Consider the following 451605-nt stretch of genomic DNA (forward strand, 5'->3'; position numbering starts at 1 on the left):
GTCAATGTTAGATGCAAAATATAAAGACACATTTCATCAGAATCAGAAAAGCTAATTACACAAAACAAATTACAGCATGCCACTTGTCAACATTTGTCATGGGTCAACATTTCAGTGCCAGCCCATTACACCTGACAATGTGTCTCGGATGAGATGTGATACTGTAGCCAGTATAAATAGTCCAGATGAACAGTTTAAATATTTATTACGAGGGCGGTGAATTTTTTTTGTAGAGCAAGGTATATACAGTTTAAATATTTATTACGAGGGGTGGTGAAGTTTTTTTTGTAGAGCAAGGTATACTACTTTGTCGCACAGTAATGAATTTGATATCATTTGAAAGCTTGTTCCTTCAAAACATTACTACAAAAATATTCAGTTTTTGCATTACTGTATATGGGTAGGATAATTAAAACCAGAGAACCAGGACTCGACCGCCATCTTGATACAGACATAGAGCAAAATTTGGGGGTATTCGGTTTCCCTCGGAATGCGCTCGAGGCATTCGTTGTCATGCAAGCGCGACATGGATTATGGGCGCATTTGAGAGTCGCACTTGATGCGACCTGCACACGAGTACCAAATACCCCAAATTTTCTCCCCATAGCCGACGGCGCGATTGTATGTGGCGGTATAGGGAGTCCCGGTTCTCCGTCTCTAATTCTGTGGTTGTGGGTTATCTCTAAGGATATGGAAAATAAAATCAACTCATTTGGCACATCCTGCTACCACATTATGCTATACATCAAGAGAGTAGACAAATACTACAATCTGACAGAGACAGCACTACTTGTTGAGAAAGCCAGGACTCGTCAACTGAAATTTGTAGGGCATTATATTCCATTTGCCTGACGATGAGCCTGTAAAAGAGTTAGAGATTTAAAGATAGGATTTTGCCTTTTGCCTATCCAATATCGTGTCATAATGGATGGGCTGGCCAATATTTTTATCGTCGTGAATACCGGCGCAATGTAATTTTTGCGAGAAAAACTGCCTTTTTTCAGAAATTGTTTTAAATGAACAAAACCATCACGAACATCTAAGCCGCCGAATCGCGTTCTTAGTTCTCGCTCATATTACGTGAACGCATTATCGCGCGATCATTGAGGAGCAACAAGCGTGCCGCATTGCGTGGCGGCGCGCGCCCTGACTAATATCACTATCAACTAGATATTATACACTGACCAGAAAACCAATCAAATTACGTGAATTCTTTACAAGACGCACCCATTGAATAAGAATATGCATTCTATGTCCGGACTCATGGCAAGAGGAAACCCGGACGGCAACAAACCTTGTTCTGGAAATACATCCAGTTTCTTTTGGGGGGGATATGGACAGCATGCTGAGTCAAGGTCAACTATCAGCAATGGCTCAAGACCGATGTAGCTGAAGGAAACTTGTAGACGCCTGCTCCGCAGCCGAAATATTGAATGTTTATGAGTACAATGGTATAAAGAAATATGAAATATTTTGTTGAATGAAACAGTTCATATTTCACCGAATGAAAAAAACATTCTTTCCATTAAACGAATAAACACATTCAATATTTGTTTTTTATAACTTGTACATAAATTCCTTTTTTTTCCCACTTAATTTTATAAATTACCAGGAAATCAAAATAAATTAAATACTACCGGTATATATAAACTATATATATTTTAGAAGCAACACCCAAACCTTTAATTGGTGAGTTGAGGTGGTCACCATGTGCCATGGTTGCATATGTCAGCATTGCCATGGTAGCTGCGTGTGATTCTTGGTTAATCTGGGGTTCTGTATTAAGTGATTTTAAGTGGTGTCCCCTTCCCGTCCCCTTGCATTTCACTTGATCAAAAATAGGACAATACATGTACTTTTTACAAAATGGCGCTTGCCATAGTGGATTATGTGCATTTAATATCTGTATAAATATTGCAGTAAATTGTATTGATTTGAATTCAGCATGAAGATAATGGTGGGTTTTACATGCCACGATGTTTGCGTAACTATTGATCGCTGTAAAATGCAACTTTTAAATTTGGGTATATTTTTTTAAAAACATAACTCAACTGTGTTGCTAATATCAAACGACATTAGACAAATGCAGTATCAAAATGTGCATAAATAAGCTATCCTTCTTTCTATGTTAAATTACTGTGAATACAATGAATAGTTCTGAAGCTATAGGAGTATTTACAATGCCTGCGTTACTTTATGTGAAGGTTTTGAAAACACACTTCTTGAAAACACATTATGTAGCTTTTCATAGTGAATTCACATGCCTTTAACATAAATCAATATCCAATATTTATTACTCAGCTTTGCAATTGATTCTGGGTTAATTCAGGCAGGTCAAACGGAATATGTTTTTTGAGAAAACATGGGATTCTGGGTTAATCTGGGATTCTGGGATTTAAGTGATGTACCATATTGTTATCTTGCTCTTCACTTCAACTAAAGTAGGAAAAGTCACTTCTTGAAAACACATTGTGTAGCTTGCCATAGTGGATTAGAAAATGTGTCTTCAATACAAGGTGTCCCTGAGAGAACTGTATCGGCGGGAACTGGATTTTTGGGTATTTTAAGGCATAAACCAAGAAAAACTAAATGAATTTTGACAATTGACTGCTCCGTGTTTGAAATAAAAGAATTTTATGAAACTACCTCATTTTCAATCCATTCCACTAAGTCATATGTGATGCGATCAAGCAAAATCAGTCGGAACTCGGAAATATTGATTTTGAGATATAGCCAAACTAAGGAAATATTTCCTTTTGTTTTCTCTTGTTTTGGAAACTCTTAAATTGCTCATATCTTTGCAACTGGTTGTTCAGTTTCATTGGGGTTTTTGCAAAATTCAGATTTGTAAATGCTTTTTACTATCCTATAAGAAACTGAAAATTTAATGTACCCGAATTCCGACTGATTTTGCTTGATCGCATCACATATATCTATCAATGACAACAGACACCTCATGCCCTAATGATGCGCACCCGGGATGTGCAGCGATTAGAACTCCAAATACAGATCATCGATTGATATTTGAATCTGTGGAAAGGTTCGAAAATGAGGGTGTTTCATAAACTTCTTATATTTCAAGAACGGTGTAGTCAATTGTCAAAATTCAAAAAGTATATGATAGCTGATTTTTTCCACCACGCCAGTTGTTTAGTTATGACAATACAGTTCTTTTAGGGACACCATGTATAAATAAATATGCAGGTTTGTGATTCTGGGTTAATAGGGCAGGTCTAATGGAATAAGTTAACCCCGGTTATTTAAGTTGAGTCACCTTAATTGCCCTTCACCTAAAGAATGATAGGACAACTACCTATCAAGTTGTGTAGTTTGTCCTAGTGGACAATAGCCCAACTATAGGGCCTTTTAAACACACTATATCCAAAAACCGCTAAAACCCACTAACTGCTCCACCCGAAAAATTTCTGGGGAATAGCAGTCACAGGGTTTAGCAGTTCTCTGGATATAGCCAGGTTTTATGATATAGCATGGTTTTGGATCACCACAATCAAAAGGTCCTACTAGTAGGGCTAGTTGACAAGGTCCTGTTAATTGAAAACACAGAATTCTAGGTTAATCTGGGATTCTGTATTAAGTGGTGTACCATATTGTCATCTTACCCTTCAACGAAACTATAATAGCAAAATGCACTTCTTATAAATAAATGAAGCTTGTCACAGTCGATTAGAATATGTGTCTTAAATATGAATAAATATCTAATACTTATCATGCAGGTTTGCAATAGAATCTGGGTTTTTACTGGTAGATTGGACAATTTAATGGAATAATTTAACCCTGAATTAAGTGATTTAAGTGGTTTGCCATATTGTAACCTGGCCCTTGTTTACTTCAACTATAATAGGAAATCGCACATCTTAATTTAAATAAATAAATAAACATCCAATTGAATATTTTGCCATACAGCAGCAGAGGGTTTGTTATCTTCAGTAGATAGCAATGAGGCAGAAACTACATGGTGCATGAGGGATGGTTTGTTATCTTCAGTAGATAGCAATGAGGCAGAAACTACATGGTGCATGACGGGTGGTTTGTTATCTTCAGTAGATAGCAATGAGGGAGAAACTACATGGTGCATGACGGGTGGATTGTTATCTTCAGTAGATAGCAATGAGGGAGAAACTACATGGTGCATGACGGGTGGTTTGTCTTATACCTAGGCCTATAAAAGATCAGTGTTTCAAATCACACCACTTATAAAATCAGCACTGCATACAAAGACTCCCAGCAAGCACAAAAGGTTTTTTTTTTTAAATGTTGTTCACACATTTTGATTTATTCAATATGTTTTAATAATATTTAAATGTCGGTAGTGAAAACATTTTAAAATGAAAACATTTTATATGAACAAAAAAATACAACAAGAACAAGAACATTTGAAAAATGTTGCCAAAATGTTATTGTACAGGGTGTCCCAAAAAAAGAGGCCCCTCATTGAGCCCTCTTTTCTCCTATTTCTGAAAAGTTGATCAAATATATTTTAGTATGTAAAGAAACCTTGAGTTGTTAGCTTTGATAAACCAAAACAATTATATCAATCGGCTCACAACTTTTGAAGATATGCTCTGTTAAAGAAATGTATCCATTTTTCACTCTGTCCACGGAGAAGGTTAGGCTACTTCAAAGATTGAAAAGGAGTACACATACCATGCATGAATATCAAACATTCCTCAATGATAACTTTATAAAATAACTTTATTTATGGAACGGGCTTTACCGTGGGTTTATGGGCAATGGATTTTGTTAATAGTGCCATTAATTTGTGGGTAAAATGGATGCCGAATGGGACTTCTTTTGCTTTACTTGCAATTACTTTATTTTTTCTTGGTTATTTATTTATGCCTTTTTGTTTGATTATATTTCTTACTTTGTTGTTTCTTGCTTTCTTTTTTATTTACAACAAAATTCATTTCTCTTTTCAGGATAAAAGGTAGCCCTAAAAGGCTGTTTGGTTTGTCTTTGGTTCTTCTAAAGTGAGTTTACTGTGCTGCTCTGTCCTCTACCTGGTTGCCTCCTTGGCGAATACAGGTTTCAGCCCTGGTCCTCATTGCATCAATTGTGTTGCATACCATCCTTGTGCGGAGGATACTTGCGAATGCATTCAGTAATACGTTTGCGAAGATCTTGGATTTTGCCACAAAGGAAAGAAATCAAGTGGTGTGAGGTCTGGTGATCGTGCAGGACACTCCACTGCATGAGCCATCCCAACCACTCTGTTTGCTATCCGTGGACAGAGTGAAAAACAGGTACTTTTATTCAAAAGGGCATATCTTCAAAAGTTGTGAGCCGATTGAAATAATTGTTTTGGTTTATTAAAGCTAACGATTAAAGGTTTCTTTACATACCAAAATATATTTAATCAACTTTTCAGAAGTAGGAGAAAAAGAGGGCGCAATGAGGGGCCTCTTTTTTTGGGGACACCCTGTAAAATATTTGTTTACACCTCCAAGCCCACAACATAATCAATGGCATTACGAACATGGTGATTTGGAAATATGAATTCTTTTTAAAGGGTTGCATTAATGTGTCCCAGTGTAACATTAAAGTTTTAAATTTGAGTTTGGACCTGTGGTACACAGTGTCATCGCCTCATCACCACCTCTATTCAGTATCAAAGTTACATAATGTTACTATGTCAACATTAGCCTGTGACTGACCTCTGTATGGTCAGCGAGCATACATTCGCCATTGCCATCTGCTTATAGACTGCCTCTCCGATAGTCTCCTACACAGCCAGTTTGTGTCAGTCGGTCTGACACTCGTCGATCCTGTATATTCGTGATAGCCACATACAGTCTGGCCCGAGACTACCTCCACGAGGGTCTACGCTGCGCTATTTGAAATCTTGAATTTTGGTCACTTTTTCAGCTCAAGACGCAAGGCACTTTTTTTTTCTTTCATTTTTGTCATGTTATAGACAGATTGTATGACTGCCCCCCCCTCCCGCCGCTGGCTAAGCTACTGCCAGCCTTTACTGCCAAATACAAGTACGATTATTGACAACACTCTTAATTGCCACCACCTCTATTCAGTATCAAAGTTACATAATGTTACTATGTCAACGGGATCACACGCTTGAGTAATGAACCATAGTCAAAACAATCACCACACAAAGTATATGGCACTCGAAGGCATACCAAAATAGCGTGATCTGGTAACCAAGAAAATTACATAACCACTTTGATGCTGATTAAAATAAGATGCATAATGATATGCCAAACCTAACAATGAAGTTAAGTTACCGATCAACTCACATAATCCATTGCATATTCATTTCTGAATAATAGACTAACATAAACTGAAAAGATAAAAAGACCCCAGGAGTAATTAACATGTGAACACAACTATAGAAAGTAAAAAATATGGATTTTTATATCAAAGTATGCAACAGATACATTTGAATCTAAAAGAATAAATACTGAGCATCCTGAAAAACTGCCTCCCACAGATTGATTTTATCTGGATTTTCTTCTCCTTTGATTGTTTTAGTACCACATACAAGATAGATAAATTGAATAGATAAAGTTGTTTTTCTTTCCTCTCATTCATCAGTTTTTTTATATACAGCCTGTCTCAAAAAAAATTGTGCAAGTGAAAAGCGCCCTCTGTGGCAATTAGAAAATACCGTTGTGACATAATGCTTACATCAACGTCAAGGGCATAGTCTTAGCTCTCAAATGCCGTTTAGTCTGTTCAATTTGCTCTTTTTAATCTCAAGATATGTTTAGTTAACAACGAAAGGGTAAAATCACAATTGTGCCACTTTTACTAGGGAATAGGGCTGTACATGTAAATCAATGATAGCTGATGTTGATGCGTCTAATTCACCCCCCCCCCTCCCTCGGGGCTCGTGCATTAGACGCATCAACACCAGCGTGCGTGCATTGTTTTGTCTAAGTTCATTTATTTGTCAAATTAACCTGTAAGTGTGCAATATTTGCTTGTCTTTTAACATGTCTTGAATGACAAAGAGAACAGTATTAACCATGGTAAAATCATTGACATGCACATGTATTTAATTTTACAGCAGAATGTGAAATATTTATTTATCGTTTAATTTGTCGTAAGTGGAAAAAGAGAATCATTATACCTTTATCATGATAAAACACTAAAAACAATTTTGTATTGTTGTGTAATTGATGCATTCTTTTGATTTCACGAAGGAACTCAGAGCCTTGATAAACTTGATGATATCATTGATTTACATATACTGTACAGCCCTCTTCCCTAGTAAAAGTGGCACAATTGTGATTTTACCCTTTCGTTGTTAAGTAAGCATATCTCGAGATTAAAACAAGCAAATTGAACAGACTAAACGGCATTTGAGAGCTAAGACTATGCCCTTGACGTTGATGTAAGCATTATGTCACAACGGTATTTTCTAATTGCCACAGAGGGCGCTTTTCACTTGCACAATTTTTTTTGAGACAGGCTGTAGTATTGTCTTTATCCTCAGTCATGCATCATTATTATTAACAACATCATAGTTCTGGGAAGGCAAGGGGTTGGTGCTTTCCTCTCATTCATCAGTATTGCTTTTATCCTCAGCCATGCATCATTATTATTTTTAACAACATCATAGTTCTGGGAAGGCAAAAAAAGGGTTGTCTCAGTAGACTGTGCGTGTAGCTATTAATTTTGTTTTTTCCTTTTTTATAATCATCAGATAAAAAAATGGGGCCCACAAATCCAATGACAAATGGAAAAAATATATATCCGCATTTAGCATAAATTCTTAATGCTCCTTTTTTTTTCATTTTCTTCTGCGACAAAAGTTTTTTGTTGGCTAGGTCTAGGCTAGTGCCTTCGTTTTAGGTCTCCAACACTAGAGCCCATCTTGGAACTCAAGTACTTGAAGTCTGTGACATGGTTGATGGTACTACCAATGACTTCAAGTGCTGGCTGATCATTACAGTTTGCAGTCCTATAATCTGTCTAAGGTGCACTGATGACAAGACATAGATCTGCTGCTACAGTTGCAGTCCTAGTAAGATGTGACTTGGCCCGAGCTATGGAATATTCCAATAGGGTAATATCATCAGGTCATTCAGCATAATAGCAGGATACCTCCTTGACCGATGTGGGTAGGTATCAATACCAGCGTCAATTCCAGAAGTGGATTTCTTCAGAAGGTAGTCTACCAGGACAATGAACAGGAATGGTGCCAATACATCACACCAAAGAACTCCAGTTGTTACTTGGAGAGGCTCGGGGATACATCCATCTACAATGACAGCATTATTGGGAGTCCTTGTAGAGCACCTGAATGGCATTGACCACAACCTTTGGTATTCCATATTATGCTGCATCATTGAAAAGATGGCTAACCTGTTGATGCACCCAATATACATGGTCACAATGACGCAGTATTTTTATCCTATTACCATCTTTCTAAGATGATTGTTTTTAAATCCCCATTACCAACTTTGCCAACATCATTGATAAACCTTGTGTTACCCATCTATCATATTTAACATAACAATTTAGTAGCATGTCAAAATAGCTTATCAACAACAATCCAGATAATTCTGCATGAAAAGTTCAATTATCAACAACAATCCAGATAATTCTGTATGTAACTGACAATTCCACAAATAACATGTCATTATCCGTGCTATAAGTTTATTCCCCACATAGTAAAGGATTATGGATTTCTGAAAGGTTTAGTTAAAACAAAATGTTTTAAGTCAACATCTTAGTTAAAGCTTTGGCTTTAGTGAAAGGTTATAAGGCTTTGGCTTTCACAAATACCTTTGATCATAGAGAGATTAAGGTTTCTTCATTCATTCTCATATCAGCACATAACAGATCATTTCACATTAGAAACATACATATATATATGATGTGATCCAAGGGAAATCAGTCAAATGACACTCATCTTGATAGTGAGTTATTATTGGCAAACAATAAGCTCATATTGTTTTGTTTCTTATTGTTTTTAGCGCTGTAAATTTTGTATAACTTGATATGACCTAAAGATCAAGTTTCATGAGGTTTGCATGTAAAAAACACCCACTTGAAATTGAATATTTTTGACGTAAGACTCGCTTCCCTTGAGTGATATACATTCAATTCAATATTATTTCATGTAATATACAATGGAAATACTAAAAAATATATATTTTTATATGTGATCGAAAGGGCAATTTATTTCTATGATGAATGAGGATACTGCTAAATATTTTCTTGCCCCCCAGTTTTGAGTCAAAACCCTAAAATTATGTAAATTTCCACTTTTTGCAGCAATTTTGTGCAAAATTGGTAGATTTTGCACCCCACCTGAAATTCACTTTGCCCCCCCTAATGCCCCCCCAAAAAAAAACAAATCCCTGGTGCCACCACTGGGCGCAGTGCCTCAGCCTGATGAGTGCACGCCCGTGCATATATACACAATCAATGCATGGTTTGGATTTTTCTAACGCTTGCTCTGATTGGTTCTTGCTATCTAAGAGTGTATGAATTACATATAGTTTTTTGGTACAAATCTGAAATAAAATGTGATTAAATAAGATTGACTAAAAACAAACTGGTTAGTGTGAAAACAATTAGTAAATTGCACACAAAAATCATTATTTCATTAAGAATTGTGCAGGCAAATTGTAAATAGCATGGTGAATTATGTCATTATAGAAACTGTAAAAGGAAAGAATCAAACTGCCATGGAAAATAGTATATTGTTAAAAAATTAAAATTTAGCATAAAAATTAAAATTTAGCATAAAAATTAGAATTGATGGAGTAATTTATTCATACAGAGTACAGAGAAATCAAATTGTGCACATTTTGCAGCACATCTCATTGCCTGATTTTATGTCTGAAAAAACTTTTGGGGCCCTGGACAAGTACCTGGTTCAGACATTCAAATTAGAAAGTGGGTGAAAACATTAATCTCTGTATGTGGGTCGACAACTGTAGACAGACAATATATGTTGAAATAACATTAAAGGAAGAACATTAAATCCACCTGATACCCGATGGACTTAACATGGTTGGGAACTAAGCTCTTAATGTATTTCAGTTTATAGTATCACTTGTATAGTATCTCTTGTATAACTTTAAATTCTTGTAAATATTTGATTATTTGTTTATCAGGGTCTCCTGTGTACATTTTGTATTGAAGGAATTCCATGCATAAGTGACAAATAATTTAAAGAGATTCTAAGACATCATGTGCCACAAAGTGAACCTCGAGGTTTTATATGACTCTATTTCTTTCAGCATGGATGAATCACTACACCAAGGCATAATGTGGAGCTGTTTGATGAGAATAACCCAGTCTTATTGCTATCAATTTTCAAACAAATACATCAATAATATCTTTACATGTGTGAGTATGAAACATCATACTGGTGCCTGTGATTGAAATTATCTGCTATTGTTGTTATTGCTGTTGTTGTTCCTGAAGTTGGGGAAGAAAAGGGATCAGTTGGGATATTTTGGACTTGGGTGCACTCATTGAAAATGTGTGACAGGATGTGCAGCCACATTTACCATCACTTTTCAACTCCCTCTCACCCAATGACTCCTTTTTTTCTTGTGTTGCTATCATCAAAAGACCCCTAAATAGTTCCAAATGGATTTTAGATATACACTCACCAAATGATTCATTTTTTGTTGTTGTTCAAATAATCAGAATTTTGTAATTTTTCCCGAATTTTTTCACAATTTTATTCAATGTAGATACATCCCTGTCACTTTAAAGGTCAAGTAACATTGAAAGTCAAGTGAGAACGAAAGTCTAGGTCTTTGGGGTCTGACAGGTTTAGGCAAAAAAATAAATTTTAGGCCTAGTTAGATGAGAGCAAAAATTGCAAGAATAAAATGAACCTCTTTTAGGAGACAAAAAAGCCTGTTCAACGGGTCTGACTGACCTGAAAAACAAAACAAAAACGCCCGCCCAACCCTACTTGAAAGGGCCTTCCTGTGGAACAGGGTTTTTTTGTCGCCTTATCCTGCTATTTTAAAGTAAAATACAAATAATGAACATACAGATAAATCGTGCAGCCTAGATTTGACAAGGGAAATATGTTAGACAGGATTATGTTGGTTAATATATACATGTATATTTTGTTCACAATCTTCTTGAGATATTTAAAACCGTTAATTAGCCATATTCCCAAATGGCAAACTTTGAAGGAAAGAGAGCGAGGCCAATATTTAACTTACGTAGGAGTATAAAGGTAAAGTTGACTTAAAATTAGACACATATTGTTGCCCACAATGGGTGAAACAAGTTATTTTACAACATGACTTGCTACATGTACTTCAGAATCTCAGAAATCTTCAGAAAAAACACATATGAGACCAAATTTACAAGTTGACCTCAAATGACCTTTAACCTCAAACCCAACCCAAAAATAGCCAGAGTTTCTGACCTGTTCTGAATATATGAAGTCAATCCGTCCATCCATGCTCAAGATACAGCATCCGGACGGACGGCGGCACGGACAATGCAAAAACAGTATGCCTCATGGTTGAGGCAAAAAACCTTTCACAGGATTTACTTTTTAAAACAAAGCCATGTTTGGGGAGTTGGCGTCTTTGATTGAATGTAAATAAATGCATGGCAATATAAACAGCTTCTCTCAAATCTCTTGACAAAGCTACAATATAGAGTTCCAGCAGGTGCCTAAACTGCACAATTGGGCTATATATAAACATGGAAGAAAGAGATGAGAAGGAACCACAACGACTTCGATCGGCCAAGTTTTAATCCGCTTATCTATTGACGCATGAAAAGAAAAGCTATCAATGGTACTTACTTTCATGTATGATCCATTTACCGCGATCGATGCTTGGCAAAATCATTACTGGAAAAATTTATAACAAACCCATCCACGAACAAACAAACGCTACCCAGAAGTAAGATTATGAAATTTCACTGATGCTCTGAACATGTATAGTAGCTTTGTTTTGGGATCTACATCAAACTGTTTTCTTGATCGTGTTGTGTAGAAAATGTCCTATAAAACATCGAAAAGGTAATCAAAATCGGCCGGTTTTTTTGCTGAGTTTCATCTTTAGCAAATAAGGTAAGATTTTGGTGACTTTTCGATGAAAAATAGATGTAAAATGTTCTTAAATAATGCACAATGTTCCGGTTGAGTCCGGTACATAAAACCTGTTTAATTTAATAGTTTATATGTGTATAATCGTAACTAGCTAACTCGTTTCAGTGCCAAAGACTGCCAACTCTGAGAAAAAAGTCATCAAAGTTCGGGAAAATTGGGCAAAATGGAAGAAAAAGATGTAGGCCATCAATGACCGATGATCACGTCACCAAAGAAAATCCTATAGGGTGCTTGCACGGAAGGTCATTAGTTCAAATCATCCTTCACACACGCTCCAGAAGACATGCAAATACATGGAATACAATACCAATCACCTATTTAACGCGGGGTATTGATCAAAGTAAATCCTCATGAATAACAATGTCAACTAAATGTCGGTAAAGGGAGTGTACAAAGTGAATGCGTTCGTTGTGGTTCCTTCTTATCTCTTTCTTCCATGATATAAAGTACCTCATGAGGTAGATCACCAGGGTTCAAATTCGTTTAAAAATTTTGTGTAGCAGTTTTTGGCTAATCCCTCATAATCAGAATACTTCCATATACTAAAGCACTATAAAAAGTGCTATACAAATGTAAAATTAGGTAGCAGTTACTTCAAAATGTGGAGCAAACTGCTATGCGATACAGCCAAATTTGAACCCTGTAGATCACGCTGTTGTGACACTGGCATTTTCAGCAGTAGAAACACAGTAGGGCGACGGTTTGTGGTTGTACTGAAAGTTCAGCGAAATGTTTAGCAACCCATTGGTATCAAAAGGGTTTTTATTATTTCTGGTACACATCAAAGTAATCGCCATATACTTCTGGTGGACATCACAATCCTTATTTGGAGCTTCAATGGAAACACAGCTGTTTACACAGTTAATTTTTCTAACAAAACATTACATTCCATAAACTGTACAATTGTGTCTAATTGACGGCACTATTTTCATGTATTTCAAATTTAATTTAGCCCAATAATATGAGTTATTACTTTTATTTCATGAAAAAAAGTAGTCTGAAAATGTTCGTGCTATATGGTACTAAAATCTATGATGTTTTTAATGTCATTATACAAGTGTGTACCCCTAGCAAATATGCAAACAAGATTTAAGATAACTAGCGCCATCAGTGTTCAACTTTGCTTAAAAATGAATCTAATTGCCATCAAACAAAAGTGGAAAATGTTAGTTGTTACTGAATCAGATTATTGGTTGGCAAGTTATTCTTGGTAACAAATGCAGAGACAGATATTGGATGATTTCTTCACTGGCTAAATATTTCAAGTTTGACCCACTTTAATACAAGAATCGCAGACTTTTGAGCAAATTTAACACAGTTTCATGAAACTTGTACAACATTTAATAAAAACCTGACACTTAGGCTCTAGTTTTTTGAAAAAATGACAATTTTTGTAATAAATTGACGTAGGAAAGGGCCCCATTGTTATATCAGAGACCTGAAAATGAGACCGTTTGTGGCACATCCCTGTATGGTCATTTGTACAGAGTACCCCCTTCCCTTGGTATTGGGCTCCTTCAAAGGCACATGTTGCCACCTTCATTTGGTGCTCATCAGGTATATTACTGGCAACCCTGCTAGTATAATGTATAATACAAGACAAATATGTAATTACAAGTTGTAGAGTTCCATTTCATCATCTTGAAATAGGGAATCAATTCAGATTGATGGAAACAACAAGAAATAGTAGCAAAAGATTCATTCAGGTGTCCTATATCTAAATACCAGGATTTATACATTCATCTATAAGGTAGCTCCTATGTTGAATTTTGATGTGGTAGTTTTGTCCGTATAAATCAACGGGAACTGATGGGTACCAATCATTTTGATACAGCTTGTACATGTATTTAATATCAACAAATGTCAGTGTGTCAAATAAAAGCAGGAACTTCAGTACAAAATATAATATCGCTATCAACTAAAAGGTCCTGGCACTATATTTTGTTCCACTGGGAATTGTATGAATGTATACCTCTGTACTTTTATGTGGCTTACGTGACAGAAGTGGTGTTTGTTTCCTTTGAATATACATTTATATTGTTCCAATATATGTGCTTACTTTGAGCTGTTTAGGCACCAGAAACAAATTTGTTCGATCTTTGGATCGACCGTCGATGTTGCTTTTTATTAATGAACTATCAACTAATTAATCAGCATTAACGCTAAATTTATATTGGTCAATATCACTACAGGCATAAATTACTATTTTATCACAATTAACAATAGTATATTAATTGATTTCATAAATAATAAGGATCGACCAAGCATTGATGGTCGATCGAAAGATTGAACTAATTTGTTTCTATTGCCTTGACTATAAGGTCAATTAATAAAATGGCTAATGCATGTAAATGAAGTGTAGTATTAAATTTAAAATCCTGCTCATGCACTATAATGGGATTCATTTTTATGAATTTAAAATGTGTTTTTCAAGAACCTTATTTTGGAATGCAAATGTGAACAAACTAAAACGGGAATAACTATACAATATCCTCCAAACCCTATACAATATCCTCTAAACCCTATCACTAACCCCTAACTCCTTGTACTCTGGGGCAGTCTTCAGTGAACAGCTCTTTTCAGAGCCACCAAACCTTTTATATTAGCAGATAGGTGAGGTTTGCTTGTTCTCTGTTGACAAGGGGCAGTCTTCAGTGAACGGCTCTTTTCAGAGACACCAAACCTTTCACATTAGTGCATAGGCAAGATCTGCTTTTTCTGTTGGCAAGGGACAGTCTTCAGTGAACAGCTCTTTTCAGAGCCATCAGTAGGCAAGGAATGGCCTGCACGTTTCATTCTCAGGTACTCTGTCCTGAAGAAGTCAGCGGTACTCCTGATGAAAGCTTGACAGTTCTAAACTTGTCCAACAGCGAACTACAATCCAGGAAAAAAAGGTTGGCACACTTTGCCCGTCTTTTGGTATATCTCTTCCCCCGCTCCCCCAAATCAATGTTGGACCAAGCCATGTTGTCAACAGGTCCGTGAGACCCTCCAACATTGAAGGATGGGGAGTGGGAAAGTGAGATATAGGGGAGTCTGTACTTCACTTATATTGCATGCATGTTTCACTAGCCTCTCCAATTTTGATAGGGCACGCATTTCCATTGTTTAGTGTAAGTGTGCCAACTATTTTTTTCCTGGATTGTAGCTAAAACTCACTAACCCTAATTCCTGAACTCTAAACCTTAATCCTATATCAAGATGTGGCAAAAAACAATACCACTATCATGGCTATAATAGTTATGCCCACAACATTTTTTAAGTAGATCAATTGTCATTTCTATAACACACATGGCATCAGTACACAGCACACAAAATCTTAAATACTTACATGTATCAGCCTGTTCAAGTGAGGTGATCAAAGCTTCAAATACATCTGACCAACACACAGAGTGAGTGTTGCCAACATAATTCAGAAAAGCATTGCTGTTGGCAGTCAGCTTATATCACATAAAATCTCCCTTCTTGATTTCACACATAGTTGAATTGATACTTCGTTACTTCACACAACAGGAAGTTCTAGTCCATATGACAAGTTATTTTTTGTTTGTCAAAACCAGTTGAAGAAACTTACATTTCTTGCTGACAGTTTCGTCAGTGAACCACTGACTTTCTCGAAGCTTGGTGTTGTTGTGATGATCCAACAGCTGATGACTGGCGGGAAGTTATATCACTTCCGGTAGCGATGTTAGTCTTGCTACAAATCTCCAACAGTTGATCAAACACGTGACTCAGATTGTAGACCCCCTCGTCTCTGTTCATAACTCCTCGCCCCCTTCTCCTGATCTGAATTGATTCTTTTATCCATCTCGCTTTCCTATCACTTTCTCTCTCTAAGATTTTTGCCTCCCCCCAATTGATAATATGATTAGCCCTGGCTACGTGGTCACTAATAGCTGAGTTCTTGAAATGGCTCTCGGATTCCTTTCTTTTGGATCTAACGAATATCTGTCATTTATATCAATATATGTCATATATAACGAATATATGATCTGACGAAACTGTCAGCAAGAAATGTAAGTTTCTTCAACTGGTTTTGACAAACAAAAAATAACTTTTCATTTGTTAATTACCAAACCTGATGAACCTGTTCCAAGTTCTAGTCCAGATAGTAGTGTGGAGGATGCTTGTGATCGATGCATCTTTTCATTTTCAGGGATGGAGGTTATCAGGTTGTTGCAACCTTCATTTCATTGATAAGCCACTTTCTTCTTTCAGTCTTAACCTGAAAATAACTCCTATCTTTCATAGCAGATAAATAAAGCTGTTGGATAACTAACAACTAGTTGGATAAGCTCCAATTTAGTCCAGGACTAAGGTTAATATCTCCTGTGAATACTGTATAAACTGTAATTGTGGCAGTGTTTTACTACAGATTAAAATCTGTGACAGATTTCGCGATAAAGTCACATTACACTTGCCAATGCCAATATTATGAAAAGAAAAAACTCTTGTAAATCAGCTTACAGTGTGTGGATTTCCTGTCCTTACCCTGTACAAATATCCTGTGGTATTAAAGCAATTTACAGAGCGAATGATACCTGTACGATCAGTGGCGTAGCTGGGATTTTTTCCAGGGGGGTGGGGCAAGCCTGTAAGTTGTTGGATAAGCTCCAATTTAGTCCAGGACTAAGGTTGATATCTCCTGTGAATACTGTATAAACTGTAATTGTGGCAGTGTGTGACAGATTTCACGATAAACACACTCGAAAATCAGCTTTAATACAGTGTGTGGATTTCCTGTCCTTACCCTTACAAAACACTGTACAAATATCCTGTGGTATTAAAGCAATTTACAGAGTGAATGATACCTGTAAGGTGCGCAGGGCATGTGGACAACAAATCAGCCAGGGACTTCACATCATGTGAGATTGAAACTTTCCAATTATCAGGAAAACAATGTTGTATTCCCATAAGTGTCCACTCTCGGCATCCTCTCTCGCTTACATCTTGTAACTCCCGAGGGCCTCTCTAATCCTCTTCCAGGCACTTTATCCACCCTGTGTCACGCTACAAACACATTAAAATTAAAACTTGTTCCTTGCATGATACTTCTCATTTCCTTTCATTATTAAATGGTCTTCTTTTTCTGTGTATAAATGGTTCTCTGTTCCATTATATCAAATGATACTGTTTCCATTTATGAGTATGTTGCTGGTCAATGCTCCTATTACCGTATAAATGGTGTTTCTTTTTAAAGAGTTTTCTTTACACTAATCCATTCACTTTTTCCTACGGACTGCTTTCCTTTTCCATTTCATGTTTAAATGATGATTTGGGTTGATTTTCCCTAAATATATAAATGGTACTTTCTTTATTCACTTTATTTCTTGTATTGAAGGTTTCAAGGCAATAAATGACTTTGTAATAATTAAGATATGTGTGACTTTTAGAGCTAATTTCTTTGTCTTTGTTATGATCATGATCTGCCAAATATAAACTTAAGCTGCATTCAGACTCCACAGTGTGGTGTGATACAATTTGGCAAACATTGATCGCATGATCACATGAAACATGGCAAGGCAATAAAAATTCACCACATCAAGGAAGTTGCAGCGCACCTTAGTATTGGTCAGATTCATTGCAATCATGTGTGATTCGTAAGTAACTGACTAACCTTTTGGTCTGGAATTGACAATATCGAAAAGGTATGACCCCCCCCCGTGGTGTCAAATTCAAGAGACAAAATGAAAGAATATAATAAATAACACAGGGGTTCTACTCCTAACTCCTAAAGTTGTGGTCCATTTTGATCTTCAACATCTTCAGAAGTAGCCCATTGGGCTACTACATTGTAAATCACTGTTTTGGCAACTTTCTAGATAAGGCTATAAACAAAGTTAAATTATTTAATTAATATATAATCAAATCAGCCTACGTTTACACACAAGTAGAGTAACCTCTTGATTATATATTCGTTTCTCAAAGACTCGGTCACGAATGCCGATTTATTTTATTTTAAGAAGGTCCACTCGGTCGTTTCAAATATTGAGTTTCAGTATTGGTTTTGGTCACGTGGTTTCCTATTATCCTGCCTAAGCTCTTGACTGGCGTCATTATCGATATCTTTGTTTGTACCCTTTGTTAGACTTAAAACTGGTAGCAAGGAGTTTCGGTTTTTATTTCAGTTTGTTACATAATCGTGTGAATGCATAATCGCTTGGTTTGAAGTTACCTGAACTAAGTAATATTCACGAACAGAGAAATCGAGCATGCCACTTAAAAGCGTGGTTTAGAAAATAAAATAAGTCTAGGTTTAAATCCTTGTGAAAAAGTATAAACCATCGAAATATTTGCTCTCGAAATTACAAAAGGGGTGACTCGAGTGATATAAATAATATCTATTCATGAGCTTATCGCATGCAGGAGGATCGATAGAAAACTATTATATGACTTCCAATAGGCCTATATGCTATTTGACTTTTATTCAAGTTATTTAATACTCGAGTGTGTGGGAGGTAAGGGGAGAGAGAAAGAGAAACAAATGGGAGAGAGCATTGGAAATAGAGAGGGAAGGAGGGGGACAGGAGAGCTCGAGAGTGGAGTGGAATAGTGTGTAGGGGAGAGGATATATCGAATATAGAGGGAGGGGAGGGGGGAGAAGGAGACACTGGCGAGAGGGAATTGTATTACAAATCTGTAAAATGCTTTGGAAGCAGAATTCATTTCTGCGCATTTTGACATCTCTTTTGATACGATAGCCCAAAAAACAATAAAACACCGGTCAATTTAATGTAGTGAGGTCCAGATTTGAAAGTAGCACTTACATACAATACAAAAACACTCAGATATCATTACACAGATTTCCTTCCATTATACTGAATACAAAATCAATAGAATTTACTGCAACTTTTAAATCTTGGGTTACATTGACTTAAATGTACGCTGTGACGTCAATATTTAGTCAATTGCTACAAATGAGGTGTCAAAATGCGCAGAAATAAATTCTGCTTCCAACGCATTTTACAGATTTGTAATAGAATCGCCCGTTTTTGAATAATGGTCATTATTTAAGGGGGGTAGTTACTTTTTTATGGTCCTCTCTGCACTAAAGTTGAATTTTAATACTCATCACTGAGCGAAAAACGGTTGGCATTTGACCTTGAATCTTCTTCGAACAAGCTGAGTTCTACTTTACACGTGACTGACATGTGGAACAGATTATACAAACTGTTCCTGAAGAAAGGAGTGAATAGTGAACGTTGTATTTGTCACCATCGCAAAGGATATATCTACAGTGGACTTTGTTGGGCATTAATATGAACTGGACATTGCTTCAGAGGCACCTCTGGAACGTTTTGAAATTTCTGATTTTACCTCCGATTAAGTGAAACACTGAGATTATCAACAAGAACAAAAATAACTGCCATAACCCATTGTAATACGATTCCAATTTCAGTTGTCCTTAATTTGTATTGTTTTATATGCAAGAGCATTTGTCCAAGCACACTATACTTTCCATTAAATAATTCATTTCATTTAAATTATAAAACAGTGTGTTAATTGTGTATTTCTTCTGATATCAAATAATTTCTGAAATTCTCGATGGTCAATTAATAAAAATCAATATTTTTGATATTTGACAGTCAATGGTGTTTTCAGCCTTCTGCCTTGCTATATCATATATGGATGATGATATGGTACAAGACTTCAATGTTCTAATTGCCATTGGATATCAGTCTCATTTATGTAATTTATTATTGCCTCACATAAATAACAAGTCCATATTTCTTGTATGCGTTTGTATTCCATCATGCTTTATTCATAAAATCTCAGTAACATCAAAAGACATTAATTCCTTTTAATTCTGTTACAGCTATGGTACATTTATATATTTATTAGAATATACATTTTCTTCAAAATAAAACTCAAGGAAATATATGGTTAGGTGTCAAAATTACAACATGATACAATTCAGAAGTATTTTAAATACATAGAATATTTTTCTTTCATTTCACAATTTTTGTTACTGTAGTAACCATGGTAACCACTATGTTACTGCTTGACAATGAACGAGATCAACAAATTTATTCTTCTCAAACACTATCAGGGACTCCGAGAGATTTTGAGAGAAAATCAAATGAGAGAATTTAGCCTTATTTCGAAAGACTGAATTCTCAGAAAATCTACTGAGCAGTAATTTAGAGATAAGAATCTATAAAAATTAACAGAAGACATATTTTCATGAAAGACGCCGATTTATACTAACCTATTTCAGATACTGATTATGTTAAAAGCTGGAGGGCGTAAGTTTTATGAAATCGCAGAGCCCCTTTTAAGCTAAAACAGTCTCATCTCCGATTACATAGTTCAATAACCTCAATCTATCCTGTCTTTTATTATATGAGTATACAAGCATATTGGGGTTCAAGAACTGTGTCATGGCAGATGAGAGTTCTTTTAAGATCCTAGTTTTCATTTTTGCCTCCAAATGATAATAATCATATCACAGCATAAGTACATACAATATTACATGATTAGGCAAGTTTCAGACTCAAAGATACAATGTAATTTTCTTGGTAAGATGAAGTATTCAATTTCAAAAATAGAAACACTGTAATAGTTTTATTTTTGAATTTCTAGATTTGCAGATAAATAACTATAAATGTATTCACCTTAAGTTCAATGTGCGTATTACGCTGGCCACAATATTGAATCACTCACATAAAGTTAATCACACAGAGCGTAGATCCATGAGTACAAGGGCCATTTGTTGACACGCCTGCAATGCAACTGCAAAAAAACATGACGCCACTACCAAACTTGAAGCGAACCAAAGTCAATAAACTCTAATTTGCGTTGAGGAAAGCCAATGTTAGTGACAACTAGCTCGAGATATTCTATCTAAAATACAGGTTTACATTTTATTATCTTACATTATCTTGCTGTATTTCAGCTAGAGCGCCATAGGTAGACAACCTGGGTTTTACTGAGAACAATACAAACACATAATCTTTTCATGACTTCAGTGACGTGACCTTGATGGCTATCATTTCTATACATCATGTCCAGTGAAGTGAGAGAGAATTGAATAGATGCGTGTTCGTCACAACAGATATTAACACAATAGAAATTAGCATCTCATGAATGCGCTACCAATCTTTAGAAATAAGAAAACCCACTTTTAGACAGGATTGGCTAGTGTCTGGTGCCCGGGGTCTGGTGACAACTACAGGAATTGTGTCAATTGTGTAATCTTTTGTCAGCTGAGAAGCATACAAAAGATTACTCACTTCAAAATATGCCCTCTCCTTTTGTGCCCGCCATATTTCAAAAAGGCTTATTGCTTTCCTGTGCAGAATTATCCAGAAAACATATCAAGCAAGATTGATTCACATCTTATATGCCCTGATTTATGCTAGCTTTATCAATTTCACAGAAACAAAGCACATTTGAAATATAAATCAGAATTAAAGATTGACAATAAGCATAAAAATAACCTGCATAACACTTCAGTGATTTTTACTAGCTCAACTATTATTTCTAGTTGAATTCTAAATACTATGCATTACCTACTTTACTTGCATTATGCTGGAGAAACAATAACACATCAGTAAGGCGACGAAAAAAGAAAACCATGTTCTACGGGCCCGACCAACCCAGATTTTGAACAAATTGGGGAAAAAAATTCCTGTACAAATGATCTATATATGAATGCCGACCCAAATTTCTGAAATTTCATGAACAATTTTTTTTTGTATTTTCTCAAATTGCAAATTATAGAGATTATGTTGATTTTTGGGGTTATTTCAAAAAGAGAGAGAAAAAAAAGGCCGACCGACCGACCATACTTGAAAGGTCCGTCCGCCCGTAGAACAGGGTTTCTTTTTTTCGTCGCCTAATGATCTCCTGTACTTGTGTGTTTGCGTAAAATTTGTTTCTGGTGTGTGTTGTATACCTCGACTGCTCATATTAGCCTGGTAGCCTAATGGATAGAGCGTCCATCTAGTGATTGGAAGGTCGTGGGTTTGAATCCCATGCCGGCACATTCCCTTGCTTTTTTTTAAAGTTGGGTTGTGTGCCGGTCGGGATTTGTGTTTATTTGTTGTCTTGTTTAATTGTAACACTTTGGGTTGGTAAACTGTTCTTTCTTTCTTATTAATTATTGTCAGTTTCCTCTTGTAGCCAGCAATCGTTCCCCATTGTGTTTATTTGTTCTTGTGCAGGATGCATATCCCCATTACCTACTTTACTTGTACTTGTACAGTTTATGTGTGTAAATACCCAATTTTGACTTAAATTTCATTGCTTTAACAAGCGCCCTCTGAAAGTGACTTTAGCACCCTGGGCTAATTAGAATGAATACGGTGATCAAGATTGAGTTGCGATTTACACAGTCATAATCATTGCTTTTTCAATATTTTCACATTTCATGTTAGCAATTGAGATGTTAATTCTAAAAGGGCTTAAGTCACACTGAATGCATTTCAACATAAATGGTAAAGAAGGTTTTTATATCCATGTAGTTTCAATGCAAAAAGGTAGTTATGTCCATGGAGTTTCAATGTTCTACCACATTATTTTACTATGAAAGTTGCATAGATAATGTAGCAGAAACTGACACTGGCTCCATTTTCATGATTTTGTGACTTAACCCCATGAGAACTACCTGCCGATTGGCCAAAAAGAAGTTTTCATAATCAATTGGACCAATCATCAACATTGTTAGAATAATTTCACCACACAAAAACATTGGGGTGAATTACTTGCAAAGCTCCATTCTGATTGGTGATTAAAGTAATGATATCATGCAATTGACCAATCAGAGGCAATGTTAGATCGGCAGGTAGTGCTCAAGGGGTTAACCCCCTTTTAGAATTAGCATCCTCAATTTGCTCACAACTTAATTAACTTTGTGCAATTTAATTATTTACACTGTTATCATTTTATTTCTACAATTATTACTAACAATATAAAAGTAATACTTCTTGAACACTGGGTAGGCGAGTCTGTGTAAATAACAAAAATAAGTAATCTTTTTACGTACTACCAAACTTTAATTAATAAATGTACAAAACAAAAGTATGAGTTTATTGCATAGATTATGTATATTCCAATTCAATTTCAATCCTTCAGAGCAACCTTAAAATGTCAAGACAACAGTATGATGTCCACATCAAGTTGTGAGGAAAAGTATTATATCTGCCAAAAGTGCTTTTGGATGTGCCACAGGCACTTACAACCTACAACATAAGCTGATGATAGAAAGCTCTGCTTTGTTGTCCTTCAATATTTGCATACTTCCTTTTTAAAAGACAATATGCTTCATCTTGAGCAGAATACTATCTCAAATTTAGCTCTTCAAATAAAGCCTTCCCGAAAAAGGCCACTTTCAACATATTGAACAGAACACTATCTCATTAACTGTACAAAGGCCACTTTCACTCGTGAGTATTTGCTTTGAAATTCTGTTATCTGATATTTCAAAAATATCATTTTCAATGTTCAAGATTCTTCCTCCTCAGAAGAGTCTTTGTTTAGCTGTGTTTTTAAACCGTATCAGGAGCCTTCTCAAACTGACAAATTTGCTCAGTATAAAAATACAAAATCTATCCATGTCATGATATTAAAAGGTATTTAACCTATATTAAACAAAACATGGTAAATCTTAATGGTACTTCATGTTTTGTAATGTCATATGTCCTATTGCGTTTTGAACACAAAAGTGATTATATTATGTTACCTTAAAAATAACTCAGACATAAAGTCTATACCACTTTCATCAATTATTCATTTTCAATAAATAAAATCTCAGCGCTATTAAAAATGTAGTAAGTAAAATAGAATCTTTTACTTTTTTTGTACAGAAATCTGTTAGAAGTATTACATACCAGAAGAGATTGGGCCATAAATATTTAAAACTGTTTACAATAGTTGATTTATCATTCATTTTTCTGATTTTGATTATGCATAATCCATGAACCAATTATATTTCCATAATCATTAAACATCTCACCAAATCGTTAACATCTTTCAGAGAGTGTGCTGCGTTAATTGCCCATCTCAATTTTATATTATATTCATGAATAATGTAATATAATTCTGAAATTGAGGTTTGATGAATACTGACATTTCATGAAAAATTGATTATTTTGAGATGGATGTCAATAAGTGGGTCATCAAAACTAGATTCCTCTATAGATTAGGGCCTACTTGTTTAGACTCTTTAAACTCACAATCACATTGGAAATGTTTACCTTTGTAGGATATTTCATCTATGAACTTCAAGCACTGTTCACTTTTGCTTAAAAATTTACCTTTTTCAGAGTCTTGGTTAGCAGCGATGTAGTTTGCGACACCATCACACCGTCTTCATTCAGCGTAGTGTTTACAATCCTCCGGTCAACACTACACTGAATGAAGATGCCGTGATGGCGTCACAAGCTACGTCGATGCTAACCAAGACTCTGAAAAGCAAATGTCAAGAATGACAGAGTCCAATATCAGTATCCATGCTGCTACTGTTCACTTTCCTTTGAATAGGAATAGGGTGTATTGGATCACAAACAACTGTACCAGTAAACTTCAAAAAATCCATGCATTTAGGTTTAGGGATACTAGCAAATTTTGGACTAGTGACCCTTAAGGCATGCAAACCTAAGGGCTACAGTCCATTTGGTTTCCTGGAGATGGTACAGTGTAGTACCTGTGTAATTTACACATGCGATCAAAGGCAGTGCATCTGTAGCACACAATGTGATCTGTACCCTACAGATACACCACATTTGCTTATGCTTGTATCACACACGGACGTTACCGTCTTGAGAAAGCCAAAAGGACAATAGTGGATGAAGACCTTTGGAATATATCTATTATCACAAACACTGTACATTTGACACCCTCCAATGGCTCCAATATCACAACTACATTATGACTTTCTTATTTGAAATCTGCTATACTCGTTAAAAGCAGTCAGTGGAAAAAAGTCAGTTGCTCTTTAAAATGTTTATTTTATTTCCTCCCCACTAAAATAATACCTCCTGTATATATCAGTCTGAAGCTGAAGAATTACCAGACAAAATATGAATATCTTAACACTTATACATGCTTACACATGTGTATTAAGACATTTCCGAATACTCAGCATTCCCATACATTGGTAATCAGACGTCTCCAGGGACACTCGACCATCCCAAAGACGTCAGTAAGTCAATACTAGATTGATTGTTATTCAGCGTTTAACAGATTCCATAAGCAAGTTGGAACAAAATGAAAAACAAACGGATGATTATTATTTCATAAAATGCAGTTCTGGCCAGTCCCAGAGGTATTGAGTGATAGTCGCAGCCAGGTGATAGTTGGAATTGACTTGTTTGGTATTAACCTCTTCATCCACCTCCCTCCTCCTTGTTAATGATCTGTTCTACATATCTGTTGTTAAAGGCGACTAGCGATTGGACGATTTAGCAATCAACATGGTCAAGAGCTTGACATTTGAACTTTGTTGTTGATAAGCAGTTCTACGTCATCTGTTTTGTTGAAAATAAGTATGATAACCGTATTGTTTGTAATAAATGCTCCCCCTCTAATAAACACCCCCTCCAATATTTCCTTGAGAAATTAACAAAAATGCAAATATTTCCATGTCATATCGTGTAAGTAAGCTTAAAACTTTCATTAGTCATGCAGTGACAATCGCTAAATTGCATGGACAAATCCTATTATGACTCAAACTTCCACCCATTTCATTGCCTAATTATGGTAGAATTTCACCAGATTCTTGCTTGATGATGCACTTACAGGTGTAATTTTGTTGTATTTACCACGAACCACTCGATTACTGTGGGCAGCGCCATGGAATGGCATTAGTGTAGTCGTAAATCCCTCCTTTCTACAGGAGCACCATCGGGAAATTGAACCTGATTTTTAAGTTTTTTTCATTGACAATTCACTTCCAATAGACACCCCCCTTTTGGAAAATGCAATGCCCCAGGGTGTTTATTACAAACAATACGGTATTCATATTGAAAATAAATATGTACCCATTATTTCTATACTTGCCATACACTTAGTTAAACTATACTACGATAAAATATAGCATCTATGTTAGATTCTTTTCAAACATTTCCTGGAAAAGTAAATCATTTAACAATTTTTACATACATTTTTGACATTAAAAGAAACATTGTCTACGAGAATATATCATTCCGATTTTTCATAAATAATGTTCCTGCTAATGCCTGATACGACTTTACATTCATATTTAACATAACGTACTTTGTACCAAATTAACTGCTGATATCAATAATAAAATCTACTATGTCTGAACACCATTAAATGGCATAAATACTTGATTCAGAAGTCTTTTACAAATCTAATGCACAAGATCAAGTTAGTCCCTGTTCTTATTTCCCATTACAAATGGATACATACACTTTCTTGGATAATAAAATGATGTAGCTATAATTCATCCCATATTTTGACAATTTTAATACCATTTTAATGAGATTTTAAATTAAAACGAAGGCCCCGTGGAAAGTTTGCACTCATCAATGTTTTTCCTTGTTGAGGATGTCATAAATATGTAAATCTTATAGGTACATCTGTTAAGTTTTTGTACTTATTGTTTCATATTTGATTAAACTATTCCAGTTGATATCCAGGACCCCCTGTAGAAGACATTCTTCCACACTAGTGGTGTGAATTTCAAATGGGGTTACCTGAATGGGTGACTCAATTTGTGATTCTCAGCAAATTGTAGCTAAATGCAAATCATTGATGACTTATTTTGTTTGTTTTCAAACGTTGCCATAGGCATTTGATCCTTTGATCCTTTTCTAACGGTTATTCTCAGAATTCTGAGAGATAAACTTATTCAATAAGGCAACAAAAAAAAACTGTTCTACGAGCCCGACTGACCCATAATCTGTTTTTTAGATTTTTTTTTACATTTGCTGTTGCATATGTAAAATCAGCTGTTTTGGCCAGGAGTGGACTGAATTAGGCTTTTTTAACTTGAGTTTTGGAAAAATAAGATTTATTTTGACTGAAAAAAAAAAACCTGGCGCAAAACAATGGAAAAACTGCTAAAAAATAGCAATTACTTGGCAGATTTGTTTGATTTTAAGAGTCATTTGCTAAAAATATCCGCCCAACCCCTCTTGAAAGTTCTGTCCCCCGTAGAACATGTTGTGGGGTTTTTTTTGTCCCCATTGCTCTGAATACAGGTAGTGTTACCTGTATTCAATTGTACCATGTTGTATGATTCCCTTGGATGAACCCACAATTAAGATGCAGGCAAGATCCATTTGTAGCAGATGACACATATTTATAACAAAATACATTAAAAAGTAATAACAAAATATCAAAAGTTTTTATGATAATTAATTGATTGATGAAACTGATTTTATATGAGGTATTTTATATGAAGTATTTTTACAAGAGGATATGATTTCGATGAACTTCTGGAATATAAATGTGCAAATATACCATAACGAAATCTGGGTTTAGAAGCACATCTCCTTGCAATAAGCCCAATCGCCATTCTAACTTCTGGTTTTTGAGAGCAGTTTTGGGACACTTTGACCTCTGACATATCGGGAAAATTTACGTAATTATTATTAATTTTCTTATATTGTCACAATACAATACAATGCATTGCAAAATTCCAATGCCGATTGGGCTTATTATTGTCTGTTGCTTTCTTTCAAGTGGTCAAAACAAATCAATCAGCTATTGTAAAGGACACTGCAAAAGCTTTAAGAAGAACACATTTCAATTCCATAAATAGTTTTTCATCTCATCTCAGATGAATATCACTAGGGATAACCAGTCCTTGTTTACAATGCCCACTAATCCCAGAGATTTGTAGTAAGCTTATACATGTGTCAAAACATGGGTAAATGAAAGCCAGTGAGCATCAGTGAATTCTGCAGTCAAGTAGCCTTGACCAGCCAAATCCAAGGGGTTAGTGAAAGCACCGATATTGGAGGCCCCATCTCCAATAGCTGCCAGGTGTTACATATGTACAATATACTACACAGAAATAATGTCTATAGGGCAGCTATTGCAAATACAGGATTTTTACACTGAGCCCTCAACATTTTTGTGATTCTATACCTAGCAATTTCACTATGGAGAGTTGCCAGTGGAGTTAACATGTAACATTTTCAATTAGCAAAAAGAATACCTACTTGTTTTTCACTAACAAATGTTTTCACTTTTTCAATATTTGTGTTATGCCCGGGGTGTTATGTGCATGAACAATATTATTATAATGTACACATATTCAATCACTATGTTAATATCTGGGATGTTATCACACATTTCACATCGTCATTAACTTGCCAATAATAAGAACCTTGCATAGGGTTTTTGGCTGAGATAAACCATCAAGTCAATAGACCATTTCAGAAAATCCAGAGAGACTTTGCCATACCCTACATATGTCATGCTGATGCGCACATCACATTAGGTTTCATTGCCTGAACAGAATTGATCATGCCTCACCTCCTTTTTCAACCAAATCGACGGTAATAACTCTTATAGTGAGGAATCAACATTTAACCACAAATTGCCTCAGGCAAAACTCACTTTCTGGGAACTAAATACCACACAAGGTCATTTTTATGTAACTCATTGATCCATCTGTGCCATAAAAAAAATACTGCCTCTAGCTATAAAGACAGCATGGTGATGTGGTCAATTCATTGACAGATACTAACCACAGGTGAGAATTCAGTTTTTGATCAATTCTCTTCAGGTAGTGAAACGTAATGATTAGCGACCATTGTTACTGTACACAGTGAGCTGCACAGTAATGATGTCCACATCGGTGTGACATTGACATGACGTATACAGCCTGTCTCAAAAAAAATTGTGCAAGTGAAAAGCGCCCTCTGTGGCAATTAAAAATTACCGTTGTGACAAAATGCTTACATCGACGTCAAGGGCATATTCTTAGCTCTCAAATGCCGTTTAGTCTGTTCAATTTGCTTGTTTTAATCTCGAAATATGCTTACTTAACAACGAAAGGGTAAAACCACAATTGTGCCACTTTTACTAGGGAAGAGGGCTATACGTCGTACATGTAAATCGATGATAGCATCAAGATTATCAAGAGTTCCATCGTGAAAGCAAAAGAATGCATCAATTACACAACAATACAAAATTGTTTTTAATGTTTTATCATGATAAAGGTATAATGATTCTCTTTTTCTCAAATTAAACGATAAACATTGCTGTAAAATTAAATACATGTGCATGTCAATGATTTTACCATGGTAACTACTGTTCTTTTTGTCATTAAAGACATGTTAAAAGACAAACAAATATTACACACTTATGGGTTAATGAACTTTGACAAGTTCATGAAATTTGACAAATTAATGAAATTAGACAAAATAATGCACGCGCACTGGTGTTGATGCGTCTAATGCACGAGCACTGAATGGAGGAGTGCATTAGACGCTTCAACATCAGCTATCATTGTACAGCCCTATTCCCTAGTAAAAGTGGCACAATTGTGATTTTACCCTTTCGTTCTTAACTAAACATATCTCGAGATTAAAAAGAGCAAATTTAACAGAACAAACGGTATTTGAGAGCTAAGACTGTGCCCTTGACGTTGATGTAAGCATCATGTCACAACGGTATTTTCTAATCGCCAAAGAGGGCGCTTTTCACTTGCACAATTTTTTTTGAGACAGGCTGTACATAGGGTTACTAAAGGTTTGAGGATTTTCTCAAATGGTCTGTTCCTCACATCTTAAGTCAGTAGCTGCAATTATCTTGTGGTTTTAAAAAATATACCAAGTGGAATATATTGCAGATTGTACTATCAAAAAGATGTGCATATTAATAACCTATTGGCAATAGCTTCCCTCTCCTTGAAGCTCCTAATTGGATAGTTGGGTCAAAAAGCTAGGGGCAGTATGGCCCTGATGGGGACTGAATTACAGAAGATGACCTTGTACAATGTTACATAATGATGGTGAGCTATACAATTACTAGAAATATACCTTCATATAAAAGGCATGATTATCTTATGCTTACAGGCAGCAACGGGCGGTATGCTATGGGTACTGTTTAACAAGAATATGGTATATGATGCTATAATGATTAATGACCCAGATATTGCATTGTTTTTAAAGATTGCTTGCTACATAATTGGCTTGGTCATATGGTCGCAAGTCAACAGTAATTTAATTATGATTATCTTATGCTTACAGGCAGCAACGGGCGGTATGCTATGGGTACTGTTTAACAAGAATATGGTATATGATGCTATAATGATTAATGACCCAGATATTGCAAGTTATTAAAGATAGCTTGATACATAATTGGCTTGTTCAGATGGTCCCAAGTCAACAGTAACTACATACATAAGAAAACTTAACTGTAGTGCCTTTGTAAACGCACTTACATGCAAGTTTTTTTCGACGATTTTACATTTAAGGAAATAGAAACAAAATTAATTAATTTGATCTTTCGATCGACCATCAATGCTTGGTCAATCCTTATTATTTATTAAATCGATCAATTTACTATTGTTAATTGTGATAAAATAGTAATTTGTGCATCCTGGGATATTGACCAATATATATCTAGCATTAAATCTGATTGATTAATAGTTCATTAATAACAAGCATTGAAGCAGCGCATCGACGATCGATCCAAAGATCGAACATGTTTGTTTCTGGTGCCTAAGATATCTTACATGTAACGATCTACTTTCAAAATTAAGCCCCCCTGTGAACAAGATACGCAAGTAACTCGCAAAAATAAGCATGACCTTATATTGACCACTACAGGACTGGATGATCCAATCCTATTTTGTGATTGTGCATAATTTGCCAGTAAATGACACGCTTACATGTGAGTTGGCTTTCAAGAAAGTCCTAATGAACACACACTTGTAAGTAGCATATTTAGTTGCTGGGTCGAAAGTAAGTTACTTTCAAACCCGGTGTTGTCACTGCCTATGCAAAGGCGTAACGCATGATCGTTCCCAAAGTAAAAAATACCCCCCTATTTGCGCGGTTTCAAGAACATTTGTTACCCCTATTTTACAAAAACGGGTACAAATTAGCCTTGAAAATTACCCCTATTTTTGGCATTTCAAGTACACTTTTACAAAAGCACCCCTTTTTTAACATTTCAAGAACACACACCAAAGAACACAGTGGCCAAACTGGGAAGTCTCTAGTGATGTAATCGGTGGAAACAAATGCCAGAAACAAACCGAGTGAGTTGCTGAATATTAGGAAGGCACAAAAGTTTCACAAAACTTGAAATCCGGGAGTAAATTGAGCAAAAAATGTTATGATTTCTTGGGATTTCAACATTCTCAGATTCACAAAAATATACCCTATTTTTTAATTTCGAGTACACAGTCGTCAAAAACAACCCTTTTTTTAAAATGTTCGAGAACATAGTTTAAAAATAACCCCTTTTTTCTCGAAATTGGGAACGATCATGCGTAGGCTACACATAATCAATGTTAAGTGATAACACCGGGCTTTCAAAGCGGGGGGGCACTCCAACTTTGACGCGTATGTAGGGCTGTTAAGACCCCCTTTTTCAGCATCACTGTCACCCAAAGACCCCATATTTTTTTACTTACACTTTCTCTGTCACCCGAAGACCCCTTATTTTTTCATTTGATCTGTCACCCAAAGACCCTTACTTGTTCAATTTTAACAGCAACTTTCATTTATCACTGATTTTGTCACTTATTTTGATAAAACAAAGAAATTTGAAGCCATTTAGAACTAGAAATTCGATTTTCGAGGTTTCTGTTGCGCTGCTCTCGCGCAAAGATTCCATTTAAAAAAAAAAGGTCATGTTCTCACCCAATGACCCCATATTTTTACATTTTGCTCTCACCGAATGCCAAAAATCATGCTCTCACCCAATGACCCCATATTTTTTACATTTTGCTCTCACCGAATGCCCCTTGGTGCGAAAGTGCCAGCCCTACACCTATATCCATTTCAAATTGAAGTGCCCCCCCCCCCGGGTTTCAAAGTAGGTTACCGTCTAAACACACTTAATAATATACATGTAGCAAGCTCAATTACTTGGATGTTATGTTCATTTAACATATCCTTATCCTGTTTTTGCTGTCGAAACATTGTTATCTGTTGTCTGTAGTGTTGTTGTCTTAGGGCTTTATAGAACTAGGACAGTTGAACTAAATTGTGTTTTGTGAACTCGATACCTTGGTATGATGATAATCTTATTTATCTGTCTGCAGCATTATAGGATGACAACAAATTTACTGCTAACACTAGTCTTACTATCTGTTGTCTGTTTGTGGTGGCACTCTACGAGGTCTTGGCTGAGGCCTTGGCTGTGGTCTTGGCTTCTGTGGAGGAGGACTCGTCGGATCGCTGCTCCGTCTTACATCCCTGATAGACGCAAAGATAAAAACAACAGTTAATTAAAGTAGCATCAAAATCAATATTATTGCCTTGCTCAAAAGGGTGTCAACTTTAATCATGGTTTTAAATGTGTGTCAAGGTGAATTTGAACTACTACAGATCCAGACATACAGCACTAATTTTTTAGATTACAAAAAATATTATCCTTTTTGCGTAATGAAACAGCTAAATATGAATCCTTTAGATAGAACTAATTTTAATATTTTGCCATTTTTGGAAATAAGGGCCAAAACATGGTCATGGTCATGGTCATAAACAGTGAGTTTGCTTAAGATGATATTTATGTTAATTTTGATATATTGGTTATAAGAGAGATTAGAATATGTGTTTTCCAAAAATTAAAATACATAACCTGAAATTAGTCTTTGTACAATTCTTTGGGCTTGATTGTCATAGCATATGATAAAAAAAAACCCTAACATGCATTTTTTTCCTTGTTTTCAAAAATTGACCAAATAATAAGAGTTGACTTTTATTGTCAGTTAATTCTAACTAAAAGATTACACTACAGCTTTGTTTCATTTGGCAAAACAGGATAATACTTTTTTAATTGAACTTTTCGGTAAATCCCATAAGCCTTTGCGAGTAGACCTGAGATGTCGTCATTTGACCTCACATCGATGCGCACATCGTTTAGCATACATCGTTACTGCACATTGCAAGTTATCTCAGGTTTACTCACAAAGGCTTATGAGATTTACCGAAAAGGTCAATCCTCAAAAATTAGTGCTGTATTTTCTGTAAATGGGAGTAGCTGCTGAGTAGCGATGAGCAACTACTTTTTTCCAAAGACTTTGTTGTGCTGTGAGAAGCACTCTTCTTCATTGGTTAGAAGTCAATCCGTCATCATTTAGCTACATATCTAATTGGTAAGATCCTTTTAATGTTTTTTGTCCTCACTTTAACAACAAGGAAAACCTTCATGCAAAAACTTAGGAATGTCAAAAAAAAAAGTTCAATTTACTCCATATTTTGTCATAATCTGAGGGAATGATTAGTCTATTTGCGTTAGATTACACTCAAATTGAGTACTGGACTAAAGTTAGCGTAGGCCTATATGTGGGAATACTGGCCAACAATAATGGTTGATGATTTCCATCCAATGTTGATATATTGTGTGGCATATATAATGGTTGATTTTTGTTGTCCAATTCAAGGCAATTTAAAAATTTGAAAAGGGCACCAAGGCAATTACATGCTTTTCAATGACTTGAAAACAGACAGAAATATAGGGCACTAAGGCATCGAAGGCAATTGCCTTTGATTCATTTTAGAGGCTACTTAATTGTCAAGCATGGCATCGTCATGTGATTGGCAGCCTGAATAACTGTTTAGTGTGGGGGAGGGGGTACTCAGTACAAATGGCAATACAGGAATGTGCCACAAACATGGGTAGCATTGAGCCTTTTGGCACATCAACAACCCCCTTTTTTATGCCAATTTTGGTATATGGATGGGTTCTTTTTCAGAATTTTCTTGGTTTTTTGGAAAATAGCCAAATTTTGCCTTACTGTAGCCTCGCCAAACTTTTGTAAATTTCAAATTTGGTTGAAAATATATAAATCGATGGATCCAAATTTCTTGAAAAATTGGTATATTGATGGGTCCACTTTCAAATTTGGCACACCCCTGCTCAAACCAAACTTGGGTACCTGAGTGTATTTATAAGTTTGGAATGTTATCACTTTTTCGTTCCCATATGAAGATGATGACAAATAAAAAGCACACACCCATATTATGTGTAAAGCACCAGCAAACACAAACAACGACACACACTTCACGTTTTAACTCCCCAATTGCAAACACATACATTTGATCTAATGATGTATAAATTTGCTTTCTACACACATTTGAGTTTTATCCAATTTCTCCTGACTCCTCTAGTTTTATTCACAAAAAGCACACTGACCCTACACCCTGTTTATATAAATGCATTTTTAAGCAACAGTATTTGCGATCTTTTCAACAGCATCCGGCTGGTGTTTTTTGAAGTTTGTGTTTGCAAAAGCACACCCACTCAAAATTCATGCAAAATAACATCATGCTTTATTTACAGCAAATATAGATAAAGAGATTCAGTTTCCTAACTTGCATGTCCTTAGTCCCTCAATTATACAACAACCATAAGGGAACAAACCAAGTTTGTTGATGTCCTGCAAACCATGTCCCTTTGTTAAGGGGGGTCAAAAACTTCAATTAGGATGGTAAAAAAACTAGTTACATCGTCAAAGGTGATCTTTTGACCTTTGGGTTGGAATTTTCAACATTTCAAACTTACGCTGAAGGGGGGTGCAGGGAGGGGGGTCAGCTTTCTAACAAAAGCACTTTCATTTATAGGATGTAATTCTTGGTTTTGTTCCCTTAATGAGAATTTGTATTAGTGCAGCTGGCAAGTCACAGCACTTTGAATTATTTGCTTGGACATGCATAACCCAACAAGTTACACAACTTCTAGGACAAACAGTAAAAGTGCAGATTCACTAGTAGAATAATATTAATATCATTATTGTATTATACTTTGATAGCTGTAAATATAACTAAAAGCTGTCCATTTTTCTCTCAAAAGTTTGACCCTTCATTTGCAACAAAATAAAGATCCACTACTTTTCTCTTGTAGATCCAGGGATGAGTCATATGGTGTGCATGATTAATGCAATGAAGACAGACACCCTTTAAAACGGATAAATATCACACATTTTGGCACTGAACCTACTTTCTTAGCATAAAGTTCACACAATATAAAAAGAACAGCATAGTTGTCTTTTACTCTTAACCAAATATCACAAGGTAATGGGCACAGTTGACTTTACCATTACTACTCCAGCTTTGACATTTATTGAATACCTTTCAAACCCTCAAACCATCCTCAAGTATCATATTGAATTTCTCTATGGGATCAATGTACCAATTTACAACATGTGTTAAGGGTATATATCTCATTTGGAGAGTCTCCGTCCACACTTAAGGCTACAAAGTACAGCTCTAAAATGCTGATGTTTTGGATACTTAAGTATATATGACCAAATAGCTTAGAGCAAACACTAATTTAGTGATAAATACTTTACCAACCCTATCCCTCTCACTGAAAACCAGTGCAGTCAACATGGGAAATAACTGTGAATTTATATAACAGGAATGGGATTCAAATGAATACAAACAAGCCTAGCAAAAAAAAAAATTGAGTAAGTCAAATTTTTTCTTAGTTTAAATTTACCTCAACAAGCCCAGCATTGCTTCAATTCTTTTTGTAGATTTACTAACATTTGATGAGTTATATCTAGGTAATTGAAACCCATATATCAAGAGTGAAATTAAACAACAACGGTCATCAATGCCCAATGGGAAAAGGTTGGGAGTAATGGCCAGTTAAGTTTAATACGTTCTGTGCAAATATGCGTATCCTTCAAAAATAAATAAATGATACATATTTCACAAATCCTTTCTAAGAAGACAATGTCCATCTCATCCATAAACCACTAGTCCAATACTACGCGATTTGACAGGACAAACTTTGTTTCTAGTTTTCAAATATATTTATGAAAAGTATAATTTCTCGGAAGGAAAATAATGTACAATGTTTGTACCATACAGAGTGACATCATTGTTGATGAGATAAAGATAAGAAGATTCAAAACAAGTGTAGCCCAATGGGCATATTGCACTAAACACAGCCAAATTAAAAAGTCTCCACTAGTTCCATCTCCATTTAGTCTGATTAGTTTATGGCAAAATAATTTATATAATAATTTTCTATACACTTTCCCTCGAAGGTTGATACCAAATTTGATATCAAAAGTTTAATCATCGCGAGTATAGGAGCCGTTGTTTGGAAATTTGTGCAATTCTAAAAATGACAAATTACGAATTGACCACGCAAAAGCCAATGCATGGTATCAGCTTATTATGTGGCCTGAAGTAACCCGTACAGGAATCATTGTACACTTGCCTGCGCACAATTGAAAGAGCGGGGTATTTGATTTGCATTTTGACATGCATGGGTAAACCTTTAACCTGCCGGCCTATTCAGTTGTTACTAATTCATTGTTTTGTACAAGTGGTGAATCTTATTCTAGGTGTTTCCATATCTTCACTTAAACCTCCAAATTGGGCTTTTGAAAGGAGAGGTGCATTATTATTTTACTGTTATATTTGCATGATGAGACCCCTTTCCAGATCAAAAGCCACCCCTTTAAGAATATAATGTCCTGTACAAAGCAGAGTTCAAGTGTACAATTGGGTGTCTTTTCAGTGATGTAAGCCTCAAATTGACAAATGCTGGCAACAGTGGATGTATACAATGGTACCGGATGGTACTCGATCTAGAAATAGAAAAAAGGCGAATCCATGATTTGTCTACAAGATTGCTATTATGGTACCGGAAATAGAAAAAAGACGAATCCATGTTTTGTCTACAAGATTGCTATTATGGTACCGGATGGTACTCGTTCTAGAAATAGAAAAAAGACGAATCCATATTTTGTCTACAAGATTGCTATCACCTGTACAAAGTGCACACTCATAAATGTGGCTCACAGTTCCCTTAAATAACATATGTTTGTGTCAAATAGCCACTGTCTTAAACTACCACTTAAGGGTAGACACGGTATTGTTGGTCGGTCAAAGCAGCCAAAAAAATATATTATTGAAAAATAACACCTGATGTTTTGCAAAACAATGGGATTTTCTGCAAAATCCAGCTTTGTAAATGTTTTTTCTATCCTATAAGAAACTGAAATTTAATATTTCAGAGTTCTGACTGATTTTGCTTGATTGCATCACATAATGCGAGGCAGCTTGTAAAAATATTTAAAACTTGAACATTTTTTGGGTCAATGTTAGATGCAAAATATAAAGACACATTTCATCAGAATCAAAAAAGCTAATTACACAAAACAATTTACAGCATGCCACTTGTCAACATTTGTCATGGGTCAACATTTCAGTGCCAGCCCATTACACCTGACAATGTGTCTCGGATGAGATGTGATACTGTAGCCAGTATAAATAGTCCTGATGAACAGTTTAAATATTTATTACGAGGGGCGGGGAATTTTTTTGTAGAGCAAGGTATACTACTTTGTCGCACAGTAATGAATTTGATATCATTTGAAAGCTTGTTCCTTCAAAACATTACTACAAAAATATTCAATTTTTGCATTACTGTATATGGGTAGGACACCCTGCAGAGGAAGCCTACCTAATACAGCTGTGAGTTGTGGGCACATAATGGTTGTGGGCCCGGGTTGTGGGTTATCTCTAAGGATATGGAAAATAAAATCAACTCATTTGGCACATCCTGCTACCACATTATGCTATACATCAAGAGAGTAGACAAATACTACAATCTGACAGAGACAGCACCACTTGTTAAGAAAGCCACGACTCGTCAACTGAAATTTGTAGGGCATATATTCCATTTGCCTAACGATGAGCCTGTAAAAGAGTATGCATTGTATGTCCGGACTCAATGCAAGAGGAAACCCGGATGGCAACAAACCTTGTTCTGAAAATACATCCAGGGTCTTTTGGGTGATATGGACAGCATGTGGAGTCAAGGTCAACTATCAGCAATGGCTCAAGACCGATGTAGCTGAAGGAAACTTGTAGTCGCCTGCTCCGCAGCCGAAATATTAAATGTTTATGAGTACAATGGTATAAAGAAATATGAAATATTGAGTTGAATGAAACAGTTCATATTTCACCAAATGAAAAAAACATTCTTTCCATTAAACGAATAAACACATTCAATATTTGTTTTTATAACTTGTACATAAATTTTTTTTTTTCACTTAATTTTATAAATTACCAGGAAATCAAAATAAATTAAATATACCGGTATATATAAACTATATATATTTTAGAAGCAACACCCAAACCTTTAATTGGTGAGTTGAGGTGGTCACCATGTGCCATGGTTGCATATGTCAGCATTGCCATGGTAGCTGCGTGTGATTCTTGGTTAATCTGGGGTTCTGTATTAAGTGATTTTAAGTGGTGTCCCCTTCCCGTCCCCTTGCATTTCACTTGAACCAAAATAGGACAATACATGCACTTTTTACAAAATGAAGCTTGCCATAGTGGATTATGTGCATTTAATATCTGTATAAATATTGCAGTAAATTGTATTGATTTGAATTCAGCATGAAGATAATGGTGGGTTTTACATGCCACGATGTTTGCGTAACTATTGATCGCTGTAAAATGCAACTTTTAAATTTGGGTATATTTTTTTTAAAACATAACTGTGTTGCTAATATCAAACGACATTAGACAAATGCAGTATCAAAATGTGCATAAATAAGCTATCCTTCTTTCTATGTTAAATTACTGTGAATACAATGAATAGTTCTGAAGCTATAGGAGTATTTACAATGCCTGCGTTACTTTATGTGAAGGTTTTGAAAACACACTTCTTGAAAACACATTATGTAGCTTTTTATTGTGAATTCACATGCCTTTAACATAAATCAATATCCAATATTTATTACTCAGCTTTGCAATTGATTCTGGGTTAATTCAGGCAGGTCAAACGGAATATGTTTTTTGAGAAAACATGGGATTCTGGGTTAATCTGGGATTCTGGAATTTAAGTGATGTACCATATTGTCAGCTTGCTCTTCACTTCAACTAAAGTAGGAAAAGTCACTTCTTGAAAACACATTGTGTAGCTTGCCATAGTGGATTAGAAAATGTGTCTTCAATACAGGGTGTCCCTGAGAGAACTGTATCGGCGGGAACTGGATTTTTGGGTATTTTAAAGAGGAAGCCCCACCAGAGCAGTTCTTCTGGGGTGAACCAAACCTGACTGGTTATCAAATTAATCAGTGACAAGGTTATTTTTGAATTTGACAGGTGCTAATTGATGTTTAATGTTATTGCATCAATTAGTACCTGCCAAACTCTGAGATAACCTTGTCACCGATTAATTTGATAACCAAGCAGGTTTGGTTCACCCCAGAAGAACTGCTCTGGCGGGGCTTCCTCTTTAAGGCATAAACCAAGAAAAACTAAATGAATTTTGACAATTGACTGCTCCGTGTTTGAAATAAAAGAATTTTATGAAACTACCTCATTTTCAATCCATTCCACTAAGTCATATGTGATGCGATCAAGCAAAATCAGTCGGAACTCGGAAATATTGATTTTGAGATATAGCCAAACTAAGGAAATATTTCCTTTTGTTTTCTCTTGTTTTGGAAACTCTTAAATTGCTCATATCTTTGCAACTGGTTGTTCAGTTTCATTGGGGTTTTCTGCAAAATTCAGATTTGTAAATGCTTTTTACTATCCTATAAGAAACTGAAAATTTAATGTACCCGAATTCCGACTGATTTTGCTTGATCGCATCACATATATCTATCAATGACAACAGACACCTCATGCCTTAATGATGCGCACCCGGGATGTGCAGCGATTAGAACTCCAAATACAGATCATCGATTGATATTTGAATCTGTGGAAAGGTTCGAAAATGAGGGTGTTTCATAAACTTCTTATATTTCAAGAACGGTGTAGTCAATTGTCAAAATTCAAAAAGTATATGATAGCTGATTTTTTCCATCACGCCAGCTGTTTAGTTATGACAATACAGTTCTTTTAGGGACACCCTGTATAAATAAATATGCAGGTTTGTGATTCTGGGTTAATAGGGCAGGTCTAATGGAATAAGTTAACCCCGGTTATTTAAGTTGAGTCACCTTAATTGCCCTTCACCTAAAGAATGATAGGACAACTACCTATCAAGTTGTGTAGTTTGTCCTAGTGGACAATAGCCCAACTATAGGGCCTTTTAAACACACTATATCCAAAAACCGCTAAAACCCACTAACTGCTCCACCCGAAAAATTTCTGGGGAATAGCAGTCACAGGGTTTAGCAGTTCTCTGGATATAGCCAGGTTTTATGATATAGCATGGTTTTGGATCACCACAGTCAAAAGGTCCTACTAGTAGGGCTAGTTGACAAGGTCCTGTTAATTGAAAACACAGGATTCTGGGTTAATCTGAGATTCTGTATTAAGTGGTGTACCATATTGTCATCTTACCCTTCAACGAAACTATAATAGCAAAATGCACTTCTTATAAATAAATGAAGCTTGTCACAGTCTATTAGAATATGTGTCTTAAATATGAATAAATATCTAATACTTATCATGCAGATTTGCAATAGAATCTGGGTTATTACTGGTAGATTGGACAGTTTAATAAAATAATTTAACCCTGGATTAAGTGATTTAAGTGGTTTGCCATATTGTAACCTGGCTCTTGTTTACTTCAACTATAATAGGAAATCGCACATCTTAATTTAAATAAATAAATAAACATCCAATTGAATATTTTGCCATACAGCAGCAGAGGGTTTGTTATCTTCAGTAGATAGCAATGAGGCAGAAACTACATGGTGCATGAGGGATGGTTTGTTATCTTCAGTAGATAGCAATGAGGCAGAAACTACATGGTGCATGATGGGTGGTTTGTTATCTTCAGTAGATAGCAATGAGGGAGGAACTACATGGTGCATGACGGGTGGTTTGTTATCTTCAGTAGATAGCAATGAGGGAGAAACTACATGGTGCATGACGGGTGGTTTGTCTTATACCTAGGCCTATAAAAGATCAGTGTTTCAAATCACACCACTTATAAAATCAGCACTGCATACAAAGACTCCCAGCAAGCACAAAAGGTTTTTTTTTAAATGTTGTTCACACATTTTGATTTATTCAATATGTTTTAATAATATTTAAATGTCGGTAGTGAAAACATTTTAAAATGAAAACATTTTATATGAACAAAAAAATACAACAAGAACAAGAACATTTGAAAAATGTTGTCAAAATGTTATTGTACAGGGTGTCCCAAAAAAAAGAGGCCCCTCATTGAGCCCTCTTTTTCTCCTATTTCTGAAAAGTTGATCAAATATATTTTAGTATGTAAAGAAACCTTGAGTTGTTAGCTTTGATAAACCAAAACAATTATATCAATCGGCTCACAACTTTTTAAGATATGCTCTTTTAAAGAAATGTATCCATTTTTCACTCTGTCCACGGAGAAGGTTAGGCTACTTCAAAGATTGAAAAGGAGTACACATACCATGCATGAATATCAAACATTCCTCAATGATAACTTTATAAAATAACTTTATTTATGGAACGGGCTTTACCGTGGGTTTATGGGCAATGGATTTTGTTAATAGTGTCATTAATTTGTGGGTAAAATGGATGCCGAATGGGACTTCTTTTGCGTTACTTGCAATTACTTTATTTTTTCTTGGTTATTTATTTATGCCTTTTTGTTTTATTATATTTCTTACTTTGTTGTTTCTTGCTTTCGTTTTTTATTTACAACAAAATTCATTTCTCTTTTTAGGATAAAAGGTAGCCCTAAAAGGCTGTTTGGTTTGTCTTTGGTTCTTCTAAAGTGAGTTTACTGTGCTGCTCTGTCCTCTACCTGGTTGCCTCCTTGGCGAATACAGGTTTCAGCCCTGGTCCTCATTGCATCAATTGCGTTGCATACCATCCTTGTGCGGAGGATACTTGCGAATGCATTCAGTAATACGTTTGCGAAGATCTTGGATTTTGCCACAAAGGAAAGAAATCAAGTGGTGTGAGGTCTGGTGATCGTGCAGGCCACTCCACCGCATGAGCCATCCCAACCACTCTGTTTGCTATCCGTGGACAGAGTGAAAAACAGGTACTTTTATTCAAAAGGGCATATCTTCAAAAGTTGTGAGCCGATTGAAATAATTGTTTTGGTTTATTAAAGCTAACGATTAAAGGTTTCTTTACATACCAAAATATATTTAATCAACTTTTCAGAAATAGGAGAAAAAGAGGGCGCAATGAGGGGCCTCTTTTTTGGGGGACACCCTGTAAAATATTTGTTTACACCTCCAAGCCCACAACATAATCAATGGCATTACGAACATGGTGATTTGGAAATATGAATTCTTTTTTAAAGGGTTGCATTAATGTGTCCCAGTGTAACATTAAAGTTTTAAATTTGAGTTTGGACCTGTGGTACACAGTGTCATCGCCTCATCACCACCTCTATTCAGTATCGAAGTTACATAATGTTACTATGTCAACATTAGCCTGTGACTGACCTCTGTATGGTCAGCGAGCATACATTCGCCATTGCCATCTGCTTATAGACTGCCTCTCCAATAGTCTCCTACACAGCCAGTTTGTGTCAGTCGGTCTGACACTCGTCGATCCTGTATGTTCCTGATAGCCACATACAGTCTGGCCCGAGATTACCTCCACGAGGGTCTACGCTGCGCTATTTGAAATCTTGAATTTTGGTCACTTTTTCAGCTCAAGACGCAAGGCACTTTTTTCTTTCATTTTTTGTCATGTTATAGACAGATTGTATGACTGCCCCCCCCCCTCCCGCCGCTGGCTAAGCTACTGCCAGCCTTTACTGCCAAATACAAGTACGATTATTGACAACACTCTTAATTGCCACCACCTCTATTCAGTATCAAAGTTACATAATGTTACTATGTCAACGGGATCACACGCTTGAGTAATGAACCATGGTCAAAACAATCACCACACAAAGTATATGGCACTCGAAGGCATACCAAAATAGCGTGATCTGATAACCAAGAGAATTACATAACCACTTTGATGCTGATTAAAATAAGATGCATAATGATATGCCAAACCCTCCTGATTTTCTCTTTCATTTTTTTTGTCAGACGGGCACTTTTTTCTTTCATTTTTTGTCAGGTTATAGACAGATTATATGACTGCCCCACCCCCTCCCGCCGCTGGCTAAGCTACTGCCAGCCTGTACTGCCAAATACAAGTACGATTATTGACAACACTCTTAATTGCCACCACCTCTATTCAGTATCAAAGTTACATAATGTTACTATGTCAACATTAGCCTGTGACTGACCTCTGTACGGTCAGCGAGCATACATTCGCCATTGCCATCTGCTTATAGACTGCCTCTCCGATAGTCTCCTACACAGCCAGTTTGTGTCAGTCGGTCTGACACTCGTCGATCCTGTATGTTCGTGATAGCCACATACAGTCTGGCCCGAGACTACCTCCACGAGGGTCTACGCTGCGCTATTTGAAATCTTGAATTTTGGTCACTTTTTCAGCTCAAGACGCAAGGCACGTTTTTCTTTCATTTTTTGTCATGTTATAGACAGATTGTATGACTGCCCCCCCCCCTCCCGCCGCTGGCTAAGCTACTGCCAGCCTTTACTGCCAAATACAAGTACGATTATTGACAACATTCTTAATTGCCACCACCTCTATTCAGTATCAAAGTTACATAATGTTACTATGTCAACGGGATCACACGCTTGAGTAATGAACCATGGTCAAAACAATCACCACACAAAGTATATGGCACTCGAAGGCATACCAAAATAGCGTGATCCGATAACCAAGAGAATTACATAACCACTTTGATGCTGATTAAAATAAGATGCATAATGATATGCCAAACCTAACAATGAAGTTAAGTTACCGATCAACTCACATAATCCATTGCATATTCATTTCTGAATAATAGACTAACATAAACTGAAAAGATAAAAAGACCCCAGGAGTAATTAACATGTGAACACAACTATAGAAAGCAAAAAATATGGATTTTTATATCAAAGTATGCAACAGATACATTTGAATCTAAAAGAATAAATACTGAGCATCCTGAAAAACTGCCTCCCACAGATTGATTTTATCTGGATTTTCTTCTCCTTTGATTGTTTTAGTACCACATATACAAAATAGATAAATTGAATAGATAAAGTTGTTTTTCTTTCCTCTCATTCATCAGTTTTTTTATATAGTATTGTCTTTATCCTCAGTCATGCATCATTATTATTAACAACATCATAGTTCTGGGAAGGCAAGGGGTTGGTTGATAAAGTTGTTTTCTTTCCTCTCATTCATCAGTATTGCTTTTATCCTCAGCCATGCATCATTATTATTTTTAACAACATCATAGTTCTGGGAAGGCAAAAAAAGGGTTGTCTCAGTAGACTGTGCGTGTAGCTATTAATTTTGTTTTTTCCTTTTTTATAATCATCAGATAAAAAAATGGGGCCCACAAATCCAATGACAAAAGGAAAAAATATATATCCGCATTTCGCATAAATTCTTAATGCTCCTTTTTTTTCATTTTCTTCTGCGTAAAAAAGTTTTTTGTTGGCTAGGTCTAGGCTAGTGCTTTTCTTCGTTTTAGGTCTCCAACACTAGAGCCCATCTTGGAACTCAAGTACTTGAAGTCTGTGACATGGTTGATGGTACTACCAATGACTTCAAGTGCTGGCTGATCATTACAGTTTGCAGTCCTATAATCTGTCTAAGGTGCACTGATGACAAGACATAGATCTGCTGCTACAGTTGCAGTCCTCGTAAGATGTGACTTGGCCCGAGCTATGGAATATTCCAATAGGGCAATATCATCAGGTCATTCAGCATAATAGCAGGATACCTCCTTGACCGATGTGGGTAGGTATCAATACCAGCGTCAATTCCAGAAGTGGATTTCTTCAGAAGGTAGTCTACCAGGACAATGAACAGGAATGGTGCCAATACATCACACCAAAGAACTCCAGTTGTTACTTGGAAAGGCTCGGGGATACGTCCATCTACAATGACAGCATTATTGGGAGTCCTTGTAGAGCACCTGAATGGCATTGACCACAACCTTTGGTATTCCATATTATGCTGCATCACTGAAAAGATGGCTAACCTGTTGATGCACCCAATATACATGGTCACAATGACGCAGTATTTTTATCCTATTACCATCTTTCTAAGATGATTGTTTTTAAATCCCCATTCCCAACTTTGCCAACATCATTGATAAACCTTGTGTTACCCATCTATCATATTTAACATAACAATTTAGTAGCATGTCAAAATAGCTTATCAACAACAATCCAGATAATTCTGCATGAAAAGTTCAATTATCAACAACAATCCAGATAATTCTGTATGTAACTGCCAATTCCACAAATAACATGTCATTATCTGTGCTATAAGTTTATTCCCCACATAGTAAAGGATTATGGATTTCTGAAAGGTTTAGTTAAAACAAAATGTTTTAAGTCAACATCTTGGTTAAAGCTTTGGCTTTAGTGAAAGGTTATAAGGCTTTGGCTTTCACAAATACCTTTGATCATAGAGAGATTAAGGTTTCTTCATTCATTCTCATATCAGCACATGACAGATCATTTCACATTAGAAACATACATATATGATGTGATCCAAGGGAAATCAGTCAAATGACACTGATCTTGATTGTGAGTTATTATTGGCAAACAATAAGCTCAAATTGTTTTGTTTCTTATTGTTTTCAGCAATGTAAATTCTGTATAACTTGATATGTCCAAAAGATCAAGTTTCATGAGGTTTGCATGTAAAAAACACCCACTTGAAATTGAATATTTATGACGTAAGACTCACTTCCCTTGAGTGATATACATTCAATGCAATATTATTTCATGTAATATACAATGGAAATACTCAAAAATATATATTTTTATATGTGATCGAAAGGGCAATTTATTTCTATGATGAATGAGGGTACTGCTAAATGCAGAGCATCAGGCGCAGTGCCCTCAGCCTGAAGTTAAACTTAAAATATTTACAACAAAGAGAAAAAATGCAAGGTATAAAATTTACACTCAAAACCGTGCATTCAGTGCACATGGACAAAATGGTATAAAGCTAAATGCTATGGCCAAAATATTGTCCATGTCCCATGGGCTTACAATTTACAGTGAAATAAAATAAAAAATATATAAAAACATGCAATAAAAGTACCCAAAAAAATGAAGGATGGCAACAGCAAACGCTGACAAAGTAAAATATGATAGGGACTATACTGTAAAAACTTGATAGTTAGTTAGCATATGTGCTTACTATTGAGTGCTTATAAAACATGCAAACATGAAGTGCCCCATCCACAAAATTGTACAGGGTTTTGAGCAAATCATTGATATACATATTTATATATGAACAAGTAAACCTGCAAATGTGTGTCTCAACTCCCATTAGATCAGTTGGTAAAGCGCCAGACTTTGGTACAATTTCATGTTTTCAAAAGCGCTCGATAGTAAGTACATATGCTAACTATCAAGTTATTACGGTAGTACTAATAACATGAAATATACAATGTGGGAGGAATGCTTATAGGTTAATAAACCCGTATTATTTGTTGGGAGAGAAAAATAAAAATGAACAAGTCCGAAAGCACTGCGAGAACTACGCGGAGTGCGCGTCCATGCCTATATACACAATCAATGCATGGTTTGGATTTTTCTAACGCTTGCTCTGATTGGTTCTCGCTATCTAAGAGTGTATGAATTACATATAGTTAAGTTTTTTTGTACACATATGAAATAAAATGTGATAAAATAAAATTGACTGAAAACAAACTGGTTAGTGTGAAAACAATTTATAGTAAATTGCACAAAAATCATTATTTCATTAAGAATTGTGCAGGCAAGTTGTAAATAGCATGGTGAATTATGTCATTATAGAAACTGCAAAAGGAAAGAATCAAACTGCCTGGGTACAGCATGGAAAATAGTATATTGTTAAAAAAATTGCCTGATTTTATGTCTGGAAAAACTTTTGGGGCCCTGGACAAGTACCTGGTTCAGACATTCAAATTAGAAAGTGGGTGAACACATTAATCTCTGTATGTGGGTCGACAACTCTAGACAAACAATATTATGTTGAAATAACATTAAAGGAAAAACATTAAATCCACCTGATACCTGATGGATTTAACATGGTTGGGAACTAAGCTCTTAAAGGGGCACTTCGTGATCCACAGCCTCATCCCCCACTTTTCTAAAAAAAGTTGAGATTTTTATATCACTGGAATACTCTGGCTACATAATGTTTATGTACAAAATATTTCTAGCAGATTAATTCGTTTAGCAAAGATATCGCGAAATTTGAATTTCGTTCTGGTGCACCAGAACGAAATTACAACGTATTGTCTATGGAGCAGTGTAATACACATAATCATGCATAACTCGCAAACGCAAAATCGGAATCAACTGAAATTTTGGGAATATGCTTTTTTCGTGGATATGTACTGAAAAATGTCATAAAAAGAGGATGCTAGGATCACGAAATACTCCTTTAATGTATTTCAGTTTAAAGTATCACTTGTATAATATCTCTTGTATATCTTTAAATTCTTTTTTTTGTGCTTGTAAATATTCGATTATTTGTTTATCAGGGTCTCCTGTGTACATTTTGAATTGAAGGAATTCCCTGCATAAGTGACAAATAATTTAAAGCGATTCTAAGACATCATGTGCCACAAAGTCATATAAAGGTTTTATATGACTCTATTGCTTCTTTCCTGCATCCATGAATCACTACACCAATGCGTAATGGGGAGCTGTTTAATGAAAATACCACAATCTTATTGCTATCAATTTTCAAACAAATAAATCAATAATATCTTCGCACATGTGAGTTTGAAACATCATATTTCTTGTTGTTGTTCCTGAATTTGTTGTTGTTTCTGCCAGGAGTCAGTTGGGATTCTTTGGATTTGGGGTGCACTCATTGAAAATGTGTAACAGGATGTGCATGATATGCAGGATGTGCGTAGGTTTTTTGTTTACTGTCTTAGGATGTGCAGCCACATTGACTGCCACTTTTCAACTCCCTCTCACCCAATGACTCCTTTGTTTCTTGTGTTGCTATCATCAAAAGACCCCCTAAATAGTTCAAAATGGATTTTAGATACACACTCACCAAATGGTTCATTTTTTGTTGTTGTTCAAATGATCAGAATTTTGTAATTTTTCCCCAAATTTTTCACAATTTTATTCAATGTAGATACACCCCTGTCACTTTGAAAGTCAAGCAACATCGAAAGTCACATGATTTCAAAAGTCAAGTGATTACAAAAGTCTAGGTCTTTGGGGTCTGACAGGTTTAGGCAAAAAATAAATGTTAGGCCTAGTTAGATGAGAGCAAAAATTGCAAGAATAAAATGAACCTCTTTTAGGCGACAAAAAAAGCCTCTTCTACGGGCCTGACTGACCTGAAAACAAACAAAAACGCCTGACCGACCGACCCTACTTGAAAGGGCCGTCCGCCTGTAGAACAGGGGGTTTTTTGTCGCCTATTTTAAAAGTCAAATAGAAATAATCAATTCTAGATAACGGGTGCAGCCTAGATTTGACAAGGGAAATAATGAATTCCAGATAATGGTTGCAGCCTAGATTTGACAAGGGAAATAATGAATTCCAGATAACGGTGCAGCCTAGATTTGACAAGGGAAATAATGAATTCCAGATAACGGGTGCAGCCTAGATTTGACAAGGGAAATAATGAATTCCAGATAACTGGTGCAGCCTAGATTTGACAAGGGAAATAATGAATTCCAGATAACGGGTGCAGCCTAGATTTGACAAGGGAAATAATGAATTAGAGATAACTGGTGCAGCCTAGATTTGACCCCGGGGATTTGACGGGAAATATGTTAGACAGCTCAGACAGGATTTATGTTGATTAATAAATACATTGTATATTTTTCACAATCTTCTTTAGATGTTTAAAACAGTTCGTTAGCCATATTCCCAAAGGCCAAACTTTAACCAATATTTAACTTACGTAGGAGTATAAAGGTAAAGTTGACTTAAAATTAGACATATATTGTTGCACACAATGGATGAAACAAGTTATTTTACAACAAGGCTTGCTACTTAAAGAATCTCCAAGAAATCATCAAGTTCGACTTTTTGAAATACATGTGGGTAGTGACTTCACAGCATCAAAACAAGTTGATATTTTCCTCCTTGCCATTGGAGGTTCATATTTACAGGGGACTGACTGTATTTCCACTCTACTTGATGGTTCCCATCCAGGGTTCCCATATTTAAGGAAGTTCCTAAATGAAGGTGAAACAAGCTACAATCCACGCAAAAGTGTTTTTTGTGCTTATCTGATTCAATAACTGTTTGCAAATTTTCACCCCCATCAAGTACATTTGTAGCACTATTTCAAAACTCTATGTACACAACACTGACTAAAAACAGGGCCCAATGGTTATATTGTACCAATATATTTGTGGGTTGCCCTACTCATTGCCATTGGTTTTATTGGGCTAATATAGTTTAAATCCATACACAGGGCACTGGCACTAGCAGTGATCCTTGCGAGAGTAACCACAAATCCGACTTGACACATTCCTACACCTCACTGGCAAGTGGCGACCATAGCTGGGGGCCTTCCATCCATTTTATGTGACGTCAGTATCATAGGCGTGCAGCGTTTACCGCTCCCGTGACGTGACACAAGTACTATGCGCTCCGATGTGCTCGAGATAGTGGGCGTCTTGGATTGCAATCCAAACGAAATAAGCTAGTTTGGCGCGGATGGCTCCCAGCTACATGTATGGCCGACTTAATCTAATCCTGACCATCACTTGGCTTGTCGGATTCGTCTATAAAAACAATATCCCTGGTAAGTCAATTTTGAAGCAGGTCAGCATCAAGACTAAACAAGGCAAACAAGTCACTCTAAAAATGTTACCTAGTTATAAGGAATGTTCAGACATTCATCACATACAAAAACATTTTGACTCCCCTCTTTACAAACCAGAAACTGTTTTGAAAAATAAACTACAAACGTCCTGGTTGTCGATGCGTTGTTCATTGGGATGTCTCCACCATAGCTATGACCCAAGTTTGAAATAAAATTGGATCGATTGAGCATGCCCATATTTATTGGTCGAAGTCGAGTCCAATATTTTAAAACTAAATAGCGAGACCATATTGGGCGTAAAGCATCCAATTGTATCATTATTATGTGTTGGATTCCACTTGGATTCATCAAAACATAATAATGGTTGCAATATGATTTGAATTGTTCATATGAGACCAAATTTACAAGCTGACCGCAAATGACCTTTAACCTCGAACCCAACTCAAAAAAATAGCCAGAGTTTCTGACCTGTCCTGAATATCTGAAGTCAATCTATCCATCCATGCCCAAGATACATCATCCAGAGGGACGGACGGACGGCAGCACAGACAATGCGGTGGAGGCATAAAAACCTTTCACAGGATTTACTTTCTAAAACAAGGCCATGTTTGTGGAGTTGGCGTCTTTGATTGAATGTAAATAAATGCATGGCAATATAAACAGCTTCTCTTAAATCTCTTGACAAAGCTACAATATAGAGTTGCAGCAGGTTTCTAAACTGCACAATTGGGCTATATATATTGCACACAAAAAGTGGACACCCGACAGGCGTTAACCACCTCCCCAGCAAACTCAAAAACGTTTTTAAAGCGTTTTAAATAAGTTATATTTTGGGTTTTGGTTTAGGTAAAAACGTTTTAATAACATTAAAATGTCAGGTTATATAAAGGTCATGAAATCGTTTCAAAACGTTTTGTATGAAAACACACTACAACAATATTTTTTAAATGTTTTCGAAATGTCATTGTAAACTATTTTTGCAAACATTTTTGGCCAAATATTTTGTCAACACTTAAATAACATTATGTTAAAATATTTGCACCCAGCAAACACAGAAATGTTCTTAAAATGTTTTTTACAAAACGTTTTAATAACATTTAAATGTCGGGTTATATAAAGGTCGTGAAAACATTTTAAAACTTTATTGTTAATATTTTGGGCAAACAATTTTTGCAAAATATTTTTCAACCCCAAAATAACATTCTGTTTAGAATGATTTGTACCAAGTTTTCAAAAATGTTTTTGGAATGTTATTAAAACGTTTTTATACCCTTTATATAACCCGACATTTAAATGTTTTCTGTAAACATTTGTGTTTGCTGTGCAGTAAATTACCAACAAATGTTATTTAATGGTATGAAAACGTTTTATACCATTAATGTACCCTTTATATAACCCGACATTTAAACGTTTTCTGACAACCTTTTATAACCTTTTGCGAATGATGTCGAAAACGTTTTGTGTTTGCTGGGTCATGATCTGGGCATTTTCCACAGTAGAAGAGCAACGGTTTATGGTTGTACCAGAAGTTCAGCAAAATGTTGAGTCACCCGATTGGTTACAAAAGGTTACTTCTGGTACACATCAAATTCTACACCCACACTGCAACCCTTACAGTGGAAAAAATGCTGGTTGTTACTGAATCAGAATATTGGTTGTCAAGTTATCTGGGTAACAAGTAAAACACATAGATATTGGGTCATTCCTTCACTGGGTAAGTGCCCAAAGGTACAATCTTTTTTTCTGTGACTGGAAGAAAATGGGCCCAGGGGGTGCTACAGTTTGATTTGGTTAGGGATGTGCATCTGAGAATCTGAAAGTGGACCCATATTTATACCAATTTTCAAAGAAAGTTTTAACCCATTTTAAGACACAAATCCCAGACTTTTGAGCAAATTTAACACAGTTTCATGAAACTTTTACAACATTTAATCAAAACCGGAAGCTTAGGCTCTAGCTTTTTCGAAAAAATTGGAAAAATGACACAATTTTGTACTAAAATTGACCTGGGAGACCCGTTGTTAAACCAGAGACCCGAAAATGAGACCCATGTTTGTGGCATATCCCTGTATTGGTCATTTGTACCAAGTACCCCCTCCCTTGGTATTGGGCTCCTTGAAAGCCACATGTTGCCACCTTGATTTGGTGGTCACCAAGTATATAACTGGCAACCCTGCTAGTACAATGTATAATACAAGACAAAGATGTAATTACAAGTTGTAGAGTTGCATTTCATCATCTTGAAATAGGGATCAGTTCAGATTGAAGTAGGTCACACACTAGGATCCACAACATGTTCATCTATCAGGGCACAGTTCTTTAACCCCAATACATTTGTACATTCATTGAATGACCTCAAAAAATTTGGGTACAAAAACTCATACTCTGCAACTTGAGGTCAAATTTTGCACTATGAGTGTTTAATTGAGGTTATTGAACTATGCCATTGAGATGAGGCCATTGTGGTCCATAGTGTCATGAGGTGGTCATTGATGTTTATGTACACAGTTGTTTGATGTAATGTAAAACACTGTCATGATGTTTTAAGTAAAGTTGAACAATAATGGCGCTATTTATCTTGCATCTTGTTTGCATCATTACAAAGGGTAGACACTTGTATAATGGTATTAGAACATCAGAAAAATACTAAGAAATGGCAAGGACATTTTCAGGAAAACTTTATCATGAAATGTAAGGAGTAAGTCACATTTTTTGGAGAACTTAAATTTAAAATATACGTAAATAGCGCCCTCAATTTGCACACAACTGTACAGTTTATAGAATAAAATTTATCACAAAAAAAGCAGAAAAAAAATGAATTATTTGATATAGAAATAAAAATCTTGAAAATAGTTTTAATAGTGTGATATATATATATTGTCCCTGGATATATTTGAACATTATATAATGCTTTTTGTTAGAAAAATTAATAATGAAAAATTAAACATCAAACAACCGTGAGTAACAAGAAATAGTAGCAAAATATTAATTTACATGTCCTATATCAAAATAAAGCCTACTTCATTTCAATCCATATATCAATGACACTATATTGCAAATGTTATTGGAATATACACATGTGTGACCAACTTATTTCAAGACATCCAATAAACAACTTTTCTTTTGTCAAGTAAATTTGCTGCAATCAAACTTGGTTCTTTTCCCCACAATATTTGACTCCCTGAACAAGTTTTTGCTGAATTTGATCCATTAAAACAAGTTTTTGTCTAAATGTGAGCCCTTAAACAAGTTTGATGAATTTTGATGCCTTAAACAATAATCATTTGCTAACAATGTACACTAATCAAGTCTATCCCAATAAAGATACAAAAGCAAGAACTTTGATATGATGTAGGAATTCAATACTAAACATCAATTTTCAACATAAGGGGACCAAAAGAGTGCCATAAACATGCTCGAGTAAATTTTAAAAAACTACGCTTTTTACCCTTTAGTGCCTCAAAGCACAACATTAAAAAATACCCAATTATAACACATATTTTGTTTTTTGGCCCCCTGGACTAGATCATCAAATCAAGTTTGAATTATACAATATTTTCACACAGAAACTAGATGGTTTTAGTGCCAAAGACCTATTGGTCATACTTCTATGCCCCTATTCACATTAGAAAGTTTCTTCATTCGACGAGGTTAATCTTGATTAATTAATTAAGCATGCGTACACATTACGATGAACGAAGACCGAATCTGTACACATTTCATGAAAATTAACGAAGCTCAAACAAAGCTATTAACGCCCAGCTATTTAAATATTAACACTGGCGAAGGTCACATGATCACTTTCATTTGTTGAAGCGAGCATACACATTACAAAATTAGCTTCGTCGAATGAAGTATTCCTTCGTCAAAACAACCTTTTTAGCTTTGTTGAACGTAGCAATTTTAATCTTCGTCGAAGGAAGAAAAGTGCGTAAACATTAGGAAAAAACAATTTTAATCTTCGTTCGAGGTTCGTCGAATGAAGAAATGTCCTAATGTGAACAGGATCCATGATATAAATGAACCATATTGCAACATATCCCCAGGCTTAGAGACTCATTTTGAACTGCAATATTTGTTATCAACAAATGTCTGTGTGCCAAATAAAAACAACAACAAAATATGCACAGTGTTTGGTCTTATAGTTGTTATAAAAATGAGGGCAAGGAAAGAAAGACATTAAATACATGTATCAACAAATGTCTGTGTGCCAAATAAAAACAGGAACTTCAGTGCAAAAAAATAATATCCCTAACCTGGATATCAATCAATGTGCTAGTGATTGGATTTAACATAAAAAGTTCAAGTTTTGAGATATTTTCTCAAAATATCAAGAGCTAGCTATCTTAAGAACAACTGAAACAATACTAGGCTTCTTTGTACTCATTTTAAAGCATTTTTCATTTTTTTTTTCTTTTTTCAAATATTGTCATGAAATTTCCATTTTTGAAATATTTGAATTTTCAAAACAAAATTGTCGTCTGCAGTCGCATGGAGAAAGTTAACAGCTCTTGATGGCTTCTATTTTGTGTTCCACAGGGAATTGTATCAATGTATCTCTCTGTACTTATTTGTGGCTTATGTGACAGAATCGGGGTTGTGTGTTTGCTTACTTTCAGCTATTTACTAGAAGGTTGACCAAATGATCATGTTATGTTTCCTAAACTAACTAGTTGGATAAGCTCCAATTAAGTCCAAGACTAAGGTTGATATCTCCTGTGAATACTGTATAAACTGTAATTGTAGCAGTATTTTACTACAGATTCAAACCTGTGACAGATTTCGTGATAAAGTTATAATATTTTGAAAAGAAGAAACAGAGCGAATGATACCTGTAAGGTGCGCAGGGCCTGTGGACAACAAATCAGCCAGAGACTTCACATCATGTGAGATTGAAACTTTCCAATTATCAGGAAAACAATCTTGTATTCCCATAAGTGTCCACTCCCCGCTATATCTTGTAACTCCCGAGGGCCTCTCTAATCCTCTTCCAGGCACTTTATCCACCCTGTGTCACGCTACAAACACATTAAAATTAAAACTTTTTTCTTTCATGATGTATAAATGGTTCTTCTCCTTTCCTTTCATTATTAAATGGTTTTCTTTTTCTGTGTATAAATGGTTCGCTGGTCCATTATATCAAATGATACTGTTTCCCTTTATGAGTATGTTGCTGGTCAATGCTCCTTCTATTACTGCATAAATGGTGTTTTCTTTACACTAATCTTTTCACTTTTTCCTATGGACTGCTTTCCTTTGCCATTTCATGTTTAAATGATGATTTGATTTGATTTCCCCTAAATATATAAATGGTACTTTCTTTTAATTCACTTTATTTCTTGTATTGAAGGTTTCAAGGCAAGAAATGACTTTGTAATAATAAAGATATGTGTAACTTTTAAAGCTAATTTCTTTGTTTTTGTTATGATCATGATCTGGCAAATATAAACTTAGGCTGCATTCAGACTCCACAGTGTGGTGTGATACAATTTGGCAAACATTGATCGCATGATCACATGAAACATGGCAAGGCAATAAAATTTCACCACATCAAGTTGCAGCGCACCTTAGTATTTGTCAGATTCATTGCAATCATGTGTGATTCGTAAGTAACTGACTAACATTTTGGTCTGAAATTGACAATATCGAAAAGGTATCCCCCCCCCGTGGTGTCAAATTCAAGAGAAAAAATGAAAGAATATAATAAATAACACAGGGGTCTACTCCTAATAGTTTGTAATATAAGTTGTGGTCTATTTAAATCACTGTTTTGGCAACTTTCTAGATTAGTTATAATTAAATCAGCCTACGTTTACCCACAAGTAGAGTAACCTCTTGATTATATATTCGTTTCTCAAAGACTCGGTCACGAATGCCGATTGTTTTATTTTAAGAAGGTCCACTCGGTCGTTTCAAATATTGAGTTATTGGTTTTGGTCACGTGGTTTCCTATTATCCTGCCTAAGCTCTTGACTGGCGTCATTATCAATATCTTTGCTTGTACCCTTTGTTAGACTTAAAACCGGTTTCGAATAATGGTCATTATTTAAGGGGGGTATTTACTTTTTTGACTTATGGTCCTCTCTGCACTAAATTTGAATTTTAATAATACTCATCACTGAGCGAAAAACGGTTGGTATTTGACCTTGAATCTTCTTCGAACAAGCTGAGTTCTAGTTTACACGTGACTGACATGTGGAACAGATTGTACAAACTGTTCCTGAAGAAAGGAGTGAATGGTGAAAGTTGAATTTGTCATCATCACAAAGGATATATCTACAGTGGAATATGTTGGGCATTAATATGAACTGGACATTGCTTCAGAAGCACCTCTGGAACGTTTGGAAAATTCTGATTTTACCTCCGATTAAGGGGTGTGGTATGAACGTTTGGACAGCAATTTTGTGGGACATGAGAGCACATCATGTAATACCAATTCTATGTAAATTATTAAAAATCGATATTTTTTATATTTAATAGCCAATGGCTTGCTATATCGTATATGGATGATGATATGGTACAAGGCTTCAATGTTCCATTGGATATCAGTCTCATTTATCCCCATTGTAATTTATTATTGCCTCACATAAATAACAAGTCCATATTTCTTGTATGCATTTGTATTCCATCATGCTTTATTCATAAAATCTCAGTAACATCAAAAGACATTAATTCCTTTTAATTCTGTTACAGCTATGGTACATTTATATATTTATTAGAATATACATTTTCTTCAAAATAAAACTTAAGGAAATATATGGTTAGGTGTCAAAATTACAACATGATACAATTTAAATACATAGAATATTTTTTCTTTCATTTCACAATTTCGTTACTGTAGTAACCATGGTAACCACTACTTACTGGTTGACAATGAACGAGGTCAACAAGTTTATTCTTCTGTCAAACACTTCAAAGGGGCCTAGAGATTTTGTGAGATACAATGTAATTTTTTTGGGAAGATGAAGTATTCAATTTCAAAAATAGAAACACTGTAAAACTACAAAGGTATTCTTTTGAATTTATAGATTTGCAGATAAATAACTATAATTTTGTTCACTTCAAGTTCAATGTGCGTACTGCACTGGCCACAGTATTGAATCACTCACATAAAGTTTATCACACAGAGCGAAGACGCATGAGTACAAGGGCCATTTGTCAACACGCCTGCGGCGCAAATGCAAAAAAAAACATGACATCACTACCAAACTTGAAGTGAACCAATGTATACACAAGTAAAGGTTAATCATCTTGAGTTGCGATTTACACTGTCATAATCATTGCTATTTCAATATTTTCACATTTCATGTTAGCAATTGAGATGTTAATTCTAAAAGGGCTTAAGTCACACTGAATGCATTTCAACATAAATGGTAAAGAAGGTTTTTATATCCATGTAATTTCAATGCAAGAAGGTAGTTATGTCCATGGAATTTCAATGTTCTACCACATTATTTTACTATGAAAGTTGCATAGATAACCCCCTTGTAGCAGAAACTGACACTAACACCATTTTCATGATTTTGTGACTTAACCCCCTTTTAGAACTAGTATCCTCAATTTGCTCACAACTTAATTTACTTTGTGCAATTTAATTATTTACACTGTTATTATTTTATTTCTATAATCATTACTAACAATATAAAAGTAATACTTCTTGAACACTGGGTAAGGCGAGTCTGCGTAAATAACAAAAATAAGTAATATTTTTACGTACTACCAAACTTTAATTAATAAATGTACAAAACAAAAATATGAGTTTATTGCATAGATCCTGTATATTCCAATTCAATTTCAATTCTTCAGAGCCACCTTAAAATGTTTCAAGACAACAGTATGTAACGTTGTCCACACAAAGCTGTGAGGAAAAGTATTATAGGCCCATCTGCCAATAGTGTAGCACTACTTTCAGGCTCTGTTGCTTTTATATACTATCCAGAGAGGTTGCGTCGCGCTAATGTGCTTCGGTTGAACGCCTCACATGCACACTACGCTCGACAAGTCACGTGAGGGCCAAAAACTGTGGCTACCAAAAGTGCTTTTGGATGTGCCACAGGCAATTACTAACCTAAAACTAAGCTGATGATAGACAGCTCTGCTTTGTTCTTGAATATTTGCATACTTCCTTTTTAAAAGACAATATACTTCATCTTGAGCAGAATACTATCTCAAATTTAGCTCTTCAAATAAAGCCTTCCCGAAAAAGGCCACTTTCAACATATTGAACAGAACACTATCTCATTAACTGTACAAAGGCCACTTTCACTCGTGAGTATTTGCTTTGAAATTCTGTTATCTGATATTTCAAAAATATCATTTTCAATGTTCAAGAATCTTCCTCCTCAGAAGAGTCTTTGTTTAGCTGTGTTTTTAAACCGTATCAGGGAGCCTTCTCAAACTGACAAATTTGCTCAGTATAAAAATACAAAATCTATCCATGCATGATATTAAAAGGTATTTTAACCTATATTAAACAAAACTTGGTAAATCTTAATGGTACTTCATGTTTTGTAATGTCATATGTCCTATTGCGTTTTAACACAAAAGTGATTATATTATGTTACTTAAAAATACCTCAGACAAAAAGTCTATACCACTTTCATCAATTACTTATTTTCAATAAATAAAATCTCAGCGCTATTAAAAATATAATAAGTAAAATAGAATCTTCTACTTTTTTTTGTACAGAAATCTGTTAGAAGTATTACATACTAGAAGAGATTGGGCCATAAATATTGAAAACTGTTTACAATTGTTGATTTATCATTCATTTTTCTGCTTTTGATTATGCATAATCCATGAACCAATTATATTTCCATAATCATTAAACATCTCACCGGATCGTTAACATCTTTCAGAGAGTGTGCTGCCGTTAATTGTCCATCTAAATTGTATATTATGTTCATGAATAATGTAATATACTTCTGAAATTGAGGTTTGATAAATACTGACATTTCATGAAAAATTGATTATTTTGAGATGGATGTCAATAAGTGGGTCATCACAACTAGATTCCTCTATAGATTAGGGCCTACTTGTTTAGACTCTTTAAACTCACAATCACATTGGAAATGTTTACCTTTGTAGGATATTTCATCTATGAACTTCAAGCACTGTTTACTTTTGCTTAAAAGGTTACCTTTTTCAGAGTCTTGGTTAGCAGCGATGTAGTTTGCGACACCATCACGGCGTCTTCATTCAGCGTAGTGTTTACAATCCTCCGGTCACTACGCTGAATGAAGACGACGTGATGGTGTCACAAGCTACGTCGCTGCTAACCAAGACTCTGAAAAAGTAAGTTTTTAAGCAAATGTCAAGAATGACAAAGTCCAATATCAGTATCCATGCTGCTACTGTTCACTTTCCTTTGAATAGGAATAGGGTGTATTGGATCACAAACAACTGTACCAGTAAACTTCAAAAAATCCATGCATTTCAGCTTGTGAAGGTCAGAAAAATAAAGTGTTCCCTAGTGTTAGGGTGAGGTTTAGGGATACTAGCAAATTTTGGACTAGTGACCCTTCGGGCATACGAACCTATACAGTCCATTTGAGCCACCTAATTTTTTAATATAGCCTTATGACTTTCTATTTGGAATCTGCTATACTCCTTAAAAGCAGTCAGTGGATAAAAGTCAGTTGCTCTTTAAAATGTATATTTTATTTCCTCCCCACTAAAATAACACCGCCTGTATATATCAGTCTGAAGCTGAAGATTAAGAATTACCAGACAAAATATGAATATCTTAACACTTATACATGCTTACACATGTGTATTAAGACATTTCCAAATACTCAGCATTCCCATACATTGGTAATCAGACGTCTCCAGGGACACTCGACCATCCCAAAGACGTCAGTAAGTCAATACTAGATTGATTGTTATTCAGCGTTTAACAGATTCCATAAGCAAGTTGGAACAAAATGAAAAACAAATGGCTGATTATTATTTCATAAAATGCAGTTCTGGCAAGTCCCAGAGGTATTGAGTGATAGTCGCAGCCAGGTGATAGTTGGAATTGACTTGTTTGGTATTAACCTCTTCATCCACCTCCCTCCTCCTTGTTAATGATCTGTTCTACATATCTGTTGTCAAGGTGACTAGCGATTGGACAATTTAGCAATCAACATGGTCAAGAGCTTGACATTTTAACTCCCTGAGCACTACCTGCCGATCTAACTTTGCCTCTGATTGGTCAATTACGTGATATCTTCACCATTCACCAATCAGAATGGAGCTTTGCTAATAATTCACCCCAATTTTTTGTGTGGTAAAATTATTCTAACAATGTTGCTCATAGGTCAAATTGATAATGAAAACTTCTTTTTGGCCAATCGGCAGGTAGTTCTCATGGGGTTAACTTTGTTGTTGATAAGCAGTTCTACGTCATCTGTTTTGCTGAAAATAAGTATGATATTCATATTGAAAATAAATATGTACCCATTATTTCTATACTTGCCATACACTTAGTTAAACTATACTACAATAAAATATAGCATCTATGTCAGATTCTTTTCAAATATTTCCTGGAAAAGTAAATCATTCAACAATTTTTACATATATTTTTGACATTAAAAGAAACATTGTCTACGAGAATATATCATTCTGATTTTTCATAAATAATGTTCCTGCTAATGCCTGATACGACTTGACATTCATATTTAACATTACGTACTTTGTACCAAATTAACTGCTGATATCAATAATAAAATCTACTATGTCTGAACACCATTAAATGGCATAAATATTTGATTCAGATGTCTTTTTACAAATCTAATGCACAAGATCAAGTTAGTCCCTGTTCTTATTTCCCATTACAAATGGATACATACACTTTCTTGGATAATAAAATGATATAGCTATAATTCATCCCATATTTTGACAATTTTAATACCATTTTAATGAGATTTTAAATTAAAACGAAGGCCCCGTGGAAAGTTTGCACTCATCAATGTTTTTCCTTGTTGAGGATGTCATAAATATGTAAATCTTATAGGTACATCTGTTAAGTTTTTGTACTTATTGTTTCATATTTGATTAAACTATTCCAGTTGGTATCCAGGACCCCCTGTGGAAGACATTCTTCCACACTAGTGGTGTGAATTTCAAATGGGGTTACCTGAATGGGTGACTCAATTTGTGATTCTCAGCAAATGGTAGCTAAATGCAAATCATTGATGACTTATTTTGTTTGTTTACAAACATTGCTATAGGCATTTGATCCTTTGATCCTTTTCTAACGGTTATTCTCAGAATTCTGAGAGATAAACTTATTCAATAAGGCAACAAAAAAAAACCTGTTCTACGAGCCCGACTGACCCATAATCTGTTTTTGAGATTTTTTTTTTACATTTGCTGTTGCAAATGTAAAATCAGCTGTTTTGGCCAGAAGTAGACTGAATTTGGCTTTTTGACTTGAGTTTTGGAAAAGATTTATTTTGACTGAAAAAAAAACCTGCCGCAAAACAATGGAAAAACTGCCAAAAAATAGCAATTACTTTACAGATTTTTGTGATTTTTAGAGTCATTTGCTGGAAAAAACACCCAACCGTCCAACCTTTCTTGAAAGGTCTCCCCCGTAGAACATTTTGTGGGTTTTTTTTTGTCCCCATTGCTCTGAATACAGGTAGTGTCACATAATCCAACTGTACCATGTTGTTTGATTCCCTTGGATGCCCCAAAAATTAAGATGCAGGCAAGATCCATTTGTAGCAGATGACACATATTTATAACAAAATACATTAAAAAGTAATAACAAAATATCAAAAGTTTTTATGATAATTAATTGATTGATTTTATATCAGGTATTTTATATGAAGTATTTTTACAAGAGGATATGATTTCGAAGAACTTCTGGAATATAAATGTGCAAATATACCATAATGAAATCTGGATTTAGAAGCACATCTCCTTGCAATTATTGTCTCTTGCTTTCTTTAAAGTGGTCAAAACAAATCAATCATCTATTGTAAAGGACACTGCAAAAGCTTTGAGAAGAACACATTTCAATTCAATAGTTTTTCCTCTCATCTCAGATGCATATCACTAGGGATAACCAGTCCTTGTTTCCAATGCCCACTAATCCCAGAGATTTGTAGTAAGCTTTATACATGTGTCAAAACATGGGTAAATGAAAGCCAGTGACCATCAGAGAATTCTGCAGTCAAGTAAGCTTGACCAGCCAAATCCAAGGGGTTAGTGAAAGCACAGATATTGGAGGCCCTATCTGCAATAGCTGCCGGGTGTTACATGTAATATACAATATAGTATACAGAAATAATGTCTATAGGGCAGCTATTGCAAATAGGGGCTTTTTACACTGAGCCCTCAACATTTTTGTGATTCTATACCTAGCAATTTCACTATGGAGAGTTGCCAGTGTAGTTAACATGTAACATTTTCAATTAGCAAAAAGAATACCTACTTGTTTTTCACTAAAAAATGTTTTCACTTTTTCAACATTTTGTGTTATGCCCGGGGTGTTATGTGCATGAACAATTATAATGTACACATATTCAATCACTATGTTAATATCTGGGATGTTATCACACATTTCACATCCTCATTAACTTGCCAATAATAAGAACCTTGCATAGGGTTTTTGGCTGAGATAAACCATCAAGTCAATAGACCATTTAAGAAAATCCAGAGAGACTTTGCCATACCCTACATATGTCATGCTGATGCGCACATCACATTAGGTTTCATTGCCTGAACAGAATTGATCATGCCTCACCTCCTTTTTCAACCAAATCGACGGTAATAACTCTTATAGTGAGGAATCAACATTTAACCACAAATTGCCTCAGGCAAAACTCACTTTCTGGGAACTAAATACCACACAAGGTCATTTTATGTAACTCATTGATCCATCTGTGCCATAAAAATACTGCCTCTAGCTATAAAGACAGCATGGTGATGTGGTCAATTCATTGACAGATACTAACCACAGGTGAGAATTCAGTTTTTGATCAATTCTCTTCAGGTAGCGAAACGTAATGATTAGCGACCATTGTTACTGTACACAGTGAGCTGCACAGTAACGATGTCCACATCGGTGTGACATTGACATGACGTATACATAGGGTTACTAAAGGTTTGAGGATTTTCTCAAATGGTCTGTTCCTCACATCTCAAGTCAGTAGCTGCAATTATCTTGTGGTTTTAAAAAATATACCAAGTGGAATATATTGCAGATTGTTGTACTATCAAAAAGATGTGCATATTAATAACCTATTGGCAATAGCTTCCCTCTCCCTGAAGCTCCTAATTGGATAGTTGGGTCAAAAAGCTAGGGGCAGTATGGCCCTGATGGGGACTGAATTACAGAAGATGACCTTGTACAATGTAACATAATGATGGTGTGCTATACAATTATTAGAAATATACCTTCACTTAAAAGTCATGATTATCTTATGCTTACAGGCAGCGATATGCTATGGGTACTGTTTAACAAGAACATGGTATATGATGCTATAATGATTAATGACCCAGATATTGCAAGTTATTAAAGATAGCTTGCTACATAATTGGCTTGTTCAGATGGTCCCAAGTCAACAGTAACTACATACATAAGTAAACTTTTAACTGTAGTGCCTTTGTAAACGCACTTACATGCAAGTTTTTTTCGACGATTTTACATTTAAGGCTATAGAAACAAATTAATTTGATCTTTCGATCAACCATCAATGCTTGGTCAATCCTTATTATTTATTAAATCGATCAATTTACTATTGTTAATTGTGATAAAATAGTAATTTGTGCATGCTGGGATATTGACCAATAATATATCTAGCATTAAATCTGATTGATTAATAGTTCATTAATAACAAGCATTGAAGCAGCGCATCGACGATCGATCCAAAGATCGAACATGTTTGTTTCTGGTGCCTAAGATATCTTACATGTAACGATCTACTTTCAAAATTAAGCCCCCCTGCGAACAAGATACGCAAGTAACTCGCAAAAATAAGCATGACCTTATATTGACCACTACAGGACTGGATGATCCAATCCTATTTTGTGATTGTGCATAATTTGCCAGTAAAGGACACGCTTACATGTGAGTTGGCTTTCAAGAAAGTCCTAATGAACACACACTTGTAAGTAGCATATTTAGTTGCTGGGTCGAAAGTAAGTTACTTTCAAACCCGGTGTTGTCACTGCCTATGCAAAGGCGTAACGCATGATCGTTCCCAAAGTAAAAAATACCCCCCTATTTGCGCGGTTTCAAGAACATTTGTTACCCCTATTTTACAAAAACGGGTACAAATTAGCCTTGAAAATTACCCCTATTTTTTGCATTTCAAGTACACTTTTACAAAAGCACCCCTTTTTTAACATTTCAAGAACACACACCAAAGAACACAGTGGCCAAACTGGGAAGTCTCTAGTGATGTAATCGGTGTAAACAAATGCCAGAAACAAACTGAGTGAGTTGCTGAATATTAGGAAGGCACAAAAGATTTCAAAACTTGAAATCCGGGAGTAAATTGAGCAAAAAATGTTATGATTTCTTGGGATTTCAACATTCTCAGATTCACAAAAATATACCCTATTTTTTAATTTCGAGTACACCGTCGTCAAAAACAACACTTTTTTTTAAATGTTCGCGAACATAGTTTAAAAATAACCCCTTTTTTCTCGAAATTGGGAACGATCATGCGTAGGCTACACATAATCAATGTTAAGTGATAACACCGGGCTTTCAAAGTAGGTTACCGTCTAAACACACTTAATAATATACATGTAGCAAGCTCAATTACTTGGATGTCATGTTCATTTAACATATCGTTATCCTGTTTTTGCTTTCGAAACATTGTTATCTGCTGTCTGTAGTGTTGTTGTCTTAGGGCTTTATGGAACTAGGACAGTTGAACTTATTGTGTTTTGTGAACTCGATACATTGGTATGATAACAATCTTTTTATCCATCTGCAACATTATAGGATATGACAACAAATTTACTGCTAACACTAGTCTTACTATCTGTTGTCTGTTTGTGGTGGCACTCTACGAGGTCTTGGCTGAGGCCTTGGCTGTGGTCTTGGCTTCTGTGGAGGAGGACTCGTCGGATCGCTGCTCCGTCTTACATCCCTGATAGAGGCAAAGATAAAAACAATGGTTAATAAAAGTAGCATCAAAATCAATATAGTCGCCTTGCTCAAATGGGTGACAACTTTAATCATGGTCTTAAATGTGTGTGTCAAGGTGAATTTGAACTACAACAGATCCAGACAAAATACAGCACTAATTTTTTAGATTACAAAAATATCCTGTTTTGCCAAATGAAACAGCTATAATCTGAATCCTCGTTATTTTCAAAAATTTACCAAATAATTAAATTTGACTTTTACAGGGTGAGTCAAAAAAAGTGCAATCCTCGTGGACAAATAATGAAATTGGGTATCGTAGCAAAAGGACTCATCAAAATTAAACGGTAGATGTGATTGACTTCAATTTTTCACAGAAGGTGCCTATTGAGTGTGGCATTTATAGAAAATTTCAATAATTGGAAAGTTCAAAGTAATTCTTACGTAATTATCGATTCTTTGCTCTATTGCACTTTTTTTGACTCACCCTGTATTACCAGTTAAAGATTAGACTACAGCTATGTTTTATTTGGCAAAACAGGATAATACTTTTTAATTGAACTTTTCTGTAAATCCATAAGCCTTTCCGAGTAGACCCAAGATGTCGTCATTTGACCTCACATCGATGCGCACATCGTTTAGAGAACATCGTTACTACGCATTGCAAGTCGGTGTGACGTCAAAAAATTAACATCTCAGGTCTACTCACAAAGGCTTATGGGATTTACCTAAAAGGTCAATCCTCAAAAATTAGTGCTGTATTTTCTGCAAATGGGAGTAGCTGCTGAGTAGCGATGAGCAACTACTTTTTTCCAAAGACTTTGTTGTGCTGTGAGAGCACTCTTCTTCATTGGTTAGAACTCAATCCGTCATCATTTAGCTACATATCTAATTGGTAAGATCCTTTTAATGTTTTTTGTCCTCACTTTAACAACATGGAAAACCTTCATGGAAAAACTTAAAAGTTCAATTTACTCCATATTTTGTCATCTTCAAAATGTGTTTGAAAATGTTAATCTGAGGGAATGATTAGTCTATTTGCATTAGATTACACTCAAATTGAGTACTGGACTAAAGTTAGCGTAGGCCTATATGTGGGAATACTGGCCAACAATAATGGTTGATGATTTCCATCCAATGTTGATATATTGTGTGGCATATATAATGGTTGATTTTTGTTGTTGTCATACAGCCCTTAAATTAAGAATATGAAAAGGCAGCCAATTCAAGGCAATTTGACAAATTTGAAAAGGGCACCAAGGCAATTACATGGTTTTTCAAAGGCTTGAAAACAGACAGAAATGTAGGGCACCAAGGCATCGAGGGCAATTGCCTTTGATTCATTTTAGAGGCTACTTTACTTGTCAAGCATGGCATCGTCATGTGATTGGCAGCCTGAATAACTGTTTAGTGTGGGGGAGGGGGTACTCAGTACAAATGGCAATACAGGAATGTGCCACAAACATGGCTAGCATTGAGCCTTTTGGCACATCAACAACCCCCTTTTCTATGCCAATTTTGGTATATGGATGGGTTCTTTTTTCAGAATTTTCTTTCTTTTTTTGGAAAATAGCCAAATTTTGCCTTACTGTAGCCAAACTTTTGTAAATTTCAAATTTGGTTGAAAATATATAAATCGATGGGTCCAAATTTCTTGAAAAATTGGTATATTGATGGGTCCACTTTCAAATTTGGCACACCCCTGCTCAAACCAAACTTGGGTACCTGAGTGTATTTATAAGTTTGGAATGTTATCACTTTTTCGTTCCCATATGAAGATGATGACAATTAAAAAGCACACACCCATATTATGTGTAAAGCACCAGCAAACACAAACAACGACACACACTTCATGTTTTAACTCCCCAATTGCAAACACATACATTTGATATAATGATGTATAAATTTGCTTTCTACACACATTTGAGTTTTATCCAATTTCTCCTGACTCCTCTAGTTTTATTCGCAAAAAGCACACTGACCCTACACCCTGTTTATATAAATGCATTTTTAAGCAACAGTATTTGCGATCTTTTCAACAGCATCCGGCTGGTGTTTTTTGAAGTTTGTGTTTGCAAAAGCACACCCACTCAAAATTCATGCAAAATAACATCATGCTTTATTTACAGCAAATATAGATAAAGAGATTCAGTTTCCTAACTTGCATGTCCTTAGTCCCTCAATTATACCACAATCATAAGGGAACAAACCAAGTTTGTTGATGTCCTGCAAACCATGTCCCTTTGTTAAGGGGGGGTCAAAAACTTCAATTAGGATGGTAAAAAAACTAGTTACATCGTCAAAGGTGATCTTTTGACCTTTGGGTTGGAATTTTCAACATTTCAAACTTACGCTGAAGGGGGGTGCAGGAGGGGTCAGCTTTCTAACAAAAGCACTTTCATTTATAGGATGTAATTTTTGGTTTTGTTCCCTTAATGAGAATTTGTATTAGTGCAGCTGGCAAGTCACAGCACTTTGAATTATTTGCTTGGACATGCATAACTTACACAACTTCTAGGACAAACAAACAGTAAAAGTGCAGATTCACTAGTAGAATAATATTAATATCATTATTGTATCATACTTAGTTAGCTGTAAATATATCTAAAAGCTGTTTTCCATTTTTCTCTCAAAAGGTCTTCACCCTTCATTTTGCAATAAACTGAAGATCCACTTCTTTTCTCTTGTAGATCCAGGGATGAGTCATGATCCATGCAATGAAGACAGACACCCTTTAAAATGGATAAATATCACACATTTTGGCACTGAACCTATTTTCTTAGCATAAAGTGCAAGCAATATAAAAAGAACAGCATAGTTGTCTTTTACTCTTAAAAAAATATCACAAGGTAATGGGCACAGTTGACTTTACCATTACTACTCCAGCTTTGACATTTATTGAATACCTTTCAAGCCCTCAAACCATCCTCACGTATCATATTGAATTTCTCTATGGGATCAATGTACCAATTTACAACATGTGTTAAGGGTATATATGTCATTTGGAGAGTCTCCGTCCACACTTAAAGCTACAAAGTACAGCTCTAAACGCTGATGTTTTGAATACTTAAGTATATATGACCAAATAGCTTAGAGGAAACACTAATTTAGTGATAAATACTTTACCAACTCTATCACTCTCACTGAAAACCAGTACAGTCAACATGGGAAATAACTGTGAATTTATATAACAGGAATTGGATTCAAATGAATACAAACAAGCCTAGCAAAAAAAATTGAGTAAGTCAAATTTTTTCTTAGTTGTTATGACCAGTATAAATTTACCTCAACAAGCCTAGCATTGCCTCCATTCTTCTTGAGATAAAAATCCATTCTTTTTGTAAATTTACTAACATTTGATAAGTTAATGATGTATATTCATACCTAGCGGTAAACGTAAATAGGAAGCAATTTTACATCTATGACGTCATCTTCACAAATCTTCAGAGCAATAACATCCGCTGAAGACGCCGGTTGACCCGGTGAAAGCGCTCCGGTGAGTGTACTAAAATTGAGTAGCGTAAAAGTCTAAAATTGCTTCCTATTTGATAAGTTATATATAGGTAATTGAAACCCATATATCAAGAGTGAAATTAAACAACAAGGGTCATTAATGCCCAATGGGAAAAGGCTAGGAGTAATGGCCAGTTAAGTTTAATAGGTTCTGTGCAGATATGTGTATCCTTCAAAAATAAATAAATGATACATATTTCACAAATCCTTTCTAAGATGACAGTGTCCATCTCATCCATAAACCACTAGACTAATACTACACTATATATCTGTCCTTTTTCGGACATACTTTGTTTCTAGTTTTCAAATATATATATGAAAAGTTAAAAGTATAATTTCTCGGAAGGAAAAAATGTACAAATGTTTGTACCATACAGCGTGACAGACATCATTGTTGATCAGATAAAGATAAGACGATGCAAAACAAGCGTTGTGCCATCTCTCCGGGTACTGTATTCAACCAGGCGGCGGATAACATGATCGAGCCGGCAACTTGTGAAACCGCCCGGCCGTATGGCATTTTCCAATATACTCGGTTAGTTTTGTGGGGTTCATTATCGAACCCCAACGGTTTTAATTTGTATTTATATTATTTATCAACATAGGCCTATTTGTTTGTGATATTTCAAGTGTTTTAAAATTTCAAAATAATCCCATTCAATTACACGGTTGACGATGAAAATTTACTGAATTTAGAGAATGCAATGCGGCCACCACCTGTATTCAACTTAGTAAGTGCTCCCTTCCCTTATAAGGACAAAGACAAATTTTACAGGTGATATCTGATAAATCTTCCCTTTTCAATGCACCTGTACAACTCAATTCTGCCAAATGTCTAAATTAGTATAAATTACCATCAAAACCTTCCAGCTCAGGATTATGATTATGATTTTTCATTTACTGTATTTTTAATGTTTATGTGTGTAAATTCCGAATTTTGACTTTTAATTCATCATTTTAATAGGCGTCGTTCAAAAGTGACTGATTTAAGCAAAATATGGTACATATTGAATGTTTCATGTAATATTACATGATTATTCTATCAAGACGAGAAACCAATTAATTTTCATACAAAAGTTATGTATAATGTTTCTCTAGACATTGTATGATCTTTACATATAACTAATTCATTGTTTTGTACAAGTGGTGAATCTCATTCTAGGTATTTCCATAACTTCACTTAAACCTCCAAATTGGGCTTTTGAAAGGAGTTAGGTGCATTATTATTTTACTGTTATATTTGCCTGACATGTCCCAATGGGTATAGCATGATGAGACTCCTTTTAAGATCAAAAGCCACCCGTTTATGTCCTGTACAAAGCAGAGTTCAAGTGTACAATTGGGTGTCTTTTCAGTGATGTAAGCCTCAAATTGACAAATGCTGGCAACAGTGAATGTATACAATGGTACCGGATGGTACTCGATCTAGAAATAGAAAAAAGGCGAATCCATGTTTTGTCTACAAGATTGCTAATATGGTACCGGATGGTACTCGTTCTAGAAATAGAAAAAAGACGAATCCATGTTTTGTCTACAAGATTGCTATTATGGTACCGGATGGTACTCGTTCTAGAAATAGAAAAAGACGAATCCATGTTTTGTCTACAAGATTGCTATCACCTGTACAAAGTGCACACTCATAAATGTGGCTCACAAGTTCCCTTAAGTAACATCTGTTTGTGTCAAATAGCCACTGTCTTAAACTACCACTTAAGGGTAGACACGGTATTGTTGGTCGGTTGAAGCAGCCAAAAAAATATATTATTGAAAAATAACACCTGATGTTTTGCAAAACAATGGGATTTTCTGCAAAATCCAGCTTTGTAAATGTTTTTTCTATCCTATAAGAAACTGAAATTTAATATTTCAGAGTTCTGACTGATTTTGCTTGATTGCATCACATAATGAAAGGCAACTTGTAAAAATATTTAAAACTTGAAAAAAATTGTGATCAATGTTAGATGCAAAATATAAAGATAGAGACACATTTCATCAGAATCAGAAAAGCTAATTACACAAAACAAATTACAGCATGTTGTCAGTACAGATACCAAAATTAAACTTTCATTTTTTTTTGTGATTTGGAAAACTTTAGCTTAGTGCATGATTTGGTCAACCAGCTGAGAGTTGCCAGTTGATAGGCCTGTGATTTACCTGTTTATTAAAATGGATCAGTCTTATTCTGTTCATCTATTGTTATTTTATGTCAAGTGTAATAATACAATAGAACACTATCAAATATGCATAAGGTTAAACTAATTGTAGGCAAGCATACATTGTGGAGAGGGAGTCCTCACTTCAAGACAAGATTTGGTCAAGTGAACACACAAAATATTGTGTGTGTGTGTGTTGCAAAATTGATCGCATCATCAGTATATTTTGTGAGAACAAAATTGATTGTTCTTGTTTTATACCAGTATAAGACCTATCCAACCCAAAGATAGGCTTTGCAATTGTTTTATTGTACCCAGGCAGAGGGTGGTATAAGTTGGCATAATTATTATCATCACACTATGGAGTTGTGAAGATAGAGCTGTTGAGTCACACAGGTGTGTGAGTTTGAAATGCGATCTGCAACTGAATTGGAAGTCACCAAAACTGACGGATGAAGTAAGTTTATAAAACTCTTAACTCTTAATTGTTATTGCTATTGTGTTAAATGTATTGCATGCTTGATACTGTATGTTGTTATTCTTAATGTATTATTTTAAGTTTAAAAAACAAACTGGTGGAAATTGATTGTATTTGAAGAACAAAGAAGTTTAAGATTTCCCGCCAAAATTGGAGAACAAAGAACTTGCATGTTTACCTGATTGTTAATTGGAGATATACTCATGCACTTATACATGTAATATGAATAGAATGGAATGAGTATCATGTGTAATTATATATTATTTTAATGTCATTAAAAATGAGTCTGATAAAAACTATCCCAAGATTTGCTTGAATTGGTACTTGTATTATCACCACTTGGGTAATTTTATTAAATGTTTCAGTTCTCGACCGATACATCCAACCATGAACCAAACATTGTTACCGCTACCAACCAAATCCCTGTGAATTAATCAGCTGTACCATTTAAAGTGACGGTTTGGCCACCCTAGCTAAGACAAACCAATCTGTAGAGATTCGGGGTCAGCACACCATCAACCAATTCCAGGACGGCTAACATAAATGGTTCCAACTAAATATGACGTATAAAAATGTCGGTATTAAATTTTATTACTCAATAATGGACTTGAACTGAAATGAACTGAAATGAAATGAATTGAGAACTCCAATATTCAACTTAACTCAGGTACTCATCAAACGAAGCAGTTGAATTTTGTACATCATTGTCAAAGATATTTAATTATTATGTGAAATCGTTATACGTGTATGTTATATATTTAAGATTGAAATACACGAAAAAGTTACTCATCAAAACGAAACATTTGTATTTGGTTTTTTTTTTTGTATTTCATGCCCGAAATCGGGCTTTTATTTAAATCATTTCATGCGTTGCAAATAAAAACAGTACAATAATAATACAAGCACACAAAAGAATATACAAAAAGAATATACAATACAGATAAGTTCCAGGGGGGTAATATAAAACAATACAATATTCTATTCCAGTACACTTTTATGGAGTTAAGGATTTAAGTCGGCACCACACCCCCTTACAAACCCGTGACCATCCTTGCATTCCTCTCAACAAATTTGGAGAAAAAATGCAAAAATAGGCCCAAAATTAGCCAGGGGTGCAGCACCACCTTAACGGTATACATAATATACAATACAATAAAGGCTACTAAAATATCCAAAATATAATGCATCACAACAAGTTCCAGACAAACATATAAATGGGGTCATGAAATTAATATGAATTTTCAACAAACAAATTCTAGTACACTTTTATGGAATAAAGGATTTAAGGCGGTACCACACCTTCTGACAAAACCGTGACCATCCTTGCATTCCTCTCAAACAAATTTGTAGAAAAATGCAAAAATAGGCATCAAATTGGCCAGTGGTGCAGTACCACCTCAACCGTACACATAAAATGCAATAAGGGCAAACTGAGATATCCCAGATATCATGCACTACAACAAGCTGAGAAAGGGATCCCACTTTTTAAAATGTAAATCCAACTTCAATTTTCTTTGTGCACAAAAATGTTCAAGCTTCAAGGTATCAACAACAATATTTTTGAAACCATTAAAAGATAGCTTAGACTGCTCACATCTACACTTGTAAATATATCTTCTAGCAATGAGCATAATTTGATTAATACCTGCCCAGTAATTAACATTTGTATCCTGTAAACCAAATACTTTACTAAATTCATCGAACTCAGGTATGAAATCAAAATAAGTCTGAATACTTTGCCAGAAAGAGTTCACAATATTACAACTACCAAAAAGATGTACAATGGTTTCCTTCTCTGTTTTACAAAAGACACATTTATCATTGTCAACCAAACCAACTTTGCACAGCCAGTCATTAGTTGGCAAAATGTTATGAGTAATTCTGTACTGAAGCCATCTTAATTTCACATCTAGCGTAGCTCTGAAAGGCATTAAATACAACTCGCAACATTCGGCTTCGGTCATATTATAAACTCTTTTTAATGAAAATTGGCTAACAGGATCAGTTTTAATGCTATCAATATATGACTTATAAACATCCCTGGACTTCAGTTTCAGAAGTGGAACACTTCCTCTCGATAAGTTGATCACTATGCCTAAGTCCTCTGGAAGGGTCGTCCCCTCCTTACGAATCATGTTACGCCAACTTTTTGGAATTTCATTAATCAGTCCAAACCATTTAAGCACATCAATTCTATTATAGTTATCACCCATCCTGTTAGCAAAATTCTTAAAATTGCCTTTGTCATCAATGAAATCGTAAATTGTATGGAAGCCTGCTTCCTCAAACTTAGAGTAGTACACCGACTTTTTACCAATCAGAATACGCTTATTATTCCAAATCACTTGTTTGCAAACCTCGATAGCATTTTTGGCTCACCTGAATTAAACTTTGACCATAATTTGAATGCATTCAAATAGAATGGGGAATAATTCCTGATAGTGTTCGAAAATCAAAATTACACTCCAGAATACCTGTGCCACCCAGGTTTCTTAGATAAAATATTAAGATACTTTTCCAACCAGATTTGTTTGGGATAATTAGTCTCTTAAGCCACATAACAGATTGTGTTTTGATTTTTGCTTGTAAGTCAACCATTTTCAAACCACCTTCATCTAATTCTCTACACAAAACAGACCGTTTTATTTTATCTGGGCCATTCCAGATGAACTTGTAAATAATATCATTAACCTTCTTTTGAATACTTAATGGCATACCAATCATTGCTGAAGTATAGAGAAGTTTTGATAAACCAAATGTTTTAATCACCAAGATTTTGCCAATTGCTGTTAAATCTCTGTTTCCATAAATTTAATGTACATTCCAGAGATCTTATTCTATCATTGTAGTTCAGATTTATCACCTCTTTTTCCTCATATGCAAAGTAAATTCCTAAGATTTTTACAGTCTTACTCCACTGTACATCCAGCGGTTTGTTTTTATTATCCCTGACACTTCCGATCCACATTGCTTCGGTCTTATTATTATTTACTTTTAAACCAGAACATGACTGAAACCCCTTAACACTTTCATAGTACATGTAACTGAATCAATATCCTTAACAAATAGACACATATCATCTGCATAACAAGACATTTTCACCTGTGTACCTCGATCGCTAGGATCGATTTGAATGCCCACAATGTCCTCATTATTATTCATCTGAATACAAAGGACTTCAATGGCCAAATTAAAGAGCTGACAGCTCAGGGGATCACCCTGTCTAAGACCACGATTAATGGGGAAATACCCGGTCGACACACCATTATTCATAACACAACTTGTGATATTATTATAAAAAGTATCAATCCATTTCTGAATAGAACTTCCAAAATTAAACTTTTTCATTACATGTTGCATAAATTTATGATCTATTGAATCATATGCCTTTTCAAAATCTATACACAGTAAAATTCCAGGGATGTCTCTTTCTTTAGTAAAATATAAAATATCAGCCACAGTTCTTACAGCATCCCCAATATATCTACCAGGGACAAAAGCAGATTGGTTACAGCCGATTAATTTTGGAGAAACCTTAGCAATCCTTTCGGCAATGACTTTTGACCCAATTTTCAAATCCACATTAAGTAAAGTAATGGGTCTATAATTCTCCACCTTACGTTTGTCTTTATTTTTTTCAAAATTAATGTTATGACACCTTGTTTTTGAGAATTTGTTAATTCACCCAAATTATAACTTGCATTCAAGCAGTCAACTAGGAAACATCCAAATTCAACCCAAAAAGTTTTATAAAATAGAACTGTGAGACCATCATTACCAGGTGACTTGCCATTTTTCATACTGCTAAGTATTTTATAACATTCCTTGATCGTGAGCTCACCTTCACAGCTCTTTTGGTCATCATTTGACAATTTGGGAATTGAATCATTAAAAAAACGTTGAGATGATGGCGAGTCAAGATCAACTTCTTTAGATGAGTATAAAGTAGAGTAAAAATGTTTAATCTCATTCAAAATATTCTTTTCATCAACACATTCTGTACCGTCTTCACTTAGCACGCATCTGATGGTGCTTTTGCTTTTATTTGACTTTTCCAGATTGAGAAAGAACTTACTATTTTTCTCCCCTTTTTCCAAACAGTCTGCTCTAGATCTTACAACTACTCCTTGGGTTACATACTCATAATGATCATCAAGATCAGATTTCAACTTCTCCCAATTAGTATTTGCTTCATCACTAGGATTAGTATTAAGTATATCTTCAGCCTGTTTGAGCTTCTTTTCCAAGTCATTAACCTTACAATTTCTTTCTTTAACTTTAATTTTACTGTACAACTGTGTATAACAACGAATCTCATACTTCATTAACTCCCAAAGGATTCTTTGATCAGTCACATCACTATACTTTTCAATCCATTCTGATCTTTTATCTCTTAACTCACCAATAAACTTAACATCATCACATAAAGAATCATTAAATTTCCAGTACGAAGGGCCATGATTATTATTATCATTAGGTTCCAAATTAAGATGAATTGAAGAATGATCAGTATTAATTGCAGGGCAAATATCACACTTTTTAACCCAATCTTGTAAGTTCTCGGAAATAAACCAGTAATCGAGTCTACTCTGAATTAAGGGATTTCGTTGGCGCCAAGTATATTTTCTAAGATTTGGGTTTCGAACCCGCCAGATATCAATAAGGTTTAACTGATCCATTAAATTCAAAACGGCATCAACAACACAGGCTATATGGAGCAGGATACCCACACTTCTGTCAAGATGATAATTCAACATCACATTAAAATCCCCGCCACAGATAATACATTTATCAACACTGTACAAATCAGAGAGAATGTCTTTAATTTATTATAAAATGGCATTTGCTCCTGAGAATTTCTACACGGAGCATACACATTAACCAAAAGTATGGGGTTATTGTTCACCTTCATGTCTAAAATAATGTATCTTCCTTCGGTGTCAGTATAATTCGAAATAATTTCAAACTCCACATTGTTCTTTATCAAAATTGCAACGCCTTTGCTATGATTTGTCCCATGTGATAGAAACACATCACCATTCCAATTGTTTTTAAAGTATTTTTCCAACTCTCTTGTACTATAAGTTTCTTGTAGTAAAATGATATCAGACTGCTTTTACTTAACCAATGAAGCACTTTCCTGCGCTTGTTTATACCTCTGATGCCTTTAACATTTAATGACATCAAATTAACTTTCAAATCAGTTATTCCAGACATTGTTGACATCATAATTATAATATGTTAATTTTGGATACCAAACACAGGTGTCCGTACGCGCACTCGCACCCTTGTTTACATTCCACAGTATTGTACAACTCATCAACTTGATGGTGAAACCAGTACATGTACATTCACTACAACCTCTGGGTAATCTGTATAAACACAACTGCACATTCATATACAACCAAATTAAAAACAACCAACACGCAACGTCTTTTTTGATAACAACATGTATACATAATATTTTCCAAGTCCATTGTCGTTTCAAGTTCCAAATTCAAATCCTTATGATAATTAGACTCGCTGAATTTCGAGCGAGTCTCGGCTAACCACCCTCGCAAAAAAGGCTGAAATAAAACTCACCGGGCGAAATCAGATTTCACCTCAAACACGTTTCAAATTAAAAGAAAATGTATTATATCGGGCTTAATGAGAAAACCAAAATTGGAGGAAACAATAATTTAAAAAGAGCATTTTGCCATGGTCTCAGATATTGGTGATGATAGCATACAAGTGATAATCTCAATTACAAAGCGAAAAATTCCACCAAAGCTTACGAACAACTTTTAAACATTGTCAACATTTACCATACATTATCATTATGCAATTTTTACACAACTGACAATATGCAGATGTCACTCACATGACAAAAAAGAGTTTATATGTTCCACTCAGTCCATATAATGTTCATTAATAACTGGTAACTCATCTCATATTATAAATGAGATAATAAAACGAAGTGAAGACACTGATTGTCGCTTAAAAGTCAATTTCTTTTAATTTAATATTTAAATACACTAACATACCAGCGATCCAGATGTCTCTTTTGTCCGTGACTCCTCTCAAAAATACAGCATCTTGTCAGTATGATCCATCGAACAAAAACTATAATTATAATCCAGCTTTGGAAAAATTAACCTGCCGAAGTTTAAAATCCTTCCAAATAATCCAAAGTTATTCTGAATCAGATGATGATGATGCTGCTAGCGTGTCTCCGGGACTCATCCGTACCAAGGCTCCGCTCTCGTCCTCGCCCAGGCCCATCGGCGGCACACCATACGGGATAAACGCTCGTCTCTTGGGGTACTTGCTCTTCAATTGCTTCTTGAGTTTCACCAGTATACTCCTTTGCTTTCTGACCGCGAATGTCACATCGTCGGAGATATAGATATTGAAGTCACCCGGCCTTCCCTCCATACGAAAAGGGTTGTCTTTCAGGGCTAGAGGGGCTTCTGTATATACATTTGTATTTGGTTGATCATTGTCAAATACCTTTAATTTATTTTAAATTGTTATATGTGTGGATATTAAATATGTGATTTTGAATTACACAACATTGATTGAAGATTTGATGTATTGATCACAATACTTCAACTGAAATTTATTTTGGAGTGAATTACTTCAAAAATAGGTCAGTGTATTATTTGATATTTTCCGCTATCATTTTTTAAAAATAATTGGCTTTGTGAATCAGTCAATGTCACCCATTCATATAAGTTGCAATTATTGAATTATCTGAGGAAAATCAATTTGTTTTCAATTAAGCATTTATCAGTTGTTGTAAAATACAATTAGGGTAAAAAGAGCTGATTGATTCCTTACACCTTACCTATTATATTGTTGCATGTGAGTTGGGAGTAAGTAGAAGGAATAATCACCTCTTACCCACTTTAACTTTTGATCATTTGAACAATAATAATTTGTTTAAATTGTTTGATTTTATGATTGGATCTAATCAATTAAGTCAGATTATTGAAAGAAGTTGTATGTATGTAGTTTAAAATGTTATAATGTAAATGAAATTGTGTTAATATAAAAGAACAACAGAAGATATACTTATCTAAGAACATATTAAATGAAATAATCATTTAAAGATTTAAATTACTGTTGTCTTGTGTTCATAATTCTTATTTGTGTGAACAGTACCGCTGTTTTTAATTATAATCCAACATGTTCATCCTTCGGGTGTGACACATGCCACTTGTCAACATTTGTCATGGGTCAACATTTCAGTGCCAGCCCATTACACCTGCCAATGTGTCTCGGATGAGATGTGATACTGTAGCCAGTATAAATAGTCCAGATGAACAGTTTAAATATTTATTACGAGGGGCATGGAATTTTTTTTTGTAGAGCAAGGTATACTACTTTGTCGCACAGTAATGAATTTGATATCATTTGAAAGCTTGTTCCTTCAAAACATTACTACAAAAATATTCAATTGCATTACTGTATATGGGTAGGACACCCTGCAGAGGAAGCCTACCTAATACAGCTGTGAGTTGTGGGCACAGAATTAAAACCAGAGAACCAGGACTCGACCGCCATCTTGATACAGACATGGAGCAAAATTTGGGGGTATTCGGTTTCCCTCGGAATGCGCTCGAGGCATTCGTTGTCATGCAAGCGTGACATGGATTATGGGCGCATTTGAGAGTCGCACTTGATGCGACCTGCCCACGAGTACCAAGACGCTTCAGATGAGACACAGAATTACTTTCGTTCGTCTCCGCGCACCTCGGCAAGGACCCGAATACCCCCAATTTTCTCCCCATAGCCGACGGCGCGATTGTATGTGGCGGTATAGGGAGTCCCGATTCTCCGTCTCTAATTCTGTGGTTGTGGGTTATCTCTAAGGATATGGCAAATAAAATCAACTCATTTGGCACATCATGCTACTGTATTATGCGTCAAGAGAGTAGACAAATACTACAATCTGACAGAGACATCGCCACTTGTTGAGAAAGCCAGGGCTCATCAACAGCAATTTGCAGGGCATATATTCCATTTGCCTGACGATGAGCCAGTAAAAGAGTTAGAGAATAAAAGATAGGATTTTGTCTTTTGCCTATCCAATATCGTGTCATAATGGATGGGCTGGCCAATATTTTTATCGTCGTGAATACCGGCGCAATGTAATTTTTGCGAGAAAAACTGCCTTTTTTCAGAAATTGTTTTAAATGAACAAAACCATCACGAACATCTAAGCCGCCGAATCGCGTTCTTAGTTCTCGCTCATATTACGTGAACGCATTATCGCGCGATCATTGAGGAGCAACAAGCGTGCCGCATTGCGTGGCGACGCGCGCCCTGACTAATATCACTATCAACTAGATATTATACACTGACCAGAAAACCAATCAAATTACGTGAATTCTTTACAAGACGCACCCATTGAATATGAATATGCATTCTATGTCCGGACTCATGGCAACAGGAAACCCGGATGGCAACAAACCTTGTTCTGAAAATACATCCAGGGTCTTTTGGGTGATATGGACAGCATGTGGAGTCAAGGTCAACTATCAGCAATGGCTCAAGTCAAGACCGATGTAGCTGAAGGAAACTTGTAGTCGCCTGCTCTGCAGCCGAAATATTGAATGTTTATGGGTACAATGGTATAAAAGAAATATTTGTTTTTTATAAGTTGTACATAAATTCCTTTTCTTCCACTTAATTTTATAAATGACCAGGAAATCAAAATAAATTAAATATAATAAAAACTATATTTATTTTAAAAGTGGCACCCAAACCATTAATTGGTGAGTTGAGGTCGTCACCGTATGCCATATATGGTTGCACATGTCAGCATTGCCATGGTAGCTGCGTGTGATTCTTGGTTAATCCGGGATTCTGTATTAAGTGTTTTAAAGTGGTGTCCCCTTCCCGTCCCCTTGCATTTCACTTGATCAAAAATAGGACAATACATGCACTTTTTACAATCAAATGAAGCTTGCCAAAGTGGATTGTGTGCGTTTAATATCTGTATTGCAGTAAATTGTATTGAATTGAATTCAGCATGAAGATAATGGCGGGTTTTACATGCCACGATGTTTGCGTAACTATTGATCGCTGTAAAATGCAACTTTTAAATTTGGGTATATTTCTTTAAAAACATAACTGTGTTGCTAATATCAAACGACATTAGACAACAAATGCAGTATCAAAATGTGCATAAATAAGCCATCCTTCTTTCTATGTTAAATTACTGTGAATACAATGAATAGTTCTGAAGCTATAGGAGTATTTACAATGCCTGTGTTATTTTATGTGAAGGCTTTATAATATGAAAACACACTTCTTGAAAACAAATTATGTACCTTTTCATAGTGCATTCACATGACTTTAACATAAATCAATATCCAATATTTATTACTCAGCTTTACAATAGATTCTGGGTTAATTCAGGCAGGTCAAATGGAATATGTTTTTTGAGAAAACATGGGATTCTGGGTTAATCCGGGATTCTGGGATTTAAGTGATGTATTGTCATCTTGCCCTTCACTTCAACTAAAGTAGGAAAAGTCACTTCTTGAAAACACATTGTGTAGCTTGCCATAGTGGATTAGAAAATGTGTCTTCAATACAGGGTGTCCCTGAGAGAACTGTATCGGCGGAAACTGGATTTTTGGGTATTTTAAGGCAAAAACCAAGAAAAACCATATGAATTTTGACAATTGACTGCTCCGTGTTTGAAATAAAAGAATTTTATGAAACTAACTCATTTTCAATCCATTCCACTAAGTCATATGTGATGCGATCAAGCAAAATCAGTCGGAACTCGGAAATATTGATTTTGAGATATAGCCAAACTAAGGAAATATTTCCTTTTGTTTTCTCTTGTTTTGGAAACTCTTAAATTGCTCATATTTTTGCAACTGGTTGTTCAGTTTCATTGGGGGTTTCTGCAAAATTCAGATTTGTAAATGCTTTTTACTATCCTATAAGAAACTGAAAATTTAATGTATCCGAATTCTGACTGATTTTGCTTGATCGCATCACATATATCTATCAATGACAACAGGCACCTCATGCCCTAATGATGCGCACCCGGGATGTGCAGCGATTAGAACTCCAAATACAGATCATCGATTGATATTTGAATCTGTGGAAAGGTTCGAAAATGAGGGTGTTTCATAAACTTCTTATATTTTAAGAACGGTGTAGTCAATTGTCAAAATTCAAAAAGTATATGATAGCTGATTTTTTCCACCACGCCAGTTGTTTAGTTATATATGACAATACAGTTCTTTTAGGGACACCCTGTATAAATAAATATGCAGGTTTGTGATTCTGGGTTAATAGGGCAGGTCTAATGGAATAAGTTAACCCCAGTTATTTAAGTTGAGTCACCTTAATTGCCCTTCACCTAAAGAATGATAGGACAACTATCTATCAAGTTGTATAGTTTGTCCTAGTGGACAATAGCCCAACTATAGGGCCTTTTAAACACACTATATCCAAAAAACGCTAAAAACCCACTAACTTCTCCACCCGAAAAATTTCTGGGGAATAGCAGTCACAGGGTTTAGCAGTTCTCTGGATATAGCCAGGTTTTATGATATAGCATGGTTTTGGATCACCACAATCAAAAGGTCCTACTAGTAGGGCTAGTTGACAAGGTCCTGTTAATTGAAAACACAGAATTCTAGGTTAATCTGGGATTCTGTATTAAGTGGTGTACCATATTGTCATCTTACCCTTCAACGAAACTATAATAGCAAAATGCACTTCTTATAAATAAATGAAGCTTGTCACAGTCGATTAGAATATGTGTCTTAAATATGAATAAATATCTAATACTTATTATGTAGGTTTGCAATAGAATCTGGGTTATTACTGGTAGATTGGACAGTTTAATGGAATAATTTAACCCTGAATTAAGTGATTTAAGTGGTTTGCCATATTGTAACCTGACCCTTGTTTACTTCAACTATAATAGGAAATCGCACATCTTAATTTAAATAAATAAATAAACATCCAATTCAATATTTTGCCATACAGCAGCAGAGGGTTTGTTATCTTCAGTAGATAGCAATGAGGCAGAAACTACATGGTGCATGAGGGATGGTTTGTTATATTCAGTAGATAGCAATGAGGCAGAAACTACATGGTGCATGACGGGTGGTTTGTTATCTTCAGTAGATAGCAATGAGGGAGAAACTACATGGTGCATGATGGGTGGTTTGTCTTATACCTAGGCCTATAAAAGATCAGTGTTTCAAATCACACCACTTATAAAATCAGCACTGCATACAAAGACTCCCAGCAAGCACAAAAGGTTTTTTTTTAAATGTTGTTCACACATTTTGATTTATTCAATATGTTTTAATAATATTTAAATGTCGGTAGTGAAAACATTTTAAAATGAAAACATTTTATATGAACAAAAAAATACAACAAGAACAAGAACATTTGAAAAATGTTGTCAAAATGTTATTGTACAGGGTGTCCCAAAAGAAAGAGGCCCCTCATTGAGCCCTCTTTTTCTTATATTTCTGAAAAGTTGATCAAATATATTTTAATATGTAAAGAAACCTTGAGTTGTTAGCTTTGATAAACCAAAACAATTATATCAATCGGCTCACAACTTTTGAAGATATGCTCTTTTAAAGAAATGTATCCATTTTTCACTCTGTCCACGGAGAAGGTTAGGCTACTTCAAAGATTGAAAAGGAGTACACATACCATGCATGAATATCAAACATTCCTCAATGATAACTTTATAAAATAACTTTATTTATGGAACGGGCTTTACCGTGGGTTTATGGGCAATGGATTTTGTTAATAGTGTCATTAATTTGTGGGTAAAATGGATGCCGAATGGGACTTCTTTTGCTTTACTTGCAATTACTTTATTTTTTCTTGGTTATTTATTTATGCCTTTTTGTTTTATTATGTTTCTTACTTTGTTGTTTCTTGCTTTCTTTTTTTATTTACAACAAAATTCATTTCTCTTTTTAGGATAAAAGGTAGCCCTAAAAGGCTGTTTGGTTTGTCTTTGGTTCTTCTAAAGTGAGTTTACTGTGCTGCTCTGTCCTCTACCTGGTTGCCTCCTTGGCGAATACAGGTTTCAGCCCTGGTCCTCATTGCATCAATTGCGTTGCATACCATCCTTGTGCGGAGGATACTTGCGAATGCATTCAGTAATACGTTTGGGAAGATCTTGGATTTTGCCACAAAGGAAAGAAATCAAGTGGTGTGAGGTCTGGTGATCGTGCAGGCCACTCCACCGCATGAGCCATCCCAACCACTCTGTTTGCTATCCGTGGACAGAGTGAAAACAGGTACTTTTATTCAAAAGGGCATATCTTCAAAAGTTGTGAGCCGATTGAAATAATTGTTTTGGTTTTATTAAAGCTAACGATTAAAGGTTACTTTACATACCAAAATATATTTAATCAACTTTTCAGAAATAGGAGAAAAAGAGGGCGCAATGAGGGGCCTCTTTTTGGGGGGACACCCTGTAAAATATTTGTTTACACCTCCAAGCCCACAACATAATCAATGGCATTACGAACATGGTGATTTGGAAATATGAATTCTTTTTTAAAGGGTTGCATTAATGTGTCCCAGTGTAACATTAAAGTTTTAAATTTGAGTTTGGACCTGTGGTACACAGTGTCATCGCCTCATCACCACCTCTATTCAGTATCAAAGTTACATAATGTTACTATGTCAACATTAGCCTGTGACTGACCTCTGTACGGTCAGCGAGCATACATTCGCCATTGCCATCTGCTTATAGACTGCCTCTCCGATAGTCTCCTACACAGCCAGTTTGTGTCAGTCGGTCTGACACTCGTCGATCCTGTATGTTCGTGATAGCCACATACAGTCTGGCCCGAGACTACCTCCACGAGGGTCTACGCTGCGCTATTTGAAATCTTGAATTTTGGTCACTTTTTCAGCTCAAGACGCAAGGCACTTTTTTCTTTCATTTTTTGTCATGTTATAGACAGATTGTATGACTGCCCCCCCCCTCCCGCCGCTGGCTAAGCTACTGCCAGCCGTTACTGCCAAATACAAGTACGATTATTGACAACACTCTTAATTGCCACCACCTCTATTCAGTATCAAAGTTACATAATGTTACTATGTCAACGGGATCACACGCTTGAGTAATGAACCATGGTCAAAACAATCACCACACAAAGTATATGGCACTCGAAGGCATACCAAAATAGCGTGATCCGATAACCAAGAGAATTACATAACCACTTTGATGCTGATTAAAATAAGATGCATAATGATATGCCAAACCTAACAATGAAGTTAAGTTACCGATCAACTCACATAACCCATTGCATATTCATTTCTGAATAATAGACTAACATAAACTGAAAAGATAAAAAGACCCCAGGAGTAATTAACATGTGAACACAACTATAGAAAGCAAAAAATATGGATTTTTATATCAAAGTATGCAACAGATACATTTGAATCTAAAAGAATAAATACTGAGCATCCTGAAAAACTGCCTCCCACAGATTGATTTTATCTGGATTTTCATCTCCTTTGATTGTTTTAGTACCACATATACAAGATAGATAAATTGAATAGATAAAGTTGTTTTTCTTTCCTCTCATTCATCAGTTTTTTTATATAGTATTGTCTTTATCCTCAGTCATGCATCATTATTATTAACAACATCATAGTTCTGGGAAGGCAAGGGGTTGGTTGATAAAGTTGTTTTCTTTCCTCTCATTCATCAGTATTGCTTTTATCCTCAGCCATGCATCATTATTATTTTTAACAACATCATAGTTCTGGGAAGGCAAAAGAAGGGTTGTCTCAGTAGACTGTGCGTGTAGCTATTAATTTTGTTTTTTCCTTTTTTATAATCATCAGATAAAAAAATGGGCCCCACAAATCCAATGACAAAAGGAAAAAATATATATCCGCATTTCGCATAAATTCTTAATGCTCCTTTTTTTCATTTTCTTCTGCGACAAAAGTTTTTTTTTTTGGCTAGGTCTAGGCTAGTGCTTTTCTTCGTTTTAGGTCTCCAACACTAGAGCCCATCTTGGAACTCAAGTACTTGAAGTCTGTGACATGGTTGATGGTACTACCAATGACTTCAAGTGCTGGCTGATCATTACAGTTTGCAGTCCTATAATCTGTCTAAGGTGCACTGATGACAAGACATAGATCTGCTGCTACAGTTGCAGTCCTAGTAAGATGTGACTTGGCCCGAGCTATGGAATATTCCAATAGGGCAATACCATCAGGTCATTCAGCATAATAGCAGGATACCTCCTTGACCGATGTGGGTAGGTATCAATACCAGCGTCAATTCCAGAAGTGGATTTCTTCAGAAGGTAGTCTACCAGGACAATGAACAGGAATGGTGCCAATACATCACACCAAAGAACACCAGTTGTTACTTGGAAAGGCTCGGGGATACGTCCATCTACAATGACAGCATTATTGGGAGTCCTTGTAGAGCACCTGAATGGCATTGACCACAACCTTTGGTATTCCATATTATGCTGCATCACTGAAAAGATGGCTAACCTGTTGATGCACCCAATATACATGGTCACAATGACGCAGTATTTTTATCCTATTACCATCTTTCTAAGATGATTGTTTTGATAAACCATTGATAAACCTTGTGTTACCCATCTATCATATTTAACATAACAATTTAGTAGCATGTCAAAATAGATTATCAACAACAATCCAGATAATTCTGCATAAAAAGTTCAATTATCAACAACAATCCAGATAATTCTGTATGTAACTGCCAATTTCACAAATAACATGTCATTATCCGTGCTATAAGTTTATTCCCCACATAGTAAAGGATTATGGATTTCTGAAAGGTTTAGTTAAAACAAAATGTTTTAAGTCAACATCTTGGTTAAAGCTTTGGCTTTAGTGAAAGGTTAAAGGCTTAGGCTTTCACAAATACCTTTGATCATAGAGAGATTAAGGTTTCTTCATTCATCATTCTCATATCAGCACATAACAGATCATTTCACATTAGAAACATACATATATGATGTGATCCAAGGGAAATCAGTCAAATGACACTCATCTTGATTGTGAGTTATTATTGGCAAACAATAAGCTCATATTGTTTTGTTTCTTATTGTTTTCAGCACTGTAAATTATGTATAACTTGATATGTCCAAAAGATCAAGTTTCATGAGGTTTGCATGTAGAAAACACCCACTTGAAATTGAATATTTTTGACGTAAGACTCACTTCCCTTGAGTGATATACATTCAATTCAATATTATTTCATGTAATATAAAATGGAAATACTAAAATATATATATTTTTATATGTGATCGAAAGGGCAATTTATTTCTACATGATGAATGAGGATACTGCTAAATGCAGAGCATCAGGCGCAGTGCCCTCAGCCTGATGTTTAACTTAAAATATTTACTACAAGAGAAAAAATGCAAGGTATAAAATTTACACTAAAAACCGTGCATTCAGTGCACATGGAGAAAATGGTAAAAAGATAAAATGTTATGGCCAAAATATTATCCATGTCCCATGGGCTTGCAATTTACAGAAATAAAACAAAAAATATAAAAACTTGTAGTAAATGTATAAGGGATGGCAACAGCAAAATCTGACAAAGTAAAATATGATAGGGACTTTACTGTAAAAACTTGATAGTTAGCATATGTGCTTACTATCGAGTGCTTTTAAAACATGCAAACATGAAGTGCCCCACCCACAAAATTGTACAGGGTTTTGAGCAAATCATTGATACACATGACATAGTTATATACGAACAAGTACCGGTAAACCTGTAAAGTTGTGACTCAACCCCATTAGCTCAGTTGGAAGCGCCGGACTTAGGTACAATTTCATGTTTTCAAAAGCACTCGATAGTAAGCACATATGCTAACTATCGAGTTTTTACGGTAGTACTAATAACATGAAACATATAATGTGGGAGGTCAATGAGGAATGCTTATAGGTTAATGAACCCGTATTACTTGTTGGAAGAGAGAAAAAGAAAAATGAACAAGTCCGAAAGCACTGCGAGTAGTGCGTGTAGTATGCGTAGTGCACGCCCGTGCATATATACACAATAAATGCATGGTTTGGATTTTTCTAACGCTTGCTCTGATTGGTTCTTGCTATCTAAGAGTGTATGAATTACATATAGTTAAGTTTTTGGTACAAATCTGAAATAAAATGTGATTAAATAAAATTGACTGAAAACAAACTGGTTAGTGTGAAAACAATTAGTAAATTGCACAAAAAATCATAATTTCATTAAGAATTGTGCGATTTACCAATTGTTTTCAAACTAACCAGTTTGTAAATTGCACACAAAATCATAATTTCATTAAGAATTGTGCGATTTACCAATTGTTTTCAAACTAACCAGTTTGTAAATTGCACACAAAATCATAATTTCATTAAGAATTGTGCGATTTACTAATTGTTTTCACACTAACCAGTTTGTTAATTGCACACAAAATCATTATTTCATTAAGAATTGTGCGATTTACCAATTGTTTTCAAACTAACCAGTTTGTAAATTGCACACAAAATCATAATTTCATTAAGAATTGTGCGATTTACTAATTGTTTTCAAACTAACCAGTTTGTAAATTGCACACAAAATCATTATTTCATTAAGAATTGTGCGATTTACCAATTGTTTTCAAACTAACCAGTTTGTAAATTGCACACAAAATCATAATTTCATTAAGAATTGTGCGATTTACCAATTGTTTTCAAACTAACCAGTTTGTAAATTGCACACAAAATCATAATTTCATTAAGAATTGTGCGATTTACCAATTGTTTTCAAACTAACCAGTTTGTAAATTGCACACAAAATCATTATTTCAATAAGAATTGTGCGATTTACCAATTGTTTTCACACTAACCAGTTTGTAAATTGCACACAAAATCATTATTTCAATAAGAATTGTGCGATTTACCAATTGTTTTCACAATAACCAGTTTGTAAATTGCACACAAAATCATTATTTCATTAAGAATTGTGCGATTTACCAATTGTTTTCACACTAACCAGTTTGTAAATTGCACACAAAATCATTATTTCAATAAGAATTGTGCGATTTACCAATTGTTTTCACAATAACCAGTTTGTAAATTGCACACAAAATCATCATTTCAATAAGAATTGTGCGATTTACCAATTGTTTTCAAACTAACCAGTTTTTAAATTGCACACAAAATCATTATTTCATTAAGAATTGTACGATTTACCAATTGTTTTCACACTAACCAGTTTGTAAATTGCACGCAAAATCATTATTTCAATAAGAATTGTGCGATTTACAAATTGTTTTCACACTAACCAGTTTGTAAATTGCACACAAAAATCATTATTTCATTAAGAATTGTGCGATTTACCAATTGTTTTCACAATAACCAGTTTGTAAATTGCACACAAAATCATTATTTCATTAAGAATTGTGCAGGCAAATTGTAAATAGCATGATGAATTATGTCATTATAGAAACAGCAAAAGGAAAGAATCAAACTGCCTAGGTACAGCATGGAAAATAGTATATTGTTTAAAAATTAAAATTTAGAAATCAAATTGCGCAAAATTTGCAGCACGTCTCATTGCCTGATTTTATGTCTGGAAAAACTTTTGGGGCCCTGGACAAGTACCTGGTTCAGACATTCAAATTAGAAAGTAGGTGAAAACATTAATCTCCGTATGTGGGTCGACAACTCTAGACAGACAATATATGTTGAAATAACATTAAAGGAAGAACATACGAATCCACCTGATACCTGATGGACTTAACACGGTTGGGAACTAAGCTCTTAATGTATTTCAGTTTAAAGTATCACTTGTATAATACCTCTTGTATATCTTTGAACAAGTTCATTAGGAATGTAGATTTCAACTGTAAATTTTGTTCATTTTGAACAATTCCTAAGAAAAAACGAAGTTTTTGACTCACATTTTAGTGACGTTTCACCACTACACTAGTGGCTTCATCAGACTGGCAACTCATCACATCGTCTATTGTAGATGAACATATAGTAGCTTGTGAGAAAGCTTGTTGTAGGCTTACCAAACCGGAAGCGGCACAATTACGTGCTGAGATTGTTGGCACTTTTAAAATCGGCAAAATTGCCCCCCTCAAACATCAGTAAAGAAGAGCATCGCAATTAAACAACTCCAAAAGAGGAGTCTATCATGGTTTTGTCATGGACAAAACAGAATATCAGGAAAAATGGATACCCTCCTTAGCGACCCAAAGACATATGAAAAAATAGACAGGGAACCAACGGCAAAACACACAAGAGAGATAGTTTCCATCTTGCAGATACTTGAAAAGAGGATAAAATCAAGAAGACAGACAAGCAATTCCTGTATCCCACCTCTGAAAATGTTCCAAGAATTTATGGCAGTCCCAAAATTCACAAAGATGGAACCCCGTTGCGACCCATCGTAGATTTTACTGGCTCTATCAGTTATAATGTGGCCAAGTCCCTAGCACAACCTTTGGTATTCCATATTATGCTGCATCACTGAAAAGATGGCTAACCTGTTGATGCACCCAATATACATGGTCACAATGACGCAGTATTTTTATCCTATTACCATCTTTCTAAGATGATTGTTTTTGATAAACCATTGATAAACCTTGTGTTACCCATCTATCATATTTAACATAACAATTTAGTAGCATGTCAAAATAGATTATCAACAACAATCCAGATAATTCTGCATAAAAAGTTCAATTATCAACAACAATCCAGATAATTCTGTATGTAACTGCCAATTTCACAAATAACATGTCATTATCCGTGCTATAAGTTTATTCCCCACATAGTAAAGGATTATGGATTTCTGAAAGGTTTAGTTAAAACAAAATGTTTTAAGTCAACATCTTGGTTAAAGCTTTGGCTTTAGTGAAAGGTTAAAGGCTTAGGCTTTCACAAATACCTTTGATCATAGAGAGATTAAGGTTTCTTCATTCATCATTCTCATATCAGCACATAACAGATCATTTCACATTAGAAACATACATATATGATGTGATCCAAGGAAATCAGTCAAATGACACTCATCTTGATTGTGAGTTATTATTGGCAAACAATAAGCTCATATTGTTTTGTTTCTTATTGTTTTCAGCACTGTAAATTATGTATAACTTGATATGTCCAAAAGATCAAGTTTCATGAGGTTTGCATGTAGAAAACACCCACTTGAAATTGAATATTTTTGACGTAAGACTCACTTCCCTTGAGTGATATACATTCAATTCAATATTATTTCATGTAATATAAAATGGAAATACTAAAATATATATATTTTTATATGTGATCGAAAGGGCAATTTATTTCTACATGATGAATGAGGATACTGCTAAATGCAGAGCATCAGGCGCAGTGCCCTCAGCCTGATGTTTAACTTAAAATATTTACTACAAGAGAAAAAATGCAAGGTATAAAATTTACACTAAAAACCGTGCATTCAGTGCACATGGAGAAAATGGTAAAAAGATAAAATGTTATGGCCAAAATATTATCCATGTCCCATGGGCTTGCAATTTACAGAAATAAAACAAAAAAATATAAAAACTTGTAGTAAATGTATAAGGGATGGCAACAGCAAAATCTGACAAAGTAAAATATGATAGGGACTTTACTGTAAAAAATTGCGCAAAATTTGCAGCACGTCTCATTGCCTGATTTTATGTCTGGAAAAACTTTTGGGGCCCTGGACAAGTACCTGGTTCAGACATTCAAATTAGAAAGTAGGTGAAAACATTAATCTCCGTATGTGGGTCGACAACTCTAGACAGACAATATATGTTGAAATAACATTAAAGGAAGAACATACGAATCCACCTGATACCTGATGGACTTAACACGGTTGGGAACTAAGCTCTTAATGTATTTCAGTTTAAAGTATCACTTGTATAATACCTCTTGTATATCTTTGAACAAGTTCATTAGGAATGTAGATTTCAACTGTAAATTTTGTTCATTTTGAACAATTCCTAAGAAAAAACGAAGTTTTTGACTCACATTTAGTGACGTTTCACCACTACACTAGTGGCTTCATCAGACTGGCAACTCATCACATCGTCTATTGTAGATGAACATATAGTAGCTTGTGAGAAAGCTTGTTGTAGGCTTACCAAACCGGAAGCGGCACAATTACGTGCTGAGATTGTTGGCACTTTTAAAATCGGCAAAATTGCCCCCCCCCTCAAACATCAGTAAAGAAGAGCATCGCAATTAAACAACTCCAAAAAGAGGAGTCTATCATGGTTTTGTCATGGACAAAACAGAATATCAGGAAAAAATGGATACCCTCCTTAGCGACCCTAAGACTTATGAAAAATTAGACAGGGATCCAACGGCAAAACATAAAAGAGAGTTAGTTTCCATCTTGCAGATACTTGAAAAAGAGGATAAAATCAAGAAGACAGACAAGCAATTCCTGTATCCCACCTCTGAAAATGTTCCAAGAATTTATGGCAGTCCCAAAATTCACAAAGATGGAACCCCGTTGCGACCCATCGTAGATTTTACTGGCTCTATCAGTTATAATGTGGCCAAGTCCCTAGCCGATATTCTGAGCCCCATTGTTGGTCAATCCGAACATCATGTTCTGAACTCCAAAAGTCTTGCGGAAGACTTGAAAGACATTGTCCTCACAGAAGATCAGATACTTAATTCGCATGATGTGGTGGTGCTTTTTACTAGTACCCCCATCGATCTCACTCTCCATGTGCTCCGTGAAAGACTGAGTGAGGATATAGACCTCAAAAACAGAACCCTCCTCACAATTAATGACATCATCGAACTTACAAAATTTTGTCTTGCTACTGTCGCCTACTTTAGCTACTCTGATGATATCTACCGCCAACGGTTTGGCATGGCTATGGGAAGTCCCCTCGCGTGTAATATATTCATGGAGTGGCTGGAGCAGAAAGCCATTTCCACGGCCCCTGTAGCCTGTCGCCCGCGTCTCTGGAAAAGATACGTAGATGACGTGTTGGAAATAGTACGTAAGGAGAGGTAGACAACCTTACAGATCACCTTAATTCCATTGACCCCACCAACAGCGTCAAGTTCACATACGAGCAAGAACAAGAAGGTTCGATCCCTTTCCTCGACACCCTAATCACCAGAAAACCGGATGGATCAGTAAAACTATGCATCTACCGTAAGAAAACGCACACTGATCAATATCTTCAGTTCTCCTCCCACCACCCCTTACATCAAAAGCTGGGAGTCGTTAGAACGCTGTTAGACAGGAGTGACGCGTTGGTAACAGAGGAAGCGGACAAACAAACTGAGGAGAACAAAATTCGCGATGCATTGACCACTTGCGGCTATCCAGATTGGTCTATTAAAAAAGTCCAAAAAGACAGATCCACTCCTAAGACAAAACCTACGACAAAGCGAAAAGATGACAGTGAGAAAACCAAAGGCATGGTCGTGGTTCCCTACATAGAGGGCGTTTCTGAGCGAGTCTCACGTGTGTTCAAAAAGCATGGATTCTCTACTGCCATGAAACCACATCGCACCATTCGCAGTATGCTCGTCCACCCTAAGGACAAACTTCTCCCCCAGCAAAAAGCGGAGGCCATTTATGAGACTCCCTGTGGTGACTGCCCCAGTTCCTATATTGGCGAAACTGGCCGTCCCTTTGGCACCTGACTTAAAGAGCACCAAAAAGAGGTTGAGAAATTTGAAGCCAGACCATTCACATGTGCAAATCGCAAATCTTCTGTCACAGAGATTAACAAATCTGCCATCACTGACCAAGTTGCCTCCACAAATCACTCAATCAATTGGGAGGAATCCAAAGTCATTGATCGTGAAGCTGATAAGACTACCAGGTGGCTCAAGGAAGCCATTTGGATCCGCAGAAAAGGACATGACACTCTAAACAAGGACGAGGGGGCCTACGCACTCAACAACATCTTTGACCAACTCATCACGCCCTCTACGGTGTCTCCTGTTACCCATAAAAGGAAACAGTCAGATGTGATGAGTTGCCAGTCTGATGAAGCCACTAGTGTAGTGGTGAAACGTCACTAAAACGTGAGTCAAAAACTTTTTTCTTAGGAATTTTTCAAAATGAACAAAATTTACAATCTTTAAATTCTAATTTTATTTTTTTATTTTCATTTTCTGCTTGTAAATATTCGATTATTTGTTTGTTTATCAGGGTCTCCTTTGTACATTTTGTATTGAAGGAATTCCCTCTGTAAGTACAAATAATGTGCCACAAAGTCATATTAAGGTTTTATATGACTCTACTGCTTCTTTCCAGCATGCATGAATCACTACACCAAGCCGTAATGGGGAGCTGTTTAATGAGAATACCACAATCTTATTGCTATCAATTTTCAAACAAATACATCAATAATATCTTCACACGTGTGAGTTTGAAACATCATCTTTCTTGTTGTTGTTCCTGAAATTGTTGTTGTTTCTGCCAGGAGTCAGTTGGGATTATTTGGACTTGGGGTGCACTCATTGAAAATGTGTAACAGGATGTGCAGGATGTGCGTCGGTTTTTTAAACCTGCGCAGCCACAATTTGTTTACTGTGTTAGGATGTGCAGCCACACTGACCGCAACTTTTTAACTCCCTCTCACCCAATGACTCATTTTTTTCTTGTGTTGCTATCATTAAATAACCCCCGAAATAGTTCTGAATGGATTTTGGATACACAATCTCCAAATGATTCATTTTTTGTTGTTGTTCAAATGATCAGAATTTTGTAATTTTCCCCGAAATTTTCCACAATTTTATTCAATGTAGATACACCCCTGTCACTTTAAAAGTCAAGTAACATTAAAAGTCAAGCGATTTCAAAAGTCAAGTGATGACGAAAGTCTAGGTCTTTGGGGTCTGACAGGTTTAGGCAAAAAATAAATTTTAGGCCTAGTTAGATGAGAGCAAACATTGCAAGAATAAAATGAACCTCTTTTAGGCGACAAACAAAAGCCTGTTCTATGGGCCTGACTGACTTGAAAAACAAACAAAAACGCCCGACCGACCAACCCTACTTGAAAGGTCCATCCACCTGTTGAACAGGGGTTTTTTTGTCGCCTTATCCTGCTATTTAAAAGTAAAATACAAATAATGAATTACAGAACTGGTGCAGCCTAGATTTGACCCCGGGGATTTGACCCCGGGGATTTGACAAGGGAAATATGTTAGACAGCTCAGACAGGATAATGTGGATTAATAAATACATTGTATATTTTTCACAATCTTCTTTAGATATTTAAAACAGTTCGTTAGCCATATTCCCAAAGGCCAAACTTTGATGGAAAGAGGGCGAGGCCGATATTTAACTTACGTAGGAGTATAAAGGTAAAGTTGACTTAAAATTAGACACATATTGTTGCACACAATGGATGAAACAAGTTATTTTACAACAAGACTTGCTACTTCGCTTTTTTGAAATACATGTGGGTAGTGATTTCAAAGCATCAAAACAAGTTGATATTTTCCTCCTTGCCATTGGACCTTTGTTTTTACAGGGGACTGACTGCACGTGTATTGCCAGGAAACATTTCCACTCTACTTGATGGTTCCCATCCAGGGTTCTCATATTTGAGGAAGTTCCTAAATGAAGGTGAAACAAGCTACAATCCACGCAAAAGTGTTTTTTGTGCTTATCTGATTCAATAACTGTTTGCCAATTTTCACCCCCATCAAGTACATAATGTACTTGATGGGCAAGTAATTTGTAGCACAATTTCAAAACTCTTTGTACACAACACTGACTAAAAAATAGGGCCCCATGGTTATATTGTACCAATATATTTGTGGGTTGCCCTACTCATTGCCTTTGGTTTTATTGGACTAATGTAGTTGAAATCCATACACAGGGCACTGGCACTAACAGTGATCCTAGCGAGAGTATACACGAATCCGACTTGACACATTCCTACACCTCACTGGCGGCCATAGCTGGGGGCCTTCCATTCATTTTACGCCAGTATCACAGGCTTGCAGCGTTTACCGCTCCCGTGACGCGGCACTAGTGCTGCGCGCTCCGATGCGTTCCCGATAGTGGGCATCTTGGATCGCAATCCAAACGAACTAAGCAAGTTTGGCGCGGATGGCCCCCAGCTATGGCCGACTTAATCCTGACCATCACTTGGCTCGTCGGATTCGTCTACAAAACCAATATCCCTAGTAAGTCAATTTTGAAGCAGGTCAGCATCAAGACTAAACAAGGGAAACAAGTCACTCAAATATTTTACCTAGTTATCACATACAAAAACATTTTGACTTCCTTCTTTATAACCCAGAAACTGTTTTGAAAAATAAAAAACCTTTCACAGGATTTACTTTTTAAAACAAGGCCATGTTTTGGGAGTTGGCGTCTTTAAATTGAATGTAAATAAATGCATGGCAATATAAACAGCTTCTCTTAAATCTCTTGGCAAAGCTACAATATAGATAAGGTAAAGTTAAATCGAATTCTGGAAATAAAATTTGCAACTTACATGCGACAGTTGCGTCCGGTAACTCGAACTTCATCAGGCATCTGATTGGTCACGTGACAAACGACGGGAAGATCCTGCAAAGCCTGGTCCCACGCGTGCGGCAGTTGAAAGCGGAGTCCCCCTTTTTTGTTGATGGCTGGCTGCTCCACTCTCTCCCAAATGGCTTCCCTGACACCCCGCTCGAACCAAGTGGTGAAAGAATATCTCACCAAGGACAAGACTCTAGGTGACCGAACGAATTTATCGGTGGACCAAATCATTGAACTCTTAACCATCTGTCTCAAGACTACGTATTTCTCATATAACAACAAATTCTTCATTCAACAATATGGCTGTGCCATGGGTTCAGCTGTCTCACCTATTGTTGTTAACATCTACATGGAGAATTTTGAGCAGATCGTGCTAGACAAATATCCGGGAAACCCTCCTAAACTGTGGCTGCGCTACGTCGATGATACGTTTGTTGTTATTGATAGGAATGAGGCTGCCGCTGTTTACAAATTCATCAACGAGGTAGACCCAAACATCAAGTTTACCCAGGAGGAGTGCGTTGATAACAAGCTAGCCTTCTTGGACTGTCAAGTTCACATTCACGAGGACGGATCACTCAAGTCCACGGTTTACAGGGAACCAACTCATACGGACTTTTACTTACAATTTGACTCTCATCATCCCCTAATACATAAACTCGGGGTGATCAGATCCCTGCAACATCGGGCTAATACCATTATCAGCGACCAAGAGGACCTTCCTGGAGAACAAAATCACATTCAGAAATCCCTGGGTTGCTGTGGCTACCCCAACTGGGCCTTCACCAAAGCTAAAAAGACCAAAGAGCACACACAGAATCAAAACGCAGAAACGGGCACGGGTACCCAGGTAACAATACCCTACATATCTGGCTTGTCAGAAAGGATCAAGAATACTCTTAAGTCCTTTGGGATCGCAACGTCTTACAAACCCACCAACATCATCAGGGGGAAATTAGTCCATGTTAAGGATAAACCCCCCAAGGACAAGCAGAGTAATTTGGTTTATGGCATAACCTGTGCGGCTACTGACTGTGGTGAAGCCTACGTAGGAGAGACCAAACAGTCTCTCAGGGCTAGGATAAACCAACATCGGAGACCTAGCTCCAGCGAAGCTCAGAACTCTGCAGTTTTCAATCACTGCAAAACAACGGAACACTTCTTTAAGCCAGAGGAGGTTGTGATCCTCGACAAAGAAGAAAAAGTGGTTCGAGCGGGGTGTCAGGGAAGCCATTTGGGAGAGAGTGGAGCAGCCAGCCATCAACAAAAAGGGGACTCCGCTTTCAACTGCCGCACGCGTGGGACCAGGCTTTGCAGGATCTTCCCCGTCGTTTGTCACGTGACCAATCAGATGCCTGATGAAGTTCGGAGTTACCGGACGCAACTGTCGCATGTAAGTTGCAAATTTTATTTCCAGAATTCGATTTAACTTTACCTTATATGTTATTTACTGGATGACTAATCTACACCAAGACTACAATATAGAGTTGCAGCAGGTTCCTAAACTGCACAATTGGGCTGTATATACTGCGCACAAAAAGTGGACACCCGACAAGCGTTAACCACCTCATGATTTTTCATGCATTTTCCACAGTAGAAACACAGTGGAGCAACGGTTTATGGTTGTACCAGAAATTCAGCAAAATGTTGAGGCACCCGATTGGTTACACATCAAAGTAATTACAATACTTCTACTCCCACACCGCAACCCTTACAATGGAAAAATGCTGGTTGTTACTGAATCAGATTATTTTGGGTAACAAAATGCAGAGTGGCACAGAGAGTGCCAAGTAAAACACATAGATATTGGGTGATTTCTTCACTGGGTAAATGCGCAAATGCTACAGTTTGAACTCTTTTTTTTTCTGTCACTGGAAGGAAATTGGCCCAGGGGGTGCTACAGTTTGATTTTTGTAGGGATGTGCCTCTGAGAATCTGAAAGTGGACCCATATTTATACCAATTTTCCAAGAAAAGTTTGACCCATTTTAAGACACAAATCCTAGACTTTTGAGCAAATTTAACACAGTTTCATGAAACTTTTACAACATTTAATAAAGCTTGGGCTCTAGCTTTTTTTTTTAAATTGAAAAATGACACAATTTTGTACTAAAATTGACCTGGGAGAGAGACCCATTGTTAAACGAGAGACCCGAAAATGAGACCCATGTTTGTGGCACATCCCTGTATGGTCATTCGTTACATGTACCCCTTCCCTTGGTATTGGGCTCCTTGAAAGCCACCTGTTGCCACCTTGATTTGGTGGTCACCAAGTATATTACTGGCAACCCTGCTAGTATACTACAAGACAGAGATGTAATTACAAGTTGTAGAGTTACATTTCATCATCTTGAAATAGGGAATCAATTGGGATTGAAGTAGGTCTCATGAGCTGGTCATTGATGTTTATACACGGTTGTTTGAGGTAATGTAAAACTGTGTCATGATTTTTTAATTAAAATTGAACAATAATGGTGCTATTTATCATAAATCTTGTTTGCATCTTTACATGGGGTAGACACTTGTATAATGGTAATATGGTACAAATGGCAAGGACATTTTCAAGAAAACTTTATCATGAAATGTAAGGAATAAATCATATTGTTTGGCGAATTTAAATTAAAAATATATGTAAATAGTGCCCGCAATTTGCACACAAATGTAGAATTGAACATTATATAATGTTTTTTGTTAGAAAAATTAATAAATGATCACATCAAGCAACCGTGAATAATAACAAATAGTAGCAACAGATTCATTTAGGTGTCCTAAATCTAAATACAGTCTACTTCATTTCAATACCTGAGTGGAAGAAGGGCCCAACTCCATTAAAACTGTTTTTGAGATATTTAGAAAAAACTTAATATTTGGAAAGGTTTCTCCCACAAAATTTGACTCCCTAAACAAGTTTTTGTCTAAATGTGAACCCCTTAAACAAGTTTGATGAATTTTGATGCCTTAAACAATAATTTTCATGAAATGTGTACAGTGCAATGTCTTCGGTTGGTCTTTGTTCAGCATAATGTGTACCCATGCTTAATTACAGCCTGTCTCAAAAAAATTGTGCAAGTGAAAAGCGCCCTCTCTGGCAATTAGAAAATACAGTTGTGAAATAATGCTGACATCAACGTCAAGGGTGTAATCTTAGCTCTCAAATACCGTTTGTTCTGTTCAATTTGCTTGTTTTAATCTCGAGATATGTTTACTTAAAGACGAAAGGGTAAACTCACAATTGTGCCACTTTTACTAGGGAAGAGGGCTTTACATGTAACAGTGATAGCATCAAGTTTATAAAGAGTTCCTTCGTGAAATCAAAAGAATGCATCAATTACACAATACAAAATTTTTTTGACTGTTTTGACTGTTTTATCATGATGCAGGAATGATGATTCTCTTTTTCCACTTAAAAGAGATTAAAAGATAAATAAATATTTCACATTCTGCTGTAAAAATGGATTTCACATTCTGCTGTTCTGCATGTGCATGTCAATGATTTTATCATGGTAAATACTGTTCTCTTAGTCACTTAAGACATGTTAAAAGACAAACAAATATTGCGCACTTATACATGTTATAGGTTAATGAACGCGTATTACTTGTTGGGAGAGATATTAAACAAAATAATCAGCTATCATTGCTTTACATTGTACAGCTCTCTTCCCTAGTAAAAGTGGCACAATTGTGATTTTACCCTTTCGTTGTTAAATAAACATATCTCGAAATTGGAACGAGCAAATTGAACAGAACAAACGGCATTTGAGAGCTAAGACTGCGCCCGTGACGTTGATGTAAGCCACAACAAATAAATTATGTCACAACGGTATTTTCTAATTACCAAAGAGGGCGCTTTTCACTTGCACAATTTTTTTTGAGACAGGCTGTAGTTAATCAAGATTAACTTATCTTCATCGAATGAAGAAATTTTCTAATGTGAACAGGGTCCATGATATAAATGATGAAACATCCAATGGACCATATTGCAAAATATCCCCAGGCATGTTCCATAGAGACTCATTTTGAACTGGAATATTTGTTATCAACAAATGTCTGAGTAGTGCCAGATAAAAACAAAACAAAAAATATGTACAGTCTTTGGTCACTCTTATAGTTATTATAAAAATGAGGGCAAGGAAATATGTGTATCAACAAATGTCTGTGCCAAATAAAAACAGGAACCTCGGTGCAAAAAATAATATCCCTAACCTGGATATCAACGTGCTCGCCATTGGATTTAACATAAAAAGTTTTGAGATATTTTCTCAAAATATCAAGAGCTATCTTAAGAACCACTGAAACAATACTAGGCTTCTTTGTACTTATTTTAAAGCATTTTTCATTTTTTTCATATTTTTTAAATATTGTCATGAAATTTCCATTTTTGAAATATTTGAATTTTCAAAACAAAATTTATAAATTGTCATCTGCAGTCGCATGGAGAAAGTTAAAAGCTCTTGATGGCTTCTATTTTGTGTTCCACAGGGAATTGTATCAATGTATCTCTCTGTACTTCTTTGTGGCTTACGTGACAGAATCGGGTAGTGTGTTTGCTTACTTTCAGCCATTTACTAGAAGGTTGACCAAATGATCATGTTATGTTTCCTGAACTAACTAGTTGGATAAGCTCCAATTTAGTCCAGGACTAAGGTTGATATCTCCTGTGAATACTGTATAAACTGTAATTGTGGCAGTGTGTGACAGATTTCGTGATAAAGTCACATTACACTTGGCAGTGCCAATATTTTGAAAAGAAAACACTCTCGAAAATCAGCTTTAATACAGTGTGTGGATTTCCTGTCCTTACCCTTACAAAACACTGTACAAACATCCTGTGGTATTATAGCAATTTACAGAGTGAATGATACCTGTAAGGTGCGCAGGGCATGTGGACAACAAACCAGCCAGGGACTTCACATCATGTGAGATTGAAACTTTCCAATTATCAGGAAAACAATGTTGTATTCCCATAAGTGTCCACTCTCGGCATCCTCTCTCGCTTACATCTTGTAACTCCCGAGGGCCTCTCTAATCCTCTTCCAGGCACTTTATCCACCCTATGTCACGCTACAAACACATTAAAATTAAAACTTGTTCCTTGCATGATACTTCTCATTTCCTTTCATTATTAAATGGTCTTCTTTTTCTGTGTATAAATGGTTCTCTGTTCCATTATATCAAATGATACTGTTTCCATTTATGAGTATGTTGCTGGTCAATGCTCCTATTACCGTATAAATGGTGTTTCTTTTTAAAGAGTTTTCTTTACACTAATCCATTCACTTTTTCCTACGGACTGCTTTCCTTTTCCATTTCATGTTTAAATGATGATTTGGGTTGATTTTCCCTAAATATATAAATGGTACTTTCTTTATTCACTTTATTTCTTGTATTGAAGGTTTCAAGGCAATAAATGACTTTGTAATAATTAAGATATGTGTGACTTTTAGAGCTAATTTCTTTGTATTTGTTATGATCATGATCTGGCAAATATAAACTTAAGCTGCATTCAGACTCCACAGTGTGGTGTGATACAATTTGGCAAACATTGATCGCATGATCACATGAAACATGGCAAGGCAATAAAAATTCACCACATCAAGGAAGTTGCAGCGCACCTTAGTATTGGTCAGATTCATTGCAATCATGTGTGATTCGTAAGTAACTGACTAACCTTTTGGTCTGAAATTGACAATATCGAAAAGGTATGACCCCCCCCCCCCCCGTGGTGTCAAATTCAAGAGACAAAATGAAAGAATATAATAAATAACACAGGGGTTCTACTCCTAACTCCTCAAGTTGTGGTCCATTTTGATCTTCAACATCTTCAGAAGTAGCCCATTGGGCTACTACATTGTAAATCACTGTTTTGGCAACTTTCTAGATAAGGCTATAAACAAAGTTAAATTATTTAATTAATATATAATCAAATCAGCCTACGTTTACACACAAGTAGAGTAACCTCTTGATTATATATTCGTTTCTCAAAGACTCGGTCACGAATGCCGATTTATTTTATTTTAAGAAGGTCCACTCGGTCGTTTCAAATATTGAGTTTCAGTATTGGTTTTGGTCACGTGGTTTCCTATTATCCTGCCTAAGCTCTTGACTGGCGTCATTATCGATATCTTTGTTTGTACCCTTTGTTAGACTTAAAACTGGTAGCAAGGAGTTTCGGTTTTTATTTCAGTTTGTTACATAATCGTGTGAATGCATAATCGCTTGGTTTGAAGTTACCTGAACTAAGTAATATTCACGAACAGAGAAATCGAGCATGCCACTTAAAAGCGTGGTTTAGAAAATCAAATAAGTCTAGGTTTAAATCCTTGTGAAAAAGTATAAACCATCGAAATATTTGCTCTCGAAATTACAAAAGGGGTGACTCGAGTGATATAAATAATATCTATTCATGAGCTTATCGCATGCAGGAGGATCGATAGAAAACTATTAAATGACTTCCAATAGGCCTATATGCTATTTGACTTTTATTCAAGTTATTTAATACTCGAGTGTGTGGGAGGTAAGGGGAGAGAGAAAGAGAAACAAATGGGAGAGAGCATTGGAAATAGAGAGGAAGGAGGGGACAGGAGAGCTCGAGAGTGGAGTGGAATAGTGTATAGGGGAGAGGATATATCGAATATAGAGGGAGGGGAGGGGGGAGAAGGAGACACTGGCGAGAGGGAATTGTATTACAAATCTGTAAAATGCTTTGGAAGCAGAATTTATTTCTGCGCATTTTGACAACTCTTTTGATACGATAGCCCAAAAACAATAAAACACCGGTCAATTTAATGTAGTGAGGTCCAGATTTGAAAGTTGCACTTACATACAATACAAAAACACTCAGATATCATTACACAGATTTCATTCCATTATACTGAATACAAAATCAATATAATTTACTGCAACTTTTAAATCTTGGGTTACATTGACTTAAATGTACGCTGTGACGTCAATATTTAGTCAATTGCTACAAATGAGGTGTCAAAATGCGCAGAAATAAATTCTGCTTCCAACGCATTTTACAGATTTGTAATAGAATCGCCCGTTTTCGAATAATGGTCATTATTTAAGGGGGGTATTTACTTTTTTATGGTCCTCTCTGCACTAAAGTTGAATTTTAATACTCATCACTGAGCGAAAAACGGTTGGCATTTGACCTTGAATCTTCTTCGAACAAGCTGAGTTCTACTTTACACGTGACTGACATGTGGAACAGATTATACAAACTGTTCCTGAAGAAAGGAGTGAATAGTGAACGTTGTATTTGTCACCATCGCAAAGGATATATCTACAGTGGACTTTGTTGGGCATTAATATGAACTGGACATTGCTTTAGAGGCACCTCTGGAACGTTTTGAAATATCTGATTTTACCTCCGATTAAGTGAAACACTGAGATTATCAACAAGAACAAAAATAACTGCCATAACCCGTCGTAATACGATTCCAATTTCAGTTGTCCTTAATTTGTATTGTTTTATATGCAAGAAAATTTGTCCAAGCACACTGTACTTTCCATTAAATAATTCATTTCATTTAATTATAAAACAGTGTGTTAATTGTGTATTTCTTCTGATATCAAATAATTTCTGAAATTCTCGATGGTCAATTAATAAAAATCGATATTTTTGATATTTGACAGTCAATGGTGTTTTCAGCCTTCTGCCTTGCTATATCATATATGGATGATGATATGGTACAAGACTTCAATGTTCTAATTGCCATTGGATATCAGTCTCATTTATGTAATTTATTATTGCCTCACATAAATAACAAGTCCATATTTCTTGTATGCATTTGTATTCCATCATGCTTTATTCATAAAATCTCAGTAACATCAAAAGACATTAATTCCTTTTAATTCTGTTACAGCTATGGTACATTTATATATTTATTAGAATATACATTTTCTTCAAAATAAAACTCAAGGAAATATATGGTTAGGTGTCAAAATTACAACATGATACAATTTACATGATACAAGTATTTTAAATATATAGAATATTTTTTCTTTCATTTCACAATTTTGTTACTGTAGTAACCATGGTAACCACTATGTTACTGCTTGACAATGAACGAGATCAACAAATTTATTCTTCTCAAATACTATCAGGGGCTCCGAGAGATTTTGAGAGAAAATCAAATGAGAGAATTTAGCCTTATTTTGAAAGATTGAATTCTCAGAAAATCTACTGAGCAGTAATTTAGAGATAAGAATCTATAAAAAATAACAGAAGACATATTTTCATGAAAGACGCCGATTTATACTAACCTATTTCAGATACTGATTATGTTAAAAGCTGGAGGGCGTAAGTTTTATGAAATCGCAGAGCCCCTTTTAAGCTAAAACAGTCTCATCTCCGATGACATAGTTCAATAACCTCAATCTTCTCCTGTCTTTTTTATATGAGTATACAAGCATATTGGGGTTCAAGAACTGTGTCATGGCAAATGAGAGTTCTTTTAAGATCCTAGTTTTCATTTTTGCTTCCAAATGATGATAATCATATCACAGTATAAGTACATACAATAATACATGATTAGGCAAGTTTCAGACTCAAAGATACAACGTAATTTTCTTGGTAAGATGAAGTATTCAATTTCAAAAATAGAAACACTGTAAAACTACAAAGGTATTTTTTTGAATTTCTAGATTTGCAGATAAATAACTATAAATTTATTCACCTCAAGTTTACGCTGGCCACAATATTGAATCACTCACATAAAGTTAATCACACAGAGCGTAGATGCATGAGTACAAGGGCCATTTGTTGACACGCCTGCAATGCAACTGCAAAAAAAACATGACGCCACTACCAAACTTGAAGCAAACCAAAGTCAATAAACTCTAATTTGCGTTGAGGAAAGCCAATGTTAGTGACAACTAGCTCGAGATATTCTATCTAATATACAGGTTTACATTTTATTATCTTACATTATCTTGCTGTATTTCAGCTAGAGCGGTAGGTAGACAACCTGGGTTTTTACTGAGAACAATACAAACACATAATCTTTTTATGACTTCAGTGACGTGACCTTGATGGCTATCATTTCTATACATCATGTCCAGTGAAGTGAGAGAGAATTGAATAGATGCGTGTTCGTCACAACAGATATTAACACAATAGAAATTAGCATCTCATGAATGCGCAACCAATCTTTAGAAATAAGAAAACCCACTTTTAGACAGGATTGGCTAGTGTCTGGTGCCCGGGGTCTGGTGACAACTACAGGAATTGTGTCAATTGTGTAATCTTTTGTCAGCTGAGAAGCATACAAAAGACTAATCACTTCAAAATATGCCCTCTCCTTTTGTGCCCGCCATATTTCAAAAAGACTTAGGCCTATTGCTTTCCTGTGCAGAATTATCCAGAAAACATATCAAGCAAGATTGATTCACATCATGATCTTATATGCCCTGATTTATGCTAGCTTTATCAATTTCACAGAAACAAAGCACATTTGAAATATAAATCAGAATTAAAGATTGACAATAAGCATAAAAATAACTTACATAAAAAACACTTCAGTGATTTTTACTAGCTCAACTATTATTTCTAGTTGAATTCTAAATACTATGCATTACCTACTTTACTTGCATTATGCTGGGGAAACAATAACCCATCAGTAAGGCGACGAAAAAAGAAAACCATGTTCTACGGGCTCGACCAACCCAGATTTTGAACAAATTGGGGGAAAAAATTCCTGTACAAATGATCTATATATGAATGCCGACCCAAATTTCAGAAATTTCATGAACAATTTTTTTTTGTATTTTCTATTTTCTCAAATTGCAAATTATAGAGATTATGTTGATTTTTTTGGGTTATTTCAAAAAGAAAAAAAAGGCAGACCGACCGACCCTACTTGAAAGGTCCATCCGCCCGTAGAACAGGGTTTCTTTTTTTCGTCGCCTAATGATCTCCTGTACTTGTGTGTTTGCGTAATATTTGTTTCTGGTGTGTGTTGTATACCTCGACTGCTCATATTAGCCTCGTAGCCTAATGGATAGAGCGTCCATCTAGTGATTGGAAGGTCGTGGGTTTGAATCCCATGCCGGCACATTCCCTTGCTTTTTTTTTAAGTTGGGTTGTGTGCCGGTCGGGATTTGTGGTTATTTGTTGTCTTGTTTAATTGTAACACTTTGGGTTGGTAAACTGTTCTTTCTTTCTTATTAATTAGTGTCAGTGTTCTTGTGCAGGATGCATATCCCCATTACCTACTTTACTTGTACTTGTACAGTTTATGTGTATAAATTCCAAATTTTGACTTAAATTTCATTGCTTTAATAAGCGCCTTCTGAAAGTGACTTTAGCACCTGAGCCTCAAGGGCTAATTAGAATGAATACGGTGATCAAGATTGAGTTGCGATTTACACAGTCATAATCATTGCTATTTCAATATTTTCACATTTCATGTTAGCAATTGAGGATGTTAATTCTAAAAGGGATTAAGTCACACTGAATGCATTTCAACATAAATGGTAAAGAAAGTTTTTATATCCATGTAATTTCAATGCAAAAAGGTATTTATGTCCATGGAGTTTCAATGTTCAACATTATTTTACTATGAAAGTTGCCTAGATAATCCCCTTGTAGCAGAAACTGACACTAGCCCCATTTTCATGATTTTGTGACTTAACCCCCTTTAGAACTAGTATCCTCAATTTGCTCACAACTTAATTTACTTTGTGCAATTTAATTATGTACACTTTTATCATTTTATTTCTACAATTATTACTCACAATTTAAAAGTAATACTTCTTGAACACTGTGTAAGGTGAGTCTGCGTAAATAACAAAAATAAGTAATCTTTTTACGTACTACCAAACTTTAATTAATAAATGTACAAAACAAAAGTATGAGTTTATTGCATAGATCATGTATATTCCAATTCAATTTCAATCCTTCACTAACCTAAAACATAAGCTGATGATAGAAAGCTCTGCTTTGAATATGTGCATACTTCCTTTTTAAAAGACAATATGCTTTATCTTGAGCAGAATACTATCTCAAATTTTAGCTGTTCAAAGAAAGCCTTCCCAATAAAGGCTACTTTCAACCTACTCAGCAGAATCCTATCTCAAATTTAGCCGTTCAAGTAAAGCCTTCCCAAAATAGGCCACTTTCAACTTATTGAACAGAACACTACACTGTATCTCAAATTTAACTGTTCAAAGGCCACTTTCAACTTCACTTAATTGCTTTGAATCTCAGTTATCTGATATTTCAAAAATATCATTTTCAATGTTCAAGATTCTTCATCCTCAGAAGAGTCTATGTCTAGCTGTGTTTTTAAACCGTATCATGGAGACTTCTCAAACAGACAAATTTGCTCAGTATAAAAATACAAAATCTCTCCATGTCATGATATTAAAAGGTATTTTAACCTAAATTAAACAAAACTTGGTAAATCTTACTGGTACTTCATGTTTTGTAATGTCATATGTCCTATTGCGTTTTAACACAAAAGTGATTATATTATGTTACCTTAAAAATACCTCAGACATAAAGTCTATACCACTTTCATCAATTATTTATTTTCAATAAATAAAATCTCAGCGCTATTATCGTTTTCGATGTTCATCCTCAAAAGAGTATAATTATGTTTAGCTGTGCTTTTAAACCGTATCAAGTAGCCTTCTCAAACAGACAAATTTGCATATAAAAATACAAAATCTCTCTATGTCATCATATTAAAAGGTATTTTAACCTAAATTAAACAAAACTTGGTAAATCTTAATGGTACTTCATGTTTTGTCATGTCATATGTCCTATTACGTTTTAACACATAAGTGATTTTATTATGTTAGTTACCTTAAAATACCTCAGACAAATAGTCTATACCACTTTCATCAATTATTTATTTTCAATAAATAAAATCTTAGCGCTATTAAAATATAATAAGTAAAATAGAATCTTCTACTTTTGTTGTACAGAAATCTGTTAGAAGTATTACATACCAGAAGAGATTGGGCCATAAATATTGAAAACTGTTTACAATTGTTGATTTGGTAATCATTCATTTTCTGCTTTTGATGATGCATAATCCATGAACCAATTATATTTCCATAATCATTAAACATCTCACCAAATCGTTAACATCTTTCAGAGAGTGTGCTGCTGTTAATTGCCCATCTAAATTTTATATTATATTCATGAATAATGTAATATAGGCCAATTTCTGGAATTGAGGTTTGATGAATACTGACATTTCATGAAAAATTTATTATTTTGAGATGGGTGTCAATAAGTAGGTCATCACAACTAGATTCCTCTATTGATGAGTTGACTTCCGCATGCATCATAACAATTTCCATTGTTTTTTTTTGCCTGGCAGTATGTGCGCGCATCACATTTTGTACAGGGCTCGTGTTTTTAAAACTCCCGCCACATCACAATAAGGCTATTGAACAGTGTAGTGGTTGCATGGGGTTCACTCAAGCATATTGATATACCAGTCCCTTGCCTTTGTTGATAAACATTGAGGTCAACTCATCTATAGATTACTTAGACTCTTTAAACACCCATTGGAAATGTTTACCTTTGTAGGATATATTTCATCTATGAACTTCAAACACTGTTCACTTCCCTTTGAATAGGGTGTATTGGATCACAAACAACTGTACCAGTCAGAAAAATAAAGTGTTTCCTAGTGTTAGGGCGAGGTTTAGGGATACTTGCAAATTTGCGACCTTAGGGCAATTGCGAACCTAAAGGGCTACAGTCCATTTGATTTCCTTGAGATGGTAGTGTGTAATTTACACATGCGATCAAAGGCAGTGCATCTGTAGTGCACAATGTGATCTGTGCCCTACAGATACACCACCTTTGGTTATGCTTGTATCACACACGGACCTTACCGTCTTGAGAAAGCCAAAAGGACAAAAGTGGATGAAGACCTTTGGAATATATCTATTATCACAAACACTGTACATTTGACACCCTCCAATGGCTCCAATACCATGCTTACATTACGATTACGTCTCCTTTCTTATTTGAAGTCTGCTATACTCTTTAAAAGCAGTCAGTGGAAAAAAGTCAGTTGCTCTTTAAAATGTATATTTTATTTCCTCCCCACTAAAATAATACCTCCTGTATATATCAGTCTGAAGCTGAAGAATTACCAGACAAAATATGAATATCTTAACACTTCTACATGCTTACACACGTGTATTAAGACATTTCCAAATACTCAGCATTCCCATACATTGGTAATCAGACGTCTCCAGGGACACTCGACCATCCCAAAGACGTCAGTAAGTCAATACTAGATTGATTGTTATTCAGCGTTTAACAGATTCCATAAGCAAGTTGGAACAAAATGAAAAACAAATGGATGATTATTATTTCATAAAATGCAGTTCTGGCCAATCCCAGAGGTATTGAGTGATAGTCGCAGCCAGGTGATAGTTGGAATTGACTTGTTTGGTATTAACCTCTTCATCCACCTCCCTCCTCCTTGTTAATGATCTGTTCTATATATCTGTTGTTAAAGGTGACTAGCGATTGGACAATTTAGCAATCAACATTGTCAAGAGCTTGACATTTTAACTTTGTTGTTGATAAACAGTTCTACGTCATCTGTTTTGTTGAAAATAAGTATGATAACCGTATTGTTTGTAATAAACGCCTCCCCCTCTAATAAACGCCCCCTCCAATATTTCCGTGAGAAATTGACAAAAATGCAAAAATTTCCATGTCATATCGTGTAAGTAAGCTTAAAACTTTCATTAGTCATGCAGTGACAATCGCTAAATTGCATGGACAAATCCTATTATGACTCAAACTTCCACCTATTTCATTGCCTAATTATGGTAGAATTTCACCAGATTCTTGCTTGAGGATGCACTTACAGGTGTAATTTTGTTGTATTTACCACGAACCACTCGATTACTGTGGGCAACGCCATGGAATGGCATTAGTGTAGTCGTAAATCCCTCCTTTCTACAGGAGCACCATCGGGAAATTGAACCTGATTTTTAAGTTTTTTTCATTGACAATTCACTTCCAATAAACGCCCCCCTTTTGGAAAAATGCAATGCCCAAGGGCGTTTATTATAAACAATAAGGTATTCATATTGAAAATAAATATGTATCCATTATTTCTATATTTGCCATACACTTAGTTAAACTATACTACGATAAAATATAGCATCTATGTCAGATTCTTTTCAAATATTTCCTGGAAAAGTAAATCATTCAACAATTTTTACATATATTTTTGACATTAAAAGAAACATTGTCTACGAGAATATATCATTCTGATTTTTTCATAAATAATGTTCCTGCTAATGCCTGATACGACTTGACATTCATATTTAACATTACGTACTTTGTACCAAATTAACTGCTGATATCAATAATAAAATCTACTATGTCTGAACACCATTAAATGGCATAAATACTTGATTCAAAAGTCTTTTTACAAATCTAATGCACAAGATCAAGTTAGTCCCTGTTCTTATTTCCCATTACAAATGGATACATACACTTTCTTGGATAATAAAATGATGTAGCTATAATTCATCCCATATTTTGACAATTTTAATACCATTTTAATGAGATTTTAAATTAAAACGAATGCCCTGTGGAAAGTTTGCACTCATAAAATGTTTTTCCTTGTTGAGGATGTCATAAATATGTAAATCTTATAGGTACATCTGTTAAGTTTTGTACTTATTGTTTCTTATTTGATTGAGTTATTCCAGTTGATATCCAGGATCCCCTGTGGAAGACATTCTTCCACACTAGTAGTGTGAGTTTCAATTGGAGTTACCTGAATGGGTGACTTAATTTGAACACCCTGTGTGGAAGAATAAGATCATGTCATTGGGCCAGGGGGTATATGAATTAACTGGTGTGTAACACACACCATCTGGCATCTCAGGAACCACATTTGATCATTTTATCCTTGTTGTTTTATCCTAATTGTTATTTTCAGAATTCTGAGAGATAAAACTTTTTCAATAAGGCAACAAAAAAACCCTGTTCTACAAGCCCAACTGACGCAGAATTTGTTTTTGAGATTTTTTTTTTAATTTGCTGTTGCAAATCAGCCATTTTTGGCCAAAAGTGGACTGAATTTGACTTTTTTGACTTCAGTTTTAGAAAAGTAAGATTTACATTCACTGACAAATTTTTTTGCAAAACCATGGAAAAACTGCCAAAAATAGTAATTACTTCACAGATTATTGTGATTTTTAGAGTCATTTGCTAAAAATAACCGCCCAACCCTTCTTGAAAGGTCTGTCCCCCATGTTGTGAGTTTTTTTGTCCCCTTTGATCTGAATACAGGTAGTGTCACATAATCCAACTGTCCCGCCAACTGTACCATGTTGTTTGATTCCCTTGGATGCTCGAAAAATTAAGATGCAGACAAGATCCATTTTTAGCAGATGTCACATACATATATAATTAAAAAGTATAATAACAAAATATCAAAAGTTTTTATGATAATTAATTGATTGATGAAACTGATTTTATATGAGGTATTTTATATGAAGTATTTTTACATGAGGATATGATTTCGATGAACTTCTGGAATATAAATGTGCAAATATACCATAATGAAATCTGGATTTAGAAGCTTATCTCCTTGCAATTATTGTCTCTTGCTTTCTTTCAAGTGGTCAAAACAAATCAATCAGCTATTGTAAAGGACACTGCCAAAGCTTTGAGAAGAACACATTTCAATTCCATCAATAGTTTTTCATCTCATCTCAGATGCATATCACTAGGGATAACCTTGTTTCCAATGCCCACTAATCCCAGAGATTTGTAGTAAGCTTATACATGTGTCACAACATGGGGAAATGAAAGCCAGTGACCATCATTGAATTCTGCAGTCAAGTAGCCTTGACCAGCCAAATCCAAGGGGTTAGTGAAAGCACAGATATTGGAGGCCCCATCTGCAATAGCTGCCAGGTGTTACATGTACAATATACTATACAGAAATAATGTCTATAGGGCAGCTATTGCAAATAGGGGCTTTGTACACTGAGCCCTCAACATTTTTGTGATTCTATACCTAGCAATTTCACTATGGAGAGTTGCCAGTGGAGTTAACATGTAACATTTTCAATTAGCAAAAAGAATACCTACTTGTTTTTCACTAAAAAATGTTTTCACTTTTTCAATATTTGTGTTATGCCCGGGGTGTTATGTGCATGAACAATTATAATGTACACATATTCAATCACTATGTTAATATCTGGGATGTTATCACACATTTCACATCCTCATTAACGTGCCAATAATAAGAACCTTGCATAGGGTTTTTGGCTGAGATAAACCATCAAGTCAATAGACCATTTCAGAAAATCCAGAGAGACTTTGCCATACCCTACATATGTCATGCTGATGCGCACATCACATTAGGTTTCATTGTCTGAACAGAATTGATCATGCCTCACCTCCTTTTTCAACCAAATCGACGGTAATAACTCTTATAGTGAGGAATCAACATTTAACCACAAATTGCCTCAGGCAAAACTCACTTTCTGGGAACTAAATACCACACAAGGTCATTTTTATGTAACTCATTGATCCATCTGTGCCATAAAAAATACTGCCTCTAGCTATAAAGACAGCATGGTGATGTGGTCAATTCATTGACAGATACTAACCACAGGTGAGAATTCAGTTTTTGATCAATTCTCTTCAGGTAGTGAAACGTAATGATTAGCGACCATTGTTACTGTACACAGTGAGCTGCACAGTAACGATGTCCACATCGGTGTGACATTGACATGACGTATACATAGGGTTACTAAAGGTTTGAGGATATTCTCAAATGGTCTGTTCCTCACATCTTAAGTCAGTAGCTGCAATTATCTTGTGGTTTTAAAAAATATACCAAGTGGAATATATTGCAGATTGTTGTACTATCAAAAAGATGTGCATATTAATAACCTATTGGCAATAGCTTCCCTCTCCTTGAAGCTCCTAATTGGGTAGTTGGGTCAAAAAGCTAGGGGCAGTATGGCCCTGATGGGGAATGAAGTACAGAAGATGACCTTGTACAATGTAACATAAAGATGGTGAGCTATAGAATTACTAGAAATATACCTTCACTTATAAGGCATGATTATCTTATGCTTACAGGCAGCAACGGGTGATATGCTATGGATACTTTTTAACAAGAACATGGTATATGATGCTATAATGATTAATGACCCAGATATTGCAAGTTATTAAAGATAGCTTGCTACATAATTGGCTTGTTCAGATGGTCCCAAGTCAACAGTAACTACATACATAAGTAAACTTAACTGTAGTGACTTTGTAAACGCACTTAAATGCAAGTTTTTTTCGACGATTTTACATTTAAGGCAATAGAAACAAATTAATTTGATCTTTCGATCGACCATCAATGCTTGGTCAATCCTTATTATTTATTAAATCGATCAATTTACTATTGTTAATTGTGATAAAATAGTAATTTGTGCATCCTGGGATATTGACCAATATATATCTAGCATTAAATCTGATTGATTAATAGTTCATTAATAACAAGCATTGAAGCAGCGCATCGACGATCGATCCAAAGATCGAACACGTTTGTTTCTGGTGCCTAAGATATTTTACATGTAACGATCTACTTTCAAAATTAAGCCCCCCTGTGAACAAGATACGAAAGTAACTCGCAAAAATAAGCATGACCTTATATTGACCACTACAGGACTGGATGATCCAATCCTATTTTGTGATTGTGCATAATTTACCAGTAAAGGACACGCTTACATGTGAGTTGGCTTTCAAGAAAGTCCTAATGAACACACACTTGTAAGTAGCATATTTAGTTGCTGGGTCGAAAGTAAGTTACTTTCAAACCCGGTGTTGTCACTGCCTATGCAAAGGCGTAACGCATGATCGTTCCCAAAGTAAAAAATACCCCCCTATTTGCGCGGTTTCAAGAACATTTGTTACCCCTATTTTACAAAAACGGGTACAAATTAGCCTTGAAAATTACCCCTATTTTTGGCATTTCAAGTACACTTTTACAAAAGCACCCCTTTTTTAACATTTCAAGAACACACACCAAAGAACACAGTGGCCAAACTGGGAAGTCTCTAGTGATGTAATCGGTGTAAACAAATGCCAGAAAAAACTGAGTGAGTTGCTGAATATTAGGAAGGCACAAAAGTTTCACAAAACTTGAAATCCGGGAGTAAATTGAGCAAAAAATGTTATGATTTCTGGGGATTTCAACGTTCTCAGATTCACAAAAATATACCCTATTTTTTAATTTCGAGTACACCGTCGTCAAAAACAACACTTTTTTTTAAATGTTCGCGAACATAGTTTAAAAATAACCCCTTTTTTCTCGAAATTGGGAACGATCATGCGTAGGCTACACATAATCAATGTTAAGTGATAACACCGGGCTTTCAAGTAGGTTACCGTCTAAACACACTTAATAATATACATGTAGCAAGCTCAATTACTTGGATGTCATGTTCATTTAACATATCCTTATCCTGTTTTTGCTGTCGAAACATTGTTATCTGCTGTCTGTAGTGTTGTTGTCTTAGGGCTTTATGGAACTAGGACAGTTGAACTTATTGTGTTTTGTGAACTCGATACATTGGTATGATAACAATCTTTTTATCCATCTGCAGCATTATAGGATATGACAACAAATTTACTGCTAACACTAGTCTTACTATCTGTTGTCTGTTTGTGGTGGCACTCTACGAGGTCTTGGCTGAGGCCTTGGCTGTGGTCTTGGCTTCTGTGGAGGAGGACTCGTCGGATCGCTGCTCCGTCTTACATCCCTGATAGAGGCAAAGATAAAAACAATGGTTAATAAAAGTAGCATCAAAATCAATATAGTCGCCTTGCTCAAATGGGTGGCAACTTTAATTATGGTGTTAAATGTGTGTTAAGGTGAATTTGAACTACAGATTCAGACAAAATACAGCACTTATTTTTTAGATTACAAAAAATATTATCCTGTTTTGCAAAATGAAACAGCTAAATCTGAATCCTTGAGATTTTAATATTTTGCCAATTTTGGGAAATAAAAGGGCCAAAACATGTTTGGTCATAAACAGTGAGTTTGCTTAAGATGATATTTTATGTTAATTTTGATCATTTGGTTATAAAAGAGATTCAAAACTGTCTTTTCCAAAAATTAAAATACATAACCTGAAATTAGTCTTTGTACAATTCTTTGGGCTTAATTGTCACAGCATATGAAAAAAAAAACCTAAATGCATCTTTTTCCTTATTTTCAAAAATTGACCAAATAATTAAATTTGACTTTTATTACCAGTTAATTCTAACTAAAAGATTACACTCTAGCTATGTTTCATTTGGCAAAACAGGATAATACTTTTTTGATTGAACTTTTCGGTAAATCCCATAAGCCTTTCCGAGTAGACCTGAGATGTCGTCATTTGACCTCACATCCATGCGCACATTGTTACTGCGCATTGCAAGTCAGTGTGACGTCAAATGACAACATCTCAAGTCAACTCACAAAGGCTTATGGGATTTAAAAAGGTCAGTCCTCAAAAATTAGTGCTGTATTTTCTGTAAATGGGAGTAGCTGCTGAGTAGCGATGAGCGACTAATTTTTACCAAAGAGGAAGAGCACTTTGTTGTGCTGTGGAAAGCACTCTTCTTCATTGGTTAAAAGTCAATCCATCATCATTCCGCTACCTACCTAATTGGTAAGATCCTTATCATGTTATTTGTCCTCACTTTAACAACATGGGAAAACTTTCATAATATGGAAAAAATGTAGGCATGTCAAAAAAGTTCAATTTACTCCATATTTTGTTATCTTCAAAAGTGTTTGAAAATGTTAATCTGAGGGAATGATAACTGTATTTGTGTTAGAATATATCAAAATTGAGTCCTGGATATCAAGTTAGCATGTATGTGGGAATACTGGCCAATATTAATGATTGATGGCTTTCATGATTTCCGTCCAATGTTGATATATTGTGTGGCATATATAAGGTTGATTTTTGCAGTTGTCATACAGCCCTTAAATTAAGAATATGAAAAGGCAGCCAATTCAAGGCAATTTGACAAATTTGAAAAGGGCACCAAGGCAATTAGGCCTACATGCTTTTCAATGACTTGAAAACAGACAGAAATATAGGGCACCAATGCATCGAAGGCAATTGCCTTTGATTCATTTTAGAGGCTACCTAAGACTCTCCTAGTTTTATTCACAAAAAGCACACTGACCCTACACCCTGTTTATAATGTATTTTTATGCAACAGTATTTGCGATCTTTTCACCAGCAAGTCCGGCAAGTGTTTTTTGAAGTGTGTGTTTGCAAAAGCACACCCACACAAAATTCATGCAAAATAATATCATGCTTTATTTACAGCAAATATACATGTAGAATAAACAGATTCAGTTTCCTAACTGGCATGTCCTTAATCCCTCAATTATACAACAATCATAAGGGAATGAACCAAGTTTGTTGTTGTCCTACAAACCATGTCCATTTGTTAAGGGATCTAAAATGAGCGTTTATTGCGTTTCGACAGTATTTTTTGTGGGACATGAGAGCACATCAGACCTATCGAATTGCATTCTGAATACGAAGCATGTCTTTCTGATATCAAATAATTTTCATTTTTGAAAATCACAATTTAATACAAATTTTATGACAAATTATACAAATTTGATATTTTTGAAATTTGACAATTTTTGATATATAACAGTCCTCGAAGTAAATTATATAAATCTAATGATATATTCTTAAAGTGTATGTAGCAGGGAGGAAAAGCCGACGGTCAATTGAAAAATTTGACCTTTCATATTGAAGATATGGATTTTTTTCCCCAAAAGACCTAATTTTTTTTGTTGTTTTGGGAAAAAATCCATATCTTCAATACGAAAGGTCAAAATTTTCCAATTGATCGTCGGCTTTTTATCCCACCTATACATACACTTTAAGAATAAATCATCAGATTTATAAAGTTTACTTCAAGTACTGTTAAATATCCAAATTATCAATTTTAATGATTTGCCATAAAATGTGTATTAAATTGCGAATTTCAAAAATCAAAATTATTTGATATCAGAATGGCATTCTTCGTATTCAGAATGCAATTTGATATGTCTGATGTGCTCTAATGTCCCACAATAAATACTGTCCAAACGTTCATACCCCAGCCCTTAAGAGGGGGTCAAAAACTTCAATTAGGTTTGTAAAAACATCAGTCAAAGGTGATCTTTTGGCCTTTGGGTTGGAATTTTCTACATTTCAAACTTACGCTGAAGGGGACAGGAAGGGAGGGGTCAGCCTCCTAACAAAAGCACTTTCATTTATAGGATATAAATGAATTCTTGGTTTGTTCCCTTAGTGAGAACTTGTATTAGTGAAGCTAGCAAGTCACAGCACTTTGAATTGTTTGCTTGGACATGCATAACCCAACAAGTTACACAACTTCTAGGACAAATAGTAAAAGTGCAGATTCACTAGTAGAATAATATTAATATCATTATTGTATTACACTTTGATAGCTGTAAATATAACTAAAAGCTGTCCATTTTTCTCTCAAAAGTTTGACCCTTCATTTGCAATAAACTGAAGATGCACTACTTTTCTCTTGTAGATCCAGGGATGAGTCATATGGTGTGCATGATTAATGCAATGAAGACAGAGACCCTTTAAAAAGGATAAATATCACACATTTTGGCATTGAACCTATTTTCTTAGCATAAAGTTCACACAATATAAAAAGAACAGCATAGTTGTCTTTTACTCTCAACCAAATATCACAGTTGACTTTACCATAACTACTCCAGCTTTGACATTTATTGAATACCTTTCAAGCCCTCAAACCATCCTCAAGTATCATATTGAATTTCTCTATGGGATCAATGTACCAATTTACAACATGTGTTAAGGGTATATATCTCATTTGGAGAGTCTCCGTCCACACTTAAGGCTACAAAGTACAGCTCTAAACGCTGATGTTTTGAATACTTACGTATATATGACCAAATAGCTTAGAGGAAACACTAATTTAGTGATAAATACTTTACCAACTCTATCCCTCTCACTGAAAACCAGTGCAGTCAACATGGGAGAAAAATGTGAATTTATATAACAGAAATGTGATTCAAATGAATACAAACAAGTCTAGCAAAAAAATAAATTGAGTAAGTCAATTTTTTTCTTAGTTGTGTGACCAGTTTGAATTTACCTCAACAAGCCTAGCAATGTATGTAATGCTTCAATTCTTCTTGAGATAAAAATAACATTTGATGAGTTATATCTAGGTAATTGAAACCCATATATCAAGAGTGAAATTAAACAACAAGGGTCATCACTGCCCAATGGGAAAAGGCTAGGAGTAATGGCCAGTTAAGTTTAATACGTTCTGTGCAAATATGCGTATCCTTCAAAAATAAATAAATGATACATATTTCACAAATCCTTTCTAAGATGACAGTGTCCATCTCATCCATAAACCACTAGACCAATACTACGCGATTTGACAGGACAAACTTTGTTTCTAGTTTTCAAATATATTTATGAAAAGTATAATTTCTTGGAAGGAAAATAATGTACAATGTTTGTACCATACAGAGTGACATCATTGTTGATGAGATAAAGATAAGAAGATTCAAAACAAGTGTAGCCCAATGGCCATATTGTACTCTCTCTCCCTGGTACTGTATTCAACTTAATAAGTGCTCCCTTCCCACGGTTGTTTGATGTATATAGAATTGGCTTCATTATTAACTAAATGCAAACTATAGATGGCGCTATTTATCCTAAATCATATTTCTTTATTTTGCAAGGGTTAGGTGATTAATACTGCCATTAAAACAGCTGGAATAGCTGAAACAAGCAAAAAGGAAATTTTATAAATATATTTCATCAAACAATAAAAGGAATTATCTGTATTAAAAGCTATTTCCAGTAACTAAATAGCGCCACCAATTTTGTCATTAATAGATCCATTTTATATCCGAAAAAGGTATAAAAGTGGATAATTTTGTAAAAGAGGGGAAATCAAAGTTGAGAATGACTCAAAAGCTTCTGTATACATTAGCATGATATCACATTTAGCTGCGTTGCATATCGCGCAATTTGTTAACGCACAAATACGCTACGCATACACGACGCTTATCTGCATGCGCGGCGCATCTTATGGAAACACCACGGAAGCACAAAAACCTATTGGTCAAATGGCTCCGTTTTAGCTGATAAAATGTGGGGTTTTCGAGTTCTTTCCCCCGATTTAAATATCAAGTTATGAATGGATTTCGCTCAAACTTCTCAAGGGGCCGTGGATTTACCCGATGTTTATGTAATGTAAGGTAGAAAAATAAAAACTGCCGCATTCTCATGCGAGATTCGATGAAAGTGCAAAATGTGACCGCTTTAAACTTCAACGGCCATTATTTCAATGTTCATTTTCTCGGTAAAATGACGATTTAGGTACACGATAACTCAATAAATACAGCATCTATAGGTAAGCAAATATGATCATCGTAAAAAGCATGATCGACTCAAGAAACGGTTTTCTCATTTTTTTATATTTTGGTCTATTTCCGATTTTAGGCATCATTTTGTGCAAATAGACGTTTGTGAATTTTAAAAAGTTTAATTTGATGCCTTATATGGTCAATATCTCAAAAAATAAGGCCAATATCAAAAAAAAATCAAAAAAAGGTTTTGGAATGGAGCCTCAAGATTGAGCTAAAACAAAATAAAATATTTTGGAAAGAGTGTTTTTTGTTATGATGTACCTAACAAATATTGCCAAAAACTCACTTTTTGTGATTTTCTTCATAATTGTTGTTTTTACCCCAAATCTGTATTTATATTAAGATTTATTGATGTCTTGCCTTCATAAAATGTATACTTTTATATGTCTTGCGCGAATAATTACAAAGTTATTGCACTTTTACTACATGCATGTCTGAGAGTACACAGCCTCCTTAAGTAACATCTGTTTGTGTCAAATAGCCACTGTTTTAAACTACCACTTAAGGGTAGACACGGTATTGCTGGTCGGTCGAAGCAGCCAAAAAAATTGATTTTCATAATCTAAATCAATATATTATTGAAAAATAACACCTGATGTTTTGCAAAACAATGTAAATGTTTTTTTCTATCCTATAAGAAACTGAAATTTAATATTTCAGAGTTCTGACTGATTTTGCTTGATTGCATCACATAATGCAAGGCAACTTGTAAAAATACTTAAAACTTGAAAATTGTTAGGGTCAATGTTAGATGCAAAATATAAAGACACATTTCATCAGAATCAGAAAAGCTAATTACACAAAACAAATTACAGCATGCCACTTGTCAACATTTGTCATGGGTCAACATTTCAGTGCCAGCCCATTACACCTGACAATGTGTCTCGGATGAGATGTGATACTGTAGCCAGTATAAATAGTCCCGATGAACAGTTTAAATATTTATTACGAGGGGCGGCGGTCAAAAAGTTTGTAGAGCACGGTATGCTACTTTGTTGCACGATAATGAATTTGATATCATTTGAAAGCTTGTTCCTTCAAAACATTACTGCAAAAATTGATTTTTACATTACTGTATATGGGTAGGACACCCTGCAGAGGAAGCCTACCTCCTTGAATACAGCTGTAATTCATGGGTTATATCTAAGGATATGGAAAATAAAATCAACTCATTTGGAACATCATGCTACCGCATTATGCTAAACATCAAGAGAGTAGACAAGTACCATCTACAATCTGACAGAGACAGCACCACTTGTTAAGAAATCCAGGACTCGTCAACTAAAATTTGTAGGGTATATACTCCGCTTGCCTGATGACGAGCCTGTAAAAGAGTATGCATTCTATGTCCCAACTCATGGCAAGAGGAAACCCGGACGGCAACGAACCTTGTTCTGAAAATACATCCAGTGTCTTTTGGGGGATATGGACAGCATGCTGAGTCAAGGTCAACTATCAGCAATGGCTCAAGACCGATGTAGCTGAAGGAAACTTGTAGATGCCTGCTCTGCAGCCGAAATATTGAATGTTTATGAGTACAATGGTATAAAGAAATATGAAATATTTTGTTGAATGAAACAGTTCATATTTCACCGAATGAAAAAAACATTCTTTCCATTAAACGAATAAACACATTCAATATTTGTTTTTTATAACTTGTACATAAATTCCTTTTTTTTCACTTAATTTTATAAATTACCAGGAAATCAAAATAAATTAAATATACCGGTATATATAAACTATATATATTTTAGAAGTAACACCCAAACCTTTAATTGGTGAGTTGAGGTGGTCACCATGTGCCATGGTTGCATATGTCAGCATTGCCATGGTAGCTGCGTGTGATTCTTGGTTAATCTGGGGTTCTGTATTAAGTGATTTTAAGTGGTGTCCCCTTCCCGTCCCCTTGCATTTCACTTGAACCAAAATAGGACAATACATGCACTTTTTACAAAATGAAGCTTGCCATAGTGGATTATGTGCATTTAACATCTGTATAAATATTGCAGTAAATTGTATTGATTTGAATTCAGCATGAAGATAATGGTGGGTTTTACATGCCACGACACTTGCGTACAAACAATTGATCGCTGTAAAATGCAACTTTTAAATTTGGGTATATTTTTTTTAAAACATAACTGTGTTGCTAATATCAAACGACATTAGACAAATGCAGTATCAAAATGTGCATAAATAAGCTATCCTTCTTTCTATGTTAAATTACTGTGAATACAATGAATAGTTCTGAAGCTATAGGAGTATTTACAATGCCTGCGTTACTTTATGTGAAGGTTTTGAAAACACACTTCTTGAAAACACATTATGTAGCTTTTCATAGTGAATTCACATGCCTTTAACATAAATCAATATCCAATATTTATTACTCAGCTTCGCAATAGATTCTGGGTTAATTCAGGCAGGTCAAACGGAATATGTTTTTTGAGAAAACATGGGATTCTGGGTTAATCTGGGATTCTGGGATTTAAGTGATGTACCGTATTGTCAGCTTGCCATTCACTTAAAGTTAAGTAGGAAAAATCACGTCTTGCAAACAAATTGTGTAGCTTGCCATAGTGGATTAGAACATGCGTCTTCAATACAGGGTGTCCCTGAAAGAACTGAATCGGCGAGAACTGGATTTTTTGGGTATTTCTTAAAAGGCATAAACCAAGAATAAATAAATATCCGGTGTGGTTGAGGAATATATCAGCTATCACATACTTTTTGAATTTTGACAATTGACTGCTCCGTTTTTGAAATAAAAGAATTTTATGAAACTACCTCATTTTCAATCCATTCCACTGAGTCATATATCTGTCAATGACAACAGACACCTCATGCCCTAATGATACACAGTGATTAGAACTTCAAATACAGATCATCGATTGATATTTGAATCTGTGGAAAGGTTCGAAAATGAGGGAGTTTCATAAACTTCTTATAAACTGCTCAAATAAAGAAAGTCCGCACTTATGTAACCTGTCCTACACCAAAACTTGATCTAGTTATGACAATTTGATTGACACGGTCGTGTGTAGAATCTTGTTAGCTGCAATTTGATATCAAACTTGCTACCAAACACTCAAAAGTGACAACAATTGATACCAGTTTATGGTATTTGGTGCATTTTCAAAAGTTGCAAATCAAAACGAACCACGCGGTCGAAATTGCGTGGCAATGTGGTCAAGCTTGCTTGCCCACGATGGGCCCCTGTCGACTATCCCAAATGCACGCTTCATTCAATTGTTAATTTAAAATGCATGGATTGCTACAGGGCTTTACTGATGACTAGGGCACGATGCGATCGATATGACCTAGCGGTTGTTTCGGGCTATGTCAATGGTCGCACCTCTACAGGTCCGCGGCCGCGTGGTCCATTTTAATTTGCAACTTTTGAAGATGCATCAAATTTCATAGACTGGTATCAATCTCTGTGAATTTAGAGTTTTTGGTAGCTAATTTGGTATCAAATTGCTGCTAACAAGATTCTGCACATGACCTTTTCAATCAAATTGTCACAACAAGATCAGGTTTCGGTGTAGGATGGGTTACATGACTGCGGACTTTCTTTATTTGAGCAGTTTATTTCAAAAACGGTGTAGTTAATTGTCAAAATTCAAAAAGTATATGATAGTTGATTTAGTTACGACAATACAGTTCTTTTAGGGACACCCTGTATAAATAAATATGCAGGTTTGTGATAGATTCTGGGTTAATAGGGCAGGTCTAATGGAATAATTTAACCTCAGTTATTTAAGTTGAGTCACCTTAATTGCCCTTCACCTAAAGAATGATAGGATACCTACTTATCAAGTTGAATAGCTTGTCCTAGTGGACTAAGGTCCCATTACAGTAATTGAAAACACAGGATTCTGTGTTAATCTGGGATTCTGTATTAAGTGGTTTACCATATTGTCACCTCACCCTTCACCTAAACTACAATAGCAAAATGCACTTCTTACAAATAAATGAAGCTTGTCACAGTCGATTAGAATATGTGTCTAAATATCTAATACTTATCATGCAGGCTTGCAATAGAATCTGAGTTATTACTGGTAGATTGAACAGTTTTAATGTTTAATGGAATAATTTAACCCTGAATTAAGTGATTTAAGTGGTTTGCCATATTGTAACCTGGCCCTTGTTTACTTCACCTATAATAGGAAACCTCCACTTAATATAAATAAATAAATAAATAAATAAACATCCAATTGAATATTTTGCCATACAGCAGCAAGAAGGTTTGTTATCTTCAGTAGATAGCAATGAGGGAGAAACTACATGGTGCATGAGGGGTGGTTTGTTATCTTCAGTAGATAGCAATGAGGGAGAAACTACATGGTGCATGAGGGGCGGTTTGTTATCTTCAGTAGATAGCAATGAGGGAGAAACTACATGGTGCATGACGGGTGGTTTGTTATCTTCCGTAGATAGCAATGAGGGAGAAACTACATGGTGCATGACGGGTGGTTTGTTATCTTCAGTAGATAGCAATGAGGGAGAAACTACATGGTGCATGACGGGTGGTTTGTTATCTTCAGTAGATAGCAATGAGGGAGAAACTACATGGTGCATGATGGGTGGTTTGTTATCTTCAGTAGATAGCAATGAGGGAGAAACTACATGGTGCATGACGGATGGTTTGTTATCTTCAGTAGATAGCAATGAGGGAGAAACTACATGGTGCATGACGGGTGGTTTGTTATCTTCAGTAGATAGCAATGAGGGAGAAACTACATGGTGCATGACGAGTGGTTTGTTATCTTCAGTAGATAGCAATGAGGGAGAAACTACATGGTGCATGATGGGTGGTTTGTTATCTTCAGTAGATAGCAATGAGGGAGAAACTACATGGAGCATGACGGGTGGTTTGTTATCTTCAGTAGATAGCAATGAGGGAGAAACTACATGGTGCATGACGGGTGGTTTGTTATCTTCAGTAGATAGCAATGAGGGAGAAACTACATGGTGCATGACGGGTGGTTTGTTATCTTCAGTAGATAGCAATGAGGGAGAAACTACATGGTGCATGACGGGTGGTTTGTTATCTTCAGTAGATAGAAATGAGGGAGAAACTACATGGTGCATGACGGGTGGTTTGTTATCTTCAGTAGATAGCAATGAGGGAGAAACTACATGGTGCATGACGGGTGGTTTGTTATCTTCAGTAGATAGCAATGAGGGAGAAACTACATGGTGCATGACGGGTGGTTTGTTATCTTCAGTAGATAGCAATGAGGAGAAACTACATGGTGCATGACGGGTGGTTTGTTATCTTCAGTAGATAGCAATGAGGAGAAACTACATGGTGCATGACGGGTGGTTTGTTATCTTCAGTAGATAGCAATGAGGGAGAAACTACATGGTGCATGACGGGTGGTTTGTTATCTTCAGTAGATAGCAATGAGGGAGAAACTACATGGTGCATGACGGGTGGTTTGTCCTATACCTAGGCCAATAAAAGATCAGAGTTTTACATCACACCACTAATAAAATCAGCACTGCATACAAAGATTCCCAACAAGCACAAAAGTGTTTTTAAAATGTTGTACACACATTTTGATTTATTCAATATGTTTTAATAATATTTAAATGTTGGTAATGAAAACAATTTAAAATGAAAACATTTTATATGAACAAAAAAAATACAACAAGAACAAGAACATTTGAAAAATGTTGTCAAAATGTTATTGTAAAATATTTGTTTACACCTCCAAGCCCACAACATAATCGATGGCATTACTAACATGGTGATTTGCAAATCTGAATTATTTTTTAAGGGTTGCATTAATGTGGCCCAGCAGTGGCGTAGCCAGCACTTTTTCAGAGGGGGGGGGGCAAAGGGGGGCAAGACAAATTATAAGGGGGCACCTTTTGGCGACAAAATCAGTTAATGTTACAAATGCGTGCGAAGCGCGCGAAAATTTTTGCCATATTGAAGCTAAACTGGTGAAATATGGTACAGAAAGAGAATAAATTCGTGTAAAGCGCGCAAAAATTGGCACTTTTTAGGTTAAAATGGCAAAATAGAATGTAAATTTGGTCAGAAACACAAAAAAGTCTTAAATGTCGGGGTGGTCACCATCCCACAGGGGGGGCAAGAGGGGGGGCAAGACTTTTCACAGGGGGGCAGCTGCTCCCCTGGCCCCCCCCCCCCGTTGGTTACGCCACTGTGGCCCAGGGTAACATTAAAGTTTTCAATTTGAGTTTGGACCAGTGGTAGGCCTATGCTGCCTTAATTTTAAAGTAATTATTATGATGAGAGACATGAGCAAGAAGGGTGCTTAACCACTTCAAACACTGGTGTTCAATAAATCTTGGTTTTTTTTCAGCCTTCAGGGGCATAGCCAGCTTTTTTGTTCAGGGGTGGCAAAATAAAATTTCAGGGGCACAGACGAAAAAATTTACAGTTGTATCATACTAAATACATAGCGACTGTATGTCTTCGAGCTTCATAAAAAGGCTTTATTGGGATGATGTGCATGTATCACACGAAAATGTGGTATTTTGCACTATTTTCGACCATTATCAGGATGGAAATGGTTTATCTTTACAATGTGCACGCGTAGCGCGCAAAAAATTGCATTTTGCACTATTTTGGCCCATAATCGGACTGAATTTTGGTACAAAAATTGCCCCTTTTCTTTTCCTTTGCCCTCCTGATTTTCTCTTTAATTTTTTGTCAGAGGGCACTTTTTTCTTTCTTTTTTTGTCAGGTTATAGACAGATTATAATTATATGACTGCCCCCCCCCCCCCGGCTATGCTACTGCCAGCCTTTACTGACAAATACAAGTACGATTGTTGACAACACTCTTAATTGCCCCCACCTCTATTCAGCATCAAAGTTACATAATGTTACTATGTCAACGGAATCACACACTTGAGTATGAACCACAATCGAAACAATCACCACACAAAGTATATGGCACTCGAAGGCATACCAAAATAGCGTGATCTAGTAACCAAGAGAATTACATAACCACTACGATGCTGAATTGAAATCAGATGCATAATAAGCCAAAGCTAACAATGAAGTTAAGTTACCAATCAACTCACATAATCCATTGCATAATTGTTTCTAAACAATAGACTAACATAAACAGAAAGGACAAAAAGACCCTAAGAGTAATTAACATGTGAACCCACACGAACTATAGAAAGTAAAAAATATGGATTTTTATATCAAAGTATGCAATAGATAAATTTGATTAAGAGCAAATACTGAGCATCCTGAAAAAATACCTCCCACAGATTGATTTTATCTGGATTTTTTTCTCCTTTGATTGTTTTAGTACCACACATACGAGATAGATAAATTGAATAGATAAAGTTGTTTTTCTTTTCTCTCATTCATCCATATTGTCTTTATCCTCAGCCATGCATCATTATTATTAACAACATCATAGTTCCGGGAAGGCAAGGGGTTGGTTGATAAAGTTGTTTTTCTTTTCTCTCATTCATCAGTATTGCTTTTATCCTCAGCCATGCATCATTATTATTTTTAACAACATCATAGTTCTGGGAAGGCAAAAAAAGGGTTGTCTCAGTAGACTGTGCGTGTAGCTATTAATTTTGTTTTTTCCTTTTTTATAATCATCAGATAAAAAAATGGGGCCCACAAATCCAATGACAAAAGGAAAAAATATATATCCGCATTTCGCATAAATTCTTAATGCTCCTTTTTTTTCATTTTCTTCTGCGACAAAAGTTTTTTGTTGGCTAGGTCTAGGCTAGTGCTTTTCTTCGTTTTAGGTCTCCAACACTAGAGCCCCATCTTGGAACTCAAGTACTTGAAGTCTGTGACATGGTTGATGGTACTACCAATGACTTCAAGTGCTGGCTGATCATTACAGTTTGCAGTCCTATAATCTGTCTAAGGTGCACTGATGACAAGACATAGATCTGCTGCTACAGTTGCAGTCCTAGTAAGATGTGACTTGGCCCGAGCTATGGAATATTCCAATAGGGCAATATCATCAGGTCATTCAGCATAATAGCAGGATACCTCCTTGACCGATGTGGGTAGGTATCAATACCAGCGTCAATTCCAGAAGTGGATTTCTTCAGAAGGTAGTCTACCAGGACAATGAACAGGAATGGTGCCAATACATCACACCAAAGAACTCCAGTTGTTACTTGGAAAGGCTCGGGGATACGTCCATCTACAATGACAGCATTATTGGGAGTCCTTGTAGAGCACCTGAATGGCATTGACCACAACCTTTGGTATTCCAAATTATATGCCACATCACTGAAAACATGGCGGACCTGTTGATGCACCCAATATACATGTTCACAATGACGCAGTATTTTTATCCTATTACCATCTTTCTAAGATGATTGTTTTTAAATCCCCATTCCCAACTTTGCCAACATCATTGATAAACCTTGTGTTACCCATCTATCATATTTAACATAACAATTTAGTAGCATGTCAAAATAGCTTATTAACAACAATCCAGATAATTCTGCATGAAAAGTTCAATTATCAACAACAATCCAGATAATTCTGTATGTAACTGCCAATTCCACAAATAACATGTCATTATCCGTGCTATAAGTTTATTCCCCACATAGTAAAGGATTATGGATTTCTGAAAGGTTTAGTTAAAACAAAATGTTTTAAGTCAACATCTTGGTTAAAGCTTTGGCTTTAGTGAAAGGTTAAAGGCTTAGGCTTTCACAAATACCTTTGATCATAGAGAGATTAAGGTTTCTTCATTCATTCTCATATCAGCACATAACAGATCATTTCACATTAGAAACATACATATATGATGTGATCCAAGGGAAATCAGTCAAATGACACTCATCTTGATTGTGAGTTATTATTGGCAAACAATAAGCTCATATTGTTTTGTTTCTTATTGTTTTCAGCGCTGTAAATTCTGTATAACTTGATATGTCCAAAAGATCAAGTTTCATGAGGTTTGCATGTAGAAAACACCCACTTGAAATTGAATATTTTTGACGTAAGACTCACTTCCCTTGAGTGATATACATTCAAATCAATATTATTTCATGTAATATAAAATGGAAATACTAAAATATATATATTTTTATATGTGATCGAAAGGGCAATTTATTTCTGATGAATGAGGATACTGCTAAATGTAGAGCATCAGCATCAGGCACAGTCTGTGGCAGCACTACCAGGGGGCAAGGGGGAGCATTTGCCCCCCCCCCAATATGTTACCCGTCTATCATATTTAATAACATAACAATTAGTAGCATGTCAAATTAGCTTATCAACAACAATCCAGATAATTCTTCATGAAAAGTTCAATTATCAACAACAATCCAGATAATTCTGCATGAACAGTTCAATTATCAACAAAATCCAGATAATTCCGCATGAAAAGTTCAATTATCAACAACAATCCAGATAATTCTGCATGAAACGGCCAATTCCACGAATAACATGTTATTTTCCGTGCCCATGGATTCTCCTATAACCCCACCTATAAGTTTATTCCCCACATAGCAAAGGATTATGGATTTCTAAAAGATTTAGTTAAAACAAAATGTTTTAAGTCAACATCTTGGTTAAAGCTTTGGCTTTAGTGAAAGGTTATAAGGCTTTGGCTTTCACAAATACCTTTGATCATAGAGAGATTAAGGTTTCTTCATTCATTCTCATATCAGCACATAACAGATCATTTCTCATTAGAAACATACATATATGATGTGATCCAAGAGAAATCAGTCAAATGACACTCATCTTGATAGTGAGTTATTATTGGCAAACAATAAGCTCATATTGTTTTGTTTCTTATTGTTTTCAGCACTGTAAATTCTGTATAACTTGATATGTCCAAAAGATCAAGTTTCATGAGGTTTGCATGTAGAAAACACCCACTTGAAATTGAATATTTTTGACGTAAATCTCACTTCCCTTGAGTGATATACATTCAATTCAATATTATTTCATGTAATATAAAATGGAAATACTAAAATATATATATTTACCTAGCTGGGGGGGTTTTCAACCCCCCGAGCTAGGTACTGTTTTGCTATCGGATCTTTCTTCTTTCTTTCTTTCTTTCTTTCTTTCTGGCAATTAATTTCAAAATGCTTCTTCTCCTACATGTTACACCCTACAATTACGTAACTTACACATATGTATCGGCTATATCCAATGCCCATAGGGTGCAAACAGAATTGGGGTCAAAGGTCATTAAGGGGGCATTACCGGTATATAATCAAATACCTTCAAAATGCTTCTTCTGCCACATATTACATAGCACAATGACGTCACTTACACATGTGCATCGGCTTTGCCCAGTGCCCATACCTTGCACACAGAATTGGGGTCAAAGGTCATTAAGGGGGTAAAATCTATTTTGCCTTATCTCGATATCTGTAAGGGGTGTAGGGGCTCACACTCAGTGACAACAAATCTCATTACCTGGGGAACATTTTACAGGGGTCAGGTCAAAGGTCATACAGAGGTCAAATTTTAGAAATGCATTTTCTGGACATCTGTAAGGGGTACAGTGCTCTAACTCTGTGACAACAAACTTAATGACCAGGGAATATTTTGGAACACTTTGCAGGGGTCATGTCAAAGGTTAACTGGGGTCAAATCATATAATTTCATTTTCTAGATATCTGTATGGGGTATGGGGCTCAAACTCAGTGACAACAAATCTCATGAACATGGGAACAGTTTGAAGGGGTCAGGTCAAAGGTCATGCAGAGGTCAAATTTTAGAAATGCATTTTCTGGACATCTGTAAGGGGTACGGGGCTCAAACTCTGTGATAACAAATGTACTGACCAGGCGAACACTTTGGAATGCTGTACAGGGGTCAGGTCAAAGGTCATCTGGGTCAAATCGTAAAATTTAACTTTCTGGGCATCTGCAAGTCGTATGGGACTCAAACTCGGTGACAACAAACCTCATGACCAGGGGAACATTTTTGGAACATTTTGCAGGGGTCAGATACTCCAAAACACCAACATGCCCCAGCTAGGTTTGTGGTCTATGACCACCATTTGCCACTAGTTCTTCTTTCTTTCTGGCAATTAATTTCAAAATGCTTCTCCTCCTACATGTTACACCCTACAATTACGTAACTTGCACATATGTATCGGCTATATCCAATGCCCATACGGTGCAAACAGAATTGGGGTCAAAGGTCATTAAGGGGGCATTACCGGTATATAATCAAATACCTTCAAAATGCTTCTTCTGCCACATATTACATAGCACAATGACAGCACTTACACATGTGCATTGGCTTTACCCAGTGCTCATACCTTGCACACAGAATTGGGGTCAAAGGTCATTAAGGGGGTAAAATCTATTTTGCCTTATCTCGATATCTGTAAGGGGTGTGGGCTCACACTCAGTGACAACAAATCTCATGACCTGGGGAACATTTGACAGGGGTCAGGTCAAAGGTCATGCAGAGGTCAAATTTTAGAAATGCATTTTCTGGACATCTGTAAGGGGTACAGTGCTCAAACTCCGTGACAACAAACTTAATGACCAGGGGAATATTTTGGAACACTTTGCAGGGGTCATGTCAAAGGTTAACTGGGATCAAATCATATAATTTCATTTTCTGGATATATGTATGGGGTATGGGGCTCAAACTCAGTGACAACAAATCTCATGAACATGGAACAGTTTAAAGGGGTCAGGTCAAAGGTCATGCAGAGGTCAAATTTTAGAAATGCATTTTCTGGACATCTGTAAGGGGTACGGGGCTCAAACTCTGTGATAACAAATTTACTGACCAGGGGAACACTTTGGAATGCTGTGCAGGGGTCAGGTCAAAGGTCATCTGGGTCAAATCGTAAAATTTAACTTCCTGGGCATCTGTAAGTCGTATGGGACTCAAACTCGGTGACAACAAACCTCATGACCAGGGGAACATTTTTGGAACATTTTGAAGGGGTCAGATACCTCCAAAATACCAACATGCCCCAGCTAGGTTTGTGGTCTATGACCACCATTTGCCACTAGTTTTATATGTGATCGAAAGGGCAATTTATTTCTGATGAATGAGGATACTGCTAAATGTAGAGCATCAGCATCAGGCACAGTCTGTGGCAGCACTACCAGGGGGCAAGGGGAGCATTTGCCCCCCAATATGTTACCCGTCTATCATATTTAATAACATAACAATTAGTAGCATGTCAAATTAGCTTATCAACAACAATCCAGATAATTCTTCATGAAAAGTTCAATTATCAACAACAATCCAGATAATTCTGCATGAACAGTTCAATTATCAACAACAATCCAGATAATTCCGCATGAAAAGTTCAATTATCAACAACAATCCAGATAATTCTGCATGAAACAGCCAATTCCACAAAAATAACATGTCATTTTCCGTGCTCATGGATTCTCCCTAGCCCCACCTATAGGTTTATTCCCCACATAGCAAAGGATTATGGATTTCTGAATGTTTTAAGTCAACATCTTGGTTAAAGCTTTGGCTTTAGTGAAAGGTTATAAGGCTTTGGCTTTCACAAATACATTTGATCATGGAGAGATTAAGGTTTCTTCATTGTCCATTGACTCCATTCTCATATCAGCACATAACAGATTATTTCACATTAGAAACATACATATATGATGTGATCCAAGGGAAATCAGTCAAATGACACTCATCTTGATTGTGAGTTATTATTGGCAAACAATAAGCTCATATTGTTTTGTTTCTTATTGTTTTCAGCACTGTAAATTCTGTATAACTTGATATGTCCAAAAGATCAAGTTTCATGAGGTTTGCATGTAGAAAACACCCACTTGAAATTGAATATTTTTGACGTAAGACTCACTTCCCTTGAGTGATATACATTCAATTCAATATTATTTCATGTCATATAAAATGGAAATATTAAAAATATATATTTTTATATGTGATCGAAAGGACAATTTATTTCTATGATGAATGAGGATACTGCTAAATGTAGAGCATCAGGCGCAGTCTGTGGCGGCACTACCAGGGGCAAGGGGATCATTGCCCCCCCCAATATTTTTTTTCTTGCCCCCCAGTTTTGAGGCAAAACCCCCCATTACGTAAATTTCCACTTTTTGCAGCAATTTTGCGTAAAATTTGTCGATGCCCCTAATGCCCCCCGAAACAGGCCCTCAGCCTGATTTTAACTTATTTACTACAAAGAGAAAAAATGCAACATATAAAATTTACACTAAAATCCGTGCATTCAGTGCACATGGACAAAATGGTATAAAGCTAAAATGCTATGCCCAAAATATTAAAAATATTAAAAAGTACTGGTAAACCTGCAAATTTGTGTCTCAACCCCATTAGCTCAGTTGGAAGCGCCGAACTTTGGTGCAATTTCATGTTTTCAAAAGCACTCGATAGTAAGCACATATGCTAACTATCGAGTTTTTACGGTAGTACTAATAACATAAAACATATAATGTGGGAGGAATGAGTAATGCTTATAGGTTAATGAACCCGTATTACTTGTTGGAAGAGAAAAAGAAAAATGAACAAGTCCGAAAGCACTGCGCCTAGTGCGCGTAGTACGTGTAGCAGGGGTAGCGTTAAGCCCTGATCGGGGGTGAATGACCCCCTAAATTAAAAAAATATTTTTTAACCCTCCATATATTGGGAAAGTGCAAACTCTGACCCTCTACTTTTGGACCTTACTCCTACCCCTGACTACACTGCAAATTATTTTTCACCCCCGAGATTTAATTTTCACCCCATGTATTTGGATTTTCTGCAAGCTCGGGAGTGAAAAACATGGGAAAACAACCCCCGACTTTCGGGCTTTAATGCTACCCCTGACGTGTAGTGCACGCCGGTGCATATATACATAATCAATGCATGGTTTGGATTTTTCTAACGCTTGCTCTGATTGGTTCTTGCTATCTAAGAGTGTATGAATTTTTTCATTTTTTTCAGTTTTTTTGGTACAAATCTGAAATAAAATTGACTGAAAACAAACTTTATCTTCTAACATATCTAAGTGTATAGGAGTTATTCGTAGAGTAAAGCAATACCTTCCATGGAAAACTGTCAAAATGCTTTCGCAAGCCCGTAAATAAATTCATCAGGTTTGCAGAAATTCAGAATACAAAGTTCGTTTTTCAAAACCAAGGGCTTTCGCAAGCCCTTGTCTTTCTTCATTTTGACTACTGCAGTTCTGTTTGGTCCAATTTCAATGCCTGTCACAAAAATGAGCTCCAAATTTTGCATAATAGGCTTGACCGTATTTTGCTCTCTGCAGACATTAGAACTTCAGTAGACAATATGATGAGGGACCTGGACTGGGTTAAACTTAGCTGTAGATGGGAGCATCAATTACTTATTTTAACTTTTAAATGTCTCACACAAACTACTCCTGATTATCTTTCTTCTCATTTTACTTTCACTCATTCTACACATTCCAAATGTACAAGGGGTCAGTCTCAAAACAGTTTGGTTGTTCCAATATGGAAAACCTCTTCTGGAAAGAAAACTTTCCTTTACAGATCTTCAGTTGCTTGGAACAAGCTTCCTCCCAATCTTCGTGTCAATTTTAATACAATGAGTTTGGGTGGATTCAAAAATGCAATTGGTCTGTAAGTTTTGTATAATAATTTGAGCTCAACATTGCTGCATTTTGTTTTGTATCATGTTTGCTTCTTTCATTTTGTATATATATATTTCTTATTTTGTTATTATCATGTTCATGTATTATGTATATATATAATTTTAATCAGGTCTTCCAGGGAGACCAGTACATTTGTATTGATGGAATTTCCTGAATAAATAACGAATAAATAAAAATAGTGTGAAAACAATTAGTGAATTACACACAAAATCATTAATTCATTAAGAATTGTGCAGGTAAATTGTAAATAACATAGTGAATTATGTCATTATAGAAACAGCAAAAGGAAAGAATCAAACTGCCTATGTACAGCATGGACAATAGTATATTGTTAAAAAATTATAATTTATAAATCAAATTGCGCACATTTTGCAGCACGTCTCATTGCCTGATTTTATGTCTGAAAAAACTTTTGGGGCCCTGGGTAAGTACCTGGTTCAGACATTCAAATTAGGAAGTGTGTGAAAACATTAATCTCCGTATGTGGGTCGACAACTCGAGACAGACAATATATGTTGAAATAACATTAAAAGGAAGAACATAACATCCACCTGATACCTGATGGACTTAACACGGTTGGGAACTAAGCTCTTAATGTATTTCAGTTTAAAGTATCACTTGTATAGTATCTCTTGTATATCTTTAAATTCTTTCTTCTTTTTTTGTGCTTGTAATTATTCGATTATTTGTTTATCAGGGTCTCCACTCTCCTGTGTACATTTTGTATTGAAGGAATTCCCTGTATAAGTGACAACAAATAAAGTTTAACGATGTGCAACAAGTTAAACTCAATTTAACCTGGCTGAGAATATTAATCGATCCCATGTTTTGTTCTCTGGGTCAGAGGTCAATTGTTATGGCAGCGTGTTTGTTTACTTGACCCGGACCAATGGGTATCGTCGCCTTTCGCGGGCTTGGGTGTGTTTCGTTGGTATTTTTCACTGTTGATTGGAAATCGGACATGACAACATCTAAATAATTTTCTTTCCCACCCGCCACTCCCTTTGCGGGCATGTAGGGGAAGCTATGTAAGAAAGTTAATTACATGTATGTGTAGCAGTAAATTAAATATGTGTCAAATTTAGAAGTATAATTGTCCCTGAAAATAATTAGTTATGAAGGGAGAGCTTTAATTGCTCATCATAAATGGAAAATGTGTGCATGTGAATTAAAATTGAATTCACTTTCCAGATTAACGCTGCACAAGAAAATTATTTTATATCTTCAAAGATGCACAGTACGTGAATATGTTTTCAACATATGTTTTAAATAAGTGCTTATTAATACCAAATTTTCATTAGTATTTTATAGGAAAATCACAGATCTTCAAAGATACACAGTATTTTAGTTCAAATATTTATTGATGGCAGTGGTGCATCAATATCAAAGCCTTACATGCAGGTACAGGTGTCATCAAAGTTATAATAGAGCATGTCTTCATGTATAAACAACAGAATGCTTCGTACAAGCGACAAAAGATGGGGTTTTGATTTATCTCTGAATTATTGATAATGATATATATGCACATATTATAAAATGTAACATTAATAATTAACAACTTATCCATTGTAACTTCAGGTCCCACGCCTGTTGAGTCTTGGGCTACGTCGTCTGGGAGCAGTTGACCTGTATTCACCCTTGTATAGTACCTTTATTTATTGTTAATGTTCCAGCCATGATTTTGTGTGTTAATGATCAAACAGGGGATTTGGGTCCAACGCCTGGAATTTAAGCTCTGGGTGATGGCCACCTGCGGCAAGTTTTGATCACGTGTTGTCGTATGGAAAAATTTATTGCGGCATGGCGTTGCGATAAAGTGGATAGTCGGTGCCCACTGGCATCTCAAAATTTCCGATCTAATTTAAATTCTCTTTGCGACTCTGGCCATTGTGCCGCTAGGGTTTTGGGTTGGGGCAGTCACTCAATTTTGAGAATATCTTTTATAACACGGCTGAGTTCATAGGTACGGGTGAGGGTCTGATCAAAGTGAAATAAATTGGTTGTCGTGTTTGATTACCAACATGCAAGCAAAATGTTGCGTCCTTGTGCTTTTTAAGTTCTCTGTCCAAGGGTAATTTAAAGTGATAAGGCATCATGTGCCACAAAGTGGACCTCAAGGTTTTATATGACTCTATTGATCCAATCTTAACTTGGAATGAGCATATTGATTATATTTCTTCTGTTATTTCTAAATGTATTGGTGTCATTCGCAGAGTTAAGTTTTATCTTCCTCCAGCCACGCTAAATTTACTAGCCAATGCATTGGTTTTCCCACATTTTGATTATTGCAGTCCTGTTTGGTCAAACTGCATTTCTGAGCATTGTAATTCTCTCCAAATTCTTCAAAACAAACTTGCTCATGTTCTTTTGTCTGCGGACATTAGAACACCCATTTCTGATATGATGAACACTCTTTCTTGGGACAGATTAAACGAAAGATGGGAGAAACAGCTTCTCGTAACTGTTTTTAAATGTCTTCATCATGATGCTCCATCTTACCTTTCATGGCAATTTATTTTTACTTCTTCAATTCATTCAAAATGTACCAGAAGTCAATCTTGTAATACACTGGTCTTGCCACCTTGGAATAATTCAGGCAAACGAACTTTTTCTTACAGAGGTGCCTCAGTGTGGAACAGACTATCTTCCGATGTTCGCAGTAATCTTACATCAATGAATGTGAATATGTTGAAATCAATCATAAGCATTTAATTCACACATTTCCACCTCTGTTATAATAGTACGGTACTAAATTCCACTTCCTGTTTGTTAAGATACATGTTTTATGCTTTACAGTTTTGATTTTCTGTTGTATTATGTAATTAATCTCTTGATATGTAAAATATGTTAAAATCTTATATTATTCAATTACAATGTATTAATAATTATATCAGGGTCTCATGGGAGACCAGTTTTTGTAAACTGAATGAAATACCCTGAATAAAGATTGTTATCTATCACTATCTATCTATCTATCTATTGCTTCTTTTCAGCATCCATGAATCACTACACCAAGTCGTAAGGGGGAGCTGTTTAATGAGAATACCACAATCTTATTGCTATCAATTTTCAAACAAATACATCAATAATATCTTTACATGTGTGAGTATAAAACATCATCCTGGTGCCAGTGAATGAAATTATCTGCTATTGTTGTTGTTGTTCCTGAAGTTGGGGAAGATAAGGGATCAGTTGGGATTCTATGGACTTGGGTGCACTCATTGAAAATGTGTGACAGGATGTGCAGCCACATTTACCGTCACTTTTCAACCCCCTCTCACCCAAAGACTCCTTTTTTTCTTGTGTTGCTATCATCAAAAGACCTCCTAAATAGTTCCAAATGGATTTTAGATAAGCACTCACCAAATGATTAATTTTTTGTTGTTGTTCAAATGATCAGAATTTTGTAATTTTTCCCGAAATTTTTCACAATTTTATTCAATGTAGATACATCCCTGACACTTTAAACGTCAAGAAACATTGAAAGTCAAGTGATTTCAAAAGTCAAGTGATTACGAAAGTCTAGGTCTTTGGGGTTTGACAGGTTTAGGCAAAAAATAAATTTTAGGCCTAGTTAGATGAGAGCAAAAATTGCAAGAATAAAATGAACCTCTTTTAGGAGACAAAAAAGCCTGTTCAACGGGTCTGACTGACCTGAAAAACAAAAAACGCCCGACCGACCGACCCTACTTGAAAGGGCCGTCAGCCTGTGGAACAGGGTTTTTTGTGGCCTTATCCTGCTATTTTAAAGTAAAATACAAATAATGAACATACAGATAAATCATGCAGCCTAGATTTGACAAGGGAAATATGTTAGACAGGATTATGTTGGTTAATATATACATGTATATTTTGTTCACAATCTTCTTGAGATATTTAAAACCGTTAATTAGCCATATTCCCAAATGGCAAACTTTGAAGGAAAGAGAGCGAGGCCAATATTTAACTTACGTAGGAGTATAAAGGTAAAGTTGACTTAAAATTAGACACATATTGTTGCCCACACTGGGTGAAACAAGTTATTTTACAACATGACTTGCTACTTCAGAATCTCTAAGAAAAAAACACATATGAGACCAAATTTACAAGTTGACCTCAAATGACCTTTAACCTCAAATCCAACCCCCCAAAAATAGCCAGAGTTTCTGACCTGTTCTGAATATATGAAGTCAATCCGTCCGTCCATGCTCAAGATACAGCATCCGGACGGACAGCGGCACGGACAATGCAAAAACAGTATGCCTCATGGTTGAGGCATGAAAACCTTTCACAGGATTTACTTTTTAAAACAAAGCCATGTTTGGGGAGTTGGCGTCTTTGATTGAATGTAAATAAATGCATGGCAATATAAACAGCTTCTCTCAAATCTCTTGGCAAAGCTACAATATAGAGTTGCAGCAGGTTCCTAAACTGCACAATTGGGCTATATATAAAGTACCTCATGAGGTAGACACCAGGGTTCAAATTCGTTTAAAAATTTTGTGTAGCAGTTTTTGGCTAATCCCTCATATAATCAGAATACTTCCATATACTAAAGCACTATAAAAAGTGCTATACAAATGTAAAATTAGGTAGCAGTTACTTCAAAATGTGGAGCAAACTGCTATGCGATACAGCCAAATTTGAACCCTGTAGATCACGCTGTTGTGACACTGGCATTTTCAGCAGTAGAAACACAGTAGGGCGACGGTTTGTGGTTGTACTGAAAGTTCAGTGAAATGTTTAGTAACCCATTGGTATCAAAAGGGTTTTTATTATTTCTGGTACACATCAAAGTAATCGCCATACTTCTGGTGGACATCACAATCCTTATATGGAGCTTCAGTGGAAACACAGTTGTTTACACAGTTAATGTTTCTAACAAAACATTACATTCCATATAAAACTGTACAATTGTGTCTAATTGCGGGCACTATTTTCATGTATTTCAAATTTAATTTAGCCCAATAATATGAGTTATTCCTTTTATTTCATGAAAAAAAGTAGTCTGAAAATTTTCGTGCTATATGGTACTAAAATCTATGATGTTTTTAATGTCATTATACAAGTGTGTACCCCTAGCAAATATGCAAACAAGATTTAAGATAACTAGCGCCATCAGTGTTCAACTTTGCTTAAAAATGAATCTAATTGCCATCAAACAAAAGTGGAAAATGTTAGTTGTTACTGAATCAGATTATTGGTTGGCAAGTTATTCTTGGTAACAAATGCAGAGACAGATATTGGATGATTTCTTCACTGGCTAAATATTTCAAGTTTGACCCACTTTAATACAAGAATCGCAGACTTTTGAGCAAATTTAACACAGTTTCATGAAACTTGTACAACATTTAATAAAAACCTGACACTTAGGCTCTAGTTTTTTGAAAAAATGACAATTTTTTGTAATAAATTGACGTAGGAAAGGGCCCCATTGTTATATCAGAGACCTGAAAATGAGACCGTTTGTGGCACATCCCTGTATGGTCATTTGTACAGAGTACCCCCTTCCCTTGGTATTGGGCTCCTTCAAAGGCACATGTTGCCACCTTCATTTGGTGCTCATCAAATATATTACTGGCAACCCTGCTAGTATAATGTATAATACAAGACAAATATGTAATTACAAGTTGTAGAGTTCCATTTCATCATCTTGAAATAGGGAATCAATTCAGATTGATGGAAACAACAAGAAATAGTAGCAAAAGATTCATTCAGGTGTCCTATATCTAAATACCAGGATTTATACATTCATCTATAAGGTAGCTCCTATGTTGAATTTTGATGTGGTAGTTTTGTCCGTATAAATCAACGGGAACTGATGGGTACCAATCATTTTGATACAGCTTGTACATGTATTTAATATCAACAAATGTCAGTGTGTCAAATAAAAGCAGGAACTTCAGTGCAAAATATAATATCGCTATCAACTAAAAGGTCCTGGCACTATATTTTGTTCCACTGGGAATTGTATTAATGTATACCTCTGTACTTCTATGTGGCTTACGTGACAGAAGTGGTGTTTGTTTCCTTTGAATACATTTATATTGTTCCAATATCTGTGCTTACTTTGAGCTGTTTAGGCACCAGAAACAAATTTGTTCGATCTTTGGATCGACCGTCGATGTTGCTTCGATGCTTTTTATTAATGAACTATCAACTAATTAATCAGCATTAACACTAAATTTATATTGGTCAATATCACTACAGGCATAAATTACTATTTTATCACAATTAACAATAGTATATTAATTGATTTCATAAATAATAAGGATCGACCAAGCATTGATGGTCGATCGAAAGATTGAACTAATTTGTTTCTATTGCCTTGACTATAAGGTCAATTAATAAAATGGTTAATGCATGTAAATGAAGTGTAGTATTAAATTTAAAATCCTGCTCATACACTATAATGGGATTCATTTTTATGAATTTAAAATGTGTTTTTCAAGGACCTTATTTTGGAATGCAAATGTGAACAAACTAAAACGGGAATAACTATATAATATCCTCCAAACCTTATACAATATCCTCTAAACCCTATTACTAACCCCTAACTCCTTGTACTCTGGGGCAGTCTTCAGTGAACAGCTCTTTTCAGAGCCACCAAACCTTTTATATTAGCAGATAGGTGAGGTTTGCTTGTTCTCTGTTGACAAGGGGCAGTCTTCAGTGAACGGCTCTTTTCAGAGACACCAAACCTTTCACATTAGTGCATAGGCAAGATCTGCTTTTTCTGTTGGCAAGGGACAGTTTTCAGTGAACAGCTCTTTTCAGAGCCATCAGTAGGCAAGGAATGGCCTGCATGTTTCATTCTCAGGTACTCTGTCCTGAAGAAGTCAGAGCTACTCCTGATGAAAGCTTGACAGTTCTAAACTTGTCCAACAGCGAACCAGCTAAAACTCACTAACCCTAATTCCTGAACTCTAAACCTTAATCCTATATCAAGATGTGGAAAAAAACAATACCACTATCATGGCTATAATAGTTATGCCCACAACATTTTTTAAGTAGATCAATTGTCATTTCTATAACACACATGGCATCAGTACACAGCACACAAAATCTTAAATACTTACTGTATCAGCCTGTTCAAGTGAGGTGATCAAAGCTTCAAATACATCTGAGAGTGAGTGTTGCCAACATAATTCAGATAAGCATTGCTGTTGGCAGTCAGCTTATATCACATAAAATCTCCCTTCTTGATTTCACATATGAATTGATACTTCGTTACTTCCAACAACAGGAAGTTCTAGTCCATATGACAAGTTATTTTTTGTTTGTCAAAACCAGTTGAAGAAACTTACATTTCTTGCTGACAGTTTCGTCAGTGAACCACTGACTTTCTCGAAGCTTGGTGTTGTTGTGATGATCCAACAGCTGATGACTGGCGGGAAGTTATATCACTTCCGGTAGCGATCTTAGTCTTGCTACAAGTCTCCAACAGTGGATCAAACACGTGACTCAGATTGTAGACCCCCTCGTCTCTGTTCATAACTCCTCGCCCCTTCTCCTGATCTGAATTGATTCTTTTATCCATCTCGCTTTCCTATCACTTTCTCTCTCTAAGATTTTTGCCTCCCCCCAATTGATAATATGATTAGCCCTGGCTACGTGGTCACTAATAGCTGAGTTCTTGAAATGGCTCTCGGATTCCTTTCTTTTGGATCTAACGAATATCTGTCATATATATCAATATATGTCATATATAACGAATATATGATCTGACGAAACTGTCAGCAAGAAATGTAAGTTTCTTCAACTGGTTTTGACAAACAAAAAATAACTTTTCATTTGTTAATTACCAAACCTGATGAACCTGTTCCAAGTTCTAGTCCAGATAGTAGTGTAGAGGATGCTTGTGATCGATGCATCTTTTCATTTTCAGGGATGGAGGTTATCAGGTTGTTGCAACCTTCATTTCATTGATAAGCCACTTTCTTCTTTCAGTCTTAACCTGAAAATAACCCTACCTTCCATAGCAGATAAATAAAGCTGCTGGATAACTAACAACTAACTAGTTGGATAAGCTCCAATTTAGTCCAGGACTAAGGTTGATATCTCCTGTGAATACTGTATAAACTGTAATTGTGGCAGTGTGTGACAGATTTCACGATAAAGTCACATTACACTTGCCAATGCCAATATTTTGAAAAGAAAACACTCTCGAAAATCAGCTTTAATACAGTGTGTGGATTTCCTGTCCTTACCCTTACAAAACACTGTACAAACATCCTGTGGTATTATATCAATTTACAGAGCGAATGATACCTGTAAGGTGCGCAGGGCCTGTGGACAACAAATCAGCCAGGGACTTCACATCATGTGAGATTGAAACTTTCCAATTATCAGGCAAACAATCATGTATTCCCATAAGTGTCCACTCCTGGCATTCACTCTCTTACATCTTGTAACTCCCAAGGGCCTCTCTAATCCTCTTCCAGGCACTTTATCCACCCTGTGTCACGCTACAAACACATTAAAATTAAAACTTTTTCCTTTCATAATGTATAAATGATTCTTCTTGTTTCCTTTCATTATTAAATGGTCTTCTTTTACTGTGTATAAATGGTTCTCTGTTCCATTATATCAAATGATACTGTTTCTATTTATGAGTATGTTGCTGGTCAATGCTCCTTCTATTACTGTATAAATGGTGTTTTCTTTACACTAATCCTTTCACTTTTTCCTATTGACTGCTTTCCTTTTCCCGTTCATGTATAAATGATGATTTGATTTCCCCTAAATATGGTACTTTCTTTATTCACTTTATTTTTTGTATTGAAGATTTCAAGGCAAAAATTACTTTGTAATAATTAAGATATGTGTGACTTTTAGAGCTAATTTCTTTGTCTTTGTTATGATCATGATCTGGCAAATATAAACTAAATCTGCATTCAGACTCCACAGTGTGGTGTGATACAATTTGGCAAACATTGATCGCATGATCACATGAAACATGGCAAGGCAATAAAATTTCACCACATCAAGTTGCAGCGCACCTTAGTATTGGTCAGATTCATTGCAATCATGTGTGATTCGTAAGTAACTGACTAACCTTTTGGTCTGTAATTAACAATATCGAAAAGGTATGACCCCCCCCCCAGTGGTGTCAAATTCAAGAGAAAAAAATGAAAGAATATAATAAATAACACAGGGGTTCTACTCCTAATAGTTTTAAAGTTGTGGTCCATTTTGATCTTCAACATCTTCAGAAGTAGCCCATTGGGCTACTACATTGTAAATCACTGTTTTGGCAACTTTCTAGATAAGGCTATCAACAAATTTAATTTAGTTAATTAATATATAATTAAATCAGCCTACGTTTACACACAAGTAGAGTTACCTCTTGATTATATATTCGTTTCTCAAAGACTCGGTCACGAATGCTGATTGTTTATTTTTGAAGGTCCACTCGGTCGTTTCAAATATTGAGTTTCAGTATTGTAGTTAGGGGAAAAAGTTCACTTTGGTGACCACTCTCTGGCTAGTAAGGTTTGATGATTGATTCGACTTCTATGGACCATTTAGAAAAATAATAGCCACCATGTCCCTCGCGAAAATCCCGGCATTTTTCGCTAGAGGCCAAAATCCAAAATGGCCGCCACCACCATTTTGAAAATTTAAGTTTTGAACCAGAGCACCTATAATCATGCACAAAGACACTTTTCGGATATGTCGAGTACAAGGATTCCGATTCTGACATTAGTTTGACATTACGGCATCATTTTCACCCAGAAATCCAAGATGGTGGCCGGCACCATCTTGAAAAATTTAGTTTTGAACAAGAGGACCTTAAATCGTGTACAAAGACACTTTTTTGGATAAGTCGACCACAAGGATTTCAAATTTGACATTACTTTGACATTACGAACTCATATTTACCCAGAAATCCAAGACGGTGGCCGCCGGCGCCATCTTGAAAAAAATAAGTTTTGAACCCAATTACCTAAAATCGTGTACAAAGACACTTTTTCCGGTAAGTCGACCCCAAGAAATCCGAATCTGACATTAATTTGACGTTACAAAATAATTTTTGAATGAGAGCAGAAGCATAAGTGTGTCATTTCCGCCTTATCTGGGGTTCATGTCTCTTATATGGGGTTTCAACTGCCTTATCTTGGGTTTACATCCCTTATCTATGGATAAGGCGCCTTATCTGTGGTTTAGACGGCCTTATCATGGGTTTACGTTCCTTACCTGTGGCTAAGATGCCTTAACCTTAGCATATCGCAGTCTAAACCCAGATAAGGCATATAAACCCCAGATAATGCGCCGTAACCCCAGATAAGCGACGTAGACCCAGATAAAGCAGTCTAAACCCCAAATAAGGCGCCTTAACCCTAAATAAGGAACATAAACCCCAGAAAAGACATCTAAACCCCACATAAGGTGCCATAACTCTAGATAAGGGTTGTTAACCCCAGATAAGGGTCGTAAACCTCAGATAAGGCATCTAAACTCAAGATAAGGCGCCCTAACCCCAGATAAGAGACGTAAACTCAGATATGGCAGTTTAAACCCCAGATAAGGCGCCGTCTGGGTTTTACTTCTCTTATATTAGGTTTATGTTCCTTATTTATGGTTAAGGCGCCTTATTTGGGGTTGGGACTGGTTTATCTGAGGTGTACGTCCCTTATCTGGGGTTACGGCGCCTTATCGGGGGTTTAAACTGTCATATCTGAGTTTACGTTTCTTTTATGGGGTTAAGGCGCCTTATCTTTGGGTTTAGATGTCTTATCTGAGGTTTACGACCCTTATCTGGGGTTAACGACCCGTATCTAGAGTTTGGGCACCTTATGTGGGGTTTAGATGCCTTATCTTAGGTTTATGTTCCTCATTTAGGGTTAAAGCGCCTTGTTTGGGGGTTGGACTGCTTTATCGGCGGTCTACGTCCCTTATCTGGGGTTACGGCGCATTATCTGGGGTTTAGATGCCTTATCTGGGTTTAGACTGCAATATGCTAAGGTTAAGGCATCTTAGCCAAAGGTAAGGAAGGTAAACCCAGGATAAGGCCGTCTAAACCACAGGTAAGGCGCCTTATCCCTAGATAAGGGATGTAAACCCAAGATAAGGCAGTTTAAACCCCATATAAGGGACATGAACCCCCGATAAGGCAGAAATAACACTTTTATGCTTCTGCTTTCATTCAAAAATCACATTTACGCTCTACCAAATGGGGGCCATCTTGGATTTCTGGGCAAAAATTATTTTGTAACGTCAAATTAATGTCAGATTCGGATTTCTTGGGGTCGACTTACCGGAAAAAGTGTCTTTGTACACGATTTTAGGTAGTCGGGTTCAAAACTTATTTTTTTTCAAGATGGCGCCGGCGGCCACCATCTTGGATTTCTGGGTAAATATGAGTTCGTAATGTCAAAGTAATGTCAACTTTGAAAGACTTGTGGCCGAATTATCCAAAAAAGTGTCTTTATACACGATTTAAAGTCCTCTTGTTCAAAACTAAATTTTTCAAGATGGTGCCGGCCACCATCTTGGATTTCTGGGTGAAAATGATGCCGTAATGTCAAACTAATGTCAGAATCGGAATCCTTGTACTCGACATATCCGAAAAAGTGTCTTTGTGCATGATTATAGGCGCTCTGGTTAAAAACTTAAATTTTCAAAATGGTGGTGGCGGCCATTTTGGATTTTGGCCTCTAGCGAAAAATGCCGGGATTTTCGCGAGGGACATGGTGGCTATTTTTTTCTAAATGGTCCATAGAAGTCGAATCAATCGTCAAACCTTACTAGCCAGAGAGTGGTCACCAAAGTGAACTTTTTCCCCTAACTATTGGTTTTGGTCACGTGGTTTCCTATTATCCTGCCTAAGCTCTTGACTGGCGTCATTATCGATATCTTTGTTTGTACCCTTTCATATTCATATTCATATTCATATTCATATTTTATTTCCATAAAAATCAAAGACATTACATAAAAAATAATATATAAACACGGTACATATGGAGGAAAAGGCTGGAAGACCAAAAAGGTCTGAACGTTAGCCTTTCCCTGAAATCAAATGAAATTAACCAAATAAATCAACATCACATAACATAACCAAAAGACAAGGGTAGGGGGGGTGCTCACGGAAAAGATTAATTATATATAGAGATCAGTTTTGTTTTGAATTGATTGCGGAAATGTTTAACAGATTTTGAATCTTTCAGATGTTTATCTAAAGAATTCCAAAGAATGGGACCTCTTGTACGTATGGCATGATCAGAAAAGACTTTCTTATTTTTGGTTAGATTTAGGTCATTTACATATCGTGTCTTGTAGTTATGTATGTCAGAACGTTTGGTAAAATAATTATCAAATGAACAGGGCAGCTCATTTATAGAGTGCCTGTACATGAATGTACCTAATTCCAGTGTATACATATCTTCAACTTTTAATATGTTATAATTAGCAAACAATGGCGCTGTGTGGTCTCTATAGTGAACGTTTGCCACCGTTCTAATAGCCCATTTTTGAATTTTTACAATTTTATTTAAGTAAGTTTTACATGTATTTCCCCATAAAAGTATTCCATAATTTAAATAAGGCAATATTAACGTACAATAAAGTGTAAATAAAATACGACTTGGAACAAAATGTTTCAATTTATTCATGACACCAACATTTCTTGAAATTGTTCTAGATACGCAATGAGACATTCATCTATTAGTACACCAAGGAATTTAGTTTGATGCACTCTTTCTAAAGTCGTGTGATCTAGTGTGATTTGCAGGTCTTGATTCATCGATGTTATTTTGGGTGTGCCAAGTATCATGTAATTTGTTTTGGTAGCATTAATTGACAATTTATTAGCTTTAAACCAATTGCTTACTTAAAATGGTGGTATCGTCTGCAAAAGGACGAATTCGAGTACTTTAGATGCATTAGTTATATCATTGACATAGAGTATAAATAGAAGTGGCCCCAGTATGGATCCTTGCGGAACACCGCATATAATATCGTGTGATTCTGATTCATAAGAATTATAATAAACGTATTGTTTTCTGTTACTTAGATAATTTCTGAACCATTCTAACACAATACCTTTGTTAGGTAGCAAGGAGTTTCGGTTTTTATTTCAGTTTGTTACATAATAGTGTGAATGCATAATCGCTTGGTTTGAAGTTACCTGATCTAAGGAATATTCACGAACAGAGAAATCGAGCATGCCACTTAAAAGCGTGGTTTAGAAAATCAAATAAGTCTAGGTTTAAATCCTTGTGAAAAAGTATAAACCATCGAAATATTTGCTCTCGAAATTACAAAAGGGGTGGCTCGAGTGATATAAATAATTTCTATTCATGTGCTTATCGCATGCAGGAGGATCGATAGAAAACTATATGACTTCCAATAGGCCTATATGCTATTTGACTTTTATTCAAGATATTTATTACTCGAGTGTGTGGGAGGTATGATGGGAGAGAGCATTGGAAATAGAGAGGGAAGGAGGAGGAGAGGAGAGCTCGAGAGTGGAGTGGAATAGTGTGCAGGGGAGAGGATATATCGAATATAGAGGGAGGTGAGGGGGAGAAGGAGACACTGGGGAGAGGGAATTGTATTACAAATCTGTAAAATGCTTTGGAAGCAGAATTTATTTCTGCGCATTTTGACATCTCTTTTGATACGATAGCCCAAAAAACAATAAAACACTGGTCAATTTAATGTAGTGAGGTCCAGATTTGAAAGTTGCACTTACATACAATACAAAAACACTCAGATATCATTGCACAGATTTCCTTCCATTATACTGAATACAAAATCAATAGAATTTACTTCAACTTTCAAATCTTAGGTTACATTGACTTAAATGTACGCTGTGACATCAATATTTAGTCAATTGCTACAAATGAGGTGTCAAAATGCGCAGATATAAATTCTGCTTCCAACGCATTTTACAGATTTGTAATATCTATCGCCCGTTTTCGAAGGGGGGGTTACTTTTTTGACTTATGGTCCTCTCTGCACTAAAGTTAAATTTTAATACTCATCACTGAGCGAAAAACGGTTGGTATTTGACCTTGAATCTTCTTCGAACAAGCTGAGTTCTACTTTACACGTGACTGACATGTGGAACAGATTGTACAAACTGTTCCTGAAGAAAGGAGTGAATGGTGAAAGTTGAATTTGTCATCATCACAAAGAATATATCTACAGCGGACTTTGTTGGGCATTAATATGAACTGGGCATTGCTTCAGAGGCACCTCTGGAACGTTTTGAAATATCTGATTTTACCTCCGATTAAGTGAAACACGGAGATTATCAACAAGAACAAAAATAACTGCCATAACCCATTGTAATACGATTCCAATTTCAGTTGTCCTTAATTTGTATTGTTTTATATGCAAGAGCATTTGTCCAAGCACACTATACTTTCCATTAAATAATTCATTTAATTTAATTATAAAACAGTGTGTTAATTGTGTATTTCTTCTGATATCAAATAATTTCTGAAATTCTCGATGGTCAATTAATAAAAATCGATATTTTTGATATTTGACACGTCAATGTTTTCAGCCTTCTGCCTTGCTATATCATAAAGGGTTCACAAAAAATAACTCCCCCCTAAAATTACAAAACATTTTTTTTGCATAACTTGACATACATTTCGTGGATTTGAAAAATTTAAAAACCTGTGAATAAAGGAATTGTTTTTCTACCTTCCCAACGTTCTTTCGTCTGAAAATCTTTTAGTTTTGGCCAAAAATAATCACGTTTTCTAATAATGATGCTTTCAGAAAAAGTTGCACTTTTCAACATCCTCATTTATGTCAAAATTAGCTTCAACAAATCATTATTTTGCACTACGTGATGGTTGCATGGGTGACTAAGTTCAGAGACAAAAGGTGAAGGAAAAAACCCAATTAAATCAATCGTAACATTGATACCGAGAAAGTTTTGTACATTACATGTATGGGATGTTGAAAAGCGCAACTTTTTTTAAAGCATCATTTTTGAAAAATGTGATTATTTTTGACCAAAACAAAAAAAAATTTGAGAAGGGATAACTTTGGTAGGGTCCCGGGGTAGGGTAGCAAAAAGCTGCCTCTATTCACAGGTTTTTTAATTTTTCAAATCAACAAAATGAATGTTAAGTTATGCAAAGAAATGTTTTGTAACTCCTAAATTGATTTTACCATTTTTGAAACACCGGCTCAATAAAATCTTCTAGAAAAACCCCGTACATGTCAATTAGTCATTGTTTTATACTGCAAGATGATTGCATGGGTGACTGGGTAATCGTATACATAAAAATGAAAGAAAACACAAACACCATTAAATAAATCAAAACATTGATATCGAGAATGTTTTTGTACATTAAATGTATAGGATGTGGAAAAGTGCAACTTTTTCTGAAAGCATCACTTTTGGAAAATGTGATTATTTTTGGCCAAAAAAAAAAAAAGATTTTTTAAGGAAAGAACTTTGGGAGGGTAGGAAAATGATTCCTTTATTTACATGTTTTTAGATTTTTCAAATCAACGAAATGTATGACAAGTTATGCAAAGAAATGTCTTGTAATTTTATGGGAGGGGGGGAGTTATTTTTTGTGAACCCTTTATATGGATGATGATATGGTACAAGACTTCAATGTTCTAATTGCCATTGGATATCAGTCTCATTTATGTAATTTATTATTGCCTCACACAAATAACAAGTCCATATTTCTTGTATGCGTTTGTATTCCATCATGCTTTATTCATAAAATCTCAGTAACATCAAAAAAAAACATTAATTGCTTTTAGATCTGTTACAGCTATGGTACATTTATATATTTATTAGAATATACATTTTCTTCAAAATAAAACTCAAGGAAATATATGGTTAGGTGTCAAAATTACAACATGATACAATTTACATGATACAAGTATTTTAAATATATAGAATATTTTTTCTTTCATTTCACAATTTTGTTACTGTAGTAACCATGGTAACCACTATGTTACTGCTTGACAATGAACGAGATCAACAAATTTATTCTTCTCAAACACTATCTCCGAGAGATTTTTGTGAGAAAATCAAATGAGAGAATTTAGCCTTATTTTGAAAGATTGAATTCTCAGAAAATCTACTGAGCAGTAATTTAGAGATAAGAATCTATAAAAATTAACAGAAGACATATTTTCATGAAAGACGCCTGATTTATACTTACCTATTTCAGATACTGATTATGTTAAAAGCTGGAGGCGTAAGTTTTATGAAATCGCAGAGCCCCTTTTAAGCTAAAACAGTTTCATCTCCGATGACATAGTTCAATAACCTCAATCTATCCTGTCTTTTTTATATGAGTATACAAGCATATTGGGGTTCAAGAACTGTGTCATGGCAAATGAGAGTTCTTTTAAGATCCTAGTTTTCATTTTTGCTTCCAAATGATGATAATCATATCACAGTATAAGTACATACAATAATACATGATTAGGCAAGTTTCAGACTCAAAGATACAACGTAATTTTCTTGGTAAGATGAAGTATTCAATTTCAAAAATAGAAACACTGTAATAGTTTTATTTTTGAATGTCTAGATTTGCAGATAAATAACTATAAATTTATTCACCTTAAGTTCAATGTGCGTATTACGCTGGCCACAATATTGAATCACTCACATAAAGTTAATCACACAGAGCGTAGATGCATGAGTACAAGGGCCATTTGTTGACACGCCTGCAATGCAACTGCAAAAAAAACATGACGCCACTACCAAACTTGAAGCGAACCAAAGTCAATAAACTCTAATTTGCGTTGAGGAAAGCCAATGTTAGTGACAACTAGCTCGAGATATTAATAAAATACAGGTTTACATTTTATTATCTTACATTATCTTGCTGTATTTCAGCTAGAGCGCCATAGGTAGACAACCTGGGTTTTTACTGAGAACAATACAAACACATAATCTTTTCGTGACTTCAGTGACGTGACCTTGATGGCTATCATTTCTATACATCATGTCCAGTGAAGTGAGAGAGAATTCAATAGATGCGTGTTCGTCACAACAGATATTAACACAATAGAAATTAGCATCTCATGAATGTGCTACTAATCTTTAGAAATAAGAAAACCCACTTTTAGACAGGATTGGCTAGTGTCTGGTGCCCGGGGTCTGGTGACAACTACAGGAATTGTGTCAATTGTGTAATCTTTTGTCAGCTGAGAAGCATACAAAAGATTACTCACTTCAAAATATGCCCTCTCCTTTTGTGCCCGCCATATTTCAAAAAGGCTTATTGCTTTCCTGTGCAGAATTATCCAGAAAACATATCAAGCAAGATTGATTCACATCATGATCTTATATGCCCTGATTTATGCTAGCATTATCAATTTCACAGAAACAAAGCACATTTGAAATATAAATCAGAATTAAAGATTGACAATAAGCATAAAAATAACCTGCATAACACTTCAGTGATTTTTACTAGCTCAACTATTATTTCTAGTTGAATTCTAAATACTATGCATTACCTACTTTACTTGCATTATGCTGGGGAAACAATAACGCATCAGTAAGGCGACGAAAAAAGAAAACCATGTTCTACGGGCCCGACCAACCCAGATTTTGAACAAATTGGGGAAAAAAATTCCTGTACAAATGATCTATATATGAATGCCGACCCAAATTTCTGAAATTTCATGAACAATTTTTTTTTGTATTTTCTCAAATTGCAAATTATAGAGATTATGTTGATTTTTTTTTTTATTTTAAAAAGAAAAAAAAAGGCAGATTTAACCGACACTACTTGAAAGGTCCATCCGCCCGTAGAACAGGGTTTCTTTTTTTTATCGCCTAATGATCTCTTGTACTTGTGTGTTTGCGTAATATTTGTTTCTGGTGTGTGTTGTATACCTCGACTGCTCATATTAGCCTGGTAGCCTAATGGATAGAGCGTCCATCTAGTGATTGGAAGGTCGTGGGTTTGAATCCCATGCCGGCACATTCCCTTGCTTTTTTTTTTAAGTTGGGTTGTGTGCCGGTCGGGATTTGTGTTTATTTGTTGTCTTGTTTAATTGTAACACTTTGGGTTGGTAAACTGTTCTTTCTTTCTTATTAATTAGTGTCAGTTTCCTCTTGTAGTCAGCAATCGTTCCCCATTGTGTTTATTTGTTCTTATGCAGGATGCATATCCCCATTACCTACTTTACTTGTACTTGTACAGTTTATGTGTATAAATTCCCAATTTTGACTTAAATTTCATTGCTTTAATAAGCGCCCTCTGAAAGTGACTTTAGCACCTGAGCCTCAAGGGCTAATTAGAATGAATACGGTGATCAAGATTGAGTTGCGATTTACACAGTAATAATCATTGCTATTTCAATATTTTCACATTTCATATTAGCAATTGAGGATGTTAATTCTAAAAGGGATTAAGTCACACTGAATGCATTTCAACATAAATGGTAAAGAAAGTTTTTATATCCATGTAATTTCAATGCAAAAAGATAGTTATGTCCATGGAGTTTCAATGTTCCACATTATTTTACTATGAAAGTTGCATAGATAATCCCCTTGTAGCAGAAACTGACACTAGCCCCATTTTCATGATTTTGTGACTTAACCCCCTTTAGAACTAGTATCCTCAATTTGCTCACAACTTAATTTACTTTGTGCAATTTAATTATGTACACTTTTATCATTTTATTTCTACAATTATTACTCACAATATAAAAGTAATACTTCTTGAACACTGTGTAAGGTGAGTCTGCGTAAATAACAAAAATAAGTAATCTTTTTACGTACTACCAAACTTTAATTAATAAATGTACAAAACAAAAGTATGAGTTTATTGCATAGATCATGTATTTCCAATTCAATTTCAATCCTTCAGAGCCACCTTAAAATGTTTCAGGACAACAGTATGACTGTTGTCCACATCAAGTTGTGACAAAGAGTATTATATCTGCCAAAAGTGCTTTTGGGTGTGCCATAGGCAATTACTAACCTAAAACATAAGCTGATGATAGAAAGCTCTGCTTTGAATATGTGCATACTTCCTTTTTAAAAGACAATATGCTTCATCTTGAGCAGAATACTATCTCAAATTTTGGCTGTTCAAATAAAGCCTTCCCAATAAAGGCTACTTTCAACCTACTCAGCAGAATGCTATCTCAAATTTAGCCGTTCAAGTAAAGCCTTCCCAAAATAGGCCACTTTCAACTTATTGAACAGAACACTACACTGTATCTCAAATTTAACTGTTCAAAGGCCACTTTCAACTTCACTCCGAGTATTTGCTTTGAATCTCAGTTATCTGATATTTCAAAAATATCATTTTCAATGTTCAAGATTCTTCATCCTCAGAAGAGTCTATGTCTAGCTGTATTTTTAAACCGTATCATGGAGACTTCTCAAACAGACAAATTTGCTCAGTATAAAAATACAAAATCTCTCCATGTCATGATATTAAAAGGTATAAATTAAACAAAACTTGGTAAATCTTAATGGTACTTCATGTTTTGTAATGTCATATGTCCTATTGCGTTTTAACACAAAAGTGATTATATTATGTTACCTTAAAAATACCTCAGACATAAAGTCTATACCACTTTCATCAATTATTTATTTTCAATAAATAAAATCTCAGCGCTATTATCGCTTTTCGATGTTCATCCTCAAAAGAGTATAATTATGTTTAGCTGTGCTTTTAAACCGTATCAAGTAGCCTTCTCAAACAGACAAATTTGCATAGTATAAAAATACAAAATCTCTCTATGTCATCATATTAAAAGGTATTTTAACCTAAATTAAACAAAACTTGGTAAATCTTAATGGTACTTCATGTTTTGTCATGTCATATGTCCTATTACGTTTTAACACATAAGTGATTTTATTATGTTAGTTACCTTAAAATACCTCAGACAAATAGTCTATACCACTTTCATCAATTGTTTATTTTCAATAAATAAAATCTTAGCGCTATTAAAATATAATAAGTAAAATAGAATCTTCTACTTTTTTTTTTTTACAGAAATCTGTTAGAAGTATTACATACCAGAAGAGATTGGGCCATAAATATTGAAAACTGTTTACAATTGTTGATTTATCATTAATTTTTCTGCTTTTGATTATGCATAATCCATGAACCAATTATATTTCCATAATCATTAAACATCTCACCAAATCGTTAACATCTTTCGGAGAGTGTGCTGCCGTTAATTGCTCATCTCAATTTTATAGTATATTCATGAATAATGTAATATACTTCTAAAATTGAGGTTTGATGAATACTGACATTTCATGACAAATTTATTATTTTAGATTTCAATAAGTGGGTCATCACAACCAGACTCCTCTATAGATTAGGGCCTACTTGTTTAAACTCTTTAAACTCACAATCACATTGTATATGTTTACCTTTGTAGGATATTTTATCTATGAACTTCAAATACTGTTCACTTTCCTTTGAATAGGAATATGGTGTATTGGATCAAACTACTGTACCAATAAACTTCCAAAAAAATCCACGAGTTTCAGCTTGTGAAGGTCAGGAAAATAAAGTGTTCCCTAGTGTTAGGGTGACATTTAGGGATACTAGCAAATTTTGGACTAGTGACCCTTAAGGCATGCAAACCTAAGGGCTGCAGTCCATTTGATTTCCCGGAGATGGTAGTACCTGTGTAATTTACACATGCGATCAAAGGCAGTGCATCTGTAGTGCACAATGTGATCTGTGCCCTACAGATACACCACCTTTGCTTGTGCTTGTATCGCACACGGACGTTACCATCATGAGAAGCCAAAAAGGATGAAGACCTTTGGAATATTATCACAAACACTGTACATTTGACACCCTCCAATGGCTCCAATACCATGCTTACGTTACGATTACGTCTCCTTTCTTATTTGAAATCTGCTATACTCCTTAAAAGCAGTCAGTGGAAAAAAGCCAGTTGCTCTTTAAAATATATATTTTATTTCCTCCCCACTAAAATAATACCTCCTGTATAATCAGTCTGAAGCTGAAGAATTACCAGACAAAATATGAATATCTTAACACTTATACATGCTTACACATTTCCAAATACTCAGCATTCCCATACATTGGTAATCAGACGTCTCTTGGGACACTCGACCATCCCAAAGACGTCAGTAAGTCAATACTAGATTGATTGTTATTCAGCGTTTAACAGATTCCATAAGCAAGTTGGAACAAAATGAAAAACAAATGGATGATTATTATTTCATAAAATGCAGTTCTGGCAAGTCCCAGAGGTATTGAGTGATAGTCACAGCCAGGTGATAGTTGGAATTGACTTGTTTGGTATTAACCTCTTCATCCACCTCCCTCCTCCTTGTTAATGATCTGTTCTACATATCTGTTGTCAAGGTGACTAGCGATTGGACAATTTAGCAATCAACGTGGTCAAGAGCTTGACATTTTTAAACTTTGTTGTTGATAAGAAGTTCTACGTCATCTGTTTTGTTGAAAATAAGTATGATAACCGTATTGTTTGTAATAAACGCTCCCCCTCTAATAAAAGCCCCCTCCAATATTTCTGTGAGAAATTGACAATAATGCAAACATTTCCATGTCATATCGTGTAAGTAAGCTTAAAACTTTCATTAGTCATGCAGTGACAATCGCTAAATTGCATGGACAAATCCTATTATGACTCAAACTTCCACACATTTAATTGCCTGATTATGATAGAATTTCACCAGATTCTTGCTTGATGATGCACTTACAGGTGTAATTTTGTTGTATTTACCACAAACCACTCGATTACTGTGGGCAGCGCCATGGAATGGCATTAGTGTAGTCGTAAATCCCTCCTTTCTACAGGAGCACCTTCGGGAAATTGAACCTGATTTTTAAGTTTTTTTCATTGACAATTCACTTCCAATAAATGCCCCCCTTTTGGAAAAATGCAATGCCCCAGGGCGTTTATTACAAACAATACAGTATTCATATTGAAAATAAATATGTACCCATTATTCCTATACTTGCCATACACTTATAGTTAAACTATACTACAATACAATCAAATATATCATCTATGTTAGGTTCTTTTCAAATATTTCCTGGAAAAGTAAATCATTCAACAATTTTTACATACATTTTTGACATTAAAAGAAACATTGTCTACGAGAATATATCATACAGATTTTTCATAAATAACGTTCCTGCTAATGCCTGATACAGCTTGACATTCATATTTAACATTACGTACTTTGTACCAAATTAACTGCTGATATCAATAATAAAATCTACTAGGTCTGAACACCATTAAATGGCATAAATACTTGATTCAGAAGTCTTTTTACAAATCTAATGCACAAGATCAAGTTAGTTCCCGTTCTTATTTCCCATTACAAATGGATACATACACTTTCTTGGATAATAAAATGATGTAGCTATAATTCATCCCATATTTTTGACAATTTTAATACCATTTTAATGAGATTTTAAATTAAAACGAATGCCTTGTAGAGAGCTTGCACTCATCAATGTTTTTCCTTATGGAGGATGTCATAAATATGTAAATCTTATAGGAACATCTGGTAAGTTTTGTACTTATTGTTTCTTATTTGATTAAGTTATTCCAGTTGATATCCAGGCACCCCCTGTAGTCGACATTCTTCCACACTGGTGGTGTGAATTTCAAATGGGGTTACTTGAATGGGTGACTCAATTTGAACACACTGTGTGGGAGAATAAGATCATGTCATATGTCCCGGGGGTATATGAATTACAACTGGCATAGCCCATGCAATGTTTTTGGTAACACACACCATCTGGCATCTCAGGAACCACTTGTCCACTTTGATGTGATTCTCAGCAAATGGTAGCTAAATGCAAATCATCAAATGACTTATTTTGTTTTTTTACAAACATTGCTATGATAGGCATTTGTTACAACATAGTACTCCTTTAATTCATTTCTAACAGTTATTCTCAGAATTCTGAGAGATAAAACTTATTCAATAAGGTGACAAAAAAAGCCTGTTCTACAAGCCCGACTGACCCAGAAACTCTGTTTTTGAGATTTTTGTTTAAATTTGCTGTTGCGTATGTAAAATCAGCTGTTTTGGCCAGAGTGGACTGAGTTTGACTCTTTTGACTTGAGTTTTGGAAGAGTAAGATTTATTTTGACTGAAAAAACCCTGTGCAAAATGATGGAAAAAAACTGTCAAAAAATAGTAATTTCAGATTTTTCTTTATTTTCCGCCCAACCTCTCTTGAAAGGTCTGTCCCCCGTAGAACATGTTGTGGGGTTTTTTTTTTGTCCCATTGCTCTGAATACAGGTAGTGTTACCTGAATTCAATTGTACCATGGATGAACCCAAAATCAAGATGCAAGCAAGATCCATTTGTAGCAGATGACACATATTTATAACAAAATACATTAAAAAGTAATAACAAAATATCAAAAGTTTTTATGATAATTAATTGATTGATGAAACTGATTTTATATGAGGTATTTTACTCAAGTATTTTTACATGAGGATATGATTTCGAAGAACTTCTAGAATATAAATGTGCAAATATACCATAACGAAATCTGGATTTAGAAGCACATCTCCTTGCAATTATTGTCTCTTGCTTTCTTTCAAGAGGTCAAAACAAATCAATCATCTATTGTAAAGGACACTGCAAAAGCTTTGAGAACAACACATTTCAATTCCATCAATAGTTTTTCATGTCATCTCAGATGAATATCACTACGGATAACCAGTCCTTGTTTACAATGCCCACTAATCCCAGAGATTTGTAGTAAGCTTATACATGTGTCAAAACATGGGTAAATGAAAGCCAGTGACCATCAGTGAATTCTGCACTCAAGTAGCCTTGACCAGCCAAATCCAAGGGGTCAGTGAAAGCACAGATATTGGAGGCCCTATCTGCAATAGCTGCCAGGTGTTACATGTGTACAATATACTATACAGAAATAATGTCTATAGGGCAGCTATTGCAAATAGGGGCTTTTTACACTGAGCCCTCAACATTTTTGTGATTCTATACCTAGCAATTTCACTATGGAGAGTTGCCAGTGGAGTTAACATGTAACATTTTCAATTAGCAAAAAGAATACCTACTTGTTTTTCACTAAAAAATGTTTTCACTTTTTCAATATTTGTGTTATGCCCGGGGTGTTATGTGCATGAACAATTATAATGTACACATATTCAATCACTATGTTAATATCTGGGATGTTATCACACATTTCACATCCTCATTAACTTGCCAATAATAAGAACCTTGCATAGGGTTTTTGGCTGAGATAAACCATCAAGTCAATAGACCATTTCAGAAAATCCAGAGAGACTTTGCCATACCCTACATATGTCATGCTGATGCGCACATCACATTAGGTTTCATTGCCTGAACAGAATTAATCATGCCTCACCTCCTTTTTCAACCAAATCGATGGTAATAACTCTTATAGTGAGGAATCAACATTTGACCACAAATTGCCTCAGGCAAAACTCACTTTCTGGGAACTAAATACCACACAAGGTCATTTTTATGTAACTCATTGATCCATCTGTGCCATAAAAAATACTGCCTCTAGCTATAAAGACAGCATGGTGATGTGGTCAATTCATTGACAGATACTAACCACAGGTGAGAATTCAGTTTTGATCAATTCTCTTCAGGGAGTGAAGCGTAATGATTAGCGACCATTGTTACTGTACACAGTGACCTGCACAGTAACGATGTCCACATCGGTGTGACATTGACATGACGTATACATAGGGTTACTAAAGGTTTGAGGATTTTCTCAAATGGTCTGTTCCTCACATCTCAAGTCAGTAGCTGCAATTATCTTGTGGTTTTAAAAAATATACCAAGTGGAATATATTGCAGAATGTTGTACTATCAAAAAGATGTGCATATTAATAACCATTAGCTTCCCTCTCCTTGAAGCTCCTATTTGGATAATTGGGTCAAAAAGCTAGGGGCAGTATGGCCCTGATGGGGAATGAATTACAGAAGATGACCTTGTACAATGTAACATAATGATGGTGTGCTATACAATTACTAGAAATATACCTTCACTTAAGGGCTGGGGTATGAACGTTTGGACAGTATTTATTTTGGGACATTAGAGCACATCAGACATATCGAATTGCATTCTGAATACGAAGAATGTCATTCTGATATCAAATAATTTTGAATTTTGAAATTCGCAATTTAATACACATTTTATGGCAAATCATTAAAATTGATATTTTTGATATTTAACAGTACTTGAAGTAAACTTTATAAATCTGATGATTTATACTTAAAGTGTATGTAGATGGGTTGAAAAGCCAACGATCAATTGAAAGTTGTGAGCTTTCGTATTGAAGATATGAATTTTTTTCCCAAAACACCAAAAAAATTAGGTGTTTTTGGGAAAAAAATCAATATCTTCAATATGAAAGGTCAAAATTTCAATTGACCGTCGGCTTTTCCTCCTGCTACATACACTTTAAGAATATATCATTAGATTTATATAATTTACCGAGGACTGTTATATATCAAAAATTCGAAAAATATCAAATTTTTATAATTTGTCATAAAATTTGTATTATATTGTGATTTTCAAAAATGAAAATTATTTGATATCAGAAAGACATGCCAGTATTCAGAATACAATTCGATAGGTCTGAGGTGCTCTCATGTGCCACAAAAAATACTATCGAAACGCAATAAACGCTCATTTTAGATCCCTTAAAAGGCATGATTATCTTATGCTTACAGGCAGCAACGGGTGGTATGCTATGGGTACTGTTTAACAAGAACATGGTATATGATGCTATAATGATTAATGACCCAGATATTGCAAGTTATTAAAGATAGCTTGCTACATAATTGGCATTGGCTTGTTCAGATGGTCCCACGTCAACAGTAACTACATACATAAGTAAACTTAACTGTAGTGCCTTTGTAAACGCACTTACATGCAAGTTTTTTTTCGACGATTTTACATTTAAGTCAATAGAAACAAATTAATTTGATCTTTCGATCGACCATCAATGCTTGGTCAATCCTTATTATTTATTAAATCGATCAATTTACTATTGTTAATTGTGATAAAATAGTAATTTGTGCATGCTGGGATATTGACCAATATATATCTAGCATTAAATCTGATTGATTAATAGTTCATTAATAACAAGCATTGAAGCAGCGCATCGACGATCGATCCAAAGATCGAACACGTTTGTTTCTGGTGCCTAAGATATCTTACATGTAACGATCTACTTTCAAAATTAAGCCCCCCCTGCGAACAAGATACGCAAGTAACTCGCAAAAATAAGCATGACCTTATATTGACCACTACATGACTGGATGATTCAATCCTATTTTGTGATTGTGCATAATTTGCCAGTAAAGGACACGCTTACATGTGAGTTGGCTTTCAAGAAAGTCCTAATGAACACACACTTGTAAGTAGCATATTTAGTTGCTGGGTCGAAAGTAAGTTACTTTCAAACCCGGTGTTGTCACTGCCTATGCAAAGGCGTAACGCATGATCGTTCCCAAAGTAAAAAATACCCCCCTATTTGCGCGGTTTCAAGAACATTTGTTACCCCTATTTTACAAAAGCGGGTACAAATTAGCCTTGAAAATTACCCCTATTTTTTGCATTTCAAGTACACTTTTACAAAAGCACCCTTTTTTAACATTTCAAGAACACACACCAAATAACACAGTGGCCAAACTGGGAAGTCTCTAGTGATGTAATCGGTGTAAACAAATGCCAGAAACAAACTGAGTGAGTTGCTGAATATTAGGAAGGCACAAAAGTTTCACAAAACTTGAAATCCGGGAGTAAATTGAGCAAAAAATTTTATGATTTCTTGGGATTTCAACATTCTCAGATTCACAAAAATATACACTATTTTTTAATTTCGAGTACACCGTCGTCAAAAACAACCATTTAAAAAAAAAATGTTCGTGAACATAGTTTAAAAATAACCCCTTTTTTCTCGAAATTGGGAACGATCATGCGTAGGCTACACATAATCAATGTTAAGTGATAACACCGGGCTTTCAAAGTAGGTTACCGTCTAAACACACTTAATAATATACATGTAGCAAGCTCAATTACTTGGATGTCATGTTCATTTAACATATCCTTATCCTGTTTTTGCTGTCGGAACATTGTTATCTGCTGTCTGTAGTGTTGTTGTCTTAGGGCTTTATGGAACTAGGACAGTTGAACTTATTGTGTTTTGTGAACTCGATACATTGGTATGATAACAATCTTTTTATCCATCTGCAGCATTATACGATATGACAACAAATTTACTGCTAACACTAGTCTTACTATCTGTTTTCTGTTTGTGGTGGCACTCTACGAGGTCTTGGCTGAGGCCTTGGCTGTGGTCTTGGCTTCTGTGGAGGAGGACTCGTCGGATCGCTGCTCCGTCTTACATCCCTGATAGAGGCAAAGATAAAAACAATGGTTAATAAAAGTAGCATCAAAATTAATATAGTCGCCTTGCTCAAATGGGTGGCAACTTTAATCATGGCTTTAAATGTGTGTCAAGGTTAATTTGAACTACAGATCCAGACAAAATACAGCACTAATTTTTTAGATTACAAAAAATATTATCCTGTTTTGCGAAATGAAACAGCTAAATCTGAATCCTTGAGATTTTAATATTTTACCAATTTTAGGAAATAAAAGGGCCAAAACATGTTTGGTCATAAACAGTGAGTTTGCTTAAGATGATATTTTATGTTAATTTTGATCATTTGGTTATAAAAGAGATTCAAAACTGTCTTTTCCAAAAATTAAAATACATAACCTGAAATTAGTCTTTGTACAATTCTTTGGGCTTAATTGTCACAGCATATGAAAAAAAAAACCTAAATGCATCTTTTTCCTTATTTTCAAAAATTGACCAAATAATTAAATTTGACTTTTATTACCAGTTAATTCTAACTAAAAGATTACACTCTAGCTATGTTTCATTTGGCAAAACAGGATAATACTTTTTGATTGAACTTTTCTGTAAATCCCATAAGCCTTTGCGAGTAGACCTGAGATGTCGTCATTTGACCTCACATCGATGCGCACATCGTTTAGCGCACATCGTTACTGCGCATTCCAAGTCGGTGTGATGTCAAATGACAACATCTCAAGTCAACTCACAAAGGCTTATGGGATTTTAAAAGGTCAATCCTCAAAAATTAGTGCTGTATTTTCTGTAAATGGGAGTAGCTGCTGAGTAGCGATGAGCGACTAATTTTTTACCAAAGAGGAAGAGCACTTTGTTGTGCTGTGGAAAGCACTCTTCTTCATTGGTTAAAAGTCAATCCATCATCATTCCGCTACCTACCTAATTGGTAAGATCCTTATCATGTTATTTGTCCTCACTTTAACAACATGGGAAAACTTTCATAATATGGAAAAAATGTAGGCATGTCAAAAAAGTTCAATTTACTCCATATTTTGTCATCTTCAAAAAAAATGTTAATCTGAGGGAATGATAACTGTATTTGTGTTAGAATATATCAAAATTTAGACCTGGATATCAAGTTAGCATGTATGTGGGAATACTGGCCAATATTAATGATTGATGGCTTTCATGATTTCCGTCCAATGTTGATATATTGTGTGGCATATATAAGGTTGATTTTTGCTGTTGTCATACAGCCCTTAAATTAAGAATATGAAAAGGCAGCCAATTCAAGGCAATTTGACAAATTTGAAAAGGGCACCAAGGCAATTACATGCTTTTCAATGACTTGAAAACAGACAGAAATGTAGGGCACCAATGCATCGAAGGCAATTGCCTTTGATTCATTTTAGAGGCTACCTAGGACTCTCCTAGTTGTATTCACAAAAAGCACACTGACCCTACACCCTGTTTGTAATGTATTTTTATGCAACAGTATTTGCGATCTTTTCACCAGCAAGTCCGGCAAGTGTTTTTTGAAGTGTGTGTTTGCAAAAGCACACCCACACAAAATTCATGCAAAATAATATCATGCTTTATTTACAGCAAATATACATGTAGAATAAACAGATTCAGTTTCCTAACTGGCATGTCCTTAATCCCTCAATTATACAACAATCATAAGGGAATGAACCAAGTTTGTTGTTGTCCTACAAACCATGTCCCTTTGTTAAGAGGGGGTCAAAAACTTCAATTAGGTTTGTAAAAACATCAGTCAAAGGTGATCTTTTGGCCTTTGGGTTGGAATTTTCAAAATTTCAAACTTACACTGAAGGGGGGCAGGGAGGAGGTCAGCCTCCTAACAAAAGCACTTTCATTTATAGGATGTAATAATATTGAATTCTTGGTTTTGTTCCCTTAGTAAGAACTTGTATTAGTGCAGCTGGCAAGTCACAGCACTTTGAATTGTTTGCTTGGCCATGCATAACCCAACAAGTTTAACTTCTAGGACAAACAGTAAAAGTGCAGATTCACTAGTAGTAGAATAATATTAATATCATTATTGTATTATACTTTGATAGCTGTATATATAACTAAAAGCTGTTTTCCATTTTTCTCTCAAAAGGTCTTCACCCTTCATTTTTCCATGAAATGAAGATCCACTACTTTTTTTCTTGTAGATCCAGGGATGAGTCATATGATGTGCAAGATCAATGCAATGAAGACAGACACCCTTTAAAATGGATCAATATCATACATTTTGAACCTACTTTCTTAGCATAAAGTGCACGCAATATAAAAAGAACAGCATAGTTGTCTTTTACTCTTAACCAAATATCACAAGGTAATGGGCACAGTTGACTTTACCATTACTACTCCAGCTTTGACATTTATTGAATACCTTTCAAGCCCTCAAACCATCCTCAAGTATCATATTGAATTTCTCTATGGGATCAATGTACCAATTTACAACATGTGTTAAGGGTATGTCATTTGGAGAGTCTCCGTCCACACTTAAAGCTACAAAGTACAGCTCTAAACGCTCATGTTTTGAAGTATATGACCAAATAGCTTAGAGGAAACACTAATTTAGTGATAAATACTTTACCAACTCTATCCCTCTCACTGAAAACCAGTGCAGTCAACATGGGAAATAACTGTGAATTTATATAACAAGAATGGGATTCAAATGAATACAAACAAGCCTAGCAAAAAAAATTTGAGTAAGTCAAATTTTTTTCTTAGTTGTGTGACCAGTTTGAATTTACCTCAACAAGCCTAGTATTGCTTCAATTCTACTTGAGATAAAAATAACATTTTATGAGTTATATCTAGGTAATTGAAACCCATATATCAAGAGTGAAATTAAACAACAACGGTCATCAATGCCCAATGGGAAAAGGTTGGGAGTAATGGCCAGTTAAGCTTAATAGGTTCTCTGCAGATATGTGTATCCTTCAAATATAAATAAATGATACATATTTCACAAATCCTTTCTGAGATGACAGTGTTCATCTCATCCATAAACCACTAGACTAATACTACCCTATATATCTGTCCTTTTTCGGACATACTTTGTTTCTAGTTTTCAAATATATATATGAAAAGTTAAAAGTATAATTTCTCGGAAGGAAAAAATGTACAAATGTTTGTACCATACAGCGTGACAGACATCATTGTTGATCAGATAAAGATAAGACGATGCAAAACAAGCGTTGTGCCATCTCTCCCGGGTACTGTATTCAACCAGGCGGCGGATAACATGATCGAGCCGGCAACTTGTGAAACCGCCCGGCCGTATGGCATTTTCCAATATACTCGGTTAGTTTTGTGGGGTTCATTATCGAACCCCAACGGTTTTAATTTGTATTTATATTATTTATCAACATAGGCCTATTTGTTTGTGATATTTCAAGTGTTTTAAAATTTCAAAATAATCCCATTCAATTACACGGTTGACGATGAAAATTTACTGAATTTAGAGAATGCAATGCGGCCACCACCTGTATTCAACTTAGTAAGTGCTCCCTTCCCTTATAAGGACAAAGACAAATTTTACAGGTGATATCTGATAAATCTTCCCCTTTTCAATGCACCTGTACGACTAAATTCTGCCAAATGTCTAAATTAATATAAATTACCATCAAAACAAGCGGAGCACAATGGCCATATTGTACCATCTATCCCTGGTACTGTATTCAACTTAGTAAGTGCTCCCTTCCCTTATAAGGACAAAGACAAATTTTACAGGTGATATCTGATAAATCTTCCCCTTTTCAATGCACCTGTACGACTAAATTCTGCCAAATGTCTAAATTAATATAAATTACCATCAAAACAAGCGAGCACAATGGCCATATTGTACCATCTATCCCTGGTACTGTATTCAACTTAGTAAGTGCTCCTTCCCTTATAAGGACAAAGACAAATTTTACAGGTGATATCTGATAAATCTTCCCCTTTTCAATGCACCTGTACGACTAAATTCTGCCAAATGTCTAAATTAATATAAATTACCATCAAAACAAGCGGAGCACAATGGCCATATTGTACCATCTCTCCCTGGTACTGTATTCAACTTAGTAAGTGCTCCCTTCCCTTATAAGGACAAAGACAAATTTTACAGGTGATATCTGATAAATCTTCCCTTTTTAATGCACCTGTACGACTAAATTCTGCCAAATGTCTAAATTAATATAAATTACCATCAAAACAAGCGGAGCACAATGGCCATATTGTACCATCTATCCCTGGTACTGTATTCAACTTAGTAAGTGCTCCCTTCCCTTTTAAGGACAAAGACAAATTGTACAGGTGATATCTGATAAATCTTCCCCTTTTTAATGCACCTGTACAACCAAATTTTACCAAATGTCTTAATTAATATAAATTACCATCAAAACCTTCCTGCTCAGGATTTTTGATTTTTCATTTACTGTATTTTTAATGTTTATGTGTGTAAATTCCGAATTTTGACTTTTAATTCATCATTTTAATAGGCGTTGTTCAAAAGTGACTGATTTAAGCAAAATATGGTACATATTGAATGTTTCATGTAATATTACAGGATTATTCTATCAAGACGAGAAACCAATTAATTTTCATTCAAAAGTTATGTATAATGTTTCTCTAGACATTGTTTGATCTTTCCATATTTCATGCAAACAGACACATGACTCTTTCTCATTTTGTTAAAAGAAGTAAATCAACTTCTATAAATTGGTTAAAAATAGACAACTCCTGTTGTTCATAATAGCTCAAAATGGTTTGCATTGGAGGCAGATAATAATGTTCAAGATATGAATATGATATCAGTCATATAGAGGGTATGAATAAGTACATTGCATGTTATATGAAGTGTAACTAATTCATTGTTTTGTACAAGTGGTGAATCTCATTCTAGGTGTTTCCATATCCTCACTTAAACCTCCAAATTGGGCTCTTGAAAGGAGTTAGGTTCATTATTATTTTACTGTTATATTTGCCTGACATGTCCCAATGGGTATAGCATAATGAGACCCCTTTCAAGATCAAAAGCCACCCCCTTTAAGAATATAATGTCCTGTACAAAGCAGAGTTCAAGTGTACAATTGGGTTTCTTTTCAGTGATGTAAGCCTCAAATTGACAAATGCTGGCAACAGTGAATGTATACAATGGTACCGGATGGTACTCGATCTAGAAATAGAAAAAAGACGAATCCATGTTTTGTCTACAAGATTGCTATTATGGTACCGGATGGTACTCGTTCTAGAAATAGAAAAAAGACGAATCCATGTTTTGTCTACAAGATTGCTATCACCTGTACAAAGTGCACACTCATAAATGTGGCTCACAAGTTCCCTTAAGTAACATCTGTTTGTGTCAAATAGCCACTGTCTTAAACTACCACTTAAGGGTAGACACAGTATTGCTGGTCGGTCGAAGCAGCCAAAAAAATTGATTTTCATAATCTAAAACAATATATTATTGAAAAATAACACCTGATGTTTTGCAAAACAATGTAAATGTTTTTTTCTATCCTATAAGAAACTGAAATTTAATATTTCAGAGTTCTGACTGATTTTGCTTGATTGCATCACATAATGCAAGGCAACTTGTAAAAATACTTAAAACTTGAAAATTTGTTGGGTCAATGTCAGATGCAAAACATAAAGACACATTTCATAAGAATCAGAAAAGCTAATTACACAAAACAAATTACAGCATGCCACTTGTCAACATTTGTCATGGGTCAACATTTCAGTGCCAGCCCATTACACCTGACAATGTGTCTCGGATGAGATGTGATACTGTAGCCAGTATAAATAGTCCAGATGAACAGTTTAAATATTTATTACGAGGGGCAGTGAAATTTTTTTTTTGTAGAGCAAGGTATACTACTTTGTCGCACAGTAATGAATTTGATATCATTTGAAAGCTTGTTCCTTCAAAACATTACTGCAAAAATTGATTTTTACATTACTGTATATGGGTAGGACACCCTGCTGAGGAAGCCTACCTCCTTGAATACAGCTGTAATTCATGGGTTATATCTAAGGATATGGAACATAAAATCAACTCATTTGGAACATCATGCTACCGCATTATGCTAAACATCAAGAGAGTAGACAAGTACCATCTACAATCTGACAGAGACAGCACCACTTGTTAAGAAAGCCAGGACTCGTCAACTGAAATTTGTAGGGTATATACTCAACAAAAAAACTCCTGTAAAAGAGTATATGCATTGTATGTCCGAACTCATGGAAAGAGGAAACCCGATTGGCAACGAACCTTGTTCTGGAAATATTTCCAGTGTCTTTTGGGTGATATGGACAGCATGCTGAGTCAAGGTCAACTATCAGCAATGGCTCAAGACCCAAGAAATTTTGTAGCCGCCTGCTCCGCAGCCAAGGGATGATGATGGTATTTCTAACTCAGTTCTCACATCGTGGAAACGTCTGCACTTTTGTATTGTTTATCTATATATATATATATTTCTTTCCTGAACCCGACTTGTTTTTCTAATATATATATATATAATTGAAGAGATTCATCAGGAATACAGTTATCAGATTTCAAAGTTTTCATAGTAAAAATTCCAAGAAATATATATATATACATTTCTTTTCTGAACTGGACTCGATTCGAAAGAAAGAACCCCAGTGCGTTTCAACCCGGAGAGAACTCACCCTGATCAGGCCTTACTCGATGATATATGCCCCGATCCGTAAATTTTCAATCCGATCTGCTTGACAAATTTTCAATTTTGATCCGAGTTGGTCCAGGGTATTTCAGATTTTTGTGTTGCCCCGCAGGGCGTTAATACAAATATTGAATGTTTATGAGTAAAATGGATAATTTAGAAGTAACACCCAAACCTTTAATTGGTGAGTCGAGGTGTGCAATGGTTGGGTATGTCAGCATTGCCATGGAAGCTGCGCATGATTCTTTGTTAATCTGGGATTCTGTATTAAGTGATTTAAGTGGTGTGCCCTTGCGTTTCACTTGAATAAAAATAGGACAATACATGCACTTTTTACAATCAAATGAAGCTTGCCATAGTGCATTATGCAAAGAGCTTTTAAATAGAAATAGAGTCGCAATAGATTATATAATCTTTTGTTCGTTTGATGCCGATTAGAAGTTGCGACAGGCTATTCATAAAAGTGGTACCTTTGTTTCGAATAAAGGGGTTCCGCCATTATTGGTCACTGATCCGGCATCATATTAATGCTCTACACAATAGGCGAGTATCAATAAGTGACCACACTACAGTCATGTGTAAGGACAGCCATGTGTAAAGTGGTACCATTGTGCTCACGTATCCCAAATGTGTGCTTGTGTGGGTCTGAATTATATAAGGAGGCTTTGGCTGTCGATGCTATCATCTTTACCACCCACCTGACGTTAGGCGTTTCATTTAAATAAATTGAATGCTCTTCTGATCGATTACATATTAGAATGTATGAAGGCTGCCATGTTCAGTCCATATATCTATATTACACTATAATGGTAATCGCTATACGTATACATTTAAGTATAAGTATAGGCCTATAAAGGTTGTTTTAAGAAATTTCCATTTAATTTTATTTTAAGAAAGAGATTGGTATAGAAATAGTGGCGCACCCAAAGAGGAGAGGGGGTTGGGGAGGGGCAGATTCACCTCTGTGAGAAGTCTTGGGAGGGAGGAGGGAGGAAGAGGGAGGAGGGATATGGAGAATGAGAGAGGGCTGGAGGAAGGAGAAATAAAAAGATATAATAAAGACAAGTAGATAAATAGAAATATAAGGAAAATGATGGGAATGAGAGAGGGAGGGTGAGAGGGGACAATGAGAGCGAGGGAGTGATAAAGTGTAGGTCTACGAAAGAATAAGTACAGAGAAGGGAAAAGAAAGGAATGACAAATACATTTAATAATAATTATTAGGCCTATATAATAACTAAACACATAACAGCACTGGGCAGCCATTCGATGATGTCAATGCCTTTATTCGTTACGTAATTAAAACGCCCAGTCAGATGTATTTCACACCTACCAAACACAACTCACCCAATTTCGCAAACTGGACGTTGAATGTACACTCTCATGAATATTGATTGGAAACAATAGAACAATAGACCCTGCAGAGCGTTGGAATTATGTGTGTTTAATATCTGTATAAATATTGCAGTAAATCGTATTGATTTGAATTCAGCATGAAGATAATGGTGGGTTTTACATGCCACAATGTTTACATACTAACTATTGATCGCTGTAAAATGTAAATTTGGGTATATTTCTTTAAAAACATAACTGTGTTGCTAATATCAAACGACATTAAACAAATGCAGTATCAAAATGTGCATAAAGAAGGATGGCTTATTTAAATTACTGTGAATACAATGAATAGTTCTGAAGCTATAGGAGTATTTACAATGCCTGCATTACTTTATGTGAAGGTTTTATGATATGAAAACACACTTCTTGAAAACACATTATGTAGCTTTTCATAGTGAATTCACATGCCTTTAACATAAATCAATATCCAATATTTATTACTCAGCTTTGCAATTGATTCTGGGTTAATTCAGGCAGGTCAAACGGAATATCGTTTTTTGAGAAAACATGGGATTCTGGGTTAATCTGGGATTCTGGGATTTAAGTGATGTACCATATTGTTATCTTGCTCTTTACTTCAACTAAAGTAGGAAAAATCACGTCTTGAAAACAAATTGTGTAGCTTGCCATAGTGGATTAGAAAATGTGTCTTCAATACAGGGTGTCCCTGAGAGAACTGTATCGGCGGGAACTGGATTTTTGGGTATTTTAAGGCATAAACCAAGAAAAACTAAATGAATTTTGACAATTGACTGCTCCGTGTTTGAAATAAAAGAATTTTATGAAACTACCTCATTTTCAATCCATTCCACTAAGTCATATGTGATGCGATCAAGCAAAATCAGTCGGAACTCGGAAATATTGATTTTGAGATATAGCCAAACTAAGGAAATATTTCCTTTTGTTTTCTCTTGTTTTGGAAACTCAAATTGCTCATATCTTTGCAACTGGTTGTTCAGTTTCATTGGGGTTTTCTGCAAAATTCAGATTTGTAAATGCTTTTTACTATCCTATAAGAAACTGAAAATTTAATGTACCCGAATTCCGACTGATTTTGCTTGATCGCATCACATATATCTATCAATGACAACAGACACCTCATGCCCTAATGATGCGCAACCGATTAGAACTCCAAATACAGATCATCGATTGATATTTGAATCTGTGGAAAGGTTCGAAAATGAGGGTGTTTCATAAACTTCTTATATTTCAAGAACGGTGTAGTCAATTGTCAAAATTCAAAAAGTATATGATAGCTGATTTTTTCCACCACGCCAGTTGTTTAGTTATGACAATACAGTTCTTTTAGGGACACCCTGTATAAATAAATATACAGGTTTGCAATAGATTCTGGGTTAATAGGGCAGGTCTAATGGAATAAGTTAACCCCGGTTATTTAAGTTGAGTCACCTTAATTGCCCTTCACCTAAAGAATGATAGGACAACTACCTATCAAGTTGTGTAGTTTGTCCTCATGGACAATAGCCCAACTATAGGGCCTTTTAAACACACTATATCCAAAAAACCGCTAAAAACCCACTAACTGCTCCACCCGAAAAATTTCTGGGGAATAGCAGTCACAGGGTTTAGCAGTTCTCTGGATATAGCCAGGTTTTATCATATAGCATGGTTTTGGGTCACCACAGTCAAAAGGTCCTACTAGTAGGGCTAGTTGACAAGGTCCTGTTAATTGAAAACACAGGATTCTAGGTTAATTTGGGATTCTGTATTAAGTGGTGTACCATATTGTCATCTTACCCTTCAACGAAACTATAATAGCAAAATGAACTTCTTACAAACAAATGAAGCTTGTCACAGTGAATTAGAATGAATTAATATATAATACTTATTATGCAGGTTTGTAATAGAATCTGTGTTATTACAGTAGAGCAGTTTTAATGTTTAATGGAATACTTTAACCCCGAGTTAAGTGATTTAAGTGGTTTACCATATTGCCACCTGGCCCTTGTTCACGTCAACTACAATAGGAAACCGCAAATCTTTAATATAAATAAATAAACATCCAATTGAATATTTTGCCATACAGCAGCAGAGGGTTTGTTATCTTCAGTAGATAGCAATGAGCCAGAAACTACATGGTGCATGAGGGCTGGTTTGTTATCTTCAGTAAATAGCAATGAGGGAGAAACTACATGGTGCATGACGGGTGGTTTGTTATCTTCAGTAGATAGCAATGAGCCAGAAACTACATGGTGCATGAGGGGTGGTTTGTCTTATACCTAGGCCTATAAAGGATCAGTGTTTTAAATCACATCACTAATAAAATCAGCACTGCATACAAAGATTCCCAGCAAGCACAAAAGGGTTTGTTTTTAAAATGTTGCACACACATTTTGATTTATTCAATAAGTTTTAATAATATTTAAATGTCAGCAATGAAAACATTTTAAAATGAAAACATTTTATATGAACAAAAAATACAACAAGAACAAGAACATTTGAAAAATGTTGTCAAAATGTTATTGTAAAATATTTGTTTACACCTCCAAGCCCACAACATGATCAATGGCATTACGAGTTACCGATCAACTCACATAATCCATTGCATATTCGTTTCTGAACAATAGACTAATATAAACTGAAAAGATAAAAAGACCACAGGAGTAATTAACATGTGAACACAACTATAGAAAGCAAAAAATATGGATTTTTATATCAAAGTATGCAACAGATACATTTGATTAAGAGCAAATACTGAGCATCCTGAAAAACTGCCTCCCACAGATTTTATCTTGATTTTCTTCTCCTTTGATTGTTTAAGTACCACACATACGAGATAGATAAATTGAATAGATAAAGTTGTTTTTCATTTCTCTCATTCATCAGTATAGTATTGTCTTTATCCTCAGTCATGCATCATTATTATTAACAACATCATAGTTCTGGGAAGGCAAGGGGTTGGTTGATAAAGTTGTTTTTCTTTTCTCTCATTCATCAGTATTGCTTTTATCCTCAGCCATGCATCATTATTATTATTAACAACATCATAGTTCTGGGGTGGTTTGTCTCAGAAGACTGTGCGTGTAGCTTTTAATTTTGTTTCCTTTTTTATAATCATCAGATAAAAAATGGGGCCCACAAATTCAATAACAAAAGGAAAATAATATATATCCACATTTCACATAGCCTTTTTCAACCAAAATAAAATTACTTTTTTTTTCATTTTCTTCTGCGACAAAATTTCTTTGTTGGCTTAAAGGTCCATAATCTGATCAACAGCAACATCCCACCCCCATTTTTCTCATTGTCTATGAGTTTTTGGTATCATCTTCCCATGTGGTTGAATATAAAGGGCATATTCTTTCACAGGCTGGTCACCTGTAGGACGCAGTATATTGCGAGAACTTTGAGTTGATGAGTCCTGTAACCTGTGGAGTGGTATTGGTCAGATTGTAGATGGTTTCATTTGGAATCCGATCCACACGCTTGATGTTTAACATGACTCTGTAGGCATTGATCTTGTTTTCCATGTCCTTGGTGATTACCCAGGACTCGCACCCGTACAGAAAGACAGTAACAAAGGGTGTCTCGAACAGCTTGATTTTTGTTTCAATTGGTAGGAATGGACTTCTCCAAAGGCATTCCAGTTTCCAGAATGCTGCCCAGGCTAGTGCTTTTCATCTTTTTAGGTCTCCAACACTAGAGCCCATCTTGGAACTCAAGTACTTGAAGTCTGTGACATGGTTGATGGTACTACCATATATTTAATCATTTGATCATTACAGTTTGCAGTCATATAATCTGTCTAAGGTGCGCTGATGACAAGACCTAGATCTGCTGCTACAGTTACAGTCTTAGTAAGATGTGACTGGGCCCGAGCTATGGAAGATTCCAATAGGGCAATATCATTCAGCATAATGTTGGTAGGCCAATTCCAGCATCAATTCCAGAAGTGGATTCCTGCAGAAGCTAGTCTAGCAGGACAATGAACAAGAATGGCGCCAACACACACACCAAAGCACCCCAGTTGTTACTTGGAAAGGCTCAGGGATCTACAATGACAGTATTATTGGAGTCCTTGTAGAGCCCCTGAATAGCATTGACCACAACCTTTGTTATTCCATATTATGCCGCATCACTGAAAGCATGACGGAACTGTTGATGCAACCAATATACATGGTCACAATGACCCAACTTTGCCAGCATCATTGATAAACCTTGTGTTACTCGTATTTAATAACATAACAAGTAGTAGCATGTCAAAATAGCTTATCAACAACAATCCATATAATTCTGCATGAAAAGTTCAATTATACAAATAACATGTCATTTTCCATGCTCATGGATTCTCCCTAGCCCCACCTATAAGTTTATTCCCCACATACATATAGTAAAGGATTATGGATTTCTAAAGATTTGGTTAAAACAAAATGTTTTAAGTCAACATCTTGGTTAAAGCTTTGGCTTTAGTGAAAGGTTATAAGGCTTTGGCTTTCACAAATACCTTTGATCATGGAGAGATTAAGGTTTCTTCATTCATTCTCATATCAGCACATAACAGATCATTTCACATTAGAAACATACATATATGATGTGATCCAAGGGAAATCAGTCAAATGACACTCATCTTGATAGTGAGTTATTATTGGCAAACAATAAGCTCAAATTGTTTTGTTTCTTATTGTTTTCAGCACTGTAAATTCTGTATAACTTGATATGACCAGAAGATCAAGTTTCATGAGGTTTGCATGTAAAAAACACCCACTTGAAATTGAATATTTTTGACGTAAGACTCGCTTCCCTTGAGTGATATACATTCAATTCAATATTATTTCATGTAATATACAATGGAAATACTAAAAAATATATATTTTTATATGTGATCGAAAGGGCAATTTATTTCTATGATGAATGAGGATATTGCTAAATATTTTTCTTCCCCCCCCCCCCCAGTTTTGAGTCAAAACCCCTAAAATTACGTAAATTTCCACTTTTTGCAGCAAGTTTGTGTAAAATTTGTCGATTCCCCCTGAAATTCACTTTGCCCCCCTAATGCCCCCCAAAAAACAAAACAAATCCCTGGTGCCACCACTGGGCGCAGTGCCCTCAGCCTGATGAGTGCACGCCCGTGCATATATACACAATCAATGCATGGTTTGGATTTTTCTAACGCTTGCTCTGATTGGTTCTTGCTATCTAAGAGTGTATGAATTACATATAGTTTTTTGGTACAAATCTGAAATAAAATGTGATTAAATAAAATTGACTAAAAACAAACTGGTTAGTGTGAAAACAATTAGTAAATTGCACACAAAAATCATTATTTCATTAAGAATTGTGCAGGCAAATTGTAAATAGCATGGTGAATTATGTCATTATAGAAACTGTAAAAGGAAAGAATCAAACTGTCTAGGTACAGCATGGAAAATAGTATATTGTTAAAAAATTAAAATTTAGCATAAAAATTAAAATTTAGCATAAAAATTAAAATTTAGCATAAAAATTAGAATTGATGGAGTAATTTATTCATATGGAGTAATTTATTCATACAGAGTACAGAGAAATCAAATTGTGCACATTTTGCAGCACATCTCATTGCCTGATTTTATGTCTGAAAAAACTTTTGGGGCCCTGGACAAGTACCTGGTTCAGACATTCAAATTAGAAAGTGGGTGAAAACATTAATCTCTGTATGTGGGTCGACAACTGTAGACAGACAATATATGTTGAAATAACATTAAAGGAAGAACATTAAATCCACCTGATACCCGATGGACTTAACATGGTTGTGAACTAAGCTCTTAATGTATTTCAGTTTATAGTATCACTTGTATAGTATCTCTTGTATATCTTTAAATTCTTGTAAATATTTGATTATTTGTTTATCAAGGTCTCCTGTGTACATTTTGTATTGAAGGAATTCCATGCATAAGTGACAAATAATTTAAAGAGATTTCTAAGACATCATGTGCCACAAAGTGAACCTCGAGGTTTTATATGACTCTATTTCTTTCAGCATGGATGAATCACTACACCAAGGCATAATGTGGAGCTGTTTGATGAGAATACCCCAGTCTTATTGCTATCAATTTTCAAACAAATACATCAATAATATCTTTACATGTGTGAGTATGAAACATCATACTGGTGCCCGTGATTGAAATTATCTGCTATTGTTGTTATTGCTGTTGTTGTTCCTGAAGTTGGGGAAGAAAAGGGATCAGTTGGGATATTTTGGACTTGGATGCACTCATTGAAAATGTGTGACAGGATGTGCAGCCACATTTACCGTCACTTTTCAACCCCCTCTCACCCAATGACTCCTTTTTTTCTTGTGTTGCTATCATCAAAAGACCTCCTAAATAGTTCCAAATGGATTTTAGATAAGCACTCACCAAATGATTAATTTTGTAATTTTCCCCGAAATTTTTCACAATTTTATTCAATGTAGATACAATGTACATCCCTGACACTTTAAACGTCAAGTAACATTGAAAGTCAAGTGATTTCAAAAGTCAAGTGAGTACAAAAGTCTAGGTCTTTGGGGTCTGACAGGTTTAGGCAAAAAAATAAATTTTAGGCCTAGTTAGATGAGAGCAAAAATTGCAAGAATAAAATGAACCTCTTTTAGGAGACAAAAAAGCCTGTTCAACGGGTCTGACTGACCTGAAAAACAAAAAACGCCCGCCCGACCCTACTTGAAAGGGCCGTCAGCCTGTGGAACAGGGTTTTTGTGGCCTTATCCTGCTATTTTAAAGTAAAATACAAATAATGAACATACAGATAAATCATGCAGCCTAGATTTGACAAGGGAAATATGTTAGACAGGATTATGTTGGTTAATATATACATGTATATTTTGTTTACAATCTTCTTGAGATATTTAAAACCGTTAATTAGCCATATTCCCAAATGGCAAACTTTGAAGGAAAGAGCGAGGCCAATATTTAACTTACGTAGGAGTATAAAGGTAAAGTTGACTTAAAATTAGACACATATTGTTGCCCACAACATGGGTGAAACAAGTTATTTTACAACATGACTTGCTACTTCAGAATCTCTAAGAAAAAAACACATATGAGACCAAATTTACAAGTTGACCTCAAATGACCTTTAACCTCACCCCCCCCCCCCCCCAAATAGCCAGAGTTTCTGACCTGTTCTGAATATATGAAGTCAATCTGTCCATCCATGCTCAAGATACAGCATCCGGACGGACGGCGGCACGGACAATGCAAAAACAGTATGCCTCATGGTGGAGGCATAAAAACCTTTCACAGGATTTACTTTTTAAAACAAAGCCATGTTTGGGGAGTTGGCGTCTTTGATTGAATGTAAATAAATGCATGGCAATATAAACAGCTTCTCTCAAATCTCTTGGCAAAGCTACAATATAGAGTTGCAGCAGGTTCCTAAACTGCACAATTGGGCTATATATAAAGTACCTCATGAGGTAGATCACCAGGGTTCAAATTCGTTTAAAAATTTTGTGTAGCAGTTTTTGGCTAATCCCTCATAATCAGAATACTTCCATATACTAAAGCACTATAAAAAGTGCTATACAAATGTAAAATTAGGTAGCAGTTACTTCAAAATGTGGAGCAAACTGCTATGCGATACAGCCAAATTTGAACCCTGTAGATCACGCTGTTGTGACACTGGCATTTTCAGCAGTAGAAACACAGTAGGGCGACGGTTTGTGGTTGTACTGAAAGTTCAGCGAAATGCTTAGCAACCCATTGGTATCAAAAGGGTTTTTATTATTTCTGGTACACATCAAAGTAATCGCCATACTTCTGGTGGACATCACAATCCTTATTTGGAGCTTCAATGGAAACACAGTTGTTTACACAGTTAATGTTTCTAACAAAACATTACATTCCATAAACTGTACAATTGTGTCTAATTGCGGGCACTATTTTCATGTATTTCAAATTTAATTTAGCCCAATAATATGAGTTATTCCTTTTATTTCATGAAAAAAAGTAGTCTGAAAATTTTCGTGCTATATGGTACTAAAATCTATGATGTTTTAATGTCATTATACAAGTGTGTACCCCTAGCAAATATGCAAACAAGATTTAAGATAACTAGCGCCATCAGTGTTCAACTTTGCTTAAAAATGAATCTAATTGCCATCAAACAAAAGTGGAAAATGTTAGTTGTTACTGAATCAGATTATTGGTTGGCAAGTTATTCTTGGTAACAAATGCAGAGACAGATATTGGATGATTTCTTCACTGGCTAAATATTTCAAGTTTGACCCACTTTAATACAAGAATCACAGACTTTTGAGCAAATTTAACAGTTTCATGAAACTTGTACAACATTTAATAAAAACCTGACACTTAGGCTCTAGTTTTTGAAAAAATGACAAATTTTGTAATAAATTGCGTAGGAAAGGGCCCCATTGTTATATCAGAGACCTGAAAATGAGACCGTTTGTGGCACATCCCTGTATGGTCATTTGTACAGAGTACCCTCTTCCCTTGGTATTGGGCTCCTTCAAAGGCACATGTTGCCACCTTCGTTTGGTGCTCATCAAGTATATTACTGGCAACCCTGCTAGTATAATGTATAATACAAGACAAATATGTAATTACAAGTTGTAGAGTTCCATTTCATCATCTTGAAATAGGAATCAATTCAGATTGATGGAAACAACAAGAAATAGCAGCACAAGCTTCCTTCAGGTGTCCTATATCTAAATACCAGGATTTATACATTCATCTATAAGGTAGCTCCTATGTTGAATTTTGATGTGGTAGTTTTGTCCGTATAAATCAACGGGAACTGATGTGTACCAATCATTTTGATGCAGCTTGTACATGTATTTAATATCAACAAATGTCAGTGTGTCAAATAAAAGCAGGAACTTCAGCACAAAATATAATATCGCTATCAACTAAAAGGTCCTGGCACTATATTTTGTTCCACTGGTAATTGTATTAATGTATACCTCTGTACTTCTATGTGGCTTACGTGACAGAAGTGCTGTTTGTTTCCTTTGAATACATTTATATTGTTCCAATATATGTGCTTACTTTGAGCTGTTTAGGCACCAGAAACAAATTTGTTCGATCTTTGGATGGGCCGTCGATGTTGCTTGATGCTTTTTATTAATGAACTATCAACTAATTAATCAGCATTAACACTAAATTTATATTGGTCAATATCACTACAGGCATAAATTATTATTTTATCACAATTAACAATAGTTTATTAATTGATTTCATAAATAATAAGGATCGACCAAGCATTGATGGTCGATCGAAAGATTGAACTAATTTGTTTCTATTGCCTTGACTATAAAGTCAATTAATAAAATGTTAATGCATGTAAATGAAGTGTAGTATTAAATTTAAAATCCTGCTCATACACTATAATGGGATTCATTTTTATGAATTTAAAATGTGTTTTTCAAGAACCTTATTTTGGAATGCAAATGTGAACAAACTGGAATAACTATACAATATCCTCCAAACCCTATACAATATCCTCTAAACCCTATCACTAACCCCTAACTCCTTGTACTCTGGGGCAGTCTTCAGTGAACAGCTCTTTTCAGAGCCACCAAACCTTTTATATTAGCAGATAGGTGAGGTTTGCTTGTTCTCTGTTGACAAGGGGCAGTCTTCAGTGAACGGCTCTTTTCAGAGACACCAAACCTTTCACATTAGTGCATAGGCAAGATCTGCTTTTTCTGTTGGCAAGGACAGTCTTCAGTGAACAGCTCTTTTCAGAGCCATCAGTAGGCAAGGAATGGCCTGCATGTTTCATTCTCAGGTACTCTGTCCTGAAGAAGTCAGAGCTACTCCTGATGAAAGCTTGACAGTTCTAAACTTGTCCAACAGCGAACCAGCTAAAACTCACTAACCCTAATTCCTGAACTCTAAACCTTAATCCTATATCAAGATGTGGCAAAAAACAATACCACTATCATGGCTATAATAGTTATGCCCACAACATTTTTCATTAGATCAATTGTCATTTCTATAACACACATGGCATCAGTACACAGCACACAAAATCTTAAATACTTACTGTATCAGCCTGTTCAAGTGAGGTGATCAAAGCTTCAAATACATCTGACCAACACGTATAGCGTGAGTGTTGCCAACATAATTCAGAAAAGCATTGCTGTTGGCAGTCAGCTTATATCACATAAAATCTCCTTCTTGATTTCACAGAGCTGAATTGATGCCGTTACTTCCAACAACAGGAAGTTCTAGTCCATATGACAAGTTATTTTTTGTTTGTCAAAACCAGTTGAAGAAACTTACATTTCTTGCTGACAGTTTCGTCAGTGAACCACTGACTTTCTCGAAGCTTGGTGTTGGTGTTGTTGTGATGATCCAACAGCGGATGACTGGCGGGAAGTTATATCACTTCGGTAGCGATGTTAGTCTTGCTACAAGTCTCCAACAGTGGATCAAACCGTGACTCAGATTGTAGACCCCTCGTCTCTGTTCATAACTCCGCCCCTTCTCCTGATCTGAATTGATTCTTTTATCCATCTCGCTTTCCTATCACTTTCTCTCTCTAAGATTTTTGCCTCCCCCCAATTGATAATATGATTAGCCCTGGCTACGTGGTCACTAATAGCTGAGTTCTTGAAATGGCTCTCAGTTCCTTTCTTTTGGATCTAACGAATATCTGTCATACATATACAATATATGTCATATATAACTTGAATATATGATCTGTGAAACTGTCAGCAAGAAATGTAAGTTTCTTCAACTGGTTTTGACAAACAAAAAATAACTTTTTATTTGTTAATTACCAAACCTGATGAACCTGTTCCAAGTTCTAGTCCAGATAGTAGTGTGGAGGATGCTTGTGATCGATGCATCTTTTCATTTTCAGGGATGGAGGTTATCAGGTTGTTGCAACCTTCATTTCATTGATAAGCCACTTTCTTCTTTCAGTCTTAACCTGAAAATAACCCCTATATTTCATAGCAGATAAATAAACCTGTTGGATAACTAACAACTTACTAGTTGGATAAGCTCCAATTTAGTCCAGGACTAAGGTTGATATCTCCTGTGATACTGTATAAACTGTAATTGTTGCAGTATTTTACTACAGATTAAAATCTGTGACAGATTTCACGATAAAGTCACATTACACTTGCCAATGCCAATATTTTGAAAAGAAAACACTCTCGAAAATCAGCTTTAATACAGTGTGTGGATTTCCTGTCCTTACCCTTACAAAACACTGTAGGCCCATTCCATATCAACTCAGGGATGTGCACATAGCACCTCTTCAGGACCAACTTTTTTCTTTTTCTGTGTGGTGGTAGATATTGATGAGAAAGTAAAATCCTGAAAATTTGAGCTTCATACTCCATTTCGTTTTCCGTGGCATCAATTTGAAATTTAGGGGGTCAGCGTAAAAATGCAATACCATAGCGAGCGACATTGGAGTCCATAAATGTATAAAGGAACCCTTTAAAACTTTGAAAAGTATGTATCCTGGGGTAGTTTTTGGTGGGGCAAATTGCTATCTGAAATTGTTTTCAGGGGGCCCTTTGGGGAAGTCAAACTATCAGCAAAACTTGTAACTCCTTTACTTTAAAAGATATAGGGCCCTCAAAAATGCAACTTCGTCCAAGTGGACCAACTTTGGGGGTCAGAACTCAAAAGTAAAAATAATTTTATGCGTCAATATTGATAAGAGCCCTTTGGTAGGACATTACTCTTATCAATATTGAGCATATTAGAATACATTTAGCTGAGATATTACCCATGCAAAACTATTTTTTTTACATTTTTACTCCTCTGAAAACCAATGTCAGACATTTTGAGGGCCCTACCATCAACTTCAGGTATGTTGAAGATATGTTCTTGGACAACATTTCTAGAGAAAAAGTAGCCCCAGGATTCTTGATTTTCAACACATTTTAAGGGTTGCCTATCCATATGGAGTTGTAAACATTTTGATTTTGCATGTATAATGATTTCATGCTGACCCCTAAATTTCAAATTGATGCCACGGAAAACGAAATGGAGTATGAAGCTCAAATTTTCAGGATTTTACTTTCTCATCAATATCTACCACCACACAGAAAAAAAAAAAAAATTGAAGAGGTGCTGCGGTGCACATCCCTGAGTTGACATGGAATGGGCCTGTACAAACATCCTGTGGTATTAAAGCAATTTACAGAGCAAAATAGTGATACCTAGAGTCCAAAGTTTTCTGTTTTATGGAAAACGGAAGAAAATCACGGAATCAGAGGTACATACGGAAAATGACATTTTTGTATGATGTGACAAAAATTGTTTAAAGATAAGAGAAATAAATTTTAAAAACAATCATGAGTTGTGTATGTCAATTTTATGATTAAAAAACTGTTTAATAATACCAAAATAAAGGTATATTACCAAGGCATGAACCCCTATATCCCTCAAACATCGTAATATAGTCAGCCTATTATCGTGAGAATATGCCAATCAGAGCATATTGATCGGGATATTGAACACTTTATTGTAACATTAATATCATTGTTCATACATTTTAAGCTTTATTCATGACACGGATTTACAAATTTTAAAACACGGATTACAACACGGAAAATGGATTTTAGAAAACGGTAAACTTCGGACTCTAGTGATACCTGTAAGATGTGCAGGGCCTGTGGACAACAAATCAGCCAGGGGCTTCACATCATGTAAGATTGAAACTTTCCAATTATCAGGAAAACGATCTTTTAAGTGTCCACTCCCTGCATTCTCTCTCTTACATCTTCTAACTCCCGAGGGCCTCTCTAATCCTCTTCCAGGCACTTTATCCACCCTGTGTCACTCTACAAACACATTAATTTTAAAACTTTTTCCTTTCATGATTCTTCTCATTTCCTTTCATTATTAAATGGTCTTTTTTTTTCTGTGTATAAATGGTTCTCTGTTCCATTATATCAAATGATACTGTTTCCCTTTATGAGTATGTTGCTGGTCAATGCTCCTTCTATTACTGCATAAATGGTGTTTTCTTTACACTAATCTTTTCACTTTTTCCTATGGACTGCTTTCCTTTTCCTTTTCATGTTTAAATGATGATTTGAGTTGATTTCCCCTAAATATATAAATGGTACTTTCTTTATTCACTTTATTTCTTGTATTGAAGGTTTCAAGGCATGAAATGTCTTTGTAATAAGATATATGACTTTTAAAGCTAATTTCTTTGTAATGATCATGATATGGCAAATATAAACTAAAGCTGCATTCAGACTCCACAGTGTGGTGCGATACAATTAGGCAAACATTGATCGCATGATCACATGAAGCATGGCAAGGCAATAAACATTCACCACATCAAGTTGCAGCGCACCTTAGTATTGGTCAGATTCATTGCAATCATGTGTGATGTATTGCATTGCGTATCGCAATGCGATGCACTGCAGGTGATAATGATGATCTACTGCCATGACACCAAAAATGGAACATGTATGGTGTATTGCACAGGGATGTGAATGGGCAACATATCAATTTCCTAAAAATCCATCTGGTCCTTGGACAGGTGGCCGAGGGCTTGCGTGCGGTATTGAACATTTAAGGGTTTTGTCCGGTTGGGTTTTTTGCTCTTTTTATTACGAATTATCATCATCCAATTCCAGAAGTGTAAAAAAAACAATTTTAAAAACAATTTTTTTTTACACCACCTGATTTTTTTTTTTTTTTTTAGATTTATGTAATAGCCTCAAGAATCCCCCTCCCCATCTTGGCTGAACCCATCTTGGCTGGATCTTGTAACTCATTAATATAACTTGCTTCCATCAAATGCAAAGTTATTGTTTTGTTTATTTTGATTGTGTCATTTTCACATGACTTAATTAATGTATGTAGAATCAAAAATGTGTTCTGCATGTAGGTTTTTGGTTTCATATCAAATTATATTTTCATCTGTAATTAATCATGATCATCATCAAGTAGACTTATTATTTTCCATCATATTGTCTTTGAAATTATTTTAATAGATCATGGTTTATCTTTAATTTGAAAAGGTCATTCACATCATTTATCATAAAAATGTAGGCATCCTTTGATTATCAATTTTATGAGTTCTTCAAATGTTTATGTCTTCATTGTTTATTGCTTGCCTTTGTTAGAAGTTTTAGGCTAAGTACACTTAAGTTATTTCAATTGATTCCTTTCATATGAGTGTGTATTGTTATCTCAGTAAGTTAAGTGCTATGGTATTTATTGCCACTTATCCAATTAACTTATCTTTTGGCTTGAGATTGTAGGTGATGTACTTATGAATAATTCATGAGAAAGTGTTTATCTCTTTAACAGGTTACAATTGTTAAGATTAGTCATTAGGTAAATGCTTAGTTAAGGTTATTGTTTATGCTGTTGCAGAGATGGTACTTAAGTTGGTTTTCAAGTGTTTTCCCATATGAACTTGTCTCTGATCATTTTACTTCACTTCCATCCAAGCTTCGATCAGACTAACATCCAGCTGTAACCACTGTGCATAAGTTTTCAATCCAGTTATTTTACATCAATCTACAAGTTGTTATTCCATCTACATAACATCATAAATAAAGAGTTTATCTACAACTTCATCATCACGTCATCTTGTGTATTTTCCTGCGTTCCAGTATCATTTTAATGCATCGAGTAAAAGCCCCCACGGTTGAATCGTTGGCATAAACCCCGCAAAAACCACATCGGTTACATTGGCGCCCAACTAGTGGGGTTTGCATTGACTTTGTAAATTTACCAGCGATTTCGACCAGGGCTCCCACGACCCTTCATCATGCCTGATATGGTTTTAGATTTATGTACAAGATTGGAACGTTTGGAGAATGAAGTGAAGCATCTTCGACGGCTCCACCATCTGCGGCAACGGACATTCCCATCTGTACAAAGTGAACAGACTTTCCTTGCACGCAAAGTCACTGGACATGTCAAATGGTTTAATGTTAAGAATGGTTTTGGATTTATAACACGCGACGATACTGAAGAGGATGTATTTATCTACAAGCGCAGTATTCTCAAGAACGATCCTACGAAAGTTCAACCAAGTGTGGGAGATGGCAAACCTGTTGAGTTTGATATAGTACATGTAAAAGGACGCACTCCAGAAGCAATTAATGTTACCGGTCCTGATGGCAGCCCCGTTAAAGGTAGCGTGTTTGCTCATGATATTTATCCAATGCCTGCTGTGTCACATGAACTTGAACCATCTCCAGTTGCAGTTACTTGTAGCTCTACTACCGTTAACATCAATGAGACAACGCCATCTGAAGATAATGTTAATCATGAACCTGCTACTACTGATACCTCCAATGTTATCCCAGATTATGAATATTTATTCCATTACAACTCTGATGATTTTCCACCCAGTGACTCAGATGTTAGTGATGCAGAATTGTCTGTCACCTATGAGCCTGATATAGAACTACCACCATCAGAATTCACATCACAGGTTGGTACCTGTACTTTGTCTAAAGCGCTTTCTGCACCACAAGACTCAACCAATGTCGCAACTACCCTGCAACATAATGTCCAACCTCCATCATCCCAACATGAACATGCTTCTATTCCATCAGCTTCCAATACATCATCTCGCCCGTTGTTATCTGAGAAACACCAGCAACAACTCGCTGATATCTGGCAGGAACTAGAAACTTTCCATGCTGACTGTTGTCCAGAACTGCGAAACAGACTGCATACGTTTTTGCTTCTAAATCAAATGGAATGTATTGCAACAAGAGTGCCATCCCCAATCATCTTAGATGTATTGTTATCGTTAACCAGCAACATAATTGAACTGGATCATCATAAACATATCACTCATAACATGTCCGCGTTTCAAGAGCTGATCATCGGTTTCCAGGATCTTCGTCGTTCTGAACATGAACTCTCACGCCTTTCAGACACTTTCGGACCAGCATGTCATTTTCCACCACCATCGCATCTTGTTGATAATCATGAAACTGACCATGCTGACGCTAACAACACAACTGCGAGCAGCATGCTACACAATTTCAAATCCTCATCAGATAATATATCAGACTTGAATCAATATGGACATGTGCTTGATCAGATAGTTGAATTATTTTACTTATGTCGCGATAGGCAAACCATGATATGCACACTATGTAACTGCTATCGTAGATGGAACGTCTACTACAATCATGCATCAAATGGACAAATTACCAGGTCTATTCGACAATATATTAATTGATGAGACAATCTTATTTTGCTATTTTTTATATGTGTTGCAGAAAGAACTCTGGTTTGTTTCAAGTGCTAACTCAAGTTGTAACTCTTTAGATTTTATTTTAAAAATGTATGTGTGAAATTTTTGTATTTTTACAGTTTACATTTTCATTTTACATTTTGTTAAATTTCAATAATGATGAGTGCATGGACATTGTGATAACAGAAGAATTGGTAACTTTTGGTGCGCAACGAATTTTGCTTTCTTCTGTGATCACGATGTCGCTTGTTTCTCCACATGATGTAAGTTAATATACATTGATTTTACCCACACATTTGACAACATTTCTTAATGTTCATGGCATTGCTATGATTTAATATTAGCATGTTTGGACATATAAACTAAAGGAAAGTTTGGTTTTGATTAAACTTTGTCATTTTCTAAAAAAACAACCATGCGGTTGTTAGTAATTTTCAAAATATTATGTTTTATTATTTTTATTACATTTGAAAAATTTGTTTTACCAACAAATTGTTTGGATATGTCCTTCCAAGACATAATTCTTTCAGATCTAGCAAATTCAATTGATCTGTGTCTTAATTAGTTTTGTAGTTTCTTTCAAAAATGTTTTTTTTTACATTTTGCTGATACATGCCTAATTTGTCTTGTTCAACATTAATAACATGCATGCTGCTCAAGTATACACCCAGATGTTGCACTTAGTTTTCTTAAGTAAATTGATGCATAAATTCTTTGTAACTTTCAGAGAAGGGTGTGGTGACCATACAAATCTATGGTCAAGTGATTGTAAAATTGTCTGTAGCATATATTGATTTTCTCTGAACTTGGTGCTTTTTGTATTACCAAGTATTCTAATTAGAGTGACTGCTACTGATATAAGTGCAATTGAAGTTATTGATCTAGCATGCATGTTCAATTTAAGATGATTACCATTTTTAACATTTGCATATGATTATTATGTGTATGATGTTATTTAAGTTTATTATTTGTTTTTATGTTGTCATAATTTGATATAACACATGTTGGCCTGTCACATAGAACTGTTTGTACATTGAAAACACAGTTATTTCTCTTAAATGAAGAGTCATTGTTCTCTATTGTGATTTAATTGTTTCAAATTAATGATTTTTATGGCTGAAGTTATTATCATTATGATTTTATTCATGTGATTTAAGATCATAAATTTGATCTTGCCCTATGGCCAGGGATATGTTTTGTTATATGAGTTCCTAAACTTCATTCTGTTTTTATGGATCATATTGTTTAGTTGCTTAAAATCTTTTCTGTATGCAGACTCACTAAATGAGCCTGTGTGTGATGATTGAAACTTGGTTGAAGATCATTGAAATTATTGATCTGATTGTGTACACAACCAATTTACTAAATTTAACAATCAGCAGAATTTGATCATGCATTCTTTTGTTTTAGTATTTTGAAAGTTTATTTAGTTTTGTTGTTTGGTTATGTCATTTTGAAGACATAATTATTATAGAACACAAAATGTTCTATAAAATTAACCACATTTCTAAATTGATCAACTTTTTAAGGTCATAATGTGATCTTAAGTAATTTTGTAAGTTTTCTTAAAAGTTTATTTACTTTTAAGGTATGTTTAATCCATCATGTCAATTCCATCTTAACATTAACATGCTTAATGAGTTTCCATTCAAACTTATTCAACAATTATGTGTTACCATCGTAAGTTAATATTTATTTCATTCATATCTGATGTTATTTGTATCATTTGTAAATGTCGGGACGCCATTTCTTCGAAGAAGGGGTGAATGTAATAGCCTCAAGAATCCCCCTCCCCATCTTGGCTGAACCCATCTTGGCTGGATCTTGTAACTCATTAATATAACTTGCTTCCATCAAATGCAAAGTTATTGTTTTGTTTATTTTGATTGTGTCATTTTCACATGACTTAATTAATGTATGTAGAATCAAAAATGTGTTCTGCATGTAGGTTTTTGGTTTCATATCAAATTATATTTTCATCTGTAATTAATCATGATCATCATCAAGTAGACTTATTATTTTCCATCATATTGTCTTTGAAATTATTTTAATAGATCATGGTTTATCTTTAATTTGAAAAGGTCATTCACATCATTTATCATAAAAATGTAGGCATCCTTTGATTATCAATTTTATGAGTTCTTCAAATGTTTATGTCTTCATTGTTTATTGCTTGCCTTTGTTAGAAGTTTTAGGCTAAGTACACTTAAGTTATTTCAATTGATTCCTTTCATATGAGTGTGTATTGTTATCTCAGTAAGTTAAGTGCTATGGTATTTATTGCCACTTATCCAATTAACTTATCTTTTGGCTTGAGATTGTAGGTGATGTACTTATGAATAATTCATGAGAAAGTTTTTATCTCTTTAACAGGTTACAATTGTTAAGATTAGTCATTAGGTAAATGCTTAGTTAAGGTTATTGTTTATGCTGTTGCAGAGATGGTACTTAAGTTGGTTTTCAAGTGTTTTCCCATATGAACTTGTCTCTGATCATTTTACTTCACTTCCATCCAAGCTTGATCAGACTAACATCCAGCTGTAACCACTGTGCATAAGTTTTCAATCCAGTTATTTTACATCAATCTACAAGTTGTTATTCCATCTACATAACATCATAAATAAAGAGTTTATCTACAACTTCATCATCACGTCATCTTGTGTATTTTCCTGCGTTCCAGTATCATTTTAATGCATCGAGTAAAAGCCCCCACGGTTGAATCGTTGGCATAAACCCGCAAAAACCACATCGGTTACATTTACATCCCTGATAGCCTACAGCTAATCATAGAAATTAAAAGTTTTGTGATTTATACTGGTTCTTTTATTTTCTCTAGTTCATTTATCAATTAAAACCTGTTCTTTCTGGCACATTTTCCACACAGTCTGGTCCTCAGTTAACATTATTTTAACTGGCCTTGCAATAGCTTTATGATGCACTACAGCGCAACAATCTTGTATAAATTTGCCGAAATTTACTGCAAGGTACCACACACATATCGCATTCTGTGACCTGCGATGACCAGTGATAATATGTGATGCGATCAAGCAAAATCAGTCGGAACTCGGAAATATTAAATTTTCAGTTTCTTATAGGATAGTAAAAAGCATTTACATATCTGGATTTTGCAGAAAACCCCATTGAAATTGAGCAACCAATTCCAAAGATATGAGCAATTAAAGAGCTTCCAAAACAACAGGAAACAAAGGGAAATGTTTCCTTTGTACGGCTGTATCTCAAAATCAATATTTCTGAGTTCCGACTGATTTAGCTTGATCGAATCACATATGTTCCCATTGCGGTGGCAGTGAACGTAAATGCGATGGGAGTGTGATCAGAGCTTTACACAGCAAATAGTAACAGTGCAATGAAGCTGTGTGGAATTGCCAATGGTACTACACCAATTGTGACAGTGTGTAGAGCTGCGTGAATTTGGATATTGTGCTGTGCATAAGTTTTAATCAGTGTCTTCAAACATGAGGGCAGCAGCAGCTGTTCTATAGTGATATGGCTACAGGCACAAGATATTGGCAATATCACCAGTTTGCTTCAATTTCAGACAGGAGGAAAATGGGGCATTTGGTCTATACTAGTTCTAGCTGATTATTAATATCATTACACTATTTACAGTTTTCTAATTCCCCCCCTCCTTTTACGAATTTGGAAAATATGCTGAAAGTGTAGACTGTGTTTTCAACAGTTTCATGAGTGGTCAAGATCTGGTTTGTGTTTAAACACTTTTAAGAGAGGCAAAGATCTAATCTGTATTCTGAACATTTTCATGAGTGGCCTAAGTCTGAGCTGTGTTCTGAACATTTTGAAGAGTGGCCAACATCTGGGCTGTGTTCTGAACACTTTAAAGACAGGCAAAGATCTGGTCTGTATTCTAAACAGTTTTGAGGAAAGAGATCCAAATCACTACTTCAGCCTTCTCTCAAAGTGAGTCAATTACAACCAATCATTGTTTTCTTTGTTAGCTTAGGCTAAAGCAGGCATGAGAATGATCATCCATGAAAAAACCTGAAGTGTTTGAAAAAAAAAGCCTAAAAAAGTGTGTACTTTGGGCAAAAAAGGCCAAAAACGGGCTGAAATTAAAAGAAAGTGCGGAAATTTGGACAACAAAAAAGCCTGAATTCAGGTTTAAACCTTAAAATTCTTATGCCTGGCTAAAGAGCCAAACACCCCAATTTTCCTCACAATTCATAGATATAGCTCCAATACAGCGCCATCAAGCATGCGTTTTGTAAATTATCTGTGGATCTACCTGACTCCCTTTGCGAATTTGAAGAAACCAGGCGCAAATTGTGCAGATCGATGGAAGCGTTGTCGACCGCTAAACGGTGGCAATATATCACTAGCTTCATCATCTTCATCAGAACTATATATACACACACATATACATGTTAAAGTATAGTATACATCTTTGCCTGCATTATTATACAAGGTTTAATATCAGGAAGATTTCGCTTTTATTTCATAAACCTGTAATAAACTACTTGATCCAAAATAAAAGGATGCATTATAGTTTTGTAGGTGTATGCGGACCTTGCTTGTCTGTGTGACGTACCAATTGGTCAAACAAATAGGTCAACAAATTCACTACCAACATAAATAGAATAGAAATCACAACTTTCCTTATGTGATTTCAAGCTGATTATTCATCATAAGAAAGTACTATGATCAGTTGCCTGGCTAGAAATTCAGGTTTGGTCATATGCAAAAATGTCCATCTGAAATTTGGGTGTATCTTTGGTGTGAGATATTCATTTAGGCACCAGAAACAAATTTGTTCTATCTTTGGATCGACCGTCGATGCTGCTTATGATGATGCTTGTTATTAATGAACTATCAACTAATTAATCCGAATTAGCGCTAAATTTCTATTGGTCAATATCACTATAGGTGCAATTTGCAAATTAATTTCATAAATAATAAGGATCAACCAAGCATCGATGGTCGATCAAAAGATCAAACTAACTTGTTTCCATTGCCTTAGACTAGTGTAAAGGCTCCACTGAGGAATTACGCAGCTTACAGAATGAAGCTGTATAGTCCTTCAATACAAGATTTCTGTAATAGGCTAATTTGGTGCAATTTTACATACAGAATAGACTGAAATTTGACCTTTAAAACAGCCTATATAAGTGAGTTCACTTCTGAATAAGCCCTTTCGCAATTCCAGAATCATGATGCATTATGGGTAATATTTGCCGATTTGTTGGGTTTTTTTGGAGATAAACACGAGGAGGCTGCAGTGCGTTTGCAGTGGCGGCGAACTTCCTTCAAAAACATATTTTTGTAAAACATTTTTTATTCATTCCTACATATGTGAATATTTCCTGTGAAATTCCAGTACAAAATGTTTTTATGCAAACGTCAAAGTTCACCCCATTAAAAATGTACAGTAGCCTCGTCGTGTTTATCGGCAAATATTACCCATAATGCACCATGATCTGGAATTGCGAACTGGCATATTTGATCCACTCACAAGTTCATTAAACCTTATAAACAGCTATAAATACAAATTAGTATCTTCCAAAATCATTCCAATTTACCAGACATAACTTACCTGTCCAAAATGATAGTTGAACCAGTGGCTAGCTAAAGACACTGTTAAAATGAACTCATTAAACAACAACCCAATTTCTTATGTTGAATTCAATAGAGTGTACTTACCCACGTGGTGGTGGTGGTGCATCCCTTGATGGCATTGGTAGCTGATCATAATCAACATGGTCCTGACCGGTAGCAGCAGATGATGCTGGTATTGCAGCAGGGGCCTTAGATGATGTTGGTATTGCAGCAGGGGCCTTAGCACGGGATGGAATAGGAGGCAGAGGTTTATCTATGTAATCATTCTCAAATCTTGTAGAAAATCGTTTCTATGATGGTGATAGAAAAACACAGAATGTGCATGCATGGGTTAGTTATATAGTGCAAATGAGATGGAATGGATGTAAAGAAGTGCTATGTGGCAGGTGCTTCTATGGGAGAACATCAACAAACAGTAACAACACTTTGTAAAGTGTCCAAACCAATATCACATGCTATGTCATTGTCATGGTTTGGGTACTTACAATAGCATCATAGACACAAAGAACACAGATACTTGCACAATTTGTAAAATCACTTACACATTCTAATATTTGTGTTACAGAGATTGAATAGGAGAAGAACACCAGGTAATTATAAGATAGTTTGTGAAGTAGTTAATAATCAAAAAATCGGCTATCCAATAATATCGCCGATATCACTTTCGGAAGAAAATCGATATATCGGAGTTGCCGATAATGAAAAAAAAATCAAAAATTGGGCGTAAGCAGTGTGTTAACGCCCGCAATTATGTCAGTACAGACATATTTTGAAATGTAAAAACTTCTAGAATCAATGAGACCGAGTGATGTTGATGATTTTAAGCCCATACTTAAACATCTTTTCACGAATGATTTGACACCGACTTTTCCGCTGGCAGCGCAATTCGCAAGTATTCAAACATTTGAAGCTTAGTGACTTGAATTTTCAGGTCACTAAAATTGGGAGGAAAATCGATTTATCGATTATTATCGATAATGAGTGACCAATATATCGATTAAAAAAAATCCTAACATCGACGGTCCTTAGTAGTCCAGATGAGGAGTAAGCAATGACTCCAGAATGAGGGGAAAGTTACGCAGTGATTTATAGTGTGCTACGCACAGGCACAATGCCTAGACTTTGATCCACAAGCCTCAGCACACTTTACAAGTCACCTTGTGGGAAGCACTCACTAAAAAAGCTTGAAGATGTGCTGCTACATTGACCTCCCCACGTTTCAAACTTCATTGCTTCCAATGATTCCATGATTTAGCCTCTTTTAGAAAAAAAGAAATCCCAATTAACCCACCGACCCTACTTGGCAAGCCCATCCACCTGAATTACATGTGTTTTATTTGTCATCACCAAAGAAGGTTGAAAGTTCTTCAACTTGTTGAAATAAATGGGTCACTTAATATACCTCAAAATATTATTGTCTGTCCAATTATTACTTCTAATGCACTCTCCAATATTACTCTATAAACAATTGCCTCTTAATGCTCTGCATGCTAGCCATAGGCTTCAACATATAAGAAGTCCCAAGTTTTAAGATATTTTCTCAAAATATCAAGAGCTATTTCAAGAACCACTAAACAATACTAGGCTTGTTTGTACTCATTTTAATGCATTTTTCATGCTGATTCCAAATATGGTCATAAAAATTTACATTTCTGACATTTTTGAATTTTTTAAATTTTTTTTTAAACATGTCGTCTGCAGTCGACACCCGCATGAAGAGTGTTAAGGACTGAATGACCTACATATTAAAATCAAGGGGAAGATTTCTATTGCATAAATATGTATAATACAAGACGATTCTGCAGGCCAAGTGTGCTGAAATTGCACAGCAGGACTGACAAGTGTCTGCCTTCATTATAAGCAATATCGTAAACAGTCTATTGGCAGAATTTTGTTATCTGTTATTGAACATAACAATGTCATAAACTGAGCTCAAAAAGAAACTTATAATTTTTTATATGGTCATATCTTAAAATCCTGTCCATTAAAATGAACCAAAATTACACATAGGATTACTTCAATACTCTACTCTAAACACCTGTCAGTAACCAAGCAGTTATCCAACTGACACAACAGCAAAATGCACTGACATGGAACAGCTTCCTGGACCACATTCACAGCCCAATAATTGGCACCCAGCACAAGAAATCTGTGAGAATGAGTACAATATCCTTGCACAGGTGATATTTCCCAAAGAGTAAGTGGAATAGTGTGGAACAAGACCGGTTTCTTGCATGAAAAGCAGAAAGCAGCACCATTTCATCATATGTGCCAGGATCTTGTATGCATTCTCACAGATTTCTTGTGCTGGGTGCCAAATATTGGGATGTGAAAGTGGTCCAGGAAGCTGTTAATGTCAATGCTTTTTGCTGCCGTGTCAGTTGGACAACAGCTTGGTTGCTGACATTTGTTTTGAGTAGAGTATTGAAGCTAATCCAGTGTATAATTTTGTTTCATTTTGATTGACATAATTTTAAGATATGACCTTGTGATTCACAAGTTGTAAAATATTATATGTTTCTTTTTTGAGCTCAGTTTATACACATTAAATCAATATCTGTGATTAAATATATATTGATTTGTATGTCATGTTCTGAATCTATATTATGCAAATATAGCTTTAAGCCTGCACTACACCAGGCCTGGTTTACTTTAATTAACGCAAAAAAATCACACATATTTACTTGTTCACACACTTTCCGCACCCCTTCAAATGCCAAGTGAAAAGTCCAATGCATACAAAATCTTTTAAACGTACACATTCAATGATTTGACATAGAGAAGCCCGATATTTCATCTGGTAGTGATAGATGATGAAAATATACCATTCTTATAGGCCATCTTAATTAAATCCTGTGTCTCAAAGCTTGTGAGAAATTCAAAACCTAATGCGGAATGCGGTGTTTTTTACTGGGTTTAAAAAAAAAAAATTTCATGTGTCAGGACAGAATTTGGGACAAGCATTTTGTGCAAATAATATCCAATGTTGTAAATGTTGGAATAGCAGACAAAAAAGTCACTGCTACAAACTATTATTCTTCTCTTTTATTATTTTTGTGTCCATAGTTTGTGAAAAAATCGAAAACTTAAAATCAAATACGAATTTTTGAGTTTTATTTTCCCCTTTTTGTTAAAAAAAATAAAAAGAGAAATAAAAAAAATGAATTTCTTGATTTTCAAAGAGGACAGCTTTGAGACACAGGATTTAATTAAGATGGTCGTAAGAGAATGAACCATAGGATTATCATGCTTGGCGTATTTTGGGGGCTTTGGGGGTGCCAGCTCCCGGGGTCAAAGCAGGGGGAAGTGCCAAATCGAAGGGCAGCGGAAAGAAGAAGGGCAGCAAAAAGGGCGGCGGAAGAAGAAGGGCCGGCAAAAAGAATTAGTAAAGAAAAAAGGGTGGAAAATGTGAAAAAATTGTACTATACATCAAAATATGGGGCTTTTGGGGCGGTAGCGCCTATAAATCTTTTTTTTTTTTTTTGCTCTTCACTTTTTCAAACGACTGTAAAAAAAATTGGGGCAACCTTTTCGGGCTGTTGAGGAAGGGGCGGCAAAATTGGATTTTCTTCAGCCCCCCGGGGAAGGGGCGGCCACGGTACACCACTGATTATGGCCCTAGCTGTTGGTGGCATGAGTCAGTAGTAATAAATAGTATTTACCAGCAAAATAGTATCTACGAAAATGCTCAAAAGTTTACCAAATTTAAATTTTATTTAGTTTAAATTTATAGGTATGCATACACATACTAGTATTCAAAATCTACAAGGAATCCAATAAAATAACTTCTCTAGAATTAGTTCAGCGACATATGAAAATACTCATCCTAATTCTATTGGAATTCTGCATGAATAAAACAACCGATGTATATTTCAATTCAAAAACTGTCAAACAAAACATTATTCCTAGCTACAATTCAATTAAGATGCCTTTCTGGGCTCTGACAATATTTACACAAATTCATTTGATCCGATATTCTCACTGTTTAATTCTAACACTCTAACCTAATAATCCATATTTATCCTGCTTAAAGTTGATGGGCGGTCACATTTAAAGCTTTAAAATGAGTAACACTTTGTCAATATATTTCAAATTAAAAACCAATGTTTTAGACTTAAAGCCTTAATGTGTGATTTGCTTCACAGCGGCACTCTCAATTTTACTCGGATTTCTACTTTTTGAATAATTATAATGCCCAGTGGTATACTAAAATACCACATAAAAGACTAAGCCTGAAGTGCTTTAATAACAATAAAATTTAACTTTTTGTATTAAAACCGGGTCGACCTGGTTTTATTCAGAGTTCAACAATCGAGTGCTTGCTAACATGTACCGTGGATGTCAGCTTGTATGTACACACGTCGAGCGCGATGCTCCGTGCAGTTACATGTAATACGGTCGGCGAGCATAGTACACGCATTGTAGGTGTTGGAATGAAACCACAATTTTCTTTGTTATACCTCATTTGTTTGGCTCGAAATTAAAAGGGGATAATGTGAAAACAAACATTTCAATAAGAATCTATTCTTTATGCAAATCACACATTATTGCTTTAAATATCTATCAAATTGAGAATAAATATGCCAAGCAGAATTTCATAAACTTAGCTTACACCACAATTTTCCCCATTCATAATATCTGTCTTGTGATAACATTTGTTTTCTCAACTGCCACATTTTGTATAACTTTTTCAATGTAAAAAATATTCTGACAGACTCCTTTAATATCATTCTCACTTCCAAAGTTGAGTAACTTTCCACACCATGCCAAGTACTTTTGGGTCAGTAGCATTTGAAACAACATCAGATTTTCTGAGAACGGATTATGCAATTTTGAAAGTAAGAGTTTTATCATCATAAACCTGCCCAGAAGCCAGTACAATGTTGCTGAAACCCATAAATCCCTGCCCTACTTTGTTGCAAAAGTTATAAGCTTGAATAATACCACTCATCTGAGTGACTTATGTTTCATTGCTTCCTATTTTACCTGGAACTCAATTTCATAACAACCCACTTTAGCTTGAAAGGGTCAAATCGTGCCACATTTTGTTAATGTATGGAGTACTCAGATGGTAAGGCGCACTAAATACTGCGAGTCCAAATATGACAATTGACATAGTATAATTCAAAATGCATTATTGGATAAGCTACAGAGTGTGTCTGCTTTAAGAATTTATATGACAAATCTCTGTGTGTTAGCAAAGGTCACAAGGCATTTTGGCTCAATTAATTCAATTCAGTACTGTTACAATATGCATCAATGCATGCCCCCATCTTGTAGAGAAAATCTACATTTCACCCAAGGCTTCTGTCAACTTCAGTGATGAGTACATACGGCTGTCAAAGTTGAAATGATTTGTATTCACCCAGGAGAGTAGGCATCAAGGATACTAAAATTGACCAATTATGAGCTTGTGGTTCAAGGAAAAACAATGAGAGCCTCATCTATTGTCGCATTATGTGATTAACACATATTTGTACGCGTTACGCATTAATTTTCTTGCTTGTTTTTAGATTAATAAAGCCTGAAGAAGGTACGCCTAGTACCAAAAATTTGCTGCTACAACTGTTTCCCGTATTCGTTTTTTTTATTTTTTTTTTTTTTTTTTTTTTTTTATTTTTTTTGTGATTAACATTGGTGTAGAAATATGAATAATGCCAAACACTAAGGTCCTCTTTCTCAAAGCTTGTTATACTGTTAGCCCTACCAAAGTGGATCCATTTTATTAATTTATCTTTCTCTAGGTGATGTATGATGTAAAATTGTACTGTTATATAAGACTAATTGGGCTTAAGGCTGATGGCTTAGGAAACATGACCACTAGCCATGCAATGCAAAATTGCCCCTTGAGACTTTCAATGTGTTCCTTATAGGTAAGAATCTCATGCTACACACATTGCATGCCATGTAATATTCATGCATGATACCATGCTTGTAATACACACCCACCTCCCACTCTCACACTAGTATTACTTTATGAGTTACTTTTTAGCCAGGTAATAGTCAGAAGTACCCTCCTGTCTGGCAGGTAACTAAACTGAGCTCAAAAAGAAATCCTGTCCATCAAATTGAACCAAAATTACACACAAGTTTACTTCAATACTCTACTCTTAACACATGTCAGTAACCAAGCAGTTATCCAACTGACACAACAGCAAAATACACTGACATGGAACAGCGTCCTGGATCACATTCACAGCCCAACCCTGTTTCATGTAAAAAGTGTATGAAAAGCAGAAAGCAGCACCGTTTTATCATCTGTGCAAGGATCTTGTGTGCATTCTCACAGATTTTTTGTGCTGGGTGCCAAATGTTGGGCTGTGAAAGTGGAGTTAGTCCAGGAAGCTGTCCCATGACAGTGTATTTTGCTGTTGTGTCAGTTGGACAACTGCTTAGTTACTGACATGTGTTTTGAGCAGAGTATTAAAGTAATCCTGTGTGTCATTTTGGTTCATTTTGATTGACACTATTTTAAGATATGACCTTGTGATTCACAAGTTGTAAAAAATTATAAGTTTCTTTTTGAGCTCAGTTTAGTTTCTTAGATGAGTGTAATCCAAATGGTGGTCAGTTATAGGTAGCCCATTTGGTAACTTCATACAATTACTAGTTCAACCCCACAGCCAAACTGAACAATTAGAAAGTTAATGTACAGCCTTGTTTGTTGTAAGCATTGTTTAAAGCCATAAATGTACGATCTTATAATATGAAATTGCTTAATTACTTTCAAATCTGATTTTTTGGGGGGCATATTTGTAATGTTTGCACATGTCCCAACTTGTACCTAAATGGAATCAAATGTCTGGTCAACAGAGCAATTTTGACATTATAAACTGGCCTCAAAAAGAAACCTATAATTTTTCACACGGTCATATCTTAAAATCCTGTCCATAAAAATGAACCAAAATTGCACACAGGATTACTTTAATACTCTTCTCTAAACACTGGTCCAGTAACCAAACATTTGACCAACTGACACAACAGCAAAATGCACTGATATGAAACAGCTTCCTGGACAACATTCACAGCTTAATAATTGGCACCCAACACAAAATATCTGCGAGTAAGTGGAATAGTGTGGAACAAGACCTGTTTCTTGAAGAAAGTGTGTAAAAAGCAGAAGCAGCCCGTTCCATACTATTCCATTTACTCTTGGGAAATTATTACCTGTTTAAGGATCTTGTATGCATTCTCACAGTTTTCTTTTGCTGGGTGCCAATTATTAGCCTGTGAATGTGGTCTAGGAAGCTTTTTCGTGTCAGTGCATTTTGCTGTTGGACAACTGCTTGGTTACTAACATGTGTTTAGAGTAGATTATTGAAGTAATCCTGTGCGTAATTTTGGTTCATTTTTATGGACAGGATTTTAAGATATAACCTTGTGAAAAAGTTTAAGTTTTTTTTTGAGGCCAGTTTATAACATATTCAGACATTAAGTCCCACATACATGTAGAACATGATAAACAGCCAAAATAGCCAATGAGTGTGTTTCACTTTACCTTGCTAATTTGTCTTAAAATGGACTTACATTATGAGTAAAGAATAACAAAATTCAAATTTGATGGAAATCGTACATTGTAGCTTTAAACTAATCAGTTTTTCTGTACAGAAACATGCTTGTAAACAAGGTCCTGATGGTATGTTCAGCTACTAGTCATACATCTTTGCAACATTATAATCACAAAAACTTGCATCAATATAAACAGTACATTGTGCTGATGCAGAATATTAAGTGAATAAAAACAGTAATTGGAGGACATCTACGAAAGAGACATAGAAATAAATGCATGATGCATGTCATCAATATTTTGATAGTATGTTCAGACATTTACAGGACATCTTACAAAGACACAGAGAATTACAGAGAGCATGCCATCAATATTTTGACAGGATGTTTTTGCATTCATGAGAGGTGCATTCATGAGATAGGTGCAGTACAAGCTTAAAGTGTAAGAATATTCAAAAGAATTTAAAACTGCTAACACTGTACAAACAACATAATACAAACAACAAGGATGGGTTTGATGAAACTTATCGCACCAATCGTATCTTATGTAACTTCAGTATGGGGTCACTCCATATCAAATCAAGGAGGCGCCCCACCTGACCCCCTCAGATTTGCTTTATATTTTAGTCATATGTTGTACCTGTAAAAATATTAAAAACCTGCAAATTTGAGGTCTGTAGCTCTTACGGATTTTCTGTGGCAGGCATTTAAAGTTGGAGTAAGGAGGTCTAAATTTGGACCTAAAAGTTACCCCTTAAATAAATTTCATCTTTGGGAGTCTGTGCCTTCTTTATAAAAAGAAAGAGAGGTCTGAAACTTTGCATACACACTAACTGCATTCCCAATTTGTCAAAAAATAAAAATCAAAAAATCTGTAATTGCTGCGTTGTGTCACGGGCTCATTAAATATGCAAGAAAAAATGTAATGTTTTGTAAACTGGCAAGTTTAGCCCCCTAAATTCTCATTTTTTGTCAGATTAATTATTTTTTGTTGTCACCGATGCTATATATAGGATAAATACAATGCATACCCAAAAAATTGGGGTCACAACTCATTTACATTTCGAACAGCGCCCTCACGAAGATGAAATTTATTGCAAATTCAACATTTTCAGGGGGCCCAAAGTCGATGTGGTCCACCTTCAAAATTTATAAAACAACACTTTTATATAACTACTAGTCTTAAATTACAACTTTGCTAAGTCCCAGTAATTGTATAGGTTGACTTCATATAAAATGACAAGCCCAAAGTTGACCATTTTCTTATGATTGCATGTAGTGCAAATGTGCAATTCGGAAGGCTTGAAAGTCAAATTGGCCACAATATTAAAAATAAATGATTAGATGAGTAGTTATTGGCCCCATTTACTTGTATTTCCATTTCGTTTTCAATATATACAGATTTTCTATGGTAGCCATTTAAAGTTGGAGTGCAGCGCCCTCACGAAGATGTTTTGTAAACTGGCAAGTTTAGCCCCCTAAATTCACATTTTTGTCAGATTAATTTTTTTGTCACCGATGCTATATATAGAATAAATACAATGCATACCCAAAAAATTGGGGTCACAACTCATTTACATTACGAACAGCGCCCTCACAAAGATGAAATTTATTGCAAATTCAACATTTTCAGGGGGCCCAAAGTCGATGTGGTCAACCTTCAAAATTTATAAAACATCACTTTTATATGACTACTAGTCTTAAATTGCAACTTTGCTCAATCCCATTAATTTTATAGATTGACTTCATAAAGCGACAAGCCTAAAGTTGACCGTTTTCTTATGATTGCATGTACTGCAAATGTGCCGAATTCGGAAGGTTTAAAAGTCAAAATGGCCACAATATTGAAAATAAATGACTAGATGCATAGTTATTGGCCCTATTTACTTTTATTTCCATTTTATTTTCAATATTGGGGCCAATTTGACTTTCAAGCCTTCCGAATTCGGCACATTTGCACTACATGCAATCATAAGAAAATGGTTAACTTTGGGCTTGTCATTTTATATGAAGTCAACCTATACAATTACTGGGACTTAGCAAAGTTGTAATTTAAGACTTGTAGTTATATAAAAGTGATGTTTTATAAACTTTGAAGGTGGACCACATCGACTTTGGGCCCCCTGAAAATGTTGAATGTGCAATAAATTCCATCTTCGTGAGGGCGCTGTTCGAAATGTAAATGAGTTGTGACCCCAATTTTTGGGTATGCATTGTATTTATCCTATATATAGCATCGGTGACAACAAAAATAATTAATCTGACAAAAATGTGAATTTAGGGGGCTAAACTTGCCAGTTTACAAAACATTACATTTTTTCTTGCATATTTAATGAGCCCGTGACACAACGCGCAATTACAGAATTTTTTATTTTTTATTTTTTGACAAATTGGGCATGCAGTTAGTGTGTATGCAAAGTTTCAGACCTCTCTTTCTTTTTATAAAGAAGGCACAAACGCCCAAAGATGAAAAAAGATTAAAGGGCAACTTTTGGGTCCAAATTTAGACTCCCCTACTCCAACTTTAAATGGCTGCCACAGACAATCCGTAAGAGCTACAGACCTCAAATTTGCAGGTTTTTAATATTTTTACAGGTACAACATATGACTAAAATATAAATCAAATCTGAGGGGGTCAGGTGGGGCGCCTCCTTGATTTGATATGGAGTGACCCTATGGTCAATCTCAGTACAGATTTCAACATTGGTATCATAGCTTTCTGTTATAGCTGTATTTTTTAAATGTTATCAATCATAAAACTTCTTTACAATGGGTCTATTATGTATCACAAATGTTATATGAAATCCATCTCAAGTAATAAACATAACTAGCTTGATTAAAACTACTTGATATTCTAAGTAGGTAATATGAATAGGATTTAATCTTTCCCCAGAAAAGTCCTTAAAGGGGGACTCCGGCAATCATAACATTATGCCTTAAATGTTAGAAAAATAATTATCAAGCACGAATCACATTGTTTTATTTAAAACAAACTCATATTGACCATAAAAAGCGAATAAAAACAGTCGGCTCTCAACACGCGATATTCAAAATTCCCTCACGAAATTGTCTAAGTGCAATGACGTAATGGTTATTTGTGTTCAATTGTCGTCAGCCTTCATTGTATTACTGGGACGTCATTGCACTCGGCGCCCGGGAATTTTGAATATCGCGCGTTGAGAAACGGATGTTTTTATTCGTTTTTATGGTCACTATGAGTTTGTTTTAAATAAAACCATGTGATTCGTGCTTGATAATATTATTTTTCTAACATATAAGGAATAATGTTGTGATTGCCGGAGACTTCCTTTAACAGAGGGCTGAGCTTTCGGTATTCTAGTGAATGCCATCTTCAGTGCTATCATCTTCGCTCTGAAGATGGCACTTGCTAGAGTACCGATAGCTCAGCCCTCTCAAAAGAACTTCTCTAGGGAAAGATTACAAGTCTACCCAATAAAGTCTGTTATCCCATGAGATGCTTAACATTTTCAAAACTATATTCTTATACACATCAAGAGATAGTTCCACTTTATTGAAAGTGTTAATCACACTAGTGCCTATAATCATATACCATAGTTACTGATATTTAAAAAAAATTAATAATATATGAGAAAAGTTTTTAACACAAGTCTCCACATACATAAATGACAGCCAGTGAAAAAATTTCATTGACCATCCAGGATTTGAACCTGGGACCTTTGGATCACCGGACTGATGCTCTGCCAACTAAGCTAATGAGTCAGATGGAGAAGAGCAGTGATGTTATTATCTATAGGCCTTCAGTTCAATACCCACCCTCTATCATCTTCTCATCCAAGAAGCTTTAAGAAAGAGGTTTGGAAATCATTTCCGAAATCATAGTCGAAATGGAGAAATAAAGTTTAACTATGAGGGAAATCAAATATGAGAAAAGTTTATAACACAAGTCTCCACCTACAAATTGATAATATGTTTTACCAAATTCTCAGAAACAAATGCACACTGCAAAACAAATGCGCCAGACAGCTTTAACATACTTTTGTTTTTGCCTAATATCTCAAATGACCTATTTTAGTGGATCACCTCACATGACAACAGCAACAAAACATCTTAATCTGGTCATCAATTCATATAGAAAAAACAAAAAGATGTTTACAAAAATGTTTCCCCTGAGTCTGTTCTGTATTTGTTAATAGCAGAAGTAATCTGTCAAAGTACCTCTAACCTTTACACATGATGCTACAGCAATCTCTAGTCATAGGCCTACATAAGGTGATTTATCTATACCTAAAAGGGATATTATTGTTTACTCATTGTAATACCCTAGATAAAATCAACTGGACCGCTCATTTGGTGTGTCATGAAGGAGCAATCTCAATTATCTGTGCTTTGAAAAAGTACATAAAAGGCAATATAATATGCACTACAAACAAATAACAATAATAATTTCACTCTCACTGGAACACAACCAAATCAATTTGCTTAAACATGGTGCAAAAGAGTGAGCCCTCAAGAGACGTAACCCCATGAGAACTACCTGCCGATTGGGCAAAAAGAAGTTTTCATTATCAATTGGACCAATCAGCAACATTGTTAGAATAATTTCACCACACAAAAAAATTGAGGTGAATTGTTTGCAAAGCTCCATTCTGATTGGTGATTAAAGTGAAGATATCATGTAATTGACCAATCAGAAGCAATGTTAGATCGTCAGGTAGTGCTCAGGGGGGTTAAGTGCCAATTGCTTATTATTATTTATTATCATGTCCTTTAAAATTTACTTTTAGTAAGTTTAGCTTGATTTTTTAGGTTAAATAATTTTATTGCTACAAAATTAAAACATAAAAATCTGTTACCCTTTTTGGAAAAGGATTACTATCTTTGATGCATACTTGCAACACAAAGTATGGGACAAGGGAACAAGAACATTCAAACAGCCATTTTTATTTTGCTGGAAAGGTTCTACTCCCTATTCCAGAAAAATACAGCACTAAATTTTTAGAATTAAAATAATATTATCCTGTTTTGCAAAATGAAATATAGCTAAATCCTAATCCTTAAATTTGTTCGAACTTGCAACAGAAGTTTTAATATTTTTAAAATTTGAGGGGAAAAGGGGCAACAACATGTTTTCTTGCAGTTGTATGCACAAAATTCTAAGACTTGGCACAAGTCTAAACACTCAAAATCTTGAGTATATGCAAAGAGTTAGCTCACGCTGTTAATATTTTATGTTATTTTTGATAATTGGTTATCAAAAATTAGAACATAACTAGAAATTTATCTTTGTACAAGTCTTAGGGCTTGATTGTCACAGCATACATAAAAACCGCTAAAAATGCAACCTTTTGCCCTTTATCTCCCAAAATTGACCAAAAAAATATTAAAATTTGACTTTCATTGCCAATTAGAACTTACTAAATGATTAGGATTTAGCTATGTTTCATTTGACAAAACAGGATAATATTTGTTTAATCCAACAAAATTAGTGCTGTACTTTTCTGGAATTTGTGAGTAGTCTATGTAGGCCTATAATAATTGTAATACAATCTTTGCAGGAGGAACTTTTGGTCATTAAACTAAAATCATATTTTGTTCTTTTTACAGAAACAGGGACAAACCATGTTTTTTTTTTACTTTAGAAAACTCAAAAATAGGAGCTGCCGTACGTAGTTGATAGATATGTTATTGACACCTTGTATGTAGGTTAGTAGACCAATCTCTATCCGAGATTTTGACATGATTAATGTGCCTTCCGAGATATTGACATGATAAATGTGGCTTCCTAATGTAACAAAATCTGACAGGCTTAGGTTGGTTATCTATTGCTTCTTTATTCATGTTCAGTATTAACATTCACAACATGATAAGCCGTCCGGTGGGATTTTAAAGATAATGTTGGACCCACATTAAATTGTTCAGAAAAACACGAAACATCCACTTTTTTATGCAAATAGAAGTTGAATATTTCAGCAAAATATAGTTTCTGATAGGTGAAGTTTATGAAAATTGAAAAGCTCAATTCAATTACTTATAAAATCAAATTATCTTAGGGTTTATAAATACTTCTTCATGCAAGGAAGGTCAATTAACTATTAGGCAAAAAAAATATATTGTTGTGTTGCCCTCAAGTGGGAAAATGGGAAATTTGGGTCGGACGGTCGGATTTCTTTTTTCTTTTTTTTTTTTCTTTTTTTTTAAACCTTCAGTTTTTAAAAAATCCCCTCAAATATTAAATAATGCTTCTTCAATTGGGGGACATTTGTCAATTTTGACTTCTGGGTACCTGTTAGCCATCAATTAAAGACTAGTCTTTCAATAAAATATTAATTTTAAGTGAAAAACATTGAGTTTTTGAACAAATCTGTAAAAATCATCATTCAAAAAAAAAAAAAATGCACCCCTGATTTTTCAGGATTTAGGGTCGGACGGTTGAGGGCAACACAACAATTTTTTTTTGGCCTTATATTTATCCTGCAAGATTATAATTCATCAAATGAATTTTGGAGTCTGTCTAATTTACATTAGAATTCTAATACCATTGCATTGTAGCATCACATGTAAGAGGTTTACATTAGTAATTTCAGAGTACGTTCTGATGGCATCTTAACACCCTTTGTTAATCTTAACTTGGTTTTTATGAATCCCAGGGGCCAAATTCCATAACAGTATTGTAAGTTATATCTTAGACGGGTTGTATCACCTATATGAACAGCCATTGTGTCAAACCTTTAAGTCATGACAAATTACCTAAAGGCTAGAGATGCAATTAGGTACACTAAACATGGAGGTAGCATTTGCTCTTAAATCCATGTCAATTTGTGACACATCTGGAGCTGTTTTGATATTTTTATGTATTCACATCTGCACAGTCCAACCTCTTTTATCTGGCCATGCTAGGACCAAGCATAAGTGAAAAATCTGGATAAGTGAATTACATGTAATTCTGCATTGACTGTCCCAAGTACTGAAATTGGTAAAACATAAAAATTGTTTCAACTTGGGGTAATAACACTAAAAGATGTCATTGGAGTGCTTTTTGCAACATAGATATGTCATTTTAAGCATTCAGAGCATGGTGTCAAATTAAAGCATGTTTTCTTGTGAAAATTTCACAGCCGGATACAGGTCCGGATAAGAGAGGTTAGACTGTATATCAAGCTTTTGGTAACAGACCATGAAAAAATGTTGGCTTTTCCATTTAGTTATATATATTTCTTCAGAAGTTCTATTCTGCTTATTCTTGATCCTTCCATTACACTAATTGCATGACCATTTCTGCCTTTGTATTTATTTATATTTATAAATTTCATGGAAAAAGACCAATCAAGTTTCTAAGAATTCCTACTTTATAGGTTTTAAACTTGTCATTAATCTTCACTTTCTCAATTTAAAAAACACTTTCAGGTTAAGTTTCTCTACAGGTGGCACATTGAACAACATGTGCACACATAAGATAATGAATGACTGTATTATGATAATTCAGGCTTTACTACACAAACTTTGATGAGCTTTTTGGCACCATCATCTATCCCTATTGTTAATACTTACGTTGCCTTTGGAGGTTTTGCGATTTTCACCACCTCGTCTTGCTACACTTGGTGGGGGCGCACTGGCAGGGTCTGCTTCTGATTCGTCAATCTAGAATGAGGAAATAAAATAATGTGTGAAAGGAAATCCAAATATGGCAGCAAGAATTACAAAATAATAACATTTAGGGTTAGGTTTTAGGGTTAGGATAACCAATAGGTTCAGGTTAAGGGGTACTACACCCTCGATAAATTTTGTCTATTTTTGCATTTTTTCAAAACTAATAACACACAGGTAACAAAAGTTATGTATATTATAGGGGCAAGGAATCCAATTACTACACTGGAATTTCAGTGACCCAAGACAAGCGGTTCGTTATTTATGATAAGAAATAAGGTACCGCTAGGATGTACCTCATTCCCTATCATATTATACTGAACCACTTGTCTTGAGTCACTGAAATTTCAGTGTAGTAATTGGATTCCTTGCCCCAATAATATACATAACTTTTGTTACCAGCGTGTTATTAGTTTTTGAGAAAAATGTAAAAATAGTCACAAATTTACCACAGGGGTGTAATACCCCCTTAAGAGATTTGACACTGAGATTACTCTTGATATCAGGATTAGGATTGGGGCAGTACCCTGTCTCCTCTTAAGTTGCTTCATTGGGATAGTGGGGGAAGGGCAAAATGTGCAAACTCATAATAAACATATTTTTTTCCAGGTTTGCCATTGCAAATAAAAAAGGAGACAAGTAGGAACAGCGATCCTGCCTAGGAATTGAATCCAGGACCTCAGGTTTACAAGACCTGTGCCTTAACTAATCCGCCACAGGAGCTTCATGATTAGGCTGGTAGAAATCAAACCTGTAGCAGTAACGTATCTCCTCCCTGCAAATAGTCCATAGTAGCTCAATTGAATCAAAAGCTCCCCCCCCCCCACCATAAATCTTACACATACCCCTGGGTCAAACAAAATGAAATTATAAGTTAAGTTTTCTTTGCAAGCAAATTCTTTTTTTTTAGAGTGAAGATCAACTTGAATCTCAACTTGCACATTGCTTACATGTATACAATCATTGGGCATTTTGGCACAGAACTTGGTAATCATATATCACACAGTGGGATGCAGTTAAAGTTTGTTCGACTTATAAAAGGCGGAAAAAATAATAACACTGTGTATTGATATAGAATGGCGTGCACGCTGTTGGGCACAATGCTTAAGCTAGGTGTGTGTTGCGTAATGCATGACTAGCGCACGCTTATGTGAATTTATGCAAGCGTGAGTTGGGACTTTATTGACACACGCAGTAACAAAAGCCGAATAATTTGCACCTTATATAAACCGAACAAACTTTAATGAAATGCTTTTTCAATCTGCCAAATTTTCATAATTTAATCCTGTTTTCATCCTCATTTTTCTTCATCAAGTCACATGTCCTGCTTTCAAGGAAAACATCAATCAGCTATAGCTCACTTTGCTCTACTTAAACAATTTCAAACCTCTAGTTTTCCATGAAATCGTTCCAGGGATAACTCATTTCAACATTTATATAAATTTGATACCTTTTATTTTAGTCATGCATTCAGAATCTGAACAGTATAGCCTAAAATGAGTTTTTTTCAGTTTTACTGAAAATTGGATCATTGAATCATTATTTTAGTTTACAGTCAAAGACATGGTTAACTAACCTAGTTTCAATTACAACCTATGTGACTTGTACCCGATAATATCATGCTCATTTGCATAATTGACCCAAATTGGATCAATTTTGATTCAATTAAAATTTGTTTTAGAAAACCTTTTAGCTTCATGGTAGCTTTATAACTTAGATTAAATTGTCAAATAAACAATGAAAACTAGGTCTCTAAGTTTATTGAGCACTTTAAAATATTTTGCTGTATTGGTGCAAGAACATTGTATCTGCATTTTTGTCATTTTACAGAACAAGCATTTTTAACTTAAACTTGTACTTTCTCGATAAGCGTTTTTATGTTTCTATTTATTTACTCATTTATTTTTAACATTTGGCTATTTAATAAAAATTTAAATGTTTCTAAAGTTTCTAAAATAGCTTAAAATGTGTGCATTTACCTATATTTTCACAATTCATTACTAAGGCAATTTAATCCAAAATGTCACTTACACCCTTCTAGCACTGATGCAATAATTTGTGTCAGTCCTATCCCAGGTATACATTATCCTATTTCGCATTGTGATATGTTGTGAGAAAGTATCTATATCCCAATCACATTTGACATTTCTAGCAGTAGATGGTACAACTTGGTATAAGGCCAAAGGTTGCCAAATATATTCAGCCCAAATCACGGGTCAAATCATCAGAAACTCGCCCAATTTTTGTCTTAACCATTGATTTCAATGGTACATGAGACTACCAAAGGTCACCGGTGCCAACATTGAAGCGCTGCCCAATGTTTTCTTAATCATTCGTTAAGTATGGAACCGGAAATTGTCAAAAGTTACAGAGAAAATCTTCAAAAGTCGCCCAATTGGGCTACCAAATTGTTGGTTTGGCAGCCCTGTATAGTATTATATAGTATCTCCCTCAACGATACTATCAGGTAACAATTGCGGAAAAAACAAGCTACTTAACAAGCCCCTTATAATCATAAGCTACTGTAATATTTAGTAATATCTACTAATGTACAACATTTGATACAACTTTCTTCAAAATACAACATATCATGATATGATCAAGTTTCCATAACACAATTTGCAGATTTATAACAAAGTAGAATGGTAGCATCAAACTCCCTTCTGGATACCACAAGTGTTATTTGCAAGTTTTGATTTATCACAATATCCCCCTCCCACACACTCCATTAGCCTACATTCATCAGCTATATCACGCTCATTTCATTTTTAACACGACTTGCACAAAATTTCTTGTAAGTACCGGTAATTATATATAAGAGTTAAAGTGAAGATTTTGTTGCTTTTTAAAATGATGAAATTTAAGTCAAAATTGGGAATATTCATACCAATAGTATTCAAAAATTCAGTATCTGAAGTCATTATAATCCTAAGCCAGAAGGTTTTTTATGGACATGATAAATCTTGGGAAATCACAAGCATGAAATTATTTTTTATCACATTACACATAAACATAATTCAATGGCGTCATGACTGCACTCAAGTAGTTTTTTTCAGGAGAAGCTCAGACTTGTTGAGCACACACAAAAACTGATCAGAAGTAATGGACCTGCTCTTAGTCCTCATTTTGCAAGGACAGGTCATCATGATACTTAATGCTCTGCGTGCTAGCCATGCGCTTCAACGGAAAAAGTTGAAGTTTTGAAATATTTTCTCAAAATATCAAGAGCTATCTTAAGAACTACTGAACCAATACTAGGCTTGTTTGTACTCATTTTAATGCATTTTTCATGCTGATTCCAAATATGGTCATGAAAATTAACATATCTGAAATTTTTTGAATTAAAAAAAAAATTGAAACTTGTCGTCTGCAGTCGACACCCGCGTGAAGAGAGTTAAAATACTTTCATAGCATTTGCTAAACCCCATGAGTCCCTCTTTATATATTTTATTCCCGGAAACTTAGTTTGAACAGGTTTGTAGAGCTCTAATAATAGAGCCTCTGTTACTACCCATATTATACAAAAGTTGTTGGTCGGGAACACAGTGGCGTACATGCAGGACAGATGTAGGGCCTACTTGTGAGAGAAAACTTGTGAAGGATATGCTACTAATATCATTTTCAGTACTCATTCAATCAATCTGTCTTTATTCTGGTAAGCTCTTTCAATACATAAGTACTGATCTGATCTCCCACCATGTCCAGATCAGACAATATAAATATAAAATTAGAAAATAATTAAAAAATCAAAATGCAAAAATACTATAATACAAAATGATGATATGAAAATAATACAGTAATGCACATTGTATATATAACATGAAAATAAGGTTATAATACATGTAATAGTAGTGATAGGCTGTAGAGAGCCAAAAAAGGGTGATGTTTCAAAAAGCTTAGGGTACCAGCTCTATTGAAGCAGCTCATCCAAGCATTTGCACACCTTTTGAAAAAATTGGTTGAAAAATGAGACAGTGCCGACCAAAAACCTATGCATTATGAGGATTTCTTGGGACCCCCCTATCTTTCACTATTCTGAAAATACATTTTTTATTATTGCATCTTCTTGTTTGTTGGATTTTAATGATTTTTACATGGTTTTGTGACATCAGGATACATTTATGCAATTTTTACACAAATCATATGTTTTGATGCGAGTTTAAGAGCTAATTTAGGATGCAAGGACGCTGTTCAGACTAATAGCTGTTACGTACCCCTTACTGAAATTTCATCATTTCTTATTATCAAATCAAAGTTACTGATAAATAGCAGCATCTGTCCAAATTTGAAGTGTCAAGCTTATTTCACTCCTCCAATATTATCTCCGAGTAGACCGATTCAATTTGAAATTTGAAGTTAAAGGATTAAACCATTAAACTGTAACTTAAATAGTTATACTTTTAAAGGATATATCTAGCTCAAACCTATATGTCACTAAGTGAAACAGAATATTTGGGGATTACGGCACATTTTTGAAGCTAAATTCACACGTACACCACTATGTGAAATGGAGCATATCAGACTTTCAGAGTCTTTTTGTACATTATTGCACATGATCTGTCATTATGTGAAACAGAAGATTTGGGGTTTTAGCATCGTTTCTGAAGCATAAGCCACATTATTGACAGATGCTGCTGATTCTGTGCATCAATATCATCAAATCTGATTTTCGCCATTTCATATAGTGTTGCATTTTGATCGTACGTCAGATTGTGAAACGGAAGATATTGGATTCTTACGGAATTGTTAACATAAGTCAATTAATTAATTTAAGTTATTAATTAATTAAGTATAGTTGAGCTTTCTTACTTGGCGTAATTGAAGAACTTCATATTTAAAACTGTCGGGCCAAATTACATAGAAATTACCAAAATCACCCTACTAAACAAATAATTTTTTTCACAGAGAAAACAAACATTGAAGGGTCATTGTCTGCCAAAAATTAAGCCAATAGCATTGCTTTTACACATTGATTCACTTCAAATTGGCAGTGACGTAGAAGAATCAAATTATAGTGAGGGGATTTCTCCTTGAGTTGATGAAACGTTGCTGAAGGTTTATCGTGATGGTTGTTTTCACGCTGTGTACTACAGTGGCTGTTCATTAAATTTAAGAGTATAGATTTAACTAATTCTTGGATTTGTGGACTTGCATTATTCACTACAAAATATTCAATCTCGACATACTTAACACAAAATAAATTTCTTTTCACAGAGAAAACAACAATTCTATGAAAGGCCTTGATTAAATTCATTAGGCCTGTAGTTTATCCATAAGAAATTTATCATATCAAGACCAGTCAAAACTTTCTGAAGCTTTCATCAACCAGTGGTTGATTTCATCTGCAGTGTTTTGACCGCTGAGTTTTGATTGCTGTATGATCTTGATCTAGCAACACACAAGTTTGAGCAGTATTCATAACCTCATGATAAACTATGCGATGTATAAGACCCAATCAAACATATTTATCTGCCAAAACGAGAATGCGATTACTAAGTAACAACAGTAGACCTCCATATAACATTAGTAACCTCCGTGTGCGTATTCTATGCAAATTAACAATTTACGCATATGCAATTACAATATTTGTACATCGCATGATTAAGCGCTGCCAGCTATCCTATTTTTTAAAGGGTAAATGAAAGTTATAGTTAAACTTGTATTTTGTTTTTGAAAAACATATGATAATATTATACAGATGGAATCAAACAACTATCTAAGGTCGATCACACTTAAAGATTTGTGCAATTTAGAGTAGGAATCAGGCTTATATTAAAGCTCTGAAATGCAAGTTTAGTACTATTTCACTATGTGTCCAAACCAATGAAGTAGAACCAAAGAGTACTGACTCCACAATATTTATATGTCGCTTAAGCTGAATTTATACTCGATTGCTTTTGCGATTCTCATGCATGCTCAGTGTTTTTCTCTTTCTCGATTATTAACTTTCGGTAATGAATTAATTCAAAGAAATAATTATTGACAGCAATGGATGTTCTAAAAATGTGACATTTAGAACATTTTAATTTTTATTGTCATCTGCAATCGCTATCGCCGTGATAAGTATAAATGCAAAAGTGATGAATCGCAAAATTCAGCGGGGTTCGAGAATAAATTCAGCTTTATACAGGGAAAATAATGTACCTCCCAATGAGTTAGAATCAAAGAGTACCGACTCCACCACGTTTGTATGTCGCTTATGGAAGGCAATTTATGTACCTCACAATTGTGGCTATGTGCCAAATTGTGTTGTAACGTGTTGTGCCAAAAATGTGTGCTAAGAGCTGCATGTGCACCCAAACTTTTGTAATGCTCAACCTTAAGGCACATTTTTAGAGTAGTAAGCTGTTGTGAACTGGTCAAATTGTTGTATCCTGTGAATAGTAATGACCTCTGGCGAAAATTATTACAGTTTCACTTTTGTAGGTCTTGTGGTTCTTGAATTATGATACAAAGAGTGTCCAAACAAAACATCTTCATAAAACAACACGTATCTCAAAAACCACAATACATTAAGCAATTTTTGAAAGAGCATGTCTTGTATTCCATACCCTTTCAAATCCTCAAGGTGTAAACTTTTCATTAATACCCTATCTAGAAAATGAAAATTGATTTTTTGGGAATTAAACGACCATGGCTACTCCGTCACGCCTTAAAGACTTAAATCATCATATGGGATACGATCAAGCAAAATGAGTCTGATGTCGATCAAAATCAAAATTCAGTTTTTAACCTCATTACATGAGACATTCTCGGAGTTTTATTTTGCTGAAATTTAACCCCATCATAATAATCCAACATCAGACTCATTTTGCTTGATCACATCACATTTGATGTCGCTGATAAATGCAGGAGGTACACAATTTGCCATTTTGTTTCTGAGTTGGTACTCTTTGAGTTTATTCTCTTTGGTGTATTCTTGCTTACCTCTGGTTCTGCTGCAGATCCATAAGAGCTGTCTCTACTTCCTGTACTTAGTGTGCTATTTCTAGAACCTGTACCTACATCAAATGTAACAACAAACAGGGTGAGTTACAAGTAATCTTACAGAACATTGTCTTAAAACTACTGGTTCTGGATTTAGTGTGAATGTGTTGCACAATGTTTTATAAGTAAGGTTTTAGAATTGATTTAAAACAGGGTCTAAAGGAACTGATGAATGTTGTATATCTCAAAAACAGTGCCACCAACAAGGGGGGTTAAGGGGGTGCATTACCCCTGGGCCAGGGGTTCTAGTGGCCATAAAATATATAAAATATACATAAGTTGGCTCATAAATGCAAAGAAAAGACACCTCAGGGGGCCCGTAAAAAGGGGGCCCTGTGCGTTCATTTTACCCCGGGCCCGTAATGGCTCTTGGCGGCACTGCTCAAAAATGTTCTTGAGCCCCAGTTGCAAAACTGATTTAGTAGATTATAGAAACTAATTTGAAATAAAGAATACTTAAGTATTTGCCTAAAATAACAAATTACTGAACAAAAATTAAATTTTTGAACCTAAAATTCAGACATCAGAAACTGTATAGCACTGAAAACCCCAAATATCAAGAGTAGACCTTCAAAACTAATATATGCAAAGATTTTGGAATGCTGGTAAATACTGCAGTAACGACTCTACTAAAACTGATTAAACATTCTCACTTAGAAGTGTCAAAATATCTTAACTAAGAACAATTAAGAATTTAATTCTGGATTAATTCTTTAATTCTAATTATTTAAGGATCATTTACAGCATATTGTGGACTTCAACAATACCATATTACATCGCTGGGCAGGAAAAAAACCCATGTAAATTTTCACTGTTACTCATTTGGCAAAACAGAGACCAATACAAAATGTCATTTTCATTTTGCAGGGGATTTCAAACTAAATGAACTAAATCAAAAACAACATCTTTGAACAGTTAGGCAGTTTTTGTGTCCCTTGCAAAATGACAATACCATCAAATTTGACATTTTGTAATGTTCCCTGTTTTGCCAAATGAGTAACAGTAAAAATCATAATTAAAATAACATACAAGTAAACATTGGTAATATTATCACACTCAATAAAACAATTTTATCACACACACAGCAACTAGTCTACTCCCTGTTAATCACACAAACAACAACACAAAAATAAGCTATTCCAATTCAAATCTGCATTTCTACATTCTACAACTTATTTGCAATGATACATGTTTAAAGTTTTTTTTGATCAGATTGGATAAGTTCTTCTACATCAAACATAGATGTAAGTATCCTGAAGTGACTTTGCTGGAAAATGCAGGGAAAACAGGCTGAAAATAAATAAAAGTGCCGAGATTTGGAGCAACAAAATGCCTGAAAACTAACATCCCTGTGTCAAATAATGATTGCATGTATGTATATCACTTCACAGCTCAATATTTCAAAAATATTATTTTAAAAATATATTGATATCCAAATTCTCATGACAATATCCTAAGATATATCTTAAACAGACTATCAGTGGTGATACCACGGGGGCATGGGGGCAAATGCCCCTCAGTCAGAACTCTTGCCCCTAGTAAAAACCTTAAATTATGAAAATTTTCACTTTTGATGACCCCCCCAAAAAAAATCACTTTACTCCCCCACATGCCCCCTAAAACATTCCTGGCCCTGGACTGCGAACTGTATCAACCACCCTGTACTGTGCAGCTGCTTTGCCATAAGGTTATGATGATAACCACCTCTAGAGAGATGTAGCTAGTTACACTGACCATGGAGGAGCAGATGCACTTAAATCCATGTAAATATGTGACACCAAAGTAGCCGTCTTATCTTTTTTAAGTATTCACGGCTGCTGAGTAGCCTTGGTCAGGGGACATGTATACAGCGTAATTTCATGACAGCTACACAGCCACACACCACATGGATGATGATACTCACTCCCTCTACGATATAATTTAGGATATTTTATGAGAATTTGACCCTTTGACTTTGAGGTCATTTCAAATGAATATTTTTATCTGCAATACGAAACATCTAATATTCCAAACAAAATTATCCAGAACAAGACATTTAAAAACGACAACTGTAGCTTGCCAATGAAATAAATATGGACAGTTTCCAAGAATTACAGATTTCAGATGGAATAGCGCTATTCTTGTTAGTGCACATCACCCACCTGCCATCATTGTCTTATTTTCATCATAGCTAAATATAGGGAGCGTGAAAGATGAAGCAGCAGCAGCTAAGGAGGCTACGTTGGGTGCAGAAGCAAGGGTGGTGGTCCTACTACCTGAAGCTGTATGGCATGCATGGAATGAAGGGCAGGATGTTAGCAACATGGAAGAGCAACTAAATTAATAATGCAATGGGTACAGTGGCATAGCCAAGGAGGCAGATCTCCCCTGTGAGAAGCCTAGCCCCTCTCTTGCCCCCATGTGAGATGCGGGCCACCCTGAAATTTTATATTTTTAAGTCTTTTTGTCAGGATGCTTTTCAGCCCATTTTTGACCATTTTTGTCAAAGTTTACCCCTTGAAAGTTGCCTTGTCTCCCTTTGTTCCTCCCTACTCTGAAAAAGTGTCACCCACACCCCAGGGCTTACACCACTGAATAGATATGGGTTACATAGTATAGTATAGACCTTTTTCACTACATGCATCATGCACTGTTCCAGCTGTATGCATATTGCATACTTTAATCATTATATACAATTTTCAACACAATGAACTGCAGACATGAGAATGTCACAGGCCGAAGTATCCCCAGAAGAGTGTATTTTAGTATATAGTTACAACAAAGGTCTATGAAATATAAATCTATGTATGCTTTACTATCAAACTTCACAAGCCCATTTAATCACCAGAATATTAAAGATGAAGGAGTTTTTCAAGAAGTAGTCAAAAATTGCATACAAGAATTTAATCAAACAGTAACGATATGACCCATGGGTGAAACTTGTTCTGCAGGCCAATGCCATTCAGCCTGCATCTGTTACATGATTGAGGCTTATTTAAATTTGAAAATATCCTATAAAAACTGACCTTCAAATTCAATTTTTTCCCATTTTCTATCAATATTATCACACTGAATGCATAAATCGTACATGATTTAATTTGATTATGTGAGCGTAAGAGATTATGTGAAATGTCCACCATAGAGGACAAACTAGTGTACCTCCGATGCACCTGGTAAACTTGATGTAATGTGCATTTTTGTTTGGGTTCTGCGTAATAATGCACACTATGCTTTACCTGTGCCAGCCTTTGTAGCCTTCAAGCTTAAAGATGCAAGTTAGCCTATATGATACAGGATTTCGCAGATGAATGCTGAAGGTGCAAATATTTTAGTCTTGGTGTTCTACAAACCAATATGGCAGATTTATTGCACATGGGTTATTCGTCCAAGCTGTTTAAGTCTCTTTGGAGCATACAAATATTTTAATTCAATATCACTTCAAATAATTTGCCAATAACCAAAATTGTAGCCCTCCATCAACTATCAGCAGCTGAAATTGGCTTGCAAAAATATAAGTTAGGCAGTGGCGTACCGTGGCCGCTCCTTCCCCAGGGGCTGAAGCAAATTCAATTTTGCCGCCCCTTCCTCAACAGCCCAAAAAGGTTGACCCAAATTTTTTTACGGTTGTTTGAAAAAGTGAAGAGCAAAAAAGAAAGAAAAAAAAGGATTATAGGCCCTAGCACCCTAAAAGCAACACATTTTCATGTTCATTTTCTTTACTAATTTTTTTGTCGCCCTTCTTCTTCCGCTGCCCTTTTTTGCCACCTTCTTCTTCCGCCGCCCTTCGCTTTTGGCCGCCCCTGCTTTTACCCGGGGGCTGGCCCAAATCCCCAAAATATACGCATGTTAGGCATCCCTGCCATATAAAAAGAAGGCTAAATTTATTTGGAAATGGACGGTTCTTTAAATATCAATATTAAACTACCTATCTTTTCTAGAATGATTGTTATGTACAATTGAAACAAAGAGGTGATTTACAGTGTGATGTACCACACCCACAGGCCTCAGCACACTTCACAGAAAATCCACTGTCAGAGAACTAGGCCAAGACACTATTTATAAAACCATTAAGTGCCATTCAAGGATACAGCTCTCTATCAAGCCTAAAGACAAACACATTTTCTATTTTATTTTATAACCAAATATTTAAATTATCATAAAAGAGTGAGATTTAAAGTATCACCTGTCTATACTCAAGGTTTGCGCTAAAGACTTTAAATATTGTGACAGCCATTATATGAAAACGTGCAATATTGCAGATTTTTGCCTTAGGTTTTGACTTATATTTCCACTTAAGGTCCAAATAATAGATTAAGATTGGGATGTGTTTCATTTGGTAAAACAGGATAATAGTTTTTAATAAAAAAAACCAAAAAATTGTGCTGCATTTTGCTATAATTGGGAGTAGTATTCTACTATATGTATTAACCCAGTGAACCAAGATGGTTACTATAAGTAAGCAGACATGGAAATAATCTATTAGTTCACTGCCACCTACAAACACATAAATACACTTAAACAATTTGCATACTTACTTAATGTACTCACTGTGCTGATTGGCCGATTATACAAGTCCTGTGTGCATAGAGAGTAGAGAATAGAGTAGGGTAGAATATGAGTAGAGTAGGGTAGGATATGAGTAGAGTAGGGTAGGATATGAGTAGAGTAGGATATGAGTAGAGTAGGGTAGGATATGAGTAGAGTAGGATATGAGTAGAGTAGGGTGGGATATGAGTAGAGTAGGGTGGGATATGAGTAGAGTAGGGTGGGATATGAGTAGAGTGGGATATGAGTAGAGTAGGGTGGGATATGAGTAGAGTAGGGTGGGATATGAGTAGAGTAGGGTGGGATATGAGTATAGTAGGGTGGGATATGTGTGGGGTGGGATATGAGTAGAGTGGGGTGGGATATGAGTAGAGTAGGGTGGGATATGAGTAGAGTGGGATATGAGTAGAGTAGGGTGGGATATGTGTAGAGTGGGGTGGGATATGAGTAGAGTGGGATATGAGTAGAGTAGGGTGGGATATGAGTAGAGTAGGGTGGGATATGAGTAGAGTGGGGTGGGATATGAATAGAGTGGGGTGGGATATGAGTAAAGTAGGGTAGGATATGAGTAGAGTAGGGTAGGATATGAGTAGAGTAGGGTAGGATATGTGTAGAGTAGGGTAGGATATGAGTAGAGTAGGGTAGGATATGAGTAGAGAGTAGGGTAGGATATGAGTAGAGTAGGAGTAAGAGTAGAGTAGAGCCAAGTAGAGCAATGCAAAGTTAAGAAACTACATAAAAAATTAAGCTACTAATTAATTTAAGTACATAGTTAATTATTTTAGTAATTTTAGTAAATTAGATTAAAGATCTTATAGTATGAGAGAAAAAAATCTGTACAATTAACGTGCAAACGGCCTATACCGATGTGACTCTCGTGCTAGTCGCCCACACAAGTCACAACCAGCTAATTATGTGGTCCTGACACTCGTTGTTCATAACCGCCAGGACCACATAATTAACCGGTTGTGCAGGAGACCAGCACGAGAGTCACATTTTCTGTCCTCCGGAGTGTCGCGTGCTTGATTAGATCAGTAAGTTTACAGAATGAGCCTTTTAAAAGAGTTCCGTTATCAATTTCACAAAAAACTACCACCTGTACAGATGGCACTATTGGTGAATAATATCAATAAATATTAAAACAAATCCAATAGACTGTCATAGTAAGCATGAAGAAAAGAACCTGCTGTGCTGATACTCATATTGAATTCCCTTAATGACAATTACCAGAGCCCAATGCAATCAATCCTACCTCATGTTGGTTAAACCTATCTGCTGTTCTTCCTGCTGTTGGGGACAATGTGGGACTTGGTACACCTGTAGAATCAATCAAATGGGAAGAAATACAATAGAACATATATTAATATTAAGTATTTGTTGATACCTGTATAAAATGGTTCAGTTTGCATGGTTGCACTAGGCTATATCATGACAGCTAGCAATTCAATTCAATGCTAGCAAATGGAAGAAAAGCAAGGAGGCAGCCATAATGCTTGTATGGGATCCATTGTTACATCCTGGGTCCATAGAGACCAGTAGCGTTGTCTGTTATAACAAATGATCTACTTCTCTTTACACATGACTCTTAGAAGCTTTCCTGCTTCTTGTCACCTAGGGAGTTACATTGCAATGGCAGTGGCACTTGATAGTGTAGCTTTTACAAGTAGTCAAGTCACTCATGGCTTAAGTTAAAGCTCTTTAGTTTTTCTGTAAAAGTGAAATTTTCGTGGTGCATTAATTTTTCGTGCTTTTCGCGCATAACACATCTGACGCGACAAAACATGCGAATATGTGTTCTTTTAATGTATAGGTCTATGTAAGAAATTCAAAATTGCGAAATTAAAAACAAGCAATGTAGTTCAAAATCGGCGTGAAAAATTACACACATGAAAATTAACCACTTTTACAGCAAGTAAGCGAAGAGTGTCATGTCTCCATTTGGATTCTGATGTGTAATATCTCCAAAGCACCGCTAGGAGAATGCATCTTTAATCTTATGAAGATTAATACGCCCAGCTTGGTTCACAGTCCAAGGACTTCAAGAAGTTGGCTAAACGAAGCATGTATACCATTTATAATGTTTGGACATCCCAGTTGTTTTCACAGAGAATCACACCAAGAATGCATATTCTAAGATGGGTAGTTGAGCTCTGAAGGTTACGATGCTGGTGGTAGTCCCCAATGATCTATTTCTCTACAGGTAGCATTCAAGAGCTCACACATGCACACATACACCCTGCTAGCAAAGCTACACTACACATTTTTTCAATAAAATCATTCAAATGCAATAGCTTTATAAGCATTCATTTAAAATTGATTCACTACAAACTTTTTTTCCGGCAAGCAGGTGCTGTTCAATTTGCATGGTAATAGTGGTGCAAACACAAACAGTGCAATTTAGGGTGGTATAGTGAATGGCTACTCAATCAGGTTGTGGATAAGCCTCTTCTGTTCCAAAATTTTGAAGTTTTATATCCCCCAAAATAACCTTGTTCTTGTTTTCAAGTTAACTTCCATTTCAATTTTTATCTTATCACGTTGTGTCCCCCAAAAAATTCAAAACGTTTTTTGGCCACTTTCCCGGGCCACTTTGTTCATAATAGAGGTTATCCGTGTTCTATAAGTTGCATATCCTAGACGACTGCTATACCTTGTTTAGGACTTTCAAAAGAAGTACCTGCATATGCAACCATGACTGTTTCAAAATGGCCCGCCAAGAGTCATGCAGGTAACTCCGAGGTCATGCATTGAATTGTTTTGAATAAGGAATACTACGGGAATCAGCGCCTTTTGTTAGAAGTCACACATGAGTGAAGTGGATAACCTCTATTGAGTTATTCCAGTTGAAATAAATACAACCCCTATAAAAGACATGAACTTAATCCTAAACACAGGCAGACTGGGGTTACCTGAATGGGTGACTTCATTTGAATTCTACTCCACCCGTGTGGGAGTTTAAGGTCATGTCTTTCATAAGGGGTGTATGTATTTCAACTGGAATAGCCTAACAAACACCCATGAATGACTTGAGACTGGAAAAAGCAAAATTTGATGCATCATCAACTTTTGATTGCATAAGCAAATTTTAACAAATGAAGTTCTCCCGAAAACAAAGAACATATAGGCATGCTTCTGGATGAGCAAGATGTGGTTATTTTGATAAATCTTGTGATACTTGAGACAATCCAATAGAGGCTGCCAGCCCATCATAATATCTGAATAAGAATACATGAATGTCAGATCTCCCATGGTCTTCTCTGGTCTAATTTTATGCATAGATCCATGCTATTATGATACTCAGTATAAGGTAAATTCATTCTGTAGGATGTACCAAGCTAAAATTAGTATTATAGTGTGAATCTCAATTCTTAGTCAAAGAACTATGACTTGACAAAATTGAAACATCATCATTCCTGAAAGAAGCCACCACTTCTCCCAAAAAACCTTAAGACCGATTCAGAAATGGCAAGATGGCCAACGTATTATGATAGGCTGGCAACCTCTACATACACCAGGTACCCTAGTGGTTGGGTGGTTTGGGCAGGCATTCCATGCAAGCATATAATAGAATGCATCTATACCCTCCACATAGCGATCCTGCATCTGATAAGCTCTTGGTTTGTCATAAACGCCCACGCCTACTGACTTAGATGTTGCTATGGAAATAATGCAAAGGATTATGGGTATGAAAACTAGTAAGTACTAATGCAATGACTGAAATATTGGTATGTAATATATTCTGTTTAAATATTCTGCGGATATATAACTCAAAATTGTAAATGAATTCAATATCTTTATATTAGCAAACACATTTGTTCGTTCAAAATAGATATTTGTCTAGTAAAATTTCATCAATCTGTACCTACGAAATTTACATTACTTGAAATATAGAAGGAAGTTGTGCTTTTAAACTGACAAGTATTGATCATTTAAAGAGAAACTTTATATAATTGGAGGTGATTGGCAAAACAATCATAAAGTATCACTTTTAAACATTGTCCTAACAGAGCCGAGTTGTGATTGGTCAGCTAATAACAGCGAAAACAACCAATGGTAAAGACTAGATTCTTCTCAGCCCAGCCCTGATATTCAGACAACATCCCTGATTGGTCCATGCAAAGCAATAATTGAATGTCTTTACCAATCAGAATTTATGCCTCTACCTGCCATACAACACATCAACCTTTTATATACCATGTTTACACTGGCCAAATGTTGTAATTGAATTTGATTTGAGTTTTTATTAATATATTTATAATTGATTTCATTGGGTAATGAAAGAAGTCAGAGGTAGACATGTTCATTCAAAACTGGTTGTAATTGTAATGCCAGGTGGAATACCATTAATAACATGAGTCATTTATTATATATAATCATTTCTTGCAGGCAGAAAACTGAAAGAACAAACTTTTCCCCAAAATTCCAAGAATGGTGACAACTGACAAGCTGTCTCAACCACATGGTAATTTATGCAAAGCGTAATCATTTACCGAGGACTCGGATACACCAACAGATAATCTAGTGTATGCAAATATAGTATCCCTTGAGTATGAATACCCATAGCTCAAATAAATTTATGTTAATCCCCATTCTTGAATGAAAACAAAGTTGTCAATTACAATCTTTAAACCGATGTAAACAAGGTGTTATGGTCTAATAATGCATGCTTTTTGGCAACACAGATAAACAAATAAACAAGCTGATCACATGTAGCAACATTCACATTCAAGCAGTTGTTGGACCAAACAATGCGGCACAAGCCCATTATGTCAAACAATGCATCATTCTATTAACATGCAATACAAGTTTCTACAATAACTGTGATTGTTTCATGACTTTTGGTACCTTCTGTCTGCTCCTTGTGTGAAATGATAGGAAATTCAAGAAAAAATCCAAAATTTTATCAGAGGAGGAAACAATTCCTTACCCTAATAGTCATAATACTATCAAATTTCATAACAACATGAAAAAGTAGCAAGTATTGTGAAATTGTCACGTAATTTAAGCAAATATGCAAATGCTCTTGTCCATCCTTATAAGCACACAAGATTAGCATATTGTCAAGACTTCATTGAGGTCTTTATTCCATTTGTATAATCACTATCTTGAAACTATGCTAAATATGAAGGTTACCATTACATAAATGTATTAAACATAGGATATATACCACGGCCATGCGTCTTTTCAGACCATCAAATACTACTTTATGATGAATAAGCGGGTGAATAAGTCAACAAATATTGTACACATTTATACAGCAGCAGGTTGCAGCAGGTGACTAAATAGAATTACACCTGTAAATTAAGATGGTAATACCTGTCCAGTTAATGAAATCAATTATGAGAGAAAGGGAAGGACAGAGGCAGAAGAGATTAGAATTAAGATGGATAAATACTACTATAGCTGACAATGGTCGTATCACAACACATTTAAATACAGAACAAACATGTAAACAAAGGCTTGTAAGAAGATTAGCCTTGATCTTGATATCAAATCTTCCCAAATCTGCATAATCTACTATCTACAATAATGCTCATAACACATAAAAGCTATTATGAGGGTTGGTCAATCAACTTTATATTTTTGTTATTGTCTTTTTCAAGATCTTCCAATTAGAAACTTAGTGTTTCTGATTATTAAAATTTCCATAAGATTTTTAATATTTCTACAAGAATGCCAAAATTGCATAATAATTTTCAATTTAAGAGAAAAATAGTTTAATAAATGGAAAAGAAAACCTAAAATGTGTGTGAAATTGGAATCAATGAGTGGGTGGGTAGATTTTTAGAGTCAGTCATGTTTATAGAGCGAACAAACAATTTTATGCTTCTCAAAACCTTGTACTTTGTAGCTGCAAATATATTTTATCAAATTTGAGTTCCTTTTTTTCACCTCCATATAAAGTGTGAGCAAACAAAAGTACACATTTGATTATAGGACTTTGTCAGCATCATCATTCTTTTTCTATTTTGATAACGAAGAGACAACACAACAAAACACAAATACAAGCTATGTAACATCTAATGTAGGTTAGCTGGCAGGGAAGAACAGCACTCTCTCTTGCCTATGCTCGGGCCGATGCTGCATGTACAAAGCATACACAGAAGTGAGGTATCAATTGGCTAATTTAATTGCACCAAAATCATAACAAAAGACCAGTAATCCGATTGGTCGATTACACATCAAATCAGGTTTAAGCTTCGTTCGGCACTCATAAAGTGTCAAAAAGCCCCGCTCATGTCACCAATTAACAGGGCGCACTCACTGACCAGTGCAAGTGCTGTTCTTCTCTACCAGCTGGTGTGATGTAAGAATGGCAAATCCACAACATTATCTATTTAAACTTATAGCACATATTGGAGAAATATTTTTGTAGCTTCCTCATACTAATAAACCATCCATTTGTATTTTGCCAATGGTAGAGGGCGACATTATCTTCTTTTTCCAGTGCAAGTTATTTTTTGCCATGGTTGCCAATTACATCAGGTGCCACACGTTTTATAGGAGTGATATATAGTAATCTGGACTGCATTCGACATTATGCAGGAAACCACAACATGGGCATCACGCAATAGCTATTTTGCACAACTTATGAAGAAAACTGACAAACTACAAAAGTACACTCCATTTTCTCTGTGAAAAAGGACATAAATTCTCTCCTAGCTGTCAAGAAAGTGTAATATGTTTGATCATGTTGACCACAATGCCCAATACACACCTTTAGGGTTTCTCTACCGGATGTTGATTTGTACCTAAATTCCTACCCACAAGGTAATAGGCAAATTGACATCTGGTAGACAAACCTAATAGGTGCGTATTAGAATATCAAGATTAAGTAACTGATGACAGAAAGTAGTACTTTTGAGACCAAATGGTATCATTTACCCCTAATGAAATTTATGCCCGGAATTTACGCCTACTCAATTTTGGGCTAGTAACATTTTATGTCCTTTTTCATGGCGTAAATGTAAAGATAAATACAAAGGAAGGAAAGCAAAGGTCAGCAATGTCCTACACCATGCTAGTCTAGATATACAACAATAAGGTATATTGCTGATAGCGATTGATAGGCAAAAGTGATGCATGCTGGGAAGGAAAAGGGCTAAAATTTGCGGTCTCGGGTGACAAATTCTATAGCTTTCAAGCCCTTTTCATTCCCAGCATGCATCATGTTTGCCTATTGATCTCAATCAGCACAATATACCTTACTGATGGGGTTATCTGAATGGGTGACTCCATTCCTGCCCAGCCAGCCTTATCTGACCTCTTTTTTTGCAGGAAAGGCCTTGTGAATTTGGCATAATGTCCTATCAGTAAGATTGTTTTTCCTTCTCTTCTTCCCCCTTTCTAGGTTATCCTGCTGCACAATCTTCAAGGAGAAAACATGTGCTTTACAGCTTTATCATCTTATATTCATGCTCAGAAACTTCTAAAGTTAAATTAGACAATTCACCAGTCCAGATTACAAGCTGATGATGTCAAGGCCTACAATAATTTACACAGAGCCTGAAGTCGACTTAAGTCGAATTTGAACTCGACTTCATTTGTGTGTAAACAGGGTCGACGCATTTTGAACTCGACTTCAAATGATGACCCGGAGCAACATTTGTCAAATTCAAAGTCGACTTCAAATGATTTATGCAGTGTAAACGAACACGTAATATGAAGTCGACTTCATAAGGCCAAAAAAAAAAGATGTTTGCTTGCCCTCAACAGACCGACCCTAATTTTGGAAATCTGAAAAAAGTTTTTTTTTTCTATTTACTGTACAAAAGAATACCGACCCTAATTTTGGAAATTCCTGAAAAAGTTTTTTTTTTCTTTTCAAATTTTTGCATTCTGAAGATGTAAAAAAATGCATTTTAGATTTTTTGTTCAACATTTTAGTTGTTTTGTAATGTTAGTTGATTCATTTTGACACCTAAATTGTCTGATTTTTCATATTTTGAGCCTTAATTAATTACAAACAGTAGAGTTTGTTAGTAATTAAAAAAAAAAAAAAAAAAAAAAACCGACCGACCCAATTGTTAAAATTCAATTGAGGGCAAGCAAACTATTTTTTTTTTCTTGGCCTAATGGTAATTTGAAGCATGAGCAAATGATGGCATAAAAGTTGAATTCACAATTTGTTTTGAACTCGACTACCATGTAAACACCCCGTCAAGAAATAATTTATGCTAATTCTTAGTCGCAATCTGAATTCGATGTCGCAATTGAAGTCAACTTCTCTCTGTGTAAACGGGGTCATATTCATGAGTTGGACTATAGTGGGAATTTCAATTGAATGAACATGCTAGTCTAGATATACAACAATAAGGTATATTGCTGATAGCGATTGATAGGCAAAAGTGATGCATGCTGGGAAGGAAAAGGGCTAAAATTTGCGGTCTCGGGTGACAAATTCTATAGCTTTCAAGCCCTTTTCATTCCCAGCATGCATCATGTTTGCCTATTGATCTCAATCAGCACAATATACCTTACTGATATGAGCCTCAGAGTAAACACCTTCTGCCATGAAGATATCGGGGCGATGACACTGTGTCCCATTGATCTAAGGCATACAATGAATGCATTTACTCTGAGGTCACATTATCTGTAAGCAGGTTAAATACAGAGAAGAAAGGCAGTCTAGCGATGATCCAAAGCTTGTCTATACCAATATATAACAGCACTCCAAGCTTGATGATATGGGATGAAAGTACCCACACCCATCCATACCTTTCATAGCAGCTTTATGATTACCTGATTTGGGTTTAGGGCTAGTGGGTGGTGGCCCTCCACCCTTTGATATGTTGCTGACAGGTCTTGGGCTGACAGGTTTGGGGTTGATTGAAGGATGCTGTTGTGGCAGTATGATCTGTACTATCTTCTCCTCTGTGATTAAATTGATGAAATATTCAAGATAAGTAATAGCAATAACACTGTCTGGTTTAAACTTAGGAGTTAGTGAGAGCTAACTCTTATTTGTGAATGCAAGCTAACTGCACTTCTGCAAGCCTCTTTTATCTGTGAAAAATACAAATGATGATAATTGTCATATTGATCATATTTTGATAATGTATTGTTAACCCTTACATACTGAAGGCTTTTTGCCGAAGGGGAAGGAAAGAAGGAAGGAAGGAAGAAAGGAAGGAATGAAGATGATAGAAGAGAAAAGTTGCTTTCTCCAGTCCAGTTTTGAACCATGGACCTGACGGATGTGGATCATGTGTACTTCGAGTCAAATTTTTCATGTTCACATGATTACTTAATTGGATCATGTGGGATACTTTCCCATCCAGTCGCTTTTGCTGTAGCCTTTTATAGTATCTTGTTAGGTTATGGTTATTGGCAATAAATAACAAAGGGAAACAAACAAAGTATCCAATACAGAATTTCATGGAAATCCGGAAGACGCTTCTATATTTATACAACAACAATAAACATTTTTAAAATCTGAAACCATATTTGCAATCAATCCACATATCTTGTAATGAAAATTTGAAGGTTGTTTTTCCCTTTCCCTTTTAAAAGATTACAATTCCATGAAATTGGGCGTTACAGATTACGATATGGCATATTTTCTGGTTTACCATCATGTGTTTCCAATTAGAGTTCAGATATTTGTTTAGTGTGTAGAGTGTTCTTTCTCTTTGACCATCTCATCTTGCCCTCTACGGTATTGCTGTTGCCTACAAACGGATGCAGTCAGAGGTGACCTGTTGCCATGAGAGTAAAGATTTATATTTATCATGCAATTGTACGCAAAGAATACAAAATTCTCAGCCCTCCCCCCTCATTCCGGATGAACTTATTCAAAGAATTAAGATGCTGATATTCACAGAAATGTGTTGCATTTCCTCTCAATTCAAATCTGCACATTGCATGGACACATGTTTTAAGGCGATATCACAGTTTATGATGACCTATTATGGTTTTTTTTTTCTTATAGTGAAAAGTTCCACATTGCCTTACTTGTAGAGGCTCCACAGGATCCAAAGAGAGATAGAGATAGGTTTTACAATAAGGTATGCCAGCCATAAAAAAGCTGCACTTTATTCTGTGATGTTGCTCTGGTCTCAAAATGGGCCATACCAGTACAGTTGAACCACACACTACATGTACCCTTGTGGAAGATTTTGGAAATATCTTCCATAGGGGGATTATGTTTTTCAAATGTAATTAGTCAGAGTTAATTATTTTGAAACCCATACTCCCTCTGTATTATGGCTTTACCAATATCTTCCACAACTGGAGTGAGTATTTCAAATGGTAGCTACCCAATTGTCTATTTTATTTGAAAATCATACCCCCTCTGTGGAAGACTTTAGCTAAATCTTCCACAGGGGTAATGTGGATTTTAAATGGAATGGCCCACTAATCATAGGGTTTATGACAGGAGTGGCAAACCAGATTTTGAAGTTGCACCAAAAGTAGCAGAACAACAATGTGTATTAATGGAGTTTGCTTGGCATTGACAAATAACTTCCTTTCATTTCATTTCTAAAAAATGTAAATGATGCAAACACATTTCATGCAAAACAGGATGCCTCTGTCACTGATATACATATATTTATACACCATGGAACTTGACAGCACTTTTGATTTACAACTTACAGGAAGGAAAATGAGAACATTCTAAGGAAAGAGGAAAAGTGTGCTTGCAAATGGGCAAAAGATGTCAGATTTGTTTTCTAAATAAATATAAAATCAAATGACATCTACCAAATGAATTTGAGATGGAGTACACTATTAGTACAATGATGCACAAAAACAAATATTATAGATCAATCTCACATCAAGACTATGTAAGCTACATAAAATACTGCAAAGTAAGAAGACAAAACATGGACATACTTGACAAACATGGACAAAGCTATCTAATCCAATTGAAATCTTACATGTTTTCACCTCGCATCGTTAAGACTGTGTTTGGTACGCAGTGTAAAGAAAAACAAATATAAATAAATATAGAATGATAATCAACCAATGAACTGTCTAGAATGTATGAGTGATATAATATGCACCTAATAAAGAAAGCATTCTCATGAACTTTACTTTGATCAGCTCATAATCGGCGGGAATTGTTAGGTTTTTACCACTATGCCAAAAAGTAGACCGACGTTGAAAGTGATATAGTATGGTCTATATTTTTGTGTGTTAAAGAAAGTAGACAGAGTTTATGACTTCAATGAATAATTTGTGATGCTTCTAGTTCTAGCAAGATGCCACAAGACAATTCTCAAAATAAATATATTGATATTAATCTGTGATGTTAACTTATAAGGCCCGCCAATTACGAGCTGATCAAACTAAATACTGACTCTTTCAAGTCACAGGCATGTCATGTATGATGCAGATGTTAACATAACCATCTCTTGTGTCAGGCATCATCAAATCGGATTAGGCAAGTCAAACTACACCGTAATTGTCGGCCAGGCATAATCATGCACTAGGGTGATCTGAAATATGCAAATGCTGTGCATAAAGCGGACATGCGTTATTAATAAAAAGCGCCACCACTTGTTTCTGCCATACACAGTTTATTGTGAGTAGTAACTTTACTGGCATATCTCTCTGGAATGCTGGGTAGCCATTGTGGGTCTCTACCAACGGCGACTGGATCAGATCTTGTGCGTAATTTTCGGGCTGGTGTGCTGACATTTCCTGAGGGAAAAAGTGTGAATTTTAAGAAAATTGATTAAAAATAATGCAATATTTGTTACGATACACTCTGAAGGTCTAGTGCATGTGAACTGTTGGCAAAGTGGAAAATAATATTATGTTAATATGTTTTTTCCCACAATGTATACTATACGTATAGTACAATCAGCTGTCACTCCATTCAGCACTCATGAAGCTGTCACTTCATTCAGCACTTCATTGTTGAAGGGAGTAGGCACACGATTGTCTGAGAGTAGAAATATTATATATAGGTATCAATAAAATTCCCATAACTTTATAACGCGATGCTCGATTTTTGTGATACTTTCAGTTATGTAAAGAAAATAATATTCTGAATATCTTGATAAGCAAAATTCCTATTCTTTGTCACATTTAACATGCTTAAAATGTCAAATTGCTTGAACGTCAAAATATTTATGAATTTTTAAACTTGAAGTACATATGAAAATTTATCTTTACAACAATTAACAAACTAACAATCAGCAACACAGTTTTGAAATTACGAAAACTTTGAAATGAATGTCATGATGATGATGGCCACTGCAGATGATGCTATGAGGATGTAAATTTGCCACAATCTACCAGCTTTTACATAACATACCATAAAGATAATATTTACTATTAATGTTATGATGGTAGGCTGTAGATCTTTGTGAAATGATAGATATGTAAACATGAATATTTTACAAAGTACAGATCCTGTTGCATAGCAGTTCGAGACAGGTTGTTGTACCACAAGGATCTTAAGTTGAATCTTGAAAGAACTTTTTATAATTTTTTTTTCTCTTTCTTTCCTAAAATTATCCAGTCAAAACAAAAAAGGAAATAACAAAAATGATTGGACTTTTTGTACTCTTATTTTTAAAGCAGTGACCGTCTGCTTTGAAGCAAATTCAATGAAAATGTGACATTTATCTAATTTGATATTTGTAATACTGAAATGCCCTGAGCCTACGGGTGTCTCCCTATCTTTTTCAGGCTTTTACCTTTTTCTTGTGTATGAAACTTTCATCAAATGTAATGACTTCGGCGATGCAGTTTTGCATCGCCATCGACTGACGAACGGACATTGACCCAGGAGAGTTTGTTGACTTGTTTACTTGCTGTATTTGCACAAGGCGCACATTCCTGATGATTTGCGTATTTTCGGACTTTCATAAATGAAACCCAAATTATTCCTTTTGTTAATTAATTGACGCTAATTGCATATTAATTGTCCCATTTACTTCTCTTCCTCGTCATTGTGGATGCGTCTGCATTTGTGGTATGCATTATGCAGCGGAAGGTAGACGCATTTCTGCAATGGGGACGGAGAGATGCGGCGACTATGTCGACGCACTTTTGCGTCGCACTTTTACGTCGCCGTTCCCTGATTGGTTGGTGCTGTTGCTGGGTCGACTGGCATGTGAGAGGAGCGTGCCATGAGCGTGCGCGTGGGCCAGTCATCCGATGCACCTTCACTTATGATTTGGAGCTTGTTGAGTTAACACGTACCTTTGTTTCTGTGCAAAGACGGCTTGACCATTTGTTTAGAGACATGACTTTCAATATAAAGCGGCAGTCTCTGTATGGTTAGGATTCGTGTTTTATTAATAAATTGTGTCATTTTGTGATTGTACTTCCATTGTCGTTTTGCTCCATGTTTTACGTTCTGTGAGTTATTTATCAGGAAATCACGCATCATCCATATACCACACCCTGAGTAAATCATTACAATATTATATATATATATGATGGGTTTACATACCATACATACTTGTGTGTTGCAAACATAATCTATTCATAACTGGATGGAATTATCAAAATCGAGTAACACATTAGCGAGTTATAATCATTTTTAGGATATTTATTGGCCATCTTTTTGATGTTACTCAGACAATCTTGCCCCAAATTTTAGCTTCCTCCCTCCCATTCCCAGCAATTTTGAGGTAGATATACAGCACCTTGCGATTATATTTCTATATAAATGGCGCTTTACAAATGCTTATTTCTATTTCTATAATATATAACACAATCATATGCCTAAAAATTGTTCAAAGAGAGCGGGAATGCATTAAATGAATAATTTGCACCCAAAGCAACTAATGCTTAAAAATGTAGAGCAAATGATTTTTCATGACACCTTAAACTTATCTGTGTTCAAACAAACATTTAAAACAAAATCTGTAAATGAAATGAACACACATAACCCATATGATTTAACTAAAATCTGCTATGTATTTCAATCAAATCTCAGAAATACAAAGATTGGCAAATACATGCATGCATGCTTGCAAGCAGAATTGAAATCCAATTACCAGCACCCCGTGCTGCAACACCATTAGCGTCCTGTGAACCTGTGTAGAATGTAGACTGCCCTCGCTTCTCACGCAAAATTTCTGAAAAGCTGTAGAAAACGTCTGCAAAAGGTGACAAGTAACTGTTATCTAAAAGCTCTTATTTATCTAGGGTTATTAAAATCATCAAATAAAAGCACATATTCAGGTTGCACTTTTAATTAAATAAATAACAAATAAATAAATAAATGTTGGCATTTATATAGCGCCTTTCACGTGTATCAAAGCGCTTTACATTTATTCCGCTGTCGTTAGAACATGTCAGCTGCCATACAATGCCCAAGGCATACTCATACCTTTGGGCGGCGCTCAATGGACATTATTCCTAACAGCTCCCCATTTCACACCTGGGTAGAGAGAGGCAAGTGAGGTAAAGTGCCTTGCCTAATAAGTGCACAACATGATGGCACCACCAGGGCTCGAACTCGCAACCCTCCGATTGCGAGGTAGAGCCTGTACTTCTGTGCCACCGTGCCCTCCACTTTTAACAAGATGATGATCCCATGGGCTATTTCAGTTGAATTCCATACACCCCATTATGGAAGACATGACCTTAATCTTCCACACAGAAAGTGTGACTTTCAAATGGGTGTATCCTTCGTGTAAGAGAATACCAAACAAATCCCAACTCTAATCCTAACCCTAATCCTACCCTAACCCAATTCCTAACCCTAACTCTAATCCTATTAGTATTTCGTGCTCTCTTACACTAAGGATAAATCTTCAAATGGGGTTATCTGAATGGGTGACTCCATTCCTGCCCAGCCAGCCTTATCTGACCTCTTTTTTTGGCAGGAAAGGCCTTGTGAATTTGACATAATGCCCTATAATCAGTAAGATTGTTTTTCCTTCTCTTTTTCCCCTTTTCTATGTTATCCTGCTGCTCAATCTTCAAGGAGAAAACATGTGCTTTACAGCTTTATCATCTTATTTTCAGGCTCAGAAACTTCTGAAGTTAAATTAGATAGAATAATTCACCAGTCCAGATCGCTAGCTGATGATGTCATGGCCTACAATAATAATCAATCCACAAACTGAATGGACATATCTATAGGCATTCAACTCCAGCAGTGGTGTATCCATGATGTAAGATATTCATGAGTTGGACTATAGTGGGAATTTCAATTGTATGAACACAGCTTTCAACAGCTATATCGCGTATTTCAAACTACAACACAAATGCACCACCTTGGATACAATACTAACCAATCACGAGTGTGTTGGCATGGTTGGATTCGCTTCCGCATTACTCACACACAGTCGCACATGCTGGCGTACAAAGCGCAGTGTACGCAAAAAAATCGTCACGATATGTCAGGCTGCGTTCATTCAATTGAAATTTCTACTATAGTGTAAAAACTCCAAATACTCCACTGAGGAATTAATCAGCTTATGTAATAAAGTTGAATAATTCTTCAATAGATGATTTCTGTGCTAGGCTAATTCTATGAAGTTTTACAAGAAGGATAACAAGTTCTGGATAAAAAACATGTTACATTAAATACTACTGACCTTTCTTTTTCTTGAAGAAGTTAAAATTACTACTTGATTTCTTAGCTGCGACACTGTCTCTCATGGTACCCTAAAGAAAAGAAAATCAACATCCATGTCATACACAAGTGCATATGGGACATATTTTCTTGGTGGATATATTGGTATTTATATGACCTCATATTTCCTCATATTTTGACACTTCAAACTTTTTTGGCTACAATAATCTGCATTTGTGTTCAGGTAAATCATCTAGCATACATTGATTTACCTCAAGTTTGGTAGTGACGTTTCGCTGGTTGCAATATCGAATGTGCACATAAAGTTAATTGTGCAGAGCATACATGCAGACATACAAGGGCGGTTTGCCAGCATTGACATCACTAATAAACTTGAGGTGAAACAAAGAATAGCCTAACGTATTTGCCAATTCCACATCCAACCCAAGTATTTTACACTGTGTGTAACAATCAACATGTCACTTTGGAATGGTCTCCTTAAGCTTTATTAAGAACTGCAAAGTCAAGGGTTAAATTGCAGCAAATTATGAAATTTATTCTGTTTAGTTTAGTCCTATAAGGCTATCGATTCTCCGATATACATGGATGGTTCTTTCTATTGTACCCTGAACATTTGCATACTGCTATCATTGTTTTTTAAATAAACAACAATACATGTAGCACAATGCAAATGTTAGTTATCATGCTCAAGACAATTGATTAAATCTCTGGGTACTATAGAAAGAGCCCGCACCGTATGGACCAAACTAAAGGTAGTGCCTTATGAGTTCACTCTTTCATTTTGTGGAAATAAAGTGTTTCCTTATTTGATTGTAACATTGAAACCATTTCATAGTCAAGATTTTGTATGATTTGTTTTTGCATCTATATGCCATTGCAATAATAGCAAGGACTTACCAATTAGCAATTGTCGCTGGTATATTAGTATCCATCATTTAACTCCAAACCAACATACCGTAAAGATTTGCCTAATCGCCCATATGGTTCCTGTGGCATAACTCGAATTTTAGGTAGTGACTAAAAGTGCCCTCCCGTAAAATCCCACCAACAAATAATGGCATTGGCCCATAATTCTTGTTGGGATTTTCAGAGGGAGCGCTCTATCGGTACTTGAAATTTACCCCATGGCAGGTGCAGGTGGTTCTTTACAGAATACTTGCAAGGACCAAATTGTCAGTAGCATATGCACATTTGAATGAAGAATTTAGTTAGCAGAAAGTTGATTTTCATTTACTGCAACAACTAGTATGATACAGCCTTTACAGTTCTAGTAATGGGCTATTCCAGTTATAATCCATACCCCCTATGGAATACATGTCCTTAATGTTATACACAGGAGTGTGAATTTCAAATGGAATTACCTGAATGGGCAACTACATTTGAAATCTACACTCCTTGTGGAAGATTAAAGTCATATCTTCTAAACAGGTGTATAGATTTCAAATGGAATAGCCCAAACTGGCCAACAAACTTACAGATTCTCTAAACGAGAGTTGATCCTGTCGCTGCAAGTCTTTGAACTGTGACACGGCATCCTCCACACTCAGTTGATTGTTCTTGACCATATTCTGTAGATCAATTAGAGCTTGCTGATCTTTAGGGATTCCAGCTTGTACATAAAATAAAAAAATAACATCATTAAATTAAATTAATAGTTAGATCCAGTTTCACAATGGAAATACTATATTCGAGTAAGGTATTGAGGAAAGCAGCAATCAGATGGGACAACATAATATTTTAGCTGAATTTTTTTAAGGAAAATTCTCCTGTAAACTTATAAAGCAAAGTCATAATATGCCTATCAATGCTTGCCATTTTAGGCCCAAGATATAGCTGAACAGATTGGCATATGAACTGGTATCAGATAGGTACAAATCCATAAAAAATCTGGCACAAATCTTAATCAACTTATCTTGTGAGTAAGAGCACTGTGATATGCATAATTTGAAGGGTCAAAGGAAGAAGGCTGTAACTAACATTTTGGACAAAATTTAGTATTGATGGATTATGGAAATATAGGTAAATGCAAACATTTTGAGCCATTTTCAAGTCTTAAAATCAATCAACTAAAATATTTGAAACACAAAAACTTTTCAGTAAAATGACAAAATTGCAGGTAGGACTGCCTTGCACTAACCCATTACTATTATTGCGACTCACCACACTGATCACCACCAAATACAAGAGATAGGAGGCTGACAATTTCTCAGTCTACATCAATTGTTCCAAAAAACAAACAAAAAAGCGCAGTGATTAATAGTGCGCTACGCACAGGCACAATGCCTAGACGTTGATCCACAAGCCTCAGCACACTTTACAGGTTGTCGCTGATCACTACAGCCCACAAACCATTTAACAACAACAGAGGGACTTTGCTGCTTCAAGAGTGCACACCCTAGACTTTCCATAAATAACCATCGCAACCAGGATCAGCTCCCGAGTTTCAGTATGGGTTACAACGTGACAATTAGCAGTAAGTTCCTTGTCCAGAGGGAATTTCAAGCTAACTCAAATTGTATGTACACTGTACCTTTTTCAGACATGAGCTTTTGAAATGGTTGATAGAATAGAACTTTTCAAGATAGCAAATCTTATTTCTTCATGCCAGCTTGTAACACGCTTAAAAACAGGTGTATAAATGATTGGCATCACAAAACAGGTGTGTAAATGCTTGGTATCACAAAAATGTATAATCTTACCATCAATATTGCTTTTTGGAGTCCTGTTCAGTTCCTCCATTGGTGTGATTCTAACATTGCCCATCACTTCTGTATCTTCTTTAGGTGAAGGGGATGAAGTAAGTGAAGCAGGCTTGGGAGGTAACCTACTTGGTGGCAAATCATCATTTTGTTCTTCAAGGTCTTCATAATCCGCTCCATTTTCATCATCATCATCTTCATCTTCATCCCTTTGGAAATTACATGTCTGATTATCATAGTAATCATAGATGTCGTTTTCATTTCCTATGGAAGAAAAAAAGAGTATAGAAGTAAGATGAGTCCCATCCTAGTTACCCAATACACAAACTGAATTCAAACAGTGGTGCACTGCTTGAAGTTATGGATTTGTTTGATAAATAGTAATCATTACATCTTGAGCTGCACAAATGGTCTTAAAATTGTTTTTTATCAATTGCCATTTTGCCACTTTGATTGTAATTCTCTCATTACTGACAAAGAGATGACAAGAATGTCTACTGGCTGCACTTTCTCATTGTTTTATACTTCCCAGGTGCTATACTTTCATTTTGCCATCTGTGATTAGAAGATATGCATTGTAATTATTACATTTACTGCACAGTATGGTTTGGCTGCATCATTTAACATTTTTTATCTTTTCTTGTTATATTTACCGGATAACTACTGGATACACTTCATTCTAACTACATTTTCAAGATACTTATGATTTGATTAATATAAGGAAGATACCTGGCTGATAGATACAGCTTGTTGTGGATTTAGTCCATTTCAAACAATTCCTATGTAAAATGATGATGTTGTACTCACATTTTAGTGATGTTTCACCACTACACTAGTGGTTTCATCAGACTGGAAAGTCTAGTCAAACTTACTGGATACAAACGATTTGTATGTATCATAGCATTAGTGAAGAGACCTGACAGGAATGGTTACTGGGTACATTTTTTGACCTAGCCTCACTTAGCGGATACTTCAAAGCTAGTGCCAGTGACTCGAGGTAGATATATAGACTATAGTCACACTTAGGCCAAGGAAAAAAATTGTTTGCTTGCCCTCAAATGAATTTTAACAATTGGGTCGGTCGGTCGGGATTTCATTTTTTTTTTTTTTTTTAATTACTAGCAAACTCTACTGTTTGTATTAATTAAGGCTCAAAATATGAAAAATCAGACAATTTTAGTGTCAAAATCAATCAACTAACATTATAAAACAACTAAAATGTTGAACACAAGCTCTGAAATACATTTTTTTTTACATCTTCAGAATGCTAAAATTTGAAAAGGAAAAAAAACTTTTTCAGGAATTTCCAAAAATAGGGTCGGTATTCTTTTGTACAGTAAATAGAAAAAAACAACTTTTTCTGATTTCCAAAACTAGGGTCGGTCGGTTGAGGGCAAGCAAACATCTCTTTTTTTGGCCTTACCGGATACAAATGATTTGATTGCATTGCATCTTTAGTAAAGAGGCCTAGCAGGAATGGTTAGTGGGTACACTTACTGGATACAAATGATTTGAATGTATCCTATCTCATTAGTGGACAAACCTTGCACAATGGTTACTGGATATAGTTTGACCCTAGTCACACTTACCAGATATTAATGATTTGATTGTATCGTCCCTCATAAATGGAGAGGATCCAGCAGGAATGGTTAGTGGATACAGCTAGTCAAATTCTAGTTAGTCAAATTTACTGGATACTAATGATTTGATTGTATCATAGCATTAGTGAAGAGACCTGACAGGAATGGTTAATGGATACGGTTTGACCTAGCCTCACTTAATTAGTGGATACTAATGATTTGAATGTATAATCTCTTTAGTGGAGAGGACCTGATAGTAGTAGCTATTGGATATAGCTTGTTCTAGTCACACTTACTGGATACAAATTGTTTCATTGTATCATCTAATTAGTGGACAAACTCTGCACAATGGTTACTGGATGCAGTTTGACCCTATTCACACTTACCAGATACTAATGATTTGATTGTATCGTCCCTCATAAATGGAGAGGATCCAGCAGGAATCGGTACTGGGAATGGTCTGTCATAGTCAGACTTCATCTTGATGCCTGCCTTGTTCACTGTAATTTGAACATATTGAAGTATAACCACATTATAACATTATTCTGCTCAGACACAAATGAATTTTAATACTATGTACAATATTTTAAGAGTGACCAACAATAAGCATGTGAACACTATCTATAAACAGACATACAACAATTGACCCTTTGTACAGTCATCTCAAAATGAGGTTCTACCCCAAGGTTTGTGTTGTATGCACTTATGAAAGTACTGCATACACTTTGCAAAAGCCTTCTGGAACGTTGCTAGAAAAGGGCAAAATAATACACTTTTTGCGCATGCGTTTGCAGGGAGAACATCATTTTGGGAGCAAGATGGTAGATCTGGGAAAAGGTCAATATAGACAGACAGTGCAAGCACAAACTTGAACACATTGTTATCCAGATCCCAGAATCAAGTTTTTGAGCAGGCTAATCCAAGCACCAACAATTATGGATCCCAAATTTGGATGACTGTGATCAATTGTTTGGAAATCTATCCTTCAAAAATCATAGATTATTGGAGTTATTAAAACCAAACTAATTAGAATGCGTTGGTCATGGGAGTTGGCAGAATTAAATATGCAGAAATCCATGTAAATATGGACATCTCATATCCCTTTACATGTACTTACCATATGGTGTATGTTGCTTTTTACTCACATCCCCAGTCATATAAACATAACTTGGTCTATCAGTTTCAAATGCTCCGCCTATTTCATCAGGATGTTGAATCCCTTCACTACCTGCTAATTCCTGTAACAAAATCAAGTCATGTAGATCTATCAAAAATACATCTTTATTTAAAAGCAATTATGCCAGATTTCATCATATTGATAATACTAAATTTCAAATTGCTAAATGGAGCAAAAAAGAACATAATTTATTTACATATTATGTTGAAATTTCTAATTCAATTTTTTTCAATGCAAGACAACTTATTATCATGCAAACTTGGTAGCATTAGCAACATACAAGATGCAAGGGATTGTCTAAGCATGCACAATTAGTGTATTTAGGTTCATTGTCAAAACTAAGCTTGGTTCTTGTCCCAGACTGTCTGTTCAGTGATAAAAGAATCCCCAGACCATCCAAGATTAAGACTAGAGTGTTCTCTCCACTTCTACCAGAGATAATAGACTATGAGATAGGACACTCCATACAATTAACATGCAAACGGCCTATACCGATGTGAGGACAGTGCAAGAGTCACATATGCCTAGTCTCGGGACAGACTCTATGCGGTTATGAATGACGAGTGTCAGGACCACAGAATTGACTGGTTGTATAGGAGACTAGCATGAGAGTCACATTTTCTGTCCTCAAACAAGCTCCAGAGTGTCGCGGACCTGCTTCTGCTGTGCATTTGATATTTAACTAAAAACTTGCACAAGAATTGTTTGAAATATTTGCTGCACCCAATAACATAACCAGAGTGGAATTTGTGCCAGATGAATTTTAAGCTGGCACCCACATTGGATATTTTGGACATAGAAAATTTTGTAAACCATGCCCACTTCAAAATTTAATTGCCGCTACCCACATGCATGACCACCCACAGGGCGAAGAGTACAGTACTTGAGAAACAGAAGCACCTAAGGATGGAGACTGAATAAGAAAATTTGGAATGTTCTTTCTACTTTCATTGTAACTTACTTATCTTTGTTTAAATTAATTCATCAGATCACTAGATTTAATGAATATCCATATTCCTAATTATTAATTAGTGCTCTTCCATAATTAGCATCCTATAAGGATTTTTCTAATGAAAATCTATTTAAGCACATCCTGAATGCTTATAGTGTGTAGAATTATATCACAAGAAAACCATTTGGATATTGCATATCTGTAACATTTGTTTAACATTTCTTATTATGAATTGCAAGATTGACTTGCATGGAAAAGTTGAACTCCATAATTAATTTAGTTATAGACAGTGTCCCTTGAAATGTTTTACCTTAGGAGTATATGAGGCACATGAACTGTGAGATTCATTGATAAGTATGCTCTTATATCAATTCAAAGATTGCTAGCTGTTTCCTGATTTGATGTCCAATCTCTCTGATTAAATTGTTAAGAATGTCATAAACTTTGCCACACTATCAACTACAATATACTCAGAAGTTCAAATCAGTGAATATAAAGTAGTGGTGTGTCCAGGGGGTGTGGGAGGGACTTCAGTTTTCTGAAAAAATCAGGCAAAAATTTTTGGCACATTTCAGCCCAAGTGAAAAAATTTACATACATTGGCTTCATTCCAATAAGTGGCTTCTCCTATAAGAATAACATGCTAAACATGCAATCAATCTTACACATCCAATACAGCATAAACCACATACACTGTTAAGATGTCTGCTAACAGTTCATTTGTAAATCTGTTCTCAAGAAAAATACCCTTTTTCTGCTGCAACATTCATTTGACAAAACTATCAGGCCTTCCAAAGTGCTATTACAGCTATTCATCAATCTGCTTTTGAGGACAGTGCACGACAAGATATTTGGATTTGTTTTCCTGAAGTCCTTTTCATCTTCTGAGGGCATCTATATGCCATCTATTTAAGGCCAAAAGAAAAAAAATTGCTTGGTTGCCTTTCCAAGACAACAATTTGGAGAGTCGGTAGGTCAATTTTTTATTTTCATGTTATCTTGCTCCAATTTCCCCTCATTTTGAAAAGGCTAGCTAGTATTGACAAATTTTTGATAATTTTTCATTTAAAGAATTGTACATTTTGGACAGAATTCAAATGGAAATACTTCTTATTTTTAATCAAGTACGCATTTAATAAATGAAATGAGTGAATAACAAATATAAAATGTCGGATTTCTTTTAGAATACCCTACCACTGTAGATTTTCAATGGGGGTCTTTTATGAACGACCCATACACATACACTGTGAATGTAAAAAATGGTAGGGTATTCTAAAAGATAGCCAAAATGTCCTTGATACTGTCCAAATTTAAGGTTTCTTCTAAAAAAGTGATTGAAAAAAAAACCAATACAAGATTTCTGATTTTTGGGTCGGTCTCTGAGGGCAACCAAACTTTTTTTTTTCTAGTATATGTGTCATTTGATCAGTGGGTATAAGTTTGTGTGCAAAGCAGTAGGGGAGTTAACACTCCCATATCACTTAAGAAAGCCTGATCTAACAAATATGTCACAAATATTTTCCGAAAACAACTTAACAAGACCACTGAACCCCAAACTTTCTTCTATCTAACACATGCAATACACTTACACTAGTTTGTTGAGCAGAGGATGTTGCATTGTAATACTGAAAAGTATTAGGGTTAGAAATTATTAGAAATCTTCATGATTACATATAGCATTCTAGGAATACCAAAGGCATGCGGTCATCAATCAGGATACCCACCTTTAATGCTTGCTTAACTAGCCTCTTTTATGAGAAGGCATGACTTATAGCCACAATATAAAGCTGTAGCATGATAATTAATCATGAAAACATGTTCTTTGTTCAAATTGTTATAATTGATAACTTAGATAATACTGTCAAATTCCATCTACAAGCATAATATGCCTCTAAAGTAGTTTTTTATTGAAAAAGAAAGGCAGACATCCTCCACAAAAACATTACAACAGATTGGTCTTACAATAATGGTACAGCCACCTGTATCAGTAATAGAGTTGCTCAAACTCTAAGTAATGTTTTTGTAGAAGGTGTCTGCCTTTCATCTCTTTTGTCAAAAAATCCCCCACTCATTTAGAGGATAAGTGCTTGTAGATGGAATTCTGCGATATCTTGATCTGCTAATTTGTACGGCTCAAAAAAAGTAACTAACAACCCTTAAATAATGACCATTATTCAAAAACGGGCTAGAGTATTACAAATCTGTAAAATGCGTTGGAAGCAGAATTTATTTCTGCGCATTTTGTAGCAATTGTCAAAATATTGACGTCACAGCATACATTTAAATCAATGTAACCCAATATTTGAAAGTTGCAGTAAAATCTATTGATTTGTATTCAGTATAATGGAAGGAAATCTTGTGTAATGATATCTGAGCATTTTTGTATTGTTGGAAGTGCAACTTTCAAATCTGGACATCGCTACATTAAATTGACCAGCGTTTGATTGTTTTCTGGACTATCGTATCAAATGAGGTGTCAAAATGCGCAGAGATAAATTCTGCTTCCAACACATTTTACGGATTTGAAATACAATAGCCCATTTTTGAATAATGACCATTATTTATGGGGGGTTAGTTACTCTTTTTCCTATAATTACTTACAAGATAATTCTCTAAGAATTCTTTCAGACTTTCATCCCCACTTTTTTCTGCCAAGACACTGGGTGTATCGCCATTGCAGTTTTTAGTCTTCATGGCTTGGTAAGCACCAGGCAAATTCAACAGCATAGAGCACATCATCTTGAGTCCATATTTGGCAGCAAAGTGGAGCACTGTTGGAACCTCGCTTGTTGGTGAATCTGATGGTTAAAATGTGAAATGGATAAAGAAATGTACTGCCTGTCTCTGATTAAAACAATCACCAAAACTAACTGTAACTAGAATTTGATTTTCACTTGATCTATAATTTCACTGTACCTACCTCATCTGGAACATGCATAATTCTTTATTTATATTCATTATATAAATGGCAAGACTCATAACATTGTAGATTGATATAAACTGGCATTCATGCAGCACCTACACTTGTTGTGCTTTGCGTAATGCCTAACTGGCGCACATTTATGTGAGTTTACATGCGACTTTATTGATGTGCGCAGTAACAAAAAGGATATCTTATGAATTAAGGGATCCAAAATGAGCGTTTATTAGTTTCGACAGTATTTTTTGTGGGACATGAGAGCACCTCAGGCGATCAATTGCATTCTGAATACGAAGCATGTCTTTCTGATATCAAATAATTTTCATTTTTTTAAATCACGATATAATACAAATTTTATGACAAATTATAAAAATTTGATATTTTCAAATTTTGATATATAACAGTCCTCAGTAAATTATATAAATCTAATGATATATTCTTTAAGTGTATGTAGCAGGGAGGAAAAGCCGACGGTCAATTGAAAATTTTGACCTTTCATATTGAAGATATATGGATTTTTTTCCCAAAAAGACCTAATTTTTGTTGGTGTTTTGGGAAAAAATCCATATCTGCAATACGAAAGGTCAAAATTTTCAATTGATCGTCGGCTTTTCATCCCACCTACATACACTTTAACTATAAATCATCAGATTTATAAAGTTTACTTCAAGTACTGTTAGATATCAAAAATATCAATTTTAATGATTTGCCATAAAATGTGTATTAAATTGCTAATTTCAAAAAATCAAAATTATTTGATATCAGAATGACATTCTTCAGTATTCAGAATGCAATTCGATATGTCTGATGTGCTCTAATGTCCCAAAATAAATACTGTCCAAACGCTCATACCCCAGCCCTTAAGGAAATGTACAAGGAAACTTTGAAAGTTCATACAAAGTTCATTATATATTTAACTGTTCTTGAATTAGACTGTAATAAATCTTGATTTGACTCATATCTTGCTTCAAGTACTGTAGAAGCAAGAGCTCTTGGATTGAATTATATTTTTTTTGTCTAACAACTCATTCAAACATGTGCAGTATCACATGGGGTTTATTCATTTTCTTTGGGGGTGAATACCTTTGGTCAGGTGAATGTAAGGACAGTGACCTAAAGACACTGCAGACATTCTTGCAATATTCCAAAACTTTACATTATTCAATCACATTCTGGAATTTTTGTGCATTTTTTTCTATAAAAAAAATATTATGTTCCTTTGACATGTATTTTATAAACTGTGTGTTACTAGTTACTAAAAAGAACAAACCAAAAGTTGACATCCTAAAAGGAAGTTCTTTCACTTGAGGAGAGGGGTGAAAAATTCTAAAGACATTTGTAAAAAGTTGATATTTTGACAAAGGAATGTTCAATATTTCACACTTACATTAGACTGAGGGAGTGGGTCTGTCTCCTAATGAAAGCACTGTCATTTATAGGATGTCATCAAACTTTTGGGTTGTTCCCTAGAGAAATTAGACAAATCAATGCACTTGCACTGAATGCTGATATTTCTCCAACATGTGGGGCTTATGCATCTCAGTGTGTATACTGATTTGTCTAACAATAGAGTACCTTGTTCCGTCTCTTGAGTGGTCAGATAGACCCTATGGAAACTCTCTGCTCCTTCATGAGGCAAATGCTTATTACAGTGCTCAAATAATACATTATCTAATGTGTTGCTGTCAGCAGGTGAAATATTGAGTGCTTCACACATGAATTCAAATGGGTTTGTGATGGTCCGTAGAAGGTCTGACATCACATCCATTGGGCCCTGCACAGTGAGTTGTAAGGTTGCTATTGGTTTGCTATTGTGAAGAACCTCAACTGTCACTGATCCTCGAATTATACCTGTATGAAGAGAAAAAGATGCAACATGCTCATAAATAGAAAAACTATACTGCAAGATTCCTATTGCAGCAACCTGCACAGGTATACCATCACCAAGGTACCTGACTGCTACATACATAGTACCTACACAGCACCAATGTTCCTGCTGCACAGGACTCACCAGCAGTTATACTGCACTGGAACTACACTGGTACTCCCTTGGTACTGCATAGTACTAACCAAGTACCATAGCGACAATGTACCTGTGCAGGTAGGTGCAACAGGAATCTGGTAGTGTAAGTAACAAAAACTTGCAGATCAGCAACATCCAAACCTTAAAACATACTTTAAGACGGGTTGTGGCATAATTTTCTTGTCAGCTTGATTGAAGTATAAACTAATTTAAATTTAAAAGGAAAGTTTGACTTCTTAACCTTCAAATCTTTACCTTATGCATGATCAATTAGCAAGACAATATCTCATTTCAAACATTTATTCCACTGTAGGTAATGTGGAAACGAGTTATAGTTTATGGTTAGGGTTGTACAATTCAACAAGCAACCACCCTCTTCTGTCAAATATACGTAACATTGAAAACTTAGGGTCAGGTAAGCTCAGCAACCCTGAAAAGTGATGAATCTGTAACTTGAAATAAATGTAAACAGTTGGTCATCCTTGGTTTACAATTAATTGAAATGGCTGTTTTAATTATCATTATATTATGACTTTTCATTACGGAAATAGATAATTGGACATATCACAACATTTATTTCCTAGCAATATTAAACAAGTGACATTTGTGTGGCATTTGTAGGAATTAGAATATATAATCACAAGATTTTGACTCCCATTTTGAGCCTTTTAGTACATTTTACCCAAATTCAAATGTATCACTGCCCCTAGATTTGTCTGCTACTATAATGACCAATCAAGTTTAATAAGCAGATATAAATTCATATCCAAAAAATGGTGAATAAATCTTTGAACCAAGTTTTGTTTTATAGGTAGGCAACGGTCCGATCAAAAACCTCATCCCCACTTTTCTACATCAAAATTGACATGTTGATATCACATTGATCCTATGAAAGATGTTTGGACTGGAATTTGTAAGCCAAAATGTGTCTGAAGAGGGTTAACCCAATCTTTATTATGGAACCTTCAAATGCATATTTTTGGCTTTTGTATCAAATGGATTGAAATGCTGACAAAATACACTCCACAGGTTATGGGGAGTGGGGGTTAAGGTAATTCAACCAAAGTGAAAACATCATTGATAAAACTGGACTGTCATCCTTTAAACACTTATGCAATTATCATACTATAGTCCACTGGCTTCCTCGAGAGAGTGACAACAGTGCATGCTCCAGGGCTCCAGTGCGTGTAGTATTTAATCAGGTGCGTTGAATTAAAAGAACTGGCATGTTTACACCTGTGATTAAAGGTGATCCATCAATACACGTGCGAAGTAACTCCGACAAAATACTGACATCACTCTCTCGCGAAAGCCAAATGGACTGTTGGATGATAAATTGTGCAATCTTACCTTCTGGTAGTCTATTGATTCTAAGTGTACATTGATTGACTACTATTGCTACTACATTAAATGTGCCCCTGGAACTTTTGAAGAGTGCTTTGTACAGGTCCTCTGGTCTTGTGCTAATTTGTAATGTGGTAAATATGATGAAAAGTGGTTCTGAAGTCTGTGAATAAATAATGAGTAATTATTTAGAGGTTAATAATTAGCGATCGGTTATTTGGAGGGGGCATTGTGAAAAATCTAAACATTTTGCCTTTGGAACCGAGGAATATCCCGAGGCGCAGCCCCGAGGATATTCCGAGGTCCAAAGCAAAATGTTTAGATTTTTCACAATGCCCGATATATAACCGATGCAAAGTTATTAACCTCATTCATAACCATCACTTTGATCGTTTGACTTTACAAAATAATACAAAATTTTCCTCAAAAGTTTGTAAAAATAAACAATTTTTACATCTTCCCTTTCCCAAAATCGATCAGGCTAAAACAAAACGACCAATAACAAAAGTGCGTATCAGAATCTGTACAAATATGGTATCGCGTAATCCAAATACGGCAGCCAGCTCGCACGCAGTTCGTTGGACGCACATACGGCGCACGCAGAAGTCAATTGTGTGCGACATTGGAACAATTACGCATTTTGCGGTCAATTGTGAGATATTAATGACCTCGATTTTGCGTTCAAGCGTTTTCACAAATAATAAAATATGATTGGATCGTAAGCATCGCGTTTATTAATGAGGTTATGAATGACAGTTAAGAAAGCAGGCAAAATTTGAAGGAAAGCTGAAGTTATATTTTGACAAATGAAGTAGAGCACTTTTCCCAATGCAACAGAAAATGCTCTATCCCGGGCTTGTTACCTCACTGATCAGAAATCAATATTTATAACTTAATAAATGCATATCACTTGTTGGGAGTGAAATTGTACAATATACTGAGATGAGACTGAGATGTTGATGCATCTAATGCACAAGCCCCACAAGGGGAGTGCATTAGATGCATCAACATCTAAGCACAACTTCACAAGAACATTACTTTGTACAATTTCTTGAGCAACAAGTGATACACATTTGTTAACCTATTTCATACACAAGAAAAAATCCTGTGATTTTTGCTATTTTTATAACAAAATTGTCACTAAAAATGTTGAAAATGTCAGCAAATATAAATGTGTCAACCCGCAAGAAAAATGAATGCGTCGATCTGAAAGCATTGTGCGTAGTACGTGAAGAGTGCGACTGTGCAATATACACAATTAATACACCCCGGTATTTTTTTGATGTTTGCTCGCTATGATGAAGGTTTGCTATGTTGAAAATAAGGTTTGCTGTATCAATTATGAAATGAAATAAGGTTTGCTATGTCGAATATGAGATAAGGCTAGCTAAGTTAGGGTTAGGTTTAAAGTTATAGTTAGGGTTAGATTTGATATAGCACACTTTATTTCATATTTGACATAGCAAAATTTATTTCAAGAATAAAATTTGAGAATTAATTATAACTATAAAGAATGACACAAACAAGATCGAAACAGGCTAAAACAAACAGGACAACCAATAACAGAAGAGCAACTCACAATCTGTGTAAATATGTTAGCGCGCAATCCAAATACAGCTGCCAGTGCGTGCAGTTTGTTTGGTGCAAATCACAGACGGCGCGTGTGGAGGTTACTAAATATTTACACTGATGGCATGGAGGTTCACTTTTGAATATTAGTAACCGTGTACCGCATTTGCGTTTTGGCAAATAAATAAAAATGATTGGATCGCATGTATCACATTTATTCATGAAGTTGTGAATTGCAGATGCTGTCCCAATCCTGCAGAGTGTATAAAAACTGGTGAAAAGTACAGACATCACTACCAAACTTGAGGTGAATCGAAAGAAAACAAACTACCTTTCACTTGACTTACCCCACTCCTAACTGTGCTTGGTGTGATAAAGGTGCCTTCACTGTACTGTGTATCTAAAGAAATGAAGAAATTGGAAAATAAAGGTTTTGTTTGTAGCCTCATCTCATATAAAACACTGGCATAACATACCACCATTATTTTAGATATACAAAAATATACAAAAGGCTTTATTGCCAATAAAGAAGATATCATATCTTAGATGAATGACAGAGGCCAAAAACAATACCTGTATTGTTATTAGGGTCTCCCCATCAGTCCGAAACACCATCATCATAGATCAGTCCAAACCACTGTCAGTCCGAATTTTGGGGTTGGGGTTAGGTTTAGGATTAGCGTTAGGGTTAGGGTTAGGATTAGGGTGCTATCCCTGAAAATTCAGACTGACAGTGGTTCGGACTGACAGTGTTTCGGACAGGCAAGGTGTACCATTGTTATTCATTTATAATACAAGATTTTGCCTTCAAAATTACCTGAACTTTGAATAGATCAGTCCTGTTGCCACTGTGAATGCAATTTAATCAGCGCTTTATACCCAGATGGCAGCATATCAATACACACACACATAGCACATACTTACTTGATTTAATATGTTCATTGATATAAGCTGGACGTTTTGGTGCAAATTCATGTGCTCTCATTCCAGGAGGCATTCGAGGTCCTTTTCCACTAGGTATGATTTCATAAGTGTCCTCTGGTACTCTACTTGTCATGGGCTCGTAAACATCCTCTACGAGTGGTGCCATTGTATCACCCATTGTTGTATATTCATCCTCAGGTTCTTGTATATTCCCACCGACCATCGGTAGGTATATATCATCAGTAGGTTTAATGCGTCCTTCCATTGGTAGGTATGTTTCTTCTGGTTCTGGTCCTGTCATTGGTATATAGTCCCCACCCTCTTCCAATTCTTCTGTGTCAGAGTCCATACCATCAAGTAATTTCAGTGTAACCTGGGTGATGTTCCGTTGACCTGACAATGCTTCTACAATCTTCCAGTTCTTACTGCTTGGTATTGATGTTTCAATACATTTGAGATCGTCTACTGACACTCCACAAAGTAACGCCACAACTTGATCGGTGTATTGATGGAGAAGCGGATCAATGTGATCCAAGAACACTGGTGATACAATGACAATGACCACACGCGATTCTTTGATGTTGTTTAAGGTGGTTTCATGAGATGGGAAATTTGTGATCTCTTCTGAGTTCTGGTACACTTCATATGGTTGGAAGATGTCAAAGAGGTATTCACACCATGACCTAGCATCCTCCATGTACAAGATGGTAAGATCAAATGGTGCATCTGAAAGAAATAACAATAAATTGTTTTGTTAAAATATTGTCAAATTGTATTTATATACACGCCTATATCATTTCAGTATTCTTAGAATGCATAAATTCAGCCTTTGGCTATGAAATGCATTTTTCTAATAAACTTTGAATATAGGTACACAGGGTCAATGCCCAAAATATGAACTTTTCAATATACCAGAATCTTAATTTTTGAGGAGAAAAAGGTGGGATGATGTTGTTTAAGATCTTTTGTCCCTTTTGTGAATTGAAGTGCAGGCATAAAATTGACAGAGCTGGCACCTGGAAGTTTTCTACAGGAATTGGTGGGGGAAAGGGAATTTTTTTTTTTGGGGGGACACTTTAATAAAATTACGCAATATCGGGGTAAACAGAATGTGGGCAAAGAAATAGTTGGAGGCAAATAATCCCTGCCCCCGATGCCACTACTTAATATTAAATGAGAAATTTACTCTCTTTTTTTTCTGTCACTGTTATTAAATAAGAGATAAGGATGACAATAACAAATTGATTTCTCAACAAATTCTACAACTTTTTGATTGGCTGCTTTATTTTGTTGCACCCTGTACACAGCTGGACTCATTACTATTCATTCATCAACCATTAGCCATGTTCACATGGGCACAAACATTCAATGGTTTCAACCTCAAAATGTAGAAATGAAATTATAAGTCACTTAAGTAGTGTCAATATAGTGGGTTTGCAAGCAGACACCCCTGAGCCAGGAATATAATAGGAATTGACCAATCACTATACACAATCATACAGTGAACCTCTGAATGAAACTCTCAAACATGTCCACATGGTACCAAGCCTCCCAAGTTTCCTCTAAGTGAACTTGACTTTCCAACAAAATCTAAATATCTTGGGTGTCTGAGAAGGGTCAACCCCTAAGATTCCTTTGGAATCTCAAACAGTGCATCCACACAGGCAAAACCCCTGACGCCGGGGGTACTCAAGTTTGGTTTTGGTCGGGACGTGCCGCTGAGAATTTGAAAGTGGACCCATAAATATATCAATTTTTCAAGAAATTTGGACCCATTGATATACCAAAAGTCAAAATTTTCGGCCGAATTTAACCCAAATTGTCTTAGTTTTTATACAAATTTTGGATAGATTAAGCAAAAATTGGGCTATTTTCCAAAACAATTGAGAAAATTTGGAAAAAAGGATCCATTCATATACCAAAATAGGCTTTGAAAAAGGGGTCATTGATATACCAAAAGGCTGAAAATGCTACCCATATTTGCGGCACGTCCCCGTATGGTCATTTGTACTGAGTACCCCCCCTGACGATTCTGATCCACGGAGCTACCTCTGAGCATAGACTGTAAAAAGAACAGTCTATGCTCAGAGTGTTTCCTTCCAGTGTGGACATATCATATGTTATAAATAGAGGAAATGTTTCATATTGCACAATAACCATAGGCTAACCCAATTAAAAATGATCAAATTAAGCTTATGATGTAATACATCAACCTGTTCTAATAGTGACCCAATTTTTGTTGACCTGAAACATTGCTTAAAATTGTTAGGTTTGAAAGTGATCTTTGTCAAATTCAATGTTACAAACTAATAGTTGCACAATAGAGGAGGGGAAAAATGAGAACACATAAGGGACCATTCATAAACACTTGTTAGGGGGGCCTGATGCAAAAAGGGGGGGCCCTGAAAATTTTTGACCCTCCTAAGGGGGGGGGCCTGAAAAAAAAATGACCACAAATGTTTATATGCTTTTCTATGGGGTTGACCCATAATTTTCAGGTCAAAAAGGGGGACCCTGAAATTTTTGAGGTCTGTAAAGGGGGCCCGAAATTTTTTTTGTGTTTGTGAACGGTCCCTAAACACAAAATTTGTGAACTTTTTGTTGTTGAAGCTTTCTGTTCATACAAACCAAGCGCATATATGTTAGTTACTTTGTCAATAAGAGAGACTGGCCGTGGCAACCTAGTATGGGGAGTTATGAGTAAGAGAAAAGACCCCAGGAAGGGGTCTCTGGGGTAGTAATCCACTAGTAACAAATGCAAACCTCCTCTGCGTTGGACCAAGTCGCACTTACTCACTGAGTTTGAGGGGCATGCGACCTGTTTGTTCAGAGAATAAGGGCGGACAGACAGACTCACAGACAGACGGACTACCAGTATTATTTAATATAGATTCTTGTCAGAAATGGAGCATCCTGTGACTGATCCGCAAGAAAAGGGGGTCTGTTGTGAATTATCTTTACCCTATAATGACCAAAGGCCATTTCATTTCTGGAATGTTCTATTATTGTGCCAAATTGAGCAGTAATTAGCAGATCTGCACATCTACTGCTTCTACGCAAACATATTCATAGGCTTAGGAACTAGGGGCTGGGGGGGAGGGGGCTCAGTCCCCTCAATAATGTTGGTGCAGGGTTGGAATACCTTTCAGCCCCCCCCCCAATAATCCCAGGTGAAGTTAAAAATTGTGATAAAATAGAAGGAAAATGGGTGTTTGTGACCTATATTTTGCAAAATTTTCTGCCTCCGAGGGGCGAACTCCCATCATGCACCCCTCCCCCCAGGGTTGCCCACCAAAAAACTTTTCAATTTTTAGCTGCCCCCCCCCCCTGTTGAAAATCTTCTTAAGCCAATGACATTCTCTAAAAAAATGCACTTGATAGACAAATAGGCAGTTAACATTGGCTGAATATCTCTCATGTTTGTTTTTCTATAAATTTGAGTCCTTGGGAAAATTGCAATAAAGCATTGACATAAAGGGATGCTTTTTTAATGGTGGTTTCTTGCTTCCATTTCCCCAAACAATCAGTTATCAGTAATTGTGGGAATAAAAAGAAACAGAGAAAGTCAGTAGCGTAGCCAGCGGGGGGGCAGGTGGGGCAGAGTGCCCCCCCTGACAAAAAAATGAAAGAAAAAGTGCCCCTCTGACAAAAAATGAAAGAGAAAATCAAGAGGGCAAAGGAAAAGAAAAAGGGCAAGGAGCCCCTTTTCTAACAAAATTCAGGGCCAAAATAGTGTCAAATACAAATTTTTTCCAGCTACTTGTGCGCACATTGTAAATAACACAGCCCTTTTTAGCGGATAATGGGCGAAAATAGTGTAAAATACCATTTTTTTCGCTCTACGCGAGCACATCATCCCAATAAGGCCCTTTTCGGGAAGCTCGAAGACATACAGTCTCTATGTATTGTATGATGCAACTGCAATTTTTTTCGTCTGTGCCCCCAAAAATGTATTTTGCCCCCCCTGACCAAGAAAGCTGGCTACGCCCCTGGAGAAAGTTATCAGTTTTGCAGAACACTCTACAGTTGCATAAATGCTGAAATGTGTATTAAAGTATTAGTTTGTAAATTGAATCTAATACTGGAACTAATTTGCAACTCACTTTGCTACGTTGCGTCCGAAAACATCGGACTTCGTCAGGCATCTGATTGAAGATGTTGTGATGGCGTCAGATGTTGTGACGTCAGACGGCGAGAGAATGTCTCGTAACGCCGGGTCCCATGCACGTGACAACTGGAAGCGGAGTCCCCCTTTTCTGTTAATGGCGGGATCCTCCACTCTCTCCCATATGGATTCTCTGACTCCTCGCTCAAACCACTTCTCCTCCTTATCTAGAATAACCGCTTCCTCAGGATCCTCGGCATTACTACGTGCTTCAAACCTACCAACATCCTACGGGGGAAGCTCGTGCATGTTAAGGATAAACCCCCCAGAGATAAACAGTGCAATCTAGTTTATGGCATTACCTGTGCTGCCCCGGACTGTGGTGACTCCTATGTAGGCCTCTCGTACGAGTCCCTACGGTCGCGATCGAAAGAGCGCCGGCGCGGGAGCGCGTGCGGAGCCCGGAGGTCGGCGGTTTACAACCACTGCAACAAGAAAACTGAACATTTCTTCAATCCTGAGGAAGCGGTTATTCTAGATAAGGAGGAGAAGTGGTTTGAGCGAGGAGTCAGAGAATCCATATGGGAGAGAGTGGAGGATCCCGCCATTAACAGAAAAGGGGACTCCGCTTCCAGTTGTCACGTGCATGGGACCCGGCGTTACTGAGACATTCCTCGCCGTCTGGCGTCACAACATCTGACGTCATCACAACATCTTCAATCAGATGCCTGACGAAGTCCGATGTTTTCGGACGCAACGTAGCAAAGTGAGTTGCAAATTAGTTCCAGTATTAGATTCAATTTACAAACTAATGTTTTAAACTACTGGATGAATAATCTACACCAAGATGTATTAAAGTATGTTGGTGTCAAAGATCTAAATGCCCCAGGGTTTAAAATATGAAAAAATGTGATTTTGGCAACATTTTAGTAAGGACATGCACCAGTACTATCCTTTGTGCAGTAAACTCTCAGAGTGGGTTCACGAGTATTCGGTTCAATAACTTACTGTTGGCCTATTATGAAAACAATTGCAAACTTTTAAATTGGTTACAATTTCAACAAGCAAAAACTTTCATCAAGAACTTTAAGCCTGATCAGTTTTCCACCATGCACAAGCTAAAAGATCACATGATATAAAAATCCTTTTTCATATTGTGTGTATCAACCCAATAGGCCTACATTTATATATATTTCATTCACAAGTGAGGACACACACCAAACCAATGACATCAATTTATCCAGCACCTCGCATTACCGCGAATTCACCTTCACCCCCATTTCAATCCACTTGCATTCACCAGGTCGTTTCTACTGGGCTGCAAATGCAGGATAACAATTAACATTTCACTACTCATGTATTTACTATATTTTAGTGGGGAAGGTGGAAGTCCAGAAAATATTTTTCATGACCTTCAAGGTCAGATTTGAATGCTTATGCTGTCAGATTTCACCACTATTAGCTATTAGGTGTGTTTAGATGGTAACCTACATTTGAATGTTACTTACAAGTGAGCCAGCAATTAAATTATGCTACAAGTGAGTGTGTGTCCACAGGGGACTTACTTGTAAGCCAACTCACTTGTAAGAGTGACCTTCACTGGTAAATTATACCATGATTATGCACAATCAGAATAGGATTGGGTCATCAAGGTCATGCTTACAAGCGAGCTAACATGCAAGTCTTGTTCACACTGGCCTTACATTTGAATGTTACTCGCTACATGTAAGATATCTTACATGTAAAATCGTCACTTGTACCTTGCATGTAGCTACATGCGAGTGCGTTTAGACGGGCACTACATACAAGTTTACATTTGAATGTAGTTACAAGTGATCGTCTGAACAAGCCTAGTATTAACCACCTCAAAAGGTAGTTGATGGATTCACTCGCATTACCCTGCATTCACCTTCACCTGATCTGTTTCTACTGGAGTCGTTACCTCGCATCACCCTGCATTCACTTGAATTCACAGATCGGGTGAAAGAGAATTGGAGGTGATGCAAGTGAACCTCACCGTCAATTGTCAACCATTTTTTGAGGTGGTTAAAAGTGGTGAATACGATGTAATTTTCGCAGTAGAAACAGTTCGGATACCAATTTTGCGGGTGACACTGAAAGTATTACAATACGTTACAGCGTGAGCAGTCAATATCTGACCTTGAAAGTCACAAAAAAAACATTTTCCAGACTTCTGCCCTCCCCACTATCAACAGAAACGACACGAGGAGGGTGAGAGGGTTAAAAATACGGATGAGGTGGGGGCACCGTAAAGCGAGGTGCTCAGTATATACATGCTCAGAGGCTCAAATAGCACAGCAATTCTTAGAGTATTAGGACATGGCAGAGTAAGATACTATGATTTCATGTCCACGGCCTGGGTCCATAGTATGAAGGCAGCTGATTTCATGAATGTGACAACAATGCATGACTTAATAGCACACCTTGGGTTCAAAATGCAAACCTCATGTATGTGTCATTACAATATTCATTCATCACTGTGTTCATTTCAAGTTCTGAAAAGGTTCAGTAAAACAAAATGAAGATAAAGTTTCAAAATGTCCCAATGTTTCCTGCAAATGTACACAAACCACCTTATCAAAAACACCTGAAACTGATAACAATTGATAGTGTTCGTTAAACCATGAAGCTGATCTATTTTGGCTACCTGGTTGTAGGGTTGCCACTTTTGTTCTAACCAAATAATGAGCAGTGACAGTTTAAACTAGCCCATTTTCAGCTACGAAAAGGGTCAGAGGTCAAAAATCCTAAATAATTGGACACTTACTGAAACCAGTTCATGTTGTTCCTTTTGAACATCCACTCTGCCTGCAAAGTGCATAATTGTCCCAATCTCACACATAACTAACCTGTGTTTGCATATTGTTTCTTGCGCGCAATCAAGCATGCAATATCATCGCGAGTAAGCCAGCGTACTTGTTGATCGCATATTAAATTTACATTAAAACAGTGAATGGAATATATATATTCGGTAATGAATGACAATAATGACAAATTAATATTGCTTATAAATCTTTAGCAAAGTGGTCATGAAAAAACTTTCAAAAGGCTAGTTACAGCTTTTTACAAATCCTAAGAATAACCACAGATATGTCCAGGATCTGTGCAATAACCAAATAACCTTGAAATTTGCACATTTATTTAATTGCCACACGCCCACAGCTTGGCCCTGGCAGCTTGGTTTATTTTATGGCATGTTGCAGCCATTCAAAAGAAGCCCAATTGGGCTAACAAGGTGCCTGAAAATGAGTTGGCAACCCTGTCTGGCTTTGGGATTTCCCCTTTGACTGTCAGACTGTAGAAGAATGAACACATTTTTTGAGTGTGCAAATAATCACAGATTATCATAATCTATGAAATAATTCACATATTTTGATCAAGGTTCCATGCTAGCTGAAATAAACTGGACAAAAACTTATATGAAGGACTGAATCCAAATAATAACTACAAAAGGTTATAATATTAAATACACAATGTGAACATTTATTGCTTCACAAAGTATAGTTATGTAACAACTGTGAAAAATTACTACTCCAAATTAGTTTTAAACAACAAACCAAAGCATGGACAGATATTGATGATAATTATCTGGTACACTGCCAATATTTGCATTTTAGTTGCGATGTTATTTATTTGTTGACAAGGAAAATACTGAACTTTAATCAAGGAAGTATGATCATTGTTAATTAAAGCTATTCATTCAAACTGTTAAAAGACATTTTTTCTCAAATTGTGTTACAGTGAATAATGGAATCAAAGGCTAGCTCTGAGCATGATGGTCATTTTTTTAATACCTCATTCACGACCACTCTAAAATCCCTGCAAAAAGCCAATTTTAATTGCAATATTGCAAATAAACACATGATTTTGTGGAAACAAACCGCGATTGCGATGTCACAATCTGCGAAGAGCATTTTGCTCTTGTTTGTACTTAAATTCAGTGATGGAAAGTGGTGATGATATTCTAGATTTGGCATCGATACCGTTGAGAATTTGACATATGATTGGGAGAAGAGAGTTGTTGAGAAAGAAGAGGCAGAATGAGTGACAATTGCAATATTTAATGTACCGACTAGCAATGGCACTCCACCACCATGCACGGGTCAAGCTGTGACAAGCTCCGTGCTCGAGAATCGCAAAATGTTGTGTTCAAACGGTAATAGAGCTCGAGCACCACTCGGGGAACTGTTGAAATCCCCTAAATTTCTAGGGGATTAATTTGGGGATAAATTTGGGGAAAAACTCAAGGACTGGAATCCTCGAAAGCGTTCAGACTGCAGATTTCCCTGAGTCTGTGCTCGAGCAATGTAGTGCTTTCGAGCAAATAGCCCTAACGTGTGGACAGGACTAGTATGAAACACAACTTCCTTCAATTCCTGGTACATTTTGTACATTTCATATACAGTCCAACCTTTCTTTTTCGGACCTCTTTGATATGGATCTCTCTGTTATCCAGCTCTGAAATCTTCACAGAAAAACATGTTTTTGATATTTAACAGCTTACAAAACAATGTAAGTCCATGCTCTGAATGCTTAGAATGACATATCTATGTTGCATAAAGCACTCAAAAAAGCCATCTTTTAGTGTTATTACCCCATGTGAAAACAATCTTTTGTTGTCACAATTTCAGTACTTGGAACAGTCAATGCAGAATTACATGTAATTCACTTATCTGGATATTTCACTTATCCGGACAATGCTTGGTCCCATCGTGGCTGAATAAGAGGTTGAACTGTAGTCAAATTGGTTAGATTTAAAACATTCAGTTGAAGGAACAAGCATCTGCTTCACAAAGTATTTATCCCTATTCATTAAACAAATGCACAAATAATTATATTATCCTACCTCAGCTTCATACAGGCTTCATTTTGTCTTTCCTCAATTACACAATATTAATGTTTCACGCTGATAAAGGAAGAGTTTATATCACATACATGCAGGCCCTAATCCTCCAGTACAAATGTTTGGTGTTTAGTGTTACAATTATTTATTTGAGCTGACTAGGGTCTGAAAGAGGAACTGTTCTTCAATTAATCAATATTTATCTGCAATGACTAAATTTTGGCTTTCATATATCACAATATCAAAACTGAACAGCAGGAATTACCAGTCCCATGACTAGTATAGAATGATGTGATCAAGCAAAATGCGTCGGATGTCGGGAATACTGATTTTAAGATAAAGCCAATAATAGTATTCATATTCCTTTGTAATTTTGTTCTTCTGGGCAACATTAAAATGGCCATATCTCTAATATCATAAGTCTAATTATGATAGGTTTTCAGCAAAATAAAACTGTGAGAATGGCTCATGTAATGAATTTGATAAATGAATTTTGATCTGGAGCGACATCAGACTCATTTAACAGTCATTGTCGCTACCTTCGCTAAGAATGTACCACGTGATGATACAAGTGGGTTATGGATTTTTAAAGGACCTAGACTAACCCCTTTTGTAGTCTACACTGCGCATGTACTTGTATTATGCTTTGTAGTGACGACTACAGTTCATATCATGTCAGACTTACATATGAACATATTCTAACACCACTTTGGTTGTGCACTTTGTGCGCCTTAGCACGACCGACCGACTAGCGGTGCCCATGTATCGCGCCATTGTGACAAGATATCGCTCTGAAGTTAATCTAAAAACAACAAACTCCTTCAAAAGGTCAATTTGGACACAACTGCAGTTTTACTAGTGCAACCAGAATCTGCACTGCAAAAAGTGTGTTTAGGAATTAAACACTTTTCTAAACATCTTGCACCATGTTTTTAAACATGTTTAAATGCTACACATTTTTAGGAATTTGATGGTCTGTGTTTAGGAAATTTGACATTGGTGTTTAGGAATCAAACATGTTTAGAAATGTGTTTAGACATTGGTGTTTAGGAATCAACATGCTTAGAAATGTGGTGCAAGAAAAGTGTTTTATTCCTAAAAACCAATGTCAAACTCCAAAACATCATGTGTTAAATTCCTAAACACATACCCATCAAATTCCTAAACATGTGTAGCATTTAAACATGTTTAAAAACATGGTGCAAGATAGTGTTTAGAAAAGTGTTTAATTCCTAAACACACTTTTTGCAGTGCGCTGTCTGCACACCCCATCACGTCAAGTGCCCCGAGATGGAGCGGTTAGTAGCTATATATCAGGGCTGGCTGCCACTATAGGGTTTAGGAATCAAGCATGTTTAGAATGTGGTGCAAGAAAAGTGTTTAATTCCTAAACACGCTTTTTGCAGTGTGGTTGCAGAGGCGTAGCAAGGGGGACAAGGGGCAGCTGCTGCCCCCCTGTGAAAAGTCTTGCCCCCCCTCTTGCCCCCCCCCCCCACTCTGAAAAAGTGCTGGCTACGCCACTGTCTGGTTGCAAGTCTGTGACTTTTTTCCCACACAGTTTCTCAGTCGTCAAACCAGACAGTTGAGGAATGAGGGCAGAAGTCTAATAAGGAACATGTTACAATTGTTACAATTTTAAAGAGTTGTTCAGGGCAATTATGGTTATCAATCATATATGCAAGCTTTTGCCCCTTTCATTGTATAAGTTGGGCAGTTCTTCCTATTCAAATTTGCAAGGAGTTACACTGAGTCCCACAGCCAGGATTTCTGCAGGGGGCAGGATTTTTCCAAATATTTCTTAAATGCATTATAAACCTCTAAAAAGTTACTTTGGGGGACTATTTTGAACAGTTTAAAAATTTACTTTAGAGGACAATTTTGAACAGTTTGACATCAAAAAAATGGTTCCTAATAAATATTTCTTTCCAATTTGGACCTGGGGTACATTTTACCAAGTTAACAAGCGGACATTATCTTTTGTGAAGTGGGGGGGGGGGGGTAAAAACAATGTATTTCCAGCTGGTTTGTCCTCTCAGACATCCTACTATAATTCACCAGAATCTGTTTGTGTGTTTGTGTGTTTGTCTGTCTGTTTGTCTGTCCGCCTCTTTTCTCGGAGACTGGGGTGCGCGTTCCTCAAACTTGGTGGGTGGGTGCAGCTTGGTATGAGGAAGAACGAGTTTATATTTTTTAAGGTCAAAGGTCAAGGCCGGGGTCAAGTTCAATTGAAGTCTAATTTCAAACACTTTAAATGGCAAATCTAGCCATGCCAATGTGTTCACCTTGGACTCTCAAACAAAAGTTTCCACGGTGACCTTTTCGTCAGACCTACGGTTAATAGGTCAAAGGTCAAGAAAGGTAAACATTTCAAATTGCTCCTATAGAGCTCAAACTTGGTGGGTGGGTGGACCTGTCCTACTATAATTCACCAGAATCTGTTTGTGTGTTTGTGTGTTTGTCTGTCTGTTTGTCTGTCCGCCTCTTTTCTCGGAGACTGGGGTGTGCGTTCCTCAAACTTGGTGGGTGGGTGCAGCTTGGTATGAGGAAGAACGAGTTTATATTTTTTAAGGTCAAAGGTCAAGGCGGGGTCAAGTTCAATTGAAGTCTAATTTCAAACACTTTAAATGGCAAATCTAGCCATGCCAATGTGTTCACCTTGGACTCTCAAACAAAAGTTTCCACGGTGACCTTTTAAAGTCAGACCTCACGGTTAATAGGTCAAAGGTCAAGAAAGGTAAACATTTCAAATTGCTCCTATAGAGCTCAAACTTGGTGGGTGGGTGGACCTTGGACAAACAAATAAAAGTTTCCACGGTAACCTTTTCGTCAGACCTTCGGTTAAGAGGTCATAGGTCAAAAAAGGTAACAATTTCAAATTGCCCCTATGAAGCTCAAACTTGGTGGGTGGGTGGACCTTGCACTAACAAATAAAAGTTTCCACGGTGACCTTTTTCAGTCAGACCTACGGTTAAGAGGTCATAGGTCAAGAATGGTAAAAACTTCAAATTGCCCCTATAGAGCTCAAACTTGGTGGGTGGGTGGACCTTGGACTAACAAACAAAAGTTTCCACTGCGACCTTTTTGTCAGACCTACGGTTAAGAGGTCATAGGTCAAAAAACATAACAATTTCAAATTGCTCATGAAACTTGGTGGGTGGGTGGGTGGGTGGGTAGGTCAAATTGCAAAAAGCTGCAATTGACCTCATCTGTGAGGACAGTGATCCCAGCCAAAGGACACACCCTGATTTTGAGATCTACAAAAGCCAATAACCATGACAGCCGAGAACCGTGAAATACGGGTAACCGCCTAGTAGTTATAATATGTTGCAAGTGAACTTTGCACACTCACTAATTTTAGAATTTCTAATAACCCAGCAAACACAAGTTTACAGAAAACATAAGGGTATAGGTATAAGGGGGTATATAAAAGGTAACATTTTAATAACATTCAAAAACAGTTTTAAAATCTTGCTGCATATAACATTTGAACTATTATTCAAGTTAAGAGGGAGGGGGTCATATAGTAGAGCTGTTCTGGCACATTTTGTGACAAATCTGGAAGAACTAGGCCTACCATAACAAAATACACCATGTTGTAGCTGAGATTATGGCCTCCTCATGTCATGATAACTGGATGAGGGACAAACATACAACACTTTCAATGTTTTTTTAAGACCAGGCCCTAAAGTTATATTTTGATGACATGATTTTATTCTACATGCCCAATAATCTATTGGCAATAAACTTTCATCTGATTTTATCCCTTATAGTGTATTTTAAAGGCAATCTTTGTGGTTGTTTGTGGTCTAATTTTGACATGTTTTCTTTAAAAAGCTTAATAAAAACCACCAAACAAAACATGAAATTGTTAAAATTACATTTTTTCGTTCATATTCATGAAATACTGGTCTTAATAGTTAACCTCATAATTGTAACATCCACAGTATAGAGATCCATAATCAGTGACTTTCTAGCTATTTCAATGGTATTCCATTCTTAAATTTCCATTGCAATCAGTACGAAAACTGTGCTACATCTAGAGCTGTATTACCTGTGATGGTTTTCATCACTGCTAAAACAAACTTTGATCCCGAGGAGTGAGAGTGCATCCAAACACCGCGGGAAATGCAGTGGACCAGATCACTTGTGATCAAGCCATCAGCCTGGATGGCGAAGCTCAAGTCAGTGAGTATATTTTATTGGATTTGTCACACAAAAATCTAAATAATGTGATGGTTTACGTTTTTAAAGGAGGGTAACCTCATTGATTAAGGATATGGATTGTCTTCAAACTTGCATACAATTTCAAATACCGTCCCCTTTATATGCATTTATGCGAGAAAACAAGATCATTTTCAGTGTAAATTTGAATAATTAGCAATCCAATAAGAGTGGTACCGGTATGTGTGCATTGTATTTTGGTCCAGTTGTGCCACAGTGCCATATTCCCTTTCATGTCCTGATGTTTTGCCATGCCACTACGCTAAAATATCATTCTTGACAAAATACCTCATGCTTTTTATCAAATTCACCCCTGCAGTTTTCTTTTCAATTTTGCCAGTGTATATCATGTACATTTCACATTTCACATTTTTATTTTATTTTATGTTTTTTTAAATGAAAGAATGATTTTTCTTTATAGTGGGGGTTCTTATATATTTTTCATGTTCCTCGTGTTGTGTTATATCAACCTTTATTCAGGAATGCAAAATACAAAATGTAAGCAATGCAAGAATACAAGGAGGAACAAAAACCCAGGACAAAATCTGGACAAAATGCCGGTCATGATTGTTATATATTTTGCCATGTATGTATTTCTTAATTATATTTGTTTTAAGTGTATATCATGATAGCACCCTCTATATATTTTGATCTATTTGATCTGGACAAACTGGTATCGCAGGTATCTGAGTGAAACATCTTGAATTCACTATTTTGTTTGGCCTATCTAGAAATCCTGGGCGTATAAAATTTGGCAACCCCAATTTGCCTGTTTTGTCACGATTTCTCTGGAAATACATTGATTTGGAGCTTCAAATTTCAGGATGGTAATGACAAAAAATGATAGATTAATTAAATGATACCAAAACCTCATCAACAATGAGGAAAATGGGGGGGGTAATGCTGTCGATCAGGTTACGGACTTTAAAATGGCTATCATCGGCACAAAGAGGATTTTTTTTAAATAAATACCTCTTGAAAAAGCCTGACCCATGCAGGGAATCACAAATTTGGTTCTAAGAATATCCTGTTCCGTACATGAAAGTCCTTGGTGCCAACCAGAAGTCGCTGAGTAGTCTTTTAGCGTGTTTATACTGAGCACCTCGCATTACCGCGAATTCACCTTCACCCGCATTTCAATCCTCTCGCATTCACCGGGTCGTTTCTACTGGGCTGAAAATGCAGGGTAACGATTCTCTACGCACGTTAATACGAGGGAAGGCGGAAGTCTCAAAAAACTTTTCGTGACCTTAGGGTCAGATTCAGGTCACTCGCGGAGATATTTCATGTTGTTCTTTAGGGATTTTTGCAGTTGCTGCATGGTGGCTTCTGGGCTGAATTGTTGCATTACAGCTTCCGTCATCTTTTTATGAGCATCAGCATTGCGTCTAGTCTTCCCATCTAAAACCTTCCTCACGACCATGTCTTGCCACTGATAAAATTAGAAACGCAACCATATCGTTCGACCAAATAATGGACGCTGTATCAGACCCCTTTTCCTTTTCAGACATGATTTAGGAGCTACCACGGTCAAGTAGAAAACATAGCAATTATAGCCAGATGAAATTATAGCAATTTAATAATATATTATCGGTGTCAGATCGTGAGAATGAACCACACAAACCACATGAACTCCGCGCGAAATATTCGATCTGGTATGACATTTCGCGTACGAGACTTCCGGTATCACTCGCAAATCGTCACCCGATCTGTTTCCACTGCAAACGTTACCTCGTATTCCCCGCTATTAACCACCTCAAAAGGTGATTGACAGATTCACTCGCATCACCGCGCACTCACCTTCACCCGTACTGTTTCTACTGGGGCCGTTACCGCGTATTCCCTCGCATCAACCCGAATTCACTCGCATTCACCCGCAACCGTTTGCTCAGTAGAAACAGGCTGTTTGGCAACCTGCTCCATCAGCCCACAGATATTTTACAATAACATTTTGACAACACAATTAATTTTTTTAAATGTCGTTGTTGTGTTTTTTCATGTCAAACGTTTTTAAAATGTGTTTTCCGAAACTAATACATGTACCTAAAATATTAGGACCAAAACCAAAACATATTTATATAAAGCTGTTTATAATGTTTGTGTTTGCTGGATTAGCAGCAGTACGATACCAATAAACAACTGGGGTGGCTTAGTGGCTAAAATGTGCCCCCTCCCACAACAAAATATAGGCTGATTCGTCGGTGACATCCCGCTATCTCTAAGGTCCGCTATCTCTAAGGTTCGCTATCTCTAAGGTTCGCTATCACTAACGTGTAAAGTCTATGGAGACAGAATCCGCTATCTCTAATAGAGAAAAGGTTCGCTATACCTAAAAAAAAGGTCCGCTACTTCTAAGGTTCGATATCACTAATTTAGAATAAGGTTCGCTAGTTCTAAGGTTCGATATCACTAATTTTAAATAAGGTTCGCTATCACTAATTTAAAATAAGGTTCGCTATCACTAATTTTGAATAAGGTCCGCTATCACTAATTTATTGAAGGTTCGCTATCTCTAAGGTTCGTTATCACTAATGCCAATAAAGGTCCGCTATACCTAAGGTTCGCTATCACTAATTTTGTTTAAGGTTACGCTATCCCTAATTAATTAAGGTTACGCTATCTCTAAGGTTCGTTATCACTAATTTCGATTAGGGTTCGCTATACCTAATGTTCGTTATCACTAATTTTAAATGAGGTCCGCTATCTCTAATTTTAAAAAAGGTCCGCTATCTCTAATGTTAAAAAAGGTCCGCTATCTCTAATTTTAAAAAGGTCCGCTATCTCTAATTTCAAATAAGGTCCGCTATCTCTAATTTTAAATAAGGTCCGCTATCTCTAATTTCAAATAAGGTCCGCTATCTCTAATTTCAAATAAGGTCCGCTATCTCTAATTTTAAATAGCGCCCGCTATTCCTAATTTTAAATAAAGCCCACTATACATCTCTAATTTTCAATAAGGTTCGCTCTTTCTAATTTAAATTAGCCCACTGTCTCTGACTTAAAAATGATTTTAAATAAAGCGGGAAAAGCGCCCTCGAGTTAAATAGTTTATACGGGTGAAAATATACACATAAAGTACACGAACTCTAAAAAAAAAAGCCGTTTCTTAAGGGCTGGGGTATGAACGTTTGGACAGTATTTATTTTGGGACATCAGAGCACATCAGACATATCAATTGCATTCTGAATCGAAGAATGTCCTTCTGATATCAAATAATTTTGATTTTTTGAAATTAGCAATTTAATACACATTTTATGGCAAATCATTAAAAATTGATATTTTTGATATTTAACAGTACTTGAAGCAAACTTTATAAATCTGATGATTTATACTTAAAGTGTATGTAGGTGGGATGAAAAGCCGACGATCAATTGAAAATTTTGACCTTTCAGTATTGAAGATATGGATTTTTTTTTCCCAAAACACCAAAAAAAATTAGGTCTTTTTGGGAAAAAATCCATATCTTCAATATGAAAGGTCAAAATTTTCAATTGACCGTCGGCTTTTCCTCCCTGCTACATACACTTTAAGAATATATCATTAGATTTATATAATTACTTCGAGGACTGTTATATAACAAAAATATAAAAAATATCAAATTTTTATAATTTGTCATAATCCGAGGTGCTCTCATGTCCCACAAAGAATACTGTCGAAACACAATAAACGCTCATTTTAGATCCCTTAAAGACACTAAAATGCAATTACAAGATAAAGTAGTCAATAGATTATTTGATTTTGTCATGCATATTTTCATGGCCTGCTGCTATAAACTTGATGTGGGAGTTACCACCCGTTGATGGAAGCAGGAGGCTGCGGTCTTCGGATGGCTGGTAAAGCTGCCGAACTGTGTTATTGATGTAACTGCTTTATGGTAGGATGTTCCAAATGATACTGACCCCAAAGTGACCCCTTTTGTTGGGAAAATCCTTGTTTTCCTTTCCATCACATGTTGTTTGGAAGATATAAATTGCATAAAGGACATACTGCAGTTACTGTCCGTTTTCCTATACACAATACACAGTGCTCTTTCCCATTGAGCGTGACCTCTACAAATAGCCCTCCGTTAAAAGTATGGGGATATGACCAGTTAACGTCGCTGTGTGAAAAATAACCGGCCAATATTAAAAGTACTCTTCTAAAGTTCTAGAAAATATAGTTTTTTAACATTTCTTATTTTTTTATCTAATTTATTTGTTTTGAAATATTCGTACTTTGGTGTTTTAGTTAATGTTATAGGTAATAGTACATTGCCTAGTTAACGTCGCTGTGTGAAAAATAACCGGCCAATATTAAAAGTACTCTTCTAAAATTCTAGACAATATAGTTTTGTAACATGTCCTAAATTTTTAGCTAATTTAGGTGTTTGGAGAGGGTCGTACTTTTGTGTTTTAGGAAGGATATGTAAACGACAGATAACACCAAAAATATGAAGAAATTATTTCCAAACCGTGTTAAGTCAACAATCATTATGTTGCTCATTTTCAAGAATGCTGGTTTACAAAAAGCACGCCATTGTCTCATTTTCGTGAACAATAGTACACATACCATTGTTTCCTTTCGTTTCCTTTATAATCGGTTACCCAACTGAAGCTACAATACAAACTTTATTGCGATATCGCACATGAAAACAGTCACATGTGCACAGCCAGAGAAGATCCGATTTAATCAGTTGAGCTGTTTCAATGAGTGTTATCTTGGTTTAATAGCTTTTAATGGGGTTAAGTCCTGCAAAGGTCGAAATGAATTCTACTGTAGACATGACTGCATCATGACCCCCTGTTCTGATTTTGATGATATCAATGTTCAGGCCCGCACGCAGGATTTCATTTGGGGGCTGATTTTGAAAAAGTGGACCTTTTTCCAAGGGGGGGGGGGCAATTTTGTGAAAAGTGGACAAAATTTGGACCTTTTTTGTCCAAAAAAGCGTAAAACACCTGATTTTTTTGCTTGCTACGCTCGCAAATTCTGAAATTTTGGGACTTTTTATACACTTCACAATTTGGGGCCTGTCAATGATATATTTAAAGATGGAAGTAACTCGACGTATGGCCTAAAAATGGGGTGGTATGTACCCTTTAAGGAGCAATTCCATGCGTTTTCGTGTCTTTATCTATTTCAAAATGCACGTGAAAAAAATGAGGACGGACATCCACAAGCGTGCATGGACGCCACCACGTTTTAAGCTAATCGTTCGTTTGCCGGGAATAGGCCTACATTCATTTCAATTTAATAACAGCCCGATTTTGGAAGAAGCTAGAAACCTTTTAATATGAGTAAAGAAGGGTTTAAAAATATATAAAACAATGTTTATTGGTGTTTAAATTACAAAGAGACTTTTCAATGTTATTGTTAGCTGTTTTAACTATTTTATTTTTGTCATTTAAACACAAGTTTTGCCCTTCAATTTTGAGTAAATTGCATAAAAATTAAGTTTTTTTTAAAAATAATTCATATAGGTTTCTAGTTTGCTCTATCTATACCAATGTTAAGAGTGTTACAAATTATTACTAATAATCAAAGTTGAATTTATATTAAAAATTTAATTTCAAATAGTCATTCATCACATTTGCAACACGGACAGATTTAAGCGGTGGCCCGGGGCCAGTGGATTTTGCGTCGGGCCAGTAAACTTCCAACAATGCTGGCCCGGCGAATACTTGAGATTTTGAGCCTGATATAACACATTTGAGACAAGATATAATCAGTGATGGCCATATTTACAGTTTCTGCTCCATCTGTCATCTGTAATTTATATCTTTATTTAATGCTTTTTCAGTATACTGTAAAAGTAGAAATTTAGCGAGGTTTTATTTTCGTGAATTTCGCATGAGTGGACATAAAATCATGAAACTAAAAACTCGCCAAAATAACCTTTTGCATTAGGTTTCTATTGTATCAATATCAAAACCGTGAAATTTAATTCTTGCACAATTTACAAAATCTTCAAAATCGCGAAAATATTGACTTTTACAGTATTTATATTCTTACCTAGCTGGGGTTTTTTCCCGAGCTAGGTACTGTTTTGCTATCCGATTCTTCTTTCTTTCTTCTTCTGGCAACAAACTTTAAAATGCTTCTCCTCCTACATGTTCCACCCTAAAATTACGTAACTTACATATATGTAACCCCTCGGCACAACTGAGCCCGGGTGCACTTTTTTCTTTCATTTTTTGTCAGGGGGGCAGTCTGCCCCCTGCCCCCCGCTTGCTACGCTACTGTCCCCAACACCTGAGCGCAACGCGATCGGCTATCAATTGTAGGCCTATACTGGTACGCTACGGTGAACTGATTCAAATCTCTTTCTGGGTTGTTCGGACCGGGCCAGTATACGTACTAGCGATCTTACAAACTTTATCATGTTTATTAAAATAAAATTACTGATCATAGCGAACCTTACAGTAATTTAGAAATAACGGGTCCTATTTTAAATTAGATGGGCCTTATAGCGGGCCTTATTTTTAATTAGAGATATAGCGGGCTTTTTTAAAAAATAGCGAATTTTATTTTCAATTACAGATATGAAGCGGGCTTTATATAAAATTAGAGATAGCGAACCCTATTTGGAATTAGAGACAACGAACCTTATTTGAAATTAATGATAGCGAACCTTATTTAAATTTAGAGATAGCGAACCTTATTTAAAATTAGAGATAGCGAACCTTATTTAAAATTAGATATAGCGAACCTTATTTAAAATTAGAGATAGCGAACCTTATTATAAATTAGAGATAGCGAACCATGTTTGAAATTAGAGATAGCGAACCTTATTTAAAATTAGTGATAGCGAACCTTAGAGATAGCGAACCTTAGAGATAGCGAACCTTAGAGATAGCGGACCTTATTTAAAATTAGAGATAGCGAACCTTAGGGATACCGGGATTGTTAAAATTAGAGATAGCGGACCTTATTTTAAATTAGTGATAGCGAACCTTAGAGATAGCGAACCTTCAATAAATTAGTGATAGCGGACCTTTTTAAAATTAGAGATAGCGGACCTTATTTAAAATTAGTGATAACGAACCTTAGGTATAGCGAACCCTAATCGAAATTAGTGATAACTTGAACCTTAGAGATAGCGGACCTTTTTCGTAATTAGTGATAACGAACCTTAGAGATAGCGAACCTTAGAGATAGCGAACCTTAGAGATAGCGAACCGTAACCGATTCGTCATCTTTGTGAATCTGTGAAATTGAAAACTCTTTATACTCAGGCCTGTATGCAGGATTTTATTTGAGGGGGTGCAAATTTTGAAAAAATGGACCTTTTTTCCTAGGAGGGGGGAAATTTTGAGAAAGGTGGACCTTCTTCCCAAGATTTGGACATTTTTCAAAACCAGAATTTTTCTATTAAAATACCACAAAATAAATGTATAGACTCCTATAATACCCCAAAATGAATGTTTCTAACAAAATAGTTCTTTCAGGACACCCTGTACATTTTGTATCTCTTCACAATGACAACAAACAAATCATTGATTCCATGTTTACCAACAGTAATGAATAATCTAGACCTAGTATAGGGTTGATAAGAATGGTCACTTGCATGTATGAGTTGTGTGACCTTTAGGTTTCCTATGCTTATCACCTCACATTTGTAGTCTCTGAGTACAGCTGAATTGGCTAAGATAGGCCTGCTCACATAAACAGAGAAGGAGAACCAGAAATCAACCGTTACCTTGATACAGGCATGGAGCAAAATTGGCAGACCTGAAACTGTTCCTCTTTTCAGCTGATTTCCTCTTTTTCATTCCTGAAATTTATTTGTTTTCTTTAATTTTTAGCCCAATTTGAGCCATTTTACCCCAATATTACGCTGCTTTTCAGCATTTTTCACCTTGTTTCAGGTCTGAATTGGGGGGAGGGTTCGTTTTCCTTCAGAAATGTGTTTGAGGCAATTGTTGGCAAGCAAGTGCGACATGGATGATGGGTGGAATTGAGAGACGCATTTGATGTGACCTCGCCGACCTGCATGCGAATGACGCGATACCAAGATGCTTCAGATGAGACGCAGAATTGTTTCATTTTTCTCCGCGCAACGTCAGCAAGGACCCAAATACCCTTAATTTTCTCCCCATAGCTGACAGCGCTATTGTACACGGCGGTATAGGGAGTCCTCAGGTTCTCGTTCTTTAATTCTGTGGGCCTTCTAGAAATATACAATTTGAGGTCAAAAACAAAAAATGCACACAAATTTGTGACTCTCCACTAAAAATGCAAAATCAACCCCCGGGAATCAACCCCCCCCCCAATATGTGTGACCATCCACCACGAATCCTGAAGTGTAAAGTTGCCAGTGCTTATTCAGACAAATTATTATTTAAACAACTCCATGCAATTGTCCTAAGATCCTTTGTGCTCATTTTATTTTTAACTTGGTAATGATCCTCAATTAAACACATGGTGATTGCTAACCAGCAAAGAATACAATTTGTTATTAAAGCACTTAATACATGTAAATGACCCCCACCATTTTTTAAACCAAACTGTTACAACCAACAAGGTAAAGAAGGTTGACAGGTCAATATATGCTCCTGCTTATTTAGCATTATAATGACCTAGATGTGCTGTTTGCCATATTGTTTACGAAGAGACTAGATGCAAGTTTTCAATAAAATGACAAACTAAGGGGCTGTGCAATAGTTATTAGGCCTGTTATCGATAGAGTTTTTTGAAGTCGAAATATCGGAAGCAGATACGACATATCGATACAGTAACGATATAATGACACATTTTCAAGATGGAACTAAGAATATGTTTCTTCAATGTTTATGAGTAACAGTACAACAGAATAGGCCCCCAACATAACAAAACAACCATGCAAAGTAACTTCACACTCTTTCGGGGGATCTCCTAGAGGGGTTTGGGATGACATGATGGCTCAGCTTGGAATTGGGAGACAGTATGTGCCATATCGTTTGTGTATCGATACTACCATTGAGTGTACCAACATGTCGGAAGTCTATGAATTTTCCGACTATCGATACTTTTGACAATCGGTAACAGGCCTAACAATTATGAGCCCCCGGGTAAAATTTCCAAACAGCTCACCAAAAATCGCTTGCCCTCCCCCCTCACGGCCTGCGAAAAATCTGTTGCCCCCCACTCAGCCTGCTTCCCCCCACTTTGTATGCCAAATTTTTTGGATCCCAATTTGCAAACTGTAAATGGTTTAGATACATGTTGCGAGCCCCGCGAGCAGGAAAATTTGCACATTATAAGCGTTTCGGTACTGTTTTCCTAGTTTTAAGAGCATTTTATCATGTTTATTTAAAAGGCACCCATGAATGTGTGCCAAAAATCGCTTGCACCCCCCCTCTCGGCTTGCCAAAATTGCTTCCCCCCTTTCGGATCACCAAAATTTCTTACCCCCCATTTTACCTTCCACCGCGGCTAATAATTATTGCACAGCCCCTATAAAATGTCTTTTTATCTGTAAAATGATTTTCGGACACAACATAAAAAGGCCAGTGACATGAAACTCAGACACAGTCAATTTTCAAGGGTCTTTTTTTAACAGTTTGGCAGTGTTTTAAAAGACCACAACACGTTGCTATAATATTATTAATGTTAAAAACAATAATTTTAGCTAGATATGCATGCTGAACCCAACCTGGTTGCCGTGGAACGTCTGTATTCGCCATCTTTGATTTCTTCCTGTTCTGTAATGATAGTCGCCAGTCGCAAGTCAATTTCACTTGTGTCAAATACTTCCTTTCTAATTAAAGGTGACTCACAAAATTGTCCTTGTCATGATTTTTTTTCTTTTCTTTAAAATGTCAGACATAGCATGCTGAATGCTACATGGCTGTTGCTATCAATGTATCATGCTAGTTATTTCAAATCAATGAAATGCATACTTCACATGACTCTGCAAAGTGTTTCAACTATACTAGAAACGTCATGTCAGAAGGCAGTTATAGTAGCTGGCGTCCTGCACTCAGTGTTTATAATACAAGTTAAGTACGTGACTTCCGAATTCCGTAAAATGCACTGCACTGACAACTTGAAGAAACTGTACAGGCAGTGACCAGTGTACACACAAAATATATTCAACTGCAGTGTACTGCACAGCAACACGATATAAACACCCGACAAAAATACTTGCAATCAAAGCCGACAAGTGCTCGATCTCTCAAATTTCACGTCATATTTGTAGAAACATTGTTTGACACAAGAAACGTCAGAAGCTCTTCTGCAAAATTAAAGTGAAAAGAAGGAAATATGTCGGGAAATGAACCCAGAGTTCGAGTGAGTCACTCTATGCCCGAATTTCCCGCACCGATTTCCTGGTTCACCGGGGTCAAAGTTTGCGAACTTTTAAAGAAACTCATAACTCGAGGGCGCTAGGGATAGCCGACAAAGTTTACGACAACGTTACGCGTCAAAATCGAGATGGATTTGTAAGGTCGAGCTTGTTTGGGCGTGGCTAGAGGCCAGGGCGTGGTTGTGAAAACTTTCGACAAATCAGCGGAGAGATACAAAAAAGAAAAAAAAGTTGATGAAATAATAATAATGATAAAAATAATAATAATAACACTAATAATAATAATAATAATAATAATAATAATAATAATAATAATAATAATAATAATAATAATAATTATAATAATAATAATAATAATAATAATAATAATAATGATAATGATAATGCAGCATGATAATAATAATAATAATAATAATAATAATAATAATAATAATAATAATAATAATAATAATAATAATAATAAAACTATATATGAGGTCAAAGGTTAAATACAGGGCCATAATTCGAAATTGCTCCGATCTGGTTTTTAAAAAAACGCAGTGATTTATTGTGCGCTATGCACATGCACAACGCCTAGACGTTGATCCACAAGCCTCAGCACACTTTACAGGTTGTCGCTGACCGCTACGGCCCCACATCATTCCATAAACAATTTAACAACAATTCAGGGACTTTGCTGCTGCGAGCGCACACCCTTAGACATTCCATAAATAACCTTCGCAACCAGGATCAGCTCCCCGAGTTTCGTACGGGTTAGTGCCTATACAACGAGACAAATTAGCAGTGAGTTCCTTATCCAGCTTGGGGAATTTCAAGCTAATTCAATTTTTCCACGAGAGCGTACTAGGCACCGCCAGGGTTCGAACCCGCAACCTCTCGCACCGTAGTAAAAGCCATATATCGAAATATTTCTCAAGTCACAAGGATTCAGAAAATATATAGTTTGACCATGATGCGGTCACAGTAAAATTCACCACGACCTTTGCAGGACTAAAACACCATTAAAATTAAAAGCTATTAAACCAAGATAACACTCATTGAAAACAGCTCAACTAATTAAATCATCTTCTCTGGTTAAATACACACAACATATGTTTCTGCTTTACATGTACAATGGAGCAATGAGCTGGTATTATATTTTCAGTTGGGTGAACGATTATAAAGCGAACGCAGAGAACAATTCTGTGTGAGCTTTTGTTTACGAAATGAGACAATATACCTGCTTATTGTTAACCAGCGTTCTTGAAAATGAGAAACATGGTGGTTTGCAGACTTAACACGGTTTGGAAATAATTTCTTCATATTTTTTGGTGTTATCTGTCGTTTACATATCCTTCCTAAAACACCAAAGTACGAATATTTCCAAACATCTAAATTAGCTAAAAATTTAGGACATACTACAAAACTATATTTTCTAGAATTTTAGAAGAGTACTTTTAATATTGGCCGGTTATTTATCACACAGCGACGTCAACTAGGCAATGTAATAACATACACTAAAACACCAAAGTACGAATATTTCCAAACATCTAAATTAGCTAAAAATTTAGGACATGTTACAAAACTATATTTTCTAGAATTTTAGAAGAGTATTTTTAATATTGGCCGGTTATTTTTCACACAGCGACGTTAACTAGGCAAATCCCAAGTTCTAACGTACGCTATTTGTAGAGGTCACGCGTCAATGGCAAGAGCACTGTGTATTACAGTAACTGCAGTACATGTATGCATACCTACGACAAATCAGTCTGGAGTTATTATCGAAAAGATCAAAGGTTGACATTTGTGCTCTGTAGGCATGATAGGGGTCAAACACATAAAGTTTATCCTATAGTGATAAAAATGGTCTGAAAGTGTTTGTTTTCTTATAGTAATTCAGAAAAAGAATAGTTTTCACTATGTACGACATTTCGTTACCTAGGTAGCGCAGGAAAATACATCAATTAGACTCAATAGGTAGTAATTCCTTTTGGTGTGTTACCATCATGGTAACGAAACATCGTAGATATTGCAAACTATTTCTTTTCTGAATGATTATACGCTCGTATAACAACACAAACATTTTGAGATCATTTTCACCAAAAACCCCAGACTGATTGGTCGTAGGTAGGTCAAACTATATATTTTCTGAATAGGGAATATTTTGCAATAGGTTTTACAAAATCGGAACAATATTGATTTTGGACAACTATGTAAACTTTGACCCTGAATTTCTCGGAATGCTCACTGGTCATCCCCCGGGGTCATCCGTTATTCTTATTTAATGTCAATATTAAAGCAAACATGTCAGTCATACCCAACTTTACACTCATATCAAAGCAAGTTCTATCCGACTAAAAATTTACTGGTTGCCACCTTTTACGCAAACTTGCTGGTTGGAACGCGATTTTTCCAAAGAATACCAATAGCAAACACAAAACGTTTTCGGCATCATTCGCAAAAGGTTGCCAGAAAACGTTTAAATGTCGGGTTATCGTGGTTATGGTATAAATGTATAAAACGTTTTAATAACATTCAAAAACATTTTTGACAACGTACCGTACTGTAAATATTCTAACATAATGTTATTTAAGTGTTGACAAAATATTTGGCAAAATATGTTCGTAAAATCTGTTTTGCATTTACAAGGTTGACAGCATTTCCAATGTTGGTGTAGTGTGTTTTCATACAAAACATTTTAAAATGTTTTCATGACCTTGTATGTTATTATAAAAACGTTTTTAGCAAAATCAAAACCCAAAATATAACCTGTTTTAAAAACGTTTTGTGTTTGTTGGGTAATGGCCTTAAGATCAAAACGATGAAAAAATCGTTGGATATACCCGGTACATACATGACATGAGCATATTGGAGGAGAGGTCAGTCTCCCAGGAGGCGGATTAGGCCTAAACATCCTTGATGGGATCATTGCTGACTTGATTGCACTTGCTTTATTGCGACGACCGAGACTACCCCCTCAACTACGGACCATAATACAAGTGGATGATGGCCAAAGTGTGTTTTATAGTCGTCAATTTGTCTCAGATCACCACCAGATCATAATTCTTTAGTCAGTCTGCTGCCACCTCTAGTTGTTTGCTAAAACTTTACAGAGGCCTTTGAACTTCGATACTATTAGTATTAGACTCGATTTATTTGTATTGCTTGTTAAAACGGTGAGTGTAGAGACACGCTTGGGTCCTGATTGGACCAGGCTCAAAAGCTCTCAAACAAATTGCTCAGATTATAGTCCGAAACTCCAGTGGCCTTACCGGAGATGTCAGTGGACATCGTTATTCGTAGTGAAGAAGACTCGGGCATTGGCATTTGGCAGACATCAAAAGTTTACAGAAGGCTGCGCTTCCCACTCGAATTTTATAAATTAAAAGAAATCACACTATGAAAAATAATAAAATAATTACAGTAAAAAGCCTTTCATGCATGGGATAGGAATGTCTACTTTCTTGTTTCTGGACAGTGGACACGAAGGCTAAGAGAGCAAAATTGTTATACTTTTGTTGGGAGTGGCCTTCCTTGTTTCAATTCTTTCTATATAGTTTGCCATTATCCCTTCCAGAAAAGCATGTTATGTCATTTTTGGTTAGCCTGACAACAGACTCTGGCCTGACAATGGATATAGGCCTACCATGGACCCAAGTGTGCGTCCCATACCGCTTATAGGCTATAGGCCAACCTAGGTAACAAACAAACAAACGAACGAACGAACGAACAAACAAACACGATATACTCAGGGTTATGCTATAGAGGACATGTGCAATGCAGTTTATCTATAAGAAATAAAGGTTCTATCAAATAGAACCTTTTTTGTCCTCTCACATGTCTCAGGAGAATCCTCCCTCTTGAACCTTTAAAAAATTTAATTTTGGAGAACCCTTGAAGGTTCTCTAACCCGTTCTGTATCACATGTTTGGGGCCATTTTCCATGGTTTTGGAACCATTCTTTAGAGTACCTCTAAGGGTTCTCCTGAGAGGACAACCTTTATTTCTTAGAATGTAGTATCATCCTAATATCACCATCATGTTAACCCGGTTTATCAAGGCCGCCTATTATAATACTCATCTCGTGAAGCTTCTTGATTTTCCAAAATATTTTAGGCCAATATAAAGTGGTTTTTTAATAGTGATATTCCCAGAGAAGGCCGGGTGCTGATCATCCGAAAGATGAAATGAAGGCTCCGAAGATGACTGCTCACTGCTGCACAGTGTCATCGCCCCGATATCTTCATGACAGAAATCGCCATGGGTTCAATCCACAGCCACGCATGGCCATTTTTCCGACCTTTGAGAGTCATAATGAGCCGAGGGACATCTGACTAGCTACTGACAAGAGCCTGGTAATCGACCTCTCTGTGTGTGAGTGAGCATGCTATAGGCCTACGCCATTATGAGGTCAGGGGTCATCTGTTTTTAGACTGCCTCCACTCCATACGAGTGAGTGGAGCTAGCCTACGCTGCATGCGCTATAGTTCGGCACATATAAAATCAGAATTTTTGTAAGTTTTTGAGTTCAAGACGCAAGCTTCTTTCTCAAAACGCAAGCTAATAATAATAATAATATGGAAATTTATAATGCGCAAGTATCCGTCAGAGCCGCTAACGACTATCATCCGTTCAACACATATATTCACGGTGCAAGGAACAAAATCTGGCTTCTTTAGACTAAATAAATTACGGGAGATATTCATCATTTTCTACCCCGGTATCCAAAGATTTATCGTCTGAATATCAAATCGTGCATAGCACATTCACGTGCATCAATCGCGGGTATTCATTTCAGTGTCTCTGCTGTATAATGTAATTATTAACCGGGCGATGTCGGTGTGTGCTGGTGACCTGCCAATGAGTTATTCCTTCCATGGGTCTTCCAGCACCAAGATGTCATGTTTGACATCACTAGTCTAGCATGTCGATCAGTAACTAGAGCGGTTACCGCACCAGAGCTGAACCACGTGGCTTCAGCCCGGGGGGCACACCGACATTTAACACCACTCGCGGGGCAGTCCTGGCATTTCGAGATATATGTCAATTTTATCATTTTGAGACATGAAAAGGATATGAATATTGACCCATGTTAGCACTGGTTTCTGTGCTGTACTCTACCTGTATGATGCTTTTCCAACTGTAGGATCCCAGCAAACACAAAAACGTTTTAAAAACGTTTGTTATAAGTTATATTTTGGCTTTTGGTTTACATAAAAACCTTTTAATAACATTAAAATGTCGGGTTATATAAAGGTCATGAAAACGTTTTAAAACGTTTTGTATGAAAACACACTACAACAATATTTTTAAAATGTTTTCAAAAATGTTATTGTAAACTATTTTTGCAAACATTTTTTGCCAAATATTTTATCAACACTTAAATAACATTATGTTAAAATATTTGCACTCAGCAAACACAGAAATGTCCTTAAAAAGTTTTTTTCAAAACGTTTTAATAACATTTAAATGTCGGGTTATATAAAGGTCATGAAAACGTTATTAAAACGTTATTGCAAATATTTGGGGCAAACATTTTTCGCAAAATATTTTTTCAACCCCAAAATAACATTCTGTTTAGAATGTTTTGTATCAAGTTTTCAAAAATGTTTTAGGAATGTTATTAAAACGTTTTATACCCTTTATATAACCCGATATTTAAACGTTTTCTCTCAAACATTTTTTGTTTGCTGAGCAGTAGATTATCAAAAATGATTTTTAATGTTATGAAAACGTTTTATACCATTAATATACCCTTTATATAACCCGACATTTAAACGTTTTCTGACAACCTTTTATAACCTTTTGCGAATGATGTCGAAAACGTTTTGTGTTTGCTGGGATAGTAGCTATTCGAGAGGTGTCGCGGTTTGTGGAACGGGGCTAGTTCTAACCCATGTCTTATAAGGAGTGTTACCCCTTTCTTTCACTTGACACGTGTGGGTCTTACCTTGGCATTTTGAGATATAAAATGGACCCATATGAACATTGACCCGAGTCTTATGAGGAGTGTCACCCACTGGTGAGGAAATATTTTTATTATTTTGAAATATCATTTGCTTTTTCCTCTTTCATTTGACACCACTCGGGGTGTAGTACCTATGATACCTTGGGTGGTTTTTCGTAGACTTCTCCGTACCCGGGTCTCCGTAGTCCACTTGCCCATTGTGCAGCTATACGGTATTACATTTAAGCAGCAGCAACAACAACAAAACACTCTGATTTGTATTCGCTTGTTTACAATTGATAGACTTTCACATCTGATATTTTCAGTCACCGTAATCCCTCTGTTTGTAAGCTTCCCAATGTTTTACTCGGGCTTTCGCGATCCATAAACTGGTAGATTCCAAAGTATTGTTAAAAATTGAAGTGAGCCATTATACTTATGTCAAGATATACTTTTACCGTCACTAATTATATAAACTTTGTTATGATCATTTAATACTATTGGATACTTTAAGTTTAATTGTAATAAACACCAGTATAATTTCGAGTTCAACTTAATGCGTTTGTCATGATTAATAACATATTTTTATTTATCAAAAATCGACTATACCATAGTCTAAGTATATATTTCGAAATATGTCCATTTCAAACAAAAAGGTTAGTAAGTAAGCTAGTAAGTAAGTAACCACTTGTATATTAATAATACCATTTCATGGTTCAGCAAAAAGTAATCATGACATTTTCTTATGCGTGTATCGGTGAACTGATTGCTTTATCGGAATATCAAAATTGTGTGAGATATATTTTAGGGACCGTTCACAAACACTTGTTAGGGGGGCCTGATGCAAAAAGGGGGGCCTGAAATTTGTTGAACTAATGGGTGGCCTAAAAAATGACTACAAATTTTTCTGGGAAAATTGAGTTATATGATGGGGTTGACCCATAATTTTCATATCAAAAAGGGGGGGCTGAAATTTTGAGGTCTTTAAAGTTCGCGATGAATTCTTTTTGCATCAGCCCCCCCCTTACAAGTGTTTGTGAACAGTCCCTTAAATCGCAGGTTTTGTCAAAAATACAGCACCTTTATTCGCAGTGTATAAGTTGAGGGCATCCTATTGCCTTTTTAAATCCCTTCCCATTTCCGAACTCTAGTCTCTGGTCCAGTCAATTCTACCTCAACACCAACTTGGCTGGAGAAAAGACTAAGTAAAACCATCAATGGAACCAGTATCAAATTACCAGTGACTGACAGATTACCCATTAGTACGTGGCCTCTAGTTCAGTCTGTTATCTATAGTATCCTACATACACAAGCGCAGAAAAACTATGCATGTGTGAGAAACTAGCTCCTCATCAAAGTTTTCGGCTGGTAGATTCATCATCTGCATTTAGCTCCTAGTTGGTTGGAGTCAATTGGACAGTTCACAGATTAGATGGTTTAGGGCAACTTGGATTTCTACAAGGAATAAACCATATATCCATGCTATAAAGTGGTGTAATACTGGAGACTTGCAATTACCAAACATTTATATTGGCGGTTTCATTTTGAATTTGATCCGTTTCGCTTTGACACTTTATACCAAAGTTGCACATGGTAAAATGGAATTGGTGCCAAGTTTTTCAGTTTAATGAATCAGTAGATTCGTGGTGGATACAGTACGTTTCCAATCTGTTTGGAACTTGACTCATCATAGCTTAACAATTCAACTTTAATACAAGTTACAACCGCATTTGCATTTGCTACCAGTAAACAAGGATTTATTTTCTCCAAACATTGCTTTTGATGACATTCTATCTGTGGGAATCATTTCTCCAGAACAGGAACACTAATGTAAATGCCAGCTCAAGTGGCGACCTTCTTTGAATTTTCAAGATGATAAAGTCAAGGATAATATACATGGATTTTTGTAACTGTTTTGTTAAGAAGATGCTACTGATATTGCTTGGTAAGTGATCCCCCAAACCCAATACACACTGTAGTCATGGTGCGTATAAATATATAGCAATATTTACTCCTGGTATAAATTACTGCAACATTTCTGTTCAAACACACCCCGGTTTGGACATGATCATGAATTCATGATGATGCAGCCCACTTTGTACCAAAATTTTCCCATTTCAACGATTTCCAGAGTGGCAGACATGGCAGATGGTGTATTCACGGATCTATCACTTTATGTTTATTCGGAATACCTGTTCCACCAATTGGCATCAAACATGACAAATGCACTTTGCGACCTCATCATTGAATAATTAAATTACATATTATTCCATTAACACACTTCTAGCATTATTACCCCCACCCCCTCATTTATTAAACCTGACTTTGATTATGACTTAATTGAGAAATTTCCCCTGTAGTCTGAGGCAAGAAATCATGTGATACATGGATATGTGGATCTCCTGATCATGATATAATGATGATGGCTATTTGAACATCAACATGCTGAATGTTACACATGAACTTTTATATAATTATAATGGCAGCTCTTCTTGGATGGTGGCCCTTCTTTCGCCAAAACAGAAGGACCTATCATGCCTATATCACCACTGGAGGCCTAATTGACAACTCATGTAAAAGATGACCGTTATCACATGAGAGGGTTGGTTCTGGTATCCCATGGAGTAGATAGAGATTCCTCTTGTCTTCCGGCGTAATTAATTAGTACTATTTGTCAAAATAAACTGTATCTTTCTCGCGCCCCACTAAGTGCATATGGATTACCCTGTGGTAATATAACAAGCTTCAAAATTTTGCACCGATGTCGTTGGTTGTCACCACACATAATTATAACATGGTACCTACTATCATCATTTTATAACCAGATCTTTACATATTAAAATGGATGATCTGGCTATTACCTATTTTTCACTTTCATTTTCGCAATTTGCATTGCGAAATATAATTGTAGGCCTACATGCATGCAATTCTTAATAATTTTGTAGATGTGTGTACATTGTAAACATGACTGTGAAGGTTGTTTCAATACAGATTTAAGTTTCAACAAATTGTAACAAAATATATATTTGTACCACACAGTGTAATTTGTAGTTAAACATACAACCACAGGTGTAATCGTGGTAATTAACCTCAAAATACCGGGTGTTTCCAAATGTTCATCTATAAACCGGCCTTGTCAAGTCATATCTGAAAACATAAACCAGTTTCACATTCAAACATGAATTGCTTCACAAGAGTTTTCATGTTTATAGGGGTTCGTTTGCTTGTGTCATCAAGGCTAATTGCTTTGTTTTTCTTCTTCGTAATGTTGTCCTCCAAAATAACGTTTTGCGCTTGGGTGGCAGGACAATTTTAGCTCATTTATTCACGAAATTGCCAGCTGAGTCAATCATGTATCAAAATGTATCTATGAAAATGAATTATAATAAACAGACGCACCAAGACGGATATCACAAGATCTGTTTGTAGAGTCAGGCAGAATGTTATCATGAATCTCCTATTTTGATATAAAGTGCGGGATGGTCCATACAATCATCCCCAATGTATGTGGGTTCTGACCAAATAAATCTCATAGTTGGTCATTTTAGCCTAAAAAGAACCATCTGTGTGCTTTCCGCGAGAATATGTTCTACTTTTGCACCATATTTAGTTATTACACCATTTTAGCTTCAACATGGCAAAATATGTCCTGCAATATCATCATATTCCACCTCTAAATGTTGAAATGAAATTGTTGGAAACCTGAGCAGAATAACCTTGACATATATCATTCATGTGTTGGGGATATACATGTGTAGTAGCCCATACTGGACTATATTATAGCAAAATGTATCTGGAGTTGACAGAGCAAAAAGAGCATCATATGGCAGGGGTGCACGCTATAACATTTTCATGAATTTGGGGTGAAAACCTGGCAGAGCATCACAAAGTATGGTGTTACTTTGGCCTGGGGGTGTGTGAATAGTGAAACAGCTGTTCCCTTGTGAGTGAATCAAACGAGCCTTCTGTAATCACGGTATTACCCACAAACCAGCCAAAACCATAATAGTATTCTGACTTTCTTGAGGAAAACTGATGTTTAGCATACAAATGCACGTTGCGTGACATATTAAGAGTTAAGGCTATTAAGGTACCGTTATTATGAAATATTAAAAGCAAAGTATTCAGCTTAGGGCTATTCCAACATTTCTCAAGTTATTGTGTGTTTACCCAACAATTAAAATCACAAGAAGCATATGAATGCAGGCAATGCCTTCTAACAGTATGCCTTCTGTACTTCCATAGCACGCACCAGAGGCAGAAGAACGAGACACGCAACTTTCCTATGCATTAAAAAGTTTAGGCGTTGTAACTTGTAAAATATATATTCAAATATTGCGTTCAGTTCCGAGTGTCTCAATAAAATCGATCTGCAGCACATGCATGACCGTGCAGAGCCTGCTGGCCAGTGGCCACAGGCCGCTGTGTAGGCCTTATTTGACCACATAATCTACAAGTGACAACCGATATCTAACTGATTGATTGAATTTAATGAAGAGACCGTCTTTCATACAACATTTTCTACAAAAGTTATAACCACTGTGTTGCCTAAAGGCTTTTCATGATCAGAAATGTTTGTTTTCAGTATTTCAAGTGGATCAAAGTTGCTTTCGAAGTGGCAGTCTTTTTGTATAACAATCATTTTAAAATAGTTCACACCTTAATAACATGAGTCTATACATAGATCGAGACCTATAGCCTATACATAAAGAACATATGTTTATTTTCAAAGGATCTTGTTTCAGTGTTTATTTGTTTCAATTCAAACTATGAAAACTCTTCATGTTAAAAGCTTGTTAAGTCTTGAAAGTAGTGCCTTGTACATATACTTCACTCGGTCATTAATCGGTTCTTAAACTTTTTTGAAACTTGCTTGATTGTAATATATACTGGTAGGCCATCTTACACGACAATAGGCCTTCAGATTGGTGATGATGATTGGTCACGTTCTTCCCTATGCAAACACCCATGCATATTTTAACATTTGCGTGAACTTTTGGAAAAGCTAGGGCGTACATAATGGGCTATTTAGCCATCGGTGACATAAGTTGGCTAAATGCAGCGAAACGCTTTCAAACTAGAGAAGGAAAGAAAACATGAGAAACCCGTGGCAGGTGGGAGAATTGAGTGATGAGATTAAAGGGAACAACATCAGAGGCGAAATTAAGCTATACACCTGTTTAACATTGCATATGTGTTTCACCAAAGGGCCTAGGAAGGACTATGGTTTCACCACAGGGCCTAGTCAATTTTCATCCGTTCTTATCTTTTACAGCTATCGTAATCCTAATAACATTCCTTGCCCGTAATACATATTAATTTTAAAATGCTATATTGATAACAATGAATTCTCGAATTACAATTTTATAAACTAAACTGTTGAATTTAGGCCCACATCTAGTTCACAGAACTTTATCATGTTTATCACCAGAAGCTTTAATGCTGCATTTAATATGTTGTATCATCTACACGCAGCATTTTACCTGCATCATTCATGATAATTTCGAACTCTTCCAAGTTCGTGGGCTGTTATTCAATGATATTAATTATATCTTCATTCAGCCATCTAGGCCTAAACAAGATTCTTTCAAACTGAATGTGGTCACCGATTTTCGAAACTGCATGTCGATTATCTTCCGAATACTATAGTATAAGTAAGAGGCGTCAGGCCCGTGGGGGCTGAATTTGAAATAGTGGACTTTTTTTTTAATTTGGACCTTTTTGGACGAGGGGAGGATTTTGAAAAAGTGGACTTTTTTGACCAAAGAGGCATAAAAACTCCCGATTTTTTCCCTCGCTACGCTCGCAAATGGGACTTTTTGGGCATTTTGGATTTGGGAGCGGCCGCCCCCATCTGCAGCCCCCCTGGTTACGGGCCTGAGAGGCGTATAAATAATGATGGTGTGCCCATCCCAACCAAAAACAAACTCATCAGTCATCAGAAACTAAAATGACTTTTTTGTCATAATGGCCAGTTTAGATTCTTGTTGTGTCTTATCAGTTTATATCTGGACTATAAAACTTACGGAATTAATAAGTGGCCACTCGTCAACGGTCAACTCCATTTTCTACTTTGGGTATATAGTTTTATATATAGGCACGCTGTCTATTTGCAGTAAGATTTTCTTCGTGCTTCAACAAAAACGTCGAAGTATTTGAGTTTGAATTTACCACGTAATAAACTGAATTTAACGGTAAACCGTTATTTACTAATATATGATTACAGCAAATTTTGCAAGCTCTTTTATTGGCTCCCGAAATAGCGGTAACCCGCTATATGCAGTCACAGCATAATCATGATAATAAAGCAGTAATCAGATTGTTATCGCAAGTGTAATCACCTTTTCTTAACATTTTGATAATCCGTTTGTAAACCAAGTAACCATGTGTAAAATTATTTACTTGTCTAGCCTCAGGTTTACCGCAGCTTCCTGGTACTCAAGTGTACAACTTGCTGTTCAAGCAAACCCAAAAATGCTCTTTGGGAGCATGTATGGATGAAAGATGTATAAATGATAGGCCTGCGCGTTTTAATACAAACATGAAGGTGAAGCTGATAGACCCTGAAAAAAGTTCTTTTTTTTTTCAGGGTCTATGGTTGTATGCTTCTCTGTCAGCTTCCATAGCTTACTTTCTTTTCATGCGCTACTCACAGGTATTACCCACAAACCTCAGCACACTTTACAGGAATCCCCCGATTGACCACTGTGGGACCCAAGACACATCATCTGGATAAACCACAGCAAACAATTAGTGATTTTCAGCTAAGAAACGCACACCCTACATACCACAATAAACCATTGCAACCAGGATGCAGGATCAGCTACCGAGTTTTTGAAAGTTAGTTCCTTGTGAATTTTAAGTTATCCCAATTATTCGCGAGAAGGGTATAGATATTTTATAATACCAGGACCATTGTGTTGGGTTTTTTTTCCTCAAAACTATCAATTTGGTGTGCAGGCCTACAGGGCATATTAAGGTCAAGAAGATGATTTTGTTTACTTACAAAAACATATTTTTGTCAATAGCACCTTGTCACATGGTTTATACGTCCACGCTGATAATGCAATTAAGGATCTCTTTTCCTTTACCGAGGTCAAGAGTCCGAAAATATTCAATCATTCTTTTAAAATGGAAGAAGTTTTCATGCTTTACTGAATTTTATTAAAATAAATAAATAAACAAGGCTGGTGTTGGGTTGAGATACATTGTAGTGGGATGGGAGAAATCACTGAATGGTAACTTTTTTTTCACTTGTAAAATAAGTGAGGTGAAGGCGCCGACGTTTTAACATAATCTCGCTGCAGATTTGTTGGCTTTAGAATACATCCGGAACAACCAGATTGCCTCTGTTGTACAGGGAGAAAGCTGCATTTCAGTGCATTTAATTTCAGGCGAAATCAATTTTGACATCGCTGTTAAGGCCTGGATAACATTGTTTACAATATTTGGCCCAAAATACATAAACACATAAAGCATGATGCTTTTGATGTTTAACATAAACGGAAATGTGAAATTTGATTTTGAAGGAAATTGATTATTTTGTCAAAGATGAAAATACTAAAGACAGGATGTGAAAATATTGTGACGGGACCGAGCGGCTAGGTACTTAGCAAGTGGCTTTATAGGTGGGCTTGCCGGAGCTAGAATCCGGCTATGCACTGGTGGAGACTGTGATGGACCTCAAAGAAACTACAGTGATATCTTGTTTTACTTCAACAATGTATACTGATTTATTCGTGGCACTTGTCTTATCTGTATTACATACTACGGCTTCCAGAATATACTTTATCTCCACAAAGTAATACCATCTCACATATCGATCAACACTAGCTTTTAATCTGGCCAGCAGGCTGTCTCACGCGTCACAATAACCGGGCAGCAGGTAACAGTAACCACAAGTTGCCGTACCACCAATAACACGCTACACAACGGCAACAGTCTGATTTGTAAACCCGGGCCAAATTAACATGCTAGAACACGCCACACCAGAATCTAGAACGATCATCACCGGAGTCAAATAAGAAAAATGTGTTAATATAATTATATAACATGTTAGGCCTACAAAAATCTAAGTTATTTAGTACAAAATGAAAATTTGGGCATAGTAGCCCCGCGAAGCGCTCATGCTAATATCGACGACACTTGCGTACGACATGCAAGCATGTAGTGGCAAGGTATCATCACAAAGTTTGACAAATATGATATAAACACAACTACCTATTGGCATACGAAAAATTGGGCAGCATGGCCCCACGCGGCGCATGCCAATAGGTATAATACATGCAAATGACATATAATATGCATTGGCACATATTAATATTTTGAAAAATACCTCTAAGTTTTTGAACGCAATTGAAAATTTGCACATAGAGGCCCCTCTCTAGGTGCAGACCAGATTTTCAACAATACATAAAAGATGACATACGTATGTATCTTTACGATACATGACGTATATATCTCTATGCATCATCACTCTTAGAATTACGACATGGTAAACAACAATATAGATTTCAACAGACTATGTGTTATAAACAATAGCACTATACAAACCATTAGGCCCTACTATACCATTAGGCCTTGTCACTACCTCCATCACTCAGCATTTGGATTGGTCAACTACTTCCATCACTCAAAGCTCAAGCCCTCCATCACTCAAAACTCGGACCGACTAACTCCTCCATCACCCAACTCGGACCAGTCAAACTCCTCCACCACCCAACTCGGACTGGCCCAACTCTCCTCCAAATACCCGCAGTACCAGGGCACCAGCCCACGTCGCACCAGGACACCAGTCCACGTCGCACCAGGACACCAGTCCACGTAGAACCAGGACACCAGTCCACGTAGAACCAGGACACCAGTCCACGTAGAACCAGGACACCAGTCCACGTAGAACCAGGACACCAGTCCTACCCGACGTGTTCCTCCTCTCTACTACCCTTAACTCGCCGAATATTACTCTCCGCAGTAAATAGGCCCCCAGACCTCCTCTCTGCTACCATTAACTCGCCAATGTTACCCTCCGCAGTAATTAGGCCCCCAGACCTCCTCTCTCTCCACATTCCCCGATGATGTGTCCCTGGGCTGCGCCACGCTACTGCATGGGCCCCTTGGACCTTCTCCTCTTTTATGGATCCGTGCTCCTTGCTCCGTGCTCCTCTCTCTCTCCCGCACTGAAAAGCAAACATACACGTGCACGGAACCACAACACAATGTCTGTTGAAATCACACATAACAATGATAAAAATATACCATATCATCTTACCAATAACTTTCCGTGAGCACTTAACATCCACATATTATAAAAATAAAATACATGAATATTTAAATATACTTCACACAATTATAGGCCAAAATAAGATCATAGGCCCTGCACACGACATGTTTTGTAATAAAGACCTAATTAATCTAAAATAGTATCTGGGTGTGACTTGCGTGAGTTCCACATAAATACTCTGATCCAAATGTTAAAGCCTCTATAATTAGACAAAATGTAATTTCGTTATTAAACAAATGCTTTTAGCTGAGGCTACAATGTTTGCATATCAATAATAATCATGAATAATGTCAAAAGTCAGACAATATAAATAAACACATAATAAATTGTGAAAAGTGAGAAAGAGAGTGAGAGTATTATTTTCCAAACGAAAATAATACAACGCGAAAAATATAATAATCCCTATTAATATTATACGCAACTCGTCATCTCTAATAATTAATCAAATCCAAGATCCAAAATAATATTCGGGGAAAACCCGAGTAGTTGATGCAATTAGCGCATGTACATGTATATGTGCTACCTAGTAATGCGCTGTGCGGTACGTATACCTTTGACCTCATTGATATGCATAATCTTGCACGTCAGCCATCTAGCAATAATGGAACCCAAATCAATTTAATTACAAAATAATCTAAGATAGACGAACTAAATCAGCCATTTCTCTCTTTCCGCTTTACCTAGAAAGTCCTGTTACGCACCAAAATGAGCAGCAAAGAATACTATATTGTTTAAAACATATGATTTTGAAATACGAACACGATAAAGCATGATTTTGGGGGTGAATTTGTGGCCCAAACCGATAAGAAATGTGCAGAGATGCTATGCTTTCCGTACACACGCACACATGGAAAATAAAACAACGAAGCATCACTCGAATTGCTCACAGAAAATCGCTTAAAATACATCCTAAAATTAATTTCATGATTCCCAAATCACCTCTACGTGTTCTATACATAATAATCTAAGATGAGTTGGAATGATTGAATTCCTAGTATCATTTATAATAATAAAAATAATAAAAGAATAACGAAAGAACAAGAGAAATATAATTACCTAGAACGATCATCACCGGGTGGGGAAATTTCCACTCCAGCGAGACCGCATGGTAAGCAGCCAATCAGCGAGGCTTATTACCAGTTAATTGATTGATTGATAATGACGTAATGCAAACGAAAATTCGCCTTTAAAAAGGCGCACTACGTGATTTGGATAGCAAAATTAAAGGATACTACTTTATAATATTTAATATTTCGAATCCCGTCACACAGCCCCTCCCAACATTATTGACGCTCCGTCAAAATGTGATCTTTGAAACACTAACGGGGTTCGAAATTGTCTTACTCTACACCTATATATATACACAATTTACTCTACAACATTTTTTAAATATATAGCGTCCTATGCTCCTTCCGACTCAGTCATGGCAATGGTAGTCAGCTTAATCATCTGGCATGCCTGAAGCCAACAAGTTCCTGGCAATGGTAGTCAGCTTGATCATCTGACATGCCCGAGGCCAAAATATCCTTTGTCCAACACGGAGTCGGTCTCCTGATGACAGCAGATCCCTAGTCTTCTTCAGCTCCTAGCTGCGACCATTCTTCTAGACTCTCTCGATACTCTCCTTCCTCCTTCTCCCTCCTTTCTTGGTCCATGATTTGCCGCTCGAGCTCTTCTAGTCTCTGTATCTCTTCCTCTGCGTCCTCGATCTTTCTGTCCAATTGTTGCTTCTCATGTTCCTTCCTTTCTACCCGCTCTTGCTGTTTCTTTAACCTCCTTTCTGCTCTTTCTAATTTCCGCTCCAGCATACCCAACTCGTTTTCCTGCGCACTGACCCTCCGTTCTCTTTCCATTAACTCCATCTCCCACTGCCAACGTTCATGTCTCCTCATTTCCATCCAGTGCTGATAGTACCCTTCCGCCTGACTCATTCTCCTCTCCCTTTCTCTTAATTCTCTCTCCCATACTTGGTACTCCCGGCGGAAATCTTCTCGCCATCGTTCCTTTTCCTTCTCCCATTCTTCATCCACTCTTGCTCTATTAGAAGCCATGTCGATTTCTGTAATAAAAGAAAATACAAGGGATTAATACTTTCAGCAATCTCTCCTGGTTTACTCTTAGGCTAACGGTACCTAATGGGTCTCTGTCTGACTCGGCTTGGATTCCGACGTCCCACCCACAGCTGGGGTCCATATGTGTCATTAGCATTAGCTGCTTCTTTACGTTCTCCTATGTCTCCAACCCGATTTACCATACGCCCACTTCCTGGAACTTTATTGCCTTTTCCCCATCTTGGGATGTTTTGCACTGCTACCTCTGGATTGAACTGGACTCTCTTCTTCTCTCCCGATCTTACTGGACATTTCCTCAAGATACTTGGTCTCTCTGTGTCCGGTTTCGTACTTGAGTTCTTCTCTTCAGTTCCTTGACTCTCTGTAGGTTTGTCCCCATTTGCTACAGGGTCATCCGGTTTAGGTGCTTCCACTAATCCTTCCACCTCTGGCAACACATCAGTCTCCAACTCAGACTGTTTCTCTGCCGGGACTGGAGCTTCGAAGACCCATGGTTCTAGCTCTGGTCCTTCATAGGGTTTGAGGCGGTCCGCATGCACAACCTTTGGTTTACTTCTGGCCGTTTTCTGTATGCGGAAGGTGACATCCGATAGTGCTGTCACCACTAGATAGGGACCTTCCCACGGCAGTGTTAGTTTCTTTGACAAGCCAGGTCTCCTCTTGACATCAAACAGCCACACAAACTGACCCTCTTTATAGATAGGATCTCGTGTTCGACGGTCATAGTTCCGCTTCTGACGCCTACTACTCGCTTCAAGAGCATGCCTAGCCCTTTCGTGTACACCTCTCATTCTCTCCCTTAACTCTTCTGCATAGTCAGTTGCACATTCTCCTTCTCCAGGCACGGCACCAAACACTAGGTCAACTGGGGCAGATACTTCACGTCCTAACATCATCATATTAGGGCTTTCACCGGTTGATGCTTGGACACTTGATCTATATGCAAAGCCCACATAGGGTAGACACTTGTCCCACTCCTTCTGGTCTTGTAGTGGCAACAACATCAGCGACACTGCATTGGTTATCGTACGATTGTACCTCTCCACTAAACCATCAGACTTCGGGTTATAAGGGGTAGTTCTTGTCTTGGTGATGCCCAGTATCTTGCACATCTCGCTGAAAACTTCTGACTCGAAGTTCCTCCCTTGGTCTGAGTGCAGTTCTAGGGGGACTCCAAACCGGCACACAAATTCATGCACTAATTTGTTTGCTACTGTCTCCGCACGCTGGTCAGGTATGGCGTATGCCTCCATCCATTTAGTCCAGTAGTCTCCTACCACAAGGACATATGAATTTCCCTGGTGAGTTTCCGTAAGGGGCCCTAAGACATCGATTGCCACTCGCTCTAGGGGGGCTCCAACACGGGTTTGCTGCAACGGGGCTCGACGTTTGCACGGAGGGTTCTTCTTACGGGCACAGTCTACGCACTGCCGCACATAAACTCTGACATCAGCACTCATACCAACCCAGTAGTACCGTTCTCGCAGCCTTGGCAAGGTTTTCTCTCTACCCAAATGGCCTGCAGTCTTCGATGCATGCAGTGCATCAAGTGCCTTCCTTCTTAGTGACTTCGGAAGCACTAGTAGCCATTTGAATTCTTTGCCATCGTCACTTTCCCATCGCTTCAGAAGGACGCCCTCTCTCACCGTCAACATGTCCCACTGGCCCCAGTATGTCTTTAGTGCAGCTGACTGATGTGCAACGTCTTCCCATTTGGGCCGTTCACCCCCAGATTCCTTCAACACTATAATGGGTGACATGGTCTCATCAGCCATTTGAGCTTCTCGGATAGAAGTCAGCGAAACTTCAGGCATGGTAGTGATATGCCTTAGCCATACTTCAGTGTCACTGTTCTCTGCTGCTTCTGTCACTGGTGTGTCCAGCATAACACCAACTCCTTCAACCACCGGAGTGTGCTCTTCACCGCTACTATACTCGTTTTCAGTGCTGACTTGGGCAATTTCAGCCCCTCACGACTTTCCAGCTCGAGTTCTGGCTCTGTCTGGGTCCCAATTTCACTCGTGGCCATAGGAACCTCATTTGTCTCCACTAACTCAGCCTCCTCAACTTCTGCCTCCTGTCTTTGGCTTTCTTCTGCCTCTTTGGCCATCTGCCCTTCCCATCGACCACACTGTTTACATGGGCGCCTAGACAAGCCATCTGCATTCTGGTGACGCCTACCAGGGCGATACTCAAGGCAGAGATCGAAGCTTTGCACAACTTCCAACCACCTGGCGAGTTGGCCTTCCGGATTCTTGAAGTTCGACAGCCACCTTAAGGAGCTGTGATCTGTCCTCACCTTCACTTGGCCCCCTCCCAAGTAATGTCTGTACTTCTTCAAGAACTCCACAATCGCTAGCAGCTCTCGCCTCGTCACACAATAGTTCCTCTCAGCTCTCTTCAGTGACTTGCTACCATATGCAATCACTCTCTCTTCTCCGTCTTGCTCTTGTGACAGTACACAACCGATTGCAAAATTACTTGCATCTGTGTCCAGGATGTACTGTCCTGCTGATTTAGGGTAAGCAAGAACTGGTGCCGTTATCAATGCTTCCTTCAATGTGCCAAAGGCTTTCTCACAATCTTCATTCCACTGGAACTTTGCACTCTTCTCCGTCAACCTGTGCAATGGTGCAGCCGTATCAGCAAAATCACGTATGAATCGCCGATAATACGACGCCAGTCCCAGGAAGCTACGGACCTGTGTCTGTGTAACTGGTGTCGGCCAGTCCTTCACGGCTTCTATCTTGTCCGGGTCTGTGTGTATCCCCTTCTCGGACACAATATGCCCCAAATACCGGACCTCTTTCTGTAGTAGGGAACATTTGCTTGGCTTGACCTTCAGCCCGGCACTCCCAAATCTGTCAAACACTGAGGACAACCTTGTCAGGGACTCTTCAATTGTACGGCCAAATACAATGACGTCATCTAGGTAGACCAGCAACGCTTCCCAACGCAGGCCTGCCAGCACATTGTCCATCAACCTCTCAAACGTGGCAGGTGCGTTGCACAGCCCAAAGGGGAGTACATTCCAGGAATACAGGCCACTTGTTGTCCTGAATGCAGACTTGTCACGGGCATCTTCGTCCAGCTCTACTTGCCAGTAGCCTGACGCAAGGTCCAAAGTAGAAAAGAACTTCGCCTCTCCTAGCGCATCGAGCGAGTCGTCAATCCGCGGAAGCGGATAAGCGCTTTTGACGGAAGCTTCGTTCAATTTCCTATAATCTAAACACAGCCTCTTTGACCCATCCTTCTTCTTCACAAGAACCACTGGACTTGCCCATGGACTGTCAGAAGGTTGTATCAGACCCTTGTCCAATAACTCAGCCACCTGTCTCTCAACTTCTGTCCTCTGCTCAGGTGAAGAGCGTCTCAATGGCTGTCTAATAGGCTGGGCACCCTGTGTGTCAATGCTATGTTGGACCAACTTGGTACGCCCTATGTCATACTCGCCCCTCGAGAATATGTCCTGATACTTGACGAGTAGCTCGAAGATCTGTCTCTTCCCCTCAGGTTCTAAGTCAGTGGCACATCGCTCATACAATTCTTTCAGGTGCTCTGGAAGTTCCACTTCCGCTCCCACTTCTTCACATCTGCGAACCGACTGTTCGCATTCGACCTCAACATCTTCTTCCTCAATCTGGAGCAAACGGGCAACTACCTTTCCCGCCTTAAGCACCTTTTCTTCTGAGCCCAAATTCATAATTCGCACTGGTATGATCTCCGAGCTAGCGTCTACTACGGCTCGGGCTACCATCAAGTCATCATCTTCTATCCCCTGATCTATGGGTTCCACCAAGCACATCATGCTACCTCTCCTGTTACCAGCCAAGCATGCAGGGACCACCATTTCATGTTCTGCAGGTATACGAATCTCTGATGACGTAACCAGCTTTGAATACAATGGTTTGTCATCTTTTGTGCGACAATCCACTTTCTCGCCACGGATTATCAGCTGCAGACTATCAAAATCTATTTTAGCTCCGCACTTCCTCAGAAAATTCGTTCCCAGCAAGTTATCGCTGACTTGTGCAACGTAGACTGGCACACTCTCAACATGACTACCAACTTGCACTTCCATATAGGCTGATCCCATTATCTGTACTCTGGACCCATCAGCCTGTCGCAAGTATACCTTCTCTTCTTTCAATGGTGGTCGTCTCGCCTGTGGGATCTGACGGTACTGCTCTGGTGTTAATGTTACTTTGGAGGCCCCTGAATCAACACAAAGCATTACTCTCTCTCCCTGTATGACAGTTGAAACCCATAGATCCTTTATTTCCCCTGGCTCTTTCTCCCCTATCCCCAAGGCGAATTCTCTTATGTCCGTGAGAAGTTCGGTCTCCCGGTGTCTGACTCTGATTGTTCCCCTGTCTCGCAAATTGGTTCGGTCTCCAGCCTTGGTCCCTCCTCATAGGTGGCCTCCCCCAGGACCATTGGTTTGGCCTCATTTCGTTTCCCTGCCATCTTGCAGGACAATTCCGGTACATGTGTCCTTCCTGATGACACTCAAAACATGCCAACAGGCGTTCACATTGCCACCAAGCATGATCACGGCCTCCACAATTGCGACACTCACTCCACTGGTCTACCCTTTCACCAGCTTGCTGGGGACAGGACCTCTGCATATGCCCTGGCTCTCCACATTTGAAGCATCCCCGTGGGAAGTCTTGACGAGCTGGAGGACGCGGACTCACTCTACCATTTGGCGGTGGTGGCTGTGACTTTGCTGCAGGGGATGGCCGAGGACCCTTATTAACTGGACCTTGGGCCCCAGCACTCAGCGTTTTCTCCATTCCTTCCACTTTCTCTAGCAAGACCCTCACCATTTCATCTTGGCTCTGGTATCCAAGACTATCACTTCTCTCTACCCTACCAGAGGCAACTTCAGGTCTGGCTTGTTTAACTGACCTCAAATCACGCTCCATCTCGCTCACACGTGCAATCAACTCACTCACTTCAGAATCGTCTTTCTCTTCACTCGCTATTCTGCTATAGCCAACCTGTTTTCCACGACCTCTGGTCTGTTCCGTCTTGCAGAATGACTCTACATTCTCAGCAAGCCCTATAGCATCCACCAGAGTTTTAGGGGTCGACCGGAAGAGTTCCTTGCGCAACTCTGTATCAGCTATCGCCCTCTTGAAATGCTCTCTGGCGATGTAATCTTTCTCCGCTTTCTCAGACTTTGGGTGCGCCAACTCCACTAGCCTTTTGATCTGCTTCCCCAGTTCACGGAGGCTCTCTCCTTGCTTTTGCTCACGCCGAGAAAGAGACAGGAAGTAATTCTCGGGACACTCACGTGGGCCGAACTCTCGTTTAAGTACCTTCACTACTTTGGCATAACGAACCTCACGTGGATTAATATCATTCACATTCAGCGTGGCCAGTGCCTCATCTTGGCAACAAGAAAACATCTGGAAGGCGGCCTCCCTATCTGACCAGCCATTGTAGTCTCTACACGCATCGAACTGGGCGGCAAAGTCCTTAAATGAGCCTTTCCCATTGAACTTTGGGGGCTTCATACTTCCTCGTTTCTTAACTGTGTCGTCTGCACTGGTGGACTCATCCGTGGATGTCAATGCAGGTTTATTTTCTTCCTTCCCGCGACTTCTTCCCTTTGAAGACTTCTTTTTACCTGACTTCACTCCTGCGTGTGATTTAGTCTCATCCTCACTGGACTCCTTGGACTCTCTCAGTAGCTTTGCCGTTGCAGTGCTCATTTTGGCCCCTTTCCTGACTTTCTTAGGCTTGTCCTCACTTTCTGACAATGTGTCAGAGTCACTCCCACTGCTATCGCTACTCTTAGTTTCACTCTCTACTTCTATCGCCTTCTTCTTCTTTGACACCGATGCTCTCTTGGAAGACGATTTAGGCCTAAAGTCAGACTCCGATTCACTTTCACTGCTAGTTTCAGTCTCGCTAGCCAGTTGTGACTTCTTCGAACACATCCGTGCCTTATTCTTCTCCTTTTTGGACTTTTTATCCCCAACTTGATCTGACTTAGTCTCCTGGCCACGCAGAGTACCCTTTGGTTTTGCCTTTCCCGATAGGGATCCAAACTTGGCCTCAAATTGGCTTTTCCCCTTCAGCCTCTTATCACGCCTTAAGGGGGGCGGCTGGCTTTGCTCTGCGGTGCCAATACCCTTGTGCCCTTGGCGCAGTCCTTTTCTTCCATTCTGCCGACCTTGTTTCTTAGACTGCCGTCTCACTTCTTCTCCTGAATTGGAATCATCGGTCTGACAACCTACTTCCACTCCTTCTCTGGATGGCCATGCCATATTCACAGGCCCGTACTTTTGCTCACGCTCCCCGTCTTGCAATGCTCGCAATTTTGCCACTCGGAGTTCTTTCTCTCGGTCCAGACTCTCAAGTTCCATTTGAAGTGCCTGACTCTCAGTGTTCTTTCCCCATTCTTGGGATTCTTTCCTCTGCCATTCTTCATGCTGTGTTATTGCAGTTTCTTCGCGTTTTCTCGCCATTTCTCGTTCCACCCTCTCACACTCTTCCTGCTCTCTACGACTATCTCGCAACTGGTTTATTCTCTCCTGCTTCTCCCGTGCTTCCCGTTCCATCAACCGTATTTTTTGATCCATCATCTTTAACTCCTGCTTCCCTTCCTCTTCCTCCTCTTGCATTTCCTGTTTCCTCTTTTGCCTTTCCTGTCTCTTAACTTGGGCTTCAGCCTCAAATTTCTGCATCTTACGCTCTGCCCGGGCATTTTCCTCCATTTGTTCTCTTTCCCGTTCCCTGCGTGCCATCTCCAGGTTTTGGGCATCCCGAGCTGCTTCCTCAAAAGCCCTTCTTGCATCATCAATACTCCTTTCTTCCACCTTCAACCCCCATTCCCTATCTGCAAGTTCCTTCTCGTGCTCGCGCCTGACCCTATCCAGCTCTGCCATTTTCGACTGGTAGCGTTGATGTTCCTCCATCAACTCTTGGTCCGCATCTCTACTACTCACATCAAGCCTGTTCCTCGCTGCTCTCATCAGGGCATCTTGCTCTCGAGAGTCAACATCCTCACTTGCCTCCAACCTTGGCGCCTTTTCTCAGATCCCCTAGATCTAAGGTTGTACCGACCCCATCTCCGCTCCTGTTTAGCGCCATCACCCTCAATCTCTACATCAGTAGCGGGTGCTTCTTCCTCAGACACATTTCGAGTCCTTCTTTTAACTCTCCTTTGCAACCGCTCTACTTCTCTCTTCTTCTGACTCTGTTTCTCTTCCTCAGAAGTACTATCCCTTCGTTTCCGAGCCATATTCTTAGAACGTGCAGCCTTTCGCCCTCTATCATCAGGTTCATCCCACATATCAGAGTCACTGACAGCGCCTGAACCACTTCCGGACTCACTCTCAATATCACTTTCATTACTGCCTGCCTCCTCCCGTTGCTCTGGTTCAACCTTGCCCTCCGTTGACTTTAACTCCAATGCATTACTGTCACCGGGCCGAGGCCCTTCCCACTTCTCCTTCCATCCAGGACTACCTCCATCTTTTCCTACTTCACTTCCCGACATTGCTCAATACTCTCTCTGTTCCTCTATTTTTACTTCAACTTGCTCTTCCACCTCTCTTTGAATTCACGGTCTTCCACGACTTCGGGTTTACTACTCGCTGCCACCACTTGTTACTCTCCGTTTACATCCCCGCAGTTTTCTGGGTCCATCTAACTCACAACTCCTCCTAATCTCCAAACAAATCCACCGCTGCCACCACTTGTGACGGGACCGAGCGGCTAGGTACTTAGCAAGTGGCTTTATAGGTGGGCTTGCCGGAGCTAGAATCCGGCTATGCACTGGTGGAGACTGTGATGGACCTCAAAGAAACTACAGTGATATCTTGTTTTACTTCAACAATGTATACTGATTTATTCGTGGCACTTGTCTTATCTGTATTACATACTACGGCTTCCAGAATATACTTTATCTCCACAAAGTAATACCATCTCACATATCGATCAACACTAGCTTTTAATCTGGCCAGCAGGCTGTCTCACGCGTCACAATAACCGGGCAGCAGGTAACAGTAACCACAAGTTGCCGTACCACCAATAACACGCTACACAACGGCAACAGTCTGATTTGTAAACCCGGGCCAAATTAACATGCTAGAACACGCCACACCAGAATCTAGAACGATCATCACCGGAGTCAAATAAGAAAAATGTGTTAATATAATTATATAACATGTTAGGCCTACAAAAATCTAAGTTATTTAGTACAAAATGAAAATTTGGGCATAGTAGCCCCGCGAAGCGCCATGCTAATATCGACGACACTTGCGTACGACATGCAAGCATGTAGTGGCAAAGTATCATCACAAAGTTTGACAAATATGATATAAACACAACTACCTATTGGCATACGAAAAATTGGGCAGCATGGCCCCACGCGGCGCATGCCAATAGGTATAATACATGCAAATGACATATAATATGCATTGGCACATATTAATATTTTGAAAAATACCTCTAAGTTTTTGAACGCAATTGAAAATTTGCACATAGAGGCCCCTCTCTAGGTGCAGACCAGATTTTCAACAATACATAAAAGATGACATACGTATGTATCTTTACGATACATGACGTATATATCTCTATGCATCATCACTCTTAGAATTACGACATGGTAAACAACAATATAGATTTCAACAGACTATGTGTTATAAACAATAGCACTATACAAACCATTAGGCCCTACTATACCATTAGGCCTTGTCACTACCTCCATCACTCAGCATTTGGATTGGTCAACTACTTCCATCACTCAAAGCTCAAGCCCTCCATCACTCAAAACTCGGACCGACTAACTCCTCCATCACCCAACTCGGACCAGTCAAACTCCTCCACCACCCAACTCGGACTGGCCCAACTCTCCTCCAAATACCCGCAGTACCAGGGCACCAGCCCACGTCGCACCAGGACACCAGTCCACGTCGCACCAGGACACCAGTCCACGTAGAACCAGGACACCAGTCCACGTAGAACCAGGACACCAGTCCACGTAGAACCAGGACACCAGTCCACGTAGAACCAGGACACCAGTCCTACCCGACGTGTTCCTCCTCTCTACTACCCTTAACTCGCCGAATATTACTCTCCGCAGTAAATAGGCCCCCAGACCTCCTCTCTGCTACCATTAACTCGCCAATGTTACCCTCCGCAGTAATTAGGCCCCCAGCCCTCCTCTCTCTCCACATTCCCCGCTGATGTGTCCCTGGGCTGCGCCACGCTACTGCATGGGCCCTTGGACCTTCTCCTCTTTATGGATCCGTGCTCCTTGCTCCGTGCTCTCTCTCTCTCTCCCGCACTGAAAAGCAAACATACACGTGCACGGAACCACAACACAATGTCTGTTGAAATCACACATAACAATGATAAAAATATACCATATCATCTTACCAATAACTTTCCGTGAGCACTTAACATCCACATATTATAAAAATAAAAATACATGAATATTTAAATATACTTCACACAATTATAGGCCAAAATAAGATCATAGGCCCTGCACACGACATGTTTTGTAATAAAGACCTAATTAATCTAAAATAGTATCTGGGTGTGACTTGCGTGAGTTCCACATAAATACTCTGATCCAAATGTTAAAGCCTCTATAATTAGACAAAATGTAATTTCGTTATTAAACAAATGCTTTTAGCTGAGGCTACAATGTTTGCATATCAATAATAATCATGAATAATGTCAAAAGTCAGACAATATAAATAAACACATAATAAATTGTGAAAAGTGAGAAAGAGAGTGAGAGTATTATTTTCCAAACGAAAATAATACAACGCGAAAATATAATAATCCCTATTAATATTATACGCAACTCGTCATCTCTAATAATTAATCAAATCCAAGATCCAAAATAATATTCGGGGAAAACCCGAGTAGTTGATGCAATTAGCGCATGTACATGTATATGTGCTACCTAGTAATGCGCTGTGCGGTACGTATACCTTTGACCTCATTGATATGCATAATCTTGCACGTCAGCCATCTAGCAATAATGGAACCCAAATCAATTTAATTACAAAATAATCTAAGATAGACGAACTAAATCAGCCATTTCTCTCTTTCCGCTTTACCTAGAAAGTCCTGTTACGCACCAAAATGAGCAGCAAAGAATACTATATTGTTTAAAACATATGATTTTGAAATACGAACACGATAAAGCATGATTTTGGGGGTGAATTTGTGGCCCAAACCGATAAGAAATGTGCAGAGATGCTATGCTTTCCGTACACACGCACACATGGAAAATAAAACAACGAAGCATCACTCGAATTGCTCACAGAAAATCGCTTAAAATACATCCTAAAATTAATTTCATGATTCCCAAATCACCTCTACGTGTTCTATACATAATAATCTAAGATGAGTTGGAATGATTGAATTCCTAGTATCATTTATAATAATAAAAATAATAAAAGAATAACGAAAGAACAAGAGAAATATAATTACCTAGAACGATCATCACCGGAGTGGGGAAATTTCCACTCCAGCGAGACCGCATGGTAAGCAGCCAATCAGCGAGGCTTATTACCAGTTAATTGATTGATTGATAATGACGTAATGCAAACGAAAATTCGCCTTTAAAAAGGCGCACTACGTGATTTGGATAGCAAAATTAAAGGATACTACTTTATAATATTTAATATTTCGAATCCCGTCACAATATGTTCCATTGTTCTGAGTGGAAAAATTGGCAATGAAGAAGAGAGTCGACCAAGATACTGAAGGATGTTGTCCTGTTGGCGGTGGTTATGTGGCTTGGTGGTGATGATGATGGTGGATTGGTCACTTGGTGGTGGTTGTGGTGGTTGTTGTTGGTGGTGGTGGAGTTGGTGGTTGTGCTGATGGCGGTGATTGGTTTGTTATTGTTGGTGGTCATGGTGGTGGTGATGGCATGGTGATGGTGGTGGTGGTAGTTGGTGGAGGCGTTCTTGTTGTTGCTGGTGGTGGTGATGGTGATGGTTGTTAATAATGGTGGTGAATGGTAGTTGTGGTTGTTGTTGATGGTTATTATTATTATTGTTGTTGTTATTGTTGTTGCTACTGTTGTTATTGTTGTTGTTGTTGTTGTTGTTGTTGTTGTTGTTGTTGTTGTTGTTGTTGTTGTTGTTGTTGTTGGTGGTGGTGGTGGTGGTGGTAATGGTGGTCATGGTGGTGGTGATGGTTATGGTTTATGGGTGGTGGTGGTAGTTGGTGGAGGCGTTCTTGTTGTTGGTGGTGATGGTGATGGTTGTTAATATTGGTGGTGAATGGTAGTTGTGGTGGTTATTGATGGTTATTATTGTTGAATTTGTTGTTGTTGTTGTTGTTGTTGTTGTTGTTGTTGTTGTTGCTGTTGATGATGATGATGGTGGTAGTGGTGGTGGTAGTGGTGGTAGTGGTGGTGGTGATGGTGATGGTGATGGTGATGATGATGATGGTCCACTAAGGACCACCATTGGTGGAGGTTGTTGATGATGGACTTGGTGGTGAATGGTAGAGGTGGTTGTTGGTTATTGGTGGTGGGTGGTAATGGTGGGGATGATGATGATAGTGGTGGTTGTTGATGGTGGTGATTGGTAGTTGTGGTGGTTGTTTATGGTTATTATTCTTGAATTTGCTGTTGCTGCTGCTGCTGCTGTTGGTGCTGCTGCTGTTGGTGGTGGTGGTGGTGGTAGTGGTAGTGACGATGGTTGTTGCTGCTGGTGGTGGTGGTCATGCGTGTATTTTGGGGGCGCCAGCCCCCCGGGGTAAAAGCAGGGAGCGGCAAAAACGAAGGGGCGGCGGAAGAAGAAGGGGCGGCAAACTAAGGGCGGCGGAAGAAGAAGGGCGGCAAAAAGAATTAGTAAAGAAAAAAGAGCGGAAAAATTTGAAAAGTATAAAATATTTGTTGCTTTTAGGGCGTTAGCGCTGATAATCTTTTCTTTTTTTTTGGGCCAACCTTTTCGGGCTGTTGAGGAAGGGCGGCAAAATTGAATTTTCTTCAGCCCCCTGGGGTAGGGGCGGCCACGGCACGCCACTGGTGGTGGTGGTGGTGCTGCTGCTGCTGGTGGTGGTAGTGACGATGGTTGTTGCTGGTGGTGGTGGTGGTAGTGACGATGGTTGTTGCTGCTGCTGCTTCTGGTGGTGGTGGTGGTGGTGGTGACGATGGTTGTTGCTACTGCTGGTAGTGGTGGTGGTGGTGGTGGTAGTGACGATGGTTGTTGCTGCTGCTGCTTCTGGTGGTGGTGGTGGTGGTGGTGGTGGTGGTGACGATGGTTGTTGCTGCTACTGCTGCTGGTGGTGGTGGTGGTGGTGGTAGTGACGATGGTTGTTGCTGCTGCTGCTTCTGGTGGTGGTGGTGGTGGTGGTGGTGACGATGGTTGTTGCTGGTGGTAGTGGTGGTGGTGTTGGTGCTGCTGCTGCTGCTGGTGGTGGTGGTAATAGTAGTGGTTGTTGCTGCTGCTGCTTCTGGTGGTGGTGGTGGTGGTGGTGGTGGTGGTGGTGGTGGTGGTGGTAGTGACGGTGGTGGTTGCTACTGCTGCTGCTGGTGGTGGTGGTGGTTGTGCTGCTGCTGCTGGCTTGTGCTACTAAATGGGGGAAGTGAATTTCAGGGGGGGGGCAAAATCGACAAATTTTGCGCAAAATTGACGCAAAAAGCGAAAAATTACGTAATTTTAGGGTGTTTCCTCAAAAAAGTGGGAAGGGGGGCAAGTCCCCCCGTAGCGCCGCCACTGCCTGCGCACGGGCGCATATATGCAGAGAAAGTTGGTCGCACCATAAAACTCTGTTTCTTTTTTCAGGATCTATATGGTAGCACTGCAGAGTGGTTGAGCTGTTTCGTGTTGATATTCACTATCTAGGCCCTACAAAAATGAAAAAAAATGCATAGTGCATATAAATTGTTAAATTGAGCATTCACCATGCAGGGACCTACAATAACCCAGCCCGGAACAACTGGCTCTTATTTGTGGGTTCGCAAAGGGTCATGCAACTTGTCTGTTCTCTCTATCATTTCAAATAATACGGCACATAAACTATTACAAGTCTCTGGGTTCTTCAGTTTACCTAGGTTCATGGCAATCTATTTCAGCCATTTAGGCGATCAATCATGCAAGGGAGTTCATTCGTCAAATTCAAAATTGCCTCATCAGTATCATGCTTCGTTTTGCTATAAAAAAAAAAGGCAGCACCTGATCAATATCCATGCATTTATCTTATGTTTCTCACATATACCTACTGACTGTAGACCTGTATGTCTGTCTGTCTGTCTGTCTGTGTCTATATATCTGAGTCGTCTCTCTCTCCATCTTCTCTCATCTCTGCTCTGCTCTCCTCTTACGCCTCGTGCAACAGTTCAACACAGACAGATCCTGGAAGTGTGTGGCGATTGAAACAAATCTTTTTATCCCCTTTCTTGTTTTATACCTACCATTTGGAAAACTTTGTAGGCCTTTCATATTTTCAAGTATAAAAGACATGTATTATTAATGAAAGAAGCGAAACTTTAATTAAAGTTAATTAATTGAAATGATAATATGCAAACAAAGTAAGCAACAGAATGGCATCCTAAACATGATAAATGAATAATGATTGATTAACACGCGCTTGGAGTGCTATGAGATGTTGAATTCTGTCAAATGGAATAATGAGGAAAGATGAAATTGACTGATTATTATCGGATGCGACGTATGATGGAGAGGAGCAGCCGAGCAGGGTATCTGTGAGTGCATGAAATCACAGCAGTTTTAATAGCGATTTCAATTTTTGGGATGTGGAGCGACACGAAATCGACCTTTGGCTTTTTCAGCCTTTATCTGAAAAACGATGTATCATGATGGGACATCTAGTCATCTACAATTTGAGATACTTAATTATAGGCTAAGATCATAGACACTGAAAAAAAAAAATCCAGATGAATAAAATCGAAATCATATTTACCAAGGGGAATCATCCACTTTGTTCAGATGTTGAATTAATTTAAAGCAGTAAACTAAACACCAAGACAAGATTCGAGGAATTGTGAAAGTGAGTACACAGTCTGTAAATTTACTATGCAGTCCCCGACTTGAGTTCAATTTACACCAACATCTGCTTCAGTCATATTCCAGTCAACCTCAATTGAAGATTTTGCACCAAATGTCACCATTTCTGCAGCTGTAGCTCAGCTGAAAAGGGTTATTCAGCGATACCAGATGTAAGGCAAATCAGTGTAGGCCTTATAAATGAGTACTTTTGACTTGAACCCTATGGGAGCATAAAACGCGTATAAAATGCTGCCTTTTCCCATTGCAGAAATAAATGTATATAATGTTATATTGGAATATAGTATACGTCATTATGGGATCATATGTTTCTGATGATGCAGGTTAAAAATCGACCAATAAATATGATAAAACGACTCATCTGGTAATTCTTGAAATTTGATTCAAGAAACACTATAGCTAACACTGAACAAATGTTAGGGTCTTTTTGCATTTGAATATAGTTTTCAGGTGGATTTCCAAAATATGATACATTGTACGCTAAATGGAAATCAGAATATGGCTTTTTTGGGCTCCAAGGGATGGCTGTGTGGGAAGCATTGTACTAGTCCAATCACAGATTGAATGTAATTTGGAGTGATGTTGAATGATGTGCGTCACTTTATATTCAAGACAGCTTCAGGACTATAAAGTTGACTTTGACAATTTCTACCATGAAAATCCATGACATTGGACCTGGGCCCTTACGTAGGACCGTTAAATTAAACATATTTTGAATCTCTGTAAAATTAATTAATGAACATAATGAATCAGATCAGAATGATGACATGTCCTCCTCGAAAATAATGGACATAGAAACTACTTGACGAAAAGAAAGCTAAGGTGTTGCTTTAATCTTTTATAGTTATACAGCATGTGATGATTTTAAAGGAAAAGTTTTGAAGTCAGGCTCTAAATTGAACCATTATGTTTACCATGCCTGTTCACAGGCCATAAAACCTGAAGAAACGTAAACTTATATACCCCCAGCTCAAGTCTTTGGTTTGAAACAGGAGTAGTTTAGTCAGTTTCGAACCCTTGACCGTCCAAATCCAGCCTGGTGCTGCATGCTGTTTGGTTATTCATGATCAAAGTAGTCTGACCAGGGTCATGACTCTCACGTCTCTGGTCTGACCTTGGTCTGACCAGGGATTTGTGCCTCATATCCCTGGTCTGACCAACGACCTGCAAACCATAGAATTTTCAAACATATAGGCCTATGATATGTCTATCACACAGAAAAAAAGTTGTTGAAGTGATCTTTTAAAAGAGTCTACGTTTGTCCTGGAGACGACTCCCAATTTGAGTCTATACCCATTTGATTCTGTCAAGAGTCCAATATTGGGAACTCTCCCTTTGAGTCGTCTCGAGAGCAAACTCCTGACACCTAAGAAAGCATTTACATGACTCCGTATTAGATTCCACTGACTCGTTGAGGATCCACCACCCAAGACTCTCTACAGGTGAGAGTCGTCTCCAGGATAAACTCTTGACACCTAACATAGATTACAATGAGACAAAAATCTTGAAAAAAAAATCAAACATATAGTATAATTAGTACTGTATATTGAAGAAACCGTGACGATCTCTGTTGGAAGAGTAGTCGCAGTCTGTGGCCCTCACAAACTTACGAGGGGCAATCAAAAAGTTCGTAGAACAATTACTTTGTCGCACGGTAATGAATTTGGTCTCGTTTGAAAGCTTGTTCCTTCAAAACATTATTGCAAATATATTCGATTTTTGCATCACTGTTTATGGGCAGGACACCCTGCAGAGGAAGCCTACCACCTTGAATTCACAGGTTCTACCAGAAGTGAACACAGGGTCATCATGGAATTTGCTCCCGACGGAGGTGAAAACTCAAATGAAATTTAACAATGTACAGTTGCTGTACAAACGGTAATGAAGTCCTTGATATTTAGTAGCAACCAAATACTCAAATGGAATGAGCATCCTTGAAGATCATCCAAGGACCGACAGACTTGCTGAGCCTGACATCACCACTACTATAAATATACGTGTTGGTACAGTGGTATTGATAATAATAAAGACCTGATGATTTTTTCAAGTGTTTTCAACATACGATAAATCCAAATTCCAGGGTGTTTTCTATATGGGGTCTCAGAATCTTCATGCAAAAAATGGATACCAGTTGACATAATCAGGTCCACACCTGACACCTCCTATACACTTAATAGAATGAGGACCGAGACGAGTTTCATTTATATTCGGTTAAAGGTCGTAAGACATGTACATTGATCATTGGAATCATGAGTTCATTCAGTGGAAGCATCTGGATCCCCCAATCCTAAGATTAATAAGATCATTACTATGCACCATAGGTCGAGGTCTTCATCACTGTTTTCTGAGATTCGGGGAGAGTCTTGATATTAAGAGCATTTGCCACATGAAAGAACAATCATAGGCCTATATCATACAATTTTAATAGCAAATATTGAGACAAGCCATCAAGTGAAGAAGGTTGGTGGTCAGAATGGTATTGTTTTTGGATTGTGTCTATTCTCAATTTGTCAAGCAGCCATTCACGATAGAGGGGTTAGATAACTAAAGCAACCATATAATGGTCCATCCAGACATGGCCTTCAGTTAGCGAAACCTATTAGGTTTGCTGGTGATCAATGTTGGTGAGCCTTCACTGATGAGTGGCTCGTGGAGCAATCGGAAGACTTCCATTTTGTTGACATAAAAGGTTTCAAGAAATTCGCATATTATTAAGGTATGCTGTGACCATGTTCAAGAGTGACAGAAAGAATTTGGCTACTCTCTAAATGTGAAAGAGTGAAAAATCACTCAAAAAGAGTGAAATCTCACTCTTTCAAAGAGCCATCTGAGTGACAACTCTTTTAGAGTGAAGCTCACTCTCAAGAAAGAGTGAAAAAATTCACTCCGGAAAAGAGTGAATCAGAAAAGAGCATTTATTTATTTATTCATTCATTTAGGCCTATTTTATATACAAGAATATCACAGCAGTTCATAACAGCTACTATGTGCTTTAAATTGTTGTGAGGCTATAGGCCCCAGGTTAGGGTAGGGTCCGGTCTAGGAATATTGAACTGGTCTAAAGCTTAAGCACATACACAATGTGTCGAACTTCAGTGTGGGATGAATGATGAAAAACTATGGATTTAGTGAAGCTAATAGTCAAACTGTTCAATGGTGAGTACACTTGGGTGTAGGACATAACACTTGGCAAATACCATGTTTACGGTCACAGTCTGGAGAAGCGTGATGCGGCGTAACCTACATAAGCTTACATATGCGTACATGTAAACCGGCACTGGGCCGGTAACAAACTGCTCACATATGACTTAAGCTTACTGCCGCCGTTGTCTCCAGACCAAATGTATACTTGCTACGAGTTATGACCTACACATAAATGTAATCACTGTTGAGTATGCTGTCTATTTCTTCATCAAATCCGCTTTCTTTTCGCCATTCATTCACACACTGTTCGCCATTTTGTTACACAAGTTCAACAAACATCGGCCGATTTTCGGCGCTTCTGATTGGCTTACAGTTCACTCCAAGAAAGAGTGAGATTTTGCGCCACTTTTGAGCGAGTGAGGCTCACTCGAAATCGCGAGTGAAATTATGTGTACTGTTTTCACTCTTTTAGAGCTAAACCCCACTCTTTTAGAGCTAACTTAAATTCACTCTGAAATTCAGAGTGGTTTTTCACTCTTTTACATTTAGAGAGTATATAGTATACTTTCAAGTACCTTGTTCTACGAACTTATTGACCGCCCCTCGTAGCGAGCGCGAGTCGCGAGCAGGCGTTGTTGACGCTACCTCCAGCTCTCCAGATATATTTTGAAGGCCTATGAGTAAAGCAACAGAGCCCGTTATCAATGGAGTGGAAGAGCAGATCATCCGATCACAGACCGATCCATCCCGAACAGCTGATACTAGAATGACCGTAAATAGTCAAGCATGGGCAACCATAGACCATTTAAAACATGTTTTATGGTCTATGGGGCAACCCATCCCTTTCCCTGCTCCGGGGATGTCCCTGCTCTGACCTTCGTCCTTTAGTGACCTTCAAGCAAGATAGCTAGCCTGTCAGCGTATACACAGGTCAACCATCAACCTCTCAGGGAAACCTCTACATCAACCTGCATGTTCACACTGGTCACGCACTGCATTTCCAGTGCCTTTAGGCATATTTAGCAATACTATGGCAAATTTCAAAGCATGGGGGAAAGAGAAGATCGACATCACTCATTTATTATTCATCGTTGGGCCAATTAGGCAAACAAAAGGGTTTAGAGAAGCACCAACAGTGAGATTGAGAGAGGTACAAGGTATAGAGATATGCATTGTGCAAATACAGATGATTTGGGCTCCTAACACTTCCGAGCTTATCAATATCATTTAAATGTACTTAAATGCCATGTTGCAGAGGCAAACATTTGTCGTGCGAGCATTCATATTGTCATTTTCAATAATAGTAATTAAATAAAATCTATTTCTTTTCGTGCAAATCATCTATTACCATAACAATTTGCTAAAAAATCTTGGAGGGATCTATTTTCCATCAATATTTAGACCGACCAGATTGTGATGAGCTAGCGTATGAGAGAATTGAAAACGGGGGTATGTGACCGAAGAGTTGATGACATGTTTGTGGTGTTTGTTGTTTTGACATGAAATTATGCACGCTACACGGATTCACCAACAACAATGATGTCATGATCTGTGGGGGCATGGGAGAAGCAGATGCAGGGACATCTGTTTGGAAGAAGCTCATTACAAGGGAACCGGAAATCCGAATCAAATATAATTGCTAATCGCTTGTATGGATTGCCCAATCAAAAAACATCCAACATCAAGATAAATGCATATGTTCTCTGCATTTTATCATAAACATTATATTCTCTCACGACCACCCAAAGGAGCACCACTTGTAAAAACAAAGCAAGATTGGTAAAGGACACATAAGGAGAGCTGAGCTTGACATCCTAAACACACAAATCCGTATCATCCGTAATCTATCTATGACAACAGAGAACTATGCTATAAGCATCTGAGGATGGTCAGAGTCAAGTGCGAAAGATGTCTGTCAGATTCATATGTCATCTCCCTCACCGACCCATCCTTTACCCTGACTTTACCCAAGCCCTTCTTGTTGTCTTATGTTGAGGCTAAAATAAATTTGTAAGTGAAGGTGCTGTTGACAGACTGTGCAACCGTTGTTAACATGTGATATATGGCCACACACACCCCCTAAGGAAGGGGTGGGGCTCAGTCATGGAACCCAGGGCTACCATGCCCGTGCACCCGGGCCGTGCACAGTGGCGTAGCGTGGGTCATCACATTGGGGGAGGGGGCACCGAACATTATTGGGGGGCACCGGGGTCTGATTGGGGGCATAAGCCATTTTCCGGCAATTTTCCTATGGGATTTAAAAAAATTTCAGATCGATTGGGGGGACACGTGCCCCTATGACGCTACGCCACTGCCCGTGCAAGGGGCAGTTGCCGAAACAATATGGGGCCCCTAGGCCTTCAATAATGCAGAAACTGAAATTGGACCAATTGTCGGAAAGGCCTTTCTTTCTGTAGGACCAATGATGATACGCATTTATTTATATCATGTCCCAATTTCCTACTCCTTTTAAAGGGATGTGCAATAATTATATGTATTCTGGGGGTGGTGAGTTCTCTAAATGGTCTGTTGAAAACCAGTCGCACACCTCCTTTGGCCGTGCCAAACAATCTTTGCCTCCAACACACTTTGACGTGCCAGATTTTTAGGAACCAAAATTTAAAACTTTAAATTGTCTTACACAAACGCATATCATGTGATACGAACACAACGAGCAGGATATTTTGCATAGGCATACATGTATTTTGAACGTTTTCCTATCTTTTTAATTGGGTGTAATATCGAAACGCTGCGCAATTTATAAATCAATTTGTGCGTCAAAAATCGCTCCTCCTCCTTTTGATCTGCCAAAATTTGCTTCCGAAATCTTTGCCTCCCCCTAAAAAAATCCGTGGTTCTTATTAAATTGTCTACTGACAGTATTTGCATGGCATTTGCATATTACTCACATCCACCTGAAACCACTTTCTGCTGAAAAACCTATAAACTGGAAACTTGGCAAGCAAGCAGTTCTCAATGAACATGAATCATGTTAATAGGCCTAATTGAAAATATGACCTTCTACATGTTCAACTCAACATTCTCTAATGCCTCTGAGATTCACATTATATGAGATTGACAGTGAAATATTTATTTCGACCATTTAACAATATTAATCAATTATTGATATTTGTTTGTTTTTTTGTTTTTCCATTTTTATTCACCTGTACTTGGGCCTGGTGGAAGGGAAAAAAGAATATACAGACATGGTCCACCAGACCCCATCTTAATTACGGTAACCAAGATAGATGCAAAGATACAATCAGATTATGACAATGAGATTTAAATAATACTGCCCCACCATGACAACAGGACCCAACCAATACCTCTGTTAAAAAAATTAAAAAAAAAGAGCAAATGCTACGCTACCAAGAGTGATGAAAAAGGCAAGCAGAAAAAGAACTAGATGGCACGGTTGTGTTTGAGCAAACACGAATATATATGCCTGTGATTCCCACCCTAACCCCCAATGACCTTGACATGACCTTGGCCATTATTGGCACTCGATGGTGATATCATCCACCAAGTTTGGTTACAATTCTACATTCTTTACTCGGATGACCTTGACATGACCTTGACCAATATTGGCGCTCGATGGTGATCTCATTCACCAAGTTTGGTTACAATCTAACAATCTTTACTCTGATGACCTTGACATGACCTTGACCATTTTGGGCATTCGATTATGATCCCATGCACCAAGTTTGGTGGCAATCCAATAATCTTTACTCTGATGACCTTGACATGACCTTGACCATTTTTGGCATTCGATTATGATCCCATGCACCAAGTTTGGTGGCAATCCAATAATCTTTACTCTGATGACCTTGACATGACCTTGACCATTTTGGCATTCGATGGTGATCCCATGCACCAAGTTTGGTGGCAATCCAATAATCTATACTCGGATGACATTGACATGACCTTGACCATTTTTGGCATTCGATGGTGATCCCATGCACCAAGTTTGGTGGCAATCCAATAATCTATACTCGGATGACCTTGATATGACCTTGACCATTTTCGGCACTCGATGGTGATCTCATCAACCAAGTTTGATGACAATCCAACAATTTTTGCTCTGATGACCTTGACATGACCTTGACCATAATTGGCACTCGATGGAGATCTCATCCACCAAGTTTGATGATAATCCAACAAACTATACTCGGATGACCTTGACATGACCTTGACCCTTTTCGGCATTCGATTGTGATCACATCCACCAAATATGATGACAATCCAACAATATATACTTAGACGACCTTGACATGACCTTGACCCCTAAAAGGCACATCTTTGGGGTGGGGGCATTAAGTGTGCCAAGTATGAGCCCTGGGGCCCATGTAGTTTTGGAGCTAGCCCTGTTAATATGAAGCGTGAGGAGGAGAAGGAGAAGAACTAGATGGCACTGTTGTGTTTGAGCAAACACGAATATATATGCCTGTGATTCCCACCCTAACCACCAATGACCTTGACATGACCTTGACCATTATTGGCACTCGATAGTGATCCCATGGACCAAACTTGGTGACAATCCAACTATCTATACTCGGATGACCTTGATATGACCTTAACCAATATTGGTGCTCGATGGTGATCTCATTCACCAAGTTTGGTTACAATCTAATAATCTTTACTCTGATGACCTTGACTTGACCTTGACCATTTTTGGCATTCGATGACGATCCAATGCACCAAGTTTGGTGGCAATCCAATAATCTATACTCGTATGACCTTGATATGACCTTGACCATTTTTGGCACTCGATGGTGATCTCATCAACCAAGTTTGATGACAATCCAACAATTTTACTCTGATGACCTTGACATGACCTTGACCATTTTTGGCATTCGATGACGATCCCATGCACCAAGTTTGGTGGCAATCCAATAATCTTCACTCTGATGACCTTGACATGACCTTGACCATTTTGGCATTCGATGGTGATCCCATGCACCAAGTTTGGTGGCAATCCAATAATCTATACTCGGATGACCTTGATATGACCTTGACCATTTTCGGCACTCGATGGTGATCTCATCAACCAAGTTTGATGACAATCCAACCATTTTTACTCTGATGACCTTGACATGACCTTGACTATAATTGGCACTCGATGGTGATCTCATGCACCAAGTTTGATGATAATCCAACAAACTATACTCGGATGACCTTGACATGACCTTGACCCTTTTCGGCATTCGATTGTGATCACATCCGCCAAATATGATGACAATCCAACAATATATACTTAGATGACCTTGACATGACCTTGACCCCTAAAAGGCACATCTTTGGGGTGGGGCCATTAATGTGCCAAGCATGAGCCCTGGGGCCCTTGTAGTTTTGGAGCTAGCCCTGTTAATATGAAGCGTGAGAAGGAGAAGAAGAAGGAGAAGAAGAAGAAGAACTAGATGGCACTGTTGTGTTTGTTCAAACACGAATATATATGCCTGTGATTCCCACCCTAACCCCCTACCCCCAACCCACCATGACACTCACCCTGACACCCAGTAATATGTTTAATGCTGAAACAGCTATCAGTATACCAACCTAGAGCATTGTAGCTGCTTTATTTACTGAGTAACGGCCGGCCCTATGTTTTAGCATTTGGGGCCCTGGGGCCCATAATATATGACATATGGGGCTCATGTATACATATAAATATAGAGTACCCTGGGGCTATCAGTGCACCAACTCAGAGCCCTGAGGCTGCTTTATTTGATGAGAAACGGCATGCTTTGTATTTTTACATTTGGGCGCCTGGGGCCCGTGACCTTGGACCTATGGGGCCGAAATGGGCAAAAGGCGCATCTATGGGGTAGGGCCATTAAGTGTGCCAAATATGAGCCCTGGAGCCCTTGTAGTTTTGGAGATAGCCCTGTTAATGTGAAGCGTGAGGAGGAAAAGGAGAAGAAGGAGAAGAAGGAGAAGACTAAAGAGCATAAGGAGAATATATATGCCCTGTTACACAGGCATATATAACTAGATGGCACTGTTGTGTTTGACCAAACACGAATATCTATGCCTGTGTTTCCCACCCTACCCCCCCCCCCCTTAACAAACCATGACACCCTTAACCCATCCTGGCACCCCGTAATATGTTTAATGCTAAAAGGGCTATCAGTATACCAACGCAGGGCATTGTAGCTGCTTTATTTACCGAGTAATGGCAGGCCCTTTGTTTTAGCGTTTGGGGCCCTGGGGCCCACATTATGTGACATATGGGGCTTTAATATTCATATAACAACATAATGCTAAAGACCTATTAGTGTTCCAAATCTGAGCCTTGTAGCTACTTTATTTGCTGAGAAACGGCCGGCCCTTTGTTTTAACATTTGGGCCTCTGGGGCCCCTAGCCTTAAATATCTGGGGCCAAAATTGGCAAAATGCATATCTACAAGTTAGGGCCCATACATGTGCCACATATGAGCCCTAGTGCCCTTGTAGTTTTACAGCTAACCTTGTCAAACTGTTGCCCCTTATTTTAACATTTGGGGCCCTGGGGCCCATAATATATGACATATGGGGCTCGTGTATACATGTAAATATAGAGTACTCCTGGGGCTATCAGTGCACCAACTCAGGGCCCTGAGGCTGCTTTATTTGATGGGAAACGGCATGCTTTGTATTTTTTACATTTGGGCCCCTGGGGCCCGTGACCTTTGACCTATGGGGCCGAAATGGGCAAAAGGCACATCTATGGGGTAGGGCCACTATGTGTGCCAAATATGAGCCCTGGGGCCCTTGTAGTTTTGGAGATAGCCCTGTCAATATGAAGGGTGAGAAGGAGGAGAAGAAGGAGAAGAAGGAGAACTAGATGGCACTGTTGTGTTTGAGCAAACACAAATATATATGCCTGTGATTCCTACCCTAACCCCTAATGACCTTGACATGACCTTGACCATTATTGGCATTCGATGGTGATATCATCCACCAAGTTTGGTTACAATCCAACAATCTTTACTCGGATGACCTTGACATGACCTTATCCATTTTTGGCATTCGATGGTGATCCCATGCACCAAGTTTGGTGACGATCCAACAATCTATACTCGGATGACCTTGGCATGACCTTGACCAATATTGGCGCTCGACGGTGATCTCATTCACCAATTTTGGTTACAATCTAACAATCTTAACTCTGATGACCTTGACATGACCTTGACCATTTTTGCATTCGATTATGATCCCATGCACCAAGTTTGGTGGCAATCCAATAATCTTTACTCTGATTACCTTGACATGACCTTGACCAGTTTTGGCATTCGATGGTGCTCCCATGCACCAAGTATGGAGGCAATCCAATAATCTATACTCGGATGACCTTGATTTGACCTTGACCATTTTCGGCACTCGATGGTGATCTCATCAACCAAGTTTGATGACAATCCAACAATTTTTGCTCTGATGACCTTGACATGACCTTGACAATAATTGGCACTCGATGGAGATCTCATCCACCAAGTTTGATGATAATCCAACAAACTATACTCGGATGACCTTGACATGACCTTGACCCTTTTCGGCATTCGATTGTGATCATATTTACCAAATATGATGACAATCCAACAATATATACTTAGACGACCTTGACATGACCTTGAACCCTAAAAGGCACATCTTTGGGGTGGGGCCATTAAGTGTGCAAAGTATGAGCCCTGGGGCCCTTGTAGTTTTGGAGCTAGCCCTGTTAATATGAAGCGTGAGAAGGAGAAGAAGAAGGAGAAGAAGAACTAGATGGCACAGTTGTGTTTGACCAAACACGAATATCTATGCCTGTGTTTCCCACCCTAACCCCCTTAACCCACCATGACACTCTTAATCCATCATGACACCCCATATTCTAAAAGGGCTATCAGTATACCAACGAAAAAAATTAAAATAAATAAATTAATTAAAAATAAAATAATACCCCTTTAATTGCATTTGCTGTGTAAACGCTTGAGGGCGCTCCTCCTTAGATAATGCAACAAACATGTTCCATACAAAAAAAAAATAAAAATAAAAATCTGAATACCCCTTTAATCCCAAAACGGAGTGTCCCTTTAATGGCTGTTCCATCACACTAACACCCACTGACACCCCATATTCTAAAAGGGCTATCAGTATACCAAAAAAAAAATTAAAATTAATTAATTAAAAATCAAATAATAGCCCTTTAATTGCATTTGCTGTGTAAACGCTTGAGGGCGCTCCTCCTTAAATAATGCAACAAACACATTCCATACCAAAAAATCAAAAAAAAAAATCAAAAATCTGAATACCCCTTTAATCCCAAAACGGAGTGTCCCTTTAATGGCTGTTCCATCACCCTAACACCCACTGACACCCCATATTCTAAAAGGGCTATCAGTATACCAAAAAAAAATATAATTAATTAATTAATTAAAAATCAAATAATAGCCCTTTAATTGCATTTGCTGTGTAAACGCTTGAGGGCGCTCCTCCTTAAATAATGCAACAAACATGTTAAATACAAAAAAAATCAAAAAAAAAAAATCAACAAATCTGAATACCCCTTTAATCCCAAAACGGAGTGTCCCTTTAATGGCTGTTCCATCACCCTACACTGAAAACCTATCCGTGTACCAAATCTGAGCCCTGTAGCTACTTTATTTGCTGAGAAACGGCCGGCCCTTTGTTTTAACATTTGTGCCTCTGGGCCCCTAGCCTTAAAAATCTGGGGCCATAATTGGTAAAATGCATATCTACAAGTTCGGGCCCATACGTGTGCCACATATGAGCCCTAGTGCCCTTGTAGTTTCACAGCTAACCTTGTCAAACTGTTGCCCCTTTTTTAACATTTGGGGCCCTGGGGCCCATAATATATGACATATGGGGCTCATGTATACATGTAAATATAGAGTACTCCTGGGGCTATCAGTGCACCAACTCAGGGCCCTGAGGCTGCTTTATTTGATGAGAAACGGCATGCTTTGTATTTTTACATTTGGGCCCCTGGGGCCCGTGACCTTTGACCTATGGGGCCAAAATGGGCAAAAGGCACATCTATGGGGTAGGGCCATTAAGTGTGCCAAATATGAGCCATGGGGCCCTTGTAGTTTTGGAGATAGTCCTGTTAATATGAAGCGTGAGAAGAAGGAGAAGGAGAAGGAAAAGGAGAAGACTAAAGAGCATAAGCAGAATATCTATGCCCTGTTGCACAGGCATAGATAACTAGATGGCACAGTTGTGTTTGACCAAACACGAATATCTATGCCTGTGTTTCCCACCCTAACCCCCTTAACCCACCATGACACTCTTAATCCACCATGACACCCCATATTCTAAAAGGGCTATCAGTATACCAAAAAAAAAAAAAAAAATTAATTAATTAAAAATCAAATAATACCCCTTTAATTGCATTTGCTGTGTAAACGCTTGAGGGCGCTCCTCCTTAAATAATGCAACAAACATGTTCCATACAAAAAATAAATTTAAAAAAATCAAAAATCAAAAAATCTGAATACCCCTTTAATCCCAAAACGGAGTGTCCCTTTAATGGCTGTTCCATCACCCTAACACCCCCTCACCCCTTAACCTACCATGACACCTTTAATCCACCCTAACACCCCGTAATATGTTTGATTCTAAAAGGGCTATCAATATACTGACCTAGAGCATTGTAGCTGCTTTATTTACCGAGTAACGGCCGGCCCTATATTTTAGGATTTGGGGTCCTGGGGCCCATATTATGTGACATATGGGGCTCTTATATTCATATAACAATATAATGCTAAAGATCAAGTAGTGTACTAAATCTGAGCGCTGTAGCTACTTTATTTGCTGAGAAACGGCCGGCCCTTTGTTTTAACATTTGGGCCTCTGGGGCCCCTAGCCTTAAAAATCTGGGGCCAAAATTGGCAAAAAGCATATCTACAAGTTCGGGCCCATACGTGTGCCACATATGAGCCCTAGTGCCCTTGTAGTTTTACAGCTAACCTTGTCAATCTGTTGCCCCTTATTTTAATATTTGGGGCCCTGGGGCCCATAATATATGACATATGGGGCTCTTGTATACATGTATATATAGAGTACTCCTGGGGCTATCAGTGCACCAACTCAGGGCCCTGAGGCTGCTTTATTTGATGATAAGCGGCATGCTTTGTATTTTTACATTTGGGCCCCTGGGGCCCGTGACCTTTGACCTATGGGGCCAAAATGGGCAAAAGGCACATCTACGGGGTAGGGCCACTATGTGTGCCAAATATGAGCCATGGGGCCCTTGTAGTTTTGGAGATAGTCCTGTTAATATGAAGCGTGAGAAGAAGGAGAAGAAGGAGAAGGAGAAGGAAAACTAGATGGCACAGTTGTGTTTGACCAAACACGAATATCTATGCCTGTGTTTCCCCCACTAACCCCCAACCCCGCACCCCCACCCACCATGACACTCTCAACCCACCCTGACACCCCTGTAATATGTTTAATGCTAAAACAGCTATCAGTATACCAACATAGAGCATTGCAGCTGCTTTATTTACTGAGAAAACAGCCAGCCCTTTGTTTTAACATTTGGGCCCATGGGCCCCTAGCCCTGTACATCTGGGACCAAAACGGGCAAAAGGCACATCTACAACTTAGGGGGCCCCCTAGCCTTAAAATTCTGGGGCCAAAATTGGCAAAATGCATATCTACAAGTTTTGGCCTATACATGTGCCACACATGAGCCCTAGTGCCCTTGTAGTTTTACAGCTAACCTTGTCAATCTGTTGCCCCTTATGTTGACATTTGGGGCCCTGGGGCCCATAATATATGACATATGGGGCTCATGTATACCTGTAAATATAGAGTACCCCTGGGGCTATCAGTGCACCAACTCAAGGCCCTGAGGCTACTTTATTTATTGAGAAACTGTGTGCTTTGTATTTTTACATTTGGGCCCCTGGGGCCCATGACCTTTGACCTACGGGGCCAAAATGGGCAAAAGGCACATCTACGGGGTAAGGCCATTATGTGTGCCAAATATGAGTCCCTGAGCCCTTGTAGTTTCGGAGATAGCCCTGTCAATATGAAGCGTGAGGAGGAGGAAAAGGAGAAGAAGGAAACGGAGAAGACTAAAGAGCATAAGCAGAATATCTATGCCCTGTTGCACAGGCATAGATAAGGAGAAGACTAACTAGATGGCACAGTTGTGTTTGACCAAACACGAATATCTATGCCTGTGTTTCCCACCCTAACCCCCTTAACCCACCATGACACTCTTAATCCATCATGACACCCCATATTCTAAAAGGGCTATCAGTATACCAACGAAAAAATTGAAATAAATAAATAATTAAAAATCAAATAATACCCCTTTAATTGCATTTGCTGTGTAAACGCTCGAGGGCGCTCCTCCTTAAATAATGCAACAAACACGTTCCATACAAAAAAAAAAAAAATAAAAAAAATAAAAAATCTGAATACCCTTTAATCTCAAAACGGAGTGTCCTTTAATGGCTGTTCCATCGCCCTAACACCCACTGACACCCCATATTCTAAAAGGGCTATCAGTATACCAACAAAAAAAATTAAAATTAATTAATTAAAAATCAAATAATAGCCCTTTAATTGCATTTGCTGTGTAAACTCTTTATGACTCTCCTCCTTAAATAATTCAACAAACATGTTCCATACAAAAAAAAATCAAAAAGAAAAAATCAAAAAATCTGAATACCCTTTAATCCCAAAACGGAGTGTCCTTTAATGGCTGTTCCATCACCCTATACTGAAAACCTATCTGTGTACCAAATCTGAGCCCTGTAGCTACTTTATTTGCTGAGAAACGGCCGGCCCTTTGTTTTAACATTTGGGCCTCTGGGCCCCTAGCCTTAAAAATCTGGGGCCATAATTGGTGAAATGCATATCTACAAGTTCAGGCCCATACGTGTGCCACATATGAGCCCTAGTGCCCTTGTAGTTTCACAGCTAACCTTGTCAAACTGTTGCCCCCTTTTTAACATTTGGGGCCCTGGGGCCCATAATATATGACATATGGGGCTCATGTATACATGTAAATATAGAGTACTCCTGGGGCTATCAGTGCACCAACTCAGGGCCCTGAGGCTGCTTTATTTGATGAGAAACGGCATGCTTTGTATTTTTACATTTGGGCCCCTGGGGCCCGTGACCTTTACCTATGGGGCCAAAATAGGCAAAAGGCACATCTATGGGGTAGGGCCATTAAGTGTGCCAAATATGAGCCCTGGGGTCCTTGTAGTTTTGGAGATAGCCCTGTTAATGTGAAGGGTCAGAAGGAGAAGAAGAAGAAGGAAAAGGAGAAGACTAAAGAGCATAAGCAGAATATCTATGCCCTGTTCCAGGCATAGATAAAGAGCATAAGGAGAATATCTATGCCCTGTTCCACAGGCATAGATAACTAGATGGCACTGTTGTGTTTGAGCAAACACGAATATATATGCCTGTGATTCCCACCCTAACCCCCAATGACCTTGACATGACCTTGACCATTATTAGCACTCAATGGTGATATCATCCACCAAGTTTGGTTGCAATCCAACAATCTTAACTCTGATGACCTTGACATGACCTTATCCATTTTTGGCATTCGATGGTGATGCCATGCACTAAGTTTGGTGACAATCCAACAATCTAACTCGGATGACCTTGACCAATATTGGCGCTCGATTGTGATCTCATTCACCAAGTTTGGTTACAATCTAACAATCTTTACTCTGATGACCTTGACATGACCTTGACCATTTTTGGCATTCGATTATGATCCCATGTACCAAGATTGGTGGCAATCCAATAATCTTTACTCTGATGACCTTGACATGACCTTGACCATTTTTGTCATTCAATGGTGATCCCATGCACCAAGTCTGGTGGCAATCCAATAATCTATACTCGGATGACCTTGATATGACCTTGACCATTTTCGGCACTCGATGGTGATTTCATCAACCAAGTTTGATGACAATCCAACAATTTTTGCTCTGATAACCTTGACATGACCTTGACCATAATTGGCACTCGATGGAGATCTCATCCACCAAGTTTGATGATAATCCAAGAAACTATACTCGGATGACCTTGACATGACCTTGACCCTTTTCGGCATTCTATTGTGATCACATTCACCAAATATGATGACAATCCAACAATATATACTTAGACGACCTTGACATGACCTTGACCCCTAAAAGGCACATCTTTGGGGTGGGGCCATTAAGTGTGCAAAGTATGAGCCCTGGGGCCCTTGTAGTTTTGGAGCTAGCCCTGTTAATATGAAGCGTGAGAAGGAGAAGAAGAAGGAGAAGAAGAACTAGATGGCACAGTTGTGTTTGACCAAACACGAATATCTATGCCTGTGTTTCCCACCCTAACCCCCTTAACCCACCATGACACTCTTAATCCATCATGACACCCCATATTCTAAAAGGGCTATCAGTATACCAACGAAAAAAATTGAAATAAATAAATTAATTAAAAATCAAATAATACCCCTTTAATTGCATTTGCTGTGTAAACGCTTGAGGGCGCTCCTCCTTAAATAATGCAACAAACATGTTCCATACAAAAAAAAAAAATCAAATAAAAAAAATCAAAAATCTGAATACCCTTTAATCCCAAAACGGAGTGTCCCTTTAATGGCTGTTCCATCACCCTAACACCCACTGACACCCCATATTCTAAAAGGGCTATCAGTATAAAAAAAAAAAAAAATTAAAATTAATTAATTAATTAAAAATCAAATAATAGCCCTTTAATTGCATTTGCTGTGTAAACGCTTGAGGGCGCTCCTCCTTAAATAAATCAACAAACATCCAAGAAAAAAAAAAATAAAAAAAAAATAAAAAATCCGAATACCCCTTTAATCCCAAAACGGAGTGTCCTTTAATGGCTGTTCCATCACCCTAACACCCACTAACACCCCATATTCTACAAGGGCTATCAGTATACCAAAAAAAAAAATTAAAATTAATTAATTAATTAAAAATCAAATAATAGCCCTTTAATTGCATTTGCTGTGTAAACGCTTGAGGGCGCTCCTCCTTAAATAATGCAACAAACATGTTCCATACAAAAAAAATCAAAAAAAAATCAAAAAATCTGAATACCCCTTTAATCCCAAAACGGAGTGTCCCTTTAATGGCTGTTCCATCACCCTATACTGAAAACCTATCTGTGTACCAAATCTGAGCCCTGTAGCTACTTTATTTGCTGAGAAACGGCCGGCCCTTTGTTTTAACATTTGGGCCTCTGGGCCCCTAGCCTTAAAAATCAGGGGCCATAATTGGTAAAATGCATATCTACAAGTTCGGGCCCATACGTGTGCCACATATGAGCCCTTGTGCCCTTGTAGTTTCACAGCTAACCTTGTCAAACTGTTGCCCCTTTTTTTTTAACATTTGGGGCCCTGGGGCCCATAATATATGACATATGGGGCTCATGTATACATGTAAATATAGAGTACTCTTGGGGCTATCAGTGCACCAACTCAGGGCCCTGAGGCTGCTTTATTTGATGAGAAACGGCATGCTTTGTATTTTTACATTTGGGCCCCTGGGGCCCGTGACCTTTGACCTATGGGGCCAAAATGGGCAAAAGGCACATCTATGGGGTAGGGCCATTAAGTGTGCCAAATATGAGCCCTGGGGCCCTTGTACTTTTGGAGATAGCCCTGTTAATATGAAGGGTGAGAAGGAGGAGAAGGAAAAGGAGAAGGAGAAGGAGAAGAAGGAAAAGGAGAAGACTAAAGAGCATAAGCAGAATATCTATGCCCTGTTCCACAGGCATAGATAACTAGATGGCACAGTTGTGTTTGACCAAACACGAATATCTATGCCTGTGTTTTGCACCCTAACCCTCTTAACCCACCATGACACTCTTAATCCATCATGGCACCCCATATTCTAAAAGAGCTATCAGTATACCAACGAAAAAAATTAAAATAAATTAATTAATTAAAAATCAAATAATACCCCTTTAATTGCATTTGCTGTGAACGCTTGAGGGCGCTCCTCCTTAAATAATGCAACAAACATGTTCCATACAAAAAAAATCAAATGAAAAAAAATCTGAATACCCCTTTAAGCCCAAAACGGAGTGTTCCTTTAAGTGGTTAACCCCCTTTAACCCACTATGACACCCTTAATCCATCCTTACACCAAGTAATATGTTTAATGCTTAACGGGCTAACAGTATACTGACTAAGAAATTTAAAAAAAATAAAAATAAAAATCAAGGAATGCCCCTTTAATTGCATTTGCTGTGTAAACGCTTGAGGGCGCTCCTCCTTAAATAATGCAACAAACATGTTCCATACAAAAAAATAAAAAGAAAAAAAAAAATCTGAATACCCCTTTAATCCCAAAACGGAGTGTCCCTTTAAGGGCTGTTCCATTTAATTTACATACTCCCTTGGGAATAGCTTTATAACAATACCTATATACATAAGAATTAATTGGACACATGCTAATCAGCTATTGTCATACCCTGATTTAATTATCCTTGGCAATAGCACAATGCGCACAAGGCTAACATCCTATATATACCTTTTACGTAACTTTTACATTTGGGGCCCTGGGGCCCATAGTAAATAAACCTATGGAGCTCATGCATATTAGTGAATGTCTTATACCTAAGGGCTATCAGTGTACAAACTCAGGGCCGTGAGGCTGCTTTAATTGAAGAGAAACTGCATGTTTTGTATTTTAACATTTGGGCCCCTGGGGCCCGTGACCTTTACCTATGGGGCCAAAATGGGCAAAAGGCACATCTATGGGGTAGGGCCATTAAGTGTACCAAATATGAGCCCTGGGGCCCTTGTAGTTTTGGAGATAGCCCTGTCAATATGAAGCGTCAGAAGGAGAAGAAGAAGGAAAAGGAGAAGACTAAAGAGCATAAGCAGAATATCTATGCCCTGTTGCACAGGCATAGATAAGAAGGAGAAGACTAAAGAGCATAAGGAGAATATATATGCCCTGCTACACAGGCATATATAAGAAGAAGAAGAAGGAGAAGACTAAAGAGCATAAGGAGAATATATATGCCCTGCTACACAGGCATATATAAATATGCCCTGCTACACAGGCATATATAAGGAGAAGACTAACTAGATGGCACTGTTGTGTTTGAGCAAACACGAATATATATGCCTGTGATTCCCACCCTAACCACCAATGACCTTGATATGACCTTGACCATTATTGGCACTCGATGGTGATATCATCCACCAAGTTTAGTTACAATCCAACAATCCAACAATCTTTACTCTGATGACCTTGACATGACCTTATCCATTTTTGGCATTCGATGGTGATCCCATGCACCAAACTTGGTGACAATCCAACAATCTATACTCGGATGACCTTGATATGACCTTGACCAATATTGGCGCTCGATGGTGATCTCATTCACCAAGTTTGGTTACAATCTAATAATCTTTACTCTGATGACCTTGACATGACCTTGACCATTTTGGCATTCGATGATGATCCCATGCACCAAGTTTGGTGGTAATCCAATAATCTATACTCGTATGACCTTGATATGACCTTGACCATTTTCGGCACTCGATGGTGATCTCATCAACCAAGTTTGATGACAATCCAACAATTTTTGCTCTGATGACCTTGACATGACCTTGACAATAATTGGCACTCGATGGTGATCTCATCTACCAAGTTTGATGATAATCCAACAAACTATATTCGGATGACCTTGACATGACCTTGACCCTTTTCGGCATTCGATTGTGATCACATCCACCAAATATGATGACAATCCAACAATATATACTTAGACGACCTTGACATGACCTTGACCCCTAAAAGGCACATCTTTGGGGTGGGGGCATTAAGTGTACCAAGTATGAGCCCTGGGGCCCTTGTAGTTTTGGAGCTAGCCCTGTTAATGTGAAGCATGAGGAGGAAAAGGAGAAGAAGGAGAAGAAGGAGAAGAAGGAGAAGACTAAAGAGCATAAGGAGAATATATATGCCCTGTTACACAGGCATATATAAAGAGCATAAGCAGAATATCTATGCCCTGTTGCACAGGCATAGATAAGAAGGCGAAGACTAAAGAGCATAAGGAGAATATATATGCCCTGCTACAAGGCATATATAAGTGGTAGCCCAGCAAAAGCATGAAAACACAAAGGCAACTGTTGGGTCCCCCTGCCATGGGTGGGCAGAATCAGCACCATACAACATGCATAATAAGATCAAGCAACTCATGTTGGTTACGAGTGAATTATTGATATTTGTTGAAAAATAACGTGTTTACAAGAGGATCTGTTGCCAATTTTGCCGATAAAATTTTATCTATTTAATGTTAATTTTTTTACTCGTGCTTTGTGTTGTTATACTTTTATGAAGCTGAGCTAGTTTTGTCAGACATTTATGTAGGCCCATTTGCCTGTTTTGTTTTGTTTTATTTTATTTACAAAAATGGATGAACACATAATTATTGAAAAACCAAGACGTGATTTTTAGAAATGATCAATAAATTATGTGACTTTTTAAAAATTCAAGAGTATAATTTGTTCGTACTGTCACACAATTTAGGGCAAAAGTCAACGATGTTTGTATGAGCTGCTAAATAATCAACCTTAACGTTAAACGCTCTTCAAATTTAGGTTGCCAATTAATATTGGCTTCCAAGTTCCAATGCGTTCCATTTTGTTGTATAGGAATTCAGAAGACTAACTTTTGTGTAATGTCGGCCTATTTGTTACAAAGTTACACAACTAAATGCTCGAATGTAACCAGAGACCTCCAGTATGCTTTACTACAGAATTGAAAAGACGGAAAATTTCAATAACCATGATATACGTAGGCCTTCATAGGCCCATATATTATACCTGCCAACCTTTACTTTTTTATCATGTTTATTGCACATTCATTTCTTGTGAAAACATAAATTTAATTTCTTGTTAATAGTCAGAAATACATATTTGAATGTCATCAAAATTTATGATTATGAAACAAAACAACGCATAAAGAGCTACCTGTCACACAATTTAGGGCAAAAGTCAACGATGTTTGTATGAGCTGCTAAATAATCGAATACCTTAACGTTATAAATGCGTGGTTTTTGGAATTTACTCATAAATTATCTTTTCGACGTTAAATGGCACAAAAAGGGTGAGAGGAAATATTTCAGGGTTAGTTAGGTCAAGTTCATTGTTTATGAATGGAAGACACTTTGAATGTAACAATCGTCAACCTGTTGGAAGACATTTAAATCTTCACTGACTGCTTTCTAATTACGTGAGAATATAAAGAGCATATGGCAAGCAAACTAAATAATTAACAAGGACAGAAAATAACCAACATAAATAGAAATGCCCATCGTGCTTTAATATTGGACGAGATCTCTTGTTGCGTTTCGTCAAGAATTTTGTTTAAACTTTTGGCTAATATTTTTATTGCAATTTAAACATAGGTGCATAAAAGTAAAATTATTATTATTTTGTGGTTAACCACACACACAAACCACTTTTTTGTTTAATCCTATATAAAATAAAGCCACACGAAACATGATTGTTTCAGCAATATAATTAGCTGCAATTTCACAAGAGCAGTGATGAAAATATGACCTTTGAACTTAAAGAAAATCCGTTGTGATAAGATGCAGTCTTTTCGGATCATGAGTTGACATTCGGAATGTGCCCCTTTGAAGACTTTTTGTCTTGACCGTATCTAATGAGCACGAAGTTACCATGGCAATCTGTCACTATAATCAGAGTTAGTGGAGCAGAATAAGATAAACACGTAAACAACGGCTTCAAATAAGCAGATGCCATTGGTAAATTGATGAACCTGAAAATGATTGGGGTTCTGGGCAACTTTCTTTTTGAAACTTGGTCACTGCCTAGTCTAAAACAACATTATTCAGAGCCTATACGATGAAACATAAATCTGACAAGGCATAGTTGACTTGTTGCACCTAGACTATGTCATAGTCGATATTTGATAAATTCAAAATATGTTATTAATCATGATGAACGCATCCAGTTGAACTCGAAATTATTATTCGGAAAATGATCGCGCGTAGCGCGCCAAAAAATTGGTATTTTACACTAATTTGGCTCATGACCAGGTAAACTTTTTTTTTGGGGGGGGGGCTCTACCCACCTGCTCTACCGTTAGCTACGCTACTGACCTTAATTCTGACCTTAATTCTACATTTACGATGTCAATGACCGAAGAAAACCACTTGCTCTGATATCAAAATGATTTAGTCATGCGAACCAATTCTTGATGTAATTGATAATTCGATACTACACACAATAAAGGCGACATTGAGAAGTGAGGTGAATTAACGCGGAATCATTTCAACTTATTGTGTGCGGAATGCAATGAACCAGCAGCTTTATCACGGTTTTATTCATGGAATCTGTGCAATTAATAGCAATTGAATTCAATACTAATGAGCAAGGACCCTTAATGGATGCATGGAACCTGGAATCACTCGACCCTCCTACAGTGTGACCCTCCATAATATAGGGACGCACTTTTCCCAGTAACCACTAAAAAAACTTTCATCCCACTGTGTAAACAATAATTTATGAAAAAAAACACAAAAAAAAAAAACCAAAAAGAAACCACGAAAGATCGTTTCAGATTCAGAAGGTGGGAGATGAAAATGATCCCAGATTATTTTCCACTTGCATTTTTAGTTCTCGATGCGATGATAGGTATATATAAAACCAATTCTTTGTAAACCACCTTTATCACAAAGTTTTCCAGACCATCATGACCATGTGACCATGTAGACCGTACGACCATAGACTGTACGACCATGCGCTATAAACCATAGCTTTTACACACAAAAAATCATGCCGGTGCACTTACCTGAAGTGCCAGCTTTGCTTATCAAAATGTGAAAATGGTTTACTTTTTTCTATATACCAATATTTGAAATATTTACTCTACGTGAACCAATATTATTATAGTGAATCAGTGAATCTATTGTATCCTCATAACTCGCCCACGTATTTATGACTCGTCTCCATAATAATTTCAGAATATTTATTTGAAAAGGACTTGCAAGTATTATCAAATGATTGTAATTGTAAACAATAAAGACAGTCAATGAATTGTTATTGAACTTATCATGACATTTCAAATCCAGTTGTAATTCATAATGTTTGACATTTAAAATTGGCAGAATTTGAGGTCTGTGACCGAAGGCCAATAATTTACCTGAGTTAGTGTGTGGACGCAGCCACCGGACTGCTGCGGCACAGTTTATTATATAATAGCCTAATTGTTAGTCCAGAATAAAAGAAATAATTTACTTGTCTAAAATGAAGAAAATGTTTTAAAATCATTAAAATCATAACTGTGACACATACATACATCATTGCACGATCTTTGTTTTACCACGTAGGCCTACAGGTAAAATCACTGATCTTGGAAAGAATGTATCCGTGGTAAAATCATGTCCTGGAAAGTATACCGCATCACTATTTTGTTTTATTGCTGTTATGTTTTCCTAATAGCAAACCGCTTTGTTTTATCATGTAAACCGCTTTGTTTTACAAATGCAAACAGTAGAAGGAATTATGCTATAATGTTTCATGTGGTTTAATCTTTTATTTAGTTTTATGGTTACACAAATGAGAATAACCACTAGCCTTGATCAAGGCTTTCTCCTTACTTTTTCTCTATTCATGCTCTTCATAGGACCCATGTATAATCAGTGGTAAAACTGGACTCTCTCAAATTTTTAGTCAGGTCAGATTTTTTGTGTAGGACTTGGCGCTGGCTACATCATGAGCTAGGGAGGAAGTGTGCCTTGTGGGCATATAGTGCTGGGCATTCTGCTCAAACACTACCCCTGCAGTGCACAGTATGCCTGGAGTAAAGTAAGATAAGAAAGTCCACTATCTGGCCTAACAATTCATATGTCAAATAGATTTTTACAAAGTTATGATGGTAAATAATTATTTCGAAAGAATAACTTCAAAATTTTGAAACAGACATTTTTGGAAGATGTGGCAAAGCTTCCATGAATTTTACATTCACTAACTATGGACGCCAAAGGACTTGAAGCAAGTCTAATAACCACGGGTCCTCCCACTTGGGCCTGCCTGACGCCGTTTAGTACATGAAAACTCTAGAGATATCATAGCCAATTTCTTAAATCTACATAACATGTAGTGGGTACTGATCATCAACTTTCCTCATGTCAATAATATCATAAAGCCAAGTTTTTTGGTGTCCCAAAAGCAGGAGTGGTTTTTAAGGGGCTCAGGGGTCCACGACCCCTTATTTTGTGCTCGGAACCCGTTAAAATTACAATGTTTTGTGAAGGAAAAGATATCTGAGTCCCGCCTAAATTTGTTATATTGGACCCGTTATATTTGAAGGCCAGCGCATCCCTGCCCAAAAGCTTTATGCTTGCTGAACACGAATTTATTTGAATATAAATGCACCGCGCCCATGGCCAGTCACCGACCCTTGGTATCTTTAAGGCATGGAGTTTTCCAACATTGTCCAAAGGCATTCCAAAGTGTAAACATTATTGAAAAAAATAATGGATCAGGCAAATCCCAGAACCAAAACATTAATTTTTCCGGCCGTATAGGGGTCAGTTGCAGGGGTCAGTTGGTCAACTTAACTCAGGTCGTCCGTCGTCGGTAAAATGGTCACACGTCCATTTTGTGTCATGTGCGTAGTGAATCACAGATATTGGACAGAACATTGCTCACATTCTACAGAATTGTTGCCAGAAATGGGTCAAATTCAATTTCAAGTGCAAATCCCTTACGATAGAATGACCGGGCATCGGAACGTGGCCCAAGGCGATTCTCAACTGGACCTAATCGTTGTGGTTTCCTGAAGTAAATCGCTGCAAATCGTGGTGCGGTTTTCAAATATCACAATCGTTTATCGTCATTACCATGGTAAAATTGTTGCCGAAAATTCCGTCAAGTTGCAGTCTTGGCGATGACAAGGCGCCCAATTCAAACGCTTTTATGGGACAAACTATCCCTTTTATAAATAGCAGTGAACTGCGAAGGCGCATCGCCTAGTTGTCAAATTGGGCGTCTAAACCTCAGTGCTGGTAATATCGGTTTTAATAAAATACAACATTTTCTTCCGTTTTGGTATTTTCAGGCTGTTCTCGCATTGTATTTTCAATATAATAAATCAATTTCTTTTAATTCAAATTAACTATAAGTGAATCTTTAATTCTTTCGGGTATCGTAATTATGAGTAATATTTTAACAAAGAAAAAAGTGTGATACAATTCCATCCGGTGCGAACAGTTTTATGGCAGATGAATGGATACCAAATTTGAAACACTTTGAACTTTCTCCCAAATTGCTTCAGAATTCGAACTGTCAGTCAAGTGAGTCTACTCATTTTGATCCACTTTCTCAATAAAGTTGGAAAGTTTCCGGTACTTAATTTACAACTCCAATAGAAAATCGCTCAAGATTTGAGAAATGCACAACTCTTCGAACAAGTGAACATCAAGTTCCGATCAAAAATGGAAAGAAAAGAAAGCATTGTTTCCTCCCGATTTGATGTCCGCCCTTAGCCCAACAACGACTCCCCATTGCCGCCTCCAGGGTTTGTATTCTCATCAGCTTCGATATGTTGGGAGTCATTTTGAAGTCAAATGATGGATTAATGGCAAATTGCTAGAGCCATTAGTTTAGAAATGTTTGCCCAGTCGAATCATTAAAATGTCATACTTCAACTTGGATGATCTTATCTTTTTTTTTCCTGATGGATATGTCACGTAAAGCAGATCAGCTGAGTTCAAGTTTGAAGCGGGCTGTATGTTAGCATTATATAATACTTCCCTGGTATAAGGGACGCACCATTTGTTTAACTTCCGGGGGGGGGGGGTGGAAGTTTTGAAAAAAAAATCCACTTCCCCCACTATCACTAAAAGGAACTTTCCCAAGGCCCAATGAACGCGCGAATACGAACTAAATCACAAGTTCCTCTACCAGTCTTCCAAGTATTTTAGTTCTTGCTATAATTCGGATGAAAGTGATATTTGATATTAAAAAAACTGTTTTTGCTCTTGTTGCAAAGTTTTGGGTCGACTATTTACCGAATGATTGTTGATTTATACATGTACAATCTCTAGGCTAAATTATACGTACTCCAATAATAATAACAAACTTTACATATAAAAATTCATCGAAAATTACGAACTAAAATAATGCATGCAGCGCAGAACGTGCCAAAGGCCATGATCAGATGTCCTCTTGTTTACCCCACAAGGGAAAGAAGCAAAATGGTTGTCTTTATCTCGACACTAGCCATGTTTATAGAGAAATCTGAGGAGTGGATTTGACACGATTTGGTCCTGATCTATCTTGGTTAATGTTGAGATGACTGATTCGTGTGTCCAAACGTCAATCGGGAAAGTCAATTAGCCCCTAAAAGTATGTGTATAATAATATCTCTTGGTTGATGCACACTTTTAAGATTTTTTTTCTTCAAAAGGACATTTTTATCTGATAGCCTTTCATAAAATCATAAACATTTTCCGCCTCGATTTTTGCAAGCTGTTACTATATAAATACTATTGGTAATCCGAATCTTAACATTTTCCCCGGTTTACATTAGGCCGTGTAAAATTAAAATTTTGGTTCTCGTCCCTCCCTCCTCAATTTCTGGGATTTGTCAGATTTTTTTATTTTTTTAGATTTTTCAATTTTTTAGACTTTGGAATGATTTATGAAATCTTCATACATATAAAACGAGAACCAAAACATTAATTTTATACGGCCTTAACTGCTCCAGCTTGCTGCATGATTTCGTCATCAATCCACTCCCTCATTTTAGCTGCATCGTCGTTTTAAAATAATAATGAATTTTCAATTTCAAGAGAAAAAGATTTGTTATAATATTACATCGTCTTTTTAGGTGATCACAATAAAACAAATTAAACAATTTACAGAATGCTAAACTAGTTCAAATATCATAATATTGGAATCAAAATTGACAATTTTACAGTCAACGTAAATTATCCACATTTTCATTACTGGAGAAACGCTATGCACTTACCAACACACATTGTGAAGTTTTGACAGTTATCAGCCAATAAGATTGGTTGTTACATAAGCTTTGCTTTGGACTTCTTCGTTTACATTGCCCGACTCGCAACTTTTACACTGCGCTGAAATAGCCTAGCCCGTATAGTAATTATGTTGTTTTCTTTCATTTTTCTTTAGTGGTATTATGTTGGACACTATCCATCGCTCAAAATGGCTGCCAGAAAGGTTATCGAGTTGCCGGTGTAGACAATGCAACATGTACAGGTAAGCTTAAATCTCTAGTAATTTAAAGCTTAAATCTCTAGTAATTTAGTACAAGGAACTTATACGTTGTCCTCATTCACAAACTGATACTATCTGTTACTGGCGAGCGGTCCGAATTTTGAGCCATACAAGTTTACGAGCTGAACTAAGTTGTAGGCCTAATTCATAAACACAATATGAAAGTCGAGTTCCAGTTTCTCGTTACATTTTTTACAAGACTGAGTAGGGACTTTTTCATTATTCATTATCAATGTGACACAGTAAATACTGTATCTGAACCCAGTGGCGTAGCATGGGTCATCCGATTGGGGGGCACCGGGTCTGATTGGGGGAGCACAAACCGTTTTTTGGCAATTTTCCTGTGGGATTTTTCTAAATTTTGCAACCGATTGGGGGAGGGACATGTGCCCCTCTGTGCCCCTATGGACGCCTCGCCACTGTCTGAATCAACACGTGACAAAGACTAAGAGTGTTCATAAAAACTTTGGTGGGGGGGGGTTGGAAAAGTTGGAACCTTGGACATCTAGGTTCCTGGTTTAGGCCATACTTGTACTCATTTTGGCCCATTTTAGCCTTTAAGGTCCGATTTCTCAAAGCTTGGCTAGTGCTCAGGCTTTCTAAGCCATCAGGCTAGCCCTACCAAGGACTAATTGGGCTTAAGGTGGTATTGGAGGCATTATAAAAGTGCTCTAAACATGTTTTAAACAGATTAATTGAGTAGAGCAAAGCACACTTATCAATATGCCTTTTGTTTGAAGCAGATCGGACATACGGTTTTCAAAATATATTAATTTATATTTTCTTTATATCTTTTTGTTTTTATCAATAATCAATATAGTTAATGAGCTAAAATGACTGGAGAAGCTCATTAACACATAATTTTTGCCAATATTTTGCTAAAAATCCATGCATAAATGTTCAGGGTACTTTTATTTTGCATACTTTTGCCTTGAAACTTGGTCAAAGTGTTTCTAATGTGTTCTAATGTATTGTATAGTGAAGCCGCCCCCTAATTTGCATATTTGCATAATTAATTAGCATTTATGCAAATTAGCTCATTAATTATGCAAATATGCAAATTAGAGGGCGGCTTCACTCTATAATACATTAGAACATATGGGTACATCCATACCAAATCGATGCACTTGTCGGCTGCTACATGTGTCTCATTTTACAGAATAGCCAGAATAAATACAAGAGACTAATTTCAAGTGGAGGTCACTTCAAATCATCTCCAAGTCACATGGTTTGGGAATGTTCTATGTATTCCTAAACCATGTGACTTGGGGATGATTTGAAGTGACCTGCACTTGAGATGAGTCTGGTATTTTATTCTTAGCTATTATGTAAAAGGAGACACATGTAGCAGCCGACAAGTGCATCCTTTTGATATGGATGTACACATATTAGAAACACCTTTACCAAGTTTCAGGGCAAAAGTATGCAAAATAAAAGTACCCTGAACATTTATGCATTGATTTTTAGCAAAATATTGACAAAAATTACATATTAATGAGCCTTTGCAGTCCTTTTAGCTCATTAATAACTATATTGATTATTGACAAAAACAATAGGATACAAAGAACATATAAATTGATGTATTATGGAAACCGTATGTCGGATTTGCTCCAAACAAAAGGCATATTGATCAGTGTACTTTTACCCTACTCAATTAATCTGTTTAAAACATGCTCAAAGCATGTTCTAATTTCTAGAAAATGCATCCAATACCACCTTAAGTCTGATGGCTTAGGAGGCCTGACCACTAGCCATGCTTCGAGAAACCGGCCCTAAATGTGCAACATGTTGTGTGCTTAGCATGTATTTGTCCCAGTAGAGTCATTTTAGATTTGGGTCAGCAGGACGATTTAAAAATGTGCCCCCCCCCCCCCCAACTTGGTGTTCCCAGTGCACTCCTGGGCATGCATGTCCCACTCACCAGAAGTAAGGGCATCCCTTTAATTTAGTGGTTTCACTATTGGGCTTGTCCAGGCTTTCTAGCCTATTGTTATAAATAAATAAATAAATAAATAAGAAAAAAGTATGTGGCAGTCAGCATTTGCCTTCAATGAGTAAATGACTATTCTGGTCACACTCAGTCTTTTCAATTTGGAAAGCATTTCAATGGCATGGTCGCAACATTAATTTTGCCATAAGTCAAGGTAAATTTCAAGTAGTTCATCAGTCTCTTATCTCCTCTGTCTAGCTGACATCAGGTAGTTTATCAGTTTCTTATCTTCTGCTGATATCAGTGGCGTGCCGTGGCCGCCCAAACCCCGGGGGCTGAAGAAGAAACAATTTTGCCGCCCTTCTTTAACAGCCCAAAAGGTTGACCCAATTTTTTTCATGGTCGTTTGAAAAAGTGAAGAGCAAAAAAAAAAAAAAAAAAACCATTTTAGGCGCTTGCGCCTAAAAGTAACCTTTTTCAAATTTTTTATGATTTTTCAATTTTTGCGCCCTTTTTTATTTGCTAATTCGTTTTGCCGCCCCCTTCGTTTTGCCGCCCTGTTTTTGCCGCCCTTCTTCTTCCGCCGCCCTTCGCTTTTTTGCCGCTTAACTTTGACCCGAGGCTGGCGCTAAAGCCCCCCAAAATACGCGCATGGATATCAGGTAGTTTATCAGTCTTTTTTATGTACTGCTGATATCAGGTAGTTTATCAGTCCCTTATCATGCTTTTGTACTGCCAATATCAGTAAATTTATCAGTCCTTTATGTTCTGCTGATATCAGGTAGTTCTTCAGTCCCTTATGTACTGCTGATATCAGGTAGTTTATCAGTCCCTTATACATAAAACTGCTGATATCAGGTAGTTTATCAGGCCCCTTATGTACTGCTGATGTTGGGTAGTTTATCAGTCCCTTATGTACTACTGATATCATGTAGTTTATCAGTCCCTTAAAGTAGTGCTGATATCAGGTAGTTTATCAGTCCCTTATGTACTGCTGATATCAGGTAGTTTATCAGTCCCTTATCTACTGCTGATATATAAGGTAGTTTATCAGTCCCTTTTCTACTGCTGATACCAGGTACCGTAGTTTATCAGTCCCTTATCTACTGCTGATATCAGATAGTTTATCAGTCCCTTATCTACTGCTGATATCAGATAGTTCATCAGTCCCTTATCTACTGCTGATATCAGATAGGTCCCTTATCTACTGCTGATATCAGGGTGGTTAAATGCATTATTACTGCACTTCAGTTGATGTTTGGAGGGTATTTTGGAATCCAGTGGTGATTTGTTAAATTTTGAAGAACAATATCTTGGGATAATACTTATAACGTAATTTTTGCTTGAAATTGCTTGACATGAGATTAATAAAATCACAATTTTATATTTGTAGGCCCCAACATAAGTTTAGCTCAATTTCATAAAAAAATAAAAATTTCATCAGGCTATAAAATGAAATGTATTTGAGAATGAGATATGATCTAATGCATAATTTACATCTCCTTAGAGAGAATTATAAGATGATGAGTGATGAAGTGGAAACTGTAAGTACTATTACGAGCAAAATTAATTTAGAGTTATAGATTTTCAACTAGAAATTCATATAATATTGGTCCATGGTGTCAAGCAAAAATTTTCCAAATTGGCAAAATTAGGCAATTGTCATCTAGACTCACTAGAACATGCGATCCAAGAATTTTCACTTTCATGAAAGATGATTTATCATATCTGATGCATGGTCCAAATTGGGAATGATTTCTTCAACTTTCATCCCTGATGGTCAGGTGGGTTTAAAAAAACACTGAATAATATGTCAAGCATGTTTGTGAATTTGTTGAACATTGGACCAGTAGCAGCAGGGCTGCACTGGGAAATTGCATTTTTTTTATCAATTGAATGTAACATAAAGCTGTGGTAATATGTAATAAAATCCAGGTGTGCTAATACCAAACAAAGAATTTGTAGAAAGTATTGAAATATTTTCTTGTAGATTTTGTCTCAGGGGTGATCATGATGAATGTTAACTGCTATTTAAAATGTTTGCAAAACAGATTTTTATTTCATCACAATGCGTGCAAGAAACTGTGTTGAAAACTTGACCCATTTTGCACAATTGAGAACATTTCATCCTTCATACACCCCAGTCATGGTGCACAAAGAAGTAGTTGTTAATCCTCATAAAATAAGGCAAACACTTTTTCACCATGCTTTAACTGTGAAACTCTTTTTTACAATCAGTTATGAAAAAAAAATTGTTCATGTTGACAGTAGTAGTGTAGGTCTATATTTAATCAAATTAGTTTAAATTAATAAATGGAACTATAAATTTTGAGACAAATCAACAAACAAAAAACCAACAACCAAAAAACCAACCCTGGTTCATGTCCTTTAGCTTAGACCCAGGGATTAATTTTAAATTCCATAGGGCTGAAAAAATGAATTTCCACCATGATCATGAATTATTATTAAATAACAATGCAGCAACAACACACTCAAAATTGATATACAATATGTTATTTGAATCAAACAATGTTGAAAAATTAAGATGTTTCGGTGTGTTTGGACTGGGGTGCTGGGGATTTTTCCCCAGGCTTTTCCCTGCAACCATGGAAAAAGAAGCCCCTGGTGGTTAGGGGTCATTCATTCATTCATTTATTTATTTCACATAAAATTACAAAATGCACTAAAATATCATTATCATTACATCAAAATACCATCAAAGAATCATGGAGGAGATGGCCGAAAGGCCAGCAAGGCCAGAGGTAGCCATCCCCTTTAACAGAAAAGTTACCAAACAGAAAGCACAAAAAACAACAGCAAAAAATTGAAATTAAAAACAAACAAACAACAACCCAAAAATCTATATTTTGTTGTCATTCATTTCAGATTTTGCAGGAGTTCAAAATTCCAAGCCTGCCCTTCCAAGCTACTTGATATTTGATTGGATTCCTTTCTTTCTTCCAGATATAAATGAATGTATTGAAGGTGGTCACAGACAATGTGGACAGTTATGTACCAATACTCCAGGATCTTACCATTGTTCTTGCCTCCCTGGATATGAGTTGGAAGCAGATAAATGGTCTTGTGCTGCACAAGGTAAATATATAAGTGATGACATTAACCCCCTCTTTTACTTGGAAGGGGAAATCTCTTTTGGCAAGGCAAGGAGGAGCCTAGGGTGGTACTTTTTCAACATTACACCACCCAGTGGTAGTACCAATCAGTGGCAGCACCTGCCACTGATTACACCCTGGATTGGTATAAATCCACTTACAAAAACATATGAAATTTCCTGCTTGCTGCACATGCATAGTTAGTCCAAAAAAATAATTGTTTGTTTGTCCTCCACAGCTTTGAAAGAGGACGTGCTGGCGGGCGGATTTTTTTTTTTAATTGTTTTTTTTTTTATTTGGTGTAGGCCTATTCCTTGATCTAGCTAGAGCTAAATGCTACAATCATTCATGGCGACTTAAAAAAACCAACATTTTGATTCTTTAATATGCAGTTAAAGTTATAATTTGTGTTCATGTCATAGTCTTTTTAATGATTTCAAATCCAATGTATTTTGAAGTCACTAAAATAATAGACTATGAACATGATTATAACTTTAACTGCATATTAAAGAATCAAAATGTTGGTGGGTTTTTTTTTTTGGGGGGCTTTTTTTACTTTCAACCATGAAAGATCTTAGTATTTTAGCTCTAGCTGCATCCAGAGATACTCCAAATCTGAAAAAAAATTGAATTTTACTTATCTTTATAAAAAAAAAAAAATAGAAAAAAAAATATTGGTCAGGCCTTAATCTGAGGAGCGGGTGGTGGAGGACAAACAAACAACTTTTTTTTTTTGCCTTATCAGGGTTCCCAATGCTAGTGGGTGAGTGCAATGATATGTTGGTACACCAAAGAGGGGAGGGGGACAATGGCTGTTTGGTAAATGGAAAAAGTAAGATCCCAGGACTTCTTCATGTTGGGGGAAAAGTGGGAAAGGCAACTTTAAAGGGGTGCAGAATTTGACAAAATTGTCAAAAACACTCTAAAAAATATAAAAAAAGGCCAAAAAATCTTAAATATCAGGGTTGTCAGCATTTCTCAGGGGAGCAAAAGGGGGAAAGACTTTTCACAGGGGGTAGTTAAGTTTCCCTCACCCTTTCCCCCCTATACCACTGAGTGGAAAGCCCCTTTACTATACCAGGTACTTGGTAATGCAGATGTAAGCCTCTGTGCTTAAAATTAAATTGAATCAGTCACTGTGTCCATGAACTGCTTAAACCTCATAAAAAGTTATTAACCTTCAGAAGTAATTGTTTGGGAAAACAAAATAACACCAGAATTCATCAAAATAGTTCCTTTAAAAATTATTGTTTAATATGTACTAATGTTTCCAAATTCAAACAATTAATTTTGACCTCTGATTGCTATTAAATAGTTCATTTTAATGATGCAGGTTTATACTAGTGGATGAATGTAGCATTGACATTCCTGATATGATCATCTTTAATTTTTGGAAATTGAAAATTTAATCAAAATTAGTTACTAGTATTTTTTAAATTTAATCATTGCTGGGTATTTCAAAAGATGACTGAATTGAATTTATTACTATTCATCCATCACACCACAGATGATTGATCACACCTAATTCCAAAGATTAATTTATCTGCCATTACTTTTATTAACCTTGGTTATGCAGTATCTTTGATCAAAAATAAAACAATATTTGTTTTGAATATTCGAAATTGTCAAAGGATACATTGCCTTTTGTCTTTGTGTCATCTTCAGGATCTTGGAATGTATCCAATGTCTCAGTATCTGAATGGTGACACAAGTTTATATAAACAAATTCTTCAAACTTTTATTTAATTTTTGGACACAATCAATTAGAAGGTGGAATTCCTGAAATTGTATACTGACAAAAGTCAATCATACATTGTATAGAAATATTGTGATGGCACAATATTTTCCTGTTTCAACCCACAAGCAATGTTTGAGCATTTGCTTTATATAAATAATATGAAATGTTAGGATTTTTGTGTGTGGATGTGTATAGGCCTATAGCTTTGATAATGACAGTGGTCAACTGCAACTATTTGTCATTGTGATGTGTGGAGAGGTATTAACTCTCTTCACGCGGGTGTCGACTGCAGACAACAAGTTTCAATTTTTTTTTAAATTTCATAAATGTAAATTTTCATGACCATATTTGGAATCAGCATGAAAATTACATTAAAATGAGTACAAACAAACCTAGTATTGGTTCAGTAGTTCTTAAGATAGCTCTTGATATTTTGAGAAAATATTTCAGCACTTCAACTTTTTCCGTTGAAGCGCATGCTAGCACGCAGAGCATTAAATCATTAGCTCATGAACACAGCTGATTAATTTGTTCAATTCAATCTGATCACTGGACTTGCATACTTGCATTTTGGAGTGATAATATTTTACATCCCATCTTGGATGCATTATCAGGTTGACTGATCATCTGGCTGCAGCGCCCGCAAAAGGTTTTTGACCCATGAAGAGGTTGTAAAGGTGAGCTTACTACGTTTTGCCACCAGACATCTTGAATGTTGTGTTTGCCTGAATTAATGGCCTACATTTTAGCCATCTGGTAAAGATTTTCTGTCATGTTTGGTTATTTACTGACATCTTCATGGTGAGTGGTGTCATGGTCTGATCACAGATTGTTGAAGCATTGAAGGAAAGGTTACACACATCTATAAAAAAAGATGGGAGGATGCTCAGGATGGATTTTGGAAAACATATTTGTTTAGAGTTTGTAAGGTCAACCATAATCTGAGCCAAGCTTTTGATGTTTGACACAAAGACATGTTTTGGCTGAGTGGACAGTGCATCTGGTTAAGATATTCTGTTCCCATGTTATAATGTTTTACCATAGTCTATGGTTTTACTGACCTGTAAATTGGCCCCACCTGTCAGGCACAAGATCCTAATTGGTGCACTGGTTTCTAGCTGCCATGTTTACCACTTAACTCTACAAACAAACATATACATGTACATGTATACATCCTACACACACATCTGCTCTATTGCTAAGGTTCCTGATGATACTCTGCCAAATTGAGCTAAATTGGGCTGCTTTTGGCCATCTTCACACCATTGCTGTTTCTGTCTATAAATTCAGTGGATTTGACATAATAAAGTAGAATGAAATAGCATTTTTGTATAAATGCATTTACATAATATAGTCGCTTTACTCAAGGTAGTAAAGTGGTAGGAATCGGCTATTCTAGTTGGATTCCTTGCATCACTATTTCCTTTTTGCAAATGCATACAAATATCATCATTACGTCTGCAATTTTAAAAAAACAGTATCTAAATTACTGCCTAGAAGAAGGTATACCGACTTTAAGTGTGATTGTCTAGTATGCACCTTGTGCTGAATTCCTAATGACTATTTACAAATATCATTATGAGTTTGTCAGACTGCCGAATGTTGATTTGTCTCGAAATTTGTTGAAATAGTGAACAGGGGATCAGACATGTGACACTTCACTGTTAATAAACCCTGTATGCTGCCCTCTTATTCACACTTATCACTCTGAGTCAACCAGAGATTCCCCCTGTTCACTAATTCAAGAGACTTCCTGCATAAACACAAATTTGCTATGCAATTTTTGTTATCAGCATACAACTTGATGGACTGGAACAGCTTCCCAACTGCCCCAACGAACAGTTCATTTAGACCTCCAGTTTCACTGCGACATCAAGTACTAGTAGTAATGTGTTTGAAGAGGATTCTAAGCTAATGATTCCAAGTGTAAAACACAAGTTAGAAGAAGGGGAACCTTTTAGTATTTGTGTCATCTTCAGTATCTTGAAATTTATTCAATGTCTCAGTATTTGAATGTTGACACAAGTTAAATATATAGGCCCTACAAATTCTTCAAACGTTTTATTTAATTTTTGGACACAATCATTTAAGAGGTGGAATTCCTGAAATTGTATACTGATAAAAGTCAATCATACATATTGTATAGAAATATTGTGATGGCAAATTATTTTTTCCTGTTTCAACCCACAAGCAATGTTTGAGCATTTGCTTTATATAAATAATATGAAATGTTAGGATTTTTGTGTGTGGATGTGTATAGGCCTATAGCTTTGATAATAACGGTGGTCAATTGCAACTATTTGTCATTGTGATGTGTGGAGAGGTATTAACTATCTTCACGTGGGTGTCGACTGCAGACGACAAGTTTCAATTTTTTTTTTTTAATTTCATAAATGTAAATTCTCATGACCATATTTTGGAATCAGCATGAAAAATGTATTAAAATGAGTACAAACAAGCCTAGCATTGGTTCAGTAGTTCTTAAGATAGCTCTTGATATTTTGAGAAAATATTTCAGCACTTCAACTTTTTCTGTTGAAGCGCATGGCTAGCACGCAGAGTATTAAATCATTAGCTCATGAACACATCTGATTAATTTGTTCAATTCAATCTGATCCAGTGGACTTGCATTTTGAAGTGATAATATTTTACAATTTACATCCCATCTTGGATGCATTACCAGGTTGACTGATCATCTGGCTGCAGCGTAAAAAGGTTTTTGACCCATGAAGAGGTTGTAAAGGTTGTGCTGGAGGTGAGCTTACTAAGTTTTGCCACCAGACATCTTGAATGTTGTGTTTGCCTGAATTAATGGCCTACATTTTAGCCATCTGGTAAAGATTTTCTGTCATGTTTGGTTATTTTACTGACATCTTCATGGTGAGTGGTGTCATGGACCCTGTTCACATTAGAAAATTTCTTCATTCGACGAAGATAAGTTAATCTTGATTAATTAATTAAGCATACGTACACATTACGCTGAATGAAGACCGAACGAAGACATTGTACTGTACACATTTCATGAAAATTAACGAAGCTCGAACGAAGCTATTAACGCCCGGCTATAATAAGCCGGCGAAGGTCACTTGTCACATGATCACTTTCCTTCGTTGAACGAAGCGAGCGTACACATTACAAAATTAGCTTCGTCGAGCGAAGTATTCCTTCGTCGAAACAACCTTTTAGATTCGTTGAGCGAAGCAATTTTAATCTTCGTCGAAGGAAGAAAAGTGCGTACACATTAGGAAAAAACGATTTTTAATCTTCGTTCAAGGTTCGTCGAAAGAAGAAAATTTCCTAATGTGAACAGGGTCATGGTCTGATCACAGATTGTTGAAGCATTGAAGGAAAGGCTGCACACATTTAAAAGTGGGAGGATGCTCAGGATGGATTTTGGAAAACATATTTGTTTTGAGTTTGTAAGGTCAACCATAATCTGAGCCAAGCTTTTGATGTTTGACACAAAGACATGTTTTGGCTGAGTGGACAGTGCATCTGGTTAAGATATTCTGTTCCCATGTTATAATGTTTTACTGACCTGTAAATTGGCCCCACCTGTCAGACACAGGATCCTAATTGGTGCACTGGTTTCTAGCTGCCATGTTTACCACTTATTGCACTTAACTCTACAAACAAACATATGTGTACATCCTACACACACATCTGCTCTATTGCTAAGGTTTCTGCCAAATTGAGCTAAATTGGGCTGCTTTTGACCATCTTCACACCATATCTACATCAATTTGCTGATACTGTCTATAAATTCAGTGGATTTTACGTAATAAAGTAGAATGAAGTAACATTTGTGTCATGCAACTGTACATTTTATAGTCCATATACCTTCCTCAATGTAGTAAATTGGCAGGAATCGGCTATGCTAGTTGGATTCCTTGAATCATTTCCTTTTTGCAAATGTATACCTTTATATAAATATCATCATTACGTCTGCAATGAAAAACACAGTATCAGGTAGGCATACCGACCAAGGCATTAGCCAGAGGGGTGTCTTTAGGGTGTCCAAAATGGTCAAAAATACCTTATTCTACAAAATCAGGGTGTCCAATTCCTATTTACTCCATTATAAAAATCAGAATTTCAGGGTGTCCAAATTGAAAACAAGGCGTCCAAATGACACCTGGACACCCCTCTGGCTAATGCCTTGATACCGACTTCAGTGTGAATGTCCAATATTCACCTTGTCCTGAATTCCTATTAAAATGAGACTATTTATAAATATCATTATGAGTTTGTCAGACTGCCGAATGTCGATTTGTTTCAATATTTTCTTGAATTAGTAAGCAGAGGATCAGGCAGTGTGACACTGCACTGTTAATAAACCCTGTATGCTGCCCTCTGTTGCACACTTATCACCCTGAACACAGATCTGTGCCCTGAATCAAGCAGAGACTCCTTCCCTGTTCACTAATTCAAGAGACTTTATACATAACACAAATTTGCTATACACTATTTGTTATCAGTGTACAGCTTGATGGACCGGCAGCCTGGAACAACTCCCTAATTGCCCCAACAGTCAATTTTAGGCCTACAGTTTAACTGGGACATCAAGTAGTAAAATGTTTGAAGAGGATTCTAAGCTAATGATTCCAAGTGTAAAACACGAGTTAGAGGAAGGGGAACAGAAAAATAAATGTTAAAACCCAATTTATATGAAACAATTGGGTGCTTTCTCACCATAGTGGCATAGATTTGAACAGATTTTGGCAACACCCCCCTATCCTACAAGCTATGATCATCTCCAGATTTTATTTGGGATACAATTAGAGTGAGTGTTATACCAGCCAAGTTTAAGGGCAGGTTAGGTCAACTGTTAGATTGATACCACAAAAACAGTTTTTCTTGTCTTGGTAAGCTTACTTCAATATCACCCTCCCTTGTCAAATGTGGTCAGTTTCATACAATTCAGATGTCACAAGGAAGTTTCTGTTTTAGGCTCCTTCTCATGGTTGTCAAGTTTCAGCAAGAGATCTTTGCAGTGATTGGCATTTGTAATGTCATCTTCGGTACCTGTTCGATTTGAAGGGGTGTTTACATCAAGTGCAACAAATGGGCTTTTCTTTAGTAACTACAGCATCCTTTTTCTTTAAAGCCATACCACAAGAGTTTGGTCAAATCTTAATTTTGTTGTTCTTTACCAACATTATCATGATTATGAAAGAGTATTAGTAACAACTATCTAATGTTTTCTGTCAATTTGAAGCCAAAATCTAAATGGAGCTCTATGAGGGAATTAGATGTCTTTAGTGAGGTATTAATTCAGAATTGCTCTGTGTTATAAACACAAACAATTTGGCTGATTCCAATTAACTGTAAATGAGGACATTTGTAAACAATACAAATATGCCAACAAATTAGCTTTGAAATAATATTAACCAAAGTTATTTAAACAGATCTTACATTAATATGTCCCAATCATATTAACCAATTAGTTGTTATAATCTTTTCAGCTCCAGAACCGTACATTTTATTCAGTCATGGGCATGATATATCCAAAATGGACCCTGGTGGTCTTAACCTGAATCCAGTGTTGGAAGAGGTTGGCAATGTTGAAGCATTTGATTATCATTATGGCACTAGGTCATTATTTTGGATTGATGGGCGGCAGAAGGCCATAGGATGGGCACCTCTGCAAGGTGGAGAAACTGGGGTAAGTTTTATCTTTCTTTTTTTTCAGTGAATTGCCAATAACTACACACATTTTTTGTAGAAATTGTAATTTGTTTGGGAATTACAATTTAGAAGATCTAAATGTTTTAGAATACTTTGGTAGGAGAGTCAAACTGATCTATGGTAAATTTGAAGTAACAATAATGCAGACAATATTACGACTTTGAAGATTGGATTGACATTAAGAATAAGTTCCCTTTGGTCAATGGATCTATACCTAGGTTTCTGATCCTTCAGAATAATGGACCCTCTGAATAAGATTATCCTAGATGATTTGGGCATCTCCCACTAGTCCTTAGGTTCACTATACCATTTTTCACCCTGATGTGGCAGTGAAGTCAACACATTGCGGTACGGTAGTTGTTTCGTGCGCATATATGCGTTGTCAAAGTGCTTTGAGCTTTGAGTGATAGCTAGCGATTTGAAGCTGTGCCCTATGAAATGCACACTGATGCCACTGAGGATGAAAATGGTATAGTCCAAAGGTTCACTAGCTAGTCCAAAGGTTAAATAGTTTAAAAGTCTGAAAAATAAAAAGGGTTAGATTGTCCGGAAGTTAGGGTTAGAGTTGGGTTTAGGATTAGGGTTAGAGTTGGGTACTAGCAAATTTTGGGACAAGCGGACCTTCTGACTAGTGGACCTTCTGCCTAGTGAAGCTTAAGGTCTAGCGGATGTAGATGTATGAAATGAATATGAATATTTCTTGATCCCATACTCAGTTTATACTGATGATGTAGCAATGTAGCTATCAATAGATTTAAAAAAGCTTTTAAAAATTATGTCTATATAATCTCTATTTGCAGATTTTGATATCAGATTTAAAGCGACCCAAGCAGCTAGCCATTGATTGGATAAGTCATTTCATCTATTGGACGGATTCAAAGACCAAACTGATAGAAAGAGTGGATCTTGGTGGCAGCAATAGAGAAGTGATCATAGACACAGGACATAGACCAAATGCTCTTGCTATTGATCCATTTGAAGGGTATGCCTATATCAGGGTTCACAAATATAATTATGTGGACCTTTGTAGGAAATTGTCTTATAAAAGTTGGGGTTTGCCTATGAAGTTCATGAAGTCTTGGGGGGGCATTTTGGAGGCTGTTTCAGGGCTTGGGTTTCAGCGGACAAGTGACAAATTAGCTCTAATTTAGAGCAATGGCAAAATCGCATCACTTGAAATGAAAAAGAAAAACCAACAATTTTGCATAGCTTTCATCCAGATACATGATGGAAATGGGTTGTGTAAAGTACTAAAAGCTCAAAGCCAACTTATTGTTGAAAGAGGAACTGAAATATAATATAATGCAAGATATCTGATAAAACAAGGTATAAATATGTATCATCTTTTAGTCATGTGAAAACATGCAACCAGTGCCAATAAAAGCTGTCAGGTTTGGAATCATGAAACTTCACATATGATACAGGGTGTCCCAGAAATGACAAAATGGTTATGTTGTTGTGTGATCTTCACAGGAATAAACAAAATAAAAATAACTTTTGAGTCACAAACCCTTCACGATACAAAATTAGAATATTGGAAAAGGTTTTCCTTCTTAGATACCTTTGACAAACTCAGTGGTGATGCGTAGTAGCATCTTTCTTATGGTTACTTTCAGGTAAAAATGTGCCATTTTTGTATCTTCACAATTTGACTTCAAGATTGAAGGCAACTGAGTCTATTGTAGTAACAGGTAGTGTAGCAGAAGATATTTGTGTAATAAAGCTCCTTTGTATTTACCCAATACAGGTACATTTTTTGGAGTATATCAGGAAAGAGAGAGATGTTAAAAAGGGCCAACTTGGATGGCTCCCACCTTGAGACTATAGCAAGAGAAAGACTTGATGACATTGTCAGTATCACCCTGGACATAGTTGACAAACGTCTCTTCTGGCTTGATAATGGCTACAGTAGAATTGAATCAGTGGATTATAATGGAAATAAAAGAGAGATTGTGAGGGAGGAACTCAGGTTAGTTTTTGATTATGAATAGGTTTTTTGATGTGAGAGAGTCCAATGGCTAGGTTTCAGCTCTTGAACCATGATCAAAATCCCTGATGTTTGCCTCTTCTATTTTGCCAGGCTACTTGAAGCTATATGAGATATTATCAAGGGGAAAGAGTCACATGTCGGCCCTGGTCGAAAATGAGTTTTACACATGTTTCTAAAGAGGACATTTAGAGCTTTCCGAAACTGAAAACCCCATGTTGATACGACTTTTCTTTGTGAAGTTATGTCAATTTATCAATCGCTGAAAACAATATAAAACAAAAGAATTTTAACACTTTTTTTGCCAATATCTCAAAATCAATATTAGCAACATCCGACTCAATCGGACTCATTTCCCTTGATCGTGTCACATATTGTTATTATGAGCCATAATCTGATCCACTCAGGCTCATCAGCAAATTGTAGAAATGAGTTGCTGTTTTAATATTATTTGCCAATTAAAAAGTAAAGGTTAATGCAGTATCCTTTACTCCTAAATAATGTGTCAGAGCCAGTAAAAATAATGGGTGATTATTTAATAGTGTTTACTGTTGATTAAAAGAGAAACCATCACTTTTTAAGCCCAAATGTTTTAAGTTTACATCAAGGTGGAGAGCATACGCATATCCACAGCATAAATGACATGACATATCGTGAACAGTACATGTAGCCATTACATTTAACACATTTTTGCAGAATAATGTGCTTTCATATGACATTTTAACAAATCACAGTGTTTGATTTTCAATAATGGGTCGTGAGGGTGATAGAATTATTAATGAAGTTTTTCAACATTAAAAATAGTACTAAATAAAGTAATGATCGTATTAATGTTGCTTTCTTTTCTTTTCTCAAATTTTCTTCAGGGATGAACTGTATGGCCTCTCCCTGTTTACTGACCATGTTTATTGGACAGAACTGACCAAGGATACTTTAAGTCAAGCCAACAAATATACCGGTCAAGATCTGGTGATGTTGCGTACAACATATCTGGATACACACCCTAAGAGCATTACAGTGGTACATCCATTACGGCAGCCATCAGAACCACCAACAGGTAAAGACTAAAGGAGAGGGGGAGAGGGACATAATTATTGATGCAAACATTGAACTCTAGTGGCATATCAATTATAAGTTGTCAGGGAGAGAACAAAGATAAAACATTCTCAGGTGCATCATTTTAACCCAGATTTCACACAGGAACATTTTCAAATTTTACACTATTTTGGCTCAAAATCAAGGTGAAATTGTTTACTGAGCCAATTTACAATTCAACACTGTTTCAGCCCAGAATCAAAGATTTTATCGGGCTAAAAAGAAGATTCACAGGACAACTCCAGTCGATTTCTGCTTGGTAGAAGGAGCTGGCCAGCCTGGTAAAAGCCATCTGAGAGTACTCTGCCTCAGTGGCATAGCGTCATATGGGCACAAGGGGGGGGGGACATGTTCCCACCAATCGATTGCAAAATTTAGAAAGTCCCATAGGAAAATTGCCGAAAAATGGCCTGTGCCCCCCAATCAGACCCAATGCCCCTCAATCATGGTCGGTGGTCCCCCATATGATGACCCACGCTACACCACTGCTCTGCCTCCCCCACCTGATACTCTACTGTTGATTATGTCATTATATGTAAACATTAACAGCTGATATAATTATCTCTGAAGAATTTCTGTATACTCTAACTATTTATTCCATGGAAAACTAATAATTGATACCTTTTGCAGCATCTGTAAATTGCAGCACGGATGGAGACTGCCCTCTAGTGATCACCATGAGCCAACCAGCCGAAGCCAAACCCTTCCTCGTCATAACTAACCAACATGACATCCAGCGCATCAACTTTGATGGCACCGATTATGTACTTGTTGCTATTGGTGATATGGAAAATTTGGTTGCCATGGATTATGATATTGGTGATGAAATGATATATTTTGCTGATCAAGGGCGTCGCTTAATCGGGCGTGTTAGTCTTGATGGGACTGATAGAGAAGTTGTGGTTGGACCAAAAGATATTGATGTGGTAGAAGGGATAGCTATTGATTGGATTCGAAGAAGACTCTATTGGACAGATTCTGGGTAATTGTTTCTTATGTATTGTTGCTGCATACTAACACTAACCAGATTACAATGAAATGTCCCTATACATCCTCTGACGTGTTGTGCATGATTTGCTGAAGGTTAAAGTTTGTTCGCCTTATACGAGGTGAAAAAAAGGCTCATAACACTGTATTGATATCGAATAGCATACACACAATTTTTACGAAAATTGAAGTAACTTTGAATTTTGACTCATACACAACAAGCAAGTCGACCCGTGACCTTTTGTGCCCATAACTTCTTAACGATATGTCGTATACGCACAACCATTACACTTCTAGGATCCGTGGGACCAGATGCATTATATGACATGTTTGAAAGTGTTATTGGAATAAAATTAATTTTTACCCCCTATAGATTGTGTGGGGTCATTTGGGGGTCTTTTTGAGGGCCACAGTCTTAAAATATTGCTTGGCAGACAGCAGATTCGAGTTCGGTATGCACAAACTAACAAAAATAAGCTGGTTGCCAACTTTTACGCAAACTTGCCGCTAGGAACGCGATTTTTCCCAAATAGAACCGTTCTATATTATTTGAAAATTTGAAGTTGAAAATGGACAGAAAGCCTTCCTGGCAGTTATTACTAATATTATTTCAGCATTTTGGGTGAAGAATAACAAAATTAAAATTTGATGGAAATCGTATATCATATCTAATAGATTTCTATATCGTGCATGTCTGTGGTGCGTGTGTATCCAATTCCTAGTGATTAGTCCTATTAAATTTTAATTTAGTCTCAGCTATTAATATTAACACAAAAACTGTCCGATATGATATTCATATAATCTAGACCCAAGTGTTACATTATCACACATATCAAATGTTTAACATTTCAATCCACACCTAATTAATTAATAAATGAAAATAATTATATTATATTTCTGATTAAAATCTGTAAAAGTATCCAATGGATCAGATGTTCTATAATGTCATAAATCAAGATCTCTGTAAATTGACCCAAGGTCTACGTAAATTGGGAGTTTTGATATCTAAAATGTTTGAGTTAATTTGTAGGGTTAGGCAATAATTTATATTTTAGAAAAAAAAAAATATATAAATAAAAAAAAAAAATATTTTGTTAATATATTAAATTGCCCACCCAGTAAATTATCCTTATTTACCTCCCTGTTGTGTTTTGAGATGAATCCATTGTCAGTTGCCCAAAAGTGAAGAAATCCAAAGATAAAGCTATGGAGCATTCAGCCCAGTGCAGAACCTACTCAAAGATCAACAACAATCAGAACATGAATTGACAGTAGAGGGCAGTAGACATAATACCCTGCAAAAAGTTCTGTGGTAGATTTTAGACTTAATTTTGTGATACAGCTTTTAACAACACAAAATAATTACGGTATGAAAAAGCATGAAAATAGATACAAAAGCCAATAGAATTGAAGCTAACAATAATGTAGAAAGTAATCAAAATCAAGATTTTACTTGTTATTTTTTACAAATTATTTTTCAGGAGAGGAACTATAAGCACATGCCAAGTTGATGGTGGCAGTATTGAAGTGATTGCTGATAGAGATTTACAGCATCCAAAGGCTATAGCTGTTCACCCTGCCCTCAAGTGAGTAATAACTAATGCCTTTGCAGTTTTATACTAGACTCAAAATGGTGGCTTTATTCACTTCCCTACTACTTTGCCATGTGAATGTAGAGTTGCACCCAAATGTAAATGGCAACACAATGTCACACATGTCATATCCAGGTAAAGTTTTTGATTAAAAAACAATGATAACTTGTCAGCTCTTACATAATGTTATCCTTTATACTTCAACAAGTGGTTTGTGTGGAGTTGCACCCAAATGGGGGCCCAAATGTCCAATACAAATAGGAACAGAATATCATGAACTTTTCATCTCTAAATTAAGTTTTTCATTAAAACAAATTAATTTGTCACATTATGTGACATTGACATTGACACATTTGCCGTAAATAAGTGAATGGAATTTATAGCAGGAAATTCAATTGTTTTTCCGTCAAGAAGTTAATTCTTAATTGGCCATAAAATTGTCATGAACATTGTGTCACTTTTATGGTACAAACCTTACATTTACCATTTGTAGCTGCTAAAAAGTAAGCTTTTAAAATGTGCACAAGAAAGAGATATAATGTATGTATCGTTACCCTGCTACGATAATTACCTAAGTCATATTTGATAATTTTGAGAACAAAGTACAAACTATGGTTCAAGCATGCATCCGTTATGTAATCACCCCACTTTTGACTGATTATTCACTTTAATTTGTCTCAATTTCATTTCTTGTGGAAAGATTTGTCAATAAATATATTTTAATGCATGTTTGAACCATATTTGGTAACTGTGTTCTCAAAATTACAGAAAAAATGACTTAGGCAATTATCATAGCAGGGTGATGATATAAAGGTGATGTATAACGATTTTGAAAATTGTAACGGTATAAATTCAATCAATTGCATGTTTCATAAGAAACAAAATTCCAATGTTCTGATTGCAATTCCATGAGATTACATTGGCATAAAAATGCAGTTTGTACATTGCATTCAATAACATTACCATGCCATTCCGGGGGGGGTACTCAGTACAAATGGCCATACTGGGACGTGCCACAAACATGGATCGCATTTTCGGCCGCTTGGTATATCAATGACCCCTTATTTTTTCCGTTTTTTGTGGTATACGCATGGGTAGTAAGTTGAAATTGGTATTCAAATGGGGTCTAAATCAAATTTTGGTATATCAATGGGTCGAAAATCTTTAAACTCACTTGCATGGATGTCACAAAAATACTTGTCTGATCGTGTCCAAATAAGGTACATCGCTATCCAAATAAGGCAAATCAGAACCATAAATTCAGAGCTGGGCAAATCAATTGATAGTCCGATTAGCAAAAGCGTTGAGTTGTCATTGCAAACAGATGGCGACACTCTTCCGGTGTAGTATATGCGAGCCCAGCACTACTTCTGTTTACCCCGGCCAATTTTGATAAATCACTGAAATACTATCGTTATCGAAGTTGCAACAGCAATTTTTTCATCGCTGTTTTTTAAGTCAGTTTTGCCTCTCAGAACTCGGGATCGCAAAACTAAAGTAAATGAACTGCAGATTTTTAAATGCATCGAATCATATAAATAGGTTTTTTCAACAATCGGGTAAGTTTTTAGTGTAAAGTTGAGTTTTATTTTTGGTGCCGAATTCAGCTGACATGACACGCGACAGCACTGCCAAGATCATACACGATCTATATGCATGGGTAAAATTGATGTTGTTTTGGTTCGATAATTCAATGATAATTGCAATTGCATTGAACAGAAATGCATGAATATTAAATTCGCTCAAAATTTCAATAAACCATGAGTAGAAAGAAAAAAGGTACCGTACAAAAAAAATATAAATAAAAAATTCATGTTCAAAATTTCTATTAATTTTTTAATTTTTTTCCGTTCACCATGCAGGGTACAAATATTATGATTGCTCCGGCCCAATTTTTTTTCACAGATATCTTCCGTCAATCGACTGCCTTGCATGAACCAAAGGCCATGATGAAGGGGGGGGGGGGAGGGGAGACACTGGCTGCGCCACTGTTTTCGGGGTTTTTGTACATGTATGTTGTTAAATAAAATTTAAATAAGTGCAAGAATCATCTTTCCCTACACAATACTTGTTACAAACTATTGGCCCCTACAAGACAACGAACATAAATTTGGAAACTGAGAAAACAAATCAACAATATATATATTTTGGATTTGTATTCATTACAAAATAAGGGGTGGTGCAACGATTATGTGTACCCCGGGGTGGTGAATTCTCAAAATGTTCTGCCAAAAATTGCCCCCCCCCCCTTTTGGCCTGCCAAAAAATCTTTGCCCCCTATAATTCACCACCCCGGGGGTACACATAATTAACGCCCCTAACAAACAAAATAATAATAATTAATAAATGATAGACCCTTGATAAAAGCATAAAAAAATACAAAATACAGTAAACAAGAAATAAAAAATATGATCGGAATTTTTTTTACGGTATTCTAAACGTATAGTGGTATATGGATGGGTTGGTATATCAATGGGTGGTATTTTTGTCTTTTCAACTGGTATAGTCATGGGTGTCTATTCTGTGTTGGTATATGCATCGGTAGTAAAAATCAGGTTTGAAGTGGTATAGACATGGGTCCTACTTCAAAATCTTCGGAGGCACACCCCTACCCAAAAATAATTTGAGTACCCCCCCGGGCATGCCATTTGCATCATTCTATTGACTTGATGTGGACTATGGTAGATTATTGGTTTATAAGGATAATCATATGCAGGCCCGTAACCAGGGGGGCTGGGCAGATGCTCCCCATCCCAAAATGCCCAAAAGTCCTCCTTTTTGACCCAAAAAGTCCCATTTGCGAGCATAGCGAGTGAAAAATTTGGGGTTTTTTTATGCCTTTTTGGTCAAAAAAAGATCCAAATTTTGGGAAGAAAGTCCACTTTTCCAAAATCCATCCCACTAATCCAAAAAGGTCCAAATTTTGAAAAAGAATTCCACTTTTTCAAAATCAGCCCCCAAATAAATCCTGGTTACAGGCCTAATCATATGCTGATGAAATAAATTGTTATCCTTTACAGTTTGGTATATTGGAGTGACATAACGGAACCAGCCAAGATAGAAGCAGCAAGGCATGATGGGACGCATCGAGTAACCGTCGCACTAAATGTCTCCAATCCAAACAGTATCACCATTGATTACCTCAACAACCAATTAATATGGCTTGACTCGGCCAGACTGACCATAGAGACCGCAAACCTGGATGGCACATATCGGTCAATTCTGACCGACCGCCATCTTGGACGTCCACATGCAGTTGCTGAATTCGGCGACCACATGTGGTTTACTGAATGGAAGGAGAATGTACTGGTACAAGTTGATAAGAATAGCGGTGAGAAGAGGGTGAGGTTGAGAGGCAGCTTTAATAAACCATCTGGTATACAAGTGGTACATCCTAAGAGTAAACAAATTGGAAGTAAGTACAGCAACTATTCGCTGTAGAAGTGACGTAAATACGTAATTAATCGGATTAACTACCATAGCAAAAGATGAATACAATTTTGAATATATTGCCCTGCACTACAACATTCATGTTGTACCTACGCATTGAACTAAAGAACAGGGATAAAGACCTGGATTGTAATTCTATAGAATATTCATATCATGCTGATCACTCGCACCTGTAAGATTAGTATCTTTTAAAAGAGTGGTATTGTATTCAATCTATGATTGCAGACATACACAGGCGATGACTGCTTGTAGTGCAGGGCGATATATTCAAAAATTGTATTCATCTATTGCTATGATAGTTAATCCGATTATTACGTCACTTCTACAGCAAATAGTGTTCATCATAATTCTTTTCACTGAAGTATGTCACACCCACTGTTCAATGCTTAGCAACTGGGTGCGTATGCAATCCATCTTCAGACATTCTTGGAGACTATCAAGATGATGACACTACATACTTAAAATATATGTTAATTTGATAAATGGAATTTTGATAAAACATTGTAAACTGAATCCTATGGCTGAAGCTTGATTTCACAAAGACTGAAAAAATTGTTATCAGATTACAGAAAAGTTAGAGAGAATGTTATTAATCACATAATGGTTTTACAGTCAACTTGAAAGTGCTCCTAGTAAACTTGCTGAAGCAAATTGAAAAGAGACAATGTTGTGTAAAATGGCAACTGTACTCCTCAATCATATAAACTTATTTGTTGTAACATTACTCTATAAAAATATATTGAAGCTTTAAGTTTTACCTTCTGGCTGACTACCAATGAATTATGAGTTATGGATATGATAAATGGAACACTCTAAGTGTTGATTGCTTCAAAATGAGCTCATTTGAGTCATGTTGCTTTCAAAATAGAACGTTTTCCATTCATAACCATTGGCAATACTTCATAAGTAGGTCTGCATGTTAAGGGCATACAGCTGCAATAAGCTTGCAATTGTCACTTATCTCAAAAAATCAACATTTTTAGTCAAAAGATTTAATACCATTTAAGCCATCATGATTCATTCTCAATCCTCTTACTTAACTTGAGTTTGACAAACTATTGGCTCGATACAAATATTATACTTCTTTTTACTATGAAAAGTTGTAAATTATTTGAAGGAAATATTTGGAGGAACTTTTATTGTGAACAGACAAGTTGGTTCAATTAATAAGGTGTTGGACTCTGGAGTGTGATGCAAGTTTGAACCCACAGTGGTGGCAGTTAAGTGAATTTTGAGGGACTTACTCCTGATTGTGCTGATAAATTGTCCCATTATTACCCATACCAAAGTGTGTAAGTTGAAGTTTATTTGTAGAATATATACCGTTACCGACATGCTTCTCAGCTGCAATTCAATGTTAGGTGGTTTTTTATTTGGAATTTCTTGAACCAAAGTGATCCATGACAAAAAGGGGTGCAGAGGTAGAGCTTTTGTTTGGAAATCACTACTTTCTTTACTACTTTGGAAACATTGCAACTTATCTGTGGGTTTCATATGTGACATGATCTGGTCCATGGGGGTGGGGGGGCCAAAGGCGGCAAAGTTGAAACTGAGATAAATGTAAAAATATGGAGTTCAGTAAAAAATCAATAAAATACTTAAGAAAATAGACATCAAAAATCTTTATAACTTTAGAACAAAGTATGCTAGACCTTTGGTGTTTTCAGTAAATGATAGCCTATTGTATGTATAATGTAATAATTACAGTAACTCAATTTTCAAAAATGCCTCCTTTGGCCCCCATGGACCAGATGGTGTCACATATAATACCCTGCAGAAGTGCAGTGGCGTAGTGTGAGTCATCCTATTGTGGGGGGGGGGAACATACAATCGATGGGAGGGAGCACGTCGCAGCAGAAGTATATGTCACAGAGTGAAAAAGTACAAAAGGTTTAGTTATTACTCCTTGAAAACCCTGAACATAATCATGTGTTTAAATTTGTACTAAATGGGTTTGTCCCCACATTTGCTGTGGATTTCAGGCATTAATGACATCTTTGTGAATATGTTGCCAGATCAAATGATGATGAATCAAAAACTAAGCTCAAATAATGTCACCAGTTGACATACTTTTAAATTTTGCTTTGTAATAAACAGGATGTGAGCGCCCATTGTCTCATTTTGGATTTAGGCTAAATTGTGTTTTAGTCTTGTATTACGTTTTTTAAAGAACAGGATTAACATTTAAAATAATTTGCAAATAATGTGTCATGATTTGTATAAACAAATTATTGTGAAAAAGCAAAGTAATCACAGGTTTTCATGAACAGCAAAAAATGCTAAAAAATCATTGTTGCCAAAATCGGCGTGAAATTTGCATTGTTATAATATTATACTAGGCAGCTTTCACCCAGCTTATGAGGACTAAATAATTATGGCAATGTCTTTCCTACACTAGCTTCCAGTCTAGAAGAACAACACTTTCTTGCCTGTTGGAGGGGGGGGCATACACAGCACACAGAAGTGGGTTTCTGATTGGCCAATTCAATCATACCAGCATACCCTGGGGCAACCGTGACTGGTAATCTGATTGGCCTCTCCGGTGCAGAGCGGTGCTCATGAAGAGAACATAAATCCCAGCCTATGTCACTCATTAAAAAGCCATGTTTGTCGATCAAAGCAAAAGAGCGCTGTTCTTCTCTGGAATCTGTTCTATGATCAGCTCGTAATAGGCGAAAACTATTCGTTTTTTGTCACTGCGCAAATCAATAAAGTCCCAACTTATGCCCACTTAAATTCACTAAAGCTCGTGTCAACAGTCACACTTAAAATGCAGTTCACATAGGTGCTGCGTCCAGCTGATCATGGTGTAGTATTGCATGCCTAAGGACATGCCTTGTACAGATGAGTGAACATAAGTAGCAGAGAAGATGAGTTGCACATGTGTTCCTAATGATTTTGAGGCTGGTGGCTTACAGCTGACATTACATTTAAAGTAATTCTGCTGTTTTATTATTGAAAAATTCCTCTTTATTTTACAGGAATCAACCCATGTTTGGTATTCAACGGTGGCTGTGAACAGATATGTTTGGTAGCTCATGTCAACCAAGTAATATGTAGTTGTGATGCTGGGTATAACCTAAGACAAGATGGAGTGTCATGTGATATGGGTGAGTACATCTGTGAACAGATATGTTTGGTAGCTCATGTCAACCAAGTGATATGTAGTTGTGATGCTGGGTATAACCTGAGACAAGATGGAGTGTCATGTGATATGGGTGAGTACATCTGTGAACAGATATGTTTGGTAGCTCATGTCAACCAAGTGATATGTAGTTGTGATGCTGGGTATAACCTGAGACAAGATGGAGTGTCATGTGATATGGGTGAGTACATCTGTGAACAGATATGTTTGGTAGCTCATGTCAACCAAGTAATATGTAGTTGTGATGCTGGGTATAACCTAAGACAAGATGGAGTGTCATGTGATATGGGTGAGTACATCTGTGAACAGATATGTTTGGTAGCTCATGTCAACCAAGTGATATGTAGCTGTGATGCTGGGTATAACCTGAGACAAGATGGAGTGTCATGTGATATGGGTGAGTACATCTGTGAACAGATATGTTTGGTAGCTCATGTCAACCAAGTGATATGTAGTTGTGATGCTGGGTATAACCTGAGACAAGATGGAGTGTCATGTGATATGGGTGAGTACATCTGTGAACAGATATGTTTGGTAGCTCATGTCAACCAAGTGATATGTAGTTGTGATGCTGGGTATAACCTAAGACAAGATGGAGTGTCATGTGATATGGGTGAGTACATCTGTGAACAGATATGTTTGGTAGCTCATGTCAACCAAGTGATATGTAGTTGTGATGCTGGGTATAACCTGAGACAAGATGGAGTGTCATGTGATATGGGTGAGTACATCTGTGAACAGATATGTTTGGTAGCTCATGTCAACCAAGTGATATGTAGTTGTGATGCTGGGTATAACCTAAGACAAGATGGAGTGTCATGTGATATGGGTGAGTACATCTGTGAACAGATATGTTTGGTAGCTCATGTCAACCAAGTGATATGTAGTTGTGATGCTGGGTATAACCTAAGACAAGATGGAGTGTCATGTGATATGGGTGAGTACATCTGTGAACAGATATGTTTGGTAGCTCATGTCAACCAAGTGATATGTAGTTGTGATGCTGGGTATAACCTGAGACAAGATGGAGTGTCATGTGATATGGGTGAGTACATCTGTGAACAGATATGTTTGGTAGCTCATGTCAACCAAGTAATATGTAGTTGTGATGCTGGGTATAACCTGAGACAAGATGGAGTGTCATGTGATATGGGTGAGTACATCTGTGAACAGATATGTTTGGTAGCTCATGTCAACCAAGTGATATGTAGTTGTGATGCTGGGTATAACCTAAGACAAGATGGAGTGTCATGTGATATGGGTGAGTACATCTGTGAACAGATATGTTTGGTAGCTCATGTCAACCAAGTGATATGTAGTTGTGATGCTGGGTATAACCTAAGACAAGATGGAGTGTCATGTGATATGGGTGAGTACATCTGTGAACAGATATGTTTGGTAGCTCATGTCAACCAAGTGATATGTAGTTGTGATGCTGGGTATAACCTGAGACAAGATGGAGTGTCATGTGATATGGGTGAGTACATCTGTGAACAGATATGTTTGGTAGCTCATGTCAACCAAGTGATATGTAGTTGTGATGCTGGGTATAACCTGAGACAAGATGGAGTGTCATGTGATATGGGTGAGTACATCTGTGAACAGATATGTTTGGTAGCTCATGTCAACCAAGTGATATGTAGTTGTGATGCTGGGTATAACCTGAGACAAGATGGAGTGTCATGTGATATGGGTGAGTACATCTGTGAACAGATATGTTTGGTAGCTCATGTCAACCAAGTGATATGTAGCTGTGATGCTGGGTATAACCTGAGACAAGATGGAGTGTCATGTGATATGGGTGAGTACATCTGTGAACAGATATGTTTGGTAGCTCATGTCAACCAAGTGATATGTAGTTGTGATGCTGGGTATAACCTGAGACAAGATGGAGTGTCATGTGATATGGGTGAGTACATCTGTGAACAGATATGTTTGGTAGCTCATGTCAACCAAGTGATATGTAGTTGTGATGCTGGGTATAACCTGAGACAAGATGGAGTGTCATGTGATATGGGTGAGTACATCTGTGAACAGATATGTTTGGTAGCTCATGTCAACCAAGTGATATGTAGTTGTGATGCTGGGTATAACCTGAGACAAGATGGAGTGTCATGTGATATGGGTGAGTACATCTGTGAACAGATATGTTTGGTAGCTCATGTCAACCAAGTGATATGTAGCTGTGATGCTGGGTATAACCTGAGACAAGATGGAGTGTCATGTGATATGGGTGAGTACATACAGCAGAAGGTATAGGCAGTGGCGGCGCTACGGGGGGGCAAGGTTTGAGGCAAAACCCCTAAAATCACGTAAATTTCCTGGAGCCGCCACTGGGTATAGGCATGTTGCACTTGGGGTGTCATTATGCTAATAGCGTGAGCATACACAAAAGGGAGTTTGGACGTGACTGACAAGTTGAGTGCTCTGTGAACGCTCAGATGATGGCAAGGTCACCAGGTTTGAACAATCTGCGGTCAGCCCAATTTAAGCTCAGAAGGCTCAGGCATGGGGCTTTCCTATCTGGAGGATGTAAGGATGAGTACAGTGTCCGAATTAAGAAAATAAAAGGGGTTGTCCCACGGATAACCAGGTTGTAATTTCTGGTTGTCCACCAAAGTTTTTGGTTGTCCGTAAGCTGCCACAATCTGAAACAACTACATGTGACCAATAAAGTGGAGTGAGTGTAGTCGATTTATGAACAATTACTCTTAAATATTCATCAGTTTTTTGAGCAAACTAACATGATGAAAAAGTAACTTTTGGCTGTAGATCTTTGGTTGTCCGCCGGACAACTAGAGCATTATTTTCGGTTGTCCAGTGCATGTTTTGGTTGTCCTGGGCGAACGGACAACCAAAATTTCGAACACTGGATGAGTATATAAGAGATCAGGTAATCCCAGCCTCCCAGAGAAGGATAGGGTAGGTGACTTTGAGTAGATATTTAAGTAACTTATGTCAACCAAGTTGTATGTAGTTTTGATGCTGGGTATAACCTTAGGCAAGATAATAGCCTGTGATATGGGTGAGTATATGAGGAGACCCATGGGGACTTGATAGCAACCCTCCCAGGGGAAGAATAAGGTGGCGCACTCAGCCATTCAGGCTGGTGTCTAAGTCTGCTACAAGCCTGCTAGGGCCTTAAGTTGGGGCTAATCTCTGACTGGCAGTTGGTGAGGGGCAGAGGGGAAAAGAAATGGTAGGTTGAACATCCCTCAATGTAGGATATTAACATTTGTTGAATAGCAATCAAGTAAAACAATTCTTATACAGAACGTACTGGTGCAGGGCCATAGCACGGAGACAGCCTTGCTGAGAGTCAAGAGTGACATCATGAGTTATATTGACAATCAACAGGCTGTCTTCCTGGTGTTGCTCGACCTGTCGGCGGCTTTTGACACCATTGATCATGATGTTCTGTTAAACAGGTTGACTAGTGTTTTTGGTATTTGTGGTACTGTTTGTGACTGGTTTAATTCATACCTGAGTAATCGCACAAACAGAGTGAAGGTTGCCGTGTACTATCTGATTCGCAAACTTTGAACTTCGGCCTGCCACAAGGCTCTGTAATTGGCCCACAGTCATTCTCGTTTTACACTCATCCCATTGCAAACATCATCAGCGTTCATAACGATGTAAAATACCACTTCTATGCCGACGACATACAACTTAACATTCCATTCAGTCCACGCAATAAATCTGAACTGGACAATGCACTGAGCACTCTCACTAATTGCATCATGGATATCAAACTTTGGATGGACCGCAACATGCTTCAATTAAATGAAACAAAACTGAGTTCTTTGTCATATCCAGCCCACGATTCGAGCACTATATATCAGAGGTGAGGCTGAATATCGGATCTGATGTTATTGTTCCATCTACTACCATAAAGAACCTTGGTGTTGTGTTTGACAACACGCTATCAATGTCAAACCAGGTCTCTTCGATATGCAGTTCAATAAGCTTCCACCTCCGCAACTTAGCGCGTATCCGAATGTTTCTAGACCAAGCTGCCTGTCAAGATGCAGTTCGAGCCATTATAACATCTAGGCTTGATTATGCCAACTCCCTGCTTTATGGTATTACATCGAAAGACTCAAACAGACTCCAACGTCTACAGAACCGTGCTGCCAAGCTCATCTTCAAGGCAAAAAAGTATGATCATGCCACACCTCTCCTTCGCGAACTCCACTGGTTACCAATACCTAGTCGCATCCATTTCAAGCTGTTAACCATTGTCTACAAATGTTTCATGGACTCAACAACATCTCCATCATACATCACTGAACTCATTCAGCCTTACATTCCCAGTAGAAGTGGATTACGCTCTGCCCAGGACACCAGGCTTCTCATTGTTCCGCATACACGCACTCTAACTGGTGATAAAGCCTTCTCTGTAGCAGGACCTTTTCTTTGGAACAAACTACCTCGCCATATCCGCCACTCTCCAACGCTGGCAAGCTTCCGGTCTAATCTAAAGACTCATTTATTTGATATTTGATTTGTTGTTTGTTCTTGTATGTTTTTTTTTTCTTCTTTATTTTCTTTTGTAAAGCGCTGTGATACATGGTTTTCTTTGTAAGAGCGCTATAAAAGTGCCTGCATAGTATAGTATAGTATAGTATAGTAGTTCCTCTGAGTGCGATGCAGTCAAATAGTGCTCAAAGCTATCCCATGGAAATGTAGTTCCTCTGATTGCAATGCAGGAATAGTGCTCAGAGCTATGGAAAAAGAGTGATATTCCACCCCATTGGACCCCTCATGCACAGTCTTCTAAGACAAACCTCTTATTGTTTTGCCTTATGTCCTTATAAGCATTGATTGGCATTACTTAAAAAAGTTGACCAGATACCCAATTAGTGAAACAATAAACAGGTATACACTTATTCCCTAATGGATAACCTGCAAATAATAGTACATTATTTGCTCTCTTGTTGAAGCTATTGGCAAATATTCAAAAGTATAAACCTGATTTTGCATGCCCCTTGCCTATCGCCCAAGTAACACATTTTGTAATGAAATTCAATCAATCCAGGTGCCAGATCAAATCAACATTTGGATATCAACAACTTGCATAATAGTCCCATCTGGACAGGTGCCAGCACAACTATTTTCTTTATAATAAATGGAAGTAACCATATTTCATTAGAATACTTCTTTACATGCTTAAATAGGATGTTAATGGCAAAAGTAATGGAAATATAACAGAAGACAAATATTGGGAAGACGCGCAGAGGAGCCATCTTTAGGCTACTCTCTATGTCATACAGTCTTGAAGTTGACCTGCTATCATGCATGAAAATGTTGGAACACTTTATAAATACGTTTTACAGATCGTTGCTCGCGCTAGTAAGCATTGGATCGTGGTGATGAGAAGGACTCGAGGTCCCTAAACCTAACCATGACCTCCTCTAACCCGAACTCTAACCCTAACCATGATGTTCTTCTCATCCAGTGTTTACCGCTCACAATCCCCTTTAACAATGTTGAGCATTGAATGGATTGCCATATAATTGTTTGCTTGGAGGAGGAGGCGGGAGGAAGCACTAAATCTTCACTATGAAAATATAGTGTTATTTCCCACTTTGCATATGACAAAGTTTACTCTCAATTGGCTTCTCATGGATGCTTTAATATACAAGGGGTGCTGCAAGTGATTTTCCCTGTATAGAGGACAGGAAGTGCGAAATTGAGCCATTGCAGCCCTCTTAAAAAATGAATGAACACAATTTCTTACTTTTTCTAAATTTGTTTTGAATTCAATTCGATTTCAATTCAATTTTATGAAAAATAACAGTTTTATTTGTGAGCTCGCTTATTGGATTTATACCAGCTAGGATTTCAAATAGTGGACTTGGGGGCCTTGTGCACAACATGCAGACAGCAGAGGTAACAAGGTCCACTCTGTGGTAAATTCACAAAATCGGTCTATTTTGCAGTACTATCAGCATCTTGCCCAGAATTTTGTTTAAATTCTAGGCTTGATTTTGAATAAGAAATCATCATTCTAATTAGGAAATGCGACACATTTCTGGGATTTGTAGTGACAAGTAGCTACAACTTGTCCCCCATTTACTCGTTAAGTTCAGTATGCATTCATCTAGGAGTCTGGGAACCTAACCAAAATCCAAAAACCTCCTCCCACAGGAATCGAAGGTAAAAGACAAAGTGCAAACATGAGTAAAATGCAATTTTAAGCAACGTTAAGTCCTCTCTGAAGGAGTTAACTCTGCTATCTAACCAATGACATAACCATCATAACAGGATACAATTAATTTTACACTTCAAAAGTCACAAAATTTTATAAATTAGCTAGAATATTTATGATATTTGACAGAAGATAGTGCACCACCCAATAACCACAAGATACCCTCATTCCCAGAGAGCACAGTTTAGTTTTCTTTGACATGTATGGTAACTTACAGAACCAAACTATATTGAGGTGTCATAACTCATACCCAAATATACAGGATGATACTATAAGCACAGTTGCAAATACACAATTTTAAGAACTGTGTAGTTGTGTGTGAGGTGATATGAGGTCATAGTGAGAGCCTGTATGACACCTGTATAACATGCCAATCAGTAAGGTATAGTCTGCTATTTTAGGTACACCATCAGGGAATATAGAGCTAAGGATGTCTAAATGTATAGATAGTGATTAACAGTGGCTCATGTATAATTAGACTGAATGGTTAGCTTGTTTGGGTGCTTTGTTCAGTGGTCATCATGAAGTAAGAGGTTCTCCCATCCAAATTGAGGAAAAATACAGCACTAACTTGTCAGAAATTTCAAAGTATTTATGTGACAATTAGTATGCAACCATGTTGGATTGTATAATCGAAGAATCGAAGATCAAATTAAAAAAGACTAGTTTGCGTCTGACGTCACTGTCAATCAAATTCCCCACAACCCTTGTTTGGTTAGTAGCGCATAAAAGGAAGGTCGATTCATCTGGTGCCTTCATCAGGAAAAAAGAAATCACAGAAAATGGTTAAAAAATACTGCATATTTACAAGGCAAAAAGCATTCTAGGCACTGGTGACTTTTTGCCTTCGGGAACTTGAAGAAAGTTTCCTATTACTAAGATATAACTTTGAGATGGTTTGTAGGTGCAAAATTAACCATAAGACATGCTGTTTCACCACATTGAGAAACTTGCTTTTCACAGCAACTCATAACTTAGGAGTTTTTAATAGTTGACGTCAGATGCAAACTAGTCTTTTTTAATGATGTCTCCAATTATATTAAATGAAAATTGTGGATAAATTTTAGATCATGCCACTTTGACAAAATGGGTATTTTTAGGTGAATTTTACGTAGACTGCAGGAGTCTAATATTTTAACATTCTAATCATTGTTATATCAGTATCAGTATGACATTGTTCAATACTATTACATTTGAACTTATGCAGTCTGGTTGCATTTGCACCAAAGTTGACAATGCTTTGATACATCTACTAAACGCATGTACAGAAAACTTTTACTGAGTATTTAAGAAGAAATTATGACTGAATTTAGAACTGAAGTTTTCCTTGCACATGTACTAAATCACACTGTAATGCAGATTGAATATGATATGATCAGGAAATATTATTGTCTAAAGTTGCTCAAGAGGAAGAAATAATTTTCTGTCTTGACCACAACATGATATTTTCCAATAATCAAACTGGGCATTAACCCATGTGAGGAAGGCTCAATATCCCCACTAAAAATAAACATTCTAAGCCTTACTAGAAGGCTGACATTAATACCAAAGCTTATCAAGATACTAGTGTTTGAAGTAATGTGAGCCCTATTGAGATACATTTGGAGGACAATTGATGAGATTGTCCAGAGAAGCAGACTTAACCAATATTAAAGTGGCATTCCAAAATTATGTTATAATGGATTTTTTTAAATGTTACTATTTTGACAGCAAATCAACTAATATAATAAGCATAAGACAAAGTGGGAAAAATTGAACATTTGAGGAAAATAACAAATTTTTGAAAATGATCAGGATCCAGATTATTGTATCATATTTGATAAAAGAATTAAAAAGCAACAAATGCGTATAGGGTCTCAACAAAATTAATTTGTGGGAAAAAATATTAAGACTCAATATGACTGAATGTGCTTGTAAGTTTTTTAGTAGGACACTTGGTCCTACGAACTATCAGGTACACAAACAAAAACACCTGTTTTTATTGCAAAAGAAAAACAAAACATAATTACACTCTTGAAAGAAAATGCAATATTAAAAACTGACTTACCATGCTCATCCTTATTACCAAGACCATTTCTGAACAACAAATACCCTTTTTAATTGTAAATTGTGATGAAAGAAATTCACAAACATCTGTAGTTTTAATTGCTCTTCCATGAAGTTTTCCACAACATATGGATCCAACAGTTTTGAGAGTGAACATGGTGATGGGACTGGGGTAGTAAGCCAATAAAATAATTTATCTATAATAGGTCATCATTATCATCATGACAGTAACCAGGTGCCCTAGACCTTGATTTTATCAATATGTTATAAGGTGTTTACATCCCGCAAGCCACAAGTTAACCAGACACATGACCACCTGTTTAGCCAGGTAGTAAGGAGCTCATTAGTGTGGCTAATTAGGAGAGTTTTGCTTACTCATCTTTATGTTGCATCCCATGCGCATGCAATTTGTACAATGTTACAATGGGAGTTTTGAAGATAACCTCATGCAGGATAAGAAGGTGGATGTGCATTAATCAAAAATAGGGAGTAAAAACCATGAAATATATAAGACAGTGGGCATACAATGGTCCACAGCTTTGCAACAGAGTATGCCAGGGACTTCAATGTTGGTAGATGTAGGTACTGCAAGTTAGTAATGGTAATAACTCAATGTTATAATTTGGCTTGAGTGGATCAGATGAGGGGGGCATTTCACAATCGTAAGTAAGTCTTTGTGAAACAGTCCCCTGGTCACATATGATGATAATTTTTAACTCATTTTGATTTTTGCTGATGGAGAGTTCAATTTTTGATGTGTTTAAAACAGGGTTGTGAGAGTTCAGCTTTTTAGCTAATTTCAGCTATTTTTATTGCCAACATTTATGTGTTTTCTTTTTATTATCAGCCCATATTTGGCATATTTACCCTAATTTTATGTTGTTTTTCAGCTATTTTAGTAATTTTCCTCTTTTTTTTTTTTTTGTCTGAGGCTTCTCACACCCCTGTTTAAAAATTTTGAAAGATATAGTTTTGATTTTGTCCCCATTTGATTTTTAGTGCCATTTTTTATACACATATTGAGGTTTCTGAGTTTTTCCTAGTGAATTGGTTACATTAACTCCTTGTTAACTGAATTTGAACCTTTTAGAATGATAGTAAATGCCATAGACTTTACATGGTGATCAATTTGATTGTGGTTCAGGACTCAAAAGTATGATACAGTTAACATAGTCCAGATTACACATAACACTTTGATGGGGAATGCTAAGTTTGCCAAAAAAAAAAATCCAAAAAGGTATGACTATCGTATCCCGACTTGACAATCGGACTGAACTATCATTGTACCGAAATCACATTAAGTCAATCACCAACTATAGATATTTATAAAGGAAATATAAGAAAGTAACAAATCATGTCACAGTTAAGAATCAAATGCTTAATTTATTAAAGCAGTGAGGAGAAGGTAAAGGACTTTGAATAACCAAAAAGGATTCATAAAATGACACGTCAGATTCAAGATTGAGTAGTTAATTTGTGAATCGTTTGAGAGGAAAAGATGTTTAGATTCAATAACCTGTGTGACATTGAAGATGATATGAATCAAACTTGAAAAATGTTCAGTTTTTGTATAAATTTAGATGAGGCCCTAGATATTGTATGAACTATTTGATACATTGCGTGATATGTGGGGAAATTAGGTACTCTGTTGCTTCATTTTTCACCACATACAACATGATAATCTGCCAACAAGGAGGAATAGAAATAATTTGTTATTAGTAATGTACTCAATGTGTGTTGGGTATAAAATACCAAATGTGCGATTTTTCCTTCATGCTGACATGGTAATTATCATGTAACTATCTGGTTTTAGACAGGAATAAAAAGCTAGTTTGGAAATTTAATGAACTTAGCTAGAAATTAGGGCATTTCCCACACTCTCAAACAGACAAATTTGACTAAATTCTTAGTAAGGTCTTGCACAATTTCTAGTCAAATTTAACCAGAAGCCATGTCAAATGTATCTCAAATAGTGTCAATTTGAGACGGATTGGGAATCTAATCAAATTTGGCAGTGGCAGGGCTCGTAGAATCACTTGTCCAGCAGCCAGGGCAACCAAAATTTGACATCGGGCAACCAGAAGCACAGTGACACTGACATGCCTGGTGTGGTAAGCAACTGCATATAAAATGACAGATATGTGACCATGCACCACAAAGGGCTGTAATGTCATAAAATTCTGAGATTCTGAAAAACAATAAAAAACAAAGAATTTCCCAATACGTTCATTGAAATTTTTAATCCAGTTGTGATTTTGTGCAAATAACAACATATCATCATTATATTATCAATGATATCAAGTAAATATCATTTGTACATTTAAGTTTGTTTTACCATACTGGAAGACTTCCTTGAGAAGTTGGCAAAGTGTTCTACAGGATTTGAAAAAGCTTAAAAATAATTAATAATCACCAATGTGAGGATCCTATTTGCAGGATTTGTGAATCAAGTTGCCACAGATGAATTTACTTGTTTTCCTGTTGATGATTGGAAGATATTAACAGAACAATACGGTTATACAACAGTAATTGCATGAACTTGAGATCTGTGGGAATGCATCCAAATAATGCATCAAGACAGCTTATACGATGACATAAAGATTATGCCAATTGTTACAACAAGTTATATTAAATCATGACCTACTTCCCCCGTAATCTAGTATTCATTTTGTTGGATATAATGACGCATGAAAACAAAACAAGATTATGTGGTAGTACATTACACATTGTAGCTGTGAAGATTTCCCTAGCCTCGCCTACTACAGTGTACACCCAGGGTCAAAAAGAAGCTTACTCAATCAAGTTTGAAAGCTTCTGATAGGAAAACTGTACCTGGTCTTTAAGACAGAATGAAATTTAACCTTTGAATGTAACTTTTAGTAAGCTTATAATGTTGTGAAATATTCTTGAAATATTTACATTTTTCATATAAGAAGCTGGCAAGCTTAAGTTAACATCTTTTCTTTCTTTCATAAGTTAACACTTTTTTTGGGTGTGTCATAGAAGGGGGACCCAACAAGTGAGCTTATTCATTAACTATAATATTTTCCTCAAATGGGGCCAGCACCTATATGCTAGTGCGCTTTCATAATGTGTGGCAGGTGCACACTTATGGGCATTTACAGGCTATAATTGGAACTTGATTTTTGGGCAGCAACAAAAATCAAATATTTTTACCTTTTATCGGTTGAACAGAGTATAATCTGTCCTAGTTTCATCTCTGTCCCATCCCCTGTCTGTAACAAAACTGGAAATATGTGACATGATCAAGGGGAATGAGTCGCATGTCGGCAATTTTCAATCAGAAGTTTTTTACATCATTTTCTTGCAGTTTACAAATACTTCATTGTGATGCAAACCCCATCAGAATCGGACATTACTGAGTTATGAACAATTTAACAATGGCTGAAAACAGTAGAAAACAAAAGAATTTGAACACTGTTTTTGACAATATCTCAAAAACAATATTAGCGACATAGACATCCGACTCATTCCCCTTGATCATGTCACATATGTTAAAATAACAAAGTTCATCATTGATAGATAGTTTGGTTTGTTGCCTGGTAACGTATTGTTTTGATTATTATTAATATGATCAATCCAACAAGTGCTTGATGATGTTACATTCCCTGAAATACCTACCATACTATTAAAAGCAATACCGCTAAAATTATGTCATACATCCAGGGTTGCCAAACCCACAATTTAGTAGCCCAATTGGGCGACTTTTGAAGATTTTCCCCGCGACTTTTGACAATTTCCTGTCCCATAGAAACCAATGGTTAAGAAAAAATTTGGGCGACTTTTCAACATTGGCTCCCGCGACTTCCGATAGTTTCCTGCCCCATAGAAATCAATGGTAAAGAGAAAAATTGGGCGACTTTTCAATTATTTGACGCGATTCGGGCTGAAATCTTTTGGCAACCCTGCATACATCCTTTACTATTGCTAGAACACTAGATTGTATCATAAGTACTAAATTCCTTGCAAGGACATTCCTTGTAAATTTAGATGCATAACAAATGCTCTGGTCTCCTATAATCATTGTATATGGGCGTGCTATTGAATATGTCAGGTGGACATGGGTATTGATGAGGTTTTGGGCTTCTTGTGAAGGAAACGAATTACGAACTTCATAACCACGTGTGGGTGATTTGAGATGTGGGATTAAGGATTCTTAGGATCCGAACATTGGGTTTTGGCCTGGGTTTTGGTTTACTGGGTGCCGTCATTACCAAGGAAACAAAATTACGAATCTCATAACCACATGTGGGTGATTTGAAATGTGGGATTAAGGAATCTTAGGATTCGAACATTGGGTTTTGGCCTGGGTTTTGGTTTACTGGGTGCCGTCATTACCACATTCTGTATGGTACCGGATGTTTCAGACTCCTACGCATTAAAATATTTTTGGCAATGGGAGTTTTAGTTGATTGGTATGAATATTGCATGCAGCAAAATTTCAAATTCAAATTTCACTACTATATTTACTAAACAGTTACTGTTTGCTTAGAAATTATCGCATGGTAAGCAAGAAAAACCAATGTGAATGTCACAGTCATGATATCGGGGAACCAAGGTTGTAGGGTAAGGCAGTATTTAATAACATTAACACAGATAATGTAAATCTAACTTAATTTTTAATGAGTTTTTACTAAACAAGGATACTGAGAGCATATCAGTGAGGTTTCCCATTATGTTATTCCTCATCATATACAATATGATGGCGCTCAGGCTACAGCACTCGATAATATAAATCAAAATCAAATAATGATGATATGTCGTCAGCTTCAAAACCCTTTATTTAACCATTTTTTTTCATTTAAAAATGTGAAAAAAGTTCTTTTATGAACTCTTTATGTTAAGTTTTGCTCAAAATATGTGTATTTGTATCCAGTTCAAAAGTCTCATTGCATTTACACATAATGCGCAAAATCTACAGTATAAAAGCTGCAATGGCTGCTGATCTGTGATGTTTAAAACAGGCAAATTTGGCAGACCATTCACTTTAAATGTGGCAAATTTCATATTTTTGAAGACACATTATCATCAAAATATCGCTGACTGTCATTCCATTATCGTGATCGTGATAATAAAAACTCATCATGATAACATTATCATGAACATGCCTATAGGGTTTGGTAAGGATATGGACAATTTGGTTCCCTGAATTTCTTAGGGATGACCTTGCACTTGAGCTGATAAAACCCTTGCAATAATCATGCTAATTTGCCCCCAAAATAGGTCAAGTTTAATCTGAAATGATCCAGGAAGTACATCAATTCTATATGGTTTCCTGAATTTTCTCAGAGAACTTCCTAGTAATATACATGGGCGCTGATAACACTCTCTTAATGTAAAAGTAAAAATGTGATAAGAAAAAAATGTAATACAAAAGAGTAAAAGCAGCAAATTCTTATTTGCCTAAGCAGTGGCGTAGTGTGGGTCATCATATTGGGGGCACCGACCATGATTGGGGGCACCGGTCTGATGGGGGGGCAAGCCATTTTTGACAATTTTCCTATGGAACATTTTTCATTGTCACTGCAATATTTAAATTTCAGGCCATTTGAAGCATGTGTCCTTAAGGGGGTACTACACCCCTCGATAAATTTGTGTATATTTTTTGCATTTTTCTCAAAAACTAATAAAACTGTGGTAACAAAAGTTATGTATATTACAGGGGCAAGAAATCCAATTACTACACTACACTGTACTCAGTGACCCAAGACAAGCGGTTCGTTATTTATGATAAGAAATAAGGTACCGCTAGGATGTACCTCATTTCCTATCATATATACTGAACCGCTTTTCTTGAGCCACTGAAATTTCAGTGTAGTAATTGGATTCCTTGCCCCAATAATATACATAACTTTTGTTACCAGTGTATTATTATTTTTTGAGAAAAATGCAAAAGTAGTCACAAATTTACCACAGGGGTGTAGTACCCCTTTAAAGTTAAAATAGCCTATCAAGGACAAGCTTCTGACCATTAGAAAATTGACTGACCAAAATAAAAGTGGATATCCCTGATGTCTTTCCAAGGCTATTAAGTTTACTGGACAGGCCCTTTCCTTTAGGTATAGACAGTAAGAGGCAGTTGGGCAGGTAACCTCTTTAAATTTTTTCAGTTCAACATATTTATTTTCATTTCCATCAAAATGGCTTACATTTTTCACTTATTTGAAGAGCAACATGAAAATGCAAAACAAGAAAAGGGCTATAATTTAAAAATTAATCAATAATTGTACACAACATTCACTATGTTTATAAACAAGAAATGTTGCAAGAATACATTTTTAGGAGCTATGTATATGCTGATATTAAAAGCGATTAAAAAATAACTGAAAGTGGTAGAAAGTATTTACTGGAAATTCTGGAATATAGTTATTATGATTAAAATATGACAGTGCCCTGGGATATCACAGTGTTCTGCAAATACCATAATCTTAACTGTTTAGCCATTATGGTAATTTCACTGACAGTTATTTTTGGTGTGATGCAGGAGCCTGCTATCCTACCATGCCATCAGTTGTTGATTGAATGAAAGAATGAATGGCTAGCAACGAACAGTAAAGGATATTATATAAGACGGAATATACTCTTGATAATTGCCACTTCAACTCAGGGGAAATCCCCTGTATATGTATTTAAACACCCATGAAGATTTCATAAAGCTTCTGGTGATACAGTTTTTACTTAGCTGGCACAAAACGCTTCTTTCTTGTTCTGCTGTACGCAGTTGCAACACCTGTTGTAGAGTTCTAATGCTGATTTATTGAGAGCTACTGTGCAACAAGATTGATTATTTTTTGGTAATATTTCCAATCATAAATTAAGACTGTATGATCCAAGTAAGGCAAACTTAATGAGTTGGTTTTTGCTCATCCCTCATTGAATATTCTTCTCTCTCATCTAGACTCATGCTAATTAACTTTACTACGGTATTAGACCTAATTAGCACTGTGGCTGCTGAAGTCAGTTATTTTGCCCAACTTCAAGAATCTTAACCATTGTTGGGCATTTTTTAACCAACTGTTTTCTGCCCATTCATTTTTTATCCAATGTTCTGAGAGTGTTGCGCTATGTGCTCATTAAGTCTGTTAGGACTACAGACTACGGATGTCCTTACTATGAGATTGAGCCAAAATACCATGTGATAAGATAATAGAATGAGCAGGAATCTATACAAGCCAAGAAACTAGCACCTAGGACAAAATGAATGAGGGAAAGAGGAGTGGATGAGGAGGAGTGCAGCATGTAGAAATGGTCACCAGTTGTCAGATGTGAGGGTATAGCATCAAGGCAAAATCTCTAAGAAGGCACTCCCTATAATAAAGAACTTCATAATCTTGTACATGTACCTATCATAGAGAGATCTAAATATTTTGAGTGCATGATATATAACTGACAAAAATGGTCTTGAAATGAATAATTTTGATGGCACCAATCTGTGTACATGTACTTTGTAAATTGAATGAATCTGTCAGAATATGGACAGAAGCAGATATAAAGATAATGTTCATAAATGATTAGTCATCATAAACCAAACTGTAAATGACATCAAAATAAACAATTCTGAATGTCGTTGATAAACTTGCCGGGTAACTGCGGGATTAACAAGGATGTGAATTATCTTCACTTGATGTGTAATTATACGTCATAATCTACGCACAAAAAATAACAGAATTGAGTCGTGATTAATCTTTTTGTGGGAGAATTCACTCAGAGCCAATAACACGCTTATTTATTTGATGGTTATCACCAATCGCTTGAATGAATAAATGGTGCAAAAATGGTCATGAGATACTCTTTCGTATAGTTGATGTACTTTTGACTTAAACTTACGAACCACAACCCACATTAGTATAAGTGTATTTCCTATCAGAGATGAGCAAGGGCGTTGTTCATTTGTGGCTGTTTTTGTTTGTTTATCATATAAATTAACCTAAAATTATTTGTTGGAAGGTTTCCTGTCCCTAATGAAATGAGACAAACAAATTGATACCCTTCCCAGAAATTTCAGTAGAAAGTTGTGGTTTTCAAATCCTATTTGGAAGGCTCTGTTTTAATACTAGTCTAACAGTACACTTCATAGAAAAAAGCATGGGAACCTGGTTCAAGTTCCCCTCTTTTGCTTTGCTAAGGTGAAACATTTGTCTTACCAGAGACAGGAAGGGATGGGACAGGATGGGATGGCATACTCATATTAGGGCAGGGAGAGAGAGGAAGAGGTATTATGTAACATGTTTTTGTATTATGACGTCTATTCTATATGCTGACACTAACAGAATAATATTACTTGTGGCATATTACATAAAAGGATTAACATCAGAGAATTATTTTGACTAACTATTGGAACAACAGGAAACAAATTCTTAAAATATGAACACATGTTTAAGCTGTGGTTCCTAAATATGACATTATGAAATACAAAGGATAACAAAACCGAAGAGATAATTGTATGCTACAGAGTTAATTGAATGTGTTTTCTAATGATGGTGAAAAGTTTAATTTAATACCGTAAAACCTCGTCTGCAAGGATATACCTAAGAAACGCCCTCAATAAAAATGGTTGCTTTTTGTATTTGGAGTTTGAGCAAATATATACTGGCACTGGGTGGCTATGCATTCGATCTAAGTATGTTGTAACACCAATCAATTGTATTGACATAATAACGACTATTTCGTATATCAGGATCGTATAGCTCAATTGATAGAGCGTCAGACTTTGGAACTGAAGAATGCTGAAGAGAGCATGGTCCGGGCACCAGTTCCGTTTTTTCATTCTCGTTTAATTTTAACTTTTGACATGTTCTTTTATCTTTCTTCAAATCTACCTTTCTACTTTTAATTTTAGGTGTTTTTTTTTTATTTTTTTTTTTTTTTTTTTAGTTTTTTTAATAGTTTTTTTAGTAATTTTGTGGTTTTATAGAAACTAGTAAAAGCATTTATTCTAAATAATAGCGAAACCCACAGTTAGACAGATGTGTTGTAACTACTTGTCTGTCCTCGTCTTTGCAATAAAAACCTATGTTGCACCTTTGTGCCATCCCAATTCTTGAGGTAGGGTGCGTTTTTGGCTTAAGCACGATTTTGTTTCTACTTGAAATGAAATCAAAATAAATATTGTTCTGTTGCCACAATTGCAGTTTTTTCAATAAAAAAAAATAGATGAGGAATAATAATTATTCCATATTTGAATCTATTGTCCCATCAAGAATAGAGTGTCTTCAAAAACTTCAATCAATTCATCTGACAAAGGAAACTATTCTGGTCATTCAATTTTGTTTCGCTTGCACCTGTTATATCACATGCGTTGGTAGAGAAGGCACACTTCTCTTGTCTTCACCGAAGTAGTGATGTAAACACTAACATGATTAATTACCATAGCTAGCAATGGACATACACTATTTTTTGTTCCACTTGAACCCATACTCATAGGCTATTCGCTGTCGATGTGGCGTAATTAATCGGATTAACTACCATAGCAATTGATGAATACAATTTCGAATATATAGCCCTGCACTTCATCGTTCACGTGGCACCTATGCATTGAACCATAGTTGTCAAAGAAATGCTAATCACTCGCCATGTAAGATTAGTATTTATGAAAAGAGTGGTATTCAATCTATGTTTGGTGACATACGCGGGTGATTAGTGCAATCTGCTTGATGGTAGTTATTGCGATTATTAGGGTCAATCCGACAGCGATTTGTAGTATAGACGAATCCAACAAGCCAAGTGATGGTCAGAATTTATTAAGCCATTATACGCTGATTGAATTAATCGGATTAATTACCATAGCAATAGGTGAAAACAATTTTGAACATATCGCGCTGCGCTACACGCAGGTTACACTCATCACCTGTACTGTGTATGTCTGCAATCATAGATTGAATACAATACTGGTCTATTTAAAGGTACTAATCTTACAGGTGCAGCATGATATGGTTCAATGAAGAGGTACTGTCTGAACGTATCAGTGTATAACGCGGTATATTCAAAAATTGTTTTCACCTATTGCTATGGTAGTTAATCCGATTATTACGTAACTTCGCCAGCGTATTGAATAAAACAGGAGGACGTGAATTCATAAGGGCAATGTCGGGGATTATAGGTCACAATCGATGTGGAGAGATGAGAGATCCGACCAACAGCCATAGCGAATGGTTCATGTTTCATTCATTTCATTTCATTTTATTAGAAAAAGCATCGTGGCCCTAAGGCCAAATTGAGCAATATTTACAAAATTTAAAGACATCAAAATATTACTAAATTACAAATACAAAATATATAAACAACAAATTTAAATTCAAATAATGCAAGATAAAAGATGAAAAATATTGCACATATAAAGCAAAAATGGATATTGCCACATATTAAAACATCAGCATGCAGGTGTGAGTCGGCTCCAGGAGTCGGTGTGGGTGGAAAAGGGGTACACAGGTGAAGGGTGCATGAGCGCACGCACCCGATGCACACACAACGGCATGCCAGCACACATGTTCAACTAATTCCAGCGGACGGTCTGTGGCTAGTAAGGAATCGTCTTTGACCACATGCGCAGATCTGTCTCGTCAGGAAGATATTTAATATCCCGAATTTATAATAGGCCTATGCCTACCAGTTCCATCGTATAACCGATCTGCTAGAGAATATTTGTTACCATGTTTAATAAATTCGTATTTATAATAAAATGTAGCCAAATGTATATTATGTGTCACACGGTTTTCTGCTGAACCACTATGTTACCACATCTATGACAATGACAAAGGTGAATTTTGATGATTTTTACGATCGTCCGGATGAGCAAATCACTGAATGGGTCTTTAGTTCCCTCCTCTCCTTATCCTGCCAATATTATATGAATCAAAGAAAAAATAAAATTAAACAAGAAAAAAAAGACAAAGAAAAGAAACAATAAAAGAAAAACAATAGAATAAATTAAACTAAAAAAGAAAAAAAAAATGATCACGAAAGGAGTCTTTAGAAAATGCAAGAAAATATAAATGAAAAGTTTGAACAATATTTTGTTTATAAAAGTTTGTGTGACCGTGATGAGGCTCGAACTCACCATCTTCCGATCTAAAGAACCAAAGTCTTATGCCTTGCCAGTGAGCTATGCTCGTGAGATGCTTGAAATAAAGATAAAATAATACATTGTATACCTGCTTGTGTCGGTAAATGATTTGCTCAAATTCCATAATGATATAATATTGTGGAGGCGCTAGCGTGAAATATGCTATCATCACAGTCGCTACTATTCCTTGTAGACGGGTTTCTACGGTATGTGATTTAAACAACTGTTCGACATTTTGTTGATGAATTCCAGGTATAAATATTGTTTGTCAAACATTCCTGATGAAGAAAAACAACATTAATTATAAAACAAAAACATGCAAACAAATTTAAAAGTAATCAAAGAAATAACAATAGAGATGAAACTGTCAATAATTAGAAAACAGCCAAATTAACAAAGACCAATATTAATTGATTTGATGAAAATGGATTATGTGGCTCCCAAATGATGGTATAGTAAAAATAAGAAAAGACAAGAGAAATCCTCTATTTAGAACCACATTTGGGATGTACTAGTATATGGAATACTTCATATGTGACATGATCAAAGGGAATGAGTCACATGTCGGCAATTTTCATTAGAAGATTTTTACATCATTTTCCGGCAGTTTATGAATGCTACATTTTGATGCAAACCCCATCAAAATTGTACATCTGGTTACCGAGTTATGAAAAATTTATCAATGGCTGAAAAAACCCATAAAACAAAAGAATTTGAATACGGTTTTTACCAGTATCTCAAAAACAATATTAGCGACATCCGAGTCATTCCTCTTGATCATGTCACATATTAGAACGAAACATATGCTCTTATTTTTCTACTCTAATGTGAGTTGATTTACACTCTTTTAAGTGTGAAGCATTTTTACGAAAGTTAAGAGAACATGAAAAAATCTGAAAAAAGTTTATAAGTTACAATTTTAGAAATTAGCATTATTAGAAAAATCAATGTTGCACTACATTTTAGCATGTCAGGTGCATGTGGGTTTAAATATAACCTGAGAAAGGTGCAAGGTAAGACCAACTTAAGGCCAGAGTAATGGAAGACACATTCGTCCACGCCCGAATTTGAGATTTCTTGATATTTGTCAACACTAAGATGTATTCTTTCACTGGAACCTGTTAAACTACATCTTTTTAATATTTACACGTATTTTTGCTTGATTTATTTCACTCTTTTCAACTCTAAAAAGTCACATGGCTCAAGACAGCTTAGTAAATTGGCGGGAAATAATGAGTCAGAAATGCGTGAATGCGAAATTTTGTGATTCTGGCAGCGATTCGCGTCGCGAGACGCTGGCACAACTCTGCGCGTATGTCCAACGCAGTCAAGGCGCATTCGGTATGTTGTTAACGTCGGCAAATGCTGGTGTAAACAAAACAAAATTTGCAGTCAAAACGCCACTTAGATTTTTTAATTATTTTGAATTTTGGCGCACTAAAAGTACACATTATAAATTCATTGGTGCAAAAAGATGCATATTTATACCATGCACCAGATACAGCCTTTACAAGCGTGAAACTTTTGCCGTTTTAAAATATAAGGACATTTTGTGCATAATTTTGACATTTTTTACTAAAACGTCGATTTCTCATAGTTCACTTTTGACAATATTACACGATTTTTGTGACAAGATAACTCGAAAAATATGCAAGCAAAAGGTAAACTTTTTGCACTATCGTTTAGAGTACCTCAAAGTCTAGGGAAGGTTTTCTCATTTTTTCAAAGTATTTGTTTTAAACAAAAATATACACCATTATGTGCAATTTTTAGCTTAATAGAGTGACAAAATTGCTTTTTTCTACTTTTTTCAATATTTGAAAAAGAGACGAATTTCAAAAAATAAAAAACCTTCCCTGAGTTCATGTCTCTTCTTCATGAAAAGTTAACTGAAATTTTTTACTCGAGCGGATTTTTTTTAAGTTGTCACAACAAATTTGGGGTAGAAAAGTGATTTTTGTGATTTTTTCAAAACTCGAGATTTTTGAACAAATCTGACGTCACCATGGGATTCCTTGACTCATTTCCTTTCCAAAAATGTATAGTTTTATATACTTTGGACATACAATTAAAAAATAATGATGCTCGAAAAGGTCCATGTTCTCTCCCATTACTCTGCCCTTAACGAGTAAGAATACCTTTATAATTATAGTATGATGACAAACCTATCTAAGTTGAGTTAAGAGGGGTTTAGTTGCCTAAGCTGGGGCTCTCTAAGTAATACCTCCCAAACTACCTCTCATTTCCACTGACACACTCACATAGCTCAATAACTTCCATATTTGATTGGGGATTCATCTCAAGTTGGTAAAGTATGAGTTTATTAACCAACTCATTTCCAAAGGTCACCATACGTCTGCACTAAGCATATTGGGGTAAGTGAACTGTGCATTGTCAGATGGGAATGTTTGACAATATTGCACACATAAGAAACAATGAATATATGATATGGCCAACATGATTTGTAGGGTTGGGTACTTCCTTAAGAATAGCCGATTCATTGAATGTTGTGGATACAATTTCGTTGTGTCAGTACAAGTTTACCTTATCACATAAATAGAGCTTATGCTTTTGATGTTTGAAACAATTTTAATTGATTTGAATGTTTTATAGATAATAAATTATAAAAAATCTGTTTATATCTTGAAATAATTTAATGATCACATTATTTGTGATTGAATGAAAGTTAATTTTGTTTTATAAGTTCCATAAATTAAGATTTTATCTTTGTTGTTTAAAACAAGTATAAATTAAAGTCAAGTAGACTCTTTAGATTGAGTTTAACCTTTCCTTTCAGCTAATTTAAAGTTAATCCTTAGAACTTGATGTTGGGTACAGATATATGCATAACAGAACTTATTTATTGAATGGCCTTGTTTTTCATCTGCCCTGATTGCAAACTTATTGGGGCAGCTCAGAGTGTACTTGATGGATAAGACATTAAGTCATAGCAAGAGACTAGGGATTCTATTTTTGCTTGAGTTTATGATGATATGAAATTTTCTTCTTGTTTTCTTAGATGAGTGTTGGACTAGGCAGGCACAGTGTCATCCACATGCTATCTGTTTGGATAAAGACCACGGTTATGAATGCCATTGTGGACCAGGATATGTAGGAGATGGATATAATCATTGCTTTGGTAAGTTGGTGATAACAGTTTGTTACTTATATACCTGCAGAATAGTTGCAAAATCTGATATGTTAGTAGCATGGAAGAATCATGCCCAGGCTGGCAGAATACAGGATAAATGGATCACTGTAAATAGTCAAAAATGGGCTGCTTTCAGATGATCTCCAGAAAACTTGAGGCAAGGCTATAATTCTCCATGTCATTAGTATCCATGTGAATTATAAGGATCTTCTAAAACTGATGGTATATCTAACAAAAAGGTAGGTGGTGGTTATAATTATCGCTTTGGTAAGTTAATGAAAAGCATAGAGTGTGAGTATTGCAACCAGGTACCAGCACCGAAAAGCTGGCTTTTCCTTTGGTTTTACCAGTGTGTTCGTCTTGCACAGCCTACATGAATTGTTCACAATTCTTGCAAGTGTCTGCTATAGTGTTTCAAGGGGACATATCCTGGCACAACACTGAACCTCACAAAATGCCAAATTTGTACTGTTTTGAGGGGGAGAGGGGCATATAGGGAACCTCCCAACAAACCACCCTTGGAGCGGTGCAGAACAGATACTATCATGAGAGCTGTTTGGTGAGCATTATGTCGATCATCAGTATGCATATTATAAAGATGATGGTTGGATTCAATTCTGTAGGTAGGAGATGGATACAGTTACTGCCATGATAAGGAATTGAAATAGTTTAGGAACATAACAGGAACTGCCGATAGTTAAAGACTGTATCATCTATGTGCAGTTTGTATGCCTGGCCCTGTTATATTTTGGTAGCAAGCTGCATGGGTTTGTTTCATATGGAATAATTGAGAATGACGTCAGTGCTTTTACATGGTTACATTGAAAGCATGCCGCTGACAAATGTGTACATTTATATATAATATGCGCTGCACGATTTTGTAGTTTACGCGAGTCAATACTAGTACCAGTGAAATACACACCTATGTCACTCTCAACTCCCAATGAGACAAAATATAGGGATATTTGGTCCTCAAATTTATTTCCCTCCTTTTTACTTCTCCTTAAATCTTCCAAGTCAAAAGCTGTGGTATGGTTTTGTCTATATTGTACAACTTGTTAAGTTGAGACATAAATGGTCCATCCCTAATCAGGTTACAGATTAGTAACAACTGTTGGTTGTACAGTTTAAGATTAACTTTGGCGGGCCCAATTTTCATCCTTTTCAGGTCAAATGAATTCAAGCAAAGTGTCATTTGTCATGATCTTGATGAATTCAATAATAAGAATTTATCCTGTCTTGATGTTAGTGTCTTCTGCTACTGTGCATGATGATATGCACTCAAATTGTCATTAGAAACAGGTTGTATCTCTAAAACCCAGGGACTGCCTTTTGAGAGGAGCTAGAGCTATCGCTCTTCTACAGCTCCTTTTAAGTTGCATTTGCAAGAGTGATTAATAGCTCCTCTTAATAACTCGTTAAATTCTTTACGCTTTAATGGCCACAAGTGCAAACAGCTCTTCTAAAGCTCTTCTTGAAGAAATCAGAAGAGTATTTTACAGCTCTTAACCTGATTTTCAAAAGGCAGTCCCTGAAAACCCTAAGCCAATACTAGGTATGTTTGTTCTTGATCTCATATGGTTGGAAACATTGAAATGAAATAAACCCTATCTCTGTCCATTTAACATGGAACTCTATGGATGATTTTATTTCATAATTACAACATTAATTCAAAATTACTCTATTGTCCTATAAGCACAACAAATTTGACTGATTCCAATTAGGTCTAAGTCATCGGGGGATGGGGTTCTTAGTGGAAATGAGGGTATAATATCCATTTCAGCCATTTAGTTTAGACTCATGGTATATTTTACACCATTTTGGTTTATTGATGGCCCTCAATTTCATAAAAATTTGGTTTAAGAAAGGGTGCTTTTGCAACATTTTCTTGAAAAGTGCCAATTTTCGGGGTTTTTTTAAAGCAAAATTTGCTCAAAATGTTTTAAAAATTGGTTTCGGGTCTGCTTTTTGTCAAATTTGGTTTAAAGTTCTCAACTTTGTTATGTGTAGGGGTGTGCGGCTCTGACTCCGAAAAACAAAGTTTAGAACCCCCTTCCCCAGGGCAAGTCAGGTTTTAAAAAATTAACTAAAACAAATTAACCAATTTCATTTTAAAAGGTTGTACGTACAGTATTACTTAAAAATGAACACAGAAAGGTAAAATATTTGATGCTAAGTAATATGGTCTGTCAACTGAACTAAAAATATCTGAGTTCAAAAGTAGAAATTGAAGTATAGACAATTGATGTGGGACTGGTCAATGTCCTCTTTTATATCTTTTATAATTCCAGAGGATTAAAATATTTAAGAGTCAAGTAACTTGTTTGTTAGAATGTGTATCAATCCAGTTGTTGTTTTTAATCCCTTAATGATTGAGATGCAATTTAGCGAAATCAGGCCATGGGAATTAGTTAACACGGTTAATGGGATTAAAAGGGTTTCCGCCTTTTTTTGTTTTGGTTGTATTTCCTTGAAAATTCATAACTCAGTTGTGGAAATTAGATCTTAGAGATATAATCCATGAATGGCTAGCACTTTTCAGTACAGACATTGAGTTGGTCAGTTGCAAACTGACCGACCCAAATCTACTCAATGTTTGAGGCCCAGCCTGCAATTTTATGTTGGTGTGGCACTTTCCTTGTTTGACCAAAGATCCTAGTTTTAGAATACATTTGAGGACTTCAAATCACACTGGTTTTCCAAGGACCTATACTGCTCACATTGTCCAGGACCTTACACATGTCCCCAGAAGTAATCTATAGTGCTCTTAGATAACGGGTAAATCCACCTGTTCAAGCAAAGGTGGTAAGGGTGTGCCTGTGAAAATAAAACTTATCTTAGTGATGAATCTGATGACTTCACATAGTACTGTACAGTGTTTTTTCCTACCAGACACAGGTCTGTATGTTTGAACATTAAACCTGTCCTACTTAAGTGAAAATCATAAGGAAAATCACAGGTTGATAAAGGTACATGGCATATCCGTGCCATCTGTGCCTACCATCAGCACATCATGAATGGCAACCAATATCCTGCCAAATATGGAAATAGTCATATCTGACTGTAGAATCTCTAAGCATAGGAAAACGTTGTCATATAGATCGGAATGTGAACATTAAGATGTCTATAAAGTTGTTATGATATTTTAGTGACTGCAACTTAAATTGGCCAGCAATTTCATAAAGGTGATGGAACTGACAATAGTCATATTTATATAATATCAAAGAATAGCAACACTGCTGTTTATATGTAATTATAAATGTTAGGCATTGAAATTAGCGTAATCATGATCATGAATTCTACTTCACAATTATATGTAATTCTCAAATTATCAGTAATGTTAATGTTAGCTCAGTTATGAAGCCTACTTTTATCAACTCCATTTATAAATAAGCACAATTAAGAAGGCCATGTTGCAATTATGCAACTTTCAAAATGCTTGGCACATGATAATAGCACAATTACGCAATTATGAAAACCCATTTTGTGTAACTTTGGAGTTGTATTGCATGCTGACCATCCCACAATAGAATTAAACCTAACAATTTGCTGAAAATGTTGGATAGAGAAGTTCAAATTTGGGGCAAACAGATAAAAACCATACCTTCAAATGGATATCAAAATCAATTATGTACAAAGCAAAAGAGTATAATTGTATTGGCTTGGGGAATGATTCAAAATGAACAAAAGATTACACAAAATCTAAAATGGTCTCTGGAGTATCTGTGATATCTGAACTTACAGTCTCATCTTCTGTTACAAAGTTCAACAAACTCCATTCATTATTGACATCCTAAAATGAACTTTAATATCCAGTATACAGAAGTTCACACTCTCTGAGCAGGTGTATGAAGGTCAAAGAACTGTGGTTCGAGGGGTTTGGGATGTTGGATATCTTAATGTCAGTCGGATATTTCCTTCTTTCATGTCTTCCTTATACACATTGATATTTGACATTATTGAACTGAGTTCTATTGAACAGGTTTCACAAGTTTCCTTTTTCATTTCCGTCTAATGCTAACAAATCGTACTTAACAGAGTTTAGGCTGATGTATTTTATACATATAGGCTGCATTCAATAGTGTTTTTGTAAGTCAATGTTTACTTTCTCATCTGATAATTTTCACATTTTATAGGCTATGAAAAATTGCATCAAAAATAGTTAATAGTATGAGAATTAACTCAAAATAACTTCTGTCTAAAGTAAATTTCCTAATTCTTCAGAGTTACTAGTATTTTGCGATAAAATACAAAGGAAGTTAAATACTATTATTGATTATTTCTCAAAATCAATATTCCTGACATCCGACTCATTTTGCTTGATCGCATCACATATGTCATGCGTATACAAGCATGAACGCAGAAATGATAAACAATCACTCTGATTGGCTGATCAGCAATCATGATAAGAAGACAGTAATGAGCCATTTGTCATCAAACACTTTGTCTCTACATGCGCTTAACGTACATTAACTCTTTTGCTTGGTCTTATCATTTATTAACACGCAGCAAAATGTGTCGTTACAAGTGGACCAATTTGCCGACTCTCATGTTTAATTTAAAAACAGCAAAAATGTGACACAACATCCGATGGGGGTAAAAATAAATAAATACTAGGACGTAAAGTTAAATTATTTATATGTTTTTACCCCCATTGGATGTTGTGTCACATTTTTACTGTTTTTAAATTTACTCTTTGTTAGTGTGATGCACTTGTATCCTTTTGGATCCATCCTTTGGTTCTTTGCTGGTTAGTTGGAATAAAAATTTTTAGTTTTTACATCTCATGTAAATCAGAATCTACCAAAAAAGCGTTGACAACGTAAAGAAATCAGCAAGTTTAAAAAACCCACCTCGGCTCACTTTTTGAAACTTGGTCCCATTTGTAAAAGGTACTGATTTCAACTTTATCATATTTATATAATATAAATTTAAAACATTTCCAGAAGTGTTATGTATCTTTAATGTGCAAATGCGATATTAATTTGTAAGCTTTCTGAAACGACCTAAAAGGTTAATTATTATCTTGTTCTTGCATGGTAAACCAATATCCTATTGTGTTTTGTTTTATAATATTAATAATCATGATTCATGATTGAATTAAACAAATAACAAGTAGGCTTGTAATCTTGTTGGAAACGCTGTATTCTGTTGAAATAAAATAAAAACACTGATTTGCTGTTGGTGTTCAAAATGGGACCAAGTTTCAAAAAGTGAGCGAGGTGGGTTTTTTAAACTTGCTGATTTCTTTACGTTGTCAACGTTTTTTGGTAGATTTCTTTTTTTTTATGAATGTAGCCAATCAGATCCAAGCTTGGAAAGTCATCAGGTTACGAAGTGCTCCATAAAACAAATAATATAACGAAAAATAGATGTTTGAGATTGCTATTCTTGATTCATGATAATAAAAGATAAATTACCAAAACTTTATCAGTCGTTTATTTTTAAAACTTGCTCAAATCACACGCGTGACTGTAATGTTAAGATACATTTTAATACACTTTAATTATTCAAGGCAGCGTAAATATGTAAAGAAAATGTAAATATGAACAACACACACCCAATGTAGACAATGCCAGATAGACACAGAGAGTAAGTCCGATTTAGGCCTACTTCAAGTCGGAACTGGTTAATGCGCATATATTTAAGCCTATACTACGGAAGCGTCTAAATGCCCGACTAGGCAAGATAATCGTGTTTTAATGTTAGTGGTTCTTTGTAGCCCTGGCGCGGGTAATTTACTTAGCTATCCGAATTTCGCGGTTTGTGGTTCTTTGTATAGACCTTGGGGCAACCTAGTTGGATATTCCTATTAAGCGGCGGTTGTCGGCGATCTTTCGTTGTTTGTTGTTTTCATCAAGCCCTGCCCTCTATCGGGAGCTAATTTATAGTTTAAGCTTGTTGGATATCCAAATATCGCGGTTTGTGGTTCTTTGTATCCTTGCGGGGCAATCTAGTTGGATATCAATATTGAGCGGCAGTTGTTGTTGATCTTTCGCGGTTTGTGGTCTTAATTTGTTGGATATCCATATTTCACGGCTTGTGGTTCGTTATAATCGATAGGCCTGCGGGCAATCTAGTTGGATATCCAAATTTCGTGGTTTGTGGTTCTTTGTAGCCCTGCGGGGCAATCTAGTTGGATATCCCTATTAGGGGCGGTTATCGGCGATCTTTTGTGGTTTGTGGTTTTAATTTACCTCATCAAGCCCTGCCCTCTATTGGGAGCTAATTAAGCTTGTTGGATATCCATATTTCGTGGTTTGTGGTTCTTTGAAGCCCTGTGGGGCAATAGTTGCATATCCAAATTTCGCGGTTTGTGGTTCTTTATAGCCCTGCGGGCAATCTAGTTGGATATCAATATTGAGCGGCAGTTGTTGGCGATCTTTCGCGGTTTGTGGTCTTAATTTGTTGGATATCCATATTTCGCGGTTTGTGGTTCTTTATAATCGATAGGCCTACGGGCAATCTGGTTGGATATCCAAATTTAGCGGTGTGTGGTTCTTTATAGCCCTGCGGGCAATCTAGTTGAATATTCCTATTAATCGGCGGTTTTCGGCGATCTTTCGTGGTTTGTTGTTTTCACCAAGCCCTGCCCTCTATCGGGAGCTAATTTATAGTTTAAGCTTGTTGGATATCCAAATTTCGCGGTTTGTGGTTCTTTTTATAGCCCTGCGGGCTAGTTGGATATCAATATTGAGCGGCAGTTGTTGGCGATCTTTCGCGGTTTGTGGTCTTAATTTGTTGGATATCCATATTTCGCGGTTTGTGGTTCTTTATAATCGATAGGCCTACGGGCAATCTGGTTGGAAATCCAAATTTCGCGGTTTGTGGTTCTTTGTAGCCCTGCGGGGCAATCTAGTTGGATATCCCTATTAAAAGGCGGTTGTCGGCGATCTTTCGCGGTTTGTGATTTGAATTTCCCTTATCAAGCCCTGCCCTCTATCGGGAGCTAATTTATAATTTAAGCTTGTTGGATATATCCATATTTCGTGGTGTGTGATTCTTTGTAGCCCTGCGGGGCAATCTAGTTGGATATCCAAATTTCGCAGGTTGTGGTTCTTTATAGCCCTGTGGGGAAAACTAGTTGGATATCAATATTTAGCGGCAGTTGTTGGTTATCTTTCGCGGTTTGTGATTTTAATTTGTGACAATTTATAACATTATTCAAAATATAATTTACTTGGCTATCCAATTTGCGGTTTGTGGTTCTTTGTATAGACCTTCGGGGCAACCTAGTTGGATATTCCTATTAAGCGGCGGCTGTCGGCGATCTTTCGTTGTTTGTTGTTTTCACCAAGCCAAATTTATCCAAATTTCGCGGTTTGTGGTTCTTTATAGCCCTCGGGCAATCTAGTTGGATATCAATATTGAGCGGCAGTTGTTGGCGATCTTTCGCGGTTTGTGGTCTTAATTTGTTGGATATCCATATTTAGCGGTTTGTGGTTCTTTATAATCGATAGGCCTACGGGCAATCTGGTTGGATATCCAAATTTCGCGGTTTGTGGTTCTTTGTAGCCCTGCGGGGATTAGTTGGATATCCCTATTAAAAGGCGGTTGTCGGCGATCTTTTGCGGTTTGTGATTTGAATTTCCCTTATCAAGCCCTGCCCTCTATCGGGAGCTAATTTATAATTTAAGCTTGTTGGATATATCCATATTTCGTGGTGTGTGATTCTTTGTAGCCCTGTGGGGCAATCTAGTTGGATATCCAAATTTCGCGGGTTGTGGTTCTTTATAGCCCTGTGGGGAAAACTAGTTGGATATCAATATTTAGCGGCAGTTGTTGGTTATCTTTCGCGGTTTGTGATTTTAATTTGTGACAATTTATAACATTTATTCAAAATATAATTTACTTGGCTATCCGAATTTCGCGGTTTGTGGTTCTTTGTATAGACCTTCGGGGCAACCTAGTTGGATATTCCTATTAAGCGGCGGCTGTCGGCGATCTTTCGTTGTTTGTTGTTTTCACCAAGCCCTGCCCTCTATCGGGAGCTAATTTATAGTTTAAGCTTGTTGGATATCCAAATTTCGCGGTTTGTGGTTCTTTGTATCCCTGCAAGGGCAATCTAGTTGGATATCAATATTGAGCGGCAGTTGTTGTTGATCTTTCGCGGTTTGTGGTCTTAATTTGTTGGATATCCATATTTCACGGCTTGTGGTTCGTTATAATCGATAGGCCTGCGGGCAATCTAGTTGGATATCCAAATTTTCGTGGTTTGTGGTTCTTTGTAGCCCTCTTGGGCAATCTAGTTGGATATCCCTATTAGGGGCGGTTATCGGTGATCTTTTGTGGTTTGTGGTTTTAATTTACCTCATCAAGCCCTGCCCTCTATTGGGAGCTAATTAAGCTTGTTGGATATCCATATTTCGTGGTTTGTGGTTCTTTGAAGCCCTGTGGGGCAATAGTTGCATATCCAAATTTCGCGGTTTGTGGTTCTTTATAGCCCTGCGGGCAATCTAGTTGGATATCAATATTGAGCGGCAGTTGTTGGCGATCTTTCGCGGTTTGTGGTCTTAATTTGTTGGATATCCATATTTCGCGGTTTGTGGTTCTTTATAATCGATAGGCCTACGGGCAATCTGGTTGGATATCCAAATTTCGCAGTTTGTGGTTCTTTATAGCCCTACGGGGCAATGTGGTTGAATATTCCTATTAATCGGCGGTTTTCGGCGATCTTTCGTGGTTTGTTGTTTTCACCAAGCCCTGCCCTCTATCGGGAGCTAATTTATAGTTTAAGCTTGTTGGATATCCAAATTTCGCGGTTTGTGGTTCTTTATAGCCCTGTAGTAATCTAGTTGGATATCAATATTGAGCGGCAGTTGTTGGCGATCTTCGCGGTTTGTGGTCTTAATTTGTTGGATATCCATATTTCGCGGTTTGTGGTTCTTTATAATCGATAGGCCTACGGGCAATCTGGTTGGATATCCAAATTTCGCGGTTTGTGGTTCTTTGTAGCCCTCTTGGGCAATCTAGTTGGATATCCCTATTAAAAAGGCGGTTGTCGGCGATCTTTCGCGGTTTGTGATTTGAATTTCCTTATCAAGCCCTGCCCTCTATCGGGAGCTAATTTATAATTTAAGCTTGTTGGATATATCCATATTTCGTGGTGTGTGATTCTTTGTAGCCCTGCGGGGCAATCTAGTTGGATATCCAAATTTCGCGGGTTGTGGTTCTTTATAGCCCTGTGGGGAAAACTAGTTGGATATCAATATTTAGCGGCAGTTGTTGGTTATCTTTCGCGGTTTGTGATTTTAATTTGTGACAATTTATAACATTTATTCAAAATATAATTTACTTGGCTATCCGAATTTCGCGGTTTGTGGTTCTTTGTATAGACCTTCGGGGCAACCTAGTTGGATATTCCTATTAAGCGGCGGCTGTCGGCGATCTTTCGTTGTTTGTTGTTTTCACCAAGCCAAATTTATCCAAATTTCGCGGTTTGTGGTTCTTTATAGCCCTGCGGGGCAATCTAGTTGGATATCAATATTGAGCGGCAGTTGTTGGCGATCTTTCGCGGTTTGTGGTCTTAATTTGTTGGATATCCATATTTCGCGGTTTGTGGTTCTTTATAATCGATAGGCCTACGGGCAATCTGGTTGGATATCCAAATTTCGCGGTTTGTGGTTCTTTGTAGCCCTGCGGGGCAATCTAGTTGGATATCCCTATTAAAAGGCGGTTGTCGGCGATCTTTTGCGGTTTGTGATTTGAATTTCCCTTATCAAGCCCTGCCCTCTATCGGGAGCTAATTTATAATTTAAGCTTGTTGGATATATCCATATTTCGTGGTGTGTGATTCTTTGTAGCCCTGCGGGGCAATCTAGTTGGATATCCAAATTTCGCGGGTTGTGGTTCTTTATAGCCCTGTGGGGAAAACTAGTTGGATATCAATATTTAGCGGCAGTTGTTGGTTATCTTTCGCGGTTCGTGATTTTAATTTGTGACAATTTATAACATTTATTCCAAATATAATTTCAGTCTGAGCTGTGAACAGAGCCACTGATAAATTGTTTGTTTGATGAAAAAAAAATAATATCACCATAGCAATCGGTGTTCAAACTGGTCTTGATTTATGACAATAAATTGGTTAATAAAACATTGAAAAAAAAGTGGTGGGAAGTTTGAACTTGAGCAAAAATCATAAATGGATTAGAAGTCCATGGCCTTAACGCTCATCACACGGGGACGTCTCGATATAACGACGTGTAAAAGTGGAGTATTTATTAATATGAATGTATGCTGTGGTCCGGAAAGAATAAAAGAATTGTGAAAAACTTGATTTTTTGGCGAATGGGATCCAGAATTTGTATGGAGGGTATCCAGGAAAATGCTAGGGTATATTTGGAAGTGAATCTCAAAAAGTAGTGCGACAGTGACAGCCATGTATTGCTGTAGCAGTGTCGAAAGATTCTGGATTTCAGTATGATTAGCTATGATTTGCCACTAAATTTGGCTATAAAATACCGCGTAAAATGAAGCAAGAATATTTGTTTATTATCAAACAATCGGATTGACTGTAAGATTGGTGTAACTTTTTGAATTAATGAGTTATTAAAATATTACACTTTGGACAGTAAATAAGATTTAGCATGGTTTTAGATATATTTTGTACTGAGCGAAAAATATCATAGAACAATAGCGTTTTGTTTCGATGTAAATATAGTCCCTTGGTGCATCTGTTTATTCTTCTTTATCAGTCGTTTTTTTTAAAACTTGCTGGTCATGCTACCGCTTGACTCTAATAAATAAAACAAAATTTAACAAATGTTTGTTACTAAGAATCTTCAGTAATAGGGTTGATGTTTATTACTAAGAATCTTTAGTACCGTAATCATGGTAATAGGGCTGAATGTCAACTCACTTGTTGGGAAACATTAATGGATCTGTATATTACAAGTTCAAATGATAAGCACACTGTACTCAGTCCGCAAATATCTGTTTTTGAAAATACAAAGTACATTTACAGTACTTGCAAATATAAAATAAAATGGGAGAAAATGATGATTTTGGGAAAAACTTATACAAAAACATGCTGTATGATAGGGGAAGTAAGTGAGGAAATTATTGAGTCAAAGATTTCCTGTGTTGATTTGGATGGGTTAATGGCATCAATGGGGTTTTTCCTGCTAGCTTAGAACTTCCCCGCCTCATCAGTGACCAGGCATGTGTGTGAATTTGTAAAGCTATACCTGCAATCAAGGACAAACAGCCGAGAACAGCAGAACTGAGGATACCCAGCAAGTGAGTTTGTCCACAGTTCTACTACTGGGTATATTGCAAACAATATATAAATGCCATTACATTCCCTGAGCTGAGTATTATACACTTATATTTAGTCTGCACAATATACTTCAGGGATGTAAATCTTCAGGAAATGTCCTGATTTCAGGAAATTTTGCTTTGATCTTCCCTGTACAAAGTATTGGGAAATGCACATTTTTAGGAAATTATGTCAGTGCTTGTTTTCATCCCTGATACTTGTGCGATACTTTATTATGTTCAACTACAACCACCTGTGTAGGAACAATCTTGCACATGTAAAATGGTTTTGAGCATATAATAAAAGAACAAGCTCCAAAAGCCAGTGTGAAAGCTACAGTGTGTGAAAACGGTCTGGTTTACATAACAAGGCACAACTTTTTTTAAAGCCAACACCCTTTGAGCAAGTTAGTAGCCATCTGGTTTTTCATGACATAAGACCAAGTCTCATTTGCAGGTGTAAAGTCAGGTAACGGCTGGATAGTAATAAGTCAAATGGTCCGAGCTTCAATTATGCTTGGTCCTCGGTTAAATAGGAAAAAGTTGTAGGTCCGTGTTTTCAAGTCTTTACAAATATAGGGTGTGCACACACATAGCTGCTATCCAATTGTGGACCATGATCATGATGAACCTCCCATAATAGTAGACACACACCAGTGGTGGACACCCAGGGGTGGAATTATTGGTTCCCCAATGCAATCACCATGCACCAGGCATAATCATGAGAATGGGTTTGAGACCATGCCCTTGTTCGATGGTATGGGGTACACTGATGATTGAGATGTGTTTGTAATGTCAGCCATAGGGGTGTGATTTTTGGGTAATTTTGTGCCCGGGTTTTTTTTTAAATTTATTTTTTTCCTGGTTTTGTAGTGTCCCTGGACCTAGACCTAAATGCTAGGATCATTTGTGGTTGCACGATGTTTTGTGTTTTTGTGGCGCCCTCTACGGAGGGGCCACATATAGGCATGTACTTTGTGAATAGCTTCTAATTTCACTCTTGCTAGATTTACTCCTTAATTGTTTTGCTAAAATTATGCCCAGCTCAGAAATAAAACCACAATATGCTAGGATTTTATTCTATTATTGTTTTCTGATATGCACGGGATAAAATGATGTGTGTATATTCTTTGTTTAAAATACAAAATTAATGGACTTATAAAAACACCAAATAACCCGTGACCTTTGTATGGTTTAAACCAGTTTACCGCCTCTTAGAACCCGATAGACGGTGACATTTGACCATTCTAATTATGTATGTTTTGAACATGTTTGCACATGAACTAGTTGTTTACAGTGTGAAGAATCTACAACATGCTCATCTATCAGGGCACAGTTCTTTAACCCCAATACATGTGTGTATTCATTGAATGACCTTTGAAAATGTGAGTACAAAAACTCATACTTTGCAACTTAAGGTCAAATTTTGCACTATGATTGTTTAATTGAGGTTATTGATAATATGCCACTGGATGAGGCCATTGTGGTCCATAGTGATTGCACGCGGTGCACCTAATCCTTAAACCAACACCAATTAATTATAGTTGACCAACACAACCACTGACCAATCATGAAATCACTAATTGGTTTATGACTTTATGTGCTTGAATCGACTGCTAACTGATTGTGACCAAAGATATTAGAAGCTCAGTATCTTTGTGGTGAATATCTCTGATAAAAAACATTAATTAACGAAAATCAGTTCTGGTCAGCAGAGAAAGGAATAAATTCGGAAGACATGACTGTGTTGAAGGTCAGAAGTGTATTTGCAAAAATAATATTCATTGTAATGCCTAACTGCTGGGAAGGGTTCCTAGCAAGGTTAAGTGAAAGAAACCCCACTGGCTATTTTGTCTGTTTAAAATAGAGTTCTATGACGTAATTTTGTTATTTATTAATTAATTTTCAGCAGAATTAATAACATAAAAATGGGCTGTGCCCGTTTCATGAAGAATAACGATCGATCTTACCCTTGATTTTACAGGCCTGTCAATTTCTTGGTATTGTTTGATATGAAAGGAGGGTATGATTGTTTTGTATTAGTTTAAGTATTTCCTTGCCTCTCTTAGCCACATGGTTGGCTACAAAAGACACAGAGTATACCTTAGGATAAACTGGCATGAGTGAGCAGACCCCAAGTTTTCAACATTTCAGGATTGTTTCTGGACGGAGGTCGGGTGAAAAACGAAATTACGTTTGCATGACTTTGTCGAAATTCGTTGTGTGACAAGAATGAGTGTATAGATGACTAGGGGGAAGCTTACTTATTTGTGTCTTCTAGTTATCCATCATATACCATAGGCCCTGCATAACGAAATTCAACAATATTCAATATCCAAAGCAATATCCTCACTACAATAGGCTCCCAAAACAGAACTCCGACCCCACATAATCGCAGAATTGACACGTAAAGCTTCATTCCATGAAGCATTTCTCTCGTATTTGATCATCTTCTACTCTTCCCTAAAAAATCATTATAATACCAAATCTAATCACCATGGAATTCACCATATCCCGTCCAGCTCACATTGGGCGCCACATTCCTTTTTTAAAGGAATTTTTATTAATAAGAAAATTGATATTTTGTATTCATGTCATACTCTGTTAATGATATCAAAATGCATTGAATTTGAATGCATTTTGATATCATTGATAGAGTATGACATGAATACAAAACATCGTGCAAAATTTTTTTTTTTCAATTTCGGGTACCCGGGCAGGGAATTTTCTTCCCTGGTAATAGGATTCTCGGGCAGGACTCGAATTCCCGGGACTCACTCACACCCTTAGTCAGCCAAGGAACATCCAACATGACAACCCAGCAAACACAAAACGTTTTCGACATCATTCGCAAAAAGGTTATAAAAGGTTGTCAGAAAACGTTTAAATGTCGGGTTATATAAAGGGTACATTAATGGTATAAAACGTTTTCACAACATTAAATAACATTTGTTGATAATTTACTGCACAGCAAACACAAATGTTTTACAGAAAACATTTAAATGTCGGGTTATATAAAGGGTATAAAACGTTTTAATAACATTCCAAAAACATTTTTGAAAACTTGGTACAAATCATTCTAAACAGAATGTTATTTTGGGGTTGAAAAAATATTTTGCAAAAAATGTTTGCCCAAAATATTTACAATAACGTTTTTAAAATGTTTTCACGACCTTTATATAACCCGACATTTAAATGTTATTAAAACGTTTTGTAAAAAACATTTTAAGAACATTTCTGTGTTTGCTGGGTGCAAATATTTCAACATAATGTTATTTCAGTGTTGACAAAATATTTGGCCAAAAATGTTTGCAAAAATAGTTTACAATGACACTTGAAAACATTTTAAAAATATTGTTGTAGTGTGTTTTCATACAAAACGTTTTAAAACGATTTCATGACCTTTATATAACCCGACATTTTAATGTTATTAAAACGTTTTTACCTGAACCAAAACCCACAATATAACTTATTTAAACGTTTTAAAAACGTTTTTGTGTTTGCTGGGAACTGCACATTTGACATTACTTAAATGGACCTTGCAATTACAAATACCCTGTTGAACATTAGTGTTTGCCAAAATGTGATGAAAATAATTATGTTCTCCTCGTATGAATCCAGGCAATAAAGATAATAAAAAATGGTGAATTGCAGATTTGGACGAGCTCATGCTGCATGCGTGACACATGAACCATGCTGAAAGCATAGATAATAAGCTAATTATGGGTATATCCTTTCAGACAGACCCAAAATTCCAGCAGGATTAAAACATTTGCAATTACCAAACTCATTGAGTGAATATTATGCCTCGTAAAGAGACTTGAAAACAAGCAATGCTTCAAAGAGTTAAAGTTTAATTCAGTATGAATGGTAACAAATTACCCATGCGCAGGGGGGTTCGGGCATGACATTTTTTTTTACTCCAAATTTGAACAAAAATAAGTTACATATAACTTGATTGCCATGGTAATTTTAAATTCAGTATTTCAGGATGAATTTAGTAAATTGATTTATAAATTTATAAATAAAAAATTGGAAATAAAATGCAACTCACTAGATGGTATGTTGCTTTCCATATGAAAAGGTTTGGTTACAAAACGATTCTCTTATAATGCACAGTTTCCACCTCGATACACCCAAGTGTTCCCTTCATCCAATAAGAATTTTTTATATCAAAGGAAAGCTAACAATTCCCCCTAAAAACACTTTTTTTTCATTACGTCAACAGATAATGCAATTCAATGTTTATAGTAAGGTGGATGTGGTATATCTGTCGAAAATGACCTATCCCAGCACAATTTTTGACCAAAATGTAGGTTTATAAGTCAAAACCTCAAGTGTTCCTTACAATATTTTTCAAATTTTATGTCATTAAATGAAAGAGCACATTTATATTGTCCATATACTAGCTTCATTTCAATTATTGGCCAATTGGCCAATTATTTTTAAATTGCAAATCTTGTGCAAAAAGTTATTATTTTCGCCTGTTTTTCATACGGTTGTAAATTCAATAAACTATGACCTTGCTAAAGAGCGCTTACAAATTGATATGTTAAACACCAGACATCTTCTGGCATCTGAGTGATAGTGATGTAATAGATGATATGGAAAACCTTTTATCACCGGGTCCCATTAGTGTCGCACTGGCAACGAAGTCCCCCTATCTTGTTAATGGTAGGCTGCTCCACTTGTTTCCATATGGCTTCTGTTACAACTCTTTTGAACAAAAACTCTTCTGAGGACCATTACTTCTTCCTTGTTGAAGAAGTGATTGTGTCCTAACAGTTTTTACAGAAGAAATCTGGTGTTTCTGGACTCAAAGTAGCATAGTGAGTTGCAATTTTATTTCCAGTTTTTCATTTATTTCCAAATTTGATCTACTAGATGAATAATCAGCACCAAAATAGAAGGTAAATTATTTAATATTGGATGGCTTTGAGCATTGGCGTCAATCAACCACCTTTTGGCAAAATGACCCAATTTTTGTTCTTTTCAGCCACTTTTTAACAATTTTGGCCAGGTGTCCCCCCCCCCCCACATTTCAAGCCGGATTGGCACTAATGGCTTTGAGTATGATATAATAATATACTGTATGAGTCATGAATATACTGACCAAGCCAAAGGCGAGTTCAATATTTTCATGACAAATGCGGTATCTTCATGTATCACACAAAAAGAAGCCATTCAATAGAGGCCCTGCATTCTTTTATTGATTGGCTCCAAACAAAGGATTTAAACCGTGTCCTTCACCGCACGTAGTTATGGCGGAGTGCAGTCCATTCAATCAAATGTTGTCATCAACCTATTTGATCGTAGTGCAGGGTTATGTGTGTGAGACGAAACTGTCACGGTAGATTGCAATCATGCTTTTGTTGAATGCATTTGAGTAGTCCGCCATATTTACGGGATGATACATCATATACAGGGCCTCTATATGACGCTTTTTCAATGCTTTTTGAGTGTCATGTTGATGCCATTTGGAAACCAGTTGTTTAGTGTTTATTTTTTTCATCATGTTTTTATGCTGGTAGTACAACAAACTACATAACTCAATCAATTGTGCCTGCTTTGGTCTCTCTGTACCTGTCCGTACGTGTGCATGGGTATGCTGCGTAGCATGCTATAAGTTGCAGGCGCCAATACAAAATGTATGCGTCCGTTCAGTGTTGGAAAATCTGTCATGGTATTACTGTGTGCAGTATTAAAATTTTGTGGTATAGCTAAAAGCTTCATATTAGGCCTATATAATAATGATTGATTATTCTTGTTTTCACCAATTTGTGAGATTGGAGGCCTATTTATCAGAATGAGAAACCAACAGTAGCAAAAAAGCTCACTCATCTTGAATATGACTGTTCTGTCACCTATGCAGTTCAAGTGCAGTTTATTTTCATAGCATTAATTCATTAAAAATCTCAATTCCTGTTTTTCACACTTTGATATTCACCAGTAACATCGGATATGATCCAATTCTTAAGTAACAAATAACATCCTATAAATATTAAGACATTAATTTTCAGGCTTAACTTTGATTTGATTTAATAGGAGTGTGGGTATGGATTTAGATTAAGAGGCTGTCCCTCCCTTCCCTCCCTTGCTCCCATCTGCCTGGGAAGTGTAACTCGGTTGTAAATCTCACAGGAAAGAATGCAATACTTGAATTTCTGGTTACATATACCATGATCACTGGCACGGATCGTGAAGATTTGGATTTAACCGAATCGTTTACCTCTTCTTAACCCAAATGCCCCAGGTACTTTTTGGCGAGGGGAAAGAAAAGAAGGAAGGGAGAAACAAAGAGGAAGAGAAGTTTTGAACCACAGACCCCTTGGGTGCAGACACATGAATGGGGATAGTGTACCAAAAATTCTGTATTCAACTTTTACCCCTCTCCGTTTTGGTTCATAACAAACCAAGAATATGATGTCTATACTTTTGCACAAAAATGTCAAATGTTATGTGAATTTCATAATTGTTTTTTTTTGTGTATAGCTTTTGCGACCCTCACTGATTTAGTTTGGTAAACATCTAGAGGAAGATAACTTCTCAAAAGGTATTTTGTCAATGTTATTTTGATTCCTCCTGCAGTTTTCTTACCATGCTGACTTATGAAAATGTTGGCTGTTCGACCATACACATAACATAACATAACATAACATAACAGAAAACTTTTGGTGCGCTGTTCCTTATGACAAGCTCGTAGCGCTTACAAAGTAAAAATAAAAACATCTTAAAGTACACAAACAAAAGCCTTAAATAAATAAATAATGTTATAGAGTACAAACCTTAAATTTACATAATACAAGGCATAAAATAACAGGTCAACTAAGGAAATCAACGGAAACATATCATGGAAAAAGATAGGTCTTAATCGACTTTTTAAAACAAATACTCTCCTCCTTCAAATTGTGAAATCTGTTAGTTCTCATGGGTAGGAGGAGATGACCTAACTTTGAATTAATAACAGACATTATAAGTGGATGTTAAATCCAAATATCTGTCAAAGTTTCCTGAGGATTGGCACAAGTCAGGAACAAATATGGCATCTATTATGTTAGTAATATAAAAATATGAAAAGTTGTACAGATGTTGTGCATTATGAAATGTGTGTGACCCATCCTGTTAGCCATCATTCTGGGATTTGTCAAATATTAGTCTTAGTTTATGTAACAACTATCAACTGTCATTTCTTACACAAAATTTCAATTCCGGAAAATTTCAAATAGGGAGCAGCGTCCCACTGGTTAAGGTCTTTGTCTTTGGTGTGAGAGATCTCTGGTTTAAATCCCGGGGGGGGCACTCGAATTTTTTTTTGGTAGGGGTGTGCCACCGCCAGTTTCGAACTCGAGGTCTAAGGAACTGATCGGCCGGCAAAAAAAAGGGGGTCTAGGGAACTGAAAAAAAAAAAAAAAAGGGGGGTCTTGGGAACTAATTAACCAGCCAAAAAGGGGGGTCTTGGGAACTGATTAGCCGCCAAAATCTGAAAATGGGGTCGCGGAACTAAACAATGCAGGCCAAACCAGGGCTCAATTTCAAGCACGCTTTTTGCCACAGATTTTTAAAGGAATCGATTTCTGTAAAATTGGTCTGATGGGGTGGCCTACGATATGGAAATCTCAGCAAAGCAAAACAGCATTCTGATCAAAATTAGGGCCTACTAGACCCTGCAGACCTACCTATAGCCTACTGATAATTATAGCAGCAGCGAGCAGCATTTAAAAGCCCACCATAAACACAAACCCACAAAAATATTTTTTCAGTGCCGTAACTAAAAGAAAAACATTTAGGCTACATTAAAATGTCATGCATACATGAGACGATTGAGTGAAGTATGCAGAATTTGACAACCATTCCACTATTGGCACTGAACCAGTAGATCGTAAATTACCTTTTAATTCACTGTTATGGCCAGCTGCAAGGACGTGTACATAATTATTTGAGATACTTTTCCTTATATTTGGCAATTTTATTCCCAAAAGAGATTTCAAAATCATTTATTTCCAGCAAAGTGTTTATCAGCTGAAGGCCTCGGCACTTCGCCGCCGGCAGTGCTGCAATCACTGTTTACAATCAACCAACCAGTGTTGCCACTACTACAAAGTACAAGGAGCCCAACATCCCGCCCAAAATCCACCTTATTCCTATATACAATGTGTTTCAATGGGGAAGAAATCGATGGAAAATTCCCTTTGAAGCTTTTTGGTAGCGAAATAGTAGGACAGAAAACACGCCAATCAAAATGCCAATGAGAGCGGAGATCGGTGATCTGAGAGTCTATGGAACGGCTAGAAAATTTTTTGGGCTTCAAGAGCGGCAATCAATGAATTTAGTGGGTCTAAGGAACGGCTAGCGGCTCTGAAAAAGGGGTCGTCGCCGCGGCACATACCCGTATAGCTGGGGAATGTGAGTGCCCCCCCCGGGGTTTAAATCCCGCAGCATCAAAACAATTCAAATCTGCACACGCAATGGCTCATCTATTAAAGTCGGGGCAAATGAACCATGATAAAAGACCTTGTTACAGTCAGTTCTGATGGTAATACGTCCAATTGTTAGCTACACTTAACTGTCCTGTAAGAAAAGGTCCCACCTGCTATCTATGGCAACCCCCTTCATCAGGGGCCTGGCTATAGTTTCATCAGTGCTATCTCCCTGATTTTAGCAGCTAATGCCTAGATATGTTTGACATGAAAAGAACAAAAGAACAAAAAGTCTGTTGGTGTAATCAAACCATGAAAAGTGGCCCATAGCCAAAATATATTAACACCTTACATTTTGATAAAATCAAACAATGAGAATAATCTCACTAACGACTAACGATTCATGCACCTTTTTCTTATATCTTGTGAATTTGCTAGGTATGTATGTGTGACTGCTACTTATTTCACACTTGTAGAAATCTAGGAATTAGTTTGACTGTGAAATGGATTGGGGAATAGATCAACACCCAATGTCAATTTGTACACTCATCTGCTATGATCTAACTTCTTAATGTGCTCATGGAAATGTCTCTAATTGATATCAATTACCAGTTGTCATCATTTTCAAACAAATAATCTTTTTATTTGTGGTCAAACAAAACTAGCATTTGATATAAAAATTTAACAGCATCAATTGATAACTAAGAATAGGATTGGCCTGTTTGTTCCTCTAAATGTAGGACTTATAGTTTTTGACTGATTGTGCTGTATCAAAAATACTTTCTTGGGCTTTCCTCAGCGCTATAACCATATGAGAACTACCTGCCGATTGGACAAAATGAATATTGTGTTAAATTTTGAACCAATCAAGGAGGGTATTAATAAGATCATCTGCAAATACAAGTTTGGCCATAAATAGTTTAAAACCCCCATAGTCATAATTGGCAATTGAAATGATGTTTGCTTTATTTTACATTTGATTAATACAACATGATGTAGAGCTGCCAAAATTAGATAGATATCTATGCTAAATGGGGACTGAGAAAGTTCAAGTCCACTAAGAATGCTATTACCCATGATGCATCAGTGATCATAGCACAGGTGTCCTTTCCATAATTCTCAAAATATTCTTTTCCCATTACTCATAATTTTGAGAGCTACACCCAAACCACATAATAATTATAGCTGGTATCTATACATATTGGGTGACGACAAATCATACCAGAGGATTAAAATTGTCTGACAATATCACAACAATTACGCAAATTGATTGATGATATGAAAACATGATCATTTATTTTAAGCATTATCATTAGAAGTGGTTTATGAATATGTACGCAATAGATTTCTTCTCTTCACATTACTCAAAGTATACTTTGCTTGTACATAGCATACAGTGAATCCAGTGTTTGTTTGCGTTGTTGACAGATCAACCTCCCCAGTCCTCAATCATATTGCATTTTTCCTGGCAGCTGTCTTATACATAAATGGGCTGACTTTTATCTTGTCAAAATTAGCACCCTTAGCTTTCAAGTTCAATTTAATATTAGTGATCATTGTGATTCAGGGTGAAACTTTTGACCAATGATTTACACTTGATTTATTGTGTGAATATTAGAAATCCCAAGTTTATTCTTTCTGTGAGAAATAAGTCAATTAATGGAAAAAGAATTGTCAGCTTAGGTACATAAATTCAATACATAAATGTCTGACTTCTTGTCAAAATTAGCACCATGAGTTTTTCAAGTTCAATTGATAAGTGATCATTGTGATTCAGAATGAAACTTTTGACCAATGATGATTAGTACTTCCGCCGGTGAGAAATGAGGCAATGTATAGAAAAGAAATGAGAAAATCAGCATGTGTATAAACTAGAGTCAGAAGTTTTACGGAAGAGGGAAGAAAATCACGGAATCGGAGGTACAACACAGAAAATGACATTTTTGTATGAAGTGACAAAAATTGTTAAAAGATGAGAGAAAAAAATGTTAAAAACAATCATGAGTTGTGTATGTCAATTTTTATGATAAAAATATTGTTTAATAATACCAAAATAAAGGTATATTACCAAGGCATGGACCCCCTATATTCCTCCAAACATCGTAATAGCCTATTATCGTGAGAATATTCCAATCAGAGCATATTGATCGCGATATTGAACACTTTCTTGTGACATTAATATCATGGTTTATACATTTTTAAGCTTTATTCATGACACAGATTTACAAATTTTACAACACGGATTACAACACGGAAAATGGATTTTAGAAAACGGTAAACTTCGGACTCTAATTTAAACATGCACATCTCAAAAAGTTTTACTATTTTGTTATGTAAATTTCAATTTCAATTTTGAAGAAAAAATAATAATATTGACACAATTTTTATGCTACATATACAATGTCAAATCAAATCCTCACTTGTGACTATTCTTTACTGTGATTGGCTAAGAGGATATAGCCTATGTCCTCATGTGAGACAATCTATTTTTCACCCAGACACATGTATAGTACAGACTGACAATAATGTGGGATTAATATTTACAGGTGTGCTAGGCATTAAAACAAAAATGAGTTCATCATGTTGGGATGAAATGGAAATCATAAATATGGGGCTATAAATAAATTGAGATTCTTAAAATAGCTATACCTGGAATTTGTCATCGTTGTAAAAATTCATCTTTAGAAGCCATTACATATTATTTAAAGATTTATTTGTTGTATTTGTTATTCTTATGGATTTTATGTATTTACCTGGTAAAAATTTTTACAACCTGTTCATGGGTCATACTAGCCCACTGATGAACAATCATGTTATGCTCAGGGGCGGAACCAGGGGGGACGCCTAATTTGAGAAAAAATTATAAAATGTAAAAAATGGCCGCGAAGGGGATGTCTGAGGGTGGATGTGCCCCCTCAGGAGTGAGAAACTTTTGGAAAATGAAGACCCAATTGAAGCCATTTGGTGGACCGTTTTGTCACTATTATTGTGTAAAGTTTTAGTTTGTAAAAACCTAAAATATGCAGGGGTATAAGGGGGCAGACCCCAGAGATTTTTTTACATATTTATACCTTAAAGTCGCCGATTTGCAGCAATTTCTGAACACAACGCCGAGCCACCACGCTACGGTGGCAGCTCGGCGCCCGCACATAAGTCAGGCGCCGCGCTGATATTGCAAATACATTGATAATATTGCGGGGGTATTCTTTGTTTGTTCAGCATCATAGCAAATTAATGTTAATAAAATGTCATTTAACAGAGAAAATGTCAAATAAAAATCAAATAATTAAATATTTTGCAATTCTCAATTTTGGACGTGGGAGGTAAACAGTAAACTCAAAATCAATTGTGAAGGGACCTAATGAGTTACCCATAGGAAGTAGGGATAATTGAGCCAGTGGCCAGTTTTTAATTGTTCCCCTTTATTACCATTTACTATAATAGTAACTGTAAAAAATAAAGCCAGGTAGTTCAGGATCAATGTTAAACACAGGAAATCATATTATACACTCATACTAATAACCAGTCCATACTGACCACAACACTCAGCAAAGCGCACTTAAAGGGATACCCCTCAAATCACTTTCCCTGAGAAGGAAATTGTTCAATTTCAAGTCATAATTGTTAGCTATTAATATGGACACAGTCGTCTGGATCAATCAGTACCCAAGTACCTTGATATGCCTGGTGGGTCACAGGTGCTTTCAATTGTCTTGTTATACACCTGATGGTTGCCTTAAACAATGTAGGGAATTAAGATAAGGGGGCTCTGGTGATGACCCCTAGTGAATCGGTCATTGCTTAAGACTCTGAGGACAAAAATGCCTAATCATCATGGATGATATGATAATGAGTTACTCATGAAGATGAAACCAGCATCATACCTTAAAGTAAAAGGTGACCCAAACATCTGAGGCACCAAGAACCCTGGACACAAAGTTCATAATAGGTTGGAAAGCTTATAACCCTAACCTTCCTTGATCCAACAAAATGCAACAGCATCATGAGACAACTGCCCATGCATGCATCCCAGGTGATGCAATGACACAATCACCCAGTGGCGGCGCCAGGAATTTTTTTTCGGGGAGGGGCATTAGGGGGCAAAGTGAATTTCAGGGGGCAAAATCAACCAATTTTTTCTGGGGGGCAACAGGGGGGGGCAAGATTGCTGACTGGGGGGGGCATTTTCCCCCCATGCCTCCCCCTGTGGCGCCGTCACTGCAATCACCCCGTCATGAATGGTTTCATTGGCCGAGCCAATGAAACACCATTGGCTACCAGTGGCTGATTGAGTGCTTAGCATTTGGGGTCTGGGGTTCAAATCCTGAGGGAAACAAACAACTTCTTTGTACATCTCCGTTTTTTTTGTTCCTTCTTTCCTTTCCGATAGCCGAAAACCACTGGTTAGCATTAGAGTTAATTAACCCCCATTTCTCTTCATTGAGGCCTATGTTAAAGCAATGTTGTGAGATTCGCTCAAGAGAGGATAGCCTTACAAATTTTCAGCCAGCATCAATCATCCTATTGAAAACGGCCATAACTGGCCATGGCATTTCATCCTAAGTATAGGTACTATAAGTGCTTAAAACATCCTCTGATCATTATCCATGCAGGATTTGGCCCTGACCCTCTTGTTTCAGGAATCAGGACAGGTTGATGAAATGAAAATCACAGATTTATACTTATCTGGTTATCTGGAGAAATCTCACTGGGTGATGGACATACAGGGATTGCAAAGAATTCAATTTTGTTCAGCTAGGTTGTAGAAAGGGCCCAATTTCTCAGATCACGATTTCCTGTGATCGTGACTTGCTCACAATTATGAAGTGCACAACTCAAGGACTGGAAGGACATCCAAAAGGTTGTTCTTGGTTTGAACTTTGCAAGAATAAAAGTATGCTGATCCAAAATCATAAAAACTTACATTTTCCAGACATTTTAGCTTAATACCTCTAATCTCACCAAGTAATCTACATCATGATAAGCAGAAAAATTGCATGTTACTACCCAGGCACCTGATCCAGGACAGACATTCAACTTTTGTGGTAGGAATATGCATGTTGGTGTGGGTGTGTGTGAAACCTTTGGTGCAGGAGTCTCAAACAAAGCAGTTTGCCAAGAAGGGGCAGCTTCCTGCCTATGAGAAGTCTGGCCCTTCTTTCCCCCTTTAGGATGCTGGCCAGTCTGATATTTGAGATTTAGACCTTTTTGTGCTTAAGTTTAGCCCATTTTGACAATTTTCATCAATTTTGCACCTACACCCCTTTGCCCACCCACTCTCTGAAAGGCTTGGGCTATGCCACTATTGCCAAGTTAATGTAATGTTTGTAAATGTGCTTTGGAGTTACTATAGGGTAAAGCATACAGTACCATTTTCGCAGGATTCTGTAGAAAAATGTGATATGCACAAATGTTACCAGTGAGGATTGTGAGGTATAGTTCCTCACAATACACACTTATAACATTTGTAAGACATTATGATAAGCAGTCTTGACCTTAATTGACCTTGCTCATATAATATGAGTAAGGTCAATTAAGGTCATGACTGCTTATCATAATGTTTTACCAGAAGAATGTGATCTGTGTCTTCTTAAATGTTGTGATGCAACACTTTGACACAATATATTATGGGCAGGTGTATACAGTGCATTTAAAGACTACAATCTCAGAAAATATTGTTCGAACACTTTAAAGGCCTTATTGGAAATAGTCCCCCCTTCTACCCCCCGTACAATGTTGGCATGCCCAATATGCTCATCGTCGCCATATCTTCTCCCAACATTGTTTGGTGGGGAAAGGGAGGGGCATGCTTAAGATGAACGTTCAGACAACACTATTATAATTCTTATTTTTCAGTGACTCATATAGCGTGCGCACTATGCTAAGAAGAACATGGGAATTACAGTGGGTGTTCGAACACATTTTTTCCGGGATTGTAGGTGCATGATTCTGACTACTAGAAACTCACTTTCATCATGATTCTGACTACTAGAAACTCACTTTCATCACTATGTAGAGGAAGCCAAAAAAAACTCCCTAGAAATGATGGATCTTCAGGACCCAGCCGAGGCCATTCTATGTTTAACATAATAGTAAATTATTGGTGGAGGCCATTCTATGTCTAACATGATAGTAAATTAGTAGTGATGTTTGCAACCTCTATTACACCTGTCGCAACTGCTGATTTGTTGTGGCTAATCACAGCAACATAGCTTACACTAACTTCTTCCTGCCTGCCCGATTCGCTGTATAGGCAGGGAGGTTGCCACATCATGACAACGTCACTTCACTGAGCTACATGCATACCCAGGATACTGCCCCAGTTGGTTAGAACAGTCAGCTGGTACAGTCGCTGCTGAATGTTTGTCATCATCAGGACAGTCAGAGTTTGGATAGCTTGCTAAGGGATAGTGTGTAATACCTGGGAGTCTTAGTTTCCTGATGAATGGACAACTACTAGCCTGAGATTACATCACATTATCACAATGATGTTAGTTGGATAGTTTCAGATTTCGATATAATGGATGATGAATAAGTGAAATAAGTTTCTTGAAAATTATTGATAAAAACAAAGTTTGTATTTGTGATTATTGCTGACTTCTGTTTTTGTTTCTATTGTTACAGCTCCTACAACACCCAGATCGCAATTGATAGCAGCACCACGAGTGACATTTGAGCCAGTTTATGCGACAACTTTACCGTCTGATAAACCCCAAGCAAGTGCCAAGGAGCAATCTACTTCTATTAGTGCTACAGCCACAGATAGTGGCTTTGAATCAACCATGTCAAAGAAAAGTATCTATCAAGGATTTGGAGCACACACGCCACGTCGTAGCACAACTATTGCACCGCGGATATCGACAACGTTACCACCGAAAGGTCGTAGACCAAATGGTGGGTCTGCTGGAACAAATACATCCAATGGGAGTGGCAGGGGAACTAATAGCAATAACAATGGTGGAAAGACTAATGTAGGTACACCGAAAAATGAAAAGATTAATATCAACAATGGAACAAATGGTGGCAGTGGTGGGAAAAATGGCAGTACCACTGGGAAAAATGGCAGTACCAGTGGAAAAAATGGTAGTTCCATTAGTAGAGGTGGAAACGGTAAAGGCGGAAATGGAACTAATGGAAATACAAACCAAAATGGAAATAGCGGATTTGATACTAGTGGATTAGGGAATCTATTCCGGGAGTATCCGGTGGACCGATAACAGATGTACCAAAAGACTCCTCACATTTTGGAATATGTCCGAATGAATACAAATATTACTGTTTAAATGGAGGAAAGTGTACATGGCTGGTTAAATTAGAAAAGCCATCATGCAGGTAAGCACCTCATTCATTGTTTTCTGCTTAACCCTAACCACCCTGGATACTACAAAATACTACAGCACAAAAAAATATACTACAGCACAAAGCCCCTAGCATGCAGCGCATGACAATGGGTGTGATTGTGCAAGAATCCAACATATAGGCACGGAAAGGTTGGCCGGCCAGGTCACCACCTGTGGCTTAATACCACAGGCACTCCCCCGGCAGGGTATTCAAACTGGTCAGAAAGGACCACATCGTCTTTCCTCTTCATCTTCCTCTCTTCTTCCAAGCACATCTGTCCTCAAAAGCAGTTAGGATGAGTCCTAAAAACCAGTTTTTGCATTGATTTTTCAAATGCAGTTAGGGTTAATACACATCATGTGATAATCAGGAATGACAAATAAAACCCACATTAAAGATGTGACTTGATCTTCTCCTGGAACCTTGAAAGGCAGCTTTATCATTCTCAGTTGCTGATGTTGATTTTGGGAAGGTTATCAAATTTGCATTGTTGTCTGATAAAATGTTTGAAAGGGTATTTTACCTAGTTGGCAATTACCGCACAATTGTTAAAAAAGAAGCCTGACAACTCTTACAAATCATTGTTTGTCATCATATTTTATGGTGAACTTAACATTGTGTGTATACAGCAAAAAATAATTACCGATCAACTGTCCCTAACATAGGGCAATACACACCTTTTTAGGACTACTAATCAGTTCTAAAATATTTTATGAAATACTTAAATATTAATAACCCAAACTGATGTACTGATGTAACAACCAAGGATAAAATAGCACTAAAATAATCACACTAAAGCTCTGATTAAACTTGTGGTGTGGTTTTCAACTCTACCTTGATTTGACAGTTAGACTTATCACCTTGGTCCAGAATGATTCAGTAATTAATTGCCTCCTAACTAGCTATAATTGGGCAGAGTTGGGTCATATCGCCACAAATTATGTAGTGAATAATGAGTCAAGTGATTCTTAATATCATCAATCTACTGTTCAATATCCAAATTGAATTTGATCGTATCATTGAAAAAGTTTATCTGAGTGTTTGTAATATTTGTTGTAAAAAACTTTCACAGTTTGGAAAACCTCGTTATTTCATCATGGAACTGTCACAAATAGAGAATGCTTCAGGTGATGTTCTGACGTCTACTGAGTGGGCTATTCCATTTAAAATCCACACTACCTCAGTGGAAGATTTAGCTCAAGTCTGCCACAGAGGGAGTATTAATTTTGAATAGAATAGACAATTGGATAACTTCCATTTCTAATACTCACTCCAGTTGTGGAAGATAGGTAAAGCCATAATATAGGGGTAGTATTGGTTTCAAAATGATTAACCCTGACCAATTACATTTGAAAAACATACTCCCCCTGTGGAAGATATTTCCAAAATCTTCCATAGGAGTAGTGTGGATTTCAACTGGAATAGCCCAATGTAAAGTGTCAGTAACTTGGCAATGAATATGCTATTTTGGATGAACATAAATTCATCTTAATATGTTCTGATAGGATTTTGCAAAGTGCATAAAAATAGTTAGAGCTACCACTTCAAAGTTGAATTTGAGTTCAGTTATCGTTTAAAATGGATGTGGTTCAAAGTCACTGACCATTTTGGTAACATGCAAGACATTGCCATTGTTCAGAGATGGTTAAGATCTGATCCAGTTCTGTCATGATGTAATGTGTCATGGAGGGGCATACTTGCATCATGTGTGTCAATGTCATGTCAGGGCATACTTGCATCATGTGTGTCAATGTCATGTTGGGCATATACTTGCATCATGTGTGTCAATGTCATGCCAGGACATAATTGCATCATGCGTGTCAATGTCATGCCAGGATTATCAATAGGTCAAACCATAGACCATACAAGAACTATTTTAGTCAAAGTAGTGATGCTTCAAAGGTCTTTGTTTAAAACCAGGTGCAGCTGTGATTAGACAGTTTTCTGATTCACACAGCTTAAAAAAACACTCACCTGTCTGTGGTGAAGTAAAAATATGAAACACTATGGAGTAGTGAAGTTCAGGGGCAGGTAAACTTTCCCCGCCCCTACTTATTTTGCACCCGGCCTGTGCAGTGCAAATTAAGCTATGACGTCATGCTGGAAAGTATGGACTATGGAGTAGTCTAGTTCATCTGGAGAGGGTAAACTCTTCCCTGCCTTTATAATTGTACCTGCCTATGCAGTGCAAGCTACATGTATGACATCATGCTGGCAGGTGTGGAATTCATTTGCTGCTTGATATCAGTCTGTCTGATGTTGAAAAATATATATCTGAAGATGAAGGTCTCTGTCAAATTCAATGTTTGTGGCATCATCTAGCAACTTTGAATGAAATTGCTTTTTATTTTAAAGCAAAGTGTGAACATGGTGAAAAGGGTATTTGAACCATTAGAATAGATTGAGTTTGTCTAATCTTGGAATCACAGCCTTTGTATCACATGACCTAGAGTTAGTCAGTACACACATCAAGGAGAGTGTGCTGCTCATATGGCATGCCTGTCCTTTATTCCTTGGACTGAAATCAAATATTATGGCTTTAAATTTGTGCTTACGAGTTAAACCATTAGTTCTGAACAAGAATGCACTTTCTTCTGAGCCGTAACCTAGCCACAGTCTGTGACTCTCACTGACTTGGTGTCTGTGTGTAATATACTATAAAGTATACTATACTATTAAGTGAAGGAGGCAGAAAGTATTAAATTTATTGCTACTGTTAACCTGACATTCAACTATGATGACTCTTTATCAAACGGTTAAGTACATATTCTCAAATTTCACAATCATGTATCTATATCATAATCATAATAACCCAATCATGATTAATCCATTATCTTGAATCAATTCCAAATACCTGTCTATTTTCAAACGGTTACTGAGCTAGCATCAAATAAAGAATACCGGGTCCTATGTAAACCAGACTTGGACCAAAAATAGTCTTGAAGTACGCTCACTTGGTAACCATAGGAAACATGTTTTGAAACGGGAGGAAATTTGTGACCAGGCTCATTCCTGTGGTACTCATCTGAAAGCAATGACATTGGTTTTAAACATAGTGACATTTCCTGCTGGACCTGGCTGCTAGATTTAGATCGTTCCCTATCATTGCTACACCAGGCAGAGCAAAAATATTTATTGAAATATTTTTTAATAGAAAAAATACCCTGGTGCAGAATTAGTCATTATGTACGTGACAGATGGGGAATGGAGATTATTTATTTAGCCCATTGGATCTTAATGGTGCATGCAGAATGGTTGAGTGAGGGAGGTGTTTTAAGATTGATCAAAACCTGGGTGGAGCATTTATGTGTAGCCAAACAAGTGATGTACTATAACATAGAATAATTAGCCCTATAGTATACCTTGTATTGTAGGACATTTGTCATATTGAATTGGCATTTTAGCAATTGAAATCAAAGCAGTTGTACAGGGTGAGTAAAAAAAAGTGCAATAGAGCAAATAATCGATATTTATGTAAGAACCAAGTTGAACTTTTCCCATTATTGAAAGTTTCTATAAATGCCACACTCAATTGTCACCTTCTGTGAAAAAATGAAGTGAATCACAACTACCGTTTAATTTTTATGAGTCCTTTTGCTGCAATATCCAATTTCATTATTTGTCCACGAGATACCATGTATTTTGAATGAGAGCACACAATGTACGATAAAGGCACCAGCTCTGAAACTGACTTTAACTTAAGTAAGGTTGATTTTTGCATTATTTAAATTTTTTCTGTTGAAACAAAATTTCTAACATTATTTTAAGTCCTTCATACCTCACTCGACTCCAACTTTAATCCCAATATGTCCAACTTACTTGATATTTTGTAATTCACTAAACTTCAATTTTGCGTGCATTTCATTTCGACATTTGAAAAACCCGCCTACAAATTTGTATGGTTTTGATAGAGAATAAACATCTTTAAAGTAAAGGGAAAATGAAAATAACAACAAATAATGTTTTTTTACTTAAACAAGACTAAGGGCAATAACACTTTGGGTGCTCCATTTTATTTCAATGCCAATGAGGTTAAGAAAATGACAGTTGTTCCAAATCTTCCTTACACAGAGTGAGCTGACATTCAAATTTTAGACGTCTCTTGGACAAACATTAAAATTGGGTATCACTATAAAATGTGTCATAAAAACAAAACGGTAAATGCTAATTCCATAATTTGTTCACACAAGGTCACTAATGTATGTATCATTTATAAAATGTTTTAAAACCTAAAAGTTTCAACTCTGTTCTTAAATAAAAATTGATTCTTTTCTCTATTGCACTTTTTTTGACTCACCCTGTATATTATGCATATTGCATTAGGTACATACATTAGCAATGTTTACATTACTCTAGCCCTGCCAGAGTAGTTCTTCTGGGGGTGAACCAAACCTGCCTGATTATTAAATTAATCAGTGACAAGGGTGTAATTATCTGAATACATTGTCACTGATTAATTTGATAACCAGGCAGGTTTGGTTCACAGAAGAACTGCTCTAAAGGTTAATTATATCAAGTTCAGCAGATGTCCAGGGACTGCTATTGGATAAAGCAAAAGGATATTAATTGTTATTGATTAGGGGAATGGCTATGGAATGCTCTTCTGGATACACCAGGAAGTGCTTTAGAGGATCTCTGTAGATTAATGACCAAGACAATGAATTACTAGTAAATCATTAAGGTGAGATTTCAGTATCACTATCACATCCAGAGGAGCTCAAAGGAGTAATCACTCTTCCTCCTCTTGAAAGCTGGTATAACTGTAGTGTGCAGTGTCCACATCACATGTTTCTGATGCAACACCTCTGATTGCATAAGCATTACACACATCTGCTACTGTCTCAAGAAAGTCAAATGCACTACAGGACTATTATAGGGTATTTTTGGAGTATTTGGTTTGAAAGAATTAGGATTCCTATAAGATTTGGATAAGGATTATAGCGTGGCCTTCATTTGAACTTGATTATAACCCCACAGCAAACCATCAGCAAAAATTGCATTTCATGCAGTAATGCACAACTGCATACAAGCATGCAATAATGGAATATGTACCTCCCATGCATGGCGTAACATTTAAGGAGTACATTAAGTTGTCCTCCATAGGCAATGTTACTACAAGTATGGCAGAGTTCATGATCTCTCCCATTTAATTCATTGTGTTGAAAGCAGGATCTTGTGTGATAACCACTATTCATTAATAACTTACAAGCTCATCAGTTGTTAATTAAGCATCCTGGATGCATGGTTAAGTGGATGCCATCAGAGATTGCGGACATGCTGGTTATCATGAATGTATGACATGACTTACCACTACCTTATGTGCAACATATTAAAGCCTTAACGTATGAGGTGTTTTTTTTTTCAAACCAGATTTTGGGCATCCCTAATTCGGAACAGCCAAATTAACTGTGCTTGAAGGCCAACAAAGCAATTTTATTAAATTAATGTCTTACTATATATTAAAGATATTACCGTAAATCCCTCATAAGTGGCCAAGGTAGTAAGTGGGTTTTTCAATTTACCTTATTATTTTGGCTTGAAATGAAGAAATATTTTATTTTCCCCCACCACCAAGAAAGCTGGCTACACCCCTGATTCCCTGAATCAACACTTGCATGCAACATGATTGCGTACATGTACGTCATGCATAGCAAACTCTTAAAGATTTTGAAAGTGCCTGTATATTGATCAGAAGTGGCTGACTTTATGCCTACACAACTTAAGTGATGTTGAAAGCACTGAAGCAGATTCCGTTATGATAACCTGCAATCATTGGTTCTTAATGGTGCATTTTGTAGGGTAGGGTGATATCTTCATGGGTATAGCATTCCACATGGATTTGCATGGTTGACTTTCCATCCTTATGTGATATTGGGCTATATTTGAGGGCAGATTTGTATCTTGTACGTCACAGTTCACATGGCATTCAGCTCATTGGATCCCAATGATCCATGCTGATGCTGCTGCTGCAGTCATGGTAGCATGAGTGGAACAAGAACAGATCTGAATGCATTGGGGTTGTCATCATTCCATCCATAAGATGATGTCAGATTTGGATCTCACTTATAGACAAAATCTGATCTGTGCTGTAGCTGCAGCTTGAGTTCGGTAAATCAGATCAAATCTGAATCCATTAAGAACTGTGTTTTTGACATTCAGATGTCAAGAGTCTATTTGGAATCAGGTCTCAGCACAAATTGACTTGATCAGGTCCTTATCCATTTGAAACTCAGTATATATCATGATTTTACAACATGAACAAGTCTTTTTGTTATAATATGACTCCTGTCTGTATTGCACTTTTTGCAAACTTGTGTTTTACCCTTCTTGAGAAGTGTATGTTACATCAGTGTTCCTGCCACTGAATCCAGACTGCAAAGGCAAATTCACCTTTTTGCAAATCCCATAAGTCATAGCATCATCTGATGTCATCACCTGACTTCACACCAATGTGCACATTGTTTTGCGACCAATTTTTACTGTGTATTTCAATGCTGTGAGGTGCGCAGTAAGGCAAAAAAAAATTGTTGTGTTGCCCTCAACCGTCCGACCCTAAACCCTGAAAAATCAGGGTCTGTTTTTTTTTTGTTGAATGATGATTTTTACAGGTTTGTTCAAAAAAATCAATGTTTTTCACTTAAAATTAATATTTTATTGAAAGACTAGTCTTTAATTGATGTCTAACAGGTATTCAGAAGTCAAAATTGACAAATGTTCCCTAATTGAAGAAGCATTATTTAATATTTGAGGGGATTTAAAAAAAACCAATTTTCCCACTTGAGGGCAACACAACAATATTTTTTTTTTGGCCTAATGATGTTTGCATTGGCGTAATGACATCAGGGGTCCACATGCAAAGGCATATTGGATTTACCAAAAAGGGAATTATGCGCAACTAAGGGGCAATGGACTTTAAACATAACAATTGATGAAAAAGGCACATAACTTATCATCTGGTTTTATTGGACGGATGTAAGAAAAATCTGCGATAAAAGTGCATTATGTGAATATAGGCACAAGTTTGGGACTACAGATTTGCTAGATCACTGTTGAGATATTTGTTTACTCATATACAGGGCACCAAAATCACAGGTGAAATAGTTGAGAAACTTCCCGAATTGCAACTCAATAATGAGATGGAAGTTACTCATCTCACAGGTGGGATGAGACAAATAAAAATTATTGTGTCACACCTGAAGTTATACAGTGTGTGTGAGGGGTGTCAGGTGGGTGAGTGCATTTATAAGACCTACAAGTGAGGATGCACGACTGAAAATAGCAGAGTAACCGAGGACACCCAGTAACCAAGAATGTCCATGGTCCTCTATACCTAAGAATGTGACTAGTTTGCTGGTGTAGGGTCATGTCTCAGTTGGATAGTAAAAATTCTGATAGTCCACAGTTTTGAGTTTAGCATCATGTGAGCAAGGTCCTCAGTTGGATAGGAACAAGGTCCTCATTTGTATGTCTTGACAAGTAGGGATGGGTAGTATGCTGCATGTGTGTCGTATGCTCTACATATAGTATGCATATACAGGGAACCTGCTTGATTTGAGGAAGCAGATATAGTTCTGGTGGAAATGGTGCCCTAATTCCGCAAATTATTTGGATTTGCCTTATGTCCGGTGCATTTTTGTCACTGCCTAGGTTTAACAGTCCAGTGGTGTGTTCAACTCCTGGGTTCTCTTAAAATTCATGCAAAATCAGCCTAAGACACATTTCAGCTCTTTAGAAGTCTTTAAGGCCCCTTGGTGCACTCCAAGCTTCCTAGGGTGGCTGGTTTAGATATTGGGCATGTCCCTCCAGCCAGTTTTTATGTTTTAGAGTTTTAGGATAGCAGTAAAGAGTAGGGTTAGGACTTAGGAGGAGTAGGTTTGGAGGAAAACATGATCAAAATTCAAATGTATGAATTAATAGAGTGGATGAAATGAAGTGGTTAATAAGAACTGATGCATCTTATGCACCTGTACCTGTCTTAGTTAATTGTTGCTATTCTTAGGCACCCCATTCAATTTGGTCCTATAGAACTATCGGTACCCGGTTAGGTACCGATGACTCTTAACATCGCTCCCTGGAGATGATAAATTGTACTAAGCATAATAATTAAGAGTTGCATAGTGTTATTGGTTTTCATTAAAATAAAAAACAAATGCACTGTTAAAATATTCAGGGTACAATAAAAAGTGCCATTGGTACCTCTTCCGGCATCGATAGCGCTATAGGACCAAAATATATGTTGTGCCATACAGTGAAAGCTATCCTATACATATATGTGCCCTTGGATTCATTTGAGTTTATATTATCAGCATTGATGTGCCCTTATGTTCACCCACGACTAGGAGCCAAAATTACAAATTTGTGGTGATTCATGGTTCGCATGTCATGTATAGAAGTTATGTACTTTTGAAATTCTATTTAATTTCATGTCCCAAAGTTTACCAGAATTTATTTATTTGTTGTGATTCATAGTGAAGTTATCTTTCCTCTTCAGATCATCTCATGACATGTGGAATATTGTCAAGTAGACAGAACGTGACCATAAGTCATCATAACATCATAAGTGAGATAGTACTATCACCCTCAAATAATGCTAAATCCATGTGGATCAAACAGTATGATAAACTAGATAACATTTAAATCCAGACTTTAAATATTGTAACATATTCACCCTTTGAGCCTTTGTTGTTGAATAAGATCTAGAAAGATACGGCCCAATTTTCCCTGTTATGGCCCAGACTGACTGGAAAATATCAAAATGAAGTACTTTTGCCTCTGACTGTATGATTTTATGCTGAATCCAATTTCTGGTCTGACGATGAAGTTTTGTGAGGTCTTCTTTGTTTTCAGACACGATAAGATATGATCGTTCCTCTTCCTTCACCCATACAGACCATAAAACACTAAAGAAATATATTCCCAACTTCTTTCATATTCTGTAGTCTATTACGTAGAGGAAGGGAAAGAATGAATGGGCCTGTCTTGTTTAACCAAATTGAAGGTCTGGAATTCTTCACAGTTGATTGAACTAATTCTTGATTTGATTGAAGATGGAGATATGGGTCACTCCATATCAAATCAAGGAGGCGCCCCACCTGACCCCCTCAGATTTGCTTTATATTTTAGTCATATGTTGTACCTGTACAAATATTAAAAACCTGCAAATTTGAGGTCTGTAGCTCTTACGGATTTTCTGTGGCAGCCATTTAAAGTTGGAGTAGGGGGTCTAAATTTGGACCCAAAAGTTGCCCTTTAAATAAATTTCATCTTTGGGCGTTTGTGCCTTCTTTATAAAAAAAAGAAAGAGAGGTCTGAAACTTTGCATACACACTAACTGCATGCCCATTTTGTCAAAAAAATAAAAATAAAAAATTCTGTAATTGCGCGTTGTGTCACGGGCTCATTAAATATGCAAGAAAAAAATGTAATGTTTTGTAAACTGGCAAGTTTAGCCCCCTAAATTCACATTTTTGTCAGATTAATTATTTTTGTTGTCACCGATGCTATATATAGGATAAATACAATGCATACCCAAAAATTGGGGTCACAACTCATTTACATTTGAACAGCGCCCTCACGAAGATGGAATTTATTGCACATTCAACATTTTCAGGGGCCCAAAGTCGATGTGGTCCACCTTCAAAGTTTATAAAACATCACTTTTATATAACTACAAGTCTTAAATTACAACTTTGCTAAGTCCCAGTAATTGTATAGGTTGACTTCATATAAAATGACAAGCCCAAAATAACCATTTTCTTATGATTGCATGTAGTGCAAAAGGGTGCAAATGTGCGAATTCGGAAGGTTGAAAGTCAAATTGACCCCAATATTGAAAATAAAATGGAAATAAAAGTAAATAGGGCCAATAACTATGCATCTAGTCATTTATTTTCAATATTGTGGCCATTTTGACTTTTAAACCTTCAATTCGCACATTTGCAGTACATGCAATCATAAGAAAAGCGGTCAACTTTAGGCTTGTCGTTTATATGAAGTCAATCTATAAAATTAATGGGATTGAGCAAAGTTGCAATTTAAGACTAGTAGTCATATAAAAGTGATGTTTTATAAATTTTGAAGGTTGACCACATCGACTTTGGGCCCCATGAAAATGTTGAATTTCCAATAAATTTCATCTTCGTGAGGGCGCTGTTCGAAATGTAAATGAGTTGTGACCCCAATTTTTTGGGTATGCATTGTATTTATCCTATATATAGCATCGGTGAAAAAAAAAAAATTAATCTGACAAAAATGTGAATTTAAGGCTAAACTTGCCAGTTTACAAAACATCTTCGTGAGGGCGCTGCACTCCAACTTTAAATGGCTACCATAGAAAATCTGTATATATTGAAAGCGAAATGGAAATACAAGTAAATAGGGCCAATAACTACTCATCTAATCATTTATTTTTAATATTGTGGCCAATTTGACTTTCAAGCCTTCCGAATTCGGCACATTTGCACTACATGCAATCATAAGAAAATGGTCAACTTTGGGCTTGTCATTTTATATGAAGTAAACCTATACAATTACTGGGACTTAGCAAAGTTGTAATTTAAGACTAGTAGTTATATAAAAGTGATGTTTTATAAATTTTGAAGGTGGACCACATCGACTTTGGGCCCCCTGAAAATGTTGAATTTGCAATAAATTTCATCTTCGTGAGGGCGCTGTTCGAAATATAAATGAGTTGTGACCCCAATTTTTTGGGTATGCATTGTATTTATCCTATATATAGCATCGGTGACAACAAAAAATAATTAATCTGACAAAAATGTGAATTTAGGGGGCTAAACTTGCCAGTTTACAAAACATTATATTTTTTCTTGCATATTTAATGACCCCGTGACACAACGCGCAATTACAGATTTTTTATATTTTTATTTTTGACAAATTGGGCATGCAGTTAGTGTGTATGCAAAGTTTCAGACCTCTCTTTCTTTTTTTTATAAAGAAGGCACAGACTCCCAAAGATGAAATTTATTTAAGGGGTAACTTTTGGGTCCAAATTTAGACCTCCCTACTCCAACTTTAAATGCCTGCCAAAGAAAATCCGTAAGAGCTACAGACCTCAAATTTGCAGGTTTTTAATATTTGTACAGGTACAACATATGACTAAAATATAAAGCAAATCTGAGGGGGTCAGGTGGGGCGCCTCCTTGATTTGATATGGAGTGACCCATATGTAACATGCATTGTATGAAAGTCTGAATATGATTGCATTTCATCATATTTAGGTTTAAAGAGCTGAAATTTGAGCTAAGATTCATATTAAAGTTCCAATTCCAAATGGCACTATTTGTTTTGACAGTTGGAGCAATCCTGTGCTGTTGACATCTTCAGTGGAAACAGACATCTTCAGTGGAAACAGAAATTGATTGATGCAGTCACTTAACTAGTGCAAGTGGTGAATCCAAGTGCGCAAAAGCGTGATAATTGAGAAATATCTGTCTCAGTTGGATGAGAAAGAGAGGCTGGTTTTACATAACACTTTATAGTTTTTGTCCTAATTCTTTCTTTTTCGAGGGACACTCTTGCCCCCTTCCCCCTTTAATAAGAAAACTTGGGTCATTGCATATTAAGTTGCTAGCTAATTAAAGTTCTTTGCCAAGACCAAAGGAAAAACTTACATTTTTCTGCTGACAGTTTCGCCAGAAACCTTCGGGCTTTCTCAAAGCGATTGATGTTGTTATTGATCCATCTGCTTGGAGCGGGAATCTCGGCGGATGTTATTGTTTTACGGAAGTACTCCTGTCTCCAACGTTGGTCTTGAGACAGAGACGAGGGGACATTCTTTCTAAGCCACATCTTTGATCCTCTGCTCAAGAACAATGTTGGAGACAGGAGTACTTCCGGTAAAACAATAACATCCGGCTGGGATTCCCGCTCCAAGCAGATGGATCAATAACAACATCAATCACTTTGAGAAAGCCAGAAAGTTTCTGGCGATACTGTCAGCAGAAAAACGTAAGTTTTTCCTTTGGTCTTGGCAAAGAACTTTTATTAGCTGTTTAATCAACAGACCTGATGAACCTCTTCAGTCACATTAAGTTGCTGTTGCTGCATTTAAGATATTTGCTCACTATACTGTTGATGTTATTATTTACATCATTTGATCGAAGTGGGGGAGTTCCACTTTCTAAAATGTTAGAGCTGTATCTTCATTTTGAAGAACAATAAACTTTTTTTTTACTAATAAACTAATAGGTTTCTTGCCATAACAATAAATTTCATCACATTAACATTTTGATCTGCTTGCATCAGCATACAAATGAAGGTGAAAGCACAGACAAGCTACGTGTTGAAAAAAAGATGGTGAAAGTTACTTTCAACATGTTCAACATTTGATTTGAAGAGTTAAATGTAAATTGAAGTAAAGTTGTCAGTGGGTCTGAAATCCAATATGGTATCGATTATTATAACTAATCATATCATTGCTTGTGACAATTGAGTTCCCAAATGGAAACGTTACAGACCTAGTTGATTTAGATATTTTATTTATAAACTGTGTTTTCCGTTTCATTACTGTCTTTATTACAGATAGTGACTCAAGTTTCTTCACATGAGAAATTTGTTCATTTGGAATATTTTTTGGTATACATAAACAGCCTATGGAATTAAATTCACATGGACAAAAAAACATTATAAACAAAAAACACAAATATCAAAGAGAATTATCTTTTGGCTTGTCGGGTGTCAAATTTTGGAATCAGGTTCTGGATTTTATGTGGATCTAAGAGAGGACTTATTTTGATTGACCTACCTTGACCTATGCCGTTCACTCCAACATGGGGTTGAGTGGTGGCATCTGTTTCACGATGGTCCTCCATTTCTGTCTGTTTATGGATTGGTGACTAGCCTCCACCACAGACTTCAGGTTTAATTTGGTGCAGTCAGCCTTGATGCAATCTAGCCATCGTTTTGGTGGTCTACCTCTGGGTCTGTCCCCATGGATGCGAGCATCGATCAGAAGTTTGGGGTAACGTGATGGTGTCATTCTTTGGATGTGACCAAAGTAACAGAGTCTTTTTTTAGTTACCCTATCAACAACAGATTGCTCGATACCTAGGCACTTCCTGATTGCTGTGTTACGGATTTTGTCCAGTCTTGTGACACCCAGTATCTTTCTTAAACACATCATCTCAAAGACGAGATGCACAACTTAAACCAGATTATAGCATTCAATATAAACTGATAGCACAAGTGAAAAGTCAACCTGACCTATTTCCCAAAATGTCTAAATCTGTGAGAGACTCCTTGTTAGTGATATCTCCAATGTTATTTTTATCTTGTTGAAAACTCAACCATTTTACTAACTCTGACAAGTGTATTCCTTTTATACCCATTGCATGATATATTGCACAGCTTGTGAATTAAAGCCATATTGTAACATTTACTAAGGAAGATGCCCTCAATGTTTTTCAAAATTCTGTTTTTTACACGATGGTAGTCAACCTAGTAAAAACTAACATACCCTGCAAAATCAAGCCTTTAGGTGCTTTAGTTTTGTCGAAATCAGAGATTTTGAATAAATAGCAGGAACCGTCGTTTTATTGTTACGATGGAAATATTAGTCAAACGTGTACTCGATGTTTAAAACACAGTACGTACATGGCGTGTGGGCAGTCAAGACATATCAAAAGGCCCGACCCGACTCATGTTCAAAGGAGTGGCTTGTATTGGCGACATAATGCGCTGGTATTAAAAAGCGGTTTTCTTTGTATTGCCGCATCTGTTTGGGCCAAAAATAAATGAAGATATATCTGACAGTGAAATGTTACGATATGGTTTTAATGTTATTCAAGCAGTCAGAAACATTCTTTTTGAGATTTGACCAGACTTAGTTTACAAATTCTGTGTTAAAGTTTTTTATTTGATGCGAATACTAAAATGAACCTTTTAGGTAGGTTTTCAGCAAAATGTATGTAATGAAAATTGAAGATAATTTCCTCAAATACAGCTTGTTAAGAATGACAAGGCAAGATCTGAAACTTTTTTTGCACCAGAGTCAACCAATTTTACCCACTACATTTGAGCAGCATGGCACAGTGGGTACATTTGTTGCTCTGCCTGGTGCACGCTGGTGATATTCCTGACAGAGGAAAATTTATCCACTTTTTCTGTATAAATCACATTTGAATTCAGGCAGATGCAGCCAAAGACAAAACCATGTAGCTAGTCCCAATCAGAATGATGGCTGACATTAACAGCAATAACAGTAACAAAACATCAACAACAAAAATAAAATAAATGAATAAATGAATAAATGAATAAATGAATAAATGAATAAATTAGTAATTGAATAAAAGATAATAATGTAAGGTCCGTCGTCAAGAACCCCCCTACTTTTGTTTCAAATTATGTTATGATGAATATAACATAATTTGAAATGAAACCAAAAGTAGGGGGGGATTCTTGATGACGGTTACAATAATAAATAAAAATTCCTTTAAAAAAGGAATGTGGCGCCCAATGTGAACTTGGACGTGATATGGTGAATTCCATGGTGTGTAGATTTGGTATTATAATGATTTTTCTAGGGAAGAGTAGAAGATGATCAAATGCAAGAGAAATGTGTTTGATTGGGGAAGGTGTTCTGACAATCCAAATATAAACTTAGTCCACCTCAAATGACCTGTAACAATTTGTGATTGACATTACTTAATTCACCTCGGATGACTTTGATATGACATTCAACATTTTCGCGCTTACACCAATCATATATCCATAACAATTTAACTCTTACAACTTCCTGTCAACTCTCTAATTTAAAACTTTAAATTTCAGTCTGTTTGCCTTTTCTGTCTTGTGCCATTTAGTACACTACAGTTTGTTACAATAATTAAGATAAGCAAACATTGCTGGATAGATAACAGGATTTAGTTATTTACTTAATCCAATTATGGAGTAACCGCTATATAGATTCTATGGTAATTAGCAAACAAAAGCCATCAGTTTAAGAAAGCTCGTTAATTGATCTTAACACTATGGACCATAAGAGTCTCATCCCAATGGCATAGTCCAATAACCTCAATTACATAATCATAGTGCAAAATTTGACCTCAAGTTGCAGAGTATGAGTTTGTGTACAAAGGATGAATGTACAAATGTATTAGGGTTTAAGAACTGTTCCCATGATAGATGAGCATGTTGTGGATCCTAGTGTGTGGTCAAATGTCACCGTCTATCGGGTTCTAAGGCACACGGTAAACTGGTTGAACGCATACAAAGGTCAGGATTTATTTGGTGTTTTTATAAATCCTAATTTTGTATTTTAAACAAAGAATATACGCTCACCATTTTATCCTGTGCATATCAGAAAACAATAATAAAATAAAATCCAAGCAAATTGTGGTTTTATTTCTGAGCTGGGCATAATTTTAGCAAAACAATTTGAAGGCAATCTAGCAAGAGTGAAATTAGAAGCCGTTCACAAAGTCATGCCTATATTGTGGCCCCTCCGTAGAGGGCGCCACAAAAACGTATACAGCTTTTAATTTGTGTGATTTGGTAGCTTTTTAATTTTCATGATTTCATGAAAAGCCCCTTCAGTGGAGTAGGGGAACTGTACTTTCAGTTTGTAACATGTTTCGTATTTAACACATTTTTAAGTTATGAAGCCTATGTTGCAAAAAATACATCCTTGTTAATGACCTTATCAAAGGGCATGTTTATGAGCAGAAGCCAATCAAACCTATCATTTAATATCATATCCTTATTGAATTTATCCTGAACGTAATGAGCCATACAGGTGAGAATGAGTTGACACTTTAACCTACACCTGGTGTATGGGCTGAAGTTTGAAATATTAGGTCATTAAGTGGGACAAACTTGACCTTAAATGTACTTAGTTAATTGGCCAATTAGTAGTTTGGCCAATTAGTTAGGCCCAATTTCAGAAAGCATGGGCATTATGTACATGTGTCTCAACCCGTGCATTTTATACCTATATTATCCATAGTAAGACACCTCTGTCCGTCATGCTTTTGTTGGTCTCCTGGCAGCTTCTCCACCCCAAGCATACTCTTATTTCTTCATATCTCACACAACTCGAGATACATCTGCACCATGGACTATCAAATATGTGAACTTCCAGCAGCAACTGCCCCATCATTATGGAACAAGCTCCCGGAACAATTAGAAGCAGGCCCATATGCAGGATTTTTTAGGGGTGCTGATTTTGAAAAAAGTGGACCTTTTTCCAGGGGGGGGGGAATTTTGAGAAAAGTGGACTTTCTTCCCAAAATTTGGACCTTTTTTGACCAAAAAGGCGTACAAAATGTGATTTTTTTTTCTCTATACGCTCGCAAATTGTGATATTTTGGGACTTTTTAAAAACTTTTGTAAATGGGGGGGGGAATGGAATCTATTTGCCATATCAAGAATGCGCTGAGGACCTTTATGTTGTTGCTTCTGAATTTGCATAGCACAAGTGTTTGCCTTTTAAAGCTGCTATCATATTGCTGCTTCTGTGTTTTTTTAACTGCAACATAAATTATAGATTTTTTAGGTATTTTTTGCACATTTCCATCATATGTTGCCTACTTCAAATGCCTTCCCCCTTTTTTCCCTCCGTTTTGAAAATCCTGCTATGCTACGCATGTATTCAATTCACATTGTATAATGTTGTACATCTAGGTACTCCAAAGGAGATGATATGACTTAAATTGAAGGACATGTTGCTTGAAATCAGTCAAAATTAATAAACAGATAATGTTTTCAATTTGTTCATTGGGTAATGCATCCTGGACATGTTGAGTTTGTTAACATCATGTACTACATGGAAATGATTTGACAGTTTTTACATTAGTTTTCAGACACCTTGGACTGATACATGCGTGATACTGATATCATCGACCATGAAAATGCTGATATGTAATGTCTTTCCAATGTATGGAACATCATCATGTGGATGTGAATACAAGCTTTACTTCCACAGTGCGTCTACAAGTACCAAATATTGACTTGCCACACTTTTAACCAAATTACGTCACTGAGGGGGAAAAACTCATCATTACTTATTTGGTAAATAGGTCACAGCGATAAATTGTTCAATTTAATAATGCTGTCCTCTTGCAGGGGTCAAAACTATACAACTGTTCAACAATAGTGGGTTTTAATTAGTGTAGTGTATTATATAACCAGGGCTTGAAAAAATGTTGATTTCCCAGGAAGCAAGCTAAATTTCCCACAATTTATAGCATGTTTTTATAAACAAAAAAAGACACATTTGCCTCCATGTACCAGAATTTCCCTCCAAACACCAATTAACATTTCCTGGGAAGGAGCTTCTTAAATTTCCCACTTTTTTGAGCCATGTATATACCACCTGCAAAGTGAAAATACCGTCAAATTTAGGATTTTGTTACTATTCTTAATTTGCCAGATAAGTACCTGTGTTAACGCAACTTGGTTTTTCCTGCCCGATGGCACTGGTTGCTTTTCATCATATTTTTGAGTCGGTAATTCAATAAAACAACACTTAACAATGGATTTTATTCTTAGTTTCTTGTTGATCAGTTGATCTTGGCTAGCCACGATTTTCTGGCACCTGTTGAAAACTGTCCTCAAATTTGAAATTTCCACAAAAACTGTCAATTTATGCGATGAGCAAAGCATACCAAGCTTGCATTTGAGCCTACAAGATCAGCAGATGCACCAAACCAAAATACTCTCATGGTCAATGCCATGGTTCAATAACCTCTATTCAGTAAATGGTAGTTTCAAACTTGACCTTATGTGGTGGAGTATGTGTTTCATACCCAGTGCATTCAAAGACTATTCACTTGTGTAGACTTGCTTGAGCTTAGGAACTTTGTCCTCAGAGATGGGCATGTTTGACATCCTCTTATGATGCATTATATCGGCTTCAAAATCCGATAAGTTGCAGGATTCGGAAGGCTCCTGTTTTCTCAAATAAAGCCGGTCAAGTCGGAAATAAACCACGGCTCAGTTAAATAATGCCAAAGGAACGAGATAACGAGAAACTCTATCAGTTTCCTCAACATGCTGTAAAGCAAACTTAAATCAAATTAAACCTAATGCAATGAAGATCCTGCCGCTTATAATCTTACATGTATGCTCTCACCTTATGACTCACAGACCTCTGAGAGGCAACTTAACACATACTTTTTATGTATTTTTATGTGATAATCTACATCAATGGATGCTATCAAGATGGATATTATTACAATGTAGGTTAACTTTTTCTCTCTTGAGAGATACATGATGAAATATTGAAATATGACAGAGTTCCTATTATAGGTGGCAAATCTAGCATCTCCATGGTTAACAGGAGGAAATAATTATAGTCATTTTGAGGGGAAATGTAAAATGTGTGAGCATAGACAGATCAAGTCAAGTGATGTCCAGTTATCTGCAAGTTATCTGTGAGTTATCTGTAACAGATGTAATGTAATAGACCATGGATGTACTGGTGTAATTGACCCTTCGCATGGTCATCTCAAAAACGAGGCTCTACCCGCAAAGTGTATGTTGTCAAATGTGTGCTTTAATTGCTGCATTTGCTTTGCAAAAGCCTTCTAACATTGCTAGAAAAGAATGAGAGATATAAAAATGCACTTTTTATGCATGGGTTTTGCAGGGAGAACCTCGTTTTGCTATATCAAGATAGCGAATAGAACCACAACAATCGTCTAAGTTCAATTGAGTCAGTCAACAAGTTCAATTTGAGGTAGAAGAATACTTAAAAAATGACTTTGAATGTTATTCTTGTCCTGTTAAATTGCTTCTACAAATTTCTTATTTTATTTTGTTTTGTTTCTTTGTCAAGATATGTTTTCTTACATTTGTTTCTTTTATTTTATACAATGTTGTACAAAATCTTGCTGGAGAACAATAACTTTGCCAATCTTGTTAGATTTAAATTATACATGAAGTAAAACAAGTAATAAAGTCCCCATCTCTCAGCAGGTTTCCATTCCATGTTGCCTTTTCTCTTATATATTTGCCATTGTATATTATCCTTTTGTTTCTTTCATAATTATTGTTGTTTATAATGCAATTGGTTGGGTGTTCGCAATGTTAATCATAATTCATATCATATCAACATAATACAAATTTCTAATACTGCATTTCAAATAATTAGTAATTAGTCATAGCTTGTGAAGATGTTGATAGCAATGCCTCTGTTAGGAATTAGGGTCTAGTCCACCGTGAGGAATAACAAGCTGGTCAATTGGTTTCTAACTAAGCGTAGAAGGTATCTGTCAGTAGGGATCTCAACAGACAGGCAGATCAGGAAGTCAGTACCCACACCTTTATTTTGGTGTGGATTATTCATCCAGTTGGTAAAAATAAAAGTACAAAATTAACAAAAAACTGGAACTTAAATGTTTTGTTAGCACAACATTAGTTTTTGTGTGCGATACCATCGGACATCATATCGGACATCATCAGGTGACTGATTCAGGTTAGGTAACAGAATTTTGATGGTCATCATCTCTCAGTCTTTCCGCGAAAGAAGTTACCCGATGATGTCGGATTGTTTCAGATGCATTGTCATGGAAGTGAAACATGTACATTCCAGTTTTTTATTAAATTGTGTACCTTGTTGTATTCCATTGCAAATTTGCCCAAAATGAAATTTGCATAGTGTTGGCTAAATAAAATGCATTTATATTTCACCTGCTTGCTCAGGGGCCTTAGTGCCCCCCAAGTTACCAACTGTGAGAGGGGACCTCCCCTCCCCTGAGCACCCCCCATGACCACTGTGAAAATGTAGGTCGAGCAATGTGAGTGAGCAAAACGAGGTGACCAAAACATTTTTTGATCGGCACACCCTCTTTCAAAAACCAGAATCCACATCTGCACTTGACTGCTATAAGCAGAGCTGTATCATTGAAATATTGGTCAGGTTTTACAACATATTTTGTCATGTTATCTGAATTATTCCAGCTGCACATTCTCTGCGTTTATACAACATGAAGAGTCAAAGTCGTTCATTTAGAGAGAGATATTCTAAAAACCTTTCATCACACTCATGTTTGCAGAAATGTATTTTCATCATAAATTCAAAAATAAATTACTTTAAATTCTTTTAATCCACAAAGTTTATCAAATTTGTAGGAGCTTAGCCATGTTGACTGGAGTTTCCTCTTGTGCATGTCTATCCAGGGTGTATAGTTTCAGTGATGATAGTCTGCACACCTTGAGTGTTGCTTTTACTAACATTACATCCTTTACCTGAAGCACAAAATGTCTGCTTGTTGGAGGTGGGGGTGTCTCTACCTGTGGTCATACAGACCCCAAAATAAGCTGTATATTGCAGACTGAACTTTAAATTGACCTTTTGTGATCTAGCGCTTTTTAATCGTTATCATTGATTATACTGAATTGTACCTGTTTTAAAAGTTTCAAAACTAAATGCTGATCCTTTCTTCAGGATGGACGTATCCTGACTGTAGAGGGTGTATTTTCAATCAGGAGAGATCATACACATGCAGGCTCCCTCATCTCTGTTCATGATGCTGGGGCGTCTTCTGATTCAAATGGATTATTTGACATGTCTGGCATTTAAAAGTATCACACTTCTTGCATAGAATTTTAGTATTGTCCCAATTGATGACATGGTTTTGTTGCATTGTGTGGTCTGTTATGGCCGACTTGAACTGCTCACTAGCCGATTGTTTTGGGGCTTACCGGGTATAATTAGATTTGGTTTTTGACACCCTGCCCATTTCTTTCTGGTGTTCTTTTAAACAAGTCTCACATTTTGAGTCCTGTTACTGTTTGTTGGTTTTCTTGCATTATCTGGTAAGACTAGATTTACTAGATCACTATCTGAAATAACTTTCAACTCATTCATAATAGTCTCCATTCATTTACAGTGGCGGTGCCACGGGGGGGCATGCCAGTCAGAACTCTTGTGCCCCCCCTGTTGCCCCCCAGTAAAAACACAAAATTACAAAAATTTGCGCAAAATTTGTTGATTTTGCCCCCCACTGAAATTCACTTTGCCCCCTCAATGCCCACGAAAAAATTTCTGGCGCCGCCACTGTTCTTATAGAGTGATTCATCATAGGGAATACTCAGCATATTTGTATATACATCAATCCAGCTCAGCATCCAGGTGTTGTACCTGACTCTGGTGGTTACTTCCTATCTATTAAACATATCATAACATATCCTGTCAACATTTTCATTACAGTATAAATGATACATATTAGTGATTCATATGAATGCATTGAAAGAATTGATTGGGCTTATATTTAGACTGTTGATGTTTGCAATTGTCAAGTTGAATATTTTTGTTTAGAGGTAAATTGTGACTTTGCTAGCAGGTGATGTCATTTTCCATAGAAAGGGGCTTTGCATGTATGTCAACATCAAAGAAACTAGTTCCAAGGAACACTGAGTTGCCTGTGAATTTGTCAGCAAGTGATGTCATTTACCATACCGTCAAAACTCGATAGTTAGCATATGTGCTTACTATCGTATGCGCTTTTAAAACATGCAAACATGAAGAGCCCCATCCACAAAAGTGTAATGGGGTTTGAGCAAATCATTGATACACATAGTAAACATGTAAACCTGCAAATGTGTGTCTCAACGCCATTAGCTGAGTTGGTAAAGCGCTGGACTTTGGTACAATTTGATGTTTTCAAAAGCACTCGATAGTAAGCACATATGCTAACTATCGAGTTTTTACGGTGTAATATAATTTTTTATACTGATAAAGGAAAGGGAATTTTCCATAAATTCTTGCTAACATATTTTCGTTGCTCTAAATCAATGTTTGTCCGGTGGAGATTGTGGATTGTTAGCTCTACACCCTATAATTTGCCTGATCATGTTAATTCCAAGTGGGCTCAGTTACTACCACACTAAGCTCTCATTTCCATATATTTCATTCCAAAGCAGTTCCTCAACACCTCCGATTCATTCCTAACTGGTCCCCTGACCTATGTTTGCTCCAAATCATTTCCTTCAGAGCCTACTTTATCAAATCAAATTTGAGTGCCCCTCTTATTTTAACACTTTAGTGTGTGTTGGGAGGGGGGGGGGGGGTGAATTAAAAATAAAGTATATTGATATTCCTGATAATGGTAAGGAAATCGAATTGTGTTTGTACCATAGATTTTTTTGTTACCAGGCATTGCATATTTATCAAAGCTGATATCGTTGGAATCTTATTTCACTTTTGATGTGCAATATTTTATATTTTGTTTAGTCTTGCATGCAAGGTGTTTTCAATATTTTTTTCTTTGTTCTTTATTCCTGGTATTTCATTTTTGCCATATGTAATATGTTTTTTAATTAGTAATTCTAATTATTTACAAGTATATTCACAAGTTCTGTATCTTTTGTTTATTTGTTGCTGAGTACCAAATAAAATCAATCAACAACATTATATTAATTATTGACTTACCCCGTTCTGTTGTTTTCAGCTAATTATATTTGACTCTAAACGATATGATGACTTGTTTACATGACCTATTACAGCGTACTAAGAACTGAGTGTTGATATGTGTCAATTCATCGCACAAATTTAAAGTCAACAATAATTACAAGTGTTTTTCGAAACCTTGATCAGTTTTCTTTCAATCGTTTTAAACTTGATTATTCTTGTGAGGGAACAAGCTATTTTAGTTCAACTTTTTTAAAGAACATTTTTAATGAGGTTTTGATCCAAATCAAATGTCATATGCACATGGGTGTGAAATTATAGGACTCACTTTAAACCTTCATTTTCTTTGTGTCAATAACATTCTGCTTGGGAGCCTTTGCACAGCTTTATCTCTCCACTGAACCCTAAGACTGAAACATTACAGGCCTGGGATTACTGGCTTCAATTCTTCTTTTTCAACCTGTTCAGTAAATCATTCTATGGGTAAACTGCAGATAACTCATGCCTGCCTCTGTCTCTGTGTAAGAAATATACATTAGTGTTAAGTTTGTTCGGCTATCACTTAAATTGTCAATTTACGCAAGTGTAAGTTCTGACTTTATTGATATGTGCAGTAACAAAAAACGATTAGATTTTGATAAGCCAAATATACTATAATAGTAAAGGTAATGTAGTCAATAAATGATTTGATTGCTTTCTAATATATAATTGTTTCTCCTCAACAGGTGTCTCAATAACTATGGAGGAGAGCGATGTCTATGGATGGAACCATCGTATAAATCTGGCATCAGTAGTGCTACGGTAGCAGCTATATCAGGAGGTATCCTCCTACCCATCATCATCTTTCTCATGATTGTAGCATTTATATTATACAGAAAAAAGTAAGTAGTAGTTGTATTTTTAAATTACAGTGTGCAAAATAATTAAGGGACCAGTGATGTTCACCCTTGTATATCATACCTGTACCCTTTACTTAGCTCTGATTTAAGATCTTGTTTGTTGAAATTGGTTGAGAATTATAGAAATGGTGATCTAAAACCTAAGAAAGGAACAAAATCAAAAGTTGCACTTTTATGTTCTAATCAATGAAAGCACAAAGCTAGTTTATAACCAATGGACAGTATGGCGCTAGTTCTCTTGTTCGAGAATGCTTTGTGTTCAAATCAATAGGGCATGCAAATGGAGCAAACTGCAACTTTTGAATATGCATCTTCCTTGGGTTTTTGGATCATTGTGTCTTTATTTCTTGAACAATTTCAACGAATGAGGTCTTAAATCTGAGCTAAAAGTTGCCGCTATTGACTGCTACTTCCAATTATGACAGATATATCTGTCTTTGTTTACACACTTAAAACTACGGGGTCAAAAAATGACCCAAACGGGGTCATTTTTGACCCCAGCATAGTTATCAACTAAACACCATACCACTAACGGGGTCATTTTGCCCCCATTGGTCGGCGACATTGCAATGACTACGTATTTGGGTCAAATAGTAACCCCATTGGGGTCAAAATATTACCACATTTCGGGTCAAATGAAATGACCCCTTCAAAAGGGTTGCCTTATTGGGTTACTTAATGACCTCATTTGAGGGGTCAAATGAAATGACCCATTTGAAAGGGTTGTTTTATAGGTTACTCAATAACCACATTTAGGGGTTGTTTGGATTTTTTTAGTAGGCCTATGGTCATGCTGGTCCCACCAGGACATAAGTGTGTTTCTGCACAGAGAAAGCATTACATAAACAGCAAACTGCAAAATGCATCTGTGTATCACACTCACACACAGTCAGTCATCGCCTATGACAGTTCACGTATTATAAGCTTACATGATATAAGCTTATAACAACTGCAGCCAAGACACCAGCCACGACAGCATGAAATTGGAATGAATCTGCGTGCATAGACAAGGGTCTATGCATCCTTGCAGTCTCACTTTTCAACTAACTTTTCATATTCCATCATGCAGACAAGCACACACGACAATCCGCTGAGCTGCACAATCAGAACAAATATGGCGCTGATGTGACCACGTGAGCCGATGCACACCGTGTGTGCAAATAGTTCCGAAATGCAAGTCATTATAAAGTTGACAAATTGGGTAACTTCGGTCAAAAAATTAGTTTTATTTTTTAATCAACAAACATTAATTGCAGCTCATGTTTAAACTCATTTATGAATTGAGATTTTCAAAGCGGAAGATTGAAACTGATATCAATGCGCGACGGTATCGGCAAAATGACCACTAAGTTTTTGACCACGTTCGTCGTGGCTAAAATGACCTCGTGAATGTGGTCAAATTAAAACAGTACAACCCCCTTGAAGGGTCAAAACAACCCCAATCGTGGTCAATTCAAAATGACCACGGAAAATATAACCCCATAGTTTTTAGTGTGTAGGATATACAGGTATAAATTAACTGGTACCTTAATTGTTTTGCACACTGTATATGATCAGTATGATATAGAGGAAGATTTTTTGTCATGCCTGTGATCTCAAATGAAGCTGTTAAAGATGAGTCTCAAAAACTTTGGGTCTGAAATCTACCTTTAATTATGAAGGGAGTACTTAGAATTAGACCCTAAATGTTCAATTCTAGTACTTAGAATCGGACCCTAAATGTTCAATGAGGGGTTATTCCTTCATGTAATTTTACACGAAATTAGGGTTAGGGTTAAGGTTAGGGTTAGTTTAGGGTTATGATTAGGTTTAGGATTAGGGTTAGGGTTAGGATTAGGGTTATGATTAGGATTAGGGTTAGGGTTAGGATTAGGGTTAGAGTTAGGATTAGATTACACGAAATAATTACATGAAGGATCGCCCCAATGAGGTAATAACTGATATAATTATTGGATATGGTATTAGACTAATACACTAAGCTGGATATTAGTACTAGCGCTAGTCCAGTTTTTGTATCTTAAATTTTCACCCTATAGCACTGGACTAGCGCTAGTAGTAATATCCAGCTTAGTGTGTTGGTTCTTAAGGCATGCGCATCTCTGAGATCCAGGAGTGATTAAAGTTTCAGTCATTAACCACAAAAGCTTTAAATGGTAAAGTGCGTCCATGTCCCTTAATAAAGCCTCATGTATCAGATTAAGCCATCAAGTCACCTATAATAATTATAATTGATTTCCTCAATATTGCACACACAAATATTGTTAATGATCTGAAATTTAGTGACATCAAATGTTTTAAACTGCTTGTGCACTTTCATATTTCATTCAGGCCCAAAATTATAGCACATGCATGCAAGGTTTCTATGGCCATTATGAGGGAAAGACATCTGATATTCTGACAACGAAAATAAATGAATGGGTTTATGTTTGAAATTGTGATTGGGTGAAAAAGATTCTTGTGAAAATTACTATTTAACTATCACTGACTGGAGGAAGGAAAAGACATAATGTTAGTGGTATGTTAGCAGATGCACCTGCAAAATGTCTGGCCTACATTTGTATAACCTTTACCCATCAATTAGTGAAACATCATCTTTGTATTCAACACTTAACATGCTCATAGGATGTCATGATTTACAGAGCGGTAAATTACGCATTTATGTTTCCTTTATCTTAATTGTTTCCTAGTTCAAGTTGTACTTGCTCCTTCACCTTCGTTATTAGAGGCCAGTGTTGTAGTCGAGGACCTCATGCCCGATGCCAAGGACTTGGTGTCCGAGGCCAAGGCCAAGGACATGGTGTCAGGGGCGGATTTAGGGGGGGGCGCAGCCGGCGCGCGCCCCCTCTATTTTTTGACTAGCAAAGGGCGCCGGTAACTTAAAAATACAAAAATTGTAAGAAATTTAAAGATACGTAGCAAATTCGGCCATGAACAGCAAACAATGGGCCAAAACCGTTGAGTTTTCGAGGGGTAACCCCTTTAACACATTTTTTAGGTAAATCGACCAAAAGGCGCCCCTTTATCAAAAATTCCTGGATCCGACCCTGGGTGTCCAAGGACAACCCTCCGAGGCCAAGGACTTTTGTCTCCGAGGCCAAGGCCAAGGACCAAGGACTTTCATGATAATGAACCATACTAAACCACGCCCGCTCGGGGGTTCATATTGTTGTCATCATGGGTACAGGGCGTTAGTCCGACAAGCCGCTAAAATACACTCTGCCAGCCCGAAACGCCGCTAGTCCAAAAATTAAAACCACTGCTCTAGTCCAAATCTGGAAATCAGGCAATGGACATGCATGGTACGATGCCCTGTAACCTTTCCCCCAAATTGGAATCTATTAGGCATGATTTCAATACAACATTGTGGACAACAGTAATTACACTGACTTCAGAGTGATATCTGCAACTGAATGCAAATATTTATTATCTTGATACTAACAGCTGAACTGGATCCTTCTGAGATTTCTGTCAGAAGGCCCTCAGGCCAAATGCCCTTAAACATGTGCAAGTGTCCTCACGCCAAATACAAGGGCCTTAGATTTCTTGAAAGGCCCTCAACTTCTTGTAATGTAAGGAAGACCTGTATGGCTCTCAAACATTTACATTTATTTTGTGGCCTGGCATTCATTATCTTTCAATTTCAATCACTGGATCTTAGCATGATCTTAGCATGCAAGCAGAGTGACAGGGCTGCCCAATTTTTGAGTAAGTTGTTTCATAATGCTTCTTTAAAACATCAGATCAATTTGTTTTTGGTCACCCTTATAATTTCAACCTTATGGCCTTGATCAATAATAATGAATTCTTGGTATTTTGTTCAACTTGAGCTGTTAGCATTTCAAACTAATCCATGTGGATGTTGAGTGTGGACAACATCAAGCTTTCTACAAGCTGATGTTATGTCACAAATTTGGTTATGGTCAATGCATATAAACACTGATCCAGGTGTGAAGAGTGAAGATCTGAACGAATTAATCCTCAGCTGTGAGGAATTGTCTGTTTCTTGTGTTTCAATGTATCTTACAAAACTTGGTGATTGTAGTACATATGTGACCCCTCGGCACAACTGAGCCCGGATGTCGCCAATCATCATTTTTGAGATATTCAACCAAAATATTCTGCTTGAAATTAGCTTTAAAATGATGTATATCATGTCTATAGTACTTGACATTTAAGTAGTGAAAAATCAATAAAGCAGTCAATAAATCCTTTGTTTCCTATTGTTTATTGTTAAGTTCAATGGAGCATATCTCAATTAAGCTACTTGCGGTTCGCCATTATGCACTATGTGCGGGGAGAGCCTCGAACTGGCAGCATACATGAATGGGAATTGAACTAGTCATAACGTTCTGTGTAAGGTTACATAATTCTTCCTTTCATGTATGCTGCCAGTTCGAGGCTCTCCCCGCACATAGTGCATAATGGCGGAACCGTGCAAGTAGCGAATAGTGGCACTGGCGACATCCGGGCTCAGTTGTGCCGAGGGGTCACATATATAGTGAGTTCAAGCAATGAGAAAGCACATTCTTCAAAATAGTAAGTTAATGTCATGTTTTAGATGCTGTCATGATTTGCTACTTATTACTTTGTGTTGTATGTTGCATATATTTATGCCCTCTGTGTGAACTTCAGCAAGTAACATAGTAATTAAAGGAGTGCTTATTTTTACAGATGCTAGCCCAGATCAGTGTTCTCCCCTGGAGGTACATTGTAGTCACCAAGAACTAACTGCTCCCAAATTGCCCCCATGACTGAGGATACATTTATACAGCATGACCAGGAAGGAAAGGAAAAGAACTTCAATTGCATGTTTCCCAAAAATCTCTTCATGGACTCTGTACAAACCCTCACTACCCCAAGGCAACTTCAATTCATTCACAATTCTACTTGATACATATAAGTAAAAGAAATGCTTCGTTCGCAATGATTGTGAACTTGCTCATACATGGAGGGTTGGATTCTGGGTTAAGCCATATTTTCCTGGGATTGGCACCTATCCATAGCTAATAGGAGGGCTGTTGATATACAGCATCCTATACAAGTCTAATCAATCTATCACTAATTTGGCTCACTTACACAGAGAGACTCCTCTTATATATATTCTTCTATTGAGTACCCCATAGCTGCTAACCAAAAGTTACAAAAGTATTGTTGACATACAATATTCTCGGCATCTGTAAGATCTCTGAAATAGGCCTATGTCTTGTCCCAGTTTGACCATATGGAAACCGAGGGAGCAGATTCTGGTTATTCTGTTTGCATAAGGTTATTCTAGATGCAGGATCAGTAGAGTACTATGTTCGTTTTCAGCAGACCGTGAGGGTAACTTTCTGTAAACCACAGTACTTTTGTAAAATAAACTAAATGTAAATTTATTTTTTGAAGGGAGGGGTGAACCCACTGAGTTGTGTATCCATTCTTCCAATCACAGTAGTTCATAAGTTTACCTTTGTAGTACCTACTCTGGGTGGGACCTATGTGGTACTCTAACTAGCACCCCTTCTGAATGCCATCTGCTGTTAACTCTGAGGAAACTTGTGCATAAGCTTACCACAGTTGGTACCCCAGAGGATAAACAAAGGTACTCCAGAGTTATGCATTTAAAATGATCTCATTCAATTGAGGAGTGTTTCAGTGTTGTTGTTGACAATGCTTGGCTTGGTCATTGCATATATGAATGCACAAAATCTACACAAATCCACCTGCATCTGGAGAAGTGAATCACAATTTGTCATTGATTTACAGAAATAAAAACATGTTCATTTGAATGAAGAATATGCTCAGACCTTTTATTACCCCAAGGCCTAAGAAACACCAAAATAATATCATATTTTGTGCAACATAAAAATACTACAAACTGAACAAAAGTTACAAAGATGTAAAAAAATGGGCATAAACCTTAACCCTAACAGAACCAAGTACTACAAAATACTACTTGATATATGTGCTGTTCGTGCGTGCATCCCACATGGGGTGATGACGCAATCGCCCTAAGTGATATATAGGCACGGTTTCGCTGGCCAGCGAAGCCCAAGACCCATGGCAAGGTGTCACCGACCCAGTGCTTGGCATGCGAGGGGTCGCGGGTTCGAATCCCACCCAGAGCAAACAACTTCTTTCTTTCTTTTCTCTCTTTATTCCTTCCTTCTTTCCCTTCCCGTCGCGAAAAAGCCCTGAGGGGGTTAGGGTTAATTTCTGACATTTCTGAACACAGCAGTTTATTTATCAGATCATTTCTTCCAGGGTCTATGTTCGATGCACGTACACCTACTCAACCAAGCTTGTTACAGTACTATGTACAGTGGTACACTCTCAAATTCACCTTTTACAATAACTTTCAAACTCTCAAAAATGTGATCTTCTCGAAGACCAACATTTCGCTTGCAGCTCACAATTGTACCCTAATTTCAATAATTCTAGAATACACAGTTAAAAGGGCATTTCGTGATCCACAGCCTTATCCCCCACTTTTCTCAAAAAAAGTTGAGATTTTTATATCACTGGAAACCTCTGGCTACATAATGTTTATGTACAAAATATTTCTTGCAGATTAATTCGTTTAGCAAAGATGTCGTGAAATTTGAATTTCGTTCTGGTGCACCAGAACGAAATTACAATGCATTGTCTATGGAGCAGTGTAATACACATAATCATTCATAACTCATGAACGCATAAAATCGGAATCAACTGAAATTTTGGGAATAGGTTTTTTCGTGGATATCTAATGAAAAATGACATAAATAGAGGATGCTAGGATCACGAAATACTCCTTTAAGGCATCTCTATGCTTATGCCCAAGCATGTATGACACATGCTTTTATTAGGTTAGTGCCACAAGTTTAATCAATATTGTTCATGTTGGTGATAATTTGTGCAAGACTTGTCTCATTCTCTATCTCTGATCCTAGCATGCAGCTGTGTAGCTATGATTAACTTGGTGAAGATGGATAGAGAGTGAGGACAGAGAACTACAGGACATATGGTTGCTAACCTATCCCTCCTGCCCCTAACTATAGGTCATATGGTTGGGTGCCTACCCCTCCTGCTCCTCAAGCTTTGACCTGTCTAATTGCTGCATTGCCACCTCATTCTTTGTAATCGGATATAATGCAGGGGTAACAATGATAATGGATTAAAATACTTGTTTTTTTAAACCAGGGGTCAGAATGGTAATGATAGGCTTTAAAACAATGGGTCAAAAGTGAAACTGATAGGTTTTTAAACAAGGGGTCCAAAATTTCCTGTTTCAGAATTGCAGATCATATAACAACCTTTATATTAATAAAAATGGCTATTGTGTGCACCAAAAGCCTCAGAAATGTCCTATGATCGGTGGTGCTGGTACTAAAGTTTGTTTGGTTTATATAAGACGGAAAAAACAAGACTTGTAACACTGTGTATCGATATAGAATGGTGTGCACGCTGTTGGGCGCAGTGCTTACGCTAGTTGTGTGTTGCGTAATGCGTGACTGGCGCATGCTTATGTGAATTTACGCGAGCATGAGTTGATGCGCGCAAAAGCGAATAATTTCCGCCTTATAAAAGCTGAACAAACTTTAGCACTACCCCTGGGTAATATATTTTGATTTAAGTTTCTCATGGTTCTGGAGTGGAATTAGTGTTAGAGTTCAGGTTTTGTAATGTTGTGAGGGATATCTGACTTGGCTCCAAAGCCAACTTAAAAATTTTCCATCTGATAACATATCCCTCTGACAATAGTCTGAAGAATGTCCGAGCCTCACTCACTTATGCTTAGTGAGTGGGCTTTCACAGTGAGTGGGCTTTCTAGACAGTGGTCTTACTTCTAGGCTCACTTCACGAGCAGACAGTGCATTGGGTAGGCCTATTTACTTTGATTCTCGATTTGTGAGCCATTGGCATGATTGATGTCATTTCTTGTGGTCTACAGGCTCAGTCCAGCTGACATTGGCCTTTACTAACTAGGCTCGCTCAATATCTGAGACTTGCTTTGCAAGCTATGATTGCCTTCAGGCAATACTTAGGACCGGGACTTGGGATTAATTTTACTGGGGGGGGGGGTCACTGGAACTTCTTGGATATAGTAAGGGCTCTGATCAAGAGCATGGGTCATGTACCCTGGGCCCCTTTGTGCATGTTGTGCAGGCCACTGTACTTTTCATCATAGAATAAACATGATAATATTTTAATCAAGTTTGAAAGTATTGCTTTTGATTCATAGATCCCGTCTATTGTTGACTGTGTCATTTGTGCATCATCATTGTCACATAAACAATGACCCAGTTCGCATAAAGTACACCTTATGTACATTACTTGGCAAGAAGAGTGCTTTTGTATACTTGTGTTACATTAGAAGTACTTGTCATGTGGCATTTCATAACAGATCATATGAGAACATTTAGCATCTGATGTTACTCTGCCATTCAAAGCAGGCTTCTTCATACAGTTCATACTGTGATGTATGTGTGTATATTCAAACTGGTTGCTCGTCTATGTTACTCCATCAGTAAGTCATTTTGGTTTCTGATTTGCTTTGAAACATCAAGAGCACAAATTTTATTGGATTTGGATACTTTAAAATTTATGAATATAAATCATTCTATCCCCTCCTTATTTGTGTAATGGCTTCAATACCAAGCATGAGCAAAAGCATACATAGTGTTGCTGGAAGCCGCACCCAATTAAGTTGATACCTGGTTTCTCATGACAAGTAAAGAAGATAAAACAGGAGGAAAGGGAAAGAAGGCAGGAGGAAATTACTTGTCAATCTGGTCCATATATAATGACACATTTTACTCGATTGTCACCAGAGAAAGAGGAAAAAGAACAATAAAATCAAAACGAGAAGAGTGAGAAGACAAGAATTCCAGGGCCCCATCCACACCACCCACTACCCCCACCCCGACTCTCAGCTAGGTCACACTTTACACCTCTAACTTCAAATCCTGGATCTGTCCCGGGGATCCGTCCCAAATACCAGCACTGATTTATAATGTCAGTATGCAGACTCCGAGTATTAGACGTACAATATTGTATGTAACATATCTATGTTATTTAATCTATTGCCATTCTATTTCCAGTAATGTTTAAGTTCTAATGAATGTTTGATGACGTAAAATCAATAATATGTTACGTATAATATCTGGTAGAAATATTTTATCGATTTTACGTCATCAAACATTCGTTAGAGCTTAAATATTACTGGAAATAGAATGGCAATAGATTAAATAACGTAGAATCGTAGATATGTTACATACAATATTGTATGTTTAATAAAAAGTCTGCATACTGCTTTATAATGCTCCCTCTTGGACTGGATAGTGTACCTCTGATGGGCAAGCCTGTGCCCGGAGCCTGTGCTTTATGTTTTCTATTATATATTAAGTTTATTTTCCCGGAAATTATTCATATTTGGCATAGATCTACTGAATTTTCCTCTGGACTGTTCTGTAACATTTCTATAATATCAAGAGACTTAGTTTCAATCCATAATTTGAGACTTTAATGTGGAGACTGGAGCTGTATGACTTTGTCAATATGGTCCAAGTTTAATGACACTTTTGACTGGATTAACATAAACAGGACAAATGAGTCATTTTTATGACGTCTCTTTTCAACTCCCCCTTTGGTTTTATGCCAATATGATAATAGAGTTTAATTACGTGAAAATCATGAGAAAATAAACACCTTTTATGTATTTATTCATCTATCATTACTATGTGTAATGCGCCTTTTTCCTTTTAGGTCCCCGTGGTCTCGGAGTGGGAGAATTTAATGGTTCCCATGATGCCATACTCATTGTCCTGTGGGGGAATTGTTTTAGACGGTTACACTTGCTGAACCTATCATAAGTTTGAATATGTTGCATATCAAGGGATGAGAACCAGAGAGCCTTAACTCACAAAGGTTTCCTTTATGAGTTACTGCTTTCTAGTTCTCAACCCTTGAATTATGTAGGCACAGATCATCAGCTTAAAATAAATCCAACAAACAGACACTCTTGACTTGGGAGTGTAAATCCTATAACCGAATAGATACAAAAGTTATAACATTTGAAAGTTAGTGTTAGTGATTATTCTTGAATCAACATGAAATTTAGCAAAATGTACTTGGAATTGGCTCACTAGATGTTACTGTTTGTTGTTAGTAGTTTCAGAATTGTTGATTGCTATAAAACCCACACCTGCAAGCAAAGTTTCAGAAGTGTTGTTTCATTTGATTAACTTTGACGTGGGAGTCATTACTTAAGCGATAATACAGCTGATTTCATGACACAAATTAAGGATGAACAAGATTAGAACAATGGGGTATTTCCTTGATTTTGAATAAGTCATAAAGCAATATTTATATGGAGTTGGCCAGTTATCAACAATTATTTGCTTGAAGTAGGTCTTGAAGTGAACATGATTGGGCAAAATGAGTTGTGGGGTACTAAAATCTAATTTGAGATACAGCCAAATGATGTTTCATATAGCATTCATGCCCTTACCTCAATAGCCTTGAAATGAGTGCCCTTATTTGAATTTGGAGGCCTGATGGAGCATTCATTTGAATAGAATTTGTGCATATGATGTATCATACTGTAAAAATGGCGGACTACTCAAATGCATTCAACAAAAGCATGATTGTTATCTACTGCAACACTTTTGTCTCACACTCATAACAAATGCACTACGATCAAATAGGTTGACAACATTTGATGGAATGGACTGCACAACCTCTACTAGTGAAATGAAAGCATTCTTTTGAAAAAGCTTTATCATGTTTATTTGTATAAATTTTTGACAGAAAATTTACACCAACCATTTTACTAACAGGTCAATCTCCTCTGTATTTTTATTTTTGTAGAACACAAAGCAAGGCTGAGAAGATCCGTAAAGCAAGTCGACCTGAGATCGTCCTACAGCCTATAGCTAATTTCAGTCCTTCATCGCAGAATAACAGTGCTTCTGGGTCATCATTCTGTAACAGTTTGTCTCGTAGTAGTGGGTCACGCCGATCTAGCATTTGTACTGCACTCATATCATCACCATTAGATGCTGAGCAAGAAACAGAGGTATGTTGAATAAAGCATAAATGGAAAATATTTTGTAAGATTAGGAATTAATTTCAAAGTTTATTTAAAAATACACTCCTAAGAATAAATGGCTATTGTGTTCACCAAAAGCCTCACTAAAGAAGCATCATGATGAGAAAAACAAATTGTTTCCTTTTTCTCGGAAATCCAAAATACTCAACCTGTAAGAACAAAACTTGTATTAGGCCCCAAAAAAAATATTGTTGTGTTGCCCTCAACCGTCCTACCCTAAATCCTGAAAAATCAGGGTCGCAATTTTTTTTTTTTGAATGATGATTTTTACAGATTTGTCAAAAACTCAATGTTCTTCACTTAAAATTAATATTTTATTGTAAGACTAGTCTTTAATTGTTGTCTAACAGGTATCCAGAAGTCAAAATTGACAAATGTTTCCCTAATTGAACAAGCATTATTTAATATTTGAGGGGATTTTTAAAAACTGAAGGTTTAAAAAAAAAAAAAAAAAAAAATAATCCGACCGTCCTACCCAAATTTCTCATTTTTCAACTTGAGGGCAACACAACAATATTTTTTTTTGGCCTTACCGGCGTCACCGCAAAAGTTGTAAGGTGTAATAGTATATTTCTGGACTGGCTATATGCCCCTACCATCAAGTAACTAACTAAAGCAGTTCACATCATATTTCTTTGATGCATAAGGCATCTGTAAATTAAGTAATGAGATTAACAACAATATGTTATTTCCAACAAAATGTCACAAGAAATTACAAGCAAGTTTTCTACTTCAATTATTTTTTCAGACTCCTTGCGTGGAACCTCACACGACGGCATCCCAAACACGCTCTGATCCCACCTCACCTGGAAGTCCATCCATGATGAAAGCGGTTCTGTCTCGTCTTTCCGATCCAGGACGATCTTCGCCGGAATCCAAAATGATACTAATCGGCAACCACTATCAAGTTCCCAAGAGGAATAACCCAGTGGTATTGCCCAAACCTCAGTTCAAGCTGGCAGGAGGTGTGGCGGCGTTAGCAAGACGACAGTCCCAATCTGAATCACAAGTAGATCAAGATGATGATGAACACATGTATAGTGTTGCGAATCATTATGTTGATATGAATGACCAGCAACAGCAGCAGCAACAGCACAAAAAATCATCATCTACAAGTGCCGTATCTACATTTCTGTCGGGCTCTATGCCTCGTCGTACACAGACTCATAAATACATGGCAATGGACTACAATTACCCGACAGCTTCTCTTGGAAGGAGAAAACATGATCAAGTACTGTATGTGAACACACCCAAGAAATCAAGCAGTGAGGCACAAGTATTTTCTTCCCATGTACAACTCTGAGGAAACTATAAAATACAATTTGAGGTACTTAGTATCATATAATTTTTTTAACCTTTGGTACTCGGATGATACAGACTACATATTGGACAGGAGGTAGATAAGTCTTTATATGTTGTAGGTATAAGTTTTTACACAATTTGATGCTGTCAGAATTGAAAGTTTTCACAAGAAAATTATGACTTGCATGAAGAAGCATTTAGTGATTCTTGTGACGTATATAATATCATTTATATCTTGTAGAAATACCTGAAAGCCAGGTAAATTTATTTGTGTATGCTGAATCAAGAAGATGTGTATTAAGCTTATTTTGTTGTCTTATAACTCAGACCTAAAATGAGTAGGCCCTATCTTGTTTTATTAAGAAGCAGGGTGAAGCAGAACCAGGGTTAAGTTGAGTCAGATTTAGACATCACTATATGGCTAATTTAACACCAAGTCTAAATCAGGAGTTCTCAGTTTGATTTTGTGGAGCACCACTTTTAAAATGTGTGAACCAAAATGGACCACAAAGCATAAAAGTGTAGTGAGCAAATTAAAGTGGAGCATTTTACGATGGGCCCATTCAAGGAGACGGCAGCTCTTGGAAGTGCAAGGGTTTGGTATTCTTGAAGGTTCACATGTCTTCTAATATGTTAATACTCAGAGAAGTAAGATGTAGAGCAACTTTAGAATAACAGGTGCCACACTGATCTTATCCTAATGCTGACTCTAATCCTAATCTCAACATATCTAAATTCTTACCTTAATCCTTCTGCTAATCCTATACTGATCCTAATCCTAACTTCATCTTGAATTCTAATACTATTCCTTAAATCTGGAGGTGGCATCCATTGTTTTAAAGTGTTATGAAAGATACAGAGTCATAGGGGCACCAGGAATTGGGGTGGTATAAATTTGTAATGGACTTGTGTCCCCAATCAAATGGAACAATTTTAAAGTTTTCATTGCAAAATATAAATAGAGAATGGCCCAGTGCCCCCAACTGGATGACTACGCCGTCGTGTAAGTAGGTATAATGCTGCAAAGACATCTTGGGGTATGTATTTAATCTTTGTAAATTTATCAAGAATTATTTATAGAGCGTTTATTTTATATTATTCTGTGCAGTAAAAAGTGGATATTTTCTTTGTTTTTCTTATTTTTATTCTTATTTGTTTTAGAAGACACATATATTGGAGCCAGAAATTGTAATTCTCTAATTAGGTTGGACCAAAATGATCTAGTGGTTCCAGTTTCCAGAAAAGAATGATTTTGTAACTAAAATATTATGTATCAACTTAATCGTGTGAGCATTTGTAAAATGTCTAGATATTCACACTGATGAAAGTTGTGACTGAGAATGTACTTGTTTGTCAGTTATTGTAACATTGGGCAATTCCATTTGAAATCCATACTACTACTATGGAAGATTTTGGAAATATCTTCCACAGGGGGAGTATGAATTTCAAATGGAATAAACACATTAGCTGCTCCATTTGAAACTCAGTCTCCCTCAGTGGAAGATTCAGGTTGAATCTTTCTCAGAGGGTGTATGAAATTCAAAATATAAATATGCCACTTTCATTTAAAATCCGCACTCCCTTTGTGGAACATATTTCCAAAATCTTCCATAGGGGTAGTATGGATTTCAAATGGAATTGCCCATTTCCAAATATATTATATATATTGGTTTAGGAACTTTGGTGTAATGTATTCAACATTTTAAGGGCTGCATTGAAGTGTTTATTGGCATGTCAAGTATAACAGTTCCAGCTCTAGGGGTGTGTTTCACCCCGGGTGTTTCACTAAGCATTGCAACTTGTTGTAAGTACTGTCAACAGTTTGTAAACTTTCCAAACCATTTGTAACTTACAAAGTGTACATAATATGGTTATACAAAATAATGAGTGACTTGTAAAGGTATAAGTCAGGGTGTAAATACATCATAACAAGTGCAAAGTATCGTTGTAGGGACAGTACTTATCTTAGACGCCGGTCAGACGTGCATGTTTTTGCCAAGTAAAGATGGTTGGACCATGGTGCTGGTAGCGTGTGACTGCAAGCGACCATGGTCAGACTATAGTCGTACCATCTTTCCCCAACGATGCTAATTAGCATCGTTAGTGCCCAAGTTACTATGAACTGACTATAGTTAGTACAAACAACCAACCATGTGACCCGCACAATGCGTCGAATCATACATTTCAGTATGAAATCAAGCTCTTAGTAACCATTAACCGACTATAGTACACTGTTGTGTGACCGTACATTGTTTAGTCAACTATAGCCAGAACATGGTAAAGAAAACGATGGTCGGATGATGCAATTATGTACGTCTGATCAGGGTCTTAGTAAAACACTGCCAGGACCATGGAATATGTTGAAAAATATTCAATAGTTGCATAAGTACTTGATTTAAACTTAAGTCCTTACAATGACAATCCCTGTACATGATGACTTGCATATAATGGGACCAATGTAGTATTTTCCCACAAAGTAAGAGGTCTTTTGCACTCAAATAGTGTAAAGACTGGGCTGAAACAAAAATCCCCTACTTGTGGATTTCCTTGTCCAGTGTTATTTGTGTGTTATCGAAGTGGGACCATCATTTACTTTGTTATGTGATAGTTAAAGGGCTCATGTGCCGACAGGAGTCTCCTATTATCATGATTATGGAACATCAACTCCATCATGTTCAGGCAATTTGCTATTTATACATAATAGTAGTCACTAGGATCCACAACATGCTCATCTACCAGGGCACAGTTCTTTAACCACAATACATTTGCACATTTATTGAATGACCTTTGACAATTTGGGTACAAAAACTCATACTCTGCAACTTGAGGTCAAATTTTGTACTATGATTGTTTAATTGAGGTTATTGAACTATGCCACGGGAATGAGGTCATTGTGCAATTGTGGTCCATAGTGAGCGTGGCTATTTACAGTATTCATTCCTGCTACAGTGTAATATATGATATTTCATTCCAAGTTGCTTCCAAAATGCGTATTTGTTCATAACAAGTAAATATTGTTTAGCCTTTGTAATTAAACTTTCTCTATCATGTCTTTCTTTTCTCTCATAACATACTTTTTTTTCCAAATGAATTAGATGATGGTGAATAGAATTTAGGGTGTGATCACTTGTTTGATGCAGCCTAAGGCATAAATGTTGATCAAATGATCAATGATCATGTCCTCAATTCTCTTAGTTTAGGTTACATGATGTTTCATTCCAGGCATTGATTCCAGAGGGGCATTGATTTTAACAGAAACAGCATTAAGAAAAGAATGAATTCAGATTGCATGCCAAATAATGATCACCAAGAAAAACGAAAAATAAATTGTGACATATTTTTATGTGTTCTTGCATTGGGCTATTCCAGAATATAGATGCACGCCCCCTATAGAAGAGTTCAGATTTCTGGACTTTTTGTCCAGTCTTGACTGTTGGAAATCCAGACTTTTAAAGTGTCCAATGGTAAAAAAAATGCGGCAGAAAAATAGTTCAAAATCGGAAATCCTCAATTTGAGAATTCATTTTGGACATTTCCGTGATTTTTCCTTCATTTTAATAATTTGATTTCCAAACTTTTTCAAGTAACATTGGCAACTGGAATTCCAGTCATTTTCAAAAAGCAGACTTGGAAATCCAGACATTTCTTTGATTGAAAAGTTACTCCTCTCCTAGGGGGTGTGCACTTATTTTCTGGAATAGCCCATTGTTTGAACTGGCCATTGATTGATGTTAATACCTGACATATCAGTTCGGGGGCACTGCTAATTCAAAGACGTCTCTGATATCAAAGACTCTTCAGTGCCGAGTCACCTGACAGTATCATAATTCAAAGACGTCTCATAAATCACATACTCCCTAGTCTCAAAACCCAGCCGCAAACGATATTGTGAACGTGAACTGGCGCAACGGGAATAATTTTGCGAGTAGGCCTAATCAGCATGATCAGGGTTGTAGCTAGCCCAAGTGCCTGCTAACTCCTGCTAATTTAACTATCCAATTTATGAATTAAATCGAGGGCTCGGGATATATATATTTTTTTACAGATTTCCAACTGAGCCGCGAATTTTAGTTTTAGGCTTATATATGAACACTCGTGCTCAATAATTCCTCCAATTCAGCCGAAGTTTAGGCTTTTCTGTTTTGCTTGAGGGGGATGTGCTATAATAGGCCTATAGTCATTATAAAGATAGGCCTATAATTCCTAACAAATTTCCTGCGGACCTGACTTCTGCATGTGTATGAACCTGCTCAATTAGGCCTATATGGATAAATGCAAGTTAGCCTTTTCTTTTTTGACGGAGAAGGGTGCCTGAGGGGGATGTGCTCCCTCAGAAGTTGGAGAATTATTTTCAAAAAGTTATGAAAGGCGCAATAAAGTCATTTGGTGTAAAAGTTTACACTTATTATTCGTATTATTTTGGGCATAACAGATTCCAACGGACCCGACTTGTGAGGGGATTATTATCCTCAAACTAAAAGCCAATTGGTGCATCATTTTGCATTAGGCCCCTATTATTAACTTATTTTTCCGACCATCATGGTTAAGCATAGCCTATAGGCCATATAACCATGTCATGATAATGCATAATATGTATTTTAGAATGGATTTCCAGTGGATACAACTTCCCGTCACAAATTTCAAGCATGAACATAATTATGATGCGCAATGACTCAGAACGTACTCTTCCTCGTTTCTTCTTATTTTCTTCCTTGTTTTCTTTCAACTTTTCCCCCTTTCGTTTGCCTAAAAATCCCCGGATATTGAAATGAGCCTGGGTGGCTGTGGCAAAACAAAATTTTCAACCCAGTTTTGCTAATATTTTGTCCTGATTTTTGTAACATTTCGTTCCGGTATTGGCAGTTATTTTATATATGTTTTCAGTTGTCGGGTTATTTCTTTCAATTTTTGGGAAATCAGACCGAAAAAAGTAGACCTTTTCCTTTTTCCGCCCTTCAATTTTTTAGGGGGCACTATACTACCCCACTTGCTATGCCCAGGCCCGGGCCCAGGCCCGTACGCAGAGTGGGACCGTGCGGTGGGGCAAAAGTCCTCAAAAAAATCTTAATTTACGACCGTAGCGAGCAAAAATAGTTTTTATGCTTTATTAGTCAAAAAAAGGTTTGTGAAGAAGGTCCACTTTTTACAAAGTCGCCCCCTGGAAAAAAAAGAACCACTTTTTCAAAATCAGCACCCTGCAAAAAAAAAAAAAAAACGGGCCTGGCTATGCCACTGCTCTGTCACTCCCCTTCCTCTCCCTCCTCTCCCTTCTCTCTTTCTCTCTCTGTCCCGGGTCTCTGTCTCCCTCATTTTTTTAAAGACCCGGGGCTGCAGGCCCCAAAGCCCCACTGCCTGGGCAGTGGGCACGCGCCTGGTTTACCGTATTTTGTTGATCTATTTTGAGCCACCTAATCATAACATAACCATACCCCTATAAATAAAATACAAGTGTCCATACTTCTCCGAATTCATCCCATGCACGTGTGCAAGAGTCAGGCCACGAGGCTAGGCCTGAACGTTTCCGTAGGGGCCTACCATTTTTCAAGTCATTTTTGAATATATTTTTGAAAAGTTGCCGCCACAATGCGTGCCAAAAATCGCTCCCCTCCCCCCTCGTTGACTGGCCAAAAGTTCATTGTTCCCTCCTTTTTTTGCCTTGCCAAAATATTCACTCCCCCCATGACTTGGGATTTTTTGTTACTTAAAAACGTTGGATATGGCTCGATTTTGCCAATCTAAGTGTTTTCTGGGACCATTTGTCAGAATTTGCACAGATAGATATGATGTTTGCACAGGCAGATATTTGCTAAACATAGGAAAGCATATTCCGATACAGTCACCTTCTTTCCGATGTGCTGCATCTAGCCCCAAACTGTAAAAAAAGCATGACGTATGTGATATCACAGACCCCCGTATGTGAAATCACTGACCCGTCTTTGATATCAGAGACGTCTTTGAATTAGCAGTGCCCCCGAACTGATATGATCATCTGTTCTTGATAGAACTGGCTATGTCCATAACATCACATTTTGAGAAAATCAACTTCAAAAAGTTTTAATCTTTCTGAGAAAAAATGTTGATCCTCCAGCTCTTTTTTTAGTTAGTTAGCATTGAAATATATCAGCGTGTTTATACTGAGCGTACGGCTTTTTGACCCGCTATTTTCTGGGCACAAAATACCGATCATAATCCGGCCACCGTTACCCAGCTTGTTTCTACTGAGACCAGAAAGCCGTGTCTCGCACGATGCACTGCATTTTTTTCCTGTAAACCGGAAGTACGGAAAACAGATTTGACGGTTGTATCCTAAATTTAAATGTCTACGCATGGCAGCTCATGGCATCTCATGGCATATGACCTACAATCACAATTTAGTGTTTTTGTAAAATCCAAATTGCATTAATTTACCAGTGGATCTAGTAATTGGCTATTATGATAATTAATTTACAGCCAAAATATAACCAAAAAAGAAGTAGGCCTAGACTAAGTAAAGTCATATCAATTTTACTTCATCAAGTTTATGCGAGTCACACATGTGGCCAGTGTATATAATATCAGAAAGAAGGAACCTACTACATTATAGGCCTAGGCTAGACTATACAAGTAGAATATAAATCGCGTTATTTTTGCAACACGCATGACCTCGACCCGGCAACCGATCACACGGCTCGTTTCTACTGCGCGGATTACACGCTTTGACCCGGCATGATCCACCTCAAAAGGTGGATCACGAAAGGCGAGCACATGACCCGGCATGTCACGGCAACCGATTACCCAGATCGTTTCTACTGGGCTTGTTACCCGGTATGACCCGGCACGGCACGGCATGGCACGGAATTTGGCCCTCAGTAGAAACACGCAGTAAGACAACTTACTTCTGCCGCAAACACTATGTCCAAGTATGTGCTAAAATGGCTAATTTGATTCATAAGTAGCCTTAAGCGGACATTGGCAGTTCTGGTTCCAAGCCCTCAATATGAACCAACGGATTACTTTCTCCATATTAAGTCCTACATGTTGCCTTAAGTGTATACAATTCAGACCACTATGCTACCAGTGTTGATTTATGATTAGCCCTTGTTGCATGCTGTGATTTGACACAGACAACACAAGCCTAAAGGGGCAAGACACACCATTCAAGCATAGATTGTCAGTTTTTTGATGATTATGATTTAAGTGTAACTTAAATACAAGCTATATTCAGATGGCCAAGAACCACAATTTGAACCTCTAAGTTTATATACCTTTGTTTTCTTTGAGGTACGTCCACACAGTGCTTTTACGAGCCGACACCCCATGAACAGGTGTATCAGACATTCGGAGAACTTGAAAGGAGCAACAAATACTAGTGCACAATTTGAGTTTAACAAAACCTGAACATTTTTGCTCAGACAACACTGAAAGTTAACTTGGATACTTCTTGATTGAGCTGAAACAACCTATATTTTGGAGGTGAAAGGTACTGACCTTAGCCGCTAATGTTCTCTCTGATGTTCAGGTAGATGTATCATATAGAAGTCCCTAATATTTAAATGAGGTTATACAGAGAGTAGACATCTGTGGTTTCTTTTATTAAACCTCATTTAAATACTTTGGACTTCGATATGATACATCTACCAAAGTTCAGGCTTCCATGTGGCCATGATTATGGTTGTAAACTTGTATGGCCACAAGCCCCTGCAGCAGTACTTGACTGGCAACCATAGGCAGGGCTACCTGTATAATGATTAATACACACTAGACATGATACAGGAGCTTAGTAATAGCTAGACCATCATCACAGACAGACATACCCTGGATGACACGCTATAGATGTGTTACAAACATTTACAGACAGATTCAGGATGTTCTGGGCGCAAACTGTGCACTATTTCTTTTCACTGCTCTACTCCAAAAGCATTAAAACACATCACAAGTGGCCCATTGAATTTGACTGATAGCCTCAGGATGTTCTGGGCACAAACTGTGCACTTTTTCTTTTCACTGCTCAACTCCAAAAGCATTACAACACATCACAAGTGGCCCATTGAATTTGACTGATAGATTCAGGATGTTCTGGGCGCAAACTGTGCACTATTTCTTTTCACTGCTCAACTCCAAAAGCATTACAACACATCATAAGTGGCCCATTGAATTTGACTGATAGAAGTTGGATTCAGCCATGTTCGTATGTCCTTCATGGATCAGAATATAGTGTACCTCAGTATTATTTTGTCATGTGCATGATGTGCTCAACAAACTTCCATTAAGAGTACATTTGCAAAATGTGATATATGTTAAATGATTGAAGGGCCAAGTGCCGTGCTAAGCTTTATAAAAGTATTATTCCATTTTATGAGTGACAATTCAATATATATGCTGTATAAAGTTGAGTTGTCCTGATACGATTTCTTTGCAAGTGCCTTAAGCCACTCACAGCACTTCACATTTTGGAAGCTTGTTTTATTGTCTTTCTTAAATTTCTTTTTCTTGTTAAATTAATACACAAGGTTAGCCATATAATATGTTATAAGTGAAAACACAAAAATTGGGTCCATGATATATTGTGGGGACTATTTGTATACAAGGTCAGGACTGTTCAAAGAGCCAATCCACCAATGACCCAATGTGAAAGAGGTGGCCCTAACATCAGCCAACTCTTGGATTTTGACAAGTTTGTTTTCAAATGATAATGATGTAATTATGTTTTATTTTATTTTGTTTGTATGTACTTATATTGTATAATTTAAAAGAAAGCTTTTCAACTCATACATGTATATTAACCATTTTTATTAACAAGGACAAGGGACATGGTCAGTGTTTTTATTGTGAAATGTTGTATATGTATAAAAGGAAAATGTTGTAAAATGTTGTCTTAAGGTCTTTCCCTTGCACTGCCAAAAACAATAATATTGCTTAAGGTATGATAAATTTATGAATTTGTATTATTTTGTAATTAAGTCCCAGAAATGAAAACATGGAATTCATCTCAAGCTTACATAGCACAATCAATATGAGTGTACTAAAGGAAACTGCATGGACAGTATTTGTGCTAGGCACATGCAAATAAGCATTCGCTTTATTTCAAGTAGGCATTATCAATATGAGGGTCCAATAATTTGAATTTTTAGCCGCAACTTAAGTCCTGTCTTATGTTCACTCATTGAAAACCAAATTGTGGACGCATGAAGATATTGGAGTATGCACTAGATTTATTGTGATTTCCCAAGGGGGGGGGGGGAAGGGTACTCAAACCCAATATGTGGGCATCCTTGAGCAGATATGCACTGAAAAGAGATTTCACCCAACTTCATAGACCTTACAGCCTGCATTTAGGGTTCCAATTTAAGACACTTTTGCTGACAGACCCATAAAATCTTTTATCCAAAGCTGATCAGTGAAAAGGATTGCCTTTTCAAGGATTCAGGGCATGGGTAAGTTGGGCATGTGAAGTGCTTGAAGGATTACAACTCATGAATGATAATATGCTAGTGCCCCACCCATCTTAATCATGATCTCATATTAAAACATACTCATTTAAATATCCAAAATGTAGTATTTGCTTGTGTGCATTGTGTTACAGGTGTCACTTTTTATGTGATTACCCTTCGGTTTTCATGCCACAGGTTGAAATTGCGCAAAAACATGTAATCTTTCAATTTTTACAGAATGTATGACTATGTAATATGTTACCATCAAGTTTGTAAATAAAAGAAATTGGAAAAAACAAACTGAGTTTGTATATTGTGTTTTTCTTCTGTGTATGTGACAATATGAATTCAGGGTAAATTCATACAAATAGTTGTTAGCATCAGTGTTCCTGCCGAGGCTGATGGTCCACCATGAACCAGTTGAAAAATTTGGCACAGAAGAATTAGAGAAATATCCCAAAAAATTGGAGAAACAATGAAGAAAATGATAACAAAATAGAAGCCTTTAAAATACTTCCAATTTTTCTATGAAATAAGAAAAATTTGAACAATCTTGAAAATCTAAAGGAAACAATGACGTGCACTCTAATGGAATCTTGACATACAGCCTTGTAGGTCTGGCAGCTCCTGAGCAAAGGCAAAGAAAAACAAACTATATATAGACACTCAAGGAATATAAGATCCATTTTGGTGCAAGTCCATTGTTTTATTTGAATGGGTCTATACATTACTTATGTGTAAATTTTGAAAATCTTATTCAAATTGAGTTACCACTTAGTTTCACCTCTATGTTATAGTCATTAGCCTTTCAGAAGTTACCCCTAGTTGGAAGTTGAGGTGCAAGTTCGTTTGGAAATGGGAGCATGAAGTGCAATAGAATGCTTATTATGGTTTAAAAAGTTGCACCTCAGCTTGAAAGCTGTACATAGACTGCAAAGAATTACGGTACCATACTAGGTATTTTCATCGCGATCATTTGTATATCCTAAACAAAGACAGGTATGTCATAATTAGAACCAGCGGCCAATAGTTGTATCTTTCAGCTCAGACGTAAGACCTCATTCGTGGAAATTGGTCAAGATGTAAAGACATGGTTATCCAAAATGCCAAGGAAGATGGAAATTCAAAAGTTGCAGCTTGCTCCATTAATTTGTACACAAAGCGTTCTTGAATAAGAGAACTATAGTCCATATACCTTCCTCAAGTCAGTAAAGTAAAATCAAATTTTGGAATCTGTTATGCTACATGTAGTTGGATTCTTTGCATAATTTCTTTTCTTAAAGTGTATACTTTTATATACTTTTCATCATTACATCCCTATTTCTATAATTATCAACTGATTCAACAAATGAGACCTTAAATCAGAGCTAAAGGGTAGATGTACGAGGGGATATCCAAAAGTTTTTGACATCACCCAGAAGGAAAAGAGCTATATTGATGAAATTTTGTCAGTGTAATCACTGGTCCTTATGTACATTATGGTCCAAAAATGGTGTCATTAGTATGTTTACTTTCTTTACAGGTGGCGCTAGATGGGCAGTAGGCGCATAACCTTTTCATGATAAAATCCTCCACTTTCTTGAATTTTTTCACTGTGGCCACATCATCCGTAAGTGATGGGCGTCCACTTTTTGGCTCATCTGTGAGGGACATGTGGCCAGTTTGGAAATTCCTTTTTCAAAAAGCAACAGTGCCATATGATGGGCAATCATCACCGTAGATAGCTTTCATTTCATCATAGATCTTCTGAGCATTGTAGGCCCGACCCTTCAAATGCAGGAACTGAATCATGCTGCATGGCTGCATGTCTCAATTTTCACCATCTTGTCACCATCTTGTAGGTAACTTTTGGATACCCCCTCGTAAAGGCTGCTGATTGGACATTATGTCTTTTTGTTTAGGATATACAGG

General features: G+C 36.7%; 4 protein-coding genes across 11 annotated transcripts; 3 read left to right on the forward strand and 1 right to left on the reverse strand.

Annotated features, from left to right (window-relative positions):
* The first annotated feature begins 91484 nt into the window (after window positions 1-91484).
* Window positions 91485-92207, forward strand: LOC140158421 (uncharacterized). Its single transcript, XM_072181511.1, has one exon. It carries the CDS (start codon window positions 91485-91487, stop codon window positions 92205-92207), a length of 723 nt encoding a protein of 240 aa, XP_072037612.1.
* A 3616-nt stretch (window positions 92208-95823) lies between these two features.
* Window positions 95824-114470, forward strand: LOC140158422 (uncharacterized). The gene is made up of 3 exons (XM_072181512.1): window positions 95824-96991; window positions 113417-113474; window positions 114311-114470. Exons 1-3 carry the CDS (start codon window positions 95824-95826, stop codon window positions 114468-114470), a joined length of 1386 nt encoding a protein of 461 aa, XP_072037613.1.
* A 45549-nt stretch (window positions 114471-160019) lies between these two features.
* On the reverse strand, window positions 160020-271712 carry LOC140158507 (uncharacterized). Of its 8 annotated transcripts, none has more exons than XM_072181609.1 (21): window positions 271055-271712; window positions 248252-248977; window positions 247675-247727; window positions 245765-245921; window positions 243967-244242; window positions 242073-242269; window positions 238460-238580; window positions 237729-237842; window positions 235763-236026; window positions 234539-234672; window positions 233065-233134; window positions 231514-231615; window positions 229070-229198; window positions 221134-221208; window positions 218805-218869; window positions 217543-217582; window positions 215170-215289; window positions 212969-213042; window positions 205946-206035; window positions 190994-191127; window positions 160020-161095 (listed from the first exon to the last, which is right to left on the reverse strand). In XM_072181609.1, exons 1-21 carry the CDS (start codon window positions 271083-271085, stop codon window positions 160984-160986), a joined length of 3084 nt encoding a protein of 1027 aa, XP_072037710.1. In that variant the 5' UTR covers window positions 271086-271712; the 3' UTR covers window positions 160020-160983. The 8 variants fall into 8 exon arrangements, with proteins under 8 accessions (XP_072037710.1, XP_072037708.1, XP_072037711.1 ...); XM_072181607.1 differs by having other exon boundaries at window positions 190994-191199; XM_072181610.1 differs by lacking the exons at window positions 229070-229198; window positions 231514-231615 and adding an exon at window positions 226295-226426 and having other exon boundaries at window positions 190994-191199.
* Window positions 271713-279050: 7338 nt separating this feature from the next.
* LOC140158423 (low-density lipoprotein receptor-related protein 6-like) lies at window positions 279051-441258 on the forward strand. The gene is given in 17 exon segments (XM_072181513.1): window positions 279051-279579; window positions 330312-330398; window positions 335311-335442; window positions 342663-342862; window positions 343686-343867; window positions 344633-344854; window positions 345739-345929; window positions 346598-346949; window positions 348436-348540; window positions 351567-351961; window positions 354978-355106; window positions 377501-377620; window positions 403930-404515; window positions 404518-404637; window positions 427741-427896; window positions 438742-438949; window positions 439731-441258. Coding segments are annotated over 17 exon segments (3759 nt in total). The 5' UTR covers window positions 279051-279560; the 3' UTR covers window positions 440286-441258.
* Window positions 441259-451605: the final 10347 nt, after the last annotated feature.

Source organism: Amphiura filiformis, chromosome 8 (genome assembly GCF_039555335.1).
Source record: "Amphiura filiformis chromosome 8, Afil_fr2py, whole genome shotgun sequence".
Taxonomy (NCBI): Eukaryota; Metazoa; Echinodermata; class Ophiuroidea; order Amphilepidida; family Amphiuridae; genus Amphiura; species Amphiura filiformis.

What these genes read in the sequence shown, in the direction of transcription:
- LOC140158421 (XM_072181511.1), top strand. Translation starts at nt 91,485, where the DNA reads ATGGATACCCTCCTTAGCGACCCTAAGACTTATGAAAAATTAGACAGG.
- LOC140158422 (XM_072181512.1), top strand. Translation starts at nt 95,824, where the DNA reads ATGGCTTCCCTGACACCCCGCTCGAACCAAGTGGTGAAAGAATATCTC. An exon ending in CGCTTTCAACTGCCGCACGC is followed by an intron (nt 96,992 to 113,416) that starts GTGGGACCAGGC and finishes ATAATTTACCAG; the next exon opens with TAAAGGACACGCTTACATGT. An exon ending in GTCCTAATGAACACACACTT is followed by an intron (nt 113,475 to 114,310) that starts GTAAGTAGCATA and finishes ATCCATCTGCAG; the next exon opens with CATTATAGGATATGACAACA.
- LOC140158507 (XM_072181607.1), bottom strand. Translation starts at nt 271,085, where the DNA reads ATGGCGAATACAGACGTTCCACGGCAACCAG. An exon ending in AATCAATAGACTACCAGAAG is followed by an intron (nt 244,243 to 245,764) that starts GTAAGATTGCAC and finishes CTCTTCATACAG; the next exon opens with GTATAATTCGAGGATCAGTG. An exon ending in ATAGGTTTAACCAACATGAG is followed by an intron (nt 217,583 to 218,804) that starts GTAGGATTGATT and finishes CTATGCACACAG; the next exon opens with GACTTGTATAATCGGCCAAT.